The sequence below is a fragment of the Leuciscus leuciscus genome (assembly GCF_965113295.1).
Source record: "Leuciscus leuciscus genome assembly, chromosome: 18".
NCBI lineage: Eukaryota > Metazoa > Chordata > Actinopteri > Cypriniformes > Leuciscidae > Leuciscus > Leuciscus leuciscus.
The window spans coordinates 18911248-19362043 of NC_138742.1; the positions used below are offsets into that span (position 1 = coordinate 18911248).

At 37.8% G+C, this 450796-nt stretch overlaps 26 protein-coding genes and 1 long non-coding RNA gene across 40 annotated transcripts; 12 read left to right on the forward strand and 15 right to left on the reverse strand.

The window, feature by feature from the left end:
* Positions 1-20060: 20060 nt before the first annotated feature.
* On the forward strand, positions 20061-22839 carry rpl10 (ribosomal protein L10). The gene is made up of 6 exons (XM_082145352.1): positions 20061-20162; positions 20614-20672; positions 21013-21120; positions 21234-21372; positions 21609-21771; positions 22608-22839. Exons 1-6 carry the CDS (start codon positions 20140-20142, stop codon positions 22761-22763), a joined length of 648 nt encoding a protein of 215 aa, XP_082001478.1. The 5' UTR covers positions 20061-20139; the 3' UTR covers positions 22764-22839.
* A 492-nt stretch (positions 22840-23331) lies between these two features.
* On the reverse strand, positions 23332-27556 carry dnase1l1 (deoxyribonuclease I-like 1). The gene is made up of 9 exons (XM_082145351.1): positions 27395-27556; positions 26379-26523; positions 26200-26288; positions 26012-26098; positions 24528-24640; positions 24301-24413; positions 24059-24216; positions 23858-23954; positions 23332-23785 (listed from the first exon to the last, which is right to left on the reverse strand). The coding sequence occupies exons 1-9, from the start codon at positions 27397-27399 to the stop codon at positions 23639-23641; spliced, it is 954 nt and encodes a 317-aa protein (XP_082001477.1). The 5' UTR covers positions 27400-27556; the 3' UTR covers positions 23332-23638.
* Positions 27557-33180: 5624 nt separating this feature from the next.
* On the forward strand, positions 33181-36577 carry ognb (osteoglycin, paralog b). The gene is made up of 6 exons (XM_082146345.1): positions 33181-33479; positions 33885-33969; positions 34057-34221; positions 35586-35788; positions 35878-35970; positions 36061-36577. Exons 1-6 carry the CDS (start codon positions 33312-33314, stop codon positions 36229-36231), a joined length of 885 nt encoding a protein of 294 aa, XP_082002471.1. The 5' UTR covers positions 33181-33311; the 3' UTR covers positions 36232-36577.
* A 646-nt stretch (positions 36578-37223) lies between these two features.
* Positions 37224-38454, reverse strand: uqcc5 (ubiquinol-cytochrome c reductase complex assembly factor 5). The gene is made up of 2 exons (XM_082146355.1): positions 38111-38454; positions 37224-37589 (listed from the first exon to the last, which is right to left on the reverse strand). The coding sequence occupies exons 1-2, from the start codon at positions 38262-38264 to the stop codon at positions 37498-37500; spliced, it is 246 nt and encodes an 81-aa protein (XP_082002481.1). The 5' UTR covers positions 38265-38454; the 3' UTR covers positions 37224-37497.
* A 608-nt stretch (positions 38455-39062) lies between these two features.
* kctd6b (potassium channel tetramerization domain containing 6b) lies at positions 39063-41860 on the reverse strand. The gene is made up of 4 exons (XM_082146347.1): positions 41733-41860; positions 41508-41551; positions 41208-41298; positions 39063-39862 (listed from the first exon to the last, which is right to left on the reverse strand). The coding sequence occupies exons 3-4, from the start codon at positions 41232-41234 to the stop codon at positions 39176-39178; spliced, it is 714 nt and encodes a 237-aa protein (XP_082002473.1). The 5' UTR covers positions 41235-41298; positions 41508-41551; positions 41733-41860; the 3' UTR covers positions 39063-39175.
* A 1070-nt stretch (positions 41861-42930) lies between these two features.
* Positions 42931-47466, reverse strand: abhd6b (abhydrolase domain containing 6, acylglycerol lipase b). The gene is made up of 8 exons (XM_082146343.1): positions 46552-47466; positions 45787-45943; positions 45579-45692; positions 45347-45479; positions 44383-44540; positions 44242-44296; positions 44037-44137; positions 42931-43913 (listed from the first exon to the last, which is right to left on the reverse strand). The coding sequence occupies exons 1-8, from the start codon at positions 46668-46670 to the stop codon at positions 43731-43733; spliced, it is 1020 nt and encodes a 339-aa protein (XP_082002469.1). The 5' UTR covers positions 46671-47466; the 3' UTR covers positions 42931-43730.
* An 89-nt stretch (positions 47467-47555) lies between these two features.
* On the reverse strand, positions 47556-70249 carry flnbb (filamin B b). Of its 4 annotated transcripts, XM_082146327.1 has the most exons (43): positions 68674-70249; positions 67298-67546; positions 67104-67201; positions 66863-66980; positions 64285-64422; positions 64067-64193; positions 63850-63986; positions 63381-63574; positions 63122-63235; positions 62892-63035; positions 62302-62380; positions 61279-61391; positions 60625-61207; positions 60412-60523; positions 60172-60332; positions 58668-58763; positions 58481-58598; positions 58181-58371; positions 57969-58092; positions 57629-57792; positions 57414-57537; positions 57092-57288; positions 56893-57016; positions 56655-56809; positions 56439-56538; positions 56183-56319; positions 55978-56101; positions 55343-55518; positions 55118-55241; positions 54934-54997; positions 54717-54819; positions 54500-54640; positions 54228-54356; positions 53366-53539; positions 53091-53249; positions 51478-51681; positions 51187-51339; positions 50306-50428; positions 49943-50209; positions 49681-49818; positions 48498-48611; positions 48218-48409; positions 47556-48112 (listed from the first exon to the last, which is right to left on the reverse strand). In XM_082146327.1, the coding sequence occupies exons 1-43, from the start codon at positions 68984-68986 to the stop codon at positions 47925-47927; spliced, it is 6783 nt and encodes a 2260-aa protein (XP_082002453.1). In that variant the 5' UTR covers positions 68987-70249; the 3' UTR covers positions 47556-47924. The 4 variants fall into 4 exon arrangements, with proteins under 4 accessions (XP_082002453.1, XP_082002452.1, XP_082002451.1 ...); XM_082146326.1 differs by having other exon boundaries at positions 58481-58763; positions 60172-60329; XM_082146325.1 differs by having other exon boundaries at positions 48218-48406; positions 58481-58763.
* Positions 70250-70374: 125 nt separating this feature from the next.
* slmapb (sarcolemma associated protein b) lies at positions 70375-78704 on the reverse strand. 2 transcript variants are annotated; one of them, XM_082146338.1, is made up of 10 exons: positions 78552-78702; positions 78104-78166; positions 76539-76664; positions 76199-76273; positions 75812-76117; positions 74824-75019; positions 72986-73145; positions 72655-72789; positions 71612-71699; positions 70375-71204 (listed from the first exon to the last, which is right to left on the reverse strand). In XM_082146338.1, the coding sequence occupies exons 2-9, from the start codon at positions 78153-78155 to the stop codon at positions 71616-71618; spliced, it is 1134 nt and encodes a 377-aa protein (XP_082002464.1). In that variant the 5' UTR covers positions 78156-78166; positions 78552-78702; the 3' UTR covers positions 70375-71204; positions 71612-71615. The 2 variants fall into 2 exon arrangements, with proteins under 2 accessions (XP_082002464.1, XP_082002465.1); XM_082146339.1 differs by lacking the exon at positions 71612-71699 and having other exon boundaries at positions 78552-78704.
* A 3439-nt stretch (positions 78705-82143) lies between these two features.
* Positions 82144-91473, reverse strand: atp6ap1lb (ATPase H+ transporting accessory protein 1 like b). Its single transcript, XM_082146344.1, has 7 exons — positions 90794-91473; positions 88136-88176; positions 86743-86828; positions 86245-86486; positions 85281-85331; positions 84931-85174; positions 82144-83619 (listed from the first exon to the last, which is right to left on the reverse strand). The coding sequence occupies exons 1-7, from the start codon at positions 90892-90894 to the stop codon at positions 83383-83385; spliced, it is 1002 nt and encodes a 333-aa protein (XP_082002470.1). The 5' UTR covers positions 90895-91473; the 3' UTR covers positions 82144-83382.
* Positions 91474-94370: 2897 nt separating this feature from the next.
* LOC309481447 lies at positions 94371-97750 on the reverse strand. The gene is made up of 2 exons (XR_014200015.1): positions 97645-97750; positions 94371-94407 (listed from the first exon to the last, which is right to left on the reverse strand). It is a non-coding gene; the product is annotated as an uncharacterized lncRNA (long non-coding RNA).
* On the forward strand, positions 97392-129529 carry dnah12 (dynein, axonemal, heavy chain 12). The gene is made up of 73 exons (XM_082146356.1): positions 97392-97862; positions 98657-98744; positions 98844-98870; positions 98963-99152; positions 99474-99540; positions 99663-99821; positions 100142-100337; positions 100479-100667; positions 100790-100943; positions 101057-101148; positions 101727-101905; positions 102091-102226; positions 102318-102443; positions 102535-102669; positions 103080-103273; positions 103415-103652; positions 103778-103963; positions 104060-104260; positions 104424-104618; positions 104764-104885; positions 105598-105880; positions 105969-106088; positions 106173-106329; positions 106515-106687; positions 106892-107044; positions 107255-107494; positions 107589-107834; positions 107925-108044; positions 108134-108243; positions 108317-108500; positions 108592-108732; positions 108854-108937; positions 109067-109255; positions 109373-109492; positions 109572-109760; positions 109844-109995; positions 110419-110557; positions 110658-110824; positions 110964-111219; positions 112568-112867; positions 113063-113241; positions 113347-113539; positions 113896-114057; positions 114195-114389; positions 114503-114636; positions 114776-114938; positions 115083-115163; positions 115350-115526; positions 116038-116169; positions 116252-116341; positions 116425-116565; positions 117512-117753; positions 117849-117996; positions 118091-118236; positions 118355-118569; positions 118691-118883; positions 119100-119292; positions 119388-119560; positions 119641-119781; positions 119915-120073; positions 120184-120328; positions 120399-120549; positions 121572-121825; positions 121956-122096; positions 122191-122328; positions 124589-124822; positions 124916-125104; positions 125203-125306; positions 125409-125613; positions 128383-128520; positions 128611-128702; positions 128779-128846; positions 128947-129529. Exons 1-73 carry the CDS (start codon positions 97663-97665, stop codon positions 129138-129140), a joined length of 11907 nt encoding a protein of 3968 aa, XP_082002482.1. The 5' UTR covers positions 97392-97662; the 3' UTR covers positions 129141-129529.
* A 3539-nt stretch (positions 129530-133068) lies between these two features.
* On the forward strand, positions 133069-139587 carry asb14b (ankyrin repeat and SOCS box containing 14b). Of its 3 annotated transcripts, none has more exons than XM_082146333.1 (10): positions 133069-133749; positions 134210-134395; positions 134473-134525; positions 134615-134746; positions 134826-134984; positions 135886-136131; positions 136391-136568; positions 136651-137194; positions 138002-138155; positions 138518-139587. In XM_082146333.1, exons 2-10 carry the CDS (start codon positions 134277-134279, stop codon positions 138688-138690), a joined length of 1758 nt encoding a protein of 585 aa, XP_082002459.1. In that variant the 5' UTR covers positions 133069-133749; positions 134210-134276; the 3' UTR covers positions 138691-139587. The 3 variants fall into 3 exon arrangements, with proteins under 3 accessions (XP_082002459.1, XP_082002461.1, XP_082002460.1); XM_082146335.1 differs by having other exon boundaries at positions 134210-134389; XM_082146334.1 differs by having other exon boundaries at positions 134277-134395.
* A 1411-nt stretch (positions 139588-140998) lies between these two features.
* tasorb (transcription activation suppressor b) lies at positions 140999-153949 on the forward strand. Of its 3 annotated transcripts, none has more exons than XM_082146328.1 (23): positions 140999-141441; positions 142731-142876; positions 142999-143091; positions 143478-143550; positions 144194-144285; positions 144399-144533; positions 144625-144740; positions 144831-144865; positions 144956-145061; positions 145144-145247; positions 145345-145448; positions 145633-145705; positions 145808-145882; positions 145992-146705; positions 147959-148227; positions 148303-148429; positions 148917-149752; positions 149853-149972; positions 150066-150225; positions 151383-151482; positions 151566-151744; positions 151846-151980; positions 152070-153949. In XM_082146328.1, the coding sequence occupies exons 1-23, from the start codon at positions 141132-141134 to the stop codon at positions 153509-153511; spliced, it is 5544 nt and encodes a 1847-aa protein (XP_082002454.1). In that variant the 5' UTR covers positions 140999-141131; the 3' UTR covers positions 153512-153949. The 3 variants fall into 3 exon arrangements, with proteins under 3 accessions (XP_082002454.1, XP_082002456.1, XP_082002455.1); XM_082146330.1 differs by having other exon boundaries at positions 145992-146501; XM_082146329.1 differs by having other exon boundaries at positions 144834-144865.
* Positions 153950-154083: 134 nt separating this feature from the next.
* On the reverse strand, positions 154084-157974 carry LOC309481428 (amphoterin-induced protein 3). Its single transcript, XM_082146336.1, has one exon. It carries the CDS (start codon positions 157413-157415, stop codon positions 155964-155966), a length of 1452 nt encoding a protein of 483 aa, XP_082002462.1. The 5' UTR covers positions 157416-157974; the 3' UTR covers positions 154084-155963.
* A 6682-nt stretch (positions 157975-164656) lies between these two features.
* klhdc8b (kelch domain containing 8B) lies at positions 164657-298187 on the forward strand. Of its 3 annotated transcripts, XM_082146341.1 has the most exons (8): positions 164657-164876; positions 178945-179512; positions 179631-179776; positions 180398-181242; positions 250553-250717; positions 260280-260504; positions 286474-286575; positions 292455-298187. In XM_082146341.1, the coding sequence occupies exons 4-8, from the start codon at positions 180852-180854 to the stop codon at positions 292649-292651; spliced, it is 1080 nt and encodes a 359-aa protein (XP_082002467.1). In that variant the 5' UTR covers positions 164657-164876; positions 178945-179512; positions 179631-179776; positions 180398-180851; the 3' UTR covers positions 292652-298187. The 3 variants fall into 3 exon arrangements, with proteins under 3 accessions (XP_082002467.1, XP_082002466.1, XP_082002468.1); XM_082146340.1 differs by lacking the exon at positions 179631-179776; XM_082146342.1 differs by lacking the exons at positions 164657-164876; positions 178945-179512 and having other exon boundaries at positions 179521-179776.
* LOC309481443 (uncharacterized protein) lies at positions 237599-240388 on the reverse strand. 2 transcript variants are annotated; one of them, XM_082146354.1, is made up of 6 exons: positions 240321-240388; positions 240134-240178; positions 239387-239419; positions 239182-239240; positions 238829-238994; positions 237599-238127 (listed from the first exon to the last, which is right to left on the reverse strand). In XM_082146354.1, coding segments are annotated over exons 3-6 (342 nt in total). In that variant the 5' UTR covers positions 239389-239419; positions 240134-240178; positions 240321-240388; the 3' UTR covers positions 237599-238012. The 2 variants fall into 2 exon arrangements, with proteins under 2 accessions (XP_082002480.1, XP_082002479.1); XM_082146353.1 differs by lacking the exon at positions 240321-240388 and having other exon boundaries at positions 239387-240177.
* Positions 298188-300994: 2807 nt separating the features above from the next.
* Positions 300995-309164, forward strand: guca1b (guanylate cyclase activator 1B). Of its 2 annotated transcripts, none has more exons than XM_082146165.1 (5): positions 300995-301017; positions 307380-307688; positions 307882-308031; positions 308317-308431; positions 308578-309164. In XM_082146165.1, the coding sequence occupies exons 2-5, from the start codon at positions 307488-307490 to the stop codon at positions 308703-308705; spliced, it is 594 nt and encodes a 197-aa protein (XP_082002291.1). In that variant the 5' UTR covers positions 300995-301017; positions 307380-307487; the 3' UTR covers positions 308706-309164. The 2 variants fall into 2 exon arrangements, with proteins under 2 accessions (XP_082002291.1, XP_082002290.1); XM_082146164.1 differs by lacking the exon at positions 300995-301017 and adding an exon at positions 306728-307250.
* A 2032-nt stretch (positions 309165-311196) lies between these two features.
* oard1 (O-acyl-ADP-ribose deacylase 1) lies at positions 311197-313166 on the forward strand. Its single transcript, XM_082146352.1, has 6 exons — positions 311197-311284; positions 311528-311603; positions 311926-312094; positions 312195-312253; positions 312380-312492; positions 312674-313166. Exons 2-6 carry the CDS (start codon positions 311580-311582, stop codon positions 312774-312776), a joined length of 468 nt encoding a protein of 155 aa, XP_082002478.1. The 5' UTR covers positions 311197-311284; positions 311528-311579; the 3' UTR covers positions 312777-313166.
* An 894-nt stretch (positions 313167-314060) lies between these two features.
* Positions 314061-317962, reverse strand: apobec2b (apolipoprotein B mRNA editing enzyme, catalytic polypeptide-like 2b). The gene is made up of 2 exons (XM_082146346.1): positions 317074-317962; positions 314061-314699 (listed from the first exon to the last, which is right to left on the reverse strand). The coding sequence occupies exons 1-2, from the start codon at positions 317376-317378 to the stop codon at positions 314165-314167; spliced, it is 840 nt and encodes a 279-aa protein (XP_082002472.1). The 5' UTR covers positions 317379-317962; the 3' UTR covers positions 314061-314164.
* Positions 317963-320120: 2158 nt separating this feature from the next.
* Positions 320121-325290, reverse strand: LOC309481426 (zinc finger BED domain-containing protein 4). The gene is made up of 2 exons (XM_082146332.1): positions 324352-325290; positions 320121-323955 (listed from the first exon to the last, which is right to left on the reverse strand). The coding sequence occupies exons 1-2, from the start codon at positions 324499-324501 to the stop codon at positions 322213-322215; spliced, it is 1893 nt and encodes a 630-aa protein (XP_082002458.1). The 5' UTR covers positions 324502-325290; the 3' UTR covers positions 320121-322212.
* A 146-nt stretch (positions 325291-325436) lies between these two features.
* vma22 (vacuolar ATPase assembly factor VMA22) lies at positions 325437-329154 on the reverse strand. The gene is made up of 5 exons (XM_082146350.1): positions 328914-329154; positions 328679-328782; positions 328487-328590; positions 326185-326367; positions 325437-325950 (listed from the first exon to the last, which is right to left on the reverse strand). Exons 1-5 carry the CDS (start codon positions 329028-329030, stop codon positions 325820-325822), a joined length of 639 nt encoding a protein of 212 aa, XP_082002476.1. The 5' UTR covers positions 329031-329154; the 3' UTR covers positions 325437-325819.
* A 1162-nt stretch (positions 329155-330316) lies between these two features.
* Positions 330317-333063, forward strand: ebp (EBP cholestenol delta-isomerase). The gene is made up of 5 exons (XM_082144626.1): positions 330317-330497; positions 330658-330964; positions 332224-332260; positions 332354-332484; positions 332621-333063. Exons 2-5 carry the CDS (start codon positions 330658-330660, stop codon positions 332842-332844), a joined length of 699 nt encoding a protein of 232 aa, XP_082000752.1. The 5' UTR covers positions 330317-330497; the 3' UTR covers positions 332845-333063.
* A 5990-nt stretch (positions 333064-339053) lies between these two features.
* On the reverse strand, positions 339054-343197 carry fkbpl (FKBP prolyl isomerase like). Its single transcript, XM_082144773.1, has 3 exons — positions 343060-343197; positions 342444-342844; positions 339054-339862 (listed from the first exon to the last, which is right to left on the reverse strand). The coding sequence occupies exons 2-3, from the start codon at positions 342822-342824 to the stop codon at positions 339116-339118; spliced, it is 1128 nt and encodes a 375-aa protein (XP_082000899.1). The 5' UTR covers positions 342825-342844; positions 343060-343197; the 3' UTR covers positions 339054-339115.
* Positions 343198-345884: 2687 nt separating this feature from the next.
* pard6b (par-6 partitioning defective 6 homolog beta (C. elegans)) lies at positions 345885-365164 on the forward strand. Its single transcript, XM_082146337.1, has 3 exons — positions 345885-346226; positions 349021-349243; positions 361097-365164. The coding sequence occupies exons 1-3, from the start codon at positions 346164-346166 to the stop codon at positions 361966-361968; spliced, it is 1158 nt and encodes a 385-aa protein (XP_082002463.1). The 5' UTR covers positions 345885-346163; the 3' UTR covers positions 361969-365164.
* A 2233-nt stretch (positions 365165-367397) lies between these two features.
* On the forward strand, positions 367398-402084 carry arfgef2 (ADP-ribosylation factor guanine nucleotide-exchange factor 2 (brefeldin A-inhibited)). The gene is made up of 39 exons (XM_082146331.1): positions 367398-367759; positions 371712-371742; positions 372093-372216; positions 372409-372555; positions 376533-376712; positions 376878-377193; positions 379534-379680; positions 379761-379879; positions 382164-382297; positions 382678-382912; positions 383076-383175; positions 383283-383422; positions 383815-383923; positions 384004-384193; positions 384277-384388; positions 384479-384684; positions 384775-384859; positions 385057-385228; positions 385334-385485; positions 385752-385880; positions 385985-386143; positions 387568-387715; positions 387859-387955; positions 388050-388090; positions 389741-389910; positions 390295-390446; positions 391275-391447; positions 391545-391705; positions 391788-391918; positions 392373-392502; positions 393322-393457; positions 393687-393825; positions 394924-394981; positions 395209-395323; positions 396514-396653; positions 396920-397091; positions 397194-397332; positions 397685-397802; positions 400497-402084. Exons 1-39 carry the CDS (start codon positions 367594-367596, stop codon positions 400659-400661), a joined length of 5538 nt encoding a protein of 1845 aa, XP_082002457.1. The 5' UTR covers positions 367398-367593; the 3' UTR covers positions 400662-402084.
* A 633-nt stretch (positions 402085-402717) lies between these two features.
* bcl2l1 (BCL2 like 1) lies at positions 402718-431329 on the forward strand. Of its 2 annotated transcripts, none has more exons than XM_082146348.1 (3): positions 402718-402869; positions 405243-405923; positions 427996-431329. In XM_082146348.1, exons 2-3 carry the CDS (start codon positions 405372-405374, stop codon positions 428137-428139), a joined length of 696 nt encoding a protein of 231 aa, XP_082002474.1. In that variant the 5' UTR covers positions 402718-402869; positions 405243-405371; the 3' UTR covers positions 428140-431329. The 2 variants fall into 2 exon arrangements, with proteins under 2 accessions (XP_082002474.1, XP_082002475.1); XM_082146349.1 differs by lacking the exon at positions 402718-402869 and adding an exon at positions 402891-403765.
* Positions 431330-431383: 54 nt separating this feature from the next.
* Positions 431384-434689, reverse strand: cox4i2 (cytochrome c oxidase subunit 4I2). Its single transcript, XM_082146351.1, has 5 exons — positions 434512-434689; positions 432752-432880; positions 432376-432543; positions 431864-431995; positions 431384-431731 (listed from the first exon to the last, which is right to left on the reverse strand). The coding sequence occupies exons 2-5, from the start codon at positions 432849-432851 to the stop codon at positions 431598-431600; spliced, it is 534 nt and encodes a 177-aa protein (XP_082002477.1). The 5' UTR covers positions 432852-432880; positions 434512-434689; the 3' UTR covers positions 431384-431597.
* Between the last annotated feature and the right edge of the window lie 16107 nt (positions 434690-450796).

Genomic DNA, 450796 nt, shown 5'->3' on the forward strand with positions numbered 1-450796 from the left:
TCCTCTTGGTACCAATAAAACCTGGTGTAGACAGCTTGTCTCCCTTGGGTAACTTGGGTCTTTGACTGCAAACATTCCCAGTACTTCATTCCTTAGAGGGAAAGAGAGGGGACCAGCTGTAACCGCCTAATTTATCAGAGAACCTTGGGGCGGGATGACATCATATTGCCCCCAATACAACTTTAACTATATCCAGCAGTCTGAAACCAGGTATCATTTGCGCCATATGGGATTTGACACTGGCATTACTTATTAGGGCTGGGTCTCTTTTGTCTGTTTTTTTTCTTGCCCACATTCCCTAAAGTTTGATCAAGTCAATAAAGACTTAATAAATATAAAGACCTTCTGGCAGCAATCTGGCTCTTGAAAGAAAAGCAGAGAGAATGATATCAGTGGAGAGTAAATTAAAATAGCTATATGCAAAATACAAGGTGTCAACAAGGCCAGGAATCTAAGAGGGAACAGTCCGAAATTTAGCATATATGTGCTTAAGCCTAAAAAAAAATGTCCCAGATAAAACTGGCATTACCAAGATATGCTTGAAGACATGTTTCTGTATGTTTCATTTGCTAATGTACACACAATGTTGGTGCTTTCTTAGAGAGGACATGGGCACAGAGAAATGGAGGAACTGTGCAGGATTTCATTGTAAAGTTTGAAGATATTATTTGGTAAGTTTGTCTTCTAAATCTGTATTCAATTAGATATAACAAATCACATAAATATATAAATATCACAAATGCACTACAAAATATGTTCACAATGCACACGAGGTGGTAGTGATCTTGTTTGACAGACTGTGAAGACCAGGAAAAATGCTGTCATTGCTATAAATGGAGTCTAAATATGGGCTAATAAAATATTATGCACAGTTTTATGGATAGTAAATACAGAATTAGTACAGTAACAGGCTGGAGGAGGAGCAAAGAAAAAGAAATAAAAGAGAAATGACATGTAGGGAGAGACAATTATATGAAGCGCTTACATTTTCCCATTGTAATCGCAAGAATTCTGTCTACATACCTTTTTTGTTTTATTGGTTTAAAAAAGGGTACAAGACATGAAAAAAAATTGCAATCAGCTTTTTTATTCATATAGCGAGACTTGCACCCTAAGACATCCCAAAGTCCCTAAGACATCACTTTAGCTTGTTAGATAGAAGCCAGAGCAACATTTTGAACAGTTTAACTGTTTTATGAAGTACAGCAATGTAATAGCAGCGGGTTTAACAAGGCAATAATGTTTATCAAGAATGGGCCAAGCTAAAAAAGTAATTATTTGTTCTTTGATCAAATGTATCAAACACTACTGAGAAAGAAAAAGAGAGGCAGAAAGATTGAGAGAGATGGGCCTGTTGTGACCCATCCGGTTATGGGTGTAATTCGTTAACACAGGAAGCTGTAGTGACAGATAGGGCATGTTTTCCACAGGAACGTGTGGCTCTGTGGAAAGATGGATACAATCTGTGGAGGGAAGAGAGTCCTGTTTTTAATCGTATTAGCTGAAAAACAAGGATGATAGCTGAGCCGTGATTCACCACCATTCTGACACAGGCAGAAGCTAAATAAAGGCCAGAAACAAACATGAGCCAATAATCTTTTTAGAATGAGACTAGTTTTCCCTGAGGAGATCAAGTAAATTTGTGTTTCACAAACTTGCTTTGTGACTGTAATCCTGTCCATATTAACAAAAAAATGTTTCATAATGTTAGAATTACATCTCATACATTCAGCAAATCCAGTAAAAACTACAGAGATCCATCCGAATCAGTACATGAAGTCAGGCTTCCAGACAAATAAAACAAAAACAAATGTGTTTTTAAAAAATAGACTCTCTTTGTTTTACTCTTCTTTGTCTTTGTGTTTTCATGTAGGTTGATTTTGATGGCCTTCAAGGACTGTGCTGAGAGGTTCAAGCCGTACCATACAGAGGACACTCTGTATCGTCAGCCCCCGACAGAATAAGACAAAATATCAAGACTTTTGCATTTCATTACCTGAGACATTCTGAGTAACAAGCATTGCAAGCCATTAATTTGCCGATCAGATTGCATTCACTATGCATGATTACACTGCACACTCACTCTTGCTTGTAGGTAAATCACCATTTTCATCCCCTATTTGATTTAGTCAACAGCTTAAGGTCTGCACGAACAGGTAGTTCATTGATGATCATGGTCTTTTCTCATCGTGTGACACATGGTTTGGATCATTCTGAAATCATCTAAAAACATGTTGCCGTTTCAGAAGTCTACAATGTCTACAATGAGAGTGTTAATTTACTTGTCAGACACATTTCTTCTAAGTTGACAGTCTATTAAGGTTGCACACTTTCCTAACTGATGCTGGTACTGTATGACACTGGGCCACAGTGACTTCGCCAAGTATGACAAGTTCCTGAATCAGCATATTTTCTATGTATCAATACAAAATGTTTGTAAGAAATGTTTGTTTTGTATCAACATATTAGTCTGAAAATGTTGTCTTAACCCTATCCCTACCCCTAAACCCGAAGCCTATCCATAACTTATTCCCAAAATCAGTGGGAAATGATGGTGAATAACTCTGATGTAGAAGCACCTAACCCTGGTTGTAAGCCTAAACTTGACATAAAGTGTCTCTCAAATCTGATTGGTTGAACAGAATGTTGTTTCAGTATCAACAAAGATGTTGATCCAGGAACATGTTGCACTTGGTGAAATCACATTCACCATGGCACTGAAGATCCATCTATTTAAAGGGCAAGCCATGTTTGTGATACTGATTGTGGAAGTTGTATACGATTTCAAAAATGTAAATTTTGTCATAAGAGGGGAAATGAAGGATCTAATTTGAGTTCTTTAAGGGATCCCAGCAAGCAATACCCGTCATTTCACCGTCTCAGTGAACTATAGACCCGATATAGTCCGGCTATGAGTAACCCACTTCTAGCCCAATAACCTTAAATTTGGTTACATGTCGTTTTTGCCCAAATAACTTGCGAGATGTACAGTTGTAATCGAAATTATTCAACCCCCATCGCAAATCAGGTTTATTGGCAAAATTCACAGACTTTCAGCTGTTTGCAATGAACAAATCAAACAAAAGTAATTGAAAAGCTCAACACAACAAATGTTTCAAGTGGTTTCTGCAAAGTCAACTGAAAGTGCAACTTTGAATGACTTCTGCATTCTCAAAAAAAAATTCAACCCCCTGAATAGAATCCCTCACATCAGCACAAATCTGCAAAACAGGTGTTGTCCCAAGCACACCTGATGCAACTAATCTAGGGCTTCATGAGTTGCACCAGGTGTGCTTGAGCTAGAACGCATGAAATATCTGAACTGGCTAGGTTTATTGAGTGCCACGTTTGACTGCATGTTAGAAATAAGTCAAAATAAATCTCCAAAAAGTTAAGACAAGATGTCATCGCCCTTCACAAACAAGGAACAGGATATAAAAAGATAGTGAAGGCACTAAATGTTCCTATAGAGACACTGTTGGAAGCATAGTTCACAAGTTCAAAGTCAAAGGAACAGTGGTTACACTACATGGACGGGGCACAAAAAGGAAGCTATCAACGGCTACAACCAGATTTCTGAGAAGGCAGGTTCAGAAAAACCCTTGAGTGACTGCAAAAGACCTGCATCAAGACTTGGTGGCAACAAGCACTGAGGTTTCAGCTTGCACAGTAAGGCGTGTACTTAACACATGCGGTTTCCATGCCAGAACTCCAAGACGTACACCACTACTGACCCAAATGCACAAGAAAAGTTGGCTCCAGTTTGCTCAAAATCATATAAATAAGCCACAGAAGTTTGGGGATTCTGTTCTGTGGCACGATGAATCTGGAACTTTTCAGCCCTATGGATCAGCAGTATGTCTGGAAGAAGAATAAATCATATGCTGAAAAGAACACTCTGCCTACAGTTAAGCATGGTGGGGCTCGGTGATGCTCTGGGGCTGCTTTGCATCCTCTGGCACTGGAAACCTGCAGCTTGTGGAAGACAAGATGAATTCATTGAAGTATCAGGAAATATATAGGAGAAAACTTCATGCGTCAGTGAGGAAGCTGAAGATTGGGCGTCATTGGACTTTCCAACAGGACAATGATCCCAAGCATACCTCAAATTCCACCATGGCTTGGTTGCTGAAGAAGTAGTCCTGGAAGATTCTAGAGTGGCCATCATAGTCACTTGACTTGAGCCCCATTGAAAAACTCTCGTGGGATTTGAAGTAGGCGGTTGCAGCAAGCAAACCCAAGAATATTACTGAACTGGAGGCCATTGGTCATGAGGAATGGGCAAAGATTCCTCAGAAATGCTGCCAGAAGCTGGTGTCTGGTAATACATCTCGTTTGCAGCAGGTCATAACAGCAAAAGGGTGTTCTACTTAGTAATAAAGATGCTTGCCATGAAGAGGTTGAATAATTTTGAGAAATATTTGTTGTGTTGCACTATTTCAATTACTTTTGTTTGATTTGTTCATTGCAAACAGCTGAAAGTCTGTACATTTTGCCAATAAACATGATTTTGGAGGTTAATTAATTTCGATAACAACTGTACCCTATTCCATCATGTAGGCAAAATCAACAGTGATTACAAGGTGTTTGGTTTAATTTCTTTGACATGTTCTGCGTAGCCTGTGCATCTATTCTTGGGTTATGGTTCGATGTCTATTCAATTTTCATTGACAGCCCAAATTTTGCCTTGTTTTAGCCTAGACATCAGGGCTGTGTTTGGAGGGCTATCAGACATCTTTTAAATGCAAAATTGCTTGCTGGAATAGACCACCAAAAAACTGACAATTCTGTCATTATTTAAGGCCATTTATCAAGGATAACTATAAAAATATCTATATTAGCGTCCACACCAACACATCATGACATTCTGTTTATTTAAAGAGTGCACTGCAGTTATATCGTCTGCCTCTTTAAATGCTCACGCTCTTTAAAGGGTGGATTCTAATTGGTTGCCAATATTTTTATTCTTCATCAGCTAGAGAAAATCAATATAAGTGATTCTAATGATATTTTTCCTTTGTGTTGTTATCAACTTCCCTGTTCTCATAGAAGTTATAGTTATCATCCTTGGTGTGAATGGGTTTTTACTCCCCTCATGTCATTCCAAACCTGTAAGACTTTTTGCTTATCACAAAATATATATATATATATATATTTTTTTTAATGACCATACATTGTTGCACATACACGTCAATGGCCCACTGACCTTCATTGTAAGGACAAAATCTGTTTAGAATGAAATGAGTGAACTTTAAGAACTTATCTCTACATTCATTTCTTAATATTAATTTTATTTATATTCAATATTCATTTACTTTTACTTTTTTTTTTTTCATGTTATGTTACTGTTTAATCTTATGTTGTGTCTTCTTCACAAGTTTAGAGGATGCCTCCATCTCAAGGTTTTCAGCATCACTGGATGACATTGTGCAGTTATTCTTCATTATCTTTATATCGCTAAACTCAAGAGAAAAACACTTCTACATCAAACTGGGGTTAATAAGTGTGCTTAGGAAAAGTCATTACGTACAACACTGATGTATTTAAAGACACACACACACTCACACACACACACACACACACACACACACACTCACACACACACACTCACACACACACACACACACACACACACACACACACGCACACACACACACACTACCAGCACCCACCTAAACATGTCTGAAGGCAGTGAAAGAGTCGGTACCATCTGTTACTGTTTGAGAGGATATTACAGCAGAATGAGTCAGAGTTAAAAGCTCTAGAAGTGTGTAATGGGTGTCATGAGCTCCAGTGCTTTGTACTGCATCTTTATTCTTCCCATTGCACGGTTGACTGACTGTACAAGGGCAGTCACTCTGATCCTACAGGCTGATCAAGTACACACACAGAGAAATGACAGAGCATTATATTGCAAGAGCAAGTAAACATAAAGACTGTTGATATCCGTGACTTTTGCCATCCACTGGAAAGAAGTGTGACCAGTGAGCACTGTGATACAGGTGACTGACCCAGAATACTCACTGATGCCACACCCGTCGTGTCTGTCTCATTCCGCCACACCTCATTAAAAAACAGGTGTCATTAGGTTTTGGTAGCATGACAATATAAATCACAAGCCTTGTAGCTTCTTGTATTCTCAGGGATAAAACAGGGATGCGTTTCTCAAAAGCATCTTGAGATAAGTTGAGACTGTTGGTGCCAATGGTTTATAGACTTACAATGCTTTTCAGAAATGCAGCCCAGAATTATACAATTTCAGACTTTAAAGTGCATGTAAAAATGGGACACAAAAAAAGAGTGGTAGAAATGACATCAGTGTTAGAAGAGTATACCATTCTTGGCACTTATGCCCATTTCATGTTCTACAGAATTGGGATGGGTTAAATTATGAAAATCGCAAGATGTAGTTGCCTTGACAAGATTTTATTGGCTGAACCAGAGACTTTGCATTTAATGAATAAATAAATTCAAATGGCTAAACAAGTAGTGTTAGTGAGGACTGTTATTAAGTTGAGAGCAACAACAACAAAATAAAACCCCATGTTGATTTTTTTACTATTTTATCTTAGAATATGTCTTACAATATTTACATAGGATCTAGTCTTGTTAGATTGGGCAATAAAATACATGCCCACTCTTGTTTCTCTCTATCCTTCAATGACATTGGAATGAGATTGGCTTCCATTTAAAGTTGTTTGGAGAACTGAATTAGCTGACAATGGAAGTGCCAAAATTTTGCCAGGTGAAAGAAAAAAACAGGCCAAAAACACAAAACAGACATGTCACTGCAATAGAACGGATAACATTAAATTGACATGCAGAAAGCAGTGTGCATATGAAATGATTAAGGTTTAAAAATATTGATGATGATACCTTGCCGGAAAGAGCACAGAGTGTGTGCATGACTTCAACAATCTCACTGAAGACATTAAATTATTGCAGTCAAAATTCAAACATGAATTCAGTTTACTTTATAATTGTGTTTGAGTTTGTTTAAAGTCAATATTACATTGATCAACACTGACACATGCATAACTACTGTCACGCTCAGGCTTGGACGCAATGACCAGAATTGAGGTAAATCTGAAACAGGTGGGTTTGGCAGGAACACGATGCATAAACAGGTAAGTTTTGATACTTGAGAACGTAAGCAGATGAGATAGATTTGTATTGTTAACTTTTGAGTCTTTGTCTGATATAATCGTTAAAACAAAGATAGCTAGCAAGGTCAGGAACAAAGCAGGTAAGTTGCAAGGCAAGTAGTCTGTAGCATCAGATGAGGTCAGACCATGACTAATGGTGCGTTCAAGTCCTCCTGGGACGTTCGTTCTTACGAGGTGGGAATCGTGTTTACGACGGCAGGTCAACTCACTTTCGTCAGAGTAGGATGGCGGTATACTTTCTCTTAATTAATTACACAAAAATACAGCAAGGTTCTTAAACTCTAGTTCTAGAAAATGAAGAACAAAGAAATTTTTATCGGGTGTGCTTTGCTTTATGTTTTTAATTAAATTATGAAGCCACTGCAAACTTTATCGTTACATATTACATTGTTATATTATAATGGCATCAAAACCTTTAAGTTTTGTTGTATTCCGCCATGTTTCTCACTGGCACGCCCCCAACTCATAAAGATCGGGGGCTTAAAGAAAATCCCGAGCTTCCCTCTCGTATTTACGACATTGTGGTGGCATTCATGTGCGTTCAACTCGTAAATACAATCTTTACGAGATGACTTGAACGTACCATGAAAGAGTGTGTGTGCTCTATATAGTGCTGGTAATGAAGACTAGATGAGTTCCAGGTGTGCATGGTTAGGTGCCAGGGAGAATGATGGGAAATGCAGTCTGTGACATTACTCTCCCCTCCTGTACGGCGGCACCCGACGTGGTGACAGAACAGTCGGGGAGGGGAGGGGAGTGGAGGGAGGGGAGTGGATGGAGGGAGGGAGGGAGGGAGGGGAGTGGAGGGAGGGAGGGGAGGGAGGGGAGTGGAGGGAGGGAGGGAGGGAGGGAGGGAGGGAGGGAGGGAGGAGATGAAGGAGTGAGGGGCCATAGTGTGATCCAGAGCAGTGCCAAGACGAAGGCCCACAGTGGAACAGATGGAGGGAAGAGCCAAGGTGGAGCCAGGAGCCTGCCCGACTGAGGTGGAGACCCAGACGGAGCAGAGGAGCCAAAGATCCAGGGTGACACTGACGGACTAGAGGGCCAAGGCGTAACCGCAGGCTCGTGGAAACGGGGCTCAGCAGACCGGGGACGAGACAGAGGGAGTGAGGACAGGAAGAGCCCAGTGGAGCTATAGGGGTGGAGAAATGAGGGGTACCTGGAGGACCGGAAGTCTATGGCTTGGAGCTGGGCTTGACCAGCGACGGCTTGGAGCTGGGCAAACCCAATGGCAACAAAGACGACTTGGGACTGGACATGACCAACGGTGGCAACAAGGCTTGAATGTAGGAGGGAATTAAGGAGTTCACATGAGGTACAAACTTCAGGGGCATGAGGATAAGAGGAACTAAACTCCATGATGTCAAACTCCACCAGCACTCCCTCATAGACCTGGTTAGACTTGGCAGGCTTTGGTTCTGCGGTGGACTTGTAGCTGATGCTCATGGTGAGTGCAGGTGAACACTGGTTCAGGCTTAAGCTCCAGAACAGACATAGGGGCCTGCTCACACACCTTGACAGACTTGGAAGGCTCTGGGTCAGTGGTGGGCTTGTAGTTCTTTGCGGGCTTTGGCACTGGCTCTGGGTTTGTGGTGGGTGTGAGGAATGAGGAAAAACTAGGGAGGAGCTCAGAGGCAGGTGGGGTCGCTGGAACGTGGATAACTGCTGACTGGATGGTGGGAGTGGGAGGGAGTGACTGAGTGGTGAGGTCCTCATCTTCAATATCTCCAGCTGTGAATAGCAAGCCAATCAGCCACAGTGCATAATCCATGTACAGTGCCAGTGTGCAGGTGGTTGCTCCTGCTTGCAGTCATCGAAACACGTGGTCATCCAGCTCACTCCAAAAAATAGGTATTCAGAGCTCAAGGAACTCCTCCACGGAGCCTTCCAGGTGATGGCCATCTTGTGAAAGGGAGAGGAGAAGATCTTCAGGTGAGTGATTGGAAAATCCTGCTGTGCTTATCTTGTTTGGTCTGACCTTCTGTCACGCTCAGGTTTGGACACAATGACCAGAATTGAGGTAAAACTCAAACAGGTAGGTTTATTTGCAGATATGGCAGGAACACAACAGGTAAGTGATGATACTTGAGATCGTTAGCAGATGAGATAGACTTACGTTGTTAAGTTTAAGTATTTAAACACCAGATTCAAGAAATATGATGCTAATTCAGTTACGAGAAAGAAAACACCTGCAAAATGAATCCTATTTAGAAAGGATTAAGCCCACTTACAATTTACATTTAAAGAGTTTATTACAAATAGATTACTAAATACTAAAAACTAATAAACGTAAATGAACAAAAATTTGCTTTTTCATTTACAATCCTGTGAAAACAATGGGTGCTGCAGCACCCCTACTTTCCGCGCCCCTTCATATGACGTGGTCAGGGGCCATACCATAGTTAAGGTCAGACCATAACTGAGGGAGTGTTTGTGCTCTATATAGTATTGCTGGTGATGAGGGCTAGATGAGTTAGGTGTGTGGTTAGGTGCCAGGGAGGATGATGGGAAATGCAGTCCGTGACAACTACACTTTTTACAACACAGTTGTAAAGGCAGCTTCTATTTGCATTAAATGTACAAAATGTTATATGTTATTTACACTGACTGTAAATAGTGGTAGACACTGTTTGCATCACATAAATAGCAACAAATAGCACCTTGTTTACTGCAAGTGCAAAAATAGTGATAGATGCAATACTAAAATAAAATAGTAAGAATAGTCATGTAAAATACTTGAACAATGAAGGGCATAGTCAGAAACCTGCCTTTTAGTTTATTGAAACTATATTTAAATTTTTTGGGAGCCTACATGTTATTGTAAAGTTACACCAATTGAAGGAAGTTTAGGTGTATTTCAATTAATTGCTTTGTAGTATAACCTTAATACAATTCAAAGTTAAAGGGTTTTGGTTTCAGCCAAGAATTTTCATTTTGGTGCATCACTAATTCGGTCTGCTTACATTCATCCAAAAGTTTTGTGGGAAGAAGGAAATGTAAACAAAGTTCCAGTGAATAATTCCCCTGAGGCACGGAAATGTGACATTTTATCGGTGAACACTGTGTAGTGTGCAAAATGAGGCCGGGTTTATTCTCTCTCTACAATGCAGGGAAAACAGACATTAATGTCTGGAGGGATTTAGATAATGATAGTCATTGAACATCATCTGCACGTGATCATTTATTCCTAGCTTAAAGGCGCTTTGTGTCTCTTTCAAGGGCGATGCTGGGACGTGTTTAGAGGGTTTGACTGCACAAGGGTCAGTGTGACACAATAACCTACAGAGAGGCGGTCATGATGTCTGAGGATCTCACTTTTCTTCCCTGTTCTCTCTCTCTCTCTCTCTAATTTGTTCCAACTGGGAAGTCTGACCATATTAAGAATGTTGTCAGACACAGGCATAGGCAAGCAAGCTTGACAAATCACACATTACATCATCACACCCTGCCTTCCAGCGCAAATGTGTGCGTATAAAACAATGTGCTGGCAGTAGTTGGAATCTGAATCTGAAAATTGCAGATTTAGGTAACACTTTACAGTATGGTTCTATCAGTTAACTTCAGTTAAGTATATTAGTTGGCATGAACTAATAATAGAAAATTCTTGAAAAGCCTTTTAGGTTATTAATCTTAGTTAATGTTAATTAAAAAAAATCTATGTGTTATTATAATCAAAAGTTATATCTGTTAATATTATTTAATGGATCTGAGTTAACATGAACTAACCATGAAAAGTTGTATTTATGATACCATTAACAAAGATTAGTAACAAATGTATTCATTTGTTAATACATTCAAATGTTAATTTTTTTCTACTTATGTTGTGATATAGTGTGAGTCTTTGTGAGTGCGTTACATTCTCTTCATCACTGGCTTACTTGATTCATGATGTCTTTAAAAGGTAAACCTACTAAGTAAACTCAAAGAATCCCTCATCAATTTTCTCTCAGTACTTCCCTGCCAATTCGTTCTCACTTTCTTTCTTAATCAAAAGTTGTGTTTGAATGACGACTTATACCCACAAATCCACTTATAGGCACATGACAGTGCAAAGTTGCACAATTGAACACTGAGACGCACTTACCCTTTTCCTCTCCACAAATACAGCCATATAAGGTAAGCTGTGTTTGTGGAGGTAAGAGAGACAAGGAGAGCGAGAGAGAAAGAGAGATCTGCTCTCACAGAGATCTAAACAACCCTCCATCATGAAAATCTCTGTGCATAGATTATTTCAGCCACGCCTTGAACAACCCTGAAATCATGATGCTGTGTAAAGACTGTATAAACATTTTGACCAGTAGCTGTAATTTTTCCCTTTTGGCGGGCCGGCCGACTACATGTTACATCACTTGTTTGCTCTAAAATAAAGAATGATGATCCCCTGCAGAGTGAGGATTGGTGGGCCTTCAGAGTTGCAGTGAAGAAAGAGGTCTGATGTTTGCTGAACAGAAGAGGAATGTGCTTTTGCACACTCACCTACTCAATGGCAGAATCAAGTAAACTTACCTCATCTGGACATACTGTGGATGCATGCTTACAGTAAGCACTGAAATTCTTGAAAATGGCTTGTAAAGGATTGGTGTTTAATCCTGACATCAGCAAGCTTATAAGAAGAACCTGGGGAGCCAGAAAATGCATTGTGCTTTTCTAATCAGTCAATGAATTTTTTGGTATGACATTTAATCTCATATGATGATCTAGAATAAACTGTGGTTTGTGAGTAATTAATTAAACCATAATGAAGTAAAATTAAAACAAATCATTCTAAAATTCTAAAATCAAAATAAAACACTTAGGCTACTAAAAAAGCAAAAATATTTTATTTGTTTGTTTATTATGACCAGTAAACCAACATCAGAGAACCACAAACATAGAAATGTGATTTGTAGAAAATATTTAACTATTAACTTAAAATCTAAGAGTGTGTTTCAAGTAAATATTTTAGGTCAAAGGCCAAACAATTCGGGAATCATTGAAGGAGAACAAATTAAAGTAAGCTTTACTTATTTATAAAATTAAGTTCATTTTAATAGTTAGTGAATATTTGATTATTACAATGCTTATTTCTGAGTAGAAATTAAATAAGAACTTATTTAATCAAGCAATATCACACAAATTACAATACAGTTAAATGTATATTTCAAATATAAAAAATTAATACTTAAAAAGGAACATATTATAGGCTACTTAAAGTTGAAAAAAATATATATAAATAGTAAACTATAAGCATGATGTTAAGCTCACTTAAAGAAAACATAAGTATACTTGCAGTATGAATCTACTAAACTAGTGGTTTACTAGAGTATACTTCAAAGCGTACTTTTGTAAACTAAAAAATGTGCTACAAATATTTAACTAGTACACTATCAGTATAGCCATAAGTTCACATAATTGTAGTACAAACTAAAAAAAGTAGTTGTAAACTAGTTCTGTACTCAAAGTTTACTTCTGTGACACTTCAAGTTTACTTAAAATTATTATTTTATGCTCAAAAAAGTGGGACAATTTACTTCAAACTAAATGCAACTTTCAGACACCATATTTATTTTTTAGCTCAACTGTCACACAATGGAAAGCACAGGAATGTTGAACTCTCCTTCATCATCATCTGGACCTCACCGTGACAATTGTGGGATATCAAAGGCAGTGAAGGATACATCTACGCTGTCTTCAAAATCAACCAGGTGAAGGTATCTCAGGAGACAGGAAGTGAAGCTAACATTGGTTTTGGACGTGCCTCGATGCCTTCCTACCTTGGAATGCATCCTCCGAAAGCAGCATTTTTAAGCTTTTGAAAGTGGCCAGATATTTTGTTCCATTACCTAATGAATCAGTTTGTTTGAAACAAGGTTGAGTGAATGATTCAGTGATTCACTCAAAAAGACACACTTTGTTCCTCCAAGTGTATTTGAACAAGTTGATTGAATTAATGATTCAATGAATCACTCATAAATGCAGTCACTTTTCGCCACCTACTTATGTAAGGTGCAGAAAGACTGGACGATTGGGGTGCCTTGCTCAAGGGTACCCTAGGTATTGAGGGTGGAAGAGTTAATTTCCTCCCCCCACTTTCTCCTGCCGCTATTGGGATTTGAACCCACAACCTTCAGGTTACAAGTCTGACTCTCTAAGCATTGGGCCACAAGTGCCCTTGGAATGTCTTAGTAAACTGCTGGGCCCTGCAAAGCTAATGTCAGAGCCTCAAGCCCCCTATCCATATCCACGGCTTCTTCTCATCATGCCTAACTACACATCCAAACCTCAGAGGAATAACAAAAATATCCTTCCTGTGCTGCTTCACTTGTACACACGCTTCCCTAATCAGAAACAGCATCAACACAACATCAACATAAAAGTACATGGACCAAAGTAAATGCCACAATCTTTGTTAATGCTTGCGCATTTGCACCAACTATTATTTGAGAATGTTATGTCCTCAAAAGTGAGAGAAAGGGAGTGAAAAAAAAAGAACAAGCAAAAAAAAAAAAAAAAAAAAGAGGGGGTTAGAGAGAGTGTGTGTTTTCAGCAACCTTATCCTTATTTGGGAGGAGGAATGTGGAGGAGGTCGAGAACATAGCTGCTATCTCTCGCTGTCTACTTTTTTTTGAGTAGGCTATATGAGCAACTTCTTAATTTAAAAAATGATAAAAAAATATAAAATATAAATAAAAATATAAAATAAGTAAATGAAAATAATGAAAAATAACAAATTTAAAAAAAGATTATTTTAATTTTATAGCTGTATATTTTATTTTATTGTCCACAAGACATGATCTGAGAAGATCTGAAATCTGAATTAGTAACTAATAGGCTGTATATGCATATCATGATTATGAAGCAATTTACATAATCTCATCTAATAACATAACCTCTTATAGAACACATGCATGTGCACACACATTACATCACAGTGCAATGAAGCTGCATGAAACAGTGACACCCTTTTTATACCTGCATCTGGACTGAATAACCAAAGCAGATGTTTGAGGCAGATAAATAATGACGTCACTTCTGAGTGGAAGATGGCAGTGCTGGCAGTGTTTGTTTATCTGGTTCACCACATGTGGACCTCAGACTGTCTATCTCCCCCCCCCAACAGACTCTGCTCATGTGTGTTTGAGAGCCTATGAGAGTGAGAAACTGCAATTTACAAATTACACAAGAATCCAGACAGTTTGTCCTCCAGGACTGTAACTCATAATTTGGATTCCAAAGCAGGAGGATGATGTGTTAAACAATTGACAGATATCAATCTATCCGTGCATTATTGAGGATTATACGCTGTGTCCTTGCTAAACAATAAAGCTGCTTTATAACGGGAACATTGACTGCAAGACAGAGCAGAATAGACATGCCTGTTACGTGTCAAATCATTGTGCAATGAGCAGTAACACTTGGCTCAGCTGTCTAAATTTCACAATTTCAATTCCAAACAGCAAGAACCAGGTTACAATGAGCAATGTGTGTTCTTATACTGAACTTATACTGTCTTTTTTTTTCTTTTCTTTTTTTTAGATTGTTTCTTTTCGTTTAAGGTTTTAACCACCCATGACACAATCACTCGCCTCTTAACACACACATTTACACATCTGCAAATCACAATATACACGTACATAAATGTATACTTTCCATATATTTTGTATATTGTCCCTCTGTAAAGGATGTTTTGTGCACTTTTACGTCCCAATATTTTATCTTAAAATATTTCATTTTATTTTTTTCTAATTGTTTTACCCTTGTCCCAGACATTTACATTTAATCTATAAGAGACAATCTGTCTATTAACAACATTCTTTATTATATTTTACAACTATGATGATGTCTATAATTAGCTTCATACAAATTATGACAGTTCTTAAGTTTCTTGTCATTTCCATTACAACCAACAAGTATGACACTAAGTATGACACTACTTTTATCAAAAGTTAGTGTACTTAGTTACCATGTGGACAACAGTGTCAGGTAAGAGCTGATATGAAATATTTAAAAAATAAATATATTAAAAAAAAAGTTCCTGTGAGGCAAAGCTGAATTTTCAGCGTCATTACTCCAGTCTTCAGTGTCACATGATCCTTCAGAAATCATTCTGATATGATGATTTGCTGCTCAAAAAACATTTCTGATTATTATCAAATTTGAAAACAGTTGTGCTGCTTAATATTTTTGTGGAAACTGTGATTTATTTGAAACAGAAATATTTTGTAACATTAATAAATATACATCTTTACTGTTACTTTTAATCGATTTGATTAATCTTTGATGAATAAAGTATTAATTTCTAAAAAATAAAATGCTGTTAGGCAAATCAGTTAAACTAATGGGAATGTGAAACATCCAAAAGGGGACAAAAAAAGCCCATAATTGAAGAAACCCCCAAATTTATTGTGTTTTGTTTTTTTACGATTGACTGTCTTTTGTGTTGTTTATTTTGAGCACAGCATGGTGAATAATAGAAGTTTTTCCCTGCCATCCCAGTTGAACCAAAAAAACATGACACTGGAAGACAGGGCCCCTTCTTACCCCGTTGTGACATGTGCTTTTAACTGACCCGGGATGACATCGCATGATCTCATGACTATGGTAGTTGACATGTCAGCACAGGTTTACTCCGAGCAGCCCCCGCTCCACACATCAGTAACCTGGAGACGGGAATGCAGGGAATTCTTCTGTTTTTGGTGATTTCTACAGAATGGCAGACGGAAAACTTATGATGTGTCATACCGTAGCTGCGGGCTTTTCTGACTTTTGTTATTTATAAACTTGTGGTCATCACCTAGTAACGGATATATTTTCACTTCCTGTTTAAGGTGATGCTATGGTGTGGTATGCCAGCTCATCAAATTTATCTTTCTATTTGTCTTTCTAAGGAAATGGAAAAGTCTAGAATAAGTTTTGAAGAAATTTTTTTTTTGCTTTAGTTTTAACTAGTGCCTTCAAATCGATTAATCACGATTAATCGCATCTAAAATTAAAGTTTGTATATATATATTATATATATATTTACATAGTTTTATATTAGATGGGGTTAATTTGACAGCACTAGTCTTAGCATATGACATTTTGATTATATTTGTCTCTTTTGTTTTTCATAATTAAAAGGATTATATCATTATAATAACGATACATATTTAAATAAAATAATATATAGGCTATTAAAATTGATGATAATAATTATACTAATAAAAAGTTGTTTTATTTTAAATTAAGTGGATCCCCGCATGGGGGGGGGGGGGGGGGGGGGGGGTCATGTTGAGATTTAAAAAAAACATGACAAATGGTTATATGTTAAAACTTAAGGATTCAACCTTTTTTCTGTTTTTAAGACAGCTTTTTTATTTTATTTTATTTTGTACTTATTTTATCTCACCAACCCCATATTATCAGACTAAATAAATCCATTAATGGCTGTCAGTGAATAGGATTTTTGCAATAGCATCGGTAACTAAACACTCTTTTTTGCGACACTACATTCATACCATGTTCCAAACATCGACCTGCACAATATCAACAAAATGACACATCATTTGTCATCATGTATGTCTTTAAACTTCTTTTCTTTGGATTGAGATAAAAAAAAAAAAAAAACCCATTCCCCTGAATCACTCATTGGGGAGATCATCACAGTAGCCATTCAGTCCCTGCAGGAATGAAGACTTTTCCACATAGCTAAATAGAACATTATCTAAGAGATCATCAAATGATTAATCATGTCTTCAAATGGACACCAACAATGATATTTTAAAAGTCCTGCTGCATGGGGGGGAAGATCTGCTGGCCAGGCTGGGAAAACAGCTGGCCAATCAGCTAAACCAGCTTAACTCCTGCATGGTCTGTTTGGGGAACCAGACCAGTTTAAACCATCTAAGAGCAGTAAACCACATGAGTCAATATTTTTTACACAGGGGTAATGAGTAATGTCCGACCCAGCCCTTTTTCATGTAGTTCTCCCTTTCCTCAAATAGTTTTTAATTCCTCTTTAACTTCATGATCCACTCTCTTTTCTTCTTCATTTTCTTCTTCTTCTCACATTTCTCACACACAGCACACACACATTTAACCATGCACATACATGCACATATACACAAGCAAGGTTGCATAAGAACCTGCACATGCAGGCTGTGCAAGACCTGTGCAAGGCCAAGACACAATGGCATGTGAAAACTCATTCTCCTTGTAAGCAAAAGCTGATGCTGTGCATAATATGAGCGCATGCAACTCTTCTACACTGATGTGTGAAAGCTTTGGGTGTGGTATCTGAAGACCCACACCTAGTTTGTGGTTCACTGAAAGGAAAGACCCCTTATAAAGAGTGAGTTTACCATCACTAAAGTCTCATATATATTGTATGCAAATGAAGAGAACCACAAGGGCAACTAAAAACACTGCAGCAATAGAAGGAAAATACATTGCATTGAATATACACCAATGAGTAACAAAAAACACTCAGTTTTTGTCATGCTATATGTAAACCAAATTTGGTTTAAACAATAAATAAAATCATAACAATAGATAACAAACACTGTTAGTTACTTTGTATATTTGAATCATGATCCCATTAAATAGCTGTTTATAGTCACGCTAATAGTCCATTTTTAAGTCAAAGCAGAATTCAACATGGATTCCCTTGAGAATTTCAGAGGGGTTTTTATAATAAAGGGTTTCAATTTATGAGCGAAAAAAAGGTCTGTTGTTAACATTACTTGAAAAGATTTTTGTGTTTTGTTACATAAATTACAAACCGTAAAAAAAATTGAGTTTTGAAACCGTTATGTGCACATCTCTAACATAAGAACTGCAACAGTTGTCTGATTCATCAAGCATAGCTTACAAGAGGAAATCAATGGTTCAAATTGTTCTTGACATCGATTTAATCAGTTAAAGGTATTTAAAATAATCATAATAATGTCACTATATATGTCAATTTGTTAAGAGAACATCAATGAATAATTATCCCAAATTTTTACTTGAAATTATAATTTTTGGGGGCTAAAACTATCTATTTGTATACCTATATGCCGTGCCTAATTAGAGATAAATAATTTTCGTATCTCCGGGCTGCTGTGGGAGTTGGCCAGTCTAGACTGACTCTGGAACAGAGTTATGAGATCAAATAAATGAGGAGGCAGATTTGACTTGGCCTGACCTGTGCACAGCCCCATCTAAGGTAAGAATGTGTGCTTGCCCCAGTTAGTTGAAGAACTCAGAGCGAGACCAGAGGAATATTTCAGATTGTTCACAGAGCTTTGGCCTCAGCTTCAGATAGAGTGGATGTTTCCTTAGATTATAAATTATCATTGTTGAAGCCTGAACAAAATCTCTCCCTTGGTCGTGCTTACATGATGGATGCTTATCTTGGTCGTGCTTACATGATGGATGCTTTTGTGATCTACATCTGACCTGATGTTCAACATATCCATCGCATGTTAGAGCAGAAGGAGGTTTTTTGTAATGTCACACCATTTTTTACATTGAAAATGAACAAACATTTGTGATTTCATGGGATCCAATGACCACCCGAGCATTTGGTCCTCGTTATCCACAGTTCAGAGATGTGAGGTCATTCCTCTCTAAAAAAAAATTAGGAGTGTGCAGGAGGGATTTTTTTTCATTACCACATCCGAACTGGAGAAGCACAAAGCAACAGCGCTCCCTCGAGACAATGTGGAGCGAGCAACCATGCAGTTGATCCATTTGAAGGGGTTTGTTGCCCTCTTGTGTTTCAGATATGCTTTGCCGTGATAGATTCCAGAACTGTTCTAAAGTGAAATGCGTCGACGACATCAACAATCATACTATTAATTTCACAAAACGATTATTAGGCTACACTAGTTAATTTTTTATTTTTATTCTGCATAACTGTAACGCAAAGATATCTTAACCTACAAGCTAACGTTTTACCAAGCAAATTAACGGAACTTAGCAACAGTTTTCTACAAAACACAGCTAGCACAGCACTAGCTGTGTTGTTTCCCAAACTTACCTTTTAAAAATGAGTTTCCCAAGTTTCCCAAACTTACCTTTTAAAAATTAGCATAATGTGTCTGTGTGCCAGCCTACTATGTAATAGGCTACCACTTTGATAACATGGTAGGCTTTTGAAAGATTATAGAGGGCTATTCATGTAGGCCTACTGCTGTATTTACAAGGAAAACATCGGAAAAACGTGTAAATGTCATTGCATTTTTTGTTCTTGAATTGATTTCGTGTGCTGTTTGTTTTTGATGATCTTTTGGTTAGGAAAATGCCTTGTCCTGTAGAGGCATTCACATGCTTCACACACAGGGCTGAATGATGATAGGAATGCATTTTGAAGATTTGTATTTCAGTTGCGTGTGGGTAAATATCCACCTTTATGTAGCTCTCTTTTTGTTAAGTTTGTTGTAATAGTCACATTTTAGCCTATCTATACATTCTCGAATCGGGCATTCTAAAAAGTCGACAGAAAATAAGACTCACACAAGAGATTATTGTAGTAATGCTGCCTGTCAGGGAAATATATATATTTATATTAAAATCTTCTTTATAGCTTGTGTAGTAATATAACCCGTAAAGCTACGCTCCTGGTACAACCTCATGGACTACAAATACCAGCTAACGATTGTATGAGGGAGCGCAGAACTACTTCCCAGTTGATGTAAGAGCACAGACAGGGACTAACTATAAGTTGTCTTCTACACGCTTATATTAATATGTATTACTCGTTTGTTCTTTTTAAAAACTAGAATATAAACTATGTTTTAAGTATAGACAGTATAAATGTGTCACTAATATGTAACCGGAAGTAGTTTCTGGCGGTGCATTATGACGCAGCGGAAGATCAGTATTCTTCCTTTCCACCATTAGGTGAGTGCGTGGTGAGAGCGCGCTGCGTCGCTCTCTGTAGATATTTGGAAAAACACATTGTTTATTCACTTATAAATAAAACTATTTCTCTTTAAAACTATTGTTATTGCCTATATTACAGATCGCAACCATGGGCCGCCGTCCAGCCCGTTGGTAAGTTGTAAATTTAGTGTTTTAAGAATGGGCCGTACTGAAAATGGCAGGGCCCTCAAACCATGTGCAGCACACCGGCCTCTTTCAGCAGTGACAATACACTGACACGGGCTACTTTCTGCTGTTAACACGAATGTGCTCTTAAAACAAGTTTGTCTTCTATTAAATTGCTTGGTATACATTCTTGGTTATTTGAAACGGATCATCATTAAAAATGAAGCTTATAAATAAGCGCTAAAAACTTCTTGTCTGTTGACATTTAGCTATGTGCTGCATTTGTAGTTGAATAATTTACAATCTACGAATGTGGCAGAATGTTTTGCTTTATATATATTTCGTTTTTGTACTTGTATTAACTAGGTATGTGCAATGGTGATTTAAGCAGACCTCTTTACCCTGATTGGTAAGATACATTGTTTTTGAGTTGCTAATTGTCAATTATCTATTGCAGCTACAGATACTGTAAGAACAAGCCTTACCCCAAATCCCGCTTCTGTCGAGGTGTTCCTGGTAAGTTATGGAAGACAATATCAGAAGAATTTTAATACTTAAGTCTTAAGTCATGGAAGTTTCTGTAATGAATGTCAAATTTGAGCTCATCATGTAATAACTCCCAATACATAATGACAGTTTGGAATGATTCAAATGTTAAAGTTTAGTAGTAAATTCATCTGCTTTTAAAAAATCATTATAGTATAAATGTTACATAAAATAAAATGAGAATTTGTTAGTCCAAAATTCTAGGAACCCTGAATTTAGGACAATAACTATTAATCAATTTGATTTCATCAAATATGAACAATTATAGTTCAAGATTTGTTCTGATTAAGCATGTCCTTCTCAAACTCAGATCCTAAGATCAGGATCTTCGACTTGGGCAGGAAAAAGGCCAAGGTTGATGAGTTCCCCATGTGCGGTCACATGGTATCTGATGAGTATGAGCAGCTTTCCAGTGAAGGTGAGGCGTCTTCTACAATACTGCTGTTCATATCTTATAATATTTGCCAATTACATAGAGCACTTTTTGATACATAGTCTTAATTTTTCTTTAATTTGCAATTTGTTGTCTAGCTCTTGAGGCTGCCCGTATCTGCGCCAACAAGTACATGGTGAAGACCTGCGGTAAAGATGGTTTCCACATCCGTGTGCGCCTGCACCCTTTCCATGTCATCCGCATCAACAAAATGTTATCCTGTGCCGGAGCTGATAGGTGAGTGTGTGTGTGTGGACTCTTACCTGCAGCTTATTAAGCCGACTAGACAGGTTGTCTGTACTTGTGTGGTGTGCAAAGGCTGCAGACAGTAATTCTGTGGATGTGTATGAGCCTAGCTGTGCAGTGCTGGGCCCTTTTAAGGGACCACAGAGACATAATATTGCTTATTTTTGATAGAATTCGTGTTTGGCCATTTTTGTGTAAATTAATCTTAATGTTCGTCTTCTCTTCAGGCTCCAGACTGGAATGCGTGGTGCTTTCGGTAAGCCACAGGGCACAGTGGCCCGTGTGTGCATTGGCCAGGTGATCATGTCCGTGCGCACAAAGGCCTCAAACAAGGAACATGTGATCGAGGCTCTGAGGAGAGCCAAGTTCAAGTTCCCTGGCCGTCAGAAGGTACTTAAAATGAAGTTGAAAAATGTGTTTGTCAGTGGTTCTCAAATTTTTCCCACTCCCAAAACCTTTTAAAAAATCTGACGCTCCCTTAAGAAAACCCATCCCATCCCTGAATACTAGATAATTTCAGTCTAATATCAGAGAAATTAAAAAACAATTTAATTGTAAAACACCTGCAGTAGTTTCACTTCCTAATGCCACAAATGTAAGAAGATAATGGATCAGAACATAACTGATGGAAATTGTAAAATGTAAGTATTTCAGTGATGCTTTGTATGAACAATATATCAGTGGCTGCATTGAGTGCTCTTGACGGCACCTCATGAGTCTTGTACGTCTTCTCGCCGCAACATGGCAGCCGAACTGTGCGTTCACAATAACACCTTGTGATGCTGTCCACTGAAGTGTTTTTCTGTGGTGAGAAACTTCTGTCAGGCTTGTTCAGTTTGTGTGAAGTCAGTGGTCTGAAGATGAAAAAGGCAGTGGAGTTGGCGTTCGGTGCTGCTTTAGGCAGAGCGCCAACCGCTGTTTACGCACTTGAATGTCTGGACTGACTTGACTCTTACCTGCAGCTTATTAAGCCGACTAGACAGGTTGTCTGTACTTGTGTGGTGTGCAAAGGCTGCAGACAGTAATTCTGTGGATGTGTATGAGCCTAGCTGTGCAGTGCTGGGCCCTTTTAAGGGACCACAGAGACATAATATTGCTTATTTATTGACCATTTATGAGTGAATTCATCCTTATGTTCATCCCCTCCTTCCCCCTTTGAGAACCACTGGTCTAGGGGTTAATTGTGTAAAAGTGGTCTGCTGACTGTCTATATTCTCCTTCCTTAGATTCACATCTCCAAGAAGTATGGCTTCACAAAGTTCAACGCCACTGACTTTGATGACATGCTGGCGGAGAAGCGTCTGATCCCCGACGGCTGTGGGGTGAAATACATCCCCAGCCATGGACCCCTGAGCCGCTGGAAGGCCCTGCACGCCAACTAAGCACCACACACGTCATTGCATCTGTGTGAACCAAGGCTCTATTGACCACAAATAAAGTCCATTCTTTGATTTACAACGTTTTTTGTTCTTTTTTTCTGGCTTGCATTTGAACTTGTTAGTAGTTTAGTACATTTAGTGTAATTGTGTGGAACTATATACAGGGAATAACAAACGTTTGTGGAAATACAGATACAGTTGGTTTTATTCAAAAGCCATTTCTTTAGGACTAACATCACAACCAATATTTAAAGTTCTAGATTATCTTGATGGGATTGCTTTGGCGTTTGGCTGTCTAGCTTTGTGTCATTGTTTTAAGGCAAAAAGTGTAAGTTTTATCAGACCATAACTTTCAGCCAGCTGATTTCTGGGTTTGTCACATAATAAATGTACTTGCTATAGTAATTACAGTAATTTATGCATAATTATGAACTAAACCAAAATGTAACAATATAAGCACATGTAGTTAATATTACTACATCACCTAGAAATTGTGTAACCTAAGAAAATATCTAATGAATCAACTACCTTCCAAATGTGAAACAACTGAACAGAAAACAACTCATTCATATAACTGCACATTTTTTCAGAATTTATTACAAAAATAAAATTCTCTCCAAAAATTTAAATATTTAACTTGCATGAATAAATGAGAAATCTAATTTAGAATTATAGAACCTGAGCCAGTCCTCCATGATTATCAATTTCTAGAAGCTGTAAAAAAATATTCAGTCACGTCCACTAATCATCTACACATTTTGAAGATGCAGTTGTGGCTCTGTATGAGCTCAAGTACATAGCAGCTGTGTAACAGCAAAGTAAAGTCTTCACTTCATTTAGGTGAGATGAATAATCCACTCGTCGTGGTTGATGTGTGTTCATATGATCATCTGCAGTAGCAGTAAGACATTCAGCACAAACGCTGAAGGCAAAAGACATGATGCTCTGTTGCTTCTTGTGAAAAACCCTGATTTCTGAGTCTTGAGGACCACCTCAATGGGGTAGTGATCACTTACTTCTAAAGCCTATAACAGACAATCCGAAGTTCAGTGACATGAAAATGCACAAAATAACGGTAAATGCTGAATTTGGCTTACCTGAGCCTCTGTAAGACGTAATTCCTTGGGAAAATTGAACGGCTTTGCTGAAAACGGTTCAATTGTTCTGAGAAATGGCTCTCCATGCACAACAATTCTGTAGATTGTAGCCATAAATATGAATCATTATATGCCATGTCTACATGAAAATCAGAAGCATCTTTATTATATTATGCTAATATGAACATTTTGCTAGCATACCTGTCGTATGCACAGTCAGTCGACTGTTTCACCGTAGTGTCCACGTTATCCTGAATCAGCCAGATGAAAGACCGGTCAGATAAGAGCCTGATGTTCTTACGGTTCTTTTTAGCCACGTAACCACAAGCTGCATTGAAGTCCCCAAGGAACATCACATTCTGGAAAGATGACAAAAAAGCAAGGTTTAAGACTTGATCTCATGAAATTATGCTCTATATAATATAGGAAATCCATCATCACACCTCAATTTTCCATCGCTCTCTGACATCCACAAAGACATCGTAAAGTTCATCAATCTCTTTGGTGGCATTTGAAGGGGTAGTGTGCTGCGGAATCAAGACAAACTCCTTGGCCACTGTTAATAGAGACATTATCAGATCATGATCAAAATCATCAAACTTCAGCTTACGATGATGTGTCTTATAATAAATAAATTCAGTGAGCAAGTTTTCCTTTTTTAAAATTTGACCTGTTTTAGGGGCTTGAAAATGTACCACAAAGGGTTCTCTGGAGAAAGCATCAACATCCCCCTTCTGCGTATCTGGATACTGATACTGCTTTATCAGCTTTGCTGTGCTTTTCCTGTATGAGGGGGGGAAAAAATAAATGAGGAAGCTTATCTTGTAAGGCCTGAAAAAAAGAAGAAAAAAAACAGTTGTGGTGATCAAGAATATCTTTGTTTTAATGAAAGTAATGCAGCAAGACATGCCTTACCTCTCACAAAGAAATATCTAATATTAACAACACCCTACCTTATCTAGGGATGCACCAAAATAAAAAAAAATTATATAATAATAATACGTTTTATTGTTGATAACTGATAAACATATTATTTATTAAATAACTCATTATTATTATTATTATATTCAAAATCTAAGCTATTTTGTCTAATTAACTTAAAAATAAAACACCAAGTGCTAAAACCTATCATTTTAAATGCTACAAGTGAATTTAGGCATCACAACATAATGTACACTATAAAAATATAGTGTATATTCATTGTGATTTCACATGTGATTTGCTAAAGGCGGTATCATTAAATTATTAATGTTTTAAATAACTTTAACTGAGTGCTAGATGACAGCAAATCTCATTTAAACGCAAAAATATGGGGAATGAGAATACTGATAAACATTGTTGGGGTGACACATTTCAAGTAATGCGAGTTACGTAATCAGATTACTTTTTCAAGTAACTAATGAAGTAACACATTACTTTTAAATTTACAACAAAATAAGTTTTTTCAAATAAGTTCCTTTGTTTTCCCATGTATTGACTGACACCTCTCCTGTCCCCATGTCAAGAGAAATACGGAGTAAGTGCAGAGGCGTTGTGTGCGCTTTATAAACATAATGGATATTGTTTTAGGTTAAATGTGAGCAGACTGTGATGAAACTCAGCTCACTTGCACAAAAACAGATTCAGTATTCCACAAAATGAATAAAAACGGTGAAATGCAAACCTGCAACAATTAAATGTTAAATTACACAAATATACTTGATGTATTTAATCTGACTTTATTAACCAATGTCTTTGCTGCTGAACTTCTGTGATCCAATTCAACCATACTAATAAGCAAAAATGACTTTGAATAAACATCACACGTGTTTTTTTGTTTATTTATTTTTTTATTGCTGAAGTAATAGTGTCAAACTTTTTTCTGCTGCGTCCTATTCTTCTGCAAACCAAAATGGCAGCACAGCTGAAAGGTTTGTTTGTTTGCCTCTACTGTACAGGCATGAATTTGGGTTAGGGTTAAAAACAAACAACACAGTTACTTTTTCTGGGAGTAACGCAATATTGTAATGCATTACTTTTAAAAGTAACTTTCCCCAACACTGCTGATAAATCAACACATCTCTAATATCAGCTGATAATAAACATTTTCCCAATATCATGTGCATCCTTAGCCTTTACATACTGTCCTAAAGTACAGAAGTGCTGAACACATACCTGTAAACAAAAACGTATTGCTCCTGATACGTTTGTGTTCTCCCGAGACGTTCACTTGCCACATAGACATAATCATTACTACTAAGCCTGGAAACAAAATATAACGTAATAGCATTTACGCACTATAGATTTGTTTATCTCTTAAATCTGATTTGTAACATTTTGAGTTCATATTCCATATTGTCTACCTGTTGACTGCATCAAGCAGGCGTGGGATGGCTTTATTTTTCTGATCTCTGACCTCCTGGAGTAAACATATGTCGCAACGAGTTACAATCTGCAAGAAAGAACAAAACAGTACACATTTAGACGTGTTTTATATATATAAAAAAATAAGTAAAAAGCATTGTAGTATTCATCCTCTTACCCGTGATATAGAATTCATGATTATGGCATTGGCTGATTTTGAATCACCAAAACTCTGAACATTAAAGGCACAAATTCTGAAGCCATTGCAGGTCAGCGAGCCAGAGAGGATGAAGAAGGTGAAGAGGAACAGTCTGCCGGTCATCCTGCATGTAAAGAGTGAGAGAAAGACCTTTGTAGAAATAGCTTCACAATTCAATGGGAAAGAACAGCCTTCAAATGTTATATTAACAGGAATAGATGAGTCGTTTGCAGGCAGACACTGCAGAAGTGTACAAACAAATAAAAATAATGTAGCAGCAGGACAATGGAGAATAAAAGACCTTAATTAATATTTAATTATCATATAATATAGCTAAATAAACTAGCTTGAATGTACTGTTACAGACTTAACAGTTATTGAAAAAAGTGATCCTGAAACTGATGAGTAATACTTCATCATATGATTGTGGTTTGTGGTATGGAAAGTTCTCATTTTTATAACTTTTTAGATCTTTTGAGGAGATTTTTTTGGTCAAATATTAACTAATTTCCCCATTCCTATCCCAAAAAGGACACTGATCTAAACTATCACAAGTAAAAACATACAAAGACAATGACAATTCATCAGGTTTGATGAATTTGGAGACACAAAATTTGATTTTCCATTGAAAGACTGGTTAACAAACCTAATCATGTTCTGATCAAAGTTTTGACTGCTTTTCAGGATGAGACCTGCGACAGTTAACACCTAATGATAGACTGTGTCATTGGTAAGGATGTGTCTGCTTTAAGGTTAGCAACCTTTTGTGAAGTAAATAGCCTATGCTGTTGTTAGAAGTAATCCAGACTGCAGATAACAGGTTGAAACATGATCTGTGAGTGCTAGAAGTTTCTAACAGCTTACAACAGTTTTTTTTTTTCTCCAAAGAACTTTCATATATTTGCCTAGTAGCCTACAACATGGTTGTAGCATCCACAGGTTCACAAACTGTGGCAGAGTCGCATATTAATATACTCAAAAGCAGACTTCCTTACCTCATTTGAAATGTGCTGGGTTTCACTTCAACAATGCGGGTCTTCTCTTTTCTTTCCGTTTCGCAGCTGAAGACTTTTCCACTGGTGTTATTATTATACTCAGGAAGACTGAGAACACACCCTCTGCTCTGCTATTTGTGGACAAGAGGGAGGAGCTTTTCTTGCTAATGTACGAGGAGTGTGGGGCTTTACACACCCTGCAATTGAGATAAATACAATATATTTGCATGCAAAACTAACGGAATTATGTGGTGTATAATCTTTTTACTCTCTTCTCGTCTTTCAGGTCTTTCCAGTTTAGGGCACTGCTTTTACTCAACACTCCAATATGACAACATCACAGTTGCTTAAGTAAAGTTGCATTAATGTCTGCAGCTACCCAGCAAACATAACATCGGGTTTAAATCAATGAGTGTAAAGGTCTGTCAAATTCCAGCAAAGTTAATGATTGATTAAAAAGACAGAAAATAAATAAATAAAATAAATATTCCTTATGAAATATGTAGTTATTTGTGTAGTTACCTATTGTGTAAGATAAATATACATGCGCAATATTCAATATTGCACAGTATTCAGCGAACTCTTGCTTCACAAAAAGAAATAAAGCAGTTGCAATGCACAGTTGCAGATATCCACAGATCCATTTTATTCACACAGTTCCACACATACTCACATGTTTGTTTATGAAATATTTTTGGATAATTTGATTATGCTTTCAGTTAGCAATAAATGTGCTACCATCTGCATTTAGTTTAATTTAATACATTCTGCGGATTTTCTCTCAAAATTAGCAAAGAATATATATATATATATATATATATATATATATATATATATATATATATATATATATATATATATATATATACACACACACACACACACACACACACACACACACACACACACACAGTATCTCACAAAAGTGAGTACACTCCTCACATTTTAGCAAACATTTTCGTATATCTACTCAAGGGACAATACTATAGAAATAAACTTGGATATATTTTATATATATATATATATATATATATATATATATATATATATATATATATATATATATATATATATATTGCCAGCTATTTTGACAATAATAGCTGCATGTTTAGTTATTTTCAGAGGACAGTAAATATAATACTGCTATGCACAATGACTACTCTAAAATATATCAAGTTTCATTTATACAGTATTGTCCCTTGAGAAGATATACTAAAATGTTTGCTGAAATGTGAGGGATATATATATATAATATTGATACTGTATATGTAGCCTATATTTGATTGCCAACATTCTTTAAAATATCTTATTTTGTGTTCAGCAGAAGAAAGAAACTAATACAGGTTTGGAACAACATGAGGGTGGGTGAGTAAATGAGGACAAAATGTTTGGGTGAACCAACTCTTTAAAACCACAAGCACACTGCTTGAGAAAGCACTCTGCACACGTGACTGCTGATCTGTCAGGCGATGGCGCTAGAGAAGCGCGCTAATTCTGCCCTATGACGTAACAGTCAAGTTCTGTTGTAGTTTTACTCTCAGTAATATTTGTCCGTCCTCCAAACAATTAATGTAGCTAATATTCTAGTTTAACTGAATATCTGTTTTAGTCCGTCGGTATTTATAATTACAAATAAATAAGTTAGTGGGGTTTTTTAGTGTTTTGTGTCGTTGAAAACTTACAGGTGAGTTATTTCCAATTTTGTAAAGATAAATAACTGAATTTGTTGAGTTCCACGTAATTTACCTTTATTTATTTTATCCTTTATCTTTATTTGCCACTGTACTTTGCAGCTCGTATATTTTTCGTGAGGAGCATATCCTCGCTGAAAATAGGATGAAAACAGAGGTGTCAGTCGCTGCTACTTTCATCAGTGGTTTACTGAGCAAAGGCAACAGTGTTTCTCTCACTGGAGATCAGCTGCAGCTCTTCACTCACACACTCACTGATGCGCTGATAGGTGAGACAACTGACCTGCTTTTCTCACAGGCCTCCGAGTATTATATATATACACTACCGTTCAAAAGTTTGGGGTCAGTAAGATTTTTGATGTTTTTAAAAGAAGTATCTTCTGCTCACCAAGGCTGCATTTATTTGATTAAAAATACAAACAAAAACAGTAATATTGTGAAATATTATTCCAATTTAAAACAGCTGTTTTCTATGTGAATATACAGTAAAGTGTAATGTATTCCTGTGATCAAAGCTGAATTTTCAGCATCATTACTCCAGTCTTCAGTGCCACATGATCCTTCAGAAATCATTCTAATATGATGATTTGATGCTCAAGAAACATTTATGATTATTATCAATGTTGAAAACAGTTATTTACATTTTTATTTCATGATGCTATGATGAATAGAAAGTTCAAAAGAACAGCATTTATCTGAGATCTAAAGCTTTTGTAACATTAAACACTACCGTTCAAAAGTTTGGGGTCAGTAAACATTTTTATTTTATTTTTGGGGGAAAGAAATAAAATAAATCTATACTTTTATTCACCAAGGATGAGTTAAACTGATCAAAAGTTACAGTAAAGACATTTATAATGTTAGAAAATATACTATTTTAAATAAATGCTGTTCTTTTGAACTTTCTATTCATCAAAGAATTTTGACAAAAAAATCATACACAACTGTTTTCAACATTGATAATAATAATGAATGTTTCTTGAGCATCAAATCATCATATTAGAATGATTTCTGAAGGCTCATGTGACACTGAAGACTGGAGTAATGATGCTGAAAATTCAGCTTTGATCACAGGAATACATTACAGTTTAAAATATATTAAAATAGAAAACAGTCATTTTAAATTGTCATAATATTTCACAATATTACAGTTTTTTGTTTTTTTTTATTAAATAAATGCAGCCTTGGTGAGCAGAAGATACTTCTTTTAAAAACATTAAAAAAATCTTACTGACCCCAAACTTTTGAACGGTAGTGTATATATATAATGTAAACAGATGGCATCAGTAATATTCTTTTGAATAACCTAGTGACTAATAATAGTAAAATGCTTTTAATAGTTTCAGTATGCAAGCTATTATGCAGTTTGACCTGATATGCCTCTCTTCTAGAGCACTATCGGCAGCATTGGTTTCCTCATGCTCCCTGCAGAGGCTCTGGCTACAGATGTTTACGGATCAACCGTAGAATGGACCCTCTCATAGGAAAAGCAGCCTCTGCTGTCGGGCTTGCACAAGAGCAGCTTTCCAAATCACTTCCAATAGAGCTGACCCTGTGGGTGGACCCTTCCGAGGTGTCCTATCGGATCGGTGAGGATGGATCCACTTGTGTTCTCTACCAAAAAGTGCCTCCTCCGCTGATTCATCAGCGCACAGGAAGGAGAAACTGAAAATATTTCATTGTAAATTCTGCAATTGTTTAAAACATTAAAGGAGAAACAGAATGTGGAGCATAAACGTTGCATCCTACATGTCCACATGCACAATTTTGGATTATGGGTAGGCTAATGGAAAATTAATGGGAAAGCATAATTTGTGTACAAATAAATGGAGAAGATAAATGAAGGCAAAAGGCCCGTGCGGGCACAATTGTGACATGGCAAATACATATGACATTATTTATTTATTTTATTAGTAACATTTCTACTTACTATATGTAACCTCTTTATTAAATTATGTAAAAATTTGTTTAGTAAAAAAATAAAGGAAACAATAAAAGTGGAAAAAATATATATATTATCAGCTACATAAAATAATTGTTAAAAAAATGTATTCAAATGCAAATGTCATTTCAGAATCAATCAGGACAGTTTTTCCATGCATAACAGTGTTCTTATTGTTAACTAAAACTAGAACTATTAAAGAACTATTAGGTGAAAAACTTAAACTTAAAAAGGTACTGAAGTACACAAATTTCTAAAACTGAAATAAGTATAAATTAAAGGCAAATCGAAATATCTTAAAAAACAAATAACAATGACAAAAGCACAAGACAAAATTTCAAAAAATTAAACTAAAATGAAAACAGAAAATAAATACTACAATAATAGATAAGTCATACTAAAATAACAAGCATGGTGATAAACTGGTGTTTAGGAAATTATACATTTAAAATATACAAGATAATGTGGTGATTTTGTTGCTATTTAGTGTTTTAGGAGCAAAGAAAACTTTAAAAGGGCCTTTTACCCCAAATGAGACCATTAAGGCCCCGATATACTTAAAGCAAAATCGAAGAACAAACTGATGTGATGTCAGTTCGAACAAAATCAGGCCAAAGCGAACTTATATTTTGCATTTATAATAATAATTCATTACACTTATATAGCGCTTTTCTCAGCACTCAAAGCGCTTTATATAGAAGGGGGAATCTCCTCAACCACCACCAATGTGCAGCATCCACCTGGATGATGCGACGGCAACCATATTGTGCCAGAACGCCCACCACACACCAGCTTATTGGTGGAGAGGAGACAGAGTTATGAAGCCAATGAGTGCATAGGGATGATTATAGGCCATGATGGACAGAGGCCACTGGGCAAATTTGGCCAGGATGCCGGGGTTAAACCCCTACTCTTTCGAAAGACATCCTGGGATTTTTTGTGACCACAGGACCTCAGTTTAACGTGATCATAAGCTCCATCATAAAGGGTTTTCCAGGTATCTTCACTGTTGGGCCCTGTGCAATTGTTACTTAACTAATATATTTTGCCTGATAGAAGCCCAAACATCTGTTGAGATGTTCACACTCTCTCCATTATGCATCAGTCGGTAGAGCTGCAGGCAAACCATGCAGAATAATATCCGGACTTTGCCACAAAGACGCTTTGCCTTCAATAATAATTTTGCTGATCTTTTTGTTTATCTGTATGTTGAACTGTCTAGTCTGTCTAGGTTTCATCCTACGTCCCATCAGGTTGCGTAACGGCACCCAGAGGGAAGTCGAGGAAGTGCGTTTTTAAAGTCTTGGAATGGATTTGTTTGAACACCTGGTTAATTCTTCTCCCAGGTGATCACATGCCTCTGATGAAAACAGGCAGTACTCCATAAATGCTCAAAACCCAGAGGATCACTAGTAAAGCCATCAGATCTTTCTCACTTCATAGAGATCTTTAAAGAAGGTGAAGTTATGTATATTATTCAGCATATCAACTGAATGATGTTTGAAATCTAATTCATAGCACTTTGTCATGCATTTCCAGTATAAAGATGATGTTATTTCTCTCGCCCAAATCAGGAATTCTTTTTGGCTTAATCAAAAACAGGGGAACAGAAGGTTTTCTCTGTCTTCTGTCAATCCATCCCCTGATACCTACCAAACAATTTCTGACAATAAAGCTTTTGAACATCACATAGAGATGGACGACACGCTCGTTTCACAATCTTAGCTCACATGACGAGTTTTAAAAGTTCACCATATTCAAAAATGCTGTCCAAGATTCCTGAACTAATAGTAATTTCCTGTTGAACTCCATCGTTTATTTCCATAGCCAGAACTGTTCTTTCTCCTCTATATTTTTCCTTTACTTTCCGGATCCCAGTGTTCCCTGAAAATGTCTCATTATATCACTAAAGGGAGGAAAAGGTCTTATTAGTTATTGTAAGACCAAGCGCATTCACAAGAAGACAGCAAAAATATATCAATTTCAAAGTGTTTTTATCCTCTTTACTCCCTTTCAAAAAAACACATGCATATGGACATGAAATGGATTATAGCAATCAATAAAACATCTTCAGTACAGTTTATTTTGGCAGGAATGGGGGCGAGTGATCCGTTAAATAACCTTAGGACAGCACAGAGTGGGTTAAGGCCAGTTTCATGACTTGTTTTTTAATGGTTCACAGGCAGTCACTGCAGAGAAACTCTTTAAAGGTCTCATTTTACTCAGAGGCTGTGACACACTGCGCTGCTCTTCACACAGGACAAGAACTGTTTCTCCTCACAAGATGAGGGGTCTGAGGATTTTACTCTTTTTCGTGACCGTGCCATGGATATTTTGTGATATGGCAAGAACCAATAAAGTGATACCTAGACACAAAGGGATATTGAAAATAGTAGATGAGGAAGAATCAATCTCAGAGAGTAGAGTTGTCATGGAAGCCAAGAAACCAAAGGTATGACAATTTAATGCTGATAATGCATGTGTATACAGAAATTTGTAAACATTGTCATGTTAAAATAGAATTTTGCTTAACATATATGTTTGTGATGGCTAAAATGAATATATATATATATATATATATATATATGTATATATGGGTATATATGTATATGTATATATGTATGTATGTATGTATCATCAGAATGCCAGATATCATAAATCTGTCCTAAGAAAGGTACAATGGAAAACCTGTTAAATCCATAATGGGATTATGTCCAATGGAAAGCAGCACAACTGGCAAGTTATCTGGGAACTCATGAGCTCAGGGAAAGGCAGAATAGCATGCGAACTGGTTGCACATGTTGATATTGAGAGGAAACTAAATAATACCATTTTCTTGTAATCTGCTTTACTCTAGAAAAAGGTCATTCTCAGCCCAGACTATGATAGTCCAGTTGATAAAGATGACGAAAGTCCAGGAGCAGACGATAAAGATGACAAGGGTATTTATTCTTTACTTTAATTTTGCATTCATTTGATCAAAAATAATATTTGAGCCTATTTATTTCTATTTTCATTTTATTTTTCAGAACTTCCTACTTGCCTGATGTGTGTGTGTCTAATTGGATCGGTGTATTGTGAGGAGGTTTCTCCTGACATGACAGCGGTTCCACCACTGCCAAAGGAAACGGCTTACTTCTATGCGCGCTTCAACAAAATCACTAAAATTGCCAACAAAGACTTTGCTGATATTGGTAAGAAGTTATGCTAGAAAAGCTTTTGGGTGTTTCCACCAAAAAATCACTGTGTAATGATTGGAACCGGATCAATGTAATCAGAGCAACTGAGTGAAATTTTCCTTGAGACTATTTTAAAAGGCTCAAACAGACATACAGTCCTGAGAAAGGTCCCTTAGAGTCACTGGTATAGAGGGGTAGACACATCTAGAAGGTTTCGTGCATTTAAAGGGATAGTTCACCCAAAAATTTAAATTCTGTCATCATTTACTCACCCTCATGTCATTCTAAAAACCCCTGTGACTTTCTTTTATTGGACATTTGGACCTCATTGACTTAAAATTATAGGTTCACAAGTTCACACTTACATATAATCAGAATGTGCGTATCTGGCGTGCTGTCCGAGGAGAGGGCTCTGAGCTCGAAATTTGGCCTGAACCCAGAGTACTCCCCCCTATCCCTAGCTGGGATAGGAATAATCAAGAGGGAGGAGTTGGGGTGGTGGAAGGATGCTGGAAAACTGTCATGGGACAGAGGTAAGACGGCTCTATAAGCCTCCTCACGCTGATTGGTTAGATTATCTGAACGTGCTCCTACCGAACTTTGTTAATAGAACATAATTTCTTTATTAGCATCTATTTTCCATTAAGAACTTTTAACATTCATGGAAATGTTTCATTGCGTAAAAGGTTATTTTTAGTGGAAAATGTTTCTCCAGATTATTAAAATGTTCTTCACACTAAGAAAAAGTATTTTTAGAACTGTTTACTGAAAGGGTCTTTGGGGAACCAAAAATGGCATTGCTTCAAAAAGCCCTTTTTGGAACCTTTATTTTTAAGAGTCCATGGACAAAAAAAACACTCTTCTTTTATGTTCCACAGAAGTCAAACAGGTTTGGAACGGTAAATAATAAAGATGTTCATGTTCATTTGCACCCCCATTGTAATGTCCAGTTGTGTGTATAGCCATCCCAGCTAACAAAATTATGTTCTAATATAAGAACGTTTTTCTAAAATTCCCATTAAAGTAGCCCATAAAAACATTATTAAAGAAGATTCCCTGAATGTTCTCAACGTAAATATTTTCAAAAAAAAAATCTTGGTCATGCGACTGTTCAGGGAACATTTCATTTTATCATTCTTCAAACATAATGGGAACGTCACCTCTGAATGTTTGCTGAACATTTTAAAAACAAATAGTAACATTTAAAAAACGTTAGATGAACGTCTCACTAAACGTTTCAGGAAAAAAACGCTCCATAGACGTTAGTGCTGTTTTGAGAACATTGAGCTTTGAGATAACCTTGAAAGAACGCTAGCTAAAGTTCAGAGAACGTTCCCTGTTAGCTGGGATGATACGTCCATATTGTGTTGTTTTCATAGCCACGCTGAAAAGAATTGACCTGTCTGGCAACCTCATCTCTGAGATAGAAGATGGCGCCTTTTCTAAACTCGATCAGCTTGAGGAACTAACGCTCGCTGGGAACAAGCTGGTCAAACTCCCAATGCTGCCAGCTAAACTTATGTCTCTCGATGTCAATCACAATCTACTTAAAACAAAGGGAGTGAAAGCAAACATTTTCAAGGTAAAAAATGAATAAAATAAAGATTCTGAAATCTTATTAATACATTGTTTGTCTTATTCATCATGACTGGGGTCCTTCTTTTGCATTAGAAGCTCAGCAAGCTGGCATACCTGTACCTTGGAGACAACGGGCTGGAGGCCGTCCCACCGCTGCCGGAAAGTCTGCGCGTGGTTCATCTACATGTACGGTCATCTTTATAGTCGAAATATATTTACTGTAGTAGTATTTAAGTGTGTCCCTACAAGTAAGCATACTTTTAAAATCGTTTTCAGAACAATAACATAACGTCACTGACGGATGACACGTTCTGCAAAGGAAACAACACGCACTACATCAGGTACAACATGCAGGAGGTTCGGCTCGATGGAAACCCGTTAACTCTGGCCCAACATCCCAACAGCTTCATCTGTCTGAGATCTCTGCCGATTGGACACTACAAGTAATGCTCTTAGAAGAAAATGTTCCTTAAGCTGTCGTCCAGCTGGCAACTGCTGTTATGATGATGATAGACAGCACATTCACAAAAATTTAACAGCATAATAAAAAAAGATTGACTTTTAAGTGCAATCACACATTTAGACGTTTTTACATCATTTGTAAGACGCATATACAACTATTTTCTTGACCTTTATTCAGTGTAATCATTTTGTTATATTTGCAATAGTTTTTGCAGGTAAAAGTTGCAAAATAAGACTGAGGTAAAACGTGAGGCAAAGAATATGTCTGGGAAAACGATGTTCAGTGGGACTTTTATCCATTGCTGGTAAATAAATTAATTTTGGACCTACAGACTTTGATGTACTTTATCTTCGTAAACTTACTTACAAATGGCACTTATAGCCTACATTACAACTGACCATCATTTTAAAAGTAAAAGACAAGCTACAATAATGAGAACTTTGATAAATATGGCTTAGCTTCTCATCATAATGACAACATTTTTCATGACTAATTATATTATAATAATTTTCTTGTAACGGACTTAACATCGCATAATAATGAGAAAGTCATTACAAGAAAGTTTGTCAGCAAGTCATTATTATGAGTAAGTTCTCTTTATTATGAGGTCATTATTATTATTTTAATATTTTTATGACATTAACTAAAGTTTTTCCTTATTATGAGATAAGCCAAATATATACAAGAAAGTTTCTCATTATTATGATATACCAAGTCATTATTATAAAAAATGTATTATACACAAGATTTTTTATTACAATACACTAAATTATAAAAAATGTCCTGTATTTATGACATATTAACTAATAATTATGACTTTTTCATTATTTTGAGATACTAATTTTGATTAAAATTACAAAGATTCTCATTATTTTATGCCAAGTCATTAATATGAGAGCTTTTCTCAATACAATAGAGAAAACCATAGTTTTACTATTTGTTTTCATTTGTAGTTGAAACAGGCTTCCAAAGTGTATTGGTTAGAATCACAGGACAGATAACTTTTATTGCATAAATAACCATCTTTATCTTAGTCAATACAAAAATTGCAACAAAAACACAGTCTTTTGCACCTCATCTGTCCACATAATTACGCAGTCCCTGTCACAGCTGCTTTATAGTTGATATATTATAGTATCCCCATTTTTGATTGATATCAAATGTTTGTAAGTGTGCAAAAGTGTCAAAGCGTTTTTGATTTCAGTCTCTTCATCATGATGATCATGTATTTCCAGTGTGTTGTGATGATCTCATTTAGCTTCAGACTTTGTGAGCACAATCAAGCCCTCATCAATCTTGTTTTGGTATTCCCTCTCCGATTGTTTTCTTCTGTAGACATCATCTGTGGAGGCAGAAAAGAATGTAACCACTTATCTATAACAATAACCAATAATATACAGAATAAACAGTAATTCATATAGGCCTACATAGGGTATTTATTATAAGTCAACTGTGAGCCTTTAACACTGTTGTACCTTATGTAATTAAGGTCAATGATAGACATTGAGGCCTGGTTTTACAGAACTGGGCTTAGATTAAGCCAGGATTAGGTCTTAGTTTAATTAAATAGTTTTTTTATAAACATGCCTTAGAAAAAAAACCCATTACTGGTACATCTCGAGACAAAACAATGGCACTGACATATTTTAAGATGTCAGTGCCAGCTGCTTTCAGTTAAAACAGACCTTTTCACAAAGTCTTTGTTTTAAAGATTTCAGTAAATCATCATTCACGTTTTATTAACACAAGCATTACGCAAAAATGGTCAGGCCGCCCTGCGCAATGAGGACGCAGAATGATGCACAGAAACGCTTCAAAGAGAGGGGCGTGTATGTATACATAAGATTTGACTTTGATACTTACAAAACGTTTCTCGTCCTATTCTCACGTTAATCATGATCCACTCCATGACACCCCCGATACAGAAGAACAAGGGCAAAAATCTGTACGTTCCAAATCGTCTTTTTCCGGGAACAAGACTTAATATATATTTTAGGTTCCGACTTTTTCTAAACATCCTTTTCTTTTAAAACACAATTACCAGCTGGATATTTCTAAAGCACAGCGCAATAATATGAACTAATAAAATGGAGTTTTAAACGCTAGAATAAACATCTGAACAGTTGTGCCCTTAAACACTGATCTTGTTCTTGGCGCATGAACGCATGTACCCGCTGCGCGCTGTGCGTTGACAGAATAGGAAAACATGGCGGCGTAAACGTCATGGATAATAGCGTGTTCTAATAGGTCCGCTGGCAGGACTCTACCAAATCTGATATAAGAGAGGGAACCGTCTAAGTCCCTTTCATAGTCTTTTGAATTGGGTGTTCTCACTTACTGGCATAAGGTTAAAAAGTGTTTAAGCAAATATATAAATATTTACCTATTTAATAAAAAAATTACTTTGAAAAGAGTCTCTCCATGATTTACATGTTCAATCACTCTCAGTAGAGAGACTAAAATGAGACAATTAGCTCATGTTGATGCATTTTTCCCCTTCTGAAATGAAACTGATGGAACAAATCAGTAAAATGAATTTCCATGTACAGCATGTGGACATTTAATAGTTAAAGAATGTGTTAGAAATACATGCACACTAACATGTTGATGTTGCACATAGTGCACAATGTTTGACAGATTTCTCATCTGATGGAATGAATGAATACCTGAAACATTTTCTGGGGAATGTTTTTTTTTTTTTTTTACATGGTCAAGGTGTTCATAGATTATTGAAAGTTGCTTGAGTATCATCTGAATATGTATTTATATTATATCATATATTGGTCTGATGCTTTCATTTTGAACATTTCATCCCTTTCCTTTTTTTTTTTGCTTGGCCTCAACTGACAATGAAATACCTACATATTAAAACATCACATTGGAAACAGCAGCAACCACATTTGAAATGGCACCACGTTCATAAATGGGTCAGTCTTCTACTTTATATGCTGGCCGGCAGAAAGTCCAGTGATGCTCCACTGTGTTCTCATTGGCACGCTCACTCATGTGATGCACCCGTGTGTTCCGAATCGTGAATCCCTGTTTGGTGATGTAGTCCATGAGGTGGACCCTTAGAGACACCTCTTGATGGTGGTCACATGGTCCAAAGGTGAAAGACACCTGACAGTCTCTGGTGTCCATCATGTGTTTGTTCCACTTGGTAAAGCTGTTGGATATTCCCTCAAGCAGCGAGTGGACCTTAGTGGTTATGGTTAGTTGCGTGATAATAACCGCTACTGGGTTTGAGTACTTAGACAGCTTGCGAGTGCTGGACAACTCCACCACCTGCTCAAAAGTGTCCAGTGGGTACAGAGGTTTTGGGTCATTGAGGCATTGGATCAAAGGCTCGATCTGATAGAAGTCAGCTTCTTTACGCAGAAGGTCCGTCTCCATGAAGTCAACAGGAAGAGTGAGCTCGGATGTGCGCAGGAAGTTTAATATGTAGCGGAAAAGCGTCCCATCCCGATCGATGAAGTAGTTTCCTTGAGCATCCCGCGTGGTGGGGAAGTCGCCGCGGAACATGGCGCCCAGCATGGAATCGGGGTAACGCTGAAGAGTGGAGATAGAAGTCGTGTAGAGTTGACCTCCGACATTTAAGGTGACTGGGTGAGTCAACTAAAAGAGATGGACAATAGCGAGAAATCTTTAATTAATGAAACTCATCACACAATCAAAAAGTTGTGTCATTATGGGCTTTAATGTGACTAATCTACAGCAGAAAAAAAAAAAGAAAGAAGTTGCTTAAAGACACTAATAACAGGTAGTTATGGATACATTTTTTTTACCAAAACCAAAATTAAAGATAGCTGAAAATAAAGTTTGGGTAACTGAAACCGGTATGCTGTTCAGGGTGTTGTGTTTTCAGTTTGATGTATTAAATCAGCCATAAAGTTCTTTCGCAATGAGGGCCGCTCTATATTTCAGCCAAATAAATTCTACTCTAGTGTCACTTTTGGTCACCACACTGCTGACATGTTTACCTGTTGTAGTTTATCCACGTTGGGTGCACAAAACAGACACTGACACTGTCAAATTGCATCATTGGAGAAGCACTAATTAAACGCCAACGATCAACGATTTTGGTCCTCCAAAACTATTAAGGCCGAAACTAAAAAAAATAAATGTTTTGCTGTTTCGGCTGAATAATTTTGGTTGCTGAAATTGTGGTGCATCACTAATAACAGGATCTGAAAAAATTGAGGAAATGGCTCTGAATCAGAACTTACTTAAATAGAACTGGAACTAGAAAAGGATGGTTCGTTAAACATGTCGGCTTGACAAATACTGTTAAAAACTTAAAGTTTAAAGGTCATAATTCGATGGCTACATAGACCTTGCAGTAAGACAGACTAGATAGCTCATCTATCTATGGAAACTTTGTACTATTTGAATGTCAGTTATGGAAAAACCTTCGATCTGATTACTGAGAAAATAAAGTCAATTTAGAACAGGCTGCAGGTCTGAACCAAGTTTGTGGATGTAGATTGAAAGTACATGTCTAATTATTATTAGATGTAATTACAATTAATAATTTTCAATGGCAATCTGTGACTTTTGGGATTTTTCATCATCTAGTACTTTAAGAAAACTGTAAAAGCCTGTTCACACCAAGGATAAATAAATACCATAACTACGAATTTAAGTCCACATAACAACGCAGGAACCATACCATTGGAATCACTTTCAGAACAATTTCTTTCCAGCTGATGAATGATAAAAAACATTGACCGCCAATCAGAATGCACCAGACTTAAAGAGCTTGATTATTTAACATTAAAATATTGTTATAATGAATTCTATTTTCTAGTTAGAAAAAAATAATATGAATGTCTGAATTTCAATTCTACTTCAAATTCAAATGGCAATACGGCATGAAACACAACTCTGACTAATAACCAATATACTTGAATACTTCTATAATAACAATAACTTCAGTTAAAATATTTCTCTACATACTTACCCTATGCCCCCAGTCCCCATTATCCATTTGATAAGGATAGGTAAACCGCTCTGACCCACAGAAGTTGTTCGGATATTATGCTTGATTACACCTGCAAAAAAGAAACGTATTAGCCATACATTAAGACAAATAACTGTATAGACCCAATTAAGGGTCTTTGAATATTTTCTGAGACTGTACTGACGCCCACATAAACACAAGAAGCATCACTGTGAAGAAGCTCAGTGAATGAGATGCTCAATAGCATGCTAACTGTTAGGTAAGACAAGTAAACAGGTGTTCTGCAACGTAATTACTTACCGTTTAGAAGAGTTAGGAACGTCCAGCGATTGTACCTGGTTTACCTAACATTAAAAAATATGAACATGTTTTAATAAAATGAAACGTTTTACAAGGAACCTTCGCTAGCCAGCTACCATAATATACAGCTAGCTCCCTGCTAACTACTAACTTAACGGTGACATAAATGAATAAAAGAAATGTTTTTCCTGGCAGTGATACTGTGTGGGAGGACCCCATCCTTACCCGTCTCCAGAGCTGAGGGGTTTAATCGTCGTTTTTGGTTGCGGCTGTACGGGACACTGAGAGTTAGCTGCTCAAAGACGAGAATACAGCAGTATTCCGCACTGTCACGTGACCTGCGCTAGCGTACATTACGCCAGATTTAATGACATTCTAGACTGCCTTTTAAGGCTGGGGATAAAATTTTGCTTTGCAACAATAACTTATGGACATGGCAAATTCTATTTTAATGGACACGTGCCATAGTAACAGAGCTACTGATGAAATGCTGCATGCAATGGTGTTATAGGTAAGCTAGGGGCATGCACAGCAATTCCAGCAGGATAATTGTATATATTAATAGGCTACATATAAATGAAATACAATTGAATTTACATGCATTTTAATAAATATGAATTATATTCAATTGAAATGATTAATTCAATGTATTTCTTCTAATTAATCCAGACTGTAGTGCAAGATCAAGAAAGTAGGCTTGTCAAAGAAAGTAGTCTACCCGTAATATTAAGCGTTACCTATAAATATGAATATTGCGGCATTACATTACGGTAGATTTGTTTATGATACATCATATTTAGGCTATAGTAATTTTCTTTTACGCGTAGTTTGCCGTGTTGAGCATAATAACCAATCACACACGTTTCTGTTGAGTTTAGGAACTGCACGCACTCACTGCCTAAATTTTGAATATGAGCTCACGCGAGTTTTCTCTTATAATTAAGTTGGCTTGAAAAATCCCATAGACTTTCATTGCGGAATTTTCAAATTGAGCCAGGACTATTCAAACTTAAATGTCTAAATTCAATTTTGCCTGCCATTCTGTACTATTTCTAACTCATTGACACTCATTTAAGCTTCCATTCTATCTATCCATCCTTTTATATAATCATTCTTTCTTTCTTTCTAAGAAATCTTTTTCTAACTAATCTTTCCTTCTTTCTTTATAACTAATCTGTCTTTCTAACCAATCTTTCTTTTTCTAACTAATGTCTTTCTTTCTAAAAATCTTTTTTTCTAACTAATGTCTTTCTTTCTAACCAATCTCTCTCTCTCTCAACTTTAAACTACTTTAAACTTCAAACTTATTTAAACTTTTTCAAACTTAAAGCTTTTAAAACGTCTTCAAACTATCTGGTCCGGTTTTCTCAAGCCAACTTAAATTTTGTCTCTGCGAACTTTTTAATCTAGTTGTCATTACAATTTCAAGAGCAATAGCCTAAATTAATCAGCCATGTTTTTATCATGATATTGCAGCTTCACCCCTATACCCTGTTTAAAGGCATTTACCTTATGCAATGTAAATACATGAGCAGAATGAAACAGTAGGCCTATGTGTAAATAAAAAAAGATTTATATATATATATATAAAATATATTTTTTTGTCCATCACCTGAGCCCAATTAGGATGTTTGGGATGTGCCTGATGATCTCTTCTCTGATGACATTTATGGTGCGAGGGCAAAATCAAGTCCCACCATACATTTTTTTCTTGTTCTAGAAGCCGTTTCACTTGGACATACATCACAACAGGGAAGAAATTTGCAACTTCCATTTCATGCCGACTTTAATATTAGTTAATGCATTAACATGAATAATGTGCGATATCTTTTTATACATAATTTGTAAATCTTTGTTAGAGTAACCTTAATGTTAGTTAATACAAAAACAGTTGGTCACGTTAGGTTCTCACACAGCGCATTAACTAATGCCAACAAATAAAAATTAACAAATGTATTAGTAAATGTTGAAATTGACATTAAGATCAATAAATGCACTCATAGTTAAGTTCATGTTAACTAATGTTAGCAAATAAAATCTTATTGTAAAGTGTTACCATATACTTTTTATAAGCATGATCTCTTTCTTTAATCAATCAAACTGAAAAACACTGCAAAATTATTACTATGAATATTATCTCTCCCTAAGTTTGTTATATACTTCAGGGTCAGTGGGGTGCTGCATTTAAGTATTAATCAAAACACAACTGATAGCAGAGCCGTCTCAGGATTTCTTCTTCGTGCTGGCGCTCTCTGTGCTCTGCTGAGAGATGATGAAATCTAAAATGAGTTTGGCAGTTTGTCGCGGTCGCTCCATGACCACAGAATGACCGCAGTTCTCCAGCAGATCAACACGGCAGTGTGGAAGAGCCTCGGCAAGCACCGCTGCGCCAGACACATCCACTACCTGAAAATAAATAGAATATTATTAATACTACATCAGTATCTCAATGATACTAAAATAATGTACTGAACTCTGTACAATGTGCATGTTTCTATGTATAGTTCCTGTATGCATGTGTACACATACCTGGTCCTGTTTGCCCCAGATGACTTGTAAAGGGGTAGTTATTTGCTGCATATGCTCATGCAAAGCATATTTTGAATTTTCACTCATAATTTCCATGAAAACTGTGGTAGTTTATAGAGAAGATACTTTAGGCAAAACAAGACTTTTTTATAGCATGTTGCATATTTAAAGTAAGTACATTTAGTAGGCCAATGTTCATACTGACCCTCGTGATAAAAGTCATTGTGTGGGATCCGTACATCCACCAGGCCTTGAAGAATCTATAAACGAAGGTAAACGCCACACATGGTGTGTGAAGGTGTGTTCTGAATCTAGAGCAACCTTACATGACGTGTGTGTGACTAACCTGTTGAGGCACTCTGAAGCGCACGTGAGAACAAAGCTTCAGCATCTCCTCCATCTCCTCTGGGGTGGATGGGATAAGAGGAATATTCAGTGTGTACTGGCTGTGCTCCACATCATGCATCCGACTGTCAAACTTGCTCTCGCTTTGGATCTTCAGACCTTCAGAGAAAAATGTGAGCATGTAGGAGTAATAATAGGGAGTCACTTTTGTTTATTTTTATGTTATGTCTGTATGAACTTATCCATGCATTCTGTGTCAAAGACGAAATATATTAAAAGGGGTGGTATAATGCCCTTTTCACAAGATGTAAAATAAATCTCTGATGTCCCCAGAGAGTGTATGTGAAGTTTTAGCTCAAAATACCCCACAGATATTTTTATATAGCAAGTCAAAGTTCTCACTTTTTGAGGGTGAGCAAAAACGCACCGTTTTGGGTCTGTCCCTTTAAATGCAAATGAGCTGCTGCTCCTGGCACAGGGGGCGGAGCTTGTGTCATTTTACATCACACAGACATGCACTGAAAATTTTAAAAACTTTTAACCTTTTATGTTCAAACCGAAGTCAGACAATGATGGAGAGACTCAAGAAGAAGTGACAACATGTAGAAGCAACAGGACATTTCTGAATGGTTAGTTGATGAATTTATGTAGCTTATGTGTAGTTATCTTCTAGTCATTGATTAGCATATTCTGTCTTGTTGATAATCGATAAATCGTGTTCTGGGGGCGGAGTTTATGTATATTTTAGGGTTAGTGATGTCACTAACCCAGGAGGAATGTTGTGTAGTCCCTACCAGCCGTTTGTTGTAGTCCTTAAAAACGATTTCTTTAAAAGCAAATATCTCCCTTTGCATTGAACTTTGAGCGTTGTGACTTTGCAGATGTTCTTTATGATCAAACAGCAACATTACACACTAACTAAAGTTAGAAAAGTGAAATCATAATCAACCACCCCTTTAACTAACCGACTGGGCAGATGACTGTCAAACTGTAGAGATCTGAGGGATGGCAGGCTGCATACACTCCTGCCACAGTGCCACCCATTGAAGTCCCAACCAAGTGGAACGGCTTTCTGTTTAGTCGAATGGCCTCTACAAACTGAGTGGTGTAAAAGAGGGGAATATTCATAAATGCTGCCAACACAAACATTTAATATGTACACCTATTCATAGAAAAAGGTACCTATCCGGCCATTACCTGCCGTATTCTCTTGACCTGGCCCTGGACTGAATAGTCATCCGTGCTGGTACGTGTTGTACCCTCATGCCCTGGCATGTCGACACACAGTAGGTGCAGATGTTTGGGAAGGTACTGTTTAGGATGAAGACACAAACTGCTGAACAATATACTGTACATAGCATTCTCATTTTTTACTTCACACCCCAGCCATGTCAATATACTATACCTTGACCATGGGGAGCCATGTGTCCTTATGAGCAGAGAAGTCGTGCAGCATGAGTATAGAGGGCCTGAGGCCTGGTTTCCCCCTGTGCGAGTAACAGAAGCGATAACCTCCACAGTCTGCATAACGTACCTGAAGACCCAGAGTTCTCCTCCAGTACCTCCACAAACACAAAGCGTTCATGGGGCAGAATATATGAACAAAACATATGTGCATTCACATTTATTATGCATCACTGCAATCCTGTTGGTAAAAATCATCTGCCAAAAATGTACAACATAAAAAAAAACAATAATTAAGATTAATAAATGCTGTAATAAACTATTGTTCAATGTTAGCTGAAGTTACATAATGAAGTTAACTAATGTTAACAAATAAAACTTTTTTGTAGTGTTGCCATTTAAAACAAAAAACAATTCATATAGAAAAAATAAATGTATAGCTGTAAAAAAATAGTTTTAAAATATGCTCATGTAAATTGATTGATATAACAAAAGACTGATATAACAGTGAAAATGCTTATTTTTGCATTTTTTTCTAATTTAATAAAAAGTATATTATTAATATACAGCATTTGTTATACATTGAGTAAATTGTTTGATAGAAATATTTCAGATTTTTAGGTCCCTAATCAAAAATCAGATATTTTAATTCCACATTATATCTTTATTTTCAGTTTTTCCAAAACATTTTTGAGTGCGGGCTTTAATATTTACATATTATAACGAAGGTAAATGCATGTATATATGATTTATAAGTGGCATTTACCAGTAATAGACTTTGATGAGCGACGATGGCCACAGCATAAAGGAGGCCATGAAGAGGAGGAGAGGGATAGCAAGAGTCCCTGCAGCAATGGCAAACATATTCATCATATCCTGATCCATGGCAACTCTGGTTTTATCTAGTCAACACCCTGCAGAATAATACAGCACACAATTACAAGCAGAAAGCCTACCAAACATTAAAAATGTCAGGGAATGATGAAAAACTTCAAAATACCTTTGTTGCTCTGCTATAAGGCAGCATATGTACAGGTCAGATTCAAAGAGGGTGAGGGATAGGGGAGGGTCTGGCAGCATCTGTTCGTGTCTAATCAATACATGTAACCTAGATATCTCACCATGCGCTTCAAATATTTACATGACAATCATTTTATCCCTTCGTTTTAAGTGTCACTGCCTATTGTCTACTGCCTTGTCTATTTTTTTCCTTAATGTTTTTATACATTCACAGACATATTTTACAATGATCTTGCCATTACTAGGACAACTAAACATTTGAATTGAGGTTAAAAAGTATAAATCGACAACAATAACAACAATTGTCGTATGACTCAACAAATAGATCTGGAACAATGAAAGCAATGAACTTACTTCATAAGCTTAATCCTACACTGACGTCATTCAGTGAAGTCAGTCATAATCAAGCAGTTTCAAATGACAGATCCTAAAAGGTCATACCGTGGCTGGTCGGTGTGTTGTCTGCGCTTCGAATATAATGAAAGTCAGCTGTCTGCTACCCTCAATAAACACTGAGATGGCATCCAGAGCAAACTGTCTGTGGTGATCTCAAGAAATCAATGAGGTCAGATGGAAAATGCAATATTTCTCTTACTCAAAATAAATAAAGGGAATAAATAAATTAGATGACGATGCATTTAATAATGGATTAAAAAAAAAAGTGCATATAAATTCTATTTAACATTTAAAGGTATTTAGTTGCATTTATTCTCATATCACATTTATAGACTGCTTACAAATTTCTAAAAGATCTTGATTTTTTTTCGCTTCTGATTACACAGCACAACCATTTTCAACAACGATGATAACCAGAAATGTTTCATGAGCATCAAATCAGCATATCAGAATGATTTCTGAACGATCATGTGACACTGAAGACTGGATTAATGATGAAAATTCAGCTTTGCCATCACAGGGTTAAATTCTATTTCAAAATATCTAAAAATACAAAACAAAATAAAAATAAACACAATATCACTACAGTTTTTTTTTACTGTATTTTGTATCAAATGTATGCATCCTTTGAGAGCATAATAGACTTTTCAAAAACCAAAATCCTACCAACCCAAAACTTGAAATGGTACAGTGTATGTACACACATACATATATTAATGGATTTCATAGAACACTAATATGAAACGGAGATCCTGGAATATGCTCATCTCCCCATTTCACTGCTAATATGTATTTCCCCCTTTCTTTTACGGCATAGTTGATCCTATACTGATGTCCGCCCATGTGAATGATCAACACCCGCTCGCAGGGGACAGTGGGGCCATGCATGCCGACAAAGAGAAGGTTTCGTCCTACAACACAAATGCAATTGCACTCAAGTAATGAAAAAGAAATGTCTCTCAGAACTAAGTGAAACGAGTTACTTAATATTCTAGCTAATGTCAAGCTGCACTCACCAGCTTTACTGCAGTCCACATAAAAAGTGTTTTTGCGTCCTAGAATGCCCTTAGACAGGCCTGGACCATGGCAGATGACTTTACTAGCGTTAGACAGGAAAACTGGCTCAGCACTGCTGTCAGATGATATGTTTATCTCCATCTCTGACAGAGAGGGTTCCTCGTAACTGTTACACATCTGATTATGATCTACTGGCAGAACAGAAAGTAGTCAGACCCTAAACACTCAAATACCTCCCATGCAAAATGGAAATTGTCTTCAAAAATGGCTAATTCATACCATCGCCTCTTTGTCCTTGCGTGAGACACTTGTCTGTGACGGCACTGACAGACACAAGGAAAGGGCTTTCGGAAATATGCTCTTCATTAAACATGACTGAAACCTCATAGTCTCCTGCAGGTAAACACATTCTGTAAATATATCTATAAATAGGCCCTTCTCTTCCTCAGAAATTAATTAACCAATATGCTGATGGATTATTGTTTCTGCTGTCAATATGACTATGCAGTAAATGTTTATGTACCTAAAGGCCCATTCACACCAAGAATGATAACTATAAAGATAACTATAACAATAACTAGATTAGCGGCTGTCCATACAAACACACATCTGCCGTCGGAAAAAAAGGGACTGGAATGTGATTCCAATTATATCATTCCTCTGTGTCCTTATTGTTATAGTTGTGGAGTGGACGTTTCTATTGTTCCTAATGTTGGTAATGAAACAGTTGACGGTAGGATGTGGATGTCAATGGCTACCGTCCACTGTCTGATTTTCAACGTTCTTTAAAATATCTTCTTTTGTGTTCAACAGAAGAAATAAATTCATACAGGTTTGGAACAACTTGATGGTGAGTAAATTATGACAATTTTCTTTTTTGGGTGGACTAACCCTTAATGCGTTATCATAAAAGTTATCGTCCTTGATTTGAACAGGCCTTAAGTCCTAATATACTGAATTAAATACTATACTTACTTTTTAAAGATGTAAATATTAGATACTTTTTGTCATAGTATCACAAATTTATTTATTTTTAAATAATTTTGAATCATTCCAGATCCCTAATGACATCATTCTCCAGAAAGTCACATCATTTCAGGTAAAATGAATAAATAAAAAATAAAAAATTTAGGTTGCAAGTAATTTGCATTGTAAACAGTAGTAGTAGCATTGGACTTGATGAATTCTGTTATATTTTGTGGTATTAGCTGCATCTCACTGTAAAACATTTCATTCTCATTCTCAATAAAACAACAAATTGGTATGATGATATAAAAAATTATCACAACTGACAAGTTGACATTCTCATATGGAGGTGTCCTGTTAATTTTTCATACATAATTAAAGTTTTAAGTAACTGAGCTTGACTGGATATTTCTGACATATTTTCTATGTCCAGACAATGTCCATAAAATGTTTTGAACCATTACATACAGTATACTGTATAACAGCAATTACCCACCAGGCACTTGTGCCGTGTAGGACACATTGTAATAATCATCCAGCTGATCATCGAAGTGAAGATTAATCTTTCCAGGCCCCTCTACTGAGACAGACAGAGTTCCTGCGCCAGCCTCACGGGACCAAATATTAAAGTCAGCTGCAAAATTAAAATCAAAACATACTTTTGATATTACTCACAATTGAATAAGCCAGCTGTGATGGTACAAAACAAAACACCTCGTGCTAACAAAAAACAGAAAGTGGAAATATTAGTGGGATACCTGGAACACTTGCCAGAGCTGTCTGAAGGCCTTGTCCCCACACCTGGATCTTTTCACATCCTCCTTGTCCAAATGGGCCGACAGTGTACAGGAGTGGGCAGCCAGGGATTGTCTGGCCTTGGTTCCTAATGGTCACATTATAAACTCCCATCTCTTTCGCTAGAAAGCTCACTGCATAGGAGTCACTGCCAGTAGCAACAATAACAGCCTCCCCTAGAGTTCCTGATGGTTCATGCACGTGTGCTGACAGAGACTCAGTATCAGTACCTGTGATGAAAGGGAATGCGTTTGTTTACATCATTGGAAAGTTCTTGAGGAGTGAGATATAGTACCTGGATTAGTGTGATGTGCTATTTATCTAACCAGGGATTTTAAAGGCTAAGCTGCATTCACTCCCAATGCTGGCAATAGGAGACGCTTTCTGGTTGTACGTGATGTTCTCTCTCATAAGTCCACGGTCTGTTACCACAGCTGTAAAAGGACTCCCTGGAGAAGAGAAATTTTATATTTATTATACTGAAGTGCAAGTAAAAACATTTCTCATCATCAATGTTGAAAACAGTATTTACATTTTTGTGTACATTTTCTTTTCTTTTTTTGATTTCTTTTTGGCGATTTTGGCGTTTATTATGACAGGATAATATCTCTGGCCAGATAATATTACTCTGGCCAGAGGAGAACTGGCCCCCCGACTGAGCCAGGTCACGGGCTCATCACGGTTTTCTCCAGAGTGGCTATATAAAAATGAACTAAATTAATAACTTTTTACAACAAAAATGAAACATCACTGAACTTACTTAAGATGGACTGTGATTCTATTTTTTTCTGGAAATAAATGATTATTTATTATTAATTATTAATATTATTAATATTATTAAAATATTATTATTTTCCTGTTATCTCTGTAAAGCTGCTTTGAAACAATCTGTATTGTAAAAAGCACTATGTTACGTCCTTAGGGACGTTTATAGTGTTTTTGGTCGGGAAAGCCGGGATTTGAATGGCGCTACAGTGCTATATGTCGGCATGCTGCCCACGAGGCTATTGGCGCCGACATTACTTAAATTTTTTTAACAACAAATCAACAAAACATTTTTTTTATAACAATATAAATGTCTTTACTGTCACTTTTGATCAATGTAATGCATCCTTGTTGAATACAATTATTAATTTATTTCATTGCATTATATATAAAATTATATATATAATAATTATTATTATTTTAAAGAGGCAGCTCTTCAAACCTGGAATGTGCTCATCTGAAAATTTTATGGAGATTTTGTAGGCCCCAGCCTTGATTGGGTGGTACGATATATTGCAGGTTCCTTGCTCCATCTCTTCACTGTGAACATCTACTTTACTGGGACCTTCGATTGCAACCGTTAGCCCACCATATCCTGCAGGTTGCATAAAGTTCAGGAATATTTTTGTAAAACTTGTCTTAGATTACATATAAAGTTTGCACCATCATAACATACAATCCAAATCTCAACTTAAGCCATAAATCAATTAATTTGGATTATATAGTCTCATACCTGCATCCCAAGTGTCCACCACAAACTCAGACATGCAGAAGGTGTGCCCTGTATGCAAGCCTGGCCCGAAGGCCTTCACCTTGCTGGAATCTCCTATCTCTGCCTGACTGATGGAAAGAGAGATGGGACTGTTGCTCACATGCTCACAGTCTTTCATGATGCTGACCAGATGCTCACCAGCCTCTCTGGGGATGAATGATACACCTGCATAACAAACAAAGTGCACCTCTGATGAAGTTTGACAGTGGCACTAAAGGGTCACCATGATTTTGCCAAAACATACATGTTTCTGGATCAACATATTTAGTTAATCCAGACATTTCTGTCTATTTAGTCCTAACCGTAACCCTATCCCTACCCTTAAAGCTAACCCTACCCATAACTTAAAATCATAGGGAAATGATAGGTGAATAACACTGATGTAGAAACACCTAACCATGGTTGTAAGCCTGAACTCTACCCTCAAATCTGATTGGTTGATTTGGAATGTCTATTTAGTCCTAGCCGTAACCCTATCCCTACCCTTAAAGCTAACCCTACCCATAACTTAAAATCATAGGGAAATGATAGGTGAATAACACTGATGTAGAAACACCTAACCATGGTTGTAAGCCTGAACTCTACCCTCAAATCTGATTGGTTGATTTGGAATGTTGATCCAGGAACATCACTTTCACCAGCACTAAGGATGTAGGCATGCTTGATGCATGTGATGTGGTCAAATACTAAAACTTTTGTTTAGGCTCATTAAAGGGTTAGTTCACCCAAAAATGACATTTCTGTCATTAAAGGAGAACTCGGCATCTCTAGCGAACTCTAGTCACTTCTTCGCTGATTTTCCCTTTTGTTGTCGCATGTTTTCCCCACGAGCTCCCCCTACAGCTGTGGGGGGGCGTATATTTCACAACACGGTCGTAAAAAACTCACTTGCGGCGGCCTCCTCCCCCTCTCAACCGCTGCTCATGTGCGTTTGTTTTGATCGGAGCAAGCCAACTGTATCGTGTGGAGCTATGTCTACCGAGGTGGGTCATCTGGTAATACATCATACATGTGTGTGTGTTTATGTCGAATTGCCGTAAAGCAATTCGTGTTTCGCGCTCGTTCTCGTTCTCACGAGACTTCCAATTTTGTATCTTGCCGGGACGGTAGTCCCCAAGTTGCAAGGTTGGTTTTCCGCCTGGGACCGCTGGGGGGAGCGGGGAAAGTCACCAATATCACCAGAACAGGTTGTTTAACCATCCAAATGAATTCTAGACAGTTTTATTAAGTTAAAAAAGTTACCAAGTTCTCCTTTAATTACTCATCCTCATGCAGTGGCAGATTGAAGGTTGAACCACTGTAGTCACATGGACTATTTTAAAGATGTCTTTACAACCTTTCTGGGCCTTGAAAGTTGCAATGACGTTGCTGCCTAAGGCTGGTTCAGAAATCTCTTGGATTTCATCAAAAATATCCTAATTTGTGTTCCGAAGATGAACAAAGGTCTTACGGGTTTGGAACGACATGAGGGTGAGTAATTGATGACAGAAATTTCATTTTTGGGTGAACCAAATGAATGCTAGTCATTTTATTTTTACCAACAGAAGCAGTGTGTACATTAATAGATGGCTCACCGAAATGGCTGTCAGGTTGTGTTTTCAGTAAGCAGGGTACATCATTGCCTGTGGGTGACATGATGCTGGCAGAGAGCTGGCTAATGTCTTCTTCAGTGATGTTAATGGTGAAGTCAACAGCACTGCCCAGTTTTACCAGTGACCTTCTCACATTTCCATCTGTATTGGGTTTATAAAATCATGCATGCATTCATTTTTTTGAATGATTTGAGATTCAAGATTTAAGCATTATACCGTTATGAATAGTGGTTTGAGGTTTGGTGGGGTTGCCATACCAGTAATTTTAGCCTTGAAAGGGCTGCCTCGGATAGGAATTTCATTATGTTGAACTTGGATCTCATAATCTCCAGGCTCAGTTGGGAGGTAGCTCACAGTACAAGTACCATCTGCATTGTCCAAGCAGCGCACATCTGCCTCAGATGGACCCTCGATTGTGATGTCCAGGTCACCTGAACAAATAACAGTAATTACTGTAGGGTCCATAGAGTTTAACAACTGGGTTCCTAAGTAAAAACTCAATTTATTTTCTCAATAAGGAAATTGATTTTTAATGACAACTTTTAAATCTTTAAAGACAGACCTACGGGAGCTATGAGGCTGAAGCCGTCAGTCTGCATTATTTTAACTTGATTTTAAAATAATCATGTTTAACAGCTGAATTTGTGGTGAAAAACTATAACCCATGATGCTATAAAAAAAAATATCACTAATCGGAGTCGTGGCGAGCAAATCGTGCCAAAAGAGCTCTGCAGAGAGCGCCAAATCCCATGAAGCACCGTAATTGGCGTAATAGAGTCGGTCTCGCTATGCTAGCAGCAATGTATATTTTGTGCAAAAAGACACCCTGTTTCAGCACACTTTTCACTTGACTTGAAAGTCATGGTTCTCGGCTCTTTTGACACACAAAATGAAGTCAACTTATTTTGGATGCACAAACAATATGCAGTACCCCCCCCTCCCCTGCGCAAATCGAAAGCTTGTAGCCCCTCACAGTAGAATTCGGGGGATGGGTGATAGTTGTTGGGGGGGGGGGGGGGGGGTCGCACTCTGTAGAAATCGCGATCATGTTACGTCCCCCTGTGGGTGTACAAAAATGTGCAGAGTCTGTTATTATGGAATCAGAAAACAAATGCTCACTCGAGGCTGAATCCTCCTGACAGATGGTGAACGTTGCAGTCTCATTTGCAATTCCATACATAAGGCCACATCCATAGGCCATCGTGCTGCGATTAGCACGACTATTTGCATAATACTGCAGTGGAAGTACTGCAGGAAGGAGAAAGAATCATATTTAATCCATAGAGGTGCAATGTCAACAGTAAAACATTTCTATATTTGGTTTGTTGAAGATCAAAAAGAAGAGGGACAAGTAAAAGTTTCTCATTCCCAGAGGATGTGTGCAGTCTAACCTGGCAGATCGTTTCCGGTCGATTTAATAAGTAGTTGGTGAAGACCCTCTTCTGAAGGATCAAACTTTATAATGATGGTACCGTCTTTGTTATCAATCACGTCAGGCTGTGCTGTCTTTCTAGACGGTGTGATCACCTCACCTATGAATGCCATTAAAATAATGATGTGAGGATACGATCATTAAATTGAGCAAGTGAATTCAGAGCAACAGCTCACCTGTAATTTCACCTTCACTTATGTCTGATGGCAGGACTATATCACAGGATATAAACCCTGCTTGATTAATGGCACCAAGAGGAATTACATTTCTGCCCTCAACCTGATGAGCAATAATGAAGATGTTGAAGACATTCAAGGTATGACATGTCTCAAGGACTCGAGACATTATTAAATGGATTGAAATTAACCTTGAAGAACCATCACACATTCATACCTTGTTTTGAAAACCTATGTGACCCCTTGAAGCGTGCAAGGAGGATGACTGGTGACTATAATTCCTGTCACAATTAATCAAGGGATAAATAGAGCACAAATTAGTGAATAATGAATTGGATACTGAGAGGGACTGATTCGTGCATATGGTTTAGATAGAGACTGGAATGTAATTGCTATTTTACCTTTGAAAATCCTCCTCACTGGGATTTCCGACTGCTGAGGAGTGAGAGTCTTCAGCGGAGGGTGTGTGTGTTGCTGCATAGGCCCTGTTCTCATTATTTAACACTTCAACCAGATCTCTAGTGCCTAAGGAATCAATACCACAACGAACAAGGTTTCTTTTCAATTCTGCTCAATATTTGATGACCTCCAAACAGATAGATACAGATCTATAATCAGGGCCTCACCATCAGCTTTCAACATGTCGATCTCTGGGGCCTCATCAGTGTTGCAGCAAGCTGTGAAAGTTTGAGGGATTTGAGCACAGACATCTTCCTTTAATTGTCTACTACAAACCTCAGTTGTATTTATTCCATGCTCATCATCACTAGCAGAGTGAGGCAGGACATGAAACTTCAATGGACTGAAAAAAAAAAAATAGTATGAATGAAATCATGAATATATGAATGACTTATGTCACAAATGTTATACTTAAAAAAAAAATAAAATAAAAAAAAAATAATACATTTTATTATCATTCATAATAATAATGTTTTTATCATTAATAATAATAATAATAATAATATTTCTGCATGATTATCATTAACATTATCATTAATAATAATAAATGTTGTATCATTAATAATAGTTTTGCATATAATTATATTGCAATAATATTTGCAATGTATTACATTTAAATTTAGTAAATGAAAAATAATAAACATTTTCATCATCAATAATAATATACGTTACCATAATAATAGCGAATGAATGAATGAATGAATGAATGAATGAATGAATGATATAGACATATAAAAAATAAAATGATAGTAGTATTTATAATGGTTATATATACACTATAAATACTACTATCATTACTTACTTGCAATATGAATCATCATCAGCATATTTGACCATTAAAGAATGAAGACCATCTATGGTGGGAGAATATTTCACAGAGTAAGTCCCATCTGGGTTTTCTTTGACCTCAGTCAGTTCAGTCTTTCCTGTAGATATGAAGCTTTGTCAATTACACAGGATACAGCCATAGAAATCTGAAATGCCTTTCAAAAGAAGCTGTTCCTCACCACTGGGGGTGATCATCAGCACACACTCAGGGGGCTTCCCAGATTTACTACAGTTGATTTTGAATGACTGAGGAATTTGAGCACAAATCTTTGGTCCTGTATTTTCAACAGTCAAGTCTGTCTGGAACTCAGAGAGGCTATGAAACAAATAAAGCACCAAATGTTTATGTTTCTCTCTAGAAAGAATAAAATGTATTACAATTTATTGTACATGACAGTACAGCCTAAAATGGACTCTTAAAATACATTTTCATACCTTCTAAGAGTCTCTTCACTGGTGTATTTGTGCATCACAGAATTGTTCAAATTTGGTGCCCAAGCCACCTTAGAAGTTCTGTCCCTGTTGCCAATCACATCTGTGGAGAGTTTGATTGAGCCTCCATGTAAAAATCCCATATGACTGTCTGATTACCCTAGCAAACACAGCCATGCAAATGTCAAAATGTCAATATATCAAAAACATGGTTCTGACCATTAGCTTTCACCATGGTGACGGTCTCTGGTGCAACACTGTAGCAGTTGGCGGATGTTTGAGGAGCCATATCATTGACTCTTCCCTCCTGACTCGAAGGTTCCTCTTTATTTAAGACATCTTCATCCCTTCTACCAGAGTGAAACCTGTGCAGACTGAAAGAGCACGATATAAGAACCTGAGGACATGCATGTATTGAGTGGCTTCACACTAACATCTTATTTATCTGCTGCTTTACCTTCTGAAGGAATCATCATTGGTATATTTGACCATAATTGAGTGAGATCCTTCAACAGAAGGGGAGTACGCCACTAAGTACGTTCCATCTCCATTGTCTTTTGCACTTAATAGCATTATTTTGCCTGCAAAGTGAAACAGTAAGTCGAATTCTATAGTTTAAAATGACAAACAAAACATCCTCTCCATTACATTCTCACCATCAGGTGTAACAACAGCTACAGTCTCTGGCGGCTCTCCGGTGCTACTGCCATCAATTGTGAAGGTCTGAAGAGTGTTTACACACACTTGTGCGTCTAAATCCAATTCAAAAACTGGAGTCCCATTCCTCAAGCCTTGGCCTCCATGCTGCTTATATTTAGAATCAGGCATAGGCAGCACTCGAAACTTGAAAGGACTGTAAATTAACAACATGCATTAAATTACATGTCAGTTGAAGGTGGATCTACTGAGTCCCATCTCTATGTGACATGACCTATGCATTTAATCAATATTTCATACCTATAAATGCAATGCTCATACCTGCCAAAAGAAGCATCTTTAGTATATTTGACCATCAAAGAATGAAGTCCTTCCATTGAAGGGGTGTAGTTCACGGTGTATGTCCAATCGCCATTATCTCTGACCTCAAATACCTCACTCAAGCCTATTTAATGATGAATAAGATGTGCAGCTGTAAGATGTGTAACTGAAATATGACATTAGTAATATATCTAATATAATATTTAGTGTAATACCATCTGGTGTCATTATTGCAACAAACTGTGGAACTTTTTTTGTGGAGGTGGAGTCGACAGTAAATGTTTGAGGATGCCAGGCACACATTCCTGATGTCAGACCTAGACATGCTACATTAACCTGAGCGGTATCATCTATCGGCAACACTTGAAAACTGAATTGTCTGTAAAAACAAAAACACACATCAAAAGAACCCTATATTTAAATAATAATATAAACTATATTTTCAACCAAAAAGTATTTAAATTAAATTTTAAATAAAAAACAAAACAAAGATGCTACTTACGTAAACCAAGAGACTTGACTTGGAATAAATAAGTTATTACAATACATTCTCACCTATTAAAAGTCTCCTCACTAGTGAATTTCACTGTTAATAAATGACAGCCATCCATGGTGGGCAAATAGACAACGCTAGAAGTGCCATCTCCCCTTTTTTTCAGCTCAAGGAACTCCATGGAACCTACAGTGCAAACATTCACAGCATCTCAGAGATAGAGATTCATCCAATGATTGCAAACATAAGTGTTTTCATTTTACTTTGTGCTCACCATCAGGTCTCACCACTGCAACAGTCTCAGGTGCTTCTCCACTGCTATTGCAGCCAATCGTAAACATTTGGGAAGTTCTACCACAGATTCTACCTTTAAAACCTGGAACAATCTCTGCCATATTCACAGCATGAGCTGAGGGAAGCTCTCCATCACAGTCACAATTAGGAAGAGCTTGGAACTGGATGGGACTATGATTTAAAAAAAAGTAAAGAATAGTTACAATCCGCTTTTCTAAGGTACTCTGTTTCCAAGGCATTCAGATCATTTGCTTTACTTTGCTTTAAAAGATTGTCTAACCTGCTGCTTTTATAAGGACTCTGAGGATCTATGAGAGACTCTCTGTCTTCCATTGATGGAGTTGGACTCATTGTGTAAATCCCATCTCCATTGTATTTGATCTCTGTCATTTCAGTACCTACGCCAATTAAAATAATATGCAGACATGTCTTGGACATACAAAAAGCAAAAAATAAAATTGACCTACCATGAGAAACAGTATTTGTAGATAAACAAAGCCCTGACTGCAGACAGACTCCAGAATCTGCAGAAACATCCTCTACTGATGCAATAAATGGACTTCCTGTTGAATACAAATAGCAGTCGTGTAAAACATCATCATTATTACATTTTATATTATTATTATCATCATCATAATAATATAATTTCAATACATTGTTTTTAAGACAAAATTGTTAAATTATTGTAAACAATAATATACAAAAACATGCATAACAATAACAACAAAAGTAATAATAACAATTATATAGAATCTGGTACAATTTAATGTACAATAAAAATTCAAAAATTATTCCAGGAGAAATGTTTAAAATGTCCATTAATATATTTGAATTTATTAAATTCTCATTATATCATTCCCCATTAATATAAATGTTGTCTAATACAATTTAAAATGGGTATTTTATTAAAATATGTTTACACAAGAAATTCTTACACAAATCACAAACCGGTTTTTCTTCCCCTTTCAATAAATATGAATGAGTAAGTCTTGAGTGACCGATCTGACATCTCAAACAACCTGGTCATATCTATTTTCTAAATAATAACAATAACTAACTCCTTGATTTAGTATTGGATTCACATCATTTAGTATTTTATATTCGTCAGCATATCTCTGGGGTGCTTAGGAACCTGCATTGGCTTCCAGTCCATGACCGTATTGATTTTAAAACTCTTATCTTAACATATAAAGCTGTACATGGAATTGCACCATCATATATATGTGATTTAATTACATTATATATGCCCTCTCGATCTCTCCGTTCTACCAACTCTCTTCTACTTAAACAGCCTTCTTGCAGACTGAAAACGATGGGTGAAAGAGCTTTCTCTGTGTCCGCCCCCAGGTTGTGGAATGCACTTCCTTTAACTGTTAGGAATGCACCAACACTAACAAGTTTTAAGAAACAGTTAAAAACCCATCTTTTTAAGATGTCTGTGTCTTAATTGGTGACACTCGATGTATATTCTATTATACTTGTTTTTTTAGTTTTTTTATGTATTTTTAATGTATTTACTTTTGTACTGTACTTGTAGCGCTTTGGGTACAAGAAAAGCGCAATATAAATAAAATGTATTGTTATTATTATTATTATTATTATATGCATTCATTCCATTCCTTTCGCCATTTATTGTAAATGTACAGATTCAATATGGGTTTAACATTAGATACTGGCATCAATAAATAAAAAAACTCTATTTTAATTCAAAACAATGCAGTACAGTAAAATATGTTTAACAGTCGTTTCAGTTTGACAATACAGATGTGATGGTAGTTCTTCACCTTTCAATAAATAATCATGTGTAAATCTTAATTTTGACCTAAACGGCACCTAGTAAAAACCACTTGATCACACCCATATCTGAAATAAAAATAAATAAAATCTTCTTATACTAGGATTTATTTCATATCATTGAAGTAAATAAAATAAAGGGTAAATAACAATTGTTTCTCATAATTTAAAGCTTACCTGGAATGCTTTTCTCTCCAGAGGTAATGGTGATCTTATATTCACCAGGCACTGAAGGAGTATATTCCACATCATACATGCCTTCACCGTTGTCTTCGCATGTCACCTGACACTCAGATGCACCCTCCACTGTTATGCCCAGATCATCAACTGAAGATCTGCTGAGAAAGAGAAACATTATGGATCAAATGTGGTTGTCAATTTTTTTACCTAATTACCTAAAATGAACTACTACCTCACCTGGCGTTTACACTAAACATATTAGGACGTCCAGTGAGGCCCTTTTTGAGACCCAAACCATTTGCAACAACTTGACATGTGTCAGTTTCCCTTTCACCAACCACAATGCCTCCTGAAAAGACAGAATGGACGAGAAGACAAACTCATAACAAACAAACACAATCCGAATGCAAACTATTCGTCAAGTCACAAACATTAGGATTCTTCTTTTACCTTGCCTGCCCACTTTTACATGGCTTTTGTAGACCTTTGGACCCACAATAACTTTAGCGGGGAAGTTGGGCACCACCTTTCCTCCATATTTCAGAAGCAGCGTATATACACCTCCAGTTAGAGGCACATAAACAGCCGTGTAGGTGCCATCTTCATTCTCCTTCACTTCAGTTTGGACAATGACTCCTGAGTCAGAGACAGCCTGCACAGAGAGATCTCCAGATCCTGCCATTCCACAGTCTATATTTACAATGCAAGGTTCTCCGACTTTCCCCTGTAGCAGACCAGGACCTGTTACCAAAACTTTAGATGGGTCAATCGGTTTCTGTATATCAGCCTGGAATGGAGAGCCAGTTATGTGAGAGTTGTCGAAAAGGACATTTATTTTGTACATTCCATGCTCTGTGGGGAGGTAAAACACTGTACAAGTGCCATCTTGATTGTCCAGATATTTTAGTGTAACTTCACAGGGTCCTTCCACTCTTATGGCAAGTCGTCCACTGCCTGCGCTGCTTGTGTCAATGATAAACTCTGCCTGTTCTCCAAGAACACCTTCTTTTAGGCCTGGACCACGAGCCCTCACCTGGAGAAATTAACAACATCTGAATGTACTGTTCTTTCAGGTTAATTCACAGAATTTGTACTACTCAATACCTTTGTGGCGTCACCCGGGTTGTTTGACGGGCTGATTACGTTCATAACAAGTTCTCCATGACCACCAGGCCGTACATTGTCTGGAAAGTCTTCATCAAGGTCCATCTCTTCATCTTCACACAATCAGATAACATAAAATCAAAAATGTCTAGGACATGAATAACACTATTTTCAGAATTAAAGTTGCGATAATAATGTTTTATGTTTTAATAATGTTAATTTTAACTGAAATAGTTCAAAACAAAAATTCTATCATTATTTACTCACCCTCATGTCATTCCAAACAGAAAAACCACATTTATTTCTGATGTTTTCCACATGTGATCACATGGATTTCACATGGGAACTGCTCCAAAACCTTCTTTTTTTTGTATGTAACGCAAGTAATCTCTTAAATCAAATATGGCACTTATGATGCAGTTAGGTCTAACAAACATCTTTGGTTGCTCCCAATTGTGAATTGTTTAAATGCATGTTATAACCCAACAGGTAAATATGTAAAGTAAACTGATCCATCTGACTAAACAGCTCAATTCATATGGATTAGTTTTACAATCTCTTCTAGCGGTCAATGGACGGATAGAAAGTGCTAAAATTTCATCAAAAAGATCTTCATTTGTGTTGTGAAGATAAATGAAAGTCTTACGGGTTTGGAACGACATGAGAGTGAGTAATTAATGAAAGAATTTCATTTTTGTGTGAACTATCCCTTTGTATATCAATATATCAATTATAGTTATTTTAACTACATATTCACAAAGAATAAAAAAATTAAAAATCTATTTATCTGTCAATTTGAATTGTCATTTACATCATTTATGAATTGATTCCTCCATTTTTTGTATTTTTTTTTTATAATAATTATTTAACTGTCACACCTAGTCATTCAAACACTGCGCTGTATGAAAAAGTACTGTGTGAAGATTCTTCAAACATTTTCCTTTTGCATTCCACTGAAAAAAAATCTGGAATAAGATGATGATGAGTACATGATTTTTGGAATAACTGTTCCTTTAAACTTACCAGAGAAATACATTTCTGATCCATCTGGTTTAAACCAGACTGGGCTACATGGTGTAATCTTAATCCTGCGAGGTGTCACCTGAAACAGTAATGACACAGCGTCACATTTCTTCAAAATCTTACAGCATCACAATCATAGGCGTCAAAGCACTGAAGATTATATTTTAATGCTCATAGGCTCATTTCTTAATGTATGTTTTTTCACATGTGATTTCAGTAAGCATAGTTTCATTCCCTCTTGACAGAGGGAATGCCAGCACAAATAGACTAATAAACATCCTATTACATTCCTGTGAGCTCTGGCTGCTGCGCGAAGCAGCTGTACATCATCACCCGACAGGTTTAAAGCCATTGTGAGATGAAATGGAATTTCAATAAGGCAACAGATGCTGGAACATGAATGCAACATGATGGAAAACAAATTGGGAAAATGATTTATCTACCTTCATCAGACCATGTAAATGAAATGCCTTAGAACGACTATTAGATGTTGTTGTGCATGTTCACATATTACAAAATCCCATTCCCTACACATTGAATTCTAAAGATCATATTTACTGCTGTCTATTAAGATCAATATATGCACTCACAATGAAAGGACTGCCAGGAACCATGACTCCACCCCAAGACACAGCAATGGTATGTTTGGAGAGAGATGAAGGGATGTAGGAGCAGACAAAGACACCAGACTGTTCAGAGGCAACACTAACATCTACACATTCTCCATCTGCTCTCTGTGAAGAAGTCAAACCACTCTGAAAATTAAAAGTGCTTTTAATTTGAATAAAAATACATAAATATTTAATTGCAGTATTAGTACCTGAGCATAAACTCTAAGTTCTCCTTCACCAGCTTGCCTGGTATCTACAGTGAACTGGGTTTGGAGGTTTACTACGCACCCAGTTTGGGAAACACCTGGTCCTTCTACTTTCACCTGAAACCCAACATGCATACCTTATGAAATAATTTCACATCTAATGAAAATATGTCCTTCATATAAAAGCGATCTCCCTGAAAAGAGAAAGGGCTCTCACACTGAACACATGTCGACATAAACAGATTAATAGGAGATAATTTACCTTTTCTGGGTGGAAGTCTTTTCTTTTATGTCTGATGGAAGCCATGAAGGGACTGTCCTGGATTTCTTCATCATCACACATTACGTGTACAGCATACTCACCGGCCTCAGTCGGCCAGAACCGCACAAGGCAGGAGCCATCATTTTGGTCATCACATGTGATCTTTGCCTGAGATGGACCTTCAATGGCAAAACCTTGGAAAGATAATTGGTGAAAAGTGATTTAATTATAAAATATAATAATAAATTAATAATATAATACGTATATAGTGTGATAATATGTATATGGTGTATAGTACATTTAAATTTCATAGCTATACCATGTTTTAGTAATACAATATCTGTGAAAAGGGATAATTATATCATAAAATAAAGAATAAAACAATATAAGTAATGTAATGCATTTTAATTGCTTAGCTATACCATTTTTTTAAATACGCAATACATTTTCTACATTAACATCCACTCACCCAGCATGCCAGAGTCCACACCAACAGATTCCACCAAGAAATCTGCTGACAAGCCCACAGTCCCTCCCTCTAGTCCTGGTCCCCATGCTCGAATCTTCTGTGGACCAGCTTCTGAACCAACATGGACTTTAAATGGGCTGTAATAGAGAAACATTAACATTTTATTTCAACATTTTATATGCTTTTCTATGTTGAACTTGTGTAAAAAAGAGCTAACCTCTTGGCAATGTGCTGACCAACCCACGTGATGTCCACTGTGTGATCTCCTTTAGCAGTGGGTGTATATTCAAAGGTGTATACACCTTCAAGTGCATCCTTCTGTCTGACAGACACTGCTTTGCCACCTGACAGAAAGGGGTGACATTTAATTTAGACCACAAAGGGGTTACATAATTGTGTATCTTTATATAGATTGTGGGGAGTTTATGGACTCACTGGGGTCTCTAATAAGAACCTCCAGATTACCAGGCCCAGCTTTGCAGGTGTCCACTTTAAAGTCTGCCAGCTGACCTAGTCTCATGCCTTTGGACTGCAATCCCCGTCCTGTGGCACGACAGGCTTTGGGTTTTGGCACTAAAATAAAAATAAAATAAAACTAATAATTGAAAATACATTTTTAAAAAGGTGATACAAAAAAAATAAAAATAAATAGACAAGGTTATCAAGGTTGTACACTTTATGAAAATAACTGGATTTGATTTAAATCAGCATCAAGGTATTGACTGTAGGTTTGAGGACGCAGTTGCTGCTTATATTGAGACCAACAACAGCACTAATACAGGTGTGATATTGCTTTTTTACAACAGTTCAATAAAGTTTATATTGAGTGACTTACATTTTAGACACAGTATTTCTAATATTGTTTTGCTCCAACGAAAAAGCAGTCGCAACAAAGCCAAATCAGAATTCAGAATGATAACTGGGCCATTCTACAGAATTGGTGCAAACTGCTGTCCGACAACCAAAAAACACATTTAAAAAGCATTTAAGTATTCCAATTGTAGATGTTTACTAAGATCCTTCTATTATCTATTGAATCCCACAATAATATTTAAAATATAAGTAAGCAATATATCAATATACAACAACCCAATTGGGTTTGAAATATTTGTTCTACATTTTTTCTATTGTTGTTTTTAAAAATATATTTTTGATTTTTTTAAAGTAAAAAAAACAAACATTTATTCTATATTTTATTTTTAAATCATGAAACTATGTAAAAAAACCAGTGCGTGTTTTAATCCATTGGCTGAGACTGATTTTAACCACACCCCCTACATTTTTGATCAGGAAATATTCTTGTGTGCCTCTCTCTCATAGCCTCCCTTTCATTTTAGATAGGTACCATAATTTTGAGGGAAATGTGTTCAAAAGTCTAAAAATCTGTGAATTACTTAAAGGGACGTCACTACCAAACACCTTTTTTTCTGCAATTAAGCAAACTTTTTTGGGTGTAATTCCATAAATTTTTGTTATGCGTGTAGAGAACTTTTAGAGAACTGTGCTAGGTAACCATGTGCTGGCTATCATCTTTGAACTAGGCTCAAAAGTATCTTTAATTGTCACAACCGAAATATGTGGTGAAGTTTCGGTTGTGACATATTTTTTTTAATTTTTTTTTATAAAATTTTGTTTTTGTGTGTGTACAATGTTCAGAACTGTGCTAGGTAACCATGTGCTGGTTATCATCTTTGAACTAGGCTAAAAAGTATCTTAAATTGTCACTACCGAAACAGCCATGACCGAAACATGCCATCATTGTTTTGGTATTGACAAAAGGGAACACATAATCATTTATTTGGGGGAAATAAACAACATTTCTGTACAGTTATGCAAATCATTAGTATCTTTGTATGTTTTAGTAGTGTTTTAGTATGCAAGTTAAAATTCTGTAAAGTGATGTAGTCGCTGCCAAAACATTACTGTCACTACAGAAAATGTGCCATCACGACCGAAACATGCATGTTTTGCCAAAAATAAAGTATACTGAATTATCAACTAAGATGCTATTATAGTGTTTGGTTCAATGTATATTCAAACTAATGAATTTTTTACTTTGAAATCAGTATGATTAACTTAATGCCTTTTACAAAGAAAGATTGGGTTCAAAATACAAATCTTATAAAATTACACTTGAATTATTGTTAAAATTGTAAATGTTATTGATTTACCTGTGAAAACTTTTTTTTAAATAGCAAAAAATATATTTACAAGGTAGATGTAAACAAAATATGAATAGGTCAATATAAGCTTTCTTATCAAATTATTTATTATTGTGTTTCAGTAGTGACAAATTTGGGGAGAGGAAAAATATTACAAAACTTTCTGAAAATACATTATTATAATTAACTGCACAGTTACTAGAAATGCGTACCTTGGATATTATACAATTTGCATACATACAAAATTTGTGGAAAAAGACACCTTTTTTTCCAAGATGTTTCCAACTCTGACTTTGAACCAATTCTGTAGAATGGCCGAACTATAACAATAACTATATTAGCATCCACACCAATGGACAATAACATTCGGTTGCACTGCACTTGTTTGAGCTCTTTAAAGTTTGGTGGATTATTATTGGCTGTCCATCAACTGATGAACAATTTCATCCAAAATATTGTTTCCCTGTGTTGTTATTGTTATGGCTGTGGTGTGGACCTCCAAATTCTCATAGAATTAAAACAATTATCAAAATGTAGTTTATATCACCATTGTTGTGAATGGGGCTTTAAACATTATGCATTTGAACTAAAGTAGTGGTGTTCGTTCTTGAATGAATAAATGTTTTCGAACAAATCCTTTAAATTAATGATTTAAAGATTCACTTATAAAGACAGTAAATTGTCACCTACTGGCATATCAATGCAACCTGTAGAAAGTCTCATAGTCAACAAAATGTTTTAATAAAAAAATTCTCATCAAATTATCATCATGATCATCTTTGATCGAATTTTCGTTATAATCGAGGACATCAAAAAACACTTAACAGCAGGGGTTTTATAAAGGGCCAAACCTTTCTTTGGCTTGAGTGGGGCTCCAGGTTTCAGTCTGGCTTTGGGGAAAAGTGAGAGGTATGTCATCACTGACTGCTCATCCACGGCTGGATCAAGAATCTCCTCTGGGGCAATGAGCTTAATAAATTTAATTAAAAAAATTAATAATAAAAAAATAAAAAATTAATTGAGGACAACAGAATCCCTAAGGAGGTTATCAAAATGTATGTACACCGAGTTGTCTTTTCTGGTTGAACTCACCTGGGGAACTCCAAGCCAGTCATCTGCTTGCTGCATGGCTTCTTTGGTGTTACTCACCCGATGCACTGCATCCCAGCTCTCCCAGTCAGGACACAAGCCTGTGGAAGCACAAACAATCATTTGTTAAGATGAAAAACTTTCCCTTTTCAACACATGTGGAGTTTAAAGAAGACTATTTAAGAAACGTTTTATACCTGGTGCCAGTCCATCCACTAATGCACCAAGAGCCTTGCCATCCTGCCAGTCCTGGCTGAAGTTAGTGATTGGCAGTTCAGGGACTTTGTTTTGGATCCATCCCAGAAGCCTTATCTCTGGAGTCAGTTTGGAGACAGAATCGTTTGCCTCATCCTCCCACGCCAGGGTGGAGATGGAGTAATGCTGAATCAAGGTCCAAACTAGACCCAGGATCAGCTTCAAATTCCCATCCACTATGGCCTTACTGTCTGTATAGAGACAGTGAAGGTGTGTGTCTATTTTGTTCCTTCAAGATGGAGACCTTCTCTTGGTAACATAAGTTGGTGTATAAAAAAAAAAAAACTTAAATAACTTTAAGTTAGCCATTACATTCAAATAAGAGAGTTCAACTGGGAACATTGTTCCGGTCCAGCTCACAGCTAATTGACTGAAGTCCCATCTCTAATTTGACACTAAAACTCTTTGACCCAAGGCCTTCCCTCCCTAATTAGGGAAGGGGCCACAGGAATTCATAGGAAAAACATGTTTTAGTGTCAGTGTGGGAGCAGCAATTCAGTTGTATTATTACGTCCTTCTGAAGAAATGCTAATGCTTTTCAGACAACAGGCAAAGAATTTACATCTTGACGTTGCTGCCGACCTTCTTGACAAATGAAACCGTTATATAGACACAAAGAGTTTAGTTTGAGTTTATCATTTTAAACAGTTTTTATTTTTATGCTTTAATTTATTCTTATTTTAGCTTTAGTTTGAGTCATTTTTGTATGTCATCTTAGACATTTTATTTCATTTAGTTGCTAAATCAACAATTCTAATTTAAGTTCTTCATCTAATATTTATTTTATTTCAGATTTATTTAAATGAACCGAAAACAATTTTAACAGTTTTAGTCAACCATAACAACCCTTATTCACATCATAAATGAAGGAAATTTAAAAATGTTGAATGTTTTAAGCAATACTTTACTGTAACTAGTAAAGTATTTTATAAAATATATAATTATATTATTTTATATTAACATACACATTATATTATATTTATATATATATATATATGTATATATATATAATTAAATAGTATGGCACAGTGCCAATAGTGTTTCTGCTTATATAAAACAAACTTGATCATAAGTCTTTCATAACATTCCAACTCATCTTTATTCTTATTTAATTGGTCTTGAACTGTAAATATTTCCTACTTGACATACCTCACATTAACACAGAGGATTGCTTTATTACGAACTTTATCTCAACAATATTCAGAAACAAGTTTTTTTAAATGTTGTTCAAGTGCCTTGAAAATATCTCAAGAAAACGAATACTGTAGATCTTTGCAAATGCCTTCGTTTGAAAGAGTTCAGGCAGGTTGTAACTTACCTATAGACACCAACTTAACCTTTTCATGATCCAAAAACTCCAGAGCCACCGAAACGTTGTCTAGCTTGAGCTGTCTGAAGGTGGGTCGTGTGTGGTACTTTCTAAACATCCTCTTATGGCTCAGGACCTCCAGCAGCGAGATAAGGACAAGGCCATCGCTCAGATCAAACTTAAGATCGCTGATCTGCAGCTCCACAGACCTCAGGTGTTCATTGCACCAGCGTGTGAAGGTGTTCTTCTGTATCTTTTTCCACGGGGCATCATCTGCCAGGTTGATTGCAGCTGCAGTAACACTATCTTTAAAGTCACCCATCGTTCCCTCTGATCAGTGTGGAGTCAGAAACCTTTTATACCAAACTAAGAAGCAGCATGAAGCTTTCATGTAGCTTTGCTGGAGGTGGGAGTGCCTTACAACCCCTCATTCTGGCCCATAATTATTCTCATACAGCACCTCTGAGAGCTGTTTTTACTCTGACATTAACCGTGTCATCATGCCGCAGCCCTGCATCGTGAAAAGGAATAATAAAAACAGATTCTAGTTACATCAGTGCTTGAAGAATGCATTTACTCGGAAGACAGAGGTCAGAAACAGGATCCTCAGGCCTGGGGAATTCAGCTAATTCCCACCTGCAGCCAGATGAAGGTCTGACATCACTGTTGCTGATAACCTTATCGCTGGTGACGTTACACTTCATTTACTCCAGAATAAACTGAGCATATTATTGCCAGAGCTCTTTAGATCGGGGCACGTCCTCATATTTCCCATGCGGCATTGAGGAGGGATGACTCATTGGGGCGGACTGCATTACACCATGAAAGCGTGTGCCTTTGGCTGCAGGTTTATGATAAAAAAAATGGTTAAGGCCATAATTTAGTGGGGGGGCGTTTATGTGCCCAGGGTGTTTTTGTGTGCGTGTGCGTTTTTGTTTTTGTGTGTGTGTGTGTTTTTGTGTGTGTTTTTGTGTGTGTGTGTGTGTGTTTTTGTGTGTGTGTGTGTTTTTGTGTGTGTGTGTGTGTTTTTGTGTGTGTGTGTTTTTGTGTGTGTGTGTGTGTTTTTGTGTGTGTGTGTGTTTTTGTGTGTGTGTGTGTGTTTGTGTGTGTGTGTGTGTTTGTGTGTGTGTGTTTGTGTGTGTGTGTGTGTGTGTGTGTGTGTGTGTGTGTGTGTGTGTGTGTGTGTTTGTGCTCGAAATCTTAACACCTTACAATAAGGTTCTTAGGTATCCATTTCACAATTTGATTCGATTCTGATTCACAAGCTCTTAATTTGATTCTTTTCAGTTATGAATGTCCACGTTGTTTACATACTCTTACACAAAGTAATATAAGACTAGAATTGGTTGTGCTGTATGTTTTTGATTCACTAAAAAAACTGCCACATAAGAGACATTTGTTTGTGAATTAGAATACAATGGTCAAATTGTATATTGCTAGGTCAACTGAATATAAAATGTTTTGCTATAAAAAGTATATAAAGCTTTATATGAAGTATAAAGATATAAAAATGTATTTTGAACAAACATATTACATTAACCTAGGTGAATACGGTATATGCTGTAAAAACTGTTTATTGCTAATTAATGGTACCTAATACATTAACTAATGTTAACAAATTGACCCTATTGTAAAGTGTTATTGAAATGAAATTCATCTGATATGCATAAAGGATTTCCAACAACAAATAAAACAGGGACTTAACATGGCTGAACTACACTTTTGCTTATTTATTGGAATTGCATGTTTGTTAGATCAGGTAGCTTTTCCTTAAATCTCTGTACAAGTAATAATAAACATAAATCATAAACACTATATTATAAGTCTCTTTAGGACAAAATAGCTCTCTAATGTCCTAAGTGAACAGTGATTATTTTCATCATCATCATTAATAATAATACGTCAAATCCTTATCACAAAGTACAGTGCATAGACTAATTACTAATGGCTTTGTATAAGGTGCAAGGACACATACACATTACATGGCGGATTTAGGCCTTTAAGCCACAGAATGTATTAAAACTTAAATGGATGCATCATGTCTCGAATGTGTTATTGCAGTGGGATTTGCAATTCTCAATCACTTCTCATGGAAGGTATAAACGTTTGTTTATTTGATGCTACTGTATGTTATTAAGGCAATTCACTAAGTGTTTGTTTGGCAAAGCAACAGTGTTCAATAAAATACCTGTTATTAGCCAGATACTTCAAATGCTATGCATACACAACGTCAAATTTAAAATATATATATATATATGTATGTATGGTGCAACTGAGGGAATGTTGTGATGATATTATTCTAAGGCTGTCGGTATGCGAGTAGAAAGTTGCATTTAAACACTTTTTACTCAAACTAACACCACACAGACTAAAAGGACACAAATGTTAACACGTTTCAGAAAGATTGACTAGGTATGCATGTCACGGTGTGTGCGCTTGTTACTGGTTCATCACGTTGTTCATTTTGAGGTCTTTGAAAGCAAATACCCCGTCACAGCAATGGTTACAGCGGCAACAGGCATCCACCTGATCCATTTTCCCTGCAAAAACAAACATGACAAGAGATGACATCATCTGTAGCACCTCATCACCAATCAGAACATGTTTACAATCAAGGATGCACATGAGCCGAGAAGGGGACACAAAAGCCACAAGGATGGCACACAGACAGGGACAGCAGAAGACACACGGTGCAGGACAAAGAGAGCCGGGATGCCTCAGAGCTACGCTGGAAAACTACACCCTACAAAATGGAGTTCGTCAGAGACACTTGTTAGTGTGCATCTTATAATACAAAGCGGACCTGTAGTAGGGAAACAGAAGCATTTTGCAAACGACCGGACAGCATTTTGTAGCTTAAGCAGAGAACTGTTTAGTGGTCATGCATAGCCCTGAGGATGATGGATGCTTAAGCAGAGGAATGAGACGGGACAGGAGCACTGTGTACCTTTCTACCACAATGGGCCCAAGCACCAATACAGCAAAGCCAGGACAAGGCCGATGGCTACGGCTAGGATGGGCTGCAATAAAGACAGCTAAAGGAGGGAAGGGAGGGATATTACTGAATGACTGTCTTATGTTTATGTGCGCTATTATTGGACTGGTAAATTTTACTATCATCAAGAAAAGGAAATCAAAAGGTGAAGCGTGTAATTGTTTCATTGTTAAAACACTTCCCCTTTCCCAGTTCAACGTGCAGAGACAACGCCACTGTTTGTTTAAATGCGACACGTCAACTTTTGGTTTAACCAATGCTGTAAGTGTCTGTCAATAGCGTGGGTTGATGCCATCTCAGAGTTATTTATCAGCCTGGAAATTTGGAATTATTATATATATATATATATATATATATATATATATATATATATATATATATATATATATATATATATATATATATATATATATATATAAAATTTTTATTTTTTATATATATATTTTTAATATTATTTTATAGAAATAAATTATAGATTTAATAATTAAAACATTAAAGAATTTGTTCTTAAGTGATTGTAAAAATAAAATAAAATATTTGATTCATACATGAAACTGTCACAAAAATATTAAGACATTTTCTTCCTCATTTTTGTTTTGATGGCATGTCCGAGAAGTATTCAGCATGTATTTTATGTCGTCACATGGAATTTTGGGGGGAAAAAACCTTATGCATTTGCACTGAGGTGAAATCTGCATATTGCAACATTTTATTTACTCTTTTTATAGTGAGTGTCAGTTTTGGACCCTGGGTAGAAACCTTATTGGAAACAGTCTGTAAATACGTTTGGTGTTGTTATTGGCCACATAAATTACACACTTCATCTTTAGGCTATACAAAATGTTGAAACAAATGTGGAAGTTTATTGTCAAACAAACGGTGCTGTGTTTTTCATCTCTGATTTCAAGGACAAACAACGCTCTTTCCTCTTGAACTGTCCCTATTGTCAGTGCCCCTGTTGTTGAACATAAGCGTTACATGGATTGAAAACTCACGTGGTTGTCTTTGTCCTGCAGAAGCCTCAGGCGCTCTTGGCTCTGCTGCAGCTCCAGACTGATGGAGCCTTTCTCCTCCTCTACATTTTCAAACTTCTCCCTGAGGCCTGACAGCTCTGACTGGATATCCTCATACTGAGAGAGAAAGAGAGTAGAAACCTTTCATAAGGAGCAATGAGCCTAGTCAATAACACACACACACACACACACACACACACACACTGTGTATCCAGGGGCCAGGTCTTTTTTTAGGTGCAGAGCTCTTTTGTGACATGCCTGCTAATGAGTCTCAGGCAGTTCTACTTTCATTCTCAACTATGGTGGGAATAACCTCTTTCTGCAGTTCTTTGATCCTGCTATTGCCTTGCTCCAGCTGGCTAGTGTCCCTCTGGTGTTCCTCCTGCAGGACGCTCAGCCGTTTCTCCATGTCCGCCTGCGTCTTCTCCAGGGTCTTGACCGTGTTGCTCAGGCTTGTGGTCTGTTTCTTGGAGCTGAGGCAGAATGCAGGTTCAGATTGCAGATAGATTACATCATTACATCACAAGTCTGCAAAATTATCTTTTTCCTATTTAAAAACGAAGTGTAAGGCTGGGTATTGAAAAAGATACAACGATTCGATTAATTTTAGATTTAAAAATAGATTTGATTCAATTCAATATTAATTCATTTGGATGTACATCAGGTACAGTATGTCCATTTATCTTAAAGGAAAAAAAATGGCTGCAAACCATTAAAGAATTAAAAAATTAAAGCTGCAAACCTATACAATATACTGTCAATTGGTAAATGTCTAAAATATTAAATGTTAAAATGAACAGTCCAAATTCAATTGCCATTTATTTTTTAGATATAATAATAATAATAATAATAATCAACACTCAAACAGTAACAGAGTTGTATACAAACAATGAAATTGCACGAGGCAGTTTTATACCAACTTCTTAATGATTTAAGTATGTTTCCAGCCTAATTCTTTGTTGAAAAACATTTGGTCCTAATTTTTTTCCATGACAGATTTATTCAAATATAAATCGCTACAGTGATATGTCATGCCACATTTAAGAGCGTCAAAACCACAATTATTGTTAAAAAAAATTTTTATTCAAATGACAGAATTTGAAAGCTGAGACTTTGTTTCATATCAAAAGTAATAAAGCTTTTGAACTTGGGATTTAAGAATCGATACTGGTTAATGAAAATGAAGATCGATTAAAATCCAGAAACTTATATTTTCCTAGTGAAGTGTGCCATTTTTTCATGTTTAAATGCTGGTATTTAACTATAAGTAAGCTTATATGGATAATTCAACCAAAAATGAAAATTCTGTCACTCTTTACTCACTCTCATGTTGTTCCAAACATGTTGTTGTAATCATTGAAACCATACGATCCCACCCTCCCTGCAAATCGTCATCCAAAGCCACGCCTCCAAAACATGAGTGCGCACAGACCAGAAGCAAGACAATTTTATTGGATTACGTCATGTGTCATTCACCGGCGAGAAAACTTTACAGTACAGCGAGTAACCGTACTACAATAACAAACGTAAACAACTGTTTGCATGCCATTCTCGCTCTGTATGTACAGCATACGTGAAACGTGCTGATGACGTATGATGTCTGCATGAACAGGCCGCGTGCGCAGTGGTGTGCAAACACACACGTTGACTGATAGAGAACACATGCTATCCTTTCATTCGGATCGAATGCAATGATTGAACGAACATTTTATGGTCCTACGCCTTCCACAGATGATATACATTAATAAAAATACATTAGACCGCTTAACATAGTGATTGCTATCAGGATATGAGGAGACTTTCATCCTTCATAACAAAAAAAATAAATACACCTTTAAATGACATCAAACTTACAACAGTAAATTTCAGTCTGTTACTCACACAAAAGACATGTCCCGCAACGACACGAGGGCGTGTTCATTTTTGGGTGAACTACACCTTTAATTACCCTGAGAACTTTAAACAGTGTGGCTTAATAAAAATGGTGTCTTAAGGCATCCTGACACAGCAACACTGATTCAACCAATAGCGTGAGTTTAGGGGGGGAATTTGTTTGAAAACAATTTCGAATTACATTTGGTGCTTCTAGTGACGCGGCAATGGCACACTTCACGTTTAAATTAGCTGTAGCTGACACCGCTTAATACAGACCTGTCCAGCTCTTTCTCCAGCTGCTGTTGTTTCTTCATTAGCTGTTCTTTCTCTGAGCGCAGGGTGTTGCTCTCACTCTGCAGGCTGATCTTCTCTTTCTGCTGTTTATCAGCCAGCTGCTCTCTCTCTGACCTCAGAGACACACACTCCCTCCTCAGGCTCTCACAGTCCTTCTGCAGCCGCTCCAGCTCGCTCGCTGCATCACACACACACACACACACACACAATTAAAAACATACCCAAAGACATGCACACAAACTCACAGATATAGAACATGTGCATGCACGCACACAATGCTACTCTGTTACATAACGGTGGAAGTGATGTGAGAAATGTGAGTCATCTTCTGAATATCTGTCGGATTACTGCAAACACTGCCGTGACTGTTGTCAGATGGACCTAGGGCTTGATTTGTAATCTCCACAAACACATTATTTTCCTCATTCATCAAGTTTCTGCGAAAGGAGGGCAAATTCCTCTAATGCAAAAGACATAAAAAAGCCTTAATTTAATTGAGGCAAAATACAGTAATTTAGCCTGGCGAGGCTAAAGTTATATGATTTTTATTTGATTTCATTGACCTCTGAAATGTATAAATTAATATATTTTTCAAGGAAATAACCTTTTAAAATGAACACTTTAACCAATGCATAATAATGTTTACATTATTTTTATTACTATTATAACAATATCAGAAATATTCAGATTTGTTCATGCTAATTTGATAAGTCATACTTACTATATTTTAAGAGGTATGGATTTTTTGTATTTAACATACAGTTATTCATTTATTTAACAACATTAAAAAATTTGTAAAAAAGAAATTATAAATATTAATGAATTTGCATTTTGGTTTAGAAAAACACATGGATGAGAAGTGTTGACGTTCTCACATAATTTCATGATTTTTAGCAATTAAATGAAGTTTAAAATTCTGTAGGCCGGTCCAATCATATGTGAGGGCAGAGGTGTGTGGGGTTGTGGGTACCTTGCTGTTTGGCAGTTCTATCTCTCTGCTGGTTCTGCTGTTGGTGACTGGCCTGTACACTGTTAAGCTCACGCTCGTACTTGTTTGCAGCCAACTGCCATTTCTCCAGCTCAGAAGTTAGCGTCGCTAAGTTCCCCTTCAGCGCGCTGACCTCATGCTCTCGCTCAGCTGCTGTTTTCTCCATAGTGCGGCGCAACACCTGCACTTCCTCCTGAGCTGCGTGTGCTTCCTGTCTCATGCTGAAGACCGCGCTGTCCTTCTGATCCCTGAGATTCTCCATGTCATCCTGCATCTTCTGGAGCTGAGCTGAATACACATGTAGACCATTTGGTATAATACATTGTTGAGTAATAAAAACTTGAGACATACACACCCTCCTTCACTTACTCTGCAAGACCTTTATCTGTTTTGCTGACTCCTCTGCCTGCTGCTTATTGGCTTTTTTCTCTTCCTCCAATAGACCTGCAATACACAGCACAAGCCATCAGGGGGACCTATTGAGCATGACTTCCATTACAAATCATTTCGAATGTTCACTTACTCAAATATCCAAATAATAATCATCATCATGTGTAATTTTATATTTATTATTATTTAATCATGCATTTTACATAAAAAAAAAATATATATATATGTAGTGAGGCAAAGTTCAGTGCTGTTTCAGGATCAGTTTGGTCTCTCATATCCTAATGTACAAGACACTAGAGAGTAATCTGTGTGAGCTTACCTTGGAGTTCGACACACTTGTGCTTGCCCGAGTTGGCCTGTTCATTGGCATCCTGCAGTTCCTGGTTCAGCCGCTGGATGACCTTCTCAGACTCACTGGCCTCCACAGTGCTCCTGCTCAGCTCATCTGGATAAATGATTACATTGTCTAATGGGAACTATTAAATGCATAATTAGACACTATTATGGTGCTCTGCTGTTAGAGAATCACTCTTTCATCAACAGTTAATGGGTGATCTGTGTCTTTATTTCTGTATCAGCATCAATGAGTTGCATTTCAACTTCGCCGGATTGTTCTGCCCTCCGACGAAGTGCAAACCCCGTCTCCAAAGGTTAATTAAATCAGAATGAATCGCATGGTAATTTCCCTGGAGGTCAGAAAATGGGTCTATTCCATGAATTAATAACTTGACTCAGAATAGATCCATCCTGTCATGAGTAGGGTTTAAACTGGGATCTGCAAAAAGGATGGCCGGGGTTTCATTTGAATAAGCTGCCATTTGAATAAAAGTTTGAAAGGTTCTAATGTTATACAATGCCATTTCATTATGAATCAGAAAAGTTTCTAAACTTCTTTGAGAAAACATTCATGAAGATTTTTAACCTTTAAATAAAGATCCGTTGCTCTGCAAATGTTACGTTTACTGGCTGCAATTTAGTTTGCCTAAACTTAGAAGCAAACCTGCTCCTCTTGCTGAAAACCAGGCCATCTTATCAAATGCTCCAGAAAGATATGACCTCATCTTACAAACTCAAGGGTGTATACCATAAATGGGCATATCAAGGACATATCACTGCAATCAGAGACACATAATTCCAGAAAATTATACTTCACATGCCTTGCTTGGATGACTAAGCTAAAATATACTGAAATCCTGTGCAGGCTGTTAGAGCGGAGAGGAGGAAGGCATTAACGTTTCATGAGGTTCTGCGGTGGGTAATGTTTATGGATGCCATTCTGCATCAAAAACTCAATCTCTCAGCAGAGTACCAGGGCACATTGAAATGCTTTGGCCTAATTTATTTGTGAGTATGTGGAAAAGGAAGACACAGTCAGACAGACAAAATATCTTCTGATAATACTAGTAGCCTATAAGCATAAAGTATTAGCAGAGGCTGGAAACTGTCCCATCGCAACTAATGATAACAAAACACTGCCATGCATGATTACATTTGGGCATAATAACATGATTTTTGTAAAATCGCTTGTTCAGAACAAAAGGTTTTATTCATTACGCTTGAACTGCTGATGAGCAGTTCTGAGGTATTTAGTTACAGACATAAAATGCATAATTTACAGAAAATGTTCACACAAATATATCAAAGAATTAAATAAACCAATTGCTCACAAGAAACTCAATAAAACTTTATACCCAGTGAGTCAAACAACCATTATTTTAGACACAGTACCACGACATACTCGAAGTATAATAATAAATAAATAAATAAAAACAAGGTTTAATATCCTCTAAATGAATGCTTATAGGGACAGTACAGCATTATATTTTGGTTCTGAATTCTTCAGCAAATAACTATAAAAACTCAATAGCAATAAAGTGTTTTTACCTTTGATCAAAGACACTTTATTCATAGGATCTTTCAGCTTCAGCTCCTCCATTGTTTTCCCCACTGTGACAGAGCACGAGAGCAATTACGTTAATGCCACTTTAAAATATGAACTTTAGACATTTTTTTAGATATCAAAGTTTAGATATTTGGTTGAATAGTAAAGAAATTTTAATGTGAATTTCCAGGTGATGTCAATTATGACTCAGCTAGTTAATGAGGAAGAGAACTAAAATAATCACAGTTTTCCACACAAAAAAAGGGAACAGACCTGTAAGAAAATAAACACAAGCCTTAATCTTTTCCCGTTTTAAACGTCAAATTATAGCTTACACTCAAAACATAACGTCATGCCAGTTATATAATACAGCTTAGCATCATTGTATCAATTAAAAAGACTACTCATCGCCTTTACTTAAGTCTGAGGACTAAAAACAGATGCCATTACCTGTAGACTCGTGATGTCACGTTCTGTCGGTGCCGAAATAGAGCTGCAATATTCAGGCTTCTTTAACTATCGATTCGCTCTGGTGATGAGAACTGGACGAATCCATTCTGAAGGGCGGGGGACACCGACGCATCTAAATATCTTGTTTGGGGGTTTCCTTGACAAAACAAGGCAGTAACGGTAGAGTGGAGATGATATAGATTACACTATAAGAGAGCAGCTGAAGTATATTAAACTCTGAGGGGTCGTTTTCTTTGTGGAAATTATTTGTATGCCCCTTCTAGTGACCCCCTCCCCCCGCAGGTGATGGTCTGGAGGTCTCGCTCACATGGCATACAAGCGTCCTGAGGCATCTAAAGAGAAGCTGCAGCTGCATGGTAGAATACACTCAGGCCCATTGTTTCACTCGTTAGGGCGTCTCTTATGTAAAAACTGTTGACAATAGTGATCATTCGTGCTTGCATCAGTGCCAACCAAAGCACTGTGATTTCAGTAAACAGTTGCATGTCAAAATGTCAATCACTGACTGCCAAACCGATCATTTGAAGGTGTCTCTTCGATAGAAAACATGCAAAATACACCATTGACCTCTAAAATAAATGCTTGCATTTCTTGCCAGTAATGGTTTGTGGTCACTTCTTTTTATTTTATTCTAAATTTATTTATTTATTTGTTTATCCAGATGTAAACACAAGGCTGATTTTGTGTGCTGGATCCTCAAATTTTTAATTTCCAGGTCTCAAAATCTGATAAACAACATCTACCGCTGAAATACTTGAACATGGTAAGTGACATCCTGTTCTTTTGAACTGCATGTGGGATATTTAAAACTTTTAGAATGGAAGTCTCACATTGCATATTTGAACATATCATCATTACACATTGCCGTTTACTTTATTATAGGCCTGCCGCCTATAAAAACATGTGCAACCTTGTTGTGCAGTTTTATAATTGACCTAAACAGGCCATTAGATGTAGATTATATATAACTATGGATACTGTTACATTAAACATAAGCATTGCATTTCCAGTGCCATCTCTTTAAATATCTCTTTGAAATCATTATGTTATATTTTTCTCAATTTGACCAAGGCTAAGAGAGTTTGCCATGCTGAGAGTTTGTATGGATCTTTCCTTTGATGTCATGGTGATAGTGCAAACCTGTCTCATTCATACTTAGTTCTTGCCCGTAAGTTCTGACCGCACAAGATAGACTGAGAAAAATCACACACCATCACCAGCAGAAAATATTGAAGTCACCTTGTCCAGTGCTATCACGATAACCTTGAATCCTTGAAAGGGATGAGTCATGGTCATAAATCTCTGCGATAAGATCTACAGGTTTTAATGACAACAAAAAGAAGCTGCATTTGTCCAAGATTTGGATCTAAAAATGGGTATTATGGGTGCCTGAATAATTCAGTGTTTTGTAGGCTAGATTAAGAAGATTAAGACTATTTCTCTGTCTCTTCCTTTCTCTTCCTTTCTATCCTCTCTAATACTTGATATTCATATTCACTATCATAGCTTAAAAACGTTACATATAACGTATATAAATACATTATTTAATTTATTTTTTTGCATGTCAGCACATGACTGACCTCCAGCACTGAAATGTGGTTGAAATAATGTCATTTGTTGTTTCAACTAAAAAAAACCCATTGAAACAACATTTAATGCTAGATGGTTTTACCAAGATGTACGTTAAACCGATGATGTCTTCAACAGCATACAAAAGAAATGACTGCCTTTTAAATTATTATTATGATCAGTAGGCTATTATTTTTTTATTATATTTTGATCATATAAGACCTTTTCAAAACTAAAAAATTATGTTAAAATATAATTATTATAATTATAGGGAAGGACACTATTGCACAAATGCAGACTGTACATTAACCTGCACAGCTACTGCCAAAAAAAGTGAATACGTGGCCATGAAACATTAATTTGAGAATTACTTTATACCTTTATATTATCTTAAAACTTCTGCTAACAAAAACAGTTCATTACAATGTACAAAATAATCGGCCTAGCAACTAGACGACCACTGCAACTATATTACAGTAATATTAATAGACTACTGAAGTCTTCTGAGGTCATGATGGTGCAAGTTGTGTTTGTATGTAACAAGACTGTCTGTTGAGTGATACAAGAAACATACAGAAAGTAGCGCCCGTTTGGGAAACTCTAAAAGGCTTAATGTTAAAAAAATGCTTAACTTGGCTTAATGTACTAAGACAGTGGCATTAACAGACCAAACTCAGTAAACACCTTATTAATAAAGCATATTTGTACAGAAAAGTAGATAAGCCCAGAATATGAACGCAACACGTTTAATTGCACGTTAAGCGTTTTTCTCCCATAGAAAACCATAAAGAAAACATTTAATGTGGCTTAATGTACTAAGACAGTGATATTAACAGACTAAATTCAGTAAACACCTAATTAATAAACCATACTATGAACAGAAAAGCAGATGAGCCCAGAATATGAATGCAATTGCACTACACGTTAAGCGTTTTCCTCCCATAGAAACAGTTATAAAGAAAACGCTTAATGTGGCTTAATAAAGACAGTGATATGAAAAGAGCAAATTCTGTACACACCTTATTAATAAACCATTTAATTACACACGTTTTTCTCCCATATAGAAAACCTTATGCATCGTTAAGCGTTTTCTTTATAATGATTTTTTATATGGGAGGAAAACATGGGTAATTAAACGTGTTGCGTTCATATTCTGGGCTCAATTTGCTTTTCTGTACATAGTATACTTTATTAGTGTGGTGTTTGCTGAGTTTGGTCAGTTAATATCACTGTCTTTGTACATTAGGCCTAAGTGTTTTCTTTAACAGTTTTCTATGGGAGGAAAACGCTTCACGTGTAATTAAACGCGCCGTGTTCATATTCCGGGCTCATCTGCTTTTCTGTACATAGTATAGCCTACTTAATTAGAATGATGTGCACTGAGTTTGGTCTTTTAATATCTCTGTCTTAGTACATTAAGCCACGTTAAGCGTTTTTCACGTTTTAGAATGCCCCGCCAGTTTCAGTTACCCGGATGAGCGAACTGCATGGACGACGACCAATTGACCAATCAGAACCGAGTATTCCAGAGCGCCGTGCAATGAAATTAAATAATTAAGGAGATGACTAAACCAGCATGATATTGTTTGAATATGCAGCACAAAGCCAGACTAATGTGAGGCTGTTAGACCCTGCAGGAAAACACACTCGGTGCTGCGAGAGTCAGTGACGCAGAAAGTAGATGTGTGAGTAAAGTTTGTTTCGAAGGCAGACAGGTAAACTGTCCCGGTAAGAAGGCAGCGCCGCAGGCTCCTGCAGAGAAGTGTGAGATAAAAGCAGATGGCAGAAAGGGCAGGAAAAATGGAACAGGAGGGGGTTGCTGCCGTTTCACCGCAAAAAAATCCGGGGACATGGCAGACGGTCAGCATGAGGTGGGTTAGAAAGACCCTATAGCAGCAGTTTGCATGGCCATGAACACTGCTTTACCATATAGTACACGGAGAACATCACAACAAACGCATGCAACGTTTTTCTACTATTAAGATGTAAAGGTATGACGCACTTTTCATTTTGATCTGTTTATTGTTCAGAATGAATTGACTGATGTTCAGAAAACTACTTGTGCACTTCAGTGTGTATGACCATCATTCAAATGAACACCTCCAGAATCAGACGTGCCATGGTAGAGGTTTATCTCTAGTCATTGTCATGCTGCAGGTTATTGTGATAATGAGTTACTGATGTTATAATTGTAGATATAGCGGTATACTGATTATGATACTGAGGGTATTAAACACTTACATGAATAATTGTACAGCATTCTTTCAGCATTACCTCACTATAGTTATACTGTCTGTACTGTAAATTCTTATAGGGGTGCTAAATTAATCTATTAGTCCTAATATATTCCACCTGAAAAGGGACGGCATATAGATCTAGCAATTATGAGATCATATAAAAATGTTCTGTGCAATATATCAGTTTCCGAAGCTTAAAAAAGGTATTTTTCTTGCTATACATTTTAAGCACTTAAAATTGATAGATTTGAAGGTGCTTAATACTGGAAGTTTGTTAATTATTGAAACAGCAGTTGAATCTAGATCTATATGAATATCTAGCTGATCATTTAAAGCCAAAGAGTATATTTATGGAGTTCCTGAATCTATGTTGTATAGTCCTGGAATACATAAATAGTATTAAGCACTGTACATTTATGGATTGTTTTGTATGCTCCGTATTCACATTATTACTGTCAGTTACCCATCAAGGCTGACAAACAGTTTCGCACCACTTTGGCAGTCATATAACAGTTCTTGTAATTGGCAGATCAGTCTGCGGACTCCATTACAGATGAATGAGATGGTGATTTTTGTACTGTAAAAAAACAAAAAACATCAAGCCACAGTCATTTCTGTTTCACAGTCTTTTCTCTTCTGCCATCTCTGCCTTTTCAATTCAGATATTTCTAACTACAGTACTTGTATCCAGTCAGTGAAGTGCTTTGAAAAGCCCACCAGAAGGCAATCTCACATTTTTTTTGTCCCTATTTCATAGGCTTCCAAGTCCTGGTCCTGGAAAGCCGTGATTTGTCCAGGTTTTGGCTCCAGCCTGGGTTTTAACACCTGATGAATCAGGTAATCTCATCCTCTGACTGTAAGAAGTTAGGTTAAGACAGTGATAAGGGGAGGATTTAGTGCCAGGCAGGAGGAAGACCAAGAGGACAATGCAGCCATCCAGAATCAGAACTAGCAATCCTTTCCACGCTGGTCTTTTGCTGGTTTTACAGCACCGCCATCACTCCTCACACGCTGTTCTTGTCTGGGAGCTCAGCCTCGGGGGTGCGGGGGAAGTAGACGGTGGTCTTGTGCTCTTCGTAACGGTCAATGTGCTTGAGGTGGACGACCATGTGCAGGGCGTAAGCCAACACAAGTAGCAGAATCAGAGATGTGATTAGGCCCATCAAGATGGCTGGAGTGAAGAAAGTCGCACAGTCACTTGCTGAAGCAAACTTGTTGGACTGGACATTAAAGGCCTGGATCTGAAAAAGAAAAAGTTACAAAATAAATGTTTTCTGTCAGAGAAAGTTGTAAAAAATGTATTGTGAACCTATACATGAACTAAATCTGGGTCTGTCTGTTGACTGATAGAAATGTCTTAACCCCTTATTTACACTGCACACGTCTGCGGCGCATTACGGCTCCGGCGAGGTTTTGTTCTGTCCTCCACGTGGTGCCAACTCACACCAGGAGCATATCAGAAGAGAAGTGACTGGATGCGCGAGACCACAAGATTTGCATGTCCGACGTTGTTTTTCTTGATATTTCATGTTTTTTCTTGTTTTTGTGGTTCTACAATGGTTAAGTTGGCTAAATGGTTACGTTTTGTCCAGTTTAATTGTGTTTATTGCTATGTCCTACTTTGTTGTGCTGTAGCCTACAGACAAAGTTAATGCACTTAAAAGTCCAGTTATTAAGGACAAGGATAAAAGATTTGTGTGTTTTAGTCTTTTAAAAATACATCCTCAATTATCTTGTATCTATATTTCACACACAGTGCCTTTGAGCAGGAGGAGAACACTGGCATTTGGACGCGGCGTCCGTCAAAAATAGACTAGGCGCCTATCTTTAGCAAAGCAGCGAGGAGAGCCACTTCTGGGACGCTTCTGAAACGTGCCACGACGCGGCAGGAATAAACCATAGACTGTAAAAAAAACACAAGCATTGACTAAGAGTGCCCTGGATGAGCTCCGGTGGCTGCGTCAGAGCCGTAATGCGCCGCAGACATGTGCTGTGTAAATAAGGGGTTAATAAATACAAAAATTTATTTTTAAATAAAGTTAATATGCTGAGTATTTTTGTTACGTTTTATGTTTATCGTCTTGAAATAAATGGACAACTTTGAATTTTGTAACACATCTCGCTGTTTTTTCTGCACTTTTTTTGTCATAAACAAATTTTTGAGATGCTGTGTCAAATTAAATACAGCAATGCTATGTGAACAGCCCCTTATGCAGTCTTAAAAATAAAGGTTTTTGCAGTGATTCCCTTTATGATTCCCGAGTGAACAGTTCTTAAAAGAACCATTTTTTCTTAGTTAAGAACATTTTAAAAAATCTAAAAACATTTTGTAGAATGTAAAGGTTCCATGGATGTGAAAGGTATGTTCATAGAACCATACATGTCCATATGCCATGTTATTTTTAAGAATGTACAGTTTTGTTAAACATTTTCTATAAATTAACAAAGTAATTTCCAAATACAATAATATCAGCAAAAACCACAGAGACTCTCAGAAATGCGTAATATCAGTAAACTTTTAAAAACACTCAAGCACTTTTCATGGCAGCTACCTGAAAATCCGTGAAAGTGATGTGCCAGTTTGCCGAGCTGTCAGTGTGGGAGCTGGGCACCAGTAGGGTGTCATATTTCTGTAAGCTGCTGACATGCTGGCAGTGGTAAGAATAGGTGGCGGGGGCATAGACCTCCGTGGCATTGAACGTGGCCTCATGAGTCCAGTTGTAGTGGATGTGAACACTGTCCAGAGTGAACCAGTTCTGGCTTACTGATTCGTAGAATGTGTTGGACATCTGAAGCCTTCAGAAAACAGACAAGAGGAAGTAATTATCAGCCCGTGAGGTTTTGTGTAAGCCTCTAAAGGATACGTCAAGATGAGTGAAGTAGAAGTAAAAGAGTGTTTTACCTGATGACAAGTCCCCTGATGTCTTCCAGATCGCCCAAATGCAATGATAGCCTATAAAAATGCAAGATTGTCATATACAGATATATAAATATATATAGTATATATAATACGTTCAAAAGTTTGGAGTCCATAAGATTTTTTTTTTTTTTTTTTTTTATTACAATTATAAGATTTTAAAATGTATAATTTGTTCACCTAGGCTGCATTTATTTGTAAAATATTACAATTTAAAATAACTGTTTTAAATTGTTATATATTTTAAAATGTATTTTTTTTTACATTGAACAGAATACTGCTTAATATTTTTGTGGGAACTGGGATGCATTTCTTTCTGGATTCTTTGATAATTAGTTTAAAAGAACAGCATGTATTTGACATTTTAATAAAATTATAAATGTCTTTACTGTCACTTTTGATCAAGTTAATGCATCCTCGCTGATTAAAACTATTAATTTCTTTTTTTTAAATCGTACTGACCCCCAATTTTCATCGGTACATGTATTCATGGGTTTCATCAGGTCCCTTTCCACAGGTGTATTAATCAAACACAATGCAGTCTGCATTCATAATCTAGGTGCTTGATTTTATACACCTGTGGAAAGGGACCTGATGAAACCCATGAATACATACATTTAGTTGGCTCCAGAGCCTCACATAAAATGTATTAAATTATCTGTAAATATTCAGTATCCACAAACATGAATTTAGTGGTATGTATGATGTCAGTTCACCTCACTCCAAAGTGTTGAAATACTTTTTACATTTTGAAGAATATAGCTATTATTTTATTATCTTTCTTTTAAATAAATGCCACTTGGTTTGATATTTTGTTAATTATTTTGTTATATATCAAGATTGTATTTTAATACACAGTGTAAAAGTCTAAAAACACCTTTTAGGGCCATTGTATATACCACAAAATGTTACTGAATCTGTGGCAGAAAGAGTTTACGAGAATACTTACGTAGCCTTTTCCTTTGTACAAACAGAGCCTTTGGTGTCTACTTGTGCATTGGGTCCGAACACCCTCTCTGTGAGGTCCAGGAAAGTGTTGTTCCTATATCGAATAGCCAGTCTCTTAGCTTTGAAGAGGATGCATATCTTGCCGTTGTAAGCTACAGTCAGTGGGGAGTAGGGTCCCGAGCTGGTAGACTGTAGTAACTTCCGTTTGGTTCTGGGCTGGGCATGCAGATGCCACCCGTAAGGCTGTTTGAAAATGATAACAAGACAAACTAAGCGATGATGTATGAAACGTGCATTATTGATGGGCTTCTCTGATCTCAAATGTTTTCTTATAAAAGGAAACGCTCAGGCTTAAGATAGCAGATGACAGATATTTCCTAATATGTTAGTTCTAAATCCATCATTGTGTTGTTGGTCTTGTAGGATGCTGGGTAAATTAAGGCAGAGATGTTGCTTATGGAAGCCAAGGTCACATTGACTATCAGGGAAAATGCAATACCTGCAGTATTCTTCTGAGTGGGTTTTCAGCTGCAGGCGAATAGCTCTCCTCGTGTGAGGCACTTGGACTCTCAACATGTTCTCCAGCTGCATCACAAAATGTTGAAATAGGACAATGGGGGAGATGGCATGGTGAGTTCTTTCAGCACAGAAAATCACCATATTTTTAAGCACATGAAGTGAATATGCAAAAAAAAGTTTCATTTCTGCGGTATGAAAGTATACATTTAAAAAGAGATCTAAAAGATAAAACTTATAGAACATTACAATCAGCACAGTATGTAATAGAACCACACTAGTATATTGTTTATTTCAATCCGAGATGATATTCCATTTGCATTAGCTTCTAATAAACTTTTAAATAAAAGCTAATGCTTAATCTGTCATTATACAAGAGCTAGTTCCAGTTCTCATTTGATTGGCGGTGGGATTATTCAGTGACTATTTCTACGGGTTAAATCATTACACCAGTGGGGGGTGATATAAGGGGGGTGATTTCCGGCAACTGATTTGCTCAAAAACAGTTTTATTCAGAAATGGTTTTCGTTAGTAAGTCATTGAATTGTTCACTCAACCAATTCGTTCAAAACACTGTTTCATTCAGGAATGAAACTCCACTGCTGTATGTTATTCGGAGACATAACTGCTGTGGCTTCGTTTGGAAGTATTTTCGCTAATGGAGCAAATATAGTAACTTAAAGTTCCCCTGTGGTGAAAATCAAGATTTTAAATGTTGTTTATATGTCTATGTGGTGTTTTTAATATGCTTTGACAAACCATGTGCAAATTCATAAGTCAACACCATTGCTGAGTATTTTCTCTTTAAAACCACAGTGATCTAAAGACAGTCTCAAAAACTCGGTTTGAAATCGCTGGTGTTTCTGACGTCACAAACTACCTTATAACCAATCACGTCAAGTGTGGTCGTCAACAAGTGGCTCTCTGAGCTGGTGTGAGTGGGTGGAGGCGGGGCTAATTTACATTCATAGAACCGCCTATACTAAATGAGGCAAGGGTGTAGAGTTACATTCAAGCTATTTTAAGGCATGAAGAATATTTTCAAGGAATTCTTTTTTTAATTATGTAATTATGGTGATCAAAGATGAGTTTTAAGGGATACAATTATTGACTATAGGCCAGGGGACTTTAAAATATTGTGTCTAAAATTTAAATTACGGTATATTAACTTCTTTTTTATTAAATGTAGCATATAAACAGTTTCATTTGACTTGGCAGGTTACGCAATGCTCAATAATGCAATGTAAATAAATAAATAAATAGATAAACAAGTTTGACAAAACACTCACACTCAGCAGAAAATGAGATTACTATATTTAAAAGAAGCTGAAGGCAAGCTGAAAAGCATAACTGCCATGAAGGTAATAGATACTGACCTGTTCTAATTCTCACAGCTTGATATGGTGGGACCTCCGAGCTGTAATGGAAAAACAAAGCAAAACAAAAAGTGGGTTGATCTCTTTGTGTCAGGCTGTGGCCTACTTATCAACCTCTAAGACAGATTTCCCATAGATCCACTCAGCTTGATGCACCAGTCACGCATGACCACAAGTCTGACATCTTCAGGCCAGATTAGTGTCTCAGGAGATGACAAGACATTTAGTCGAATGTCATGATTCTCACGTGCTTAGCACCTTGACTCCATCAACAAAGTGGGGGCTAAAAATTACTTAATGGCACCTTACGTGTATATACGCACATGTATATTTATCTTGTGTCACCTCATCCCTCACGCTGGAACTTGCTGGATTATCCTAAGATGAACCATTTATACATCTAATCACAGAGATAATGAGCTTGGCGGACGATCTCCTAAAACCTTATTAAGAATCTGCTGCCCTATCTGGGAGAAGGTTTCCTGCTGTGTGAATGTGTTGACATCCAGGGCTGGATCTAGATTCAGGCCTGTTCACCTGCAGCAAAGTCAGCAGGGTGTGTGATTGTGAACGAGAGCATCAGATGACCCTGGCTCTCTCTCTTTAGGTCCATCTCTTACGTACTACACCACCCCACCCCACCCACCTCTACTACACTGGAATTTAGTGCTTAGAGCTTTGTGATCATGTAAGAGATTAAAGAATACAGCAAAACATCAGATGTGTGGGGAAAATAAACAGATTACTGCATGAAGCATTTAAGTTCATTCAGTTCTTAAGCGTGATATGAGCATTGAATCAACAGTGATGTGGCACATTGACTCATAAAGCCCCTATAATCCAATCAAATGCAGGTGCGAAAACCAAAAAAATGACATATGAAGAGCTCTAAAAGTACAGTTGTACAGTTTTTTCTTCTTTCCGGGTAGTTCTGCTAAAAAATAAGAACAATGTAAGCACAGCAAATATGGTCTACACGGCCCTGCTGAGGAGTGTGTGTGCACGAGGAGTGACTCTCGCCTTTGTTCTAATGCCAGTTTACCGAGGTCAGCAGCTGAGGACTGCGCTGCTGTCATTGGTTATGGCTGGACACAGTAGCCTAAGTGCTGAATTGAGCATTTATGTAATGAAAAGCAGCGCTCACACTATGTCTTCACCTCACTGGCGCTTTCAGAGCTCAATATCATCTTTTGCATATATAGATTATCTGATTAGCATACAGATTAGCACAGTACACTAGCACAGTACTCTACAAACACAACAATGCTTTAAAATAGATGTGTCTGTTAAATGTTAATAAGATTATAGCCTTTGGTCTAATTCCACTTGCTGCCATTCTTGACTGTCTGTTTTGGTCTACATAGGCACTGACCCTGAGAAACTTGAGGAGGGTTGTAAACCACTCAACACTTTTTACTCATAAGACACATTTCTGGACTAACAAGATCCCTAATGTTTTAACAGCCTGCAATGCTGCTCTTATCCCTATAAATCCTAAGCTTTAGATTCTATCTAGGGAGGGATGGGCAAGTTGGTAGGTTGTTTACCATAGCTGCAGTTTACAGAAATAAAGAAAGACATTCAATCTCAATCTTATAATATATTCACATTTAGTAATCATATATTTGCATATAAAGGCATCAATAATTCTAGGAGGTTATATATATATATATATATATATATATATATATATATATATATATATACACACACACAAAAGAATAACCACTTCTTTAAATGTAATTTTGGCTCTTTGATCAAATTAAAAATAACAAAAACCTCAACTTGTATCTTATTCATATCAAACAATTACAATACTAATAAAAACCCATAAAGAAATGTATCATGTGACAAATCAGGCATCATCCAGGCAAAAAGATAAACTACATTTTTACGTTTGCTGATGTTTAACTTAACAGTAGACACTTTTTGTAAATCTCATTTAAAATATACAAAATTAGTTATTTGATTACACGCACAAAACAGCTGTAAAATTTAAAATGTGTATTTAAAAAAAAAAAAATTGTGAAACTTTTGGGGAAATTTGAACATTTAAATTTAGATTTAAACTAATTCTATCCTGTGTTGTGAGCAATTAGATTACTCATAACTAGTATTATATTTGTATATAATATTACCCACTCCCAAATCCAATAATATCAGATAAGTCAATAATTTGTAAATAAATAAATGTAACTAAATTAACATATTTATGATATTCCAGCTTTGATATGAGTAAAGGAATTCAGCAACTGTACAATAACAATAAACTGACTGAGTATATTCAAAGATGCTCATATAGCCAGAGCCATCTGAATCTCACTTCTTTCTTTTGTTTCTTGGAGTAGCATCTGTAAACTGACTCCTACAGACACTGGATAGGGTCTGCCTGCTGTCCCATTGTCATAGCCATGTTTGAATGTCTTGTACTTACAGAGAAGAAAAACTGCAGCAAAACCACAACACACTCTGAATCTAGAGCCCACGTACGTCAAATGAATTTATGAGTTCCACGAATTCTCGTTTAGCATTTTCCTAATAAAGCGCATTTTCTTGGTGTCTCTTGCCCACTGTAAAAGACTAAGACAGTGCATCAGCTGCACAGCATCACTGCCCCATTCCCCCTCCCAACGCTAGAGCTGAAAGCGCAGCTCTTACCTCCTGTCCAGGATCGCAGGCACTTGATCGAAGGGCAAAGACAGAGAGATAAACACACACAGTAACAGGGAAAAAAACAGGAAAAGCTTGTGTTTAGCCATTGAGACAATCTGACGAGACTGCCAGAGATGAGGTCTGCTTCATAATCTGCTCTGAACGCACATCCCTAAACCTGGGCTCTCTGACGGGCGGCCCTAGCAGCCAATCAGCGGGCAGGGGGGAGATAATCGTGCGTCATTCGCCTCACAGCCTTCATTCTTGCAGCCTTTCTCTCCCCCCACACCCTCTCTCTCTCTCTCTCTCTCACACACACACACACACACACACACACACTCTTCTGCCCCTCCCCTATCATTTTTCTCTCTCTTCTGCACCCTCTGTCTCATACAAACATACAGTTGCTGCCGGCCAACCTCAAGCAAAGGGGTTTATGTGTTTCAATGCTAGTCCTAGGAGCCTAGTTTCATAAGCACTTGATATCTGGCATGCCTAAAAATTAGTTGAGAGCGTGAAATTGTTTAAAAGCAGAATTAAATGTCATGACAACTGACCTCAATTTACACTGAAAGCTTTGATAACCAAAATTAACCAAACAGTAGAAACCTCTACACCTTATCAACCTCCATTGTGCATAGCATAATGACCTTAAAGGGATAATACACCCAAATTTGTTTTACTCACCCTTATGTCGTTTCGAACCTCTATTACTTTTTTCTTCTTCTGTGGAACACAAAAGAAGATATTCTGAAATGTTTTTATCCATAAAACAACATTGGACCCCATTGACTTTCATGGTATGACATGCTTTAAAAAAGCAAGAGATTAAATACTGAACTAGAGGAAAAAGTTCTCTGTTTATGGTCTACATCTTGTTATCTAGATTTGTATTGTGTAAATGAATGCCAGCAGAGTGGTTTTAGTGAGCCAAGTGGGTCATTTGCCCCTTGTCTCGAATGTGCTTACGGTGTGATTGATAAGCAGAGTGACAACTGTCAGTCATCTTCATTGGGTAAGACAGACCTATTTTAATGTCGCCTTCACAGGCCTTAATACAGTAAAATGCAGCGTAGACAGATGTTAACAATGTGTTGTGCTGCTTTTACTCATAATGGTAGAAGTAAAATCATGAAACGTGCAAATAGCTTCCCTTTGTCACTCAGACTGCAGAAAATGCAGAACATGTTTTTTTTGTTTTTTTTTATCTAAGGATAAACTACTAACACTTGAGGGGCCGTATGAAACAAATTTGAGGCCAAATTTAGTTTGCAGTTTAAGACGCCTAATGTTAGGGCTGTACTCAACCAAAGAAAATCTTGGTCGACTGAAGTCCTGAAATTTTCGACTAAAAATGACATTAGAAAAAAATAAAACGTTAAATTAATTAGCTGCGCACTGTGCGCAGTACTTGGTAGCCTTGTTGTCCGCCTAAATGAATTATAAATAAACAAACAACTAGTAGGCTATTTGCAGTATATTAAATCGTTTTTGACCTAATTATTTTGCACTGAAATGAGTCTGACACTCGAGTCTGTCGGCTCTGACAGCGTTGCATCACGTGCACCTGCGCAATATCATAGCTTATGATTTCCGAAAATAGTACTATGTTGTCAACTAGTGATATCATCACAAGAACTGTTGAGGAATATGCAACACAATTTAGACAATTATTTTTGTCATATGTTATAATAATAAGTTATAACTGTCAGACACTATCATTTCACCGTGCATGTCCTCGCACCGAGCGAGGCTGAACATGAGCTCAGCTTCGCAGCTGAGACACGAATAGACTATTAACTTAAAGCTTTTACTCTTAATAAACACAAAAGGCACGTCCACTTTAATAAAAAAAAGAATATTTATTAAACAAACCAGATCAAGAGCAGAAACGAAATAAAGTGCATAACTGAAAAATAAAGCATCCTAGGCTCAAAACTAACACAACCACAGCACAGCGCAATTGCGCATTAGGCTCCAAATAAAAAATAAAAAAGTTAGGTTATCACACAAAAACACTGAAATATGCTAATTCTGATATGTTCATATAGCCTACTCAAAACAGACAGGGCAAGCTAACGCAGACAAGTGAGCTTACCACTTTTAGATGATATGTCATGTTTGTCGTCGAGCTGTGGAAAACTGTTGCTTGCAAACTTTGCATTCGACCTTTTTCCTGTTACCAATTTTAACAAAATGCTGCCACACTGTTAGTCGATTTCTTTGTTGTTGACATGTTAGAAGAGGACTGACTATTAAACGCTCTCACAATTAAATAAATAATATTCAGCATCAAACCTTCTATAGTTATCGCTCTCTCTTGGGTTGGGCTAATCCAAAAAAGGTGAAAACAAGGGGGGTGTTCTGAAGACAGACTGTTACAGTGAAACAAGGGTACTCTGAAAACACCCCCATTAGCAGTTAGTGCTTTCCACCTGATGAAATGAGCGCGCCTCAGCGCGGCAAAACTGATGAAATGAACGCGGCAAAAAATCGACCAATCAGAATTTTGGTCGAACCAGAACGTATCGACCAATTAATCGACTAATCGACTGGGACAGTACAGCCCTACCTAATGTTATTGCAAACGGATCTGAAACCGCCCAGGCTGTCTTGTCCTCAGACACCATTTGTTATAGTTTTGCTTACATGAGGAGTCATTTTCAGGGCAATGACGTTTACTGGACCACAGTGGCTAAATGAATCACACCCAAACTGTTCACACCCAGACAGAGTCAGACTAACTCTCTGAAGGTAATTAAACTACAGGGCATGTACCAGTACCACATTAATCACACCATGCGCCTAATTGTAATGATGTTGGGGAAATGTTGCCATCTTGTGGTTTGTATTTCATGAGTGATGAATGCAATACTCCGTTCTGCACCAAACTTCATCCTCGCTAATTCTTGACATCCACATTAGAACATGCAAATGAGTATGCTTTTTTTGTTGCTAAGCTATCACAAAAATATATGAATAAAGAACAAATGCAAATGTACAGATTTAACCCTATAAAGCCTACCATATCATAATTGCTTCTAAATGATCAACATACATCAAGCTATTGTGGAACGAATTGCATTGCATTGCATTATCTGTTTAGCCCCCTCAACAAAAACTACAGAGCTTTCATCATAGTTCTAATCATTTGAAAATATATCTTAATAAGACATAATATTGGAAGTTATAGGGCGATGACTGATGGTTATATGCATTTTATTATGTAGTCTGCTATGAAGATCTCATTGATTTACATTACAAGCTATCAGAATGGCATCTTAATTTTTGGCAATATAAATAATTAAGGTGTTTTTGTCCTCATCAAATATGATACAAAACATAAAACATATTAAAACTTTTTTTTAGGATTTAAAAAAATATTTTGTCGTCTAAGATTATTTTTTTTTTTTAAATATAAGATTTCATTTGTCAAGCTTTACAGGGTTAATACATATAACTGGGAATGAAAGGCACCAATTATATAAAAATATACTATAAAAAAACATCTCAGCATAGAACATTGGATCCTTTAACAAGATAAATTTAGAAGGCAAAACCTAAATCGTCATTGTTTACTCACCCTCATGTTGTCCCAATCCTGTATGACTTCATTTCTTCTGTGAAACACAAAAGGAGAAGTTAGAATGTTTGGGACTGACAGTATGGGTGTGCGATATCACGATTTTTTATCGTTGACATTAAAAATGTCTCCACGATTTGATTTTGAAGAAATATCGTAGTATCGTTCTACAGCGCACATCAGTTGCAGTTCTGGCGCCTCCGTCCCAACATACTGTACAATACGACGTACATTCACATCACATGTTAACACAGAGGTCGAGTTACACTCACGGGATGCAGTTCACAAAAGTTTATTATTTACATGTGCTTTAAAGCCTTGCCGGTTAAACATTTCATTCGCGTGCTGATATGCTGTTCTAACATGCACTTTTCTGAGTGCATACACCCTTTTTTTCTTTTTTTTTACCGCTGTTGGTGGTGCCAGTGTCCTTGTTGGTGTTGGTGTGCCCATGCCGGTGTCCGTGCCTATGCCATGTCGGCGTGCCAGTGTCCGTTCCCATTTCGGTGTCCGTGTCGGAGTCTATGCCGGTGCCCGTGCCGTTGTCCGTGTCTATGCTGGTGCCCGTGCCGGTATCCGTGCCGGTGTCCGTGCCGGTGTCCGTGCCGGTGCCCGTGCCGGTGTCCGCGCCGGTGTCCGTGCCGTTGTCCGTGCCGGACACTGGTGTCCGTGCCGGGGTCCGTGTCTATGCTGGTGCCTGTGCCGGTATCTGTGACGGTGTCCGTGCCTGTGTCCATTCCGTTGTCCGTGCCGGACACTGGTGTCCGTGCCCGTGTCCATGCCGGAGTCTGTGCCGGAGTCTGTGCCGGTGTCCGTGTCTATGCCGGTGCCCGTGACGTGGTGCCGGTGTCCGTGTCCATGTTGGTGCCTGTGCCCATGCCGGAGTCCGTGCCGTTGTACTGGTGCTGGAGTCTATGCCAGTGTCCATTTTGGTGCCCGTGTCCGTGCCGGTGTCCGACAACGGTGTCTGTGCCAGTGTCCGTGCCGATGTGTGTGTCCATGTCGGTGTCCGTGCCAGACAGTGGTGCCCGTGCCGTCCATGCCGTGCTGGTGTCCGACAGCGGTGTCTGTGTCCATGCCGGAACCCGTGCCGGTGTGTCCGTGTCATGTCGTGTCCGTGCCGTGCCGTGCCGGTGTCCGACAACGGTGTCTGTGCTGGTGTGTGTGTCCATGTTGGTGTCCGTGCCAGTGTCCATGTCAGTGTCCGTACCGGTGTTCGTGCCAGAATCCCTGTCCGTGTCCATGTCGGTGCCGGTGTCCGACAACGGTGTGTGTCCATGTCGCGTGCCGGTGTCTGTGTCCGTGCCGGTGTCCGTACCGGTGTTCGTGCCAGAATCCCTGTCCGTGTCCATGTCGGTGCCGGTGTCCGACAACGGTGTGTGTCCATGTCGCGTGCCGGTGTCTGTGTCCGTGCCGGTGTCCGTACCGGTGTTCGTGCCAGAATCCCTGTCCGTGTCCATGTCGGTGCCGGTGTCCGACAACGGTGTGTGTCCATGTCGCGTGCCGGTGTCTGTGTCCGTGCCGGTGTCCGTACCGGTGTTCGTGCCAGAATCCCTGTCCGTGTCCATGTCGGTGCCGGTGTCCGACAACGGTGTGTGTCCATGTCGCGTGCCGGTGTCTGTGTCCGTGCCGGTGTCCGTACCGGTGTTCGTGCCGGAATCCCTGTCCGTGTCCATGTCGGTGCCGTTGCCATGTCGGTGCCGTGTCCATGTCAGCGGAGACAGACAAATTCTGCAAGATTTATTATTATTTTGCCGGTAAAGGTGTTTAGATTTTACTAATAAATTTAAAAATAAATGCTATTCTTTTGCTCTTTACATTCATCAAAGAATCCTGTAAAAAAGGATCCTGTTTCCACAAAAATGTTTCTTAAGCTCCAAATCAGCATTTCTGAAGAATCATGTGACACTGAAGACTGGAGTAATAGATGCTAAAAATTCTGCATTGCCATCACAGGAATAAATAACATTTTAACATTATATAAATGCATTAAAATGGAAAACAGTTATTTTAATTTGTAATAATATTGTCACATTTACTTTGGGGTTTTATTTAATGTTCATGTTTCATGTCTATTATTTTGAAATTCTCCTAGTCATGTTTCCTTTTTGTCATGTGTTTACCTTGGCATCATGTGATTATGTCTTGTGCTTCCCTATAGTCTTATGTGTCATATTATTATTGGTTGACTGTCTTGATTGTCCTTTTATTTTTAACAGAAGAAGAAACTTATTTGGGTTTAAAACAACTTGAAAGAGTAAATTATGACAATTTTCATTTCTGGTAGAACTATCCCTTTCATGTTAATAAAACAACAAAAAACATATAGAAAATCACTCTTTAATGGTAGCTTTAAAAATGTATAATTTATACAGTGAAGTCTAGGTAGTGTATTATTTTTATATTTTTTCATTTAATTTCTTTCTTGAATGTTTCTGTTAAATACACCTACTATAGCTGAAAAAAAAATAAAGCACTGTTTATTTCATTTGTATATTATATGTTGTGTATATGTAATTTTTTATCTTCGCCACTTTGGCCTAAATGTCTGCCATTCTTTTTTATTTTAGATTGTGTTACCTTGTAAGGCTTTGTTTTTAGAATAGGGACATTAGTTTGGCTGTAATGCTCAGTCACTCAGTCACATGAAACATTTTTTTTTGATAAAATCGTGAATCTGGATTTTCCTGAAAAAATTGTGATATGATATTTTTGCCATATCGTCCACCCCAACTGTCAGCCTAATTCACCATTTGCAGTAGGCTACTTTCACTGGATCATTTATCCATACAATAAAAGTGAATGGCTTACGTGTATCCTAAACTGATATACTTTTGCAGCACACAGAAGAAAGACATAACCATGAGTAAATCAGAATAGTTTATTATCATTATTCATTCATTTATTTATTTATGTTTGGATGATCTATCCCTTTAAGAGATATCTCACTGACATTTCCTCAAATGCGCTCCTTGTGTTCGCTGATAAAAAAGCACTTCCGATTAGGCATCCATGGTAACCTATATGTTGACGGAAATTCCACAAGTGCAACAAACTTGTATCAGTTTGGAGCAAGGAGCTCAAAAATACCGTTAGACGTACGAATGACGTGTCAAAACTACGATAAACGGCAAAATGCGCGATCACTTCAAAACTGATTTGTAATTTATTTAGTTATGAACACATAACTTTGGTTTGGAATTTGTTTCTCTCATAGTTCTAGCAATACGAACACAATTTTAAACACATTAATATATGTTTAAACGGGACAGACCTTCTTTCAGTCGCTGAAATGCCGACCTCATCAGCGGCATTTAACGTTAGCTCTCGGGCGGATGATGTTTTGAGGAGGTTCAATGCTCTGCCTCCTATCCCAAAGCCACCGGTTCAGGAGGAAGAGTCAGGCCTTCCAGAGAGCAGGCTGGCTGTGAGGAGGAAACTCCTGCGACACAGAAGGAGCAAGGAACAGCGACAACAGCTCCAAAAAATGATGTAACGTTAAGAGCTTTCTTTGTTGGTGTATTTTATTGTTTTATTCTTTGTTAATAGGTTGTTCACAATTAACCTGAGCGTTTTCATTTAACGTAAAAATGTTGGTTGAACTGAACATATATGTACACTACCGTCTTTTTTATTATTATTATTTTTATTTTTATTTTTTATAAATAAGTCATTTTATTCAGCAAGGATGCATAAGTGACAGAAAAGAGATTTATTTCTTTTTTTTTCCCTATTCATCAAAGAATCCTGAAGGGAAAAAAATCTGCATATTAGAATGATTTCTGAAGGATCATGTGACACTGAAGACTGGAGTAACGTTAATGATGCTGAAAATTCAGCTTTGCCTTCACAGGAATAAATTACATTAAAATATATTATTATAAAAAACAGTTATTTAAAATTGTAATAATTATCACAATAGTGCTGTTTCTAAACTTTTGAAATGTAGTCAGTGTATATTGCTTAAAGTGTTTCACTTTTGTAATCACATTTTAGCTTTTTGTTGCAGTTCACTTAAACAAATTTGTAAAGTTTTAATGTTGGCCTATACATTCAAATAAGTGATCACTTAGTTAATGTATAGTCATAACAATAGTATGTGTAATAATTATTCAAAAATCAGAAAAAATTACTTTAGCTTTAGATAAAAAAAGAAAAAAAAAGAAATCCAGATATTGCTGTTGTTTATGCTTGAAATGGTGTTGTCAACTACCTGAATATTTGTCATTGGGTGTTTTATAGTATAAAAGAGTCATATTGTAATGTGATTTCTGTAATTGTGTTAGAGTTGACAGAGCAATGCAAGCTTACATGCAGGCCGAGGAAGCAGGACAGGCATCTCCTTCATCTCCTGGTCCAGAGCTTCCCTCAACAGTATGAACCTTTTACTTGCTTATACATCTCACACACTTTAAGTAGTCTCATATAGATGCATTGTATTTGTTAATAATATAATTACATTTTGTTTTCTAGATGATCACCGAAAAGAGGAAGCAATATGTATGCTATTATATTTTACCTCATAATTAACCTCTTTTATTACATGGTGGATTTTTTCCTTTATTTGTGTCTTACACTTTTACTTTTTGTAGATGAACTTCTTGTTCCTGAAAGAGTGTGTTGAGCAAAGTCCTGTCGCGCCATTTCAACAACAGTGGCTGGATGCCATGTTGGCCCGTGTGTCCCATCGGCTCCGTCAGGGGCCCGGCAGAGAAGAGTTGCTTAATGACATATGCAAGGAGGTTGGTGAGACCTATCTCAGAGTCATGATCAAGCACAGAGGTGAGACAAATATCTGCTCTGGAATATAATCACATTAAAACACCACATTATCATTGACAGTGTTGTCTTGATAATGTCAAAGTGGTCATTCAAAATCGCATTGGTGCTGCTCCTTTTTCATAAAAATGTTACATGATTATTCTTCTCTTAGTCTTGTGATTTAACAAGGACATTTTCCAGAAAACGAACTTCACAAATGACTATAGATTTACAGAAAAATAATATAAATTCTAGATCTGTTTTTTGTGTGTTTTTAAAGTTTTATGTAGAAACTGGGTATACTGGGTTTTTATTAGTTTGTTATTAATGTTTTTTTACTAGTAAGCACTATACTGAAAGATCCACAGTCAACTGACACGATTTCCCAAGAAAGCAACAGATCTGCTGAGTAAGTGTGCACATTTTTACAAAGAAAAATGTACATGTTCCAGCAACATTTAACATAATTATCTTAATATGGCCAGTTTATGAAGTGTCTTACGACTTATGATCTTGGTTTTGCTTCACCAGGATTCTAGATTTCTCCTGTCCATGGCATGACAGCTTTATGCAGAGTCGAAAAGTGATAAAGAAGAATCTACACATATTGCATCCAGCCATGAAGAATATCCTTGATATTTGCCACAGCACATTCTCCCACCTGCTCCTTATTGATCTCTCAGACTGCAGGTACTGTTCGATGATGATGTTTGGGATCTGGGATCACTCTTTTTCTGATTACATGCTGTGTATTTGTTGCTTGGATCAATGGTAAATAACATTTACGAGATGATGAAAAGGAGAATATTTTGCACAAATATGCAATCTTTTATATTCATGTTGGTTTCAAACATTATTAAAAAGCTTTTACGACATTTTCAAAAATGTGAAGTTGTGCAACCATCATAAAGGGTTATACCACACCACCTATATTAAAACTATATTAAAGTAGTTATCCATATGAATTGAAATTTGAATGAGTAATGTATTTCTTAAAACCTGTTTTAAAGGTCCACAGGGCTTGTAGACTGTGAGAGTCTGAAGAACAAAGTGGCTGTGGAGTGTGAGAGAGTCGAGGACACACTCATGAAAGCCTGGTACCCCAAAGTCATTCACCTGCTCACCAGCAAAGGCACTCTGCAGATAGTCAAACCCAAAAAGCTTGACTCCTTTTACAACTGTGCCTCAACTCTTATATCCAATCAGGTGAGCTGCTGAGTATTGTGTTTCATGTCGTTTCATATCTGCTAGCAGTATCTATGAGATTTATTTCCCAACTGTTGGTGTTTTTGTGTGCCTAAGGGTAATTGAATAATTTGTTTTGTTTACCCGTTGTTTTTCTTTTAGCTAAAGGCTCTAGTTGAGAGGAGTGTGGTGGGATTTGTCAACTTGTTTGATCCCCTCAACATCACCAAACTCCCCCTATTCAAGATGGACTTAATATTTGATGACGAGAAGATGGATTTATATCCTGATTTTCATGATCTAGAGCAGGCTGTGCTTGAAATGGCAAACTTGATCAGCAATACTATGCAGGTTGGGAAATATGTTGTTGTCCAGTTGTTTTACACATAATTATTCTGACTATGTAGCCTAGATAATAAGATCGGATCGATCTATGTGCACATGTTCAATATTAAGCCCTGCCTGTCCCACAGAAAGTGCAGACAATCCAGTCATGGCTAGCAGAGGGTAACGTTTCTGTAGTGGATGCTAAGCTCTCAGATCATGTTCAGATGTGGGCAGAGACCACTCTTAGGAATGCTGTAAGGATAAACTTGGATGGACCTGACAAACACTTCCAGAGCTATGGTGAGTAGCCAAAACCCAAAACAACACCTAACACTAAACCCACTTAGATGTTTTATGACTACTGTTTTGCGGAATTATTATTATTATTTGTTTTATCTTTTATCATCATTTAGTTGACAGCTATGACTGGTTAGTCAATGGGACGGCACAGTCTCAAGTGGAAAAATTAATTGAAGAAGAGCATTCTTTTGATGAGTACACTAAGGTCTGCTCAAATTAATTTCAATAAATTGTGTATTATGTACTGTTCAAAAGTTTAGGGTCGGTAAGATTTTGTTTGTTTGTTTTGTTTTTTAAAAGAAGTCTCCTATGCTGCATTTATTTGATCATAAATTCAGTAAAAATAGTCAATATTTTATCATTATTAAAATAACTGTTTTCTATTGGTATATATATATATCTATATATATAAAATGTATTCCTGTGATGGAAATGCTGAAGTTTCAGCAGCCATTCCTCCAGTCTACAGTGTCACATGATCCTTCAGAAATCATTCTGATATGCTGATTTGCTGCTCAAGAAACATTTATTATTATTAAAGTTGAAAACAATTTTGCTGCTTATTACTTTTGTGGAAAATGGGATGAATTTATTTGTAATATAACTTTTTTTGTAGCAATGTGATATATACTATGTAGAAGTTAAAATCTTACTGACAACAAACCTTTGAACGGTAATGTATTTTTAATTATATACTACGATGTTTGCTTTTATTGTTTTGTGTTTAATCCTTTTTACACTAAATGTCTGTGTATTCTTAAATCTTAAATGGCTGCATGTCAGCAAGTGGAATGGTTTCGGGCACTGTCGCAAGAGATATCTGGTCTTCCTTCCTTGATCCATTTTGACATGGTGCGACTGGACTGTGAGGAGCTCAAACAAGGTCTTGCAAAGAAAGCGAAAACCCTTTCCGAAATCATTGTGGGAAAGCTCGTCAGCTCACACCATCAATGCAGTCTTCAGTAAGATCAGTGTTTTGCCAATGTGTTTGCAATAGTTCACCTCAAAATGAACATCATTTATTGAACAAAATGAACATCATTTATTCACCTTTATGTCTTCCAAAACCTGTGAAATTTTTAGGTGAAATATGTGGTATATATTGTATATTTGAAATTTAGTGAAGACTTGTTGGGGTTTTTTTCAGGATTTGTAAAGAGTTTGAGGCCATTCAGGACAGGGCTTTGAAAGTCCCTGAAACAACAGAGGACATGATAGAAATGATTTCTTACATTAATCAGGTGAAAACCAAGGAAGTAGAGGAGCTCAACAATAAGATAACGGTGGGTACCTCAGAACTATTTACTTTGACATGTTATTAGTCTGGATAACAATTAAAATGGTTACTTTTTAAAATACTTTTTTTTTTCTCAGGAAACACTGCACAGGATGAATTATTTGATGAATGTACATATTTTTGAACCAGAGCACCTTGAACTGAATGCCACAGTAGTGCTCTGGCCACAATACATTTACCCCATCTTTGATCAAAGTGATGAGGTGAATAATTATCCAGGGATGGATTTAAATGGATACTAAATATATAAACTTTAAGTTTTCTGTTAGAAGGACTTACACAATTGTTTTGTAGGTGATTGAAAAAGGCAAGCAAAAGAGTCAGCAGGAACTTACGGGTCGAAGAGAGAAGCTGCTGCTGGAACTGGAGAAAGTAGGCCGCAGGATGGAGGAATTTGCAGAGTGCTCTGAACTCGATATGATTCAACAGGTATATTGTCAACTGAAATGTTCAGTTTATTTGTCCAGTTAAAGAAATAGTTCACCCAAAATTAACATTTTGTCTGTCACATCATTTCGATCCCATATTCCGTGAAACACAAATGGATATCTGTCAGGCAGAACCTCCATGCTTCTGCTTTCCATACTTTCCAATGCTTTGTCGTTTTCTTTTTTGGAGCTTGTCATGGTACATCACCATCAATTTTATTGTATGGAAAACAGAAGCTTGGATATTGTGTTTAAGATCTCTTGTTAAGTAAAGTAAATACATAGTTGGTATGACATGAAGGTGAGAAAATTACTACAAAACTTTTTTGGCTAAACCTTTTCTTTCATCTAACCTGTCATGATTATTGGACTTCTGAAAGATATTATTGTAATACTTCCTCTCCTTTCCAGTATGCTTCTGATGTGAGAACAGTGCAGAAAAGGATCCAGGACATTGAGGAATCAATTGTCTTTATCAACAAAGAAGAAGCCCTTTACAAGTGGGACCAAACCTTATACCCAGAGGTGTTGGTGATCAAGGAAACTACTGAGCCCTATCAGAAGCTCTTCAACTTGGTTCTGAAATGGCAACGCACAAGAAAGAAGTTTGTGGATTCATGTCCCTCTGATTTATAATTATAAATTGCATCACTTTATTGCCACTATTTTCAGACAGTTTATTTTCCTCTCCAAGAACTTGATTTATGATATAAAGGATGCTATCTTGTCTTGTCATCTGAGTGTAGATGGATGGACGGGTCTTTCTTGGATTTGAATAGTGAGAGTATAGAGCTGGAGGTTGAGGAGTACGTCAGAGAAATATACAAGATTATGAAGTTCTTCCTGCAGAAACAAAAGAAGGCTGAGCAAGAAAAGGAGAAAAAAGCAGGACAAAAGAAGAAGCTCAAAGAGGAAGAAGACAAACAGGAGAGTGCCACTATTCACATCTGCTCAAGTGTTGTAGAGCAAGTCAAAGAGTTCAAGGTAATGTTTCCACCCTACAGATTAAAGGATTGGTTCATCCAAAAATGAACAATAATTTACTCACCCTCATGGAATTGCATGTAGGAAGATAAATTACAGAATTTCTATGTTTTATATATTTTTAGGAGTACATTCCAATGCTGTCCATCCTGTGTAACCCCGGCATCAGACCTCGGCACTGGGAGCAAATGTCAGAAATTGCGGGCCATGACTTGACCCCTGATTCTGGCAGCAGTCTGCGCAAAATCCTCAAACAGAACCTCACCCCGTACCTGGAACTTTTTGAAAGCATCAGTGCAGGAGCCAGCAAAGTAATAACACTGTGAATCCACCCCAGATAATTTGGTGCAGTTATATGCCGTATAGACAAAACACCTCACATATTTTTTTAAACTGTTCACTTTCAGGAATTCGCTATGGAGAGGGCCATGCATAATATGGTGGAGGTTTGGGAGACGGTGTCATTTCAATATCATCCATATAGGGACAGTGGCATGTCCATTCTCTCCTCTGTGGATGAGATTCAAACCATGTTAGATGACCAGATAGTGAAAACCCAAACCATGAGAGGCTCTCCTTTCATCAAGCCTTTCGAGACAGAAATCAAGGTGAGAGTTGAAGGATGGGTATTTCAAGTAATTTTTTAGACAGATATTCAAGTAAAGAACATATTATGAGCTCATTTCTGGTCTGTTAGTTTTCTTTATCGTGGTTAAGGGATACTGAGTTAATTTAGAAAGACTCATTTCGATTTTTGCTGATTCAAACCAGGTCTGGGAGGAGCGTTTGATCCGTATCCAAGACACTATAGATGAGTGGCTGAAGGTACAACATCAGTGGTTATACCTGGAGCCCATCTTCAGCTCAGAGGATATAATGAAGCAGATGCCTGAGGAGGGCCGTCTCTTCCAGATTGTAAACAAACACTGGAAGGAGGTCATGACACACTGTGTGAAGGACCCAAAGGTGATGAAACAGACATAATATAAATAATAAAAACATTGGAGGTTTGGAAATCATTTTGCTCACATGCTAGCAGTATAAAACTCATTTATCGATTTGATTTTATGTTTGAAAGAAACTAATACCAATAATCCCCCCATGTGCACAGATTTTACCTGCAACCTCTCTTCCTGGCTTGTTTGAAAGTCTGCAAGAGTCCTACAACCTCCTTGAGAACATTATGAAGGGCCTGAATGCATACCTTGAAAAGAAAAGATTGTTTTTTCCAAGGTAATATATATATTTTTTAAATCAGGTTTCATGCTCACCACTCAGGTAAAGTATGTATGTTTTTTAAATGTCAAAATAAGCCATTCATAAAAAGATTTTGCAGAAAAATGTAAGTGCTATTTGATTGACCATTCTGACAAGTCTCGGGACAGCAACACTAGCTTAACCAATTATGTGAGTTTGGGGTGGGGCTATTGTTTTTTGGACCAATGGTAGACAGTAGTTTCATTCAGGAAACATGTTTGGAAATAGTCATTATATTTGCAGTTCCATTTAGTGATACTACACAATTGCAGTGTTTTTAGCATTTCTTAATATTTACAATTAGCTTTCATTTTTATAATTTCAACTTTAGTTTGTTTTATTGCTTTTATAATTTTTGGTTTTGTAAATATTTAGCTTTCATTTATTTTATTTCTAATATTTTTTTTTTAAATCAATATTATTTTAGTTTTAGTCATTTTAGTATTGAACTTTCTCTTATTTATAAAGGCAACATTTCTCATTTTCAGTTATGTTTTTCAGCTAATATTTATATTTTATTTATTTGAGCTTTATTTTAGTCAAGGAAAACAATTTAAATAGTTTTAGTTTTAGGTTACAATATCAAAACTGCACACTTCACCTTTAAGTTAGTGCACCTCATCATACTATCAAACTGCCATGGCATATAAACTTCGTACGTATTAATAATCCTTTTCACACTCTGTAGATTCTTTTTCCTGTCAAATGATGAGATGCTGGAGATTCTCTCAGAAACCAAAGACCCCATGCGAGTGCAGCCTCATTTAAAGAAATGCTTTGAGGGCATTGCCAAACTGGACTTCCTGCCCAACCTGGACATCCAGGCCATGTACAGCAGTGAGGGGGAGCGTGTGGAGCTCATCGAGAGGATCTCTACCTCTGAAGCACGAGGAGCTGTGGAAAAGTGGCTGCTGCAGGTGGAAGACATCATGCTGAGAAGCGTCAGGGATGTGATCAATCACTCCAGGCTGGTAAAAACTCATGCTCCTATTTGCACTTTTAAAATTCTTTAATCTTATTACATTTTATGCACTATGTTACTGTGATGAATGTGTTCAGGCTTATCCACACACTAAAAGGAGTCAGTGGGTACGTGAGTGGCCTGGACAGGTGGTCCTCTGTACTTCTCAGATGTATTGGACACTGGAAGTACATGAGGCCATCAGGAGTGGAGCTAATGTAAGGAAACCACTCTGAATATCAGTGGACCATTGAATTCTCTGTTTATTTTGCCATTTGTCTAAGATGTTGATGATTTCATAGGGTCTGAAGAACTACTATGAGCAGCTGCAGAATCAGCTGAATGATATTGTGGAGCTGGTGAGGGGGAAGCTGCCCAAGCAGACACGCACCACTCTTGGAGCACTAGTGACCATAGATGTGCACGCAAGGGATGTTGTCATGGAGATGATAGAGAAAGGTTCTCTTATTTAGATTTATCTGCATGGTAGCTGATATTATGTAGTTTTTAAAGCAATAATTCTGTAATTTTGTAAAAAAAAATAATAATAAAAAAAAAAAATTGTTCCCTTTAATATATGACATAAATATTTGAATTTGTGGTTAATATATTGTACTGTGGGTTTCTTTCAATATCCATTTCAGGAGTTTCAAGTGAGACAGATTTTCAGTGGCTTGCCCAGCTACGTTACTATTGGGCTAACGAGAATGTTCGTGTTCGCATTATAAACTGTGATGTCAAGTATGCTTATGAATACCTTGGAAACTCTCCTCGCCTGGTCATCACACCATTAACAGACAGATGCTACCGAACTTTGGTATATTTAATGGCTAATTTATTTTATGCTATTTATTATGCTATGAGAATACAGAAAATACTCAGCTATGACAATTTATTAACTCCTAAACAATATTAACAAATTAACACTAATCATGCTAGCTACATTTTTTTATTTTTTGTGATTATTTTGAGGCATGATTATTTTATTTTCTGATATCTGGCTTATTGTTCTCTTTCAAAGATTGGAGCATTTTTCTTGAATTTGGGTGGAGCTCCTGAGGGACCTGCAGGCACAGGCAAAACTGAAACCACCAAAGATCTGGCCAAAGCCCTTGCTGTTCAATGTGTGGTGTTTAACTGCTCAGATGGCCTTGACTACCTAGCCATGGGGAAGGTGACAGTTTTTACATTTCAAACATAAAGCTGGTGTCCTGTAATACATCAAAGACTCGTCCATGACCAACTTATCTGGTTATTCCTCAGAAACCTACTCTCAGAAATCTCTTACACTCTAATTTTATTAGGCTATGTTCACCAGTTTATCTATAATTTACTCAATGGGCTCCGTGAATAACATGAAAACTTACTGACTATTCTTTCCTAGTTCTTCAAGGGATTGGCGTCTACTGGTGCCTGGGCTTGCTTTGACGAATTTAACCGGATTGAGTTGGAGGTGCTGTCGGTGGTGGCTCAGCAGATCCTGTGTATTCAGAGGGCCATCGAAATGAAACTTGAACATTTTGACTTCGAGGGCACAGTGTTACGCCTCAACCCCAACTGTTTTGTCGCCATCACTATGAACCCTGGATACGCTGGCCGATCTGAACTTCCTGATAATCTCAAGGTGTTTTTTATTTTTATTATGTGTTACTTGTTTCATTAACATCAGGCAGTACAATGTGGCTTTAACTATACTATTCTGTTTTCATGTTACTCAGGTCTTGTTTAGAACAGTGGCAATGATGGTGCCCAACTATGCACTGATCGCTGAGATCTCCTTATACTCGTATGGCTTCCTCAATGCTAAGCCTCTCTCAGTGAAGATTGTGATGACCTACAGGCTGTGCTCTGAGCAGCTATCTTCTCAGTTTCACTATGACTATGGCATGAGAGCTGTTAAAGCAGTGCTGGTGGCTGCTGGCAACCTCAAACTCAAATTTCCAGATGAAAACGAGGATATGCTTGTAAGTAAATTAAATGGAAGAATAGTTAGCATTGTATCTTATACCCTAAGTTGGCTGAAATCTGATATTTTATCCTCATTCTGTTGATAGCTTCTCCGGTCCATCAAGGATGTCAATGAGCCTAAGTTTCTTTCCCATGATATCCCTCTTTTCAATGGAATCACCAGTGACCTGTTCCCAGGAATTTCTCTGCCTGTAGCAGATTATGAGGTATGTTTTTGCTTGTTTGTTTAGCTTCTCAATTAGATTGCTTGTGAGAAATAAGAGATTTCAATTACATCTTTGTTCATGTGCACTAGTTGTTCCTGGAATGTGCTCAAAAGTGTTGCAAAAAGCACAATGTGCAACCTGTCAAGGCTTTCCTGGACAAAATGATTCAAACGTATGAGATGATGATAGTTCGTCATGGGTAAGTGGATTTTATCCGATGGTAAGGTTGGACCAAATAATAAAATATTATCTTGACTTAAAATATTCCATAGGTTCATGCTTGTCGGAGAACCATTTGCTGGAAAAACCAAAGTACTTCATGTTCTTGCTGATACTTTGACCCTGATGAATGAGTGTGGCTATAATGATGAAGAAAAAGTATTGTACCAAACTGTCAATCCTAAATCTATTACGATGGGTCAACTGTTTGGTCAGTTTGATCCTGTGTCCCATGAGGTGAGAGTTTGAATTCTACATCAGACAGATAAAAAAAATAACAGTTTGTTTATTTGTGCATTTTTTCACCTGTTCGTTTCGGTTTTATCAGTGGACTGATGGGATTGTGGCAAACACCTTTCGAGAATTTGCCTCCAGTGAGACCCCAGACAGGAAATGGGTGGTGTTTGATGGCCCCATAGACACGCTGTGGATTGAAAGCATGAACACTGTGCTGGATGACAACAAAAAGGCAATTATATTATATCTATACAGAAAAAACATAGAAATGCCTTTATATCAATGTTGTTGGAGCATTTGCTATTAGACAGGAGGCTGGTGGCTGTTGTCATTGAAATTTTGTTTCGTTTTAGCTGTGCCTCATGAGTGGGGAGATTATTCAGATGTCCAATCAAATGAGTCTGATATTTGAGGCCATGGATTTGTCGCAAGCTTCTGTAAGTCAGCCTGTTTCAAAGTTCACTATGAAACCTCAGCACTGTCCAGATATACAGGATATTCAAAGCCACTTTAGCATCATGATCCATGATCTATAGCATGCTAACAAATTCTGATTTCTGAAATAGCCAGCCACAGTGAGTCGCTGTGGAATGATCTACATGGAGCCGTCTCAGCTAGGATGGTCTCCTCTGGTGCTATCATGGATGAGAAAGCTTCCTGAACCACTTCAGGCACAAGACAATTCCACACTACTGCAGCAGCTCTTTGAGTGGTTACTTCCTCCTGCACTTGTTTTGTTACGCAAACAATGCCGGGTAATTGCTTCACGTTATGAATTGCATATAGCATAACCATGTTATATTATTTTGATCTTAGATGTTGTCAACAAATCAGTAGGAGCTCATTGAGTTACATTAAGTTTCATATTCCAGGAGGTCATTCCCACTAGCAACAGCAATACTGTTGTGTCTCTCACACGACTCTTTGAGATGTTGCTGACTGGACCTTTAAAGGAAGACCCAGGGAACAAAAACATACGCACATGGATCATGGTAATTATTCATTTAAAAGGCACAATACACAACCTTTCAGAACACAGTTGAATGTAAACATGAATTTTGGCCTATGCAGGCTGCTTTTGCCTTTGCCCTGGTGTGGTCTGTCGGTGGTTGCTGTGATACAGACAGTCGCAGTCGATTTGATCAGTTTCTGAGGGAAATTATCTCAGGAAATGCAGAAGACTATCCCATACCTGCTACTGTATCAAGATGGGAATGTCTCTTTGATGAGAAAGGTCTTGTCTATGACTACAGTTATGAGGTTGGTAAATAAGAGTTTAGTAGTATGAGAATTTGAGACATATTACTCCAGATAATGACTCTTTTTTTCCCCTTCAAATTAAGTTCAAAGGAAAAGGACGTTGGGTACACTGGAATGAGTCGATCAGAAATGTACCATTAGGGGACAAGAATACCAAAGTACAGGATATCATTGTCCCCACAATTGACACTGTACGATACACTTATCTGATGGATCTCTGCATTCAATTTGGGATGTAAGTATTATTTTTTATTGTCTTGACAAACATTAGACCAGTGCTCCTCAACCACTTTGACTTTTAAAAACCACCCCTTGTCCAACACAATACCCCCCATATAGGCTAAGATATTTCTGCTATAATTATAACAAAGCTGCTTGTTTATGGTTTCTGCTTGTATTAACAGAAACATTTTAATTTAGATTAGAGTTACACCATTTTAATGTATTACTTATAATTTATTGAAGTTTTTAATAAATACTTCAATAAATACACGTCCTGTGGCTCCCTTGGAAGTTTGCAGAGGCCCCTAGTGGGCCCTGGCCCCCTGTTTTAGAACCTCTGCATTAGACCAAATCTTTTTTTAGCTTTGATAGTTAAGCTATAGATTTTGTTTTATTCCCTTTATCCAAACTCATCTTATTTTTCCATTGAACTTAGGCCTCTTTTGCTCGTCGGCCCCACTGGCACTGGAAAATCTGTTTATGTGAAAGAAAAATTAATGAACAATCTCGACAAAGACCTTTTCCTTCCCTTCTTCATCAACTTCTCAGCTCGCACCACTGCCAGTCAGACCCAGGTAACCACTTTACAATTACCATGATGTCAATATATTAGAATGAACCCACTGAATCTATCAGTGGTATTTTTCCATGACACAAACTCTTTCTATCCTCTAGAACATTATTATGTCCAGACTAGACAAAAGGCGAAAGGGAGTGTATGGACCTCCCATGGGAAAGAAATGCATAATTTTTGTGGATGACATGAATATGCCAGCAAAAGAGGTGTTTGGTGCACAACCTCCAATTGAGCTGCTTCGTCAATATTTTGACCATGGGAACTGGTAAACTAAACTACACTACTGCACTACTGTACTATATTCTGTATATAAATATATAGTACACTATAAATCAGTATTGTCTGTCCTAGTCTTTTGATTCTTTGATTTTATTTGCTGTTATAATCAAGTCCTTATGCTGTAGGTATGATCTCAAGGACACCACAAAAATCACACTTATGGACGTACAACTGATCTCTGCGATGGGCCCTCCTGGTGGTGGGAGGAATGCAGTGACTCCTCGTTTCCTTCGCCATTTTAACATCTGCAGCATCAATTCATTCAGCGATGAGACCATGGTGCGCATTTTCTCTAATGTTGTGACCTTTTACCTCAGGACCAATGATTTCCCACCTGAATGCTTCACGATTGGCAATCAGATAGTCACTGCAACACTTGAGGTGAGTCATGGGGTAAAAAGGCAATTAAAGGGTTAGTTCACCCAAATATTAAAATTCTGTCAATAATTACTCACCCTCATGTTGTTCCAAACCCGTAAGACCTTTGTTCATCTTCGGAACACAATTTAAGATATTTTTGATTTAGCTCTCTGACCCCTCCATAGACAGCAATTTAATTACCACTTTACCACTACCAGTTCTACGTCAGAATGGAACTCGGAAGCGCTGCACTGTATTTACAACATAAACTGCGCAGGAGACTGACACAGACGAGAAGAAATTGTTGAATAAAGTTGTTATTTTTGTTAGGTTTTTTTTGTGCAAAAGGCATTCTTGTCATTTCATAAAATTAAGGTTGAACCACTGTAGTCATATGGACTATTTTAACAATGTCTTTACTACCTTTCTGGGCCTTGAAGGTTTAATTAAATTGCTATCTATGGAAGGGTCAGAGAGCTCTCTGATTTCATCAAAAATATCTTAATTTGTGATCTCAAAAAAAGTTTTTATAATCTTAAAAAAGGTCTCACAGGTTTGTATGTGTATGTTTGTAATAATTTTTCTATTTTAATATTGTTACGTTCTGTTCGGTTTAGTTTCAGTTTTCATGGACCTTCTGTTTGTATTCGTTAGTCACATGTTTCTTTATTCAGATTCCCGCCACTAATCTGTCTCCTTGGTTACCGTCATTATAAGTTCATGCATATCAGTTGTGTATTATCATTACCTCGTTTGCATTCAGTACTTAAGTTTCCCCTTTCCATCATTCAGGGTCCGGTCACAGTTACATTTAGTTGTGTTGTGCTATGCCTGTCTGCCTGCCTACCTACCAACTCTTGAATTAGCCTACTTGTTATTAAACTATGTTTGGATCTATATTTATCTGTCTTCGTCTTCCTGTCTACACGCGCCTGTGACAAATATGTTTTAAAATGTAATTTATTCCAAATGGCAAAGCTGAATTTTCAACAGCCTTTACTTCAGTCTTCAGTGTCACATAATCTTTCAGAAATCCTTTTAAAATGCTGATTTGGTGTTCAAGAAACATTCCTTATTATCAATGTTGAAAACAGCTCTGCTGCTTAATATTTTGTGGAAACCATGATGCATTTTTTTTCTGGATTTTTTTATGAATAGAAAGTTCAACATTTCTTTGAGATATAAATGTTTTGTAACAATGTAAACATCTTAACTGTCAATTGTGATCAATTAAATGCATCCTTGCTTAATAAAATAATTAATTTCTTAAAGTAAAAGCTTACTGATCCTAAACTTTTGAACGGTATATATTTCCATTATTTGTTTATTTTATTCTTTATTGTCTAATTCTGTGTTCTGTGTGAAATAGGTTTACAAAAAGGCCATAGAAAATCTCCTTCCCACTCCAGCTAAGTCTCATTACACTTTCAACCTGAGAGATTTCTCAAGAGTGGTGCAGGGCTGCCTGCTACTGAAGAAAGATTCACTTGCGAACAAGCGAACAATGATCCGGCTTTTTGTACACGAAGTGTACCGCGTCTTCTATGACCGCCTTGTGGACGACCAGGACCGAGCCTGGCTCTTCACACTCATAAGCAATATTGTGAAGCAGCATTTCAAGGAGAACTTTGAAACAGTCTTTGAACATCTTAAGGATGGTAACAAACTTGTACGTAAAAAATAAAAAAAAATCCAAGGCTTCCTCATTTAGTAAATTATTCAATTGAATTTTATATAACCATGACTATAATTTTGTATATATTATCTTAATATCTTATGTAATTGATGTATGTGATGAATATGAAGGAACTTCTGACCCTGTGAAACCAAAGATGATTCGTTTTTTGTTTATTTTTTCCCTCAGCTTTGTGATGAGAATATGCGGAACATGCTATTTGGCGATTATATGACCCCTGACGTGGATGAAAGTGAGAGGCTGTATGCAGAGGTTCCCTCCATTGAGCGTTTTGGTGAGGTGGTAGAAGCCTGTCTGGAGGAGTACAACCAAACCCATAAGAACCGCATGAACTTGGTCATATTCCGGTAACTTTTCAAAAGCGCATGATGTAACGTACTGTGATTCTCCAAGAAGAGGAATCGATCAAAAGTCTGACAGTGTTGATTGATTGTCTCCCTTGTTCTGTGTAGTTACGTTCTGGAGCACCTGTCCAGGATCAGCCGTGTGTTAAAACAGCCTGGTGGAAATGCTCTGTTGGTTGGAGTTGGAGGCAGCGGCCGTCAGTCCATCACCAGGCTTGCCACTTTTATGGCTAATATGACTTTGTTCCAGCCTGAGATCTCCAAAAGCTATGGCATGAATGAATGGAGAGATGATCTGAAGGTAATTTATTTTTTTAATTATTTACTCACCATCATGTCATTCCAAACCTCTATGCAGTTATTGTTTCCATGGAACACAAATGTTTTTTAATGAATCTTAATGCAACTATTTTTTATACCTTAACAATTTGTTGTGACTAGGGGATGTCAAGCTACAAATAAAAAGCACAAAAAAACACCATTTTAGCACCATAAAAGTAATAAATACTACTTATTGTAATATACACTTGGATATTGCACACATTTCTGTAGCTTGACAGCACTCTGTCACTTTGAACTGTTGTTGTATGGAAAAGAGCTATGTGAAGATTATATTAGAAGACAAATGTGCCCCCTAATGGATTTTGTATTGTCTAGCGCCTGATGAAGAATGCTGGAGTAAAGGGCCAGAAAATGGTGTTCCTGCTCACTGATGCTCAGATAAAGGATGAAGCCTTTTTAGAAGATGTGGACAGCATTTTAAACACAGGAGAGGTACCAAATATTTTTGCTGTGGATGAGAAGCAAGAAATCATGGAGGTAAGATACCGACGACAAAATAAATGCAAGAACTATAAAACTCTTTATTCATGTGTGTGTTGTATTGTATTGTATTGTATTGTAAGAAAATTATATATATTTTCTTTTCTGTGGGTTCTTTTCTGTGTCCCCTACAGGGTGTACGGCCCATTGCTCAGGCTGGGAATAAAAATTTCGATTTCAGCCCTCTGGCTCTGTTTGCTTATTTTGTGACTCGGTGCAGAGAGAACCTACATATAGTAGTGGCCTTCAGCCCAATAGGAGATGCTTTCCGAAACCGCCTCAGACAGTTCCCTTCCCTCATTAACTGCTGCACCATAGATTGGTTTCAGGTAAGGTTGGCAACGCCAGGGAAGAGATGGTTAAGCATTTTAGTAATTATGGTTATTTTGAATATAAGCCTTCTCTGAAAGTGAATTTAAAGTTCAGTTTCTGATCTCCCCAGCCATGGCCTGAAGAGGCTTTGGAGCGAGTGGCTAATAAGTTTTTGGAGACATTGGAGCTGAGTGATCTTGAGCGTCAGGAAGTCGTGCCAATCTGCAAGACCTTCCATACTTCTGCTATTGATCTGTCTCACAGGTATGATGCTTAAGCTAATCCAAAAATCACTGAAGATGGGTGAACAATTTCTTTAACTTGTGCACTTTGAGATGTTGAACAGTAAAGTTATGACAAATATTCTTTCAGGCAAGAGTAAAAAAATGTCATATATTTGCAGGTTTTTGTCAGAGCTGGGTCGCCATAACTATGTGACTCCTACTTCCTACTTGGAGCTCATAGCTGCCTTCAGAATTCTTCTCACTCAAAAACGAGACACTGTTATGAGTGCTAAAAACAGATATACAAATGGACTGGACAAATTAGCTTTTGCAGAGTCTCAGGTAATGTGTTGGAAATAATGTACCGAAGAAAGTAGCAGATAATTGTATCTTTTCAATCCATACAATGGTGTATATAATACGTAGCCTTTTTAATGATGGTCAATAAGGCAGAGAAGTGATTTGAATGCATCGATGCTGGTTTAGGTGGGTGAAATGAAGAAGGAGCTGGTGGACTTGCAGCCTAAACTTGAGCAGGCTAAGATTGACAACACCAAAATAATGAAAGTAAGAAACGTCTATCATACAGTACCTGTGTTTAAAGCAAATTATCATTTGTTCATTTTGTACTGCCAAATGTATCATTTACAGTGTTTCTGTTGTTCCTATTGTAGTTTTTCAGGTATTTTGACTTTATTTTGATAAAAGTTTGTCTATATATGTTAGGGTACCGTACATGTTTCTCTTTTGCAGGTGATAGAGGTTGAGTCAGTGGAGGTTGAGGCGAAGAGCAAACTTGTCCGTGTGGATGAAGAAACGGCGACTATAAAAGCGAATGAAGCCCAGGCTTTGAAGAATGAGTGTGAGAGTGACTTGGCTGAGGCCATCCCTGCACTGGAGGCTGCACTGTCTGCCCTGGACACACTCAAGGTCAACTACATACTGCTTTTCACATACTATATAGTAGAGAAGTTGTCATATTCAGACATGGAGAATAACTGTGCTGTGTCAAGGCAGTTATAAAAGTTTAAATACATGCAAGGAAGACAATACCTGTCACAAGTTAAGTATGCAAATGAATGTAATAATGAATACCAATCACAATTTAGTATGCACTGATGTCAGTTACATCTTGAATGAAGAACGTTGTGTCAGTGGGTGATTTTCAAATTGTAATCCTATTCTGATGTATTTCATTTTTCCGTTGTACCGTTTTTTGTTTTTTTTCGCTAGTCTGTATGTGTAAGCCGTCCAATTCGCTGAATACAGAATTTCAGAAATGTCATACTTTGGGATCGGGGTTTAGATGAAACCTTTCTCAGAATGTTTAAAACATAATCAATAAAGACCTGTAATAATTCATGTATGATTAAAAGTTGGAAATTGTGGTTTATAAAATGATAGATTATTATGTAAGATACGGGCTTATTTGTGATTTCAGCCGGCTGATGTGAGCATTGTAAAAGCAATGAAGAACCCTCCATCAGGAGTGAAGCTGGTGATGTCAGCGGTGTGTGTAATGAAGGACATCAAACCAGAGAAGATCAATGATCCTGCAGGAACCGGACAGAAGGTCAAAAGCAAGTCTAGTCAGGTCACATGTCAAGAGCTGTCTTTGTTTTTGTTTACCAACAGCATGTTATCTGTTCTAATAGATTCTTGACTATTGGGGTCCAAGCAAGAAGTTGCTTGGGGACATGAATTTCCTCAAAGACCTGAAGGAATATGACAAAGACAACATCCCTGTAAGTGTTTTTGTTGTGTAGGTTGTGTATGTTGTTTTGTAACACTGTGGCTGATGTATTTTATTGATGTTGTTTTGTGATAGGCTCAAGTGATGCATAAAATCCGTAGTGAGTACATGACCAACCCTGACTTTGACCCCGCCAAAGTTGCCAAGGCCTCATCTGCTGCTGAGGGGCTTTGCAGATGGATCACTGCGATGGAGGTTTATGACAGAATGGCAAAGGTAGGCAGACCCTATATGTATCCTTCTCTACAATAATTATTAGATAAATAGCTACTTCACATATTTTCTACAATATCTTTTTACATCAGATATTATGTATAATGTGTTTTATTTCTTTCATTTTTTTATTCTAGCTTACTTTCAGTATTATTTTATATTTATAAATAGTAATGTATATATTTATACACACAAACATTACTTAAAGGGTTAATTCACCTAAAAATGAAAATTCTGTCATTAATTACTCACCCTTATGTCGTTACAAACCCGTCAGACTTTCGTTCATCTTCAGAATACAAATGAAGATCTTTTTGATGAAATCTGAGAGCTTTGATGCTTTAAAAAGCTAATAAAGAGATCGTAAAACTAATAATTTTGAATTGAGCGGTTTAGTCCATATTTTCTGAAGAGACTCGATCACTTTATATGATGAACAGATTGAATTCAGGCTTTTATTCACATATAAACATTGATCAGAGAACATAAAAAAAAGCTCAACCGAACCTGCTCGACACGCGAGAACAAACCTCTTGCTGGAGCTCAAACGTGCTGTGTAACATGAGAATGAACCTCATTGGTTCTTGCATGTCAAGCGGACATGCTTGAGCTTCTGCTTACCACAACTGATGTGTGAGTTGATGAATGTTTATGTGTGAATAAAAGCCTAAAAGCCTTGTGTAGCTGTCTATGAAGGGACAGAAAACTCTCAGATTTCATCAAAAAGATCTTAATTTCTGTTCCAAAGATAAAAGAAAGTCTTAGGGGTTTGGAACGACGAAGTAGGATAATTACATTTAAATATTTTCAATTTACAACTACATTTTTGGGTGAACTATATTATTATATTTTGTAAAACATTGTATATTCAACTATTTTTTTATATGCATACTCTTTTTCTTTATTATTTTATATCACTTATCGAAATCATAATTATTTTCTTTTTCAGGTGGTGGCACCTAAGAAAGCTAACCTGATTGTAGCTCAGGAATCTCTGGCCACCACCATGGCCCTGCTGAACCAGAAGAGGGCGGAGCTAAAGGAAGTGGAGGATCGTCTGGCCTCACTGCAGAAGACTTTGGAGGAAAAGACTGAAGAGAAAGCTCAGCTGGAGTTCCAGGTTGACCTCTGCGCTCGCAAACTGGAGAGAGCTGAGAAGCTTATTGGAGGTTTAGGAGGAGAAAAGTCAAGGTTTCAATCAACTATGACCAATCTTAGAAATCCATGCAGCCAGTTAATTCCTATATTCAGGCCAACTGAGTATGTGTTCCTGTATTTCTACACAGGTGGTTGAGAGCAGCCAATGATCTTCAGTGCACATATGATAACTTGACAGGTGATGTGCTGATATCTGCTGGTGTTATCGCTTACCTGGGAGCTTTCACTGCCAGCTTCCGCAGTGACTCTACTAAAATGTGGGCCAAGCTCTGCAAGGTACTGCATTGCTCCTCTCTGTAAAAACTAGTCTTGTTTGAAAATGAATATTCAGTGTCATTTATTCAATGTATTAAATTCCTGTTCTACTCAGTCAAAGAAGATCCCATCCTCTGATAACTTCTCTCTAAGTAAGACGCTTGGAGATCCAATCAAGATCAGGGCCTGGAATATCGCTGGCCTGCCCACTGACAGCTTCTCTATTGACAATGGTGTTATAGTGAGCAACTCCAGAAGATGGTATGACTCAACAAAGCCAAAACCTTTCAAAATTTGGGTTTGCAAATGATGACAAATCTTTTCATCAGTTATCAGAACCAAAATGTCATGTTTTACAACCCTGTTTTCTCATTGCCAGGCCATTAATGATAGATCCGCAGGGCCAGGCCAACAAATGGGTGAAAAACTCAGAAAAGGAGCATAACCTGAATGTGATTAAGCTAACCGATGCTGACTACATGAGAACACTCGAGAACTGCATCCAGTTTGGTACTCCACTGCTGCTGGAGAACGTAGGAGAGGAGCTTGACCCCTCCTTAGAGCCACTGCTTCTCAAACAAGTTTTCAAACAAGGTATTTTACTTAAACTTAAAACAAAAATTTATTTGAGAGAGTTGTGTTTTTGATTACTTGATTAGTTTGACTCTCAAACAGGGGTTGGAAATCAAAGTGAGTTCCTGCTTTGTTTTTGTAGGGGGTGTGGACTGTATCAGATTGGGCGAGAGTGTGATTGAGTACTCGAATGACTTCCGCTTTTACATCACTACAAAGCTGAGGAACCCTCATTACCTGCCTGAATTAGCTACCAAAGTATGCCTGCTGAACTTCATGATTACACCAGAGGGCCTTGAAGACCAGCTGCTTGGCATTGTGGTAGCAAAAGAGAGGTGATTAATAATGAATTAAAAAAACTTCCATACACACAAATATGCAAATATTCAACCGTTAATAAGGAACACCAGCCAGTATTTAATGAATCATATAGCCAGAATGTAATGAATCATTATACTAATAATGAGATTACATTTCTTAATGCAGAGCGTAGTTTCTGATTTTATTCTTTTGATTTCCTTTGATGATATTTCACTTCTGTTTTCACTCAGACCTGAATTAGAGGAGGAAAGAAATGCCCTGATCCTTCAGTCTGCAGCCAATAAGAAGCAGCTTAAGGAGATTGAGGACCAAATCCTGGAGACTCTGCAGTCCTCAGAGGGGAACATCCTGGAAGACGAGAGTGCCATCCAGGTCTTGGATGCTGCCAAGATCATGTCTAATGAGATTACTAAGAAACAGCAGGTGCATTGCATGAAAGAGCTGGTTAAGAAGAAATCCTTTTACTAATGCCATGATAATTTCTAGTTTAACCTCTGTGCTTTTCTGTGAACTTTCAGATCGCAGAGAAAACTGAGATTGAAATAGCTGAATCGAGGGAGGGCTACAGAGCCATCGCTAAGCACTCCTCCATCCTCTTCTTCAGTATAGCAGACCTGGCCAACATCGATCCCATGTATCAATACTCTCTCAACTGGTTTGTCAACCTCTATGTCAGCTCCATACATGACAGGTGGGGAATAACTGCACACAAGTTTACAAATTAAGCACTTTTCTTTGCATGTATACTTATTGTTCATATGTATTCTATAGCAACAAATCAAAGAATCTAGAGAAGAGACTCCGATACCTGACTGACCATTTCACCTATAACCTGTACTGCAATGTGTGCCGTTCTCTCTTTGAGAAGGACAAACTCCTCTTCTCGTTCCTGCTCTGTTCTAACTTACTGCTGTAAGTTCAAACAAATCAATCTTTGATACAGTCCTGAATACAACATTGTCCTGTTACTGTCAGATCTCATGGTAACATGATGAAATTTATGTCCTAAAAAATATGGTGTTGATTGAATCTGTGCAATTCTAAGGGCTAAGAAGAAGATCGAGTACTCTGAATTTATGTTCCTGCTTACTGGGGGTGTTGGACTTCAGAACAACGTCTCCAACCCTGATCCAAACTGGCTACCTGATAAGAGCTGGGATGAGATCTGCCGGGCCAGTGATCTTCCTGCCCTTCAGGGTCTCAAGTATGAAGTCTCTGCCATGCCATCTGAAATGACTGATATGTTACATTTGCATGTTATGTATATCAAGTTTTGTGCAGCTGATAATATGACATTTCTTTGCTTGAATATAGGGAGAGCTTCACTAAGAGTCCTGAGAGTTTCCTGCCCATTTATGACAATAAGGAGCCTTACAACACAGCTTTGCCCAATCCTTGGTGTGATAAACTCAACGAACTTCAAAAAATGATCATTTACCGATGCCTCAGGCCTGATAAAGTAAGTTGTCAATTAAAATTGACATGTTCTTATCATAGTCATTTAATTTGACTTTTTTCTTTCTTCAAAGATTGTGCCGGCAATCAGCAAATTTGTGACTGACAAACTGGGAAAGAGATTTGTTGAACCACCTCCGTTTGACCTCAGTAAGAGCTACAGTGACTCCAACTGCACCATTCCACTGGTGTTCATTCTCTCTCCTGGAGCAGATCCTATGGCTAGTAAGTTTTTAATCACTCCAGTTTAAATAGGACAATACATTTCTCTAATTTAGTACACTTAGGGAAAACACTTTAGGCTGGAATACATTACACAACTTTTCCAACCGCAAGTTTGTGGCCCCCCTCGGTAGAAATCACGGTGGGGTATCAACTGTCATAGCAAGAGACACTGAAAAACAGCATGACATGACCAAAGACATCAATCTGACGCATATGTAACAGACAATTAGTAGGATTTCCGTGAACTTCTCCTTATTCTTCTTTCTTCAATTTACAGAATTATTATTTCTCAGATAGAAAATACATATTTGTGTTAATAGCAGAGATTTATTTGATTTACGTCTACAAGTAAAATCATGATTAATTATTTTAAAGTCACTTGGGTTTGGCAACCCCTGGTGGGGTTGTATAATATCAGTTTCTTTAATGCCTGGTTCAGATTACACGATTTTTTTGTCTGTTACGATAGTCACTGTGTCAGATTACACGATTTTGACTCCTAAAAATCTTGTCATGTCGTGGACAAGAAACATGTCAAGACTACACGTTGTTTTCCGACCAGTCATCGCGAGCCGTCTCACACACTCATTCACTCACTCACACACACACACACACACACACACACACACACACACACACACATGCTCTCTCACTCACACACTCACTCTCGCGCACACACACAGTCACACACACTCGCTCACTCGCGAACACACACTCTCCCTCACTCACTCGCGCGCCGTCGTCGTGGAGGACCGTTAAAAAATTAAACATGCTAGTCTTTTTGTCGTGATGTCGTGAGGCATCGCAGACGCGACGTAGGTTGTCGCCCACTATGACACACTATACGAGATGAAACGATCGAATCTTGCGTCCCGACGCCCGTTGTCGTTTGCGAATCCCCACGACACCCTACGTCAAACGGATCGTGCCAAAATCGGGCTAAAATCGTGTAATCTGAACCAGGCATAAGGTGTTAAACCTGTCAAAAACTACATTAAAACACTGTTTTGCCTTTTCCTTAGGTCTGCTGAAATTTGCCAATGATAAGAACATGGGTGGTTCCCAATTTAAATCCATCTCTCTGGGACAAGGCCAGGGTCCCATAGCAGTGACAATGATCCGCTCGGCCATGAAGGAGGGCACCTGGGTATGCTTGCAGAACTGCCACCTGGCCGTGTCCTGGATGACCACTTTGGAGAAGATCTGTGAGGACTTCTCCCCGGACTCATGCCATCCAAACTTCCGTCTTTGGCTCACCAGCTACCCATCACCCATGGTACACATACTGTACACACATACTGAGTAGACAATTGTTTTCTTTGCTTTGAACTATAATTATTGTCTAATCAGTTCTTTACGTTCCTGGATGTCGAAGGATATAATTGATGAGATGTTTGCTCTGTCAGTTTCCAGTGACCATACTGCAGAACGGCGTGAAGATGACCAATGAGCCTCCGACTGGCTTAAGGTTAAATCTGTTGCAGTCGTATATTTCTGACCCCATCTCAGACCCTGAGTTTTTTGCATCCTGTCCTAACAAAGAGCCGGTGAGTACAGTAACGGTTTGCGGTCTTATGTTGACTCTCCCTCATGTTTCGGATATTCAGTAAGAGTATTTTATTACTGCCTGCTGTTGTGTAGGTCTGGGAGAAGCTCTTGTACGGGGTTTGCTTCTTCCATGCTCTTGTCCAGGAGAGGAAAAAGTTTGGGCCATTGGGATGGAACATTCCTTATGGATTTAACGAGTCAGATCTGCGCATTAGTGTCAGACAGCTGCAGGTAAAGCACTTGAATTCTCATCACAGTGTCATTTCCACCACATTATTTATTGGGTTTAATAGCGCTCTGGTGGAATAATATTTTGTAATAAAATAATAAGGTTACACTTTTTTTCAATGGTCCCCGTTAACCCTTTAACTGCACCACCAAGAAAAAGGCATTTGAAAAAAATTTTTTTTGCATTTCTTATCTACTTATGTTGCTAGTTACCACAATCAATCTCTTTTTTTTCAACACATCCCATAATTTTAAAAATATCGGCCTCTACCAAATGGTTGAGATGGCACTTAAAGGTAAAAGGTATACACATTTTCATATGAACTATGAAAATATGAACTATAATACTAATTTATTTAAAAACATAATCAAAATTAAATATTTTTGTTTATTGAATCTTTATTTATTGAAGTATGCCATGAAATATTTCAGGTTTTCATTTTAACACAGGAAATTATATGTTTTCTTGTTTTTTAACAATAAACAAAAATAAATAAAACAAATAACTAAAAGTAACAAAACCAAAGACATTACATTATTTCTACATTCAAAAACGAAAAAATAAATAAATAGCAAAAGATAGTAATATAATGGCATTTTAGGCTTTTATGTTTCAAGAAACACGCCGTCAAGTGTGGTAGAGCAACAGGATTTTTTTTTTCTTTGCCCATCATAGTTTATGATCAAAACCTTTTCTAATCTTGACAAAAAACACATTGTCAGAAAGGTCTGAGTCTCAAAGTTCCATATTGTGTGACAGAAGTGATATTTGGACAGACATTTATTAATTTGGTATGGCAGAATGCATACAATTAAATTCAATGGAATGTATGTCACCCGGTGGCTATTTTTGGTAATACGCCTAAACAAAATGTCATGGGAACTTCAATTTTTGTGATATCAACTTCAAATTTGGAACACAACTCGGTTAGATATATGACTTTGATTTTATAGTAATTTTATAGTAAAAAATATTTTGTAAAATATATATTTTATATAAAAGAAACAATATTAAGTACAGTAAATTTGATTTACTGTAAATTTAAACTTCCATTACTTTTTCATACTTTCATTTTTTGAAGGGCTTTCACTTAAGCAATAATCTGCTGAGTGTTTTCTTTAAAACAAAAACAAACTTAGGTCTATATTCCAAAACATTCTTGAATTAGAACCAAGTTTTAATAGAGCATTCTCAAAAAGGGGGTGACAGTTAACCGTTATGTTACAAGTCAAAAGTTTTTTCATGGCACCAAGTAACATACTTTTGTAAAGTTAGGGCTCTTACAATGTAATATGTCAAAAAAAATATGCTTACCTTGCAAAATTTCGCCAAAAACAGTTCACATGGCAGGAGTGATTTTTTTTGTTTCTGAAATCCATGTTTGAGGAAGTGTTGTGACAAGTGCTATAGATTGACACTGTGACATCTAGTGGATTTTTTGGGCATAACATACCCCAACCAGATGGTAGAGATGGCTCAATCAGCTTGAGTTAAGTTAAGTACTCCTCTCAATAAAATATAGTGACTCAAAATGTGCTCAACCATTTGGTCGAGCAGGCAGACATTCTTTTGACTATAAGTAATGTTGTACCTACATGTCAACTAACTCTCATTAGAGTATGTATACTAATATACATTGTTAGGGCCAGGGTTAGGGTTAATAGAAGTTGACATATACTTGTAAAGTTACTTAAAGTTAGTAGGATGTTTGTTAGGGGAGCATAGAAATAAAGTATTAGCAGATATTAAGCACAGTCTATTAATACTCTTCTAATACTCTAGTGTTAGTTGACATGTAGGTTCAACGTTACTTATAGTCAACAGAATGTCTAAAGGGGACCATCAAAAAAAGTGTTAGCAATAGCAACTTTATTTACATAGCACAATTAAAACAACACACGTTGACCAATGTGCTTTACAATGTCACACAGAACAAAAAAAGAGAAAAGAGCATCACATAGGCAACACATATAATAAAATTGTCACTGATTAAAAGCTATTGAAAACAGATGTGTTTTGAGTTGTCCTTTACAATGCTGTACAGTATCGGTGTCTCTAATATGTTTAGAGACAGTAGTGTCTCTATCTATTTACCATTGAAATCTACACATAAAAGTCATTTGAAAAGTTTCAAATGAAGGCATGAAAAAGTCTCTTATATGGTTTTATGTGACCTTAATATAACAAACTATAACAGTTGAAATCTGTTAAACAAAAATTGGAAAAATGTTTGTTTTTTTATATTTACTTTCTGTGTCTCAGCTCTTTGTGAATGAGTACCAGGAGGTTCCCTTTGAGGCCATCACGTATCTGACTGGAGAGTGTAACTACGGAGGCCGTGTAACAGATGACTGGGACCGTCGCCTCCTCATGACGATCCTCGCTGACTTCTACAACAAAGACATTATTGACCACCCACGCTACTCCTTCTCCCCCAGTGGCAATTATCATTCACCTCCAAAGTCCATATATGAAGACTATGTGGAGTTTATCAAGGTACGACTTTATGTCATGATAGCTGCTGACTTCGAACTAAATTCAGACTCTCATGAAACAATGATAATATAATGCACTGCATATGCTCCACAGAACCTGCCTTTTAACCAGCATCCCGAGGTGTTTGGTATGCATGAGAATGTGGACATCTCCAAAGACCTTCAACAGACAAAACTACTATTTGATTCCCTCCTCCTGACCCAGGGCGGTGGCTCAAAGGGAGGGGGCGGCTCTGGCGGGGACACCACTCTACTGGACATTGCTAATGACATCCTGTCAAAAGTAACTCATCATTCTTAAGATTAGAAATTGTTATTGGGATAAAAAGTTATTTGCATATGTGCCGGTGACTTATTGACGTTCTGATTTCGGTCGTGCAGCTTCCGGGTAATTTTGACATTGAGTCTGCCCTTGCTAAATTCCCTGTGTGTTATGAAGAGAGCATGAATACGGTGCTTGTGCAGGAGATGCAGCGGTATAACAAGTGAGTCCTCAGAGCTCATTTTAGATCAAAAACATCTATAGAAACAATTCTACATATGTGAAGACTTTTATTCTATAATTTCTGTGTACTTTCTTCTCTCAGTTTGAGCAGTACTATACGTGTAAGTCTGCAGAACCTGATAAAGGCCATTAAGGGGCTGGTGGTGATGGATGCAGAGCTAGAGGCTATAGCTGGTGGTCTGCTGGTGGGGAAAGTGCCAGAAAAGTGGGCCAAATGCTCCTATCCCAGTCTCAAGCCATTAGGCAGCTATGTCAACGACTTCCTAGCCAGACTCAAATTTCTGCAGGTCAGTGATCACAAACAGACAACTCCTCACAGAGGCCAAAGGTATCAGACAACTAGTGAAAATGACACTGTAAAATTAGAAAGATACTGTAAAAAGTTCGATTGGTTAATTGGTTTTAAGTATAAGTTACCTGTAAATGGTTTAACGTCACATTCTTTGTAATTTTACAGTAAAATTATGTAAAATTCGTTTTTTTTGTTAATAAAAACGATTAATTGCAATATAATTTACGGTAAAATAAATCAGTAAAACGACTTTCCCAGAAGTCCTTGCATTACACATCGCATGATTTAATAAAAAAATGCATCACGTGGCTTTCTATTGTGCTATTGTATTAGTATTGTATTATTGTGGTGGTTAAAGGTACAATATGTAAGAATTTTGCATTAAAATATCCCAAAATCTCAAGGCCAGTGTTATATATTTTGTTAAGTTGATTACTTACAATATCCCAAATGTTTCCAACTATTTTTAAATAATGAGAAAATTGCGATTTTAACCAAGGAAACGGGGCGTTAGAGCAGGGGGGAGCTGGGAGTCGCCAGTCAATTGCGTCATATCCGCGTTACCCTCGGTTTCTGCTCGTACTGCGTGGAGTCCTGGACAAATGCGGAAGTTGTAGCGTCTATCAAGCAACAAACGTTAGCTTGTTTCGTGCTGTCGTTATGGAACACAATTATTATTTACCGATTGCAGCTGGGTCTGTCGACAAAGCATGCTTAATTTTATATTTTCCAAATGTAGCATTCGGTAATAGTTATGTTTATGCAAGGAAAGTATTATTGCTTTAGGTTTGTGTTTAGTTTATTGACATTGTTTATCACGTCTGGTGTTTATGGCCATGTAAATAAATATAGCATGTGTTATACATAAAGATTAAAGCTGCCGTCGGCAAGTCTGGCAGATTGGGTCGATTAGCCAAAATTTTGAATGTTTACAACTCTCATGCCCCTCCCCACTACCAGCGAGCACCCTCCCATCGAGGTCGTGCTCGTCAGTGCGTCACTGTGCGTGTGTACCTGATTTTCTGTGAACGCGTCCGTCTCTTCAGCATCTATCAACACCATGGACTCGGAGGTAGGCTGCCCTGGCTAATCTATCCATAGATAACCGAGGAATTGGAAGCTTGTTAGTAGATTTTCTCTCCGCCATCACGCTTCATGCAATCTCCAGGCGAACTTCAGGCGTGGCGTGTGCATGTGATATTAACGTGCGCGAGTGAGGGGGGATCTGTGGCGTGTGCACGACCTGTGATTGAAAGTCAGATTTCACACCCCCCTGCGCTGATTGGACCTGATGAAGCGGGAGCGCTGGATTTTTGCAAAACAAATAACACGCTCCAGGTGGAGTTAGAAGCTCGGGTTTTTTTCTAAAACCACCTTATTTATGTTGTTCTGTCGGATTATAGTGTCGATTACACTGAATGTGATCAAAAAAATGTTGCCGACGGCAGCTTTAATCAGTATTTTGGCAAATGATGGGGGCATGTTCGAATGTACTTTTACAACAATTGTTTAGAACACGTAAAACTGCGCAGCGTTATCACAACAATGAATTCAACAAATACAGTAACATCTATGATAACCAATTTAGTATTAAACCTTACTTTTCTTGCTGTTAATTCATTTTAATGAAATAAAAGTGTGATGAGGTTCAAGAGTCAGGAAGAAGACGGGTCGGCGTGACTGGGACTCGTACTTTATTAAAATAAAACAAAACAAACAAAAGTCGCGCACAACGCGCATTCACCGTGGCGACGGCACAAAACAGTTCAAAAATGAGAGCTCGGATCCACCGGTTTTCTTTCTCTGCGTCCAATTTTCTCTCCAGTCTCTGATTCCAGCACGGTCTCTCCACGCCAATAATACCGCAAAAAGACACAGGTGTTCGTCATTTGCACTTGACCTACTTACGTCCCGCTCGTCTTGTTTCTATCTCTCCCGTTACAGACCGCGCTGAACCACGCCCCCCTCGCCACAAAAAGCATGTCATTAAACGCAACATTTATAAAAATAGAACATCCATGAACATGATTTTTCGATTCCCGTCTGACTGATTTACATCCACGGTGGAGTTGAAAACAACAGTTCCCATCATTCTATGCTCCTTTACATCGTCATCAAGCTACGCCGTTGTTGTTGTTTGGAATGTAGCGCCCTCTAGCGGCAGAAAATGTTGCATATTGTACCTTTAACGATACATTTTAGGATTATAAGGCTAGATAGATTTTTGGGAGTTAAAGTAGGTAAATTAACATTAAATTACATAATGAAATATACGGTTTTAAGTTGTAAAATTTACAGCTGCTGTAAATATTTCAAATTTTTTAAATGTACAGTAATAAAAAAAAAATTTCAGTGCATGTTATAATTAACAATTTGAGTGAAAATTTTTATTTGATAACAGCAGCAATCAGTGTTGCAAATTTGCTAGCATTTGATTTGTAACAGAAATAGAGCAGAATTTTTCTTTCAATATACAAAACCCTTAAACTAAAGGGTTTTCAACATGGATAATAATATGATGATAAATGTTTCTTAAGCAGTAAATCAGCATTTTAGAATGATTTCTGAAGGACTGGAGTAATGATGCTGAAAATTCAGCTTTGTGCTCACAGGAATAAATTACATTTAAAAATATATTTAAATAGAAAATAGTTTTTAAATCGTAATAATATTACACAATATTACAGTATTGATTGTATTTTTGATCAAATCAAGTAAATTGAATTTGCCTTTGTTAATATTTCTTTGGCATATTGTTTTCCAGGACTGGTATGACACCCAGAAACCCCATGTATTCTGGTTGTCTGGGTTTTTCTTCACTCAGGCTTTCCTAACAGGAGCCTTGCAGAACTACGCCAGGAAGTACTCCATCCCCATTGACCTGCTTGGCTTTAATTATGAGGTATCCTCTACTGCAACTGTCTTGAGGCTGAGAGTACTTTCATCAGAAAGAGAATATTTGAGAGCTACATTTTGTTCTTTATTGCTTCAGGTTCTGCCATTCGACACCTCAGACTCATCTCCTGAAGATGGAGTCTACATTCATGGCCTTTTCCTGGATGGAGCTCGGTGGGATACAAAAAGGCAAGAGAAGCTTACATGGCAGGAAGATGCTGGAAATGTTTAGCTATATTTTCATGAAATGTGTTCTTCCTTGCAGTGGAGTGTTGGCCGAACAGCATCCAAAAGTTTTATTTGATGCAGTCCCCATCATCTGGATCAAACCAAGTAAGATAATAAATGCTATGTGATGATTATTTAATAAATCTATATCATTTCATGCTTTTCTAGTTACTTTTCTCAGCAACCTCTCTAAACCTGTCTTTAGCGGACAAGAAGGGCATGGAACACCCCCACAGCATCTATGTGTGTCCCCTCTACAAGACCAGTGAGCGTAAAGGTACTCTGTCCACCACTGGCCATTCAACCAACTTCGTCATCAGCATGATACTCGCAACCAGCAAGCGTCCTCAGCACTGGATCAAGAGAGGAGTAGCTTTGCTATGTCAACTAGACGATTGACACCCAACCAGCACTTTATTTACTGTTCCCACACACAGCTTTTATGATTTTCCACTGTGTCCATTAAAAATATTATCTCAGCAATTGATTTTAAATATTTTTAACAAACACCATCATAATTTGATACGATTGTCCTCTTTGCATGTCATTGTGTTTTTCAAGTACATCTAGAATATCTACATTGATACTTTTATTTCGGGAGATTCAGACTGGTAAAAAAATCATAATTCTAAAACACACTTTCAGTCCGCTAATGTTAATATATTTGTTGTAGTCTTCTGTATTTTCCATAACTAAAAACATTATGGACACCTTGCATTAAAAGAGAAACTTGTTCTGCTGCTCAAATGTACTCTGACTATTTCAAATAAATGCAACTTTCGCAAGGACATTTTAATATTGTTTATTAGGATATATTATCAGAATCAGAATCAGAATCAGAAAGAGCTTTATTGCCAAGTGTGCTTGCACCCACAAGGAATTTTTCTTGGTACTGAAGCTTCCAGTGCACATATACAAATACAAATACAACAAGAAACATAGTAATACAAATTCTAAGAATAAAATATATAAAAAAAATAAAAATAGTATAAAAAGTCAAAAAAGGGGTCACAGTTGGGTTTAGTCTGAATAAACATTTACAGATTATGAACATATTTACAGTATGTTGAGTAATATGAATTATAATATAAATATAAATATCACCTGAGTTAGAGAATATTACACTAGACAGTGGGAGTCTAGTGCATGTTACAGATTATGAACATATTTACAGTATTTTGAGTAGTATGAATAATATAAATATAAATATCACCTGACTTAGAGAATAGAATATTGCACTAGACAGTGGGAGTATTGCACTTACAGGCATATGCATTGGGGGGCATGTTAAGTGTTCAGAAGGGAAATGGCCTGTGGAAAGAAACTGTTCCTGTGCCTGGATGTTCTTGTGGCCAGTGATCTGTGTCGCCGTCCTGACGGTAACAGTTCAAACAGGGGGTGTCCAGGGTGAGTGGAGTCTGTGATGATTTTACCTGCTCTCTTCCTCACTCTGGAAGAGTACAGGTCCTGGAGGGTTGGCAAGGTGGCACCAATAATCCTCTCTGCAGTCCGGACTGTCCGTTGTAGTCTCCTGATGTCCGATTTGGTAGCTGAACCAAACCAGACAGTGATGGAAGTGCTTAAAACAGACTCAATGACAGCTGAGTAGAACTGGATCAGCAGCTCCTGTGGCAGATTGAACTTCTTCAGCTGGCGAAGGAAGTACAGTCTCTGCTGGGCCTTTTTCACAATGGAGTCAATGTGATTTGCCCACTTCAGGTCCTGAGAGATGGTAGAGCCCAGGAACCTGAATGACTCCACTGCTTCCACAGTGCTGTTCATGATGGTAAGAGGGGGGAGTGCTGGGGATTTTCTCCTGAAGTCCACAATCATCTCCACTGTTTTGAGCGTGTTCAGCTCAAGGTTGTTATAGCTGCACCAGACAGCCAGCTGTTCAACCCCCAGTCTGTAAGCAGACTCGTCACCATTTTGGATGAGACCGATGACGGTGGTGTCGTCTGCAAATTTCAGGAGCTTGACAGAGGGGTCTTTAGAAGTGCAGTCATTAGTGTACAGGGAGAAGAGCAGTGGGGAGAGAACGCACCCTTGGGGGGCGCCAGTGCTGATGGTGAGGGTCCTGGATGTGAGCTTCCCCAGTCTCACTCGCTGCTGCCGGTCCGTCAGGAAGCTGGAGATCCACTGACAGATTGAGGATGGCATGGAGAGCTGAGTCAGTTTGGCTGTGAGAAGATCAGGGATGATGGTATTGAAGGCCGAACTGAAGTCCACAAATAAGATCCGTGCATAAGTCCCAGGTCTGTCAAGATGTTGCAGGATATAGTGCAGTCCCATGTTGACTGCATCATCCACAGACCTGTTTGCTCTGTAAGCAAACTGAAAGGGATCCAGCAGGGGTCCAGTGATGTCCTTCAGATAGGCCAGCACCAGTCTTTCAAACGACTTCATGACCACAGACGTGAGAGCGACAGGTCTGTAGTCATTAAGTCCAGTGATTTTAGTTTTTTTGGGAACCGGAATGATAGTGGAGCGTTTGAAGCAGCAGGGAACTTCACACTGCTCCAATGATCTGTTGAAGATCTGCGTGAAGACTGGGGCCAGTTGGTCAGCGCAGGCTTTTAGACAAGCAGATGAGATGCCGTCTGGGCCTGAAGCTTTCCTAGTCTTCTGTTTTTTGAAGACTCGGCTCACGTCCTCCACACAGACCTTAAGCTCAGGTTGGATGGCAGAAGGGGGGAGGAGAGGGGTTGCAGGAGGTGATGGTGGATGTGTGAAGTGCACATCAGAGCGGGTGTGAGGTGTGAGTCTGGGCTTCTCAAACCTGCAATAAAATGCATTGAGAGTGTCGGCCAGTTGTTGATTCTCCACAGATCGGGGGGATGGTGATTTGTAGTTGGTGATGTTCCTCAGGCCTCTCCAGACTGATGCCGGGTCGTTGGCTGAAAACTGGGTTTTCAGCTTTTCAGAGTAGCTTCTTTTAGCAACTCTGATCTCCTTTGTCAGTCTGTTTCTGGCCTGGTTATACAAGATTTTATCCCCACTTCTGTAAGCATCCTCTTTGGCATGACGAAGCTGTTTGAGTTTCCCAGTAAACCATGGTTTATCATTAGTGAATGATAAGAATGTCCTGGTAGGAATGCATGTATCCTCACAGAAACTGATATATGATGTTACAGTATCTGTGAGCTCATCCAGATCGGTGGCTGCAGCTTCAAAAACAGTCCAATCAGTGCAATCGAAGCAGGCCTGTAGATCCTGCTCTGCTTCATTGGTCCATCTTTTTACAGTCCTTATTACAGGTTTAGCTGATTTCAGTTTCTGCCTGTAGGTCGGTATAAGATGAACCAAACAGTGATCAGAGAGCCCCAAAGCTGCCCGTGGGACGGAGTGATACGCATTCTTTATCGTGGTGTAACAGTGGTCCAATATATTACTGTCTCTGGTAGGACATGTAACATGCTGTCTGTATTTTGGCAGTTCACGGGAGAGATTTGCTTTGTTAAAATCCCCAAGAATGATTAAAAGAGAGTCTGGGTACCTTTGTTCCATTTCAGCTATATGTTCAGCCAGCTGTTGTATCGCCGCGCTCACACACGCGTCTGGAGGAATGTAAACATTCGCGAGAATGAATGAGGAAAACTCCCGTGGCGAGTAGAAAGGTTTACAGTTCATGAAATGCACCTCTAAGTTAGGAGAGCACATCTTCTTCAGTGTTGTTACATCTGAACACCAACTTTCGTTAATGTAGAAACACAATCCACCACCTCTCGTTTTCCCCGTTAGTTCCGCGATGCGATCCGCTCGGAACAGCTGAAAGCCCGGCAGATGTAGTGCGTTGTCCGGTATGGCTTCACTCAGCCAGGTTTCAGTGAAGCACAGAGCAGCGGAGTTTAAAAAATCCTTGTTAGTGCGGGTGAGGAGAAGAAGTTCGTCCATTTTGTTAGGAAGAGATCGGAGATTTGCAAGATGAATACTAGGGAGTGCAGTGCGGAGGCCGCGCTCGCGGAGTTTCACCAGCGCGCCAGCGCGCTTCCCGCGTTTGCGTCTGACCGCGCGTTTGAACAACACCGCTGCCCCTCCGACGAGAATGTCCAGTAAAACGTCTGAGTAATCAAAATCTGTAGAAAAGTTGTCTGGTGTGTGTTTCCTAATGTCCAGTAGTTCGTCTTTGGTGAAACTGATAGGAAAAGAATGACTAAACGCAGAACAAACCAACAAAAACAACACAATAACTGGAGAGCTCCACACCGAGGCAGCCATCCGCGGCGCCATCTTGTTCCTTATATTATGCATAATTATTATTATTTTATTTTTAAATAAAATTAAATGCTTATATTTTGTAGAAAACAATTCAGTAGGGAAATATGCTTTAAACAAAACATTTATTCATGATACAGTCTATATTATAATTTTTAATAATTTTTTTTAAAAATCAACACAGGGAGAGATTTTTATATACTTCAGTGTTATTTTAGAAGTTCTTAGCAATTATTGTAGCTTAGTGCTTAAAATGGCATATTTTTTGCTTGCCAACCAACTGGCCTACATTACTGTACATTAAATTGGTGGATCAAATTGGGAATATATTCTTGCTTTTAAGTACAAAGGAATATTCTTCCATTTTTTTTTTCTGTTGTGATTTAATAATTCATACATCAGTGTTAATGTGCGTCTCTGGTGGGATTGCTTCATTTAATCAATTCACAGCTTCCTGTTACTCTGAGTGTATGCGTTTTGTACTGTCCAGTGTGAATTTCAAGCCGTGTGGTGAAGGTTCAATTCAAATAGACAGCTGAATACAAGAGAAAGCGTGGCCCATTGCATATGTTCCTGAGAACATGAACTCTCAGATCAGCTGTCTGGTAGGGTAGAATTGCAAGACCGACTGTCACGTAGTGGGTAAAAGCCAGGTGTTGGTTGGTTGGTTGGCCCAGGCCCCATATGAGCAAGTATTTTTAACCATGCAGGGATATAAATAGTGTAAAGCGACCAAAAACACAGTACAGATACAACTGCCACGACTGTTTTCAACATTTCCCGTTGTCTCAAGGTAGAATGAACATTTGCCTTTGAATTGTAAACAGATTATTCCTCCTGGAAAAGCTCTATAGAAATAGATTGCATGGGATGTGTTGCATGTTTACAAACCATTCTCAAAGTAATTAGACAGTCATTTCAAGAATGAAGTTACCAAAGCAGCTAATTATGATGTTAGGCTCTTGTTATTCCTTTTATATTCATTCTAAATATGAATTTTACAGTTTAATGCAACAACCACAGAGTTTCGAGTGCCGGTTACATCCTTTTGTAATTAAAGCCAGCTCAAGAGCAGATATTTTCAGCTTTGGCTATTGTAAACCAATGCTCGCATGCATGTTCAACACAGTCTCTTGCAAAAAAACAAACATAATATACAATGTTTTTCTATATTAGACCAGTCCGTTTATTGTGGTGCCAAATTTGAAATGGCGAAAAAGATACTGATCAACTATTTTTTTCACATTGTAAAGACTGAAAAAGCCATTTGCTGTTAAATCCTGTGGTTTTGGTTGCCAAAGTCGAGTTTATTACTGAAAGATGGAGGAGGTGTATGATGCTGCGGAGGATGACTGGGATGAAGATGAGGCCACTCAGTACATGATTGAACAGAGTCTATTGGAGTCCAGCAAACATACTGATTCAGCTACCAGGTACAGGTAAATCCCACCATTTTGAATGCACTAATAGTGTGTGTCTAATGATAGAAACATTTTGTTTTGATGTCCCACAACAGTGATCCATTAGACCTCATTGACCATGAGGAAATTTTCACTGCTATACAAGCTGGTAAGAGCTAAATCCTCCACAAATGTTGATGAGCATTGTCAGTGTTCCTCTGTAGAAGTTCTGGAGTGTGTGTGCATGTGTGATGTCAGGTAACGAGGATGCTTTGAAGGTCCTGGTGCAGCGTAAGGAGGCTCTGTCGAATGCAGACAGCAGGGGCTGGATCCCTTTGCATGAGGCAGCGGTGCAACACAAGAGGAGCATTCTGGAGATCACATATGCAGGTCCATGAGATATATCTACCTCACTAAACCACCCCAAAAAACATGTTCAATTATTTCTTAATGAGAATTCCTCATTCAGCATCTCCTCAGGGGTCAGGGCAGTGCCGTACTCTAAGAGGGGAGACTCCGCTGTTTCTCGCTGTTGTCCACGGTCTCCGACAGAATGCCACATTCCTGCTGCAGAACGGTTGTGACCCTGACTGCAAAAACGAGGATGATGACTCTGCATTGGTTGCAGGTGTGGAACACAGTGCTATTTTTAGCATACTGTTTACTTTGTAAGCACACTTTTTTTTTTCTTCACAATGTTGGTTTAATTCATGTTATACTGATAAATGATATACAGTAGTGTGTGACATGCAGTTCAGTGTATTCCTTTAGCAGCCAAGATGTACAATATATAAGCCATACCATACCATACCATTCCATACCGGATAACAGTTGATATTAGAGATTTTTTTATTTATTATTATTATTCATTTGAATTAATTAAATTGTGCATACACATTTCCTATATTTTTACATTTAGATGACCGTTGCTGTAATCTAACACTCACTTAAAGTGAATATTTAAAAAACACTAATAACACTGTTAAATGTAATCTTTATCAAATATCTCTCTCTCTCTGTCTTTCTCTCTCTATCTCTCTCTAAATTAATTTAATTTAATCAAAATTAGTGCAATTATTTAAATTCAAATTAATATTTAATTAAAGTGTGATCCATAGACCTGAAAAAGTCATGTACATTAATATAATTTTAAAACACGGTAGGCATTTCTATAATGAATATACAGTTATGCCACGCTCTAAAATATTTAATCGGGTAAAAATTGTGAGTAAAATTATTTTTTTTTAAATCCTGATCATTGATCCGTTGAATATTGTTGTGGACAATTGGGGGCCTTGGAATGGTTGATAACAACTGATGATTTTGATTTAAATTTTTAGTGTTATATATTTTTTTTATTTAGACAAAATAGTTTATAATATAACTGTTATGAAAGCCTGAGTGAAGACTGTAGTTAATAAAAACAGTTATCGGTATTGTATTAGCCTGAATTTTAACATCATTGCATAAGAGACGATAGACTATCTTTGACACAAGTCTAATAAATACATGAACTGACTTCTGTCCAGCTGTAAAGAATGACCAGTATGACCTGGCTCTGCTGCTGCTACGCTACAATGCCACAGTGGACCAAAAAGGAAGACTTCAAAGAAGCGCTCTGCATGAGGCATCTGTGCTTGGCTTGGATAACTTCGTAAACCTGCTCCTACAGTCTGGCGCTGACCCAAATGCCATTGATGTCTGTGAACACACTGCTTTAGGACTTGCGGCTCAAGCTGGACATTTTAACGTTGTGGAGGTTCTGCTTCAGAAAGGTGATTTTGAAACGTGCCTGTGACTAGAAATTCAGTAGCCTATCTGACTTGATTCAGTGTTGTTGTTTTTTTTACTGCTACTCATAACCGATAAATAAATAATTATGAAAAATATAATATCAAATAGTTTAGATAGACTGTTAAGCATTAAATCTATCTATCTATATGTCTGTCTGTCTATCCGTCTGTCTATCTATTTATCTTTCTGTCTATCATTGATCACCTTTTTAATCATATTTAATAACCCACTCACGTTCAGGGGCCAGTGTGTGGTCCAAGCCTCATCTTCCAGGTTCAGCCTCAGTTTTATTCGATGCTGCGTCTTCAGGAAACCCTGATATCATCTCACTGCTGCTGGAGTATGGAGCCGATCCCAACGTGCCGTCCAACACAGGCCATCTCCCCATCCACCGTGTAGCCTACCGTGGGCATCTACTGTGAGTAACTCACTGCTGATGTAGTGCTTACCCTTTATCCAACCAGAAGTCAATGGAAAAAATCTGTTTGTGTCTTTCATAGAGCACTGGAGCAGCTGATCCCTGTGACTAAGAAAGAGCTGATCAAAGAGAGCGGCATGAGCCCGTTGCACTCCGCCGCTGCGGGCGGTCACTTTCAGTGCCTGGATCTACTCCTGAGCTCCGGGTTTGACCCTAACTTCATGTTACACCCCAGAGTGCGCAGAAACTACGAGGACGAGCGCAGGTCAGCGCTGTTCTTCACTGTAACGAATAGTGACGTCCAGTCAGCGAGGCTGCTTCTGGAGGCCGGAGCCATGCCCAATCAAGACCCAGTCAACTGCCTGCAGGTAGCCATGAGACTGGGCAACTACGAGCTCATCAACACTCTGCTACGCTACGGTGCCAACGTTAACTACTACTCCCGTGTCAACACCACCCACTTCCCGTCCGCCCTTCAGTACGCTCTAAAGGATGAGGTGATGCTGCGCATGCTGCTCAATAACGGTTATGACGTGCAGCGCTGCTTTGACTGTCCGTATGGACAGGCCTCACATGTTCCCGTGGATTATGAGGGCTGGAGCGCCTCTGTCATCAAAGACGTGGTGGTAAGACTCATTTTTAAGCTGTGTCTGTATCAAGGAAAATGATCTGATGTTGTTGAAGGAATAATTCTATGATCATTTACTCACCTTCATGTCACTCTAAACATGCACTGTTACCGTTCAAAAGTTTGGGGTCAGTAAATCGTTTTATTTTATTTTAAAGAAAGTAATACTTTTATTTGGCAAGGATGCATTAAATTTAATAAAAGTTTCAGTAAAAAGACGTTAATAATTTGTATCTATTGCATCAAAGAATCCTGACAAAAAAAATTATCACAGTTTCCATTAAACATATTAAGCAGCTCAACTGTTTTCAACATTGATAATAATAATAAATGTTTCTTGAGCATCAAATCAGCATATTAGAATGATTTCTGAAGGATCATGTGACACTGAAGACTGGATGCCGAAAATTCAGCTGAACCATCATATAATAGGAATAAATTACATTTAAATATATTACAGTAAAACATTTTAATTGTAATTAATGCTGTATTTCACAATATTACTGTTATTATTATTTTTTTTATCAAATAAACGTAGTCTTGGTGAGCATAAGAGACTTTTTTCAAAAACATAAAAAAATCTTACCAACCTCAGATGTTTAGAGTATGACTTTCAGTTTTCTGCAAAACACAAAAGAATATATTATGAAGAATGTTTGGGCCCAAACAAAATTATACCCCACTGACTGTCAACAAAAACAAACAAACAAAACAGAAAGTCATACATTTGTAAAAACACGAGGGTGAATAAATGATGACAGAAGTTTAATTTTTGGGTAATAAGTCTAAACTTGTTTTTGTGCAGTTCTGTGAGGTGATCACAGTGTACTGGCTCAAGCACATCTCAGCTCAAGTAGTGAGAATCATGTTGGATTATGTTGATCACGTGACTCTCTGCTCCAAACTGAAGACTGTTCTGGTTGAGCAAAAACAGTGGCCGGAAATATGTAAGATTCAAGGTGAGTCTCCTTTCACATCTTGAGATTGAGATCCTGAAAACCTTTAACATGGAATTCTCAGCAGGGCCGGTTGCATAAACTGCTATGACTATAGTCTTACAAGTTAATCATCATTTTTATTTTTTTAAGTTTAAGTCTTTATAACTTTTAAAGTTACATATTGGTCTAATTTGATACCAAAAAGTAAAACCGATTACCTCTAAGCAACAGTTATTAAGACAGTGTCTCATGTTTATGCAACTGGACCCTGATGTAGGCTATAGATTTCAAATGTGCTGTGTTATATTTGTCGTAAGTGATTACGTAGATTGAAATGCAGCATATTCCAAAATATATTTAAGTATGTTTTCTGCTTTCATCAGAAAACACTCGAAGCCTGAAGCATCTCTGCAGACTGAAAATTCGGGATTCTTTGGGTCGCTTGCGTCTGAGGGCTCCAGTTTTTATCAGTTTCCTGCCTCTGCCTGCCAGTCTCAAAGACTATATTCGCTTCAAAGAGTATGATGTTTACAGTAGAGGAAGTATGACAGAATAAGAGTAAAACTAGATGGATAAATCTGTACATGAGAAGCTGCTGATGGATATGCGTTTTTTCCACTTTTTATTGGAAAAAGAAAATGTTGTGAAATATTCATTTGTGTTTTCAAATCCAGATACAGTGGGGCCACATTGAAAATCTGTGATTTGAAATTTTATTTAAATTTGGAAAGACAGAAGTTTATGATTTTGGCTTGAAACAAGAACTTGAAACGGTTTCACTTTATTTTGATGGTCCCTTTAACGGTCTGTTGACTATAAGTAACGTTGCACCTACATGTCTACTAACTTTCATTAGAGTATTAGTAGACTGGTAGGGTTAGAATAAGTTGACATGTAGTCGCAAAGTTACTTATAGTCAGTAGAATGTCTGTTGGGGGAGCATCACAATAAAATGTTAGCGGATATTAAAGGGATAGTTCACCCAAAAATGAAAATTAGGTCATTATTTACCCACCCTCAAGTTGTTACAAACCTGTATGAGTTTCAAAAGAAGATATTTTAAAGAATGTTGGTGACTAAATAGTTGATGGCACCCACTGACTTCCATAGTAGGGAAAAAAATATGGAAGTCAATGGGTGCCGTCAACTGTCTGGTTACCAACATTCTTCAAAACATATTTTGTGTTCAACAGATGAAAGAAACTCATATAGGTTTGGAACAACATGAGGGTGAGTAAATGATGACAACATTTTTGTGTTAACTATCCCTTTAAAGGCAGGGTAGGCAGGATTTTTCTTATAAACTTTATACTAAAAGAGAGTATAAAAATCGAGTGTCTGTAGTCCTCTCAGGGCTGCAGTAAACACAGCTACTTATTTCCATTCGGAACGAATGAAATGATTGGCTGGGCGACTGTCACTCTCCCTTGCTACCACCCCTGCTGCTACAGGAGCTGCCCACATGCGTACCCGTTTGACTCGAGGAGGGTGAAGAGGCACGGAAGCTAGGAAGAATCACAATTATGGCAGAGAAAGAGCAGTCAAAATTCGCAGTACCTGCATTATACAGTCAGCGAAGGCAAACAAGGCAAAAAAAAAAAGGAACTACTAAGGTAGAAAGGTAGGCTACTTGTCTCCGGAGTGTAACGTTAGTCCTCATCAGAGCCAACAGTGCTTTCATCGTGGAAGCTCTTACATGCAAAACACCGTATATGTTATGAATCTTACACGAAATTCATCTTCATCACAGTGTAACTGATGGTAATGGGAAAACGTGTATCAATGCAACCTGTTTTTAGCTTTGCCTTATGTTACTAGCTCGTTACCGAATAAAACTCAATATATTTTAAACTTTACCAGTATCGATATGCTAGCTTGATAGTGAGTACTAAGAGCCATGTTAGTTGTTTATATTCATAATGATAAAGTTAGGTATGTTATTATACATGTGATTCTCTCCGCTCCTGGCAAACGCGTCCTCCAGCTGAGCGGTCGGCATCGCGCGTTCATGTGTTTTGGGGGCGTGGCTTTGGAAGGAGCCCAGAAGGGAGGTGGTGGGAGTGAATGGAAATAAGTAACTGTGTTTATTGCAGCCCTGAGAGGACTACAGACACTCGATTTTTATACTCTCTTTTTCAGAGTACTTACATTTTAATTATGTATTGGTATATAAAGACAGTTTAAACAAATTTTGGAAAAAGTTTTTTAGAAAAATCCTGCCTACCTTGCCTTTAAGTAGACAGTCTACTAATACTCTGAGTTAGTTGACACATTTTTTGCAGTGTTATTATAGTCAAAAGGGACCATCAATGTTACCCTTGTCTAGGTGAATAATCAAATAAGCCCATCTGTGAAACTGATCATGTGATCTTTCATCATGCAGCTGGAGTGCTGCTATCATTAAAAGTCAAAGGAGAACAAACTAAATATTAAGAATTTTTAAAGTTAACGTTTCTCTCAAATTATGTTAGGCCTAATGATATTGTAATGAAAATATTTGTAGGCCTATCAGAAAAATGCTAAATATATGCATTTTCATAAGCTATGTGCATATGTAATTTGTATACTGTATGTTAGAATTAATTACGTAATAAATGTTTCGATCTCGATATGTCACGTGATTATATTGCACGAAATATAATGTTTCTGGGTGGGAGGAAGTACACAAACATACGCAGTGACTTTCCCCAAAGAGTTTATTGTCGTCAGACAGCTCGACGATTCATTCTTGGCTCCTCTTGTAAACGCCATCTGTATGTGAAGCTGCTCATGCGCATAGCGGTCGTGACGTCTAGACGCTGCGCAGTTCTCAATAGCGCCACCGGGGGGCGTCAGGCTACGTGAATGTAAACAGAGTGACGCCAGAGTTTTGCAGTGGTGGGGAAGGTATACGTCACAGGCATAATGGCGGAGGCTGGTTGAGAAGGAGAATTACTCCGACAAGCGGCATTGAAACCAACTTCATCGCCAGCTGACTAGGTGACTGCAGGTCCGAAAATGGCTTGCAATTTCAGCCAGGAGAGAAAAATCGACAAGGAGAGCAGCAAGACCGGCGGCCTAACATTAGAGGATGGCGACAGCAAGAAACAATTGTTGTCAGCCTCTAGCACGGCCACATCCAAGCAAAATGGCGATCAAGCTGAATGTGAAGACGAGCAAATGTCTGAACAAGATGCCTCTGAGCGGCGGAGGGCAGGGCTTTTGGACCTGAAAAATTGCGGCGGTGCCCCCTCGACACTCTCGAGGTCCACCGAGGAGCTGCCAAGAAGGAATTTTCAGATTCCGAGGAAAATCAAGGAGCGGAAAGGTTGTGTGTCCCATTACTACCACTACTACTGCCATTCCCAAAATGGACTGTTTCTGTTTCTCATCTTTCAAGTTCGCTAAAAGCGCGCTCTTAGGTGCTTCGGGTCAAATGAATAGACCTGTATTGATATATAAACGTGGGACGGTGGGATCTATATAACGAAACACGTGATTAGCCTGAAAGGTTTGCACTAGTTACTAAATGGATTTTTAGCGAGTGCATTGCTCAGAGCTGCAGGTAACGTTAAGTCGGCGCTCTAATGCAACTGTCGCTGCACGTGAGGATTCGATTCATTCGACAAAAAAAGACGCACATTTATGTCTCGCTGCTTTAAACCTCACGGAGGCCGGTGTCATTGCTTTGCTAGTTGGATCCACACTCCTCCCACACCGTACAGTACGGCTGCACCACATGACACACTTCTTCCCCTCCTCCTCAATGGCACCAGTGTGATTCGGTTGACCACTGCTTTTCTCCCTTCAGTCTTTACGCACGACGTTTCTGTCAGTCCTGAACAACCAGCCTTATTTGGACACCTCATTCATTCCCGTACTATTTCCGTATAGCGCTAAAGAAATAAAGACGTGAGAGCTTGCCAACAGGGAAACTGCCTGAATGAAAGCGAAACTTGTTCTTGTAGTAATAGTTGTAAAGTAGTTATGTATGACAACTCTCACTTTGTCACCTTTGTTGTGCAAGTTTGAGTCGGTAGGCGCTTTATCTTATTAAAAATAGCACAACATGCACTAAACTATTGTTCTAAAGAGGACTAACTTAGACATTTCAAATACATTTTTAACCCCGCTTTATATTTGCCTCGTAAATATTTTGAATGATTAATGAATCGACTAAGAAGATTCGTTTGCCCATTATGAAGTCGATTAACGCAACTAACCAAACATTCATTAGTTTTGCTTATTGATTATGAAAATGTTATTTGATTTGTTTTTAGCGAATTTTCAGTAAATATGACAATCTATTATTTCATTATTTTGTGTCTACACACAAACACAGTACCAACATATTTTAAGCGTCGGCTATTAAAAACCCAATTTCACTAGTTTTGATCTCTGTCTTTTATTGCATTGAACTGCAAGATGCATCACATTGTACAGAGTGCCTGTCAGGTTATGTGCAACTCTTTACTATGCATTCCAGTTGGGGGGAAAAAAACACAATCAAAATACACTATACAGCTTCTATAAATTTACTTGATAGTTTCTTTTATTGAATGCATTGATATTGTTCTGATCTAATGAGCTCTGTCTTTAATGTGTGCTGTCCTCCAGGTCTCCTTCAGCATTTGCCTCCAGATTCCAGAGAGTTTGAGGAAGTTGTGAAGCTTCTGTCCTCGTTCTACCTGGACGCCACATCCCGTGGGACTTTCACCTACACCAAAGCTTCTCTCATTCACAACGAACTCTTGGAGAAAGAGGTGAGAGAGCTGCTTACAATTGTAAAAGACTAGATCATTGAAATACCCATCAGGCCACTTGGGGGCAGTTTTCAATGAATCAAATACTGATATGGAATAATTTGTCATTTTTGTCTTCACAGTTCATCGAGAAGAAAAGGGAACTGAAGCAGAATGGCAGGACGGAGGCAGAACTCGCAGAATCCTATGCTTTTCTGCTACCTGATAGGAATAAGGTGAGGTTGTGTTAGTTTTGCTTAGTGACACAATGTCTGTGAGTGTTATTTTAATTGTAATATTAACACTTGGACTTTTTGTAGTCTGAGCTTGACCTCAGAATTTTGTACTACTACATATCTTTCTTGGGTGCAGTATAAACAAAACTCAATATTATTCTTGTTCTGTGTTCTCTGTCGTTCCTGTTAATTTATTGAATTGTAAAGTGTTTATAATGCATTTACAACATAACTGCTACAATAATTACAATAGTGGCAGTACTTTGAATGAAAATGTCTGTGTAACCACTTTCTTGTCTAAGTATTTATCAGAAAGTGGCATAATTTAGCGATAGTCTTGGTCTAAAGTGTGACTAACCAAAGGAATATCTGATTTTCTTTACAAGGCTCACTGGATTTGCGAAAAGGGTCTTTCTGTGGGACATTCGCGGGTCAACAATCTGGGAAGCCCTCTCAAAGGTAAGCGTTGTGCTTCCAGTGAGTGTTTATATCTGTTTAGCTCTAATCCTTTGCTTGGGAGGTGAGTCCTGGGAGGATTTTGTATTACTGTGGTCACTTGATCTTTGGTTTGGAGTAGTTGAATTGGTCAGGGCCAAAAAGACCACTGCTCCATACTTTCTTGTGATCACTGGGCCAAGTTAATGTTAATTAACCAAACTTGCTACAGACGCTCATTTTTGCATTGAAAAACTTTTTAAGTAACATCTGTTATGTATTTTGGTCACCCCTATTACCTCTGTCTATTTTCAGAGCATGTTTGTGGTTTTGGAAGTAATATTATGTTCTTTTTTTTTTTTTTTTTTTTGAGGCAAATTTCTGATACATGATCTTTGTATGGTTGAATAGTGAAGCAGCTGCTATGTGTTTAGAGACATTCACAAACCCAGTTTTGTAAATCTTGTAAATGCGACTAGGATCGCTTTAACTGGTGAAATTAAATAGTTTCTGCAAATATTTAATCTTAGCAAACATAGTATGCTCTATGTAGAGACTCTGCATTCCAAATGGATTGCTAACAAATTTCTTGGGATTTTCCCAGGGCTTTTTGTGGGTCACAGGAATGTCGCCCCAAGTAACTCTTCTATCCTTTTTCTATTTTTAGGGGTTTACCTCTCAAAATACTCAGATTTGTTACAAATGAATCCATTTGAAGTGGGTGCTGCTGGAGACATCATAATATTTAAAGTGATGAAGGTAAGTCTGTGGCCAAGCATCAAATGTGTCTAAAAGTTGTCTTTCAAAAATAAAAAAGTGCATAAACTTCACTGCGGTTTCAAAAACAATAGTGACTTTGTCTTATTCTGCAGGGTAAAGTGAAGACCATATTTGAGAACATGCCCAAAAATAATCTTGAGCCGGCCCTAAAATATGACAGCCATGTGTACAAAAATGCCAGCAAAGTGACCTCATTATTGTCGTATAGGGCCTTTGAGCACACTCAGGTGAGTGAGTTTTTCAATATGACTTTTTGCTTCGTAATGTGTACAGACGTGACCTCTTATGTATCTGATTCCCTTCTGTGTTTTATTCCAGCAATACTTCTATGAATTTGCTTTTGAGGAGCTAAGATCCAGGCCGAGACATGTGTTTCCATATGCAGTTGTGTCTTTTCAATACAAAGGCAAAGAGTCGGCCACGACCACACACAGGTATGAACGGGATAACTGGTGATCTGTGTAGAAAGTGTACTACACTCTTTTTTGGTTTTATTATTTATAACAATTTATTTTCTCTTTCAGTAGATTAAACAGCATGTTATATGAAGGGCAAAGAGGTATGATTTGTATTTCTCTTTATAGCAGCCTAATAAAATGATTAGATGGGCATATTATCTAACTTACTGTATTATTATTTGATGCTTTAGTTCGACGAAGATATACAGTTTGGAGTGGCTCGCTGGTGAATAAAGGAGAGGAGGTCTATCAAGTGTACATCCGGTCTTCAAGACTCGCTCACCTTCCTCTTAAACTGTGAGTCTCCTTTCTTTCAACCTATGCAATTTAACAAATGTTTTGTGCATTGGTTTTAAAAAGTTTTCTTTTTCTTTTTCAGGCCAGACAAGCTTGACATCAATATGGCTATGCATATTGATCAAGTGAAGAGAAAGATCCCGCCCATTCTGCTATCGTGGGAGGCGTACAGTGGATCACGAGAGGGTAGGATGAATACCAGTGATGCTTTTCAGCTCAATACGTGGCAAAACATTTGATGTGTCAGTATTGACATGTGATAATGTCTTGTGGTATTTTGCAGTGCTGAAGTGTGGGATGTACTGCAGCCTGTATGAGGTCATGGGGAAGAGTAAACAGGAAAACAGTCTCTCGGGACTGCTGCACCGGCTTGAGAGAGAAAGGATGGTGAGCTCATTCACAGGCCACTTTACACTTTGATTGAATTAATCTCTGGATAGCGTTACCGCCCACCCTCTACAGTTTCTTCATTCTGTTGATAGAATCTGTGTCAGTGATGTGATGTGATGTGCAGAAGTAAAATTGGTGATGTTTTATTATAGTCATGCTATAAATAAACTCTTTACTCTAGGTTTTGGTGAAGCCATTGATAGACAAAGGATTTCTCTTCCTCCTTTCGTCCTCTCAGTTGTTCGCTACCACTGGTATGTATATGCATTGTCTTTAACCTTGTACATTGCATTGGCACTGTGATTTTTGGCATTGGGATAATGGAGGCTGTGTGTGTTTCTTTTTTTTCTTTAAAGAGCGACGAGGAAGAAATGACAGGGTTTTGCAGGCACTTTTTGTTTTTCAAGAGCAAAGAATGATCTCAAAATTGAGTAAGTGTCTATTTTTTTGGTAGTTTCTTGAAGTTTGTTTGTTTGCATTTTAAGTGTCTATGCATCACTATGCAGTCCTTCTAATGGCGTTTGCTTATTTATTGTGAAGTTTTGAAGAACTCTGGAGTTGATGAGGATCCTCCACTAGAGCCTAAAGACCCAGTCAGCCACCAACTAGATAATTTTGTTCCCGCCCTGCATCATGGTCTCTACAAGCTGCGTGCCAATCCACCCAAAGAGCTTGCGGTGGGACTGAAACTTCAGGCGCTGGACTACCTCAACCAGAAGGAGCAAGGCGCTATCCGGCCCTTTCACATTGTAGAGTACCGGCACAGTCTGGATGACCGGACAAGCCAACACCTGGCGCCTCGTCCTAAGAATATGGATGTGGCGCTGAACTCTTACATATATGGTCCGGGACAGTTCCAGCTGCCTGTGGAGGCGCTGCAGCAGGGTCTGGTGGAAAGCAAACAGGAGGCAGCATCTCAGGCAGCATCTCCCCCAGCAGGTGCAGAAGATTACAGTCCTGTCTCAGACTGGGGAGGGTCAGATAGACAGGCTTCAAGCAGCAGTACAGTTGGGGTTTCTCAGTCTAACGGTGGCGCTCAGAGGACACAGAGTGAGTATGACAAAGAAAAGATGGAGAAATTGCTAAAGTTGATTCAGTTACATAAGCGGACTTTGAGCAAGGAGGAGGGCAGTGGGCCGGAAAGAGAGGAGGACTGGGACCCCGCTGGCCTGAAGAGGAGGTTGGAGAGGGAAGGTCCTGGAAGTGTGAGCAAGTACCTTAGGACAGGTCTACTGAATGGAGAGCCAGGGAGAGGTGAGTCTGTGCCGAAAAAATTTAGAGGTACAGCATGGAGGTTGGATACTATTGTAGGGGAATAACAGTTAGACAACATAAAGAGACCAATATACTCAATGAAGACCAGGAGTCAAAGTTGAAGTCAATCAGTTGACGGAGTTTACTGAATACAAAGTTCTCCACACTTCTAAAGGCCATAGAAAATGAGTAAGAGGATCCAGCCTCAAACTAATTTAGGATACAGATTCACTAGTACTTATAGTTAATCAGTGGACGTCAGTCCTACAGTACAGATAATTCTAGCTGCATCCAAACATAGTATTCTGTTCTTTATGCAAATGTCGTCATTATCTTTGACACACTTTATCCAATATATGTAAGAAACTTTGGTGAGGGTCACATAAATTCCTTATTGATTCTTCTCAGTTAGGGCCACTGTTGAACTCTCCTGAAAACTATTCCTTTGGCTAGGTCACATGCTTCTAAAAAATACTAAACAACCCCTGCATGCAAAATTAGATAAAACATAGGCAATATCTTTTCCCTTCAAGGCTGAGTTTTTGTCAGGACTTCACTGGAACAGAACATGAAAGCTGATTTCCAATTCATTATATAATACACGAAGAGCGACGGTAAATCCACCCCCTTCACTATACAGGGTTCCCAGAGTCTTGGAAAACCTGAAAGTATCAAAGTTTTGAAATTGTAAAGGCTGTGAAAATTAGTGGAAAAATTACCAAAGTTTCTTAATTCTCTCTTCTTGACTATCTCTTATTTAGTGCTGTTATTTAGGGAAAGGTGGTATTCAAAGGGTCATGTGAAGTGATTGTGTCACATGTCTAATAGAAGTGCAGTGTGTCTAATGAGAGACTAGGTGCTCTTTCTACTTGCATGAACGATTTCCAGAGACGCAGAGAGAAGACGTCAGATTGAGGCTGATGCATCAGTCCGACCCTAAGAGTAACTGTATGTGCTGAAGGACCTTAAACTCTGAAATTATTAACAGTGATAATTCACAATGCAAGAATGTGCCTGCAACTAATTTACTTTATGACAGCTACTTCATGAAGTCTCTGTTTTTCTGTATGTATGCATTTCTTTCGTGTTTTGTTTCCAATTACACCATCACTAAAAGGTGAATCCCATGAAACCTGTCAAAAACATGCCTGGATGAAAAAAAAGAGAGAAATGATGTAGTGCTCAATAGAGTGTGACTGCAGTCCCTTTGAGACATGAGCTCCTTGTTGACAGCTGGTTTCTCTTTCTCTTAGTGGTGATGGACAGCATGGGGCTGTGTGACACAGACCTGCGGGAGCGCGTTACTCAGAGTGCCACCCTCCGAGACACGCATGCCTTGCTTAAACTCTTCCTCAGCACGCTCAACAGGATGGCTCAGAACTCTAACACTGCCAGCAGCCAGCCTGCAATTCTCCCCAAAGACATAGAGGGATACGAGCCCACCGACTCAGCCGTCCACTGTGATCTTGACCTGCGTAGCAGGCGTACTGATGAGGAGCAGGTTAACCTGGATCTCTTGGAGGTGTGGACTGTTCCTCATGATATCTAATGCCACACTCAATTGTTGTTTTAGTTAACCTTTAGTATATGTGTGTAGGAGCAAATAGCCTGCAGCAGGAGCAGTGTGGATGTGTACAGTCCCTCTTCCAATCTGGAGCAGCAGCTCTCCCGTCCAGCAGAAGCCTCACATCAGAGCCACAATCCCTGGAGCATATCCACCGCAGGTTCGTCCTCACCTACAGACTTGTTCGTAACACACCACTGTTCCAAAGTTTGGGGTCGGTTAGAATTTTTTTTAAACATTTTTGAGTGAACTCTTATGTTCACCAAAGTTTTTAAAATCAAAAATATTGTAAAAGTAGTAGTATTGTGAAATATTATTAACATTTTAAAATAAATGTTCTTGTTTATTATATTTCAAAAGGTATGGCAAAGCTGAAAATTCAGGAGCAATTGCTCCAGTCTTCAGTTTCATATGATCCTTCTGAAATCATTTTGATATGCTGATTTGGTGCTTCAAGCCATTATAATCACTTTAATGAGTTTACATTCGTATAACAGTTATTTATTTAAAGATGCCTTCTTTCAGAGTCAAACCTTGTATACCCCCTCAAACCCTTGTACAGTGTAAAAATATTTTAAATAATAAATTGTTACATTTATTGAAATAATAATGGATTGACAAAACTAATAAACATATTCTGTTTTTAGCTTTAGAGGGTGTTTGTGAACCTTTTGTTAGTGGAGGGGAGAAGCAGGGACACACTACGGGCAAAGTAGTAGACACTATCCTCGACAGTGAGTTCCAGAACCTCTGCACAGGGATTCAGAAAATGATGGAGGACCAACATATAACCTACACCCCCCAAACTCCTTTGCCACGACTTGAGGATCAGGCCAAACGGGCAAGCTCATTCTCACCTTTTGTCTCCAAATATGTCTCCTCCCTGCCTGTGCAGGGCTACGTTAACAGTCTCTGTGAAAAGATGGACCGTATGATCCGTTCTCCCAGCGCGTCTTTAGAACCTGTGGCTGTTACGTCACCACCTGCCGTTGCCCCAGTGCCCGCCCTCTTGCCACCTGCTCCACCCCCTTCTGTCATGCCAGCTCCTGCCCAACCCACACTGCCCTCACCTGTTGCTCATCCTCGCACTAAAACATCATCTCCAGTGCCTAAGTCTCAGGCTTTGTCGAGCAAGTCACAAGCTACCCTTAAACCTTCTTCAGCCAAGCACCGCCTTGGCACTGTCAGAGAGGTCCACCTGTTTTCAGCAGAAAAATCAGTTGTCCCCAAGGGTTCAGATGTTGTGGAAAGTCCTATGTGTTCCCCATCAGCAGGAAGTGCCAGGCATCCTCCAATCCCTTCAGTCCCAGAGATGCCCTCTGAGCCTACTCTTGCAGTAACCTCAAGCACTGTGGGGGGCAGTGTTATCGGACAAATCAAGCCCGATGTGTTGTGCACACTGATGGAGATCATGCAGAAGAATTCAGTAAAGTTTTACATTCAGAGAGGAGATGAGGAGAGTGAACTCTGCACTGAGATCAAGGTCTGAAAGTATTTAAATGTCAGAATATACAGTGTGGTCTGATACTTTTGACCAACCTTTAAAACCCCTTATCTTTCACCTCCCTTGTTTGGTTTTACAGGAGTATTTAAGAAGTCTTGGAAACATTGATTGCAACCCTCAGAATTACCTAGAAATTAAAAGTCAGCAAAAGTTTATGATCATTATTCAGAATGAGGATATCGCAGCTCATGTACATAAGGTAACTAATAACTCGCCATTGCAAACTTTTTTTAAGTATTATTATTAGTTGCATAAAGCATTTGAGACATTGTTCCCTCTATACCCCTTTTAGATCCCAGCTTTGGTGTCTCTGAAGAAATTGCCTACAGTTTACTTTGCTGGAGTGGACAGTCTGGATGATGTGAAGAATCGTACTTACAATGAGCTCTTCGTGTCTGGAGGTCTTATTGTGTCGGATGAGCTCATACTCAACCCAGACAATATAACACTAGGTAAGAGCTGAATGGCTTAGTGGCTTACAAAATCTTCAGGCACCATCATGCTGAAATGGTCTATCCAAAAGTTTACTGTGTGTGCTTTTAAATTCGTAGCTTTAAGGCCGGTGACACACTGACTGCGTGGCGTGAGCGTGGCGTTTCTGTTGCGTTTCAGCTGCGTGGCTTTTTCTATGTCTTTGCACACCAGAAACGTGTCTGACGCGGCGCTGCTGCTGCTAGGTAACATATGGTGATATATTCGATATATGGGGAGAGAGTTGTTGGAAGGCCTATACTTCATGTTAAACATAAATATATAGCAGCAAAGATTTTATCTATAGCAGGCAGTATTGACGGCAAAATAGGCTACAGAATATTTCGTTCTGTATTGACGGGTGCAATATTTGAAAATCAATCATATTTTTTTAATTACATTTATATCTGCATTTATGTCAAAACCTAGAGACTTTCAAACATCAAAATGTCATTTATTAATATGTATTTGTGTCAAAATGACATATAAACATACTTTCCTATTCTATTTTGCCTGGAAATGCTTCCAACACGTTGTGTGAAAATAGGCGTCGGTTCTATTTCTAGCCGCACCTGAGACGCACGCGCATGTGACGCACGCGCATGTCACGCAGGCAGTGTGGAAGCTCTAACCTGTTAACATGGGAGCCGAAATAAAAACGGATACGCCACGCAGCTGAGACGCTCATGCCAAGCAGCCAGTGTGTCGCTGGCCTAAGTGTGAATGCAAAAATGTGTGTATCCACGCATTATTAATTAATTAATTAATAAAATATTAAAGGCAGCATTTTCTAAATGCATCTTAATTTTCTTATTGTGAATTATTTATCCACATGTTTATTTTTTTTTATTTTTTTTTATATGATGTAACATAATTTTTATCAAAAACATCATTACTCGATCTTCCGGTGAAAACAACAGACTTCTCTGGTGACATACTTCTCCAATCATTAGTCTGCTTAAAACTGAACCTTTCTTCCAAATGATGCAAGTTTGCATTAAGAACTGCCTCCATCAAATCAACAACCGATGAATTTTGATAAACCATTTCACTCGGATGTATATAGCAATATGGAAGAAAAGGTCTGTTTCTACTTATATTACATCAAGACTTTAAGAACTGACATTTATGTTTACAGAGAAGCTACAGGCGTTTCTTAAGTTCCTGGAGGAACAGGGCTCACCCTGGAAGTGGAAGGTGCACTGTAAGACTCAGAAGAAGCTTAAAGAGCTCAGCAGGTTAGAGACAGAATGATGAGTCTAATTCACCAATCCTGACAGACTCCTAGTCTCCAATATCTCACACATCTTTCCTTTCACAGGTTAAACACTGAGGCCCTGAATCTTTTAAACCTGCTGACGACATACCAAAAGAAACACCTGGTGGAGTTTCTGCCTTATCATGAGTGTGATACTCCTTCTAGGCAGGCTCCTGATTTGGACTGTTTGGTAAAGCTGCAGGCTCAACACACACAGCTTCGACACCTCATCTTCCTCACAGGTACGCACAACATGTCTAGTTGAAGGCTGTTTTTTATGGATGTGGGTATGTGGAGTCATCTGTGATGTTTCTTAATCAATCTGTGCTGTGTTTATATACAGAAAGGCATGATGACACGTTCTCACAGTTCTCCGGTAGTGGAGTGATCATTGCGGGTATGAATGACATCATGAACAACTTCCAGAGTTTGATCAGTGTCCCAGAAGAAGTAGCATTGGCTGCCCTACCTGATCCAGGTAAAGACTGCAGAGTTCTTTACTGCTTCTGACAAAATTCACAAAGAAATTATAGATGTTGACACTGTATCTTCTCTTTGACTGCTCAGTGGAGCCTGATGCAGTTCGAGATGAGGAGGACATGTCTATAGACTCTGAAGATGACATGCTGGTTATCAACGAGACTTCCATTCAGACTGAAAATGACCTGTTGGAACCGCAGGCACCTCAGCCCCCTCCACCTCAGACTGATGGATTTCGTCCTCCCCTCCCTGACCAACCCTCTTTGGACCCCATTATCGATCCACTTGTGCATCCAAACCCTACCACCTACCCTACCCAGGGCTCTTACTTGACTGATTATGCAGCTCTGAAGTCTGCCATCGCTCAATATAAAGCTGCCAGTCAGGACGGCACACCTAGGCCTGAAGTAGAGGACACCCTGACCAGTTTTGGCGTGAATCCCCACCAGAGCTACCTGTGTCCCAACTCAGCACAGTGGAGCCCTTACTCTGGTTCTCCCGCATACCATATGTCCTCGGCATATTCATCTCCTGTCAGCGTGGCCTCCAGGGGATCAGAGTACAGTCAAACTGCTGCTCCTCCTGGGACTCAACCTCCTACAAACTCCTGCACCTTACCCGTTACCCAACCACTCACCCTTCCCCTTTCCCTCCCGCAGCCGCCGGTTAGCTCGGTGGAGGTGCCTCCTACTCCAGAGTCAGCCTCCTCTCTTCAGCCATCTGGTCCCATTCCTGACAGTATGGGAGTGTCTGGGGCGGCAACTGCTAATCAGCAAGGACTTGCTGGCTCTCAAACTGCTAAGATGTGTGTAGAGACTGCTTCCTCATCCTCCGCTTCTTCCTCGTCCTCTCTTCACACCACTTTTCCCTCCTACCCAGATGCTACGCTTTTCCCAGTCCTCACTCCAATTCCCCCTGTTCCAACACTTTACAGCTGGGTTCCTACACCAGGAGCCCAGCAGGGATACGCGGCTGGACAGAGTGGGGCAGGATTCAGCACTCTTCCTTCCGCCCAAACTGAGGCTGCTAGGCCTGCCGATGGATCGTGGGTGGGAGACACTGAGAGCGGAACCTCTCGTGGACAAGAGGAAGATGATGTCCCTGCTTCAGCAACCTCTAAAGTGGGCCAGCAGGAGGGCAGTAGAGATAAAGGAAGTGCGCTGGGTAGTTCGACCTCATGCAGCCAAGGCAGCAAAATTCCCGTGAACTCTTCCTCTGAGAGTCAGGGAAGCAGTCAAGCCCCTCCTACCAGGGGTGGCACTGCAAACAGAGGACTCTTACCCATCCCCGGAGCCGCACTGGGAGCCTTGTGCCGAGGCGGACACAACAATAGCATGTACAATCCCAGAGGAGGAACCGCTGATATGATGCGTGGTGGCTTCAGAGGTCGAGGAGTACCACCGCATCCCATGAGATCTAGACCTGGCCGGGGTCACATCAGAGGGGGCCCGTCCTGTAACTGGGGCTATCCCCCTGGGAGGGGAGGGGGTGGTCGGTCAGACTACTATTCGGACTACACCTACAACTAAATGCCATAGGGATGCCATGCTCCCTCATAGACTACTGGCATTAGGAATGTACATATTTACCATTAAGAGCACATCAAAATATCATCTGAAATAAATAAAAAAAAAATTAATCTGGTTTTGTATAAACGAGATTGGTGACTTAGACGGTGGCCAGATTTTCACTGTTTTCAGTAATGCCCTTCCTAAACAAGATGTTTGAGAAACCTTGTTCATACCACTATATTTATATTGCCAAGAAATGTAATTGCCTTTCAATGTTTCATTTTTGTCAATACTTTTTGTTCGGATTTTCAAAAAAAACTGTTTGTGAACAAGGAGCAAAATGCAGACAATATTTTTTTAAAGAGAGAAAGTGAGTCGTTCTTCATTTTAGCTGTTTTTGGTTTTTTTTACATTCTTGGTTGTACAGATGTTCTATTAAAACAAGGTTGTATCAAACATTGTGATATTGTGTTCAGTATTAACTCTTGGGAATGGTTGTACTCTGTGTACATGTACATAGTTATTTATGATGTTATATAAAAATGGTTACGGTTTTCTTTTCCAATGAGGTTAATCAATGCCAAAGTTGTTTCATATGTGCGGCATTGGTAACATTCAACCTAATGGTTTTATAGCCGGCCAGCAGAGGGCATCATTTCCTAATTGATTCTGCTGGTCTGATGCTGATGCAATTTTCTAAAGGGTTTGTTTCTTGTCAAAAAAACAATGAATCAGTGTGTTTAAATGTATAAAGAAGATTATGCATCTTTATTTCAAAACTGACTCTGAATTTGCCCTCTGTACATGACAAACATGAATATGGATAGCTGAACTTCTGTAGAAAATACCTCAGGGCATTTCACAAATGTTACTATAGATAAACGGCTATGTCTCTAAAAATAATGCGTAAGATTTTGTTTAAAACACCTTTTCTGCTATTTCTATATTTCAACCCAAGTGAATGTCAGATGTGGCTGGGATGTTGTTTGTCTGATGATCTGTTGTTTGGTTACATTTATCACCTCCTGAGTTCAGTATAGGTTAGAAAGAAAAATAAGACCAAATCATGCCAGCAGCAGAATAAAAAAAAAAAAAGCTTAAAGGATTAAGAGAAGGCTGAAAACGTTGGAGAATCTAGGTTTGCCCCAAAGAGTAATCTGCTAAAATCTGACTCCTGGTCATCTCATCTCTCATTTAATATAGTCATCTTTTAAAACAACTCTATAAACAAACAAACTGTTTATAGTTACAAACTGTTTTTCGGTTGTTCCTCTGTATTGCACAGAAAGGAACCACATAAAACGAGATGAGTTTGGTGAGTCTGATAAATGTTTTGGCATTATAGGATGTACATGTTACAGACTTAAAGATAATGAGATCTAATGAGAAATGATTGAATACGATCACATAGGCCTATTTTTGGGTTGATTTAGGGTTGAGGATTTAGATTACTGAATCTGGTAGCATTGCATTTGGCAGGGCTTTGTGAACTGCACAACAGTTGTCAAACAACCAGGGGACATGTGTCGTCGTATTACGTATGTGAAAGTGGGTTGCCGCAGATAATCTGATCACATCTGGAAATGGACTGCATGGATTAACTCTGTACCTTGGTACCCTTTCATTTTCATATTTTGCTTTTAGTTTGCATACTGTGCATGGTGTGGGAGGGAAAATTCTGGCAGGGGTGTTAATCCTCTCCCATAGCACATCTCTGTAATGAAAGAGCAATTTGCTTAATGCAAAGTGCAGAAATGAATAATATCACACATAAACAGACATCACTACATTGCCTTTGCTGCTGCTTCTTCATTTATCTTATTTGCTTTTTACAATTGCTAGGTGCAGGCTAGTAGAACATTTATTTTCGTATACATCATGGTTCCGCATCAAAATTCCTCGTTTTCTTGACATAAAATATTAGATGTATCTAATAGTAATGACACAACTGAAGAGATTAAACCTTAGTCTTAAATAGATCTAAAGGTCTTCTGTTGAGGATTTAGATTACTGAAATGTCCTCTCTTTAAACCACCGTCTGCTTATAGTATAATATCTACAACATCTAGATGCGGGACAAAACTATACATGAAGAACTTGTGGTCACTATCTTCCCATCTGAAAGATGTGTAACTGACTAAATCAGAGGAAGCGCTGATTGTTTTTGATCTGTGCAAATTACTGCATTACTGACAACCAGTGTCTTTTGTTTGTCACAGTGACTTTTGAGCTTTTTGGGGCAAATCAATACATTTGCTCTTAGGGTCTCTAAAATATACATTTTGCCGCTTTGGATTTTCAGCACATTACTAGCAGCAGCACAGTCCCATGCATTCATTACTTCATACTGTGAGACCGGAGACACCCTCTAAATCTGAGGATCAAAATAATTTATTAGGGAATAATGACAGATTAATTGGTGATACTTGTACCTATAATTCAAACAGGTTATTTTGAAGTCACAAATGTGCTACTCTGAGTAATTTCTTTCGCTGATAATGGTAATGTTTTCTGTGTCCCATTCAATTGCAGGCTGTTCAACAACAAATGCAGCTTTCAGATGGCCGTTTTTCCCTGCCATGAGTGGCTCAAGGAACATTACGTGCCTGTCGGATTGAGACTTGCCCTTGAGTCGATCAGTTGAAGGATCTGCAAAGATAGAGGCCAGAGTGCAGCGGTCTTCCCCAAAGGTTGAGATGCCTGGAGAGGGGGGAGGAGGTTTGCAGCAACTACAGCGACATGGGGTTAAATACAGATACATCAATATCAGGACAAGGGTCACAACACACCCAAAAAGAGTGGTGTAGCCTGTGTTGAACGGCTCCTCTGAGGAGCGCTGGGCTACGACAGTTAGGTTCACTTCTCGTGATTCATTTATCATCCTCGTATTATCCACAGCAGTGCACTGGTAGACCCCCGAATCTATGGAGTGGGCAGCAAGAATATCCAAGCTACCGTCTTGATTGAGACGTAGAGTTCCATTCTGGATCAGCTGAGAGATGTTCTCTTGATGAGGAATGATCCAGCTGTAGGACAGGTCTTCTCCGTTTAGAGTGCCAGTGCAGTCCAGTCTCACTTGTTCACCCTCATAAACAACTTTATCAGCCTTTGGGGATATCAGGGATATCATCTTCCCAATCGTACAGTTCTCAAAGAAGTGTGCAGAGCGCAGAAAATTTATTGAGATTTGAGGTTCACCGTACTTCAGACACTTGTAGTCATCCTTGTAGTCTTTCACGCTTGCGTATCCCTTCTGCTCCCAGTGCCAAAACATGCGATACAGAGAGCAATCACACTCCAGACTGTTGTTATGCAGAAACAGGCCTTTTTGCACCGCAACAGGCAACAGCACAATGTCATCCATGGGCAAACGAAACAGACGGTTTGAGGAGAGGTCCAGCATAACCAGGTTGGGGTGGCTATGCTTGCGAACTGAGAAGAACGGGAAGTCTGTGATCTGGTTGAGGCTCAAATAAACCTTTCTGAGACTACCGAGCCCCATTAGTGTGTTGCTTTCCACGCGGGAAAGACGGTTGTTGTATAGCAGCAACACCTCCAAGGCCGGTAGGTTCTGGAAGTGATACTTCCCCACCACCTGCAATTTGTTGGAAGATAGGTCCAGGTATCGTAGACCACTGACGTTATGGAAAGCTCCCGGGCTGAGCAAGGAGATGCGGTTATGAGACATATGCAAAGTGTGCAGCCTTGGGAGCCCGTAGAAGCTGTCGGCTGCCAGCCATGTTAGTCTGTTATGACTGAGGTCCAAGACAGAAGTCGTGAATGGAAGCAGGTTGGGGAATCTATCCAGACCTAAAGAGCCACAGCTCAGTATGTCAGAGGTGCACAGGCAGCCCTGAGGACAACTAGCTCCTGAGATCCGAAACAAGAGCGAGATCAAAACCATATAATGTGAAGAGATCATTCTTTTGGTTGCACGTTAAAAGGATTACATCAGGAACAGTGCTGGCACAGTTGGAGAAACACTCAACACAGGAAGCCCTCTGCTCTTAAATCCTAAAAAGGTCATTTTACATTTGTCATGTCCTCCAGTATTTCACAAGAGCAGATCATCACAGCATAAGAGCAGATGGACAGTATCTGGGGCAAGGAATGCACTAAGAATAAAACAGTCTGTAAATATGATTTATAATAAAAAAATGTTTACATTGGTTAACGTATTCTTTTAGCACAACATACACAGGAAAGCCTACCAGAAAAGTCACTTAGAACCTTCTTAGATCTGGTTCCTCTGTTCTTACTTTGATGTATCAGTCCATAATTAGAAGTTCTTCAAACCAATTATCCTGATCTGAAAATATCCAGTAAGTCCAAAGCGTTTTCCAGCAAGTTTTATATTTCCCTAAAACGAAACTCGCACCTTTCCCATGCAGTTCTCCTGAGGCTGAGCACCCTTGTTGTTTGCAGAGTGTTCTTTCATTGAGTGATGAGTCCACAGAGTGCAGCACTAATCTCTTCCCATCCTTCCCTCTGCTTCCTATTCAGAGCACCGCCTCATGTCTCTCCCTCTCATGCTGTGATTATTCCCGATATGGCTCTCTCTTTCTATCTTTCTTTCTACTCTCTCACTCTGTCTCTTTCTCTCTCCAATTGTTTAATTCCTTTAATCCCCTCTGGATTTGTCTTTTTCCGTTTCCAAAAAAAAAAAATTCATACAGACTATCTCTTAACAGGATTTCGGATGCTGTTTGTATCGTCTTATATTTCATGAAAATCATCAAAACATTTGGACTTGGATGAGAGAGAATTTGTTTGTATAGCATGAGGTACCAGTCAGCTTTGACTCCCCCTCATCTTCGCTGCCAGGCAGTGTTTGGCAGCTGTTGTCGGTTGTCTTGGTCATGGTGGTCCTGAGGGAGCTGACTGCTGTCACACTGAATTGGTCTTGGTTTGTTTGTGCTTCTCCAGAGGCCTTTGAGTACAGTGTGTCTCCCACATCTTGTACATCTGAATGGTAGTATTGATATTTTATCTAAATGATTTGAATATCTAACTATTCTGGTTTCATTTGATTAGCTGAATATCTATCTATCTATCGGATCACTTTGATTGAGGTAAACCTTGTTACCTCTTTTGTAAATAATTACATAATGACATCCACCTTTAATTCATATGTCCATGCTTTTTAAAAGATGGGTGCAAAATGAGGCCCATGCAAGCATAATGTTTTGGAATATAATGGATCTTGGAGTCAACGCAAGTTAATCATTTGCAGCATGTGACAAATCTAAAGCTGTGAAATGGAATTAGGATGTTTGTTTTTATAGATTGTCATTCTGTTAGGGTGGCATCTCTTCAGAAACACTGATGCATGGCATAGATAGCTGGCAGCAGTCACATTGACAGAAGCACAGAGTAGCAGCTCCCACACACAAGACCAAACACTGATAAGTCTTACAGTATTCCAGAAAATGACTGGAAACAGCTTTGCACAGTATATCTACTACTCTACACTCACATGATCTGGGCACACGAGATGCTGAATGTGGGGGAAATTAACTGAACAGGGAGAAGATTTGAATTCAGTTGCAGCCTTATACATTGTCTTTGATGATAAACCATTTAAAGTCCTCCTGTAGTAGTCAATAATTGTATCCCTTAAAACTCATCATTGATCACCAAAATGACATATTTAAAAAAAAAATCCTGTGAAATAAAATTATTCATGCCTTAAAATAGCTTGAATGTAACTACACCCTTGCTTCATTCAGTATATGCGGATCCATGAATATGCTAATTAACCCCGCCTCCACTCACTCACGCCAGCTCAGAGATCCACTCAGTCAACTTACTGAGGTAAACTCTGCACATTGGTATCGCTCTTTACAAGGTCAGACACATAACCGTAATTAATAGGATTAGCCTTTTGCTTGACAACGTTATCAAACAGCTTATAATGTGTTGCTAATGTTACACAAACCATGTTCCTGTTCACATCAGTCAGGCAGCTGCCTTCTAATATTCAGTAGGCCTAGTCTATCCTTACAAATGCTTTGAACAACTCAGTACGTCAGTGGAGAAAGGCATGTTCATCGTAATATACATCATACACCTACTATATTGCTAAATCTATCCGATTTTTCATATCAACAGAAAAATATACCGGGAAAACCTGTCTTCTCTTGAGACTCCACTGCTTCAATGTGGTCATAGTTAATGATATGCAAAAGCCCGCCCACATGTTGACATGATTGGTTACATGGTAGTTTGTGACTTAAAGCTGAAGTCCGTAGTTTTTCCTATTTGTCGCCATCTCTGTTCGAAATCTGCAATTGCAGTTATTCGCAGAATTATTAACTTTGCGTGGATTGTGCCTCGGCACGGCACAGCGCGGATTAATCCAATGTTTTGAGAAGAATGTGCAGCTGTCAGTCACCGCACCGGTGTGGATCCTGGCATTCGGAATCACAGATTCTACTTTTTGGAAGTATGAACAACATAAGAATTTTCACCGGAAAATGTTATCTGAACAAGTAAGTAACATCCACTTTTGATCTGACCAACTAAGGGGAAAAAAGCATTGCAGAAAATTGTGCTGATTAAATCTAACGATCGCTTATGTCTTACCTGTCCAGCAGAAAAAAAGTCGTCTCTGCGTCCGTTTTGAACTGCTTCAAAACACGGAGTTCATGCCACCTTTCAAAAGCCCTTCCGATATTTATCCTTGTTTTCGCATGGACCCGGTTGCAGTCTGTTTTTTTCTGTAGCCACTACGAAGTCCAAAGTCTTTTGCATTTTACAACGGGTGAATCTCCAGTTGTCACTGGTGATTGTTGTTTGAACCTTTCTGGATCTGCCATCAAATTGCTAAGTTTAATTATATCAAGTGCTGTGAGAAAAGGCTATAAATCTCCACCTCCAACATCCTCACATGCAATACCCAGCAAACACAATGTTGGCACAACGTACCCAACCTTCTAACAACGTTTTAACAACATGGCCAAAACATTTCTATAACTACGTTGTGTGGTGAAGGTTGTTACAGCGTTGTCACAATGTTGACATTAAACCACCGTTCAGGGCCATTGCTTAAGGTTGTGCCCATGGTGTCTTGACAACCACTGGACTACATAGTACTCGTCACTGCCCTGAAGTGCGAAAAGCAGCCTTTTAAATTTCAACCGCCCGTTGGGCTCATTGTGTTGTCTCATTCTTCATCGAGCAAAGATACGTGAGTATTGCGTTTAATTTATTTCAGCTAAATAAGATACGTAATTATTCAAACACAAAATACAATTTCATTTTCTAATGTAATGTAGCCTCGCTCGCACTGTTTAGTTTTTCATTTGATTTGTCTGCTATTTAGTCTCATTCGTTTCTTTGCTTCTCTGGATTTGTGGATGTTTCCTGGACTGATTCCGGTTACCGACCTTTATCGCCCGGCTTTCGACTACTGTCTGCCATGTACAGAACCCGGTTTTGTTCATTAAATGTTCTGATCTTTGCTTTTTATGTTTTATTTATTATGCTTAAAAGAAATTTGTATATTTGTTTATTTTGTATATTTGACTTTTGGAAGTGCAATTTGATTACCATATAATAAAGTTGAATTAACGTAACCTTCTGTAATTTTTACTCTTCAAAGTGTACACTTGCAGGTGTTGATTATATATATTTTTATTATATTTATATTTTATTATAAATATTTTTTATTACAATGTAATGATTTACAGATAGCCCCATTAAATAATGAGGATAAACAATATTTAAAAAGTATATAATTATCTAACATCTGACTAGTTAAAAATTAACCTCAAAACATAAAATGCTAAATGGGGGATATCTATAGGCCTATCTAGCATTAAAAAAAATGTCAGAACGTCTCTCTCAGTTGCTGAATGTCACGCAACAACATTGCTACAGCCCTGTCCCATCTTACAATTATAGGCTACGTTGTTACAAAGTTGCGAGCAGTAGACCGCGACGTTGCCATAGCAGAAATGCAACGTGCCACAGACGTTGCCACAATGTAAATGTGTTTGCTGGGTATAGCCTACTAGCCAGGACACATTATTTATGTGTACAGGTGTGACGTAATGACGCAAAGACATGCTCGAATTTCCTGCAGAAATCCACCAGTAGCCTACCACTGGAATTGAAAACATTATTACAAGCTTACCGTTTTGAATCAAGCTAAGGCAAGCAGATATTTTGAACACTGGCTGGTTATGTAGGCTACTTACTCAAAAATGTATTATGGATAATTTTTAACCCAAAAAAGTTAGGCTACGGACTGCAGCTTTAAGAAACACCAGCGATTTCAAACCGCATTTGAAGATCACTGCGGTTCTAAAGAGAAAATACTCAGAAATTATGTTGACTTATGAATTTGTATATTGTTTGTCTTAAGGCATATAAAAACACCACATATAGGCTACATAATAAACAACATTAAAAATTTAATTTTCACCACAGGGGGACTTTAAAGTCTTATTATTCACTGACCTTTCGAATCGAAGTCGCTACACCAGTTTTAGGTGAAAAAATTTCTAAATTTCTAAAATTAAATCTCAATCACATCCGCAATTCCCACCATTTGGAAAGTGCGATGCTCGAACATTCTAGCAGGACGTCAGGGTGAGAGCGAATCAGGTTTGGTCTGTTTGTTTTATTTTTGGGAAAGTGTAGCCTACTGTCGAGGTCTTTTTGTACCCTGTAGGCTACCCAAACGTGTTACAATGGCATTTTTCAAAACTAGGTTGTTCCAAAGTCATTAAATGTAATAATTTATAGTTTTATTATTTAATGTATTATAATTTCTTAGACGTTGCATCATCAAACAGGTTATGCATATAAACAAACAGTAGGTGGAAGCACTTACATACGTAACAAATTGCATGATTTTAGTCCAGTGAATTTATGCTGAATGGGATACTTTAAATAAAAAAAATTGTTGGCTAAAACAGCTTTATCGATTTTTTACTTTTTCCATTTTTCATTATTTGTTTTTGTTTTGTAATTGTTCAGATAAAGCTACTGAATATCTAGTTATGTCCCTGCTCACATGATTTATAGCCTATATATGAAGAGTTCAGATGCAAAAGCCTCTAAGTGCCATCTGAAATTTTCTTCTAGAATGATCATTTTTATAAAGCTTGTATATTTAAGTTTAGTAATTTCACTTAAATGACAATTAATAGGTAATTTGCATTGCCATTTAAGTGAAATTATTGAACTTAAATATACAAGCTTGATAAAAATGATCATTCTAGAAGAAAATTTCAGATGGCACTTAGAGGCTTTTGCATCTGAACTCTTCATATGCAAAACACAATGTTATGAAATACAGATTATTTTAGGCAGTGTTGTTTTTTGCTTCTGATATCATGATAGTGTGACAAAATGCCTTTTTTTGTTTTCCCTCCTCAGTTTATTTCTTCTTTGTGTTTGAGATGTTTGTGTTGGCCTGTCGAGGAGTTTGACTCGAGCATTCATTTCCTCCTGCTGACCTCCTGTCTTCAGCAGTGAACTCACACAGAGACTCTGCAGAGGTGATCGATTGGAGACAACGGGCAGTAATTCCTCCTCTGGAGAATGTGCAAATGAGATCAATTGATCGAGTTCACCATGGAGGCAGTGAGGAGAGTCATAATTACACGGAATAGTGTGCTGTCTGTATGTTTGTGGATCTCTGTCTTTGTTAGTGTGCAAGACTTCAGGTCTATTCATCACATTCAATATATTGTAACAATAAGACTTGTTATTGCTTGAGCAAACAATTAGAAGGGCAACAGAGATTATTCACTGTATTAATCTGAAATGTCTTTTATCTCATGTATGGACCAAAAAACCTTATAGCAACCTGTTGATTTTTCTGTATTTGTTGCTTGGTTTTACCAATGCACGCTTCCATTTTAACCATTACCCCAATATGTATTTTGCTCATTAATTGTCTTTTTGGTAGTCAGAAATTTTTCAATTACAGGCTAAATGAGGTGCTGTCGCATAATTAGCCCACATTTAAAGTGTAGTGCAACTTGCTTTTAGGCCACAGCACAGAGTATCTTGCTTAATGACTCGAAAATAATGAGAAAAACATTTTCGCTCCATTTCCATGGATACAGACCCATGACTGATTAATCTGCTTTGCCCTTAATTATGGCATGCTTCATTTGTGGTTCTATTGGATATATACAGCTGATTATTTGTAATAAATCTGTCTGAATATACTATAATGTACACTGTAAAAACTTTAAAAAGTAAGTTAACTGGTTGCCTTAAAATTTTGAGTTCATTGAAATAAAAAATTTGAGTTAAAACAATGGAGATTGGTTTAATCAACAGAAACTCAAAATATTATGTTATCTGAACCACATAAATGATCTAAGTTGATTTGACAAAAGAAAAAAGGTTGTGATAACAAATCATGAATATCTGTTGTTGTTTTTTTACAGTGCATAGCCCACACACACACACACTTTTTTTTATTTTATTTTTATGGGTCATAATGGTGGCCTTTTTTAAGTAATGGCCTTTTGCAGTCACGACTTTACCGTATGTGGCTAAACAGAAACTTTTTCCAGAGAGATATTCACTGGAATTAATGGTGTGAGTCACAGTGTTGCTGATACACGACAATGTTACTGAATACCGAAAGGGGGCAGTAGTGTTACTAAATGACAGCTTGCACCGATGCACTTCATTAGTGAGGCTGTGTCACTCACTGCACCCCCATAACCCATGCCATTTGTTATAATAGTCGAAGCATGCGAGGCACAGGAGGGTTCGAGGGAGGATCACAACAACAGGATCACCAATTCTTCATTTCGAAAGTCTACATCACGCATTCCAGTGGAAGCACGTGTTTTCTTCCTTTTCTTCTGTATGACGAGAACAAAGATTTTAACTGACATTGTGACGATTAGGGAAATGCACTGAATCAACAAATCAGATATCAATGATTATTATTTTAGTAAACAAGCAATTTTCTGTCATTGCAAATAATAACAGAATAAGATTATGTAAAACGAGCAATTTCTTGTCATGAGCAGTCTGCCAATTGAACCCTTGAAGACTTTGAAGTTAAATTAAAAGGCTGTAAGATAAATCTAGGCTATACTTGTTAGTTGTGATCACAAACTGTTCACTTTAGTTCTCTGTCAAGTGTCAAAGTAACTAGGGGATGCATACATCCAGGATGCAGACCACGCGTGTGAGCATTCAGGGGAGGGCGAAGTAACTGATGCTGAGCCAATGGAGATACTCGTGCGAGACGCATCTGTCCGAAACCCAAACTAACCGCTGGCATAACGCTGTGTCTCCTGTATGTGTTGCGCGGTGAGATGAAAATCTGACTGAAGTTTGAAGAAGCTCACTCTTATTCACTGACTTTGGGAGATTCGCACGGGCAGGACAAAACAAAAAGGTAATACTACGCACGAGAAGGTTATTGTTGAAAGTTTTGTCGTGTTATTTTGCATAGCCTATAGCCTACTCGAGGCACTGTTGGTGCCTGTTTTTGAGAAGATCCACCTATAGCATAATCTGTATTTCGATATTAAGATTTAAACGATTATAAATTAAATTATAATTTCTATAAAATATTTGACCGTCGTATGAAAATCGTATCAAATGGATAGAAGCCGACTGTGAAGTCGTGTGTTAGGAACGCTGATGCTTTTAAAATTTTGGTTGCAACGAAACCTTTAAGATTTAATCTTGATTTCAGGATGTTTTGGTTGATGTAGAATGTAGGCTACTGTTTTTTTATATACAGGCATATTTTTTTGAGTTCACGACTGGGAAAGGCGGTCTGTGCAGTGTGTCTTCAGTGTGTTTTCATGGGTTTTGGAGATGCTGTTCCGCAGTAGGTCAGCACTGCACAACCCCCAACTGCTATGATGCTGAACTGCTATGGCTCTCAATGATTTGTTTAGAAAATGGCCTATTATGGAGAATGTTGTTTAGTGAGAGGCATTTAACTTTATTATTCGCTTGATTAAACAAATCCAATATCAACAAGAGCTTTTATTGTCACAGTACACAGTAGCCTACAGCAATAATCTCGCTTAATTTAATCACCTGTTGCATGGCTGTTCTCTTTCATCTAAAACGGCATACATTTGTGATTAATGTTTTTACAAAGTCATTTAACAAGCTAACAGTAATGAAATCCGCAGTTGTGCTCTTCATCATTTTATGCTCATATTTTGTGTGTAACCTTCAATGTCATTTCCACTGCCTTCACCTCAACAAAGTTTTTTTTTTTTTAGGTCAACATTAGTTAATTTAGTCGAGCAGACGCTTTAAAGAGATAGTTCATCTAAAAATAATGAAAAATCTGTAATTTACTTACCCATATATCCAAACCTGTTTGTTCTGTGTGGAACATAAGATATATTGTGAGATATGTTTGTCCATACACTGGAAGTCAATGGTATCCAAAATTGCCTAGTTACCAACATTCTTCAAAATATCTTCTTTTGAATTCCGCAGAAGAAACAAAAGTCATACAGGTTTGAAACGACATGAGCGTGAGTAAATGATAACAGATTTTTTTTGTTTTTTTTGGGGAACTAACACTTTAAGTGACTTATCAATGAGAAAAATACAACAGGAGTCAACATTATTAGCAGTAATTTCAAAATTGATTTAATGAGGGTTTAGGGTCTGGAGAAATGTCATTTGCTTTAAAGTCAACATGAATTGGTGTTCGCGGCCAGAAAGTGAAACAGAATTTTGAATGACACAAAATTATAGGGGTGGTACTTTTTCATATTAGAATGAATGCAAAAACAGTGGCTAAATAGCTTTTTGGCTATTGGTTAATACAAAGAATGGGCTACCTGATGTCCTTTCAGAGAGTTTTTACATTTTGATTAAAGATTACGAGAACAAACAAATTTTGTCTTTTGGAATAACATGCACTGATAAATTGTTCACAATGCAACCATGAACATGTATTAAAAAAGTAAATCCAAATTTGAGTGAGATGAGAGAGAATGGACAATTGTCTTTGACAATCGAGCTGTGTGTGGGGGCTGTGCCTCATACTCACCTTGTATACTGCTTTAAGCAAGTATAGGCTATGCCGCCTCAGCCGGGGTCTGCTACTGACTGCAGGGCTGTTCAATCCTGCTCCTGGAGGGCCACTGTCCTGCAGAGATTAGCTCCAACACCAATTAAACACCTGAACCAGCTAATCAAGCGCTGTGTCCGAAAACTGATAAATGCTGCCTTCGGAGGACACATTCAATGGTAGGAAGGCAGCATAGATGTATCCTTCGCTGCCTTTGATATCCCAGAATCCTGTGAATTACTATTGTAGTAATTTGTTTTTTTTACTATTGTAGTAATTAAATAGCTTAGTTTTCACCAAAGCTCTCTCTATTTTGCTGTAGATCATTAAACCGTTACGCTGCCGCAGAGGTCTGTTTGAAATCAGTTTTGTGAGGAACCTTCATGTGTAAATGCTGCCTGCAAAGTCATTGCCTGATAGGGCACCGTGGCAACAAGTCAGCTGCCTAAGTTTTCGGACGCAGCCAGAGTCTTACTAGGCATACTAGAAACAAAGCCACTTGAAGGCAAGCCTGCAACCTTAGCCGAAAAAAGCGTAATGCCTGTTAACACTGCGGTATGCAGAGAAGGTGACAAGAAGCTGGATGGATGTCAATGGAGAAGAGGTCTCACTATACTGAATAAACCGCTTTTATGAGGAAATAGCTTATCAATGAATAGCTTATTAATGAATCGACAGTCCATCAGCTAATCTTAAACATGTTTGCTTTCAAACATTCCTTTTGGATTGATCTATTTCTAGTTTACACCCCCCAAAAAATGTGTTTACACCACAACTACGTACTAAAAACAGACGACAGTGTTGTCAAAAAGATTCCCGTTCACACGGATCTGTGAAAATGACTAAAAAGGCTGTATTATGCATGCCAGACCAGCAGTTGGCGATTTCACTTTGGCAATAAACACTCCACAAAAACATAATACGCATACATGAACATATAATACGCATGTGCATGATGTTACCGTTTTCACAAATTCATGTTTTTATTGTTTACATGGAGATGGTCAAGGCATCGTTTTCAAAATCGTGCACTTTGAAACCCATTTTCAAAACCTTGTGTTTTCAGACCCCTAAAACACTGTTGTTGTGTAAATGAATGGCCAAAACGCACAAAAAGTTTTCAGCTTTTAGTTGAAAATGGTGTTCTGTAAGCATACCCTTATAAGAGAAGTCACTGACAATTGCACTTCTCATTCATTTCTATATATCCACAAACAGTGACTGACTATCATACAACTTTGAAATAATTTAATGACGTCAAGGCTGTACTGTGATTGGTTACCAAAGCACACGTGACCCAAGTTAGCTGTTACGCATTCTCCAATGGTAGTGCCACTGACCCTCTTATCTCCAAATAATAAGACCATCTCTGTTAGAAACATCCAGACAAGTGTGTTGAGGCAAGTTGGAGCAAAACTCTGCAGGACAGTGGCCCTCCAGGGCTGAGTTTGGATATCCCTGGACTAGAGGAACAGTTAAAACGTAATGTAACAAACTTTAAAGTCTTACAACCACTAAGGGGAGGAGGATTTATGAATGATTTCTATATATGATTTCTATAATGAAATTACCTTAATAGAAATATGCTAAGATACTATGTTTTTTTAAGTGTACCTAAAAATTTCTGTTAATTTCTAAATGTCAAACTTTTTAGTTTGACCGCTTAGTTCTATTTGATTGTTAAGGTGATGTTTTAAATGCATTGCTGCTCTTCTGTTTAATGATTTCGTCTCGTGCTTATCCCTGGAGGCGGTAATTACTGCCTTGCATGCAGACGTGATAACCTTCGCTTGCTTGGCGATCATTTGCATAATCATTAGAAAAATTAACGTGCACTTTTTTTCCATTTGCACCACAGGCTGATATGCAAGTGGCTGCTTTATCATCTGGTAATTAATGAGAAGTGTAATGAGTTGTGTGTGCTCCCAATAAACACCGTCTTTTATGGCTCTCTGTAGTTTTTGGATTTAAGGGATGTGCCTCTTCGCCCCCCATTCAATTTGACCTGACACCAATTCTACTAAATAACACAAAGTCCCCAGAAACAGAACTGGTAAACCCTTTAACTCAGGCACCATGAAGAGAGATACTTAAGGGCTGATTCACAGAAAGTCATATCTAGAAACTGCAGCCTGTGCAACAATCGTTTAAAGAAAAGAATGAAAGCAAACATGACTGAATGCAGATTAGCAAAGCGCCATCAATCCTCAAAGCGCCATCAGTTTACAGTGTAATTGTTACATGGATGTCAATCCATGTCCGAGCGCTGGGCAATTAACTGCCTAATCCAGTCATTTCTTTGAGCAGGTTGGGTGAAGGGGGGCTTCGTCCTTCACAGTCTCCATTATTTCAGCCCCTCACTGTGCTGTCAAACATCTAAGGTGACGCCCCAATCAGAGATATTATAGCGGTGTATTAAGGCAGAATCCACTTGTTTGAATCAAAGTGCAAATGTAAAAAGAGAAAATTATTGTGCATGGATTTCCAATTATATTCACTTTGGTCTTTCCCTCTATTTGCTGAAAGGTTAGTCTCAGATCTCCTCAAATACATAACCCAGAGGGAACTATAGATGCCTAACAATGGCCTGTAGGGATTCCCTTCTAATTTGACATATAAGAAAGGGCCTGACTTCCTGTGGAGTGCTCTTCCAACAGAGAAATGATACGGTCACAGGAGATGGATGGCCTCTCAATACACTCACTCAGCCAGCGACCACTGGTTCCCCTTCACAGCCCCTACACCCTACTGAGTTTACAACGTTAATTATAAACTTGTTAATAGCTATCTAGAGAACATGCTCACATTAATATGCTTTGAATTTCACACCACCCACTCGCACACCAACACACCTGCACACACAGACTGTTTGGCGAAAGGTTGGTTTTCTGGAAACAGTGACTTACATATGCAGGCAGAGAGAAGAAAGGGCCATAGTATCTATACACTGCGTGTAATTTACGTTGTAAAAGAAAAGTAAAAGAAAAAGAAGTAGTGCAACATGTAGTGCTGATGTACTTTGTGAGACCCGAGTTTGAGTCCTGGCTTGTGGACCTTTCCCGATCCCATCCCCACTCTCTCTCTCCCACCTCACTTCCTGTATAGATACTGTCCTATCGTAATAAAACGCCAAAAAGAAATCTTTAAAAAATATTTATAATAAAAATAATAATTTTATACACTAAATGATATATATATATATATATATATATATATATATACACACTTATGATATATTGCTTGTTTGTTTCGAAGACACACGTAATGAATTTGTAATGTTCTTGTAACACAAATAAAGTACACTTTAATATCACTAATCAAGCATGTAATTAGTCCCTACACAGGCATATACTTAAAGTATACCAAGTATACTTGAAGTTGGTCCAATTTAGTACAAAAAAGTACACTAAATACACTTAAAGTTATGCTTTACTACAATTTAATTACAACTAAAATATACTTAGTACAAAATTAGTGGTTTCAAAATAGCACACTTTAAGTTAACTAATCATTAACACACTTGAAATATACTGATAATTAGTATGGCTGCAAGTATAAACACTTGGCTTTTTTTTTTTTTCACCAGGGACGTCCCACTCCCTAGAGCTCATTTTACAACTTGTAAAATAAGCTGGGAATTTTCAAAGAGCGCCTACTTGTATCATGTGACCGATGTACCACCTGACCCAGTAGAACGTCACGCGTTGTCATCTCGAAATTACGGTAAGAACAGAGCCGTTGAAAAACTCACCTCATCACTTGCCCGAACTGAGAGAACTCACAATTTCCCTCACAATATTTCAGCAAGTATGTCGTCTATCTAGTATTTTCTGTCCTTTGCTTAGAAGAGTGAATCACTCTTTTGTTTCGGTTCATTTCCGTGAATTTAGCGAATTGTTCCGTTTGAATACGGTTACAGCGCGCGCATTCGTTTGGAACGGGTTTCAATCTATAAATCACGCGGCACTTTAGAATCCAGAGAACAAAAAGAAGAACCTCGGACGAATGGATATTTACACCTACAAACAACTGAAACAATCAGCAAAAGCGTCCTATCGTTTGCCAGCCATGAAGACGCGGCCTTCAATCACTTCATTATCTGCACGTGCGTCACGTGAACGACTGCAGGTAAAATATTTTCGGACAAAAAGAGTATCAAAAACACTAGCTATAATAGTTAATACCACGTCACAGAAGTTTTTTTTTTTTTTTTTTTTTTTTTTACTGTTTCTTATTTTTACTGTACAACTATCGTAGTACAGTATTTATTTTTCTGAGGCATTTTGATAGTAATTTAGTCATAATGAATAAATATATTCTTTTTAAAGGTTGGTCTTTGTACAAGTTTAGCTAATAAAGAATGTCTTTGTGTTTTTTTTCTGAATGTTGTAGCTGACTTTACTACAACATACTAAGTGTTAAAGTTGGAACATGGCTTATGTTTTTCCCCCCCTCTTTATGGGTAACGTCGTTATGCATGTTTAGTCAGCATGCAATTTAAATATCTTCCCAGCATTGCTGTTGATGGCGATTTGATTTGGAAGTAGCCTAAACCTTTTATTTTACCTTCGCTGTTCAAGTATTGTTTTATTTATACAATACGGTCCCATTAATTAACGTTAGTTAATGCATTTTATAACAATGCATGATACTTAGGCTGTTTATTAATGCTAGTAAAAATACAACTGTTCCGTTCATTATTAGTTCATGTAAGCTGAGATTTGTTCAATAATAGGCTAATTAACTAATGTTCAAATGGAATCTCACTGTAAAGTGTTACCTTTATTTTATTTAGGCACTAAATAACTATGCGACAGGTCTCTGCTTATAAAGAGTAATGCAAGTCCCTCAGATTAACATAAAGATTATGGAATGAGGATGTGTGTGTGTGTGTGTGTGTGTCAGCAAGAGAGGAATGAGGAGATGAACTTGTACAGAAAGCAGGCTTTATTTGTGTCTCAAGTGGTCCTGATCATTTCACTGGACTGCAGATTAGTACAGTGGTAATCCTTTTCTCCTTGCTTGCCTTTCTCATGAAAAATGTTTCTCTTAACTTGTAAAATTGTAAACGCTTCCCTCTGTTTCTGTCTCTTTTAGCGTCTAAATTGTTCACTCAAACATTGACATTTGTTGAAGAAGCAACTAATCTAGTTTATACTTAAATCTGGCATTGTGTACAGCAAATATTGTTGGCTCTCATGATAAATTGTTTGTGATGTTTCTCATTTGTAAGTCTCTTTGCATAAAAGCATCTGCTAAATGAATAAATGTAGTCAGTCAGGAGTTGGCATAATTATTTATTTATTTTTTTAACGAAAAGATAAGACAAGTTAAGAGATCCTATTAGATTCCACCGGTAGTTCTGTCTGAGGAGCTGTGTTTCTATTTTCCACCATCTAACACCACTGTGGTATCAGTATTTGAAGTACACGAAGAACAGCGATGTTAACTCTAGCTAGAGACCTAAATGCATGGACCTTGAAAAATTGGCTCCTTTACAATTCCTGAAGTGATTTTGAATTGAATTAGCTACACTCCACAAGATGCTGAAATGGAATGACATGAAGAACTCACTGACTTCACAAAGCATATGACTTCATTAGTCCAGTGGTTTTCAAACCTGTCCTGGAGCACCCCCAGCACTATAAGATGAGGGAGACATAAGCTGTGCTCAAAATCGCCGTCTATACCCTCATTCACTATTCCCTATGTTACTCCACTAATATAGGCCACTTGAAGGAGTGAATGAAAACGAGTGAGTGAATTCGAAAACTGAGTGTGCCGGAAGGGCTGCTGCTTTTGCAGTTTGTGCTTGCTGTTTAATCATCATGTGAAACTTCGCAAACTGGCAGCTGCAGTAGTAATACAAAGACTTATCTTGAACTCTGTCATGGAAACTAGCATGTATAAATCTTAATTATATCATTTAATAATCAATTTAAAAGGAATTTATACCTGTATAAGATTACGTTGTAGCCAGTGGTGGAAATGGATGATTCAGCTGCAGGCGCCATGTTCTGGCGAGACACGGGAATTCATTTGGTTCGGGACACTCTATCTTTAGCCGTTGAGAGTACATAGACATAGCCTAAGCTGTCCACCATATTGGAACGGTCAATGCCGGTCCGTGACTTCCTGCAATTTTCAAATTTTCCTGGCAAAAACAGATTGCTTCTGAGGTTATTGCTGCAAATGTTTAAAAAGTGAATGGTAATTTATTGTAAAATACTATTACAATTTAAAAAAACAGGTTTTCTTTTTATATATATTTTATAATGTAATTTATTCCTATGATGGCTGAATTTGCATCATTATTCCAGTGTCCCATGATCCTTCAGAAATAATTATAATATGCTGATTTGCAGCTCAAGAAATATTTCTGATTATTATCAATTTTTAAAACAGCTGTGCTGCTTTATATTCTTATGGACACTGAAAGCTCTAAATGACAGCATTTATTAGAATTCGAAATCTTGTTACATAAATGTCTTTAAAGGGTTAGTTCACCCAAAAATGAAAATTCTGTCAGTAATTACTCACCCTCATGTTGTTCCAACCCCGTAAGACCTTCGTTCATCTTCGGAACACAAATTAAGACATTTTTGATGAAATCTGAGTGCTGTCTCACTCCTCCATAGGCTTATGGACACTATAACTTGCTGGCCCAGAAAATTTATTAAAGACATTGTTAATATAGTCCAAGTGACTACAGTGGCTCAATCTTAAGTTTATAAAGCGACGAGAATACTTTTTGTGCGCAAAAACAAACAAAAATAACGACTTTTTTCCACTTTTCATTTCCTTCTCTCTGGGCCTCGAGTCTTTTCACGTAGTGTTTAAGCGTAGCGCGTCTGTGTTGCACGTCAGCACGTATCACACACATGACTAGCGTCGCCCAATAGTGACCCTACGTGGTGACGTGCAACACAGACGCGCTACGCTATTACACTACGTGAAAAGACTCGAGGCCCAAAGAGAAGGAAATGAAAAGTATTTTCATGAAAATGAAAATTGCGCACAAAAAGTATTCTCGTCGCTTTATAAACTTAAGATTGAGCCACTGTAGTCACTTGGACTATATTGACAATGTCTTTAATGCATTTTCTGGGCCAGCAAGTTATAGTGTCCATAAGCCTGTGGAGGAGTGATCCAGCACTCAAATTTCATCAAAAATATCTTAATTTGTGTTCTGAAGATGAACGAAGGTCTTGAGGGGTTGGAACAACATGAGGGTGAGTAATTACTGACAGAATTTTCATTTTTGGGTGAACTAACCCTTTAATGTCGCTTTTTTGGGTTAAAATCCTTATTTAAAAAAATCTTACTTACTCCAAATTTTTAATGGCAGTGTATTTCCATTGGATTAAAAAAAATTCTATTCTATTTTAATTCTACTTTCTTATTCCAATTCAGACCATAATTCTGCATAATGTTTGCTAATAAAGTCAAATTCAGAATTTAAAAGACATTTTTAGTTCAATTCAATTCTGAATGGCACACAACCCTGGTATTTATTAGGTTCAATTAAACCTTTGAAGGTGTTACAGAATCTGAGACTTCTTTTAATTAAAGACACTCTTGCTCAATATCCAGCTTCAGTCCCAGCACTCCAGAATATTTCAAAAGGTCAGTGTTTAAAAAGACATGTCACCTTGAGCGCTCTGTGGAAAAAGACAGAAAAGAAAGCTGAGGCAAGAAAGTGAAATGGGCCATTTGCACGCAATCCTGGGCACTGAAAGACGGCAAAGTGCTTTTCTACAAATCTCTTGAAGTTTTAAACAGAGATCACTGCACAGACATTTAACATTTCATTTATGCAATTTACTTGTTTAATCCTTCTGTGTGTGTGTTTCAATCCAGATCCAAACCCTACTTATCTGCCTTATATTAATATCCATATTCACACACCTAAAGGGATAGTTCACACAAAAATGAAAATTAAATAATTTACTCACCCTGGTGTTGTTCTAATGCCATATGGCCATCTTTCTTTTTCGGATCACAAAAGGACATTTAAAAAAAAAAAAAATGTCCTGAACACGCTTGTCCATATAATGGCAGTGAATACCGACCGGCATCAAGCTTTTAAAAAAGACGCAAAGTATCACAAAATGGTGCTATGAATGTTTCTTATTCCAAGGGTTCAGGGGGTATATGATATAGGGTTTGGTGAAAAACAAATCTATATTTTTTGTATTATTTAACATAAATCCTGACCTTGGCCGCTGGTCTTCTGTGCACGACCCAGAAAAAAAAAATCTGTCATCATTTACTCACCCTCATTTTGTTCCAAACCTGTTTGATCTGGCAATAAAAAAGAATATATTTTCAATATAACTGTTTTTGTCCATGTAATGGAAGTCAATGAAGTACAGTGCTGTTTTGGACCCCATTGACATTCATTAAATTCCCCTTCTAGGGACAAGGGTGCAACATGAAAGACTCTGGAATGCAGTGAATTTGGAACAACAATGATGAATTTATTGTCTTAAATTGAGACTCTAGATTCAGGAGCTGACCGGGCCAAAATAACAAACAAAACTTTCTTATTTTAAAACATCTTTCCTAAACCCTAACAAAATAAAACGAACCTAACTCCCTAACCAACCAAAGCATCTTTCTAACTTCATACAGTGATTTACTTTATGATGGGTTATTCTTTCTTTCCTCCGGCTGGCTGGCCTAGTTTCTCTTATCTCTTAAGAAATAGATTGTGGGGTTAGAGATCAGATAAGTAGAAGAGAGATATTTTTCTCTCTTTGTGGTGGGACAGTAAGATAAATGTGTGCAGGGACCCCCAGGCTAGGCATTAGAATAACCTTTTCGGTCTTGTGAGACAGTGTGTTCCTGTTGCATAAATTTCCTGTATAATCATTGCTTACTATTGTAGTGATGTGCATAATGGAGTTAAGAGATAAGGATAGATTTACTGGCTGTAAGGAGAAGTTGTGTCAGAATAGCACTTGCCTTTCGGTGTGAGTTTGTCATTTTAGTGAAACGTTTTCTGTGCCACATTACTAGACGTGTTTGGGGACCAGATGAGCATGTGTTAAAGTGGTCAGGTTTTGTCTAAATTAGTTCTCTTTCAATAATTGGGTGCACAGTGGTGTAAAGTATTTGAATTAATGTAATTAGTTACTGTTCTTAAAGGGATAGTTCACCCAAAAATGAAAATTCTGTCTTCAATTACTCACGTTTCATGTTGTTCCAATCCTGTAAGACTTTCGTTCATCTTAGGCGAACAAATCAAATGAAGGTCTTTTTGATAAAACCTGAGAGCTTTCTGTCCCTCTATTGGCAGTAACTGACTCTTCTACGCTTCAAAAAGCTCATTAAGAGATTTTAAAAACTAATCCATATGAATTGGAACGGTTAGGTCTAAAAATTATGAACTGATTGAATTTAGCCTTTTAATGTTGTGATTCTTCTTCTTCTACTTCTTCTTCTTAAAAAAAAAAGAAAAAAAAAGATGATGATGATGATGATTTTGACTGATAGCATTATTTATTTTGTCAAGATTTCGATATATAGTGATTTCGACATACTTTGTTATAACAATGTATCGTAATATTTTGTGAAGTCTTTTGGGCGTGATAATCGTGTAGTGAAAAATCTGAGAGTTAATGAGAGTGTAAAAATGCAGGGAAGTTTGTGTTTTAGGTGTTAGGGAACAGAAAATATCCTTAGCTCAGTATAAGAGCTATAGAAGGCAGTCCAAAATCACCAAGATGGAAAAACAGACGTGTGTATGTGTATACATGATGTTGTTTCCTGCCTTTGGTGGTAGTAGAGACGTTGAGCGGTGAGGCAGTAAATCGTTTGATTATTTGATTCACCAAGGGAATCCAGGAACATATTTGCTGTGGTGTTCACACACGCACACGTGCACACACATACACACACTATGATATAAACCCATCCTCTGTGTTCACACTCCTGGCTGTGTTTGCATCCCCAGGCCGCTACATCTAAATTTCTTTGTTTATTTTACCTTATGCTCTGTTTAACTAGTTCTCCCCTGACTGCTTCTGACTGCTTCTATTTACTTCATTTTTTGGTACTCTTTCACAGCCGAAAAGCAAAAAGGGAATCATTTCAATGCATGTTTATGTATTGTACCTGAGGAAGGAACCATTTAAAAATATTTTTGTATAAAATTTGGCTTAACTAAGTATGCTTTTACATCAAATATGTCTTTGATTGAGATGCTGCCTTTGCACCTTACATTATAGAAGAAATCTGATTTATTCATAATGTGTTCATGCCTTTAAGCTTGTGTCTCAGTGTTTTTGTGTTACTTTGAAGCTGTTTTGAACACACCTTGCATGTTCTCCAAGGCCCCAGCCGGCTCAACTCCCTTTCCCTGGAAACTCTTATGCAGAAGTAATCATGTTTTTGTGCCAAAGGCTAAACGCCTGAGAAATGCGGGGGCTCATGTGATCGGTGACTATCAATGGGAGCGAGAAGAGAGAGGCTGACGTGAGGCAGGAGAGGATGGTGGAGAATGGAAATAAGGAAACGGCGCTCTTTGCATGTACATTTGGTTGGACAGAACATTAGCAATAGCAGGCATGAAAAATTCAGTCTGTGGAGGGATGATGGAACAGATAAAAAAAAAGAGCTCTTTGAGCCTGGATCAATTGTGAAGTTGAGGGATTAAGGCTGATCAGCCTTCTAAATGTTATCTGGAGCTCAGGCACGGACTTGAACCCCTCTTTAAGAGAGAATAATTCCTCTGCGTCTTTTCCAGTGCAGATGCAGCCAGAAGTCTTACTAAACGGTCATGGAGCCTTTGCTGAAACCAAGAACTGTTTGTACAGAATACTTGATTCATCCAACAGTATGTTTCTGGAGGACTGTCAGCTGTGCCCAAGGCCAATCCGTCTTTTCCACTCAGTATTGTGTTGTTCAGGGTTTCCATCTTACAGTTTGACTCCCTTCCTGTTTAGCAATTATAATTCATCCTATTAATAAAGCATCTTAATGAATTGAAATATTTCCATAGGATTCCCTACAGGTTGTGTTCCCTACCGCATAAATCACTGTCATCTGTCTATCTATCTGTCTGTGTCTTTTTCCCTTGCTGAAACTCTTGTGTTTGCAGGCTTTAGACATGTGGACTCATTTTGAACTTGTCAAATAAATGCAAATAGTCCTATTGCAAACATCTTTTTCTTAATTATTTATTTTATTTTATTTTGTTACCCATTAAAAATATGTAAACTCAAAACAAGACTAATTTACATAAAGCATAATTTGCATATGCTAATAAGACTTGATTTAAAATAATATTGAATTAAGTTTATTCTTTACTCCATTGATAAATTATGCTTTAAGAAATAGAAAACCATATAAAATATATATTTATATTTATTCATTTAGCTGACGCTTTTATACAAAGCGACTTACAATTGCTATATATGTCAGAGGTCGCACGCCTCTGGAGCAACTAGGGGTTAAGTGTCTTGCTCAGGGACACATTGGTGTCTCACAGTGGATTCGAACCCGGGTCTCTCACACCAAAGGCATGTGTCTTATCCATTGCGCCACTACCACCCTGAAATATACCTATTAAGAAAATTATTACATAACTGTGCATCTTTGTTTTTGAATTCTGCTGACTCTAATTTCATTAAATGTGGTTACTGAAGTTAAATTTTGAAGCTTAAAACAAAAACAAAAAAGTTTTCTGTCTTTTTTTGGCTTTTATAAACTTTAACAGCTGTCTGTGCATTCAGTTTTGCTGTGTGCTCTGAGGATTTAAGAGCCTCTAACTGTCTGAAATTGAGAAATGTGTAGCTGTAGCTGTCTCAGGGTCTCTCATAGTTGCCACCTGACATTGTTACAGGAAAAAAAATAGCTTTTACCTTCTTCGGTAGAATACAGCATCCTTAAAATACTCGGGTCTGGGTCTGAATACAGCCTCAAGTTAGTGTGGAGAGAGTGTAGAAATTTCTCCCTGTGAGCAGACACTTCATAGAAAATCAATTTCGTAGGTTAGGACACCATTACCGTCAGGTCCAAAAGGTTTTTTTAAAACATAATGTCAGTTGAATTCACTCAATAGGGAGGAAAAAGATGTTTAGGCTTGGCATAGTTTGTGGGGTTTTTTTATTGTTTTTTTTTTATTGTGCAAAGTTCTTTTTATAGTGCTAAAAACACTGCCTTATATGCTTCTAGTTTTGTTGCCATCTGCATTCATAGCTTCAATATGCAACTCGTGTACAATATCTTAATGCAACACGTGATGTCTTGGCCTAATTATAGATAGGAGTCCTTCCAAGAACACAACATAAACATCTGTTTCTCTTCTTCTTGGCTCTCTCCCCTTTTCTCGCTCTCTTGTTTTTGCTCCCTCTGTCATTCTTCCGTACATTCAGTACTTAGTTTGTTATACTTCCTCTGTGTTTTCTAGGCAATGCAGACTGGAGCTGAGGTTTATCCCGTGGATCCACTGGACAGCATATCCCAGTGACATCATCATCTCCTACAATTCCCACGAGACTCTTCCTTCTATGTGAAATAAACTCTACAGCAAGGGAGATAGACCTTAAACAATTGGGATTTTTCCCAAGTTCCTGACATCATCTTTAGGAAATGAGACTGATGCATCTGTCTTTTCTCTCTACTTGGAGGAAAGTCTAACAAAAAGCCAAGAGAAGGATTCATTTTACTTACAAAACTGCTCCTTCTAAACCCAAAGAAGAGCCTGATGGTGTCATATGATCTGGACTGATTGTACTCAGTCGGAGTGCCTAGCGGCAGCACTTTTTGCTCCAGATGAAACTGATGTTTTTCCTGCATAATTCTTAGTCTGTTTGGAGTCGTTAACACGCTGTGTGTTGTGGCATGCTGTTGGGCTCATAATCCACAGCATTTTAATTACACAACCGATTTGCTGCCATTTAAAGATCTGCTTTCCTCTTTTTTTTTTTTTTTTTTGTCATCCCGAGAGATCCTGCTGTCTGCCACACATGCACCTAGTAAGTTTTTGCATATAATGTCTGTAACCTTTCCAGTGCTTCTCTTTCTATCCAGCATTAAGGTCATATTTATTCACACATCCCACCATAATGAAGCCTTTATTTAATGATGCTCAAGTCCAAATTAGCCAGGTTCAGTGACTATCCAGGGCCATTGGTCCCCGCAGACGCAGTGACCTTTGGAGAGGGCCAGACTGCTGCTTTGTGGCCCAACACCTTCACACACACGTCTACCCTTGAGCCTCTGGCAGTAAATAGTGAATGGTAAATGTCAACGCTCTGGCCATTGAATTATACGGTTTATTTAAATAAATGTAAGAGCAGATCAGATCGGCCCACAATCTCCACCGGCAGCTTGCCTCCATCCACACGTAAGCCTTCGGCAATCTGTGAATTTTCTCTTTGATTAGTAGGATTATATTATCCTCCCTCTGATGGCATGTCCTATCCGGTTTTGTTACTGTTTAGTTACAAAACATGACTTTTATTTGACAGACAAAAGTTTTTAAATATTAATGCTTAAGCAATTTTTATTTTTATTTTTATCCAATTAAAAAAAAAGCCAAATAAGGTATTCATTCTTTTAATGAATCTTTTTTTCTTAATGATATCCGGACAATTGTATCACCCTCACTTTATTTGACTCAAACTGAATATCAAACTGAATTTTAATATAGAAATGAAAACATACTCATCATAGAAAAGATTTATTCAAGTCATTGTATGCATGAAGTGCATTTTTGATGTATTTCAGAATAAATTAATAGATAAAAGGTGACAACAAATTATGCATGTCATTCACCAATGAAATTGAACTCATTTGATTACATTGTCTTTTATCTTGTGCTTGCTCTGTTACTGTCTCTCTTTTCCTCTTCCTCACAGCGTCAGACATGAGGGTCGCACCGACACGTTTGACAGGACCACAGAAAGGGATCCCGCTTGACGTTCCACGTGGATAAAGTAGTTTATTTCTTGTCGGAGTTACACATTCTTTCCATTACTTTTACAACTGTGCGGCTCGTGGAAGACGACGGGAAAGACTTATAAGGGCCTGATGAACCTTTTAAAAGCAGCAACAAAAATGAATAAATCATCAAGATGGAGTGAGGGCTAGTTCTTCACAAACAGCACTGAAGGAAACACTCTTCCCCCCACCTGCCGGCTCCGAGCGAGCGAGAGAGAGCTAGAACTGAGGTCTCTGGCAGACTGACAGTTGCAGCCTCTCCTGCTCTCTAGCCTGGCGTTTTGTTGATGCATTTGCCTTGATTTTCACGTTCCTCTGCCCTCCCCTCCGTGCCTGTGTCATGCTCTGTTGCCGGTGTGCCGTCCTGGAGCCATGCCCATCCCCGAGATGGCTTTGAGTACGGTGAAGTCTCTGTACTGGGAGGTGTTCCCCTCCATGGCCGCGCAGCGGGTGTACTGCACGCCCGTGCTCTGGGCCGGGCGCCTCTATGTGCTGGGGGGCTGCAGCGAGAACGGCCTCCCTTTGGACTCCGCCGAGGTGCTGGATCTGGAGAGCCAGCGCTGGTGCGAGCTGCCCCCTCTCCCCACCGCTCGGGGCGGGGCATCCGCAGTGGCCATCGGAGACCAGCTCATGGTCATGGGAGGCATGGATGCACAGCAGAGCCCACTGGCCTCTGTGGAAGTATATCATCCTGATGAGGGCAAGTGGGAGAGGAAGACGGGACTGGGGCAGGCCTCCATGGGCACCACCATGCTGGAGAAAGGTAAGAAGTGTTTGCTCCTCATTTTGACCAATTCCTTGAAAAGATTCCCAAAAAAAGAACCGCATTAAATGCTTGTTTGCGAGACTGCACTGGTTTATCCACCTCATTAGATAAACTGTACTTGTCAACTTGCATCACCAGGCAAGTTTTTTCTTATTAGAGTGCAAAAAAATGTTTTCACAATTAAAAGAATGTCTAAAAATCCTTAACTTGAAATAAAATTTTGTACGATTTTTAAGACTTGTTTTCAGAGGTTGTGCCCTTAATTATGCTTATTTTCCTTACCCAGTTGTCAAATTAGTCATGTATGAACCTTACTAAAAATTGTTAGCTTATGCCAAATTTGACAGTGGGGTAAGAAAAATAAGCACAATTACAGTAGTCTAGAAATCTAGACGCACCCTAGCGGCAGCAAAATTTATTTTGCAGCCAGTGTGGTCTAGCAACTCTCCGCTGACTTTCGAGCTGGAAAAACCAAACTCAGGTCAGGCCAATCACATCGTGTATAGAGTAGGCGGGGCGGGCTTAACATAATGACGACAGAGTTGCGACGGTTCCCTGCTACTTGAAAACGAACGAAAACAAAGAATGGCTGCTGCTGCTGGCGAACAGCGGTCTTTCGAATCGGCTGTGGCCACGACTCTGGAGGACTTGGAGTTAAAGAATGGCACTTAAGTCATTTAAAAAAAAAGGAAGATGTGTTCGGAGTTTTGCCGACTGGATACGGTAAAAGTTTAATATACCAACTACAACTAGCCTTCTTCGTTGCTCTGATTGGTTGTAGCGCTATCCTATTGCGTGCAGAGGGATTTTGAGAGACAACCGTTTATCCCGCCCCTCGGTTTGAGCCGTGCCAATGGTGAGTTGCCAGACCTAACATCTTGATGCTACAATTACAATTACAGGCATATTCTCTGAAAACAAGTCATAATATTTTATGCCGTTTTACATCTATGGCCAGTGACAATAAGCGTATCCAGGAAAAAAAGAAAAGTATTTGTTTCCTAGAAAAGTTTCCACACACATTTTCCAAGAAAAAACATTTTTACAATTTTCAGAATGTTTTAATTTCTTTAATATGATTTAGGGCTGGACGATTTTGGCTAAAATCATAATCGCAATTAATCGAACAAGTTACCTCGATTACGATTATTGAACGATTTTTTTATTTTTTTATGTCTTTTTCATGTCACTGGCAAGGCTTATACAGTAATATGTTCACGGTTATTTTTTTTAATGAAAGAGTGCATAATCCTATCTTTGTGATTCTAAAATAAGGAAACACACAGATAGCTAATAAGGCTTATTTATTGAATATTTCAAACAATTGAATGAAATGCACTGTTTGCACTGTTCATATTCGGTAATGTGATTGTGCTCCAAGTGTTGAAACAGATTGGTGGTATTACCTTTGGTCGCTGTAACAGTTTTTCTGCAGTGTTTTGACTTGAGTTTGTTCGGTGTCGTCTTTATTGAAGCCAAAATGTGTCCAAACGACGGACACTGCGTGTTTCTTTGGTACAAAAGTGGTTCTTTTGGTATGCTTTAATACATCACACCACATGTAATTTTACAGTCTGGATTAAACTGCCTCATAAAAAGTCAAAATATGTAATCTTTTAAGAGAATAATTGACCTTGACACATGGTCATGTCTGTAATGTAATTTTTTGTTTTGTTTTTCTGTATGTTTCTGCATGTTATGCCACATGACTTTGATTTGACAGACAAACGTTTTTCAAATATTAATAATACTGAAGCAGTTTTAAAAAATATTTAATGAATAAAAAGACTGCTTACAAAGTACTTAAGTACTATATCTATATCTATATATATATATATATATATATCTATATCTATATATATATATATATATATATATATCAAGACAGTTGTATTATAAACCTGAAATTTTTTGGCTTTTATGTCCCCAAAAATATCAAACTAAATTTTATTATAGAAATTTAAAACCTACTAATCATAGAAAATATTTATTCAATTTATTGTATGCATGAATTGCATTTTTATGTATTTTAGAATTTTTACAAAAATAGCATCATGTCATTGACCAAGCAAATTGATCTAATTTTAAGGATTTAATTTTCGTTCTTTTTTTTTTTTTTTATGGGAAAACAAGACAAATATATTTCTTACCCACATCACTGTCTTTTCACTACAAGTGTATTGTGCACATGCTGTTGTAGTTTCTCAGACTAAATTGTTATTGTTTGGTTCAAAAACCTCAGTGAGCAGCAGTGTGTCGAAACATCAGACTGTAATTGGGGAAAACAAAGTTTGGTTCCTCCATTCATCTTTCTGCTGCTTCCCGTCAGAGCACGATTATCTGTATAATCTCAAATGCTGTTATCTTTGGTACAATCACTACAGTTGTAATAAATGTCTCATAACCGGCGCCTCTGGAGTGCTCCGGATATACCAGCTCCAAGTGAAGGAATCAGTCATGCCATATTGTGACACAAAGACTTACACTGCAGAGAAAAGTCTCTCTCACACATTCTCCATCCTCTCCAGCTTATGTAGGTGTGTGTTCAGGTGACAGTTTATCCAGTTTGAGACCCCAAGGAAGAGTGTCTATTCACAGGGATTCGCTTCTCCTAAGACTTATTCCACCAGCTGAGCCGCATTCAGGCCGGGACAGATCAGTTCAGTTCTGTCTGTGGGTCCATGTTAAAACTATCAGCTAGACCTATTTGGATTCATCAGCAGGAGAGAGATCTTGTGTGAGAACATGTGGTTCTCTAACCAATACTTCTGTAAGTCCACAGAATTAGAAATGATCTGTCTTCTCATTTACTTAGAGCAGCAGAGCGTTTGAAATTGGCTTGTGAGGTTTGGGCGAGACGTTTGCCATTAAAAAATAATATTGAGACATATTAAATAGGCCATATCATGAATATGTTCATTAAATTTTTTTTTCTAGCTCTGCTTATAATGTTGGTCAAGGTTCCTTGCACCAAAAACTAGTGATTTACTTTTTACTTTTTTTAATGAGCATTTTCCATTCTCTTTTTGGTACTTTTTTACTTACATTGTCTGGCCTTTTTTTTAACAATGAATAATAATAAATAATTATTAGTATTATTAGGCATCACAATGTTGTTATTATTATTAATAATAATTAATACTAAATATTAATAATTATTCACCTAAAGATGAAAATGTACTTATCCTTCCGTTGTTCTAAACCTCCTCTGTGGAACACAAATAGTCTTCTGAAGTCATTTGTTAACTTTTTATGAGGAACAGACCAAATTGCATTGATTTTTTGTTTGTTTTTTTATCTTTTCCAGTCAGTGAGTTGACAATTTAAGAACTAGGTAAGGCCAGATTTGTTAACAGATCACTGAAGCGATCCAAGAACGAGTACAAATTTAGAAGACTTTGTCATTTTGTCCTCATTCACTTCAATTTTAAAAGGGGTGGCTACATTTTGTGTTCAGTAGAAGAAATTAAATTATTTACATAATAATTACAGGATTACTGTAAGGCTTGTTACTGCACCTATAAATGACCTCTGTTTTGATTGACTAACGTCTTTGCATGTAAAAGAGTAACACTGCTTAGACGAGGTAGGTTTGCTGTCATGTACAATTGATATGAATTTGTAGCCTCTTTTGTGTGTTGAAGAACATGAGCACACCAGGGAAAGAGCTGCAGGATTGTGTGTTTATCTATGTGCATTAGTGCGTTTATAATTATGCCTCTGTTGTTCAGTTTCCTTAAAGTTGTGTTCCCTTTCTAGGCACACAAATCATACAAGAATACAAATACCAGCATGATCCATGCCTTGCCTTATTAAAACAAGTGCATGCTAATTGCCATATGCCACCACCATGTGGACTGATAATTAAACTTGAAAGATCTTATTATACAGCTTTCTGGAATACTTGTTTCTTATTGGTCAAATATTTTTATATAATGACGGCTAAACGGTGCATTTGATCTTTGTCAATGGCAACCGACCTCATATACATCTCTCCATTGTCTTTCTTCTCGCATAATAAAACATTTTTGGATAATGTAGGTACGTTTGTTTATTTATTTACTTCATAGGCATTTAATAAATATCGTAATTTATTCACAATTTCAGTCAGTTATTGTCACACAATAAATCTCAATAGGGTGATCAGGACCTCAACAAATTAAAGGGGTTTTGTATCATCCTGAAGAGGTTTATTTTGTTCTTTAGGTGATCCTGACATAACTTTTCTCTCATTTTCAATTGACAATTTCACACGTCACCCTTTACTATCAGTGTATCATCGTAATTCGTTTATCCTCTCGTGTTGGAAAAAGCATTAAGGTCCTGAAACAGGCCGTTTGAAGCCATAATTCAGTTTTAGGCTTTGGTATCAAAGACCTCTGTTTTCACCTCTCTCTTTTGGTCAGCGGAGCTTGTTCTCTTTGATATCCTTCACGTCATCTTAGAAACAAATTGCTTTGAGGTTCCAATCTGTATTTGTATGGCTTTGAAATCCCATTTTCCTTTGCACCCCTTTGCCTTATTGGAAACATTCTTTATCCGAATATCAATCCGGGTTTGAGCCAAACCATCTAGATCTTGTAAATAACATATCCCATACTGGATTTGATCTCAATGTTTAGGAAGAAAATAGAAAAAGCTGATGCTGTTTGTGATAAATGACAATAATAGAGAATTGAGCTGGAGAAGTGCAGCTGTGGCCAGTCAAAACCACAGAAGTCTTATCTCATATTTGTTGTGGTGTGCGGCTGTGTGCTGTTGTCTAGTGAGAAGTTTGAGTGTGTGCTGTGGTGTTGAGGACGTGTCAGAATCATGCTGACCTCTCACTAATACAGCATTTGGAGCGGATGTCTATTTAGGCAGGCAAGGTCTTTTTGATTTCAGACTAGCACTCTGAAGACAATGTGACTGTCAGCTAGGGTTGCCAACCATACTATATAATACAGAATCATCCTGTGTTAACCCCAAAGTGGGATGTATTTTGTCTCATGTTTTAGTGTTTTGCTCCTGAAATACTAGGAACACTTTGGCCTGTGTCAATTTAGTTGTCAGTGTTATAAATTTCAGAATAGGATGGAAAACAAATTGCAAACGATGAATGTAAAACAGACAGGTTTTCTGCAAGTTGTGTATTAAAGCCATGACACATGCTGTTATGCATAATTGCATATATTCACCATTACATTAAAAATGGAAATATTTTGAAATATTATTACAATTTAAAATGACTTTTCTATTTGAATATATTTTAAAATGTAAGTTATTCCAGTGATGGCAAAGCTGTATTTTCAGCATCATTACTCCAGTCTTCAGTGTCACATGATCCTTCAGAAATCATTTTCTGCTGATTTTCTGCTGATTATTCTGATTATTATCAGTGTTGAAAACAGCTGTGCTGCTTAACATTTTTGGTGAGATTCTTTGAATAATAGAAAGTTCAAAAGAACATTTCTTTGTGCAGTTCTTGTGCATTGGTGCACATTTTTCACTGGATTTGTTGCTGTATTAATTAAAAATAGTTGAATTCAAAGTAGGGCTGCATGCTAATGGTTAAACTGATAACAAATATTTTGCTTAAAAATTATAATCCAGATTTTTAATCACAATTATTCTTATCTGAAATAAATAAATGGTTGCCAGATTGAGCAGATTAAGTAAAAACTGGGCAGGAAATGTATCCTTTTAAGAAAAGAGAGAGAGAAAAAATCCTGACATCTGCTAAAACCAAGGAGGAAGGATTAGAAGACTTGTTACCAATGCAAAATAACAGAAATGCCTAAATAAAAAAATGTTTTCAGGAACAAATAATCAGCAACGATTATTTTTAATTAACTGAGAGAAGCAGAAATCGTTATTGCAATTAAAACACGATTAATCGTGCAGCCCTAATACAAAGTGGTTAAGTTAAGTGGGTTTTTTTAATTTAATTTTTATTCATTTGATAGATTAGTTTTATGAATATGGGCATAGTTCAGCCGAACTTGTCAGTTACTGGACAAATTACAGTCAAAGACAGATTAACATAACTCATTTTAGACCAAATTTACAATTACTGCGAAGCAGAATTCTCTAGCGTTATAATTTGCCTAGGCTAAATTGATATGTGATTATTGGCCATAACTTTACTTTTACTTAATCTGTGTCAGCCTGAATTTTACTATTGCATTCATTAAAGCAGCACTCAGTAGCTTCGGGACTTCTTCGCTGTATTCTCGCTTTTTGCTCGCAGGTTTCTCTCTAGAGCTCCCCCCACAGCTTCGGAATAGATATTTGACAACACTGTCGTAAAAACTCGTTGGCGATTCTCAGACACCAGAGGCTAGTAGATCAACGACATCAAAGCAGATGGGACATTCTTTAAAACGTCTTCTTCATTCGGGTTCGGACAGCGTGAGGGAGCGCAATAATGACAGCATTTTAGCAGATTTCTTTTGGCCGTAAAGCAATTGTTTACATCGCGAGACCTGATATCACGCGATACTTCCTGACGCAGCGGCCGGCGGCACGCCGGCTCAAAGTTGCAAGTGCGTATTTTCCGCTCACGGGCACCAGGGGGGTGCGAAACGACCACCATTCAACCCGAAATAAGTAATATAACCATTCCAATGACTCCGAAGCTGTTCAGTTAAGGTAAAAAAAGTTACTTAGTTCACCTTTAAACACATACCAGCAGAGAAGTATTGATCTATCCTCCATAATTACATCTTTTAAATATTACAACAGATGCAATAAACTCAGTTTGGCAAAATCTAGGCTAAGTGTTTGGTTCTCAAAAGCATTTTAGGATTATTTCAGTCAAACGGTGACAGATCTTTTTTTTGTACTTGCATACACTGTCACTCTGTAAGCATTTTTTTTTTCAGTTACCTGCCACTAACAATTTACATGCATCTCAAAAAGCATATGTGGTTTATATATAAAGGTCTTCCTAAGTTGTCTTAAAAATAAACTGTCCATTATTTTCTTCTGCTTAAGTTTGCAACCCTCCAAACAGCACACCTATGGGCCACTGGACTCTCTCTTTCTTTGACTACTGCTTATCTGTATCTCCCACTCTACCATCCCTCTCACTTCCCTGCCATCATTTGATCAAGAGAGCATTCTTGTTGCTAGGCAACAGGTGTGTAAATCTGTGTGTGAGTGTGTTTGCATTTGTGTGTGTGTGTGTTTGACCCAGAGTCATTTTTAGAACGGAACAGACTGAGTTGCATTGCCAATCCATGATTCACTCGCTGCTGTGCTACTCTCCTCTTTCCCTCTTCACAAGAGAGGCAAAAAGAAGTGCTTATTGCCCTTCTGCCCCCTTAATACCCACAGTGCCCTTTGTGTTCATCAGATACATCATAGTGAGAAAATCTCCCAATTCACTTGCTGAGTCCATCTGTTTGACCCAAACAGCCCCCCATGTTCTCTACTAGACACATAGCAGCGACTGTATGTGCATCTCTGTAGTTTTTACACTCACTTTCTTTTAAAATAAGTATTTATGTTTAAGGAGAGTTTGTCCATCTGTTACAGAAGCATCTTAAAAGAAGGTTTTGGGTTGTACGGTATCCCCTGGAGATGATTTTAAAGTATGTCTCTGCTGTAATCCTGGTGGAACCATTTGGTCCACTTTAAGTATACGTGATTCAGGGTAAGTGAGCTTTTTCCTTTGTGAATTATGCAGAAACGCAGTGAAAGTTCTGCTTCTTCAAACGATAGCTGCACTGTACATGTAAAAATCGAGGTCAGCTCTAACAATTTTCCTCATTATTGAGCACAAAAACTTTATGATGAAATCTTGTTGTGCCATAGGATTGTGTTAATGCTAAACAAAGGCAAGTGGACAAGAAAATGCTGAATATTTGCTTAAAGTGTTGGGGAAGCTGTAGATTGACAAGCTACAAGCTATTTATGGTGTCAACAAATTAAACTACAGATGAATTATGAATACAAATTATATTTATGTCTGTTATTTAAAGCAATGCTAAGCTGTTTGCATTTGGACTATGTTTTGAGTGTATACTTAAATGAGCATTTGCATTTTTAATGACATTCGAGACTCTTCCATATTGATTGACATATATAATTGGTTAATTATACAGTAGTCTGGTTAAAAAACACTAGGAAAATGGATGGATGACTGGATGGATGTTCTTTCTCTGCATCTGATGTTTCTGTTCGTTTAGATGCAACAGTTGATGTGTCTAAAAAAAAAAAATCTTTTTAGTTTTGTATCACTTTTCTGTTTTTTCTCCGCCTGTTTTACGTAAACAAGCTGCAGTGTTTTTGTTCCAATTTACAGAGCAGTAATGTGGTTTTTGAATGTAATTACGTGAAGGCAAGATGTGCAGTTCATCTGATTTGGCCTTGTTAGCGCATGTCTTAATGCAACCCATGTTGCGTGTAGGTGTGCAAGCTGCTGATAGAATGTTACCAGGCTAGCATGTGTTTGTCATTTGGTTATCACTACAGCCGTGAAGATGATGTCGTGTTTGTGTGTGCATGTGTTTGTGTGATCTCATTACATAAATTTGTCTGGGAAGTGAGCTGAGATGCAGATCACTATGGTAACACATCCATCTCTGCCTTACGAAGGGACGAGACAGCTGTGCAAACAAACACATTTTAATACTTTCATTATTATATGTGGTAACTTATCTGTTACTTATCTGTGCGACACAGATGGTGCTCAAAGAATACAATGTTGCTATTGCACACGCACCGATATCCTGACAGCAAGCCTTCATTACGTGCACACATACATGCAATCTGAAATAAAAGATGCTGAAACCATTAGTCCCATCCTCTCTGCTATTGTGCAAAGGCTGTTTGATGTTGCTTTGCGACCTCTGTGTACGGCACACGTTTGATCGCTGTGTGGTGCGCGGGACACTTTCTTCTGAGGAAGCGTAAAGAATGGGGAAGAATACATGCAACTGCTAATTTCCATCGTCTCTCTCAGTCTCATCTCTTTCTTTCTGACACCTGTGTTGAGGTGCTTATTTGATGCTCATCTAATTGAGCTGATCTAAATACATCCTCAATCACTGTAGAGCTCATTAGTCTTCTGAAACCAGTCAACCTGTGTGTGTGTGTGTGTGTGTGTGTGTACTGTGTATGATTCTGTTGATTCTCTCCTTTGTTTCATTCACAGATCTTTTTTTGAAGTCATATTGCTCTCAATACCACAAATTTTATTTTAAATATATATAAAATATTTTAAATATTTATTTCTGTACATCAAGTGTGGCCACTCAACAAATAACTAAAACTGTACCAAAGTACACAACATTATTTGTTTGTTTGAATGTTTATTTGTATAGTGTCATATAAACCATCTAAAAGAATGCGTTTCTAAATGTATTTATATGTATTTATTTATATATATATAAGTACTGTGCAAAAGTCTTAGGCATGTTAATATCCCCCCTCCCCCCCAAAAAATGGTTTTAAGTCAGTTATTTATATCTTTTGCTGTAGTGTGTCAGTAGGAAATATCAGTTTACATTTCCAAACATTCTTTTTGCCATTAATTGTAATAATCCAGTGAGATTTCTGTATGTACAAGGGATCTGACAACAGCCAGGATGATCTGATCTCACCATCATCGAGTCCGTCTATGATTACACGAAGAAACAGAAAAAACGGAGACAAACTAAATCCAGGAAGAACTGCGGGAACGTCTCCAAGATGCTTGAAGAAACCTTCCTGCAAAGCTACAGTACTGTGAAAAGCACTGGCACTTGTGTTAAAATGTTGAGAATGCTTTCAAAAATAAAATCACAAATGGAATTTATTTATGATTTAACTTCTATTAACTAATTCAAATCAATATATGGTGTAACGACCCTTTGCGTTTAAAACGGCTTTTGTCCAGGTACACTTGCGCATAGTTTTTCTGGTAGCTTTGCAGGAAGGTTTCTTCAAGCATCTTGGAGACGTTCCCGCAGTTCTTCTGGATTTAGTCTGTCTCAGTTTTTTCTGTTTCTTCATGTAATCACAGACGGATTCGATGATGGTGAGATCAGATCACACCGGCTGTTGTCAGACTCCTTGTGCATACACAAATCTCACTGGATTATTACAATTAATGACAAAAAGAATGTTTGGAAATGTAAACTGATATTTCCTACTGACACACTACAGCAAAAGATAGATTTTTATTCATCAAAGAATCCTGAACAAAATAATTACATGTTATAAAAAATATCAAGCAGCACTTAATATTTTAAGTAATATTTTATGATATTTGATATATATATACATCGTTTACTTTGGTACTATTCTATTATTTAGTTAGTTATGGCAATTTATTTAAACTATTACATTTTAACAGGCTGTTTTAACAGTTTTTTTAAAAAACAGTGTTTACTTTCTAGGTGTCTTAAATTTGGATGATTTCATGCCCTTGTTAGCTAATAATTCACAACACCAAAGACAATTTATGTATTTAATATATTCTTTTTTTTAACCTTGCATATTTTTACATGGTTTTTGAGCTGGAGGACTTTTTGCAACCTGTCCATGTTTGTTGACGGTCATATTTTGTCTAGTTTCTTCCAAATGACAGATGAATTTGGGCCAAGATACAGTAGATTTTGATTGGATCACACCATCTTTGACTTGTACAGTTATCTTTTTGTACAGTTGCATTTTATTATTTGTATTTGCCATTGTCAGAACAGACCTAAGACCCATTAGATTAGAACTAGTCTGAAGCATTCTGGGAAATGTAGATGTTCTGTTCTTTTGCATGTTCATCTTTCACCTTGATCTGCGTCCATAGACTTCATCAGGTTAGCTTTAGAGAAATCCCTCAGTATACTTGAGCTTCTCCTACAATTTAACGCTCTGTGAGGAAGACGATTAGAGAGTTTCTCCCTCAAGACGTAATTGTCTCAGAGCTGGCGACTTGTAACTTTCCTCACCCCACTTAAAGATTATTTTCTTTCCTCAGGGGAGCTTTAGAGGAGGATTGTGCTTCTCTGACAGTCAATGCTTTTGCCGCGGGCACAGATACAGTCCACAGCTAAAGTGTTGAGCTCACTTTCACAGAATCCAGCAGACGGCTTTACTTTTCACAATCTGTTCTCATGCATGTACATAGTACCATAGATACTGTTGCCAATGCATTCAGAAAATCTTGGGTTTGTGGAAAAGTCGTTAAATTAAAGGAGATATGTGTAATTTTGGCACAAACAGAAAATAATGGCTACTCTTACCACCCCTTCAAACTAGTTGTCCCATATAGAGTTTGTCTGGTTAGCATAAGAAGCCATAACATTTTTCTCTTTTGTAAGCAACATTTAAATGGCAAGTATTTCATTACATTATGGTAGATCAGGGCTTTCTCCCCTTTGTCTGCTGTAATGTCACAGGATAATCACTAGTGAAAGGTTTGACACTGTCCATGTTTTTGTGGTGCCATCAACTTATCAATGTTGTTAGCGTGTTACTTTCCTTCAGAGTGATTCGTCATATGACATTTATGGCTCAGCTGATTGGCTCAAAGGGGCTGATTGGCTGTGAACAGCTGCCATTGGGATAAATGGGAATACTTTTGGATTGCTTCCTCAAGACATTATAAACATCCTTCATCTCTCAAACAGAAAGCAATTTTCTTTAAGCACAGTGTTGACTCTTCAGAAAATCAACCTGCAAATTACTTAATAGTAGTTGTCTCTAAAAATAAATTGGGATAGGAGTATTTTAACAATGGAAAAAAGAACCTCACTAAGCCATTAAGCCATAATCTTACTGACAACCTGAATTGCAGTTTGTAACCTGCACTTTACTTTTGTAATTGTATGCATTTTCCAGTGAATGAGGGAAAAATAGGGCATGATTGGATTTTATCCATCAGGAATGTCCTAGATCATGAATAACTGTTACTACAGAATGCAGAATGGATCCCGGCCGAATGCTAAAATAGTATGCACTTTCAAACATTCAGTCTTTACTGGTAAATTACAGTTAAGAGATCAGGTGTGAACAGGACCCTTTCAAAAATTCCTCTAAATCAGTTCTGGCAATTCCCCAGTATGAGAAGTTGTAACATTACCAGTATGATGCTATGTGTGAACTTTGAACAAGATTACCAGTATATGAGCACATACTGTATGAGAAAGCAAAGCTCTGTCGGAGCTGTTTACGGTAAGCTCCGCTACTTTTTATTGTGTTTAGGCTGAAGTCTGACAGTTGCACTGCATCTCGTGCTCGAGACCCTGCTTTCTTTTCCATTCATCAACCTGAGCCTGTGGCTCTTCATTATCTGCAGTTATTGTGTGCTATACTAAGTGCAATAATATAGTTACTATTATGCGTCTTGTGCTTGTACGAGCAAAACTGGGTTCTGTGTGAATTTTTTTTTTTTTTTTTTTTTTTTTGCATCATCTAATAACCTGTGTGAACTATCCTGAAGGGCAAAACTGAAATTATTACATTTTGATTAAATACTACAAGACAGCATGAACAAAATGCTCTGCTAAATTGTTCACAATGAAACCAGGAACTTAAAGTAAATAGCCTAGCTTTATTTCGCTCTCTATGATATAAAAATGTATCAGTCCAGCTATTCATGATTTATTCAGTTTAAAGAGAAACAACTGTATTTGGATAGAAGAAAAAATCAAAATATGTAATGTTTGATATTTCTTTCATTTATCAACCAAATTTGCTGTCTGAAGGTGTTTGTAATGCACGTAAAAGAAAAACACTTTGCAATAGTTCAATAAGCATAAAACGGAAATGATGGTGAGAGATGTTTGGCATTCCTTTCTTTTTCAGACAACTTCAAAGTCATTTCAGTGTTTGTGTGCTCTAGGCGTCAGCTGTCTGAGCTCCTGCTGAGACGGACGTACCTGAGCTCAGAGAAGATGTGCGGGTCAGGCAGCTTCCTTTCACCATTCCTCTGTGTTGACTTACCCAGCGGCTGTTATTTAGAGTGCTCTCAGAGTTTCACAGAGGAGAGATAGAGGTCAGAGCTCATTTTCAGAAAGCCATATCTCCCCTTGAGCAGGTGGCGGAAGACTATTCTGTCCCACAATTCCTTGCCTCAACAGTTCACTGTGAGCTGCTTTGTGCCAGCTGTTACACTTGCTGAGTCTTTGTGAACAGTGGTGTGGCCCAGTGGGGCTCAATGCTGAATGGACTCTAATGCATTAGCTTGTCGGCCATACATCATTCCCCACTCAATCCTGAGGACCAGCTGGGCTGCTCTACACCTGAGCCTGTTCACCTGATTATTTAACATTTACGGTAATAGATGCTTTTCATCAAGAAGAACTCCAGTTAACTAATTGCAGGAACAGGCCCCTTAGGAAAGGTTAGAAAAAAATCATCATTTATTCACCCTCATGTTGTTCCAAACCTGTATGATTGTGCTTTTTTTTATATATTTTTCTCTGAAAATAGCAAACTAAAAACTATGCTCACTAAAATTTTAATTGGCTGCTTATCTTGCCATTTCATAACAACTTCCTGAGATTTCTGGCTCAGTGGAATTTGTTTATTTGATCATTTCCTCCATTTACAGTGCCTTGTTGCTGTTTCCCCCATCTTTACATCCATAATAATCTTTAAATGTTCCCCCTTAAAACTGTTTATGTTTGTATGTGTATGTATGTAGCCATATGAAAATGATTGTAGTCGTTATTTACTGAAAATATTGCCGGCGTCTTCCTGTTCAAATAATGATGTAATGGAGAAATTCATCCTAAATACTGCTGTAAGTGCAGTGAATTAAACTAATAGACTACTTTTATGCTGCTTATGTTATACATTTTGTCAGTTTCGGAGCTTTACAGATGTGGTCACTATGAATTGTCATTGTATGAAAAAGAGCTCCCATGAAGACTGTAATATCACCTTTACTCTTGGAAAAGCAGCACTGGTGAGATCATTTTTGCATGCAATATGCATCAGACGCTGTGTGAACGGACTGTGGGTGGGCCGTGGCCATCTGAGAATGAGAGGACATCGTAGCAGTCAAACGCAGCTTGCTAGAGTTGTTTGTAGCTGCTGTTGTCTCTCAGACAGGTCTCTGAGGATACGCAAATGACTGAAGGTCAGTTGTCAGAGGTCCATGCTGTACATTGACCTTGAGGATATTTTGTGCACGCATAGAACCTATATGAGGAAACAAGAGATGCAGGGCTGGATTTAAAGATATAATAAGCATACAGAATGCCTCATTCTACAATGGCAATAGGACTCCATTGTTGCAGGCCTCTCTGTCTCCCGCTCCTGCTGTGAGTCTGGATGTGGCTGAGCAGCGTCAATTTGAGGGAAGGCAGATGCTCCATCACAGCAGGGATATGCTTGTAAAAGAACACACACGGGAGAAAGCAATCTGGGAGTAACAAAGTAACTTTCCTTGGAGTTGCGATTTGATCACAAAATTTAAGATATGTTAAATCTTCTTGAATGTTACACACTTTACAGAGAAAATAGCAGACTACAAACTACACTCAATGTTTTTAATGTTTTATTTGGCAGTTTCATAATGACCCGAGTTTTCTACTGTAGATCAATGGGTTCTCCTGTATTTACTGTATACTTCAGTCACATAATGAATGTCTAGTGATCCACTTCTCGTAAGTACCCTAAACAAGGAAATGAGTTGGTTTTACATTATTGCCTTCATTCACAGTGCCTTTTGCAGTTTTCCCTCCTACATGAGTCATGCAGCAGCCCATTCAAAGGTGCCGCCTCAGATTATGAATCAAATGTATTTTAAATGCGAAAAAGCTATATTTGTCTTTGAATGTTCGTGATGGATCACAATGGGCGTTAAAAAAAAAAAAAAACACCTCTTAATTATTGGTGTGAATACCTAGTTTATAGTTAAAAGGTAATTTATTAATTAATTAGTTATTGGGTTTGCTAGCATATTAGCCAGTTTGGAGAGCAAAACATTCTAAGAAAAGTTGTACCTTTAAATTCAAAGCGCTGGCCATACATGGCACTGTTACATATTACTATTGTAGATTCTATTGAGGGAATTTAGATTAGTTTTGTTTTGTAATGAGTTGTTTCTTTAAATTCAAAGCACTATACCTAAAGTACATCCATACAGGTTTTTAAGATGCTCTATTTTTTCTTATGTTAACACCCTCAAAAGTAGAAAAATTGTTATTGCACCCCCATTGTGGTTTTTATTACAAAAATAGTTATTGCAACCCCATCTGATTGTGGTCAGGTGAACCTTGAATGAAGATTGAATGGGCAACTAGTCATTCGCCCCTGTGTATATTTTTGTTTCAACTTGGCTGAGCCTCAGGGAGAATTGTGAAGGCCGTTTAAGAGGAGTTTTACCGGCAATTCAGCTAATGCTTCTTCTGGCACTTACTCCAAAGTGGCCCACTAAGTGATGAAGGGCCAAGAGGGCCAGTTGGGATCAATTTAATGCACTGTTTCAACCTATCATCTTTTCAGTCACGTTAATCTTCATCTCTCACTGATTTTTCCCTTCCTTCTCTCCTCCGCATTATTATTAGATATTCCTTTTCAACCTGACTTTCTTTCTTTATATAGTTTCTTCATCCATAGCTTCTTGTTACATCCTTCAGTAATTTTAAATCAGTTTAAAATCTTTTTGCATTCTGCTTTCTGAAACGCACACATTCTACTCCAAAAATAATATTAATAAGCATGCGTCATGTTCATTCAATATCAAATCACAGGTAGATCGTTTTCACTTCAGTTTCTATGGCAATGGGTAGCTCTGTGGAAAAGTCAAACCATTGGCAAATAATTAACCCTCCGTGTGGTTTAGTTTGACACTGACGCAGTAAAGTCGTGATGTGGAGCCCACAGAGACAGATAATAGAGTTTAGATTCTATTACGTGCATTTATTTAATAAACATATGGGTTTATGGAAACATAATCATGACCACTCTAGATCCTATTTTGTGGGCTTCCACCTTCTAGAAATCAGAATTTTTATGTATTTTTATCGATCTCGAAAACAGTGCACCTTGTGGGTTGTTCACCCACGACCCAGCTGGGTCTTCATGCTAACTGCACGCCATCTCCAACAACGCATGAAATAGGCCCAAGATCATCGAGATTGGACCGTGGATGATTGAAAGGTCTGACAAATCACGATTCCTGGTGCATCACATCGACAGCCGAGCACGGATACACCGATTACCAACAGAGGCTATGGCACCTGGATGCACTGTTGGGCGGACACAGGCCGGTGGCGGCGGTGTTGTGTTGTGGGCAATGTTTTCTTCCCAATAGCACAATCCCTGACAGCTGTCAGGTATCTGAACATCGTTGCGAACCAAGTGCACCCATTCATAGCAACTGTGTTCCATGCTGGTGATGGCCATTACCAACAGGATAAAAACAAGGAGTGGTTCGAGGAACCACTGTTAATGTCTTGGCCTCCAATTTCACCTGATATGAACCTAATCGAACATGTGTGGTTCGACTTGGAAAAGTGGGCTCATGCTACATCACCATTACCCCGCAATGTACGGGAACAGGAGGACCGGCTGTTGACATTATGGTACCAGATACCCCAGGAGAGCTATCACCACCTCGTCGAATCAATGCCTTGCTGGGTGGCCACCGTCTTGCGGGCTAAAGGAGGTCCTTCATGTTATTAGGCAGGCGGTCATAATGTAATGGCTCATCGTGCGTGGTGTGTGTGTGTATGTATCTATATATATATATTAGGGCTGGGAATCGATTAAAAAAAATGAACTAATTAATTGCACAATTTCTGTAATTAATTGCAATTAATTGCGCTTCCCCCAAGCTTGTAATCATCAATATTTAAACTTAGAATCACCTAATTAAACAACACAGGAAAAAAAGGGAACAGAAAATAGCCCTATATTAAAATATTAAACATCAATATATCAATATATTATTCTTTTTCAATAATCAAACAACATAATCAATTTAACAGATTATTATTATTATTTTATTAATTATTAAAACAAAATATAGTCCTACAAAGCTATTATTACCAGAGCATGTGATCAGAGCAGGTCATTTTACCATTGTTGCCCAGCATGGCTATACCAGCTCAGCAAACAGAAGTCAACAGAGAAATTTCACGTTACTTGAGTGGACTTTACTTTTCCAGTGCTTAGTACATGATTGAAGCCTTTGGGCCGTTAACGACAGAGCCGCCGACACACACACACACACACACGGAACGGAGAGCTCGCCGCTGCTGGGCCATTAACGACAGAGCGAGCCGACACACACACACACGCGCGCAGGAGCACAGAGCGCGACGCACATACCGAGCGGAAAAGACCCGCTCATGAAAGCTGCCCGAGAATGAAACCTGACCGCCGAACATGGAGGGGCGGGACGGCATATTTCGGCCTTTTTAATAGCAGACGCAACAGGAATTAAAACGAGGCAAAAAAAAAAAGTGCTGCGTCAATTGCGTTATTTTTTTTTAACGCGTTAAACATTTCAAATTAATCGCAAAGATTAACGCGTTAATTCCCCCAGCCCTAATATATATATATATATATATATATATATATATATATATATATATATATATATATATATATATATATATATATATATATATTAGAGGTGGGCATAGATTCATTTTTTTAATCTAGATTAATCTAGATTAATTTTGAAATTAATCTAGATTAAAATGGCTCATTTGAATTCTGCCGAAGGCATTCAGAATATGTATGCTACCCAAATAATGACTATAAAAGTAAGTCTTTGAGAACGGGTTTCTCAAGCCAGGTGGCGCATTAGACCAGGGGCTCATCTCCTGTTTCCAAAATGCATCACAAACTGCTTGAGAAAGCTGTTCTACTCATAGACTGTAAAAGGTTACTACTGTTACCGTCCGTAGGCAACATTAGGTAGGCCTATGTTATTATCAACTACTATAGGCTATCAATTAGGGATTGGCGATATGGCCTAAAATCCATATTGTGATATACATTGCAGCCTCTTGCGATAACGATATATATTATAATAAAACGATTTCAGAACAGGTTACACAGACCCTGCTAAACAACTGCTACATGTTTTTGTTTTTTGTTTTTTTAAAGGGTGTATGTAGTTTTGAGAACATATATTGTGCAAAACTGTAAGTATACAACGTCATTTTGCAGATAAATAAAATTTAAGTACACTAGCTGCAGAGACTTAAGTAGGTCTAATGTTTATTATGGCTTGGAGCTTATGAAACCCCAAATTTAAAATTAGAATATTCTCTAACTGATGTCTTTTCAGTTAAAAAGAAACACAACAACGATTCTTAAAATCGGGCGCAGACAGAGATTATGTGCTACACCACTAAGATACATTGGGAATAATACGCGCGCGCTGGTATTCAGTTTTGAATTTGAGGTGGCAGAACGGATTAGTCGTGTGTTAACTTACCGAACTGTTACCCCACACACTCTGTCTGTATAGTTTTCTGCTGCTCGTCGGACGGCTTAAATCCGAATCAAGTCCAAATAATGGAACATGTTGCACCGATCTTTTTCACCAGCTTTCACTTTCAGCCGTGTTTATGACGACGAATATGATGCGTTGCAGCCGGGTGTACCTCGCGGCCGCGGGTAGATTGCGTCATCATAGCTTGTGTAGTATAAAGCCAGCTCAGCTCCCAACCCAACTTGGAGAATAGATTAACGGCGATATTTTTTTTATCGCCCGATAAGAGTCTCGCGTTAACGCAGCACGTTAACGCCGATAACGGCCCACCACTAATATATATATATATATATATATATATATATATATATATATATATATATATATATATATATATATATATATATATATATATATATATATATATTAGTCCCTACACAGGCATATACTTAAAGTATATTAAGTATACTTGAAGTTGGTCCAATTTAGTACAAAAAAGTACAATAAATACACTTAAAGGTATTGTGGAGGATTTTCCCGAATTTTAGAAAAGAACCGCCCTCTCCACTTTTTGAAAAAATGCACATGCGCAACACTCTACCTGCTCCCGAGAGGCAACGCCTATTAAACGTGTGCACGAGAGACGGCTAGCATCGCTAATCATAGCTTACATTAACTTTTACTAGCAGTGATTTTAAATGGATTTCTCCAAATAGCATGCCAAACTTTACCTGTCGAGTAGAAACTTCGCGACTAAGGCATCAGTGGGAAGCCCAACCTGTGCTTTTAGCACACACCAGCGTGTGAAATATTCTCCCAAAAGCACTCTGGTATTGTTTCTTTCTACAGAGGCCTTTCTCTTCTTGTCATACAATTCGTAGACACTTTTTCTCTTGCGACCCTCAGACATTTTGAAAAAACCCGGTGAGAACGGCGTGCTTCAATGAATGGCTGAAACCGTAGCGCACCACACATATACACCTGAAAGTGACGAGCACGTACGACGGCCTTACGTAAACATATCACCAGAATGATTGACAATTAGGAGGACCAATAGTCTTGATGATCCACCCGGAAAAAGAAAATCCTCCACTAAACCTTTAAAGTTATGCTTTACTACAATTCAATTACAACTAAAATATACCTGCAAAATTAGTGGTTTCAAAATAGCACACTTCAAGTGAACTAATCATTAACACACTTGAAGTATACTGATTAGTATGGCTGCAAGTATCCTTAGCATATTGTTTTTTTTCACCAGGGACGTCCCACTCCCTAGAGCTCATATTTACAACTTGTAAATTAAGCTGGGAATTTTTAAAGAGCTCCTACTTGTACCATGTGACCTAGTAGGACGTCGCGTGTTGTCATCGGGATGACCATAGCCGTTGAAAAACACACAGAAAATCACCTTATCACTTGCCCGAACTGAGAGAACTCACAATTTCCCTCACAATATATATGTATATATGTGTGTGTGTGTAAAGGATCATCTTGCATTTGAATCAGTCCCTGAAGAAACTAAAAATATGAATAATTGAATAATACATGAGCATGCGAATATGTTTGTCTGTGCCTGAACGAGAGCAAAAGTTGTGTGCCTACACCGCTATAGATCTCAAAGGGCAATTGTTTGAAAATCTGCTCAGCTTGATATCACTACCTAGTACCCAGCATGCCTGTTTTCACACTGTATCTCTTTAAAAAAGAGATTTGTTGATTCCTTGAATTCATTGGTTATTTTGCACTTGTGGAGGAGAATTTAAGCTTTTTTTCATATTCCAAAAATACATGCAGACTCTTTCACCATGTGATCAACCGCTGTGAATTTGACGCCGTCGATGCAGCGACACGCTGATGAAGAACTTTCACTCATTAGCACGTATGTCTCTGAACCTCTCCTGCAGACAAGTGCATTCATCTTGTTCTGCTTAAATGCCACTGCTGCAGTCAGAGTACAGAAAAAACTCATAAATCTCCTGAGAACTGTTGCTCTGTCAACTTTTATTCAGCCTGGAAATTCAGTATCACACAGGAGCTAAAGCCCAGCACACAGTGTGATCACGACATGGTTCAACTTTTGCTCAACTGAGATTATTGCCATAGTAACCAGGTATGAAATCCTCCATCTTTTTTTTATAGGATTTGGATAATGGATTTTATGAGTTTGGTCAAATGGTTTGATATGATATCGATCTGATGGCAGGGAATAGTTGTGGAGTAAATGTTTGTCTTGACATCCAGTGTTGTTTGCAGCCTATTGCTTAGTCAAGTCAAGTCACATTTATTTCTATAGCGCTTTATACAATACAGATAATACAGTAATAAAAGGGGGGGGAAAACAGTGTTAAAGTTCATCAATTATGAAAGAAATAATATTCAGCTATAAAGCAGCTCTACAAAAGATAGTGTAATTATTCACCTCAATTTATTTCATTATTTATTCAATTCAGTTCAGTAGCAGTGTCAACATTGCAAAGTATTTTAATTATAATTAAAAATAAATAAATAAAAGCCCTACATACTTGCATGAATACTAATAAATTAAAAACTAAAATAATTTTTTTTAAAGTCAATTTTGGCAACATTATAATGTACAATACAAAAAACAAATATTTATTTTGATATTTGTTAAAGATTGCATTTATCAGTGTTATTAAATTTGTAGTGTTTTTGAAGATGAACTTTTTGTGACCAGCTCATGTAGGTCATCTACATTTAAAAATAGGGAAAATTACCATGTATAATTAAATATCTAATTTCAACCGATATCATTACATTTAAAAAAATAATAATAATCTAATAGCCTACCCAATATTGCATCCCTAAGAATTAAGGCTAATCCCTAAGAATATAATTGTACAAGTTAGACACATGCATTTTTAAATGAACATTTTTTTCAAATAAAATCAATAAGCTCAAAAGCTGTTGTACAAGCAAATGTATTCACGTAGTCATCAGATGTCATTGCTACAGCAGCACATGTGTGAATGTGTAAACATATGAGAGTTTGAGACAGTAATGGCGGATGTTTTAATGTCCTAAGTATATTAGTTTCCTAATACGCACACCTTTAAATGAGCCTTAGACTCTTGAGTCTCTTGTCAGTCTGTCTTCATTGCACACTCACACAAGCCAGTGAACAGCTGAAAGCTGCTTAGGGTTGATACTGCAGAGGAGAGCCAGTCGTGAGGATGGCACACACACACACACACACACACACACACACACACACACACACACACGCGCGGCTGCCACCCGCCCACGCGCCATCCTCATCCTCATCCTCATCACAGTCTTTCGCTTTGACCGCACAGACACTTGCTGCTATAAGCTGATTATTGTACAAAAGTAAATGTGTGCTGATACTCAGCAGTATTTACTTTTTAAGTAGGATCTGAACGTTTGGTGTTCCTACACGCCCCTTTTTGTATTATGAGTGGTTGACGGTCTATATGTGTGAGTATTTGTGTGTGTGTGTGTGTGGCACTGATTCACCTCATCATGCTCTTCTGCTCCAGATGGTGGAAGCTGAAAAGACGGATTTCTCTGTGGCTCAGCTCTGAGATTAGTCTCATTTCCATCTCTCTGCTCATTTAACGGCTTTGGTGTGGATGTGTTTGTATACAGGGGTGTTTCTTCAAGTTCAGGAACTTTTATGTCCCAGGGTTTGATTTTTATTTAAACTAATAGATTGCAACTTTTTAAAAATATTTTTGTTGCATGAAGATCACATCAAACTGCCTCATAAACTCTTAACCCTGCCTTGGCTACTTTTCAAACTTCTTTTATGGTCTGTATAGGTTTAATTGTCTTAACCTTGTCCCAGACTCAGACTTTAGATCGTAAACTGTGAAAACGTATAAAATATTAATCATTACTTTACTTTCTTTTTAAACTATGATAATCTAAGCCAGAGGTGCCCAAACTATTTACAACAAAGGGCCAAAAATCAAACTTGAATGAAAACAACAACAAACAAACATATTCACCCCAAACTTTTGATTGGTTGTGTAAATGTTTTAACACTTGTAACCCTTAGTTACATTATGACCAACAATTTTGCCACTTATAAAATTATGTATTTTTTTGTCAAATTATGCAAAAAATGTGTCAATATTATTCAATTGTGTGTCTTTAGGATGCATATCATGCTGGCTTTGGTATTAGTCTTATTCGACCATTTTAAAATGTCATTTCCAGAGAAATAAGATAATGATAATTAGATAAAGTTATAAAGTTTCATTAAAAGTTAGTGTTCTTGGTTACCAAGGAGACAACAGTGGCAGTGAAGAGCTAAGATAAAATTGAGGCATATTGAGAGAAAAAAATCTTATACCACCAGTAAACAATATTTTATTGTGCTTTTTTCCAAATTGAGCTGTCATTTTTGTAATATTATGCAAAAAATTGCTAAAATATTATTTAATTGTGTGTTTAGGATAAATAACACAATGAAATTAGTCTCAGTAAGACAAGGAAGTTGCCCATTTTAATCCAAAAGTGTAATTTCCTCCACAGAAAGACTGGTGATCTGAGGTACTGGAAATAATATTTGTTCATGACATTCTGGAGAGAAATTAAGAATCCTGTGTTGCATGTATGTCCTCTGTTGGACATTGCTAATAGACAAATAAACTGATGTGAGTGTGGAAAGTGTGTTTCAAGAGTGTATATTTTTACAGTCCACAAGGCCAAAAATAGAAAACACCCATATATATCTGTGTGTGAGTGTGATTGTGTTTCTGAGCTCTTCAGCCTTACAGGAGAGGTTTATCTGGCTTGTGGCACAGTTCCTTTCATATCATACTCCCTCATCTCTTTCCTTTCTCAGACTCTCTCTCTCTCTCTCTCTGTCTCTCCTCTTCATGTTCTCTTCTCTGTGTCATATTGTTACTGTGGCAGATACGATAGCCCAGTAGACCTGACTCCCCTGAAAACATCTCCCATAGCGCCAATTTACACTCTCCCAGATGACCGTGGTGTATGTGCTTAGTGTTGAGCCATCCCATTCTGTCTGTCTCAACCCATAGGTATGCTCTCCTTTTATTACCCACACTGACAGAGACGAGAACATTACCCATGATTCCCCTGGCGCACCTCATACAGATGCTTGCAGTTGTTCAGAGGGACGGGGCTCTCCACGGGAGCAAGGCAGATTGGACAGGAGTGTAAGACATACACTCCCGTTCAAAAGTTTGGGGTTAGTACATTTTTAAATACTTTTATTAGGGGTGTAATGCAGTGGCGGTTCTACATTGAATTACACCCTGGGCGAGACCCCCTTCACACGTTTTGTCTTGCCAATTTACACATTCGAACAGAAGTGAAAGAGAACTCAATTGACCTATCGGTAAGCCCCTCCCCGCGAAGAGCCGATGAGCCAATGGCAGTTAAGTATCAGTTGCATGGGACCGGAACTCGGACATCTTTAGGTTTCAGCGCCATTTAATTATTACATTTCTATACCTGAATTGTATTTTTCTATGCTTTTAATTAGTGTATTTATTCTTATTTTATTACTGACTGTTCACTTACCCCCAATTTCCACCAACTGCGGAACGGCTGCGGATCCGCTCCGGAACGGCGGCGGAGTCAATAGGTTTCCATTGAGTCAATGTGTGTATTTTCACTGACTGCGGAACGGCTGCGTTCCGACTCCGGCGATCCGCAGCCCTCCGGAGCAGATACGCAGAGCTTCTATTTTTGTCGGATGCCGGAGAGCTCCGCAGCAATTCAGCACTTTTATCGCGCGATCATACGTGAATTCATGAGATCTCGTGGGTCCTCATGACTTTAGCTGTGAGTCATGGCCGCAGCCGTTCCGCAACAAATCCGGACCTGGTGGGCAGGGGCGCCACCATCAATTTTGGGCCCTATGAAAGAATATGAGGTTGGGCCCCCTACCGCACCCATTCCGTTAATAAAATCGATCTCTGGGGCCCCCAAAAGTGCCTGGGCCCTTAGAATCGTCCTAACTTTCCCCCCCTTAGCGGCGCCCCTGCTGGTGGGTATTGAAGGACAGCGGAGCATGGAGCCGACACGCAGCGGAGCCGATCCGCAGCCGTTCCGCAGTTGGTGGAAATCCGGGGTTAAAGCTGCAGTCCGTAGCTTTTCCTCTTTGTCGCCATCTCTGTTTGAAATCTGCAATTGCAGTTATTTGTGGAATTATCAACTTTACGTGGGTTGTACATCGGCATGAAACAGCGCAGATGAATCCAATGTTTTGAGGTGAGTGTGAGGCTGTCAATCACCGCGCCGGTGTGGATACGGGCATTCAGAATTACAGAATATACTTTTTGGAAGTATGACCAATATTATAATTTTCAACGGAAAATGACGTCTAAACAAGTAAGTAACATCCAATTTGTTTTGATCAACTAAAGGGAAAAAAAGCATTGCAGTAAATCGCGCTGATTAAATCTAACGATCGCTTATCATATCATATCAAACCGTGCAAATCATAGAAGAGCAGTTATTTTGTACAAACAAATAACAATCATAGTGCTATGAAATAAACAGTGTATGAACGAAATCCCTGTTATGCATAAACGTGTTGTAATATAACATAATATAAACATCTTGCGTCAGGAAAATTTTCACTTTACCGATCTGATTCAGATCCAATACTTGACAACGGTGGAGGCGGGTTTGATTTTTCTTGGAGTAGAAAATTCTCTCTCATACCTAGCACAAAATAATTCATATTTACCATAATAGCAAAACGAGAAAGGCACAACAAAGGAAACTCCGTAACTGTGTAAATTAAGCGAACAAGTGCGCTACTGTTATTAAACTATTGAAATGTCTTATACCTGCGTCCATTTTGAACCCCTTTTAAAACATGGAGTTCACGCCATCTTTCAAAAGCCCTGCCGATGTTTATCCTTGTTTTCGCATGGGCCGTTTGCAGTCTCTCTTTTTTCTCTAGCCGCCCACTCCGAAGTCTTTTGGGTTTTACAACTGGTGAATCTCCAGTTGTCACTGGTGATTGTCGTTTGAAACATTCTGGATCCGCTATAAGTTTAATTATTTCAAGTGCTGTGAGAAAAGGCTATAAATCTACAACTCGAACATCCTCACACGCAATATAGCCTACTAGCCGGTACTCCTCCTTTATGTGTACAGATGTGACGCAAAGACATGCTCGAGACATGCTCGAATTTCCCGGGGAAATCCACCAGTACCACTGGAATTAAAATCATTATTAAAAGCTAACCGATTTGAATCGAGCTAAGGCGAGCAGATAGTTTTGAACACTGGCTGGTTATGTTTTTTTTAATTATTATGATTATTTTGGATCATTTTTAACACAAAGTTACGGACAGCAGCTTTAAAAAAAAAAAATCTTAACAACCCTGAAACTTTTGAACTGTAGTGTATTTTGATGAATGTTTCAACTGTCCATAAAATGAAAGTCATTGGGATCCAATGCTGTTTTGGACCTCACTGACTTTCAAACTATCTTGTTTTCTTTTGTGTTCCACAGAAGAGCATTATATTTTGGGGAACTATCCCTTTAAGTCAAATTTTACCTTTGCAGTTAAAATAAAACTTAATTTCACAAACTTGAATAGCGCATCTTACTTTATTAAGAAAATATCTTGATTGATCAAACTCCAACAACATAATGGCGGATCCCTCGAGTTCTTAAGGTAATAATGCTGAGCAACAGTCATCAGAAGTTGACGTCATTTGAATGAGCATACACATATGTCTCCCTTTTGATTCCTCCATCATTGTGTCTCAGGGAGGAGCTAAGACTCCAGAAAAGGAACAGTTTAAAAAATGAAAAGGACTTCTTGTCTGTCCTCAACTTTCCCTTCCCTTCTTCCCTCATTGCCAGTGCAGTTCTCAGATTTTTTGAAAGAATGAGCCACTGGGAGCAAGAGGGCTGTTGAGTTATTATATTTCTTTTCTATCTATATCTATATATTTCTATCTGCAGCTCATCTTGGCTCGGCAAATTGAGCATCATTAGGATATTTATTCTGAATGAATGTGATAAAATTGTAGGTGGATTTAATTCTTCCTCTTCAAATGATTTTGCTGGAAAAAAAAAGGAAACAAAGGTGCATTAATAGATAAACAATACATTTGGTGTTCACACAACATAAAACATGTATATTTTCTTTTTACAAGCAAAAAACTAATGATATTGTGTGTCTTGCTCCAGTAAACACTCGCTCATCCTCTGTCTCTCTCTCTCTCTCTCTCTCTCTGTCTCTGTCTCTCTCTCTGTCTATCTCTCTCTCTCTCTCTCTCTCTCTCTCTCTCTCTCTCTCTCTCTCTCTCTCTCTCTCTCTCTCTCTCTCTCTCTGACATACACATTCACTCACATACCAAATAAACTGTTTGAAGAGAACACACTGTGTAGTCCTGCCAGTGCATTTCCAAATATAATAACACTGTGTACTGCCAGAGATGGGCTCTTTTGTTGCGTGACTATGACGTAAATTACGTAAAAACACTGGGATCACAGTGTACTTCTGTCCAAATTTGGACTAACCTGCCAGCACTCTAACCTAATTAAAAACACGCACATACACACTGAGTCACCAGTGGATGTGGGAGGGAAGAGATATATCTAGGTATTTATATGGCACTCACATTTGCTGTACTCTCATCAAACCCTATGTATGTTTGATATGAAGAAACATGCATGGCAACTCAGCACTTTCAAAAAATGTTAACAAGGCAAAAATTCTTATTTCACAAAACGCTTCTCCTCTTTCTTCTCACCATGGAGGTCTATGGCAGCCATAAATACCGCTTGCTGGAAAGTTATTAAATTTGGCACACAGATAGAGGACAGTCTGAACTGTTAGCATAGCAAATTTGGAGTTTCTAACTTAAACCCTCTAGCGCCACCAACCGTCCAAATTTGCACTAATGTTTATGCTAATAACCATTGAACCATAGTCATTTGCGTGGATGTGAACATGCCTTTTTTGCTAGTTTTGGAGCTTAACAGACTGTCTGCATGAAAATTCAGCTTAATATCTCCTTTGGTGTTTCACAGAAGAAGAAAAGTCATTGAGGTTTGGAACAACCTGAGGGTTCTATTTTTATTATATATGAATTTTTTTGTGAACTGTTCTTTTTAAGCTGGTTGTTGAATACAAATTTATCATCTTACACTATTCTGAAGTGATGACAAAAGCTTTTGTTAACAGCTTTGCAAGTTAGACAGTATATAGCAGGAGACATTGACATGTACATGCAGACGTTGAACAGAAAGTGGGATTTATTGCTGTCACTAAGATGTTGTCTTTTTATATAAAAAAATGCAGATCCAGTCAGATTCTACTCTATTCCAATTTTAGATTCCTTTGTTTCCAGACATCATATGGTAGAAACTTTTAATGGAGCATCTCCAACTGCTTAGCCTTTCATTACCTTTCTCTCTTTCTTTCTTTCTTTCTTTCTTTCTTTCTTTCTTTCTTTCTTTCTTTCTTTCTTTCTTTCTTTCTTTCTTTCTTTCTTTCTCTCTCTCTCTCTCTCTCTCTCTCTCTCTCTCTCTCTCTCTCTCTCCTCTCTCTCTCTCTCTCTCTCTCTCTCTCTCTCTCTCTCTCTCTCTCTCTCTCTCTCTCTCTCTCTCTCTCTCTCTCTCTCGCACACACGCGCACACACACTACTTGTTCAACCCCTTCCACCACATTTGCTCCATAAATTGCTACTCCATATGATTTCCACAGGGGAAGGAGAAGTGGTGCCCTGGGTCTTATGTAACAGCATTTCTTTAATAAGGAATTTTCCTCTCACTTGTGCTAAGGGGGATGAGCCTCATTAGCTTTTTCTCATTTTGGTTTATAGGTGTATACGGGTGTATGCCCACATGCATAGTCTTACATTGCCACACCTTTGACTAAATGACTAAATCTACAGTAACTTTTGTGTGTGTGTTTACATGCTACTTAGGGGCAGGGTTATGTGAAAAGGATTTTACAATAACAATAGGCTAGCGTGGAAAATATTATTTAAGTAATGGCACAGCAGCATCTATAAATGTCAGAAAACATTTAATTGTATTTAAAAAACATTAAAACTTTCTGACTAATATTGTCTAAGACCCCATCATGCTGCCAAAACAGCTCTGATGCGTCAAGGCATGGACTCCACAAGTCCTCTGAATGTGTCCTGTGGTATCTGGCATCAAGACAATTGCAGCAGACCCAGCAGAAGTCCTGCAAGGTGGAGCCTCCATCGATTTTGGTCCAGCACATCCCATAGATGATCAATTGGATTGAGATCTGAGGAATTTAGAGGCAAAGGCAACACCTTGAACTCGTTGTCATGTTCCTCGTACCATTCCTGAACAAATTTTGCAGTGTGGCAGGGTCCATTATCCTGCTGAAAGAGAGCAATGGCATCAAGGGAACACCATTGCCATGAAGGCGTGTACGTTAGAGGTCTGTAATCCCGCGGCTCGACTGCGGGATCCATGGGATCCAACCAAACATCAGGACAAGTTTTGAATTGCTGAGTGCGGATGCTGAGGGAAGATACTGATATGTGCGCGGGAAGCGGAAGGAAGAAATGACTTATGCACTCAATATAATTATCTAATAATAACAGCATGCAGAAGTCTAACTGGAGATCTCAAGAGTTGTGTGTGTGGAAATGGGACAAAATAGCCTATAGACACAAGAATAAGACAGAATCTGAGCAGGATAAAATAACATATTTTTGGCGGAAGTGGTAGATAACTTTGCGGGATTGAAAAATCTATCCCACGCAGATGTGGTCTGCAACAATCTTTAGGTAGGTGGTGCATGTCAAAGTAACTTCCACATGAATGCCAGGACCCAAGGTTTCCCAGCAGGACATTGCCTAGACTAGAGCATCACAATGCTTCTGCCAGCCTGCCTTCTTTTCAAAATGCATCCTGATGACATCTCTTCTCCAAGTATTCGACACATGTGATTCATCAGACCAGGCAACCTTCTTTGCCTGGCCTTCTTTGCCTTCTTTGACTAGGCAAACTACGACGCACTGAGTTCTGACACCTTTCTATCATGGGCAAGATCAAGTTTTTCATCAATTTGAGCCAATGTAGCTTTTGAACGGTGAATAATATATATATTTCTTAAAAATTACAGTTTTATAAATATAGGGCCAGATTTACCAAACGGCAAAATAGCGTGAAAGATCATCATCTACTGACGATGTGCAAATTAAATAACATAGGTACAGCCGGATCATTTTCATTATGACCAACACAATCTACTAAGAGCAGTGCAAATAAACATCTGGTTTAAAACATGCTTTTTTTGGGCCGGTAAATAATGGCACAAATACTAGTAAATTGACTAGCGCAAACCTTAGTAATACACCTTGCATGATTCATTTAAATACTCTCCTCCCATAAATTTTGCGTCTGAAAGGGAAACTCCTACAAATGCATATGCAATAAGGTCAGCCGCAAAAATAACCCATGTCCACGCATTTCAGAGCTCTTTTTTTTTAGGAAATCCTGACAATAGTTTTTTAATGGCAAAAGTGGGTTTGCGCTAGCGGAAGCTGTTAGTAAATCTGGCCCATAGTCGTGTATCTAGATAAACACAGACTAAAATAATTTGTGTACCCTTGCTTTTAGTGGTTGCGTAAAGTCAGCCATTTGGATTAGTGCTTTTCAGTTTTGTGTGCAATATGCATCAGATGATCAATGAATGGACTGTAGACAGGCTGTGGCAATGCCATTTGAAGCATGTACATGCTAACATACACATCCCTCATCTTTGATTCATGTTTCTGTAGCTTCACATGTTAAAATATGCAGTGCTTCGTTTATTATAGAAAGACGTGCACTTTTGGTAATGTGTTATTTAATATCTGGAGTTATCACAGTCCACAGAGTAAACATATTGAAAATGAGTGCTGTCTCACACATGGTTATCTGAAGTTTCTTCAAATCAATATTGTTGTGCTTTTCACTGCATTGCAGCTCTTCTGTTAGGGTTGTGCTATAGTTAAACTCTAATGTATATTTCATGTACTTATTTCCCCTGCCTCACTGATTGTGACGCTGAGTGGGTGGTGAATCTTTTCCTCAGAGTGCTATATTACTCACAGATAAATACACACTCAGCTTTCTCTCACTGTACATATTGCGTACAGCATTAAATATGATATTTAGTTACTTGTGAAGTAACATGAGCTAATGTAAGATGGCCAACGCATGAACACACCCCCACACAAAGTTACTCACATGTCCACACACACAGAAACGCAGCTGTGGTTCTGGAAGGAGGGGCCCTTATGTCTCCACAGTGAGGTTCCTATATTTAGAAAGGTCTATTATTTGTGCGCAGAGCTTCACAAACACTAAATAGTCACCAGGGGGACATGGGGGTAGGCTAAGGGCGCCATAGGGAGAAATGAAATGATGTATCGCTCTAATCTGTGTTAAAAAAAATACTATTATCCACCCTCCTAAAAAGAGGTTTGTAATCATCATAAAATGCTCTCATATTAGAGCAAAGTGGAAAAAAAATAACCTGTATAAGGGTCAGTTCAACTTAAAAGGAAAATGTATCATCATTTACTCACCCTCATGTTGTTCAAAACCTGATACCCTACATGTATCATACATAGAGTATTTTGCTGAATGATGCATCACACCACAAATGAGAACCAATGGTGTTTGAGTGCAGTTTTATCTCCACCTTCTTGGTGTCATACTACAATGATTTTGCAATGATTTTGATTCAACCCAGTGATTTCTGTTGATTATATCAGGGTCTTTTAGATGCCATGGACTCCTAAATATGATCATCCTTGTCCAAAGGGCCCCCATCCTAAAGGTGCGGTTGGATTAGCGAAATGTTGCAGCCAAAAAAAGGTCCATTGTCAATAATGTAGTGTTACATGAAACTCCGCTCACACAGAAGTCACTTTCAAACCAAGAAGCTCTCTGTTGGTCAACACGGCAAATTCGCCTGATCAACTTGAACATGTTGCGAAAATCTCCCTTGCACGAAATTCTAGATTGCATGGATTTCTATTGAAATGCCTGGGTCTCACCCGTAAAAAAACTCACCTTAAGAATGAAAAGGTTTATACTTTGAAAAATGTAAATGATAAAGGTAAAAGAAAATTCCAAAAATATTTTGTTACTGTTGTTACATTATTAATACTACTCACTATAGTATTATTAATTTATATTTTTAAATCAAATTTTTTGTTTGGGTTAATCTAATTTGTGTTATTTATTTATTTTTACATTACACTGTTTTTCGCTATACATTGTTTTGATCATTACAGCAGTAGGCAGTTAGCCTGGATATCCAGACCTAAATCTAAAAGATTAATGGTCTGGCGTCGACTAATGAAAATCAGCCAGCTTGAGGGGCGGCACCAAGCATGCATTTGAAAATCTCACTGCACGCAATTGGATAACACTACGACCAATCACAACAATAAACCCCATACGCTTAGCTACCAGCAGAGCTAACTGGTAGATTTTACTCTTACCGTATCCGGTCGGCAAAACAGCAAAAACGCCCTTCTTGCAAAGGAACGATTAGAGTGGCGTCTTCTGTTCCTGTTTTAGATAAAAAGCCAAGTCTAACTCGTTCTTTGTAGCGGCCAAAGCCGTTTCAAACAACTGGTATTCATCCATAGCCATCTTGCAATGTTTACTAATGACTTCGACGTCACAGCGCTGTCGTCATCTGTTTAGCTCGCCTCTGGCCCGCCTATATCAGATAACCCGATGTGATTGGTGCAGCTCAGATCGAGGGGCATATTTAATGAGCATCATTACTCGACACCAGAGTAACTCGCTGAGCAAATTCAACTTGTGCTCTCGCGAGAACTCTGGATTACCAGGTAGTAGGCAGTGACCAGTGACAAAAAAATCATTGCTTCCTTAGTACAGTAATGCACTTAAAGCAGGGCTCAGTAGTTTCGGGATTTCTTCGCTGTATTCTCGCTTTTTGCTCGCAGGTTTCTCTCTAGAGCTCCCCCCACAGCTTCGGAATAGATATTTGACAACACTGTTGTAAAAACTCGTTGGCGATTCTCAGACACCAGAGGCTAGTAGATCAACGACATCAAAGCAGATGGGACATTCTTTAAAACGTCTTCTTCATTCGGGTTCGAACAGCGTGAGGGAGCGCAATAATGACAGCATTTTAGCAGATTTCTTTTGGCCGTAAAGCAATTGTTTACATCGCGAGACCTGATATCACGCGATACTTCCTGACGCGGCGGCCGGCGGCACGCCGGCTCAAAGTTGCAAGTGCGGATTTTCCGCTCACGGGCACCAGGGGGGTGCGAAACGACCACCATTCAATCCGAAATAAGTAATATAACCATTCCAATGACTCCGAAGCTGTTCAGTTAAGGTAAAAAAGTTACTTAGTTCACCTTTAATAAGGAAGTTATGTCAGGGAATGAAATATGAGTCATTGCCTGGAAGTAAATGACATGATTCGTTAAAAACCGAACATGACATGACTTGTTCTTGACCGAAATCCTACAAAATTGTCTGGGAATAATGACAAGTGACATGAGGGTGATTAAAAGATGACAGATGACAAATGAGCTGTCTCTTTAATTGCTAGTTATTGTGAAATTGCCCTACAACATGCAGTAGTGTGACAAGACATGTTGGTTCCAGTGTTGTGATTCTGGTTCTATGGCTCTCAGGCTGCGAGTCACTTGAGATTTAGCCTGGCGCCCTTTACGGCAAGTTCAGAGCATGTGCCAAATTTTTGCTGATTTGATTTTTTTTGTCCTAAGCAGTTATAATTGTGTTGGGTTCAGGCCAAACGTAACCAGACAGGCTCTTTAAGCGCTGTTCAACACCAACCTGACTGAGACAGCTGCCCGAGCAAAGCTACTTTCCCCTGCCTCTTTTTCAGTGCGATTTAAAGCTTTGGTCACAGCGCAGCATTGGACTTTTATTGTAATATATGCTGCTAGTCACCCATGCAGGGTGACTCGCTGCTTGTGGACTTTTAGTTTAATTATTTCCACTTTATTTGAGTTATTTATCACTTACCCAAAAGCATCGGATTGATTCCCTACTGTTTTCCAGTTTCTTTCTCCCATTGCTCCTTCTATCAAATTCAAATGAGAGATGAATTTGACAGTCTATTTAATGGCTTATTTTCTGTCCTTTGCTTTAATGCAGTGCCAGATTAATCAAGGGGGATTGTTTGGGCTTACATTTTCACAATGCTAATGCATTCTGCCAGAGTACATGAGTCAGCTTTAACTGTTGCTCTCCTTATCCTCATGCTCAGTGCCAGACTTCAGCATAGTGCTGCACGAAGGTACCATTCATCCCAGTGGCGTAAATTTAGTGCTCTGATTGGCCGTTGTCTATAAGCCAAGGGTTTTAATTAGTGGATTTGGTTTGATGTGTCCAGACTGTAACAGCAGTGGCCCAGCATGTCCTGCAACCTGCTACCACATTACTGTGCTGCAGAAGGCAAGCATGTGGTCAGACTGAGCTCTAGATATTGGGTTTTGTTAGGGATTCAATGATATAAAAAAATCTGGCTGATGGCGATAGCCTGATCATTATTTTTATGTCATGAGATGGATGGCTGATATTAAAGTTCAATACTATCTTGACTAAAACAAAAAAATAATAAAAGACGTGCAATATTACGAAGATGGAAAAAAAAGAGTTTTTAACAACAGAAGAAATATGAGAGCCAAAAGACAGAGTTGATACAAATAAGGTTACAGATAGATGGCGAAGGCTTAACATGAACCCCATCAATATCAAAGGACAGGTCCATCCTTTTGACTGAGGCAGCAGAGCCAATCATCAATATTTCAGTTTTGTTATTTAGTTTGAGGAAATTTAGGGACATCCAATGCTTGATATCCCTGATAAATGTAGTGAGTGAGTCGGGCAGGGATGGCCTATCAGAGCTGGCGGTTAGATACATTTGAATGTCATCAGCATAGCAATGAAGTTGAAGTCCATGCATGCGTATAATGTCACCAAGTTGAGTGGGCCAAGAACTGAACCTTGAAGAACACCCGGTGTAAGCGGAGCAGTGGCAGATCTATGCCCTTGTACAGTGATATAATACTTTCTGTCGCTGATGTAGGAAATGAGCCAGGACAGGAGAGAGCTGAACCAGTGATGCCGATATCAGAAAGGCGAGAGATGAGTATTTCATGGCAGATAGTGTCAAATGCAGCACTTAGATCAAAAAGCATCAATATGTTTATTAACCCTGAATCCATGGACAGGAGAATGTCATTAACCACCCGAAGAAGAGCAGTTTCAGTGCTATGAGATGGACGAAATCCTGACTGAAAAGGTTCAAAAAGGCCATTAGCATCTAAAAATGATCTCAATTGTGAAGCCACAACCGTTTCAAGAATTTTGCTTAAGAATGGTAAATTAAATATTGACCTGCAATTGTCCATGTTTAGATGGTCAAGGTCCGTTTTTTTAAGAATGGGGGTCACCGCAGCCATTTTTAATTCTGCTGGAACAATGGCTGATGCTAAACTACAGTTTATCATAATTGTTATAAAAGGTGCAACCTAGGGGACACACATCTTAAGAAAAACAGTAGGTAGGTGTAGGATCATGCTGGCAGGATGTGGAATTAGACTTCACAATTAGATCAGTTATGGAAGCAGAGGGAGAAAGAGTGAAAGCAGAGAGAAAGTTTGTTGAATGAGCTGAATCTGCTATCATCAAATTAACATTTGAGTGACTTGTATGAGGGGTGTCTTTGGTAATGGATTCAGTGATTGACTTCAGTTTGTCTAATAATAATTGAGAAAAGCTATTCACAAGCACCCCAGAGCCAGAAATAACATGTTGAGATGGATTAGTGAGATTATTAACCATAACAAAGAGTGATTTGGGCCTGCACATGGAATTCTTAATGGTAGAGGAGAAATAAGAGGATCTTGCAGCGTTGAGGGCTGTACGGTAGTTGAGCAGATGTTTTTTAAAAGCCAGAGAGTGCACAATGAGTCCAGTTTTCCTCTAGGCTTCTAACCAGTCTAGTTTTAACAGGAGCATGCTTCTCAAGTATATGGGAAAAAAGCATTATTATAAATACAGTAGATCTCTGACAGTTAGATAATAAGCATTCTGACGGGGTAGAAGCCCTTATTGAAACAGAGAATGAAGATGGATTCACAGAATTGATTTTACGATAGGTGAGCATTTTCTTAAGTGGTGATATAGATATTGGAAAACTAAAATTGAAGTTTATGAGTTTGTGATCCGAGAAAGCAAAATCAGAGCCACTAACAAGTATATTATATAAGCCTGATGTACATATGAGATCCAATATATGACCCCTGGAGTGAGTAGCAAAAGTTACATGTTGAGTTAGGTTGAAACAGTCCAGCACAGACATCAATTCATTGCATTGAGCAGTTTTCATGTATATTAAAATCACCAAGCAAAATAACAGATGAATAACTAGCACAGACAAGAGTAAGTAGCTTACTAATCTCAGAGGAAAAAATCTTGAAGGTCGATAAATTAAGAGTACAGCCAGTGACGTTTGGCCAGTCATTTTTAACGCTAGGTATTCAAATGATGCAACGTCATGAAACTCGATCTTGGATATTTTAATAGTCTCGCGGCAAACTAAAGCCAACCCTCCATCTCTACGATGGAGACACGGTTGAGAGAAATATATGTACCCAGGTGGTGTTAAGAGGTTCAAGTTGAAAAAGTCATCGGGCACCTGCCAGGTTTCCGTCAAAAGTAGCATGCCCAGGTTTGTGTCTGTGATTATGCCATTTAACACTGATGCTTTATCAGTTAAAAAGTGAGTGTTCAACATCATAAATCTGAAGATGCACATCTGCAGGTTCTGAGGTCGGGATCAAAACACAATGGTCTTAGATTTCCAAAGTTGATTGCACGATTTTCCTGCTGTGTTTTACCAGAAGCACGGGTGTTGGTACAGATAACCAGAATATTATTTGAAGACGAGCAGAGATAAGTCCGAAGTATCTTCCGCGAACTGTGTATTTACACAGTTCACACCATTTATAAATGTCTGGAGCCAAGCGGAAAGATCCTTTTAAAGTTCTGAGTTGAGCAGCAGAAAATTGTAAAGCCGTCTCGGGAAAAGTCATTTGATTAACGTCAGCCAAAAACAGCACAAAAAGACCAAAAAACAAAACTTGCAAATGATTACGCGACGAAATGACCAGTGATGACCAATGGGACCCACACAACAATTTTATCGGTTTAACTGCCAAAATTGCATACTTTAATTATTCGTCCATGTGTGTTTGTCATATCCGTAAATAAAGGAAAGACGTTCAGGTTACTACTGGAAGCAGTTTGAAGTCACAACAACTGTACCTTAAACCGAAAAGAGTTTGCAAGCAAAAAGAGTACCCGTAATAAATAATGAATCAACATAGTTTGCATAGCACCATATTTACTGTGCATTGACTAGGTTCACAAAACAAAGCTTATGTTAGTAACAATACAAATCTCTAAACCAGTTACTACTTTGGCCTTTTAAATTGCATTGCCAAGTATAGTTTCCACTGTTATCTGAAATGAATTGCAATTATGTCTAATGTCAGTGTTGCCAACATTTGTAACATTATTACAAGACTATAAGAATATTTTTCAGATATCTGCATTTTGTTGTTGACTGAGTTTTGCTGTCTTTAGTGATGTTCACACTGATAAGATGATTATCTGCAACTATGGGCACAGTGGCCCTCAATATTCATCCGCACGGAATAATAAAGCCGAAGCACAACCCACATGATTAGCGTAACAATTTTCCTCCGCATGTAACTTCAACCGCTAGAGGGACAAAAGTTACATACCCTGCGTCTCAATGTCCATTCTATCCATCCTAAATATTGTGGATCCGTGCTCACTATAATGGCTAATATTGCCCACAACCCATTGCGCTTTGGAGGAGGTACTACAAACACAAGTAAAAAGTGTTAAAAACTACAAAACATGGCGGATATGCGTGACCGACGGTGAGAGGGTTAGATAAAGGTTTGAGTGACTAATCAAAGTTAGTCCTGATTTAATTTTTTTTAGCATTTCTTTAATGTTATCCGTGTTATATTTCATCTGCAATAACAATGTGGACTTCTATAAAGATCTGTTTGGCCAACATCATCATGCATTAATATGAGGAGAGTATCTGCATGAAAGACCCGCGACTGCAGATCAACGTGCTGCTGCATTTCTATCCGATACAGTAGGAAATGAAATGAAATGAAATGTGGAGGATGTTAACTGTGACAAGATGATTGATAGGCCAGTTTACTGTGACAGGATGCGACAGAGAGCAGCCATTAAAGACGCAATTGTATGTCCCAAAGCTTGTCTACTTTTCTGCTACACACTTAAAAGTATGTACTTGTTCTTCACAAAAAGAGTACATACTTTTAGGACATAGTATAAGTAGGCAAATTGAGACACAGCAATAGCTTTAAAAAAGTTTTACTCCTAAAGAAATTAATGCTTTTACTTAATTTTTGTACTTTTCTAATCTGTGATTTGAAGTTATTTCAACTCCTGGGAATAAACAATTTTTATTTTATTTTTCAAATTAAAATAAGAATATTTGTACATAAGATAGGTTCTTATCAGAGAAAAAAATGCTTGTGGCAGATGTTTGTGCAGGTGCTGGAGTGGAATAGATATCACTTTCAGATAAAATGGCTTGAATTCCCTCTTCGGCTCTCAGTAAAAGCTCAGCTGTTTCAGTAGCAATCAAGCAGTTACTTTAATCAACACCATGTATTGAGTTTACTGGTCTAAAATGTATTTCTTGTATTATAACATTTTAGAAATGCATTACAATTCCCTTCAATCATTAGGAAATGACGAATTCTCCTCATATTTTTCACTTTGAGTGTATTTGAGGTAATAACATTGCTGTTTGTATCATGAGACCTGAAGCCATCTGTCTGTTTCTGCTTGACTAGCTCAACACGCTCTCCTGTATACCACTGGAAAACATCTCTTAATGATGTAATCAAACTGACGATTAACCCACTTCCCTGAAGAGACTCTCATCCACTCAGCCCTGTGGGGAAGTTATTCAGTTTAAAGTCCATTTCAGCAGAACGTGTGTGTGTGTGTGTGTGTGTGTGTGTGTGTGTGTGTGAGGTAGAGTTTGCAGGACGTTTCTGTGAGGGAATATCTATCTATCTATCTATCTATCTATCTATCTATCTATCTATCTATCTATCTATCTATCTATCTATCTATCTATCTATCTATCTATCTATCTATCTATCTATCTATCTATCTATCTATCTATCTATCTATCTATCTATCTATCTATCTATCTATCCATCTATCTATCTATCTGTCTGTCTCTGTCTATATATCTATTGACAGACAAATCCATCTATCCGTCTATCCTTCTGACTGACTGAACATATATTAAAGTAATATTAAATTGATAGTGTATATATAATTCATGTCACTGATTTCAGACTCATTCTTGATCTTGGAGAAATCCGTTGAAAGTTTATATTAGTGAGTCGTCTCAGACCTCTGTAACATTCAAATTAAACTCTTGATCACATGCAAACTCGTGCCTATACTTTCAAACTGGATGTATTGCAGTGACAACTTCATAAGGATTGAACAGAGCTCCATTTTTGTACGTTTTAATGGAAAACCAAACTGTCATTTTGAGATTACATTGTTCTACTCCACAAGAGTGAATCCAGACTTCCTGTGTTGAGCGTGAGACGTCAGTAGTAGAGATGTTCCGGCTGATTGTGTTATGTATTCCGCTTGTGTTTTGTGCCCTTTTATAACGCTAATGGCTTGCCTTTCCTGCAACTTCCTGTTTGTCTTGCTGTTTATTTCTAGAGTAGAGGAAAGGCTATGTGAACAGTTTTGGGGCTGTTTTTGATGGATGTTTGTGATGCGGCATGTGTGCTGGTGAGGACTAGCAGCACCTCTCACTGTGATTAATCAGACATGTCACGAATTCTATCAGTACAAGCACTTTCTTTCAGCTCACGGTTGCCAGCAAAAACCAAAAGAAAACAGAGATCACTTCTTTCTCTCTCTCTCTCTAGATAGGAGATAGGGAACACACACATATAAAGCATATTTTAAAAGCGTCATTATAAATGTACAATTATTTGTATCATATTAACTCCAATAATAAGATATTCCTGCAGTCGCTGCCTAGCTTTTTCGTGATAACATTCCATGTGAAGCTATAATGAGGAAATTACGTGGTCTTTCATTGATTTGTGAATCATTCAGACACGTTTTGTGAACTGATGATTAACTGATTCATTGAAAAGATTGAAAGGAACAGTTAATTTACCAATAAGAGTAAATGATCACTTTTTTTTGTCAAATTCTTGGGCAGCATTCCATGTATCTCACAGAGAAGGCAATCCTATAATGCTTTTGCGACAGGCCACCGTATTTTCTGGAATATAAACTTAACTTTTTCTTATCATCTGAAACGTGCTGTGACTTGCATCCCAAAGCGACTTATATAATGCTATTAACGTCAAGCACGCAAAACATGCACATTTGGATTTTTGCCATTTGAGACAAATGTGAACCCATGTTTAGTTGTATAGCGCCTTTTTCCACATGTCAGTAGTTTTAGTTTTGCTTTTAATTTGTTTATAGTAAATATTAATGAAATTGTTTATAATTTCAAGTGTGGTTTATAATGAATGCCACTTTTATATTTTTTAAAAACCTATAGTTTTTTCCGCATTATTTCTGAATGTAATCATAAAAAAAAATGTATACACCAGTATGACTCTTCTGTGTATTTTTTCTCTCAAAAATGCACTTATTTTCCAGGAAATATGGTACATGAAAAAAATACATCCAAGATGGTGAGACAACGTCTAAAAAGAAAATAGACTTAATAATAAGTAATAATGCTCAGAGTAGTGCAAAGTATTGCTAAAAATAGTTTACAGTAACTAAATGGATTATTCTACACAACATTTTCTTTGTGCTATTTATTTTTAAGCTTATGGGAGTGTCTTTATCTTACCAACATGCTAATGTCAAACTGTTGAAATCAGTTTGCAAATGTAGCACTATTTTTGTGGCACGACAGTTAGTGTCGTTCCATGACATTTAGTATGCTGCCTATGTAGACTGTAGACAGCAATGAGCTTCTCTCTCTGTCTCGGTCTCGCACACACTGTTCTTGTATTACTTTGTAAATGTTTCTGATTTGTGTTTGCATAATCACTCAGGTGTGTTCTCGGGGGTGCCTGTGTGTGCACACGTTTCTGGGTTTGTTTTCACGCACTCAGCCTCTGGCTGCTGGTGTTTATCATCAGTCTGTCACCTCAGGTTAATGCCTCTGCTTAGTGCTTGACGAATGCTGCAAACCATAGTGTGTGTGTACTGTATGCGTTTGACTGTGTGTTTATATCTAACTGAGGATCTCAGACTCATCGCCTCGGTATTCACTGCACAGCTTGTGTTTAGTACTATCAGTATGTGAGAGGTCTGTCATGGTCGGATGCCGCTGTATATGAGAAGGAATCATGTTAAGTGTGTCAGCTCTGCACGTAAACAACACTCTCTAATGAGAAACTAATCATCAGTAAATATTTGCACTTCCACACATGGTCTCTCTCTCTCAGCAAACAGACTTGTGTCCACTTGTTCAAGACTTCAGGATACAATACAGGTTCGCTGCTCATTTGAAGTGAATGGTTGTATTCCGGAATCAACTGCCACTTCAAAATGTATCCTTTGAGTGTTGTTTAATCAAGTTATTAATAAATATTTATCCTTCCAAATATTAAACAATTTGAATGACTTCTTCAAGCTAATGAGATTTAAGTAGTTATAGAATTACATGTCTGCTCTCTGAAACGTGCTCTCTCTTTGAGAGAAGAACCCAACACGTTAATATGCTTCTACTGTAGCTGACCCTGACAGCCTAGGTCACTGGGGTCACTCAGGCCTGACACCTACGTCACCTATTCTTAGTTAAAGAATTTACTTTTACACTTCATCTTCAATCACTAGAGAATAATGACGAATATTGACTGAACATCTTACTGAGAGAAAGTAGCCTATATCTTATCAGTATGTTGTGGGAAAATGTCCTGATCAGAGCTAGAGCTTGGCCAACTCAGACCTTAAAAAGCTGTGTGTGTGTGTGTGTGTGTTTCTGGTACCCTTTTGTACAGGACCTGACATTCACGAGGTGAACAACTGGTACGCAGGGGAGGTGAAATGACCATCTGACAAGACAAACTGGAGCCCAGAAACTCAGATTGGTAGCCTCAGTGGAAATTTTTATCTTTGCCTTAACCAATCAGAATCATTCAACCTGATGTGTTGACCTGTGTTGGAGTAAAATTGCTGTTGTTTTGAGAAGTGTAAGCTGAGCGGCCTACGAACTCCTCGCTGAGTGTGAAGCTGACTTCTGCTAATGAAACTGCAAACTATTCTTCAGTAAAAAAAAAAAATCTTCAATAGATTGCATCTCTTGACTCCTGATCTTCATTCATCATATCTGATCCTTGGGTCTTAACTGTAAATTCCCCTACAGAAGAGAAGATATAACTTCTGTTTTCAGTGGTTTAATAAGCTTCTGTAATAAGAGATATGAGTTGTGATATGGCCAATAACTGATAAATTATTGTTGTATATTGTTATTTAAAGTTATCATGAACTTTAATAAAATTCACTGTTTTGACTACATTTCTGGGCAAAAAAACAAATGTGCCAAGCCCAAAATGGCTAAACACTAAGCTTTTAATTGTCTTAAACACACATAATTGGTCAGAAAATTAGCAACATTTTAGCAAAAGCATTACTTAAAAAGCCATCGCTGTCATAAGAAAAACATCAAATACAGAATAACGTTTTTTTCAGAATATGGGAAGTTGTGTGTGGAGTGATGAATCACAATGAAACGCGAGTTGCATGATAATGCTCGGTGTCTTTGACAATCTGCTGAGAAATATAATAATAAATACATCTCTACCACAGTGAAGCATGGAGGAAGAGACTGTGTTATTGTGTGAGGAGTCTTTTTAGCTGCTGTATTAGTGAGCTACTTCACTGTGAAAAGTAATTTAATGCTTTGAAGTGCAGGAGAATATTGCAGAATGGCTTGCTTCCCACAAATGAAAAGTTGTTAGAGGAATAATCAGGTGTTATTTTTCAACAAGACAATACTTCTGCACAAGTTACAAAGACAACCAAGAAGTGGCTTGAGAACAAGTCCATCAGAATCGTGTTTTGGCCTTGTCACAGTCCAGATTTGAACCCTATAATAAATATTTGGTCTCACATTAAACTCAAATGCACTGGGAGACATTGTTGGGGAAGGCTATTCTGTGCTGAGTTACTTTACAGTATTTGTGCAGTTCTTGCTAACTTCCTGACCAGAGTTTTGTGATTAAAATGGTTAAGACGATTAAAATACCACTCAATATTTTGCCATTTTTGGCTTGGCCCATTTTCTTTGCCTAGGAGTCTGCACAAATAAAAAATATTTAAAATCGACCATTTTAAATGCTACATTTAATGAACAATTAACTACAAGTGAATTAAGCATTTCAAAATTATGATGTACAGTATGAAAAATGGGTAGCCTATTCATTTTGAGATTTGCTTTTAACAGTGTTATTAAACCATTGTTGATTTAACTTAAGAATTTTAATATCAGTACATCCCTAGAAATGTGTCAGGGCGTGAATTTCATTTTTGAAAATGAGGGGGAAATCCCCCCTTAGGTGATTCTTATGAGGGGGGAATTTTTTATTTGAGGGGGGAGTTTAGACTTTTTTTTTTTTATTACATTTATCTCACCTAAATGTATGCTCACTCATTGCATTTTTACAATGGGGTAATTTTGTTCTTAAGAATTTACACAACACAAGGAAGCTTGATTTCAATCTTTGAAATAAATTGAAAAAAGTAGCACAAATAAATACAATAGAATAGAGATCCCAATAAAGATAAATAAAGAGAAAAGTTTTTGCTTAGGTCTAACACTAGTATTCAGAAATACAGAGACTGAATAAAGTAATCAAATGAAAAATAACACTGGGTAGTATTTTAGTCCTGACTAAATTAAATACATAGGCTATTAATCCTGATTCCTTCAAATGAAAGCTATGTTTTGTTGTTTTGACAACCAAATGAATGACAGACACATATGGCTGCTGTCACTGTAAGAGCTAGTGCACGGATCCTGTTTCATTATACGGTCACGTGCGATTTATGCTTATTTAAGACATAACCGACTGTGTTTAGAGGATACTCACCAAGACCGAAATTGACATCATTTTCGCATGTTTTTCACTGTTAAAGCGATATAATCCACGAAAAATTACATTTGTTACCCGCGAGCTGTTTGTGAGGCTGCTTTACGTATGTGTGCAGAGAAAAAAACCCCATCTCTCAGACTAGGCAAGTAGCCTACCGAATAGTTTAAAATCGCGTGAATGCTTAAACTGGAAAGACTTAAAAAGACGTGCAAATGGTCAACTTTAGTTACTCATGATGCAATGCTGGGCCGATTATGCAAGTGACAATTCCGTCTATCCCGACTCCCGAAACGCGAGTGTTATCGCCGCCTGCAGCGCGCTTAACGATTGCCTTGTGCAACCCATCTTGAGAGACGAGAAATAGAAGACGCAGCACCGCTGAATCACTCACGCTGTTTGAGAAATTGCGTCTCGCAGACAGTTTTAAAATGTTATTTTATAATCTGTGTGGATTAATTTACTAATACAACCTTCATGCTAAAGTGAATCAATGTTTGCGGGAATTTCCTGCATTATAAGTGGGAGACCTGCGGGAATGATTAAAATTATGCACAATACCCGCAATCCCACGCCGAAATTCAAGCCCTGTGTGTCATTTTTAAACTCATTATTAGAAGTTATTACAAATATTACCATGACAATTTTTTAATTTTCTTATTTAAATAACTGATGAATTATTCACAGTACAACAGGGAATATTATTTAAGAATGTAAATAGAACCAATTTTGTGCTTTCCAGTTTTGCCTCTTTCTGTTTGGGAGTTTCACTTAATTGCATCTAATTATTCAATCCCATTACTGATTGGTCCAAAACACTCTGCATTAATGTTTCTATCTCATTTCCTGAATGGGAATGAAGTAGTCTCTGTTCTATTGCAGACATCCCACCTCTCCTGGAAGGTCTGGGAGTCTCCCGCATATTGATGGTGTCTCCCAGACGCCCGCAAATTATATACAGTAATTATGTCATTTTATAATATTGAGGGATGGGGTGCTATCTCCCGGAAATGGGCTTTTGCAGGGTGGGATGTCGGCTATTTTTCATAGACATATACTGTAGAGCAGAGTTTGAGGTTATTTATATTATTTTTAATAGTAAGGTCACCTGAGAGGCATTTATTCATCTCTCCCTTTCACTGCAGTGAGAATTTCTCATATTTATATCGTCCTCGTATTTATTTATTTATTTATTTTGTCCTCTTCAGAACAACAGCTCATCACACAAAATGCAATGTTGACTTGAACAGCCTCTTGTGTCTAATGGTAGCTTGTTATCAGTTGATTATTCTTTTGCATTGTGGCCAGTGTGTGTGTGTGTGTGTGTGGCTGTGGCGAGTAAAGGTCAATGTGAAATTGCACACTGCCACTTCAACGGCTCATTTTAATCATTGGCCTGAAGAGGAAAAGATCATTAGAGAAAAGAGAGGAGGAGAATCTGTCATTATGAACTTTTGTTTTGCTGCATGTTTTTCGTTTGTGCTATGAATACTAAAGACAGTCTCTGAAAGAGCACTGATGATAGATTGTTGAGAATAGAGAGAATAGACAGTGACTTAGACAGCCATGGTTGAAACGGAGAAATGTACCAGAAGCTAAGACCAAATAAGGAGGAAAGGGAAAACCCTGTTGTGAAAGGTATAATTATGACCGCCTCTAGCGTAGCTAGCGAAAGCGGTCATATAGGGATTGTCAAAGTTTTTTTTTTTTTTTTTTTTTTTGTCATCTACTGAATTTTTCGTCAACGATACCAGGGACACCGAAACACCGGGGAACATGAAATTTGGTGGGCATGTAGCCCCACTAGACTTTTACGGAAAAATTTCGTTTGGTCCCCGGGGGCCACTCCCCCCCCCCGCGCTGGGCCCCCCCAAACCCCAAAAATTTAGTTTTTCCTAAATAACTACCTGAACCGTGGCACCGAGGATGAAGACATTTTTATGGTATGTTGGTCTTAAGGGCCCACATCAACCTAGCCCATAATCACTCATTTGTGATTTGCGCCCCTCCCATAAAAAATGAAAATGCAATATTATTCTGCTTTAATCGCCCCTATCTTCAGTTGAGATGTTCAGAACTGCACCATATTTCATGTGTATGATTAACTTGACATCCTCTGGGGGTATGCTAAGTTTCGTAGAATTTCATCCATGGGGGGGTATAAAATAAATTAATTTATGTGCACATTTAGTGACTGTACACTCATCGGCCTGTAGATGGTGGTGTTGAGCGAAGGGTTGCTGGTTTAGGATGAGACTGTCACACACACACATGCAGGAATACAAACAAACGCAAGCATGCACACACACTGACATCCACACGCACAGACACACACCCATACACACACATACAAATCCACATGCACAAACACACACGCGCACACACATGTACGCACGCATACATACACGCACAGACACACACATACACAAACACACACACATACACACACACACACATACACACACACACAGACAGACATGCACATACTACTACTTTTTTTAGGTATATACATAAACACGCAATACAGCCAAATTGCTCCACGTCATTTATTTTTGTGGAAAGCCAGTGCAGGCCTGAGCGGCGGTCATATTTTGTACCGCCATGCGGTACATCTAGTTAAAGGGATAGTCCACACAAAAATGAAAATTCTCTCATAAATTACTCACCCTCATGTCGTTACAAACCTGTATGACTTTTTCTCTCTGAGACACAAAAGGAGATGTTCAGCAGAATGTCTATGCTACTCTTTATATTATAATAAATGTGAAAGATGACTAGAGTCTGTCAGGTGCTAAAAATCATAAAACCAGTCAATGCAACTTAAGGTGTTTTATATTCCAAGTGGCACGATAGCTGTCACCATCAGTTCAAGCTTTTAGTTTGTATTTCTTCAGTTCATGCCTTCCTTTGTTTGATTTCCTGCCCCTCTTTAGTTACCATGGTCACATCATTTATTAGTTCATTTGTTCCAGGCGTGATTCAATTATTAATTCATTTGTTTAGTTCACTAAATAGTTGTACGGTACCCCTGTCTTCACTATTTGTCTGGTCACGTTCACATTTAGTGGTGTTTGTTTATGCCTGTTCGCCTGGTGCGAAGTATATTTGCTATTAAACTTCGTTGGAACATTATTCATCTGTCTTCGTCTGTCTGCCTGCAAACACACCGTGACAACAGCTTTGTGTGTGGGTGAAGACTCAAATTTAATTTATTTACTGATAATCTAACCCTCTATCGTAGCTATCTCATTGACTTTCATATATTCAAATATGGCGTGTCAAGGAATCATACCAGGATTGAAGTCATATTCATCATTAGGATCTTGGGTATCTTTTTACGCGTAAAAATATGACACATTTTAATATACACATATTTAAATTGCACATGTGAGATTTGACTTAAAACTCATGTACAAATCTTCATAAGACTTAGAATGAAGCGTACAATTTGTCCAAGTTAGACTACTTTTATAGTACATTTTTCTTTCTTCTTTTAATAGTAAATCTGTTCACCATTTACGTTCATTGTATGGAACCTCCTTCTGTGGCCTATGGAAGAAAGAAAATCAAATGCATAAAAAAATGGGTTTGGAATGACACATAAAGCAAATAAATGTTTTTGAATGAACTTTTCCTGTAAATTGTTGGAAACATGGACAATAACAGGGCTGTGAGGAATGGATTTACAGTCTGTTCAATGGGCCTCATTCATAAAAAGGCAGAATTAATGTTCGTATGAATCAATTGGAAAACCCATGCTTACATGAATTAGTTAATTGATACAGTAAATAGGCAAGAATAATTTTATGGACGATTTACGTATAAATCCAATCTACTCATGTCTTAATGTGCCCTACAATTATGTATCTCATTCATACAGCCTAGAAAACATTTGGTAATACGTCTTTCCATACATTTTCAGGGGGGAGATAACATGGTATTAAAATTAGACGTGTCGTGACCTTAAAACTGTACGAATAAACATTTTTGTTCACATTCAATTAATTATGTCATGCGAGTATATTAAGTATAAGTTGGAGGAGCAAATTTGAGAAAGTTCAGACCGGCTGGTGTCCTTTAAAGGTGATGTTTACAGCAGCAGACTTGCCTTCTATTAAGATGTATTGGAAAAAAGAAACCCCAGGAAAGTCACTCTTGCAATTCAGCCCCATTTCTCCTCTCTTCTGTGTGCCGCACATCAATGCTAGAGGAAGTTCCTGTTCGAAATATCATCCCTTTATCATTTCTTTCTTTGAAATGGTTTGAATATTATTGGATAATACAGCGCCTCTGTCCAAAGCAGAAAAGGGTTATTGAAAAGGTTCCGTCATTTCTTTTCTCTGAATATAAAAAAAGGGCTGTTTGGTTTTCAGTGAGTCACCGTCTATGGTGCTTGAAGGGAACAATGTTTTCCGGCGTGTGTAAGCACTTTCCACCTCTTTCTTTCAAGAGCACTGTGTTGATCGAGGGGCAAGAAGGTGCACAAATAGAGCTGAATAACAGACTGTGTCATTTATTGGTAAAAACACATTCTCTTCCTTGTTTGGATGCTCTCTATCCATTTAAAGCTGTGCAGGCTTCCTAAATTTCATCCTTCAGTGAATTATTGACATTTTTTCTCCTCCTCCTTTTAGACTTTGTAGAGAATACATCCTGCTGTTATCAGTTCCATATTCTGAGAGCCTCTAGTGATTTTGAATATTGATTGTGCTTTTGTGAAAGACAGAAATAAGTGGCCTTTAAATGGCATGATGGGCGACGATGCCTGTGTTCTTAGCAGACTCTTGTTGGGACGACTGAAGTCTTTAAGATCACTTATTAAAACACTGCGCCCATCTCCTGCCACACCACCTCTGAATCTCTCTGTAAATATCAGTCATTTAACTCCCCTTTCTCACTGGAGATGCAGCACTGCTTTTGGAGATAAGTCAGTTCTGGCTCTTTGACAGTGATCTTACTTCAGTTCAAGATACATCAAATTCCTGTCTAAATCACCATTTGAACAGGATTCATTTTTGTAAGGTGATTCTTTAAGCTATTACAACTTGATTAGTTTTGTAAAGCAGGAATTGTTTAACTTTTTGATGCAAAGGAACGACAAATGCGTGGATCCCCTTGCGAAGGACCCACTTACTAAATACATAAAAACCCATTCATACTTTCTTCCATTTAAAAACTAATGCTGATAATTGAATAAAATAATCATGATAAATATAATGAATGAAATGTGACCACTTTTCAGAAAGTAGAATGAAACTTATTGTTAAATTTGTTAAACATTTAATTAATATCTCGCATGCATTTTGTCTTATTTTGTCTAGGACTCCCTCAATCCCCAATTTGAAAAGCCCTGCTTTAAAAGACATTTGAGTTCCAATTATTAACTGATGATGTCTGTCACCTGTACATTACCATTCAAAAGTTTGGGGTATACATTTTTTCATGTTTTTGAAAGTCTCTTATGCTCACAAAAAACTGCATTTATTTGATCAAAAATACAATAAAAACAGTAAAACTGTGAAAATATATTACAATTTATAATAACTGTTTTCTATTTTAATATATATTAAAAAATGAATTTTCAGCACCATTACTCCAGTCTTCAGTGTCACATGATCCTTCAGAAATCATTCTAATATGATTATTTGCTGCTCAAGAAACATTTCTTATTATTATCAATGTTGCAATTGAGCTGCTTAATATTTTTGTGGAAACTGGGATTCTTTGATGAATACAAAGTATTTGACAGCATTTATTTGAAATGGAAATATTTGAATTAGAAATATCTTGTAGTATTATATATGTATTTACTGTCACTTTTAATCAGTTTAATGCATCCTTAAGTCACATTTAAAAATGATGTGTTAAAAGAGTAGTTACATTGCTTGAGTTACATTGTCAAAATAAATGAGGAGAATTGTTGTGAAAATATATATATTGCAATCATAAATATTCTTATTTCAAGATTTGAAAGAATTTGATTTCTCAGAAGATCTCCAAGTTAGCCAAAATGCTGTAGATAATTTGATCTGTTATTTTTACCCAAGTATTTTTACCAAAGAGAAAAACACAGACTTGTTTGACTTCGGATGGGATTAAAATCACAAATGTCTGTACTAGTTGCCTCCTCAGGGACAACAAGTCCTGTGCGAGTCTCTGGCTGTCACTCCTCTAGTCTGATGTCTCCCTGTTCTGGGTTCAGTGTGATGGAATGGTACATGGAATATTTGGAAGGCTGGTGTGAACTCAAAGCTGAAGATCAACTGCAGGAATGATCATGTGCTTTGGCTTGAGGCAAGGCATCTATTTTGGGAGAAAGCTTAACCAGTTTATACATCCAAAAAGAGATGTGATGAGATTAAGACCATATTTCCTGCTTGCAGTCATGAAAATTGAAGAGGAAGACCAGCAGGTGGTCTGTTTAATAAGGGTCTTTCTGTCATACGGGAAGGTTGGAAACAGCTGTGTGGTCGGACGAGCATGTTTGTGCATTTGTTTACCAAATTACAGTTGCCATGTGAATTAATACATGATTTGTTTGTTCAGTTGTATGTGCTGGTTTAATGCAAGCTTATGCATGTGTGTTTTTCTCTGCTTTATCTTGTCAGGCCACTACTTCCTAATTGTCTCAGAGTACGTGTTTGGTTGCTATGGGGTCTCCCTGGGCGACGAATGTTGATCAGAACAGAGAGCTCTAATTAGAAGTGACTGCGTGTGATTGGACAGTGCAGTCTGCAGGGGGTGACGAACTCAGCGAGAGTGCAGAGGGGAGAAATAGATGAATTCGAGGTGGGTGGGTTGAGTTTAGATTGATTGGAGAAAACAGCTTGTAGATGGAGGCTTGGGATAATGACATGATCCTTGATTTTAAAGGTGCCCTAGAATGTGAAATTGAATTTATCTTGGCATAGTTAAATAACAAGAGTTCAGTACATGGACATGACATACAGTGAGTCTCAAACACCATAGTTTTCTCTTTCTTATTTAAATCTCGTTTTTGAAAAACACCCCTGAAAAACAGGCGAATCTCCACATAACACCAACTGTGACGCAACAGTTGGGATCATTAATATGTACGCCTCCAAAAATTTGCATATGCTAGCCCATGCTCAGTGCCAGGCGAAACTGCGCAGCCGAATCATCAGAAGTTCTGCAGGTGAAGAAACAAGCAGGAGGAGGATCATAGGGAAAATGGCAGATCTATCTATAATCTATCTATATATAATCGGATACCGCTACAGTTTAATTCGAAGTTGTTAGTTGCTCTGCCCATTTCACCGCGGACTTTTTTTCTAACCTGGAACAATATCAAGCAGCCAGGCTTCTCTCGGCGTCTCATACTGACGAAGGGGGCAATTTCAACTAACGTTATATTCCCGCAAGCGGTAAGTAGTGATTTTACTAACGGTAATTTACACTGTGTTATTTAGATCCAGCGCGATATTGTTTTTTTACTCGAGAGACATTGTGGCTTGCAAACGAGCGAACGAAGCATGGCAGTTGCTCAGTGTTTGGATGTACAAATGAACACAAACATATATTTTTTAGCTCCTTCATCCGAGCCTCTGGAGAACCAGTGGGTTATGTGAATTTCTGATGTGTAATTGTTCAAATTCAGACAGATAATCTTTCTCTCAAAGTCGTTCAACACTGTTTATGCATCAGTAAATCGCGTTGCAGTGATAAGATCTTCATTCACGCGATCAACAGACTGTCATCTGCTCAATGCTCACTGCAACCTTTTATGTGACGGGAATAGATCTAAATACTTAAAAAACTTCTCACGATTTATTAATCCCGACAGCTGTAATAGTAAAAACGTATAAAAGCTGTAATAGTAAAAGTTTTCCTGATAGCTCTACATTTAATGCCAGATATTTCATATGCAAGCATGTCAGCCAATCACAGCAGAGGGCGTTTACACTGAAGTCTCACAGCAGACACGCCCCTTCAAACTGAGTGTTCAAATCAAAGGATAAAATCAGGCTAGGAAATATGCCTTTTATTTCTAAATTATAACTAATTTTGATCTAAAAAACATACTAACATTATAAGGGCACACTAGGAAACATTATAAAATAATAAAATAATCCATTCTAGGGCACCTTTAAAGCACTGTGCTCCCAGACTACCATTCCCATAATCCAATGGCATTTATGTGTAGAACAGCTAGCATGTGCTGTACTGTCTATACCACTTAAAGTTTGACTTTATATTCTTATTTGGGTGGTTGACAAGATGTGTTTTTTTTAAGGTCCAATGTGATGAAGACAAACTGACTTTTTTTTGTGTCCATGTTTAATCATTTCTAGCATGAAAATAATAAAAAAAAATTAGTAATTTGAATTCTGAATGCTCATATTGTGTTACTGAAATGTGTTTTCGTCTTGGCACAATATAAATATTTTAAATAAGGAGCTTAACCCTATAAAACCTATCATTCATAAGAAAAAACAATCCAAGGCACTTGAGTAATTCGTTTTTAGAAAAATATAAAAAGCCTTTATTCTTTCATGGCTTTCACGCAAATTTCTAAAGCCTCTAAATTATCAATGTGATAAAAACTAACTGAGAAACATGTTCTACACAATCCACTGCATTCCTTCTTTAATCAGGTTGATAGTTAAGACTTGTTTAGTAAGTAAAAGTCTTTTAAGTATAGTTCTAAAAATGTCCATCTTCAGGTTATTGGTAAGTAAACATAAAGATAAACTTCTACATTATTAGAGTATTTCAAAAACACTAACTGGACAGAACAGAAAAATAATAATACTTATCAAGGAAATTAAGTTATCCTGATTATTCATAAAAAAAAAAAAAAAATTGTAAATGTTAAAATATGAGTATCAAATACTAATACATCAGGTTTTTCTAATACATCTCTGTCATCGTATTGCATTATATGTTTTGCCGCAAAAAACTACACAGCTTTGATTAGGGCTGGGCGATATGACCAAAATCTCATATCACGATATAAGTCATCTCATATCCCGATAACGATATATATCACGATATAGTACCTTTTCTATAAATTCAATCAATTAATAGTTTATATATATATATTTACCACATGGAAAATACTTCTTTTAATATATATATATATAAACTAAAATAATAGTTTATATATATAGCCTATATATTGAGTATATAATATAAATATGTACTCAATTTACTCATTCATATGTGATTATTTTTCTCCCTTTATTTAGAATTTCTTGGCAAATGTTTGATTAAGAATGTAGAAATATAAAATATGAATGAAATATAAAACATTTTTCAAAAACAAATGATTGCAGGCCCAACATAAAACATTGATATATAAAATGCCAAATGTAAACATTGTACTTTCAAGTTTAAAATGTAGCAGCAATTCTCCGAATCTGTTCAATGAACGAAAACAAACGAACAAAATTTTGACAGGAACATAACCAGAAAAGGAAACAAAATCTAATTGAATCGTTCACAGACACACTTATTTGAAAAGGCCATTAACCCTCTGGGGTCTGAGCTGTTTTCTGGCCCTGGAGGTGTTCTGACATGCTCTGACATTTGTGCTTATTTCTGTTACTTGTGACATTGTCATGGCTAAAGTCTTATTACACTGTATTCAGCACAAACTCTGCTACAATAATATATCAGCAGCATGTATGTAAAAGTTTGTAGTTTTGAGATAATGACATTTATGCGTGGTTTGTGAAAATACAAAAAAAAATTCTCACTGAAATAAGGCCATGAAACCCATACTGATTATTTCTTCACAAGACTTTTGAAAATTGTATGACGTAGCCTAGAATATTTGCTCCAAAACTATGTGAAAATCACCCTGACTGCTCATTCAGATAAGACAATATATTGATTTAAAATTTTTACGACGTGTTTTGTGTGAGAAAGCTTTATGCGGGAGTTCATTAATATGTAAGCTTTTCACACCTGAGAAAGACAAAGACACTCCCCTAACTGCCCTATTAGGAGCTATCAGGCCCTGTCATTCAGAGCAACCTTGCACAAAGAATGAGGAGATTTAAAAAAGAATGGCTTTTAGATTGTTTGGATTTATTTACAACACAACATAATCCAAAAATACACAACAAATGACAAAAGAGCACATTGAAAACAATGATCCAAAGACAGAGACCTTTGTGCCATTCCTAAAAACATTGTACATGCCTTTCATTTCCAAGGTGTTTGATTTTGACTTTACCATGTTCATGTACAGAGACTCATGTGAATGTTGAAGTCAGCAGGACTCAGTTGCTAGGCTTGGGTATCGAGTATCGAGTATCGATTGGAACCGGGACTAGCTTTGCGATTTTCCCGGAATTGTTCAAAAGTTAAAATTTCGATTCCTAGTTTCGATTCACAATCCGCCGACCGGAAGAAAAAACCGCTGTCTAAGTCATTTCTAGCCCTATTCTGAACTGAAGTAACTACATAATCGATGTCAAACTGCCAAATGTTAACTTGCTGACACTTTAGTTAAACATTTGTAACGTACACACGGCATGGTAAATGCGTGTACTAGCACAGGTGTAAGCGTATATTGACTGTTATGCTAAACTGCGAACCGACACATTTTATGAGACGCTGTGTGAGTTGCCTTATTAACTCACACAGCGTCTCATAAAATTTATTCAGAGCAAACAACCCTGACGTTTAACCTTAAAAACGTACTTATATGATGTTTCCTTTATTAATTCTTCGGTATCTTGCAAGTTGCAACCATATTCCCTCGTCCTCTGCTCGTCCGTTTGAAAACATTTACCGTGAGACACACGCAATTAACACCACGTTCTCACACCACACATCCATTTTCTCACGCACAATAAAATTGCGAAGCAAAGAGGACACGGAGACCGACAGACTAGACAGAGCAGTTACTTTATGATCTACAAAAAAATCTCAGCTCTCAGATTCTGTCAATTTTATTACGAAATTCAAACAATAAATACCGTTTTGGCGCTTGTAAATGTGACGTGACAGATCCCTCGCGGCACGTGAACCGATCATCTCGATTCTAAAGCAGCTAATAATAAAAAAAACACGAACACTGTTGAAAGATACAGTAGGCTACAACTTACCTAAATGTATATTCCTCATACATAATATCGATCAATCAGTGTTTTTTTATCAGCGTGAAGAGGTCAATAACATAGCTGGAGAACAATTATGTCATATTTACCTCAGGAAAGCCATTTAATGAACATACTGTATAGGCTATAGCACATAGTTGGCAAGAAAAAAAGAGCTATAGAGAGTATTTTGCTAAATATGTGTACTATATTACATATTTATTATATTCGTACTTATATCATTAAATAAAGTTGTTATTATAATAAAAAAAACCCCACATATTTAATTTGAGTTATTTTTAACCTTAAATAATACTGCCAGGCAGCTGATAGGGCTCTCTGTATGTTTACAGCATAGGGTGAGTTGTTTTTTTCTTGAGAAAAATTAACGCCTATCTTGAGTACCTAATATTTATCCAAATGAGTCAATATTAAATCAAATCACAATAACTGAATTGAAATGAAATAATAAAAAGGCGTAGCTTACCAGAAATTGTACCATGTAAACATTGTAACATGTTGTCACTAAACCTAATAAAATTCAGTTTAGTTACTAAAATGTTAGTGACAATCACAATACAATACACTTATTGTGATGCAATTTTTTTTATATTTCAACTGATGGAGAAGGTCAGACTATTTCCTTCAGAAAGACCGTTGGTTAGCTAGCTCATTTAAAATGTCCTAAAAAAGTTGTTTAAAATAGATTTGATATTTATGTTGTAGTTGAAAACAGCCCTGTGAGAAATTCATAGTAAATTTCATAAAAAGTTCATAGAATTAAAATTGATCTAAACTTTTTTGACCCTGCCTCTTAAAAGAATCGGAATCGAGAATCGTTAGGAACCGGAATCGAAACAAGGAATCGGAATCGGAATCGTTCAAATTCAAACGATACCCAACCCTATCAGTTGCATCTGGTCCCTGAAAGAAAAGAAAAAAGTGAACATACTGGTATCAAGAGAAACTAGGTCTGCACGATTTTGGGAATACATTTTTGATTTTTCTGGTTAAAATTGCTTTTTAAAATTCACAGAATACACACACACACACACACAAATGTTTCCAACAATATATAATATAATGAACACCATGTTTGTTGTGCCTTGTAGGCATAAGCTATGTGCAGTACTGCATAAAATAATTATAACAATAACCTATAGCAGCCTATAAATCTTCCAAAAGATTTCAGTAACAATGCTAGAGAAAAATATATTGATTATCTTATGTTACTTCAAATGTTTCCATTCGTTATGATGATATGAAATGAGATAATAGTAAAAACATAAAGCCTACACTGCAAAAATTTTCGTTGTGAATTTACAATAAATAATTGGATACATTTTGCATGACTTTCACAGTAAGGATTACAGCAATATACTGTGAAATATACTCACAGCAATTTACTGTAATTTTATATCTGTGATATTACAATGCATTGTTGTAAAAGCACAACTGTATACTGTAACTTCACAGCTTCAATGACAAAGCAATTACTGTGATATTACAGTACATTACTGGGGAATTACAATCTTTTGCTGTACATCGTTACAACAAGGCCCTGTATTTTACAGTGTGTACTGTGAAAGTAATGTACAAGTTGACAATAATTTACTGTGAATTTACAATCATTGTACAATTAACCCCCTCCCCCCCAACAAACAACTCTGAGGTAAAGTCAATGTTAGCCCAATGGCATATTTATTAACAAATACATATTTTTCAATGTACAGCAGATGCCAAGAACTTCAAGAGTTCAAGAAATTCAACTTTCTAGTCATAAAAGTCATCTTAAAATGCAGAAAATGCAGAGAAATTGTGCAAACTCGCAATTCAACTACCTGTCTCACAATTCAACTATTCATCTAGCTGTGTCACAATAACAGTAATGGACAGGATGGGAATGAGGCCTTCATGGCAAGATAAGAGAGCGATGAAGGAATGTCGTAAAGGGGTCAGGCGCTCCTCTCAGTCTCAAACATTATAATGAGTCCACACGTAAAAATCTTGTAGTGCAAAGTTGTCTTGAAAAATTACTAAAAGAACAAGGCTACTCAAAACTGAGCCTGACAACTACCGCTGCAAAAAAAAACTATGATGCCCACTCAAAGTCAATAAGTTTCCTCAAAAGGGTGCTCACATGAGGGTTCATTGTTGTCCGCTTCTTGGTCTTTGAGCCTCTTTCAGGATTGATGCCCAGGAAGCACCTGTTAATAAGCAAAGATAGTTTCAGTTTTAAATAGACTTACAGTATGTATTGCAGACAGCATTTATCAAGGTGTGCTTTTTGCTGTGCTTTTTCCCCACATCAAACCCTAATAGATTTATAATCCAAACTTGTTAGATCTTACTCTCACCATATTTTTTTTTAGCCATTTTTAGCCAAGGTGCCTCAGGTTAGGTTTGCCTGAGGCAAATAGGGTTGATTTTCTACTATGAGAGGCCATATCAACGTGTGCCGCCACTGAAATGCATCTTCACGCAATTGGCCAGTTGATAAATTAAAACCAAACCCTGTTGAAAGTATGACAAACATATCCTTTTCAATAAAGGGCCTGAGAGCATTTAGTTCTGCTTTGAAAGAAAATTTCATCTACTTCATTCAATGCATTCACATTTCGCAATAGACGTTTCAAAATCATCATCACATAGCCTGCCCCAAAACAAAATAAATAGCTGTGATTGGACCGGCAGGTATTTGTCAGCATAACATGTGTAGAAACCCAGACTGATCTGCAGAGCGAAATTGAATGAGTTCGCGAGATCAGGATGGTCTCACCAGGCTAGCCTCACCAGGCTAGCCTCAGGTACCTCGTTTGTCAGCATTTTAGACCTCAAGACAATCATTGAGTTGGAAGCCTGTACTATAATGTGAATTACAAGATTAAATGTTATCTTTATAAAATACCTTTGAATGAACTCCAGCGTCGACGATCCAGCGGCAGGATACTCAAGGTTGAAGACGTAATAGCTGCGTAAGAAAGCAGCTTCTCCGTGTAAAAAGAAAGGGTGTGGGCCCATCACGACATGTCCCTCGATGGATACAAGCCATCCAGAGGGCTTCATCATGTCACCTGAAATGAACAGATACAACATTATGTGTTATGAGCACTTTGCGATCTGCTTAAGATACAAATGGCTATACAAATGTAATTCTTATTATAATTATAATTATTATTATTTATTGTGGTCTTGTAGATTTCTAGAATGAAAACAAAATAATGAGTTAGAAATGTCGATACTAGATCAAAGTAACATTACCTTGAATGATCAAGCAGGGGCTGCTGGGGAGTTCTGCAGTATTGACCAGTGGCACATGCCTGTAACATAGTTAACACACAATAGCATGGATTTAGGATAAAGGATAAATATTGTTCATTGGTCAGAGGTAGTAAATCATGCAAGGTAAATGTTGATAATGTAATCACTCATTTTGCATTTTAAATATTTGAATAAACAATCTTACATCAACTTCAAGCATCAAACTCTCTCTGATGACCTGGAAAGAAAAGAAAAGAAAAAGGAGAAATTACACAAATGCAACCAACAATAAGAATTTCAGTTTGAATGCAGATTATGATCATTGATCATTGTAATTTAATTTTATCCGTATGTCAAAAATGATAGTGGTATATATATAGTGTTTTTTTCTGTAGCACTTTGAGATTGCTCACTCAATGTAAAGTGCATTTACAACTTTTACAATTATTATTCATTCATATCAGGACAAGTGGGAAACCCTAGTGTTAAAACCCTCCCGTTGTCGAACACGACATGAGACTAATTTACTCTAGTTAGCTCAGTCATGTTGTAACTAGGATATCCGCTGGAAAAATATTTTTTCATGGACCGTTTTGTTTGAATCAGTTATTAAAGTTAAACAGCTAACGGTTAGCCCTGCTAATCTATGATAACCTTGACTAATTACAGAAATGTGCACACATAAATAGTAATGTTTGTCCCATCATTGGTTTTATAAACTTTACAAACACCAGATTTGTCTAAACGGTGCTGTGACATGAAAAATTAACTTATAGCTAAACTCTCGTCATTACTAACATTACTACTATTAGCAAATGCTGTGAGAGAACGTTCAACAATACCGGGCACTTGCTAACAAAATGTGAACTGTGTCATGCGATAAACGTATAAAGTAAATATTATTATCATATTAAAATAACATGGGTGTAAGTGCTGCAAACATTCTGCTCACCTTCTCCATTCAGCCCGAAAATTCAGAAGAGGGACACGACCGCGCCTTTTCAATTCAAATTCAAAACAGTTCGGTTATGTCATGTGACTTCCCAGGGCATATTTCAATACAATATTTCACTGTAATAATACTGTTTAATGCTGTGAAATCCTTATTTTTTTCACTGTGTTGCTGTGATATTACAGACCTTGTTGTGATATAACAGCAGGTTTTTGATTGCAGTATTTTACTGTAAAATAAGAGTTAAATGCTGTAAAATCCAAGGATACTGTAGTTTTTACAGGTATTCATTGGGATATAATAATAATAATAATAATAATTCGTTACATTTATATAGCGCTTTTTCTGAGACCTCAAAGCGCTTTACATGGAAGGGGGGGAATCTCCTCAACCACCACCAATGTGCAGCATCCACTTGGATGATGCGACGGCAAGCATACTGCGCCAGAACGCCCACCACACACCAGCTTACTGGTGGAGAGGAGACAGAGCGATGAAGCCAATCAGTATATGAGGATGATTAGGAGGCCATGATGGACAGCGATTGCGTTTGAAAGGAAAAATGCACCAAACATTACACTGTTAATTATTGTGAAATGCTGGTAATTTTTAACAGTGTAATGTTTGGTGCATTTTTCCTTTCAAACGCAATCGCGCTCCAAAATATGATACATTCAAACGCACAGCGCGCTCCAAAATATGATACATTCAAACCCACAGCGCGCTCCAAAATATGATGCATTCAAACGCCATCGCGCTCCAAAATATTATGGTTATACATATCTATGTTTGAGCAGATATCCACAAACAGTATTTAACAGTAAACACGGGTCTAAATAGTATAATATTCACCATATATCTAGCAACAGTTCAACTGCAATGTGAAGTTTATGCAACAATACCATAAACTAATAAGTAAGAATTTCTTACCTTACATCTTTCTTGTCTTCAAATCGCGTTCTTCTTCTGAGGTAAATCCAATGTAAGCTCACAGCGCGTCTTCCAAACTCGACGAAAAGCAGAGACTTGTGAAGTGTTTTGTGTTTGAGGTAACGAGGGCGTTCGCGTTCCATGTGGAGATTTGCATGTGAATCTCTTTTGCGCGAGTGGGCGTGGTCGAATTAAAAAATAATTGGCAAGCGTTTGAGATACTGGACATCCTGTTGGTTTTATACAAATTACTTAAACAGAGAATATTTGTTTTCAGTTTGAATCTGATCATTTAAAAGTACACACTTAAATGTGTATAAAGGCATATGGCTCATAAATGCGTGACAAGTATTCGCTGAGTTTTGTTTCAGTTTATAGACATGCTCAAGAAAAAAAAGTTCACCGCGACAGAGAGGCAGAACGCACACCCTGTTTATTTTCTTTATTTTACAAAAGCACAATGTTTTGATTTGATTGTAAGTGGACACATACAAAAGTAGAAATATCACAGATTCTTTTTTTATATTTCTTTTTTCTGTATAACCATAAATGACGGAGTAATTTAAGTTTATTGTACTACAATGTGAAGAAAATCCAGCAAAACGCGGGGGCGCGTTTGCCGACCTCAGAGGGTTAACCGGTTATTAACGTTATTTGATCATTCTGTTAAATATTTTAATTTGGCAGTCAACCAATCACGAATTCAAATAGTAGGCTAGGCTACTGTGCAAGTGATATTGACGCATAGCCAATATCAACGTGAGTGAAATGCCCGCGCTCAGCTGTCAAGTCATACAGTAGGTAGCCTAAGTCGCAATGGCAATGTGCTGGCATTAGTTTTCCCGAGGATGTATATGCTACTGTATATGTCACCAAATGTCAAACAATTAGGCCTACATTTCAGTGAAAGTGAATAGCAGGTAATATGCAACTTTTTGTTTTTGAAACCAGCGAAAATTGCAGGATAGTGTAGAACATTGATTCACACAATGTCACATCACGCACTTAAAGCGCTTCTGTGAACGGAGGAAACAGAATAAAACTAAATATATAAAACTAATATATAGGCATATAGGCAAAATATAGGCTATTTCACTTAAATAATTACAGATTAACAAAACGAAAGGAACATTTTTGCTGGCCTCGGTTCATGCAACGGGATCCAAAGTTCACGTAAAGGAAAACGAGACGGCAGAAAACGGCATCATGCTTGTTTTCTGTATTTTACAAAAACTATACAGTTTTGAATCATTTTTTTGTTGCTGCTTCTATCCGTATGACCATACGGAGTAACAGGTCCCTCAGAAGGACAACAAATCCTGTGATCGCGCCGACGCCTCACACGCGCACACGTTCTAGCATTGCTAACTTGACATCGCAGCATGTTCATTATCAAAATAAAATAGTCAACCAAACATATAGAAAGTTAACCAAACCATGTCCATGCTACAGAGGTAGCCCCTCGTTTAGGAACGAGCTCCTCGGTTTGTCTTGGCTGGTCCTCCTGCTCGGAGCCACCCGGTTCTGTCTCCCCTTCACTCGCCATTATTCACGTTTCTGCCTGCGTCCCCGTGGTTGCGTGTAAGATTGCAGTCATCCAAATGATGAAAAAGTTTTGTCGTAAACAACGATATAAACGATAGAGCATAATATGAAACAATATACTTTTTATATCGTCCATACGACATATATCGTCATATCGCACAGCCCTAGCTTTGATCATAAAACTAAGACATAAAATGACAATAAAATGCGATATAAAATGACAACTGATAATTATATGCATTTTATGTAAGTGCATTGATTTATATTACAAGCATCAATACGTCATCTTACTTTTTGGCCATAACAACTGCACAAAATTGCTAATTCTTCGCTCAGTTTGGGACTTTTAAAATGTAGTTGCTTTTCCCCCTCCTCGATTATGAGCTCTATATTCTCCATATTCAATATTCTCCATATTCTCACTATATCGTACTACAAAGGGATATAAAAATGTCAAATATGCTAAAAAAAAAACACACATGCTAACTTAAAAAATATATATACTTTGTCTAAAGGTTAAACCTGTTCCATTAAAAAAACTGATTTTTATTTTGTATGTTAGGCTTTACGGGGTTAATATGTATGGAATAAATTTTAGCAAACCTAAAATCTGAAGTCTGTTTATAAAAGCATTGGATATGGTGCAATGTGGTTAAATATTTTCCCATGCAGAACGAGTGACTGTTACAATAATGCCCGGCTGAGTTCAGTTTGGCCGCGGATTGACCTAACAGCGTGAAACACAGCGTGACATTAAATCATATGCTAAGACATTATTTTGCTTGTCACACTGTATGATAAATCAATCACAGCATAAATCGTATCTAAGTTATGTAACAATATACAATGATTGCAGTAGTTTAATGATGTAGGCTATTATTCAGTTATCTGCACTATAATGACATGTTTTATGATTATAATACACCAAATAGTTTCTGTACAAGAAATATTCCTTTAAAAATCTCCTAACAATATATATTATAAAGATGTCAGGAACACAAAAAGAATAAGCGCTGATGCTGTCCTCAGTCCTTAGGGGAAAGAAGAGCTATTAAAAAGGACAGAACCATTTCTAAAGACTTGTTTAATTTAGATGAAATATATGGGGGACTTGCTGTGACAAAGTTGAAAGTTCTGTTTTAAATACAAAAAGTTTAAATACAAAAAGTTTTAAAAGTTTTTTTTCTGAGTAGCCAGGAATATGTACAGTGTACATATTATATGGATATTATTTTTGATATCTTGTTGTGAAAGACAGGTTGCTTAACAAGTGGTTGACATTCAATAATGAGTGAACACAGACATTTGGATTCTGTCTGTTGTCTGACAACTGACACCGGGCCCTAACCAGACACTATGATATATTTCTAGCAACAGGCAATTTGTCATTTGGCACTGGACTGAAACCACGCGCCGTCTGACATAAAGATTGACTGTAATGAAGAGTGAGATTTTGGAGATATACCCCAAAATATATGACGAGCATTCAACAAAATGTCCTGCTGATTGTTTTCTCTGCTGTGTATGTTTACAACAAAAACTGAGTAATGTCTATCTGTGGAATTGCTTGATATATTAAACCTTTTTATAGAAAACACTTTATTTTACAGTGTCCTTGTTACATGTTACATGTAATTACTGTAGTAGTAACTATAAATTATGCATAATTACATGCAACTAACTCTAAACCAAAACCTAACCCTATAGTGAGTACATGTAAATTGTTATTACTCAGTCATTAAATGTACAATTGCACTTTAACATGGACACCTTTAAAATAAAGTTAAATTCAATTCACATTTATTTGTATAGTGCTTTTCACAATACATATTGTGCTTTACAGAAAATGCATGTGTCTACATTACAGTTTGGTGACTGTGTCCGAGTAATGGATTTCAGACATGTACATATATAAAATCACATACACTTTAGAGGCAGAAACAATGAAAAAATGTGTTACCGAAAACAGACATGAAAAGTCCCTTTGTGTAATTAACAGTGTAATTATAGGGTGTTTTCACACCTAGTTCATTTGAACCCTCCAAAAGGCTCTTGGAGCGGTTCAGCGTGTAGCCTAGATGTGAATAAACCAAGTGATCTCAGACCCCCTAAAGGGACCAAAAAGCGAACCGTAGCCTACTCAGACCACCTCAGGGGGTGGTCTGAGTACGGTTCGTTTTTGTGGGTCCGTTTGTGGTTTGATTTCTTTGTGATATGTGAAAGCGATGAGGTCCCGGTCCACTTGAACTGGGCCCATGTACTGCTTATGAAGAAATATCGTACTATCGTGCTACTGTGTATTCTATGCGTTCTGGTGCCTCCGTCCCAATATACTGTACAACACGAAATACAATCACTTCACATGTTAACGTAGCGGTAGAGTTACGCTCACGTGACACTGCAGTTATTCGCAGTCATGAACGTGTATAATTTACATGCGTGAATAAATGCATAACATTTCATTCGCGTGCTGTTCTGAGCGCATACACACGAAGCGCACGCGCACTCTAGAAGCTTGCAGTACGCGAGTACCGAGTTATCTTTCGCATTCGGAGATCGACTACTTTTGACTGACAAAATTCCAGCCACCGCAAACACTAACTGATAGAGTCGTACAAAACCTTTCTTTTTAGTAAACTTTGTGTACACAAACAATGTAGTCAATGCTCAAGTTCATGTGTAGAGCCCCTGGTGATACTTCGAGCACAGTTTTATGTTGTGTCGAACCTTCTTAGTGTTTTAAAAATAGCGATTTTGATGCGATCATAGAAGTGCCCCATGCACTCCCATTCAAAAGGCATTTTGACCTAAAACTAAAATACGGTCAATCTTAAAAGTGGCGTCTCCATTCTAATTATGCTTAGGGACTCGGGTAGATTAACAAAAAGAGCTTAGGTTCAATTTTGGCGAGAGTTACCCTTTAAGTGAACTGGGTTTGGTTCTTTTAAAACAAACTAAATGTGAAAACACCCATAGATGTAATTACAGAAATGAATTACTTGTATGTAATTATATGCAGGCGTTTTTTAAATACAAGTAATGTAAAAACATGTATGTAAACAATGTGCATTGAATCAATATGAATTGAAGTGTTAGTAAATAGTAGTTAAAGACACCTATATAAAGTGGGACTGTAAAACTTGTGAGTACATAAGTTTCTTAAGCCATTAGATGCACTGTTCAGACATTTCTGTCCTGCTCTTTCGCTCTGTCTCGCTCGTGCTTTACACAGTCTTGAACATGTCAGACCATATCGAGTCAAACTGGAGAAATCATTTGTGGTCATCAGAATGAATTCAGTGAAGAGAATGAAAGTGAAGATGGTGGTCATGATCTTTGAGTGTTGTTTTCCTCTGTCATTTACACACAAGCCTTGAAAGACCTCTTACTTTCACTGTTGCTTTCTCACGGTCTCCTCTCTTTCTGGGTGATGATGTAATAGATGTGTAATTTTTCAGTTGCTAAAATACTTTCTTCTTTCACTGTCAGTGAGGATTTAAAATTGACTGTTCGCCTCAAAAATTAAAAATCAGTTTTTGTTTATTCATACTCGTGTTGTTCCGAACCCGTATTCTGTTTTTTGTTTTGTTTTTTGTTTTTCAGGAATTGGGGTTGAAATGGGTTTTTTTCTTTTAGGAATTGCTTTGCAGACTTGTGGTTGTCAAGCTCTAAAAAAGGACAAAAAAATTAAAAATGTTTTCACATATAAAAAGCCACAAAAAAGAGATAAAGTAGATTTTGTGTCAGAGTGCAGGTAAGAGCATTGCTTTCACTGTTGCTTTTGAGCCCTAATCAGCATTGCAATAATCTCTGAGCAAATATCTAATTGCTAAACAAAGTCTTTCTAATAGAGAATAATTAGGCAGTTAATGAGGTGACAGGTTATTGACAAAACTACTTTCTGTCGCAGCACAAAAATTATAATCTGGATTTGAATCATGTCAAAGAAATCATAAGTGTGAGTACATGTGGATGACACCATCATTTTCTATTTTCAATATTCTGAAGCTGAATTAGAGGGATGTCAATTAAAGCAAGTGTTATTGTAGTATTATTTGTGTGCATTATAGTATTTATAAATTTTGTAAGATTTTAGCTTTTATTTTTTTTATTTTTCAGTTTTATTATTTTATTTTACTCATTAAAGGTACAATATGCAAGAATTTTTGCCGCTAGAGGGCGCTACATTCCAAACAACAACAACGGCGTAGCTTGATGACGATGTGAAGGAGCGTGGAATGATGGGAACTGTCGTTTTAAACTCCACCGTGGATGTAAATCAGTCAGACGGGAATCGAAAAATCATGTTCATGGATGAGGCTAAGTTCTATTTTTATAAATGTTGCGTTTAATGACATGCTTTTTGTGGCGAGGGGGGCGTGGTTCAGCGCGGTCTGTGATGGGAGAGAAAAGAGACGAGCAAGTAGGTCAAGTGCAAATGCACCTGTGTGTGTCTTATTGCAGTGATCGGCGTGGAGAGACCGCTTATAAGCCGCGCTGGAACGAGAGAGAGACTGGAGAGAAAATTGGACGCAGAGGAAGAAAACCGGTGGATCCGAGCTCTCATTTTTGAACTGTTTTGTGCCGTCGCGGTTGCCACAGTGAATGCGCGTTGTGCGCGGCTTTTGTTTGTTTTGCTTTATTTTAATAAAGTACGAGTCCCAGTCACACCGACGCCTGTCTTCTTCCTTCCTGACTCTTAAACCTCATCACACTTTTATTTCATTAAAATGAATTAACCGCAAGAAAAGTAAGGTTTAATACTTCATAGATGTTACTGTATTTGTTGAATTCATTGTTGTGATAACGCTGCGCAGTTTTACATGTACTAAACAATTGTTGTAAAAGTACATTCGAACATGCCCACATCATTTGCCAAAATACTGATTAATCTTTATGTATAACACATGCTATGTTTATTTACATGGCCATAAACACCAGACGTGATAAACAATGTCAATAAACTAAACACAAATCTAAAGCAATAATACTTTCCTTACATAAACATAACTATTACCGAATGCTACATTTGGAAAATATAAAATTAAGCATGCTTTGTCGACAGAACCAGCTGCAATCGGTAAAGAATAATTGTGTACCATAACGACTGCAACAAACAAGCTAAAGTTTGTAGCTTGATAGACGCTACAACTACAACTTCCGCATTTGTCCAGGACTCCACGCAGTACGAGCGGAAACCGAGGGTAACGCGGATATGACGCAATTGACTGGCGACTCCCAGCTCCCCCCTGCTCTAACGCCCCGTTTCCTTGGTTAAAATCGCAATTTTCTCACGATTTAAAAATAGTTGGAAACATTTGGGATATTGTAAGTAATCAACTTAACAAAATATATAACACTGGCCTTGAGATTTTGGGATATTTTAATGCAAAATTCTTACATATTGTACCTTTAAGATTTTCATCTAATATTTTATTTGATTTAAGCTTTATTTAAATTTTATGTTATTTACAATTTTAGTTAACAATAACAAAACTAAGTAAATTAGTATTTACAGAATCATGAGATATAACTATAAGGGTACAATTTGGCTTGTCTGCATTTGCTGTACTGTTGATGGAGAATAGTGATAAAGCTTGCTAGATAATACTATTCATTTATCCATTTTTTAAGGAGACATGGTTGCATGACCAAGCTACCTTCCCATCATTCTTTGCGACAACCAATTACACAGCTAATGCACATACATTGCTCTTCATTTTAATACAGTAGAACTAAAATAGCTTTTTTGTTTGGAGAGGGGCAAAGCGACAAAGAATTAAGAATTCAACAGGAGCTTTTTGAAGGGGTTCAAGGTTTGATTTAGCATGGTCTAGTCCCTGCTGTTAGATGGTGGGAGATGGTAGATGACTAAAAAACATCTTTCTTTATTAGCGTCCATTCAGAAATCAGCAATATATTATATATAGTATATTGCTTCTACAACAGATGTTTACTAGTGCCTTTTTTTTTTTTTTTTTTTGGGAGGGTACTTGAATGCATGACCAGGACTGCATGTGCTCTCTGCTGCCACCTATTTTACTCCCCCCGTATCTCTCCCTATCTGTCTCATTTGTACCGCATTTAACTCTAGTCACAGGTTGCTGTCCCAGAGTACTGCAGATGTCTGAGTCAGCAGCTGCTGCAGTCATGTTAAGAGAGAATACATACATACAGAGACTGTGTTTTACTAACATACATTGTCTCTCACAGTCTTCTTAAGTGCTCCATATGGTGATCATTAATGCTGTTTCCTCCTGGGATGATCCTGATGTCTTCATGTTTGTGTTTCTGTGCTGTAATAACTCGTACTCTTTCATCAGTCAGAGTCAATACTCCTCCTATGCCCTCTCTCACATGCTCACATCTCATTGACAGTTCAATTAAATTAAGACTACCATCAATATCAGTGTGCTTTACTCTTCAACCGTTGAATGTACGTCTCTCTCTCTCTCTCTCTCTCTCTCTCTCTCTCTCTCTCTCTCTCTCTCTCTCTCTCTCCATTAGCTGTTGGCTGTGCTGCAGCAAGGCTGTTCTCTTTGCTGATGCTGCATTTCTCTCCACATTCATATTCTAATTTCACTGCTGTGCTGTATTTTAGCATTCCCCTTGAAAACTTCATGAAGGTCACTTTTTACATTAGAGTTTAGCCTAAACTAAACTGACAGCTTTTTCAAACATAGAGTGGGATATCAGAGTGGGATATAATGTATTTTATCTGGTGCTATGCTTAATTGTAGTCATGCATTACACGCAGTGGATTAGTTACAGTTTTAGTTAGCTAGTTGTTTTCACAATAAATTCCGTTCTGTTAGCAAGAGTTATTTTATTATATTATATATATATTAAAATATCTATATTTTTAATTTTATTTGACTATTTTGGAACTTGTTGAACCGGTTAACGTCTGGTTCCTGAAGCAAAACCAGCTGAAAGATTCTTATCTAAACGATCATTTTCCAAAGAAAGACTACTTTCTCAAAACTATTTTGACTAACTAACACAAGTTGCAAATTTTCTTTTCAAAACCCTAAACACAAATGAATAATTTTACACCGTTCTCGTGTTGAAAGCACCAGCATTTAGATACCATCACAATGTCATCACAACCTCAGTTAACACACAGTTCTCATTATCTGAACATTAGTATGCAAACTAGTTCACACAGCAGTCAGAATGGGGATTGTAAAAATAGCACAGATGAGTTCTTGGCTTTAGATCCAAACACTGCAGAAAGTGTTCGCATTAGAGGAAGAGTATAAGTATTGAATTAAGTCTCTGCCATTCCTTTGAGTGCTAACATGTCTTCTTCTAAAATGTAAATTAGGCTTTAAAGATTTTGTTTGAAGTTTGAGGTTTGTACAATTAAGATTGTAGTTTTGAGATATTTGTTGGAAGTAACCGAGCTTCTTAAACATGTCCGTTATGTTATATTACCGTTCACCTATAAGTTTACCCATCTATAGTGACTTCCACTTCTATCCACCCTCAGCAAAGGAGCACTAACCAGTGTGAACAAGCATGTGAATTCATGCCAGAGTAAGCCGATGATTTTTTTACCAGAAGGTTTGAATAAATGTCTTTTTGTGACATACTATATCTTTTGGTTGAGCTATAATAGAAAAGTTTGTTGGGAAGTTAAAAATGTTTGGTCAGTTACTGTATGTGAACATATTAATTTTTAATGTTATATCCCCTTAGGGGAAGAGAACAAATGTGGACTGTGAGGTTTAGAGTTGGAATTTAAGTCAACCTTAAAATAGCTGGAGCTGAGGGAAAAAAAAGAGCATGTCTACAGAGATTCTGCACTCCAGCACGGACTATTTTCCACTGCTCTGTCATTTCCTGATTTGTTTGTTATTAATTTGTTTAATAGGAGAGATGTGGGAGACTTGGAAACAGAGTTCAAAATAATTACGGTCTCTTTCTCTCTGTCCCTCTCAGATGGTAAGGTGTATGCATTGGGCGGGATGGGAGCCGACACGACCCCTCAGGCCTCAGTGAGGCTGTATGAGCCGACAAAAGACCAATGGCTGCCCCTCACCTCCATGCCCACACCCCGCTACGGAGCCTTCTCCTACGTGCGCGGTAACAAGATCTATGTTCTGGGTAAGGCCTCACAAAATTGTCTCATAAATCTGAATAATTCTGTTGTTTGTCAGAAACACACTCTAGGTTCCCTAGGAGTAATGAGACATGACCATATAATAAACAAGGACAGGCAAACATACAGCAGTGTCTAAAGGTAAAACATTTGTTTAGTGTGAAAGGGGAGCCGCAGTTCAAATCCAAAGCTACCATATTGTTTTTTTTAAATGCTCAAATTCAACTCATTTTGGCTGCTGCATTTTGATCGACATGGGAAAAAAAAATACAGTTTTCTATATTAATACAGATAAAATGTAATTTATTCCTGTGAAATTTCTAAGCTGAATTTTCAGCATCATTACTTGTCATTTCAGTGTCACATGATCCTTCAGAAATCATTCTAATATGCTGATTTGCTGCTCAAGAAATTTTTTTTATTATTATCAATGTTAAAAATAGTTGAGCTGCTTAATATGTTTTTGGAAACCGTGATACATTTTCTTTTAGGATGTTTTGATGAAGTTCAAAACAACAGCATTTATTTGAAATCGAAATCTTTTATAACATTATAAATGTTTTTACTGTCAATTTTGATCAATTTAATGCGTCCTTGTCGAGTAAAAGTTACTGACCCCAAAGTTCTGAACGGAAGTGTTATAAATATATAAACATACATTTCTCTATTAACAGACTGTGTAGGCTAGCCAATAATTATAATGCATCTTATTTTCCATGTCAGACTGTGTCACAATATTCTTTAGGAGCAGCAGATGTGGTAACAACACCTGGTAATTGTTCATGCCGTGCCAGGGCTGATAAGAACTGTGGAGTGGAGTCATTTCTCAGTAGGGGAAGTGAAATCTGCACTGCAATATGCTGCAGGGATCTGACGCTTTACAGCCGAATTGTTCACTTCTTACATTGGTGTTGGAAATCACAAAGGAGCATTAAATGGAAAGCTTCACTGCTGGTTCTCATGATAAAATCAGCCTGTCTTTTAAAAGAACCACAGCCTTAGGCTGTAAGTTGCCGCCACCAGTGGCCTGTTTTGGGCTGAGTGAAAGAGACACAGACCCTTAGTGTCTATTTCCTGCTCTGCATGTTAGTGTTTGTGTGTAAGAGTATGCATATTTACTCATGTATATGTTTATAAGCAGTGCCTAAAATGAACACTCACCAAGTGGCACATACGTGTAAAAATCAGTGTTGGTGAGTATATGAATCACCAGTTGGCCGGTAACATTTGTATGTGTTCTAACAATTCAAAATTGTGAAAACACAAACGTGAACGATGCTCGGGATGGTTGCTGCATCGTCACAAAAATGTAATCCTTGCCAATTTAAATATTCAAGCGCAAAGAAGACGCAAAAAGGAATTTAATTCATATTAATGGGTTAATGGGAATATTCATAAAATGGGTCAATGAAAAATAAAAATGACCATGAGAATGAGAATGAAAAGAAAAAATCATTGGCAAAACATGAATTATTTATTTATAAATATTATTATGTTTTTGGGATGTTGCACCAAATAGCATTTAACCTGAACTAACCTTGCCTTGTCATGAAAAGGTAAAATTGTTGGATGTTTTAAGAGACTTAATAGTCACACCAGTGGCGGCTGCTGGTCTTTCAAAGAGGGGAAGCTCATTTTCGGCCTACATTATAAAAATTGTCCATTTATTTATACATAAATTCTACGTTACTTTTCAAGAAAATGCTCTGAGACCCTGTCGTACCAACTAGGCATCTTTTCCAGTGACTTGACCAGTGTCCTCTCAGTGGCCAGCAGAGTTAGGTATATTTGCATAAATGTAATAATATAATAAAGGTATAAATAATAATATAATAAAGTATAATACTACTACTAATAAATTTTTTTTAATTATATATTTTTTTTAATTATTACTAATAATAATATAAAAAATAATAATAAAGGTATAAATGTATAATTGTGTGAAATGTATTATGAAAATTGGCTAGCAATTTCGACAATCAAATACCAAGAAATAGGTTGCAGCAGTTTGTCTTTCGACTACACTTGCAAAATCCGTGATGGGACTGAGCTCGAATAGCTTCACCGTCAGCAATTTTTTTTTTTTTTTTTATGAAATCGCTGTCAATCAAAAGGAGATGCAGCCTTTCGACAGACCCTCCAATCATCACGCAGAAGCCCGGAGGCCAGGCCAGCCCAGCCCACTCCTCCATTCACCCCCAGAGATGAGCGTCCGTGGGCGGGACATAATCGCAGCATTTATCCAATGACCGTCTAGTTTCGAAGCACTGAAAAAAACAGTTCAAAGCAGCCCCATTGAAGTCAATGGACGCTGGGCTTCAACAGGGAAATGCACTGTGACGCTACGGGAATGTATGAGAAGGAAATCGAGTCAGCCGACCTGCTATATGTAACTGATTCTGAACGAACTCATCTTTGAGATGAACGTTTTCTAACGCATTTTTAGTCAATATAATGTTAACATAATAGTACACATTTGACATTATAGGGGAAGCTGAGCTTCCCTTGCAGTCTTAAAGAAATCCCCACTGAGTCACACCAACACGATTTGGAGTAAAAAATAATTAGTTTATATAATTAGTTTTTTTTTTGTTATTAGTGTTAATAGTTAGCCATTTACCATTTAGGTGTGTGTGTGTGTGTGTGTGTGTGTGTGTGTGTGTGTGTGTGTGTGTGTGTGTGTGTGTGTGTGTGTGTGTGTGTGTGTCAAGGAATGAAAAACTGGAGAAAAAAAATTATACCTTTACTGAAATGTAATGTAGTTGAGCATGTGGAGTGATTAGACTATGTATGTGTAAGTTTGATAGTTGATCAGAGTGTGTTTGTGCCCATGGATTTGATGAGCATGCGAAGTGGTCAGTATGGGGTCTTGTTTTGGCAGATTTGTCCTCTTTCTATCCTCTGCACTGTGGGACATTCTGTTCAGGTCAGACACAAGCCTGTGTGCAAGGTGCAAGCAAGGTGACCGAGCTTTCTCAATGGCTGGTCCTAATCTCTGTAATAGTCTACCGGTTCATTTAAGAACAGCTCGGACTGCTGAAAAATAAGTCGTTGCTTAAGACCCACCTGTATTCCTTAGCTTTCATTTCGAGTTGAGTTTTGCTACTGTGACATTCTCTACTGTTTTTTTTGTTGTTGTTGTTTTTGTGTGTGTGTGTGTGTGTGTGTGTGTATCCTGACATTAAGCACTTTGGTCAACTGTGGTTGTTTTTAAATGTGCTATACAACTGAACTTGAACTTGAACTTGAACAAGGATCAACTGCCCTGTCACTCTTTGAGAAGTAAATAAAACTCTGCCTCCCTACACACACACACACAAACACACACACACACACACACACACACACACACACACACACTCACACATGCGTGCATGATGGGCAACATCATCTTCCCATGCCAACATATGATTGTTCAGCCTAGTGAAGCAGACGCGCCCTCATTACTGTGTTACACATCTGGGCTGTCATTCTCTCGCTGCAAGTACAACTGTGTTTTTAACTTCTTTTTACAGCTCACAAACTGAATATTAATGTGGTGAATTCAGTAGAGATTGCTTGAATGTAGATGAAGGAGAATGTTCATGTGCTTTTCCTCCTAAAGATCACCACCCATTTGCCTCTGGGATAAATAAAATGGATTTATAAATAACTTCATCTTGCTTTAACGGTTTTGGGGACTTTTATTACCAATAGAGTAAAAACTAAAGTGATTTTTCTAAAGTTAAGAGTTTGTTCGCTTAAACTATTTATGTTTACATAAAATAAAATCTAACTCATTTTATTTTTTCTTTCTGTAAAGATTAATTTAATTCGAGTTGGATGAATGCAACTCCTTTACAACCCCTCCAATGTTTTATCTATGATGAAATTATTAGAAATTGAGATATAATGTGAGAAGTAAGTGAAATGTGGAGAAATAAGGATATTTTCCCCCTGGTCTCATGATTCTTCTCCTACACTGTGACACAGTTTTGTTTTGATGGTTAGGCTTAAACGTAAGGCTTAGGCTTTCTTTCTATCTCTCTGTTTCTCTCTCTCTCTCTCTCCCTTTCACTTGCGCTCAAAGGGCCACTCGCCTTTGTATTGCTTGTAATACTTTGGATACAGTTTGACACTTAGAAAAAGTTTTGCATTGAAGATCTTCCTCTTGGTGACAGCAGTAAAGTTAAGAAACTTAATTCTGTTATTTGTCGGATTGCTGGACCACAAATAGAGCCGCGGCAGAATCACATTAAGGCCAAGAATGAGGAATGAGCCTGTATCATAGAATGCTCATTTACTTTTGATTTACTTTTAGATGCGCCCCGCGAGGTCTATCACTGAGCACAGACACTCGATCACACGTCACCCAGATGCACCACGCTATCGCCCCAAAATAAAATCCCTACTGTGCGTGCTAATATCGTTACCTCTAGTGCAGGCTGGAGAGCGACGTGACCCCATTTGTAACTTTAAGCTGGATAAAGGTCTATTCCACTGGTGTTGTTTTCATTAAGCTGAATGAAAGGAACCTTTTGCTAGAAGAGTGTGATCTAAAGGCTTAGCACATGGCATTCGATTTGCTGAATAGCACGATTCTATAGGCTTTTCTCACGTTTTCTGTGCTGATTTTGAAAGAAATTTCACACAATAAATATATAAACACGATAAAATATGTGTGAAAGTGAATGGAACTGAAAACACTACTCTTATTTTTAGCTGTAAATTTGCATTATCAAATTATTTTCTTGATGTACAGATTCTCTATGGACCTAATCTGGGATGGAAATCATCAAACATGACAGTTTAGCTCCTCCTGCTCTTTCAGAAATTTATAAATATGATAAAAGGTGAAATGTGAATTTTCTGTGCTTATACAAAATGTAATAGCAAAGATAATGTTTCCCAACAGGTCTTTTATTATTTAGACAAATAAGCAGTACCGTTCAAAAGTTTGGGTTCAGTAAGAAGTTTTATTCAACAGGGACACGTTAAATTGATCAAAAGTGACAGTTAAGACTCATAATGTTACAAAATATGTCTTTTTCTAATAATTGCTGTTTTTTGTAAATTTCTATTAATCAAAGAATTGTTAAAAATTGTTAGTAAATGAATAACTATTTAAATAAAAATGTATGTTTTCAAATAAATAAAATTACTGTTTTCAACTTTGATAATAATAAGACATTTATTTATGAATTACATGAATCATGATCGCATATTTTCAATTCAAAACGGCGAAATATTATAAAATGTTCAGTAGTTTGCATCACTAGTTTATACTGTCGGTCGCTGAACATTTCTACCGTAAAACAGTTGTCTAATACTTGCATCTACTTACATCTTTCACGAACTCTCGTTGCATTATAACAGTAACAGTAAGGCCGTAAGACCTGCCTTCTTTGATTTGGTTGGCCTTCTCAATCACGTACATAGTAAAGCGCTATATAAATGCCTCATTTCAAGCATAATTTAGGGTTAGGGTCATTTTTTTAGAGCAGCCTAAAACATTTATCAGCCTAAACAAATTTACTTTTAAAACAACAAACAGCTATACTCAATCTACACTAAAATAAGATAAGACAAATAAAATATGAATTTTCTCATTTTATATTATATTTTTTTATTCACAGCTATTCACAGAATATTTTTTTATTCACAGCTCAGACAAAATTATTGGCTCTGGTCCCCCCCCACAAATTCTGCCTATGGTTTGGGCCAATAGCAGCCACACTTCACTCAGCTCAATATCTCACCCATACACGTATCTGTTGAATCTGCTTGTGTGTTTGCCCTCTTCCCCTCAGCTAATTTCTCACAATTTCGACCACGGAGGCTTTAATGATTGAAGGCGGAAGGCTGACATAGTTGAAAGAAGTTAATTAGAGGTATCCAGGAAGGTCAAGAGAACAAGTCCTCTTAAATGGACTGCTATAACCTCGCTTCTTATAGAGACACACTGCCCTGTCCTCAATTCTTTTTCCTCTATCTGTTACTCTCTCACGCTACCTTGACTGCATTTCCATTTTCTGGCTTCCTTTCTCCATCTCTTCTCTCTTCCACATTGTTTCTCAGACAGGTTCTTTCAATCCTCCCTTTGTTTTCTCTTGTGTGTGTTTTTCCCTGGCTCTTTGTTGTGTCCCAGAGGGCTCTCAGTAATGCCAAAGCTGGGAGGAGATCAGTCACATTGTGAATGCATAGACAAGAGGACGTGCGAGAGGGGAAGAATAAGAAGGGGGGGTGGGGAAAGGCATACCTTGAAACATGACAGTTTTTGATGCCTTCTGAGCTCTCACATACATAAACAATGATACACACCCTAGAGTTTGTACACTTTACATTGTTATTCAGAGAGGTTTATGTATGTTGTACTGTACTATTTGTTGTAGATCAGTCGGAACTGATTTTGTTACAGAGCCCAGATTAAACATTGGACTTCAAGTAGCGACCCAACATAGAACCCAAACTGTTTATTGTAGAAAAGTAACAGAAATCCTTTTAAAATCACTGAAATCAACATTTAAATTTGTTAGTGTTTGGCAGTGTTTACAAATGTGTTCTCTTGAATTTTTATGGTTTCATGTTCTCAACCAGTAATGTTTTTAACCCTTTAGAACCTGAAGCTAAAATAGGTGTTTTTCACATAATTTGATTTTTTGACAGCAACATTTTGAAACAGTGTGCTATCTTCATGTGCAAGGTGTCATCTTTTTCAGAAAAAGATAAGTTTTCAACAAATTACAGTTATTGACCATTATTGTGTGTGGTGAGTTTAAATAGACAAAAATAAAAAAAACGAGAATAGATTTACTGATTTTTATTTAGAAAAAAAAAAAGAAAAAATCATGATCGAAAGAAACTAACACTTTAAAGTAGAAAAATGAACTATAATACATATATACAAGTTTTTTTGTGACATTGGGTTGCACAGTTTTCATTTAGGACACTTTTTTTCATACATGCACACATACAAATGCACACATTCATAGGCACGCACACATAGACATGCACGCACTACATGCTTAGATACGTGAAAGAGTAACGGCCATCCGCCTCCCAAATTTCATTAAAAATCATCCCAATCCCCTCTTCTGCTGTCTAACACTTCTTTCGCCATGTATTTGTTTGTTTCTTTTATTATTTTATGCAATCCATAACACTCTAACCTGCCGTGCATCGTATCTCTCTGTTCAAATCCTTCCATCCTGCGCTGCTGTCATTTGCAGACGGAAAGCATGACATTACCGTCATAAGCCGTATATTGGCGAAAAGCGCATGATGTTTACTTTCAGGAACTATTTGAATTATTTTAATAGTGCAAACGGTTGAAGAGTTACAGTGACATGAATACAGCTTGGTTGGCTGTGTCGTCGACGACAGCTTGGTTGTGGTTGATTTTTTTTTTCTTTTCTTTTTTTGTTTCACCTTATGTAGTTTTTTACACGTTTTTTAAAGATGAGGATATGTCCCACCACCTTTCCATGTTGGCATCTGTCTAATTTGGCTGCTTTTACCTAGTGACAGAAGCCTTAGTGCCAAAATATTACAGTGTTCAATTGGGCATGTGACCTTTAACGTCAACAACAAAAACATGAGAGTCCTATCCCCTGTTTATTTTGCATCATTTTTAGTTTCATTCACCCAAAAGCGAAAGTTCTGTCATTGTTTACTCATCATCCAAACCTGAATGACTTGCGTTCTTCTGTGGAACATAAAATAACATATTTAGATAAATGTCGCAGTGGTGTTTTTGTTGTCCATACAATGGAAGTCAATGGTAACCAAAACTGTCTGGTTATCAACAATTTTCAAAATATCTTCTTTCTTGTTCCATATAAGAAAGCAAGTCATACACGTTTGAAACGACATGAGGGTGAGTAAACGAAGACATCATTTTAATTTTTGGATGAATTATCCCTTTAAATGCACAATTATATGGCAGATCTCTTTAGGGTCCAACCAGATGAGAACCACTGGCTTTAGACCTCAGTAAGTGTACAGTAGATGCCATATTTTGAAATTGAAATTTTGAATGAAAAATTATTATCGGATGAAATAGTACGGTTCATCTAGTATGTTGTATTTTAAAATCCTATGTAATGCTGTATTTATTGAGAAGTTCCAGATTGTTTTGTCCACTGTGACCATATTTTCAGTGCTTGTCGGCTTAATGATTTGTACCCAGCAACAGTATGACATGAACTTCCATCCATCACAGCCTCGTTTTTATTTTCATCACATTAACTATGCTGTCTGCTGTGACTAATGTCTGCTACTGTAGCTACACTCTCACAGAGGTCCAGCTTGCAGATTCATTTTGTTATCACTGAGAAGACCTAATTGTTTTATCATTTTTCTGCAGTTTAAAAATCCCAATAATAACAAGCTCCTCAAACATATTCCACATAATAAAACATTATAAAAAAACACCACGTTCACATGACCTCAAGATAAATAAGATCATTTGATATCTTTTGGGGATGAAATTGGAAAAGCCACATGGTTTGAAACATCACTTTTGGTGAAAGTGCAATAAATAATTGTTCTATTTTCTATTTTTCCCTTCTGTGATTGTTTTATTGTGGTTGAGCACTCTAGTTGCGCTTTTTTTTGTCTAATTCTAGCAATTTTAAGATCATGGGGTTTGTTTTGGTTTGTGTCTGCCAAATGCATTAATGTAACAAAACAAAACCATTAGCTGACAATAGTGATGTGTCCTACGGAATGAGGCTTTCTATTTCTTCATTAGTTGCATGTGTATATGTTACTGAATCCTTAGGACGATCATTTGTGTTGTAGTCAGAAGCGTCATGCACCTTCGTCTCATTTGTAAGCAGGGGACAACTGACAGTCGTAACCTAAATATGAATTTCATTTACAATAATAAATCCTAAAATTCGTCATTAACTTACTTTTCGTACTTTTTATTTCAAAATAAAAATACTCAGATAAAGAACAGATACTTGAAAAAAAGTAAAAAATACTTTGTTACGGTCCACTACTGGCTGTTGGTGTGCTGTTAGATGCATCATATCTGGTTCACTATCTTTATGGGGACTCTCCATAGACGTAATGGTTTTTATACTGTACAAACTGTATATTCGATCCCCTTACACTAACCCTAACCCTACCCCTAAACCTACTTATTGCAGAAAACTTTCTGCATTTTCACATTTTCAAATAAAATCATTCTGTATGAATTATAAGCTTGTTTCCTAATGGGGACTCCCCATGGTGATACAAGTACCCAGGAGTCTGTGTGCATTCAGGTTGTAGCCCCCACGGGGATATAAAAACATGAACAAACATGAACAAACAAACACACACACACACACACACACACGTACGTGTGTGTGTGTGTGTCAGAGACCCAATAATATAGGCTGTCAGCTCATCTGAGGAGACCAAAGCGATGTCAGTGAGTCATGACGTGTGGTAATCGCACACACACTGGCTCCCAGCAGGGACAGACGTGACACAAGTCCCATCAGAGAGATACCACCCCCCCGCCACACACACACACACACACACACACACACATACTCCCTCTTAATCCTCCAACCCTCTTACTTTCCCCTTCAACAGGTGGGCGTCAAGGCAAGCTGCCAGTGACCGCATTCGAGGCCTTCGACCTTGAGACGAAGAGCTGGACGCGGTACCCGTGCATCCCCAGCCGCAGAGCGTTCTCCTCATGCGCTGCCAGCGACAGGGCGTTTTTCAGCCTGGGCGGCCTCCAGCAGCCGGGACCCCACAACTTTTACTCCAGACCTCACTTCGTCTCCACTGTAGAGGAATTTGATTGTGAACAAGGTGAGTAATCTCTTTTCCTGAGTCTTGAACATGAATATTAGTATGTCAGCTCATTAGAATGTCAAGACATTTTTAACAGTTGGAGTAATGAATATAACTAATAGTTGCACTGTAAAAAGATGTTTTTTGAAGCCAAGCTTTGCTAAGGGCCATAGATTTTTTAAATGTTTTTGAAAGAAGTCTCTTATTCTTACCAAGGTGGCATTTGTTTGATCAAACATAAAGTAAAAACAGTAATATTATTGCAATTTTAAGTAACTGTTTTCAATATATTTTAAAGTGTCATTTATTCTTGAGATATCAAAGCTGAATTTTCAGCATCATTACTCAAGTTTTCAGTGTCACATGATCCTTCAGAAATGATTCTAATATGATGATTTGATGATCAAGAAACATTTCTGATTACTGTAAATGTTGAAAACAGTACTGCTTAATATTTTTATGGAAACCATGAAACATTTTTTAGCATCCTTTGATGAATAGAAAGTTTAAAGACATCACATTATTGTGGCAAGTGAAATCTTCCACAGCATCTTGCTTTACAATCAATATGACATTTTTTATGAAATCATGAAACATGGAAGTGATACTTAAAGCAGTCTTGACAACATTTTGGTGTCTGTTGCATGGTTTTCCTCTCTTTTTTTGCACTGTTGCTGTGGTTGAAACCTCTGACAGTTGGGCTTCAATCTCTTCAGCCTCACAATGTGATGAGAAGGAGAAAGATTGATGTGTTGTTGTGTTCACTGTACATACAGCACCGGAGGGGTGGAAATATATTTGTTTCTCTCTCTCTCTCTCTCTCTCGCTCTCTCTCTCTCTCTCTCTCTCTGCACAACAGGGTTCACTGGTATAACAACTTGCTTTCTTGGCGAATATCTCCTATAAGGTCATTGTGAAAACTGCGTACTCAGTCCCCTGGTCTAATAAATTGCACATTTTTTTTATCCATTTCTTGTATTGGGGAAATCAACAGGGACACTGAATATTTATTCACCTTCCTCTGAGCACAGGAAGGTATTATTCAGTCATTATGCGCAAAATCCAGCAATGTCAGCTTTAGATTACGCTGACTGGCCAATACACAGTTTTAAGAGAGTTTATGTGCCATTTAAATGTACTGTTGCCCTGCATTAAATAGCAGTGGATATAAAATGTAAGTTGATCTTCTAGTTAGTAATTTGCATGAAGGATCTGATATAAAACTGAGGAAAAACATAATATGTGTTCAACTCACACAGATTTAATGTTCACATTGATCTAGCATACAGAAGTCTGAGACCACATAAAAAATGTGGGCTTCAAAATCTGATTTAGGATTATAAACAATTTCACTAAAATTGTTATTCTGATCATATACTTTTTAATTCGTTTTTATTTTAAAATATTTTAATATTTTATTTATTTGTCAGTTCTTTACTTTTTTATTTTAAAAAGATCATTTCATAATAAAAAAATTAAATAACAATAAATACATTTTTATCACATTTAAAACATACAAAAAAGACGCATTTTCACTAGTGCTCTCAAAATTTTGGTCCCCACTGTATTATGATCCTTTGTGTTGGTTTTCTCCCAGTGTTCTCCAGCCTAGCTGGCTTTTAATTAAACTATAATTCTCTGTTTTGTTTCGACAATTTTTCCCCATCCCAGGAGAACCACTCAATGAGCTTTTAATTGCAAAAAAAGAAAAGAAAAAAAGCTCATCTTCAAATAAATAGCCAAACCCCAATTGGCCACCGGCCCTTATCACAAAGATACGTGTTATTGTCTCTTTCATCTTCTGTCGCTTTTCCTTCTTATTCCCATTGCGTTTGCCAGTTTGTGTGTGTGTACGTGTTTTTCAGACTCTTGGACGTGCTCCAAAACAGAATGAAGTCTGATCTGTCCTCTTGATGTAAGGGTCATTCTCACCGACCTCTTAAATTATATTCCTGCCTGCCTATATATTAAACCTCTGCTACACGAATGTCTCTATCTATTACACTCAGCCCAAATGGACAAATACAGAAGGACAGAAGGGACAAAAATCAATATGAAAGTAAAAAGGTTCCTAGATGTTTAAACACCAAGCCACCTGTTTGGATCCTACGTGCTTTTTAGATAAAAAAAAGAGCTGGAAGTGTCAACTAAAAATAAATTGTTGTTTATTTGGTGACGGCAAGCGTGAGATAAGATGTGCAGGGGTGACACGAATGGGACTGGTTGTAACCTGCTCAATTTTACCTTTTAATCAGAGGCATTTGCATTTAAATGCTGCTGTTGCGTGCTCTGATTCTATGTGCTGTAAGTGTGTGAAAGAAAGACTGTGTGTGTGCGCGCTCAGGTCTGAGTGTGTACGGTTAATGGAGGCTACCGCGAGTCCTTCTTGTATAAGTGGCAATCACTAATTCCATTATCACTTTACCTATTACTGTAGAGGCCGTAGAGAAAAGCTGCCCAGTGTAATTACCAGCCCACGTTTACAGGCCATATCCTCAATTACACATTACTGCTCTCTAATCGCCCCATTCAGCACACATAGGACCACATGTGTGTGCTTATGTGTATTTATGAGTCGCCCTGCATTACAATGCAAAAGGCTTGTGCATTGTGTTTTGTGTTGTATATTGCAGCCTTGATGTCACTGTAATCTATAAGTTTTATTTGTTTTGGATAAAATGCGGTCAACTGGTCATTATCACAAAATAACATGAGAAGAAAGAGGCTGATACGAGAGACTTACTAGCACAGCTAATCCGTTTCCTTGAACAGCAGTCAATTGTACAGTTTAGTGGTAATTTCCTACAAATATTTGATTGCAGGATGCCGTCACTGGTTAATCAGAATTAAGTATTACAGAGAGCTGTGAAATAAGGATTGTTAGTCATTGGAGCTCGCTGGGGCCAAATTCATTAAAGTAGTCTGTGGTGTTACCTTGGAAAAAAAGGAGTATTTAAATGAAGTGATTAAATTTCTTTTCAGTACAAACATGCCTATTTTTTATGTAAAGTAGGCTTATTATTGATTGAACCTTATTTACAGATATCCTGGTTCAATTTCTGTGGAGCTATTAATGTCCACAGGAAGCATGTCAAACTGAATTTTATAAAGACTTGTTGATTAATGTTTTCTATTGATCATGGCAGCAGCTAATCAGATTCATTAGATTTTCAAATGATACAGAAAACTGAGCAGACATACATCCAGATGAACAATGGATGCTATTTTTCAGCATGTTAAACAGTACCTGATTTGCATTGACTGAGTGCTAAAACAATGCAGGCATCGTAAACGCAATCAAGGGACTCAATTGTTTCTACGGCGCTGTTCTTCTCAGTGCTATTTTAGGATTAATTCTTTACCATTTATAGTATTTATTCTATATGTTCAGTTTTTCATTTTAATTGAAGTTTTAGTCAGTTATGTGCTTTTGTCATTCAATGTAAAAAAATTAAAATTGTTGGTTTAACCTGATTGCCTTAAAATTGAGTTCATTTAAGTTAAAAATTTGAGTTACTTCAAATGAGATTGTTTAATCAACAGAAACTCAAAATATTATGTTCTCTGAACCACATTCATTTTCTAAGTTGTTTTTACAGTGTTGTTTCAGCTTTATTTCAGTTAATAAAAAATATTTGTAATAGTTTTAGTTAATAATAACAACATTGATTATTCTCGCCACTGCAGAATGAGAAACAACAGTTCAACATTTGGTGACTTGATTCTGATCACAAACATTTCGCCTGAGAATTTTGTCTTTCCTTTAGCCTGTAGCAGATTTGTTCAATAATGAGAGTTGGGTTAAGTGTGATTTCTCTTGGCTGTCTATGGTGGAACTTCAGTGCAGGTCTGAGTCTGACAGAGGAATCTCTCCCTCAAGCGTCCTCAGAGCAGCGCCACATAAAAGACCAAGCAGAGGCTTGTTAGAGAGCAATCATTAGTATGAGCGAGCGTCCGCTGTCTGCCTATTCCTCAGCTCTCCTCTGCAGCAGAGAGAACCTTTCTTTTGTATTAGTTCATTATAATCGCTTTAGTATATTGTTCAGCATTGAATTCATTTCCTTTAAACCTAAACTTCCCCGAGCATGGATTCTTAATCTCTTCCCCTTATCACATTCAACTCCTTTGTTCATTCAAAAAATAAACATTTACATAATTCAATTTAGGAAGCTTTTCCGTGCAATTAAATAACTAAGCCTTCACAACAAAAATAAATAGTTTGAATGGATTTGGTCTAGTAGTCTTTTTGTTCAAATGAATTTAGTCATGCCTACTAAATGTAGGGAAAATGAGAAGGACTGAGTGGGATTTGAACTCTGATGTACTGGATGCACTGCCTGCGCTCCTCTCATGAATCTATCTACTCAAACACATTTTTAATACATTTCTACAGTTCTTGGCTTTTTAACAAAGATTTGTTACTGCTGGGGTTTTTTTTATGGCAAAGAATATGTATATAATAATGTGTCATGTGAATATGGGCAGTGCTCAAAGTGGGAAGTAGTATTATTTTTGATGTACAGTGCTGGTATGTACGTGATTGGTTAGTACATTAGTTCATATTTCGTATCTCATATACCAGCAAAAGGGATGATATGCACTTGATTTAAAGGGGTGGTTGATTATGATTTCACTTTTCTAACTTTAGTTAGTGTGTAATGTTGCTGTTAGAGCATAAACAACATATGTAAAGTTACAACGCTCAAAGTTCAAAGCAAAGGGAGATATTTGCTTTTAAGGAAATTGCTTTTTAACGACTACAACAAACGGTTGGTGGGGACTACACGACAGTCCTCCCGGATTAGTGACATCACTAACCCTAAAATTGACATAAACCCCGCCCCCGGGAACGTGATTTATAAATTATCATGACAGAATATGCTAATCAATGACACATAAGATACATAAATTCATCAACTGACCATTCAGAAATATTTTCTACATGTTGTCACATCTTCTTGAGTCTCTCCATCTTTGTCTGACTCCGGTTTGAACATAAAAGGCGAAAAGTTGTAGAAATTTTCAGGACACAAGCTGCTGAAGCTCCGCCATCTGTGCTGGGAGCAACAGCTCATTTGCATTTAAAGGGACAGACACAAAAACAGTGCATTCTTGCTCACCCTCAAAAAGTGACAATTTTAACATGATATATAAAAATATCTGTGGGGTATTTTGAGCAAAAATTTCACATACACACTCTGGGGACATCGAAGACTTATTTTACATCTTGTGAAAATGGCATTATACCACCCCTTTAATACTAATAATTCATACTCTGGCTTTGAGTTTATGTTGATTGATTGTAACAAAATATTGTAGAGTTGTGTTCTTATAGCTCAATTTAATGAATACAATCCATTTTGTGAGTGGTGTTGGGTTATTTTAGTTACTTGTCTTTCCTCCCTTATGTGTATTTTTCTTTCATCCCACTTGTTGACATTGGTTTCAGAGTTCATCACTGTAATCAACAGACACTGAAGGAACCGTGTCTCAGTGTTATTTGCTGAAAACTTCTGCCTGGTTGTTTTTTTTCTCTTCCATATGGCTTACAAATCTCCTCAAGCCTCCTCAATCCCACAAGTCTCATTGAGGGCAGTGATCGACCCTCACAGCTCAGTGCTGAAGCTCTGCTAAAAGCCCCATTTTAGCTCCAAGCCAGTATATTACATAATACCACAGAAATTATACAGGATAGGATATTATTCATCTTCATCTTAGAGGGTTTATAGACTGAGGCTATGCTCACAGTGTACACAGACCGTTTTCCTGGCATTTCTTTTTCAAACACTCAAAAGCAATTTTTTTCAATGAATTCCATCCGAATTCAAGCAGAATAATATGTATGACAGTTATTGCATGTTTAATCTGTTGGGATTTGTCAGGCTGTATTATGAACTACCTTTACAAATGGCTTTTTAGATTAATATCAAAGCAATTCTAATTGTGAAGAGCTGCTGAACTTTGAAGTTTCTCGCTGTTTTCCCTCCGGTTTCAATTAACAAACAAAATGTTCTTTAAAGGCATAGTTCACCCAAAAACACAAATTCTGTATGAAAACTTTGTCTTCAGCGGAACACTAAAAAGAAATGTTGAAGATGGTACTGCTCACTCTTTTCCATGTAAACATCATAAAAGTATTATAAAATGTGTTCATTTTGCACTATTTTCCATATCTTCTGAAGCTTTGTGTGAGGAAAAAGGCTGAAATTTAAGTTGCTATTCACTGAAGCTCTTATATATGGTGCTTTACTTTTAATGTAGTGCACAAGTCATATGGATTTGAAACAAAGTAAAGGTTAGTAAACGAGGATCCAATTTTGGGGTGAACAATCCCTTTAAATTTGTATTGTTATACAATAAATCCAAGTGACCCTTAGAGAAATATTGTAATGCATTTTGCACAGACATTTTTTTAAAACATTTATAACATGCCAAATCAATTAATAAAATGTGTGTGGATAAAAGTGAAGTGTTCACCAGAGGATCGCTGCCCATAAGGTCTGATTATCCTCTGGCCAGCTTCCACTTGTCCATCTGCCAGTATTTATGAGTTGAGATTTCTCTCTATCTCTTTGTCTTCCTGTCTGTCAGAGCTAATTGTGAATGCATGCAAAGAGCCTTTGACATTTTAGAAAAATCATAGCATAATCAAACACCTTCCACAGTTCTCTTTGTGCCTGTTTGTCTCTCGTTCTCACCCTGTCCCATTTCATTTCTTATATTTGTTTTCTGTCACTTGCTGTCTCATTGCCTCCTCATGTGCTGTCACCTTTAATACTTTCATGTCGTTTTTCTTTCTGTATTCTATTGCTTATGTTTGAAGCTTTGTTTTCTTGGCCATTCTTCCTTAGCTTCATGCTACGACAGATCAACCATAGTTTGTTAGCATGAATATTAAGATATGCATTAACATGCTGTTCTGTCTGCAAGTTTGACCTAGAACGACTCGTAATTGCACAAATGCAATTCAATTGATGTATAAGAACTTTTAGCTTGCATTAATTAGAGATTTTTATGTATATGATCAACAATGTGGCACCACATTTAGCTCTTCGCTACAATTTTACATAATTATGCACATGCATTTTTTGCATATGAGAGTTTGTGCTGCATCAAAAGCATCCAATCTGAAATGAAAGTACTACAGTGCTTCTGTGAACACATTCACCCAGCGCTGTCACAGAAATAGATTGTTTTTTAAATGACAAGGTAAATTATTATTTCAATTGCAATCAACTTCAAGAAGGCAGACAAAAAAATGAAAGCAGATGCACAATGACTGGCGGAAGTCACCCTCCAAACGCAGCATAAGAGAAACATGTAAATCATACTGCCAGCAAAAAACACTGAGCATGAGTAATTACATTACATTACTTTGCTTAATGTCTCTCATGAACAAAAGGCTCCGAGTTAGGATTACTGATATTACTCTGTTATATATTGTAGTCGCATCCTTTACAGTATGACTGAATATGATCCTGTAATAAAAACGTTTAAAAAGTTGTCAGCCATCCCCAACATTTTTTATAATTTTCGCAAAACTTTTATGAATGTCTGAACATGCAATATATCTAAAGAAAGAACAGAACCTCTGCTTATAAGACAACAACAAAACGTTTCATTCTAGCTTCATGCATTATTTTTTCAGCAACACTTAAACAATTTGAACAAAAAGCTGAGAAAATCGTTTTTGTCAAAATGTGCATAAGCAATGCTTTTATCGCTTGTTTCTGTTTTACGCCTGTGTTTTGATCCGGAGATTCTGTACACTTTCAGAGGATGCATAATAGCGCCCGCTACCATATAACAGGGAAAACTTCTAAGCCAGAAAATTCTGTCAATGGTGGGAAAGCGCTGGCTGTGTCCGAAATCGCATACTCTCGAGTAATTACTTCACGACCGCTAAAAAAGTATGTTTATATAGAATGAATGTGTGAATGTAATCTGGACGCACTACATTCGCCATGTTGTCATTATCATGTGACCTACCAGCGTCAGTTATGCTGCTTCACTGCCATTCACAAATACTCTCCCGTGGCAATCGTATGCACACTTCAGAATCTCACCAGAAGAAGTAGGTCCTCCCTGGACTTTTTGCCTACTTTTTTATGAGTACTGTGAATTTGGACATACTTCGTTTGTGACATACTCTTTTTTGCCTACTATATAGTAGGGAAATATGCAATTGCAGATACAGCTGTTGTCTCATAAATTATGGAAAATTCTTCCATTATTAGAGTTATCATGAGAAATAAAATTTTCCTTCATCTTTTGAGATAAGAGTTCACTGTACTTTGAAAGAATGCTGCAGGCTGCAAAAATGACTTCTTCTGAAATTTCGAAAAATGAACATATGAACAGCCACATTTACATATTACTGATTAGGGTTACACTTTATTTTAAGGTGACGTAGTTACATTGAACCTACTCAAATAAGTATATTAAATAACTACATGTACTTACTGTATAGTTACGGTTAGGGTTTGGTTTAGAGTTACTTATTTGTTCTTACTAAATTAATAACATGAAATTATGCAGAAGTACATGTAGTAACATGTAACTATATCACATTAAAATAAAGTGTTATGGAAATGAGCAGCTGAAGTTTATTTTATTTTATTTTTTTATTTAACATTTATATTTTTACAAGATCTCTGATCTTAACAGTTTGTACAGCACAAGTTGGCCCGGGTTGTTCTGTAATCTTGTGACACTAGCTATGTTTCCATCTAAAGTTGTGAATTTAACTTATGCACAAACTTGGAATTTCACATAAAACATTTGCGAATAAAGCAACGTTTCCATCCCATGTGTTCAAGAGAACAAAATAGTCACTTCCTGGGAAATTGGTGCAAAATATCGCTGCAATCGGGGACGCTACTGTGGCTTTTTTCCTACATCATAAATTACTTGCGTCTCAGAGTGCACAGACAAAACGCAATAAAAGCTGTCATGTTATCTTGCGTTCGGATGCCTGGTGTTTTGGAAACGGAATCATGTGAGACACTTCTGGGAGGTCATTATACCCAATCATTCTGATGACAGACTTTGGCTCTGGCATTTCAGAACGATCAAACCAACATTTGAGATGCGGTCCGCTGGTTAGCCCAGTTATCCAATTACATCCACTGAGGCAGTCAAGTTTTTTTTTTGCTGCACGTCAAAGGATATATTCGTTTTATGCACTATAGTGTTACGCCTCATTTGAGCGCATAAGTTCTTTTTATGTGCTTTTTTAGAATGTATGCACATCTTGACGTTTCCATGCAGTGTTTTTTATGCGATATACCAAAATGTGCATAAAAATAAGTGGATGGAATAACACAAGCTTTGCAAAGAGGCTTTTACTGAATCTTTAGGAAGTTATCCCTAAAATGTATATTCTGTCATCATTTAATCACCCTCATGTCGTTCCAGTCTTTTCTTTTCTTAGGCACACAAAAGATTTTAAAGAACAGGTTAGGTGCCCATTGATTGTATGGACAAAAAAAAAAAGATTTCTCAAAACACCTTATTTTGAGTTCCACATAAGAAAGAAAATAGAGGGTGAGTAAATGATGAAAACATTTTAAACATCACTTAAAAAAAAAAAAAGATCAAATCAAAAAAGGTCATGTTTTGCCTGGTTAATATTGCCCAACTAGCACCTGCTTGTAGATATAGTCTGCCTTAGAAATTGATTTATTTTTATTTTTTATAAGCGGACCTCAGGGGGGGAAACTACAATATGATCCCTTTAATAAAAGTGAGATTGGTATGGTTGGTTTAGCTTCACACAATGAAATCTTCAGTGGATGTTTTTGTAGACATCTGTGCACAGACTCATTACCTCAGCCTCTGTGTGCTGTGCCGTACAGGCAGTGTGTTCGTTCATTTGGCGTGACTGCTGCTATTGTCAGCTTGTGTTCTCTGGGCTTTTCGTACATGAATGAGTGTGGCGTTAGCAACAATAGTGGATCCCTCATCCTTATTCACAGTAACAGCATGCAAAAATGGCTTGTGTGCACCACCAACGCAGGATTTAATACAAACTTTCTCCCTTTTTAAGGTATAGAAACAGATTTTCCACTGTCAGTGGAACTTGTCATTGATGTCCTGCTGTCACATCTTTCATCCCTCCTCTCTTGCTTTGTCCCTTGTTCTCAGGCTGACCTTACACATTCCCTCCTAATACACTCCTGTCATTTCTCCTTATTTTCAACTCTCCTCTCCTGCCTCACAAGGACTGTCTGAACCGGCGGCTCTGATAACACAAACTCCACATGTGCTCCTCTGCAGCATCACACTGACTGATATAGTGCACAGCTCTCGTGGATTAGCCCATCGATCTTCTCTAATCAATCCCACAGTCCCCAGAGTGTGCAGGAGGCTATCAGAGATTAATCTGGGCGTGGATTTGCGATTCACTGTAGAGATCAAAATGCCACTTTAATTCCATTGTGCTTGATTTGATATAGTTGTATGTTACTGTATTTTGATCAACTGTACAGTAAAAAAAATAAGTAAAAAACAATGTCACCATTAGGGGTGTGTCCGAAGATGAATAATTATTCAGGAAGGCACGCATAATGACTTAAAATGAATTACAAATTTAACCAAATATTTTTTTTTTATATTCTTTTGTTTAGACTAAATTGTTAGTCAAATTTTTTATAAACATAGTGTAAAATTATGACAACTTTGAGTCTTTATAGTACCGTTAAATACTTTAATCCGTTAAATACAAAGCATATTTGCTGCAAGGAAACTATAAATGGAATAAAGCTTTGCCTAAAAATGGCCTTTACATTATTACATTAATGTTGACACTTCTGGTTTAGGTCTAGCCTATATCTGGTTCTGTCTGAATTAAGGCACATATCATTTTATTAAATGCAACATATACAGATTCATATACAGACATATGTCTTCACTGCACAACTGTAGTTGCCACTTTTCTTCATACAGCATTATGGGTAATGTAGTTTTTCACAAAGGGGGACTGTCTTAGACTGTGCTAAGGGCTAAAGATTTAACAGTTCAGAGGGGGTGCTAAGACATTTTTTGCATCAATAAATTTAATATTAGGCATTTATTGAATTTTACTTAATTTTCCATTTTACCTTAAAACTGTACCTTTAAAAGGTGCAAACAAAATGGAAAAGAGCGCAGGGCGTTGAGTCGTGTGTATATACAGTGGGTACGGAAAGTATTCAGACCCCCTTAGATTTTTCACTCTTTGTTATATTGCAGCCATTTGCTCAAATCATTTAAGTTAATTTTTTTCCTCATTATTGTACACACAGCACCCCATATTGACAGAAAAACACAGAATTGTTGACATTTTTGCACATTTATTAAAAAAGAAAAACTGAAATATCACATGGTCCTAAGTATTCAGACCCAGTATTTAGTAGAAGCACCCTTTTGATCTAATACAGCCATGAGTCTTTTTGGGAAAGATGCAACAAGTTTTTCACACCTGGATTTGGGTATCCTCTGCCATTCCTCCTTGCAGATCCTCTCCAGTTCTGTCAGGTTGGATGGTAAATGTTGGTGGACAGCCATTTTCAGGTCTCTCCAGAGATGCTCAATTGGGTTTAAGTCAGGGCTCTGGCTGGGAGTTGTTGTGAAGCCACTCCTTCGTTATTTTAGCTGTGTGCTTAGGGTCATTGTCTTGTTGGAAGGCGAACCTTCGGCCTAGTCTGAGGTCCAGAGCACTCTGGAGAAGGTTTTCGTCCAGGATATCCCTGTACTTGGCCGCATTCATCTTTCCCTCGATTGTAACCAGTCGTCCTGTCCCTGCAGCTGAAAAACACCCCCACAGCATGATGCTGCCACCACCATGCTTCACTGTTGAGACTGTATTGGACAGGTGATGAGCAGTGCCTGGTTTTTTCCACACATACCGCTTAGAATTAAGGCCAAAAAGTTCTATCTTGGTCTCATCAGACCAGAGAATCTTATTTATCAGCATCTTGGAGTCCTTCAGGTGTCCTTTCATGTGTCTTGCACTGAGGAGAGGCTTCCGTCGGGCCACTCTGCCATAAAGCCCCGACTGGTGGATGGCTGCAGTGATGGTTGACTTACTACAACTTTCTCCCATCTTCCGACTGCATCTCTGGAGCTCAGCCACAGTGATCTTTGGGTTCTTCTTTACCTCTCTTACCAAGGCACTGTGCTCTTAGGAACCTTAAGTGCAGCAGACATTTTTTTGTAACCTTGGCGAGATCTTTGCCTTGCCACAATTCTGTCTCTGAGCTCTTCAGGCAGTTCCTTTGACCTCATGATTCTCATTTGCTCTGACATGCACTGTGAGCTGTAAGGTCTTATATAGGTGTGTGGCTTTCCTAATCAAGTCCAATCAGTATAATCAAACACAGCTGGACTCAAATGAAGGTGTAGAACCATCTCAAGGGTGATCAGAAGAAATGGACAGCACCTGAGTTAAATATATGAGTGTCACAGCAAAGGGTCTGAATACTTAGGACCATGTGATATTTCAGTTTTTCTTTTTTAATGTGCAAAAATGTCAACAATTCTGTGTTTTTCTGTTAATATGGGGTGCTGTGTGTACAATAATGAGGAAAAAAAATGAACTTAAATGATTTTAGCAAATGGCTGCAATATAACAAAGAGTGAACAATTTAAGGGGGTCTGAATACTTTCCGTACCCGCTGTGTGTGTGTGTGTGTGTGTGTGTGTGTATATATATATATATATATATATATATATATATATATATATATATATATATATATATATATATATATGCACATTAAAAAAGTCGGAAAAAGCAACACGCACCAATAGCTCTTTAGCTACGCTCACACCCTTGAAGCACTGCAAATGACGTAATCGAGTCGATCTCTCTATGCTCTCAAAATATTTCAATGTTTGTGTATATACATATACAGTATGTACATATTTTACAATAAACTTAAAACGTATTGTTTTTATATATACAATCAAAATTTGTAATTTAGAAGTTGTATATTTGTCCATCGTTTTAATTAAATTATGCTTAAAGGGTAACTAAACCCCTGGTCAGAGCCTGACTCCACCCACTGGCAATATTTGAAAAATGCTGGAAATGTAGGCAGAGCCCAGTGGAGAGGGGGCGTGCATCTGAGATGTATCTCTCTGTAGGCAAGGGCGTGATTAACTGGTACTCTCTGACGTCAGAGGGTACCACAACTTCCAATAGGAAAATTCAACTGCAGTAGCCACTGTTCAACCTGAAGAGGGCAGCACTCAGACGTTTTTACACCATATTTTGTAAAATTATAACACTTTAAACACAAATGTCAAAAAAACTACTTGAATCAATGAACAGCACTAATAAAGCCCCATTCTTACAGATCATTAACTAAAAAAAGTTGGTTTAGGGTTTAGTTACCCTTTAATGGTATTGTAGTTCTCTTTCATCATCTCGTGTTCGAGATCCATTTATGGGAAGGTCATCCGTACCTGACCTCTACAGAAGCATCCAATTGCACCAAGTCTGGCTAGACTGACAGAAGCGCGCAGCCAATGCCAGGTAAGGTAGATAATGCCTGCAAGCGCCGCTGTTCTCCAGTTGACATTCGCTTCTCGCGATCTCTGCATGTACACAGTTACGTTGGATTTACACTGCTCACCTGCGTGTCTTCAGGAGGACATATCGCTAGATCAGCCTCCGCCGGACGTGACAGTCTTTTTATTTAGCCAGTTTAGCTGTATTTGCATCCTGAGCCACCCACGCTCTTCTTATTTTTTCACCTGTTCCCCTTTTCCACGCTGGCCCGCCACGGATTTCTCTCCGTTTTTTTGCGGTATGTCGCTTTCCAAATCTGCCGCTTCTCCCGGAGACAGCCTGTCCGGCCGCGTGTGATGTGCTGATCGCCGTGAAAGACCTTCACCCGTTCTGCTTTGGCCTCAACACACAGAAGAGGCTTTGGAGAACTCTGAGTATCGCAGCCATTGACTTATGCTGCCGAAGAAACTCCCGCGACACAATGCTTCGAGCTTGGCCTTTCTGATTTGGATGGGGGACACGGTGATGACGATGCGATACCGGGGGCTTCCCGGGGCGCAACGTCCCTCAACTGGGCTGACTAGCCCAATCCTGCATTTAACGGGAAACCTCCCGTTCGTCGATTTACCGGCCGGTTCCGGCGACGCGGGCCTTCTCGGGGTCTCGGAAAGCGAGGAGGCCATCCCGCCCTCTGGCGCCCCCCAGGCTAATGCCCCCCCCCAGGCTAATGGCCCCGCGGCCTTACCACAGTCCATCCTCCTGGAAGTGTGTGAGCGAGGGGACGCTCTCCTCAACATTGAGTGGCTGGCTCCACTGAGAGCCACCGACCAGGAAAGGGACATTTATGATGGGAAACTGCTGGGACCCTCTCCCGGCCTGAGGAAACATCTTTCTTCCCCGTCCTCCCAGCGTGCGCAAAGCACATGAGGAACAACTGGAGCGACCCGCTCGATTTTAAACACTGCCTCGCGGGCCTCGAGGTAAAGGACATGGTGGCTCTCGGCATCAGTGATCCCCCCGCCGTCGAGCCCTCTATTGCCAGGCACCTTAACCCCACCCAGGGCAGGGTGCTCGCTCCCCCGAAGCTGGTTTTGCCCAACAAGGTGGGCCGCTTTTCTGCCTCAGTGCACCAGGCTGCTTACAAGTCCTCGGCCTTGGCTGTCTCTTCCCTCCTCTCTGCTTACCAGGGATAGATTCTGGAGGATTTAGGGCAACAGTTGGACAAAGGAACCCTCTCACCAACCCTGTGGAAGGTGTTTCTAACTGTTAATGACCTCGTCCTCCATAATGCCCGTCAGGCCGTCCAAGCCTGCGGGCGCTCCATGGCGTTTTCTGTTGTGGAAAAACAGAGCGTGCGTTCTGGCTTAACCTGTCACGTCCCCCTGACAGTGAGAAGAGGCGCATTGCTCCGGTAGAGCCCAGCCGGGCTCTTTTTGGCCCCGCCGTCGCATTGATGCAAGCAACGAGGCGACGACAAGGAGGATGAGGCCTTCAAGTTATGCCTACCCAGGAAGGTGGCCCCATGCCAGATGCCCTCTGCGCATTTGCCTGGCCTTCCTCCTGCCCCAGAGCCCCTGTCCAAAAGACGGGTTGGCCACCCCCCTCCAAAGGCTGCTCAGGCCCATGTGTTCAGTGGACGTTGTGTGTTCTCCCTCCATGTTTAGGGGGTCCGTTGTGAGAAAAAGTGCACAAGCAGTGTCACCACACCACACACACTTTATTCCCCTCACCCACTTAATAAAGGCTTCTGCCCCTGTGTTCCCCAACACAATACACACACTTAACACAACAAACACATCAAAACAAACAAATCAAATGAATTCGTCTCTAAGAGAGAACCTCTTTCTGCGGAGAGAATCTTTCTCTGCGGAGAGAATCTTTCTCTGCAGAGAGAGTGCATCTCTCTAAACCCCTTCGTGCCATCCCTAGTTCATCCACTAGAGGGTGCCATTGCGTCACAAATGAGCCAGCTGAGCGGATCAGCTCGGGTGGGAACACTCGCGAGTTACGAGTCAGTTTGGCGAACTGTTTCGGCTCCCGAGTGGGTGATACGTACAATAATGCAGGGCTACAGACTGCAGTTTGTGAAAAAATTAAATAAACCCGCATTTCAACGGCGTTCTCTCTTCACACACGGAGGAGAGCGCTGCTCACATTCTGAAAGAGGAAATCTCTACCCTTCTAAACAAGGGAGCGATTCAGGTGGTACCCCCTAATCTGATAAATCAGGGATTTTATTCCCTGTATTTCCTGGTTCCAAAGAAGGACGGATCTCTCCGCCGTATTTTGGATCTCTGAGTGTTAAACAAACATTTGACGAAATACAATTTCAGAATGTTAACGCATGGCTCCCTCGCCCGCTCCATAAAACGGAATGACTGGTTCACATCATTCGATCTGAAAGATGCTTTTTTCCACATAAGCATTTTCCGCCGCACAGGAAGCTTATTCGTTTCGCCTATCAATGCACGTTACGAATGCAAGGTCCTCATTGACACATATACGATTGGCTTATCATAGCAGAATCGAAGGAGACAGTGTTGCAGGACACCTGCCGTGTGCTCACACACATCACATCTCTCGGGTTCAGTGTGAATGTGAACAAAAGCAACCTCACACCCAGTCAGATTGTGATTTTTCTGGGCTTGGAACTGAACTCAGTCTCCATGCGAGCGCATCTCTCTCAAGAGCGTGTTGTCTCTCAAGGGGCGAAAGTGCAGTATCGCACATGTCTCAGACTGCAGGGTCTTATGGCTTCGTCTATCCAGGTTTTGCCCCTGGGACTCCTGAGAATGAGAGCGTTCATGAAATGGGTTTTGTCACTACATTTCAGGCCGATACGCAATCTTTTCACTGTAACAGTGAGCCTGCTTGGCAGCTTTGCGCCACTGGAAGAGTGTGGACTTTTACGCACAGGGAACCCCTCTGGGGACGGTTATGATGCGGAAAGTTGTGATGACAGATGCGTCCTTAACAGGCTGGAGTGCCACCGAGGAGGGCAGAACGGTGAATGGTTTGTGGCCGAGCAAACTACGTTTAAGCACACATAAATTATTTTAAGCTTTTGACCATCTGTAAATTTCTAAATTATTTTCTGCCTCGTCTGCAGGGACTTCATGTGCTCGTACGCTGCGACAATACCACGGCAGTGGCTTACATATCATCAGGGCGGCGTGCGCTCGTCGAAACTTCACACTCTAGCTCACAAGCTTTTGGTGTGGAGCAGATGGGTTTTCCTTTCATTACGCGCGACTCATGTTCCAGGCATTCTGAACAGAAGCGAGACCTTCTATCGAGGGGGAACCCACTCTCAGCAGATTGGCGCCTACACCCTCAGATGGTGAACATTATATGGATGAGATTCGGACAGGCAACCGTAGATCTATTTGCCTCGCACGAAAACTACCATTGTCCTATGTTCTTCTCGCTAAAGGATGTGGACGTGCCTCTCGGGGTAGATGCACTGGCCCACCCATGGCCCGAAGTGCTGCTGTATGCTTTTCCTCCCCTGTGCCTGATAATTCCCACACTGGCCAGGGTGAGAGAGCAGGGCCTGTCTCTCATTCTGATAGCACCCAGGTGGCCCAAAGCACCATGGTTGGCGGAAATAATCCCTCTGTTATATGCCCAGCCATGGCGCCTCCCACTCCGTGCAGACCTATTGTCCCAAGCGAATGGGGAGATTTATCACTCACACCCAGACAGGGTGGCTCTCTGGGCCTGGCCCGTGAGAGGACGAACCTAAGCGCACTGGGGCTTTCACCTTGTGTGATTGCTACTATACAGAATGCCAGGGCCGTTTTTACACGGTCCTTATATGGTTGTAAGTGGCAAGTGTTTGAAGGATGGTGTGATGGGCGTGGTCTCACATCATATCAGTGCTCAGTTCCTGATATTTTGTGTTTCCTTCAAAACCTCATGGAAAAAGGGAGGTCTGTTTCCACAATTAAGGTCTACTTGGCTGCGATTTCTGCCTGTCAATGTGGGCTTTGAGGGCTCAACAGTCGGGCAGCACCCTCTAATCCGCAGATTTTTGAAGGGTGCCCGTCGCTCTTTGCCAGTCATCAGAGAACTGTTCCTGAATGGGACCTCTCCATGGTGCTGGAGGCTCTGTCTCAATATCCTCTTGAGCCTCTAAAGCTGCTGTCTTTCAAGGCGGCTTTGCTCTTGGCCTTGGCGTCAGCTAAACGTGTCGGTGAGCTATATACACTCTCGGTTCATTCCTTGTGCACTAAATTCTCTCTTAGTGGAGATAAAGTTTCCCTTAAGGCGAGACACGGCCGGTAAAAACATCTGATGATAAATCTTTAAAGCCCGTTTTCTCAAAATGACTTTTCTCTCATACTCCAAGTCCGAAATCTCCACTTCAGTAGCACCTATATACACCAAACGTTCCAGTCTTGTACCTAGTTATATTATGAAGACATTTACAGAGGGATTTGTAAATATATTATTCCTAGCCTGATTTATATAACATTTTATTCCAAAAAACATGGCGAAAATAAAAAAATGTTAAGCCTATTGACAGTATTTTCTGATTTACAGGATAACAAAAGTACATATGCATAAATAACTCTGTAATTTTTTTTCCCATCTAATATGTGAACACAATGAAAAAATAATTTTTAACCTGGCTTTATCCAATACTCAGATTTCGTTTTTTTAAATATATGCAAATTAGCACATTTAATTAGATATTGCCTAATTTGCATATTTAAATATTAAATTACAGAAAACTTGTAATTCATTTTTTTCTCGTCTTAATGTAGGTAATCAACTGGGAAAGTTTCATGGTGATATCTGCTAGTTAAACATTTTACCCTATTCACCTGTAGTGTCTCGCCTTAAGCCTAATCCGGCTTTCATGCTTAAATGCTTCCTTGCGTTCACATCGGAGATGTTAGGGCTGTCCGCTTTTCACCCTCCACCTTTTTCCTCCACGGAGGATCAGAGGCTGAATGCTCTGTGTCCTGTCCGTGCCTTACAGACATATGGCCAGGACCAGTGCTTTCCGGAAGAGCGACCAACTCTTTATTTCATAGGCGCCCCCTCACAGAGGGAGTCCCATGTCTAAGCAACACCTCTCACATTGGCTTGTGGATGCTATAGCTTTGGCATATGAATCACAGGGAGTTTAGCCCCCTGGGGACATCAGAGCTCATTCCACGAGGGGCTTAGCCACCTCTTGGGCTTTGTTTAGGGGAGTGTCACTGCAGGACATCTGCTCTGCTGCCAGTTGGGCATCTCCTCATACCTGCACATTACTACCGGCTGGATGTCACCAGAATCTCGGTTAGCACATTCTGTTATAGGGGTGGGGTCTTCTTAGCCCTTCCCTGCGACGAATGGGCCGGCAGGCCATGAACATTCCTGTCACCCAGCATGCATTTACATTCCTTCCTGGGTGTATAGATATATACATATATTATGTGTGTGTGTGTTGCTGGGGTTCTTTTCGTGTGTGTGCCACATGTTTCATGTCCTGCATGTGCACAGCAGTTATGTGTGTGCGTCAGGATTGCAGGTTCATGATTATGGGATGTGTCAGGCAACCTCACTGTGAGTGTATTGGGCAATCGGGAAACTGTCCATGTCTCTCCCATAGGTGGATCTCGAACACGAGATGATGAAAGAGAACAATAGGTTACTGTCGTAACCCCGGTTCTCTGAAACATCGAGTGGAGAGATCCACTAGCTTTGCCCTGCTTGCAGCACGAGAAGCGAATATACTTACTGGAGAACAGCAGCGCTTGCAGGCATAATATGTCCCTAGGTAAGGGGGTGGGGCCTTACCTGGCATTGGCTGTGCGCTTCTGTCTGTCTAGCCATACTTGGTGCAATTGGATGCTTCTGCAGAGGTCAGGTACGGATGCCCTTCCCTTAGGTGGATCTTTCCACTCGATGTTTCAGTGGACCGGGGTTACGACAGTAGCCTATTGTTCTTTCCCTCACCAAAACCGTTAAGTACACAGTCTTATGTACCTTTGTCTTTTTTCCCGATTTAAAAAAAGAAGAAGCTTTTGCTTCAAATCAAAGTTTAAAGTGTTGTATTTCACCTTGTAGGTGATTGGCTTGGTTCATGTCTTGTAATGCTTTAACAAAATTCCTAAAAGGAAATCCCTATGGGATGAATGAATGGAAAAAATACTTCCCGAACCAGACTTATAAACACTGTTTTAACACTATATGATCTTTAAAAAACAACATTTATGAGGCAGTTTGTGTAAAAAGTATTGCTGGTTTGTAATGTTTTATAAATGCAGTTAGCAAGCAGTTTATTATATTTTGATAAGTAGATACGAGTTGGTTTTGCATGCACGATAAAGAGCTGCCCAGGTGTTGCAAATATGGCCGCTGAGTGAACTGACTTGAAAGAGACTTGAAGTCATGACTAAAATAACTTAAGAAATTATGTAGACAGACACAGATTGAGAGACATCTGTAGATTGAAAACATTCATAAAAATTAGATTTTTTTCTGAGTGTAGATCAGAATGAGGGGTATATGCTTGTGTGCACATATGTGAGTGTAATAGAAAGAGAAGAAATGATTGATTTGTGAGCTTTAAATAAACTCGTGGTCTCATCTCCAGCTGGGTCGTTGTTCTGAGCCTGCAGAACTGTCAATCATGCAACACCTCCTGCTCTTTAGCTACAGAAAGAAGCGCAGCTGTGTGCATGTCTGGTTCAATAGCAAGCGACAGGTCGACAGACAGACAGACACACAGGCAGGCAGGCAAGCAGACAGGTGATCTAAAGCAGCAGTTCAAAGGGAATGTGCAGTGCTTTGTAGACTTTGCTATGATGAATGACTCCTCCTTTCTTATTTTCAGCTCTCAAAATGAAGAGTACATGATGGTAAGATAAGAATAGATTTTCATCATAAGTTGATCTAGGGAAGTGCTCTCCAATTAGTGGACTGCAGACCCGATTTGGTTCCAACTTCCAGCGAACTGTAGTGACGATGAAAAAGAGGCAAACTTAAAAAAGAAGTAGGCCTACTTATGGAAACAATGTACTTTAAAAGAATATACTTAAAGCAACACCATGGAGTTTTTCAACCTTCATAATATATTTCCAAGACCCTTGTGATGGTACATCGACTTACAAATAGGTTGAATGACACGTCTGCCATAGCCTGACGGGGTCTGTATCGCTTTTACTGGCACTACGGAACTTCGGGGTTCGGGTAGTAACCCGAGCACAAAAAGAACTACAAAATTCAACTGCTTTACGGCATACCTCACTCGATATATGGCTATTACCTACCACACAAACATTGAATTGAATTAGCATATCCATTCTGTAAAACAGTAGCCAATAGGCTACTATAATGACGCTGGCTTGTAAACGTGAGCTACGCGATCTTTTGTCGTTTGAAAAAAATTATATTCATATGACATGCTGAAATATATGCCACTGTACCTGGGATGAAGACATTTCACACGCAACACAGGCAGTCTGCCCAAGACGTGAGAACTCCTTCTGCAGAGTTCGGGGGTATTGGCTTGTCAACAAATGCACGTGTATCCCCTGGTGTAACCATGACAGATTTTACGACAGTAGTAGAAGACAATACTGTTTCCCAACTGTAGGGGGACCCCGAGAGCAAAACTTACATGGTGTTGCTTTAAGAGCGAACTGAATGTAATGTTTCAGGACACTTAATTGCATGTTATTTACAATTAAATAAAAATGTATTATAGTTTACATGTATATTAAATGCAATTAGTTGAATTTAAGAGTGATTTTTTTGGCACAGTTAAGTAGGACTTATGTGCATCTTTATAGGTAATGGTTAAAGTGTACTGCCAAGTGTACTTACAAGCATTTATGGTAAACAAAAATATACTTTAATGACATTTAAATTGAAACTTGTATGTCATGTATTTAAATATATTTGTAATTACACATTTGTAGTGATGAGTTTGCAATTTTGTACATTTAAAATATATACCTTTAAATGTAATATCAAATAACTATAAACAAGTACATGAACTTTAGTATGTCAATCAAAAGATCAAAACAGTTTTTGGAAATGTGCTTTAAAGTAAAACTTTGCCTTTATTACAAAGATCAATTTTCAAAAGTGTATCATGATGAAGGTGTACTCTCAATAAATACACTTAAGTGTCCTTTTTATTTCATTTTTATTATTTTATCTGCAAAAATATATATTTTTAAGATTTTTGGTACACCAATTCCAATTCTTAGAAATTCTTACAATATATAAATATGTATTTATTTAAACTTTTTAAAAACAAAAAACATTATCTGAAATTCATTTTTGATTCTTTCATAGCTATACAACATACTTGCTCCTGTAATAGTGAACTGTATGTTATGATTGTTCAGACCTTTGCTGGGAGGGAAATTTGGAGATTTGACCTTTTGTATGTGAACAGCTATGGCCTGGAATACGTTATGTTCCCTTCACCTGTCATCTAATTGACTCAGATGAATACAGATAAATCTGAGAATGAAATGTGATCTACAGATGAGATCTTATATGGAGACAAGCATGGCTAAATTAACCATCAGATTTGAGAGTGTCTGTGTGATGTAGAGTTTCAAAGTGTTATCTGTGAACTCTGACCCTAATTCAGCTCCATTTGTGTCTCATGCACATTGAGAGAAAGAGACAAACACTCAGACTCCTGTCAGTGTGGAGTCACTGGCAATTTCAACCAATTTATCTTGTGGTTTCAGAAGGGACAGCGGGAGGTAGAAATTGCTCCTGCTTAACCATTTCTCTTTTCTTCCCTCCATCCAAATCTTTTCTTCTCCGTACTGTTCTCTCCTTCTCCTTTCAATGTGCTGTAATTTCATACAATGAGATTACAATGAGTACCTAGTGAGATGGTGAATGGCTTTCTCTCTTCTAAAAAACAGTTTGACTGGGCACACTGGGCCGCCACACTTCATTAACTACCATGCTTTGCCTTTGTGTGTGTGTGTGGTGGCAGAGACAGACAGGCTGAGAACGCTTATTCCTATATCTTTGATCTTTCGCTGTCTTTCTCAGTGTTCCTCCCCACATCTGTTTTGTTAGAGAGAAGGTGCTGAAATGCAGAGATTCATTATCAGAGGAGACGATTCAAGACAATAATGTATTTCTCGCTCTTTCTGACTTGGACTTTTTTTTTTTTTTTTGACAGCTGGCAGGAAGCAGTGTTTTATCAGTACTGTATTGTTCCGAATTTTTCTTAGAAATACATCTGAAAAAACGAGGTCGTGTTATATTCAGGATCTAGACTTTTACATATCCATAATACACCCGCAACAATAGGTGCCGCCAAATACGCGTAAAACGAGTACGGTGTGTCAGAGTGTAATGTTAGAAGATCGCAAGCGCAAAAAAGAACGCAAACAGTCAAAGAAAAACCTACCATCTAAGAGCTGCGTGACTGTCATGTTTCTTTGAAATGTGCTGTACAAAAGACGTATAAAAGGGAGTGGCATGTAAATATATATTCATCTTTTTGACAAGCAATGGAAGTTTTGTTCCTGAATGAATTAGTGTGTTTGAACTAAACAGTTAACTGAATGATTCAATGACTTACTCATATCGGCAGTCACTTGTTTAGTTCCTGAATGAATCAGTGTGTTTAAATGAGTCTGTTGTGAATGAATCATGTGTCTGAATGTATCCCTAAATAAATGATTCACTGATTCACTCATAAAGACATTCCCTTGTTGCCACCTACTAGTGTAACTATTTAACATGCAAATAAGTCTCAAAACTCCCCAGCACTAATGCTCAGACTGACAGTCCTTCTGGAACAGGGCATTTGAGTCGAGTGGGGGCGGTAATATTTCCTCCAGAATTACGCTTAGGGCCGCTCACTCAACCCAGAATGCCCTTTGTCATAATGATGGTTCGAGAATCTGTGAAATAAGTAATGGATCTAAGGTTATGGAGCTCAAATGTTGCTTTAATGAAGTTGCGAACCTTATGCCCGTGTGGAGAAACTGAGTTAGCAAAGATTTGTTTTGTGATATACTCACAGTGAAGTTCTTTTCTGTTCATTGCTTAGAGGTAAAAAGAAGTTTGAAATACCTTCGCAGCAGTATACAGTAGCTACTGTAATACTGCTGTAAAACTTAGTAAAACTTAGTAATAGCTCATGCTGCTGAGAGAGAAATTTGTGCTGCGCTTTCCTCTCAATAACAGAATAAACACTACAGAAATGACAGCAAAAAAGAAAGTAATGCAATTGTCACACAATCCAGTCAAGTCACATCACGTTTATTTTTACCACTTTATACAATATATTGCTTTAAAGCCACAAAAATTATAACCATTATATATAGGCATATTGTAATTGAGCATAGAGCTAAATATACTCTGTTCTGGAACAAACACATGCATTTGCAGAGTGATACAAACAATGTAAAGTCCCAGTGCTGGTGGACTGTGTATTAATACTAAAATTCACTCATATTAGCCAATCAAATCTGATGACCAGAACAAACTGGTGATGTTTTGAATTGTGTTTGAAATTAATTGAAATGTTTTTAAAGTACAACTCTGTTGGCCTCAGAATCTTATTTTTGTTATGACCCCTATTAAAGTGGTAAAATCCTCAGAGTCAAACAATACTGGAAGATACTGATTTCAGATTTCAGAGTCAGGACAAGGTTGGGTTACAGCTGAGTACTTCTTATCCTCAGCACATCATCCTGATACTTTGAGCAAGAGGGATATTTAGTCCAATGAGGATAGGTCAGAGTGTGCAGGTGAGGACACAGTGGCCTATAGAGTATTTTTCAGACAGACTGCATTTCTTTACGTGAGGCAGGCAGAAGGGAGAATGTGTGGGATGAATTGAAAGATGCTGAAGAGCTTGATCCTAATAGTTGAAAGAGATGTCAGGTGGCTGAAGGTTACAGCAAAGAAAGGAAATGGAGCGAACAGATTTTAAAGTGCCCTCAGAAAGAGTGAGTGAAGAACGATGTTTATGGGAGCATCTGAGATAAGTGAGGGCATACATTTGCTCCCAGGCAGATGGTGTTATTTAGGGAGATTTTTTTGGAGACTGTGTGTTCATGCCATGTTAGTGCATCAAAAATAGTGAGAGATACGACATCTCAGCTGTTTGTTCATCACTAAAGCTGTGCCTCAAGACGTCTGTATACTTCAGGGCAGATCGACTGTGTGTGTGTATGAACTCTCTCTGACTCTGACTTTCAGTGCCCGCTTGTTTTGTTTAATTGCAGTCATTATGGTACATTATGGTTTTAATGGTCAACTGTGGCCGGTCCCCACATGCTGACAAATGCCCACGAGCAACATGGCCCATCTGACAAAATTTTAGTGAATCAGGGACAGATGCTGGAGTTTTATATTGATCTGTGAAGACCCCAAGGAAGTATAATACCTGGAGAGATATTTCGGCAGTTTGTCTCAGCAGATATTTTGCTGTTTTTTGTCAGCAGAACAATCTAAAAACGCATTAAATGACAGTACAACCCACTGAAGAGACGGATATCTATCCCTCACAGCCTCGGGTTTCATTCCCTCTAAAAATCAAAGATGGTGCTGCTGTGAATAAGGTCTATGATGATGTCTTGACAATGCTGATTGAATGAAATATTTGTTTTAATAATGAAAACTATAACATACTTGATTATAATTTCCATTATAATTTAAATGTAATATAATATAATAAATAAAATAAATAAATATATTATAATTAAAAAAATATAATTTTGACTCCATCCCCGCTTTTCACTGTTATACAGTAGGGGGCGCATTGACACATCTTCTGAAAGAGTATTGAATGGCCTGATCAAAACACAGGCGAAGAAGAAGCAGAAACACGCGATATCATATGTAAGCTGATGCATATGTATAATAACGCGATCATCAACATTAAACCACATATAAATCGAAACTGCTTAACGCAATTGAATGAAATGTCGACCCAGGACTGTGAAGCTTTGATGCCTGAAATTCCGTCTATTTCTAGACATAGAAAAACAGGGGTGTTGATGGACTCGATCTATTTCATCTGTGTTTTGATGATCGTTCTGAATCCGATATGGATTTAAAAGCTGAGGGTCTGTTCTTTTTTTTTATATTGCATATTCAGATATTCATACAACAAAATATTCTTGGGGCCATGGTAATTTTGTGAAAATGATCAAAAATGCTTGTGGTGGCTGGTAACTTAAAAAAAAAAAGTTTCTGGCGGAGAAAGAGTTCATATTTTTTTAAGTAATAATTATTTCAAAAAAAACAATTAAAATATTTGACAAATCAAATATATATAACTACTTTTAGATGGTTGTCAATGGAGAAAGTTGCATTTTAGAGCCCCACGATGTAGTTATAGCAGCAGCAGTGATCCAGTATCATTGATATACTGTTATAGTTTTTGTACCATAGTATTTTAATTTATCTTCTGTTTTAATTTAAAAGTTTTAGCTTTTTTTTTTTTATGTCTAATAAAACCTTTAACCTCTGGTGGTTGTTTTCACCTGTTGCCAGGTGTGTGGTTGAAGGCCACGCGGGGCTGTCGCATGAGAGAGAAGCGGGCGGACTTCGTAGCCGGCTGTCTCGGTGGACGGGTCATCGCTGCGGGCGGACTCGGTAAGTAACTGCCAATGTTGAATAGATTATGCAAATAGAATCAACTGAGCTTAGAAAATCTGGAAAGAAATCAACAAAACACTGTGCAGGGACTGTCATTTTTCAGAACAACCTGCGGCAGAAACGGCCTCTTAATAAAATGCCATATCAAGCAAATGGTTTCATTATGTCAGGTCCTTATGTGCAGCCATGAGTAAGTACTGTGCACTAATGTCACCTAGCAACAAGAATCTACCTCACAGTACATCGACAACAATTACAGGCCACATCTGAACAACTTTACGAACTCTGCAACCTTCTCTCAGGAAGCAACCTGCGTAATTTGCATTGATTTTTTTTTTTGCGTGTAGTTCGATCAACATTCCCTTATCTGTTTGTTTCATTCATAAGCGGAACTTAGTTTTAATTGGAAAGTCAAAGAATCACACTTAGCTTCATTATGCATCAATGAAAATGTGAAATTGCTCAACGACAGCCTGTTCCCTAGACTGGCATGTCTTTAAATGAAATGATTTGTTCATTTGGCTCTTTACGCTCCAGTGAAGAGGCTCTGAATATCAGTCTCAAATACTGCCTTATTTCTTTCCAGTCTGTTTGTCTGTGGGTACATTACTAGAGGGAGAAAGAGAGATTTCTTCAATAAATGTCAGCTCAAAGAGTGGGCGAGACATTTCTGCATCTTCCCAAAAAATGATATTTAGGGCAGAGCATTGCAGATTATACATGGCACATTTTTATTTAATCTTTTTCTATGTCTAGAAATAGACGGAATTTCAGGCATCACAGGAGCCGATGGAGGATTGTGTGCGTGTGTATTAGAATGTGAGAACATTCACATTTGACTACTTTTTTAGTTTTTGTTACCTCTTTCTACCCCGTCCCCCCTTCATGTCTTCATGTCATGTTGCAGGTGTGTCTTTTCCTCCCTTCGTTTTTTGTCACTGCTGTTGCTGTTCGTTTTCTTATCTGGTGCTGTTTCTGAGCTATTTTTGTGTCTCTTTCCTTGGCGCTTTAGTCTTTTCATCTTCTTTTTCTTCTGTTCTTCTTTTAAACTGCCGTTGTTGGACACTCAGGCTATACAGAGTCAGAGTGTGCGCACACACACACAGATATAATGATATAACTGCAAGAGATGCTTCATTCCCTGTAGCTCCTCATGTCTTTCCAGAATTAATGGCTGCTATTAGGTCCATATTGGAGATGATGTTTGGGAAATCGCTCTTCAGATGATTTGCTCCTCAATCATCTATGGCCTCATTCAAATGTACTCTGTTATACCCATATATGATCATTAGTTTAGGTGTTACAGCAGTATCCGTGTAAAGAAATGATTGAATGAACGTATTTCCAGGGTGAATGTATTAAGGTAATTAGGATTGATTTACTCAATAGCTGTTTTGTTTGTCATATTTGGATGATTACGTGACATGTTGCCTAAAATTGTCAAAATCAGAATCAGAAATAATCAAATTCTCATTCTGATTCTGTCCTTTTTTGCCTCACTCATTTTTCACATTCTTCCTTCTAGTCCCATTCACTATGTAGTGAATGATTGACAGTTTTTTATGAATTACATGCATGACTCAGTTTTGACCCAAATAGAGCAGCAATATGTAAAATTTGTTCTGCTGAAATATCAAGAGGCTTGTTGCCAAAGAATTTAACTACAATTGTTTTTATTTATCACCTGAGAACACTAAAACCAGAACAGCAAAAATAGTTCAATTGCCCAAATTTAATTACCCAAATTTTTGTTTTGGTTTCAGTTTTCGACTAAATGAAAACCTTTGTTTCAGTGCATTATTAGTTTACATATTGTGAGTTTGGATTTAGAAACCAAATTAGATTTGTGGACAGTTTGAACAAAGCCTATGAAATCTGATTTGCCTTATGTATTTCATCTCTTTGATTCCTACTGATTGTTCAGCTTAATTTGCTGTTAGTTGCTGCTGAATATGTAGATTTAACATTTATATTTTGTTTTATGAGTGAGCCATTAAGTCATTCATTTGTTCAGTAGTGAAGCATGTGGCTGTATTTATGAATGGGTCATTGAATGATTGACTCTCCCGACTGTTCAAAGCCGCAGATTAGTTCACGAAACACCGCTGTGTTTTTTAAGTTCTGCTGTGGCTTTCATTGGAACTATTATTTCATTCCAAAATAGAGCAAACAATAGAGGGTATGCACATTACACAAAACACATCTAAAATGGGAAAGAGCCTTGAGATAGACTGTACAAATAGATTTGACAAGAAATCTGAGGTATATTTTTACAGACTGCCGAAAGCTACTGAAAAAATAAGCAAATGGATCACTGCAATTCATAGAAAGAACTGGACTCCAGGCAGCGAAACGTGGATTTGCGTTATCATTTTGTGTCACTATGTTGAATTTTGGGGTAAAATTATACCCTATATATTGTATTGACAACTCATCAATGAGTTCAATGAGACAAAATCATCTTATATTCTGCATAATTGGATGTTTTTAAATAAAAATGGACAAAAAACTACAAGTTTTAGGGCTGGACGATATGAGGATATATATATATATATAACATTGATATAAGGGATCACCCGGATTTAGACCTACCTGTATTGTATATATAAAGCGTTCACAAGCAAATTTGCTTTATGTATTTCCCTGACATCAAAATCAGGCATATATAAATGTCAGGAAACACGATTCCTGGCTGCATGTCAATATCCATGGATCACTGGATCTCTGGTAGGTTGTAAGGAACACTATATCGACTCCAACCTTTACCCTTTTGTTTGTTGAACTGTTGTATAAAATCAATGTCACATTTGCAAGTGTGTGGATAATTAGGGAAAATTGCATTCTTGCTTGTATAATATATGATCAACATTAAAAACAAAGCAAGAACCTACACAGGGTATGTTTTTTGTATCGAATAGAGTTTGAGTCTTAAATTGATCCGTATGCACAGTCTGTGTCTATATTTGTTCTTCATGCTAGTAAGTGCTCAATCCCCAGTTTTACAAAGGTACATTGTCGAGAACGGCAGTAATGTAGCAGTGTGATTTGCTAAGTGATTTGCATACTCTGCATTTGCATGCTTCTTGTGTGGATGCAGTCAGTTTTGACTGCAAACGATGAGGTCATTTGATTGGATTTGACCTTTTATGGCATTTTGCCTGTTAGAAATAAATGCTCGGTTTGTGTTCACACTTGTTATTCAGTTCACTTGGTTAATTTGGTCTGGACCAACAAAAAAAAATGTAGTCCTGATCCCAACACAGAACCAAAAGATACCGTACCTAAAGTCATAGGGATATGTTCACAACCTGATTGGTCGGCTTTTATTACGTATATTTCGTGACAGAACTTACGAACATTCAAAACAATGCTGTGTGTTTGTTGTAGGTGTGTAGCCTACATATGATACCATTTTGACCAGCCGAGAACTCGTGAAGAGCTTATAAAGTGTAACGGAGTCAAAACAGCGGCAAGAATCCCTCCTTCACACTCACACAAACGATCTGCTATAAGGAGACGCGATTCTGATGCCTGTACAAAACCAACATCACAACTATGATGGCGTCAGCAGTCTGTCCTTTTTAGGGTCACATCTTGTGATATCATGTTTGGTTTGTTTCGATGTCTTTGGTCCATGTTGCGTTCATATTTCATTCGAACCACACCAGAGTTCGCTTGGAAGCGGACCGAGACCCATCTTTTCAGCGGTCTCAGTCCGCTTGTTTGGTGCGCACCAGGGTTCAGATGGCAGCGTTCACACTTAGTCAAATGAACCACACTGACACCAGGGTTTGTTTTAATCAAACCAAACATGCCAAGTGTGAACACACCCTTAATGTTATTTTAAGGTGAGGTAGAATTAAATGTACGGCAAAACTCAGCATTTTGTTTGCGTACCCCCATCTGTCACCTCACGTACCCCATTTTGGGAACCACTACCATAGATGGTGGTGAGAATTGTCTCAGAAGTGAAATCATTCAGCAAAGATAAATCCAACCTTTGCAAGAAACAGCTTATAAAAATCTGCCTCAACAAATATGTATTTGTGTGAACATAAGAGCACCTTAGGATGCGTAGCAACATGCAGGAGCTTTCGACGCGAGTGCCAGAGCACAACTCGACGTGACATTTTTGATTACCGCGAGCGGATTCACCCAAGTGTTTTTGTTCTACCAGGAAATTATGATAACAATAGTCACCGCACCAGCCCGTCCATATCATCTGTACTTCAATTTGAGTAACCATGGAAACTTAGTGTCAGGTACCGCATGATGATTTAGGTCTCAGCACCGAAGGCAAAAAAGTGAAAACACCCAGCCTAGTCTTACTGACCCTGAGGAAAAATGAGAAAATGTTCGCTGTTCACTGCGACTGCAGTGTTAGTGCCAGGATTTCCCAAGGAAACTTTTGTTTTATTTATTTATTTATTTATTTATTTATTTTGCAACATCAGAGGAAAAGTTTCCTGAAGCATAAGCCACAGAATCTGTAGGAGTTACATAATTTGAAGAAATCTGCATGGCGCCACCTGTTCAAACCTGTTTTGGTCCCAAAACTCACCAGGTGGCAAGTGCTTCATCTGCGAGAAACATCCGCATCCGCAATGTGTGTGTGCTGTGAGTGAGAGCGCTATGGATGCTGTATGCTAATGTAGAGAGGGTGTTGTGTTGATTGAATGGCTGGAGAATCTGTCTAATGTGCATTACTTTCTGATTTGAAAGTAAATTGATTTTTGGTGGTATTGGGGAGGAGCATTCTCATTCTAGAGATCATCTGATTGGACAAAAACCTGTAGTGCAGGATGAGTCATCAATATTTTTTGTGCATTTTCTCAAAAGAGAGATTACATTTTAATGTGTATATCTGCTAAAAGTTAATTTTGTTTGTATAATAAATATAATATATAATAATGTCATTCTAAAAATATATATAATTTTTTTTCCTGAAATTAAATAATCGGCTTTTATTATTGACATTTGACTAAAGCCCCCCCAAAACATTTAATACAAATACATATACTAAGAATTTCTAGTGGTGCCAATAATTGTAGCCAACATGCACTGGAGAAAAACATTTATTTCATAATGAAAATTTCCCCCCACTTTCATTTGTTTTACTTCAATGAAAGGTTAGAATTTTTTTTTTTTTTTTTTTTTTTTTTGAATGAAAGATCAAAAGGATAAACAATGCAGATTTATTTTCACAGCCGCCTTTACTCATATTTACCAAGGGTGCCCATATGAGTGGAGGTAACTGTGTATAATATAGAAATAAATTTATACAAATATATAGAATATAGAATATTTATTTAAAAAATATTATCTGGAAATATTATTGTAAATGTTGACATTATCTTTTTTTCTATTTACTATAGAGTAATATAAAAATGTTATAGTAGTAAAAAATTCATCTTATGTATAAGATTAATCTTATGATTTCTGATCATTTGTGAAAGCAGAATGAAATAGTAATAAATCCAAACAATCTGCAAATATGTTTTTGTTTAAAGATATTTTTATTGAATACTTATTTAAAATGTAATATTTGTTAATAGTAATCTTATAATAATAATATTTATTCAACACTAGTTTTTAATAGGCATAAAAATACATTTTGTAAAAAATAAAATCTTTTGAATGGACCCCCAAGCACTGAAAAACCTCTGCACTACAGCAAATAGATTACCTCACATACAGGGTCAATGGTTTAATCCCCTTTTTAAATGAAAAGGCAACATTTAATATATTTTATGGTTTATAACAAAGTTAGCCATTGTTAAATTCAAATCAGTTGGTTACACACTTTGAAAACTTTGGGTTTTTAAATGTTTGTGATTTGTGACGATGATTTGTTCTGTTATATTGTGTGCTGTCAGGTAACCAGCCGTCCCCGCTGGCGTCAGTGGAGAGTTATAACCAGCTGAAGAGGAGATGGGAACCCGTGGCCCCGTTACCCAGCCCTCGCTGCTCCTGTGCCTCCATTCAGACCCCCAACATGCTGTTCCTCATCGGAGGGGTGTCCCAGGGTCCCAGCAATGCTGTGGAAGCCCTCTGTTTGAAAGAGACCGTCTGACACACACATGCACACTCAATACTGGACAACTATAACAAATCCTCACATGCTGTACTTTTTCAGAGTTAAGGCTCTGCAAACCCACACACACACATACTGACGTCCAGTTGACGTGTGTGTCTCTGACAAATTCACAGACTTTGCCCTCAGAGGACGCATCAGCTTTATACTTTGAATAGTGGAGACAATCTACTGGGGCTTGGACAGTGTTCCACACCTCTGGACAGAAGATTTTTGGACTGGAGATCTAAAAAATACATAAATATATAATTATAGAATATATAGAATAACATATACATATACTGATATATATATAGAGTGAGAGAGATATAGATGTGCAGACCTACACAGACAGGCACACGCAACACTCCAGGCGCTTTTGAACTGTACTGCATTTTTCAGTATAAAAGCAGGGTAATTTTCTGGTAAACTAAACTAAAGAGGAACTTAGGGCCATATCCACCACGCTGCCACAGCACCCGTCTGAGGTGGCATGTTTAGCACTTTTTGTACTATTGACAAACAGAATCTTCTGCACGAGACTTCAGAAGTGGGAGGCGGATGCTTGTACGTGTGTGTTTTTGTACCTTCACAGCCATGAACGTGTGAAATAGAGCATTGTTATGAATGGAAAGAGCATCTCATATAATGGCAAATCAATCACTGATGCCTCACTGTAGCATGAGACGGGAGATGGATGAGAATGTGGTTAATCTTGCCGGCTAATTAAAGGAATGTTCCGGGTTCAAAACAGGTTAAGCTTGAGAGTATCTGTGACATACTGTCAATTAGCACAGACAATAACTTTCATGTGTCCATCAGTTCGTAAAAACAAGCAAAATAGATGTTTACAATAATGTTCTTATTTTTGTATCATGTTTTTTATTAAAGTGGTAATATTAATTATTCTGTAGAAAAGAATTTTTTTGAATATAATTTTTGTAGAATTTGTAGAAATATAATTTTAACATTTTGTACATTATTTAAAGATTTGTTCCTGTGACAAAGCTGAATTCTCAGCATCATTACTACAGTCTTCAGTGTCACATGATCCTTCAGAAATCATTCTAATATGATGATTTACTGCTCAAAAAAATATTCTTATTATTATCAATGTTGAAAACAGTTGTGCTGCAATATATTTTTGTGGACTCATTGATGAATAGAAAGATTCAAATAGAAATCTTACGTAACAACATAAATGTATTTACTGTCAAATGATGTGAAAACCCTGCCATAGTTTTAGAATGTCATGCATAAATCATCCAAACACTAAAAACACACATATAGTATGGGTATGTCTGAACACCAGCCATGCCAGAATTTGAAAAGTTCAATAAAACCTTTTTTAGACTTGCGTTAGCATATCAAATGTTCAATTTTTATGATAACACTGTAGAAACTGTCTTTTAATGGTGATCCTAGGGTAATTCCCTGCCCAACAGACTGATAACTGTAAGTGCATTACTGTAAACATGTATCACATTTGTTTGTACTAGCTGATACACTTATATTCTTGGCTAAGTACACTTGTTTTGAACCCAGAACATTCCTTTAATACCAATGAAGTTTGGAGAGAGGGAAATTCTGATAGTGTTCCTTTTTTTGGACACTAAATTATTCGAGACTAAATACACTGGAAAAGTTCACATGCAGTGATATTCATATTTAATTGAAAGCTGTGTATCTTCAGGGTATGAGCTAATTAAATAATTTAGTTGCAATTCAAGGCTCACATGAACTGTTTCTGAGTTACCCATTTGCAGGACATGAGATGATTGCTCTTAGGGGATGTGGAGGAAGACTGATGGCTCACTTCCTGTAATTTGTGATGAGATAAAACCCTTGACGTAGACCTGTGAGGGTCTTGTATTGCCCCCACTGATGATTTGACAAGGGTATCGGGTCACTGAGCTCATTTAGCATGCCGAAAACAGAAATAAATGCTTTGCGACAGTTTGGATGCACTGAATTCAGGTGCGTCTTCACAATGAGAGGTCAGTATGGGTTTGATTTATCTGGTCTACGTGTGCTTGTATAAATATGTGCACCCACACACCGATTATCATCACGTTCTGTCTCAGATGTTGTTGACCTGTTGTTATTGGGCGATATGGTGCCTGAGGGCACAGTAAGACGTTCATACATATTCATGCTGACCGTTGTTTGAGTGCAAATGGCTGTTCGTGTGTTTTAGTTGGGATAGTGAGAATTGAATGTCAAAAATCCCTCTTAGAAATATCAGGATCAAAAGAACAACACATACAATCCACATACTTGTTTCAGATTAAAGGGATAGTTCACTTTGAAATTTAATTTTGGTATGTTTTAGCTTACCTCAAGGGCATCCAAGATGTAGGTGTCTTTTTTTCCGCAGTAGTTTCAATTTTGATATTTTTAGGTCAAACCGTTCTGGTCTGTCAGTCATATAATGCAGGTCTATGGTCACCACCTCAAAGAGCATGCACAGAGTCCAAATTAAAACAATTCCCCATCGTCCAAATTAAACAATTCCCCATCGTAAGTACACATTGATGGCCTAAGACACGAAACGAGTGGTTTGTGTGAGAAAACTAACAGTATTTATATCGTTGTTACCTCTTGTACACAGCCATGTCGAAGTGATCTGAGAGCGCGGGCGGGTATAGATATATACAATAGAAGTCGCCTTGGCTGGCGGTTTCGTTCCAATGAACTGCAGTAGCCAAGGCGACTTCTATTGTATATATCTATACCCGCCCGCGCTCTCAGATCACTTCGACATGGCTGTGTACAAGAGGTAACAACGATATAAATACTGTTAGTTTTCTCACACAAACCGCTCGTTTCGTGTCTTAGGCCATCAATGTGTACTTACGATGGGGAATTGTTTAATTTGGACGATGGGGAATTGTTTTAATTTGGACTCTGTGCATGCTCTTTGAGACAGTGACCATAGACCTGCATTATATGACTGACAGACAAGAACGGTTTGACCTAAAAATATCAAAATTGAAACTACTGCGGAAAAAAAGACACCTACATCTTGTATGCCCTTGAGGTAAGCTAAAACATACCAAAATTTAATTTCAAAATGAACTATCCCTTTAACGCCTCCCCAATAATTGTGATGATGTGCTGGCTGACAGCGGTCTTGTGCATCATATCACAGTGGAAACAGACAGATAGATGGATATATCTGCCTGTATGAAGCCATCACAGTCGTCCTGCTCACATACAACAAAGGACTGGAAGATGTGTGACAACATCAGAAGATTTTAGTTTGGCCTCATTAAAAGTCTCTGCTGCAGGCTAGCTCAGATGGCGAGTTCATTTTCACTTTGCTTTATATGAGGTTAAATGTCACAGAGGTTCAAATCTGAAACACCCTCCAGCACTGCACCAGACGACAATGTGTGAATAGATGATCTGAGGGAAAGAGATAATGCCGAGAGAAATATACCTCTATTTTTCTTGTCTACGAATTCTGCAACAAGACACGACACATTATACTTTTCGCTTTCACTTGAGTCTCATTTCTGCTGCCTCTTCGAAATGGTAACATCTTTACTCTTGAAAAAATGTCTCAAGATGTTAAACATGCTGTTTTCTGAATTAATTTGACCACGAGCTGAGAGTTGGTGGATGAGGGGCTTCAGTGGGGGAAGTGAGCTCATATTTTCATATCTAGAGGTGCGAAATGTTTTACTCAAGTTTATTTCTGAGGTGTCATTTCAGTTCAGACCTCTCCACAGTGCTTTAAATTACTTTAGGGAATTCAAATCATTGGACTCTGGGCTTTTTTTTTATTTATTATACAAACATGTTCAAATGCATTTCGTTCCTTTTACCCTTATTTGTATGTAAATCACTTTGGAGTAAATGCTGTGTATGATCACCTAAACTCTTAAGTAGCAGTTGTTTTGCTGTGATTTTTCATGTTTCTCCATGTGCTGGATATTATTCTCTGTGGTGGGTTGTTAAAATAATGCAGTTTCTTCAGTGTTTCGTGGGTTTGTTTTGTTGATTTGTGAGGTGACAGATTGTCATGTTGACTTGTAATATGAGGAGCCGTAGAGATGGTCTGTTGTTTCAATATGATGTTGTGCCGTCATATAGTGGTGTACTAGTGGTAGCCGATGGCCTCTGACAGTCTTGAATATGCAGTGCCGATACTCTGAGCGCATTTTAGCTTCTGACTCATAATCTCCATAAAAAAATCCACATTATTTCACTGCATAATCGCTAATCTAGACTGATAAGTCTTGGTTTTAGCTCTGAGCAGAAAATACAATTTTAGGTTGTTTTTCCACATCTGAAATATTGCCATGAAGGATTGTTTCACACTGAGGTAGATGAGCAGAGACACACGGTCGGCCCAGGGGAACTCACAATGTCCCATGAGATTACACTGCACTCATCCACACAGTGAAAGCTGTTTTACCCTATAGCATACTGTTGTCGACCACACACTGATTCAACCTCTGTTGTTACACTTTGAAAAACAGGTAACTGTTATCCATGTTTATTCTGTGAAGAACTATGGGGACAGTCGAATTGATGTTGTATGAGCACTGTAGGCATTAACCTGTGTGAATTTGGACAACATTTATTCATAACTAGGCTATTGATGGCTGTTGATTGAAGCTTTATATAAAACTGCTAATATTTGAAACAAATCTCATTTACCTGTCTTAGTGGGATAGTTCACCCAAAAATGAAAATGTTCACCCTCTCGTCATTCTAAACCTGGATGGCTTACTTTGGAACACAGAAGACGGCATTTTGAAAAAACTGTTTTACAACTGTCTATACAATGAAAGTCAATGGGGTCCAAAACTTAAATTGTTTGAAAACTCAAAAGTGTTTTTTTGTCTCAAAATATCTTCATTTCGTGTTCCACAGAAGAAAGTTCCACAGATTTGAAATGACATAAGGCTTAGTAAATTATGACAGAATTTAAATTTTTGGGTGAACTATTTCGTTAAAGGTGCTGTACTGTAATTGCTAGTGTTCTGGTATTTTGCTATTTTAAGCCACACAATCTCTGTTGAAACTTCTCAACCTTGCAAAGCCACAAATGTGCAAAATGATTGACAGAGGCAAATTGGCTCAAATAGAGCAGGACACCCCCTGATTTTTATTTTTATTTTATTTTTTTGTGATTGTGATTTCTCAGGACACCTAGGCCTATTTCAGTGTATATCTGTCAGATTATAGTTACATTTTCAAGTGTGGTATTCCCAGGTGCTTACAGCACCTTTAATGTTGTCATCAGAATGAAGAATAGTTTGAAAGCAATATATAAAATGCACAGATTATCAGTGAAATCTCTTGACACCGGTTAAAGCCCCCATGGTATGTTAGCAGACATTTGAGCTGATTATCACACGGAGAACTTCACTTGAAACTAGATGGGTTGACATGGTTTGGATTTAAATCTGAATTGTGTTGAACCGTGTTTACACACAATTGCGAGTCCAGTTCAGTAGTTCAGTGCCTATATATGTGAGGTAGTGCCTCTACTGCGATTTCTGTAATAAACTCTTTGAACATATGTGATCCTGTGTGGTTCAATGTTTCTTCCTTGACATTAAGGTGTCGTTCACATATAACGGATTCTTGCATTTTAAAGGGCTGGGCATTTTGCCCCTTTTTACAATATGTAAAATAAGTCTCTGATGTCCCCAGAAGTGTGTATTTGAAGTTTGAGCACAAAATTCCCCACAGATCATTTTTTATAGCATGTTAAAATTGCCACTTTTTGAGGATGAGCAAAAACCCTTTCAAGAAGAGGGCGGAGGTTCAAGAGCTCATGCAACAAACAAATAGGACAATCTCATGCACTGAAATGTCAGTGGTGTTCAGTTCATACCGGAGTCAGACAATGATGCCAACAGAGCCAGAGAATATATGCTATACGGTTATAACTTATGTTGTCACCTTGCTTCTATCCACTACAAGCCTGTGGTAGCTGACCCCGTCTGAATGGTGGCCAAAACTCTAATGTCAGGAGTACCTGAAGACTGCTATGTTCACTCTTACATCCAACAAAAAACACCTTCTTTCAGCTGTGCTGCCATTCTGGATAGCAACAGAAAAGGATGCAGGACAAGAAAGTTCTTACTTCAGCATTAAAAAAAAAATATATATATATAACGTGATGTTTATCTAAAGTAATTTTTGCGTATTATGGTTGTATTGGATCATCGAAGGTCTGCAGCAAAGACTTTGGTTATTAAAGCAAGATTAAATACATAATGTAAATTTGTGTAATGTAACATGTAACTATTTTGAGTTTTCATTTCACTGTTCTTAATCATTTTGAGTCTGTTTTTGTGCAAGTGAGATAAATGCCTGCTCACATTTAGTCTAGAACTATAATATCCATCATGTTTAACATCTACGTGATGATATAATTTTTATGGACAGAATTTCTAGGCGCAGCCAGGGGCCGGAGGGTGTCCGGTTTGGGGACCACACGATTTAGTCTCTGCTTTTTGCGGATGATGTTGTCATGTTGGCCCCATCAGACCAGATGAGATGAGAATCAGCACCTCCAAGTCCGAGGCCATGGTTCTCAGTCGGAAAAGGGTGGCTTGCCCACTTCAGGTTGGTGGAGAGTTCCTGCCTCAAGTGGAGGAGTTCAAGTATCTTGGGGTCTTGTTCTCGAGTGAGGGAAGGATGGAACGGGAGATTGACAGACGGATCGGTGCAGCTTCTGCAGTAATGCGGTTGATGTACCGGACTGTCGTGTTGAAGAAAGAGCTGAGCTGCAAGGCGAAGCTCTCGATTTACCAGTCAATCTACGTTCCTACTCTCACCTATGGTCATGAGCTGTGGGTCATGACCGAAAAGACAAGATCCCGGATACAGGCGTCCGAAATTAGCTTTCTCCGCAGGGTGGCTGGGCGCTCTCTTAGAGATAGGGTGAGAAGCTTGGTCACTCGGAGGAGCACAGAGTAGAGCCGCTGCTCCTCCACATCGAGAGGAGTCAGCTGAGGTGGCTCGGGCATCTGTTCCGGATGGCTCCTGGATGCCTTCCCGGGGAGGTGTTCCGGGCGCGTCCCACCAAGAGGAGACCCCGGGGAAGACCTAGGACACGCTAGAGGGATTATGTCTCCCGGCTGGCCTGGGAACGCCTCGGTATCCCCCCGGAAGAGCTGGAGGAAGTGTCTAGGGAGAGGGAAGTCTGGGCGTCTCTGCTTAGACTGCTGCCCCCGCGACCCGGTCCCGGATAAGCGGAAGAAGATGGTATGGTATGGTTTAACATCTATAACATCCATACACAGCGCACACAACGCCTCTGCACTTACTCCTGATTTCCCTCAACATGGGGACAGAAGAGGTATCTGTCAATTCATTGGAGACCACAATAACTTGCATTACTTATTTGAAAAAGTAACTCCGATATTTTTTTTATTTTTTATTTAAAGGTAGTAATATTACTTTACTAGTTACTTGTAATGCGTTACCCCAACACTGGTCGCTAATGTGTGATGTGGCACAATGGGCACAACAGGCAATGATGTAGTCGAAAGTTTGTATAAAAAATAATTAAAAACAGGCTCAGTGTAACAAAACAAATGCGTTCTGTGTGATCTAGACCGAATGAATTGTGATTTATATTTTCTTTATTGACTGGTTTCCAAAACAAAGATAAACGAATTGCCCCAAAAAGTCACTTCCATTCATTTTTGGATGAACACAACCAGAACATCTTCAAATGTCACCATAAACTCATGGCAAGACAGAGATTAAAGATGTCTTGTTTCTCGCCTCGCCCTGTTGGGGTTGATTTACGAATTTGTGGTCTGGCAGCTGTCTGAAAGACACTGATCTTTTGTTTATCCCCACCTCATATCTTTAATATTTTAAATAATAATAATAACTCATCCTTTTATTTTAAACAGGCTGCACAAATAATTAGATGAAGGACGTGGCCAAATAATTCATTCATTTGCATCAAAAATGAATTAACAGTAAACAGTAAAGTGTTTTAATAAGCCTTTGAATCTGTTCTCAGGTAACTGCTGATACCCTAATTAAACAGCAGCAGCAGCCAGTACTTATCCTAATTTCTGCTTTTTAATTTCCCTGCAGTGTGTATGTGCTGTGGATCATTATTACTCATTCTGATTAAAGGGGCGAGATGTAACTTCAGAAATATTACTCTCAGTTCCCTGCTGTGTTTTTGGGTGAGGGGCTTGTGGAGGTGGGATGAGAGACAGGGAAAATATTTATTCACTGCCCTGGCAACTGGATCAGGCATTAATCTCAATTCACGGCCATGAATAACTTTCCTCTCCGTGTCTTTTTTGATTGCATAATGTTGACACCCGCGGTCAGTTCGCTGACTAATGCCGAGAGAGATGTATCATTCTGAGGTAGGGCCTGCTTTACGTTAGTAATCGCATTAAATAAATAGCCTATGTTAAATCCTCACAAGACTATTTTGACTTTGCAGTCTTTAATCCGAGCAATTATAAATAGGCTATATTTTGTATGTAAATCAATCAACACTAAGTATTCATTGTGTTTAAAGGAAATGGGCTTAAAAGAAAACGATCAACCAACCAATCACCGTCTGAAACTGTAGCCTTTGTAACACTGACACCCAGGGGCATCTGTTAGTATTTGTTTATTTTTGCAAAGTGGAACTATAGAAAGAACTTTGTTTAAATTTTAATTACATTTTTGCTTTCTCCTCTTGTCCATGTTAATGATTGGCAGGCTATATTTGTGTCATGAAAACTGATTTAGTGTCATATCAGATTAGACCAGTGATGAATAATGTTACACAAATCAGCACAGCTCAGCAGTTTATTAAAACTAAAGATATTAAAATCCACGTATGACTTGTAATTAAGCACATTCAAAGTGAACTCAGTGCCAATTTCTCCATCAGTCAGCCCTGATTACTGCTTCAGTTGGAGTTATTACGACTTTACAACCACTAAATCATTTTCAGATCAAAAGGCATTGTAATAACAATGACAAACATTTGTCACCTGGTGAAAATATAAGTAATCCATGAGTGATATGAATAGTAAAAGTTTTATAGGCTTAAACATGATTTGCATTTTTAATAACAATAAAAATGTCTCCACAATCTGATTTTGAAGAAATATCATAGTATAGTTCTACAGTGCATTCTATGAGTTGCAGTACCTGGCACCTCCGCCATCTTTCTGGAATGCTTCTGTTAAATACATCTACTGTAGTTTATTTCATTTGTATATTATATGTTGTGTAAATGTAATGTGTATCTTTGTTCTTATCTTTTAATAACAAAGAAAATAGTGACAAAGATTTTTATCTTCGCCACTTTGACCTAAAAGTCTGCCATTTTTTTTATTTTATATTTTGTTACCTTGTGTAAGGCTTTGTTTTTAAAATAGGGACATTAGTTTGGCTGTAATGCTCAGTCACTTGCAAAATAGTAAAAAAAAACATGAAAAAGAATCGTGAATTGTAATTTTCCTGAAAAAAATAGTGACACGTTTTTTTTCGTGTTGGTGTGCCCATGCCAGTGTCCAGTGTCCATGACAGAGTCCGTGCTGGTGTCCATGTCAGTGTCGTGCTGGTGTCCGTGTCGGTGTCCTTGTCAGTGTCGAGCTGGTGTCCGTGCCGGTGTCCATGTTGGTGTCGAGCTGGTGTTCGTGCCGGTGTCCATGTCGGTGTTCGTGACAGTGCCAGTGTCCGTGCCGGTGTCCGTGTCGGTGTGCCCGTGTCCATGTCGGGCACACCGACGTGTTCGTGTCTCTGCCCGTGCCGGAGTCCATGTCGGTGTTCTTGTCAGTGCCAGTGTCCGTGCCGGTGTCCGTGTCAGTGTGCCCATGCCGGTGTCGGTGTGCCCGTGTCCATGTCGGTGTTCGTGTCTCTGCCCGTGCCGGAGTCCGTGCCATTGTCCATGCTAGTGTCTGTGCTGTTGTCCGTGCCAGCGTGCGAGTGTGCCTGTGTCCATGTCGGTGTTCGTGTCTCTGCCCATGTCCTCCGTGTTGGAGTCCATGCCAGAGTCTGCGCCAGTGTCCATGCCGGTGTCCGTGCTGGAGTCCGTGCCGGTATCCGTGCCATTGTCCATGCTAGTGTCCGTGCCAGTGTCCATGTCGGTATTCGTGTCTCTGACCGTGTCCTCCGTGCTGGAGTCCATGCCAGAGTCTGCGCCAGTGTCCATGCCAGTGTCCGTGCCAGTGTCTGTGCCGGTGTCCATGTCCATGCCAGTGTCCGTGCCAGAGTCCGTGCCGGTGTCCTTGTCCTTGTCCTTGTCCGTGCCCGTGCAGGTGTTCGTGCCCATGTCCTTGTCCGTGCCAGTGTTCGTGCCGGTGTCCGTGCCGTTATAGAAAGCAGTTATTTAGTCCATGTCGGTGTCCCCTGCCAGTGTCCATGCCCGTGTCCGTGTCAGTGTGCCCATGCCGGTGTCCGTGCCGGTGTGCCTGTGTCCATGTCACATGTCGGAGTCCTTGCCAGTGACCGTGCCGAAGTCCGTGCCGGTGTCAATGTTGGAGTCCATGCTGGTGTCCTTGCCGGTGTCCTTGTCAGTGTCCGTGCCCGGCGTGCCGGTGTCCGTTTTCTCATCCGTGCCCTTGCCAGTGTTTGTGCCGGAGTCCGTGCCGATGTCCATGCCAGAGTCTGTGCCGGTGTCCGTGTCCTTGTTCGTGCTAGTGTCCTTGTCTGTGCTAGTGTCCGTGCCGGTGTCCGTGTTGGAGTCTGTGCTGGAGTACGTGCCGGTGTCCACGCCAGAGTCCGTGCCGGTGTCCATGCCAGTGTCCGTGTCCTTGTCCGTGCCAGTGTCCGCGCCAGTGTCCGCGCCAGTGTCCGTGTCCTTGTCCGTGTCCTTGTCCGTGCCAGTGTCCATGCTGGTGTCCGTGCCTTTATAGAAAGCTGTTATTTAGTCTGTGCCGGTGTCCTTGTCCGTGCCAGTGTCCGTGCCGGTGTCCGTGCCATTATAGAAAGCAGTTATTTAGTCCGTGCCGGTGTCCGTGTTGGAGTCCGTGCTGGTGTCAGTGTTGGAGTCCGTGTTGGAGTCCGTGCCGGTGTCCGTGCCGGTGTCCGTGTTGGAGTACGTGCCAGTGTCCATGTCGGTGTGCCCGTGTCCAAGTCCTTTGTTTTTAGAATAGGGACATTAGTTTGGTTGTAACACCGTGTCCTAACCAGACGCGATGCTATAAAATTCCAGCGACAAACAATTTGTCTGTCCATAGTAGACGCGACGTGACTGCGAGATGCCTCAAAATCAATCAAAACCCACATCCAATCAGAACAGCGTATGGGAGGGCTTTCGCGGCAAGTGCACAGCACCAGAGAGTAATCTTGACGGCAATGGCAAGAAAATGGATAAGTAGGCTACATAATCAAATTCACAAATATTACCCCATTTAAACATTATTAAAAATACATAGGCTACTTAGTTACTAAAACAATCTTTGTCAAAAATATACACTTGTTTGTTCACAGTTTGAACGTTCTTGTTTCCATTTGTTTCATTTCAAGATCTGAGGTGAATTATCCATTGTTGCTTTTACAGCTACAAAGCTGGGAAGCACTAAATGATATTCAAAGTCACATTGCATGCTTTTTACATTAAATAAAGCACATAAACAGTACCTGAGATTATCATTGCCACACTTTGTGTTTGTTGTTACAGCGCGACGTCGCAGAAAAATAGGAACCGTTTCTAAAATAGAATTGTCGTTGTCGCGGCTGGTTAGTACAAACTCTAATTAACATGGAAAAGATACCTTTTATCACGCGTCGCGTGTAGTTAGGACACGGTGTAAATGCTCAGTCACTTGCAAAATAACCAACATGAAAAAGATTCCTGATAAAATCGTGAATCGTGATTTTCCTGAAAAAAATCGTGATATGATATTTTTGCCATATCGCCCACCCCTAATATTTAGTGTATAAATTCTCCATATTTGTTATTGTATTCTGAATTAATCCAATAAGATTAGTAATTATTTGTGCAATGAGTGGCCTGGATACCTCTAGGCAGAGCCGCCTTAACCTATGTTAGGCCCCGGGGCTGAGAGGTTTTGTAGGCCCCCCATCCCCTCGATTTATAGAGTCTCATTTAAAAAAAGTGTAATATCTAGGTAATCTACATCACAAAATGCATTAGTTTCTTTCGAGACCTACAACAGTGAGTTTTCCCTCTTTGAGCCAGAAAACACCATAATATTGTTCATAACATATCACTGAGCCCACTTGAGCATAAACACAAGACACTTTATTTAACAATCACACACAGCAACTAAATTTCAACTTTATGCAAATGAGAAGCGATTTTTGCGAGCGACAACCAATAGGAAAGAAGCCTTTCAGTGGAGCTCAGCTCCCGTCACCGTCTCGAGTGCAGTGCAGGCAAGACAGAAGAGTTCAAGGGCGATTTCACTGTTTTATATGATTTGACTGTAACTAACCACAAACATGGATATAATAAAATGATGCATGGAAAAGAAACTGTCGACAGTCTCAGTGAGTTTCATTCATACATTTATAGATCGAGTGTTGTAGTTTTACGATGCAAGTTTAGCACTGCTGCAGTTCATTTTACAGTTTCCCCTGCATTATGTTGACTATTAGGGACAAGAAAATGTATTATTTGTCAAATTCGGATGACGTTTTAGTAATTTATGACAGTATGAGTGAGTTTAATTTATAGATTGATCGATCGTTAATCTATTATTTAATCCACTGAACACTGCTGTGTGGTAATATAAAAACACTCTCCCGAACAGCATACTGTTTCTTTCGAGCCTAATTCCTAGTCAAATTAAAATAATATAGTTAAAATACGTTTTGTATAGATGTGGCCAGACGGGCAGTCTACCAATAACATTAGAGCGACAGCACTACCAACGCCCACAAGCGACTTCACAGTATAGAGACTAGCGACATACAGCGACAAAATCTGACAAGTTACAAAACAATATGACCTTTTCAGCTCATCATGAACCTGAACATGGGAGGCCCCTGAACTTGGGAGGCCCCTGGGCTTCAGCCCAGGTAAGCCCGTGCATTAAGGCGGCCTTGCCTCTAGGCCAGAGGAGCTTATCCTCGTGAAGTATGCAGTCAGCATTTTGGAAAAGGTCTTTAAAGTTCACGAACTGACAAAACACACACCTTGTAGCCTGTTAAACTAGCACTTGAACACAAATGACTGTCTTTGACGAGTATGTTGACATGCAGGTGCGTGTTTAAACAGTAAAATGCATCAAAGCATTGTGAACATTTTAAGACAGGCACTTCTCCACTACATAGGCCTACTGTATTTAACGAGAATATTGAAATCATACCATCAATGTTGCATTTATATCCTTTAATATCATATATATAATCCTTTTTTTTTAGGTTATGCAATCTGACATTCGACTATCAACATTTATGAGTAGGCTACCGATAACAAGATCAAATCCACCTTCAGGCTATCATCTCGATTCCTTCTGTCTTTTTAGAAACCATACACAGTTTGTTGTTTATGTGAGATAATAATGGGCCCATGTGGAGCATGTCGTGTTAAAACAGGTTTGTGATCTATTGGATATGGATCACCCATACCTAAAAAAATTAAGCCATTGGACTTCTTGTTATTGATATATTTACTCTTGAAAAAATTTTCCAAAAGGAGGTTTTTGTGGCAATGTCTAGAGGATACATTTTAGGTTCCCCAAAGAAATTTAAGTAAACAGTTCTTAAAGGAACCACATTATTTTATTTATTCTTAGTGTGAGGAACATTTTAATAATCTGAAGAATCTTTTTCCTCTATAAAGAACCTTTTGTGCAAGGGAAAGGTTCCATGGATGCTAAAGGTTCTTCATGGAACCAGATACCAATGAAGAACCTTTTATTTGGGGGATTTTTAGTTTTCACTGCGGTCTGAAGAGGTATGAGTCCAGACAAAATGCAGCAACCTCATGAACTAGGCCAGACTTCTCTAGATCCTATTTTTGAAAAACTATAAATAGTAAGAGCAGAGGGCAGAAGGGATTATGACTCAGATTGTCTGAATGATTCACAGGCCTGAGTGATCGAGAGATGTATACGGTCGGGCAGGGGTTTCATGATCCAGGGACCCTCTCCCCATCCAGTCTCTCAGCCAAACAAGGGACCCCAAATGTTAAAATGCATATCATTAATGTCCCACATTTATTATTTGAAATATATAGAATATACAGTCAAACCAAGAATTATTCAGACACCAGATATCATTTTTGATATTTTTTTTACTAGTGGCATACATTTCATTTATGTCAGTGAGGATAGCAAAATAAAGTAAATGTTACATATTATACCCAAAATACCAGGATAACCGGTAAAATGTATAAAAATTTGGGACCAAAAATTGTTCAGACACTTTGACCTGACCATGTTTTGCTTAAGTTTTTTTTCTTTAATTGCAGATGCGACTTTTTTACACCACAGACCATAAATGTTGGTTTGATATGCAAGACTCTATATATGGAACATTCTGTGCACTAAATGTTGAATTATAGCAAAGCTCTTGATCTTGTTTCAAGCTAATTGATTCAGACATGGACTGATATGAATAATCTCTTGCCGCCAAAATAATCCTTGTGCTGAATCCCAAGACAGTAGAGCACCTTCACTGAAAGGTTGAGGTTTCTTTTACACTTTGGTCAATTTGAACTTAGTTTAACTAAGTTTTTTTCTGATATTTCTAAAGGGGATATACATTTGTGTCCTAAATCCGACATATTCAGTGTTGTATCATCATCTTGTAGGGCTTAAAGGTTTATTGGGATGTCTGAATCAGAGAGAACTCCAGGAAAGTGAAACTGCCCGATGTGATCAGCAGAGAAGCTTGTGTTTTTTATTGTCATCTTTTCGTGATGGGTCAACGACTCAGTGAGGATTCTGACGACAAAGAAATTGATGTTGCTGAACTGCAGGAGTGGTATAAAAAGTTTGTGGTGGAATGTCCGAGTGGAACCCTCTTCATGCACGAGTTCAAGAGCTTCTTCGGTGTAACTGGAAACCAGGAAGCGGCAGATTACATAGAAAACATGTTCCGTGCTTTTGATAAAAATGGGGTAAGTGATTCAATTTCAGTTACCTTACACAAAGTAGGCATAAACACTGTAGGAGACCGTGTAGACACTCAAAAATAACTTAATTTAATATAATATATATTCCTTTATATTATATAAAATAGAGGCATATTTAATATGTACATGAACTTAAAATTCTCAGTTCATTCCTATTCTCTCATTCACTTTTTTGTAGGACAACACTATTGATTTTCTGGAATACGTTGCAGCCTTGAATCTAGTTCTGCGAGGAAAGTTGGAGCACAAACTGAAATGGACTTTTAAAATGTATGACAAGGATGGGAGTGGCTGCATCGACAAAACAGAGCTCAAGGAGATTGTGGAGGTAATCATCCCTCGTGTCCTTTTCCCATTGTCAATCACACCGACTTAAACATTAAACGGTTGAGATTACAATTCTTCAGTGGTTTACTTGATTTAAGAAAAAAAGAATGAAAGCCATAATCATGTATTCTGGTTGCATTTGTACTGAGATTACAATTTCACGATGTTTACATTGGATTAACCCAGATGATAGCAGGACATCTGTGTGCAGAGATGATGTAACACTGTAAAGAAGAAATGTATGCATTTATGATTAAAATATGCACCTTTTACTTTACTTTTATAGTCAATCTACCGACTAAAGAAAGCCTGCCATGGTGAACTTGATGAGGAGTGTAACCTACTGACCCCAGATCAGGTGGTGGACCGAATATTTGAGCTAGTGGATGAGAACGGAGATGGTAAAACCTACTATGATTCATTATTTTTCTAGACAGTCACTAAACGGCTATAGCCAAACTCTAGGCTTTTTCCTTCTTTACATATCTGTGCTTAAAGGGAGCCTTTATAAAGCAGCTGATAATGAGTTTCTGTCCCGCGTCCACAGGGGAGTTGTCTCTGGATGAGTTCATTGACGGGGCGCGACGTGACAAGTGGGTCATGAAGATGCTGCAAATGGACGTGAACCCCGGGGACTGGATCAATGAACAGAGGCGCCGCAGCTCCAACTCCTGAACTCTACATTCACCAAAACAACCCTTAAATTAACCGACATATACATGTGCAGTTTCTCAACTACAGTTTTAGTCATGGTTCATGAAAGTGAATCTTGAGTCATCAGTACAAATTATATATAGCCTATATCTTTTTTCTTTTTTTTTTACCATAGTGTCTATCTCACGTTTATTTTTTGACCAACAGAATTCAGTTTATCTGGATGTATATATTCATGTTTTCTTTATTGTTTCTTCCGTTCTTGTTGCTATAGGATCTGTGGATGATTGATCTATTATTGACCTACTCATATTACTCTGTTTATAAATAACAGCCATCAGTTACAAATGGGCATATCTGATTTTTGTAAATATATGAATATTGTCTCTTGAATATAAGCCTCTTGAAGGTCAAAATTGTAAAAGTAATTGCATCTGTACATTTCTCAAAAATAAAACTCATCAATCATATATTAAATATGCTATAAATTAATTTTACCTTTTTCTCATTTCTTACAATCTCATGCTATAGAATTAGATACAATTTGGTGACATTTTTGTCAGTTGTGTTACATATAATCAATGGCAAAAAGAAAAAGTAATTCTACAGTAACTGCATTGCCAATCATATTGCAGACAACAGTTTTATTAAAACTGTGTTATCTGCTATATTGCTATCCCCTCACTGCAAATAACTTTTAGCCCCAGGATTGTCACTTTTTTTATATCAATGGTGCTACAGAAACATACAATTGTATTTTAAGTAGGCCTATTTTAACCCTAAAAATGGCTAGACCATAAAGAGAAATCAGAACATTTATTTATTGCTATTTTCCATATTCTTAGGACACAAATAATACAATTTCATGATTTAAAAAAAAAAACATGACTTTTTGATTTTAATATTTGTATACAGGTATAAAATCATTGAAAAAAAGAAAGCTTGTTTGGCAATGCGTGTTACAACATTATAACCAAATGTGAAAAACTTTATTCGCTGATTACTTAACCTCTTAACTGTCACGCCCCTTTTTGAGAATGGACATTTAAAATGCACTATTCAAGCTTAAATGGTTGTAATTCAAGAATACTTTGGAGTATAGACCTAAGTTTGGTCTTGTTTTAAAGGGAAAAAATAGCAGATTATTGCACTTCAGAAAATTAAAGTACGAAAAGTTATGGAAGTTTAAATTTACATTAAATCAAATATAATTTATTTAATATTTTTTCTTTTATATAAAATATATATTTTACAAAATATTTTTACTATAAAATTACTATAAAATCAAAGCCATATATCTAACGAAGTTGTGTTCTAAATTTGAAGTTGATATCACAAAAATTGAAGTTCCATGAGATTTTGTTTAGGCGTAATACCATAAATAGAATTGAATTCCATTGAATTTAATTGTATGCATTCTTCCATAACAAATTAATAAATTTCTGTCCAAATAACACTTCTGTCACAAAATATGGAACCTTGAGACTCAGACCTTTCTGACAGTATGTGTTTTGTCAAGATTAGAAAAGGTTTTGATCATAAATGATGCCCAAAAGGGGAAGAGCCTGATAAAATAATTTAGAGTACTGTTTCTATGGTAACGCAATGTCCAATTTCAAAACGGTTTTCACAGGATGAATTCTGAGATCGTAAGCTTTCAAATGATACCTAATTTATGATAACTACTAAAATATGTAATGTAATAAAAAAAAGCGATAAAAAAGATAATATTATATTTTAGAGGATAATATAATTTTTAGAGGATAATATTATTTTATAATTTTTATTGACAAATACTAGATTATATGTTATATTATGAACTTTTAGCATGAAAACCAACGTTTCAATTATTAAAAGTGTGTGCGTCAACTTTTTGTGACAAAGGTCAAAACTGTAGATTTTTACAGTAGCCTACGCTAGCGGGACGGTATTCTTTGTAAAATTCTGTTGAACAATAAGCATAATGCCTATTTATGAGTATATTATAGCCTACTGTATCATATTTAATACGCATATTTCAATGAATGGATATATACCCCCAAACTGGCGACACATCCTGGGAGATACAAACATTTACAGATAGGGCCTATAGGCTATTATGAAAAATTTACAAATTAAATTAATTAAATTTCAAAACAAACATAATAAGCTAACGCTTAACAACAACTTTTTAAACATGTAAATACCGTCCAAATATAGTAAATATGTGAAATATATCAACTATTATCTGAAGGCAAGTATTTCCCACTACATGTGGTCATGTTGTTTTTAATTGCTGCCCGTGAAATGAATGAACAAAGTCACAAGATCTAAATATTCTCAACAAACACCCTTTCAACATGAAACCAAGAAATGAGACCTACACTCTCAAATGTTTAGTATCCCCCAGGAAACGTCGCCCATTTTAGGATTTAAAATATTAATTAATATGTATTGATTAAAATGGATATATAGACAGGTTGCTCTTGCACTCCCTGACGCTAGATGGCACTCAAGCCTTTCAATACAACCAATTTAAACCTGAGCTTGAAGCCAAACTGAAACCAGTGTTTTCGTTTGGACACAGAACCACAGAACACACACTCAGCTTTATTGTTGAGGTAAGTTATCAGACCACCAGCTCTAACCGACACACAACGTATCTAACCAGGGAATCTCGAAGTACTTGAACATGTTATGTTTGTGCACCTTAGTTCTTCGTAAATGTTAGGTTGTCACTGTTTTTTGTATGTTGTAACTTTAGACAATGATTAATTGCATTTTCTGTTGACCAAAAAAAAAGAAAGAAGATTTTTACGGTTTCATGATGTATTGATTGACTATGAGCCTATTATACATTTTAGATATAGATAGTGGAAAAATACCCACAGTGAAGTCCCTGCTCAAACGTCAAAGATGGACAAGATTGTGCGGATGAAGGTATGGCAGATGTTTTCATTCGTGTAACATTATTTTTTTTACTTGCTGAGTCTTACTGTTTTACTTTTCAAATCTGTGTAAAGATTGCCCCTGCAAAAGCATTTGGAAATGATCCTCAAAATGAAAATGAAAGCAACTTGCACTAACCTTAAAATATGTCAGTGCCATTGTTTTGTCTCAAGATGCACATTAGGAAATGTTTTTTCTATGGCACTTTTATAAAAGCTACTTAAATGTCCTAATTTAACTAAGGTCTAATCCTGGCTTAATCTAAGCCCTGTCTGTGAAATCAGGCTTTTATGTTGTTCCTCATTTGTTGCAGGTCCCGTGCAGCTCAGGGTGGCAGCTGCTCCACATGACAGGAGATTTGTTCACCTGTCCGTCCACCGATGCCCTGGCGCACTGCATCAGTGAAGACTGCCGCATGGGAGCAGGGATCGCTGTGCTCTTCAAGAAACATTTTCGTGGAGTTAAGGAGCTTCTGGCTCAGAGTGAGTGTGAATAATCATTCCTGACAAGTGCACTTCATATAACACTCAAATCACACACATTTGATTCTCAGTTTTCTTCGCTGCCTTCCCTTTTCCGTAGATAAGCAACCTGGGGAATGTGCAGTCCTTAAAAGATCTGATCGTTTTGTGTATTACCTGGTAAGATGGATTTTCACATCTGTTCTATGTTTTACTAAATAAATTAGGATGAGAGTAGAGTTTTCTGGATTTACAGCTTTGTTTGTTCATCAAAAATGACCTTTTTTCCACCTTTTCCTGCATTAGGTCACAAAGAAAAAGTACAACCAAAAACCCACCTATGACACTCTCAGAAATAGCCTTGCGTCTATGAGGGAACACTGCTTGGCCAATGCCGTTAACAGTATATCCATGCCTCGGTAAACTGACACGTTTAATAATAGTGCTATTTTGAATATAAAAAATATTTTGCTCAATACTCATATATAGCTTGATAATTGCATTTTTCTCAATACCAATTTTGCGTAACTTTTCTTTTAAATTACTTTTTATTGTTCTGCTGAATAGACTGCAATAACTAAAGCCATTTTCTCTTGCTAGGATTGGCTGTGGTCTGGATAAACTGAAATGGGAAAATGTGTCTTCCATTATTACAGAAGTCTTCCAGGACACAAACATCTCCATCACTGTGTACTCAATCTAGACCACAGCAGGCCTGAAACTCACATTATTTCTAAACCCTTCTTAAAGAATGGTCAACGGTTTGCTTTTTGTTCCAATGGAATTTCACAACGTGCTGTGTGGTGGGTGTTTATTAGTCTTGTTCTGGATTGCATAAGCACTAAAGAATGTAAAAAGACTGTTCTATTTATATAGACTAAGAATTTCGATGTTCTTTTCACCACTAGAGGGTGCATTTCTGACTATTTTACTTTTCAAATCTGTCAATATTGTTCCAGATTACCTCTGCAAAAGCATTTAGAAATGATCCTCAATGGGGGTAAAAATGATTGTTTTATTTAATTGCTTGATTCTTAAAAAATGAAGAAATTGTTTAATTTTGTAAATAAAGTTCAGTATGTCTTCAAGTTCATATTTTTCCAGTAAAATATTACTAATTAAGTGTACCACAATATAAATGCACAACAAATGACCCATAAATAACAATTTCACAATTATTCTGAAATTATTATTTCCAATTGATTCTTTAGTATAGCAGTTCCTGGAGACGTTCAAAAGTTGTTGCTTAATTCGAACCGCTTACTAGCGTTCTACTTTTACCCTGTCTTTCTATGGCAGAAATGGTAAGAGTATTATGCAGTTTTGAAGTCATTTCGAAGGCTATGCCCTCCAAAGGTCGCATTAGTCACATGGATCATCGAGGCTCTATCGTTTAAGTGAAGCAGCCATTAGAAAAACTACAGTTATTCCTCGTGAGGAATAATTACTGTCATTTCTTTCGTACTTTGGAAACAAATGTAACCTGTGCGTGTAGCCTTCGAAATGAGACGCAACTAAAATGTGCAGTTTTGATCCACTGATTTAGTATATTATAAGCAGCGTTGAAAAGCATCATACCTTTATACCGCTGCCTTTAGATTGTGCTCATGATAGGAAATTGACTCATGTTTATTGCATTAACATACAGGATTTCAAAATATTAGACAAAATTAGAATATTTAACCATGATGCTTAGAGCAAAGCAAACTATATTTTGGTTTGCAAAAGAATATACTTGGAATTAACTGGAAAAGAATCTATTTCATGCTTGGAATTTACATTACACCCGGATGTTTGGGATCTAAAGATTTTCCTAAAATTTTACTCTATAAAATAGGAATATAACATATAACAATAGGATACCTCACTAAATACTACATGTGAGTGTGGTTTGAATTCATTAATTGGATTATAAACTTATGTAAAGTCAGCCATGTGATGTTACAAGAGAAATAGTGTTGACAGAAGAAACAACACTGCTAAAATTACAGGTTGATTGTAATAATTTGCTTTGAAGTACCAATTTCTTTAAAGGAGGTTCATTTGCGGTATTAAAAAATCTTAATCATAGGCCAGCAGCGGCTCTTTATCCTACTTTAAAATATCACGCAACTTCTCATCATAATAATCATAGCTATCTTGACAGTCTTCCCATGGTGCAAAGTTATCTTCCTCGTTCTCAACGAAAGTAGACCAAACATACGCAAAATCCACAGGCCTCATCATGCGTAGTTTACATCCCGCCCTAGCTAGCGCCTGAAGTCCGGCCTGTATCTCTGGTTCCTCCCACTGGAAAAGGCGGGAGCAGTGGATATTAAGGCGCAGTGACTTGCGTGCTTGCAAGATCTCGATAAGCTTTGCGGCGCAGGCTGCGCAAGGGCTCGAGGACGTGTACCAGGTCACTGTGTACTGGAGTGACTTGTCGTAATAGGCCAGCACCTGTTGAAAGAAGGCCTCTTCAGCGTGTGAACCCGAATGCTCATCCTCCAGGTAACCACGAAGGCCGTCTGTCCCTGTAGCGCCCCCTTGAATGTCTACCTGGTAGCACAGGAAGGTCTTATTGCGCCCGGAAGAATATTCCACGTTTTTAAACTGGAACTTGAAGAAGGTGGGGTTGATTCTGTCTCTGTGGGAAGGAGGAGGACATTTGGAGTCTTAAGTAATGCTTGACCATTTTTATAAGCTTTCCTGTTTTCTGATTTCAGCAGAATTCCAGCAATTAGTGCAAACAATGCCTAAGACATAAACTCACACGTTCCATTGTGAGAAAACTGGAATACACCACACAAACAAATTTTAAAACACTAGGCATCTTACACGTTTGTAAATGGTTACAGAGAAAAACTGGGCATCATACAAGACAGATTCACACATTAGTAGACTAGTTCTTCCGAACGCAACATACTCATGTAGAGACATGCACCTCGCTGCTAGGAGACACATGACAGATGAAAATAATGTGTTATAAAATATCAAACGTTTCTCAAACACATTCTCCGACTGATGAAATCAAGTCTGTGCCATTCATTAACTATGCGATTTTCTGTGAAATCTGTCATTTCTGACTGGCCAAAATCTGTAGACTGGCTCTTATTTTAATCAAAATCAGGCAAAAAAAAAAAAAAGAAGATGTGTGTTTAAAAAAAGGATCCATTAACTTTTGGCAAGAAGGGGTTTTGCTTGGGTGGCCACTAATAGGCCTACAGTGACTCAAAGGGAGTTAATAGGCTTGTATAGAGCTCTTTGTTGAAATATATTCTTATAAAATCTAGAGTTTAATTGTGATATTTGGAAGAAGCAATTGTCTGATAAGACAAAAACTTAACTTTTAGCCTCATGACACTACAAGACAAAGTCAATGGCCACTTAAACACCACACCTATGTGCTTGCTGAACACTGAACTTCAAAACCAGACATTAATGGTAAACAGGTCCTAACAGCTTCTACTCTTCAGAGAAGGATTTGCACTAAGTTGGATCATGGTTGTGGAGATTTGTGAAATGTTTTCACATTAGGCTCAGTAAACCTTATAGACCTCACTTAGTGAAGTCACAGAGCTCTTCTGCCCTGTAAATCTGTATGCTTGATTTTAAACTACTGTTGTTACTGTGGGTGTAGCTGAAATAGTGAAACTGGTTAATTAGTAGGCGGTGTCCACATACTTAGTCATTAAGTGCCAAAAGCATCATGGTTTAGGGATACGCCTACTAGTCTGTGGCAAGGACAGGAAAAATCATAAAGACAAAAAAGAGAAATTGATTGCGCTGAATAGCACACATATAAATCCTAAAGAAAGAAAAAAAAAAACAAAAAAAAAAACACTGGGGTTTAAAGCAATGCCCTGGATTGGTCTAATTCACATTGTTGCCCAGCATGATGGAATTTGAGATGTATCTGTTGTCAGAGGGGATCCAACCATGTATTATTTCTAGTGATAAATACTCATGCATTAAGTTCTAGTCTATCATAAAGTTTTAATTTGTTAAAATGTATTTTAAGTGAAGTAATCTTAAAATCGATTGTGGTGTCATTCATGCTGTATAATAAAATGTGAAACAGTTTATCTACAATGTTGTATAGAGAAAATTCTTCTACCTTGATGAAATGCAAATTTTTACACAACATTTATACCATGCTGTTGTGAAAAGATACCCCTTAAACATGCATTTTAGTATCTTAAAGTAGTAATAAAGTAGTAAAAAAAAGTTCCCATTAAATCGAAATTGAAGTTTTTTGGCTTTTAGTATGAATTTTAGACTTAAGGTTATCTATAGCTAGTGTGCTCCAAAACAACGCCAAAATTCGTGTTTAGAAGATATAAGCATTCAAAACGAAGTCACTTACTTCCGCCAATATGGATCAATGATTTAAAATCGGTCACTTGTTACTATTTAGGCTACTATTTTCTACATGGTGAATGGCACATAGCGCCCTATAGGGGATAGGGAGCGATTTAGACCGTGTAAATATGCTTTTCATTGGGGTGAATGAAGTCTGGTTTGGCATTAGTGTCACGTGAACCGCCGCAACGCGCACACAGTCTGCTCCGGTTCAGAGACACGGATCATATGCGCAAACCGACCGGACACATTTGAACTCTGCACAGAATGCTACATTTTTTAATTATATGGAGGAGATTAGAGAAGAAACGGTTATAGGAATCTGCAGCCTTACCGAGCTCAATGGCTCTGGCCAATATGTTATAAAAGAAAAACGCTATTGGCTATTTTTAAAAAGTCCTTTAAAAAGACTCTTCCTGTTTCAGTGGAAATTACCAACGAAGGCGCTTCAGTTGGCCTTGAGGTAGGCTACTAAGGAGGAACCATTTAGGTGTAACTAAGGTACAAAGTTGTCCCATTAAAGGTAGGCTACTGACCCAATGAAAAGCTATTTTTGCTATAAAAAAAATGTATGAGGGTGTATGACTGTTCTCACTGAGTGATAGAAATAGGGGTTACTATAGGTTCCAGTGAGTATAAGTGAAAGATGTGTGACTCACCCTACAATGATCTCAAATGGAGGCAGCTCCATAGGCTCCAGCTCAAACTCCTCATCTTTGACAGGGCCTTTGGCTCCTTCTGCTCCTTCTGCTATCTCCCCATTTCCTTGTGGCATCTCCTCATCTTTTTGCTGATTTTCTGGGGTCGTCTCCGGCTTCTTCGTCATCTTTTCATCTTTAACCTTGTTCTTTTCTTTCTCCTTTTGAGGTTTACTCTCTACTTTCTCCACTTTGTCCACTTTCTTCTCTTTCTTTTTCATCCCACTGCCTTTACTGGGAGTCTTGCTTTCCTTTTTGTCCGCCATGATTTAGCTGTGCGATGAAATGAGTCTGCTAGATGGGAGCGTGTGAGGGGTGCTGTTGATTCAGTGTGTGTGAGTCAGAGAGATGACAGCCTGACTATGTTCCTAAGTCTGAGAGTTAAAGATGAAGATAAAGATAACTCACTGTCACAAACAGGAGCTGGTCAGAGAACGCACAAGGGAGGGAGACTGAAAGGGCAGCTGCTCTCTTGTTTCAATGCTATAAAAAGGCCAAAGTATAATAAAGAGGGGGGTTTTCATACATTCATTGTTTAAACACACCACCACCCATTTGTTCAACAAGTGCTTCAACTAGCCTTTTTTCCAGCTCAGTTTCAAATATGTAATGAGTATTGACATATAATCAGGTATATAACCAGGCATTTTCCTTCCCTTCTGATCAGGATATTATTGCTGTTCACACACCAACAACAGGCAGTTTATTAATAACTGTTGTTTGGCAGAGAGTTCAGAATGACTCAGTCTCTTCACATAGTGAATGCCATATTCAGTTTAGGCCCTTACGACCCTCACATCAAGGTCGTCTAAAGGTCAGCATTGCACTGGTCTGTCCCTGAAAAACTCTTTTTTTTTTCTTTTTTTTTTTCTTTCTTTCACTTACCCATTGGCAAACTGTGTCATTATTGTTTACAGATACTTGAGTTGTGTTGGAGGAACTGAGTCACTTTCTAGAAGATAACCTTTTGCGGTGTGAAATACAGTGTATTTTAAGGTTATATTCTTGTACAGAGTGCTGATGTCCTCACTCTACCCATTAGAGTCATTACTAGTTCCCTTCTAGCTTTTGTACACATTCTTGAACTTCTTCCAGAGCCGGGAAACCTGGGAAAGTCCAATGGTTTTGGCTGTTTAGAATACTAGCATACTTACTGAATACTGCGCACTATACACTGTGTACTGCCTACTATTTAAAAAATATATACTATGTGAAACAGAAGGCATTTTCCATGTTAAAAATTACCATCACATGTTTAATTCCACAATTCTGCCCAGCATCTTTTGGCTAATATTCTGGTTCATCCATAACAATAGAACAAAGAAGATAGTAGGCTCTGTTAGGCTACTTCACATTTTTAGCAAATGTAGTATGCCATTCGAGTCCTTAACATAATGAGCATAGTATACATAATACTGCAGCAATAGTAAGAGTATAGCAGTCCCACATCTCTGACCTATAGGCTACAATGGTTTTTGACCATAAAAAGCAGGTGCATTACTAGGGTATTTATTTTAAGAGTCATATTAAGTCTATTGCTATAAAGGTTGTATGAATACAGAATACATCTTAAGAACAGAAATGTTTGATCAGTTATGAATTGTTTAAATATAGATCCGAGTAGCTGGTGTTGGGTCATGTATCGTCCATTATAAAAGTGGACGTACACATTGTTTAGTAAAATACAATCTCACCTCCCCTGAGCCACATTAGCTGAAGAGCTGCTTCTCAAACAGATCTGGTCTGAATTGTACTGTTGATCCCGCTATGGGACGTTTTTCGTTCACATTAATTAATTATATCAGTATGCTAGATTTATTTTATCTGCCTTTGACAGATAACATCAAACTCTTGATAACTGAAGTGCATTATGGGTATAACCATCATTTTGGTGGTATGCTGTGGTCTGATGTACTAAAATCGTAAAAGTTTTTCCTTTGAGTTTTTCGTGCACGCTCCTATAGACTCGTGTAACTAACTGAATGGCCAAAACGCATAATAAGTTTCAGTTTTTAATTGAAAACGGTGTCGTGTAAACAGCTCCTAAAGCAGCATAAATTTGATTTTGAATTTTATAAGCTCTTTGTTATGCATAACAGAAAATAGTTTTTAAATTACTTAAACACTAGCCTACATTTGTCAAATGTTCCAGTCTACTGGAAATATTTAACATTTAATGGCTTGAAATATGTTATATGCATAGTTTAACTGGAATCACTTAATGAGGTCACAGTGTATCTTTATTTAAAATGGATGTTGTATTCAGCCCCTGATGTTTAATAATGCCCCATGCCAGTTCTAAATGTTATTTTCATAGCAAATAAAACTTGACCAATTTACCACACAAACACACCTACACATCACATTCACAGCAAATGACTGACAGGCATCCTTTGTTGGCATAAAGATTGCAATTATAGGCAGGATGGCAATTTCTTTTGAGGTTTGGCAAGAAGGGAGCGTAACAATGAGAAAATGAAATTGCAATCGGAGCCATTGCTACTGCTGTTTCAATATGGCTTTGCCATTCCTGCACGAATGATGGAAATGAAATGTCAAATGGACTTTGCTTTTCCATTTGAAATTTGGCAGACGTTGTAAATTACGTGTGCACAAATAGAAAATGCAACCGCAAGTACAATTTTGCCCAGAATATGATACTGTAGTATATGAGTGGGAAACTGAAATCAGGATTCACATCCCATATACACACTCGCAAATGTTCATTATTTCTGCACTGCAGCAGTGCCACCCTGCCTTACACATAAATCTGTTTGAAATTGAGTTTATTAATTGAATGTCTCTTATTTTCTCCTCCACATGATCAGAATACAAGCACACATAAACTCCTCTGTTAAGATACAGAACCTAGCATATGTGTGCTGTACTTACTACTGTAATGCACACAAACTGACATATGTGATTGTGCTATGAAGACAGTGAAATAGCTTGACCTTTGGCATATTATTGCATGGCAAAGAACTTCACAGTTATGACAGGACAAGAAGTCAGGTTTGATAAAACACTTTTTACTGAAATGGAAAAGTCTTTTTCACACATAAAGTCTTTAACACACACCAACTCTTCTTGATATCCCACAGGCTTGATTTTTCTCCATTCAGCTCTGTAAGCTAGGAGAGACTACAGTCCATCATCAGTGTTCTCCAATTTCCCATATTCCTGAAATGTAATTATTTTCAATTACTGAACCTGCCTGCAGCTTTCTAGGGGGTAGGTTTTGTACACAAAGAACCCCCACAAAAAGCTTGTCAGATATACTGTATGTATACTCTGTTTGACCAATTCTTTCCTTAAAGGTCCCATGACATGGAATTTCCACTTTCTGAGGTTTTTTAACATTAATATGAGTTCCCCTAGCCTGTATATGGTCCCCAAGTTTCAAAAAAATTTAATCGGTGTAAATCGAGCTTTTGCTATTTTTCTCTGCCTTTGAGAAAATGGAAGCTCAACCGGGCTGATCTTGAATCTCCTCCTTATGACGTCATAAGGAGAAATGTTACCTCCCCTTTCTCTGCTTTGCCCGCCCAGAGAATATTTCTCGCCCATGAGAAAATGAGCTAGGAAGTAGAACGCGCGCGCGATTTTAGTTTGTCCACGAGAGATATCATGGCTTTTGAGCGAGCGAAGCATAATAATTGCTCAATAATTGGATGTACAAATGAACATCGAATGGTCAATACAGAGCTGGGCTTGCTGAACGTCGGACAAGTAACGTTAAGTCAACAAATTATATATAAGTGTGTTGCTTTACTGTTTATGGTTACCTAGCTTCTTACACGTAGAATGTGGCTGTCACATTAGCTATGCAGTTACTCGCGCTAATGTAAAGGTAGACAGCATCAAGTTACAAATTTACATACAGTAACGCGAGTGTTGTACATTTCTTTGTTATTTGGATAACCGTTTTCCTGTTGGTTATATGGCGCGCGCGATATCCGCATTTCAAGATCGCAGAGCTTGATGTAATTGTAATAAGATAAATTACAGACGTTACAGATCTCTCATGAAAAGGCAACAGTAGGTTCGCGTTAGCTACATGATGATAACTGTAAACCATCCGAATAAAGTACCGTATCCAGACATAATATTTTAAACTAACCATTCGGAAACGTCCTGCTGGAGCCGCTGAGTTGCAACTTCTTCATCCGTTGCTTCTCCATCTGGATTAGATTCTGGGTCAAACTGAAATGCTTGAACGACTGCGTGTCTTCGTGCCATTGCAATATATCCAACATAAACAAACATGCATGGTACCGTTGCGCAAGATGGTCAAGGCAACACCCACCCTCACCCTTGCGCCGCCTTTCTCCTCCTCATTAGTATTTAAAGCTACAGACACCGAAACGGCCCATCTGAAGGAAGCTCATTCTGGGACTGGCTTGTAGTGGCTATAATTCTGCACCGAGGCTGAATTTTTGGAAAGAGATTTCAGATACAGTACTAAGGACCACTAAGGACTATATTAAAGCCTACAGAAAGTAGCATGTCATGGGACCTTTAAATAAATATAAAGCTAACTAATATACATAAAATGTTTAATAATGTTTTGCTGGAAATGTAACACTTTTTCTTACAGGTGTTCTGAGAAAGCATTTAGCTGCAAGAATGGTTTTTCTGGGGTTCTATAACATGCTGATGGAAGGAGAATTATTATATAAATATTTGACAATTAATCAAGTGTGCACTGTACTTATCTGATCCTGTTGCATTTTGGGGGAGTGAAAGTTAGTACACAGAACTGCAATCTGCAGTCTGCAAAAAAGGCAACGAGCATCTGATTAGGAGTAAAGTTATAATAGGTTAACACTATATAATAACTTTCATTACATATATATGAACGTTTGAAAATTATTATACATTTTTACCCATAATAATTAGTTAATTTTATATCATTTAAGTCTAGCCTTTTGTACATGATTTTAAAAAAGGAATTATTTGCTGACAAGAGAATGTTGCTTCCTTTTGGGTAATTCTACAGTATTTAGTGAGATACATATCAGGCACAATCCCTGTTTTGCATTTTTGAGGTGTTTGGTTTGATATCAGTAAAAAGAAAATTCTGTAAAGCTGTCTTTGCAGTTAGGACCAAAGTATCCTATAGTTAGCCTTCAAGTAAATCAGAGTGTCCAAGTTTTTGGGCAGAAATCTGCATTGTTCTGGTCTGAGAGTCTTGCTGACCAGGTTAAATATCTGGTCCACTGATGTGGTTGTTGCTGGCACGGTAAAAACTTTCTTGGCTACTTGTGAGAGCAATGGGAAATCGATGGACTTGCGCTTCCAGTATTGTAGTGGATCCTCATCTGTGGGTTCTTCATGGAGATATGTGGACAGCTCCTGCTCCACTGTCTTGGCCTGGGCGGTTGGCCGCTGTTTAATGAAAGAGAACAGCTTGCAGCGTTTGGACGGTGACGGCTGGGCCTCTGAGTGATGTTCTAGTGGACTCAAAGGAGTATGCTTTCCAACTTCTTCCAGAAGCACCTGTTTGTGCCAGTCGCTGTCACTGCTCCAGGACAACTTGAACTGTGGGTCCAGGGTGGTGGCGGTTACATAAAGAGGGTCCTCAAGAATGCCTGCCAGTCTGCGGTCCAGAGCTTGAGACAATCCCATCACGATCGCAGAGCACTGGTGAGTTACGACCTCAGCCAGGTGCTTGCGTAGACCCAAAACACAGGGCAGGCCTAGGCTGATGGACACGTGCTTGTCTCCTTGTACCATGTCTGAGGCCTCTTCGAAAGGCTCCAACACTTCAACCAGCTCCCGCAGCATCGCTTTTTCTAAGTTACCGAGAACTAGGTCATTTCTATCCACAATGTCTTCAAGAAAATCCATTGACTCCACCATTTGGCGCAATATCTTTAACTGAGCGTTCCACTTGTCCATGGATGAGGGTCTTTGCCAGTTTGTTGAGGTATTGGAGCCAAACACTTGGACAAGTTTTTCCGGAGCCACTGTAGCAATTACGTAGTTATAGAGGTGGGCTGCTTTGCTTAGAGGAAGTGATATCTGAGGGGAAGCACAAACTCCTTCTTTAACACACTGAGCAAGTAATCGAGCAAAACAGTCTATCCTACTTCGACCAAGACACTGATCTAAAGACTTGCAGTTCTCGTTGTTACTGATGGCTTCTCCTGCTCCAGGCTTTTCATCGCTACAATCTTCCTCCCCTTCCTCATCTTCTTCACCGTTACCAATGAGATTGAACCCAGGAAGACGAAAAGGAGATCTGTTTTCACAAGGCGAAAGGTCAGCGACGACTCTGAACACTTTTCCAGACACACCATAGGATTCAGAGATCTCATCAAATTCGCTGAGCATTTGCTGAGTGTTGCTGTGGTCTGTTAGCGGTAAGCAAGCCAAAAGAGCGGATCTAATGTGCCAGTCTGCGTTTATGAAGTGGCAAGTCACTCCAAGATACCCAGCACCCACAAAGCTGCTTCTCCACAAGTCAAGGGTCACGCTGCAGGACTCTGCTCCTTTTAGAGCCTGTTTGGCAGCTAGTTGCACTTGGGAGACATAGGCTGGCAGGAGCTGCTGCTGTATGTAATGGCATGGTACCGGTATGTATCGGGGCTCCAGGAGCTGAAGAAGCTCACGGAAGCCCTCATATTCAACTATCTGTGTCGGCTGCAGGTCTCGGATGATCATCTTGGCGATGGCTTCCGAGATGAGGGATTGCCGAGGATCACTGTAGTCAAACTTGTTCATCCCAGGACTGCTTTGAGAGATCACTCGACCACTTGGTGGGCCAGTACAATTCTGCATTGCCTCTCTTTTCACATCTTTCTTCCTCACAAACTCATCATACATGGCCTGATGTTTACGCTGTGGATGTGACATGATTATATACAGGTAAAATACATGTAGAACCAAATATATAAAAACAATTTAAACACATAATATATGTAAACACACACACACAAACAGAATATTAAGGGTCCCCACACTTTCTGGGGGACTTTTTAAGAATCTTTTTTTCTTTTTCAAATTGCACAAAGCACATTTTATCAAAATACTGTATGCTATTAATTATATATTTTTATTTATATATATGACTTTTTACCAGGACGTATTTTATTTATTTATTAATCTTTAAATTTCCAAGACTGTGGGGACTCTGAATAGTGTATTAAATGTGGTCATGCATAGATGGGTAAACGTCTCCTCATTTGTCTCGTTATAAGATACAAATCACTGTTACATACCAAAATTAACCCTTACCTTTAAATGTGTAACAAAGTTAGAAGTAACTGTCCGTTTAGCCTGAATCCTTGTGCCACAAGCCTTGCAGTTAGATTCAATTTTGCCATTTTCTCCCTCACAGACGATATTGAAATAATCCAGAATGGAGACCCTAGATTTTGACGCCATCAGTGATCTTGTTATCTTCCACTATATGAACAATACCGTAAAAATAACACCGAATAAAAATGAAAACAATCCGATATGCTCTTTTGTTTTCCTAAATATCAGTCTAGCTTTGGGATTCAATAGCCTCGTCTCAGCATTGAGATAAAAGGATAGTAATCTGACCAAGATAGCGCCGTGTTCACCTGATCTGACACTGATCGCATCGTCCTATCGTTGTGAAAATGTCTTCTCGGATACACGTCTTAATAAAAACATTACACACGTCCCTCAGATCTGCGGGAGAGAGCAAATTATGTATTTTGCCCGGTGTCAGCTCCGACCGTAAACATCGCTATCCGCTAGCAGCTCTTTTGAGATGAACACCAGGAAGTAGACGGCGAATGGACAATTTATTTATTTATTTATCATTCCGCCTCTATTTGTCTGTTTTGATTCTATTCGTGAACAGGCACCCACAACTTGATAAAAGGGTAATGAAGTAACCACAATAAAGGACGGCATTTCTTATATTTTTCGTTTTGTACATAACGTTACGCCAATTGAATGCAGTGATTTAATATAATCTTGCTGTAGCTAAAACCGGCACGAAGGCGAGGACGCGCCTGATACTTCTGCTCGTGCACGCTCACAACGTCTTATGTTGTTGTTATTGTTTTTAGGTTTCAGCAGGAATTTTTGATGACAAGAAAATGTTTCTTTGTAGGTTATGGGTAGAAGAATTACACTTAACATTACTAAATGGTTTGCTGCTTGGATTCCTTTCAGGTAAGCGCAGTTTATGGCTTGCATGACACACAAAACGTTGTCTAATAGAAACATAATGAAACTAATGGATTTGCCACCTTTTACAACTGTTTCCCAACTTTAAAAGGAAACAGAGGACATTTACTATGAAATTTAATTATCTGACAGGTATGATTCAGCCACATAGAAACTGCTAGAACAATTACTTTATTTACTGATATAGATGTAGACTAAAATAACTGAAATGATCTGATAACAGCATACAATAAAGGCAGTTGTTATAGTTATTGCATTTTGGATGAAATGTTCGAGCAAGAGCAGGTTCTAAAAACTGAGAACAAAATTAAATCTGCAGTAAATGTATACATTTATATTTTTTCTGGTTTCAACTGCATTACTGCTCACAAGCTAACATGGTTCATCAAACATTTTTTATTAGGTAAACTATTTTATACAATAAGAGTGATTTCAACATTCAACATAGTGAAATTGTTCTAAGAACTTAGGGTCTATATATGGTTAATAAAAAAAATCAATAAATAAAGATTATAGATGAACGTAATTAAGTTCACTGTTATTCCTCTTTTATTTCTGGTTGAGTCTTCTCTGTCTTCTCTTGTTTCTCCTTCACCTGGGCCTGCATCTCTTTCCTTGTAGCAAGTATTTCACTTTGTAGGGATGCAATCTCAGCTGATAGAGTGATGACTGGGGGAAAGAAAATGTGCTTTAGTTACATAAAGTGTTAACAGTTAAATAAACCCAAAATACAAGAAATAACATTTCCATAAAAACAACAAAATTGTGCTGAAATAATACTTCAAATTTAAGCCACACAGCAAATGTTTAGCAAAGCACAATATTTTAATATAATGCACAGGGATCAAATCAAATATAGCATAAGCAAGCCACAGTTATAGAAGACATCACAAAAGAGCTCACCCTCTTTAAAAGCAGACTGAGCTTGTTTCAGACTTTGTGGTACAAGGATCCCAAACCACTTCAAAGGTTCTCTGTGCTCTGGTGTGGATGATTCTGCCTTTGTTTTTACTTGAGGGTCTGTCTCTTCTTCCTCCTCCTCCTCTTTAACCCCCTTTTGTTTGGTATTTATTCGCCTCCTAAGACCTGAAATATTGAATGATTTTGTCACAAATCGTACAATTCCTCATTACAGTTGTAGGTCCCTAAATGTATCATATAAATGGTATGGAAAAAAAATCTGTGGAAAGACTCTAAATAAATAAAAAATGTATGTTTAAGAGATAGTTCACCCAAACATAAAAATTCTGTCAGTAATTACTCACCCTCATGTCGTTCCAAACCCGCAAGACTTTCATTCATCTTCGAAACACAAATGGAGATATTTTTTATGAAATCTGAGCGATTTCTGTCCCTCCATTAACAGCTAGGCAACTTACCACTTTGACACTTCAAAAAGCTTATAAAAAGATCATAAAACTAATCCATATGAATTGAGTGGTTTAGTCCAAATTTTCCTGAAGAGACACAATCATTTTCTATGATGAACAGATTGAATTTAGGCTTTTTTTCGCATATAAACATTGATCAGTGAACATAAACAGAAGCTCACCCGAACCTGCTTGCCGCCACGAGAACAAACCTCTGGGTCACACAAGAATGAACCTCATTTGTTCTTGAGGAAGCTCAAACTGTTGTGTAACACACGAGAATGAACCTTGTTGGTTCTTACAGAAGCTCAAACATGCTGCATAACACGAGAATGAAGCTCAGTGGTTCTTGTTGAAGCTCAAACGTGCTGCGTAACACAAGGATGAACCTCATTGGTTCTTGCACGTTAAAGGGTTAGTTCACCCAAAAATGAATATTCTGTCAGTAATTAAATCTGAGAGCTGTCTCACTCCTCCATAGGCTTCTCTGTAATTGAAACTTGCCGGCCCAGAAAGTTAGTAAAGACAATGTGAGCCTCTGAGTGAGTTCACGTAGTGTAACAGTGCAGGGCTTCTGGGTTGTACGTCAGAACGTACACTGTTAAAAAAATCTGTAGAAATTACAGTATTATTGGCAGCTACTTGCCAGTAACTTACTGTAGATTTAAATTGATGTTATTTACTGGCAACAGTTTGTTCAAAGTTAAATGAACATTAAACATTAACAAGTCTTTATCTTTACAGAATAAAACTAAAATAACAGCCTCATGCAAAGCATTCTGGGAACCAAAATCTGAAGGAAAATAACAGAAAAAGGTTGATGAAGATTTCTGGTTCCCAGAATGCTTTGCATTAGGTTGTTATTTTATAGTTTTATTCTGTAAAGACAAAGACTTGTTCATGTTTAATGTTCATTTAACTTTGAGCAAACTGTTGCCAGTAAATAACATTGATTTAAATCTACAGTAAGTTACTGGCAAACAGCTGCAAAACTACAGCACATTTTTTACAGTGTAGGCTCACTATTGGCCGACGCTGGTCATGTGTGTGATGCTGGCCAATAGTGAGCCTACGTTCTGACGTACAACCCAGAAGCGCTGCGCTGTTACACTACGTGAATTCACTCAGAGGCTCACACAGAAGAAAATGAATAGTTGAATAAAGTCGTTATTTGGGGTTTTTTTGCACACAAAAAGTATTCTCGTCACTTGATAAACTTAAGGTTGAGCCACTGTAGTCACTTGGACTATTTTAAACATTGACTTTACTAACTTTCTGGGCCGGCAAGTTTGAATTACAGAGAAGCCTATGGAGGAGTGAGACAGCTCTCAGATTTAATAAAAAATATCTAAATTTGTGTTCCGAAGATGAACGAAAGTCTTACGGGGTTGGAACAACATGAGGGTGAGTAATTACTGACAGAATTTTCATTTTTGGGTGAACTAACCCTTTAAGCAATGCTCGAACTTCCATTTCCACCACTGACGTGCGAGTTGATGCATGTTTAGCTATATGTGAATAAAAGCCTAAATTAAATCTGTTTAGCGTATAAAGCGATCATGTCTCTTCAGAAAATTTTAAACCACTCAATTTATATGGACTAGTTTTACAATCTTTTTATGAGATTTTTGAAGCATCGAAGGATCAGTTGCGTAGCTCTACGGTCTATGGAGGGACAGAAATTACTCAGATTTCATGAAAAAATATCTTCTTTGTGTTTCAAAGATGAACAAAAGTGTTATGGGGAATAACATGAGGGTGAGTACTTAATTACAGAATTATCCTTTTTGGGTGAGCTAACCCTTTAATTTACAAGTCAGCAAGTCAAGCCTTACCCGTCTCTTTCGCACCAATGTCTTCTACTGTGTTATTTTTCAGTTCTTCTGTTTTATTTTTTCTTCTCTCACATTTGAACTCAGCTGTTCCACCTTTCAACAAGCTGTTATTAAGGCAAGCACATGGATCTATATAAATAATTAAGACTTATGCACAAGCGAATATTTAAATGCATATGATGACATACGGACCTGGCTTCAACGTGAACAAGCGGCTCCATCTCACTAGCGTACTGCAGAGCGGATACTTGCTTATTTCCCATTGAATAACGTGTCTTGGCAATAGAAAACCATCCCTGTGTAACAAAATTAAGGGAATTATATTCAGAATAAATACAAATTAAAATGTTTTGTGTACAACACGCAACTCAAAAAGGTTTGATTCCATCCCATTCAATTTGTAATCAAGTGTAATTGCACGTTTCACCTCTTCTATAAGGGAATTGAGTTTATGTCGCTTCTCCTCAAGAGCCTCGAGCTGGTCCATGAAAAGCAGCAACTGCTCGTCCAAACGAAGATGTTGATCAGCACGCATTTCTGTCATTTTATTCGACCAGACAGACAGTAGAAAACAAACGATTTAATAAAGAATCAGAGATGTAGCTATTCCGGTTGAACGCTATCAAGAGAGATGTTTAGAACCTTTACCGGTCATGTGACAAGAAGTCACATGACATCAGTTCGATTTGTTACGTTGAGATTGCGTAGGTTAGTATGATTTCTGTGAATACCATAGTGAAAACCATTATACTTTACAGAATTTTTTTTATTTGTTTGTGCTTTCTTATGAAATCATTATTCAAGCACGTATGTAATTTACACAAAATATTACCCAAACGATTGAATTGTAATTAATATTCACCCAGTGTGTTTTGTGTGTAATCTTAATTTGCTGAATATCTCGTTTGAAAATAATATCTCGTTTTTTGTTTTATTTTTATTGTTTTTTGTTTTGTTTAGTTTTTTGTAATCTTGCATACGATATTCACGGCACAAAAACAAAAACATTACTTCCCATACCGGGAGTCGAACCCGGGCCGCCTGGGTGAAAACCAGGAATCCTAACCGCTAGACCATATGGGAGCTATACTATACGTCGAGGGCAGACAATTTAAAGCAACATGTATATACACAAGCTTCAAAATAAAATGTGTATTTGTCATAGTGACCGACATTCGTTTTCATTCTTTCAATATCGTATCCAGCGTTGCAAAAGTCAATGATTAAACTTAAAGCTCCTCGGCAGACGTTCACATTATTTTCACTAGCCACTCCAAAGCTGCAACATGCTGCGTTGTTGTATGATGGTAAATCGTTGAGTTAGTACTAAAAATAATAGTTGGCAAAAAAGGTAGTGTTCTCATGTATCACCAAAATAAAAATTAGAAACCACTGACATAGAAAACTGAATATACAAAATAGTGCATAAGTATTGAAGCCCAATTCCTCCTCACACAATCATCACCTCCGGTAGCTCGCCGTGATCGTATAGTGGTTAGTACTCTGCGTTGTGGCCGCAGCAACCCCGGTTCGAATCCGGGTCACGGCAGGGAGAGAGTCCCTATCACGGCATAGGAGTGTGAATTTTTGTTCCTCTATTGTAAGCTTCACTTTGTCATGTCTCGTTTTACCTATAAATTATAAAAACAAAACCTATTAATTCACAAAATGTGCATTTTACAAGCATACACTATTCGCAGTCAGATGTGACGACATTGCATGTTCCGAGGAGATCGTCCAACTGCATGCCTTGAAAATATCACGAGGGGTTGTTCCTCCCACAGAGGCTAATGGTGATTGGGTAGCGAGAATCACGTGGACTTGCAGTAGGATGTGACTCGGTGGCGCGATGTTTCTGCAATTTGATTATGTAGTTCCATAGAGTAGATATTAACACGGTTCATTTCCGCGTTCTCCAGCTCCAAGAGGACACTTATATGCAACATAGAGAGCAAATTTTCAAACGCGGGAAATAATCACATTTCTAGGATATTCCACAACTCGTCACAAAGTAAGTACAGACGTATCAAGCCAAATCGATTGTATTATGTTACTGCCACGTTATCTGGTGCAAACATGTACCTTCGAGATTAGGAGTTAGTTTTTATGATGCTACTATTTATACATTTTGTCTCATAAAGGTTTTTTCCCCCTTTCATCCACCTTTCCAGATGCTGAAGGAAGCAGAAACTATAAATCATCCCTATTGGCCACGCAACCTGTCTATTCCCAACTATGTGGCTAATGACCGTTCAATGTCAGAGATTCTCGTATTCCTGTTCTCTGTGTCTGGGATACTGCTGCTTGCCACCTGGTCATTGACTGGGCGTAAGGTGGCTGGGAGCAGGCTTAGCGGAGGGAGAAGGTTAGCTCTGTGCTGGTTCACTGTGTGTGGCTTCATCCACGGGGTCATCGAGGGATGGTTCTCTTTATACTACACTATCATTCCTGAAGACCAGAGTTTCCTTTCTCAACTGTGTGAGTGAGGTTCAAAAGTCTATTTCACTTAATATATCATTAGTATGTTTTGAGATACTACTTTGAAACTTTTTCCTCAATGTCTCGTGAACATTATCATTACAAAGACTTACATTTTCCATGCACAGTCCAATAATTGTAACATAAGCTGAATTCAAGTCCCCTCCTGGGAAGTTCGTATTTACGAGTTGTGAAGTCCTAATGCTATCGGAAATGTCCTACTTCCCACTTAAGTCATGATTACAAGCTTGTCATGTTCAAGTGACCTGATGTCGGAAAGATTAGGAATCATGGAGGACACCAGGTTTAGTCTTGTCTGTTTCTTGGGGAAATCTTATTAAAGCCAACATTTTTTGAAGATATTTCATTCTTAATAAAATGTAGTGTCCCATTCGTTGACAGCGGTATAAACATTCACCGCGCTTTCTACAGTCAGCTTGCCTACATTTTTGAAATTTAGGTTAAATACAGGCTATTTTCGCTGTTTATAAAACATACAATATGCTTCAAATGATTATTCATATATATAGTGCATATATGCACTATTTTAATGTCAATACAAGTTAATGTAGCTAAAGAATAGCAGTCACAGCAGCAATCTTTCTCCCCTCCCCCATTTTTAAATTCATCTAACTTGGGAACTTGGGTATCAAATTGGTCTCAGAGATTCCCAGTAGTAAATACAACTTGATTTACTAGAAAACTAGGATTTCCTTCTAGAAAACACATTTTTATGATAGCACGTAAAGGTGACGTAATTACGACGTTAGGTGTTGGTCGCAGCAAGATGGTATAAAGCTTGTTTCCGCCACTGAATAAAAAATAAAAAAGGTAATTGCAACTTTTTTTTCTCACAATTGCAAGATATAAACTCGCAGTTCTGACTTCTTTTCTCACAATTCTGAATTATACGTAAACTTGCAATTGTGAGAAAAGTCAGAGTTTATATCTCACAATTCTGGCTTTATATCTCGCAATTCTGACTTTTATTGCGAGATAAAAAGTCGCAATTACTTAAAAAAAAATGTATTCTGTGTCAAATTGAATCGTTATGTATTCTTTCGTAATTATAGAATTTGTAATTATAAAAATATGTTGTATTTTGTACATAAAATGTGATAGTTTTATTGTAAATTAACAAAAAGTAATTCCACAACAAAATTTACCACAGACGCTGCATATATTGCATCTAGTTTGCAGTCTCCCACTCACATTATTTAAACGTTTGAATACTGAAAATGCTTTTTCATCCAATATAGGGAAAGAATATTCCAAAGGAGACAGCAGATATGCAATGTAAGTTATACACATGTTTGTATGTTTATGTATTAAAAATGAGTCTATAGATTGCATTATACCTAAACTTCTTTTATGGGATCTTCTTTTCAGAGCGGATAATTTCACCGTTAGTATGGAGACAGTGACCGCGTGCCTGTGGGGTCCTTTCAGCATATGGATTGTTCTGGCCTTCCTTTATAACCATTCTTATAGATTTGTCCTGCAGCTCATCGTATCTCTAGGTACGACATGTGTCCTCCTACTGCATATGGAATTTTAAATATTTATGATATAGTTATTTATTCCACATCTTGTCACCTTGAGAAACAATGTGTGTTAGAGGGAACAATTCAGTCTAACATTCAACATTACTTGCAGGTCAGCTGTATGGTGCAGTCCTCTACTTCTTCACTGAACACAGAGATGGATATATTCACAGCGAATATGGTCACCCCATCTATTTCTGGTTCTACTTTGTGTTTATGAATATATTGTGGATTGTCATACCTCTCATTCTTATAGCAGACTCGTGGTGTCAGCTATCTACCTGTCAATCCATGTTTGATAAAGCAGCACAAAAAGGGAAGTCTAAAAGAAGCTAGACCAGTAGAAAATAGAAGGAACATGGAAAAGAAAAGAACTGAAATTCTGTACAGTTCTTGATAACATCTACAATATGTTGAGATATATTTTAATTATGTAATTTTATAATATTACAGCGATTCGCTCATAGAAGAAAATTGAAAAAGCTTGAAGTGTAATGTGTCATATTCATTACATTAATGAAAATATGATGTTGATTAAATGCTCATAATACTGTTCCAACAGGGTTGCGTCATATTTATCTCTGTTTTTAAAACAGTTGCACTATATCGATTCTCTCTGCTTGGGTGCCTTTCTTTATGTTCTGTTGCAAATAAGTAAGCTGATCCAATTCTGCTCATATCACTGTCACCTGGCTGGTCACTTTTCAAGAGCCACACATAATGAGAGCGAGTGCCTAAAATAAGGGGTACAGCTTTTTAATCATACTACAATGAACAACTTAATCTTCTTTGAATATGAAATATATTTGATTTTATTATATATCCATCAATTAATACACAATTGCCTTGTGTTGGCTTTGTGGAGATTTATATATATACAGTACAGGTCAAAAGTTTGGAAACATTACTATTTTTAATATTTTTGAAAGAAGTTTCTTCTGCTCATTAAGCCTGCATTTATTTGATCAAAAATACAGAATTTTTTTTATTTTTATATTGTGATATATTACTACAATTTAAAATAATTGGTTTTCAATTTATTATACTTTAAATTATCATTTATTTCTGTGATGCAAAGCTTAATTTTCAGGATCATTACTCCAGTCTATCACATGATCCTTTAGAAATCATTCTAATATGATGATTCATTATCAAAGTTGGAAACAGTTCTGCTGCTTAATATTTTTTCATAACCTGTGATACTTTTTTAGGATACTTTGATGAATAAAAAAATAAAAAAAGAAGAATAAAAAAAAAATAGAAATCTTTTGTAACAACAATATACACTACTGGTCAGTAATTTTTTTCTTTCTTTTTTTGAAATAAATCAATACTTTTATTCAGCAAGGATGTGTTAAATTGATAAAAAGTGATAGTAAAGAAGATTTATATTATTAGAAAATATATATTTTTTTTTAATAAATGCAGTTCTTTTTAACCTTTTATTCATCAAATATATTATTAGGCAGCAGAACTGTTTCCAACACTCATAATAAATCAGAATATTAGAATGATTTCTAAAGGATCATGTGATAGACTGGATGTCACATGTGACACTGAAGACTGGAGTAATGATGCTGAAAATTCAGCTTTGCATCACAGGAATAAATAATTTGTTTAGGTATATTCAAATACGAAACTTATTTTAAGTTGTAATAATATTTCACAATATTACTGGGGGGGTTTTCTGTATTTTTGATCAAATAAACGCAGCCTTGATAAGCATTAGAGACCTCTTTCAAAAATATTAAAAAACGTAATGTTTCCAAACTTTTGACCTGTATTGTATGTATATACACATACATAAATAAATATATAAAACACAACATAAGAGTTTGTAGAATAATAATGAAATAATAAGATTTCTAAAGAATCAAAATGCCGAAACCCGGGATCGAACCAGGGACCTTTAGATCTTCAGTCTAACGCTCTCCCAACTGAGCTATTTCGGCTGTGAAGACCCCTAATGGACTGAAGCCATAATTTTTTGCCAGTTACTAGTAGTCATTTTTAATACTATTCAGAAACACCATTCATTCTCATTCCCAAAAGACAATTTTAATAATTAAATCATATATGGTATCTAATTCACATGTCCTACTCCTTTAGGAGGACTTGGATCTTCAAGATAAAGACACCACAGTCATTTAAAAATATACAAAATAACACAAAGTGAAAAATAAGTGGTATTATGGGGTTACGGAAACACCAGGCAGTTACCATGGTAAATACACAATACCAACATAACATGAACTGTTAATTAAACATATAGCTATTGAAGTAATATACAGCACGCTATGTATTAAATGTATTAAAGGAGTATAAACTGCTGGCAGGACAGGAAAGGTCGTTTTTCTGAAGTGAGAGACTTTTTTTTTTCTTTCGTAACATCAAGTTAAGAAAATAACGTTAGAATAATGACACTGACATATAGTCTGACAACACCTCATTCTGACCGCAGATACTGAATCAGGACAAAGAGTTTTTCTCAGGCATTCTTTACTTAAATGGAGACTGACATAAAAGTCAAAAGCTTTCACTCACGTCATTTGATTCAGAAAAAAAAAAGTTGTTGTTTCTTTGATTGCACACTCCGCGACCCATTCAAAACGGTCTTGCGACAAGCAAAGAAATCTACTGGTGGTCTATCGCCCTCTACAGGAAAAGCAAGGGGCGAACTTATACATTATAGTTTTACTCAGAGCTTAACACAAGAGGTCGCTCTTTCATAACGTTTGAAGCAGCCCTTAAAAGTGAGCTGAATTGAATCATAAATTCCTATCATGAATTACTACGAGCTTGGATTCATTTTGTCACCTTTCCTTCTTAAGATTTTAAAAATGATAATTCTACCTGGCAAAATTAAGATTTTTTTTTTTACACATTTTTTTTTTTTTAAATGCATCAAGTAGGCTATTTGGTGTATTTGTATAAATGTTTTTGACAAAGTGTAGCCTTTTTTTTTTTTTTTTGCAGTCTATATAAAGTGTTGGGCGGGGTGAGGTATTTTTGAAGGTCAAAACCCAAAATTAGTTCACATTTTAGTACTTCCAGTTCCATTGTCTTGAAGTCAATGGGTTTTTGGTTAAATGCCTGAAATAAGGTATTGAAGGTATGTGAAAGATATTTTCATGTTTTATTCTACCACATAAAATACATCAGTAATATCCCCTTGTGATTTAAAAAAAAGCTTTAATTAATTGTCTTGAAAAAGGTAGTCGCTAAGAAATGGTTAAATGGGACTACATGGGTTGCCGGGCGGGGACATTAAACGTTATCACGGCGAAAAGGAAAAATTCACTTTCACAGTTTCACGGTTTATAATCGTGTTCTTGCAAACTATTCCAATTTAAACTTTCAGAGAAAATGGTTTTAAATTAAGACTGAAAGAGTTGTTGCTTTTTACTTCTGCCAATTACATTCAGGCTTCAATTAATAAAAACATTGTGCTAATTTTTATGATGAACAGATGTTTAAAAAAAAAAAAAAGAGAAAGATAGCTTAGTACCAACTGTAGGCCTTTCAGTTTGCATAACATTTTTTTTAACATTTAATCTCAATTAATGCCATGTCTTATTAGGTTGTTCCTTTAGGATTAGGTTGTTTCCTAAATGTCTATGCAACATTTACATCAATTACAAAAAATAAAGCATAAAACCAAAAGCTTTTCGTCCCTGGGTGGGCTCGAACCACCAACCTTTCGGTTAACAGCCGAACGCGCTAACCGATTGCGCCACAGAGACTAGTTGTCATGGCCACTGGTATGTTTCATTAAGAAGAAAGTTTCATTAAGAAGAAACGTTTTCTGTCTACAAAACGTAGCCTGAAACACATATAAATCACACATTATGAAGATGAATTGCGCATAAAGCAAATCTGAGGTCCCAAGCCCTTCATGCTTCAACACTGTTTTGTAGTAGGTGTAGTTACACTGAATTTGACACTAGATGCCGCTCTTCAATAATGCATGAGGAATGAAATCACCAAATTTCTGCAATTTGTAACATGAACTGCTAACTTGGATCATTTTTAACTTGCATGTCATGCCTGTCAGGTCTAATGCATGTTTAAAATCATGATTAACTGCCCAACATACATACTATCAATTCATAACAGGGCACTATTGTACACTGTGTACTGCTAATTAACTTAAATGTTAATTAGGCTTTGTATTCAGTGGTTTAGCCATCTGTCTTTGAGGGTAAATGTGTATTAACTAAAAATCAGTATTACTTTCAGAATCACTGAGATTACCTATTGGCTAGGATTACTAGGTACTACCTGATTGCACTCATTAAATGTACAGAGACATCACTAGTGAACCACTACAAGGCGCAACAGTACATTTTTGAAAAAGTGTTGTGAATAAATGTTGCTGTGTCAATACAACATTCAGGCATAAAACCAAAAGCTTTTCGTCCCTGGGTGGGCTCGAACCACCAACCTTTCGGTTAACAGCCGAACGCGCTAACCGATTGCGCCACAGAGACTGGTGTGTCCTTCTCGAATGATTCCACAAGAAGAACAACCAGAAAAACCACTTCTGAAAACCTGAATTAATTATATACCTTGTTTCAATACATACCACTTCAAGCCGCAGGGTTGCCAGTAAATGTAGTTGAAATAGCTTTTATCTGTAAACAAAGAGTGAAATTTCTTTTTTATTTTCCAGTCAAATAACCATAGCTCCTAATACCTCCAGAGATTACTGTGGCCAGTTGCATAAACTGCTTGGACTAGTCTTAAAACTTATGCAATCTAATTTTTTTCCCATCAAGACTGGTCCTAACTTTGTAAAGTCAGTTAACTTACATAAAAAGGTAAATGGGTCTACTTTGAAAAATTAAGACAAATAACCCCTAACTACTAGTTGGTCAAACAGTCTTAATATAGAGGCTGAGTTTATGCAACTCTCCACTAAGCACATCATCTTAATAAGTTTTATTGCAAAAAAAAATTTAACCAAACTTCATTTCAGCTCATATAACGACTTATTTTCAGTTAATGTGAACGTGTCTTCCAGTTTGGTTTGTGTACGTCAAATGATCACATCTTATTTTTATCATTTAAATACGAATAGGCCAAAACGTTGTTTGTTCAGGTGTTCTTTTATTGATGGTTTTATATACAGCGAATGAATTAAGAATATTATTAAGTAATATTTGTTAAACCAAACTCTCGTAATAACTGAAACAAACAACGCTGGCTCAACATGGCGTCAGTGTGGCCGTGGCGGTGAAGTACATGTTGACTGACTCTGAAGGGCGGCGACGGTATGGGTTTGGAAAACGTGTTTGAAAACAGTCATTATTTTCCAATTCCCTTTAGTCGTTTTCCAACTGGGGGTGGTAGTAGCGAAGAATTATGCCGCTTTAAACACTATGAGGAAATGTTTTTAACACTGCAAATAAAAAATTATAAATATAAAATAAAATAAAAACAATAACGCGAGGTGTACATATTAATGTATTTTGTTTTATGCCGTTTACGCTTATTAAAACGGTTTCTATTCGTCATTGTTGAGTATCCTAAGGACATGCAGAACGTTTTCTTGGCATCGGGTATTGGCTCATTTCCGACATTTCAAAGTTTACTGTCCGTGCTGGGCCGCCATTACAATCGTACATTAATACTCTAACAGTTATATTAATAACAACCTTCACTGACATGCTATGTCTATTACTCGTCACATTGTAACTGAGTTTTTTTTTTTGTTATACAACCAGTTCTCGTCACACACGTCACCACACAGCAACATCAAGAAACATCACTGTAATAACCGAATTACTAGATTGTTGTTGCTGTTTTATACTTAGTTAGGGTACAAGAATCTTACCTCTCCAATTATCTTATGCTTTGCAGAGATTACAAACGTAGTTATTCTTCTGGTTTTAATCGTTGTCATCTGGATCTTTCTAATGCGAATGTAGCGAGGAGGCGTCGTCTGATTGGCCGCCTCCATCTGAAGAATGTGATGTCATTGGCTACGCAATTACCTCATTAAAAACGCTTTTAAATTTTATATTCGTAATTTTTGTATTATAATATAATTAGAAATTATTCTGCAAATGTTACGATGATTAAAAACAAACAAATAAATGATTGCATTATCATAATATATTCATTTTGTTTGAAATGGGTAATGCTATGCCTTATGTTTGTTAATAAAAAAAACTTTTAGCAATAAAAAACTGTTTGTTTTTTAATAAATAACATTGTTTAATGTCATTTTATGCAAGAATGAGTTATACTTGGCATTTTATAATTTTCTACAGCAGTTATAAATCCAGAATAAAAAAAACATTTGTTTAGAACAAAACATCAAAGCAGTATATTCTTATTTTACAAAAAAAAATTTAAGTACATTCAGTAAACGTCTTAAGTTGCCTCATGACTTTCAAGTGTATGTAGATTTAAACATTAACAAATTACAACATTGAACATTTAAGATAGTATATACTACCCATACAGTAAAGAAGTTTTAAAAACTGAAATTGGTCTGCAAGGAAGGACCAAAAACATAACTTATGGGCACTTTACAGTAATCAGTTTCACAATATAATTTTTATTGGTCTGTTTTCTGTAATAGCAAACTTTCAGTTATTTCCTAGTTAAACATCTTGCTCAGCCTTTGACCAAGTTTACTGTTTAGGTCTTTTAATTGGGAGTTCACTTGTTTCAGAGCAGCGCGAGCTGATGCAGAATCCGGTTGGAGTTCCAGAATCTTTCCAAAGGCCATGCGGGATTCCTCCAGTTCGCCCAGCTGCATGCAAGCTTGCCCAAGCCGATACCAGGCCTTAGTGCTCTTTGGGTTCAGCTCGGTGGCCTTGATACTGCTGTCTCTGGATTTACCAAGCTGGCCTAACTTAAGTTGGCATAAAGAGAGATTGCAGTGAAGCTCTGCTTTTACATTTTTGTACTCCTCCTCAGTTGGAATGGAGGAATCATCAGCACTTTCAGCCAGCTCATTTTCTTTATCATAGCATGGTGTCAAAGCTGCATCATCATCTCCATCCACACCTTCTTCAGACATCTCGTCTCCTCGGTTTCCTCTTGTCTGGCCGTTTAAAGTTATTGCCAGCTTTACAGCCCTGCAATAGCAGTCTGCCGCACCCCAGATATCTCCATTCCCAAACCGTTGACCACCCCTCTGCTTGTGAGACAGCACCCAAGCCCACTTCTCTCCAGGTGTCATCTGCCAAGACTCCTGCCCAGGGGTCAAAGAGTGAAGTTGAAGAGTAAAGCAGTCGGCCTGCTGTGACAATCCTTGCCCTGTTGTATTTTCAAACTGGGTACCATTAGCATCACTGCAAGCTGCTTTGGAGTTCTTTGTATTCCAGGCACTTATTGTGAACTACAATAAAAAAAAAAAGATGAAAATCAAAGTAAGTAATGAAAATCAAAAATCTCCCATTACAATGAGAACATCACATTTTCCCATGATATACATAATATATTATAGTTGACATGAAACGGAAGTTGCAATAGTCTTTTCTTCACTATTGTGACGTATATCTAGAGATGCACCGGTCGACCGGCCATTGATCGGAACCAGATGGTTTTTTACTCTAAACACTCGATTTTGTTTCTTTTGAGATTTGAGATTCAGTTGATCTCTGTTCTGGGCTTGCACACAAACTGCATTGCAATAATTTCCCAAAATGTAATTTGTGTGGAAATAATATGAAATCTGTGAACTGTGAAATCTGTTAACAGGCCAGAGATAGAAAATGCTGAAGACGGACACAAAGAGCACAGACACGTCAGCAGAGACGCACATTGTTTGCGATGCTTAAAATATTTTGAATTGGGTGTGGAGTTCATATGAACGTATCTCTGAAGGGAACTGACTGTCTTCAGAAAAGTTTCGATTGCATTTTCTTTTCCACTACCTCCGTATAAATGTGTATTAAAGTAGTTTATAAGTACCACCCACTGTCAGAGAGTGAATTTGCATTTTCATTCAGTCTGTCTGCTGTTGTTTTGTGTAGGTATTTTTATGTAGCATCATTTCACAAATCTAAAGTCAGACCACTCTTTTTTTTTTCTTTAAATCTTGAAATTATACAATCTAATTTAAATCAAAAACAACTGGTCATGCTACATGTGTGCAGCATCTTTGTTTGGATCGTGATTAAAATGCAGTGGTTGCCTCTACTTACAAATGGATACAGTTTGGCCAAATAAACTACAAATAAATTAGCTTATTCAAAGAAAGAAAAAATAAATCAGCAACCGGTATCGGAATCGGCCTATTTGCTTGTAAAAAATCGGGAATCAGAATCGGCCATGAAAAATCATGATCGATGCATCCTTACGTATATCTGAGTGAAACGGCTTCTGGAATGAAAAGAAGAAGAAAAAACTAGGGCGGGACTTGATTTCTTTCTCAGGAGTTGATTGGATTGTAGGTAGTTGGGCGTTGCTTACTATATGGACGCATTTCTGAATGCCAGTTTGCAGTTATTTGTGGAGGATAAATGGGTCATTTAATGTCAAATCAAACAAATTTTGGAAACTTTTTGTTAATATTTTTTCCGGAGAAAGACAAACATAAATAGTGATGAAAGCCAAAATATGAAATGTCATGAATGTATATTAACTGAATAATCCACTATTTTGTAGAGGGGGTTAAAATGACAATTTTCACCTGGGATTTGGAGCCAAATTAGAGGGGGGTAAAAATGACGTTATAAAGATGGCAGCATCATTATTTTATTTTTACGCAGAGATTGGTAGGTCTATTAGTTAAATCTGTTTACTTTAGCAATCTTTGTTGCATTACATGCCAATGGTGACTGTTCAAAAATTGTCTTTTGCCCCAAGTTTGTATTACTGTAACTTAAGAAGTATTAAAGCTATCTTAATTTCCTTTTTAGATTGTAGTTTTTAACTATTTTTTCTTTTGAAACTTCATTTTCAAGGCCCTATGTGGTTCAATCCCATAGATATGGGGATCTCAGTGCAGCTCTATGTTCAGTTTGTTGAATTTTACCCATTTTCAATGGTCAAAAACCAAATGTGATTCACTTTGCACACAGCTGATACTTATTGTATTTAAAGAGGAATGTCTGAAGAATAAATTATGTTGAAACTAGAAATGTATCTTGTCCCCCTTTTTAAAAATGATTGCATACAACATCACACTCTGAGTGCCAAAAATCCACTGAAATGGTCAAGTTGAGGCACATTAACTTGCTCCTCTAAAATGTGTATTTATAAGAATCTGTATTTGAATCAGTTTCAGGGATATTTGGAAGAATTTGTAATTTGTGCATGAAGCTTCTGAAGCTACTAAGAGTTCAAATATACAGTATAATAACAACATGTTAACACATTAACATCCCAATATATCTGGGACTGAATCATATAGAGGCTTAAAAATTAAGATTCCAAAAGAAAAGTTTCATAGGAAAAAGTTTCAACAATTATATTAAGATATCTTTAATACTTCTTGAGTTACAGACATATAAACCTCAGAAAAAATATGGGTTTTTTTGGCACTCAGAGAGGTATGTTGATACTCTTTAAAAGAAAACAGTATCACCTGTATGCAAAGTGACCCACATTTGGTTTTTGACCATTGAAAATGTGTAGAATTTACCAATTTACTCATGGAGCTGCATTAGGATCTCCATATTTCTGGGAATGAACCATATAGGGCATTTAAAAAGATACTAAAAGAAAAGTTTGTTAAGATCCAGAATCAAAGAGGATATTAAGATATATTTAAAAAGTTTTTGAGTTACAGGCATGCAAACTCACCATTGGCATATACTACAACAAAGATTGCTAAAGTAAACAGATTTAACTAATAGACCTACCAATCTCTGCGAAAACAATTAAATAACAATATATACAATACATGTCATTTTACAGTAAAATATCTTAAAATTGTGTTTTAGTGTAAGTCCATATTTTGGATTTGCCCTTACCTCACACATCTCTCCAGCCCTCATCCCTTCCAGGCAGCCCTCAGTAATGTCACACTGTCCTTCGCCCATGCGCAACACGAACCACTCATCCAGTTGGACCTGCAGTACAGAGTCCTGCGAGCGGGGATATGAGGAGACTTGCTCGCTAGAATCAACGCTAGCTGTTGATTCTTGCTCTTCAGAAGCGGTATGCAGTGTGTTTTCCCCTGTAACAGTCTTTCGCCGCACCTTGACCTTACACAGTGACCCCATCATGGGCGTGCTGTCCCCTCGTTGTCTTTCTCTAATCCACCTTCGGCGCACCTCCCACAGACCACCGGGACACGCGGAGATCCATGACGACTCAGCGGGGAAATGATCAGGCACTTGGAATGTTGTCATGACGAAGAATTCTAAAAGACCTAAAATAACAATTATTATTTGATGGAATAAATAACTGCAGACTAAAGGGAATGCTATCAGGAGACCTGTTAGCACCGTGACGCAAAGTATTTTGCACTTATTTTAAACCTAGCGCATCAATAGCTTCAGACATGCATGAGTATTTAAAACAGAACACGTTTATAATGACACATTAGTGAACTCTTTAGTTAATAGTAAACATTAGTGTACCTACTTTAGTGATGGTTGTTGCTGTCAGACTCTCTTCTTCCACAGCAAATATATCACAATGAATGCCTTCAATCGCCCTCTACAGGTGCGGCATGGAATGAACGTCTACTTTACACTTGTACTTTGAGTTTGACTTGTTTACACGGTTTCATAGACAAGGCTAGTCCCAGACTAAAATGCATGTTTGAGCGGTTTTAACGGAAAGCAACTTGCACTGACATATCTTAAAATATCTTAAAACTTTTTAATCTTAAAATATGTCAGTCTCATTGTTTTGTCTCAAGATGCACACCAGTAATTGATTTTTTTTTTCACAAGACATGTTTTAAAAAGCTACTTATGTCCTAATTTAACTAAAGCCTAATCCTGGCTTAATCTAAGCCCTGTCTGTGAAGCAAGAACTAGATGTCGTTCTTTGGGGGCAAAAAGGATGCAAGTTACTGCATGCAAAAGTTTGCATTAACCTGTGCTAAAAAAATAATAAAAAATGCCCTGGTAAAATACTAACTGACAAGATGCATATACTCTCAATATATATATATATATATAAGCTATAATACCATATGCAATGATTAATGTTCAAAAGCTTTATTTATTTTTTATATTTAAAAGCTTTAGCTTTTTTGTTTGTTTATATACTGTATATATCCAACTCCATATTTTATGGTGAAAAACAGTAAGTGTCCCTGTGACACATCACATTGGATTACATTTTGCTTAAAATGTCTTTGTAAACAGTTTTGTGCATAACTCTCTTACATTACTTAATTTGTATCCTTTTTTATTTAAGTGTGATTCTATTAGTGGCATTTTAATCTGATGAAGAGCTGTGCTGCTCGAAAAGTTGCATTACTGTGGTGAGCAATGTTGGGTTTGACTCATAATTAATTACTGTTGTAGGCTAATTGATTTTTTTTTCTTGAAAACGTAAAGTAAGGGATTACTCCTATTTTTTTCTGTAATTTAATTACAGTTACTTGTCATGTAATTGCATGAAATATAGATTATATAACAATTCTATATAAAACATTGGTTGGATTTAACATCAAAATGTAACTTTTTTATTTATTTATTTTTTATGTAACCTAAAAAGAAAAAGAATTTCTGAAAGGACAATAAACTTACTTACTTCTCCCTTTAAATACTTTGGTCAGTTCAAGAATAATTTATGCAATTTTATAATATTTTTTTGAAAGAATTAAAAGAGCAGTTTCATATCTTGTATTGTCAACTGGTTGAGGTTAATATGGGATTTAGAAAGTAATTAGCAATGAGTAATGCAATACTTTATAGAGAGAGTAATTAGTACAATAATCTCGTTATTCTGTTGAAGATGTAATTATAGTAATTATTAATTACTTTTTAGATCAACTTACCCAACACTGCTGGTGTACTCAGTAAAATAAAATGTGGACAACAGTGTGCTGTTACTTATGAAGTTCTGGTCATGCACAGATATTGTGTGCATGCATGCTTTCAATGTTTTTAGACATTGCTCATTGTCTTTTTGATCAACTTTAATTCATCCTGAGTTCTTCTGTTTTATAACTAAGGTTGTTATCAGAGTATTTTTTAGTACCACAAGTATAATAGACTGCAAGTGTATTAATATTATAAAGGTTATAAGGTTATGAAGAGTAAAGGTACCAAACTACCTGCTTGTAATGCCTGAAACAATGTGACTGTATTTTTAAGGTGAATTTCTGGCAACCACATCTGCCAGTTTAAAAAAAAAAATGTAGGCACTGCTGTGCAGTGTACATTGAATATACAGTGCAATGCAGTCCATTGTAGAATGGAAATGCAAAAAGCAAAGAAGTATAGACTAATATAGGCTACTTTTCAGAAGAAATTATGTTTGAAAGTGCAGTATATGTGTCTTTTGGAAGTAGAAGACTAGGGCAATGAGTTTTTTCTGTGTTTACCTTTAAAATTACTGGTGGTATTAGATGGTAATACCATGTACTTTGATAGAGCATTCGTGCTATTTACACAGAGGTGGACAGTGACAAAGTACATTTACTATACTGAACTTACACTTTTTGAGTATCTGTACTTTACTTGAGTATTTTATTTTCTGGAAACTTTTTACTTTAACTTCACTACATTTGAAAAACAAATATCGTACGTTTTACTACACTACATTTCTGTCAAGGTCCTTATAGAAATTAGTAACGTCAGTCAGGGGATGATTTTGGTTGGAAATGAAAGTCGGATTGACGTCATAATAACCCGCCGTCGAATTGACGTCAGAACCCGACGTCGGACAGACATTGGATTTTGATTGGAAATGAAAGTCGCTTTTTAGACTTGTGAGATTGAATAAGTGCACTTATTCAATCTCACATTCAATTCCACAACTGGAACTGTGTTCTAGAAATAAATATTATATTGATATGAGGGTAGGTATGCAGGCATAGATTTAGAGGCATAAGGTACTGTAAGTATTACATACAACAATGCAACAATAATAAAACAATGCACTAACATTTACTTTTTACTTGTGATATTTAAGTAGGCTGCTTTTAAAAACGAGTAGCCTACTTTTGTACTTTAACTTAAGTAAAAATCGGTCTTTACAACTTTTACTTGTAACGGTAACAAGTAACGGTTTTTAATATTTGACCAGTAGTATCTGTACTTTCACTCAAGTAAGGAAGTTGTGTGTAGACTATTTTTTCCACCTCTGTGTGCAACGAGCCTCACTTCACTTGTTCATAACAGAAAAAGAAGAAAAGAATGGCTGTTGTGACCAGAGGGGGCGCGCTTGCTATCGTGTCTTCACGCTGAGCTGTTTCCTGGGTGCACACGCAGCGTCACGGTCATGCCGTCCACACTATGTGGCAGAGCGTGTGTGTGCGCGCGTGCATGTGAGAGAGGCGGGTTGGGGTAGAGGCAGAGTTTCGGAGCACGTTCAGTTGACAGGCGTCGCCGTTGCTACTCAATTCCGATAACAACACAAGCAAAGACACGGAGCTGTCGCGAGATACGCGCCTTTAACTGGATTAAGCCGAGAAAAGCCGTTTTGGACGGACCGAGCTCAAGGCGGATGAGCGCAGCCCGCGGGAGGGCAAGTGTGTTTCTGCGGCGGGGTCCAGGTAGCGAAAGATGAACAAAAACCACCGAGTGCCGAGCAACCGAACTCTGAACGCCGTGGAGGTGAAGAGCAAGGTGCGTAGCCAGAGGGCCAATTACTAATTAATTAGTGTTCAATCAAAGAATGATAAGTCTTGGTGTTTAGGAATAGACTTAACAGTACATTTGGGTGTTAAGACACAATCACACTGTCCTGGTAAGTTTTGCCAACCTTGTGAGTTCAATCGACCGTTGCTTTAGTGCCCTACTATGAGGACACAGTATGTCCGTAGTTGATGGGGAGAATTGGAGTGTTTTGACAGGTGCTCTTATTTCATGTTGTCAGGTGTTTATTATATTATAAATATAATGCCTCAAAGTTTTTATTTGAGTTGTTTTGTAAATGTTACACAAGTAACTCTTGCGTGTTTGACCAGTGTTTTCAGTCACAATATCTCCCAGTCTATGGCAAGCCGTTTAATAATTATTCATTTAAACTAACTAGTTCACTATCTCTTTTATGTTCCTGTTACTTATTTTAAGTACTAATAAGTCATTTAATATTTATTAGCATCAATTTCAAACTAATAATTATTCATTACATATAGGCTACAAGCACTTATTCCTTTGCCTCTAGCCAAAATCCCAATAACTATTCGTGTTTGCCTATACAAATTGCTGTTACCATTGAAATCTATTGGGATCTGTGGTTCAGATATCAAGTGCTCATGTCAGACTATGTAGTAGTTCTTGCTGGTTCCCGTTCCAGTTTTACTGGAGGCTATTCATTAGGAACTATGCCAGTATGAGACACAAGTATCTTTCTCTGTTACTAGTAACACTTCTTATCTCATTATCTCATATATATATATTATTACTTTTTAGTTGTCATTTTTTAATGATGTTAATAATGAAGTTATCATTATGCAATTATGATTATTTTGTAGTTCTATTTAAAATGTTGTTATTACCAACTGGAATCCATGCTAATGAGTAATGACTAATAAACAGGTACTTGTGTCTATTCAAATAGTAGGCTACTTGAAAAACTGGAATAGATACTAGTACTACTATTATTAGAATAGTTATCAGTAACAAAAGAAAAGGTATCTAACTAATGCTTATTTTCTAGTAAAACCAGAGTAAGTTGGAAATAAATATCTGAACCATAGATCCCCATAGAATTCAATGGAAAAACCATTGATTTTTTACCAGTAACAATAGAATAGAGACTATTCGAAAAAACTAATTGAATGGATTCTAGTTCCTATCGGATTAAGTTCAGTTCATTTTTAAAAGTGCTAATAAGATAGATACTTGTTTGTTTTAAGGAATAAGTGCTAAAATGGCTTGTAATGTATAATGTATCAGTTTATCAAAAGTCTTCCTTGCTTCTGAACTTGTTTCCCCTCAGTCTCTTGGTAAACAAGCTGATGATTCCAAACTTCACATCCACATGACAAGATCATGTTTGAGGAAATTAAATATTGACTCTTCTCAACAAAAATAAGTTAAATCAAATACCAAGCTGCACATGTGATAAATAAGATAACTGTTACTTAACCAGTCTCACACAGTGAGCCTTTATCTCAGCTGTGATGTGAGAGCAGTTTGACAGGCATTATACATGCCTGAACAACAATACAGAAGATAGGCTATTAATAACTTCATACCGCTGTAGTCTGATGAACAAACCAAATGTTGGTTTTGTCTCTCAAAACTAATAACATGTCTACATACAGTATACAGGGTTCTGGAAATTTGTCTAGGTAGACAGTTCAATCTCATTCATTGCTTTTTCTTGTTCATGTCCATGTTATTGTAGGTAGGGATAGGACTAGTTGTTCACAATCACCGCTAGAGGAATGTATATGCTGTTTAGTAAATGTTTATTCATGTTTTTCTTGTGTTGATAATTATGGATGACACTGTAAACAAGAGTCTGGTCATACTCACTCCACCAACACAAAGATTTACAGGGCTACTTTATAATGGACAAGCCATGCTTGGCTAGTGATGACGTTACAGCTGACTAAGCATCAGTCCTCCCACTCCCACGTTATGTTTTTTTTTTTAATTACCAATCCATTTCATAAGTTATTAATAGTGAAAGAATTTAAGGAGTCAAATTTTTATCATTTAATTTTAGCATCAGATTTTTCCCCATGATTTTCCTGGTTTATAAATAATGTATCATTTTTTTGATTGCTACTCATGCTGCTGTTCTATATTTAGTTACTCTATGCTAAAATCTAATGCTTTCTTCCCCTTAAAGGGATAGTTCACCCAAAAATGAAGAATCTGTTGTAACTTATAAGTTAGCAAAAAGTGGGCCATTTTAATACTTTTTTTCTAGTGATGCACCGTATGTTGCACCGTATCGTTTCTTGGCTGATAATAGCAATTGTTTAATTTATAGGTTTTGGATTTTTAATGGTCTCTGCCTATTTTAAGATTTAGATCATCGTCTAAAACGAATTTAAAGAGATATCTCTGGAAGAGCGCTTTCCCGTTAAGAGCGCATGTTGGAGTGAGTTGCTGTGTGACGTAATAGTTTTCAGTGTGTTTTCATTTTCTTTAAAAAAAAAAGTAGTATACATTTTTAATATCAGACATTTATCGATTATAGCTATATTTATCAATTACAATGAATGGCAACTGGAGCTTTCAAGTTTTAAAGGGGATGCAAAAATAACAGAATCATAACACAAGTTTATTTAGCAATATTTATCAGTGAAATTTTACATTTCCGTCGGTCTGTCACTCAAATCATACTCCAGAGGACTTGGAAGTTTCTGTAGTTATACAATGAAAACTTTGTGAAATATTTGTTGTTGTACTTGTTTTACCGTGTCATTTGTGCGTACTGATGTCTGTTCAATGTTGTTAGTTTGGAGCAGAATTCAGGCGGTTCTCTTTGGACCGGTCCAAGCCGGGACGCTTTGATGAGTTCTATGGCTTGCTGCAGCATGTGCATCGGATCCCTAACGTCGACCTGCTTGTGGGTTACGCCGATGTTCACGGGGACCTGCTGCCAATCAACAACGATGACAACTACCATAAAGCAATGTCCGTGGCAGCGCCCCTGCTCCGTCTCTTCTTGCAGCGGAAAGGTGAGGTTTTGTTTTTTTTAAGTGGGTTATTGGTCAAACTTCAGCACTGTTGTAGTTCATTTGTCCATCTTTAGAATGAGAATATGTAATTTCCTTTAGATCCCTTATGGTCATAACACTCACAGTTGTAGTTCATTTGTCCATCTGTATGATTTATATGTAGTTGAATAGTATGCACAAATGTGTTTCAACTGATAATATAGGCCTATGTGGAGGCAGTAGCTGTGCTTCAGGAAGCTGTCAGACCAGAAGTGGTGCTTTTGTTTATATATCAGTTATACCAGATTATAATGTGACAGGTTATGTTGTTCTAAGGGAAGCGAGTATATCTGTGTGGTAACTTGGTTGCTAGCTGTGCTAAGTCTCATTCCAGATATATTCTCTTTGTCAACACAGCTGAATTTAAATATTCATTGTTTATCTTTCCTAAATGTTTATCATTGCTTATTTGATTGATATTGTATCTTAAAATTATTTACTGTTCTACGATTAGGGCATATGATATTTAAGACATTCCGCAAGGCTTATTATATTGCATAATCTTCCTTTAGGCCTATGCGTTCTTCTTAAAATAATGTGGCCGAGTGTTTCTTAATTTGGGTTAAAAGTTTCAGACTTCTTGACTTTGAACCCTTGGCTAAGCTTATTTGAAAGGAACAATATAAAGTTAAAGTAACGCAGTTCACAGTTGTTGTGTGGTTTTGTTGTGTTGTGGCCCCAGGCTGTGGGGTGCCCCACTCTAAGCTGTGTCTGTGTGCCATATGACCTGTAGATGGTAAGCCACTTTGTCAGGTGGAGATTAGAGGGGTCACTGTGTAACATTGTGTGGCCTGCGTTTCAATTACACGGTGACGCTAGCTTCATGCTGTGACCTGTTGCTATGGCAGAATATGTCACGGAAGCACATGAGGACCCGCCCACCTTTTAACTCTGCATAGGGAGTCCTATCTTGTCACATGTTTTAGTTCTTTGAGTGCATGCGTGTGTTTGTATAGGGGGTACGCAGACATTATTCCAAAGGCTAGATGTGATGTTTAGGCTGGTACCCTAAATGCAACAGAGATTAATATGCACACTTTAGGCTGATTAAGTAAGTCCAGATGAAATCTGAAGCTTTTTTTTAATAAATGTTGTACATTTTATGTGGAAATTCTGAACATGGTAAAACAAGAACTATAACGATAACTATATTAGTGCTCATACCAACGGGCAATAAATGCTTCTTTAAAGTTAGGTAGATTTTGATTGGCTCTCAATATTCTTCAAAGGATAATTCACCCTAAAATGAAAATTAAGTCATCATTTACTCACCCTGGTGTTGTTCTAATGGCTGTATGCCCTTCTTTCTTTTTCGGACCACAAAAGGAGAAATGTTATAAGTAAAAAAATGTCCTGCTCGTGCTCATTCATGTAATGGCAGTGAATAGTGGCCTGCATCAAGCTTTAAAAAAAGACACAAAAGTGTCACAGAATGATCCCTTGCAATGCGTGCCATATATTCCAAGTGTTCTGGGGGTATACGATAAGGTTTAGTGAAAAACAAACTGAAATTTAATGTATTATTTAAAATCAGAAACTTGACCGTTGGTCTTCTGTGCACAGCTACGCGACATGCTCGTTCATGAGACTCTATTAGTGCCGCTGTTCACTCCGACTTGCCCAGAAAAAGCACACGTTATGAGAAATAAAGACTAATTAAAAACGTGACCACATCAGATCCAGAGTGTTTTTTGCACTTTGTAGGGAGCCAGCACACTGGCTCTATGTTTGAAATCACTTCAAGGTGCACAGCAAGACTGTCAAACTAACTGAAATCTTTTGTGCAGAGTCTTGCCGTCGTTGAATGGCACACATTCAGTGATCTGGGTTAAGATAGCCTTCGTTGTGGTTGGAGTTTACGTGGGGGATGGGGGGGACTGGAGCATTCTTGAGCGGTGCGCCTCGTCTGTGGATTGTGTTTGGAATTCTGGGTTTTGTTCTGTCGTAGCCTGTTTTGCATATTCAAGTGGTTTGACTTGAGCTCAGCTTACTGGATCTTTAATGAGGATGTTTTGTAGGATGTAAATGTACATCTAAACACTCCAAATGAGGGTTTATGTGTTTCTATAGGTGTCCCATCCCAACACAGACATGCATGCTTTTTCAGACAACATCAGGATTACTACAATACTACAATACACCAATACCCATGCTTGTTTACCTGCTACCATGGCAGCAGTGAAGAGCCCAAGCTGATTGGGGTTAATGACGAGATTCTTGAGTGGTGATTGTAGCATGCTGGAATAGATATTAGATATTCAGGAATCAGGATTGTGGGGGACCGGACCAAATTGAATCATTTAAGACTCAACCATTGAAAATGGTGAATCCTCTGTCTGAATACTGAGTGGGACGTCCTTCCACCCTCAATGTCTGTGGTGGTTACGGCACTGTCTGTCTGTTGTGGATACATGTTTGCTGGCTTAAGGGGTGTTGCCACCTGTGTGTCTATTTGCATCATTGATTTCCTGATCAGACATCCTGCTCAGCTGCTATGTCATAATATTGGCTCTTTGCTCTATATTTTCCGTGCTCTACATTGTTACCAACTGATTTCAGGAAATTATCTCTGTTACAAAACCTCCTTGGACAGTGTTTTCAGGCATCATAGGAATGCTCAATTCCTTCAATGTTATGCAGCCCTCTAAAATACCTCATTTTGGGCAGCATTGTTGCAGCAACCTCTTTTCTCAATAGTTCATTTAATACAGAAAGACGAAGCTTAATCTAATCAAAACTGTTTTACCTAATGTGATATATTTATATGCTTATTAAGATCATGTTTATACACTAGAAAATAAATTGTTAATGTAGTAAAAAAAAAGTATTATGTGATGGCGTATTTTATTTTATATAGCGTGATTTAAAGCAGCTTCTCAAGGCACTTTGGTTGGTCTACTTGTAGATCTATTTGAATTGCCAAAACATTTAAATTTTTTTACTGATAACCACCATAATAATACAGGTGCTAAATGTATAACTCACTTGAAGCTAAAATTTCAAGTATGGGTTACCTTACTTGGCCTTCACATGTCACTTTCACATACAATGCAGTTGATTTACAATTTACGGTTAACCAATCAACAGGTATTTTTCTGGAAAAATTACATTTTATACAGTGTAGCTTAGCAACCAGCAGGACCGAAAAGGGTTATGCAACATATGCATTGCATAAGTATCATAAACATATCCTGCTCAATCTCCACACCTACACCACTTTCCTTTGGCATGGGGGTCCCAAATCTTTCTTTGTCTTCACCCTAAAAATTGCATTGTTGCGCCCTGTTAGCAACATGCAAAGATTAAAGAGTCGAATCTCCCGAGCTCTTCACACAAGGATCATTATTTATGTGGAGTGTGGACTTGCTGCCTCTGCATAGCGTTCTAAATCTGTCACTTAAGGGTTCCATTTTGGTTATGATGCTGCCTTAGAACTTAGAAGAAAGCTCCATAGGTGGCAGCTGACAGCTCACTAGGTTTTGAGCAAAGCTTCAATTTGAGCATCCACACATTTACTTGATAGCTTACTTGACATTTAAACCAAACTACAAAATCTTGTTTTGAAGGAGGTTGTAGTTGAGTATTTCCGCTGAGATTAATATACGAGTCGGCTAATAGTATTAGCATTAATCCGTCTTTTGTTCACTAAAATTAAAACTTTCATCTGTTTCTAATAATAGCCCTGTGATTCATTTCATTGTGTCATTCATTACTCATTATTTCCATTCCTTTCATAGTTTTCTTAGCATGTTTTTGGGATCCTCCCTGCTGGCCTCACCTGTGTGAGAGGTGTGGTTCTGGAAAGCAAATGGAATAGTTTCTAGAGAGTGCCGTGACTTACGTTTTAGGAATCTGCCCACTCTTTCCCTCTCTCTTTCGCTTTACCACTCCTCTTCTTTGCTGAAACCACTAATTTGTTTACTTTTCCATTCATGTCATCAGCTGAATCAGGGCACAGGAGTGGGCTTGAGTTTTATTGACACCTGTGTCTGCAGTTTTTATTGCCGTTTCAGTTTTAGGAGGAGCCGCTTTAATAAGAGGGAGGAATTCCAGGTTCAAGGAATGTCAGACTGATACACAGAAGCACTGGAACACTGTTATGTCATCATGCCTGGATAGAGAGGGCCAGTGCAATCGGCCCAGTGCCTCTCTGGTGTTGTCAATGAAGCGGAGCGGGATGAAGGAGGGGTGGAGGGTGGAAGAGGTTGTACTTCTGGGGGGAAGGGGCAGTTAGCTGCAGGATTTGGGGGAGGCGTCACACTGTGTGGAATGTGGTCAGACTCTGATCACCTCTGCTGATTAGATTAGACAGGACAGGATGGCTGCACATGGGTGCGAGGAATGAAGAAGTTTGTGAACATATGGAGGTGTAGAGAGGGACCAGATCAGAAAGGAGGTGATGGGAAAAGGTGGGAGTGTAAGGAGGTGATATTAGTGGGAAAACACTCTGTTATTACCTGATTGATGAAAAAAAAATAGTGTAGACCTGGGGTCAGTTGCATAAACATAGCCTTAGCCCTTATGTTAAGACTGTGTCTTAAGTACTTTGACCAACCAGCATTGAATCAAGGGGCAATCAGTCTTACTTTCGAATAACAAATTAGACCAATCTACATTTTTGTATAACTGACTTGTTGAAACGGTTATGAACAGTCTTACAGAAAAAAATGTGATGAGTAGTCTTAACGGTTTACGCAACCGGCCCCTGGTCACTGATTAGTCCTGTATTGGATAAAAGGGCAAGTCATTCACAAACACAGTATTTGTTGTCAACTCTTGTTCAAATTGAGTTGTTCTTGTGCTTCATAAGAGGTGTCGATATCATCTTATATTGGTACTTTTTCTCATGGTATTGTATGTATCGATACTTGATGCTTATTTTAATATACACTACCGTTCAAAAGTTTGGGATCAGTAAGATTTTTTTAATGTATTTGAAAGTCTCTCATATTCAATAAGGCTGCATATATTTGATAAAAAAAAAAAAAACGTAAAAGCAGTGATATTGGGAAAATATTCTTATGATTTAAAAGTATTTTAGGAATCTGTCTCTTTGTGGAAACTTATTTTTTTATTCATTTTTTTTTCCATTTTTTTTTTTTCAGGATTCTTTAATTAATAGGAAGTTCAAAAGAAAAGCAGTTATTTGAAATAGGAATCTTTTATTACATTATAAATATCTTTACTGTCACTTTTGATGAATATAATGCATCCTTGTTGAATAAAAGTATTAATTTCATCCCCCCCCCAAAAAAACCCAATGTATAAAAAAAAGTAACTTCTAGTCCAATTGAAGTAATGAAGAAGCAGGTTGTCCAAAGCAATATTTCAGTAAGAAACCATTTTTGGAGACCGTTCAATCAGGTACCGTCATGGGATGTGCATCCCTAGCGATTTTCAAAAATCGACTAGTCAGTGGGCTGCCTGAATGACTAGTCAACTATTCAGTCTTAACTGGGTTTGACCCTGATCAGAGGTGTGTCATCTATGGATGTTCCCTTGTTCAAAACTGGCTAAATGAAGCGCAACCAAATGGAGGGTTTTAAAACACTTTTTGAAGATGTTTTAAAGTTTAAAACCGATAAAAATGTATATAAAGCAAAACAACAGCAACAACAGTGCTCTAAACTTTTGAATATTGAGATGCAGCTTGTGGTGGTTCTTTTAAAAATGATGATAATAAAGATACAGCTTTTCAGAAAGAGCTTTACCATTCAAGCACACCACACTGCAGTACACTTAAAGCACTGCAGCTAAAATACCAATATAAAATAAAAATATAGATAAACTTGTCTGTTTTTGGATGAACAGTTTTGGACCAATTTGACCCATCCCTGTGCCGAACTGGACACAGTGAACCATGTGAGAGAGATTGAAACTTCAGCCTCTCTCGCAGTACACAACTCAGATGTAGAATCATTTGTTCTTTATTGCCTCTGTCACAAGTCTGGAATGCTGATGACTTTAGTGTTTTATGAGGCTTCTGTGTATGATTAACCTCAGAGCGGTAAAACACCTTCCAGACTGAACTCTGACCATGTGACCTTTACAGTGCACTTCATATTCTTCACAGAGTCAAATGCAAGAAAAGGTGCAAGGTTATCAGACAGGTCCTTGCTGACAGGGTGTCCCAGCTACTATTGACTGCAGGAAGTCTCTGTTCCACAATTCCATCTTCTTTTACATGGAAAAAGAGTGAAAATGTGTGTAGACTGATCAGAATTTCTATCCAAATTATTTCACAGGCATAACCAAAACAGAAAGGTATACAGTATATAGTTCTGCTCATGTATTTCTAGTTTACTCATGTACTTAAGTACAAATTTGTTTCCAGGCAGACTAATTAAAGCCTGAGCACTCTGATTCCTGAAAATTGCTTAAATCCAGTCAATCATGTTGGAGTTTGCAATGTTTGTGTACAGTATGCATCAGAATGATCTGAATAGACTGTACACTCTTAACAATAAAGTTTCCAAATGAGGGTTTTTGGAGCAATGCCATAGAATAGCCATTTTTGGTTCCCCAAAGAACTTTTCGGTAAACAGAAAAGAACCATTTTTTTTCTTAGTTTGAAGAACATTTTAATAAACTAAAGAACCTTTTGTGCAATGTCATGCATGTAAAAGGTTCTTCATGGAACCATCGATGCCAATAAAGAACCTTTAGGTGGTCTGTGGGACCAGAGAGAGATAGAGAGATAGAGAATGTGTCAGAGGGATAAAGATGATGCACTGAAGGAAAAGAGTGGGAGAGAGAAGAATGAGCAGCGTCAGCATTAATTAAACTGAAGGCAGCAGTAGTTACATGACATCAAGGAGTCATTCTACCCCCACACACTCTTATTAAACACACATACTGCTCGGTCTTAAATGTGTCCATAAAGGTGTTCGCAGAGCATTATAAAGGAACTATATATGAAAGCAGTCCTGTGCTATGCAACATTACTTAGAATTTATTTCCTGTGGTAATCAACAACATGACACAGTTGTGTTGATTACTACAGAAAAAGAAAAAAAATTCACAATGTTTTAGGTCTTTCCATGTTAAGTGGTCCAATAATTGAAAAATAAAAATTGGTCTAGCAATCTCCATTGAACCACTTTTACCATATAATTTCTTCATTTTCTTTTAGACACATGCTGAAATTGGATTGAATGCTTTTGAATGAAAAGCGCTGAATCTATTTCTCATTTACCTGCTCCTTAGCACATAAAAACTAAATGAATTATGGCCGCTGTACATATAATTCAGATGTTCCTGTCTAAGTATAAGTTGCTAAATGGATCAAATTTGATGTGCATATAGTCAACAGTCCTGGCTCTGTGCATATAAGACTTAAAGATCTTGGTTTGAAGACCTAATACTTGACACCAGGTGTTCTGCTGTCCGTACAGTTCACATGGAAATGCATGATGATGATGATGATGATGCGTTGGCGGCTCAAGGTTGTTTACACATAATAAGCCATTTGAATTGCTTGAATTTTTTGCTCAAATTAGAAACTGCTGTAATGATTCCCATGCAAGTATCATACACAGTGCACCTTATTTTTTCTACATGTTCTCTCTGTATCTTATTCTTAAGGGATTTTCCCATGTTTCATTGCTCTCCGCCTTTGCTGTCTATCTCTGTTATCAGAAGAGGTCTAACTTTATCGTATAGCTGTGTCACAGAAGTATGCACTCAGCGGGCCCAGAAAATAATCACCTCATAAAGTTTCTCTATTCAAAAGTTTTTTTACCCATCAACCATCACTCATTCTCGTTCTCGTTCCTAATAATAAGCACTCATTATAGCCCTTTCTCCACCCGCTCTTCTCCCCTCTCCTCTATCGTGCCGTGACTGGAACGGGATGGTACACACTCCTCATGTGGGAGACGTCTGGACTTAACCTTAAAGAAGCAGAAATGTCAGCGGCTGCTCGTCTGACTAATCTGGGCGCACAATTCTCTGCAAGCAGCTTTGTGGAGCGAGACTGTAAACAGAAAGTAGCACATGCAAAAAAAGAAAACTGAATGAGACATTCACAAAAGTGAAACATGAGCCATCGCGGCCTTCATAAGGCCTGCTGAATATTGGATGAGATGAGTCTCTCACAGTTTGCGGTGAGCAGAGACACGGTGTGACATCTCTATTGTTTTCACGCTCCTCGTGGGATGCTGCTCACAAACGTGCCTGCGAACTTCTGAACTGACAATGAAAACTTAATTATCAATAATCACTAATCAAATAGGTGTCATCTAAACAAATTACATAAGTTGCACATTTCAGTGTTCAGAGTTCCAATCTTATATATTTTATGTATTCGTAATGTTTGGAAGGTGCACCAAGTATATACAGGTAGGCGTAAGAACAAAGTGTGAAGGTACTTTGTTCTACACCTATAGACATGAAAAGTAGATATGTTTAATATGATTTCCTGGTGCGTGTCATATCAGTATTTTATTCTATTTAAGTGATACACAATATATTGATTCTGTATCGTTAATTATCGGACGATATTAAAGATTTTTCGGTATCGGCAGATACCTGGTATTTAATTGTTCATTTGCCCTATTTTTACATTAAGTAGTTTACCTTTGCAATCATCTAACACACTTAAAGTTAATCTTTAAAAACACAAATAACTTAACAACTTTGTTAAATGTGATCATTTGCAAATCTCAAAATGAACAGGCCTATCCTTTTTTTATAATGTGCATTGTTGCGATGCCCAAATTCACTTGTAGCATTTACTTTGTGTTTTTATATTTAGTTTATTTAGATTAATAGTATTTTTTTATTTTAATATTGACTCTTTATTAATTACTTAAACGCAGAACAGTTAAGAATGCACAAACGGTCACCTGACCTTGGGACTGTAAGACCCTGCGTAATGGGATACTGATCATCTAGCAAAGTTGGGGCTGCATTTCACTAAGCTCTTACACACACGCACACTACTCTCACTGGTTGACATGATAGACTGATCACACAGACTGCATCCTGGTGTCCTCTGACAGGAAGTGAGGAAGGTGCTTCCACAAGCCACGGTCAGTGGTGACCACAGTATCAGATAAAGCCAGTGTCACATTTCCGCTGCCATATTAACACACAACTGCAGAGAAATCCAAGAGGAGTAAGAGAAAGAGCGGCTCACCAAGGCTGCAATTATTTAATCTAAAATACAGTAAAAACTATAAAATAAATATTTTCTATTATAATATATATTTAAAAAGTAATTATTCCTGTGATGGCAAAGCTGAATTTTCAGCATCATTACTCCAGTCTTCAGTCACATGATCCTCCAGAAATCAGTCTAATATGATGATTTGATGCTCAAGGAACATTTATTATTATTATTATTATTATTATCAATGTTGAAAACCGTTGTGCAGCTTAATATTTTGTGGAAACCGTGATAAATTTTTTTAATAGAAAATGTTTAACTACAGCATTTATTTGAAATGGAAATATTTTGTAATATAAATGTCTTCCCAATTTACTTAAAAAGTCTCTTAAGAAAACTTTTCTGCATTAAATATATTGTTTTTTTAGTAAATAAGTTTAGTGAAAATAAGTTTTCATGCTGTAATCATGAACATCTGGAAAAAAATTTGCACAATCTTGGAAATTCCTGTCAACTATTTGTTCGTGTTGAGAATTGATTGTATCCCCTGATTGTAGAGAGCCCAATGCATGATGGGGTGTAATAAGACCTGTATGCTTGTGTGTCTGTGTTTGACTAAAACACATGATCGTCTCTGTCATATTTGTGATGAGCCATTATGACCAGACTAGTTTATTTGTAGTGATAGCATCGGGTTTCACAAAGAACCAACTGTGTTGTGTTCAGGAAGTGAGATGATGAAGTCGTGTGTGTCTGTCAGCATGATGCCGTTTTCATATATCACTGCAATGATTTTCTCCTGTGGACCTCTGAGCTAACAGAAATGCTAGTTTGTGCTTGTTTGAGTGGCTCTCAGGCACTTCCCATGCTGCCCTTCAACACTGACTATGAAGCCATTGTTAAGCTTTAATATGGAAGAGTGGAGCAGATAAGGAAGGAAGAGAGGAGAAGAACGCTGGAGGAGATGAAAAGAGACCTCCATACATGCTCGACTGCTTCTGCCAAACTTGCATTGCTGAAACTTGTGTGTGCATGCTGCGTGTTTGTGAATAAATCTCAGCTCTGTTAGGTCAGAATGAGATTTTTTTATTATGTCTGCAGGACAGGTATTGAAGGCATGTTGCCAAATGATTGTTAAAATTTCAACACAGGTCTGCCTATTCACGTTGAAACAAAACACAAGGACGATCCAGGTAGTTTTCTTGTGGGAACTGGCAGGGGGACCTTTACTCTCTCTCACTGAACAATCAATCTTGTGTGTTTTGACTATATTTGGGCTGAAGTGAAATCTATTCGCATGCTAGATCACACAGCCTCATCCTTGCTAACATAGTCCTGGTTAAACAAACACCGTACAGGAAGATACTTTCGTTTTAGAGGTACAATTCAGGTTTATGGCATAAAACAAAATCCATAAAAATGCATGGCTTTAAGTCACAAACCTTGTCGGACCTAGATACAAAAGATCAGTAAATAACATAATTGAGATGTTAGTCATAACATGGTTGTTTTTGTTAATAATTACATCTCTTAGGTTAACCATTGTTCGTTCATGTAAATGGAGTTCAGAAAAACACTTGGTATTGCTTTGAACTCTCTCAGACATTTCTAGCCTTTTTACCTACGTACATTTATATCCTCTCGCTCTTCCTACTCTATTCTCCTTTTTGATCTTGAGTATGAATGTCTTGCAGGTGAAAGTCCAGGCTGTGATTAAGCCTCTGAGGAATTCATAAAGGGCAGCTGAGAGAGAGAGAAAGAGAGCGAGGTTGAAAGGAGGCTTGGGTTTACAGTAGATTACACATTAGCTGAGAGGCGGAGGGAAACTAACAAGCAGGCATTCTCTACCACGGTATCCCCTGTAGGTCTCTACTTACAAAGCTGTGGGAATAGTAGTACAAGTAACAGAAAAAAAAAAAAAAAACGTGATAATTTGATTTGTTAAATAACTTGCACAGATAATGTGTTTGTTTACATGCACAACAATACACTGATATTGAACTGTTGACTGAGCTACTGAAAAGTGTCAATGCGTTTTAGTTTTTTTTTATTACAATTTATTTTTAATAAAGTAAAAGCAAAAAAAATTTTTATTTTAAATTATGATTTTCATTTATTATTTAAAGGGGCTATATATGTATGAATTTTCATGCATAATCACTTTTTTTTGCCAATATGTGAACAGCTTGTTACAAAACTTAAAAAACAAGACCTTCCCCTACTTTTTAGGTTGTGTATGAAAGCCTGTAGACTGATTTTATGTGAAGGACTTGGGGCATTTTTGCCGGGAAAATCAAAAGGATGTGATATTTGCATGCGCTCCCGAGAGCCTCTCTTCCGTTCAGTCACACATGAAACTAATGCTTTTACATTATTCAGGATAGTGCGAAAGTCAAGCTATTCAAAGCTATTCTGTCAATGTGTCATGAAAAGAAAAGGGATTAAGTCAAAACTATAGTTTCTCACAGTCAGATCTGTATAGCCTTTGGTATAGCCCATAGTCTCAAATATAGGCTACTTTATAATCAAACTATCATAACAGTGTAATTTTAATGACCTTTGTTTAATAGACTAGTTGACTATTGTAATCCATTCCTAATAGAACATAACTTGTTTTTAACCCTCAGTATTCCTTCAAATTGCAATGCCTAACATAAGCTTTACATATTTACATTCTCTTTCTCTTTTTTCCTCCTTCTGTGCAGAGGAGGCAGATTACTCTTCATTCGGTACGGACACTGTGACCCGTAAGAAGACCCCGGCGGTGCTTGCAGCAGTCCTCCTTCGCCCAGACGCCAACAAGAAGAAGCCTCCAATCATCATCAGCCTGCCCAAAGATTTCCGCCCAGTGTCCTCCATCATCGATGTGGACATCCTCCCAGAGACTCATCGACGTGTCCGTCTATACAAACATGGTCAGGAGAAACCACTGGGCTTCTACATCCGCGACGGATCCAGCGTTCGCGTTACGCCCCAGGGCCTGGAAAAGGTCCCAGGCATCTTCATCTCCCGCATGGTCCCTGGGGGCCTGGCAGAGAGCACAGGACTGCTGGCCGTCAATGACGAGGTGCTCGAAGTCAACGGCATCGAGGTGAGCGGAAAGTCTTTGGACCAAGTAACGGACATGATGATTGCTAATAGCCACAACCTCATTATAACCGTCAAACCAGCCAATCAGCGCAATAATGTGGTACGCAGCAGTGGAGGCGGAGCCACATCCGGCAGCTCAGGACGATCTTCGGACAGCAGCACCAGTGTTTACGGTTACTCGACACCAGGCTCCATGGCTATGACCCCGTCCCATATAATCCAGAACTATGAGCCGGACGAGGAGAGCGAGGACGAGGAGGATCTGGTGATCGAGGCGGACGGAGGGACTAAACTCAATCAGCAGGCAGCGGCACGGGCGATGGCAAGCTCTAGCATGCCCGCTCTGCCCCGATATGAGCCTCACCTCGACCTCCGCCCCTCGAATGGTACCATGGCGACCAGCGCAAGCGTAGGGTCTCTAAATGCCCGCGACAGGGGTTTGGAGGGGCGTAATCTAGAGGAGGACGGCACAGTCATTACACTGTAGAGACGCACACGCCGCATATAATTTCACACACACATGCCAATACACACTCTTGTGTGCCATAGGACTGAAAATGCATGTCTTTATACTTGGGTGACCAATGAGTCCAGGACCAAAAGAGCAGGACAGTCACCACAGCACCTTACAGCACTTCTCTATAACCGCAGGGACCAGGTAGTCCCCATCATTGAACCCATGGAGAATAGCACAGCACCAAAAATAGCTGCTTCTTGAGTAATAATGAACTTCATGAGTCAGTGCGATTGAATGAATGAAGATGCCCGTCACGTGACTGAGAACAGATACTCTGCTGCGTATGAATCATGACAATCTTTTTTTTTGACTTTGACAACCACTCCCTTTCGAGCCACGCGGCTCCAGCATTATGACAGAGAACAAAGTACAATGGGCTTAACCAGCCTGTGTGCGTTACCATGGTAACCGAGTCTGAGCTACAGAACTTCAGAAGGAACTGAAATACGCTCTTCATCCATTCCTGTCTGCAACACTAACACACCCAGCTTACCTATTCTCTGAACATTTGTGGCACTCGAGCGAATGATTAGGAGGTATTTTCACTTGATCGGACATTTCAGTACGGTTGTAAACTGCTGCCTCGCTTAAGCAGATGTCTTTTATTATCTCAAAAGTTTTTATTCATAGCCAAAAAAGACAAAAGATTAATGTCATATTTTTCATTGTGCTATGTTTTATTTGTACCAGATATGTTTCTTAATGACAAGGGCTATCATCCTGCTCTCTGCTACCTGTGGTTTATTTGACCCACGATCTCTACTTGATAACGCTTTGGAATAGATCATCATAAGCTGTGATGTTTCAAAGGAGCGCTCTGAAGTGAACACTAAGCTGTTTCATTTATGAAGAGTGTCCTGTGACGCTTTGCAATAAGGGTCAGTTTGTTCAAATTATTTAAAGGGATAGTTCAACCAAAAATGAACATTGTCATCATTTACTCCCTTTAATGTCATTCCAAACCTGTATGACTTTATTTCTTCTGTGGAAGACAACAAAATGTCTTGGTGTTTTTTGTTGTTGTTCATACATTGAAAGTCAATGGGGTCTAGTGTTATTTTGGATCCCATTGCTTTTCATTGTATGGACAAAAACAAAACGTATTCAAAGATATTCAATCAGTTCTACAGGTTTGGAACAAAGTTGTGGTGAGTTAATGATGACATAATTTACATTTTTGGGCAAACAATACATTTAATGCATTAGGTATCATGAAGTAACAATTTACAATATTTCTGTGTACTTTTTAACATTTCAAAGTTAACATTAGTTAATATGTTATGAACAATGAACAATAGTATATTTATGAATAAATTAATATTAACCTCGTTATATAAATGTTGTAAAAATTGTTGTTCGTTTTTGATTTATGATACATAATGCATTAATTAATATTAACAAGTTGAACCTTATTTTAAAGTGTTACCTCTCTAAAAAGAAGCGTTGCAAATGAATCATGGTGAAAACAACCCTTGATTTATTGTGATTATTGAACCACTATGAATATTGAATATCTGTCAAAATATTTTATAGTTAAAAATAGTTTTTTTCCGCGTCCGCAGCATACCAGCCAAACCCTTCAGAAATGATGTGACGATGGGATCAGTTTCAGCATTACTATGGGACAGGCATGATTTGGTCTATGTAGACTTCACTGATGTGTTTTTTTTTTTTTTTTTTTACATTCAACTGGCTGAAATCTCAGCGACAAAACCCTCTGTTCAGTCCTGGCAAAAATGCACAATATCATCGTATTGTCATCTCCAAAATAGTGAGTGGGACCTTCCTACTTAAGTGATAATTCTAATTACTAAAAAAATACCTCTTATATGAATGACTGGACAAATGAACAAATATTAAGCTCTTACTTTCAAAATCAAATCATTCATTTAAGTCCATATGACTGTTGGTACATGTCTCCCCTTCTTGTCCTTATGCATACATATCATAATGATATGCATGATGTCACAGCTGTAAGCTTCAATGCGAACTTTAAAGATCTCAGAGTTTGTGTCAGCAGATGCACTGGAAGAGACTGACAAGAGACGGATGTGCCTATTCTCTTACAGTACGACCTGCTGATGGAGATTTAGCCAAAGTAGCCTTTCGTTATCTCCCCTTTCTCTCTTTATAATTGCTGATGAGAATCCTAAACACTGGGCATCTGTGAGCAAAGCACACGTCTGCTCGGTTCCTCTACCCATCATCACACAGAGCTTTTCATGGCACTTACATTACCAAAACCTGCTTGGAGTAGCACACGCACTGTAGCTGTGATCATACACGCTTCATCCAGATCGTTCATATACAAACGACATATTGAATGGAGTCTTTAGCTGTGGTAATTAATTTCACATTAACCACTACATACGATTTGGGATTGTAACCACAGAAGTTTTATTTATTTTAAAATAGACACTATGTATTTTTTTTTACTTGCTTTTGTTTTAGCTGACATAAAAACCTCATGATTTTCATTTTATATTTTAGATCATCTCTACAAAAATGGTGTTTTAATTTTTCTCCTTGTATCTTTGGTGGAACTTAATGCTCAGACCTTTAGGGGAAATATAAATATGAAGAATAACTTGCTATTTTCCAAACTGTGAATATCTTTGCATTTCTAAAGGAGATCATATGTCTATGAGCACATGCTTTGAGAGACCTAGAGATAGGCTTTTAAGCATTATCATTCATTTGTCAATTCCTCTTTTTGATAATGAGCTTGTCAGATAAATCTTAAGGTATAGATTTGTACTGAAATTATCAGTATTTTCTTATTAGTACTACTTGATGTAAATTTGTTTCACATAATGAAACTTTTAAAAGGATAAATACTATATTACGACATAGCTGCACATGTATTATAGTCAAATCTTGGATGAAATAAACTAATATGAAGAAAACTACAGATGCTGTTCCTTTCTTAATAGTTTGGTGTACCGGTCATGATGAAAATCGTGACATTTTGAAATGTATACTGGAGGACCAGCATTAACATAAGTTACGTTTATTTATATAGCGCTTTTTACAATGCATATTTTTTTCAAAGCAGCTTTACAGAAATGTATTTTCTCAATGTTTCAATGTATTTGTCCAGTAAATGCTTTAAAATAACAATGTTATGAGGAATGACGGAGTCAATAAATATATTATGCTACAGTTACCATTGTTAAATTATTGGATGACCATAGACGGATGACTTGGCCACAGACTTGTCCAAAATAATTGTTTTTCCAGTATTTCATGAAATCCTTTCATCTATTTAGCTTCATGTTAAAACTTGATTATTGCAGCCAGTAATTGTTCTATAACTTGACATAAAAGCCATTTTAGTGCTGCTTTACAAATTTCAAACTACTTTTCAACTTTTACAAGTTACTTTTCTGCTACACCACCATATGCTGAGAGAGCAAACTCAACCTCTGAACGCTGCTGTCAGGAGGACACCCTGTGGCTGAAGCATGTAACTGCATCCAGACTTCTTCAAAAGTGTAGCTTTAACTCACTTTAGAAGGGATTCATTTTCTGAAATTCAGAAAATATATATATATATTTTTTTGCAATAAGTGCAATACATGTCAGTATAATTCCCTCATAACATCTTGTTTAAATGCAGTTCTTTGACAGGTGGTAAAATGCTACAACATCTGAATTCAGTTTAATAAAATTATATTCCTCTCTGGTCACCGTGATTTTGCCAAGTAAGACACGTTCCTGGAACAACATTCCCATCTGAAAATTGAGTCCTAGCCTTATCCCTACCCCTAAACCTAACCCTACCCATAACTTCTCCCTAAAATCAGAGGGAAATGATGGTGAATAACACTGATGTAGAAGCACCTAACCCTTTGTAAGCCTGAACCTGACATAAACTGTAAACTTGCCCCTCAAATCTGATTGGTTGATTGGAATGTTGCTGTACTTGGTGAAATCACGTTCACCATTCTTCTATAAACAATTATTTTGAGGTTATTATTTATTGTGAATTGTCTGACATGGCAAGTGTCTTTATAAAGCTGGTTAAAGATTATTAAAATAGTTTTGCACTGGAATTGGCAAGCTAGTCAAATGAAAATGAAAATTGGCCAATTGGAGGAAAATGGGCCAAGCCAACAAGGGCAAAATGTTTATTGGTCTTTTAATGGTCTTAACCATTTCAATCACAAATCCCTGTACAGGAAGCTAGCAAAAACTGATAAAAAAAAAAAAAAAAAAATACTGTAGATAAAGTAACCGCACAGAAAAGCTTTCCCCGACTTGCAGACAGGTTTTTTACCCAGTCCGTTTGAGTTTAATGTGAGACCAAATATTCACTATAGGGTTCAAATCTGCACTCTGACCAGGCCGAACATGAGCCAGAGCCTGATGGACTTGTTCTCAAGCCACTACTTGTCTTTGCAACTTGTGCAGAAGTATTGTGTTGTTGAAAAATAACACCTGATTATTCCTCTAACAACTTTTCATTTGTGGGAAGCAAGCCATTCTGCAATATTCTCCTGCACTTCAAAGCATTAAATTACTTTTCCCAGTGAAGTAGTTCACCAATATAGCAGCTAAAAAGACTCCTCACACAATAACACAGTCTCTTCCTCCATGCTTCACTGTGGTAGAGATGTATTTATTATTATATTTCTCAGCAGATTGTCAAAGACACCGAGCATTATCATGCAACTCGTGTTTCATTGTGATTCATCACTCCACACACAACTTCCCATATTCTGAAAAAACTTTATTCTGTCTTTGATGTTTTTCTGAGACAGCAATGGCTTTTTAAGTAATGCTTTTGATTACATTTTGATAATTTCCTGACCAATAATTACGAATGTACTCATAATAACACAGAGGGTACAAGGAAGGCCATATGATGACAAAGTTATTCCAAATGATCCTGTCCAGCATTAATGGTCAATATACAACTTGAGTGTGTGTGTTTAGTTCGTGCTTACATAATTTTGTTCTGTAAATGTAAGGTAATTCATACTTTTTAAATATTTTTTACTGTTATATCATTGTATAAATATATAGGCTACTATATTAGCAATCATTTGATATGTATATGATTCCAAATTACAAACTATTTATAGACACCTACAACTTTGAACAAAACTCATTTCAATTTTTTTTTAATAATAATCAATTATTGAAATGAATACGTATTAATAAAAAATGAATTTATTGGCATTTCATCTGAAGACTATTTAAGGGATTACTTCAGTAAATTATTGGTAATCACACTGTGAAACACTAAAGTCCTAAAATGTCCACTGCATGGCTGCATTTTTTTTTGAGGACCCCCCCATACTAACTACCTGAAACCAAACTGCCCACCAAACACATGCTCCATTCATTTCCACCTCAGCCGTGTTTGTGCTCTGAATGTACACATCAGTGTAAGCGCTTGCGGGTCACGTGACGTGACGTGCAGCCAACATGGCGACGCAGTGCTGAGATAGTAGCAGCAGCGTCCAACTGGCCCCGACTGAACCAGCGACAACATCGGCCCACTCCCGGCACCCTCACGCCCCTGCCAGACCGCAGGGAACGGGCCAGCGATGACGGCCTGACGGACTACTTAAACAAGTCGACCGAGAGATGAAAGAACAGGAAGCGCTGGAAACCCATCGACGGCATACGCAGACAGAAACCCTGAGCACCAAGAGCATGTTTCTGTCTCGAGCGCTGGAGAAAATCCTCGCGGATAAGGAGGTGAAGCGGAGCCAGCACAACCAGCTGCGCAAGGCTTGTCAAGTGGCATTAGGTGAGTTACTCTTTATTTATCTCCCCTCAGGCATCAAACATATCTTTGAGATCCTCCACTGCCCCCTGATATCCTAAATTAACCTTAAAGTCTGCTTAGCGAGCTAACGTCATCTCAGCACGAGTCAGTGTCAGGAATCTGTGGTTTCATTTTTCCTTAAGCTCACACTGTCATCCGTCCCATAGGCTATATAATGTTACATTATGATGAATGAGATTTTGGCAACAGAGTAAATGACATGTCTTGGTGTTCAGCACCTCTTGCTTTGTTTATCCGGAGCTGTTAGCATGTGTTAGCTGGAATCGTTGCTATATTGTTGCTCAGCTGTTATGGCGAATTGACAGATTGGCGTTTTACTGCTCTCTTATTTATTAAAGATCATTCATTGATTGACCGAATTGATCTCTATTGTGAGTGACACTTTAAAGAAACAGTTCACCCTGAAATAAAATAAAAAATGTGTCATTTTCTCACCCTCAAAGAGTTGTTTTATAGCCTACATGTGTGACTTATCTTTATTCAGGCACAATGTTCAGTACTGACAGCATCAGTCACCATTCACTTTGCCATACAGTGACATTGAATAGTTACTGAGGCTGTCCCTGGTTTTGGGCACATTTTATGTTTCTACTGTTAGTTAATAAAGGAATATTTAATCCCAAAATTTAAATTCTGTCATTTACTCACCCCAATTGTTGTTCTTTTGTGGAACATTAAAGAAGATGTTTTTAAGAATGTTGGTAACAAAACAGTTTTGGTCACCATTGTATGGAGAAAAAGAAAGAAAGAAAGAAAATTACCTAAACATTTCTCACAATATCTTCTTTTATGATTTATGACATGAGGGTAAGTTAATAATAGCAGAATGTAAATTTTTAAGGGAACTGTCTCTTTAATTTGTAGTATAACATTCACCTTGTTTTCCGGAAAATCCATCCCTTTTTTAATAAGTGAGCTGGATAGGCAGGTTGGACTCATTTGACTCGTCCCGTCTGCGCTGTATTACTTATTTACTAAGTTAATGAGCACATGTTGAGACGGGAGGATCTGGTTTCTTCGTGAGATTTTCCAAACTCTAACCTTTGGTCTGGAGTGTCAATCTAAAACAACAATTGCTTAATTTGCACACAATCCATAAAAACCACATTGTGTTTTATTGTAAACTTGTGTTGTTTCGTCTTTTGGTATATTTGAGGTTTTGATCCAGTAAAGAGCTGTAGTGTTTCAGGCATTTGGCTGTTAATGTAATGCTACTTCACCGTGGGTTTGTTTGAATGCTCTCAGTGGCACTTCATTCAAACAGACACTCCCTCATAACCCTGTCTGAGGTTGATTACCATACAGACCTATTTACACAGTCCACCGGCCACCCGGATTCACTGCTAGGCAATGGCTTATTTAGACTATGACTATTCAGTTTTTTCGTTGTGATGCCTGAATACACGTGGCATGTTTAAGTACTACAGGTAGCCGGATACAGGTTTTTAAAAACATAGTTCTTAAAATTTGCATCTTATGAAATGTGTTGTTGCTTAAGCTCAGCTTCCTGTGCCTTCTTGTGAGCAGATGGCTGTCTGATAATGAATAATGATCCATGTGTAATAGCTTTGTTGTTTTTTTATTTTAAAGGAATAGGCTAGTTCTCCCAGATATGAAAATGGTTATGATTTATTCACCCCCCATGTTTTTGATCCATATGAAAAAATGTAGAAATTTTAATGAATGGTTTGTGGGTTTCCAGATCTTCGAAAGTGATACAATAGCTTTGTGTGAGAGACTTAAAGGGTTAGTTCACCCAAATATGAAAATTCTGTCAGTAATTACTCACCAACTTGTTCCAATCCCGTAAGACTTCGTTCATCTTCGGAACACAAATGAAGATATTTTTGATGAAATCTGAGAGCTGGCTCACTCCTTCATAGGCTGCAAGGTAATTGATATCTGCCATCGCAGAAAAGTTAGTAAAGACGTCGTTAAAATAGTCCAAGTGACTACAGTGGCTCAAGCGACGAGAATACTTTTTGTGTGCAAAAACAAACAAAAATACCGACTTTATTCAACCATCTCTTCTCTTCCATGTCATTCTCCTAAGCTGTTGACATAGTGTAACATCGCAACGCTTCTGGGTTGTACTTCAGAACATAGGCTCACTATTGGCCGATGCTGGTCATGTGTGTGTGATGCGTGTGATGCTGGCCAATAGTGAGCCTACGTTCTGACGTACAACCCAGAAGTGCTGCGCTGTTACACTACGTGAACTCACTCAGAGGCTCACACAGAAGAAAATGAATAGTTGAATAAAGTCGTTATTTTTGTGTTTGATAAACTTAAGGTTGAGCCACTGTAGTCACTTGGACTATTTTAACGATGTCTTTACTAATTTTTCTGGGCTGGCAGATATCAATTACCTTGCAGCCTATGAAGGAGTGAGCCAGCTCTCAGATTTCATCAAAAATATCTTAATTTGTGTTCCGAAGATGAACGAAGTCTTACGGGATTGGAACAAGTTGGTGAGTAATTACTGACAGAATTTTCATTTTTGGGTGAAATATTCCTCAACCTCATTTCGTTCCAAACCCATTAGACTTTAGTTTATCTTCATTTTTGGGTGAACTAACCCTTTAAGATGATTTTCCCCTCCAGTGATCCGTTAACCACTGTGACTGGATCATTGAATCAGTGAGTTGAATTCGAGAACTAGATCTGTCTGATTTGTGACTGAATCATTTAGACCTGTTTTGTGGACCAGATCAAATGATTCATTGAAAAAAGACACAATACAAAGAACCATTTATTCAGAAATTGGAATAGGGATGTGCCGGGATAGTTGACTAGTCTAGCCGTTTAACAGCTAACTAGCTGATTAGTGATGTTGAAAGTGAGTTTAAGGACTACCGTCCTTTTTTTTTTTGGTAGTGCATTTCAAGGGATCTTCTAAGAGCGGTTTTGGCTCTTCATTCCATTTAAGCACCGATGCTACATCGGCTACAAATTCAAAACACTCACGTCAGAGTTAAAAATTCCTGCTGTGAACAGATGAGATGGTATGTTTCCATTGTTGTTCACATCCCACTGGTAGTATTTGAGCAGTGATTAAAGTATAGTATTTATCTGGAGTCCTGGGTGTCTGTCAGAAACTCAGAATGCAAAAATAGTCCCAGGAATCAATGGCTTTCACATACACTGGCACACATAAAATGTCTAATTTTACATTTATGTGGTAATTCATATGGACATTTTTATGATATTTTGTGGTCCTTTTGTGTCCTTTTTGAAGCTTGAAAGTTCCAGTCCCCATTCATTGTTATTGTGTAAAAAAGAGCAACCAGCTAATTTTTTAAAATGTCCACATAAGAGAACATTTTATATACAGGTTTAGATCACATGAGGACGAGGTTGAGTAAATTATAACTGGAGTCGTCCTTAGGGCTAACCCTATCCCTAACCCTAACCCTAACCCTAACCGCATCAGAGGCCCCGCTTCATTTCTGAGTGAATTATTGGTTTTATCACCTTTTTTTTTTTTTTTGAGCATCTGATAAATGGGAAATAGGTTTCTCATCTACCTTCAATGAAAATTATAGATGTTAAGCACAAGACTGTCCTGGTTCTGTATCTTGCTGAGTAGGTGTTAGTGTTTTATATTAGGAATAGCTTGTATATTTTTTGCCTTGGCAGTATGAGGGCACATATTCCTGCTGCTGTGCTGTAGATGTTATTTCTACCCCATCATCCACTTCACTTTGATGTCCTTCTGAATGCATAATCTGAATACCTACAAAAAACTAGGGTCCAGACTGATATACTCGTGTAAAAGTAAATATTCAGAATTTTGTCTTCTCTTCTTTTTTAAAGTTTGTTTGCTTTGAAGGAGGAGTCAGAAATGGTCTTGAGTTGATGTGTTAAATTGTCTCTTTCTTTCTCTCTCTCTCTCTTTTTTTTTTTTTTTTAGATGAAATTAAGCATGAACTGGAAAAGCAGAAGTAAGTTTACATCTCATTTACCTACATGCACCATCCATCTAAAAGTCTTCTGTCATGTACATTGATGTAACGTTAAGAGTTATTTTGTAAGAACACATTGTGTTTTTTCTGAAAAGGCTCTCTGAAGCGTAATGCATCATCTTTATTGTGAACCATCATGGTTATGTAATAATTTCAGATACTGGTCACTCTCATGTCCATGCTGAAAAAAAGCCCCCTGTAACGCTAAAGGACTAACGACAGGAAGATGTTCTAAATGTTTGCTGTCGTTTAACTAGTGACTAAAGTGTTTCAGTGCTGCATTATTATTTCCGTTAACTGATTTGTGCTGTGAATCTTGTATGTTCCAGGGACGGCACTGTTGTTCCTCCAAGAGCCAACTACATTGAGGCTGACAAGTACGTCCTGCCTTTTGAGCTGGCATGTCAGTCCAAGTCTCCACGTATTGTCAGTACGTCTCTCGACTGCCTACAGGTATGCAGAGTTCTCGCACACTTCACTCTACTGCAGTGTTTCATCATACTCAACTCATTAATACATTTAAAACACATTTTTCAGTTTATAGTTTTTGCCATGTGTGACAAATCTATTTAAGTGTGGTTTTAAACGCGCTGTATTAATGGATGTGTATATAATACAGTAATACCTTCATTCCATTCGTCACAGAAACTCATTGCGTATGGGCACATCACGGGAAACGCCCCTGACAGCGGCGCTCCAGGAAAGCGGCTGATTGACCGGCTGCTGGAGACCATCTGTAACTGCTTTCAGGGACCCCAGACTGACGAGGGGGTACAACTACAGATCATTAAGGTGAGACAACTCTCCATTGTTGACTCTCCATGTTTTTCCAGACAGGCACTTCTTATTGAAATCCATATTCGATGGCTGATGTGTAGGGCAAACATACATACACAACTGTTTAGAAGTTATAAATGCTGTTCTTCTGGACTTTCTGTTCATTAAAGAATCCTAACAATGGTTTTCAGCAAAAATAACCATTGATAATAAGAAATGTTTCTTGAGCGCCAAATCAGCATTACAATGATTTCTGAAGGATCATGTGACACTAAAGATTAGGGGTGTAACGATATTCGAACCGAACCGAAAAACCGCGATACACCACCCACGATACGAATCGCGATACTCTCATGGCGTACCGAACACGCCCGCCCCGCCCCCTGCTGCCCCGCCCCCTGCTGTCCCGGCTCATTGGACCTCATGTCTTATGTGTACACAACGAATACAGCGTTGCCTAACCACCATTAACCACATTTAATCGCAATAAGCTCAGTGTTTTGTTACATTCGATAATAAGCAAGGTGTGATCTTTCAAATTCTGTCTATTTGATGACGAAATTCAAACATTAAATGTCGTTTTGGCGCTCTTTGATGTGGCGTGAGAGATCACCGTAGGCTACTAGGCTCCTCATTTCAAGCGGCAGCGCGGAGCGCGAGTAAACGCGATTCTCTTCCTCAGTTACAGAATAAACATGAATGGACACCTGAAGGTATGTTGAAAGATACAGTATACTTACTGAAAGGCATCATAACTCGTGTAATCGCTCAGTCAGTGATTTAACAGCGGAAATATGTCAATAAAACGCTTCTTTTTTCACATAGCTTTATTTACCTCAGGCAAGTCATTCAGTGTCCACAGCTTGTTGGATTGCTAAGGAAATGAACTCTTTCACTAAATAAATGCACTATATTAGCCTATATATTATATTTTACTTAACCTGTTAATGACATCTTGATTATTTTATGTATGTTTAAAATATCTGTCATGAAAATGACAGCAACTGTGTAAATTATTATATTTCAATAATAAATTAGAGTAAAAACATATGTTAATGTAAAAACTGCCTTATGTGCAGTTTACATGTTTTCATACAATTTGTTACTTGAGTGTTGATTATTATTATATCTAAAAATAAATAGCAACTGAATTTAGGCTAAAAGTCTTGGCTCTGTTGTTAAGCTTTAATGTTATAGTAATGTGCAAGTAAGGGCTCCTATATAGTTTACAGCATTAGCAGATAATTAGTTTTATCCTTGCGAAACGTTTACTTGTAATTGAATTAATTTAAAGACAAGGACACAATTTGTTAATTAAATTATCTGTTTAAAAACAAAAACAATTTTAGCTTTCTAAACCCCCCACTCCACCTAAATGAACCGAACCGAACCGAACCGAGACGTCAAAACCGTGGGACGTACCGAACCGTCAGTTTTGTGTATCGTTACACCCCTACTAAAGATTGGAGTACTAAAATTCAGCTTTGTAATCACAGGAATAAATTACCTTTTAAAATGTATTCAAATAGAAAATTATTTAAATTGTAATAATATTTCACAGCATTACTGTTTTTACTGTATTTTTTATCAAATAATTGAAGCCTTGGTGAGCATAAGAGATCCCAAAACAGTGTATGTATATTACAAAATATTACATATAGATATTAATTGAATACTTTTTTCAAGAAATTGCATTGTTTTGAACTGTTTTAATCTAATCTATTTTGGAAGAAAAGTTGCAACATTGGTCAATTTCATCATTCGTAATACATCTCTGTTTGACCTTGCAGTTAGTTCACCTGGTCACTGCAGTGGAGATCATGCCAAAATAATCAAAGCTGCTTCGGTCAACCCACTCAAGTCACACAAGACACTTAGATAACAGGCAGCTAAATGATGATTTACGTTGAGAACATTGTCATTACTTTACTACAGCATTTGCAACATAAGCTGAGCTGTAAAGTACAAAGTCTTTTCTTTTATCCAAGCCTAACTCTTATCATTATAGATAAACATGCTGCGTGACAAATCTACAAGTACAGCATGTTTCAAATAGATGGACTTGATTTGAAATCGCTATATATCAACCACAAACCGTCCATGAATGAAACTCTCACCACTTGGAAAGGCAGGGTATAGGGTTTCAATGAGCACCACTGGATATCTCTCCCGGCGCGCCAACAGCCTCTAGCTATAACTGTTCGCTAGATGGCGATGAAATTGGGTCCATCTTTTTGAAGCACCCTGTATTCTAGTCTCTATAAATGGTGAGAAAAGGTAACGTACAGTACATAGAGAATAATGGTTTGCATAAGGGGGTTGGGCAGCCTCTTAAACAACGTTAGCTTGCAGTAAGATTTAGTTTTACAACTGTGATGTGTACATATAATCACATGAGAGGGCCTCCTGTTTAAGATCTCATTTTCATCATTGTCATTATTTACATGATTATAAGTAGGTTCAGAATGTTTTTAATACATTTAGAATTTAATACATTTTTTGTTAACACTTTACTTAAAGCCTTCCATGTATAATGCAGTATGAATATATTTGCAATGTAAATATATAATGCATTATATCTTTTTCATAAATAATTGTAACCAAAGTTAAAATTAATTATAATATTTGCAGATTCCTTGTTACATCTTAAATTGGTTGTTGCCATGTGTTTTAAAGGGTTAGTTCACCCAAAAATGAAAATTCTGTCAGTAATTACTCACCCTCATGTTGTTCCAACCCCGTAAGACCTTTGTTCATCTTCGGAACACAAATTAAGATATTTTTTATTAAATCTGAGAGCTGTCTCACTCCTCCATAGGCTTCTAAGACACTATAACTTGCTGGCCCAGAAAATGCATTAAAGACATCGTTAATATAGTCCAAGTGACTACAGTGGCTCAATCTTAAGTTTATAAAGCGACGAGAATACTTTTTGTGTGCAAAACCCCCCAAAAATAACGACTTTATTCCACTTTTCATTTCCTTCTCTCTGGGCCTCGAGTTTTTTCACGTAGTAAATCTGCGCAGCGCGTCTGTGTTGTACGTCACACGTAGGCTCACTATTGGCCGACGCTGGTCATGTGTGTGGTGCGTGTGACGCACAACACAGACGCGCTGCGCAGATTTACTACGTAAAAGTGGAATAAAGTCGTTATTTTGGGGGTTTTTTGCGCACAAAAAGTATTCTCGTCGCTTTATAAACTTAAGATTAAGCCACTGTAGTCACTTGGACAATATTAACGATGTCTTTAATGCATTTTCTGGGCCAGCAAGTTATAGTGTCTTAGAAGCCTATGGAGGAGTGAGACAGCACTCAGATTTAATAAAAAATATCTTAATTTGTGTTCCGAAGATGAACGAAGGTCTTACGGGGTTGGAACAACATGAGGGTGAGTAATTACTGACAGAATTTTCATTTTTGGGTGAACTAACCCTTTAATGCATTATAATTGCTAAAGACGTTACATTATTATAGTGTATTATAACTGTGGTTACAATTATTCATGAGACCATACAAAACAATATAAGGTGCATTGCAAGGCAAAATACTTTTATTATGCATTATATATAAAGGTTTATATAAAGTGTTTCCCAATTTTTTATTGCAGTTTTGGTTTGAACAACAATTTGAAGAAAAAAGTATAACATGAATTTGAGAATGTATTAGTATTTAGTTTGTCCCTCTTTTGCTTTAATGACAGCAGCCCTCGAGCTGCATGAACTATACAAATGATGATCCAAAGAGCATTTTGAGCTTCAGTGGAAGAGCATCTGACCATTCTAGACAAAGAATTCACATGATCAATGTCATAGTGTGCAGAATCTATAATGTATCTTTTATATTTTTCAAAATCTTAAAACTTTCTATTTAGTTATAGCTTTAAATAGATTTTCAATGTCATCTCAGATTTTTTAGCCCCACTGTACATGAAAAAATGGGTTTAATTTCAGATCTGTAATTTCATGATGCAGATCATTGTGTTGCTCTATAGGCTCTGCTGACTGCCGTGACATCACCACACATAGAGATCCATGAGGGAACGATTCTTCTTACTGTGCGCACCTGCTACAACATCTACCTTGCCAGCCGCAACCTAATCAACCAGACTACAGCCAAGGCCACTCTAACACAGATGCTTAATGTCATCTTCACCCGGATGGAGAACCAGGCGGTTAGTATGAAGCATCTCAGACACTTTGCATACTCAAAACAACTCTTCTTTTTCAATGTGTGGTATGTTATCACACCCTAGTGGAACAATGGGTGCCATTATGGGTTGGGAAAAATACACTAAATCTAGGAAACTAGGTTTGACTTTCTGATGACTGTCTTGCAGGCTCTGGAAGCTCAGGAAGCAGAGAAAGACAGACAACGTCTGCAGCTGTGCAATCCTTCCCCAGGGTCCAGTAACCCTTCACCTGTGACCCAAAACCCTTCTCCAACTCCTGGACGGGGATCCGGATCTCCATGGTTCGGACGAACCCGCTTAGAACAGAACGGACCACCATCCCCGTCTCTCAGCCCGTCTGGGATCCCATCCACTCCTTCCACCCCCCAAGACTCATCCTCCATCAATGGCCAGCCAGAGGAGTCAAAGTCAGAGGAGGAGTTTTCCACAAATCAACAGAGCACAAATGAAATTGAACACCCAGGTATGGTGAATCACTGGGGTCAGGATATTAGATATGACTCCAAAAAGGGCTAGGTGGAATGACGGTATTTTGCTATATCGTTTATATCGTGATTAGTGCTGTCAACGGTAACACGTTAATGCATGCAATACATTTTTTCCAGTTTAACGCATTAAAAATATATTTAAGGCAATTAAAGCAGCACCCGTTTTTTCTGTCATCCTTTGGTTAGTGTTTTATTATATGATCACGCTTTTATTTATGCAAATTCTTTTAAACCATTCAAGCGCGACAAGATAAAAGAGAACTCGCTGCCTGTGAATGTCCTGTCTATATGACACACACACGACACACAGAAAGACGTGCGCCAGTATCGTGCGCACAGACAGCGTGCCAGAATCGAGTTCTCTTTTGCGCTTGAACGAGCAGTAACACATTTATGGAAAATGTCCATTTTGTCGAGTATCCTCATTAGCGCAGTCTTAAATTAGTCAAATAAAGTATTAAATGAACGTAAGTGTTTTTAATCGCGATTAATCCGAAAAAAATGTGTGCTTAATCTATTTAATATTTTTAATCGATTGACTGCACTAATCTTGATATGTAAATGTATACACATAGCACAGTACTACTTAGTTACTGAAACTTTAGAGTGATAAAAAATAAGAGTGGGTTTTTAAGCTCAATAAGCCATACAAATATCTCAATGTGGCACTCGCATTGAATGACACGCACATGATGCGAACCCGAATTCAGTTCTCTTTCATGGCATAATGTGCTTAAAGTCCCCCTGTAGTCAATAATTGTATCCCTTAAAACTCATCTTTGATCACCAAAATTACATATTTAAATGTTTTTCCTGTGAAAATAGCTTAAAATAGCTTGAATGTAACTCTACACCCTTGCTTCATTTAGTATACACGAATCCATGAAAATGCTAATTAGCCCCGCCTCTACTCACTCACGCCAGCTCAGAGATCCACTCGCTCAGCTTACTGAGGTAAACGCTGCACAATGGAATCGCTCTTTACAATGTCGGACACATAACGGTAATTAATATGATTAGCATTTTGCTTGACTATGTTATCAAATGTGTTGCTAATGTTACACAAACCATGTTCCCGTTCGCATCTCAGAGTCAGTCAGCTGCCTTGTAACAATCAACATTCTTAGAAACACTTTGAACAACTCAGGACCTCAATGGAGAAAGACAGATAGTTCATCATAACATCATAATATACATAATCTTTCATATCAACAGTAAATATACCAGGATAACATGGCTTCTCTTGAGACTCGCGGCATAGTAATGATAAAGCTTGCCAGCATTTTGACGTGATTGGACGGTTTACAAGGTAGTTGGTGAAGTAAGGAACACCAGTGAATTCAAACTGCATTTTCAGTGAAGGTTTAAGGAGAAAATACTGAAAAGCAATGGTGTTGACTTAAGAATTTGCACATGGGTTGTTTAAAGCATATTAAAAACACCACATAGACATAAAAAAACATTAAAACTTTTCACCACTGGGGGACTTTAAGTAGTCAAATACACACCATCTTGTCAGACTGCCCATCGTGTGTAGTATTCACATAAACACTGTCAGTTATGTCTTAAATGAACATAAACAGTTGGGTAATTCGGTTGTTAAGTCGTGATGTAACCACTCTCCGATAATACTCTTTCCGGGTCCAAAGTCCAGGTCCTCTCTACCTACCTACCTACCGCTTTCGCTAGTGTTTTGGTTATTATTGAGTGTTTTTACAATGCCGCAGTGCTGTGTCCCGTGTCCCGAGCAAACTCACTTCAACCTCGTAAATCTTCTTTTTCATTGATGCCTGGACTCTACCCTTAATTATGTCACCTGAGTGATGAGCTACAGTAACCACTCTGTTGGTGTTAAAGGAATTTAAACACTTTTTGACCGCCAAAGGTGCCTCACTAAGAAGGACGTGATCGTAAATAAATTTACAGGTTCCACCATTGTTATTGCGTAGGAGCGCTTGGACCCGGAAAAGGCTAAACGTCACGCGTGACGTCAGACTTAACAATCGGATAACGGTTGTGTCACAGTGTCAGTATATTAGATCCGAGCATTCAGTGACCGCAGCCTGATTTCCTAAAACCTTCTCCTGTCTGTGTCATTAATGACAAATAGAAAAATTATTTTTGCTAATAAAAATCAAACAAAAAATATCTATATTGTGATGTATAACGTTAACGTGAAATAAAATATATCATGTTGTGAAATTTGTTTGATCATAGCTAAGTCTAGTTTTATTCAGTTTCCTGTTATGTTTTTAATAGTTGTTTTAATGCGTTTCATTTGGGTAGTAGAAACTATTTCATTTGACTTCTTAAAGACAAAGAGATTCCGGAGTCAGACCAAATAACTGCTGATCCATCTGAGGGAGAGGAAGCCCATCCGCAGCCTGGAACAGAAGCAGGCACTGGGGTTCTGGAAGAGACTGAGCCGGACAGTGGATTGGGAGATAGCTCTGTGGAAGGAGGTGCGTCACATTGGAAATAGGTTACTGTACCTTTATGTGGACCTACAACATAGTCACTCCTACTTCTGTTTCTACTACAGGATTAGATCAACATTCTGACTCTGAAACCAAAGTGCCGCCCCCTGTTGTCCGATTAGACACGCAGCAGATGAATGGAATGGTGGACGACCGTGGCTCAGAGTCCTCGACAGACATTCTGGTGTGTTTCTTGGGTTACTGTTTTTTGACGTTGGACAGGGGGTTCCCAATTCCAGCCCTTGCGCCTCCCAACTCTGCACATTTTATATGCCTCTCTAATCTGACACGCTCGGTTGTGGGGTGGGTTGCATTTGACCGTAAGTGCTCTGCAAAGTGGACTTAAAAGGGTATTCCGCCATTTTAAGATTGCAATTTATGGTTTTATTCAGCAATTCAATTACACATTAAACGCATTTAATTGATCAAAAGTGACAGTAAATGCATGACTAATGTCACAACATTTTCATAAAAAAAAAATCCTTTGAAAGAGAACTAGTTTCCACAAAAATATTAAGCAGCACAGATGTTTATAATAAATGTTAATAATATGTTGCTTGAGCAGCAGATCAGCATATTAGAATGATTTCTAAAGGATCATGTGACACTGAAGACTGCAGTAATGATAAAAATTCAGCTTTGCCATCACAGGATTAAATCACAATTTAAAAATATTTTAAAATAGAAACGGTTATTTTAAATTGAAATTATATTTCACAATATTACTGTATTACTCTATTTTGATCGAATAAGTGCAGCCTTGGTGAGAATAAGTGACATTTAAAAAAAAAAATTTTTAAATTACGATCCCAAACCTTTAAATAAGTGTATAAAGACAATGGGCCTCATTCATGAAACGCATTTCAGTTCAGACGTATATTTTTGGAGTCATAAAAATGTTCGAATTTTCTAAACGTTAGTTGGTATGAAAGAATTTTACACCTGCTCCCTACCATGTGTAAGTGCTGTGTAAAACATTTAAACGTTATATGTTCTTTTAGGCAAACTGGTGACACTGGATTTTGATGTCCCATAATAATATTTCACAAGTTTGCCCGGGTTTTTTTTTTTTTTTTGCTGAGAGTTGAAAACTGTTCCAACTTTGGGTAAAACGCAGCATTCGTCACTGTCACATTACCAAGCCGTCCAATCACAGTGGACAAATACAAATCCGATGTTTACGAAGCGTTTTTGAATCCGGAGGAGAGTTTTCTGGTTTTACGCACAAATTACATTTACGAAAGTTTCATGAATGAAGCCCACTATCCACAGAAGACACATAACTGGACTATAGGTTTGTAAGCCCATAAACAGGCAACGTGCGCCACAGAATACATACTTTTTAGTCTCTTGTAGGAGGCATGAGAAAGAATTTTTCATCCAAATCTGTTATTATCATAGTTAAGTCTGTTTGGATTATGTGGGTCTCATGACCTGGTTCAAATTTTCTGTGCTCATTTTGTCAGTTTGACCTAAAGCCAACACGTCCATCCATGGAGCTGGACATTCTGACTTTGTAGAAAGTAGGCATATATTAATCTTACTTTTTTCTACAAAAAAAATGCAGTACAACTGCTAATATTAATTGTGAAGATTGAGATGTTGAAAAAGAAAATTAAGTCACATGATGTTCATGCTGTAATTTACCACATTTTGAAATGTCTGTATCCCATTAGATACGTTGCCAGATTAGGGTAAGAAAAAAGGTTATGCCACAATATTGACAAAGAGGTGTCGCAAGGTAAACTGATTTTAAACTGAAAATTTAAAGAAAATTGAATTTAAACGCAAGGTAAACTGAACCGATTTGAGGGGAGGGGGTCCCCCTCAGTAGATATTGCATTCCAGGGCTGGGACCCTTAGGGAAGATCCTTATAGGCCCTCCTGGCCTTTCTCAATCTATGTATTTTGAGTTTTTAAAAAATGTGCATGTTCATTTTCACATGTAAAACTGATGTTATTATGTTTAGTTGACTGTATCTTTGCAGTTTTAACTAGATATGTTCTTCCTGGAGGGCTACCATTTAAACACACCTGAAAAATCTAACCAAAGTCTTCAGGATTACTTAGAAAATTATTATTTTTGTATCATAAACTACATTATTTGATTGATTAGGGATGGAGCTAAACTCTGCAGGACAGTGAACCTCAAGGGCTAGAAATGTATATGCCTTAATTTTAGGACACTTAGACATGGTATACATGCAGCATATTTTGCATATTACGTATTTTTTTGCATCAAATAAATCATAGAAAAATGTATGACTTTATACCCTAATAGGGCAACGTATCCTGGAAAATACAACTCATAAAGGTCAAAATATATCAAAAATTCCAAAAATATGTTTTACTTAAGTCCAGATGATATAAAAAGTGACTTGAAATGATTTTTTGCTGATCATTTTCCACTCTTGCCTGTTTTGGGGTTAATTGTGGTCTGACTGGTCTTTTGTTTCTTGTCTGAGCAGGATGTAGAAAGCATTCAGGGCAGTCAAACAGCTGCCCGCTTCTCGCACATCCTACAGAAAGATGCCTTCCTCGTGTTCCGCTCCCTCTGCAAGCTGTCAATGAAGCCCCTGGCTGATGGACCGCCAGACCCAAAGTAAGAACCTGGAGAGAAAATTAATGTAAGATTAGAAACAGAAGTTAAATCAGTCAAGGAAAGTATTTTTTAGCTTGTAGGCTTTTTCAAGCCAACTTAAAGTTTGTCTACAAACTTTTTTTTATCTAGTTAAGCTTGTTATTTTATGTAAAAGACTTGACAAACTGACAATCAAGCCTGTAAATGATGAATATGATGTAGTGTGATGATAAAAACTGAGATTTTGCTGGAGGAAATCTGAGTGCTCTGGTTCCACAATGGACACTTCCTGTAGAATGAGTTTGAATTCATTCACCTTTATTTTGGAAGGTATTCAGTTTATGCAAACAGATCATTAACATTTGAATGACTGCTGTCATTTTTTCTATCCTCTCTTTCAGGTCCCATGAGTTGCGCTCTAAAGTGGTTTCCCTGCAGCTGTTGCTCTCAGTGTTGCAGGGTGCTGGACCTTTGTTTCGAACCCATGAGATGTTTGTGAACGCCATCAAACAGTACCTGTGTGTGGCGCTCTCTAAAAACGGGGTCTCCTCTGTGCCTGAAGTATTTGAACTGTCTCTTGCCATCTTCCTTACCCTGCTCTCCCATTTCAAGGTTCACCTAAAGATGCAGATTGAGGTAAAAAATGATCAGATGTTCAGATATGCTTCCAGGCTGTTTGGATACACTTGACAAAAAAAAGAAATTCATGATATTCAAAAACATATTAGTTTTGGACACAAATATACATTTTGCTTATGTGATTAAAAAACAAAACAAATGGAAACCACTTTTTGCTCAGGTGTTCTTCAGGGAGATCTTTCTAACAATCCTGGAGACGTCATCCAGCTCCTTTGAGCACAAGTGGATGGTCATTCAGACTCTTACTCGAATATGTGCAGGTTGGCGCACCTCAGTGTACACTTGCAGACACACATAGAAGCAGCTCTCAGATAATTAGTTCAAATGTCAAACTCAATGGTGAATCAGTCTGCTGTTCTTCTCACAGATGCACAATGTGTGGTGGACATTTATGTGAACTATGACTGTGATCTCAACGCTGCCAATATTTTTGAGCGGCTGGTAAATGACCTGTCTAAAATCGCCCAGGGAAGGAGTGGACAGGAGCTCGGCATGACTCCATTACAGGTAGCTATCGTCATGTTCGAACTACAACATTAGTACTTACAAGGCATGCTATTCTTTTTAAATGTGCACGATACAGCATGTCATACGATTTAGATTTTGTTAGCAGATGCTTTAGTCTGAAACAACTTAAATGAGGTAAAAATATCAACACAAACTATATTACAAACTGAAAACAGAATAATATAAACATCTCTATCAATCAAATATATATATATATAATTATAATTTTTTTAAATCAAGTGATTAATCATAAGAAGCTAAGAATATTAGTAGTGCCAGACAACTACATTTCAAATATATTTCCAGAGTATTGCAACCATATCCAGTAAAAACAGGTGCGTGATTCACTGTGTGTAATAATAAAAGTTGATCGGTTAATGATTCATTTGCAGGAGCTGAGTTTGAGAAAGAAAGGGCTGGAGTGTCTGGTGTCCATTTTGAAGTGCATGGTGGAGTGGAGCAGAGACATGTACGTCAACCCCAACCTGCAGGCCAACCTTGGTAAGACAATAATCTGTTTTAATCTGTATTATCTTTTACAACATAATTTTGCATGTCTAATAGACTGTGTTGTGCTGTAGGTCAGGAACGTCCAGCAGAGGGCGACAGTGCTGATGTTAAGCTCCCTGAGCATCTTTCCTCTCGCAGAGATAGTGTGAGCTCTCTGGACTCCACTGTGTCCTCTGGAGTTCAGCAGTCTCAGCCAGATCACCCTGAGCAGTATGAGGTCATCAAGCAGCAGAAAGAGATCATCGAGCATGGCATTGAGCTGTGAGTTGTCTTTTTACCTCTGTCATCTCCTTTCTTACTTTTTTTTGTGTGTGTGTGTGTGATTATTTCTATGTTTCTTAAAGGTTTAACAAGAAACCAAAAAGGGGATTACAATACCTGCAGGAGCAAGGCATGCTGGGAACCTCACCAGAAGACATCGCACAGTTCCTGCAACAAGAGGAGCGATTGGACACAGTAAGTTCATGCTTGTTTTACATGGATAAATTAGTAAACCAAGATATTTCGTGCTCCAGCTACTTAGGCTCTGATGTGTCATGTGATCAGACTCAGGTTGGTGAGTACCTGGGAGAGAATGTGAAGTTTAATAAGGAGGTGATGTACTGCTACGTGGACCGGTTGGACTTTTGTGGGAAAGACTTTGTGTCAGCACTCCGTGCCTTCTTGGAAGGCTTCAGGCTTCCGGGTGAAGCCCAGAAAATTGATAGGCTAATGGAGAAGTTTGCCGCCCGCTACCTGGAGTGCAATCAGGGGTGAGTTTTGTTGTCTGAGGAGTTTTATATTTCTGAGGCTTGCTTGTGGTTTTGTGTAGCATATGTGCTGACCTGTCTGTTACTCTGTAGGCAGACTCTGTTTGCCAGCGCAGACACCGCTTACGTTCTGGCCTACTCCATCATCATGTTAACCACCGACCTGCACAGTCCACAGGTAAGACTTCTTATTTTTGCTTTGCTTTCTACTTGCTAAGATACCTTGATAACTAACCAGCAACTGCATAGGTGGTTGTAAGGTTGTTGATGTCCAGATGCTAGGGTGTTCTGGTTGTTTGCTAGGTGGTTGCAACTGTATACCAACGTGCAAAAAAAATTATTGTTTTATCTCTAGAAAATGTTTTCTCTCTTCAGGTAAAGAACAAGATGACGAAGGAGCAGTACATAAAAATGAACCGTGGCATTAATGACAGCAAGGATCTGCCCGAGGAGTATCTCTCCTCCATCTACGATGAAATCGCAGGCAAGAAGATCGCCATGAAGGAGAGCAAAGAATACTCCATCACTCCCAAATCCAGCAAACAGAGTAAGAGCTGTATAGATAATATTGATCTTTAACATCTAATTCCCTTTGTTGGGATTAAATGAAACCATGCTGGATGCTGATGCGAGCTGTTTGTCTTCCTGTTAGATGTAGCCAGTGAGAAGCAGAGAAGGTTGCTGTATAACATGGAGATGGAGCAGATGGCCAAAACGGCTAAAGCTCTGATGGAGGCTGTAAGTCACGCTCAGGCTCCCTTCTTCAGTGCCACTCACCTAGAGCACGTCCGGCCTATGTTCAAGGTAACAACATTCCTCTACAGTTTTTCACAATTTTCAGGTGCAAAACCACACATCTGAACAGTTTGGTGTCGTTGAGCACTGGATCACAAGAACATTGATAGGTCAAAGGGATCATGAGCAGGTCATGGAAGAGAAATAATCTGGTAGTGTTTCAGGAGGTGGTTTCACACATCAGTCTAGAAAGGTCAAAAGGAAGTTAAACTTTGAAATGAAAGTATGTTCTGCTTGGGTTCATTTCTCGATACTTGAATGCTTATCTAATTTAGCTGGCCTGGACTCCCCTGCTGGCAGCGTTCAGTGTAGGACTTCAGGATTGTGACGATCAGGATGTGGCTTCTCTTTGTCTGGAGGGAATTCGCTGTGCTATCAGGATCGCCTGCATCTTCAACATGCAGGTTTGTGTTTTTACTGTTTTTATGTGACGCATCTTATTCAAGTCTGCTTTATTTAGTTCCTTCTGCCAAGTCTTATTTTCTTTTCTGTTTCGCTCTCTTTGCAGTTGGAGAGAGACGCCTACATCCAGGCCTTGGCCCGGTTTACGCTGCTCACAGCCAGTTCAAGTATCACAGAGATGAAGCAGAAGAACATTGACACTATTAAGACTCTCATCATGGTCGCCCACACCGATGGAAACTACTTGGGCAACTCTTGGCATGAGGTGGGCATCAGAGCATGTGAGCGTGGAGCCAAGTGTTAGCCATTTTTCTCCTATATATACACAGTCGTGGTCAGAATTATTGGCACCCTTGATAGATATCAAAGAAGGCTTTAAAAATAAATCTGAAATCTTAATGTGAATGTGGGGCAGAAAATCACATTATGAAATAAATGTTTTTCTCTAATACACGTTGGCATAGAGTAAAATATCTCTGAAGTATATTCCCCTGACTAGGAACATGAAATTATCCAGCCATGACTTCCTGTTTCACAAGAGTATGAATATGAGGTAACTCGAAGGCCAAATTCCCTTAATCATTCATCAGAATAGGTAAAACCAAAGAATATAGTTCTGATGTGCAACCAAAGATTATTGAGCTTCACAAAATAGAAAGTGGCTGTAAGAAAATGTCTAAAGCATTGAAATTCCCCGTTTCCACCATCGGCAATAATTAAGAAGTTCCATCTTAACTTGTCTGCCTCTGCTTGAAATCTTATAATGGGCATGGACTATACAGTATATATATTTTTTTTTATATAACATGCTAATATGATATACAATATGTATTGCCAACATTTTCAGTGGCCCACAGAAAATCTATTTTTATTTTTAGCAATTCATTTTTATATTTACATTGATATACAAACAGGTGTGTGTGTATATATATATATATATATATATATATATATATATGAAGAGTTCAGATGCAAAAGCCTCTAAATGCCATCTGAAATTTTCTCATAGAATGATCATTTTTATCAAGCTCGTATATTTAAATTCAATAATTTCACTTAAATGGCAATAAAGATTACCTATTAATTGTCATTTAAGTGAAATTACTGAACTTAAATATACGAGCATGATAAAAATGATCATTCTATGAGAAAATTTCAGATGGCATTTAGAGGCTTTTGCATCTGAACTCTTCATATATACATATATACATACACTTTTGCTGGAAAACTGTGGCATGCAATGCAAAACATTCCTGATTGGTTTGTAGTTTTCAGCACATTCTTACTAATAATTTCAAGACTATCACAAATCATTTTTGCTAATTAAAAAAAATGGACAAATCTGTTTTCTAGCTAGTCAATATTATCTTGCTGACAAATCAGCAGAATTTTGCAACAGCAGTGTAGAATACATCACATAAAACCAAACGATTAGGTTTACAAGGTATGAAAAATGGATGTAGAAGATCGATGAATTAAACATTTTCAGTGGTTGCACAACTGGTCTGAAACACTCTCGTCTCTCACACTCGCCCCCGGCCAGCAGGTCATCCTTATTGTTGAGCCCTGTAAAGTCATGCAACTCCACTCCACTGGTGGGCATTGACCCCTGCTTTCTTCCAAAACCATTGAATTGATAACGTTTCTTTGTAGACTCTATATATCTGCCTGCTCTGTTTCCCGGTGTAGATTCTGCGTTGTATCAGTCAGCTGGAGTTGGCTCAGTTGATTGGAACAGGGGTGAAGACGCGTTATATCTCTGGTGTGGTCCGGGACCAGGGAGGCAGCATAAAGGGCTTCCCAACAGGGGGAGAGGAATTCATGTCCCTTGGTTTAGGTAAGCCATTGTATGACTGCAGTTAATAGCTCACGGATGGGGCCCTGAAGTGTTCAGTCTGTTTATTGTTTGTTTATTGATGTGTGTGGATCGTTTGGACAGCGTTGCTTATGGAGCAAAACCATATTATTGGTCTCCTGCAGGTACTTTGGTTGGAGGTCCAGACAAGCGTCAGATGGCTCATATCCAGGAGTCAGTGGGGGAGACCAGCTCTCAGAGTGTTGTGGTGGCTGTGGACAGGTGCATTGAAATCACAGGACAATACAAACACAGTGTTGTTCTTGGTGTTTATAATCCCATGTCTGACCTTCCGTCTCTCTGTTTTGTGTGCCAGAATCTTCACTGGATCCACCAGGCTTGATGGAAATGCAATTGGTAGGGTTTCTTTGTTTTGCTTTTTGTTTTAATAGGTAACATTTTTGTGTAATTTTTAAGGGGGCAATATAAATATTCACATTACTGTTCTAAAATTTGGGGTGGGTAGAAGTCCCCTTATGCTCACCAAGACTGCATTTATTTGATCAAAAATACAGTAAAAACAGTAATATTATGAAATATTATTATCACTTAAAATAGCTATTTTCTATTTAAATATATTTTAACATGTAATTTATTCCTGTGATGGCAAAGCTGCATTTTCAGCATCATTACTCCAATCTTCAGTGTCATGTGATCTTTTGGAAATCGTTCTATAATGATGATTTGGTGCTCAAGAAACATTTCTGATTATTATCAATGTTGAAAATAGCACAAAAATAATTTTGTGTAAACCATTATGCATTTTCCTGAGGATTTTTTGATCAATAGAAAGTTCAAAATAACATTTTAAATATTTGTACATTGTCTTTACTGTCACTTTTGATCAATGTAATGCATCCTTACTGATTAAAAGTAGAATTATAGAAAAGTACAAGAATAAAAGATATTAAAAAATATTTGATTTTATAGAGCGTTTCAGTTTTTAGTTGTAAGACATGGGGGAAAAATATCATGGGTTATCATAGTTAGTATATTTCCTCAGAAATGAAATAGTTTTATAGTAGGGGTTTTGGGTTTGTGAGTTAAATAATGTCTGTGGTAAACATGAAAAGACTTTCACATTTTGTTCTACGACATGATTTACATACAGTCAAACCTGCTAAATAAAGACTTATTACAACCATGAGGATTGAAGTTTACATGCTTGGCAAATCAAACAAATGTTGTAATCCTTATATACATACACAATACAATGCGACATAAACGGTTGTGTCACGCCACTGTTACTCGGAATAAACTAGCTTGCTACTGAAAAAGCAACACTATTTTGAAAACAATTGAGCTACTGTCACGCTACTGAGGAGTTTAGTTTAGTTATTAGTATTTATTAGTAGTTCGTTTGAGAGCATTTCTGTGTGGGTTGATTATGACGAAACTGATACTGTCAATTCTACCCATGTAAAGTAGATTCAATGGGTTCTGAGTTCTGTTTTGAAATTACAAAGAAATGAGCTAGAACAACTGCATTCCTTACATATCTTTATCTCCATGAGCAGTGGAAAGTCGTTTTTTAGTCTAAGTGGGCGTCCATGCTGTGATCCTGTTCGCCATAGCTTGGATTTGTTCTTTGTCTGATATTCATTTGTTTGGTCCATTACATCATAAGGAAGTAAACTATAAGGGATGGTGGTTGTTAAAAAGTAAGTATAAACTTCCCTCATTCGTGTAATTCATACACGCATAGTTTCATGACGGAGGTTCTCTTTAATAGACGACAATAGGCCGTTTAAATCCAGAAATGATGTAAGAAGGTGTATAAATGGATGAAAATGATCTGTTTCAGACTGTTTGGGTGGACACAGTTTATTTAGTTACTTTTATTATGTAGCCTAACCATTAGGTGACTGCCACACAAAATGTCCTTCTGGACTGACTCACTCTTCCAACCCACGTTAATGCACACAGACATGAACATGTAGATAATGTATTTGAGGGAAAAATGTCACTTGATATTTTTGTGAATTCTAAACTCTGCTCCATCTCCAGTTGACTTTGTACGTTGGCTATGTGCGGTGTCCATGGACGAGCTGGCCTCTGCGCACCAGCCGCGCATGTTCAGTTTGCAGAAGATAGTGGAGATCTCCTATTACAACATGAACCGCATCCGTTTGCAGTGGTCACGCATTTGGCAGGTCATCGGAGATCACTTCAACAAGGTTTGTGGCCTTTATCTAAAGGTGCGGACACATTCACTATTGTTCTGTGAATGTTCGTGGGCAAAATCCAGTCATTTCAATAGGAATCCATGCAATCATGATTTCCATGTAAAGGCGAACGATTTCACCTCACAGATTTCACAACGATTTCAATGTGGTGTCACGGATTCACCACATTGAGCAACAGAAAGCAGCTTGGTTTGAAATTGACTTCTGTATAAGCTGTGCTTCATACATTGCAACATTGTAACACTATAGACAATGGACATTTTTTGCTAGCAAAATGTCGCCAAAATGTCGCTAATGTGACCGTACCTTAAAGCTGATAGTGAATTTTTTTTCTTTATTTGACAAATCTGTAAAACAATATTTCTGGTTTGACAGGTGGGTTGTAACCCTAATGAGGATGTGGCCATCTTTGCTGTGGACTCCCTGAGACAACTTTCAATGAAGTTTTTAGAGAAAGGAGAACTGGCCAATTTCCGCTTCCAAAAGGACTTTTTAAGGCCATTTGAACACATCATGAAGAAGAACAGGTGAGGAGGAGGGAGTTAGAAATGTGAGTGATTGAGGAGATGAAGAAAGAATGAGGAAACACTTGAGGTTAATTGTGTCAGAGTTAAAATACTTGTTACACTGCTTGGATTGCACGATTTCGGGGGAAAACGTCAAATTTTCTGATAAAACCTTTGATTTGTGATTTAAAATGCAATAATTCCATATTTGCTGTGGTGGTTTGTAACACTGCACAATTTGGCCAAACTTTTGTGTTTATATATAAATATGTCTGTTAAAATGCTAATAATAATTACTACTATTACTAATTATAAATATAAGTCACTAAACAAAAAAATTGAAATATTAATATTGTAATATTTCACTGTATAAATAAAAAACTGAGTATTTATGAAAAATCATGATAATTACAACAAAAAAATTACTATTCTAATATTTGTGGTTGTCTTAATTTCTTCATTTTCAAACGTTAAGCCTTCAAACTTGTAGGAAAATGCAGGGAACCCTTACACAGTGTGTATATTTATTTGAATAAATTGCAGTCTTTGCGATTTGACGAGCGCACTAAGCCATATCATGATTTCGGTTTTATTTCGATTAATCATGCAGCCCAAACTCTGGCTGCCATCACATGTGGTGCCATCAAAATAGACTCGACCTGTATGACACAGCAACTTTAGCTCAATTAATGGCATGAGTTCGGGGCAGGACAAACTATTTGTCTGACCATTATAAAGATGGATAAAGTGTTCAGGAAACCTATTTGAAGTCATTATTTTAGTATATTTTTCTATTTTAAACCATGCATTTTGCTTTCTTCTATACTAACTCCCACATCCTTTCTAAAGGTCGCCCACCATCCGGGACATGGTGATACGTTGTGTGGCCCAGATGGTGAACTCCCAGGCTGCTAATATTCGCTCTGGCTGGAAGAACATCTTCTCTGTGTTCCATCAAGCAGCGTCAGATCATGATGAGAACATTGTGGACCTCGCATTTCAGACCACAGGGCACATTGTTAGTAAGTACCGGCAATTGCACATTATTTTAAAACTTGCATCTTGAATATAAAAAATGTAAAACTCATTCTCATGTCTATCCTTTCTATTTCCTCACAGTGAACACGTTTCAGCAGCATTTTGCGGCAGCCATTGACTCTTTCCAGGATGCAGTAAAGTGTTTGTCGGAGTTTGTGTGTAATGCTGCATTTCCTGACACCAGTATGGAAGCCATTCGGCTCATCCGCCACTGTGCTAAATATGTGTCTGACAGGCCGCAGGTGAGTGCTGTCACCTCAGTCTTTGTTACCCATGACATCTGAGCTTCAAAGATTACATTTTAGTCACTCTTCCCCTTTCTAGGCTCTGAGGGAGTACACTAGTGACGATATGAACGTTGCCCCTGGTGACCGCGTTTGGGTGAGAGGCTGGTTCCCCATCCTGTTTGAGCTTTCCTGCATCATCAACCGCTGCAAACTAGACGTCAGGACCAGGTGGGTCCCCATCATCAACCTTGCTACTCTCTTCATATCTTTTAAAGTCCCTGTAAACCAGAAGTTGCAACCGACTTTTCTCCAGTGTAGTGACGTATTTCCAAGTGAAAAGGAATATTGAATAGAGGGCGGGGTTTTAGTTTAGTGCACCTCCTCTCCATCCCTCACTCAAAGGAAACTGACGGTTGGAGTGGAGTGGTTAAGGATACTCAACACAAGCCGTCAAACTGACGTCATCAGAGAAGGAACTCCATTCCAGAGCGGAAGCAAATGTTCAGATTTTGATTCAAGATTACAAAAAAAAAAAATCTGTGTATTAACTTGCACAGCTTATTTGTTCACCGCAAGACTAGTAATGTACAAACACAAAGTAAATTGGGTACATTTTGATTCCATGACGACTTTAAATAACACATTTAAAGGTTATTCAAGAGGGTGTGTTTTTGTGTTTCAGGGGTCTGACTGTCATGTTTGAGATCATGAAGAGTTACGGACACACATTTGAGAAGCACTGGTGGCATGACCTCTTTCGGATCATCTTTCGAATATTCGACAACATGAAGCTCCCTGAGCAGCAAACTGAAGTGAGTGTCAATCACAACTTTAATACTCCCAACATTACATTTTTGTTCATTATATTTAATTTACTTGAGCTTATCCAATAACAAGCTACTTTTTCCCCATAGCAGTATAACAGCACAAGATGTTACATCACTGTTTTTGTCACATTATTTTGTGCTTGCAACCGAGTGAGCTGAAGTAATAAAAACTTTCTTCACTAGCAGTAGCATGTCTATTGTCTACTAGAGTAGTAGCATTGAAAAGTCTGATTCATTTAGTTGGTTCGGTGGGTTCTTTTTTTAATGAACTGATTAAAAAACGGTCTCATTTTTGTTCCTAGAAGTCCCTGCACTAAAATTTAGCTATTTAGTTATATACATTACATTTTTTTTAAGTTTTGCTATTGACATATTATGCTTTTCCCTAGTTGATTTACTGATATTTCTAACTGATTTATAAATCATATTTTTACTGATACATGTAATCTAATTTAAAAGATATTTCCCCCTTGTAAAGCTTGAATGTAGCTAGCTGATTGTAACTTTTTTGTTAGTTGTATCCACCATATTTTTAACATAAGAGCAGACACAGTCATTTGTAACTTAAATGTTGAGGCTTCTGGTCTCGGTTGCTTCCAGTTATTTTAACGGTACTAAAACATCTTGATGTTGCTATCTGGTATAATACGATAATACATTATTGTAATGTCTTATCGTAATCATACTGGTTTGTTGCGCAAATAGTTTTGCTGCACTTTGTTAGTCTTCTAGTTGTAGCAGCTAATGAATTCACAAGAAAAACACATTCACACATTCATAATTTTCTATTTTTTTCTTTCATAGAAAACTGAGTGGATGACGACAACATGTAACCATGCCCTCTACGCTATCTGTGATGTTTTCACACAATTTTACGAGCCTCTCAGCGAGGTGCTGCTGGCAGATATTTTTGCACAGCTGCAGTGGTGTGTGAAACAAGGTGGGGATTTTGCTAATCTGTTGCGCTAATCATGAGGAGGGAGTTTGTAAATTTTAAAACCTGTCCTGCTACTTGCTGTACTTTATTCCAGATGGACAATTCAAATGTGACGCCTACACATGTCACATTTGGGGAAACATATTGACCCAGTGGGTGGTAGTGTTTTAAATCATCAGGGTGTGGTGACACAGGGAAAGTGTTACACTTAAAACTTCGCCTCTGTTTTTAGATAATGAGCAGCTGGCACGGTCAGGCACAAATTGTCTGGAGAACCTGGTGATCCTGAACGGGGAGAAGTTCAGTCCGGAGGTGTGGGACGTCACCTGCGCTTGCATGCTGGATATCTTCCAGACCACCAGCCCTCATGCGTATGACACTCTTGCACACCACCATCTGTTTCAGTGACACTTAACGGCCTTCCATCTGGATGCGTTTTCATTAGAGTTGTCAATCGATAAAAAAATCTAATTATCAAATAAATTATAAGGTATGCTAATTAATACCATGTCTAAATAAAAAATTGTTTAGCATCATTTAAAAGGTTTTTTTCACCACTTTTTTTTGGTCTGTAAGACATGCCAACATGTATAAAATTCTTGACAGGTGTTGATATGACCACTGATAGGGGTGGGCAATATGATCAAAATCTTATGATTACGAGATGAGTAATTTTATTTCACGATAACGATATAGACGATACAATAATATAGTTATTTTTGCCTTAAATAAGGTTTTTTATGATATAATTTTTTTTTTTTAACCACTGACATTTCATAATTAGCCTAAGTTAGTAAAAACTCTCAAGCTTACTGGAGACAAGTAAACAGTCAGTGATGAAATAAGAACAAAAAAACGACTTACAAACTACAATAGAAAAAGAAGTAGACTCGAGCACTAGAAATAAGAAATACTACATAAATTGTATAAAGTAATTATATGTACAAAAACACTGTGTAGTCTTCACTGTATACATTAAATACAAAATGTATTCTTATTAAAGTTACGAAAGTGATTTAGCAGGAACAGTGAGTGATTTTTCTCTTGTCTTTTGTTGTTTGATTAACATTAAAGACAGCAGGAATATTAGGCTGCTGTAACTTTAAGACAGAATGCACAGATCCAATATATGGATACAGATGCACTTTCTTTCTCAACTGTTTACAGACTCTTAAAACATAAATGACTATGCGCGTATACCGAAATTAATTATCTTTCACTGCTTATTGTACTTCAATGGTTCAAAATCACTTGTTTTTAAACAGCAATGCTTAAAAACGCATGCAGATGATAAGCTTTCATGACTGCGCAGCACAGTGACTTCCAGTGACAGTCTAAAATCTGTACCGGTATATCGCCCACTCCTAATCACTGATATTGAAATCGGAGCTTGTTTAAACCGATTCAAGCTCCAGTAGTTCTGCTTATGAAATGCTCTCTCAGTTTGGTTTTGACTTTGCTCTTAACAGCTTGCTGACATGGCGACCAGCTGGACAGGAGGAGGAGGTGGGAGAGGGGAAACACATGGTGAGATCACAAACACATAAATAAATAAATATTGCGAATACACACGCAAATAAACCATAATCAAGCACCAGTAAGCCCTTATTCTGTTATACATCTTTGTGTCCTACCCTTCTGTTAACATTGACACACCCATCAGACTTTGCTTGCTATTTATACTAGACGTTTGCATATTAGGCTCTGGTTTTCATATGCGTCTGTGTGTGTGTTTGTCTCTGTGTTTTTTTTAGGATGTTGAGGTAGATTCTCAGTCGCAGAGCAGCTTTGAGAGGACTCTATCAGAGAGAGGCCATAGTCAGATGTCCACCGCCAGTGATGAAACCTGGAAAGGAAGGTCCCACACCAGTATGTACAGCTGCAATGCCTCTCTCTGACTTTTATGGTGATTCTCATGAAAATGTTTGAGTCACTCATTACCATTATTTTCATTCAGCAAGGATGCATTAAATGTGACAGAAAATACAAAAGATTTCTATTTCAAATAAATGATGTTCTTTTGAACTTTCTATTCATCAAATAATCCTGTAAAAAAAAAAATCAGTTTCCAAACAAGTTAAGCAGCACAACGGTTTTCAACATGGATGATAATAAGAAATGTTTCTTGAGCCCCAAATCATCATATTAGAATGATTTCTAAAGGATCATGTGACACTGAAGACTGTTTTGCCATCACAGGAATAATTTTTTTTTTTATGTATACAAAAAAACCCCAATTATTTTAAACTGTAATAATATTTGACAACATTACTATTTCTACTGTATTTCTGATCAAATAATTGCAGTCTTGGTGAGCATAAGAGACTTCTTTAAAAAACATTTAAAAAACCTACCGACCCAAAACTTTTGAACTCCAAAATCAAAAAGTATATTTAAAAATGATATTTGCCTAAAGAAAATGAAGCCTTAATTTTTCCATTGGCGTAATGCTAAAAAATCTAATTAATTTTAACCTTTTTCTTTTTAAGGAATTTGTTTTTTTGTCTTAAAACAGAAAACCCCTTTGGAGTTTTCATGAGATTCGCCCTTGTACTGAGAAACCACCATATGACTACATCAGTTTTTCTTAGTTTTCCGCAGAACATTGTAACGTGACCTCATGCCCCACGCAGCTTGCCTACTTTGTCTGAAGTAGAAAGACGTCTGATAAGCTGCCCACGAAACCTAATCATCTAGAGTTTCCACCTACAGCCACATTCTCTTTGAACTATATGACCTCTTCCTCTTTTAAAGTCATCATGAAACTGACGTCACAACTTTTGTTCCTTATGTGGTATTTATCTAAGTAAAACTGCTTCCAAATCCAAAAAGTTTACATTTAGTCCCAGTATACAATTTTTTTCTATCAAGATTTGATTGGAACACTTAGTTGCAAACTAAATGAAGGCATATCTGAATGTGGATTAAAACTCAATGGAGATTTATGGGACGACCTTGTTGCCCAGCTCTTGAGCCATTTTACACTTCACGTTTCTGTCCAGAGTTCTCTGTCCTTCTGTGACTTATAACATGTTACTCTCTTACATGTTCTGTCCTAGGGGTCTCGGACCACAAGCTGTTTGCAGGGCTGCTAATAAAGTGCGTCGTACAGCTGGAGTTGATTCAGACCATAGATAATATTGTATTCTACCCAGCTACCAGCAAGAGGGAGGATGCTGAGAACATGGCTGCTGCTCAGGTTTGTTCACTTAACCCAAGTACGTTCAAATATCTGCTTTATAAAGTGTAACTGCTAATTGACATGATTACATTGAAATATAACCTATAAACAGCACAGACAAATGCAGCAATGTGCCCTGTGTGAACAGTTCCTTATGGTGATGACAAAATACACAGCGGTATTGGAACAGATACACAGTGATTTGGAGAAATCAGCCAAGGAACGGCTTTGTAGCGTGCTAACCGTAAGTGTCATTTGTTCCGTCTCTTTGTGTTTCCTAATAGCGAGATGCACTTGAGCAAGCAGAGGAGGGAGAGACGGAGCCCGACCAGGGTATGTACAGACACCTGTCGTCACAGCACCTCTTCAAACTGCTTGACTGCCTCCTTGAGTCTCACAGGTTTGCCAAGGACTTCAACTCCAACAATGAGCAGAGGACTGCGCTCTGGAGAGCAGGTCTGGGATCTTTTATTTCATCGTCTGGGTTGTGGTAATGCTGTCATTTATAGGAGACAGTCTTTTTTTATTATGCATTTCTTTTATTAATCTTGCGTGTAGGCTTTAAGGGGAAGTCAAAACCGAATCTTCTAAAGCAGGAGACCAGCAGTCTGGCCTGCAGTCTGAGAATCCTCTTTCGCATGTACTCCGACACGCAGCTGCAAGACTCCTGGCTAGATATCCAGACACGCCTTTTGCAGTGAGTGCAGCCGTCTGTCTGGTTCTATATAGTGCATCTGTGCTATGTGTTCAGATGCACCTATTATTTGAAGAATTTGCACTTCAGTTGATTGACTATTATTCTGTGATTATTTAAATTACACTAACATTATTAACAATTAGAAAGCATTAAATATTGATGCTACACTCATCACTATAATGCATACAAAATAGATGTATGACTGTAAAAAAAGAAAAAAAAGTGGTAGGAACTGTTTTATGTAAAACACTGAGGGATGAGTCACATAATCAAGTTTTACATCATAGATTTACATGTGCTATATGGGACAGTTTTTGGACAGTAACAATGTGCATGTGTGTGTTTTATTTAGAGTTTGTAGTGAAGCGCTGGCTTACTTCATCAGTCTTACCTCAGAGAGTCACCGGGAAGCCTGGACAAGTCTCCTTCTGCTGCTCCTCACCCGGACACTCAGACTGCCTGATGACAAAGTAATAACATGCATAAACAAACACACCCTCTCACTGAACCAGAACATTGGACACAGGGATCAAAATGAACTTTTTGCCTCAAGTGCCAACAAATATTTTTTACCAGCAATGAAATGGTTTTCCCCTATTTTTATTCAAATAATGATACTTAAAATATAGTTTTATTTAAATAAATGATTCCGCTATTTTTTGAACAAACAAAAGAAGACGGAAGCATTACACATCTTCATCTAAACTTGTTTCCGGGAATTTTCTGTAAAAAGCAAAAAAAAAACACTATTATCACCATGTTTTCTTGCCCATCATCCACCATGTTTGTTTACTCTAAAGCAGGGGTCTCCAACTAGGGCTAAGTGTCATTAAAAAAAATGTCAATACCGATACCTTGACTTCAATACCTGTTCCTGAACGGTACTTTTTTCGATACCAATTTCATGAAATCCGTTTTAACAAGATTACATTACATAATACATAAAAAAACTTTTTTCAGACTCAATGACTATATGCCTCGGCCTTGATACGCATAAAGCTTGCCGCAAATTGGCAAAAGTAATGATTATGAATGTGTCTGGAAAAAATAGCGAGGAGACATTTGAATTGTTTATTAATAAACTAGTGTTTTTTGAGTCAGTGTTGGCTACAAAGATGTTGACGTTGCTGACTCGTCATCTCCACAGTATAGGGAACACGCCTATAGAAAGAAATGCACCTTTCATTTGGATTACATAATCAGAGAGTATTTGTTTGTTTTTATTCTAATTGGTTCATTTAAAAGTAGACACTTCAAGCTTTCTATGTGCCTAGGCAAGTAGCCTATTCGCTAAATTTCGGTTCATTTGTGACGCGCTCCAGTTCTTCTTGCAGTCAAAGACGGAGCAACTTTCTGCTCTTAAGCTTATTCTGTGCAGTCAAGTGCTTCATCAGATTTGTCGTGTTGCAGCAATTATCTTGTCTCAAATATTGCATTGTGCACTGTTGGAATTGAGCCTGGTAAAATGTAGCCACACTTTTCTTTTCCACATCTTTTCCATCTATGGGGTTGGGACGCTTACACACTACAGCCATGTCTCTGGGTGTAACCGGTGTAAACTAGTGTTTTTCCTCGATGCCTCGCCACAGCCAATCATGCTGGATGCTTATTGGCTCACTGACGTTGACGATATTAACCCCTTAGGTATCGAATTTTGGTACCGAACAAGAAGACATTTTTTGATACTCGATGATATCGAGGCAATTCGGTCGGTGCCTAAAAAGTATCGAACTCTATAACCAGCCCTGCTCCTGGAGAGCTACAGTCCTGCAGATTTCAGCTCCAACCCCAATCAAACACACCTGAACCAGCTAAACAAGGTGTTTAGGGTTACTTGATAATTACAGGCAGGTGTGTTGGAGCAGGGATGGAACTGAAGGGTTTGAGATCACTGCTCTAAAGTTATGTTTGACCGCAATAGATCAACCTAAGCAAACAAAACAGTCTTGTAGCCAATCAGCAAGCGGGACTGTAGAAAGAGAGAAAGCTGAGATATTACCAAAGAGGAAAAGGTCAGAGGTAGGGCTGGGCGATTAAAACGATAATGATAATATAATTTTCCTCGATAAAATAAAATGTCGATATGTTTATGCACAGAAAGCAGAACGTAACTGCGCTACTTATCCGCTCGGCTCAAATGGCAGCGCAGCGCAAGTTTACTAGAGCAGATGCGTTTACTCGCTGATTGGTCTTGATCACGCGACCACTAAACAGTGCAGTGAGATCCAGTGGGATGCGCTTGAATTCAGCCTTATGCATCGTTTTTCATACAAATACCATAGGAAATGTAATATTATTATTATTATTAAGATCGCAGCCTGCACTGCTAACTGTGCTGAAGATACGTGCCATAAAAATCAGGCAACACAAACCTGTTTCATGATTTGAAACAATATCATCCATTAGAACATGCAGAAACTGAGAAATAAATTTTTCTATTAAGATATTTATTTTGTAAAGGAAAATGTTTTGAATGTTCTACCTCAGATTGGTTTGTTTATCATGTTCTGACAGTAAAGAGTTCCAACATGAGGGTGAGTAAATGACAATTTTTATTTTTAGGTGAACTATCCCTTTAAATCTCTTATCTCAGTTCAACTGGAGGTCCTAATTAGAAGGTTAAAAATAGTACACTTTTTATCTTTCATGTTCAGTAGACTTCCGGTTGGGTTCAGCCTTGATCTTGATCTTGGTTTTATAATGTTAAATATTGACAGACTGTAAAAATAGTACCATTATTAACCATACAGGTGGGCTGATAATTAACCCAATAGGTGTTATTTCCTGTAGGAAAAGACAATGTGTTGGATATTTCTCTTATCCTTCAGGAGTCTGAGTTAAGGCTTTTATTACAGGAAGCTCACTGCTGAAATGTCAGCTTGTCAGTGTGATGACCTTTAAATGTAAAAGAGACCTGTGCCATTAAGCAGCCAGACCACTGGCAGCCCTGGGGATCTTCCCTGTTCATAACTAAAATATACTTTTCCATTCATCACTGTTGATAACATCAGGCATTCCCAGTGACATTCCACTCCATACTGACACTCCAAAAAGGTCTTTAAGGAAACCCCTAAACAAAAAGACTTTAGTTAAAATTACATTTTAAAATAAAATGGCTCAAAGCATCTTTCCATGAACGTCTAACACTGTCATTTCTCCCTCAGTTCAAGCCTCACGCCTCCTGCTACTACCACCATCTGTGCGAGATGATGCAGTTCGACCTCATTCCGGAGCTCCGTGCTGCTTTGCGGCGATTTTTCCTCCGCATCGGTTCCGTCTTCCACATCGCCGCTCCTGAATTGGGCCGAGCACAGCCTTCGTCTTCATAAAGTAGATCCGAACTGGGAACACAGCTCTGAGATGAACTGGGGGGAAAGCGGGGCTGTAGAGTGAATGTGTTGTCAGAGCGTATAAGGCTCTCCTGTGATTTGAAGGACTGTACAGGAACACAGAACTGACTGTCCAATACTTTCCTCTACCAGTCCTGACTCATCAGCCGTCGGTCGCTCCCCTATGAGTGAACAGCAGGGTGCCGCTTCTGCTGTGTCATCTGTCTGTGTTAGTGTCATGAGTCATATTTGTTTATTTTTATTTTGACTTTTTCTGGATGACTGCGACAATAATTTATTACCAGTACTGCTGTATATCTGGTTTCCGATCGTCTGTTGACTTCATTTTGTTGGCTTTTGTCCTCTCTGTTAAATTTTTGTCTTTTAAAGGCTGAACAAATCTAGACATCTCAAAAACATAAAAAACTGAGATCTACCCCGGTTATTAAGAGCTTGTAAATGACACCCAGTGTGCAATGGGCTTGTGCCAGTAAGCAGTGATATTTGTTTACCGATTGGTCCAAAAATGGCCATTGTCGTTGTCCTTTATTGATTCATCAGACAATTAAACAATAATTTCTGAATCAAATTAATTCAAGCAAACCCACAGAGGTTTTTGCATTTAAAATGCTTTTAGTTTGGGGTAAAAGACTTGAATTTTCCCATATTCAAAAAGAACCCAAATTGTCCTAAGAATGTAATTAATGGCTGCTTTCAAAGCATTTGGTGTTTATTTCACATGTGTCGATACTTACGCTTGTTAATCCAGACCAGGCAGACACTACCATTCCTTACATGCCATACACCATGCTCGTTTAGTTTCCAGTTTATTTTTTGAGAGGTTTAATTATTATTATTTTTCATATTTATCATTTAAATCTTAAGACATCTAAAGAATATTATTTTAGTGCACTAAAGTTGATCAATTGATCTTTTTTTTTTTTTATCTTGAATTTTTGTGAGTGCTGTTCGCTCTTGATTCAGAGTCAGACTGAATCGGCAAGTTTACGCGATGGACGGCAGTCACTGATGTCATTATCAAAAAATGAGTGAAGTGGGAGAAATACAGGAATACAAATGTACTGTATAATCCAGGTATATCTTCATTGAACCCAAGCAGCATATGGCTTAGTAGTGTATTGCCAGTGTAGATTCAAATCCCAATTCATTTTCATTAAGGATGTATTTCATTCTTGAAGTGCATTTAAATATTTTCTGAAAAGCATTCCTTCCCTTGCAACTATGGATGTCTACTTCGCCTCCCTTGAGACTGGGAAATATAAATACATAGTATATGAATAAATACAGTGTAAAGTTTTCATGTAAAATATACAGAATAATGTTCAACTCTATACATATTGTGATGTAATCTTTAAAGCATTTGGTGAAGTAATCAATAAAGTTTGAATTCTGAACCATTAAATATTCTATATTTTGATTCTTCTATATTAAGGTTTTCACTGAGGGGTCTGTGAAGATTTAAAACAGATGTTTTTTGTTTTTTTTACAGATTTATATCTTTACAGCTCTATATCTCGGCAAAAAACAACATTTCCAATAAAGGAAGGATAAGTGTGATCTTAGTAAAGAGATTATTTGTACTCATTTGAATACGCCACATGATGTCGCTGTAACAGTTAGAGGCATAACGAGCGTTTTGGGGTAACAAAGGTTACCATAGTAATTCTGCCACTCTTTGTTTAGTGAGCGCGAGCCTTATAACATTTACATTCACAACGCAGTTAAGTATGTAAGTTATATCAAAATACCTGTAGTTAGATTAAGAAAATTATTAGGGTGGACTTTATATCAGTAATTTATGTGTAAAAGTTCGTTAAGATTTAGTCTTCAGTATTTAGTAGCAGTTACGCTGAATGGCGCGTCTCAACATTTTGAAACATGTCGAAAAGAGTGTTGCTTTTTGAATGATTTTAAGCTTTAATTAACGGACTTTGGAGTGAGTGAGTAAAATAGTTAGTCCATAAACTTAAGTCCACACCACATCAGATGTAACGTTAACTTAGCTGCTGTAAAAAAAAAAAAATGAATAGGCCCTTGGTTTAAAGAGCAGAGCTGTGAAGGGGCGGAACTGAACTGAGCGCTGCTGCTGACAGCGGCTCTCTCTACACCGACTGCACTCTGATCGAGGAGAAACACGCCGACATCGATCATGCGGGAAATCACGAATTTGCCTTTACAAATATCCGAGTAAGTACCAAAGGTCTGTGATGCGTTTTGAAATTGGAGCTTTATCTTTATAGCAGCTTCCCAAATGATTCCGTGTTTCCCTGTACAGCCTGTCCATATTCCATGACGCTAGCTACACGGCTAACTAGCCGAAGGGAGGAAAGATTGACGTAGTTGGCTTTTATTTTACAGGAAATGCATTCTTGGCAAGAAAGAACCCTACATCAAATAGTGCTTGATGTTAATTTGCTCTCTTGCTAGTGTTTTTTGTGATATTAATGCGTGCAGAAATGCGTGCAGTATTGCATTCATTCGTAAATAAAACATGAAGGGGTGTTTAATTTTATTTACATGCGTAAAGTCATTTATGCAAATTGTATGACCGATAAAATGTACAAATTATTAAATAATCTACATCCAGCGTTTCCCCTCAGCATAGACATAGACGAGGTTTGGAAAGCTCTCGCGCTCTGCCTTTGATTGGCGGCAATGTTTGGCTAATCATTCTGGATTTTGTCCTTTAATGTGCGTGTTCTCGTGCTGGAGTGATTCTGTGCGATCACTTCTCTGAAACTGATACGTGTTGCGGTTGCTTGCCCAACAGAACTGACTGGTTGTTTCCGATCGGCCTATGTAATGGGCCCTTGTAGAATGGAGGTTTATTATTACGTAATGGCTGGTAGGCAGCGCGAGCGTCATGAATAGGTGATCATATCCTATCACAGAGAGGGGAGGTCTGTTTTTAAAGAGAAATATCCAGCACTTGCTAATTTTTTCCTCACATACAGTATTACTTTTGATCTACCGCCGTTTGATATTGTCGCTTAATCCATAGCTAACATTAACACAGACTCTCAAGTGTTGTTTGCTTGGTTGGCTTAATCTACGAGAACAGTAAGCAGATTGTGTTATGGATGGTAAGCTGAATGCTCTTTTACTCTTGTGTTGTCAGTATCGTAAACATTGTCAATAAGCACGATAACGTAAGATAAAGTAGAAAATGCTAACGTTAGACTTTGTTTCTGTTAATTTCTAACTAGTTGGTCGATACAAACTTTGGTTCAGTAAATGCAGATCTGTACTATATTATCCACTACTGTATTAGATTAGACTATTCTGTTTTTTAAGTGTTGTGTCTCGAGATTACTCGCATAAAACACTGAATAGCTTTGTGTTCGTCAAGGAGATATTTATACACGCTTGCTGTTGCGGGTGTGCTGTATGTAGGAATGTGTTTTTGACATTGTGTTTGTAAACACTGCGTGTAGCCTTATTATTAGAAATAGAATCTTATTGAATTCACTTCTGGAAGTGTGCGCTGATCAGTGCAGAGACAATAAGTGCTACAACATCACTGAATATACATAATATTACACATACATGTAATATAAACGTGAAACAAAGGTTGTGGTTCTTAGATAATGACAGTGTGCGTCACATGCGGACTGAGAATGAGTAATTTCTTGTTAAGTACCAAAATATGCGAATTAATATAATGTGTGTGTGTGTATATATATATACCCCCTCCTCTTGCTGTTTAAATATTTTATTAAATATAAATATATATATATATATATATATATTATTAGTCATTTTCCCGCGACAGAGAGAGCTTTTGAAACGGCCATGTGTTGTGCTCGGAGCCTCGTTGTTGTCAGCACGTGTTTGGCTGATCCAGTGTTTCCTGATAACTCTCGCGCTCTTCCCAACCAGGGATCAGATAATGCAGCGCGTGAACACCCCGCGCTCGTGATGTAGTCAAAAATACGAAATCAGCAGAAATAGTCACTTAATCTGTTTATTTAATAATACAGTAAAAAAAAAAAAAAAAAAAAAAACTCTTTGATCAGAAATGATAATTGTAAAAGATTGCTGTGTAGATTTTATCTATAATAATACATTTATGAGTCCATTCTATCAAATACATAGGTTAGACATGAGTTTAAAAGGAGATCCTAATGAAAAATGCCATGAATCACTTGGGTATCTTTTGTCTGTGACTCCTGGCTGGTTCTTCTTGCACCACAATTACGATCCATTATAGATTTGTTCAAATGAGGGAATCATAATTCTAGCCACGCTGGCTGTTCGTGCCCCCTGCTGTTTAAAATTCACTCATGTCAAGGTCAGTGTACATTTAGCCTTGTCTTGGACAAGGAGAGAGGGGAAATTGTCCATGTTTTTCATAGGAGGCAGGTGATGAGGTGCTACCATCTGTTTCTTTGATCAAGCTTCTCCATTTAGTAAGAGGGTTTTAGAGGGCGAAAAAAAAGCTGTTTATCTTCAATGCCCCTTAACCTCTTCCAAAGTTTCACCCTTACCCCCTCCTCTTGCTGTTTGTGAAAATGATTGCGTATTTACGGATCAATTCATTGCACTGTTGTCTTACAACAGGGTATGAGCCATTGCACCATCCCTGAGCGTCGGCAGAAGCCTGAGAAGGACGCGAGGGTGTGCACTTTGTTCTAAGAACAAGCAAGTGGATATCCAGACATCGGAGAGCGACAAGCAACGACGTGAATTATGTCTTACTATAACCGAGAACTGGTGGTATTTTTTATTAAATATAAACTCTCACAGAGGAACTACCCCTGCAACCACATTGGACTTACAGAAGACACAAATCGGACTGATGGGGCCGAAGAGAATGGTGAGGGGGCGGCAGGAACGACGACCCTTGTTAACGGCTCCATGAACAGAACCCCACCACGATCCCCCGCTTCATCCCCACAGCATCAGACAAACGGGACTGGGGGTCTGGACGCGGTGAAGGAGGCGCTCCGTGATTCTGCCAACGAGTTTGAGCTGCGTTATTCCCGAGCGTTCAACGACCTCTCCTCACAGCTCCACATCACACCCGCCACAGCATACCAGAGCTTCGAGAGCGTGATGGATGAGGTGTTCCGCGACGGCGTCAACTGGGGCCGCATCGTGGGACTGTTTGCCTTCGGAGGGGCTCTGTGCGTCGAGTGTGTGGAGAAGGAGATGAGCCCACTAGTGGGACGCATTGCAGAATGGATGACCGTCTACCTGGACAACCACATTCAGCCCTGGATCCAGAGCCAAGGAGGATGGGTGAGTGGAAAATGACTTTCATTTCTCTCCTGCCTTGTTAGCTTTCTTCAGTTTAATCACAAACAGCCTTTGTTAAGCTGTTTAGGTTTATGATTGGTCTCAAATGATTTATGCCTCAACTTATCCTGTTTGATCAGAAGATAGCCTATCTGTTAATTGGATTTAAACCTCCCTTAGCCAACCTCAATGTATTTTTAACGGACTTAACTTTACACCCAAAAATGAAGATTCTGTCCAAACGCAAGACTTTGGGTAATCTTAGCAACACAACACAAATTAAAATATTTTTAATGAAACCAAGATTTCTGTCCCTCTGCTTAAAGTCCAGGTAACTAAAACTTAGAAGCTCCAAAAAGGTCATAAATGCATCATAAAATGAATCTATATGAATAAAGCAGCATAAATAAAGTCTTGCGACGAGGTATGATTAATATTTGGGTATCACTTCAAGACTTCTGTAGCCATTTGTGATTCAAATACTTTGTGAAGCTTTTAAAAGACTGTAATAGTCCAGGAAATGTGGATGTTATTGATGAAAGAGTGCGTTTTGCATTGCCAAATCAGCTGCTTCCCTTGGGTCCAGACAGGGGCTGTTTTTAGCGCCTGCCTTCTCTCGGGCCTGGGTGGGGATGCTCTAACTCTGCGGAGGGGAAAGGAATGGGAGATAAGATAGCAGAGCCACAACCACTGGTCAGCTGATTATTGATCTCCGTAGTCTTATTTCCCAAAATAAGAGTCAAGAAGTCAAGAGTCAAGAGCGTGTGGGAGATGAGACATATGCTTGAGAATGGAGGGGGATGCACTGATAGGTCATTGTTTTTGTTTTGTTTTCCTTTCATATTTTTTGTCTTTTTTTTGTTTTCACTTTTTCTCTCCATGTTTTTTCCCCGTCGGTCAGCTGTCCAGTAGATGAAAGGCAGGAATGAGTAAAGTCATGTGAAAACCCTTTGTGCTGTTCTCTTCTTTATGTATGCTGGATGAGTGGCAGGTAATGGAGAGGTCCTGGCCAAGTCAGCCTTTTCTCTTTGTGATCAGGGCTGTGATGTGATTGGCTGGCTGGCTGGCTGGCTGGGTGGGGGGGGTGGGGGGGTGAGATGTGGAAGTGGATTGTAAAGGTCATTTTTTAACACAGCTGGTTTATTGGATGGTGCAGAGAACAGACTCTGATTGGCAGTTTGGTTTTGTCAATGTTGTTTATTCTACTTTAGACGCTTATTTTGATTTGCCAATGTGTCATTTTACAAAATCTTGTTTTGTCTGAGACGTGCAAATTTTTTTTTTTTTTCTTGACATTCATCTTTGCTATCTTGTGATGTCTTGATTGCACAAAAAAATCTGGAACTGTGTAGAAAGCATAAGTCAACACGTCATTATCTAAATTTGGATCTTAAATCTCTCATCATGTGATCACAGGAATGAGAACATTATGAAACACAACAAACAGTCCTTAAAGATTGAGCAATTAAAAAGAGTTTTAAACATGTTTTTTGAGCTCTGCCATTGGTCGGATAAACAGTCTTCAGTCTTTTTTTATCTTTTTTATTTGTTCGTTTTTTTAACTTCTAAAGTAACTTTGACAACTTCTGACGAATAAAATTCAGTTAATATTTCATTCAGTTTTGTGGACTAACAGGTCATCTAATTTTTGTCTACAAAAATAACATTTTAGTTGCCAGTGCATAAATAAACCAAATATTCAGACATTTTATTTATTAATCTCAAAATTTTACAACAACATTTAAAAACTTTGTTGTTGTTAACCTAGATTGTTCTTCTTTAAAAACATTAATGCATTGTTACTATCTTGCATATTTTTGTCAGCACTCAGCAGTATGTATTAATTAAAATAGTTTATTGTCATGATGCACATTTTTGTCTTACCTGCGTTCTCAAAATAAATGACTTTTTTTGTTATGTTAATGAGATAAATACTGCCCGGCTATAAACTTAAAGAAGATCTTTGCATCTATGCCATTTTAGACGCCACCCTGTGGAATGTTTTGGACGAGGGAAGTGTCGGGCGATTTATTATGCTGAGTTCGAGAGTTGATTTTGAATGACACTACACTGTAAAAATAAAAGGTGACTGGAGGAACCTTTTGGGGTTCTTCACTTTGCCACACCGGCGGAACCGTCTGTAGATCCTCTAGGCACCCTTTAAAAAGGGGCGGTTCTCTGAGGAACCACACAGGTTTCCTGAGGAACTCTTATATAAGGCACTGTGTGGAACCACTGTGGGTGCCTCCAGGAACCAAATTTCAATTTCAATTTTATTTTATTTGTATTAAATGAATTTCATGTTGTTACTATGGTTACCACCATTAACTTCTATTATAATAAACAAACTGAACCAAATACAAAATAAGAATTGTTTATTACATATTTTAGATCCATTTTAATACATACACTTCCATGCACTTGGGAAAAAAAGCTAGTAATAGATTAATATCAATGAATACACACACACAAAAAAATTGTATGATACATAAGTAACATGAATAATCAACCATGTGTATACAATAAGCTACACAAGAAAAGACATCTCAACAAAATGCATGGAAAAAACATGTTCCAAGTAATAAATCAATGTAAAAAATTACATTTTGACTAATTAAAAATGTCCATCTTCACTTAATTTTAAAACATGTGTTTCAGTCCGCTTGTTAAGTCTGACGTCACTGTTTCCAAGTCCAAAAGCTCTATCAGATGCCAAAAACAAACAACAAACAGTGCTAATATACACTCATTGTGCTGTAATATTCCTGAAAATTATGATCCTAACCTTTATCTCTATACCGAAATCTCAGATGGTTAGTTATTCAGCTATTTTGAATCATAAAATGTTGAAGTCTGGGATGCCGTGAGACTGGAGACTGTAATGTACACTATGGCTTTTGAAAATCTTAAATGTGTGACTTGAATCAACAGTTCCCATAAATGGTTGTTGAGTATTCTCAATATCTAGAAACAAGATAGAGGAAGTAGAAGTAGAGGCTTCGACCCGGAAACAGTATTCCTTATGTCACAACAAGCATGCAGAAAACATTTTCCATTTTAACAGAGTTAAGGTGCAGTAAAATTATCTGTTGTTCTGTGAATGTTCACTGGTGAATTCAGTCATTTCAATAAGAATCCACACGATCAGCAATTTTGTGTGGTGCTTCATACATTATATCGCTACACTGCTGACAATGGTCAATGGACCTTCACGAAATTCACAAATGTGATGCACTTTTACTCGCTGCAACATAAAATGCAATAAATTATAAAATCTTCACAAGGGACACGTGAGGTAGGCTACTTAACGAGTTAGAAAAGTGAAAAGGTGCATCAGCTTCATTTTCTGTTTGTTTTTCCTCTTTTCTGGTGGATGGTCCAGGCACTTCATTTCAGGTCTACAGGAGGATTTTTATTCTTGACCAAACTTGTATTTCAGCTTACCGAGATCCCTGCAAAGAACACAATTTTCTGTTAGTAAGGTTATTAAAGTGATAGTTATTTAAATAATTTACTCAGCCTTGTGACGTTCCAAACCTGTTTGACTTTCTGTCTGTGGAACCCGAAAGCAGATCTCAGGCATAATGCAACCCGTCACCATTCAATATCACTGCATGAAACACAAGCAGAAAAAAATTGTGTAATTCATTCAAACCATTCTTATGTACACATGTCTAGTTCAATTCAATGCAACAATTTATGTAAAAATGGTTAAGCTCCAAAAATGTCCCAGAAAAGATCCTCAAAATAATCAATGAGTTCACAACTCATGTGTTATGGGTTGTGTTTTAAGTCCTATGAAGCCATATAATAGCTTTTTCCTTTTTTTGTCGAAAAAGACTAAACTTGAAGTTATAATTCAGGGTTCAAAGGTCTTACATTCAAATGTATATGATTAAGGTATAGCCTATAAAAATGCATAGCATTATTAGCTCCAAACCTGTGATATTATTTTTCTGAGTAACATGAATGAGATTTGAGAGCATGAGGGAAGATTTTCAGAGAATAACTGATTAAAAAAGTCAAACAATACAATTTCACACAGAGAAAGTTCATAGTAATAAAGCACTTGCATGTGGTGCAGGTAACTTTCAATGTTGCCTCTGAAATGTTCAGATTATTTTAGAAATGTAATGGTTGTTCTGGGGAAACAAAAGAACAAAGCTGATTATTCACAACATAATATTTATTGTCCGGTAAATGGCTTTAAAATGGTATTTGAGAGAATGAGGGCACCTGTAGTAAGTAAAGTTAACTTAGGCTAAACAAAAACAGACCAAACTATATTAACCTGCCTTTGTTATTCATAACAAACGCCAATGACAGCAGGAATCAGTTAAATTAGTTAGGCTAGGCTATATCAGCAATTTGAAGTCACAGTTTTACAGAATATGTTGAATTGAATGACTAAATCAATCTAAGACAATAATTTCCATTTGTTCATTAACTTCAACGTAGTTAGCATCGCGGCTAAAACCTTCATACCAGATACTGTGCAATAAACAAGTGGTAAACACTGTAAAAAAGTAGTAATGTATAATAAATGTAGTTTATATATATGTGTGTTTGAATATATAGTGAGTAGACTCTGTATTTATATTTATTTGGTGAGTTTACAAACCTTGTAACGGAGAGCCGAACAAACGTCGGAAGCTTTGATGAGAGGAGCCGTTACCCGATGACGTGGATAAGCTGAGCTTTGATTGCGCGCGAGCAGCGCGACCATCACTGAAGCGACGACAGCAGAGGAATAGCAGCAGTTTCGTGACAGAATAAAACTTTTCTCCTCCTGGTTCTTCTTCTTCAAATAATAATTTATGAAGAAGTAGGTAAAAATTATTATTTTATTACTATTATTTATTCAATAATAATTCATGAATTCTTATTATTAATATTATTATAACTTAGTGTTGTTGTTTAAGGTTTAAATTAATCAATAAAATAGGCCGATGCTAAATAAATGTAAGCTGCAGGTGAAAAAGACGTAGGCTACTGTTAAATGTATTAAAAATGCATTAAAGTATATTTGTATTGTAGGCCTACTAAAAACACACTCAAGTACATTTTTAATAGTACGTCTTTTCCACCTGGGTATGTATACTGAATCAAACTTAAGTAGCCTATAATAATAATAATAGGATAATAATAATCTCATTCTGGCCTCACTGAACCATTGGGTTCCTCCAGATGCTGGCTTTAACATAAGAGATCTTCCAAGAACCACTTAAATGTTAAAAGATCTTCCAATAACCCTTTTATCGCATTTAAGTTCCTCTATTTTCCCCCAAAGCACTTCGAGGTCTCATAGTAATGAAAAGGTGACTCCAGAACCTCTGAACTAAATACAAAGTGCTTAAAGGATCCCATAAGTTCCAGCAAGAACCTCAAAGATTGCCAATGCTCCTCCAGTAACCCTACTATATGAGAAAGAGCTTTGAGGCACTTAAATTACATTTTGAAGTTCCTTGAGTATCCGACAGGATATTTGAGGCTCCTTTAGTTTTTACAGTGTACAGTGGGCTAATGAATGAAGTTTTGAGGTTTCACATCCTGAGGTTTTGCACCCAGCTGCAGTTTTGGTTCATCTTGAGCAGAAATTGTAAAAGCGTTCTCTTTATGTCACTTCCTCAATGGGGAAGGAAAATGAGGTCTGCGTGTCATACAAAAGGCAGACGTGCACGTGTTACATGAATGTAGGCCGCCTTTCTGCAGACTCCCACTCAACCCTCTTCATCTCGGTTGCATTCGGCATCAATTTCAGTTCGGTTGTCTTGCGGATGCTCGGTCTCAATCAGGCCAGTGTAGTTCATCTGTGTGCTGTGTCGGTGGGGGGCACGCATAAGCACACATGCACGCTCGATTTCACGGTCGAACAGAATAGTCTCTCACTCTCTAGTGAGCATTTACCACACATCGAAGCGTTGCGGTGGCGGTGGGTTCTCATGCTATTTATTCATCTCAGTTTCTGCTTTGAAGTGAGATTTAAAAGCAGCTCTCACGAAAACCAAAGGGTACCATCGGTGACGTCCCCTCGGTGCGGGAAGAAGCTGGGAATGCCCATTTCAAGTTTAGTTCTCACTCAAACATTTCTCGCATATTCAAGATTTTTTGTGTGCGTGTGTTTCTCCCCTCCCACGTGCAGGCACATTTTCAACCACCTTTTGATCTCATTTTGAGTTTCGCAGTGTCTGGCAGCTGTATGATGCAGGTGTATTGCAGTAACTACACGTCAGGCTGTGTTATTACTGGGTCTCTCTCCTGCTTTGGGGAGATCTGCTCTTATACTGTAATAACGCCCAGAGGTGTGGCCACACCAGGTCTATTTCCTTCTGTATGTTCGCCATGATGATTTGGTGAGTGGTGGTAAAGATCGTTGGACAGAAAATTGTGATTGGGAATAAACTGAGTAAAGTTGACATATACAGAAAGGACATGGAGGCATATAGATGAGAATTCTAAAGAGTTCAGTTACTATTCCAGTTCCTTATACTACTAACTAGATGTGTATCTAAATACATGTTGTGTATAACCAGTTGGTAACTACACTGAAGTCTCACAGTTAGTTAAAAGCCGTATGTGTTTAATTTACTAAAAAGAACAGACTCGGAGCAGTAGCGTTATTAACTAAAACAATAAAAAAAAATCCTTTTCATTAATTGAAATTAAGAAAATATTAAATGGAAAAACTTAGACTTAAATTAAATAAATAAAAAAAATCACAAATGTTGCCTTGGCAACTGACTGAAATTAAATAAGTTGAAGATCTAAAATTACTAAAACTGAAGTAAAAATGAATTAAAGCTAAATAAAAACAAAGTAATAAATGACAAAAGCACAAACAAAATAATTAAAAACTTAAAATAAAAGCTAATTCAAAATATTTAATAAAACACTGCATTAGAGTCAACTCCATAAATCAAGGAATTGGATTAGTTGCACTGTATGCTATTGATTCACTCAAATTAGCCTGTTCATAAGTCATTTGTTCTGTAATCGCTCTAAATTTGTCACACTGTCTGTTTCGTGTCATACATTCAGAAGCGTTGTTGTGGTACCTCTGAATAAATAGTGTAGGAAGAGTATTTTAGTACAGAGTTCTGTCTGCATCTGGAGAAGAATGCATTGGCAAGTCATTCGGTTCTGATATAAAAAAAAAAAAAAAAGTCCTATTCTACAGAGGGACGTGGAAAGAGGATTGACTGACGTAAATGAGTCTAGTCTAGTTGCCACTAGTGGAGTCCTGTGCCTGAGGGGGTGGGGATATTACCAATTAGGCTTGAATTATACGTGAATGTGCTCAGGGTAACTGCCTTTGTTCAGATAGGCTAGCCTAGTACAGGATAAATTATTTGTAGTTGATGAGAGTTGAGGGCAAAATAACGATACAGCGGGGGAGGGGGATCCATACCTTTTCAATCTTATTACACCTGCTTTGTTCATTATTGCTGTTTTAGTGTGTGTGTGTTTGTAGTAGTCCCTCAGAAACCCTCATTTGCGTCCAGCAAAGGTTCCTTCACTATCAATCTGCACCTAACTATAACAGTGACTTCCAAACACAACGAATCATTAATCACAAACTTCACACACACATATACACACTTAGCAGTAAAGCGCTCATGCATGCTGATAAACAATGGCCCGCCTTTATCACGTTTTAAACACTGTCACCATAACAGAAGTCTTTGTGTGATGTAGGGCTATTACCGGGGGTTTCATCAAACGTATACGCGTGCAAATACAAACATGCTCACACCGTACACACACACCCTCGTCCCATTGTCTATCATGTTTGCACAAGGAACACCCACGGGACCACCCCTTACTCCCCATCCTCCATCACTTTTACTTTTTCTCCCGCTTCCAGCTCGTGTCCTTCCTTTCTTTCGATTCTCTGTTTCTTTCTTTCTTTCTTTCTTTCTTTCGGTCGCTCTACCCCGCCTTTCCCTCGGTCTCACGTGGTCGGACGTGTTGCAGATCAGACATGCAACAACATGCCAGCGTCACCGCCGATAGTGTCCCCGTTCACCCCTTTATTCGGTCTCGTTCGTTCTACGTCCATCCGTCCATCCATCATCCCGCCACCTTACTGGTCATCTCTATTGATTTGGCAGGCGCAAAGACCATGCGTGTTTGTGGCACGCCTCCCGCAATCATTCGTCAAGCTTCGATACATCAGCACCACCCACTCTGCGCCTGTGTCTGTCGCATGACAGACTATACATCTGCTTTTGTCCTCCCTGGTCAATTGTGTCTGAGTTTGTGATCAAACACATCACATTTATTATGCAATATGTGCATTATTGTTCCATTTCATGCATGTTTATACGCATGTGCCTCTCATTTGTGCAATTATTTGAAGGTATAGCACACGCTGAGCATGTGATTACCTTAAACAATGGATCTGCGGGTGAACACACACACACACATGCACGCCTGCAGAGGCCAGGTGAGGAGCTTGGCTGTAAACACACAGTGATAACAGCAGTGGAGACTGTGATCCAGATTTGATGATGTCCTCTATAGACACTAAGAGACATCATTTATACCCCAGTCAGTTAGTGCTTTAAGATAATGTTTGTGGTAATTGCTGCTTTTGTCAGTGGCACCTCATGTTGCTATCTTCAAGGTTGTAGTTCACCCCTGACCTTTTGGTTCAGATTTATGCATCATCAGCATTTTAAATGTTTTCTTTTTATATTTCACAGGGCAATTCCATTTTTGCAGTACATGCACTTGTCTTTATGTGTGTGCTTGGTTTATGTGTGGCTGACTGAGTGAAAATGGCAGTAAACAGATGGTGGGATTCAGTCTGTTCCAGCAGCCTTGTCACCAGCAAAAGAGAAAAAGAGGGAGGAGAGAGAATGAGAAAAGGACTTATGCTATGGTAGTGCACTCCTCGTATGTCACAGGGGGGCGGGGGGGGGGTTCTGGCCTCACCTTCAAGGAAGGTTGGGCTGTTCCATTCTGCCAGGGTCACGGGGGGAGATGGAGCATCCCATACAGAATGTTTGGAGAGGGAGAGGGAAGGACTGTTTTGGTCCATGTAGCTAATAGTAGAGGCAAAATTATGTAGAATTTTTTGAGATTTTAAAGAGGTTGTTCACCCAAAAGTGAAAATTCTGTGAATTAATTGTTTCCAAACATTTGACTTATGTGAAACATAAAAGATGTATGAACTCCAATCGTTTGTATGGAAAAAAGCAGCATCAACATTTTTCAAAAATGTTCTTCTTTTGCTCCATGGAGTAAAGAAAGATAGTTTGAAACAATAAGAGGACAGGATTTTCATTTTTGAGTGAACTGTCTGTTTAAATGCATGAAAATGCATAAGTGCACGTGCACAACTAAAGCACATTTGAGTCAATTATCGGTCTTGTCACTAGTTTTTCTCTCACCTAAGTGTTTGTGAATACACCTAGTGTATTTTTAGCAAAGTTTCCCCCACATTCTTGTTCTTTTATGTTTTTGTGACGCTGCCAGTGTTTGTTTACATGTGTGATGTTCAATTCCAGTGGAATTAGCTTCTTAACTGCAGCTCCTCTTAGCTAATTAAAAATCTTAACAACACACACACTTCTCGGTGTGTTGGTCAATCGCGTGGAAGAGCGACCTGCACCTTTTAAGCCCGGTTCTCCTAATGCACTTTAGCCAAGATTAGCCAGCATCATCGAACCGCACTGCAATTAGCCTCTAATAACACAAATAATGGCCAACCTTTTAGTGGCTCTGTCGCCATTCCACTGAGCAGTGGACCACATTAAGCTCCTTGTTCATCTGACAGAAAGAATCATGACTTTTAAAAAGCAACTGTGTTTTATGTTTTTGTAATGGGTCGACTCGTCTGCCCCGCCACTTTAGCTCATAATGTACTGCTCTGAACAGCCTCTAGCTAGACTAGAGCGCAGGGTCCAAATGTGTGAATCATATAGTAGACTATTTAAGGAGGAAGAGGACGATTCTGTCTGTCTAACAGAAATATGGGTGGAACAAATTTAAATTTGTTATTAAAGCCATATGCTTACATAAAATATTTATTCATTCATTCAGCATGCCATATTTGAAAATGATGTCTTTAGTGTAAATCACGCAAAATAATAGGTCTGGTTATTGACAAATCTCAATCCACAAGCTCTTGATTCGATTTCAATTCATTTAGATATGTCAGGTACAGTACATATACATTTTTTCAATCTCAATCTTTGATCTCTCAATGCTGTAAACTATACAGGGAACCCTGTCAGTTGATAATTATAATATTAAAAGTTAAAATTAACAATAGAGTCTGAATTGAGCACTAGATATAATAAATGTATATATGTATAAATTCAAATCGTACTCAGTCCTGCTGCTTGAACTGTGGTGGCTACAGCGATCTGTCACGTCGCATTAAAAGAGCGGCAAAACGACATTAATTGTTTGAATTTTGTAATAAAATTGACAGAATTTGAAAGCTAAGACCTTTGTTTAATATTAAAAGTTACAAGTGATGTTTTGTCCATGCGTCAACTGAAAGCGGCAACGATTGATCTTGAGATTTAAAAATCGATATTAAAACAAATTGAAGATTGATTAAAATCAATTAACCGACATCAGTCAGTATAGTTTGATTGCACTTGAGTTTGTATAAGCATGTCTGTAGTTGTAGATGAAGTCATGAAGAGATGGAGTCATTTGAGTCATGAGATCACCACAGTGCTTCAGAGATGTCTCAGGTAGGACTGAAAGAGAACTCAGAATGAAAGCTCAGTCTGAGTGTGTGACGCCAGGCTGATAGCAGATTAGGAGCTGGGGGAGCTAGAGCTCAGATCATCTTCTCGCCTGTGCCGCTCTGGACATAGCATGACTGTTGCTCTGCTCTGACTGAACTGGCTTATGCTGGAAAATCAGGTCATGAGCAATCCCCCCCCCTCTCTCTCTTTCTCTCTCGCTCTCGTTTTCTCGCTCTCACTTTCTCTCTCTCATTTATTTATCCTCCGTTTTATATTCTGTCCATCTCTTTCTCTCTGTCTTCAGTAAAGCCTCTCTCTCTCTATTCAGCTTTCTCTCATTCTTGTTAGCTTCTAGTTGAGATCAGATTATCATCATCAGTAGGATTTGGCACAGTTGTGAATAAAGGCTATGACGATGGACTCACAGGGATTCAGAGTTACTGATAAAGTGTGTTGATATCATCTCTGATTGCCATCAGTCATATTGTTGTTGTTTTCTAGGTTCCACCTTGTTCACCACCTAAGATTTTGCAGAAATGTATCTATTCTGCTCCATTAACATCACCAAATGGAATTGCAAAAATAATGACAATTTTTAACAGGACAATTTGAACGAACTCTCCTTTCGTCTGCCAGTCTCAAGACCAAATCATTTTCGTCCAATGATTGAATTCAGTCCGAATGCAATGATGTTCTACCTGTGCAGACTCTGCTGTGTGCGTTTATAAGTTTTGAAGGAGGCGTGGCTTTGCCCTACCCTACCTTTAAAACGACAGCGAAAAAGACTTGTATTGTCACACAAAGGTTACATAATCAGGTGCAATTATTCAACCACAATCTCAAACAATAGTCAAGATCCATGTTTGGATTTATTACCGTTCATCATTGAGAAGGTTGGATCGCAGATTTTGTTGCAGCAAACAGCGCAAGCGGCTCGTGACAGAACACAGAATGACACTTTCATTTAAGCAAAATATCTCAATGCAGATCGTTAAACTCCAGCTTATTTGTTGTTTTCTGATCATCTGTTCATTACTTCCGCAGTGTAGAGAGAGCAAATGCGCATGGTTGCCAGAATGCAAATATGAAGTAAAACAGAAAAGTTCTGATTTGGGAATTTAAAATCTTGACATCTGGTAACCACAAGCATGAAAGTAATGAAAGATAACATTTCAGTCTCGTCTTTTTTCATCAACGATCTTGCATGTTGATATACTCAAATGATATAGTCAAAATTCAATGACATTGGTGTTGTCTCGTCATCGTTTTATCTTAGTCATGGGGGAAAAAGGTCATTAACGACCATTTTTCGTCATGGATTTTGTTAACGAAATTAACACTACCAGTGTTTACTTTTTAAGGAAATCATCCTACAAATGGAATTGACCATGATGGTGCAGCGTTTGTGATTTGAAAATCATGACTATATCTTGGCACCACACCATTCATGTACTTGTATGCTCTGTTTCAGGCTGGTGCGCCATCCAATATGCATAAGTCTAACAGTCTGTTTCCTGACAAATATCCCCAGAGGCCGTGTCTGCCTGTAAGCGCCAGTTTAGGTCAGAGACTGGTAAATCTGGCTGCACGTGTCCAAGAACATGCATGAATGCTTAGGTCTGTATGTATGTGGACGTATGTGGTCTGTGTGTGTCCCAGCTCACTGGGATTTGCTTGACAGAATGGGAGCTGATGTCTCCCCGATGAGATACGGAACAGATTGGAGTCTGAGCCCCACTCTCCTGACTCATTAATCTTCTCTTTAATTCATTTACGGTACGCACAAACATGGCCACATTGCCAGGCGGGTACAAAGGACACCTGCCACAGACAGATCCTCCAGATATATGACCTAAAATAAAACGGGGAGGTGTATTGCTCAAATTACTTTACATGCTGTGATCTGATTGGATGTTCTGTGATCTAAATTTAATTTGGGCTGATGGTTTAGTGGAGTCTGTTTTGTTGCTCTAATTGTCAGCAAAATTTCAGGCGCAGGGTTTTAAACCAGTTTAATGTATCAGGTGTCCTCACACTAAATTATTACATAATGAAACGCTAATGTTTCTGGACAAAAACTGATGTAATTAGGAAAATTGGATGTAGGAGAATAGATAATAAAGTCTGTACATGCTGAGAACAGTTACTACGGTTAATGTGAAATGAATGAAGCAATAGAGTTGCATAAAACATCATCTGTCCAGGCCAGTGTTGCTGTGTTTTTAAGGTGACTGTACTTTCTCTGCTTGGGAAACTGATGTTTGGTTTGCATCAAGGGTGCTGGTTCCTGTATTTGGATTAAATTAATTAACAAATGGTGAACAGTTAGAGAACCTTTCCATTGATTTCCTTCTGTTTTGCCAGACTATAAGTGTTCAGAACTGGTTGATATTTTTATCTATTTATTGGTTTATTGGTCAATATTGGATATTTCATTTGGCTTGCTTACTTCCCTGTTTTTACATTTAGTAATCTTACTTTTACTGTCTTTCATCTAAACTCACCAATTTACTAATTACATTTACTGTCATCTAAGACCACTGTTAAACGTAATCGTTAGGAACTGAATAACCATTTTTCATACTGTACATTTATAATATGATGCCTAAATTCACTTGTAGCATTTAAAGCAATTGATTTTAGTTTATAATCATTCTTTTTTTTCTTTTGATGAAAATATGAAAATAATGATTTATATTTGTATTATAATATTTGTATTTAATATTTGTGGATCCCTATTTAGAACTTGATCTTTTGGGCTTAAAATGTTAATCTTGGGGTTGTTTGAACTTAAAAATGAATGAGGCTGAGGCAGTTCATATTTGATTGTCTGTCAGTAAACAACAAAACATTTAGCATTGCATTCCTTGTTTCACATTATACATTAGGCAACACAATTCAGGATAATTCAGATATTCAACGGGTTAAAAGCAGTGCTAACATCCTTTCAAAATTTCAAGTGTAAAAAAAAAAAAAAGTATCTTAACCCAGGATACGAGGCCTGAGTGGCCAGAAGTGGCCTGAACAAGGTTGACTGTCTTTCAATCATTTTATTGAGATTTAAGGGACCATTAAGGAGAGGATGCAGAATGTGCTACTCTAACTGTGAACCACTAAAACCACGTCATAAACCAGAGAGAGACAGCTCTCTATAAGAAGTGAGAGACTCTCTATAATAAATGTTTCCCTGGCCTGTAGGTGTGGGCTGATGTCATTGACATTTAAATGGTAAATACCAGGCTGACATCAGAAATCCCATTTGCTGTGAAGCATCTGCCTCCCTCTTAGAGTAAGTGAGATCACATTGTCGTCATGAACCAAAGAGATGATGACCATCAATTTGATCAGACTCAGAGGTAAAGTAACTGTGGCAAATACAGTCTTTGACCCTCTTGTTGTTTATTTTTACCCTGAAAAATGTTGCAACGTGATTTCACCTTCCAAAAAAATTGACATCCTGTTTGTTTTGCAACATTTGTGTAATTTTCAAATTCACCGTGACTGTTACATGCCTTGTGATGGTTTAACTGGGTTTGTCTTGCTTCTGTCCTTTTTTTGTTGTTTTTGTTTACCTCCTTTCTTTTTTCTTTCTTTCTCACTCTCTCCACCATCCCTTTAATCAAGTACTGGAAATTTCTGGTTTCAGCTTGAAGTCTGAATGACTCAGCAGAGATTGAGTGAGAAACAGCAAGGCCAGTTCTTGACGCCACACAGTTGGAATTCCTTCCCCCCCTTACCCTAAAGTACGTTTCAAATCAGCTGATTTCCACACAGGAATGAGGGTGTCCAGCATTCCTCAGCGATTTGTTAGGAAATCCTGCCCTTCCGGTCGGTCTGTAATTGTTCTGCACTGTACTGGTGTTTCTTTCTGCCCTAAGTAAGCTTTCTGGCTTCCAGTATGAATTAAACCGACATTACATGTGTTTATAGTGCTCAATGCTCACACCACCCTATTTTGGGTAAAAATATGAAAAATAATACTTCTCTCTAAAGAAATTTGAAGTAAACATGATAATCCATATGTTATTCTCTAGTGTAGTGTACTGAAGCCTTTCTAATGATTTTTAGATATAGTTATAGCCTGCCTGCATGTTAACGGCAACCTGCAGTTTTCCCGTAAAATAAAGTTGTTGTTTTTTTATTGTAAAATAAAATTGAATCAAAACTCTGAATCAACATGCACCAACGCTACATTTTTCTAAATGTCATAATCATTTGTAAACAAATAAGTAATCATTACTTTAATGAGCTCATTGTTTTTGCCTTTAATTATTACATTGTTTAAATTAATACATTTTTAGCTAACTGTAATTTTGTATGTACATTTCTGAAATACATAACTTAGATAGTTACCTCTGATAACAGATCACTCTAAATTGTAAAGTGGACTCATGCATTTTCTTTAAAGCTGCTTTGAAATGATGTGTATTGTGAAAAGCGCTATACAAATAAATGTGAATTATTAATTTATTCTTAAATATTATATTATTTTTAATAATGAAATTGTTACAATAGTAATAATTTAGTAATAATCATATTTAGTAGGTCATTTTACCATTGTTGCCCAGCATGGCTATTCCAGCTCAGCAAACAGAAGTCTACAGAGAAATTTCACATTATTTGATCGGACTTTGCTTTTCCAGTGCATGATCGGTACATGATTGGAGCGTTTGGGCCGTTAACGACAGAGCAGAACACGCAGCGCAAACACGGAGTGGAACATTGAGCAGAGAGCGCAGCGTGCCGACACACACACACACACACACACACACACACACACACACACACACACACACACACACACACACACACACACACACACACACACGGAACGGAGAGCGAAAAAAAAAAAAAAGGAAAGTCATTAAAACGAGGCAAAAAAAAAAGTGCTGCGTTACTTGCGTTATTTTTATTTATTTTTTACGCGTTAAACATCTCAAATTAATCGCAAAGATTAACGCGTTAATTCCCCCAGCCCTAATATATATAAAAAAAAATATATAAAATAGCTTTTTCCCCAAATCATGTAGCCCTAGATGGGAGTCTTTTCTAGGAACCAGAATATCATTGATGTTTGGGTTTAAAATCCTTTAATCCCAAATCTTTAAAATTTACTGGTAGGCCTATTCAGAATAGAATTTTTTTTTATAAAATTAAAATAAATTATAGTTCCATTGTTACGCAGGTTGTAACAGCCATTCATTACAAACACTATTTATTTTAAATGCCAAGCTATAATTTGGCATTTAACAAATTTTTTTTTTTAAGTGAAACTGAAACTGAAACTGCTCACGTACCTCTCATTCAGCATGAATCGTTTCCATGAATGAATAGTCGCAGTGTAACATGTGGTTGCTAAATTTATTATGTAAAGAAGGCTTTGTACTTCTCTCGTCTCCCAATATCCACTCAAAATAGCTTCCTTCAAATACACACACAAAAAAAAAAGTGTTTGGAAAAACACCACAGCATGCTCCCGCTGACCGACACATCCTACATACTGTACAACAGACAAATTAAATAGTAACCGAATAACTTTTCTGTTGTCTCATAAGAGGCTGCGATGTCATGTTAAGTTAGCGATGTGAGGAGAACTGATATGTTGGGTGTGCGCATGAGGCGCCAGCGCGATCGCTTGGATTATATCAGTGCAAACATCTTAAAATACGCATCATTCAAAATGGTAGAGAGTGTATTTTTATTTGTGCACCTTCAAAATAACAGCAAAACGTTGTACTTTTGTAAAATAAAGAAAGCCAACAAAATGTGCTTGCCGTCTTGGTCTCTGTGAACTTTTTTCTGAAGCACATAACAAATGAACCTTGAAGTGCCTACTTTTAAGTGTCTACGTTTTGCTTATTTGACGTTAAATGCATTATATAAGTCACTTTGGAATATAAATCGTATTTCGCAGACCTCCTGGCAACAGGACCCTCTTTGAAAACCTCTGCTCTTTATAACGGCTAAGTCTCACCTTTCAGTTTAGTCAATGGTGTTTAGGATTTACTCTATAATTTACAGGAGTTTATTTACTTGTTCATTCATATTAACTGGACTAGCCTGCAAAATAGTTTTTTAGTGTGACTTAAAAGATGCATTTATGATACCATTGTTGTCAGATTTGACACACATTTTAAAAGTAGCTTTGACATTTTTGGAGATTTCGGTAATTCACTGAAATAGTACAGCTGTTATTACCTACATAGATTATAGCTTCATGGGGACTTGCGTCAATAAGCAACCATTCAGAACATCCAGCATAGAGGCTTGCATGGGCATTTTATGTACAATATGTTGTTCTCATTGTTTCTCAAATGACTCTCATTGGTCAACCAAGTGAGAAAAGGCTAAAACAGAAGTACTGATAAGAAACTAGCTCCTGTACTTACACACCATGCTGTGTTTTGAATAAAACGTGTTATGTTCCTAGTGTGTGTATCATCAATCATCTGGTTAAAAACCGGACAAGCTATTCTGGAAAGCAAGTCACTGGTTTCACAAACGCCATGGTGAGGGTTAAGGGGTCAGGATGGTGTAACAGTGGAGAAACCCAGTGCTCTGACTCAACCGAACCAAATTGAACTCTCTGTACGATCCTCTCATAACTTCCCAAACACACACACACTACTCTCTCTCACACATACAAATTGCTCATCTTCAACAGGATGAGGTTGGATGTACTTGATGTAATACACTGATGTCAACAGAGTAGCTCAGTAGTCTGTATTATAACTGTAGTAACAGTGGTAAGGATGAATTTGTGTTTCTGTGGTCCGCCTCTGTTCATCTGTGCCAGCTTTTATACCCCTCCAGTAACTCCTTCACCCACCGTGCTCCTTTTAAGATCAGAATCAGCCCCTTTCTTGGCCTCTATTTGGATATTAGCCTATGCTAACTAACAAACGTAGGCACCTTGCACCTGGTTTCACTCTGTCCTGTAGGGCCAGGTTTGTATGTGCTCTTTGTTTAGATAGGGTTGTGGAAAACGCCTGGCAGTCCCCGCTGCCTAGCAGCCGGTGTCTCTTGGGAGCATTCGCACAACCTCAGCACTGTTTGGAGCCAGTAAAAGTCAGGTTTTCTTGACAGATTGTGTTTGTGTACAAATGCTTTTCACTCAGTCACACCTATAGTGAATCAGTGTGAGTTTTGGAGTGGATCTTTTAAGGTGTAGTTGCAAGATATACAAAGAGTCACATTAGTTAATGAACTGTTAAAAAACTGAGTCATTATGCTGTCATGATGGTCAGGCATATTGCAGTGTTGTTAGAGACATGTTAGGGCATGTGCTGTACCTGGTTTGGTGGGGATGGGATTAATAAGCCCCTACATTGTTCACCCAAAAATGAAAATTCAGTTAGTCATTCTCATGTTGTTCCAAACCCATAAGATTTTCATCCATTTTTGAGAAACTAAGATATTTTTAATGAAACCTGAGAGATTTCTGTCCCTCCATTGGAAGCCCATGCAACCAAAACTTAAATAAATCCATATGAATCTAATCCAAATGATTCGCAGATTAAGCCATGTATGTCATGCAAGTCATAGTGTCTTTTCAGAAAATGGATTCAACAGCTTGATTCATATGAATTTCTTGTATGATCTATTTTATTAACTTTTTGATGTGTCAAAGTTTTGGGTGAATGGATTTTCAATTAAGGGACAGAAATCTCTCTGGTTTCATTAAAATATATATTCATTTGTGTTTCAAAACTGAAAAAGTCTTACGTGTTTGGAATGACATGAGGGTCAGAAACTGATGACATAATTTTAATTTTGGGTGAACAATCCTTTTAATATAATAATGTTAAACATTGGGAAGATCTGAACACACTTTTGATGGAAGCATCAGAAATAACCCCTGCTGCCTGGTGAAATAGAAACTAAGAAACTGACAAATTGTAATTGCCTTTTGTTCAGTGATTAGGACAATACAAAGATGATTATGGAATTAGTTTGAACATGAAAGAGATACTTTTAATTGCTGAATGCTTACTCATGCAATATCTAATTGGGACACAGAGGCTTATTAGTAGTTTTCTAAAGCAAGCATCACTATTGCTTATTCTTGGATATTTAGACAAAGCCCTGTGATATTTCATCTGATGATTAGTTAATTAAAGCTTATTATGAATGACAGATATTTTGCTTACTCACTCCAGCATGAAAGATGTCTGCTCAAAAGGTTAAGACACTATGTGCCCCTCCTGGATTCACCCATCACGTATAGCCTGTTCTTGTACATGATTGCACATAGCTTACATAGGTGTTTTAGCCTAGGCTATGCGTTGCACCATAATCCTACTGCCAACAAGCATGCCTTAACATGTCTTAGATTTATGATTTGGACTGTAATCAAAGAGCCACATTCTTGTCATACCAGTGTACATTGTTCCTACCTTGTTCTCACAGTTTCTCACACTGATACTCTCTAACATGTGTGCATTAGGCTTGGCTCTGCTGCCAAGTCATACTGTTAGCATTCCTGCAGGGGTTACTCATGTACCTGTCAAAGCATGATGCAAATTCCTCTTCCGTCTGATTGTATTGACTGTAGCACGCCTTCTCTGTTCATCATTCATGATCAGGTCGGCATGGGTCATGTTTAAACTACCCAAGGTTGACAAAGGTGTGCCTGAGGAAGTGCATGATAGAAATGATATTTACTCAAGTCACTGTGCGGTGAAACGGTAGTTTGCTTTTATGGTAAATTGTTCTAGTAGGATATTGAACTCTCTGTAGGATGTACAGTATTGTGTTGGATTGTGTGTGTGTGTTTTATGTGGTGTTTGCTCAATTTGCGCATCACTATCCTATTGGAGGGGTTGTTTGACACTCGTTCCGCACTGTTTATGCTACTGATAGGAATCATACATCCAATTGTGTGATTTGTTGAGAAGTATTACTTTTCTAAGCACTCGGGCCATGAGTAGTTATTAGCTACTAATAATTATAATCAAATATTATTATTATTTTTGTCGTTGTATATCATAGATTTGAGCATAAGGTGTTTTTGATGTGGTTTTTAGGTATCTGTTAACCGTAAGTGAAAGTGAGTTAGAGTCTTGACTTGTGATGTCATGTGCTGCGTCACTGGTTGTGATAACCCCTCTGCTCTGGAACTGCATGTCTGTTATCAGCTTCTGCCACTCCCATCACCCCTCCCTCACACTTACGATATCATTTCCTATGAAATTGATCTTGTTCCTATGCACACTATGTGACTGACATCACTTTGACTACGTCACACATTTCATATCCAAAACAAGCCTATTTGACTCTGTCTATTACTTCCTTCTTATTAATCTCCCTTTCATCCTTTTTGTCAGTTAAAACAATGTTACTGTCAACAAATTTGACAACTCCTCCCCAGATTATACACTTGAGGCTTTGTGGAATGCAATCATTTACCATAGGTCATTTGCATTTTTGTTGTGCACTGTCCTTCTGACAGACACCCATTTGACCTCTCCTAGCTGCTCCTTTTTTATATTTGTAATGTTTCAGCTTTAGCAATCCTTCTCAATTCATATGAAACATGACAGATTGCTTTTGTAGCTAGCTAGCACTGATGAGTATTAATATGCAGAAAAATGGTCACAAAGTATTGGAGCTGTGGCCTAGTGGTAAACATGTTCTCAACACAACTGTGCAACACATATGGGTATTTTTTTTTTTTAAGTAGGCCTAAATCTTAAAGGGATAGTTCACCCAAAAATGACAATTCTGTCATCATTTGCTCACCCTCAAGTTGTTTCAAACCTGTATGAATTTCTTTTTTCTGCTGAACACAAAGGAAGATATTTTGAAAAATGTCGGTAACCAAACAGTTGATGGACCCTATTGACTTCCATAGTAGGGGAAAAAAAAATACCATGGAAGTCATTGGGGTCCATCAACTGTTTGGTTACCGACATTTTTCAAAATATCTTCCTTTGTGTTCAGCATAAAAAAGAAATTCATACAGGTTTGAAACAACTTGAGGGTGAGTAAATGATGACAGAATTGTCATTTTTGGGTGAACTATCCCTTTAATTCCTATAATTCTGTTAGCCTTTAAATATATAAATATACAAAGTTATATATATATATATATATATATATATATATATATATATATATATATATATATATATATGCTAAAAAAAAGCCCAAATTAATTCTGTTAGCTTTTAAAAATATATATTTTATATACAAAGTTTTTTTATATATTTATATATGCACTAAAAAGGCAAAAAAAATTAATAAATTGTCATACAACTTCATCCTGCTACATGCTATGACATCCAGTTTTGTTTCCCTGTAAAGAGAAACCCAGTTCTGCTGTGACTGATAAATGTTGCCACAGTGCACGTGTTAAGTGTCGGATGGTTTTACCCAGTCCTCCACATTCTTCTTCCCATATTTTCAAGCTTGTGTAGATAACTAGGGCAAAGGGAAAGACTGGAGGATGACATCAGTCTTCTTGAGTGGAAAACAGGGGTGGGCGTCTGAGGGGTGTGTGTGTGCATGTGTGTGTGTGTGTGTGTGTGTGTGTGTGTGTGGGTGTGTGTGTTTTGTAATCGACTGCATGCACTGAATTATTTTTGGCTTGATCACTGCATTGCTGTAATACCGCTGACAAAAATGTCAGTGAAACAAATCGTATTGACCCTGAATCTACACTGAAGATCCAATGGAAAAACTGCAGAGAAGGAAAAAAACATTTCTGTCCTCAGAAATTGTCGGGGTGGTATGAACTCATGCATGTTTATTATGAGTCATATTTGCTTTTTACTGCAGTGCTCTGGTTGAGTTATTTCAGCCTCCATGTGCAGTTGGTGAGCTCTACTTTTGTGTGTGTTCCCTGAGGAAACGGGTTATGTTGTAAAGCCTGAAATCCCCTCTCAGCTTTTCAAATAAAATTGGGGTTGCTACAGAATCCTGCTGAGAAATGAGGTTAGTGAAGTCTTTGAAACAGGCTTGGTAAATCTCGCCCCCTGGTGGTCATGAACACATTATTGCACAAACAAACTTGTCACAGGAAGGGTGGGATTAATGAAAGGCCTGATGGGAAGGGACACTTGAAGGAGTTCAGTGGTTGGCTGGAATGAGCTTGTCAGTTAGTATCTGAAATGTAATTATTGGGTGGTTGATCATGGTAATATTTTCCTCTGATTTATGAATATCTAGTGACAATTGACCTTTTTCACATTTCCGGATTTCTCAGAAGCGGAAGTTGTCATAACCGGTCAATTAGATTTTACCCCAAAATCTAAATATTCTGCCAATTTCAGTCATTAATAACATAATATAGTACATGTGTGGATATTTTCATAGATTCGCTGTTGTAGAAATAAATCTGATTATATTCTCTGTGTTTTGTGCAGGAGCGATTCGCGGAGATCTTTGGAAAAGATGCAGCAGCAGAGAGCAGAAAGTCACAAGAAAGCTTCAAGAAGTGGTTGCTGGCGGGAATGACCTTGCTCACAGGTGTCGTGGTCGGGTCACTCATTGCACAGAAACGCCTGTGAGGATCGGAATTACTGAAGATCCAAATACACCTACTGCTTCATTTAGACCTCCAGCTGAAATGAAGGAACTTCAAAAATACTTGTTTTGGATTTATTTGTTTCCCTTTTATTGCCAAGAAATGTCATGTTTACATCCCCCGTCCCACCCGTGTACTGTTGACTGAGTGGAGTGCATCTGTGATGTCACATCACATGACCCAGACTGCATGAGGGTGCTTTGGTTTTAGCTGACTCGGAAAAGGCAAAGCCACGTATCCTTACACCATGTTCAACGAAATGAGAAAAATGACTAAAACAGTCAAGAGAAAAAAGTTTCAAATCTTGCTTCTTTTGTCTGTAATTTTTTTTTTCTTCATCTCTATCATTAATCTTTTAAGTATCCTTATTATTCTCTCATTTTCAAAGAGACTTGCAAAACTGACAAGGATACAAACATTTTATCTTTAAATCTAATTTAAGCTCATTTGTAATTCTTGAGTTAACCGAATGATAAAGAATTGAATCTGAACTGAATTTGAAGTATTCAGTCGGTAAATCAGCACTGACATTTCTGAGGAGCGTTATTCCTGTCTGGAGTGCCAGATATTAGCTCGAGAGCAGAGGCATCTCACTACACTTGAGCGCCTGCTTCCTCTGCAATCTCTCTACCATTATAGAAAAATGTGGAGAACAGATAAAATATGTCTGTGAGTGTTTTTATGTTGTTGTTGTTTTCCCATTATTGTTCTGTTTCTTTTCACATGCAAATTTGATGAGCGTTAACCGTGTGACTACCTGCATGGGCAGGTTTGAAATCCTCTAAAGCATCCAAATTGTCTGAGGGACCAACAGTTATGAGACGGCCAACAGTTTGAGAGAAAGTTCTGTATGTTTGGTGCCGTTTGATTTATTAAACCTTATTAAACCTAAGTTTCAGCTTCAGATGTGGTATCACGTATAACTCTTTATACCTTTGAGATTGTTGTAACTAGAGCTAGAAGAGACACGGATACACAAGGAGTACGTAGATCACTCCTGTTGTATCTGTGACTACACTTAACTGTGTTTTATACACAGAAAATGTAACACTTTAAGCTGAAAGTAATTAGATTAAACCATATTGCCACAAGAGTGCTTGGTGTCTTGTATGGTCTTTGGAATGAGAATGCAACCAGTTCTGGGAATACTGGCCTAGCATTTGTAACAAGCTAATAGTCATTGAGTTTTTGTTTTATTTGTAATCTGAGGTATGAAATGATATATGCAGTGGTTTTTTTCAGTAAGCAAAAGTTAGTTTGACACTTGCAGCACATTTAAATATACAGAGCCAAGCTAAAATGCTAATCTCAATTCTGGTCTTTAAGCATTCACATGTCCAAGAGTAAATGTTATTTCCACGGATATTAGAGCATTCATAGATTTGTTGAGTTGGGTCTTACTGTGTAATGGTCCACAATGTTTTGAACCCTGGCTGACAGACATATATATTGGGTCAGATAACATCATGGTGCTGCCGTGGAAAAACAAACAAAAAATATAGTATTTGACTAAACTCATTGTTTTAAACTGTTAAAGAGTAAATTTTATGCTTCATCGTTTTTTTTTGTTTTTTTTTTATTGTAATTCATGTTTTCAAAAGCAAACCTTAGAAATAGTTGAGATAAATCTCTCTAATCTTCTCCGTCTTCTCACAGCTCCTGATTCCTGTCGAATCTCATTTTAAACGCGTTCCTGTCAGAGACGTTAAGCGCTCGTGTCACTCCGCGCGCGCACCTGCTGCTTTACACTCGGCTCGTGTCAAACTCGTTTAAGCTCTCGGAGATGTGGAGAAGTGATCTTTAGGCTTCAAACCATCAGTTATTCAAACAGGACGTCAACTTGAATATTCATCGCCTTTTTTCGACTAGTAATGATTGACGAGCGGGGTAATTCAAACAGAAGTGATGAAAGCAGTGGTGGTACAGGTGTGTCTCCAGCCTTCAACCCCGCTTTGAGATCACGTGGGAAAGCCGAGATCGTTTGGTGCGTCAATCAAAAGATACCAATCCTAAACGTCACGTCTTCTGAGAACTAACCTAGAAAAGAGATGTCTGCCGTAGGGCTCCGCGGGAAGTTAACATTAAGCAGGTATGAGAAAAGATTTATTCTTCCCGATTTACTCCCAGAGGAACTAAATGAAATTTCCCTCAGCTCTAGGGATTTGTTTTAAAATCAACATCAACAAAACATTTATTTTTTATTTTTTTACGATTAATCAGTGCTCATTAATCCAAAGAGGGAATAATGGTCATTTGCTAATTATTCAATCCTTCTCTTTTAATAAATACAGCTTTTCTGAAATGGCCAATTGCTTTATTGTTTACAATAACTCAATGACGATTATGTACAATAACATACAATAGACTAAGGCTGCATTTGAAAATTGTTACAATCTGAATTTGCTATTATGTTGACTTAAAGTAAATAAAGTTAGAAATGTAAAGGTTGTATATGGCAACATTAGATCCGGTAAGCCACCTTTAAACTCCAAAGTTGCGAGTGAACTGTTTAAATAACGATGTAAACATTTATAGTTGGCGAGTCTTAGCAGATTGAAATTGCCGAGATTTACACCTTTTGCTGCTCTATAGACACTGATTTCACAGAATACATTCCGTGTTATGAAATTTGCTGCTTGCATGCTTAGTCTATGTTTGTCTGTCGTGTGTGTGTGTGTGTGTGTGTGTGTGTGTGTGTGTGTGTGTGTGTGTGTGTGTGTGTGTGTGTGTGTGTGTGTGTGTGTGCGTGCGCGCGCGCGCTGTGTGGTGGTTACGGAGTTTGACAGTATGCTTAAGAGTGAAATGTACCAGCATTGGCACGACACTATGTAAACTAGTTAACTTAAATAACAATTAGACTAGCTCATCATAGATTAGTACAAATATTTAAGGCGTTTGTTGATTTGAAATTATTTATGATATTTCGTGTAAACGCATATTGTTCCTTCCTATGGCCTTAAACTCCATTTCTTTTGAAGTGTATTTGTTGCTCATTGTGTTTGTATTTAGCCAACTTAACCTTCAACATAAGGGGACAAAAATGAAAACTATTTTTTTAAGGTTTTGGGTTTATTTAAACAGCTTCACCCCTGAATTAATTGTTTTGTGTCTTGAGACTTTTTTTAAATGTCTGATATCATTTAAATTAAATAAAGACCCATTTGAATTCTCAAGACCTCTTGTGGTTATTATGTGTCTGTTGAATGAATACAAAGACACACAAGATGTTATTCTTTCAGGTTTTATTTCTGTTTAGTCAAGAATTAACACTTCTCATTCAGTGTTGTGGACTGTCTCACTGATACTTGTTCAGATTTTACATTGATGCCCATTGGATAATATTCATATGTTTGCATAAAGGATGGCATGAAGACTGCCAGAGACAAATGGCAGATAATTGGCAAGGGGTTGACGTGACGCTCACAGCTGCATTCCCTACATTTATTTCCACTGGCCCTTCTCATAGTCCCATTTGGCTGAGAAGCCCTCCACGGGGTTCACCCGCATGTCCAGCATCCTCTGCACCTGCTTGGCCTGCCATTCATCATCAAAGGTACGAGGATGAGGAGGATACACTGAGAAAGCAGAAGAAAAAAAAAGAAAAGAAAAAGTTGAACCTAAACAAACCTATTCACTTATTTGAATCCTAATATTAAAATTAAACAATCATTGAATAATAATAAAAAAAATTTAAGATGATCCCTTACCAAAGTACCTTTGCCACAGAACAACCAGGCCAGTGAAACCGATGAAGAAGAAGATGCCACCCACCACAGTCTTCCACTCACCCGTTGGTTTCTTCATCTCAGCGAATGACTCTTTAAACATCATCCTGTACACTGCCATTGAGGATCACAATAGATAAATAAATAAAAATACAACATTTTAATTGTTCTCCATGATTTTATCTATACTGTGCTTTGCCCGCTCAGGAAAATTTCCCTTAATAACCCAATAAAATGGCCAGATCTTGACGTTGGATGTATCAAAGGGCTTGCGTTTGTGATTTTTAGCCAATAGCCTTGGGTTTACATCACATACCATGAACCAGGGTGTGTCACGTATCAGGATTTGATCTATCAACTACAAGAATTTAGATGAACTCACAGATGGAAAGTCACATAAAATTTGTTCTCTATATGTTCGTTTACCTTCGAATACAAGTATAAAAGACACAGGACCAGAAGGAGAACGGACAATAAGGAAGAAGTATACCAACAGGCAAGTTTCTCCTCTTTGGAGAGGTTATTCCAGGGGCCTTTCTCCTTCTGCTTCAGGCTCTTGTCTGCATCACTGAGGGTGTCTTGGTATGGTCTGTCTGGAAGAGGAGTGTCCAGACGGTCCCAGTACATGGGTACAGACATGTCCGCCTGTTCTGTCACATCACCTGGGAGAACAGAAAGAAATAATCAATTGACTATTGAGAGAAAAATGCAAGCATTTCAGACGTGAAGTAGAAATCTCTTGAAGAAAGTGGCATTTTATAAAAACATACTGATGTAGTCAAAGTTGTTTATCATCATCATCATCATCTTTTTATTTTTATCTCCAAATTTGTATGATATTTTTGGCTTTAAAAGGACATTTGACATTACCATGCCCGTGGCTGGCCATCTTGACACTGCTGGCGCTGAATGCAGCCACTCCCCGTCTGGACAAAAGCCCCCCTACACGTCCCGCTGTCAAGTGCAGCATCTCAAAACCCCTCAGAAACACCACAGCACCTGGCAGATTGAGATTAAATATAATACAAATGGACTGATCTATACATTATTAGCTGGAGCCTGCATCTTCTTAACGTTCAACCACGTTGAATGTCATCCTCTTAACTATCTCCATATGCTTGTGTATTACATTCAATTCTTGTCACGTTTTACCTTTGTTTCACTTTCTTGTTCTTAATGGACGTTTAGTTTGCTTGTCTTTGTTCTTACATATTCCCACCATCATTAGTTGTCATGGCTTCTAAGTATTTTACTAATTAGAGCACACCTGTTTTGCACCTATAGTTCATTAGCCTGTGTATTTAAGCCCTTCATTTCTTTCTGTTCATTGTCTGGTGTTGTTTAGACACATAATGTTATGTTGATCCTGCTGTTATTTTATTAAAGTTGCTTGACTTTTTGATGTATGACTACTCTCATCTTTGTGGACTAACTTGTGATAATTCTACTGTCTTCAGTAGTTTTAGGACTGTCAAAGCCCTATGTAAAGGGAAAGGTCTCGAGTTTAGGACCTTTTGCTATTTATTTCTGCATATACTGTCGATAAAGGTATATATAAACTCCATGATCCTTTAGTTTCTCCTGCTCTAGATCAAATCCAAATCCCAGCTTGTACAGTCTGGTCACATAATCATCTTTTGCTGTTAATTACAGTAAGTCTCCACCATCATGATACACAGTCTTGCTACGCAGTTGGGTGGGAAATCTGGAGGTTGAACAGAGCCACATAAAAATCTTCATAATAATTATTGGTAACATTTTACAATAAGGTTCTGTTAGTTAACTACAATACTTGACAAGAGATAACAAATCTGTTAATATTATTAATGGATCTGAGCTAATATGAACTAACAATGAACAGTTGTATTTTTATTAACTAACATTATCAAAGATTAATAAATAACAATGTTACAGTACAATACATGTGTTAATGTTAGTCAATAGGACCTTATTGTAAGGTGTTACCATATTTTTTATGTAATGTTTTTTTTTCCCTATTTTATTCAAAATGCAAATGGTCATGCTATAATACAACATTCTTTATTCATCTGTGCAAAGATTAAACTTTTTTTGAATGCTTTATTATCAAAGCTGAAACTTTCTGCACCCTCCATGTGCAGCGGGAGAGACACAAATATGCTGTCATTAAAATGGCTGAAACTGGCAAAAGCTCAAGCCAAGAGTTCACATTGACCCCTCTGAACTCTCACAAAAATTAACAAGTGATTTATAAAGACAGGTATCTGCAGTATTTTGCTCTAAAATATATTTTCCTGTCTATATTTCTATAAATAATTTTTTGAATGTACTTTATTTTAGAATGAGTTTCTATTGTAAAAAATACAGACAGTATGGCCATGTACAACAGCGAGTAAAAGCAAATAAGTCGTTATGTAAATGCATTAAACTCATCTGTTTGCATATCTATTAAAAGCTGGCCTATGCATACATTTTTATCAAAGCATAAAGAGTCTTACTGCAGCATTTTTAAACATTGCATCGTTGGAAAAGTATTTTTCACAGTTAAATGTAGTTTTTAAGTGCACAGATGAATTTCCTCCCGTTTTTCAGTCCACGATTACTACCCTTCTCCCCCTGCTGCTTCTAGAAAGTTCCCTCATCGTACTCACAGTTTTCCTGAGAGACTAGACGATGACAATATCACAAAAATGTGCAAAAAAGAAAACGTGCACACTTCGTTTTATGCTTTTCCCCACTGTGTTAGGCTGTTTCAAGACTGACCATGAAAACAGGGTGGGTGGAGAAAGGAAGGAGAGAGAGAGAGAGAGAGAGCTGGTGGGAGGTATTGAGTTTAGTAGGGATTTTAAACTGTGAGAGACTGTGCAAGTAAACAATCTGAGACAAGCATGTGACTTTACTGTTCACTGGGACGTCAGTGCTGAAGTTTAACTCTTAGTATATCCAGAACTCTGTGCCTTTTGATTGTTGTTGTTTATTTTTTACATTTTTGGCAGTTTTTCTCATATTTAGTTTTCATCCCCAAAAGACTTGTTTTTGAATCCATAGGCAATTTAATTTATGATTACAGTTCTTGGAATCAAACTTTCAGAGAACAGGAAATGGAAGCGACCCTGAAGATAACATGAGGGGGAGAGAGAGGCGGGAGTTCATCTGGCTCATGTCCAGTTCTGATCTAGGTTTAGCCCAATGCAACCTGAACTAAAGTCTGCCTCAGAAGTCTGGCAGTGAGCTTGCGATTGGGAATATACTTCAACGCTCAACTAGCTGTGAAAGATGGAGAAAGACATGAGAATTTTTTTGAGGAATACTCCATGTTAAAGGTCAAATAAGGACAAGCTTGCTGTGAAATATCCATCTGCTCCAGCACATGCCTTCAACCCCTCAGCACATCTAAAGATATATAGAGAAAGATGTTATTAATCAAATATGCTAAATGGTGTCTTTAATTGTCCTTTCTTTAAATTTCCTATTATCAGTTAAAAAATTATAATTTGCTTTACTGTAATTTATAAGTGTTTTAGTAAAGTGAGAATTTGTTAGCAATAACTGCAGGTGTCATGCTCTTCTGCTTTATGCAACATTTTTGTTGTGACACATTTTAATAAGCTCAGTGCCTTGTTAAATACAACTGAATCTCTATCAACATCAACATCATCTGCCCTATTCGGACGGGATTAACTTTACAAGGGTAGATGGAGTAATGTAATTTTACCACAGGACGTCACTCTGTAGGCTACTATTAATGGCCAATTCGCACGGGATAAGATATCTCAGTAAAACTAGCAGAAGTGGGAGAGAGTAACTCGATGCGCATTGCCGTCAACCTCCTATCGTCATGTGCGTTTTGGCTTGGGAGGGTTACTTTAAAAATGTATTCCGTTACAGTTACAAATTACTTCATAAAAAAAGTATTCAGTAACGTAATCCAAGTACTATAATATGAAAGTAATGAAACTGATTATTACTTTGGGATTACTTCAAGGTCACGTATATAAATAAAGTCAAGCAAGAAGAAATATTATTAAAACATTTTATTTATTTATTTTTTATTAAGAATTTGGTCCAGTGTACAATATTTGCTAAATATACACACATGCCTGAATATTTATGTAAAGGGCTATACAGACATCTAGTGGCTAATGTATGGTATTACAGATTATTTTGTTTTATTTTTAACTAAAAAGTAAAAACACAACATTTAAAAATTTTACACAATCTACATATTAGTTTATTTTAAAATAGGCCTACATGTTGACTAAAGCCGTGATCTTTCTTAATTTGCCTGACTGGACGTGGGGCTTTGGCAGTGGGAGTTCCCCCTACGTTACCTAGACAGCGAACATCCCGTTACGTGAGAAAAGATAAGAAAGGACATTTTGGGTACTAAAAAAGCTTACTACTATTTCCATGAATTAAAAGTGATTTTACCCGCAGGCAGCATCGTTTCTACTAGCAGCAGTGATTCAATCTGCGTCTGAGGAGATTGTAGAAAGCTGTTATTTGCACATGCACCAGCGCGTGGCACACGTGAGTCATTACTGGCAACAGAACTGTATAATCAAGCAGCGCTTAATATAGTGTTATTATGCCAAAATACTTATTTATTTAGTTTTAAATGAAACCATTGTAATCCTGAAAGTATTCCCCCTTTTTTCAAAATGTAACTATAATCTGATTACTATGTTTTTTGACGTAACTGTAACGGATTACAGTTAGCCTACTGGATTTTTGTATCCTGATTACATAACGCCTTACATGTATTCCGTTACTCCCCAACCGTTGCTTCCTGATATATCCTGTGCAAACACATAGCCTATCACCTATTTATATAAAACACATTTATGTCCGGTCGAACAATGTATTAATTAATTAATTTCAGACTGGATTGTGTTTGTAATAATAGGCACAAATTACCTAACGCTAAAAGATGTTTCGTGCCTCTAACAAGTGCTTTCGATCTTCTTTCTGATCTGAATGGTATGTGGAAAACACTTGAGTTTTGCCACAGACTTGTCCCAGGCTCCCAGTGTCTAGAACGCAACTGAATGCGTTTTCAAACGTCTTGAAAAACCGTGGAAAACTACTTTTAAACACGAAATGACGAAATATTTACGTACATATTTACAGCAGGTCTATTCGCACGAGATTGGTCTTCCTGAGGTAATTTTTCCCGACCTTTTTACTTATCTTACCTAAATCGCCATAATCTTCACTGACATTGTCCGTAGTGATTACTGAGATGGCACATTTGTACGGGACTAAAATCACCGAGAAGCTCTGGTAATTATTACTTTACCCCACCATCTCAATGTTAAACTAGTCCCGTCGTGCTTTACACACACACACACACACACACACACACACACACACACACACACACACACACACACACACACACACACACACACACACACACACACACACACACACACAGAGACACCGGCATCCTTTTATTTGTAAAAAGAGAGAGAAAAAAAAAATCAATGTAAATCTTTGGGTTAAGGCAATGATACACACATGAATACCAAAAAAATATGTGATGTAACTATTTGCAATGTGCAATCTTAAACATATTGATTTAAAATGAATAATAAACCATTTCTATAAAAACTGATTCCATGTGATGCTGTACTTTTATATTACAAATATTATAAATAGAGTATTAGAAAGTAATTACCAGTCTTAGAAAATCCATCAGGCCTATAAAATATTTCTTTAAAAAAACAAAAGTAGGCTATGATGTTGACAATTGAAATTTTAAGCTAAGTTAGAAAATAGCAAAAAGTTGAGCTAAGATATGTAATATATGTAAACTACTTTTTACAAACACAAAAAAAAAAAAAAAAAAAATTAAGTCGTTAACCATAACCTCATAACCAGGAGAGCAGCAGTCATTTTCTTTTGAAATGTTTCACCTTGTCATACTCCACCCATCACAAGTTCCCAACGACAAGAATATCCCAACGTGAACGTAGCCTAATAGCCTATATCAGCAGAATGTCACAGATGATATTGATAGAGCATAAGTTTTAAACTAGCATTCATGTAACAGTGCTTGGTTTATAGACATACTAATCTACTCTTCATAACCATGTGTTAATTAAAAAACAAACTGAAGCATGCGCAGATATTTATGCTTGAACTCTGATTAACCCGAAAGTACCTGCTCAGTGCTTATCTTTTCCCATAAGCTAGCATTTGTGTGTACAACTGAATTTTATCTGTTTCATCAGCCATTCAAGCATGCTGAAACAGAGCTACTGTGTGTTGATGACAACAACTTGAATGGGCTGTCACTGTCACTTTTAGCTCGAAACCAACGACAAAAAAATGCAGGGCAAGTTGGGACAGTTTTCTTTGGATGCAACTCAAACTAAAGCTGTCACACCAGTTGCAGACTGTCAACAAGACAGTGATTAAATTAAAGAGAACAGGGCATTCAGGGCAGAAATAGTAAGAGCTCGGCTCATTTGTGTGATTGTGAAAAGCTTCAGAAGCCTCTAGATGGCAGCAGTAAGCCTCACATGCTGAACATGTCTTCAAATGTGACGAACAAATAAGGAGCTGCATTGTTATGGTTAAAATGGGCTTAAAGGCTTGTTTGCTTTGAACACAGACAGGAAAAAAGGACATCAGACTTTCACATTTAGATCTACAACATAAATTACACGCAGTCCAATCTCAAATGTGAAATTTGAAACTGTTAGCCTAGGTGTTGAGTTGCTATAAAGGACTACACTGATTGATTTGTCAAGCACATAAACTCACATTCTTGTGGTAGCCTAGTTATTTACTTACCAACTTACATTTTTAACAATCGCAGAATTAAAGCTTGAGGTATTGTCTAATTTATGTTATTGAAAAACCTTAAAGTCTTCAAGTTGGCTAATGTTAACCACAGATCTTATTTCACTCGTAAATCAAAACTGCTGCTCAAAAACCCATGGGAAATTCCTGAGGGATTCCATGGCTGGAAAATGAAAACAGTCTTCACGATTTTATGACTGCAAACTTTAAATGATACCTCCATTTAATGGAAATTTTTGTGAGTAAAATTGCCATTTACCATTAAAAAGTCCTTAACTCTTTCCATTTAACAACGATTATAAAACACTGTCAAGCATTCGACAACTTCTAAAGTTTAGAGTTATACCAAACAGCATGCAAACATATAAGCCTACAGTAAATGCCTCGTTTAGGTTATTTTTTATTTAGTCAATTGAAACGCCTCCAGATGATTCTTCTTTTCGTTGTCATTGCGCTGAAATCTCTGTTTAAATGCTGGAAAGAGTGAAGGGAACATAGGTCTTTTCTTTCACAACTATGTGCAAAAGTACATATTTTCTTGTGATTCTTAAATTTATAATATAAATATATGATCATGCTAGATAAATAATCATTAAGCTGCACTATGGATCTTTGGCCTCACTATCGCCATCTGTGGTTGAAACATAAAATTGCAAGTTACATGCAGATCAGTTTTTTGAACACTCAGTAATGTAATTTTATAATTATATTTGCCCTAAAAATCTCCTGTAGAGCACTTTTAATAAAACATTTATGTTTGATAATTTTTTTCAATTGGAAGCCTCACTATTTCAAGATTAATCAACCCCTCCCTAGCAGAGATCTGTGTGTTAATGAGTATTAAGGTGGTGACTGTCCCTTTGTGGGTCTATTGATTCTCGGGTGTTGACCGTGACACCAACAGCTGGCAGAACAAAGCAAAGGGCCGGATCGGGCAACACTGGCTGTGCTCCCTCAATTCCACCCGGTCCCCTCCTACCAAGAGTGGCACGTGTCCCTGCGCACCCCCAACTAAACACAGCTTAAAACGAGAGGACACATCCCCCCTACTATTGTCGTTACACCATTGTTATCTCCTAGACCCCTTCCTCCAGCTCAGTCCTATTATATGCTCAAATTTAGCATTTTTTGCTCTCTAGAGAAAACTCATATGCCATTTGTCTTTGCCCTTCCCATTCTATGCTTCTTGCATTGTCTTGTCCCTTAACAACAAAAAGCCAAAGATGAAGATTGACGGAGAAATTACCCTATTGACCGTTAGCTTGAATCATTCCGCTCCCCATCTAATGTCCACATCCAAACAGATGAAACTCACTAACAGTTTATCTGCAAAAAAAAAAAAGCATATCAGTTATTTACTAAATCAAGAAACTAACATACACCGTCTGTTATGTTTTTTAATTGTGACCGCGCTTAACCAGTAAAAAAACAAAAAAAACCCCCACAATATATATCTTTTTATAACTTGTTTGTTTTAGAATAAAATGTTTACTTTTTGTAAATTTGTAAATGAAAATGCATAATGGGGGGCAATTTGGGGAAGGAGGTGGGTATAAAAATCATTTTGAACAAGTAAATGTGATAGAAGGCATGTAGAAAAAGTAAGCTGAGTTTTAATTGCAGCACAGTAATTTACATTCATGTTTACGGATCAGTTTTATATAATTTAAAACAACTTTATTCAAACTTGTAGCAGATCAATTTGGTGAAATTACATAATGTAATACACACACACACGTATGTATGTATATGTTATAGACACTGGGTTATTAAAGCTATATTTTAACTGCAAAATGACCACAGACTTCACCATGCTGAGAAATGGACCTAGCAATGAGATATTTTTTGTCAAATTTAAAGAGATGCTTCATTACTTTCTGTGTGTGGTTCATCCAACCTTGTAGGGAAATGCCTTCTCATGCCAAGATCTGCAAGAGCACTACTTTAGTGATAATATATAATTCCCTCTCTTTACGCCAACGCCTGGAAGGCCATAAATATGAGGGTGAACCTAACAAGCTCTGCCCTCAAAATATGGCCAAGGGCGGATGCCATACACACAGTGCCAGCTTTGACCTAGACCTTCTTCTGCCAGTGTCCTGGTTTACTGAGACACCTCTCTCCCTGTTCCTTTCCTTCTTCCATTCACATCCAACCTACTTTGCATACTGGCACCATAAGACAGTCTTTTCCTTTCAGCCCTCCAGGACATGCTGGGTAAATGGGTCATTCTCCCACCGCCTTTCGTTAGAAGTGTGGCTGCTCTTTTTTGCTGCTCATGTCATGTGTGGTTACAGCTTTGTGTTTGATCTGCACCCTCTCCTCCTCTGCTGGCTCTTGTTCAATGATGTTATGCCTCTGAACAGTGCACATTATGTCAGATGATGCACTCCATGATGGCCCTGATGGATGATGGGACAATGACCTGCATTACACACCAATTAGAGCTTCTCACTGTTTGTTTTCTCGATTCAAACTGGCACCGCCAAACGTTTGGCGACAATAGTGGCCTTCAGTTTTAGTATCGTGACAGGATTATCAGGCTGAGCTACCTTGCTTAGAGTTTTCCATATTATCTGTTGGCAGGAGATGTAATGAGGCAAATGAGGTTAAGCATTTGGCTTCAGGGTGTAACATTAGCGCCCTTCCCCCTAAAGAACCACTGTGAAAAGCAACAAGTTCAACATCATACCAAAGAGATTTCTTTCATGCATATGCAAATCCTTTCTACATAATCTTAAAAAATCCTTACATCTACGTGTACGTGTCGTGTACTGATGACAGTTGATGCATCCCACTGACTTCCATAGTCATTTTTTTTCTTCTTCTGTGGAAGTCAGTGGGGTACAGCAACTATTTAATTACTGACATTCTTCAAAACATCTTCCTTTGTGTTCAGCAGAACACAGAAATCCATACAGTTTTGAAACAACTTAAGGGTGAGTAAACAATGACAGAATTAAACATTTTAAGTGAATTATTCCTTTAAAGGCAAGATGAGATATACAGTATCTTTCTTCAAATCTTTTAGGCATTAAAATGCACCATTTGCTGGTCTAACAAATTTTCTCTGACAAACAGAACAAATAAACATTACATTCCGAAGCATGTCTGATATTTTTCTATACATTTAAGAAAAACATTCCTCTCCTTTTTATTTTTGAGCTGGAGAAATCAAAATCCGCTTATTATCCCAGGGGGAAAACACGTAGTATTAAATGTATTAAAAATATACTTGAAATTCAAGTAGTATGTGTATAATACATTTGTATTCCCAACATGCTTATTTGAAGTGCATTAAAAATACATTGAATTGCATTTTAATATATTTCAAAAAAATATATTAGAAGTACATTGCTAATAAATATATGCTTAGTTATTACACTTTTAAGAAATATGCTAAAAACAAGCATACTTTAAACATATTTCTAAAAAGTGCACTAGAAGTACATTGGTAATAAATATATGCTAAGTTACACTTTTAATAAATATGCTAAACACAAGCATACTTTTAGAAAAGATTTAGTGTATTTAAAGAAAACATACTTATGTTGCTCTTACTTAAAGTATATTTTATGTGTACTTTGTGTAAGAACATAGCAAAATAATTAAGCATTTAGTGTGTTTAAAATATGTACTTTATAAACACTTAGGCCTACTGCAATATATTTTAAATATTTATGTATTTATCATTTTAATGTTTTGAAAATTTTTTTTTCATTTACAATGTACCAACTTATAATGTAGGCTATTATAAACATTTGTCAACTATTATTAAGCATTGCAATAAGCATACTTAAAATGAATGTTGTTCACTTTTTACTTGTTTGCAGGCTACTTTTAAAAGGCTACTTAAAAGCCTGTTGTCTTTATAAGTACAAAGTTTGAAAAAAACGTGTTATGAACATAAAGTTACTTTGTCTTGAGATGACCAGCCAATGTTTGTTGATTGGTTTTTATATTTGTTCAAGCTTGACAGCAATATTCCCTTTTTGATTACATTCTAATATATATTTCTAATTACAAATAAGCACAAAGATTAAATTGTTAAAAGGGATGCTTATAAGAGAGCATACATTTGAAACTGCTGAGTCTGTGAAGGGTTTTGATTATATTCTAATATAATACCCACCAGGTACATTGTACTCAGCTTACTGTCATTCTTAAAAAGAAAACAAATCATTCATCATAATTTGCCTGCCTTACATGTGTGTGTATATATATAATCTCTTTTTTTATATATTAATATTTGCTGTTTTTCAGACCAGCTGCTCTAGAAGAAAAACTGAAATCTGAGTGCAGAGACAAGCGAAGAAGAGAGTAGTAAGTATGGTTTAATCTCATATCACCTCTGTTATAGAGAATTTTGAATCAGGCCTATTGAAAGGTGATTCAGTCAGTCTTGGTAGGAAAATGTAAAATGTAAAAATCTGTTTATTTAGTTGTTTTTATGGCAAAGCTGCAAGTCACGTGTCCTAGTTGTCCTGGCATACAATATTTTGCACAACTTCCAATTTCCTTAAATCTTTTTAACAGAGGTGAAGAGAGTGCATGAACACAATAGACACATTCATGGGAAATACCCTAGGTTTAAATAAACCACAATTATCAATATACAACATAACATACCCTCTAATACTCACAGGTTGCTTTATTGCTGCAAATAACTATATCAGTGACTTTTTGATTGAACTCTGCTGACTGTAAGTTGTGTTGGGTTTCTTCTAATCTCAGGTTCAATGTAACTCATCAAGTGCTGTATAGTGACGACAAACAAGAGGATAAAAGTGGACACTCATGTCTAGCTTGATGAGGAAATAGTCAAAGCTTTCAAAGGTAAACTGAGAAGTCAATGGAATTCTAATGCATTTCTATGCAAATTATTATACATTTATTCAAACATGAATACAAAAATGTTAATCATTGGTAAATTTCTTTCTTTTCACAGATCCAAAGCAGTCTTCAAATACTACAGTGTCTGAACCACAAGCCCTCAGTTGCAGAAAATGAGTCGCACTCAAAGAAGTGACCGTCCACTTGAAGATGAAGATGTGACATTCAAGCTCTTCTGTTTCTTTGGTTCAGCCATTTGTAGGCCTAAGTTTGTAAATAATGAATTATTCGCTTCTGCACATTGTTTTTCCGTAACTTTTATTTTCATTTTTTTCATAAAATTGCATTGTGATGCTTTTTTATTTAGTGATGTAATATAGTGTACTTTTCAGTAATACAGGTATAACCGAAATGTTCTACAAAAAATGTATAAATATAGCTCTGCCATAGCATTTCAATGATCTTTGTTATAATGTATTTTGTTCAAGAGATTATATGCTGCTGTACTTTTTTAATGTACTCTTATGTATTTATTTTGCAATGTACATAACAAGATAGTATATTAAAGTTTTCTTGATTTCAAAGTCTGTGTATGTCTTAACATTTACATTTAATTATTTTTGCACTTTTAATATATTTTGAATACTGAATACAACAGCTTTACAATAAACTATTAGTGTAATGCTAATACATTTTAATGAACTAAAATGCTATTTATATGTTCTTGAAGTACATTAAAATGAAGCTTCAAATATATTATAACAGTATTTTAAGAAATGTGAAAGTATATTTTAAATGAACTGTAAATAAATACACTTAAATGCACTAAATTTACTTGAAGTGGTTCCATTTCAGCACAATTTAATATAATAAAACATTGCAAATAGCTTAAAATTAGGGTTGGGTACCGAAACCGGGCACCGATATGTAACCGGTATGTAATCAGACCGAATCAAAACGCAGATTTCGGTGCCACTTAAATGGCTGGTAAATGAACTGGTTCTCCGCAACGGACGTAAGAAGCATCATCACCGCATGTGATCGCTAGTTAACCCTTTGACGCGTACCATCGTTCACACCGCTGTGATTAGAACGTTCAGATCGCGTGATCATCAACTTCTAAATTCAAATCTGCGTTCGCGCGTTGGCTGGCGCAGAGCCAGACGCTCTCAGCGCGGTCATATATCACAACTATTCAGTGTTTTCAACCACATAAGGTTTATTTTAGGTTTTAGACATTTAAATACACATAAGTACTAGCAAAACAACATTCATAGTTAGTAAAATACACACTGATGTCTATGGAAACAACAATAACAATCATTTCAATGTGTTTAGATACACATTGTGTTGGTAACTATAAAATTGACTGTATTCTTCTCACACTTCACCAGCCATGAACACGTCAATTCATCCACTTCTCCCGAAATACATAAATGTATTTCGGGATAAGTGGATGAATTGAAGTGTTGACAGATACAATTCTCTTAACTGTGGTGCGTTGGCTACTAACATGGCGCCCATTGTTCGTTATAGATCAACTAACATGAATCATGATCATTATAAGGGTTTCTTAAAGAACAAAACACATTCACTTACATGTACAGTATTTAAGAATAAAAATATCAGCCAAGGACTGACTGACATAACGCAACCAATCACAGTTCGTTATTTGTTCCGCGTCATGTTTAGTGTGAAAATGTCGATGTCCATACAATAACAGACCAGCGTACATCTATAATAAATTATTCATTCGAGAACGTTGTGCAAATTTACTGCAACAATAGAGCCGCGAACCTCACGTATAGCCTACTTTTGAAAATCCAGCCTTCAGTTGATCCTGATGAGCGCTGCTCGTTGTCAGTTGTAAACATGATGGTGTTCTTCTTCCACGAGGGGTTTCGCGTCACTGCATTTAAAGCTGCATTCCGTAACTGTTTTGGTTAAAAATGGTCCTAAATACATTTTTGAGCAAGTACATAACCAGCCAGTGTTCAAAACTGCCTTAGCTCGATTCAAAACGGTAAGCTTGTAATAATGTTTTTAATTCCAGTGGTACTGGTGGATTTCCGCGGAAAATTCGAGCATGTCTTTGCGTCATTACGTCACATCTGTACACATAAAGAAGGAGTCTCGGCTAGTAGGCTATATTGCATGTGAGGATGTTGGAGGTGGAGATTTATAGCCTTTTCTCACAGCACTTGATATAATTAAACTTATCAATTGGATGGTGGATCCAGAAAGGTTCAAACGACAATCACCAGTGACAACTGGAGATTCACCCACCATTGTAAAATGCAAAATACTTCATTCGGACTTCGGAGTGGCTAGAGAAATAAAGACACTGCAACCGGGCACATGCAAAAACAAGGATAATATCGGAAGGGCATTAAATGTAGTCACGCAATGCTGATGTTGTTAACATTAACAATTTGAGAACAAAGTATAATATGCACGGTTTGACGTGATATGATAAGCGATCGTTAGATTTAATCAGCGTGATTTACTGCAATGCTTTTTTCCCTTAGTTGGTCAGAATAAAAGTGGATGTTACTTACTTGTTCAGATAACATTTTCCGGTGAAAATTCTTATGTTGGTCATACTTCCAAAAAGTAGAATCTGTGATTCCGAATGCCAGGATCCACACCGGCGAGGCGACTGACATCCGCACATTCTCCTCAAAACATTGGATTAATCCGCGCTGTGCCGTGCCGAGGCACAATCCACGCAAAGTTTATAATTCTGCGAATAACTGCAATTGCAGATTTCGAACAGAGATGGCGACAAAGAGGAAAAACTACAGACTGCAGCTTTAAGGTGATGCATTCTAAAATAACGCTCACCTTGTGCAGGACATGCAATAAGTCAGGAGAGGTGTCGTATTTGGCCAGAGAAGTAAAAAAATGTGAAAAGAATTGCTGAAATTTAAAGCTGGTTTGTAGCATACCAAGAATACAGACTACTATGCTGTTATTAGAAGGCTACTGTAGTGTTATTTAGTGTTAAATTATTGTATTTGGGTTAGGTGGCTTAGGTTTTATTGTGAATTTGTTATTTAAATTTGTTGTGTTTTGTATTTAGACTACTTATATTTATATATTTACTCAAAAAATTTAATATATTCAATTTTGAGAATTTTGTATTAAATTTTTTTCAATAAACCGTTCTTTAATGTCATTCACCATCGTTTTGAGGCTCTCTTTTATTTTTTTAAGTATCGGTTCAGGCACCGTTTAGGCATTGATTTGGTTTGGCACCGGTATCGAAAAAAACGCAGGCGATACCCAACTCTACTTAAAATTGATCTTATATCTTAAAAATTCACTTAATATACTTGAAGTTGTTTCAAAATAATACATTTAATATGCACTTATAGTACAATTTAATTATATTAAGTATGTCCAAAAAAGCACAATTTAAATGTATTTCCTTTTCACCTGGGTAGCTGTCCGATTTGTGAGGGATTAAATTATTTGAGTCGATTCTTTTCGATAAACCAGTTGAACCGGTTCACAGTTCGCACTGATTCGTTTTGGCGAATTAGTGGCTAACTCGTATGAATTTGTACAATCTCATTTGTACGTTTTCGTATCTGCTTATATGCCCCAGTGACGCTTATGTTTAGGTGTGGATCTTCAAAAGGGTTTTTCCCTAAAAATGATATGTTTTCATACGATTCACTTTCATTTCATACAAAATCGCCACCTTGTAAAATCAAAAACGTTTTTGATCTGTCAATTCAACTGATCCAATCTGGTTGCAGCAGTTAAAGGTAGGGTAGGCAATTTCGCAGCAGCTAGCAATTGCAAGTTAGCTTTGAAAGCATGAGATCCCACCCTCCCTTCAGAATGCTCTTCAAAGCCACGCCTCCTTCAAGACAGATGAACGCACACAGCAGAGTCTGCAAAGCGTCACGAGACACAGTGTTAAATTACCTCATGTCTCAAAGCATGCAACATTACAATAATAATGAACACAAACAACTTACAGAGCTCTATTTGTACCACTTGACTGCTGCAGTTTAATTTCGGCATTGATAGTAGACATAGAATTAGACATTGACATAGAAACACTTAAATCAGAGTCTGAGGACGTGAACAGCTCCGGGTAGAACGTCACGGGTTGCCATCTTGTAATTGTGGTTACGACATGGTGTAAACACAGCATAAGCTTGTTATTTTGGTTCAGGAGGAACTGTAAAAGGCAGCTGCTGTTTCTTTGTGGTGCTCTGTGACTGTCTGCAATTCTAGCCTTATGTAACCACCCTGAGCGGGATTCAAACCGTGGTCTCCGGCGTGGAAGGTGGGCGCTCTAACGTCAGTCACTAGCCTCTTACTGCCCTATGACAGTTACACTTACTTGAAATGATTGGACAAATATTGTATGTTCTTCCACAGAAGATATAGGTACATGCTTTTATATTCACACCTCTTCTATTATTGATTGTTATTAGCTGTTCACGATCAGTGAAGAGAGTTTCAACCAGTATAATAAAAAGTGTTTATAAAAAAATTGCCTATACCCTATCTTTAACAACTGATTCATGATCCGGTCGTAGCGAGTCTCAAGTAAACAAATCACTGAATCGTCCAAGAACCATATGTAATAGGATCCTCAGAGGTCAAGTGCGCTAGCTAGCTCATAATTCATAACAATGTCAGACTGAGCAATTACTTAAGTCCATATTCATAAGCAATTTGACTTTAGATGCTTAAATACATTCAAAAGTCAGTACTTTTGTACTTTTACTCAAGAAGAAATTTAAAAAGATTGGGCCTATATACTTTTACTGGAGTAAAATTTCATCCGGGTATCTATGGCACTTTACCACAACTTACTTCATCCTGTGCTTATGTTTGTCGCTGGTTTGTTTTTAGTGCATGTATAAATCAAAGGATGATCAGACAGTCAACCTATGACTAAATACTCACTAAAAGTTGTTATTTCCAGATTTCTCAATGTGTGATATATCCTAAACCACCAGGCAACATGAATCATGGTCCAACATACTCTAGATCACATCAATACACCATATCTGCAATAGCAAATTTTTTATTTCTGTCCTTTGTTAATGTACATTTGCGAATTTGGCTGAAGCTTTAATCCAAAGCATAATATTTAAATAATCAAATACTATGATTTTGTTATTGCTAGCTACCTTGTGCTACCATTTGAGCTATACAGGAAATAAGATAAATGCTAAGATAAAATGTGTTAGGTGAACATTTAATTAAATGTGATTCATTTGACTGAGCTCTAGGGAAGAAACAGACGTTGGTTGTCTTGAGTCAGCATTTCATATAGTTTTATGAGCTTCAGTGGACTGGATATCCTGGAAAGTATTGCTCAGCGCGTAAATGTTTTCTTGCTGTTATTTCTGGGTGGAGAAGGAAATAACTGTCCTTTTCATCAGAAGTGTATGTACACGTATAGCTCTACACAAGAAGGAAAACAGTAAGATTTGTGTGCATGTGGAAAAGTACAGTATATGCCCATTTACATGTTTAATCCAAATTTCTGAAGCACTTGTGCGAGCTCTTATACTGCTTATAAACGTACTCGACTCAACAGAAACGGCTTTTCCAAATATAATGTCAAAAACAAACATGTTTATGTGCAGATACAAACAAACACACACATTAAATTGGGCCAAAGGCAGTTGACGGGGGGGGGGGGGGGGGGGGGGGATTTGTTTAAGGATTTGTAAACATGATCTCATGATTATTCTTATGTATTCAATGAAATTTTAACATTTACTTACAATTTGCATTTACAATAAAAACGTACATTATTGACAGCCTCTAAAATGTAAATTATTTACTTATGAACATTTATAGAACATGTTTACAAATCCTTTTAATGAATACAAAATTCTTGGAATTAATCGGTTGATATATTGTACTTATTGAGATTATGTTTTCATATGCATTTGTTTAACACAGTTGGCTAATATACTTAATTGAGATTCATTTGGATTGTATTGGAACTGTAAAGCATTTTATGTTCATCATTTATATTATTATATTATTTTATAGTCATTTTTGAGTCACAGTAAATTGAGAAAACTTACTTTGTGTACAGCAAGCTAAATAAATATTAAGGTTTTAAAGTGTAGTCCTGCAGTAATGCTTTGGATCAAGTTTGCGCCAGAAGTTACCCAGAACAGAATGAAATGTTATCATTTTAAATTGAGCTACGCATGCAGGTGTTTAAGTGTGAATAGAAGTATTGATACTTCCGATACTGACGGTATGATATACATATGATGATCAATCTTCACACAAAAATACTTATACTAAATATTTAATTATTATTAATACTATTAACTATTCATTTTATTACTTATTTAGCATGGAAATTAAATGTGTAAAATAATCTTTGAACAGACATCTGTAATTCAAGCAGATAGAGCGATGAGACAATATTTGGAGTTATTTCTCAAAAAGGCAAACCAAATTTTGTTGAATGGCTATTAGTCACTTTAATTCTCAAAATGTATTACTTTTGGCAATGCTACTTGGCAAACAAATGGCATAAAATGTAAAAGAAAAAGTTGATTCTATCTCAAATAAATATAGTGTAAATGTATTTCTAATCACAAAAACATTTGCGATTACACATAATTAGTTACAATTTCTAATCGATTCACCTAAACGGTCCTAACAATATATTAAAAAGTGAATAAAACAGAGAGCTGCATTACCGCTGCAAATGATCGAAAATTATCATAAAGAAACAAGCCAGCCTTTACAAACCAGTGTAGAATCAAAACCCTTGTCCTACATCTGCAAGTCTCATCCCTTTTTGCACAGCTTCAGGACAAAAAACATTATCCTGCATTCCTTATTCATTATGATATTCATATTCATAATTCAGCTGAGTGCCTCTGTGCACAGGGGTATCTGAGCACGAACATGTGCCTCGTGTCATTTTGCTGCTTAATAGCTGAAGGATCAGTGGAGTTTGGAAGGATGGAAAGAGTGAGAAGGGAGTTAGGGAAGGAAGTGATCTGATGGAAGGGATGACACCTCCTCCTCAGAGTCTCATGGCTTTGGTGATGAGGTCGCTCCCCTGGGCTTTGATCTTTGACACAGCAACGAGCGAGTAATGAGCGCGTGTGTGGGTGTGTGTTTTAGGGAAAGAAAAAGCTGATTTGGATTCTGTGTCCTCATTGTGTAGTGCTACTGCGTAATATGAACAATTGTGAGTCTGAAGGTTTTATGGCTGATTTCAGAGTCAATTTGCCTTAACATAAGAAAGCAGTGAATCTTATCTTTATAGTATTCTAGCTT

Bases quoted from the DNA above. Each gene is read 5' to 3' on its own strand.
- rpl10 (XM_082145352.1), top strand. From the start codon at position 20,140: ATGGGCCGCCGTCCAGCCCGTTG. The intron at 21,121-21,233 runs GTGAGGCGTCTT...TTTGTTGTCTAG, and splicing joins TGAGCAGCTTTCCAGTGAAG to CTCTTGAGGCTGCCCGTATC. The intron at 21,772-22,607 runs GTACTTAAAATG...CTCCTTCCTTAG, and splicing joins AGTTCCCTGGCCGTCAGAAG to ATTCACATCTCCAAGAAGTA.
- dnase1l1 (XM_082145351.1), bottom strand. The intron at 26,289-26,378 runs GTAAGAGGATGA...TCTTTCTTGCAG, and splicing joins TCATGAATTCTATATCACGG to ATTGTAACTCGTTGCGACAT. The intron at 23,786-23,857 runs GTAAGCCAAATT...TGTCTGTTATAG, and splicing joins TACGTCTTACAGAGGCTCAG to GCTTTAGAAGTAAGTGATCA.
- ognb (XM_082146345.1), top strand. From the start codon at position 33,312: ATGAGGGGTCTGAGGATTTTACTCTTTTTCGTGACCGTGCCATGGATA. The intron at 33,480-33,884 runs GTATGACAATTT...GCTTTACTCTAG, and splicing joins TGGAAGCCAAGAAACCAAAG to AAAAAGGTCATTCTCAGCCC. The intron at 35,789-35,877 runs GTAAAAAATGAA...CTTTTGCATTAG, and splicing joins TGAAAGCAAACATTTTCAAG to AAGCTCAGCAAGCTGGCATA.
- uqcc5 (XM_082146355.1), bottom strand. From the start codon at position 38,264: ATGTTTAGAAAAAGTCGGAACCTAAAATATATATTAAGTCTTGTTCCC. The intron at 37,590-38,110 runs GTAAGTATCAAA...CTGCCTCCACAG, and splicing joins AATAGGACGAGAAACGTTTT to ATGATGTCTACAGAAGAAAA.
- kctd6b (XM_082146347.1), bottom strand. From the start codon at position 41,234: ATGGATAATGGGGACTGGGGGCATAGG. The intron at 39,863-41,207 runs GTAAGTATGTAG...CATCTCTTTTAG, and splicing joins ATGGGGACTGGGGGCATAGG to TTGACTCACCCAGTCACCTT.
- abhd6b (XM_082146343.1), bottom strand. From the start codon at position 46,670: ATGGATCAGGATATGATGAATATGTTTGCCATTGCTGCAGGGACTCTT. The intron at 45,693-45,786 runs GTATAGTATATT...CATCCTAAACAG, and splicing joins CATGGCTCCCCATGGTCAAG to TACCTTCCCAAACATCTGCA. The intron at 44,138-44,241 runs GTCAGTATGAAC...AAACTACCACAG, and splicing joins CAATGACTTTTATCACGAGG to TTTTCATGGAAATTATGAGT.
- flnbb (XM_082146324.1), bottom strand. From the start codon at position 68,986: ATGGGTGACTTTAAAGATAGTGTTACTGCAGCTGCAATCAACCTGGCA. The intron at 56,810-56,892 runs GTAAAGCAGCAG...GTGCTCTTTCAG, and splicing joins AATGATGATTCCTTCAGAAG to TCTGCACAGGTTTCACTCTG. The intron at 56,102-56,182 runs GTGAGGAACAGC...TCATATCTACAG, and splicing joins GCTGATGATCACCCCCAGTG to GAAAGACTGAACTGACTGAG.
- slmapb (XM_082146338.1), bottom strand. From the start codon at position 78,155: ATGGAGGAGCTGAAGCTGAAAGATCCTATGAATAAAGTGTCTTTGATC. The intron at 76,274-76,538 runs GTAAGCTCACAC...TGTGTATTGCAG, and splicing joins CAAGTGTGTCGAACTCCAAG to GTCTATTGGAGGAAGAGAAA. The intron at 72,790-72,985 runs GTTATTCCCACC...TTTCTCTCTCAG, and splicing joins TCAAAGAACTGCAGAAAGAG to TATGAGGATATCCAGTCAGA.
- atp6ap1lb (XM_082146344.1), bottom strand. From the start codon at position 90,894: ATGGCTAAACACAAGCTTTTCCTGTTTTTTTCCCTGTTACTGTGTGTG. The intron at 85,332-86,244 runs GTAAGTATTCTC...GCATTTTTATAG, and splicing joins TGTACAAAGGAAAAGGCTAC to GCTATCATTGCATTTGGGCG. The intron at 85,175-85,280 runs GTAAAACACTCT...TGTTTTCTGAAG, and splicing joins ATCAGGGGACTTGTCATCAG to GCTTCAGATGTCCAACACAT.
- dnah12 (XM_082146356.1), top strand. From the start codon at position 97,663: ATGCCGACCTCATCAGCGGCATTTAACGTTAGCTCTCGGGCGGATGAT. The intron at 106,688-106,891 runs GTATATTTAATG...TCTCTTTCAAAG, and splicing joins ACAGATGCTACCGAACTTTG to ATTGGAGCATTTTTCTTGAA. The intron at 109,996-110,418 runs GTAAGTATTATT...CATTGAACTTAG, and splicing joins CTCTGCATTCAATTTGGGAT to GCCTCTTTTGCTCGTCGGCC.
- asb14b (XM_082146333.1), top strand. From the start codon at position 134,277: ATGGAGGAGGTGTATGATGCTGCGGAGGATGACTGGGATGAAGATGAG. The intron at 136,569-136,650 runs GTGAGTAACTCA...TGTCTTTCATAG, and splicing joins GCCTACCGTGGGCATCTACT to AGCACTGGAGCAGCTGATCC. The intron at 138,156-138,517 runs GTGAGTCTCCTT...TGCTTTCATCAG, and splicing joins GGAAATATGTAAGATTCAAG to AAAACACTCGAAGCCTGAAG.
- tasorb (XM_082146328.1), top strand. From the start codon at position 141,132: ATGGCTTGCAATTTCAGCCAGGAGAGAAAAATCGACAAGGAGAGCAGC. The intron at 144,741-144,830 runs GTATGAACGGGA...TTTCTCTTTCAG, and splicing joins TCGGCCACGACCACACACAG to TAGATTAAACAGCATGTTAT. The intron at 145,248-145,344 runs GTAGGATGAATA...GGTATTTTGCAG, and splicing joins GTACAGTGGATCACGAGAGG to TGCTGAAGTGTGGGATGTAC.
- LOC309481428 (XM_082146336.1), bottom strand. From the start codon at position 157,415: ATGATCTCTTCACATTATATGGTTTTGATCTCGCTCTTGTTTCGGATC.
- klhdc8b (XM_082146341.1), top strand. From the start codon at position 180,852: ATGCCCATCCCCGAGATGGCTTTGAGTACGGTGAAGTCTCTGTACTGG. The intron at 181,243-250,552 runs GTAAGAAGTGTT...TGTCCCTCTCAG, and splicing joins CACCACCATGCTGGAGAAAG to ATGGTAAGGTGTATGCATTG. The intron at 260,505-286,473 runs GTGAGTAATCTC...ACCTGTTGCCAG, and splicing joins GGAATTTGATTGTGAACAAG to GTGTGTGGTTGAAGGCCACG.
- LOC309481443 (XM_082146354.1), bottom strand. The intron at 238,995-239,181 runs GTAATGTTACTT...TGTTCATTTCAG, and splicing joins CCCCTGCTTGATCATTCAAG to GTGACATGATGAAGCCCTCT. The intron at 238,128-238,828 runs GTATTTTATAAA...GCTTATTAACAG, and splicing joins ACGCTGGAGTTCATTCAAAG to GTGCTTCCTGGGCATCAATC.
- guca1b (XM_082146165.1), top strand. From the start codon at position 307,488: ATGGGTCAACGACTCAGTGAGGATTCTGACGACAAAGAAATTGATGTT. The intron at 307,689-307,881 runs GTAAGTGATTCA...ACTTTTTTGTAG, and splicing joins GTGCTTTTGATAAAAATGGG to GACAACACTATTGATTTTCT. The intron at 308,032-308,316 runs GTAATCATCCCT...TTACTTTTATAG, and splicing joins AGCTCAAGGAGATTGTGGAG to TCAATCTACCGACTAAAGAA.
- oard1 (XM_082146352.1), top strand. From the start codon at position 311,580: ATGGACAAGATTGTGCGGATGAAG. The intron at 312,095-312,194 runs GTGAGTGTGAAT...CCTTTTCCGTAG, and splicing joins TAAGGAGCTTCTGGCTCAGA to ATAAGCAACCTGGGGAATGT. The intron at 312,254-312,379 runs GTAAGATGGATT...TTCCTGCATTAG, and splicing joins ATCGTTTTGTGTATTACCTG to GTCACAAAGAAAAAGTACAA.
- apobec2b (XM_082146346.1), bottom strand. From the start codon at position 317,378: ATGGCGGACAAAAAGGAAAGCAAGACTCCCAGTAAAGGCAGTGGGATG. The intron at 314,700-317,073 runs GTGAGTCACACA...TCCTTCCCACAG, and splicing joins CCATTTGAGATCATTGTAGG to AGACAGAATCAACCCCACCT.
- LOC309481426 (XM_082146332.1), bottom strand. From the start codon at position 324,501: ATGGCGTCAAAATCTAGGGTCTCCATTCTGGATTATTTCAATATCGTC. The intron at 323,956-324,351 runs GTAAGGGTTAAT...TCACATCCACAG, and splicing joins ACTTTGTTACACATTTAAAG to CGTAAACATCAGGCCATGTA.
- vma22 (XM_082146350.1), bottom strand. From the start codon at position 329,030: ATGACAGAAATGCGTGCTGATCAACATCTTCGTTTGGACGAGCAGTTG. The intron at 328,591-328,678 runs GTCCGTATGTCA...CCTTAATAACAG, and splicing joins CTTGTTCACGTTGAAGCCAG to CTTGTTGAAAGGTGGAACAG. The intron at 325,951-326,184 runs GTGAGCTCTTTT...TCTTTCCCCCAG, and splicing joins TCAGTCTGCTTTTAAAGAGG to TCATCACTCTATCAGCTGAG.
- ebp (XM_082144626.1), top strand. From the start codon at position 330,658: ATGCTGAAGGAAGCAGAAACTATAAATCATCCCTATTGGCCACGCAAC. The intron at 330,965-332,223 runs GTGAGTGAGGTT...CATCCAATATAG, and splicing joins GAGTTTCCTTTCTCAACTGT to GGAAAGAATATTCCAAAGGA. The intron at 332,261-332,353 runs GTAAGTTATACA...TCTTCTTTTCAG, and splicing joins GGAGACAGCAGATATGCAAT to AGCGGATAATTTCACCGTTA.
- fkbpl (XM_082144773.1), bottom strand. From the start codon at position 342,824: ATGACAACATTCCAAGTGCCTGATCATTTCCCCGCTGAGTCGTCATGG. The intron at 339,863-342,443 runs GTAAGGGCAAAT...TTTTTATTGTAG, and splicing joins GGGCTGGAGAGATGTGTGAG to TTCACAATAAGTGCCTGGAA.
- pard6b (XM_082146337.1), top strand. From the start codon at position 346,164: ATGAACAAAAACCACCGAGTGCCGAGCAACCGAACTCTGAACGCCGTG. The intron at 346,227-349,020 runs GTGCGTAGCCAG...CAATGTTGTTAG, and splicing joins CCGTGGAGGTGAAGAGCAAG to TTTGGAGCAGAATTCAGGCG. The intron at 349,244-361,096 runs GTGAGGTTTTGT...CCTTCTGTGCAG, and splicing joins TCTCTTCTTGCAGCGGAAAG to AGGAGGCAGATTACTCTTCA.
- arfgef2 (XM_082146331.1), top strand. From the start codon at position 367,594: ATGAAAGAACAGGAAGCGCTGGAAACCCATCGACGGCATACGCAGACA. The intron at 388,091-389,740 runs GTAGGGTTTCTT...CTCCATCTCCAG, and splicing joins GCTTGATGGAAATGCAATTG to TTGACTTTGTACGTTGGCTA. The intron at 395,324-396,513 runs GTATGTACAGCT...GTTCTGTCCTAG, and splicing joins GAAAGGAAGGTCCCACACCA to GGGTCTCGGACCACAAGCTG.
- bcl2l1 (XM_082146348.1), top strand. From the start codon at position 405,372: ATGTCTTACTATAACCGAGAACTGGTGGTATTTTTTATTAAATATAAA. The intron at 405,924-427,995 runs GTGAGTGGAAAA...TGTTTTGTGCAG, and splicing joins TCCAGAGCCAAGGAGGATGG to GAGCGATTCGCGGAGATCTT.
- cox4i2 (XM_082146351.1), bottom strand. From the start codon at position 432,851: ATGCTGCACTTGACAGCGGGACGTGTAGGGGGGCTTTTGTCCAGACGG. The intron at 432,544-432,751 runs GTAATGTCAAAT...CTGTTCTCCCAG, and splicing joins GATGGCCAGCCACGGGCATG to GTGATGTGACAGAACAGGCG. The intron at 431,996-432,375 runs GTTGGTATACTT...CCTCAATGGCAG, and splicing joins CAAAGAGGAGAAACTTGCCT to TGTACAGGATGATGTTTAAA.